Source organism: Prionailurus viverrinus, chromosome A3, assembly GCF_022837055.1.
Source record: "Prionailurus viverrinus isolate Anna chromosome A3, UM_Priviv_1.0, whole genome shotgun sequence".
NCBI classification, from domain to species: Eukaryota; Metazoa; Chordata; class Mammalia; order Carnivora; family Felidae; genus Prionailurus; species Prionailurus viverrinus.
Genome location: NC_062563.1, coordinates 4,853,910 through 5,425,207, shown reverse-complemented (window position 1 = coordinate 5,425,207; position 571,298 = coordinate 4,853,910). Strand labels below are relative to the sequence as shown.

General features: G+C 50.6%; 6 protein-coding genes and 1 long non-coding RNA gene across 22 annotated transcripts; 4 read left to right on the top strand and 3 right to left on the bottom strand.

The window, feature by feature from the left end:
- Window positions 1–161,531: 161,531 nt before the first annotated feature.
- LOC125163071 (uncharacterized) lies at window positions 161,532–165,889 on the top strand. Its single transcript, XR_007151267.1, has 3 exons — window positions 161,532–161,597; window positions 165,181–165,303; window positions 165,448–165,889. It is a non-coding gene; the product is annotated as an uncharacterized LOC125163071 (long non-coding RNA).
- A 77,510-nt stretch (window positions 165,890–243,399) lies between these two features.
- Window positions 243,400–250,052, top strand: CA3H20orf85 (chromosome A3 C20orf85 homolog). Of its 2 annotated transcripts, XM_047854012.1 has the most exons (5): window positions 243,400–243,512; window positions 245,633–245,714; window positions 247,614–247,715; window positions 248,152–248,208; window positions 249,598–250,052. In XM_047854012.1, exons 1-5 carry the CDS (start codon window positions 243,445–243,447, stop codon window positions 249,757–249,759), a joined length of 471 nt encoding a protein of 156 aa, XP_047709968.1. In that variant the 5' UTR covers window positions 243,400–243,444; the 3' UTR covers window positions 249,760–250,052. The 2 variants fall into 2 exon arrangements, with proteins under 2 accessions (XP_047709968.1, XP_047709969.1); XM_047854013.1 differs by lacking the exon at window positions 248,152–248,208.
- Window positions 250,053–298,093: 48,041 nt separating this feature from the next.
- On the bottom strand, window positions 298,094–308,259 carry ANKRD60 (ankyrin repeat domain 60; the record flags this gene model as incomplete). The annotated part of the gene is made up of 4 exons (XM_047852642.1): window positions 298,094–299,430; window positions 301,835–302,000; window positions 303,439–303,569; window positions 307,911–308,259. Coding segments are annotated over 4 exons (948 nt in total), but the record flags the coding sequence as incomplete, so codon positions are not given.
- A 713-nt stretch (window positions 308,260–308,972) lies between these two features.
- LOC125162396 (serine/threonine-protein phosphatase 4 regulatory subunit 1-like) lies at window positions 308,973–393,064 on the bottom strand. Of its 13 annotated transcripts, none has more exons than XR_007151025.1 (21): window positions 393,014–393,064; window positions 392,818–392,862; window positions 363,769–363,901; window positions 350,729–350,835; window positions 349,304–349,446; window positions 340,617–340,763; window positions 329,974–330,081; window positions 329,076–329,141; window positions 327,032–327,190; window positions 326,296–326,480; window positions 324,723–325,183; window positions 322,692–322,885; window positions 319,882–319,977; window positions 318,820–319,005; window positions 318,384–318,545; window positions 317,361–317,461; window positions 315,054–315,174; window positions 314,144–314,253; window positions 313,529–313,650; window positions 312,183–313,420; window positions 312,032–312,075 (listed from the first exon to the last, which is right to left on the bottom strand). XR_007151025.1 is itself a non-coding variant. In XM_047853344.1 (20 exons), exons 1-20 carry the CDS (start codon window positions 393,018–393,020, stop codon window positions 310,941–310,943), a joined length of 2,856 nt encoding a protein of 951 aa, XP_047709300.1. In that variant the 5' UTR covers window positions 393,021–393,063; the 3' UTR covers window positions 308,973–310,940. The 13 variants fall into 13 exon arrangements, 6 of the variants coding, with proteins under 6 accessions (XP_047709300.1, XP_047709302.1, XP_047709301.1 ...); XR_007151027.1 differs by lacking the exon at window positions 313,529–313,650 and having other exon boundaries at window positions 312,040–312,075; window positions 312,183–312,629; window positions 312,849–312,930; window positions 314,119–314,253; XM_047853344.1 differs by lacking the exons at window positions 312,183–313,420; window positions 313,529–313,650 and adding an exon at window positions 308,973–311,098 and having other exon boundaries at window positions 311,934–312,075; window positions 314,119–314,253; window positions 393,014–393,063.
- Window positions 393,065–393,150: 86 nt separating this feature from the next.
- RAB22A (RAB22A, member RAS oncogene family) lies at window positions 393,151–450,899 on the top strand. Of its 3 annotated transcripts, XM_047853351.1 has the most exons (8): window positions 393,158–393,496; window positions 394,481–394,560; window positions 427,673–427,754; window positions 437,822–437,893; window positions 437,981–438,087; window positions 438,703–438,812; window positions 443,220–443,351; window positions 448,563–450,899. In XM_047853351.1, the coding sequence occupies exons 1-7, from the start codon at window positions 393,461–393,463 to the stop codon at window positions 443,315–443,317; spliced, it is 585 nt and encodes a 194-aa protein (XP_047709307.1). In that variant the 5' UTR covers window positions 393,158–393,460; the 3' UTR covers window positions 443,318–443,351; window positions 448,563–450,899. The 3 variants fall into 3 exon arrangements, with proteins under 3 accessions (XP_047709308.1, XP_047709307.1, XP_047709306.1); XM_047853350.1 differs by lacking the exon at window positions 448,563–450,899 and having other exon boundaries at window positions 393,161–393,496; window positions 443,220–444,462; XM_047853352.1 differs by lacking the exons at window positions 437,822–437,893; window positions 448,563–450,899 and having other exon boundaries at window positions 393,151–393,496; window positions 443,220–444,462.
- A 17,684-nt stretch (window positions 450,900–468,583) lies between these two features.
- VAPB (VAMP associated protein B and C) lies at window positions 468,584–522,210 on the top strand. Its single transcript, XM_047852020.1, has 6 exons — window positions 468,584–468,878; window positions 498,542–498,694; window positions 512,082–512,185; window positions 515,541–515,621; window positions 517,526–517,702; window positions 520,694–522,210. The coding sequence occupies exons 1-6, from the start codon at window positions 468,821–468,823 to the stop codon at window positions 520,850–520,852; spliced, it is 732 nt and encodes a 243-aa protein (XP_047707976.1). The 5' UTR covers window positions 468,584–468,820; the 3' UTR covers window positions 520,853–522,210.
- A 14,791-nt stretch (window positions 522,211–537,001) lies between these two features.
- Window positions 537,002–547,473, bottom strand: APCDD1L (APC down-regulated 1 like). The gene is made up of 4 exons (XM_047852641.1): window positions 547,407–547,473; window positions 547,127–547,265; window positions 544,148–544,700; window positions 537,002–539,191 (listed from the first exon to the last, which is right to left on the bottom strand). Exons 1-4 carry the CDS (start codon window positions 547,471–547,473, stop codon window positions 538,445–538,447), a joined length of 1,506 nt encoding a protein of 501 aa, XP_047708597.1. The 3' UTR covers window positions 537,002–538,444.
- Window positions 547,474–571,298: the final 23,825 nt, after the last annotated feature.

Sequence of the window (571,298 nt, the reverse complement as noted above, 5' to 3'; positions counted from 1 at the left end):
TGGGGCGGAGTGACCAGTGTCCAGACGTGTCCCTGGGGTGGAGGCAGGAAGAGAAGGAGGCAAGCTGGCTGCGAAGTGTCCCCCGAGGAGGCGGGGAGGCCGGAGGCTGGCTGGGGAAGGGGATGTGCACGGCAGACAAGAACCGTTCCCAACTCCGGTGGCGGCAAAGCGATCTCCTGTGGCAAAATTCAGCAAAATGCTATTAAGGATAAATTTTTTATTGTTCTGTCCTGCAGGCAGCTTGGGAAAATACCGTCGCCTCAGCATAAATGAGCTCTCCTGTCTTACTGGATTTTTAAGCGACACTTTTCTGCACGAGTCCCGGTTCTGGAATCGCAGAGCTGTCCCCGCAGCAGCCACAGAGACTGAGGGCGGAAGCTGAGGGCCAGGTGTGGGGCTGGCCCTCCGTCGGACAGGGGCCATGTCATCGTCTTCGTCTCTCATCCCTCCTCGGCTGGGGCGCTCTCCCTCCCCGTCCCGCCGGAGTGTGGGGGAGGGAAAGGGAGCAGACAGACAGCCGTGCGACTCTGGCCAAAGACGAATCGAAGAAACCAAATGACACACAAACCAGGAACCGTGCACGTCATTTTAGATCTAGGTAAAATACCCGTAGTAGTTATTTGCTTATTCACAAACTCTCATGTGGGGTTTCTTTTTTTAAAAAAAAATTTTAAAGTTTATTCATTTTTGAGAGAGAGAGAGACACACACAGAGTGGAAGCTGGGGAGGGGCAGAGAGAGAGGGAGACACAGAATCCGAAGCAGGCTCCAGGCTCCGAGCTGTCAGCACAGAGCCCGACGCGGGGCTCGAACCCACGGACCGCGAGATCATGACCTGAGCCGAGGCCGGACGCTCCACCGACTGAGCCCCCGGGTGCCCCTCTTATATGGTGCTTTTTACATGCCGGGCGCTGTTGTTAATATAAACAGATACTCGTTTATTTATTTTTTCCAACAACTTGGCACCACGGGGCTTGACCACGTGGCCTGCCCTGGAGGCGGCGGCCTGGGTAACCGTGCAGCCAGTACCGGGAGGGCACAGCCAGCTTCCACGTGGCCTTACTTGCTCCCTGGGCCTCGGCTGCCTTCCCCAGCAAAGGACCATTCCGTTCCCAGGCCTGTAAAGCACCAGCCGCCTCTGTTGTCACATCCCCGCGCCTCAGCACCTCCCTGGGCCCCACCCCCACTGAGGTTTGGCACAGCTGGCACCTGGGCTTCGGCGGTGGGGCCTGCAGCCACGTGGGGCCCAGGTTTACTAGAGAGGAGGCTGAGACGCTCCGGTCTCTCCAGTGGCCACCCCAAAGCGGCCGAGCCGCACACCCTGAAAGCGTGGGGGAACCGCCAGCCCCCACAGCAGAGGGGGAGGGGGAGGGGATAAGCCGCTCTCTCCCCCGTCCTGGGGCAGACGGGTCCCAGGGGCGGGGATCCCTGCGGCCTCTCTGGGCACCTCTTCCCCGACCGAGCAGCCACCTGTGTCTTCTTAACCCTCCGGGGAGGCCCCCCCCGTGAAGCTCCGTAACTGCTGTCCCCTGTCCCCCATCAGGCCCGCTTCCCCGGGGACAGCACTGCTCGGCTGGGTGTTGGCCCCGAGGTTGGCCTCCAGCTCTGCCTCCGGGGACTTCCAGCCAAGCCAGGAGCAGGACACTTAATAACAGCCGCCACCATCTCCTGGGCACCGTCTCCAGCCAGGAGCTCGCTGAGAGCTGGGTGGAGCCCAGCTGCTGTCAGCCTCACGGCAGCGCGTCCTCTGTAAAGGGGGCCGAGCTGTGGCCCAGGTGCGCACCCAGAATTTCCCTCTCAGCGTCCTGCTAGGTGTCACAGGGGGGAGGGGGGGACCTGAGGGCTGGCGGCCACCGCGCAGTCCCCACCAGCTCGAGCTCACTCCGAGAACGACACCCCGATGGCCACTTTAAACACGAGGAGAACGTGGCTCGGGAAGTTTTAAAACTTCATTTATTCCTTCAGCGCAGGTCTGCTGGGTGCCTCTCCGTGTTGCGTGCGGTTCTAGATGCTGGGGAGCCAGGGCAAGAACTCACGGTCTCCTGTGTGCGCATGAGGGGACAGACGGTAAACAGAAACAAACAAAAAATTATGACAAATTGTGAGCCGCGTCGCAAAGGCAGCTTCGCTGACATCTGAAGGCCATCCAGGAGCCAGTCTGCAAAGGGGGAAGGGAGTGGGGAAGAGCATGCCAGGAAGAGGGAACAGCATGTGCAAAGACCTCCAGGGAAAATGAAGACGGCCAGCCCGGCGGGAAAGTGGTGGGGACGAGAGGAAGGCACGTGAGCAGGGGGGAGGTTGACCACGCAAGCCTGGCTGGCCTCGCCAAGGGTGACGGGAAGGGAAGGGACGTGGCCTTTGTGCTTGCTGAGAAGAGCCCGGGGTGGGGGTGGGGATCTGTGGGGACACCAGTGAGGAGGGTGGTGACCCTCTTCTGTGTCAGCTTCATACACCTCAGTCTGTCACCTCAGGACCCCTCAGAGAAGCCTGGGGCCAGGGTTCCCGCTCCGGTGCAAACTGGCCCAAATGGAAAGACGAGAGAGCTGAGGGTGTGAGTTTCCCATTATTCCAGGAGAGAATGGGGAGTGGGGAAGGAAAAGCAACTTGAGTAAGGTCGTAGGAGGCGATATCTTCAAGCATTCCTCGATGCCTTTGGGAGAGCCTCTAGAACATTCCAGACACCTTCGCATACCGTAGGTAGCCCGCACAGGCCCTCTGGATGCCTTCCACGTCATCCTGTGCCCCTCGCTCTCCAGCAGCATCCCGTGTCTGGAAGGACGTGCCGGTCGTCCGGGGGTCCCCGCTCCCCATTGGACCCTAGGGTTTGCTGTTCCCTCGGCCCCGAGCCACTCCTCCTCCCCCACACCCTCCCAACACCTACCCCCCTCTCCCAAGCCTCAGCCCAAGGGTCCGTCTGGCAAGCCTGCTGAGCTGGGTCGAGTTCGGCCCCTCTCCTCGGGCCTCCCGCCGCCCTGCCTCCTGGGGACTTGTAATCGCCTCCTTGTGTGTTTGCCCAGTTCACCTCCGAGCTGCCGGCCCAGGAACCGGGTCTGTTTCGTTCACAGCTGTGTCTCTAGCACCTGGAATGGAGCTTGGCAGGTTACGGGTGCTCGACAGACGCTGGTTGAGGCACGGATGACGAACGAATGAGTGACTGTCCGTGAGGAAGGAACAGGCTTATTCCTTGTGCCAGCGTCAGTGGGTGAAAAGAGGCTGATCTTTATGCCGTGTAAGAAAAGGCTCTTCGATAACTGATCTCTTTGGGGGTGACGGGGACCTTCCCTCCCACTGTGGAAGCTGGTCAGTGGGTGCTGGGAGCACCGAGCCGGGGTTCATGGGGCCGCGGGGTCACTTAACCCTGTCACAGGCACGCCAACCCCCGGGGAGACAGGGAAGGTGACTTTGCTTCTTGCACCCAAAGCCCGTGCAGCAGATCGCAGCTTCTCGGTAAATGCACGCTGAAGGGACGGATGTGGCTGTCTTCTAACCCCAGAAGCTTCTAGAACTGTCCACTATGGCAACGTGAAATGTGCTGGTCGGAAGAGAGCCCTGAAGCAATTGTAAGACACACAGTGGACCTCAGAGGCTTGGTATTTACAAAGAAAGTGAAAACATCAATAATTTGCTTCCATGTTGACAGGCTAACATTTTGAATACATCGTGTTAAATTAAATATATCCTTAAAGTTAATATCACCTGTTTCTTTTTTCTTTTTCTTTTTCTTTTTAAAATGGGATTACTGGAGGGGCACCCGGGTGGCTCAGTCGGTTAAGCCTCCGACTTCGGCTCAGGTCATGATCTCGAGGTCCGTGAGTTTGAGCCCCGCGTCGGGCTCTGTGCTAACCGCACAGAGCCTGGAACCTGTTTCAGATTCTGTGTCTCCCTCTCTCTCTGCCCCTCCCCCGTTCATGTTCTGTCTCTCTCTGTCTCAAAAATAAACAAACGTTAAAAAAAATTTTTTTTTAAATAAAAAAAATAAAATGGGATTACTGGAAATTTTTAAATGTGGCTTGCTGTATGTTTCCATCATGCAGGGCTGACCTAGAACACGGCTCCCAAACTTTTTGGGCTCAGGGCATCCTTTCAAATACATACCGATAAGGAATTTGCAGCGGCCCATTTGAAAGGATCCAAAGACTCTAAACAGCAATTAACTGTGACAAACACAGCATTGTCCTCGGGCACTGGCTGGGCTGGCCCCTGTGCGACCCCCCCACCGGGTGGCACGTGAGTGGCTGGAGGGGACCCTTCACCGCGTAGGCCTTGCCGTCCTCTATGCGGCTAATACACCACCCATCTTTGCAAAGAAAGCTGCTTCCTGCTCCGTGGGCACGATCCACAGCTCCTGTCCCGCTGGGGCCCTTGACCCCCTCAGCCCCACCCCCTTCCCGCACACCGGGCACCGTGAGGTCTTTGTATCCTCGTTTGCGGAAAAAAAATAGTCTAGCGACTTATATTCAAAGGCAAGTGTGCACCCCTTAACCCAGCAATGGCCGCTGTGCGAACAGATCTTAGAGAAATAAAAGCGTGGGAACGTGGCCACCCGCATGTCTCTCCTCCGGCCTGTCCTTCTCTGGCTGCCCACTGCCCCCCAGCCACCTCGGGGGGGTTGGGGGCTGCCCCCATCAGATGGGGTGGTGCCCAGGTCAATTACAGGGGGTGGATGTTTTGGGTCTCACACCCGCACGCATAGATGCGGATGGCAGGGTGATTTGTGGTTAAAAAAACCCCAGACCGAAAAACCAAAACACCCGAAACAACCTAAATGTTATTCAGACACGGGGAATGTCGCGAACATTTGCCGCTACCGAGAGTCACAAGTGGGAGCCACGTGGACGGAGGCGGAGAGATGCCGCTGCGGGTTTTTAAGGGAAAACGGTTTTGAATGGCGCCTATTGCACGGTCGCATTGGCGGGGGCGGGGGGGGGGGGGCGCAAGCGGTGTTTGTGGGGCCGCAGAGAAGGGGTGCGGACCGGTAGCCGGGTAGGAGGCGGCGTGGGATGCACCAGCTTGCTCCGTGCGCGTTTCGGTCGCCTGACTTGCTCTGGCAAGCGTATAATGCACCTGCGATTGTAAACTAGAAAAATGCAAGAAAACCCGGATGTCGCGCGCCGATCCAAGTGTGGCGGAGTCCCTGTGAAGCAGCGGTGGCCCGCGTGCGCGGCACAGGAGCTCCGTCTGGACGCCCTGCTCCGCGAAACCGAGCGTCGTCGTCGCTGGGATGGCCGGGGGCCCGCTGCTTCCTCCCGCCCCAGGGACCGGTTTTGTTTTGCACGCATAAGAATGTGTGCGGCCCCCTCGGGTCTGCGATCCTGCTGAGACGCGCCCGTGCAGTCGCTGTGGTTTTTGTCCCACCGCCGCCGGACTCCCCAAGAATATTCCAGAAATGAGGATGCCTTTCCTGGCCGGCCGCCTCCTGACTCCTTGGGCCTCTACCAATGCCGCGTGTTTCCTCTTGCTCCTTGCCTCTGACACTCCCTGTCCCGGGGCCACAGACAGGTGGGGAATTTCCTCGAGAAGACAGATCATTGCGGAGGGAGCCGGAGAATGAGCTCTGGCGAAGCTCCGGGGTCCAGCGGGCCTGCACGCGTTCCCGACTCCAGATGTCCCGTGCCAACCGAGCCCAGACAGGAAAGGTCAAATCTAGGAGGCCCCTGAAGTAGATGTTCTGCTGATGGGAAAGCCCGTGGGTGCCGGGGACCCAGTGACCTTGATTCTGCGGACTCAAGGCTTTATTAGAAGGCCGGGGCTCGCTGGGCCACACGCGAGCCAGGAGGCCGGGGTTGGCCACACTGTGGAGCCTCAACTCCACCGCCCTTAACGATGAAGCCGATGTGTCGGGACCCGCCGTAGCCAGAAACTCAACGGCTGGCGTGGGTTTAGCAGCTCCAGCAACACGGCCAGACATGGCGGGCAACGAGGATGGGAGTCAGCCTGTTGGCAGGCGGGCTCTGACCTGTCCCAGGATGTGACCTGGCACCATCTAGACTCGTTTCCAAGGCCTGGGGCCGTCTTCTCTGAGCTGGTGTCCTGACGTGGCAAAGTGCCACGGATCCGGTCACTTAGAACCAGAGAAATGTGTTGTCTTGCGCTTCTGGAGGCCCAAAGCAGGGTGTCTCGGGGCCACGCTCCCCCCCTCCCCCGGGGCCTGCAGGGGCTCCTTCCTCTCCTCTCCCAGGCTCTGGGTGCTTTGCCAGCAGTCCTGTGGCTTCCCTGGCAAGACGGCCGTGTCACTCCCACCTCCGCCTCCACCATCACGTGCCTCTCTGCGTCTGGGTCTTCACGAGGTCATCTTCCGACAAGGACAGCGGGGTGATTGGACGAGGGGGCCCACCCTGGGCCGGTGTGGCCTGACTGTCCCTCGGCTGATGCCATCGGCAACGACCCTGTTTCCAAGGAGGGTCACACTCTGAGGAGCTGGGAGAATTCGGGGTCAAGACCTAAACATACCTTCTGGGGGGGCCCGATGCGACCCGTAACAAAGCGGGGACAGAGATGCTCAGAGGGGAAAACTGCATGACATCAGCGGGGCGCCCAAAGCCCGGTGCATGCACACAGTAGGTGTTTCATCCCGCATAAGCCACCGTGGTTTTGAACCTCACTGGGCTTGAAGGAGTGGGGTATAGTCGATCGCACGTGGGTCAGCCGCGTTTTCCTGGGCAGCTTCCTCAACCTCTCTGAGCCCCTTTTCTCTTTGGCGACTCTAATGTGTAAGACAGTGGGGACGGCTGCATCTGTATTAGGTTTACGAATGCGTGGGCACCGGATTCCCAAACCACCTGCAACCTGAGCTTCCACACCTAGTAGGGAGGGGTGGTCACTCAGGACCCACGCCCAGGATTGCAGCCAGAAGCTGGAAGAGACGGGCGACGACGAGTTCTGAATGGCAGGACGCTGATGCCGGGGCTGAGCTGAGCTTCCCAGTGAGGGGCTCCGGGATCCGTGTCTCTCCCGACGTCATCTGGACAGCCCAGAACCGGAAGCGGCCCCCAGAAACCTCCACCATCAGTATAAAGGGGTTCTCCCGGCAGGCTGGCTGGACGGCGAGAGCCTCAGAGCCGCCCTCGGCCCTGAGGACTGCGGGCTGCTTCCAGCGAGACTCGGGCAGCACCTGGGGGTGTCGGAGGCCCCAGCTAACCACCCGTGAGCGGGTGGGAGGCCGGAGGAGGCTCTGGGATGGCGTCCCTGAACCGCAGCCTGACGACGGGCCTGTGGACAAGGTGTCAGCCAAGGGCCCGCTTCTCCTCCCTGGTGGCTCTGTCCATGTGGGTTGGACTCAGTTTTGCTTAATGACCAGGTGGGTTCAGATGAGCAATTTTTAAAGTTTTTTCATTAAAAAAATGTTCTTTAACGTTTATTCATTTTTGAGAGACAGAGAGAGAGAGAGAGCACGAGCAGAGGAGGGGCAGAGAGAGAGGGAGACACAGAATCAGAAGCAGCTCCAGGCTCCGAGCTGTCAGCACAGAGCCCAATGTGGGGCTCGAACTCACAAACTGCAAGATCCTGACCTGAGCCGAAGTCAGACGCTCAACCGACTGAGCCACCCAGGCACCCTAATTTTTAAGTTTTTTTTAATGTTTATTTATTTTTGAGAGAGAGAGAGAGAGAGAGAGAGAGAGAGAGCGCACATGAGCTGGGGAGGGGCAGAGAGAGAGGGAGGGAGACACAGAATCGGAAGCAGGCTCCAGGCTCTGAGCTGTCAACACAGAGCCTGATGCGGGGCTTGAACTCGTGAACTGTGAGATCATGACCTGAGCCGAAGTCGGACACTCAACTGACTGAGCCCCCCAGGTGCCCCACAGATGAGCAATTTTTGGTCCAAACGATGTCAGCGATTTATTCTCAGCCCTCAGCCATCTGTGTAGTTCAGCAAATGTTTTCCTTTTTCTTTCTTTCTTTCTTTCTTTCTTTCTTCTCTCTCTCTCTCTCTCTCTCTTCCTTCCTTCCTTCCTTCCTTCTTCTTTTTTAAGTGTTTATTTGTTTTTGAGACAGATAAGCCGGGGAGGGGCAGAGAGAGGGAGACATAGAATCCGAAGCAGGCTCCGGGCTCCGAGAGCCGAGCTATCAGCACAGAGCCTGATTCAGGGCTCAAATTCACAAACTGAAGCCCGGCTGTGGCGGGCTGGCCTGGGGGACACACAGCCCCCCGGTTGTGGCGGGGTGGCGAGGGATTGGGGTGGGGAGCATCTTCCCATGCCTGCCCGGCATTCTTCTGGACGGCGCATGAGGCGAGGCAGGAGGGGAGTCTGAGTATGAGGTTGGGCAGAGTCACCCGGGCCTCAGTTTCCCCACCTGCAAAACAAGCTAATGGGCATCTCCCTGTTTCCAGGTGCTGTTCGAGGGCCAATGCGTTACACGTGCTGAGTATCCACCGACCACGATTATTTCCGTGCTGTCGTATTAGCTTCCTACGGCCTAAGGCTGCCCTAACAGAGCACCTCCGGCTGAACGTGACCCCCGCAGAGTTCTGAAGCTGTGGGTCCCCAACCCATGTATCGGAGGGGTCCGTTTCTCTCTGGGGCGAGAACCGGTTCTCACCGCTTCCCCAGCATCTGCTGTTCTGGCGCTCCTCGCGATTTCTGGGCTCGGAAGGCACTTCGCGCCGGTCCCTGCCGCTGTCATCGAAAGTCTTCCTCCCGCTGGGGGTTTCCCCTCCGTCTGACGTGCATTCCCACGTGGTGGTGCCTGGAGGTGGGGACCTTCAAGCAGTGGTTCAGTTCCGAGGAGGGTCCCCGGGGTGGGGTCCCCGCGATGGGAGGCGCATCCTTGTGAGAAGAGACACCAGAGAGACAGAGACAGAGAGAGAGAGAGAGCTTGAGGGCTCCACCTCTCTGTCTCTGTGTCTCTCTCTCTGGCTTCTGAGGCCACAGGGAGAAGACTAGAGGTCTATAAGCCAGGAAGAGGACTCACCAGAACCCGCCCAGAACTGTGACAAATGAATGAAAGTCTGTGACTCCAGCCCCTCCCCCTCCCCCACCGTCACCTGTCGTCTTTTGTTACCGCCGCTGAGCTGCCCAGCTCAACTGTCTCTGTGTCTCTGCCTCTTGCAGGCCCTGCTCCACGTGGCCCCATCTTCCCTGGACACATCTGAAATGTTCCGGTTCCCAACAGAGCTGCGCCCTGAGGTTCTGGGGGTGGGAATCTGGGAGGACACTTTTCGACCCAGTCCAGCGGCCGTCCTGTTTGTTGCTCTGTCCAGCCCTATAATGACCTGCTGAGGTCAGAATTATCACGCCCATTTCTCAGATGAGGACGCAGAGGCTCAGGGGCCTGAGGGCCCAAGCAGCTGCCCAGTGACAAACGCGGGACTTGTAGCCAGACTCTCAGCAGCCGGGACCTGATGGAGAAGGCAGGATTTGGCCTTCAGGGTCCTGAACCTCACCACCCCTCTCCAGCTCTGCAACCGCCATCATGGGCCATAAACGGGAACCCCAAAGAAGAAAAAGAAAACTCCAATAGGCTCCGTAGGTTGACCACCAAAGGTTCTCTCCTGGGAGCAGAGTTTGAAATTTTAATATTTTAAAATTTCAAGCAGGCCATGTTTCTTGTCTAGACGCAGGGAAATGTTCAGACGCAGGCTTCTGTCCAACGCTCCAGCCAGTACAGGGCCGTCCCCACGCACCCCCCCAGATTAGGGGGTGTCATTTACTTTGCATTGGCGAACCGACATCACAGAGGCTCTGGCCGTCGGCAGGAGGCCTTGGACCCCAGAGATGCTGGCCGCCGTGCTGTCTTTTCCCGGACGATTGAGCTGCTTACAAATCAATAAACACAAGGTTGATCCGGACGAGGGCTTCCTCCTTGAGGCTCACACCGCTGTCAGAATGACAGTGAACGAGCAAGTGGGATCATTAAACCTGTAATTAGCTCTCGGAAACACTGGGCCGGGTGGGCAGAGGGAGGGAGGGACGGGGTCCTGTGGTGAGCGTTCCCCTCCCTCTCTGTGTGGCACCTGGGAAGGTGCACGGAGTGGGCCACTGCTGGTCACTCTGGCGGGGCGCTGGGGCCCCCCCTGCCCTCCGCTGAGCCGTGTGTCCTTCAGCCAGGTCCTCCCCCTCTCCGTGCCTCAGATTCCTCATTTATGAAACGGGCCCAGGACCGGGGGGCTCTCTGAGTTGGCAGAATTTGCCTCCTCGGCCCCGATCGTTCCCGCAGGACCCAGCCTGGAGAGCAGCAGGGGTGAGCGCAGGCTTTGGGGTTCTCTCATTCTCCCTGTCGGGGCCACCGAAGCAGTGAGCGCCGTGTGGGCGGCACAGGCTGGCGTCTCGCCTGCACGTGGGGAAACTGAGGCTGCGGGCCGGGCGGGGCCCGGACTCCAGCCTTTCCGCCTGCCAGGCTTTCTGCACTCACCGAACGTTTATTTCCTCAGCACCAACCGAGCCGGGGCCAGTGGCTGCCGGACCTGCTGCTGTGCCCTAAAAGCAGACCGTCCAGAGCCTGGAGGCCGGGCCAGCAGGCGGGACCCTCCCTGAGGCTCTGAGGCCGCGTCGTGTGCTGGGTGCCCGTGCGTGTGCTCCGTTTCCTTGTTCGCTGGAGGGAATGGGGGGCCAGAGAGGGGAGGGGCGGCCAGTGGCACAGAGGCGGCAGCTGCTCCCAGGGCCCTCGTTCTGGAACCGCTGACCCCTCCCCCGACCCCGGGGCAGGTGGCCTCCGGGGCAAACACCCTCTGCACCCCGTCCGGGCAGCTGCGTACGTAGGACCGGGAATGTGGGGATCACGCGCCTTGAGGTCCAGGGTTGAGTTACCGTTTCGTTTTGCATCACTTGTTGCCCAGCCCAGGGGCGGACTTTCTTCCAATGTGACCGTGCAGCATCTCAGAAGCGCCTGGGGAGCAAGTCCAAGGGCCTGTTCTCAGGCTGGCTGGTGTGCCGTCCCCTTGGGAAGCCCTCTGTGTTCTCTCCTTTCAGCCCGAGCAAGGGCCTGTGAGGGAGCGGCCCCATTTCACAGATGCCGCGAGGGGGGCCCGGGAACAAGGGCCTCTCAGGGACATCCCCAGAACCTGAGAATTCGTTACGTTACCTGGCAAAGGGAGAGAAGGTTGCCAGTCGTCCGACCTTGAGGTGGGGAGATGCTCTCGGGTTATCAGGTGCCCCCACGGCAGTCACAGCAGACTTACTAGGGAAAGAGGGAGGAGGCAGAGTCCCAGGGTCCCAGTGGGTGCTTGAGTCATTTCTGGCTCTGAAGGGGGAGGAAGGGCTGCCACAACATGGAATGTGGAGGGGGTGTGGTCTCTGGAAGCGGGAGAAGGGGAAGGAACGGATTATCCCCTTCCAGAAGGAACAGAACCCTGCCAACACTTTGATTCGCCCAGGGACACCCATCTGGGGCTTCTGACCTTCCGAGTCCTAAGATAATACATTTTTGTGTTGTTTTCAGCCACAGAGTGTGTGGTAACAGCAGCCGCAGGAACCTGATCAGGTAAGTTACGCATTTAAGGTCGCATCCAAGGGCGCCTGGGGGGTCAGTCAGTCGAGCATCTGACTCTTGACATAGGCTCCCGTTGTGATCTCCCCGTCGTGGGATGGAGGCCCACGTGGCTTCACGCTGGGTGTGGGGACTACTTGGAATTCTCTCTCTCCCTCTCTGCCCCTCGCCTGCTCGTGCTCACATGCTCTCTCTCTCTGTGTCTCAAAATAAAATAAATACACTTTAAGGTCACATCCGGTAAATGGCAGGGCTGGATTTAAACCCAGACCTCAGTGATTGGCTCAGGGATGGACAGGTGAGCAAGGCTGGCAAGTCCAGAATGAGCTGAGAAGTTTCGTTAGAACAAACAGGAAAAGAAAACCCTTTTCATTGGGACCGCCGAGGGCAGCCTGGAGGCACTGGGGTCGATTAGCCACAACTAGGGAGACGTCTGTCTGAATCACAGGGCTGAGGTGAGAGGAAAAACAAGGTGATGATGTCATTTGAGCCCCTGGATACCACCATGCCCGAAGCCAACTCATCTCCACATTTCAGGAACCAATAAATGTCCCTTTTTGCTCAAGCTGGTTTGAGCTGGGCTTTCTGTCGCTTACAACCCACGGATTCCTGGCAATCGCAGGATTTGGACGTGGCTTTGAAAATCTGAGGGTTTTGAACTTGGTCTTGCTTTCCCGTAGGCAGACTCCCCCTTTCGGGTTTTCAGATGCCAAGGAGGCTTCGAATAAAGAACCAGGCTTCTCTGGCCTTGATTTTGCCACACTCGTGACCTGGCTCTCATTTGCTGGTGGTCCGGTCGTTAGAAGTTGGCATTTTGGCTGAGCTCCTCTCCAGGCCGGGACTGGTCTGGAAGCCATTTGAAGGGTCTGCCCATCTGCCGAGCTGTGGTCGAACCGTTGATGTTTCCCAGACCAGGCTTTCTTCGTGGTCCCCAGGCTCTCCAGCCCCTCAAAGCTCCGCAAAGAGAGCACTGTGCCAGGGGCGGGTCTCCCAGCCGTCCTGGCTCCTCTGCTGGTTACCTGCCACGCTTTGAAGAGACAGACGGCCCCATTCGATGTGCAGTGTGGGGCCAAGAGGCCCGGACCCCGAGCTGGTGCTTTAAACACCAGACATGTCGCATGCCAGCCCCAGCTCCCACCTACCAGCCCGACTGGAAACGCGTGCTTCGCTCCAGCTCCGCCATCATTAAAACAACGAACGAACGAACGAACGAACGAACACGAGCCATTTTGTGCTCCCTTCCTTGCTCCCTGCAGGGGACCCGTCTCCTCCTGCTACGAGCTCGTTTGAACGGACTCCCAATCTCGGATCACGAACCAGGCGTCTACTGAGTCTTACTAAGTGCCAGGAAGTTGCAGGCAGTTCAGCGACAACCCTATGACGTAGGTACAATCATTATCCTAATCTAGGTACCAGGAACGCACCCAGGGTTACGGAGTGTCTGCCTTAGGACAGTACAGCTAGGGAGTCAAAAGCAGGGGCAAAGGCGGCCTGAACCTCATTGGGTCCATTTTACCGTCGCCACAGAGGCCCCGAATGAAGGGGTTTGTTCAAAGGCACGCAGCCAGTGCGCAGCCGAGACGGAATTAGCTGTCATGTCTCCTGAGTCGAGGTTTTCTGTCGCCCCAGGGGCCACACTCTTACCATGGGCACGAGACGAGGTGTAGCAGGTGGATGGCCCTCACCAGGGGCTACCACGGGTCCCTTGTGAAACCTTCCTTTACCAAGGTGATCGGAAACTTTGCCCTCTGGAAGGCAATCCTATCCAGCCCGTAGATCCCGGCACGTGGACACCCCCACCTGCCCCCCTATGAGTCCCCAAGAATTGCAGTGGCTCCTGGGGTGGGCGGTGGAGAAGCTCAGCCTGATTCTTCGCTTGAAGCTTTAGCAAACATTCCCTTCAAGGTGTAGTCTCTCTTTTCTGGAGCGAAGTTTGCCCTCTCAGTTCTTTGACAGTGAGCGAGCATTCATTCATTCATTTGAGAACAATTTATTGTGCATCTATTATGTGCCAGGCACTGTACTAGGATGGGGGGGGGAACTCGTCAGGATCCTGCCCTCAGGGAGCTCACATCCCAGTAGGGGAAGCAGATGGATGCTTTGGGCGATTTCCCACCAAGAAATGGTGAAAACTGATCAGGAAGCTGGGACAGGGGTGGAACGGACCAAGGGAGGCCTCTGTAGGGAGGTGACATGGACGAAAACCCGAACAATGACCAGTGGGCGGCCATGAAAACATCTGAAGAAAAGTTATGAAGAGTTCCAGGCAGCGCGCATGGCACGTGCAAAGGTCCTGAGGTGGGAATGAGATTGTCTCACTGAAGAATGTACGAGGTCAGCGAGGACGGAGAGAATGGTGGGAAATGACCCACCAGTGATGCGTTCTGCGACGCAAACATCCAATAGCCACTGGCCAAGGGGGACGAGATAAGAGGACTTGGGTTTATGGCATGTCCAGCATATGTGACACACACAGCATTTCATGCTGACCTGGTCACAGCCAGCCAGGCGGGTGCTGCCATTGTCCCCCCCGGAGCAGATGAGGAGCTGGAGGCTAAGGAGGAATGGGGTCCAGGAAGCCATTCGGGCTCGTGGGCCGGGGAGGGGCAGCCTCTTTGTTAACAGTGCGAAGTCAAGGGGAGGCGGGTTGGCTGGCCTCTCAGGTTCCTCCGCAGCACAACACGGTTCCACTCGTTCCGCTTTGGAACTGTGGGCCGTGCGTGACCCCCCCGGGGTCAGGAGGCAACGACTTCCACCACCTCTCCTCGCTCGGGTTGGGGGGCGGCCTCTCCCGCTCGAGGGTGGGGATCTGGAAGGAGTCTCTCTGGGTTTCAGAGAGTCTCTGTCGTCAGGAAGGAACCGAAAGCGGACACCCTTCCGGCCGCAGGTGCGAATCTACCGACAACCGGTTTGATGAGAATGGCCGGCCGGGCGCCGGGGGGTAAGGGGACCCAGAGCCCCCGGCACAAGAACTTTTCCCCGGGGGAGCCGGGGGGAGCCGGGCAAACATGTCTTGACACTTGCCTTGGGCCAGTCTACCCTTGGTACCAGGATGCAGCCCCGGGCACCCCGAGGGCACCTTGTCTCCCGAAGCTCGTGTTGTTACTGGCACAGCCACCACCCGTACAAAGAAACAAAGACCCACCACCTAGGCGTGACGAACGATGAGAGGGGAAGGGTTGACGGCTGGAGGAAGGGGTCCGGGAAGACCACTCTGGGGAGGTGCCCCCTGGTGGCGAGCCCTGAGTGGAGGGAGAAGACCCCCTTCCCCGGAGAAGGACAAAATGGCGGAGGTCACGCTATCTGTTGGCTCTGCCCTCACGGAGGCCCGTTTTCCAGATCTGGAAACTGAGACCCAGAGAACCCGAGTACCTTGTCAGGAGCTAAGAAGGGGCAGAGGCGGGATTCACACCCCAGCTCCCTGGCTCCGGGGCCTGCCCACATAACCACTGGGTACGTCGCCTCTGGAAGATAACGAGGAGTCCAAAGTCCTCCCCCGCCCCGACACTCGCCCTGGTCTGTGGGTCCGGATTAAGGTCCTGTGGACATCTGAAGGCCAGGGGGCGGGGGTGCTGGGCACCGCCAGCCTGACTGGGGGGAAGCTGTCCCAGCACCCACCCCCACCCCCCGTGCCCAGTGTCCCCCGGCACTGCTGGCCGCCCCCGGTGGGGACACAGTAGGCTCACGGGGACCAGCTGCAGCCCCCCAAACTTACGGGTGGCAGACGCCCTGTGTTTCGTTTCCGATCCGTCAGAGCGTCGGGCTGGTCCCACCTCGTGTGGCTCTGCGGCTCGAGGCACAGTCAAATGGAGAAGTCTGAGGACAGAGTCAATGAACTTGACCGGCGTGTCTCTCAATGCCATCTCGGGAACAGGGGGGCCCAGGGACGAGGCTCTGCCTCCCAAAAGCCTCCAAAGCCCCCTGTCCCTGGCTCCCCGCTGTGGGGTAAGGCCCATGCTTCCGGGGACAGGCAGGGGCGAAGGCTTGGCTCAACCCTGCTGGCCTTGGCGAGGCTCTGGGAGCAAGTCCGGCTGCTGTGGGGCCCGACTGGCCCCTCTCAAGCGGCTCCGGCAGCTTTTGGCCACCCCCTGCCCAGCCGTCCCTACTCAGCGGGCGCTCGAGCTCATCTGGCTTGGTGACACGTCACGACTGCCCCTTGGCCAGGGCATAACCCAAAGCTGGCCCACCCCAGGCTGGTGGCATCGGGGGGGAGGGGCGGTCGGACCACTGGCTCAGCCCAGCCGGCCCCGAATGCCTCTTCCTTCGAGCCGGGCACCGGCATCCTCAGGACCGGGGGGCGTCCCAGCCCCTGGCGGGAGGGCAGCATTCGGAAGGCACATTTCATTCACCTTCAGGCAGGAGAAGGAGTGACTCATCCCTGCCCCAAACCCGCCCCCCCCGTTTCTGTTTCCAAAGTGACCACTTAGACTTTTCCACTTTCAGCCCCTACGGCTGATTCAACCACGTATCCGGGTTTGAGTTCTGCTGGACACGGACCCGAGGGGTGTTGTGTTTTCTCCGGTGCTCAGTGCCCACCCCACCCACCAAACGTCGGGGCCTCCCGGGCCCCCTGCTTTTGCCCGGCTTCATCTCTGTTTCCGGAACAGTTAAGAGGAAGCTGTTGAGCAGGAGCCCAAGGGAGAGGTTTCGGGCGAACATCAGTCTGATTTACAAACCTCGGGACAAATGCTGTGGCTGTTACATCTTCACAGACAAAACGTTATGAAGTCGCTTTGAACGACAGGGGAAAGTTGCAGAGAATCACATCTTCTTCCCCAGCCCGATAAAGCGCTTTATAATCTCGTCCCTTACGTCCTTTACGGAATGCCTACCAGAAATACGTTTCATTGAGGCGCAAAGCTATTGGCTAAAGTCCCCACACTGCGGCTGAAAGACACGTTCCCCACCCCCGCTCTCATCACCAGGAAACTCGAAGCATAAAACGCGGCAGACCGTCGCGCCTCGTGCAGTGACCTCACGGTGGCCCCTAATTGGAGTCAGGGTTCTGCACACGTGGGGGCTCCAGCCGAATGCATGTTGGAAACTCGTCATTTTTTGTTTTGGTTTTTTTTTAACGTGTATTTATGTAGAGGGAGAGAGAGAGCATCCCAAGCAGGCTCCGCACTGTCAGCACAGAGCCCGCCGCGGGGCTCGAACTCACGAGCCACGAGATCATGACCCGAGCCGAAATCAAGAGTCCGGCACTCAACCGACCGAGCCACCCAGGTGCCCCGGAAACTCGTCGTGCTACTGTGTTTGAATATTTGGACTTGCGCCCATGCTGGAGAGGCACTGAGGGCCGTCCCTTCTCAGAGGTGCCAAATTTTCGTCGAGTCCCGGCCATTACGTGTCTGGCCCTGGGTTGTTGCTCTGCAGGCAGGTATCTGGAGAAGTTTCTTCCACTCTAGCACAAGGTGTGAAAGCAGACACGTTCTTGCCTTATTTTCTTGGGGCACGTGGTTCAAAGCCAGCCCGAGGAGCTGACAGCCGGGGTTATGGGTAGCCTCTCGCCTGCGGGCTACGGTTTCTGCCCTGCAAGAAAGGAACCAAAAGATGCCTGCTCGGAGCTAAACCGTACAAGACCAAGGTCAAGGTTCGTTCACCTCTTGAGACTCGGGAAAGCTGCCAGGCCTGGGGAGGAAAGCTGGACTGACTCCGGCCATCTGAATTTATACCAAGCTGGTTCATCTTCTCAGAAGTGCCAAGAGTTTCTCAGTCATCCACCTGTTTGTATGAGAATAAGGCCTCCGCTGTGGCCATTACGTTAATTTCTAGACCAAGGGTCCTAAAGGAAGACCCTTAAGTCCCCTCTTCTGTGTCTTTATTTCCCAGCTGCAAGACGAGTGTAGGGAGACTTAATTGATTAATCAATTCAGGTGTCATTCCTCAAATATTTACTGCCAGGTACTAGAGATTTTAAAAATGAGTAAGACATCCTCAAGGAGTGAGCAGAGCCTGAGGCAAGGAGTCAGACGGTAAAGCTTTACCGGGGAGACCGCAAGCCCGGGGCAGGGAGATGAAGGAAAAGGGAGGTGTGGTGGTGAGGGAGATGTGCCACGAGGCACACGGGGGGCACTGGCCACGCCGAGGAGGGACACAGAGGGCTGCCCAGCAGGCATGTTGACTCAGCACACAGACTTCACTGGAAAGGCTGTAAGGGAGAACCACACCACAGAGTTCACAGGAGAGAAGAGAAAGAACTCTGCCGGGCTCCCTCTAGAGCCTTCCAAATTGCCCCATCCAGTGTCTCAGCAGCTCCCAGGAAAGCCAGAGGCCCTGCCCCGGCCTGTGGTGTCTCATCTGGGTATGACAGGGGACGGGTAGGGTGGCACCGTGGGGAACTGGCCTAGAGGGAAGGAAGGGGGCACCCGGGAGAATGTGAGGAGGAGCACAAAGTTTGTGACCCATTTCACAGGGCCAGACAAGTAGAGAGGCAGGTGCCAGGGTCTGAGTGGGTGTGAACAGTGCACAGGGAACATGGAGGGCATCTCGTGGTCTGTGGGGTGCAGACGGGAAGAAGGGGCGTGGATCCTGACACCCAAGGGATGAACAGGATTTGGCCAGAGGAAGGATGGGGGCAATGTTCTAGGCAGCGGGCACACATAGGTGAAGCCTGTGGGCTCGAGCGAGCACGGAGGGTTCTGGAAAAGGCAGGAAGGGGCTGGGATGAGCCTGGAACGGTGCAGAGCAGGAGCCGGGCCTCGCGGGGCCTCCCATTCCCCGGGCAGGGCGGGGGAGGCCCCCTCCAAGCGTCCGGTGCCCTGGGGCGGGAATCTGCTTCTCTTTGACCCCTATGGCTTTTCCTCTCCTTTTTCTCTCTCCTTCTTTCCGGGCTGGGAGTCCAGGGAAATTTACAACCAGCCTCTGTCTCCAGACACCGGGGGTGACAAAGGCCTGTCTTCCCTGTGCTAGCTTCATGATGAGTCACCCTCACACCCTGCCAGCCGCAGGGGGCATCAGCACCGTGCCAAGAGCTGGCACAGTAACAGGAGAAGGAGGGCAGGGCGGCGGGTGGGGCTGGTGGGGCAGCGACCGGCTCCGATGTCCTCGGTGAGGCCCCGTCTGGCTGGAGGGCCCACGATATGAGGCCGGTGCAGCCTCCAGTGGGGGACCGGGGACGTGGCTTGGGCCGGTCCCCTCTGCTGCCGGCTGGGCACAGATCCATTTGACAGCCATGGTTCGGGGCTGTCCCCCAGCATCTGCCTCGTCCCCGCTTCTCTGACGGCCACGGGGGTGGGACCGGGATGGGCATGTGACGCAAAGCAGGACCAAGCAGAAGTCCGAGATGAGGCTCCCGCGTGCTGCGTAAGTGAGCCAATGAGGACGTGACGGCCACCAATAGCTCTTCTCCGGGTGCCGGGGGCAGAAGTTGACTTCACCTCGACTCCTCAGAGAGCTCGGTCATGCGTGTGTGCTCCCTGCGTTTTCCTACGCGTGGGAGCACCAACCGGCCGTGTGGATTCGAATGCCACCTGGCCTGGACCTAATGCTTCTGGACCACGTCCTCGCTCCCGCTCCGACTCCCTGGGATCTTGAGGACCCAGCGCTGTGTGTTGCTGTGGAAAAGTCTGAGGTCAGCCTGATATTGTCCTGCCTTTTTTCCATGATGGTTTTCCTGCCTCAACATTCAAAGAAGTCTTTCTCCGTCCTTGAAATTCACTTATTCAATTAGAATATGTCTCAGTGTCGAGCGTTTCAAGTAAAATTTTCTTAGAACATAGTGCCTTTTTTTTTCTCCCCAATACAAAGTTTTAGAGGTTTTTCTTCATTTCAGGGACATGTTCCTGTTTCGTGTGTTTGAATACATTGTCGTTGTTGGGCCTGGTAGTTCAGGGACGCCCCAAACCCTTGGACCGCACTGCCGGTGACAGAGAGCGTGTCCGTCAGCTGCTCCGTCCTGATTTCCCTGCTTTTTCCACGTTGATTTGTTTCACCTCGAGCCTTTTCTCTGTGTCAGTAATTGAACCCCCAACTGCATCTGGTGGGGTCTCTGTCGTTTACATGGTTATTTCCTAGTTATGTGATGACGTTATTTTTGCTTTTAATCTGTCTCCTTACGTCAGATTATATATTAAGTAGGGTTTCTTATTACTGTCATTCGGTCTTCGAACATTTGTTTTCTTGAGCATCTGTTTTATTACGTTTTCCGTACGGTACAGCCGCTGAGAGAAATTCTCTTCTGTTTCTACAGACACATTTTCTTCTGGGTTAGGCTCTTTGTCCTTTTATACCTCTTTTTTTCTTCCCCCACCTTCCCCCTCCCTCCTTCCCTTCCTCTTCCCTCCTTCTCCCCCCCTTCCTCCTTTCCTCCCCTCTCCCTCCTTCCCCCCTCCTTCCTTCCCCTTCTCCCCTCCCTCTCTCCCTCCTTCCCTCTCCCTTCCTCCTTCCTCCCCCCTCCCTCTTTCCTTCCCTCTCCCTCCTCCCCCATCCCTCACTCCCCCTTCTTCTGCCTTCCTTCTCTCTCTCTTCCTTCCTTTCTTCCCTCCCCTCCCCCCATCCCTCTCTCCACCCCCTGCCTTATTGTTACAACTCTCCATGCTGTGAAGCCTGCTCTGTCTGAATTAAAATAGTTACTTCTGCTTGCTTTTGATTATTGTTAGCATGGTATATCTTTTTCCACCTCTTTTTTTTGGGGGGGGGTTGCTTTTTTTTATGAATATAATTTATTGTCAAATTGGCTTATATATGACACCCAGTGCTCATCCCAACAAGTGCCCTCCTCCATGCCCATCACCCATTTCCACCTCCTTATTTTTAATCTGTACGTGTCTTTATATTTGAAGCAGATTTCTTGTAGACAACACATAGTTGGGTCTTGTTTTCCTTGTTTTCTACTGTCAGTCGCTGTCTTTTAATTTTTATTTTTTAAAGTATATTTATTTATTTTGAGAGAGAGAGAGAGAGAGAGAGAGAGAGAGAGCGCATGTGTGGGCGTGCATGAACGGGGGAGGTGCAAGAGAGAGGGAGACAGAGAATTCCAAGCAGGCTCTGTGCTGTCAGCAAGGAGCCTGACTTGGGGCTCAGTCTCACGATCCCTGAGATCATGACCCAAGCCGAAATCAAGAGTTGGACACTTAACCCACTGAGCCGCCCAGGTGCCCCTTAACTGGTGTCTTTGGACCATTAATATTTAAAGTGATTATTGACATCGTTGGATTCGTATCTCCCACACGATACTATTTCAACTCATTGTACTCACTATTTCTGTCTTGTCTTTCTCTGCCTTTCCTGGTTTTAATTGAGCATTTTCTCTATGATTCATTTTCTCTCCTCTCAGTGTACTAACAAGGCCTCTTGTAAACTTTTTGCAGTGCTTGCCTTAGAGTTTTCAGTATGCATTTACAACAAGTCTAAGTCTCCTATCAGCCAGAACGGAAGCATTTCATGGGCAGTGAAACGCCTTGTTACAGAATCTTCTCAATCTGTCCCCTCCTCTGTCCCCTACAGCATTGCTGTCATTCATTTGACTTATCTGTAAGCTACAATAACCCAACACATTTTTGCTGTTATGTTTTTAAACACAGTTATCTATTAGATTGATTATGGATTCAAAAAACAAAAGACTTTGCTCTGCGTGAATTTATCCCACCTTTCTTTCTTTCTTTCTTCCTTCCTTCCTCTTTCTTTCTTTCTTTCTTTCTTTCTTTCTTTCTGGAGAGTTGAATTTTCCTTCTCACTGAAGACCTTGTTAAAATATTCCTTGGAAGGCAGGTCTCCTGGTGACAAATGCCCCCAGTTCCTGTTTGTTTGGGAAAGTTCTCAAATCCGAAGGATAATCTCACTGGATACAGAATTCTAGGTTGGTGGGCTTTTTCCTTCAACATTCGAAATATTTCACTCAGATCTCTTCTTGCTTGAATAGGTTCTGAAGAGAAGTCTGATGTCATTTTTATCCTAACTCCTTGGTAGGTAAGGTGATGTATTTTCCCCTTCTGGCCTCTTTTAAGATATTCTACTTGTCTTCAGTTTTCTGAGTTTGAATGTGATATGCTTAAGGTGTCCCATTTCTGATAGTTACCCTGCTGGGTGCTCTCTGAGCATTTCGGTGTCTGTCGTTAATTCCGGGGAATCTCAGCCCCTTATTATTATGCACTTATTTCTTTGATTGCTTTCTTTTTTCTACTCCCTTCTGCTATTCTCATTTACATATGTTACAGCTTTTGTCATTGTCCCACAATCCTTGGATATTTTATTCCCCCCTCCTCCTCCTCTTTTTCTTTTCATTCTTTTTTTTTTTTCTCTTTGATTTTCAGTTTGGGAAGTACCTGATTCTTTTCTCAGCCGTCAGATGAGCCATCGAAAGCATCCTTATTTTCTCTTACAGTGTTTTGTTTTATTTTGCTTTAAATTTTAGAGACAGAGTGCGAGAGAACATGAGTGAGGGAGAGGGGCAGTGGGGCTTGATCCCGCAACCCTGGAATCATGACCTGAGCCGAAATCAAGAGACAGACACTCAGCTGACTGAGTCACCCAGGTGCCCCTGTGTTTTTGATTCCCGGCATTTCTTCTGGGTCCTAGAGTGGCCATCTCTTTGCTCGCATTACCTCCGTTGTTGCACTTTTTTCTACTGTTTTCCATCAGAACCCTTAGCATAGTAATTACAATTATTTTTAATTCCTGGTCTGATCCTTCTGAAACCGCTGCCCTATCTGAGTCTGGTTCTGTTGCCTGCTTTCTCTTCTCAGGCTGCATTTCTTTTCTTGCCTTTTAGTGTGCCTTGTAACTTTGTGAAAAGCGAGGTGTGTTGTGTTGAGTAACGGGAACTGAGGTACATAGACTTTAGCACGAGGGTTTGTGCAATGTGGCTCAGAGCCAGGCTGTTTCATGTTGACTCTGGCTGCAGGTGTCGGAATCTTCAATTCCTCTTGTGTCCTTGTTCTGGTCCCTGTCGTCTTTGGGCTTCCCTTGAAATTCCTTCTTAAATGGAATCAGTGTCTCGCAGCTGTCAGTTGTAACCCCCTGTTATTCAATCGGGGGTCCTGTGGGTGTGACAGCAAGGCAATGGGGAGAGGTAGTGTTCCACAATCTTGTAATTATTTTCAGTGGACCTTCAGCAAAGTTTCTTTGTCTTTCATTTTTGTCCCCTAAATGAGACAGAAGGCTGGATTGGGGGGCTCCGGCTGCATAGGTGTCCCTCCCTAGGTCAGATGAGGCTCTGGTAAAGTATTTTCCCTTCAGCCTCGGCTGAGGAGAACAGAAAGTTCGAGGCGTATTTCAAGATGGCTACTTTCCCCTCCTCTGCATGGTGGGGCGGGGGGAGTCCTGGAGGGAACACTCCCCAAAGTGTGGAGGCTGTGTGGGTCTGTCCTCTCAAGCCAGGACACTCAGCCTCCAGAGATCGGTCAGTTGCTGTGTAAGTGTTCCTGCCTGAGACCGGCCCGGAAGCTTCTGGTCCCTGTGAGCTATGACTCTGCGTCTGCCCGTCTGCCTCTCAGGTTTCTGCCCTGTGACCACGAGTCTCTGAAGGATCTAAGAAGAGATGTTGATTTTCAATTTGTTGAGCTTTTTTTTTTTTTTTTCTTGTTGTGAGGATGGGAAGGATGACTTCTAAATGCTACATGTTGGAACGGAAACTGGAAGGCTCTGAATACATTTTTAAATCAGGTTGTAATGTATTTTATTGCCGGTTACTTAAAACCTCTTGAAAAATTCAGATCAAAGGAACAAATTATTTCTTGCATAAGGCCTCTGCATAATTGCCTCAATTACCCCAATAGCCTTCTGCGTGTGGAGGCATGTGACCTTAGGCCAGCCTCAGAACCAGGCTGGTGCTTCCCCGGGCTCAAGCGATGTGCCGTGATCGGGCCAGGGCTGCAGGGGAACCTCGTCCCAGGGGGCAGGGTTCGCAGAGTCTTGAGCAAGGCCCGGACTGGGGTGAAGAAAGTGACGCACCCAGGGTGCAGAAACCTGGGGACGCCTGGCATCCTCTTGTTCCTGTGCAGCCCTGAGGATGACTGTTCTTTCACTTTTGCTCGATCACCCTGGTAGCAGCTGGGGTGATGAGCACAGACTCTGAATCTAGACTGCCCGGGCTCGTCCCTTTCCGCCAGCCGCCGGCCAAGTGATCACAGGTGAGAAGACAACCTCTCTGTGACTCTGTTTCCACAAGGATCATGGGACAAGATGCCACGTGGAAGGGCCGAGCCCCCCACGACCCACCTTCGGTGGGTGTTTGCAGTTGGGTCCACAATGTACAAGGCCCATGGTTCCCAACACCTTCTGACTCATGGGTGAATTTTACCTGGTCTCCATAAAAACAAAATTACCTCCATGCCCACGCGAACCAGAACTGCGTTTCCTTTAGGAGAGACAAAGGCGATCCCCGGCTTGCAGACCCTCCGAGAGACATCTCCTAGTTCCGCATCGTGGCGACTCACTGAAAGGCTGTCTTGTTGAAAGCTAATCGGAGCCGACACTTTTGCCCCAAAGAAAATAAACTTCTCCTTAATGATGCGACAGGGAGAGACCGGAGCCAGGACATTTTACCCAAGAAATCCAAAAGGGTTGGGGGAAACTGACTTCTCCTTTAAGCCAAACACCTGTGATTTTGACAGTTCACTGATGAAAGAAAAAATATATCAAACAAAACATATCTTCTTAGCTGAAGAAGTCTGCCTGGGGAGGGAGGTTTCAGGGGAAGAAAGTGGAATTTTCCTCTCTCGGCTTGAACAGGAGCCGACGTGGGTTTCCTTCCCTGCCTCCTCTCTCACCGCCTCTGTCCCCCGCGCCCCTATTCCCCTTTCGCGTTCATTCTCTCCCAGCTCATCACTTCCAGCTCCTCAGCCACGACTGCTCCCCTCGGGGCCCGCCGGCCACTTCCCACCCCTCCACTGCCTTCTGAGACATCGCCAGCTTTTCCCCCACCGCGGATCATCTCTGTCAACTCTGAGCTGGCAGGCCTCGCCATGACTCCCAACCTTGGCTCATGCCGACACATGCCACAGAGACCTGTCCCAGCCCCGGGGGGGAGACCAGCCGTCTGCACCAAGAGAACCTTCTTCTGGGATCCAAGGGTCCCCTCCTCCGACACATCCCTCCTGCAGAGAGATCCCAGCTTTTTCTGACACTCTGGCATGGGGACTGTGACTGGGTGGCATCTACCTAATCCTGGCCACGAGTTTCCTTTCATTCCGCCCACGATGCCTCCCTGGGACGGCTCCCGCGGCGAGTCAGGAACGAAGGCCATCTCCACTCTGCAGAAGCCACATGCCTGCAGCTCGTGGCTTCTGCCGATGTTCGTGAAGACCCATCGGAGGGTAGATTCAAACGCCATTCTAGCCATCAGGAAGCCTGTGGGTATCCTAGGAAGATTTTAGGGTTCACGGAGCGGGAAGCTCCATGCAGCTGAGCTGTGCACCCCCCTCTAAAGCCACCTGGGGTGGCTGTTCCTATTATTCTTTTGGGTCCTTGAACCAGGTTCAACTCAAACTGGCTTAAGAAGAAAAGTCCAGAGACCTAGTAGCTTCAGGCACAGCTAGATCCAGGGGCTCTGGCAATGCCACAAGCAATGTCTCTCTCTCCACCCTTTGAGTCTGCTTCTGTTCATGTCATTTCCATTCTCAGGCAGGTGCCTCTCAGGCCATGACTTCCAGAAGCTTCCCGCCTGTATTCCTGCAGCTTAACATGCCCCGGGAGTGAGCGCACATCCGTCCCTAAATTCTCCTTGCGACGTCTGTGGCTGCCTCTCATTGGCTGGGCTGGGGTCACATGCCCATCCTTGAACCAATCACCATAGTCAGGAAGCAGAAAAGGATGAAAAGCCCTCATTGGCTAGGCCTGGGTCATGTGTCTTCCTGGGAATGAGAGGCGAGGTCAGCCCCACCCAAACCCTGAGGACGGCGAGGGAGGGAAGAGACGTCCCCGTAGGGGGACAGTGGGAAGGGATGCTGGGCGGCCCGGAAGGCGCACACACATCGATGTGTGCCAGGCTGGGCGTGGCCCCTGGGATCGTGGCGCCCTGGAGCTGGAATCTGGTCCATGGGGATTCCTTACCCTCTTCTGTAGACCCGGAGCCCAATCTTGATTTAGAGCACGGACTGTGGGGTCAGACAGAACTGAATTCACATCCTAAGCTGGCCCGTGTAGACACTTGCACAACCTCGGTGAGGAAGCCTTGGCAACGTCTGCCAGGGCTGGCTTCAGGGGTCTACGACCCGGCAGGTGCCCAGGGCCCCATGTTTCAGAGGGCCCATGCCTGTTGTTGCCTGAAATTCTTCATAATTTCAGAAGGGAGGGCCCCTCATTTGCATTTTGCACCGGATCTCATCAATTCCGGGCTGAGCCAGGAGGCTTGTCAGCTGAAGGTTCAGGGTGGGGTGCGCTCAGTCAGTCTCCTGTCCGGAACCGGGAGAGACAGCAGAGGGGACCCTGAGACACCGCGGCCCTCCCTCTGGCCTGTCCCTTCTACCCCCTGCTTTCTGTTGTGGGGCCCGGCACCTGCACCTCACTGCTGTCTTGCCAGCCCGCCTCCGACTCCTGTTTTGACCCCAACGTCACCTGACTGTTTCTTCCCACACCGCCCTGCTCTTCCTGCCTGCCCTGGGGCTCTCTGTCCCCCCTCTCCCCGGCCCTGGCACACACATGGGTACCAGGTGCACGTGGATGAGGCCTACGGTGCCCTTTGACCCGTGGGCACAGCGGCTAAGCACCTCCCCTGTTCTAGGGTGGCCGTGACACTCCCGACACAGCCAGGCCTCCTGCGTGCTGTCCCTCCCCCTTCCTGCCCTGCTCGCCACCCCGTGCTCCCGATCCCCGGGACGCCGCTTAGCCAACCAAGCTCCAGGCACACAGGCCCTTGCTCTGCTGCCAGGGACGTTGCTTCCCCATCGCCTCGGCCACTGCCGGCTCCTTGAGTGCCGAGTGCCGTTACTGTGGGGGTCTTGTGCCTGCCGCAGGCTCTGCTCACACCCGCCCCCCACCCCTCTGCGCCCCCTGAGTTGGCCTGGAGCCTCTGCTTCGCAGATGGGCGGTGTGGGCTCAGGGGGCTCCGGGAAGGCCAGGCCACCCCCCGTGGGTGCAGGGCAGGACTCTTGCGTGACCGCCAAGCCCACACTCCCCTCCCCTGGGCACTTCCTTCGGTTTAGAAGCGTGTGGGACCCTGAGACAGGAACTGCCGGGGAGCGCCAGGTGGGGCCTGCAGGAGGGCTCTGGAGACCCCACACCCCGGGGGTGTCCGGGAAGCCCAGGGTTCTCCGAGATTTTCGACTGCACAGCCCAGCCAGCATCTTGCGAAGGCCCACGGAGGTCCCCACCTGGACGGCCTCAGGGTGCTCGCCCTGGGGCCCTTGCTGGGGACGCTTGAGCCTCTCCGTTCCTTGAAAGTCTGAGGCTGAAGGAAGTCCACAGCAACCAAACCCTCTGTGCTTGCGGGTTGGGGACCCAGACGAGGGACGCTCGGGACAGTGAGGGGCCTCCGAGGGCGCCTGGGCAGCCGGTGTCCCGATCAGAACCCCCCACCAGCCCGGGGTTGTCCCCACTCGACGCGGCGCCCCACCTTCTGAGTGGCACAGCAAGGAGTTAAGAACGGAGGCCTCAATCTGGGGGGTCCAGCCACCTCCATATTGGGGCCACTGGCCAGAATGGCCCTTCCCCGGGGGCCATGTGGGGGTTACCATACCAGCAGGTCTGAAAAGCGCGTGGCCGGCACTGAAATGTCATAAGCCCTCCATCCATATGAACGGCGCTGCTGGCCTCTCCTCTTCCCCTTTTGTTGCACCACAGTGATTTGGGGCCTTAGGGCCTGCCTTTCCCAGGGTCCTCAAACCCAAAGGGAGACGGCACTTCCTCCCCCCGGGGTCCCAGTTGGCAAATAGCTCCGGGGCCCCCTGGCTGCCCCTTCCTGGGACCCAGAACCTAGATCCTGCTCTCCCCAAACAAAGCCGGCGCCCCCTGCTCCCAACCAATGAATAACTTTGCTCAGTTTCTCTGCTTCAGGACACAAGCAGATAAGGTGCCACGTCTGAGGGCCTCGGGCAGGGGCCCAGTGGGGGGGCGGGGGGACCCACCTCCCGCGGAGAAGCTGGCACTGTCCTCCTCCAAGACACTCCTGGCGGGACGTTGGCAATGTTCCTTCTCAAGGCCTCGACGCAGCGTCTGCGAGCCCCGCGGGGTGCAGCTCTGCAGGGCCCTCCCCACGTGCCCTTGTCTGCACCCCACCCCGCTGCCCCTCGTAGGCTCGGGCTGGAGCTCCAGGTGGGCATGCACACTCACCGAGACAGGTCCCCGGGCGCAGCCTGGGTTCACCGTGGGTTCTGGTTGGGGTTGAGTTTAGGAACGGTACAGAATGACCGTGTGGGATCCCGCCGTGTTTACACCCCAAATGAAACCCGAGACACGGCGTTCCTCGTTCCCACAAATAAATACTTCCCAAGTCTGTTCCAGACCCCCCAGGGGTGTGCGGGTACAGACCTGGCTGGTTGCAGGCCCCCGGGGCCCTGATCTGACCTCTGGAGGCCTCAGTCTACTCGTGCTGTGAAATGGGACTGGGGGATGTCTTCTCTGTGGGGCTGCTGGGAAACGTGGCCGATTCGCGCTAAGGAAACCCCCTTGGACAAACCTGGCTGTCACTTCTCAAGGGGTTTGCAGGGAGGCGGAGGTGGAAGGAGAAATTTCGCGTCCGCCTGAGTTGCCTGCGCTCAAGAATGGCCCCTGCAGAGGCATCCCGCGCCGGGTCTGCTGAGCGCTGGCCCCGTGACCAGGTAAGTGCCTCCAGTCTAGGGTGACCCACTTGTCCCGGTTTTCAGTCTTAGCCCTGAAAGTCCCACGATCTGGAAAGCATTTCGGTTCCATGCAAACCAGGACAGCTGACCACGGGGCCCTGGGCTCCATCATTGGTAGACTGGGGGTGACAGTGGGGTTGTCAGGTGACTGCGTGAGGTCACGTGAGTGAAGCACATCCGGTCAGCTCAGTCGGCAGGAACTGGTGAAGTCATTGGGCAACCGGAAGGAGGTCTCCGCCGTGCCTTCGTGCTCCTCTGCTCCCCTGGTGGCCCTGCGGGGTCAAAGGCTGCCTCCCCCCCGGGGCCAGGCAGGCAGCCAGCACCAGCGTGGTGCCCACCATACGTCAAGCACGGTGCTCAGCGCTTGCCGCAGAACGCTTTCCGCTGTGCGGTGTTGTTCCCACGTCAGAGACGAGAAACCAGAACCCGCAGACCTGAAGCCACCTGCCCACAATAAATGACCCAGGGAGGCTCACCTACACCTGTCTGACTTCGAAGCCCACACTTCCCAAGGAGGAAAGAAACTTCCAGAACCAAAGTCAGGAACGGAACCCTGGAGGGTGGATGGGCTCATGGGTCCTGGAGTTGCCCCAGTAGAAAGCTCTGGTAGGTCAAGGCCACAGGTCTTTGGTTTCTTCTCGCACTTACTTCGGGAGTGGGCATCAGTGTTGGTGACCCGTGGGCCTGTCTGGGCTCAGGGTTTGCTCCCTGAGTCCCCACCCTCTGACTCCTGCCCTCGGTGCCCACGTGGCCCGTGTGTTGCCTTAGCGCAGAGTCGGGAAGGGGGCTCCTGGCACAGATCGAGCTGTCTTTGCCCCCCTCTGGTGTCTGCGGTCCTGGCTGGGCCTGGCGGGGCTCCCAGGGGCTGGCGCTCTTGAGACGGTCTGTCCCCCCAGCCCCGCCCCGCGCTCCAGCCCAGTCAGAGGGATGGGGGCTGGGTGGGCCCAGAGGGGCAAAGTGAACTTCTCTGGAGTCTCCCAGAAACAGTCCCAAACTGCGTTTTACTCAATTCATCAACTCATGTCTTCTCAAGCCAACTCGAGGTAAGTAAACCCAGACCCAGAGCAGGTCAGACCCAGTCCTGCCCACGTCACGGAGGGCCAGCCCGCCCGTCCGCACCCCGTCTTTCCCACTCAGGTGTTTCTCGCGGGGGTGCATGTGGCCGGCCCGGGGAGGGCTCTGTCTGGTTACCAGGAACGGGATCCAGAGTCTACGGGACTGCCGTTTGCAAAGTGCTTGAGTCGTTAAGGGGGCATTTTAGGGAAAAGAGGCCAGGAGCTCGGCCGCTGAACTTACAGAGTTAGGTTCCAGTCGTTGCTCACCGACCTCGTAAGCAGAGAAAAGGTTAAGCGTTCTTAACTTGAGTCCGACTTCCTCTTCCCTTCTGTAAAACGGGCATAAAGATAGCACCGTGAGCGTCCCCGTGGGGATGAGACGAGATGGTGTTTGTAAAAGACTCTGGGCCCCGCCCGGCCTGTAGGCAGCGCCTGGCCCGCTTCTATGACCGTTACCTCCGACGTTCCAGGGCAACCCTGTGCCGGAGAAGACGACCCGAGAGACAGCGAGAAACGTCCCGTCTTCTTGAGTCTTGCGCCGGCCCTCTCTGGCGAACACACCGCCCTGTCCGATGGCGTCAGGTGAACTTGACTGCTGGCCGCGGCTCTCTGAGGGTGGGAGTCACGGCTCAGGTTTCGTGAGGCGGCAGATGGGCACACACTGCCAGAGTCCCTCCACGCCCCGACGTGCTCAGAGCAACGCCAGCAGAAGAGCCAGGATCCTCGGAACGCAGCTGGAGCCCGTCGCGAGCAAGAATTTGCAGAGACGACCGCTTCAGGGTGCAAGGGCTGCCCCGGTTCCTGGAACTTTGAGCGTGGAAGCAGATCAGAGCGCCGAACGGTGGCCCGGAACCCTCTGTCCACGCTCTATGGCGGTAGGCCCTCCAGGGCCCCCACCGATGGGCTCCCTGGGACTCACCTCCTCACTGACCCCGAGAGGTGCCTGGAAATGCTGCTTTCCCAGGGGTGCTTCCCAGGCCGCGTTCGGAGTGCAGACAGACGGGGCCCGAGTCCCCGTGTGGCCTCCCACCGTCCGTGCGTGTGGCCACCTAACCCCTCAAGCCTCAGCATCGTCATCTTCAACAGAGAGTTGACCTCCTTGGGCTCGTCGGTTTCCTAGGGCCGTCCTAACAAATTACCACAAACTCTGGGGCTTAAAACAGAAATGCACTTGTTGGCAGTTCTGCAGGCCACAAGTCCAAGATCAAGGCAGCGGGGCCACACCCCTTCTGAGGCTGGAGGGGGGAGCACACCCCTGCCTCTTGCCACTTCCTGTGGTTCCCGGCTTCCCTGGTTTGTGGCTGCACGACTTCGGTCTCCCCTATATCTGCAGATGGCCTCTCCCCTTCTCTGTGTCTCTCCCCTGGGTGTCTCTGACAAGGACGCTTCTTTCCTTTAGGGCCCACCCAGCTCATCCGGGATGATCTCGTCTCGAGGCCCTAAACGTCATTACCTCCTCAAACCCCTCTTTTCCGGGTGAGACCACATTTACAGATTCCGGGGATGCCGACAAGCATAGGCTGGTTTGGGGGCTACTGTCGCACCTGCTACCGTCAACCTGAGCGTTACAGGAAATGGGGCCTCAGAAGCCAGAGCCCTGTGTGACAAAACCTGGCCGCATCGCTCCGCTGTGCGACTTTAGCAAGTCATTAAAGCTCTCTGCTTTAATTTTTCAGCCATAGGAGGGAGATGCCAATAGAATATATTTCAAGGCATTGTTCTCAGCACGAAAAGACCTCAGACACGTTCACGGCTTCGTACAGTCCTGGCCACACCCTCAAACGGCCGCTCTGTGGAGGCCGATGTTGTTATTTATAAACAGGGCTGATATTTGTTCCTGCTGAGCCGTGGGCCCCTACCTGATTCCCTTCTCCTCTTCCTGTGATGGGCCCCTTCCTACTGAGCAGCCGTGGGCGCCCTCTACACGCCTTCCCAGGACACCTGCTGGCCTACGGGTGCCTGGGTTCATCGCCACCCTCAGCCTCTCAGTGGGGGATCCTTATATCAATTAAAGCTGTCGTCGCCACCCCCACCCCCACCCCCCAGTTCCCAACTGCCTTGGGGTAGAGCATTAAGGTGCAGTTTCTGCAAAGCCACTTTATGAAACAAGAGCAGTTGAATGCTCTCGGATGTAGGAGTAATTATAATTCCCAAGTTTCTCTGAACATTTTTCTAACTGGATCTTTTTGTGTCGTAGTCTCAGAATAGACACACTTGTGGGCTTTCCTGGGCTCAAAATAGTTGTGAGATAGGGGTTGAAATCGACATCTGAGTTTGAATTATAACAACTCGGGTACAACTTTTGATTGGATGAATTTCACCAGCCAAATGTGGCTCCTTCTGCAAATCCAGCTTCCTTTTATGGAAGAACAAAATCCCTGCGCGAGGGCTGGGTCTCGAAGCCAGCCTTCCTCAGCGCGGTGGGCTCGGGGCGTGAGGGCGGGGTCCACAACTGGCCGTGCTGACTCCCCGTCTCCTCGGGTGGAGGCGTCAGATGGAGACAGGACCCCAGCTGCCAGGTCTCGGAGCCTGAGAGTCCACAGGCCTACCCGGCGGGGCGCGGGGACCAAGGGCCTCGGCTCTGAGGCCAGATGGGTGGGGTTAGAATCTTGCCTCCCCCACTTACGGCCCTCGTGACTTTGGGCAACTTTCTCCACCTCCTGTGCCTCAGTTTCCTCTTCTGTCAAGTGGGAGAACGATGTGCCCATCCCCCTGGGTTCTTGTCAAGATTCAATGACCTGATACACGTAAGGGCCTCAGAGCAGTGACTGGCACGGGATGAGTGTTGCTTATTTTCATCGCTTGGCCCACAGCAGGTACACAGTCAATGTCTGGGGACCCAAAGCGAGTTAGAAGTCATCGGTCCTCCTACTTCACAACTCACGGTGTGTCAGAAGGCACACGGGGGTCCCTAACAGGGTACGTTCTGTGGGGACCCTAGTGGCTGCCACAGATTTGGGCGGCGATGGCCTTGGTCCCATGCCAGCCCCAGACACGCGAGGGGAAGGGGGACTCTCACCCTGGACTCGAGTCCGTTCTTCAAAACTGCACTTGAAAAGCTTAAGAAAAAGAAAAGCTGTCCTGGTCCCCCTGTCCCCTGCCCCCGGTCCAAGGGGCTGTGTCTCAAGGGACTGAATCCATTCTCCAATGCAAGAAACCTCACAGCAGCTCGATGACGGACACGTCTCACCTTGGGGGACCTGTGTCTCTGGGCAGGGCCCACGCTAGCCCTAACCGTCTGGCGGAAAGATAATCACTTAACTGCACTTTTTTGAAACCAACATTTTATTGATGGAACTGAGACCGTCTCATTAGTGGGTCCCCTCCCGCCCTCCCTGAGCCTGTGCGGAGAAGGGCAGATGGGGGCAGAGAGGGCCCGTCTGGTTAATCCTTTTGAAATGTGGCCGAAAGGTCATCCTGCCGGAGCCCTTGGAGGGCAGGGCGGGGTCTCCGGTGCCTGAGCTGGGTGCCAGGCCCCTGGTGGGTCTTCCGGGCTGCTGACCCCGGCCAAAGGAAGACGCAGTCAGACCTCCTGCCCCGAGGGCTCTTTAGCCACAAAGAAGATGAAAGAAAAAGGAGAGAGGTACGGAAGCCAGGCTGCTGGGGATGCGCCACCCCGGGCGCGGCTCAGCCCACGACCATGTGGATCTGCATCAGAGGGGACCTCGGGCTTTTGACCGAGCCTGCAGCCCCAGGCGCGATCGATCGCTGTCTGAACGCTCCCATTATCATTGTATCACATGCCCCTGAGTGAAGGCGAAGCAGGAATAAAAACGGAATCAAAAAAAGAAAAGCGATGGCAGGCCCTCCTCGCTGCTAGGAAAGTTACTATTTCAAAGCCTCCACGTGTGATCCCCCTTCGCTGCCCCGTCGTTCTGTTTCGTGCTTCCACCAGCGTCCGGCGTCAGGGCCGCCTTTGTGTCCCGTCCCTCCGAGCACCTGGCGTGGTTCAGTCCGTACTTGGCACACCGCAGGCAAGAAGAGGCTCCCCGGGCAGGAGCTTCTCGGAGACCCAGCCCCCGGCGGCCGGATTCTAGGACACAGCGGTGTTGACGGAAGAGCCACTAAATAGCGCTCTTTCGTCCGACACTGTTTTCTCGGCGGAGGGGAGTTTGTGTTGGATTAAGTGGGCACGTTTTGACGCTGTCGTCCCCCAACGTCCGACGAGTGCATTCACCTGCATGACGTCAAGGTCTAGAACACGTGCAGCACCCCAGGAAGCTCGGAGCATCGTTTCCACAAGGGAAGCTATTTTTACGGATTACACATCACACACACACACACACACACACACACACACAACTCGTTTTATTTGTGAATTGAAGGTAGCTTTTCAGCTCAGAACTTCTGGTTGATTGCAGCCTGCAACAAGACTGTTTTCTACAAGAGGGGACGGTTCCCCATCACCCCAGTGCCGTCCAGGGAGAAGCGTTCTTTTCTCGGGGGTGTGGGGATGGGGCGTTTTCGTGGCGTGGCTAAGTGGGAAGATGGTCGGGGCCCTGGCCCATTGACTCCTTGTCTTGGAGAATGCCATGGTGTTTTCTCCCTCGAGGAGAACCCTCTGGCCCTAGTAGACCACAAGCCCTGGGAGGCAGATGTAGCTGTAGCATCCTGAGGCCAGGATGCCCGCAGCCTCCTCTGGCACCTTCCGTGAGTCCCCATCACCTGTTCTGAGGCCCCCTCTCTGGGTGTCAGGTAGCATTTAACACCTGGATTGCGCTGACCAGCAAGGAGAGGTGGCTGACTCCAATGCGGGCTTGGCAAAAGGGCAAATCATGAGACTCCGGCACCAGCAAGTGCAGCAGAGAGATGCTTCCCTTCCCCATCCTCGCTCCCCAAATCCCAAATCTGCTTCCTCACCAAATGCCACTCTCAGGCCAGCCACGGAGACGGGGCATGTGATGAGCACTAGAGAGAGAGGATGCCCAGGAGGGGCAGGGGCGGCGCTCCCTGCGACCATGCTGTGTCCAGAAGACAAGGCTCCAGGCCATCAGGGGGGTGTGGCACCTTACCTTTGAGGGTCCCGAGAGCTCGCGACCACTGCCTGGGCTCTCTGATGCCTTTGAGACCCTGTGCCTATAGGTCGGTGTCCCTGGAAAACTCCTACGCATCCCTCAACAACCCAGCCTGAAAGTTACCTCCTCTGAGATCCCTGTCGGTCTGCCGAGTCAATGCTTCTGACTTCTCTGCCTTGTGCTTCTCCAAATTCCTTTGCTTTGTATGCTTTTTTTTTTAAACGGAGTCTATTTCTTTAAATTTACTTTGGGGATCTCAGGGGCAGAGCTTCGAATAAATCTATCTTCTGGGCTGAAAACTCTATCTTCCCTGATCCCTGGAAAGCCCCGCCCTGCTTCACTTCCTCCCTCCCTCGCCCCTGCGGTTCCCACTGTCCCTCCTCCCAGTGCAGCCCACACCTTGCACTGATGTGTGCCCCCGGGACTGGGCGTGTCTTCCCCAGGAGAAAGAAGCTGAGAACACAGCCTGGCACAGCACTCGTGTCCGTCCAGCTCCCTTCTCTCCTGGCGCGCCCCCGCCCCCCCTCTTGTTTCTGTTGCCAAAACCCATGCTGCCATTTTGGGACCCCAGGGAGTGGGAAGCTTTGAGGCAAGAAGATAGGGCTGTGGCTCCAGATGTCTCCCACCCCCCACATCTGGGTCTTTTTGGCACGGAACGGTTGTAAGACTTTACTATTCTGAAGTCCCGAGAAGACCGCGCAGCCACCAACGCCTCCAGTGCCGTGTCTCCTCCGTCACAGGTCAGCTAAGAAGGCCCCGGCAATTTTCATTACCCTTCGGGCGAGCCGAGAAGAGGAACCGGAGGGTATTTTCATCATCCAGACACAGATTTCGAATCAAAGCGATTATCCTAGCCAGGATCGACCCAGGTCTCTCACGAATCCTTGGTCAAAATGAGTTTTCAAGACGTTCTGTCTTAAATTATTTTTATGGATCGTTCCAGTTTTCGGTGAATATTTAGTCTGCAGCTCACCCAAAATCTCCCTCTTTGTGGGGGGGGGGGCTGAAGAAAGCTGGCTTTCATCTTATAGTTTTTGTCTTGGTCAGCATTTCTAGCAGCAAGAATGACAAACTTCGCTTGGGAAAGGCCAGTGCCGACAGCTGTGTTTTATTATTGAATATTTCTGGGGGTGAGCTTGGCCGCCACTCTGTTTATATTGCTTGTAAGATTTCATGCAGGACCCCGCGAGGTCGTGGGCTTTGTCCGAAGCGTCTGGTGTGCTTGGCTAATTCATTCCATCCCTTCTTTCCAGGTCCCTTTCCTTTTGTTCATTTCCAAGAGCAAAGGGAGCACGGACCCCAGGTTTCCAACATGCTTCCGGGCCCACGACGGTGCAAGGGGACTGTCTTGCTCCGGGGACCCAAGAGTGCCATTTCTCCGCTAAGCCCCAAGGTCAGGCAAATAAGCTTCAGTTCTGTCTTGACACAGACCTTTTGGAAAAGCACTCCCCCTGGCTCAGCCCATCAGGTCCCACCACTGACGTTTTGCGGGGGGGGGGGGGGCTCTCTGCTCACAGACAGAGAGGACCTGCGTTTTGTCTCCAGAACCTTTTTGGTTTTGCTTAAAGCCGACAGCCAGTCTTGGAGCGTTAAACCTGACTTTGGAGGAAGGAATGGGGTCTCGGCCTCTTGCATCGTCTCTTTTATTCTTCGTGAGCACGAGACGAATCCCACAAGAGAAGGCACCGAGCTACCTGGGCTCCCCCCCCACCCGCCCCAGGCCATTTGTTTATGCATTTGCTTTGTCAGCAGACATTGCTGTCAGCTTCTGGGTGGGTGTAGATTCGAATCAGCAGCCATCTCCTTGCGCCCCCCAAAAAGATCGCCTCCCATCCCCTTGCCTACACAGTGGGAGCCCATAAGTCTCTGTTCGGTGTCTGCAAATGTGGGAAGGGGTTGCCAACTGGTCCCAGGCGCCTCTGCTCTGTCCCCGTAATGAGCTTGTGTCCATGGGTCCTTCCAGACTCTTTGGCCTCTCCTTTTTATGGCGCTGAGTCCTACGAGAACTTCAGGCTTGCCTGTGTTCCCACCGGAAGCCGTCTCTTCCACAAGACGGGAAGATTTTCCTGGGGCTCGGAGACATTGAGAGGATTCGCATCCCAAAGGCACAAACGACGACATTGGACTTGGCCTCATTTTTCCTCCAAAGCTTCTCAGTCAGGTCTGCAAGGTGGGTCGCTCACCCGCAGGGCAAGAGCCAGGACTCTCAACGGGTGGTGCACTCCCTCCTGCGTCTGTTCCTCTTATGCCGATTCGGCCCCTACCGTGTGCCTGAGAGCCAGGAAGCACCGGGGACTCGACCATCGCCGTCCTGAGCACCTGCTCGGCTGGGCGGCTGCACGCGAGCTGAGCTCCACGCAGGATCGCACCAGCTTTCCGGGGCGTGGGTGGGGCCTTTCTGAGCCAGCCCCTGAGGAGTGCCAGAGACCTGCGGGGGTCGGGGCAGGGCAGGCGGGAGGTGGGCTCCCTGGGAGCGGCCAGTGAGTCGCCTAACCCGTCTCTCCAGGTCCCCCGGGAGGGGATGGGCAGGTTCGCCGCCGCCGCAGACTCAGGGGTGGGGAAGGTCAGCAGATCAGGAGGGAGGGGTGGAGCCCTGGGATTCCTCGAGGATCCAGGGCCCTGGGCTGGGCGCCTGAAGCCAGGGTTCCAGGGCTCTGCCCCGTCGGCTTCTCCCTCCTATCCTTCCCCTCCCTTCCTGACACACCCCCAGCACCCTTCCCTCTGGGCATCTGTCAGTCTGCGCCGCCACAGCCCAGCAAGGCTGCCCGCTTTTCTCTGTTCTAAGACCTTCAGCCTCTGTTCACTCCACCTGGTCTGCTGGACTTTCCCGGTTCAAAGTCCTCTTTTCTGCATTTGCCTAAATCGTGGGTTATTGGCCAATGCTTTGGAGTCAAATGTCCATCTTGATCAAGCGGCCTGAACGCACATGCTGTGTGTGTGTGTGTGGGGGGGGGTTTCTAGCAGCCCCGTGTCCTTTCCTCGCTGGCCCTTGGGGGCAGCCCCTCCACCCCATCCTTCCACGTGACCTCCCGGCGTCCCCCGAGCCCCGTGCAGAGTGTGGCTCTGGAGGCCTTCTCGAAGCGTTACCTGAGCCATTTTTCTTCCTGAGGCTGGAGCGCGCTGGCGTCCCCCCACGTCCGGGGAGCAGGCTGGGAAAGGCACCCGGTGTCCACGCCTGTGCCCGCTGCGGGCATCTGTGAGACCAGGCAGCTCCCTGGTCTCTCCTGGGACTTCCCTCACGCTGTCCTCTCATACTGCATCCTCCAAAACTGAAGGGAAGTCACCTGCTTCCGGGGGATCTGTGCTCGACGCCGAATCCCAAGGCAGGAGCGAGGCAGGGGTGAGGGGCAAGGGGTGTCCAATCTCTGCAGATTTCTAAGCTCCTTCGTGCCGGCTTTTTTTCACCTGTGAAATGGGAACCATAAGAGTGCTGGGCTTGGGGGACCTAATGGCGGGGGACCCAACGTCACCGTGACCTCTGCTTTACGAGCACGGCCTGAACCACTGCCCCCAGTCCCCACAGACCTCAGGGTCCATTTCTACACACACACACACACACACACACACACACACACACACGATGCTTTTGATCACAAAGGACATTCAACCAAGATTAACAACTCAAATCTCCTGGGGGCCCCTCTGGTTCCAGATGCTTTTTGCTAATTCCAGACGGTTGTTTTGTTGGTGGTAAACTAGTGTCTTCGTGCTCTTGGCTTCAGTTTGCGAGAGCAGGATTTCTTTCCAGCCCGAGCGTCTCCTCCCCGGATCCAGGCCACAGAGGCGCAGGCTGTCCGATGCTCCGCAGCCCTCAGGCTGAACTGCAGGTGTGTGAAACGCTGGGTTCCAGGGCCTTGGGCCTGGCCACCTGCGGGGGAGCCCCAGGGCCCCGGTCCTCCGCCTGGCCAAAGAGCCTGCCGCCCGGAGACACTACACGCTTAAAGAAACTGCTAGAGCCCTCATTTTCTGCATGTGATTTTTTTTTTTTTTTTCTAAGTTGAATGGGTTAGCTCAGGGCTTCTTAGATTTTACTGCACCCGCTCAACCCCTCCGGAGGTTTTGTTAAAATGCGGATTTTGGTTTGGCAGTTCTGGGATGGGGCCCGGGATTCTGCATGTCAGATCAGAGCCTGCTGCTGGTCCCAGGACCCCACTTCGAGCAGCAAGGGAAGAGGGGCTGGCAGATGGCCTTCGTGTGGTTGGTGCCTGGCAGGGTGTCTGGGGGCTGTGGTGTGTGTGGATTCCAGGGAAGAGGCAGGGAGAAGGGTCAGCTTCGGAACAGGGACGCGGGTGGGCAGTGACTGGCCCGCATTTGGCTCATCCTTCAGGCCCGGGGTCCAGAGGAAGAAAGGCTGACAGCTCCGTCCCCAGGGGCTCACGGGGCTCCAGGACCCCTGCCTTCCCTCTGGCTTCACAGACGAGGACTCTTCAGTTTTCCTCAGCCCTGACATTGGCCGACATAGGCCTCCGGGGGCATCTTGCGTCACTGAGGCATCCAGGCCCCGGCCGGGGGAGCACCAGCAAAGCTCAGGGCGTCCCAAGGACAGTACGGTCTGGCTCATGTTTAAAGATTTTTTTTTTTTATATATATATTTGGAAACCACTTCAAACTTTACAAAAAAGTTGAAAATCAAAATCAAAATCCTACAAAGAACGCCCATTGGCCATTTACTTGCATTTACTATTACGTGTTCTGTCTCTGTCTTTGTTGTCTCTTACCCTCTCCCCCCACAGCCCACCCCCCAGGTGCACGCGTAGATTTTTCTGAGCCTTTTAAGACCACTTTACCCCTGTATGATTGTGTGCCTTTCCGAAGAAGGGGGTGTGCCCTCCTGCACAGCCACGGAGCAGGTGGCAGCGTCAAGAAAGTTAACATGAGCCCCATTCCTTTATCTGATCCTTGTACAGGATGAGAACTGTACAACTGGCCAAACCCCGTCCTTTACAGCATTTTCTCCAGCAGGGGCAGGATCCGGTCTAGGGCTGGGTTTTGTGTTTAATCGTCACCGCTCTTTACCATCCTTTAACCTGGAACATTTCTGCGATTTTCCTGTGTCTTTACGGCTTTGACGCTTTTGAAAAGTGTACAGCCCCTCCTCCCCATCCCCTTCTTAAAAACGATAGAATGTTCCTGTTAAAGTGAGGCTGGACCTCACGGCTGGCCCACGACGTGCTGACGTGCGTCCTCCCCAGGAACCCGCCAGCCTGCGCTGCTGGGATGCTGATGGCCTGGTCAAGATACTGCCTGATTCCTTCCCTGCATAATTACTATTCCTTGAGACCACGTGATTACCCAGCTCCTCAGCAAGTTCACCCATTGGTGGCCCGGGCCCCGAGCAGTCTCCGCCACTGTGGTGACACAATGTTTCCCCCTGTACAACCTTCCATAGCTGCGTCTGCACTTGGCATCCCGCTTTATGCAAGAGCCCTTCCTCCCCCACTCATTCATTCGTTCATTCATCTACTTATTATTGGTATGGACGTATGGATCCCAATTTTTCCCCAAGGGTTTATAATTCATTACTGTTCCTAATTATTTCAAACCCATCCCAGATTTGGCCAGCGGGAACCACTTTAATCTGCTCTTGTGTTCTTCTGACATGTCTGCATCATTTTTTTTTTTTCTTACAACATCCTTACTTTCTGGAACAACAAGCTATTTGAGGCTGACCTAGTCCCTTCCTTGCCCTGGCCCTGAAATTAACTGTTTCTCTAAGGAGCCTGTTCCTTTCCATGAGGAATGGTTTTAGGAACTCAGATCTAGGTACTCGGGGACACTGATTGCTATGGGACGTCTTTGTTTCTAGGCTTTTTCAGGACACAGAGCTAAGAGATATCGGACATACAGACGTAGTTGTATGTGAACACACACACACACACACACACACACACACACACCAGAGATAGACGCGTCTTGGAAATCACGTGTTCCCTCCACGTCTCTGTGTGGACCCAGAAGTTTGCCTGTCAGACCCGCGGCCAGGCAGGGCATCGTGTCCAGCTGCCAGCATGCACGAGGTCCCTCACCTCTCAAACTGAAGTCGACGTCCCGTGAGGAAGCCTGCCCACAAATGGTTGAGCAGCTGGTGTCACAAAAGCCTGCCTGTAGCCACCCAACACGGGACACGTCCCTGGGCTGTCCTTGCTCGGGGGGACCCTCCGTCGGGCTGGCAGAGACTTTGTCGAATCCACGGATGGTCCGACGCCCCCACCGTCCGGTCCCGCGTCCCATCCTTTCCTCCCGGACATTGTTCTGCGAAGCCCTGGGCACAGCCAACTTCACCTGCACCGCGCACCTCCCGTCCCAGCCCTCGGATACCCCTTCTCTCCTGATGAGAATCCTGGCTCCGGACACTTACTCACACGCTCGGTTCTACAACCCAAAGCAGCCCCACCACTGTGTTGCTCAGACAGCATACCAACAACACCTATTCAAAAGATGTGAGTTGACGTTACATTCAGGACAGGTTCAGCCTCCTGCACCCCGGCGCTGCCCAGGACCGTGTGAGGAGTTTGTAGAGTTCGTTCTTGCTTTCTTTCCCTTTTCCTTTCCCCCCCCTCTCAGTGTGGTGACGTCGTTCATTTGAAACACACTCGGGTTCATTTGTCTGTTCCCTTCCAGTCTTAGATGGATTGTATTGATCTGGTCTTACATTTTTGGACACGAAGGGCATCAGCGTGTTCCCAAATGTCAAAACGGGACTGAAAGGCGTAAGCCGGCGAAGAGCCCTCCCTCCTGGATCCCTCCCCCCCACCCCACCCCTCCGTGCTCATGGGAATCAAGTTCATTGTTTTCCAGTTATCTCTTCTGTGTTTTCCTTTCTTCGTATGTTTTCCTGTTTCCCCCTTTTCTTACCCAGAAGGCAGGGCATGCACTGTGATGTTCAGAGTTGGCAACATCTCCTGGAAATCACTCCGGAGTCATGCGTCGAGGCCTTGCTCGTTCTTTTGTGCAGCTGTGCGGTCCTCCGCGGGGTAGAGACACCTTAGCCTATTCACGCCGCCCCTGCGCGTGGAACAGTCTGCAAATACAACCAACGGTGCAATGAACGACCTTGTGTGTGTGTGTGTTTCCACATCGTGGGAAGTGCATCTTTGGGGTAAATTCTGGAAGCGAGATGGCTGGTTTGGAGGTAGGGGCATATATCGTTTTGTGTGATATTTTGCCTAAATTTCCCTCGATAAACGCTGGTTCTATCACCCTGCACCTCCCACCAGCAAGGCGAACGAGGGCCCTTCCTGGTCTTGCCAATGGAGCCTGGGGTCGAGGTTTTGACCTTGGCCATTCTGGTGGGTGAGCCACGGTGCCTCAGTGAAGCCGACGTTGGCCTTTCCCTTACTTGTCTCCTTTCATTTACTAAAATGCCATTTTATATCTTTGTGAATTAGCTGTTCGTGTCTTGTGGTCATTTTCCTAGACTATTTTTGGTCTGTTTTCCTTGTTTTTGTGTGTTTGTTTCTTTGTTTTTGTTTTTTGTTCTATGTATTTTATTTTATTTTTAATTTTTTTTAATGTTTATTTATTTTTGAGACAGAGAGAGACAGGCCATGAATGGGAGAGGATCAGAGAGAGAGGGAGACACAGAATCTGAAGCAGGATCCGGGCTCTGAGCTGTCAGCACAGAGCCCGACGCGGGGCTCGAACCCACGGACCGCGAGATCATGACCTGAGCCGACGTCGGACGCTTAACCGACTGAGCCACCCAGGCGCCCCTGTTCTATGTATTTTAAACAATATTAATCTTTTATCTCTGATAGATGCTGCAGAGATTTCCCGGCAGTTTTCCCTTTGTCCTTGGATTTTGCATATGGTGCCTTCTGCCATGCAACAGGTTTTTCTTAAGTTAATAAAAATCTTGTTAAATTTGTACGAAACTGTCAGTCCGGGTTTCTCCTCATAGTCGAAGTCTTCCCCTCCACCCACGCCTCCTTCTAAGGCTTGTACGGTTTCACTGTTTCCTGTGGATCTCTGACCCACGTGGAGTTACTCTGGTCTTCGGGATGAGAAATGGATTAATTTCATCTTCTTTCCAAATGGCTGTGTCGTTGTCTCCACACAGTTATGAGTCGGATCGCCTCAGCACTGGGCTCCTTTTTAATTCTGTCACAAATGACCTTGGGGGAGCGGTGGAAGGAGGGGGCCGTGGGGACAGGGCTTGGATGGTATTTCCTAGTACAGAGCGGGCTGGCCTTTGTGGGCTGAGAGGCCTCTTCCTTCGGCCTCCCTGGACTGGTTCTCGGCTCCTCGAGGCTCCAGGATGCTGGGGGCCCTGCCTTGTGGGTGATGTGCTGAAACGCCTTCCTGGTCCACCAGCAAGATGGCCTGCCCCCGGCGTCCCTGGGGACCAGGGTCCCTCTGACCCAGGAAGCATGGCTCCGCCCTATCACTGCCAGGCCAGGAGGCGGAGGGGGAGCACAGGCAGACCGTGAGAACCTCTGGGTTCCTCTCAACAGAGAGTCTTGGGATCGTCCAGCCTTCGGAACATTATTCTCCCTTGTCTGCTCTCGAGAGATCAGTTTGTGGAATGGCGTGCTCTTTACCTGCTTGGACTCAAGGTCAGCAAAGGCCGAATTTTGCAGTTAAAGAAGCTCGGCGTTGGGGCGCCTGGGTGGCGCAGTCGGTTAAGCGTCCGACTTCAGCCAGGTCACGATCTCGCAGTCCGTGAGTTCGAGCCCCGCGTCAGGCTCTGGGCTGATGGCTCAGAGCCTGGAGCCTGTTTCCGATTCTGTGTCTCCCTCTCTCTCTGCCCTTCCCCCGTTCATGCTCTGTCTCTCTGTCCCAAAAATAAATAAACGTTGAAAAAAAAAAAAAATTAAAAAAAAAAAATAATAAAAAAAAATAAAGAAGCTCGGCGAGGGGCGCCTGGGTGGCGCAGTCGGTTAAGTGTCCGACTTCAGCCAGGTCACGATCTCGCGGTCCGTGGGTTCGAGCCCCGCGTCAGGCTCTGGGCTGATGGCTCAGAGCCTGGAGCCTGCTTCCGATTCTGTGTCTCCCTCTCTCTCTGCCCCTCCCCCATTCATGCTCTGTCTCTCTCTGTCCCAAAAATAAATAAACGTTGAAAAAAAAATTTTTTAAATAAAAAAAAAAGAAGCTCGGCGAGTTCCCGGGGCCACGCACCCGAGGGTCTCCCAGTATGGGAGGCCAGGGCTGCGATGCCTTCTTCCCTTTCACATGGCTTTTGCTTGGTTGGAAGATTCAAGTACAGTGGGTTTCTGAGTTAGGATTTGGCAGGAGGGAGGAGGGCACAGGGCAGTCGCCAAGTTCATGGAAAAGCAGAGGTGAGGTTGGGGGTGGGGGGGGGGAGGGCTGCCTTCATCATCTCTTCCCTGACATGGCCATGATGTCCCAGGCTGGACTGCCATGGGCCACAGGGGTTTTCACGCTGGCAGGGCAGGTGGCCAGGGAGTGGGGTTCTCCGTGATCAAGGCCACCTGCTGCTAGGCTCCCAGTTCACGGGGAGCCCGTGAAGCCCTGACGCGACCCGGAGAGGAGCTGGTGGTCAATGCCCGTGCGCTTTGCTCCCGCGTGGTGGGCTCTGAGCACGTTTCTCTGGCCCCGAGGGTCCCAGTTGGCCGGAGCCGTGCAGACAGCAGACCCAGCTGGGCAACTACCCTTGTCTTTGCTCTCTTTCGCCTCAGTCGTTCACTCCTCTCTGCTTCTGAGATGACCTTTACAAAACAATCGGGACCCGAGCCTTGCCTCAGGCTCTGCTTTTGGGGGAATGCAAAGTAAGACCGGTCTCCTTCCCTCAGGGTTTGCCTCTGGCATCATGGGCACTGGAGCGGGATCTCTCTCTGCTGTGGGGCCACCCTGGACCTTGCGGGGTCCCCGCCTCAGTCCCCTGGTTGCCAGTAGCGGCTCCAGCCCCTCCATCTGTAAAGACTGAAAATCTCCAGACTCTGGCAGATGTCCCCGGAGGCAAAACAATTGGGAATGAGAACCAAAGCCGACCGCACATAAAGGAGGGAAGAGTCCCCCGGGGACCTTGGGGCCTGGGGGCCTGGAGGGCAGCTCCAGGGAGAAAGGTCCCATCCCATCCCCATTCCGTCTTCAAAGGAAGCTAGACCCTGAGGGTCAATGTCTTTTCTTTTCTGACTTCACGAACGAACGGAGTTGGTCAAAGCAAACACACGTAAGGCCCAGCTTTGGCCCTTGGCCCCCAGTGGATCGCCCTGTTTCCCCACAAAGCCTCTGGTCCTGAGGATGACCCCAGGCTTTTGGCTTCTTGCCTCTGTGCTGCTGGGAGCCAGGCCCATCGGGGGCCTGGGAGACGCAAGGCTTCTTCTTGTTCTTGGAATATTTCCAGTGATTTCCCAAAAGTCCCGAGGCCTGGCAATGCGGCCCGTGGGGAGGGAGGGAAGCATAGGCAGGCCATTTCCTGGGAACCCCAGGCTGAGTCGGGGAACGAGGCCCACGGGCCTCCAAGGTCTTGCCGGCCACACAGCCCCCAGCAGGGCTCTCAGAGCCCAACACCCTTCGGGGATGGTCCGCACTTTAGTGCCTTCGAAAGAAACAGAGCCTAGAAGCTGAACCGCGCTAGACGCGGGGACAAAGTCCTTCCTGCGGTACTGCACCCCGGCCCACTCCCCGGCCTGGGGCATGAAACCCGGATTCCAGGTCCCGCCTGCACCCACTCACGTCAACTTGAGTGAGACACCGAACCCTCCGTGATCCCTTCCGGGAGGAAGTCGTGGGCAACATCGCCCCCACACCTGCTACGTACCTGGTCCGGTACGACATTCTACCCCTGAACCCGCCAGAGCGTGGGCTCCACAAAGGTCAGGAGCTTGGCTCCTGGAATTGTCACAGTCTCCCCAGCACCCGGGAGCCTGGCACGGGACAGGTGATGAAGGAACACCCGCCGAGGAGAGAACGCCGGCCCTCACAGCCGCGTGGGGGGCAGGAAAGGCTAAGCCCCAGAGAGGGCAAGTAGCTTGTTCGAGGCCACACAGCCGGCCGCTGGGGACACCCGGGACTGCCTGCCTTTCAAGTCTGCCCTCTTAGGCACTCGGCCACCCCCGCCACCAGGTGCACCGGGAGGACCAAACACTGAGCTGTCTGTTCACTGAGCAAATGAGCATCAAACACGGAGACGAACGGCCTGGCCGGAAAGGACCACACTCAGTGAGGTGCGTGCACCTGCCCATCACGGACTTCCCGGGGCGGTGCTTCCTACGGTGCTGTAACCCATCACCCTCACTTAGCAGCTTGAAACAGCACAGACTTACGGCCTTACAGTTCCGGAGGTCAGAAGTCTGAAATGGCTCTCACTGGCCAGGAACCAAGGTGTTGGTGGGTCTGCCTTGCTTCTGGAGGCTCCACTCTCCTTGCCTTTCCCAGCTTCGAGGGGCTGCTGGGGCCCCTTCCTCTGTCCTCAGAGCCAGCGCTGGCCCTCCAGCCCCCCTGTTCCTCTCCCGAAGACCCCGGTGATCACCGTTAAGCCCCACCCGGACGACCTTAACGTCGTTCACTGAGCCCCATCTGCGGAGCCCTCCCGCTATGTCAAGCGACAGCTACACCCACAAGTCCTGGGGATTATGGAGGGGACGTCTCTGGTTCAGCACGGCCGGTTTGTGGAGATGTGTTTCCAGAACTGCAGAATGTCTTGGCGAGCCTGGGCCGCCGTCACAAGAGACCACAGAACGAGGGGAGCTTCACACGACAGAAAGACATACCTCTGGGCCCTTTGAGAGGCGGGGAGCCTGAGACAGTCCGGGTGCCGGCGTCGTGGGGTCTGGCGAGGGTTCTCCCCGGCTTGCGGACAGAAGAGTCAGAACAGAGAGCCGTCTGTCCCCTCTTACCGAGACCACTGGTCTTCCTGGATTAGGACCCCCCGCTCATGACTTCATTTGATCTTAATTACCCCCCAAGATACTCACATTGGGGTTAGGGCCTCGTATGAATTGTGGGGGGGGGGGACACTTCAGTCGACGGCACAGGCCATCAGTGACTGTCCCCGTGTCCCCATGTCCACCCCCGGGAACTACATTCCCCGGGCTGCCTGTGAGCTGGCTGCCTTTTACAAAATCCCTCAGATGGAGGGGTGGGCGCCTGGGTGGCTCAGTCGGTTGAGCATCCGACTTCGGCTCGGGCCATGATCTCCTGGTTTGTGGGTTTGAGCCCCGCGTCGGGCTCTGTGCTGACAGCTCGGAGCCTGGAGCCTGCTTCCGATTCTGTGTCTCCCTCTCTCTCTTTCTCTCTGCCTCTCCCCCACTCTCATTCTGTCTCTCTCTCTCTCAAAATAAATAAATAAGCTTTAAAAAAAAAATAGAGGGGCACCTGGATGGCTCAGTCGGTTAAATGCCTGATTTTGGCTCAGGTCATGATCTTACGGTTCACAGGTTCGAGCCCCGCGTCGGGCTCTGTGCTGACAGCTCAGAGCTTGGAACTGCTTCAGATTCCGTGTCTCCCTCTCTCTCTGCCCCTCCCCCGTTCATGGTCTGCCTCTCAGTCTCTCAAAAATAAATAAATGTTAAAAAAAAAAAAACCAACAACAACCCCAAATCCCTCAAACAGAGCAGGAGTTTTCAAGTGTTGTCTGTTCATTTCTTCCTCCCTTTCCTTGCCCCTCCTTGGGGACATTCAGGGACTGAGCGGCAGAACGCGCGTCAGGAAGGTCGCTCAGTGATTCAGTATGTCGCTGAGCAGACAGCCCGCATGGGTCCCTCTTTGTGCCTTCGTGGTATTCTGTATGTTGTAAGTGCTTTATGACAAAGAGTTGTTACTTGTGTTACTAAAAAACACCAATAAAACATATAATTAAAAAAAAACCCAAGGCTTTCCTCAAGTCCAGTGCTGCCCAAGAGAACCTTCTGTGATCAGGGACATGTCTACACCATCCAGTTCAGCAGCCGCTGGTCACATGTGGCCACAGAGTGCCTTTGATGTGGCCAGTGTGGCTAGGAAGAGAATTTTAAAAAGTTTTTTTTAAATATTCATTTATTTTGGTGGGGGGAGAGAATCCCAAGCAGGCTCCACACTATCAACGCAAAGCCCGACATGGGGCTCGAACTCATGAACCGAGAAATCATGAGCCAAAGTCAGACGCTCAACCGACTGAGCCACCCAGGCACCCTTAGGGAGAGAATTTTAAATTTAATTTCACTTCTGTTTACATTTAAACAGGTTACCATGGGGGACGACAGAGCTCCAGATGCCTGTAAGATTCATGGGGGCGATGTGGCAGGATGAACAAAAATTGGTCCTCCTTCCGAGAATTTCTCGCCAGCATGTTAACACCTGTGTAAAAAGTGTCTTGGGCCAAAAAAACACACAGAATCATCCAACAAGCAATTGCTGCGTCCAGCCTCGTGAGGGGTCAGGGTGGGCCAGGGTGGAGGGTACAGAATAAATGCCAGGTGGGCTCGGGGGGTGAGGCGATCGTCCCTGGGCTGGCAGGTGGGCGATTCCGGGGGAGGGGCAGAACTTTGGGGTAGACGGCCCCGAGGACCGCGAGGAACCCGCATCCTGCCATCACTCTCTCCTCCCTTCCTCCTGAGCCCGATCCGCCCACTCAGCAGGCTCCAGGACACGTCCCTCGGGTGGGGTGCAGAAGACAAGCCCCCGCTCTCCCCCGGCTCCGCCCCAGATCCCCGTCCCCCAGACCAGGCCTGCAGAATGCCGGGAACCTCAGGGAAACAGCTACTTCCTGGTAAGCGAACAACTTCGGGAAGTAACTCCCTCAACGTCATGGCCTTCCCCTCTGGCCTCCTGTGTGCAGCTCCCCTCTGCCTCTGTTTATTAAAAACTGACCAGGGCGCCTGGGGGGGCTCGGTCAGTTAAGCGTCCAGCTCTTGATTTCGGCTCAGGTTGCGATCTCACGGTTCGTGAGTTCGAGTTCCGAACGGGGCTCTGCGCGAACAGTGAGGAGGCTGCCTGGGATTCTCTCTCCCCCTCTCTCTGCCCCTCCCCCTCTCACTCTCTCAAAATAAATAAATACACTTTAAAATAAACAAGAAACTCACCACCCCAGCGTCCTCTCCCAGACCTGCTTGTTCACTTTGTCAGCCCCTCGGTCGTGTCTCACAGAGATGGTTGGACCCAATCTCACCTGTGGTGGAACGGGGGAGAAGGAGCTCCCAGGAGGGAAGAAGACGGACCTTCATGGAGACCCAGTGACATGTGGCCGCTGGGAGGGGCTCTCAGGCGTGACCACGGTCCATTCTCCAAATCACCCTTCCGGCAAACATCCTGCCCTCTTAGGAGGAAAGAACATCGAGGTGTGTGGAGAAGGAAAGCATCTTGCCCAGGGTCCACCCACAAGTGAGCTGGGGGGCTGGGATTCTGGAAGATTCTGGAGGATTCTAGCATCTGGGCTGTTGTGCTGGCCATGGCCAGCACATCCTCCCAGGAGAGACAAATACCACCACCCACAGCTGGAAGAGCGGATTCAGAGCACAGAAGGGAGAGAAGGCAGGGCCAGGGGAGGAATAGCTTTGGGCGATTGATTGCGTGATTCGTCTAACCTAAGACCAACCGCAGGAAGCATTTAGCCGCGGTGGTGACGGTGGTAAATTTCTGAATGGCATAACTTATGCTGCAGACAGCTCTTCACGTACCTGTTCCTTCAATCCTGCAGCTTCCCGATGAGGCAGTTCCGCTGTGATCCTCCCCATCCGACAGGCTCAGGATGGGGAAGGATTTGCCCACGGTCACTCGATTGGTGAGGAGTGGATCCTCAAACCCGGATCTCCAAAGCTGGTGCGGGGGCCTCTTTTCCTGGGCTGGCGGAACAGAAGGACGCACCCCCAGAGCCTAGCCGTGTCCGCGTCACATTTTGCCTGCCCTGACGGTGACCGGGGCTCCCAAAGTACAGTCCCGTCAGGACCATCAGAACTCAGCCCCAACGGGGCCTGGAGTGATTCTGACATCTCCCTTCCCCTCCTGACGTAGACAGACACACACCGTCCATCCCTGCTGGCCCTGCGGACAAGAGCATCTCTGAGGGTCCGCCCCACCTCTGATGCTCAGGGGGAGCTATGGACCCTCTGACTCATGGAACGGACGGAACGGAGTCTCCCTCCTTCAAACAGCAAGAGGCATGCGTGACAGCCTCTGAGGAAGGCAGGGAATGTGGAGCTGGGGACCCAGGCCGAACGAGAGGGAGACCCCCAGGTGCCCAGGCGAGGTTCCCGAGGGTCTTGGCAATGCAGCCAGCCTGGTGCATCAGCAACCGCCCAGCCATCCGAGGTCCCTCCATGCCCTCCCCTCGCTAAGACAAAAAATAGGGTATTAGGGGTTTAATAATAATATAAAAAAGCAGGTTTTGAAGTCATGGTAACTGGACCCAAGTCTCAGCTCAGCCGCTTATTCACTGGCCACTCAACTTCTCTGACCTTTATCCCTCCTGTGTACATTAGAAGACAATGGTACCCACGACGTGTGTTCATTAGAAATAGATCAACAGGTGAGCCATGGGCCTAAGGTTGTGGGTGCAGAACCTGACTTGTCCCAGGGACAAGGGGACGCGTTTGGTCGCAGCCAGCCGTGATGATTCTTTTCTACTTTGTCAAACACTTGCTTTCCTAGCCTCCTTTGTAACGAGGGGTGGTTATGTGATCCACTTTTAGATGAGGAGAAAGGAAAAATTCTACTGGGGTGCATCTGGGAGTGATTTTCTTCCTGAATAAAAAGACTGAAGCTTTGGGGGAGAAGGCCCTTGGGCTCTGCCCTCTTTTTCCTGCTGGGGATGCTGCATCCGGGGGCATGATGTTTGGGGCTGTGGTAGCCACTTTGTGACAATGAGGCAATCAGCTTGAGGATGAAACTTCAATGGGTGCATGAAGGGGCAGTCTGGATCCTTGACGATGTTGGTGGGTGTCTAAGCCGGCCCTATGACCATATATGCCTGTTTAAGCGAACAGTAACTATTCTTATGGTTGGGTTTTCCATTGCTTGCAGTCAAAAGCGTTCCTATCATAAGCCGTTGAGTGAGGCTGATGGGCAGAGAATGAGGGGCTCTGATGCAGCGGTGGGTTTGATAGGATTGCAGGGGAAGCAGAGGGCATTTTTCAGAAGAGTCTTGTGAGTTGCAATCTGGATCCCTTAATGCCCCTCGCAAGTGCAAGTATGAATTGGAATTACGTCTTGTTTCCTTTTGATTATTCCGCTGTGTGCTCTGACCAGCCGAGACGGAGCCTTGTAGAGAAAAGGTTATTTGGATTGCATTTGAAACCACAACTTGGGTTCTTAAAAAAATTCAGGAACTGCAAAAGAGGTAGAACCAAAGGAAGTTTACACGAGGACGGTCATCTGCCTTAAGTTTGCGCTTTTTCTTTGGAATGACTTAGGGGGTATAAAATCAGCTTCCCGCCAAAGAAACTAGAGAAGGGACACTGATTTCCAAGTATAGAATATTCAAAAAGTCAGAACCATAACTCTCGGAGAAGCACACAGTGAGAACCCATCACAGTAATTTTGTTCATGGATGAGGGAACTTGCAGAATGACAAAGGTGGTTCAGAAGTGGCTGAGAGAGACCCATAAAAAAGCTACAACACTGGTTATCGTCTGGGGTCCTACCAAGCAAAAAAAAAAAAAAAAAAAAAAGGGCGGGGGGAAGGAAACTCTGAGGTTATCTTTTCTATTGACCACGGATCATTTGCCTCTCTTCTGGACTATCACTGGCAAGTTATCCATCCTCTACAAGTTAACAGTTCCCCTTTCAAAAATTTTTTTAATGTTTATTTATTTTTGAGAGAGAGGAGACAGAGTGCCGACAGGTGGGAGCCTGCTTCCGATTCTGTGTCTCCCTCTCTCTCTCTCTCTGTCCCTGCCCCGCTCACATTCTGTCTCTCTCTCTCTCTCTCTCAAAAATAAACATTAAAAAAATTTTTTTTTGTAAAGCTCCAGGCTTTTTCAGACTCGCTGCCTGTTGAGTTATAGTCTCTCTCCCGTCTACCGAATCGCTATTCTTTTCGTATAGACAGACTTGGCTTCTCTGGGCAGGCCCTCCTCTCTTCCTTTCTGCCTTTCCAGTCCTGTTTCTGTCCAACACCCTTCTGATTCGGCATTCCCAATTCTGGGAAACGGTTGGCAAGGAGCAGTCCTCGATTCGGGGACGAGAGCCAGCGCTGGGTCAGGAGGCAGATACCGTAATACATCCTATGTACTAGGTCTGCGATTCCAGGCAGAAGAAGGCTCAGGTGGAAAGACCCAGCTGTGTGCTGTGCACACACACACACACATGCACACGCACACACACGTGGACTGTGAAGCCCGTGCAGCTTGGGGCCCAGGGCCTCTCACTTCCCAGGCCCTTGGAAGGGATCTAACAATTCCGTGTTCACAATTTCAAATTCATTTTCTCAGTGCGCGCCTCCAACAACGGAAGCACTGAGCCCCACGGGACCGGCGTCTGCCCCCTCCGTCTCTAACAACTGGAGAAGAGCTGCCATGATAGGAGGCCTTTAGGGGTTTCCACCAGCCGTGTCTTTTGGGGTGTACACGGAACCCATCCCCGGTGGTTAATCTTGCCCCAGTCAGGTGGGGCCTGCTCTGGGCCGGGTTCCGCGTCGGCCAGGCTGCTTCCCGGTCGAGCTCCGGGACCCCTCTCGGTCCCGCGGTGACCAGGCCGTTTTCCATCTGACAGCTGGAAAGGAGACAGGCTGGCACGTGGCCCTGGGGGCCCGACGGGGCGATCACAGGACTAAATGACATCTTAATTACTCGAGTCCCACTCTTGGCCTCGGCTTCCCATCCCACAGCCGGGAGGCCCCAACCGCCTTGGGAGCTGCCGGATCCGGATCCGGGCTAATCGGCTCTGTCACCGGCCTGACGCACCTCCCAGCCTCCCCGGGCCCCCTGGGCCTCTGTCGCTCACCGATTTGGGGAACTGGGGGCTTATCTTTAGAGAGCAGATGGAGAAGTTCTCATTTTTTATTAAAGCCATCCAGTCTGCATGGAAAAAGTAATCTGCCGGCAGCTGCTAGAATAGCTATTTTAAATGCATTTCCCGAGCTCCTCAGCTGTCCAATGGAGCTGGATTTCTCTCCCTCTCCTCTCTTGGAACACGGCCAAGTGCTGGTGTCCTGCTCGTAGCTGGGGGGCCTCCTGCATGACGGGGGGAGGAGGGGGACGCAGAGGGAGCCGCATGGAGTCCTTGCCAGGGTCTCCTGGTTTGCAGCTGTCAGCTTCCAGCTGGCATGAGGACCAGGTGCCCAGCGCCCAGGACGGGCTCCTCTGGACTCCCGATGCCCACTGGAGGGGGTCTTGGGAACGTGGGGAGATTCAGCACTCCCTTTCAGGCCCCTCCCCCCCCCCCCCCCGCCCCCCGTTCCCACCGCCAATTCCTGATCTGCACTCTCCTGGGTCACTCGTTCATTCATTCATTCATTCATTCTTCCTCTAAAGCATTCATTCTCTGAACACGACCATTCCCAGGCACTGATCTCCGTGGCGATACTGCAGCGAATAAGGCGGGCGAGGTGCCTGCCCTCACGGAGCTCACCTTTGGCGCGGAGGAAGCGGGAGAAGCAGCCGACGGCTCAACCCGTGCATGGAGGGAAAGCGATCCCAGGCAGCTGAGTGTGGACGCGCCAAAGCAGGGTGATGGGGCGAAGCGTGGCTGCTGGCTCAGGGAAGCTGCGTGAGACGCGGGGTCGGAGGGGGCCTCCCCGAGGTGGGGACAGGCCGGCTGAGATGCGAAGGAGCCGGCCACGCGCCGACCCGGAGGAAAGGAGTCCAGGCTGTGGGGCCAGCACGCGCAAAGGCCCCGGGGGTGCCCGTGGTTCAGGGGGCCCGGGGTGGCTGGAGGGAAGTGAGAGAGGCGGCGTGTGACAGATGAGGGCGGGCACAGAACGAGAACCTGGTTTTATTCCGAAGACGCGGGGGAGCCCGTGGGGACTCGCCCTTTCCCTGTCGTGATGGCAATGGTCGGGGGCGGGCAGCGGGCGCAGGCCGTGTGAGGTCTCTGCTGGCAGGTGGGCAGGTGTGGGGGCCAGTGCAGCTGGCTCTCAGTCTGGGCTCCCCCGGGGGCAGACCCTGTCACAGGCAGGGAAGCAGTCTCTCCGGGAGGACATCCCAGGAAGCATCGGTGGGGCGTGGGGGACTGAGCCGGGAAGGAAAGACATGGATGGAGACCACTGCTATGGGCATCAGGCTCCCTTCCACGGGGGAGCCCATGGGATGGTGCAGAGCAAGGGCCACCGGGAGGAGGAGGATGGAGTGTAGATGGACCAGCTCTCGTCCCTCATCCAGCACGGGTGAGGCTGCTCCTCGGGGCCGCTGAGGACGCCTCCCCCCAGCGGACGGTCACCGCATACAGCGGGAAGACCTTCCTGGGTGGTGGTGGGGGGCAGGGCAGAACAGACAGGGCCAGTGAGAGCCTGCAGGGTGTCACCGTGGGGCGTGGAGTCTCCTCCGGGCTATGGGGATCGTGTTTGTGGGGTGTGCACACGGGGCTTAGCAGGAAGCCTGGTCCAGTGAGAACAGGGCGATGCTGTTCTGCTCCAGGAAAGGTACCCAAGGGGGGAGAGTGGCCAGAGGGATGACGAGTAAGAAGGGGGCTGGGCGAAGGGTGGGGGATGTCACGATTCTAGGAGAATGTGGCCCGAGATGGGGACGGCTGCACACCCAACATGGGCCCGTGCAGAAGCAAGATCCGAGCCCCCCCACCCCAGGTCCCTGCACGCTGCGTGTACTTCCCATCCCCCCCCCCCAACCAACAAGGGCCCCAGGCAGTGTTTCTTAGAAAAATTTTTCATGTTTATGTTTGAGAGAGAGAGACAGAGTGCGAGCAGGGGAGGGGCAGAGAGGGAGGGAGACACAGAATCGGAAGGAGGCTCCAGGCTCAGAGCCGTCAGCCCAGAGCCCCACGTGGGGCTCGAACTCACGGACTGTGAGATCTTGACCTGAGCCCAAGCCGGACGCTTAACCGACGGAGCCACCCAGGTGCTCCCCAGGCAGTGTTTTTAAATGAAGAATTAAAAGGAAATCAAAAGACTGCGTTCTTCAAGCAAGACGTAGAGAGAGAGGTGCCCTATCCTCTACGCAAGTTGTTCTCAACCAGCACATGGGGGCCTTCCTGGCGATATTTTGGTTGTGGCCACTGGGGTGGGGGCTGGGACCACAGTCCGGTGGTGGAGGCCAGGGATGCTGTTAAACATTCTATAACACACAGTCCAGCCCCACCGCACAGAATGTCCAGCCCAAATGTCAATAGTGTGGTTGAGAAACGCCACTCTAGTGGAAAGATGAATGTTCCAGAACATTCCGGAAACACGGACTGGACTCCTATCACCTGGAGACTACTTGACTTTGTGACCCCGGGGTAAGTCACTTGCCCTCTCTGTGCCTCCCTCCCTCCACCTGCAAGCCGGGTTACTTCCCCCATGGCTTTCTCCCTGAGTCTTTCCAGGGCAAACAGAACCCTTACAGGAATGAGGCTTTATAAAGGCCTGGTTTTATTTCACCGCCTAGAAATCCAAGGGAGGGGAAAACATCACCTCGGGCCCAAGGCTGATAGAGCTGCCCCATTTCTTTCTGGAAACAATCTGCTCTTAAGCCCCAGCCAGGCGGCCGGGCTCTGAGCACGCTGCCCTTCAAGGTCCAATCAGCTTGAACGTGGCCGTCTCTCTTTTTCAAAGAGTTGGCAGTTCTGGGCTCCCCACGTGCGAGCCTTCTCATGAGGCCCTCCGAGTAACGAGAAGATTCAGCTTCTACCTGGACAGGTAACCTTCTTGGAGGGAAGTCCCATCTCTCCTGTCAAAGAGATCTGAATAGCCTCCCTCAGGCAACTCTTCCCGACTGCTGGGTTTTCACCGAAAGGAAGTTCCTAAAAGTCCAAGATAATGCTGAGTCTCCCGACCAACCTCACATTTGCTAACCCAGCACTCGAGGACCGTAGGCCCCCGAGGGGCGGCTCTTGAACTAAGAGGGCTGAAGCCTTAAACCACATAAGGAAAGTATTAAGCTCGAAGAATGCAATCATCTTGTCCCATCGGAGACACCCTACCGATATTTGCACACGGATAAATCACGCACTGGGCGAGACCCTGTGCTCGGTCGTGGCCAAAAGGGTGGGCGAGGGTGGGGAGAAATGACAAATCATCACGTGTTTCTCCTTAACCCTTGTGGTCATGAGCAAACTTTCACCCGGGCTGGGTCACCGGCATACAAAGCATCCCTCTGCGGCAGAGAATGCCGACCTTCTTCTCTAGGGCTTCTGTTTCAGTTCTGCTGAAAATTCTAAATACTCACACCGGTGTTGACCTCCACATTCTCACCCCCATTTAGCCAATGCGTGTTGGGAATGACAGAGCGGGAGAAAGGGTATCCATGGGGGTTAAGGGCTCCGTCACTGGGGTTGGGTCCGGCTCTTGGTTAGGGGTCTGTTGTCCTAACGCACTTGTGTGAGTGAGAGGGAGTCAGGTACGAGTTGGAGAAAGAGCCTCGGACCCTGAGATACAGAAAGAACAGAGGAGGAACCTAGGCCCCCTGGTTTCAAATCCTGGCTGCACCCCTCTCTTTCGTTGTGTGACCTGGGTCACAGGCCAGCTGCTTGAGGCTCAGTTTCCTCATCTGTGAAATGGGGATCACGGCGGCTCCGCACTTCTCCCTGGTGTCCTTGTGACTGCAGGACTGGTCTCAACATGCTCGTCCAAATCCTCGATGATGGGGCAGCGGCCACTCCGTAAGCCTTAGGAATACGTGTCCCTGGGCTTGTGGGGTGGAGGTTTGAAATGCATTCCTGAGAGGCATTTTCCGTCTGTTGGATGATGAATTGATAACCATGAGCACTTTATGTCTCTCTCCGGGCTGCCAAGAAAACATATCGTGCCTAGGAAAGATTCAGGATCCCAACAGCCTGGGAGGCAGAGCCCAGACCCACCCCCTAGACCTACTTCCTGTCCCTGGGCGGGTCCCTCACGCCCTCTGCTCCTGAGGGTCACAGTTTGGAATAAACAGCCTGAAAAAATGGGACCTACTTAGTTGCGGTCTTGAGTTTTGGTGGCTTGATTTGGAAGAGCCCGCCCACCCCTGCCCTGTGACCTAGGTAGGCTAAGGTGGCATGGGGCCGGACAGTCACCAAGGAAAGGACAACCAAAGAGTCTGCCAACTTAAATACAGGAAGAAAATGAGGCCCAGAGAGGGAGGACGGGCCCAAGCTTCCCTGACGAGTCTGGGCACAGCTGGACTACAGCCCACATATGCGAACAGGGATCATTCCGGGACCTCGTCCAGCCATTCACTGCTTCACTCATTCATCCCATGCAGTTTCACCGCGCAGCCCCGGTCTCCTTGTCAGTAAAATATGCACCAAAAAATAGTCCTTCAGGGATTGTTGTGATGAGTCCATGAGACGCTTAATAATCAGAATTACGTAGAAAGCCCCGCACATAACACATGCTCGAAAACCACGAGCTGTTAACAGTCATTCAGTAGAGACTTCTAAAGCCCACATCCCGCCAGGCTCTGGGGTTGGAGCACAGGTGAGTACGGTCCCTGCCTTTGGGAATCTTAGGTCCAGCCAGAGGAGACAGGAATGGAGTGCCTCACCTAGTTGGGAAGGTCGGGAACCTTCTAGAAGGTTCTGCACATGCACTGGTGTTGGTCAGGCAAAGAGATTCAGGGGCTGGCTAGGAAGAGTGGGTGTCCAGGCACAAAAACCCAGGGGAGAAAGGGCTCCCCTCAGGGCTGCAGGGTGAACGTGGGGTCTGCTTCCTCCGTGCAAGAACCGAACGGCGGGGAAGGCACAGGGTGTGGCACTCATGTGGCATGGTCCAATCTATCTTCTGCCAGGACCTTTCTGGAGACCTGGTGAGGCCATGACCATCACCCAGGAGGCTGGGATGCGGCCAGCCTGGGGTGATAGAGACAAGCGGGCAGATTGTGGAGAGAACTTGGAGGTCGCCGTGCAGGATGTGGAGGAGAGAGAGGGACCAGAGTGACCTGGGTTTCTGGTAGAGCCATCGGGGTGACCGGCACCATCCCCGGCCCCAGTGAGCTGGGGAAGCCTTGCGCAGCGTGGAGTTGGGCTGAACCAGAACAGACAGACTTGCTGGGTAGATGGCTGGTGTCACAGTTTTGCCTGCACAGCTACGCATAGTAGGTGAGGGCAGGAGGGACAGTCCTCGGTGGGCCTGGAACCCAGTCACTCTCTCGTGCCAGGAGTCAAAGGGAGAAAAGTGAGGCTGTCCCCCTCCACCCGCTGTGCTATATTGGGTGAGCTCTCCCCACCACGGCCCGGCCTCCCTATGGGAAATGTATGCGGTCTCCTTGGGGTCTCTTGTCCGTGGAGCCTGAGCTAGACCACCCCCCACGGCCTCCCCTTTCACGATTGCTTATAAAACGATTTTTTAATTTCACTTTTTCACGATTTCACTTTTTATTCACTTTTTATTTCAGCTCATCTGGAAAGGAGTCATTTCCTTGAAAACCTCGGGGCTCCCTCCCTTCATTTTGCCCCCTCCAGACCTCCTCGGGGAAGGGCTGAGTCTCAGCGTCTCCCTCGCGGGGCCCCGGCTCGTGGATGGGCGTGACCAGCACGCAGCTGTCCGAGAGCACGCACTCACCCCCCGACGGACATGACCTGAGTGCCGCTGCAGGCTGGCCCGCGTGCTGGGGACACCGCAGGGACGGACCGCAGAGGGAAACCTTTACGTGGCCGCTTTCCAGACTTCATCTCCTGGCGGGACAGCTCTCCCCTTGGCCCGCCAGCACAACCCACAGACAAGGCGCGTCCGCTGCCCCGGGCTGGGTGGGCTCCTGTGTTCTTCTCAACGCGTGGACGGTTTTCTGTGGACTGCAGATTCCCCCCTCAAATTGGAACTCCCGGTTTTGCCTATGAAGGGACGGCAGGAGACGGCGCGCCCGAGGTGGCCTGGCTAACGAGGACCGTTCCGGTTCTGTGTGAGGACAGGAGACTGATATCTTAGAGAAACGCTAACCAAACTGGACCCAGCACTGATCCCGGTGCCTCTCCCGGCCGGAGGAGGCCCTAGACTCTACCCGCCATCACTTTTCATAAAATTACTTCTGCATCCTTGCTACGCGACATTCCTCTGGCTGCCATTCGGATTCTCTTTGCCAGACGCTGTTGCGTGATGGAGACGGCAGAATGGAATTACAGACGGAACGCCTACTGGAAGCCCGTTCCCATCCCAGGCGTATTTGCGTGAATTATTTCATTCGATCTATACAGCGGCCCGGAGGGGTTTTATTACAAGGCCCATTTTCCAGGCGGACCGCTGACTGTGGGGCACTTGCCGCTACCTGAGATGTTCTTGCTTTTTTTCCTTGATCAAGTCTGTGCAGCTGGAGTCCCTGACTGGACCCCAGGCTCCTTGAGAGCAAGTGTCTGCCTTTTCCCCGGCTGTGTCTCCAAATCTAGAACAGTGCCTGGCGTGGAGGCCGTTCTCGAAAAAGGTCAGGTGAATGAAACAGGGCGGATGAGAGCTAGAAGGACAGGCCCGGGCTTCCTCAGCTGAGACAAAAGTCGCAGCTCTGTGTGTGCTCAGCGTTCACCGCACATGCTCGGTCCCCTGGGGGGACGTGCCCGTGGTGTCAGGAGTGATGGTGGCAGCTCACTCCGGGACGGCAGGTGGCTCTCCTGTGCCCTCCATGCTGGGGCCAATCCGGGTGGCTCCCACCGGCTTTATCCAAGCCCATCCTGGAACGTGGGCCCAAGCACCTCCCCAGAAATCCTGGCCCCTCGCTCCTGCGGAAGATCACGTCACTCACTTACCTCTCTCTCGCCGTTCTGCCAGCTGAGCCCCAAGTTCTGGGCCCTGGTGGCCCATGAGAGTCACCCCATGCTTCTCAGACCTCCGCCCTACCCCTTAAATCAGCCTTGGAAGGCGGGTTCCAGGAACTCACGCTTGCAAAGCTCCCGAGGTGATCCCAGTGTGCAGCGAGAGCCGGGAACCACTGACCCTGACTGTCACCGTAGAAAGTGCTGTCGTGTTTGCTGGGCTTTGTCCCCAACAGTGCCCACGAACTAATCCGCCCGCTCTGCTAAAGGGCCCTTTGCAACTCTGCTAGCGGGGAGGGGGACCGGGAGGGGGGAAAGCCGCGTCTCCTCACAGGAGGGAAAACCTCACGAGCTCTATGTGCCGAAGGGCTGAACGTTCCCACAGCAATAGTAGAACTTGCCACTCGCCGAGGACGTCGGGGGTCGTGCCGAGTGCTTCCTGAGCAGCATCCCGGAAACGGGCCCCGTGGCGATCACCAGCTGACCCACGAGGACACGGAGGCTCAGACGGGTGAAGCTCACACGGCTGGGGGGGCGGCTGCACCGGTTCAGCCTGGCTCTCCCGACACAGAGCCTGCTCTTGCTGCCCTGCTCACAGGGTCGAGGGGATGGGCTCTTCCGTTCGGCAGCGTCTCTGGCCTCTGCGCTCTCGATGCCTGTCGCGGCCCCCTCCCCGGTTGTGACAGCCTGTCTCCAGGCAGTGGCAGATGCCACCGGGGGCCGGACAGGATGGTCCCCAGGAAGAACTGGTGGAGACACACTGTCTCAGGACCCCCTGGTCTCATTGGTCCGGGTGGGGACTTTACCCCGGAAGGGTGCAGGTGCCTGACCGAGAGTGGCCCCCCACAGCTGCCTTTCAGGGCTGAGGAGCACAGGGTCCCCCGCTCTTGGCACCGTCCCTCCTGCCTGGTACCTGCAGCTGGTTCTTGCCCATGTCCTCCCGGGCCCGCTACGCTGTCCGCAACCCAGAGGCAGAAGGAGGAGGTGAACACCGGCTCCGACGTCTATTCTCCAAGGACTCCCCCCACCCCCGCCTCAATATTTCCCCCTCTCCCCCGCCCTGCCGCCTCCAGGACACGCCCCCATCGCTGGTGCTCCCTGCTCTGGGTGTCGCGTCCCCTCCCCTAATTGCCCCTGCACCCTCCGGCTCTCCTCCCACGCCGTGCCCCCCCCCCCCTCAGGGACAACACTGGCCACCTGCTTCGCCGCTGAGCCCGGGCCTGCATATCGCAGGCCCTTCGCCAAGGGTTTTTAGGGGGCGCACCAATGGGAGAATGAAAAGGGCCGTTTTGAAAGCTTGTGCCCCTAGAGCACGTGTCCGTCCTCCTCCAGCGCAGGTGCTCGAGCCTGAGCGTCGTGGGGGAAGGGATGCCGCTTTGCTGGGGTTCTGTTGGGGTTTTGCAATATGAATTTTCGGCAGCCGACGGCGGGGCGCTTCATAGTGACTTAGCCGAGGCCGGAGGGTCCCTGAGTGGGACCTCATTCCTCCTGGCCTCCTCCTGCCCTCTGCGCAGAGGGTGCCTGGAGGTGAGCCCCACAGGACGCCCTGTTTCGGGGCTTAGCGGCCCAGACCCGTGCGGCCATTTGCTGATGTAAGAAGATGGGGGTCTGGGAGCAGCATTAGATGTGGGTTCACGACTGGCGGGTGACACCGCGGGCACGTCCATCCCAGCCCCTCCCGGGCCCCGGAAAATGCCTCTCAGTTCACCTCCGCCAACAGGCTGGGTCAGGGGCGGGTAGTGGAGGGGACGCTCTGGAGGGTGGAAGGCCAGTGGGCTCACCGGCCGCGACCTCTGTGCATCTGGTGCGCGTGGTAATTTTTAGAACGACCCCCAACACACGTGCATACACACATACACAGATGCATACATAGCCACGCACACAGACGCGTGTGCACACGCGCAGACACACACACCCGTGGGCTCAAGCCTGGCACGCTTGCTGTCGGCTCAGGGCTGGGAGCCACCTGGTCTCCTACTGTGGGGGACAGGCAGCTCGGGGTTGCGGCCATGCACGCACACGCCACACGCCCATGCGCACACACACATGCACACGCACACTCACGCGCACACACACACACGCACATACACACACACACACCCAGGCGCGCACACACACCACACACCCACGCGCACACACACCACACACCCATGCACACTCACACTCACGCGCACACACACACACTGCACACCCACGCGCACACGCACACCATGTGCACACACGCACACCCACACACACACCACGCGCACATGCGCACACACACCCCCACACTGACACACTGCACACCTACGCACACACACCGCACACCCACGTGCACACACCACACACCCATGCACACTCACACTCACGCGCACACACACACACACTGCACACCCACGCGCACACGCACACCATGTGCACACACGCACACCCACCACACACACCACGCGCACATGCGCACACACACCCCCACACTGACACACTGCACACCTACGCACACACACCGCACACCCACGTGCACACACCACACACCCATGCACACTCACACGCACACACGCACACCCATGAGCACACACACACCATGTGCACACACGCACACCCACCACACACACCGTGCACACATGCGCACACACCCCCCCACACCGACACACTGCACACCCATGTGCACACACGCGCACACCCATGTGCGCACACACACCCATGTGCACCAACGCGCACACACCGCACACACGCACACCCGTGCACACGCACACCTATGCGCACATACCGCACACCAGGCACACACACGCATATGCACACACACGTACACATACGCACACGCCGCACACACGCACACCCATGCACCCCCCCACCCACGCGCACACACACTGCACACCCATCTGCACACGCGCACACCCACGTGCACACATCGCACGCACACCCACGTGCACACACTGCACACCCACGCGCACACACACCACAACCCATGCACAGGCACACCCACGCGCACACATGCACACCCATGTGCACACACCCGCGTGCATACACACACACCCATGCACACGCACACCCACGCACGCACACACACCACACACCCACGCACACCCACGCGCACACACCCATGTGCATACACACCACACACCCATGCACACGCACACCCACGTGCACACACCACACACCCACACGCACCCACACACGCACACCTGCATGGTTTAGTGATGTTCAATTAACATTCAGAGGATGGTGGGTCGCTGTGGGAGGAAATTCCAGTGAACCGCACGGCTGGACACCTATTTCCTGCTCTTCGGGTCCCTCGTATTAAATCATCGTTTATCGTAGAATTAAGGAAAACGGGGGTCCCCGTGATCTTCTTCCGCCCCCTTCCTTTGTGGGGGTTCCGGTCTGAAAGCCTGGGTGCTTCTCACGTCTGCCCTGTTGCAGGAAACCGGCGGTCACCCCTGAGGCATCTGGCCGGGGGTCCCGGGTCAGGGATGTGAGGGCCTCCTTCCCAGCCCCCCGAGGCCGTCTCAGACAGACAGCAAAGAGGGGACACGCACGCGGCTGCCAGAGCCGCCGGCTGCTTCCTTAAAATATTCCAGTCACATCGCCGACGGCGAAGCCGTAACCCGGGTGCATTGTAACAGAGGGAGAATTTCATTTTGTTTTTGAAATGCTGTTATTACACACTCGGGAAACCCACAAAGGCACCTTGGCAGGACAGGATCAAATAAATACCTGAACTCGGAGTGCGGCAACATTTACTTAGCAAATGACATTTTAATGCCGTGAGTCGAATTTACATACTAATTAAAATTTCCCTTTAAAACATAGAGACTTTTTGGCCTCTCCGCCTACCCACAGTGACAAAGATTAAAAGATTTTTTATTACGTCCTGTCAAGCAGAGCTCACTGGGGAAGGTGGGCGCGGGTTCACACCATCCCTAACCGCCTCCCGGGCAAATGCAGCCGCCCAGCCTCCTGTGCCTGCTGCCCGCCTGCCGGGCTGGGGTCCGGGGACCCGGCTCCTCCAAGCTGGGGTCTCGGCTCTAAGGAGTTGAGGTGAGCACAGGTGGAGACTCAGTGTCTCGCTCAAGGCCTCCAGGGAACGCGTTCCTGGTCTTTGGTGGTCCTGGCACAACTTCAAAAAAAAAAAAAAAAAAGCAAGCTACAGCCACCCAGGCAGGAGAGACACTGGAGGCTTTATTTTGTCCCAGGAGCTCAGGGCCCCAGGGAGGCTGGTAACCTGGCCGCTGCACCTGCCGAGTGGCAGAAGATGCTGGCATATCGAAGCATGACTCTTTTCTCTTTCCCTTCTGTCCTGAGGCTCCCGTCGTTTGCAAGGTGTGGCTCTCTGAGTAGCAGCCCCTCTGGGCACTGGACAAAGAAAGGGTCCCGGGTGGCCCCCGTTTCCCCTGAGGCCACACTGACCTTCTATCAGCTTTGACTCGTGTCAGAAATGCCTCCTTCCTTGCCTGTTCTGGGGCTGCTCCGCCTCAAGGGTCCCCTGACACCCTGCCCAATCATCTGATGTTTATTCAATACCTACAGTGGTCAAGAAGCATCTTAGAAAGGCTGGCAAGACCCCGTGCCCCCTTGAAATTTGCACGTCAGCCAGGGAGGTGGACATTCCATTAACAAGAGGATCCCTGAGGACAGCGAGTACTCTGATGGCCGTAGAAATCTGTGCGTGAGTCCTGCTCAAGTTCACGCTCTCTGTCCCTCTACGTATCAACTCCGTCAACCTCGCGACAACCCGTGAGGCAAGGACCATCCGTTATCAGCATGATTGTCGTTTCACAGGTGAGGGCACAGAAGCACAGATACTTTAAGTAACTGGGCCAAAGTCACACAGCATATTAATGGCGAAGTACACATTGAACTCACAGAAGTGGGCCGCAAGGTGGTTTGTGACTGCCTGTCATTAGGTACTTGAGGAAAATAAAATGAGTTCTCAGGAGAATGAGCGGCTGAAGAAGAGGTCCGCTCTGCCTCTTTTTTGTTACTTTTTTAGGTAAGCTTTGAAGGGGGTATCACTCATATTTGGAAAAACGCACCAACCAGAAATAAGTGTTCAGCTCCATGAGTCTCCACAGAGTGATTGCACTGTGCCATCACCTTCCGTGTGAAGAAATGGAAGTTTCTTTTTAAAAAAATTTTTTAATGTTTATTTTTGGGAGAGAGACAGACAGAGTGTGAGCAGGGGAGGGGCAGAGAGAGAAGGAGACACAGAATCCGAAGCAGGCTCCAGGCTCCGAGCTGTCAGCATAGAGCCCGACCCGAGGCTCGAACTCATGGACCGTGAGATCATGACCTCAGCTGAGGTCGGACGCTCAGCCGACTGAGCCACCCGGGCGCCCCAGAAATAGAACAGTTTCAGCCCAAGAAGCACACAGCCCCATCCCGGTCTCAATCCCACCCCCTTCCCCACGGATTCATCGTGTCTGTTCTCCAAGTGAATGTAGGTGGAGTCCTACTGTGTGCACACTTGCTTTCTGGCTGCTTTCACACAGCATATGGGATTCCTCCATGCTGCTGGACATGAACGCTACTCTGTCGTATGAAATATACCATAAGGCGCCCTTTCTACAGGGGTGGACATTTGCACTGTTCCCAGTTTGGGGCCGAGATGAATAGTGCCTCTATGAATTTCTTGTGCATGGCTTTTGTGCACACAGGTACACGTATCTGTTGGGTCTACACCTGGGGATGCAACTAACAGATCCCCACACCTGGTGTTGCCTGTGTTTCAAAGTTTCATAATTCTGGCGGGTGTGCATCGTATCTTGCTGTGGCTTTATTTTGCATCACCCTAATGAATAATGAGGTGACTCCCTTCTGATGTGTTGACTGGCGGCCGGACTGTTCTCTCTTTGTGGAGCCCCCTTTTGAATCGCTGGTCCCTCTTTCTTGGGGATTATCTTTTTCTTGCTGATTTGTAGGAGTTATTTATACATTTTGAATATGTGAGTCCTTTGGTGAATATCTTGTTTTGTGAATGTTCTGTCCTACTCCGTGGCCTGCCTGTGACTCTCTGACCCGTTTCTCTTGCTGGGTAGGGGGTTCCTCACTTTAATTCTGTTTCAAAATGTTCAGCAATCTTTCCCCTTTGGCCAATGCTTCCGGTGTCCTCCTTGAGAATTCCTTGCCTACCCCAAGGCAGAAAGATCACTTCCTATGCTTTCGTTTTGAAACCTTATACTTTTCCCGTGACATTTGGATTTATAAACACTCTTAGAATTGCTGTTTTGCATACGGTGTGAGGGAGGAGTCAGAGAAGGCCTCTCTGGGTTGGATAAGCCAGAGCCCAGTCTGGCCACGGGTTATAGTGAGGGTTGCAGGGAGAAGGCAGTCTGTCTCGTGGGAGCGCTGGGAGCTACTGCAGGGTTTGAAGCAGAGCGGGCAAGACACGGCTAAATTAGGTGTAGACGAGATGGCCTGAGGTGCTGAGTGGAGAGCAGTCTGTAAAACCAAAGAGTCTGGAATATTCGCACACCAGTGGGTCAGCCCTTTGGCACCTCTGAGCATATCGACCTCTTATGTCTTGCTTGACCCACTGGTCATCGTCCTTCCCTAGGACCCTCCTGGGTCACCCTGACCCTGGTTCTCTCCTCTTCTTCTCCACCCAGGAGGGCTCAGCCTGGTCCCTTCTGGGGACCCAATCACACATTCTCCCACCTCTGTTCTCTCCTGAAAAGTCAGTTTGCCCCTGACCCCAGTAATCTAGGTGATGCCTCATATGTTTCTGCCCACCCATGCATGAAGCTGCCCAAAGATGTTCTCCCAGGGACTCAGTCTGAGAAAGGTGTCAGTGGGAGCCCCGTGGAAGTTGCCAGCAAGTACCAGATGCTGAGGCTTTGTGCAACCGGCCTATCTCTGCAATGCAGGGTACATCTCCGTGGAGGGAGCTGTGGACCACTGGTCCCAAGTGTCTTTCCACCTGCAGAAGAGACCCTCGGAGCCCAGCTTCAGAGGAGGGGCCACTTCTGTTCAGCCAAGATACACATCACAGCAAAAGATGACCAGAACAGGGGTCCTCTGTTTGGCAGAAAAGACAGAGCCTTCCAGCGTCTGCCCGTGGAAGGTGAGCTCCAGGCTCAGACCATGTGCTGGAAAAGAAGTGGTGGGTTTTCTGGTCCCACAAAAGTCTCCCCACGCCACCCCCAGTAGGCACACAATCCAGAATGCTCCATTCCTCCTCAACATAGTTTTCTTGATTGCCGTCCTTAAAAATATAGGTCTTGCATTAGGGATTAGAATTTTCCAGCAGTCACATGGATAATGAGAACCAGCTGAGAGTCTGTTTTGGAAAAATTAAAGACCACGAGGAAAGGCTCTCCAAAACACAAAACCAAAAGAATGTTCCTGTCCCATAAGTCAGAAACCCACGGATATGCTGTTTATCTGTTTGTTTTTACTTGGAGGAGTGCTTTAGAAGAGCGGGCTCTCTCGTGGGAGGATTTGCGAATGTGATGAGTGGGGCAGATGTGGCATTATTTACATGTCTGAAAGTATTGTCTTCTCTGTCAAAGCTCAGGAGTTCTGTTCTTGTCGTCTGCTGCTGCACGATAAGTCATCCCAAGTGTCCTGGCTTCAACTGGCAACTTACTATTATGTACCAGGGTTCTACGGGTCAGGTGAATGAGGCACAGCAGGGACACACATGTGTGGGGCCTGGTCTGGCTGGCTCAGATGGCTGGGAGCTGGCCAGACGTCTCTCCCTTGCTGCCCCTACATGGCTCTCCAGGGGGATAGCTTGGGCTTCTTACGCACGGTGGCCTCAGAGTAGTCAGACTCCTTACATAGCGGCTCGAGGCTCCGTAAGGAAGGATGTGGAAGCTGGCTGTCCTCTTCTCAGAGAAGCCTAGAGCTGGCAGACGATCCTTTTTCACCAGACCCAAGTGGTCAAGCCAGTCACAGACCAGCCCAGATTCAAATGGAGGCAACATGGGCTTAACCTCGCCATGGACAGAAAGTCAGGTAACTTGTCGCCATCTTGAACCACCACAACCCGAAACCTTAAGGTACCTGGGCACTTCAAGGCTCGAAATGACAAATGACAAGAACCAAACCAAAAATAAATAGAATACTCAAGGCGGATCACAAAGAAACAGAGAGTAGGACATGTGACATCTTGCCTCTGTATGCCCCAGGGGAAAATAAAAGCCGTTTGTTCGTACATGCATTTGCTTATTCACCCATTTGCTCAATAAAGGGAAGACCTACTATGTGCAAGGCACTGTCCCAGGTGCTGGAGACATAACAAACAAGCCAGACAGGGAATTCTCAAACAACTGTCAGGAGTGGAAGCCACAAAACACGTAATTACAAAAGCATTGAGCTCTCAAAAGACGACATCCTTGAATCCTAAAAAAACATGTACTTGGGGGCTTTACCCAGGCAGGAGATGTTGGAAGAGGAAGAGGTTCTTTTTTTTTTTTAAGTTTATTTATTTCAAGAGAGAGAGTGTGTGCAAGTGGGGAAGGAACAGAGAGAGAGAGGGAGAGAGAGGATCCCCAGCAGGCTCCGTGCCCTCAGCACAGAGCCCGACACAGGGCTGGAACCCACGAACCGTGAGATCGTGACCTGAGCCAAAATTGGACGCTTGACCAACTGAGCCACCCAGGCGCCCCTGGAAGAGGTTCTTTTGAAGAAAGGCTGTTTAAAATGGACATAAAGGACCAGGTGGAGTTTTCTGGGTGAGGGAAGGCGAGGGGAGAGGGAGGGCGTTCCCGGCAGAGGAAGCCGCTGGTGCAGAGGCTCAGAAGCAGGAAGCCAGAGAAAACTCAGAAGCGGGAGACCAGGTGGCTGGAGCTCAGAGTGCAAGAGGGGAGTCGGTGGACGGGACGGGTCTGGGGCCCGGCGGTGCAGCTTGCTAAGGACTTTGTCCCATAACAGGAATGATGGTGAGCTCTTGGAAGGCTTTAGGTGGAGAGGGACCTGGCCGGATGTAGGGTTCGGAAGCTCATCCTGAGGGCTCAGAGAGGAAGCCAGGGGACTGGACAGAGGTCGGCAACAGTTGCCCAGGTGGGAGCAGAGGGGGCTTGTCCCAGGCAGGAGGACTGGAAGTGGGAGGACTGCCTTTCCTTGCTGATGACACAGAGCCTGGGCATGGGAGGCTCCCAGTGAGTACTTCTGGAAGACGTGGACGAGGGGCTGAACGGACTGGATCTCAAAGGTGAGGCAGAGGCTGCACGGTAGACCTGCGGGCTGGAGCTGTGGCTGAGGGAGGGAAAGGAAGGAAAGAGTGAGTGAGACCCAGTGAGTTTCTGGTGTCCCAGGAGCAGTCATCTCTCCCTCCCTGGGTGAGGCTCTCCCTCTGGGGCTCCAGGGGTCACCAGGAGTTCCGGGCATCAGCACGGGGACAGAGCCGGTCCCCTCTGCTAAGCCAGGCACCTGGCCAGATCACGACTCCCCTCGGAAGATGAGCTCCGAACCAGGAGAATGAGCAGGGGGAGGAGGCGGGGAGGGGCTGCAGCCCACCCCAGGGGCTAGAGCAGCGCTTTGATGTTTCCCAGAGCGGGGAGACTCCAGCCCCCACGTCTGATGATGCCAGTCTCAACAGCACGCACACCGGGCCCTGGGCCTCCAGCCTTAATTATATCCGAGACTGTTTACAGTGTGTAATTATAGCCATTAATTGACTGTGGGAGGCCACACTCCTCCCCTCCAGTCATCTGTCTGACACTGCAGCTGTCCCTAGGTGGCCAGGTTCCGGCTTTCCTCTATGACCAGGACAGATCTGTTTCTGTGATGTTTCTAGAAGGAGATAAAAAAACAAACAAGAAGAAACATACGCGCGCAGGCACCCACCCAGCACGCTCTCACTCATGGCTTGAATCTGGATTCGAAATGTGACAGATTATTTCTGCAGCCCTCACCAGTGCCTGCCCTGCCCGCCTTCCTGCCTGTCTAACCCTCCCCCGTTCTGCGTCTCCAGCTGCCATGATTTGTGAGTCTTAGTTTTCCCGCCTGAGAAGTGGGAGAGCAGAGGTTTGCCAGGAAAAGTCGGTGGCCGTAAGATGTTCAGGCCCCTGGCGTGCGAGCTCTCACAGGCGGCGACCTCGTCGAAGTTGTCACAGACGTGTCCTGTCTTCTGGGTCCTGCTTGGGAACGGACCCATTCCGACTTGGGTCTGAACTGGGCGCCTGCAAATCCAGGAGGCCCACAGCGGCGCAGGTGCCCTGGGGACCTGAATCTTCTGGGTCTCTAGACCTTGTGGATTTGGACAGGGTGCAGGCCTGGGTGCATCTGGCTGCCATCTGGGCACTTCGAGATGCCCCAGCCGAGACGGCCACACCCCCTCCAGACTCTCCTTCTGCGAGGGCTCTTCCGGAGGGTTTCTCAGGATGCTAGGAGCAGGTTCCTCTAAAGACACAACGTGGGGCCTTTGACTTCCCTCGGCCTAAAACGTGTTTTCGGTGTCGGCAGTGTCCCGCTCTGGGGACCAGTTCACTCAGGAGCAAACTCTTTGCAAGTCCAGCTGTGTCTAGCGGGACGGGAGTGTGGGCTCACCAGGAGCCCGCCTGGGGCACGTATTTCACATCGTGTAATTAGACTAATCATAGTAATTGTGTTAACTGTCACTTTTTGAAATCGTGCCCTATGTTCTGTTATTAACACCTCCATTTTACAGATGAGGAAACAGTCTCCAGAGGCAAAGAACTGCTCTTAAATTTACCGACCACCTCCACTTCTTGGCAGCCTCCCCGTCTGGGGGCCCGGGCCGGGGAGGGGGAGGGGGGACCCAGGAAAGGTGGCGTTCATCTCTCATCATACCCCGAAGGGGCACGGTCCACACTGGGTGTTGCTGGGGCCCCCTCCCCCTCATCCAATCGTGAGTTAATGAGGCAGAGGCTCCCAGGGAGGTCAGAACGGCTCCAATCTGCAGGTGGAAACCACAGCAGCCACACAGGGGATCATCGAGGGGAGCCTGGTGGTTATTAATCTATTTCAAAGGGAGTTCGTTTTCCTTGACGTGTCTTGCCCGTGAGCGTGTCCTGTAGCCCACGAATGTGGCTTTCCCTCAGGGGCGCCTGGGGCACTCCAGAGCACCCAGGGGGTCCCGGCCAGACCGGTGCAATGAGAGGGTGCCACAGACCATGTTTGTGACCGGTCTGGATCCCCCACGGTTTCCCCAGCTCTGCCTGAATGGAGCGCTGACGCCCGGTTTCGAAAGGAGGTCACATCCAGGGGAACGTGGGCCAACCCAGGCGTCTACCTTTGTCACCTCTGCCCTTGCTGCCCCTGGAGTGGGTTTCCCCCAAGTCCTCTTGTGCGAAGCCATCTATCCGATGCGGAATCGGCACCTCCCGGTGGGAGCACCTGCCTCGACCTACTTGCTTGGGACTCACTCGCCATTTCGTTTATCTGTCCGTTGTGGTTTAATTGTTAGGGTACAGATAGATGACAGAGGATGTTGGTTCCTCACCGACTTTCTCTTCTCTGTTCAGGAATCCAACTCACACGCAAGCAACCTGATCCCCGACTCGGGGAGGAGTCCTGACCAGTCTAGGCGACTCATGGTTCTGGACAACAGGATGTGAGGAGACATGGCAGGAGCTGCTGCTGTAGGTTTTCTCACTTTACAAAGAGACCTACAAGGAGGGGGGCTCAGTCGGTTAAGCGTCTGGCTTCGGCTCAGGTCATGATCTCGAGGTTCGTGGGTTCAAGCCCCGCGTCGGGCTCTGTGCTGATAGCTTGGAGCCTGCTTCCGATTCTGTGTCCCCCTCTCTCTCTGCTCCTTCCCCACTCATGCTCCGTCTCTGTCAGTCTCTCTCTCTCAAAAGTCAACAGTAAAAAAAAGAGAGAGAGACCTACAAGGAGAGATGACCCCTTCCCTGCCTTGGAATGCTGTCATATCTCTGCATGACACTTGGAGTGGTGGCAGCCTTTTTGTGACATTGACGGAAAGCGTCCAGAGACAAACCTGGCACCCAGAGAACAGGAGAGAAGAAACACAGTCTCTGGGTGCCTGGGTGGCTCAGTCAGTTAAGCATCTGACTGCGGCTCAGGTCATGATATCACAGCTTGTGAGTTCGAGCCCCACGTCGGGCTCTGTGCTGACGGCTGGGAGACTGGAGCCTGCTTCGGGTGCTGTGCCTCTCTCTCTCTGCCCCTCCCCTGCTCGTGCTCTGTCTCTCTCTCTCTCAAAAAATAAATAAACGTTGGGGCGCCTGGGTGGCTCAGTCGGTTGAGCGCCCGACTTCAGCTCAGGTCACGATCTCACGGTCCATGAGTTCGAGCCCTGCGTCGGGCTCTGTGCTGATGGCTGGGAGACTGGAGCCTGCTTCGGGTGCTGTGCCTCTCTCTCTCCCTCTGCCCCTCCCCTGCTCATGCTCTGTCTCTCTCTCTCTCTCTCAAAAAATAAATAAACGTTAAAAAAAAAGTGGGGAAAACTTTACAGCAGTTTTGATGCTAACAGAGATGATCCAGCAGAGAGGGGAGTGTGGGTAGCCCAGAGGTGAGTGGACAACAGCTGGTGCCCGAGGGGAGGGATGGAGGGGGCGGGGGGTAGGGGCCATGGCTGCAGACGCTGTCGAAATTCCCCTCCCGCGGCTCTGAGACCAGGTGGACAGGGGAGGTTTGAGGAAAGAAGCAGAGAGAAGAAGCCGTCTGGGAGAGGAAGCAACAAAGCCAGTTTCCCAGGCAGCCCCAGAGGCCTGTGTGACATTGGCAGTTAAGTGGCAACTTCTAAAGTAATTTCGGCTGAAAGATAACGTGGTCGGTGACAATACCGACCTTGGAGCCAGAGAGGTCTGGGTGCTCATCCCGGCGTTGTTCAGTCCCGGGCGAACTCTGTCACCTCCCCGGCCTCAGTTGCTTCTTCTGTAAAATGGAGGTGGTGGGCTCGTGGCAGGATCAGACGCAGCGGCTCGAGGCCCAGGGGCAGGGGACAGGGAGATTCTCATCTGCCTTCCCGAGCCCTCCCCGAACCTCCCACTCGTTCTGACTTTTCTAGAACTCACCACCGTTCTGTGCTTTCTGTTGATAGTTGTGTCTCCCGATGGGACAGTGCGTTCCCCCAAAGGGAAATAGTCTCAGTCCTCTTGGGTCTCCGTGGCTGGCATCGTATCGGGCCCCCGGAGACGGCCGAGCCAGACGAGAAGGAACGTCTGCCCCCAGTCTGGACGAGGACACGGCCTCCCGGGTGGCCCGTGAGTAGGGACCCGGGACCCCGGGGGGCCGATACGAGTAACAGGCAGACCTTGTGTGCCTGGTGGGGTTGAATCCTCAATAAAGAAAACCACAGACAGAGAGCAAGGGAAGAGGAAACAAGGAAATTGTAGAATCAATAGCTGACATTGGAATTTACTGTGCTATCCGAGATACTGAGAAACCACAGAGTCTGGGTCTGAAAACATTAGCATTTCGGAAGCGCTCGAGTACCACGCTGGGGGGCCAGCAGACCTCACTCCACATTAGATCATCCAGCAGTCGCTGAAACGTCTGCCTTTTGCTGCAGAGACACTAACTCCTTCCTGACATCCTCACGGATGGAACAGTCTCGAGCCATTTCCTACAGCCACGAACAGAGTCAAGAAATCATTCCCCACCTTGGTTGCTGGCATCCGAAAAGCTGACTTGGAGTTGCTTTTGTCATTATTGATTTCAAGGGAGATTTTCCCTGACAGGAAGACAGGGGTCGGGTTGGGCGTGCGGATCCCACGGCCCAGGCAGTGTTCCACATACGGGGCGTTCGGCGAGAAAGCAAAGCTTGGGGCTAAACGTCTCTGGCTGGGGAGCTCATTAGCCATTTGCTCTCAGGGCTAATTAGCTGGGACTGACGGAGATGCCCGAGGATCCCAAACCTGTCTTTCCAGGTGTATGTGGGTGTAGTATTTAAGACCTATTCCACATGCGACCAAACACTCATCAGGCACTGATTTCACGGAGGGTCTGCTATGCTGGCTCGTGGAAATACCACGAAGAACAAAGGCGGGGACTCCTCTCAGCTCTCAACTTCCCCTGTCCACCTCTTGGCTTCAGTCATCCTCTGGATTCCCTCTCTAGACCCTCACTGTTTTAAAGACCCACTGCGATGATGCCTTCTCCATAAAGAGAATTTCCACCCCCTGTGTCACAGGATTCTCCTGTGGCCAGGGACAAAAAGCCAACTCACCTCGGCTTAAGTAAAATAGGATAATTTGTTCACTCACTCAACTGAAGAATCCAGGGGGAGGCCTTCAGGCCGGGGTTGATCCAGGAGCTCCGTGGATGCCACTAGGGCATGACCTTTCTCCCAGCTTAGGGTTGCCCCAATTCCACTGCCCAGGGGCACATGGGAACAGGCCGCAAGGGCACAGACAGCATGGATCCTACACCCTAAGACTCTAAGAGTAAGAATTTCCATGTCTCAGTGTCCAGGTATGAAATTTCAGGCACGGACATGGGTTGGGTCTGGTTTGGGCCTGGAGTTGGAGCTTCTGATAAGTAGATCACCCCCCACATCCTTTGCAACGGAAAGGGTGGTTCCCTGAAGGAAGACAGGGAGGTTACTGCAAAATGGAGGTGAGGGACCAAGGAGAATGCCGGGGGTACTCTGCCCCATCCCCAGGCCCTTCTTAGCCAGAACCAACCGCTTCCTTCTGCAGGACCCTGGCGGGGAGTGGGGGGTCTCTCTTACGGTATAATCTGTGAGCTTGCCTTGACCCCCTACCAGACCAAGAACTCCCTGGAGCGGGGCTGCCTTGTGTTCCTATACCTCCCAGAGCCTAGGGTACCATGAATGAGAACCATGGCCTTGGAGGAGAGCCACACCCCTTCTTGAGATTTAGGGGGCTGGAGCCACAGACCCAGAAAGGGAGACTGCAGGGTTCCCGTACGTCAGGCAGCCCCTGATGTGCTGGGGTTCAGGGTTCTCAGGAGCACCCCGCCTCTCCCTAAATATCGTCCCCCTTCCGTCCCACAGTCGTATTGACCAAGATTCTCTTCTGGACCAGACTTGAGTCAGGCCAGTCTGACCTCCGCTTCCCTAGGCCCCCACCCCGGGCTCGTCTCCACCCTCGCAGACTCCTGCGGGCGATCCTGCTAACTCAGGGTGGAGAGAATCCCCACCCTCCATATCTGCTCAGGGTCCTTATCCCCTGCCAGCCGTCGGGGAGGGGAAGGGGGGTGTCCCACCACCTCGGCCGCCCCTGGCAAGAATCCTGTTGGTTGAGCTCATCCAGAGCTCCCCCCACCCCACCCCTGTGGTTCCCTCTCGGTAATTTACCAGTCTCGCACCCCACCCTGCTCCCTGGCCGCGCATCCCCTCTCCTTCTTGTTGTGGGCAGAGCCCTGCTGCGCTGAGGTCTCTTTCCCCTGCTGCAACAGCTCCAGAATAAAATCTGGTTTGGCGCTTTAATAACCGCGGCTCGGTTTTCTTCACCAGGATCTTGGAGTCCTGAGGGTTTTCGTATCTTTGAGAGAAGTTTCTGCTCCCGCCCTTTGGAGGAGACTGTCGGAGCTGACCCCCCGGCCTGAGGCGTCACGGGGAGCTGGCCCCGCTCTCCTGGTCCGCCACATCACATATGCCACTCTGGCACGCGAACGGCCAGCAGCCGTCACCACGGGGGACGACGGGGAGGTGAAGCTGTCCCCTTCTCAAAGCCTGGAAGAGCCAAGCACCCAGGAGGCTTCCCGGCTCCCAGAGGAGGGGCCCCGTGGCAGCCTCCATCGTCAGGTGAATGCCTCGTCCCAGCCACGCGAGCCTGCCCAAGTAGGGATGTCAACTTCCCGGAGCGGACCTGCACCAGCGGTGCCCCGATCAGCAGGCGTGGCATCCCGTGTGGGTGGGCCCCTGCCGTGGCCAGCGTGGACCGAGGGAGGGGCTGCCTGTCAGGAGCCCAAGCCCTCCAGTCGTAGCAGAAGCTTGGCCAGCAGGGGAAGGATCCAGACCAGGACCAGGGAGGGCCAGGAGAAAGGCGGGAGGGGCCAGGGGGCCTTCCTGCTTTGCAAAGCCCAAATGAAACGGCCCTCTCTTCCCTGTGCGCCTCGAATCACCCTGTCTCACCGGGGCTCGTGGGTGCATCGACAGGTTTCTCCAACCCTTCCGTTCTGCCAATCAGATCATGGTGCCCGGAGCATCATTTTTGCCTGGTCAGGCGGGTTCCTTCTTCAGGGCGAGGCCGCTTGGGTGCATCGAGTCTGCTGTGATCCAGCAGGAGAGGAGATGCCCGGCAGTCCCCGGGGCCTCCCTCCTGCAGTCTCAGCGGGGCACTAGGGCAAAGTCACGCGGCTGTGCCACTGGGGGAGGCAGGCACAGGCGGTCCCAGGGAAGGAGAAGGTCTGTGGCTCTTTACGTGAACTGTAAACAAAGTGCTGGTTGTTTTTTAACCAAGCGTATTTTTAAGGGGTGTTCTTGGGGGGGGGGGCCTGTGCCCACCATACACCTACAAGCCGCGTGTGACAGCGCACGAGCTCCTGCGGCCTTTGGTACACAGGACTCCAAGCAAGCGATCCTAGCTGCCGGGCGATTTCTCCCGACAAACCCAGTGAAATATTTCCTGCTGGGTGGGAGGTGGCACGGACGAGCCCCTCTCAAAGTGGCAAGACTCAGGAGCGATGGGGAAGGGCCATGGTTTGTCTGTGTACTGATCTGGGGGCTGAGATTCATTGTGAAGTCAAATGTGCCCCCACGGTCAGCCCTCCATTCAGTCCCCCGGGCTTCTCTCCCGGGAGGGTCGCTATAAACATGTGCCCCGGCAGGCCCCGGGAGGCCCGCGGGGAACCGCTCTCTTGCAAGTGGCTGTTGGCAAAGTGGGGTCCCCGGGACCCGGGGAGAGGCCTCCGTGCGCTCCAGAAAGTCACTAGTGTCCCCCTGCTTCAGAACCAAAGGACTGAAGGGACCAAGGGGAAGACTTGCCCTGGCCTGGCTCTGTGCCCACCGCTCCCCCGGGAGAGTAGGGTGCCTCTTGGGCACAGCTCCATCGGACGTGGGGCCACAAATGGCTACTGTGTTCGGCCAGCCTGCGCCTCTGTCCTTGGACGCTGCCTGGGTGACTCCTGCCCCCGGCTTTGTTCTCCGGCTTCTCCACCATCAGGGTTCCAGTAAATCCTAAGTAAGCCGGAGTTGGTTTCTGAAGCTCACAACCCAAGAACCACAGGCTCTTATTCTATGCGCCTCATTTTTCTGACCTGTCAGATGGACATAAGAGCTTCTACTGGTTCTTGTTCCTGGGTGCTTACGAGGGGCCTACGGCAAGGGCCGGGCCAGAGGCTTTGGCACGTTTTGGTCTTAGGACCGCGTTACCCTTGAAAAAATTTTTGGGAGCCCCAAAGAGCTCTTGTCTCTGGGGCCTGTATCGATCAATATCTCATGTGTTAGAAATTAAAATCGATACATCTTGGAAACACCGGAATCACCAACGCACAGAGCAGGGGTGTCAGTCACACGTCACATGGCTGCCGGAAAACTCCGTGAACGAATGAGGGGAAAAAGGCGAATGATGACTTAGTGTTATTAGGGCAATGGCTTTGAGCCTGTGAATCCGCCCGAAAGATCTCAGGAACCCCGAGGGGTCTCCAGACCCCTCGCCCTGACAATCACGGGTTCTCACCCCACAACCACACGTGTCCCTACTCTCTTCTGCGGGTTCCTCACATTGCATTTAAGGGGGGCGCTTCTGAATCCAGGGCATCTCCAGCCTTAACATGTGCAAAAGTCCCTGGAGAGCTTGGGGGAGCATAAATTCCCGGGTCCTGTCCCCAGGGATCCTGACTTAGTAGGTCTGGGTGGCGCCCACGGGAAAGCATTTCCTACAAGCCCCCAGTCTTTGTGCAGCACTGTCCTGACCCAGAAATGCAGTCCACAGACAGACAAAACTAGGGTCCTAGAAAGTCTTTAAATGCCCTTATGTCTGCTTCTGAACTCCCATCACCCAAGGGAAATTCAATCTTGGTCATCCTAGGATATGCAAAGGCACTGGGGTTGTGCACGGAACCAAGCATTTGTAAGCCCCTCTAGTCTTCGATTCGTGCCAAGTCTCCCGTTGTGTTCATGCTCAGATTCTTAGAGGTTCTGTGCCTCACTTGCGGTCCACGGACCTCTTAGGCTGTTAGAGGTACGTGGAGGGAGGTGGGTAAGTGGACGAGGCCCATGGCACTCCAGATGAAAGCACTGGGTGGGAGGCAAGGTGAGTGGGCCGCAGAAGCACATTCTAGAGAAACCCTTCAGGGAGAACCAGCAGGGCTCGGCGATGCTCCGGGGTGTAGTGGTTCAAGGGGGCAAGTCCCGGCCCTCGGGGGTATTTTTCTGCTGGGTGGTTGCTCTGGAAAGGTGGAGACCTGGCTTCCTGGAATCCGGGGCCCTAACCGAGCACAGAGCAAGTGAGTGGCCGTGAGCCGGATGTCTGGAGAGAGGACCCAGAAGGGCCGTCTGCGCTCGCTCGCCTCCCACACCCAGCCCCGCCCGGTATCCAGCTTCCATCTGCCTTGTTTGCCCCACAGTCTGCTGTGTGCCCCCAAAGGAGATTCAGAGTCACTCTGGAATGCTCCCGGGAGGCCGGGAGCCCGAGTCCCAGACCTGGAGTGTACATTAAATACATATGCGTGGGGCCGCCAGCAGCCGGAGCGGAGACCGGAGCTCGCGGCCATATGGGGATGTGGTTGTGGAAAAAAAATATTTATAAAATGGCTTTTCCAAATGTTTAATCTACAGCAGATGCAACTTACATTAATCTGTTTGGCTTGGCTTTCGCTGTGGGGAGACGCCGTTTCATCGCGCAGGCCTCCCGGAGCAGAGGAAATGGGGGCTAAGATTCATCTGTGACTCAACTCCAAAGGAAGATCTTTGGGGGGAACGGCCTGGGGTGGACAGGAAGGGCAGCGGGGGGGCGGGAGGTGCGGGGCAGGGGAGAGAGGGCAAGCAAGCCTCCCACATCCCGAGGCTCCCCTGGGTCACCCACAATTTAATTTTCATCTCACAGACGCAGGGTGTTTAATCTTCTCTACTGGAATAATAAACCGACGGCCGCATTTCTCACTAAAACGTTGTGCTGTCACTGTGATTACCGTTGAGTAATGGGGCCCCGCACCAATTCCTAACTGTGGCATTTCCGTGACTTTTGCAGAGAGGAAAACGATCCCTTATGGAGCGTGGTTGATAGCATAGATGTTTCTAGAATGGGAAACGGGGCCGTTGATTTCTCCAGCCTCTTGCTCACCCTACGCCAGCCGCCTTCTCCATCTCTCAGATCCTGGAACACCCAAGTCCTTGCCAGCCACAGGGCCTTTGCGTCGGTACCTCGGTACCCGGGTGGGCCCGATCTAGTTACCATCAATCCTTACAGGCGGGGAATCTGTGAGCATCACTAATCATTGGGGACAAGTGTCGACGACGATGTGAAGAAACGGGAACCCCCGTGCGCTGTTGGAGGGAACGCAAACTGGGGCAGCTGCTGCGGTCACCAAACAGTGTGGCGGGTCCTCAAAAAATTAAAAACAGAACTATCGAATCGTCCAGAGATTCCGCTTCTGGGTGTATAGCACCCCACCCCCCACAACCGCTGTGTGGTTCCACTTATGGGAAGTGCCCCGGATAGGCGCACTCACAAAGGCAGAAGGTGGAGTGCTAGTAACCAGAGCCTGAGGAGACGGGGGCGTGGGGACTTTGTGTTTGATGGGGACAAAGCTTTAAATCTGCAAGATCTGGAAACCGGTGGTGGCAAGGGTTGCACAAAAATGCGTTTTTTAATTTTTTTTTCAACGTTTATTTATTTTTGGGACAGAGAGAGACAGAGCATGAACAGGGGAGGGGCAGAGAGAGAGGGAGACACAGAATCGGAAACAGGCTCCAGGCTCTGAGCCATCAGCCCAGAGCCTGACGCGGGGCTCAAACTCCTGGACCGCGAGATCGTGACCTGGCTGAAGTCGGACGCTCAACCGACTGCGCCACCCAGGCGCCCCAAAAATGCGTTTTTTAACAATATTTATTTCATTTGGAGAGACAGAGAGAGACAAGGGGAGCAGGGGAGGGGCAGAGAGAGAGAGGGAGGAGGATAGGCTCCACGCAGGCAGCACAGAGCCCGACGCGGGGCTCGAACCCACGAACCGCGAGATTGTGACCTGAGCCGAAGTCAGACGCCCAACCGACTGAGCCACCGAGGCGCCCCTTAACGTAAAGGTGTTTAATGCCACTTTACTGTCTTCTCAGAAATGATCAGGATGGTAAATTTAATGTTACGTGTATTTTACCACGACTAAATTCCGTTGTCGTTGCTGTCGGCTGCAACCTGAGCTCGGAAGAAGGAGAGACGTGGAGGTGACAGTGAGAAGCAGCCACACCCCGTTCCCGGCTCTGAGACGTGGGCCCACACGTGGGGCGCGTTGCCGAGAGGCCCCGCCACCAGTCGGCAAGGAGAGAGGACGTCAGTCCTCCAACCCCAAGGGGATGGATTCTACCAGTGACCCAAATGAGCGGGACACAGGTCCGGAAGGAGCACAGCCCTGCGGCACCTTGATTCTAGCCCCATGGGGCTCAGTGCAGACGTCTGACCTGCAGGCCGTTAGAGAAAACGTTCATATCCTTAAAGCTGCCAAGTTTGTGCTCAGTTGTTAGGGAAACACGCAGACCTAATACTCCAGGGAAGCCCAGCACAGGGCAGAGGTGAGGGTCCGGGGTCTGATGCGACTGCTTCCCTGGTCACAGTGAGCCTCGGGGTCCCCATCTGCACTCTCAGAAGTGCTGTCTCCTTTCCTTTTCTTTCTCTTTTCTCTCTTTTCTTTTCTTTTTTCTTTTCTTTTCCCTCCCCCGCCCCTCCCCTCCCCTCCCCTTTCCTCTCCTTTCTTTTATTAGACAGACCAGAGAGACATTTTCTTGAATGATATCTTCTGTGAAAGTCCCAAAATGCGTACCAGACAAAATATTTTCAAAGGTCTGCTTTGTATGAACTGAGGGTGGGGGTCTGGGCCCTGCCTCAACCCATCTGTGGGGCTCTGCACCTCCGGCCCGGCGGAGTCCTGGGTCTCTGCCAGCACCGTTGACAGATGACCAGCCCGGGGCTCCCAAGGCCCTCAGCTCCAGCTCTGACACTTAGGATTTGTTTTTTGCCAATCTCAGTCTTCTTGAAATATAAACGTGATCAGACCCCCTTCTCCTTCCCTTTCTAATCTGTCTCTCTGCTCTTGGATAAGGTCCCCCCATTACCCTCAGAACCTCTAGCCCCCAACCAGGTCAGCCCCTGCTCCCTGCTGCTTTTCCAGCCCTGGCCCTCCACTCTCAATACCTGTCCCTGAGTTTTAGCCACATGCCCTCGTTCTCATCATGCCTCTGCCCACCACAGGGCCCTTGCACATGCTGTTCTTGGAGCCTGAAATGCTCCTCTCAGCCTTCATCACCCAGACCACTTCTGAGCCTAAGTCTTATCTCACCTCCTTTTTCCTCCCTCCCTTGGTCAACCTTCCCTCCCCTCTCCCTCCCTGGTCTACTAATATTCTCCCTGCACCCTTTCCCTCCCCTTTGTAGCACTTATCAAATTTACAATTTTATGCTTTTTGTGTTGTTCTTTTGTGAGTATCTGTCCCCTCCGCTACTATGATCCAACATTCACCTAGCACTTACCAGACCCTGTTCTAAGCACTTTATGTATCTACTTATTTTCTCTTCAGAAAAACCCTCTGAAGATGATACTATTATCACTCCCATTTGACAGGTGAGGAAACTGAGGCACAGGGATGTTAAGCAACTTGTCCAAGGTCACTCGTTAGTGAGGGGAGGAGCTGAGATTTGAGCCCAGGCATCCTGTCTGTCGCTGTGCCTCTCCATCTGTCCATCCATCCATCCATCCGTCATGAATCCCATAAGGGCAGAAATCATGATATTCTTCTTACTGCCGTAACCCAAGGGTCTAGCACATTTGTAAATGTTTGAAGAATTAAAGGATGAATCCTGATCTGTATCCCGCAACAATTTCCCCCAGAAGAACCCTCTTGGAACCACCAGGGGACAAGGGGAAGAGGGTTTCGGCTGTCTTGACTCCCTCGTGCTGGCCAAGGCAGCCTCCGCCGATAGGCTCAGTGACCCTGCCACCAACAAGTCCTCTCCGCATGCTGTTTGGAAGCCTGGCCGCTGTTCCACGGCAGCGGGAAGGGAGGAAGAGAGGCTCCTCCGTTCTCTCCTGGTCACAAGCCACTGTCCCCCCACAGAGGATGGAGACACCTGTCCAGGCCCTGTTAGGGGGGTGGGTGGGTGACCACGCACGACAGTTTGGACGGACATTTTCAGAGCGGGAGCATTTCTTGGTTCTCCCAAACACTTTCACCGGGAACAGGTGGACACCTGCCCAAGGTTATCTCTGGAAGATTCTCTCTTTGCCCTTAAACGAATCCGGAGGAAGAGCCAGGATAGAAGAGCCAGACAGACCCGGTTGTGGTCGTGTTTCAAGCCCTGTGACCCTGATCCAGCTCCCTAACTCCCTGGGCTCTGCCTCGTCCATCTGAGAAATGGGGATGGAAGAGGGCCCCCAGCTCACAGGGCCGTCATCGGTACGCGATGCTGAAAACGACTTGCTCAGCACAGCGCCAGGCCCCACAGGAAGCAATCTGTAAGTGTTAGCTGCAATTATTATTAATGAGAACCCTCTCAGCCTTCAACTGCGTCTTCTCTACCCCGGTCCCCCTGAGAGCATCGCTTTCAGCCCCAGCTGAGGCGGAAATGAGGAAATGAACTTGACATCCACTCTACACATCCCTTTGATGGAGTCACCCTTCAGGAGGAGAGACCTCATCGAAATGTAATTTTTTCCCCATTAATCATCCACCCAGACAGCCCCTGGTTCTCCACTTCTCTTAAGCAAATAACAACCAAAAGGAAAAAAAAAAAATCTTTTCTTCCAACTCGAAGTGCAGATTTGTGCGACAAAAACACAACACCGAAGGACTTGGTCCTCTCATCCGACTCTCCCTTTCGTAACTCACAGATTCCCTCCCCTTGCAGCCTCTCTCACCGTCCTTCCTTTCTTTGAGGCCACACGCACACGCGCTGGACAGAGAGCATCACTGCGGGCCACAGACGGGTCTCTGGGGAGCCCAGCTCCGAGCCTCCCATCGGATCGGCCCCTGGGCCAGCCCCCGCTGCGCATTGTCCCCTGGTGCTACCCCACCCGTGACTCCCGCTTCCCCGGCCCCCTGATTCTCAGCCTGTCATTTCCCCAGCCACGCAGCGAGGGGAGGAATCGAGCATAGTAGGACGTGCAGCTGTGAAACCTCGAACCGGGTTCCACTTCTGGCTCAGCTGTGTGGTTTGAGTAAGTCACTGCCTTTCTCTCTGGGTCCCACTGCCCCATTGTGAAGCACGTTTAATAAAACCAACATCCGAGCCTCAGTGAGTGTCAACGGCCACCATCATGGAATGGATCAATTCAACAACTATTTGCTGAACACCTACTGTGTGCTCGGGACAAGCAACCCAGCGGTGCAAGACCCAGCCTGAGGCCCTTTGGGTACTTGCGTCCTGTGGCCGATCACAGAAGAGGGGCTCTCAAGACGGAAGTTGCAGAGTGCAGGGGTTCCCAAGACCACCCTCCCCTTGACCCCAGTTGCAAGTCTGGGGGTCCCCAAGGGCACTCTCACTTTTGATACTTCACTAGAAGGACTCAGAACTCACCGAAAGCTGGTGTTCTCACGGCTACACTTTACGACAGCGAAGGAAACAGATGTAAATCGGCCGACAGAAGAGACACAGGGGACGGTGCCCAAGAGAATTCCAAGCATAGAGCCTCCAGCTGTCCTCTCCCCATGGAATCAGGGACAGTGCTGACCTTTCCTGCCAACGATGCGTAAGAGCACACACAGAGCACTGCCCACCAGGGATGTTCCCTGTGCCTCAGTATCCAGGGTCTTGGTCGGGATTTGTTCCCTAGACTTGACTGACGGCCCATGTCTCTAACCTTTGTCTCCAGCCCCACTGGAGGTCAAGTTGATATCACATGGACCAAGATGGCCAGCGAGTAAACCCAGACACTCTCTGAGTCTGGACATTCTGAGGAATCAGGGGTAGCCTCCCGGGAGTCCTGGGCAAAGGCAGACCTCTCTTTGGGCAACGTGACCCTCGCCCAGAACTGTAGTTGCAAAATGTCTCAGGATGTGAAATGCAATCTGCCCCCTGCTTCCCCTCCTGGCCGAGGCAGTGGTGTCGACACGAAGATGTCCACGGTAACGCCGGTTAGAAGAGGGATAACGAAAGAAACCGAACAGGTGCCCAGAGAAAGACACCTCCATCCCCTGGAACCGCAGAGCAGCAGATAACATGACAAGGCAGCGGTCTGTGCAGTGATGCAGTGAGAGGTCAAGGACACGCCGTTGTTGGAAGGCAAGCTGTCAGACCTTGTTACGGATATGTTGTATGACCCTGAGCAAGTGACTTCATCTCTTGACCTCCTCGACGTCCTTGTCTCCAAAATGGGGCAGCGCTCTGTCCTCCCCGAGACTCGCCATGAGGGGTTAATGCAGGAAGGAGCAGGTGCATCACGGCGGGGGTGGGGGGGGCTGTGCCCAGAGACAGCGCTGTGCCGGCCCGAGGCGGCCCAGCAAGTCCTGGCTGCCCTGCTCCCGAACCAGAGAGGTGTTCTAGCAACGCTGTGTAGAAGCTGGTCGGGCCAAGCGGACGGGGCAGGGAAGTGGCGTTCCCGGCCAGGAGAGCCACGTGTACAGGGACCTACAGGCCCGGCAGTGAGGAAGGGTCAAGGCTTCCGGATGGGAGAGAGTCCTGGGTGGCCGAGTGGAAGGCCCACGAGAGAATGAGTGGCACAGACAAGGCTGGGGAGGTTGGCAGGCGTCAATGGGACAGGGCTCCCTGGACCCAGGTGTGGAGGGGACTTTATCCTGGAGGGAGGGGACGGGGGGGGCCCTGAAGGGCTGAATTCGGGGCGGCACCTTGTTGCCGTGTGAGAAGGTGCTTCTGCTCATGGCGGAAGGAAGGATCGCAGGACCGAGGGGGGAGGCAGGAAGGCTGGGTGGGAGGGAACTGTGGTCACCCAGCTGTCCTGGTGCCACCCAGACCCCTTCCCGGCGGTCTGGCTCCTCCTGGCTTGTGAGAGCGGACTGTTCGGCAGCCAGGGACTCTGTGGGCCCGTTGTTACACCACGGGCAGCTTTGAAATCGGCCACCGAGGGAGTGTTTACGCCACAGAAATGGCAAAAGCTACCAATCGGGACTTGCGTCTTCCCACACCTGGAAAGCTGGTTTCCCAGCACACTGTGACTACCTAAGGCTACCGCCCCTTCTCTGAAACCTGTCCTGGACTGGGGGAGCCTCCCCACCCGCTGCAAGGGCACCCGACAGCCCCCAACTGACTGACACGGGGGGGGGCTCGAATGCCCTGTCTCACACCTGAGGCAGTCGCGGCTCTGGAGGAGTGTCCCCTCCAGGGGACACTCGTACCCCATGGGACCCGGCGGAGTCTGGACACTACCTGAGACGCACCTCCTTCCTGCTCACCTCCTTCTCTGCCCTCGCTGCCTCTCCAGCCGCTCCCGAGGGCTCTCCCGGATGCAGCACCTGCTCAAGAACCCCTGCCTCAGGCTCTGCTTCCCAGGAGCCTGGCTTGCCACCCCACCTGTCACGGTTCCCCATATGGGTGTGCCCCCAGGCACCCTCCGACCACCCGGAGGACCAGGAAGGTGTCTCGGCTGGGGGTGGGGAAGAAGCAGCACCAGCGACTGCCGAAGTCAGCCTTCTGGAGACGGGGAAGGCTCTTTTCAACCATCCGGAACTCCATTTTGAAGGCAAGAGCTGTCCCCACAAGCCCCAGCTCCTGAGCGCTTAGAAACGAAATGAAGTTCAGTTTTGAATAACAAGCCTTCAGTTGTCGGGGTGAGATCAGTGTGGAACCACTGTGTCAGTCCCAAAGAATGTTCCCACCCCCCACCAGCCCCCGCCTTTCGGGCGACCCCGGACCTACAGGCCTGCCTGTATAGCCGGTCACCAGCTAGAGGGTCCTGGGTCCCAGCAGCCACCGCAGGCTGGGGTGAGGTCACTCTTGCCGCTTCGTGTAGATCTCTTTTAAAGATGTTGGTGTCTTGAAAATCATGCCTCCGCGGTGAGCTCAGAGCCCCAGGTTCCCAGAAACGGCCTCTGCAGCGTGTGACGCACAGACATCCGCCGTGGGTACCCGGAGGTGACAGCCGACTGTCCCCAGATGCTGGGTGATCTTGGGCAGGTCCCTCCCCTCCCCCCACCTCCCCAGGCCTGTTTCCTCATACACAGAACACAACGCTTCCACTGGATTAGCATCTCCTGAATCCCTGCCACTCTTTTGGCCTCGCCTGCCACCCTTACCAGAAGGCCTTGCCCGTCTCTGGTTCTGTAAATCACTTCACGTTTCTCACGAGCTACATTTAATTTAAAAGGAAGCTCGGTACGGCCATCGCCATGGAAATGAGCGTTCCTTGGCGTTAACAGAAGGTAACTACAGAAACAAATGCCTTGACATTATTATTTTAAATAAAAATTTCTCCATTATTTACAATTTTGAAAAATAATTATTTCTAACGTCCTATCACTAAATTCCAGCCCGATGCTGCTGCTGCGGACGTCTTCGGGCCTGGGACCCTTGTCTCTGTTCACAAGGGAGATTAGAAGTGTCAGGAAGTGTTAAAGACCCTTCGTTCCGGGGGCGCCTGGGGGGCTCAGTCGGTTAAGCATCTGACTTCGGCTCAGGTCATCATCTCGCGGTTTGTGGGTTCGAGCCCCGCGTCGGGCTCTGTGCTGACAGCTCGGAGCCTGGAGCCTGCTTCGGGTTCTGTGTCTCCCTCTCTCTCTGTGCCTCCCCTGCTCATGCTCTGTCTCTCTCTGTCTCTCAAAAATGAATAAACGTTAAAAAATTTAAATATAAAAGGCCATTCATGCCAGATGCAGAGTTCCCCCTCACCTACCCAGAGGGACCCAAAGGGGCATAATTACTGCACTGCACGAACCAGTATTATTTAATGCCACGTGCATGCAACCACAAAAAACCATCTCACCCTCAGCCCGTGACTCAGGGCTTTAGAAAACACTAGCTTGGGTTTTCCCTTAAAAAAATCTAATTTTGCATACTAATTGGGAGGTCTAGAATCTTGCTACAGCTTCCCTCCAAGCGAAATCAGTGTTTGCCCCAGGGTCTGGCACAGAGAGCTCAGATCAGTGACCCAGAGAACCTGTTACAAAGGCAGATTCCCGAACGTCACCTAGTGAGTTAGATTCACTGGCTTGTGGGCCCCAGAAACTGTTTGATAGTGGTCCCCGCCCCGCCCCCCATCCCTGGATTGAAGAGTGGCATTCAGGGTAGGCCTATTCTTGAACAGGTGGTGAGAAAGTCAAGTTTACTCATTTATTTATTTTTTAATGTTTTATTTACTTTTTTGGGAGAGCGAGAGCGAGCGAGAGAGAGAGAGCGAGCGAGAGAGAGAATATGTGAGTGGGGGAGGGGCGGAGAAAGGGGGACAGAGGATCCAAAGCAGGATGACAGCAGCAAACCCAATGCAGGGCTCGAACTCACGAACGGCAAGATCGTGACCTGAGCTGACGTTGGACACTCAACCAACTAAGCCACGCAGATGCCCCGAAAAGGTCAAGTTCAAAGAGCAAAGTTCCAGCTCGGTCACCCTTCCGGGGTCAGACGCCGAACACACGTGCAAAGAAACCGTCCCTTCCCGGGTGCGGGTTGAGATACTGGACCTTTCTCCAGGGACACAGCAAATCCCTGTAGCTCTGTCCTCAGAACGAGTTCAAACCAACCCCCCACAAATGCCTTCTCAGGAGAGACACTGCGGGGTTGGATTTTACTGACGTCAAGCCGCGAACACTCATCGTGTCCCCAGGAAGGATGAGGTCCGTGCCAGGCTGTTACCGGAATGTTGGAGAAAGCAACAGCCCTCCACACCGAGGACCGTAAACCCAGAGCCCACGAGCCAGGCTGGACGCCCAGCCTGGCCGCTTTGCTGGTGCCACCAGGAAAATGCCTCCCACGCCGGGCTCCCAGCTCTGCCCTCCCGGCCAACATCAACTTGGACGAGGAGTCTGAACAGCGGGCGCTTTGGAACCAGCTCCACGTGGCTCTGTCGGCTTTCATGGGAGGACTGTCTTTCTGAGAGAGGAGTCAAGGTGGGGGTTCCGATACGGGGTCTGTCTCTGACAGTCACATGGCAAAAAAAATAGTGGCCCCTCCTGAGGGCTGCCTGCCCCTCCCCACCGTCCCTTCTTCCCAAGGCAGCTGGAGGATGGAATGAAATAATGTCTGCAAAGCACCAAGCACAAAAATAGTAGAAGGTGTTCTGGGCTGAATGGTGTCCCCCCAAAATTCACATCCACCCAGAACCTCGGACTGTGACCTTATGTGGAAATCGGGTCTCTGCAAGGGTAAGCAGTTGGGTCATATTGGATTAGGGTGGGCTCTCAGTCCAGTGCTTGTAAGAGTGGAGGGACACAAAGACATAGGGACACACGGAAAAGCGGGCATGTGACAATGGAGTCAGAGATTGGAGTTTTAGCGCCATGAGCCAAGGGCACCAAGGATTTCCGGCCGCCAGCAGAAGCTGGGAATGTTGCATGGGACGGATTCTCTCTCGGAGCCTCCACAAGGCACCGCATTTCAGACCTCTGGCCTCCAGAACTTGAGAAAATAAATTTTGCCGTTTTAAGCCACCGGGTTTGTGGTATTTTCTTATAACAGCTCTAGGAAACTAATACAGGAGGTAATTTGCTGAGCACTCGCTTCGCGCAAAGCATTTTGTTGAGTGCAGTACGGACCTTTTCTCCAATCTGCCTGACGATCCGATGAAATAGATACTGTTCTGTCTGTCCTAGAGCTGGGGAAACTGAGGCTCAGGACGCTTCGCTGTCCCACTGCACCCAGTTAAGCGGCCTGCCCGCGATGCTCAAACTCCTGTCTCTCTGATTCCCAAACCTGTGCCTGTGCCGCGACACCACGCGGCTCGCGGCTCGCAGAGGCGGGGCTCTTGTGTTCCAGGGGATTCCACACTCAGCCAAGTTCCTGGCACAGAACAGGCCCTCGGGAGAGACGGAAGGGCTGCTTCTGTGAGTCCCTGAACTCAGAGGGTTTGGGGGTTGAGTGCCCCCTATTTATGGAGTCGAGCAGTACATCCTGCAGCCGACTGTGTGCCCGGCGGTGGGGACACAGGAGCAAACACCACCGGCGTGGCCACGGCCCCGGGGGCCTGCAGCACAGGGCGGGAGACTGACACTGACGCCGTGGAAGATGAGGAAGTCCCGTGCGCGCTAACCGCTGGGCCAAGTGCCGCGAAGGTGACGGTCAGGGAAAAGCCTCGGGAGTGGGGACACTGCGTCCCCGATGCCCTGCCCTCCCTCCGAGGGCCTGCCTGCCAAGACCATGGCGGCCTGGAGAGCAGCTCCTTTCAGAAGGTGCTGGAAGGGCCCCCGAATTCATCCCTTTTATCAGCTGTGTTGGTTGCTATTTAGAAAAGAATAAGAAGAGGTCGGCCCAGAGGCCTCTGGGCTGAGCAATCGGCAGCCTTCCGCTGCGGCTTCGTAGCGACAGCATCTCCGGGCAGGGGACGGCGCTGGCCGGCCTGGTCTGTCACGATCCGCCGGGCACAGGATCCGGGGGCTTCAAGCACAGGAAGCTCATTCCCCGCAGTCTGAAGGCTGGAAGTCCAAGGGTAGGGTGCCAAGCACGGCGGGCTCTGGGGGAGAACCTCCTGGAGTTGCGGCCAGCCAGCCCCTGGCCACGTCCTCACGTGGGGCAAGGGGCGAGGCAGGGAGCTGTGGGGGGGCCTGCAGTGTCAAGAGGTTGAGCCGATCCGCGTGGGGTCCACCCTCGTGACCCCCTGGTCTGCAGACACGGCCACATTGGGGGTCCGGTCTCCGTGCGGGAATCTGGGGGACACAAACATTCCGTGCACCCCAAGAGGTGCCTGGCTAGTCGCGTTCATGAAGACGGGAAATGGAACAAAGATGCCAGGGGCTGAGCGGGGAGAAGGGAGGCGGAGAGTCGGTTCTGGGGACAGAGTTTCGATGAGGGAAGACGGGAACGTTCTGGAGCCAGGCACTGGGGTTGGTCGCCTGGCAACGTGAAGGGTATTCATGCCCCTGAACTGTTGGCTGAGAAAGGGAAATTGGAGGGGCGCCTGGGTGGCTCAGTCGTTAAAAGCGTCCAACTCTTGGTTTCGGCTCACGCGCTCATGGTCCGTGAGCTCGAGCCGTGCGTCGGGCTCTGTGCGGACAGTCTCTGTCACCCCCTCTCTCTCGGCCTCTCCCCTGCTCGTGCTCTCTCTCTCTCTCTCTCTCAAAATAAAGTAATAAACCTGTTTGTTTTTTTTTTTAAAAAAAGGTGAATTTTATGTTATATCGATTGTACCACAATTAAAAAGAAAAAGTTTCCCCAAGGCCACTCTTGACTTTGCAAGCCTGACGCTTGGGGGTTAACAGACTACAACCCCAGTCACTAGAGATCGGGGACCCAGGCGCCCCCAGCTCTTGCCCCCGCCCACCACGCCTTTGCCCCCGACCCCTGAGACCACAGTGATCCGTCGCTGGAGCCCGGCCCCAGCAAGGCCACCCCACAGGACCGTCTGCTCTGTCACCAACAGGACAGGGCCTGGAGGACACTGCCCCGAGGGTCTGGCTGTTCCCCCTCTGCAGTTTCAGGAGGCTTTTAGCCTCAACCCAAGCCAAGTCTGTTTCAGGTAAATATTGGCTTTGCTTCTCCGTGCCCCCAGGGGACCACGCCTGGGGCCAGATGAAAAAGCCGCAAAGAAAGAGGAATTTACGCACTGACAAAAACCCGGGGAGAAGCAAAGCCAGATGTTCCGCCCAGCTGTTCCGGCCCCAGCGGGTCACATTCTTGGGGACCACGCCGGCCCGCTCACCGCGTGGGACGTGGCGTCCTGCAAAAGTACACCGCGTCCGTCTTGCGTGGAGAAGTGGGGCCGGCAGTCAGCGCCCTGGATGCCAGCTCTGCCCTCCACGCTGACCTGGAGGGCACAGAACTCATGTGGCCCGTGGGGCCGGTGGGCACTGAACACAATCCGGGCTCGCTGGACTGTGAGGCTGACGAAGGAGGAAGAGGAGGAGGCGGGAGGCAGGGACGGTGATCGTAGCAAGGCTCTTTCCAGACAGTCGTGGTCAGTCAAGCTTTGTGGGCACAGAGCCCCAGGCCAGCGACGCCCCTTGGCCCCGCCAGGTGCTGGCCCAGCCTCCACCGCAGGGCGGGCGGGGCCGGGAAGGTGGTAGAAACACTACCCCTGGCTCAGGGGCTCCGCTCCCACTCAGATGGGTGTCTCTCCCAGGACCCACCCCGGGTGGCCCACCCCAAGCTCCGCAGGAAGCAGATGCCCCTCTGAGCACATCCGGCTGGCTGCGGTGGCCGACACGAGGGCTCAGGCCCCACGGTCAGTCACAGCGCCTGTCCTTCTCTCCACAGCGGTGAGCCCCGTCAGCGCTCTTCCCTTCATGGTTGTCACCCCGAAGGAGGGACAGCGCGAGGACACCTACAGACAGTGGGGACCGCCATCTGCTGTGGGGCAGGGCAGCCTGTCTGCTGGAAGAGAGCAGAAGCCAAGCAGAATCAAAGGAGAAGAGACAAAGAATCCAGAAGTCAGAGCTTGAGCCCCTGGATCCAGCCACACCTGCTGGGACTTCGAGAGCTGAGAACAGCCCCGTGCCCGTGCTGAGCGCAACACCAGCCCTTCCCGTGGGCCTTACTGCCGCCGCCACTCCACAGGGGACGCCACCAGCAGGTTCCCAGGCCCCGGGGCAGGGACCGCGCTATTCAGCATTTACTCCCAACATCCAGGCTCCAAAAAAGGCTGGACAACCTGAATCCCAGGGGACAGAAGCAGCTTGTTCAGGAGACGGCCCCAGGCAGCCAGGGTCTCCCTCTGTTGACGACGTGTCCCTTCCGACCCGACCTTCCCTGAGAGTGCACGAACGCTCTCAGTCCTGGGGACACCCGAAGGGCCCCCACTTCTATTTGCCGCGGAGAACCACAGTCGCAATTTTAATTGACAGGTTCTCCGTAAATTACCGCCTGGGCTGATTTATAATTCATGGTACAATATTTATTTCTAACAGGAAATTAATTTTGGAAACTCAGTGGGTGATTACATTAAATCGCAAAACCATTCCACTTGCTTGGGAAGGGGGGGAGGCGGGTAGCTGGTGATTGTATTTGGAGATAAACGGGTGAGAGTCTACACTCAGAAAATGTGCGGCGGGAGGAGGGGCCACAGCTCACCCCTGCTCCAAGACGGTGGCCTGCTTGTCAAACGTCTCTTCCAGAGCGTCTGCCCTGCATACTGGGGGCTCACCACTCACTCAGGGCTCTTTCCTGACGAACTTATCACTGAGGAAAAGAAGCATACAGACTGAAATTACTTGTATCGGTTCAATGTCACCCCCCACCCCTACTTTTCCTCTTGACTCTCCACCAGGCGTTGGGACAGACAGGGGTCGGGTATGCCACGATGTTAAGACAATTGGTCTCTGTGGTGATGAATTTGATGTGTGAGATGGCTGGTAGAACATTATTTCTGGGTGTGTATGGGGTGGTGGTGGTGGTGGGTGTTTCTGGAAGGGATTAGCAGGTGAATCAGTAGGCCTGGTAAAGAAGATGCCCTCACCAGTGCAGGCGGGCGGCACCACATCCACTGGGTGCCTGAGCAAAACAAAATGGCGGAAGGTGAGCAAATTCACTCTGTCTGCCTGAGCTGAGACCTCCATCGGTGCTCCTGGTTCTTGGGCTTTGAGATTAGACCAGGTCTCTTCACCATCGACCCCACCCACCCAACCCAGTTCTCCCACCCCCTTGCCCCCACTGGTTTTGGGGCCTTCGGACTAGGACTGAATTATACCAACGGCTTTCCTGAGTCTCTTGTTTGCAGATGACAGATCATGGGACTTCTTGGCCTCTGTAACGGCAGGAGGCAATTTCTATACTGTATCTTCTTTTCTATATCCTATCGATTGTCTTCCCCTGGAGTACACGGACTAATACAGTCTCAGAGTGGGACAGACCTGGGGTCTAATCCCAGCTCTGAAAATGTTTGGCTGTGTCACTACAGAAGGTGGCCCCACCACTCTTCCCTGGTCCCCTCGTCTGCAGAATGAGGATCACGACAGTCCTTAAGAACTCTGCAGGTTCCTTTGCGATTGACTGGAGAAACAGGTATCGTATGAGTTGTCTGCTGTTGCATAGCTAATTACCCCGCAGACATCGTGTCGCATCTGGATGGGGCTTAACTAGGCGGGTCTGGCCCAGCATCTCTCATGAGGTTGGGGTCAGGATGTCAGCAAACGCCATATCATCTGGAGGCTTGGTTGGGGCTGGAAGTCCCATTTCCAAGATGGCGCCCTCGCATGGCCGTTGGCAGGAGGCCTCAGTTCCTTGCCGTGAGCTTCTCTCCACAGACTCCTTGAGTGTCCTCGACATGGCAGCGTCTTCGTCCAGAGCAAGTGATATAAGGGAAAGAGAGCGGGAGTGAAGGAAAACATGCCTGGCTCCCTCAGCCCTTGGGAAGGGCTCCCCTGAGGCATGGCCTATACCACCTCCCAGGAGTCCAATGAGATTCCAGGAGGTCACCTGCCGGGCGACCTGACCATCAACATACCCTGTGTCAGCTTCATGCCCTTCCTTCCCTCATTTCCTCATACGCTATGGGAGCTTTCCCAGGGTTATTTCCCAAACGAACCCCCTTGACTAAAATCCTCGTCCTGGGACTGCTTCCGGGCCAGCCTCGGGTAGCTACGCACACCAAATTCAAAAACCCTAAGACATTAATAATAGTTTAGGCTGTGCACACACAAGTGCACCCGCTCACATATATGTGCACCCACCCATACATGTTTGGGCACACGTGCGCACGCACACGCACACGCACACACCCTCCAGCACACTGCCTGGCCCATAACAGATGCTGAGCGAATTCTTCGAATGGCCGCGTGAATAAACGATTGGCCTTCCCCTCTCCAGAATTTCCCTCACATCTCCAGCCGTCTGGGCATCAGACAGAGGTGCCTGAAACTGCAGGCAAGTTTCCCCCGGGGGTTCGGGAGCTGCGCTCAGTCCAGGAGCCCCTCTGCTGGCAGGAAGGGGCAGGGAGCCCCTTACCTTCCATTTTGCACCCCCAGCAGCCCGCCCAGCGTCTGCCGGGGGCTCCTCCCCCACTGGCTCGCTTGCTGGGCCCCCCACCCCAGCCCATCTGTTCTGCATGTGTGAGCATTGTCAAATTGTTTGAATAAATTGTCACTCCGATTAAAATGTTTATGTCTGCAGGATGACTCATTTCTGCTAAATTGTACCTAAATAGTCTCGCATTTGCTGTAGATATTGACATCTGGGGTCCCATCAGCCCTGTGTCCCCGCTGACGGCCAGCTGGGGATCAGGACCCAGGCAGACAGTCCTCCGTCCCTCACCCACCCCCCGCAGCTACTCGGGGCTTGAGCCCGAGTCGGCGGGAGGGAGAGCACCGTCGTCCTGTCTGCTCCGGCCTTGACCAACCTCACGCCCAGACACACGTCCGCGTGCGTACGGATACGCACACACACGCGCACATCACACACACACGTGCACACACACCTTTGATTCTAATGCTTACGGTTTTCTTTTGATTTTGTACGTATTTCATAATTTTAAAAACACTTTTAGTCGTCCTGAGATGAGATTTAGATGGTAAGACACTCGGTGCCTCTCAAAGCTGGCCAAAGCTGGTCTGCTGATAATGGGACACCCCGAGATGAAGCCCTGGGGTTCCAGATTTTGCTGGTCAAAGCAGCAGCATTTCTGCAAGACCCAAACTTCCCTGTGACAACCCTCACTTGCAGGACGGACGCGTAAAGGAATTAAGGGAACAGCAATACCATCGAATGAATGTCTGCTGGTGTGGCCTACACTTTTCTAAAAATAAGGGTATTATTTTTCTGTGGCTGCATAACAAAGGATCACAAATTCAGTGGCTTCAAGCAGCACGTTTTGATGACCTCACAATTGTTCCCGTGGGTTGGAGTGTGGGCGCGGCTTAGTTGGGTTCTCTCACAAGGGTCTCAAAATGCTGCAGCTGAGGTGTCTGTAGAGCTGTGTTCTCATCCGGAAGCTCAGCTGGGGGAGGGTCCACTCCCAAACGCATCGGCCCGGTTGTTGGCAACATTCATGTGCCACTGCCGATCGACGGCCAGGTGGAGGGGCCGGCAAAGAGCAGAGCAGAGTGTGGTTTGGGCAGAGAGAGGTCAGGATGGCCTTCCCGGAGGAGGTGACATTTCACTGTGTGCAGGCTAAGTGGAGATGGAATTTTCTTTTAACTGCAACACGAAGTGACAGAAGGGGTCAATCTGGGATGTGGCAGGATTCTGTTCAGGTTTTCAGGGCACTTTTGTCTCCACGGAGCAGGTGTGGTTGCGGAGAACCCCAGGAGGAGGATTTTGCAGAGAAATGGGGGCCGTTTGGGCCAAGGTTCCCAGGAAGCAGACCCCGAGATGCATGTAAGTGAGCAGCAGGAGGATCATCAGGGGGCCCTTGGGATCCACACTGGTGAAGGGGTTGGAGAGGAAGAAGGGTGGGTGGGGGTCCAGGTCCCATGACAGGGGGACTTGTCCCGAGTAGGGCCGAGCTGGCCAGGTGTTTACAGCCCTGTGTCCATCAGCCAGGAGACACTGGCCACCCCAGGAGGGATGAGGCTTTGGGCGGGACAACCGTCTAAGCCCAAGGGCTGACCACAGACGGCTGCCCGCTGGTGGAGATCCTAGCAGCTCAGGTGGCCAATCCTTCCCTGCGGGGACCTGGGGGGGGGGACCTCCATGTATCTTGGCCGTACAAGATCAGAGAACTAGGGCTCCCAGAAGGCAGGCCTGCTCCTGCGTCCATGACGGCCACGAACCCAGAGAAGTGCGTGCTACACGTGGGCACGGTGGTGGTGCCCTCCCAGGTCTGTGCGGGGCCGACGTGCTCATTAAAATGCCAGTGGCAGCCGCGTCTCTCCTCCGGGGGCTCTCCACCTCCCTCTGTCCCCACCCCCAAGTCCGGGGACAGCCGCCCAATCCCTCACCTGTCAAATGGGGCATTTTTCTGTTTTTTTGGCAAGGGCTGAGGGGAAGAGAGGACACCACAATAGCAAGGTCAGGACGGCTGCTGGCGCGTGGAGAGCGCCTGAAGCCGGGGCCAGCAGTGGTGGGAGGAACATGCTTCCACCCAAGACTCCCACCCTCCGTCGCCCCCAGAACTGGGCTTCCCACGGGCTTCCCACCCTCCGCACCACCGACATCTGGGACGGGTCCTTCCCTGCGGCCGACCATCCTGGGCATCGCTGGATTTCAGCAGCATCTCTGGTCCCTACCCACCCCGTGCCAGGGGCATCCCCTGCCTCACCGAGTCTGGACAACCAGATATGCCCCCCGGCACCCCCAAATGCCCCCAGAGGGCAGGAGGATCCTGGAGGGAGAAGCCTGGAGCTCACACAAGACAGACGAGATCCACAGCAATACCCTGGAGAGAGAGGAGGGCTTTGTTCTCAGGGGGAGGAAGCCCTTGGCCCATCCTTGGGTCGGGGGAGTGGAGAGAACATCCCAGGCTGTGGGGTGAACACAGGAGACCGGGGTGGGGGGGGTTGGGGGAGCACAGAGTCTGGCCCCACGCAGGCGCTCAGCAAACAGCAGGGCCATGAGTTATGCAGAGACGTGCGCAAGGAAACTCTCACTCCTGGCTCCGCCTGACGCGGTCTCCACTTCCCGATTTTATCTCCCCTTTTGCCCTCCCTCTCTTTCTCCGCCATCCCGGCTTATTTGTGAATAATCACCTATCTTGGCTTCCCCAAGCACTGCTCCCCAGGAACCCAGACACTCAAAAAGACCACCACTAGGTCCTGGGGCACCCAGACGCCCTTTCCAGCGCCCTCCCCCCCCAGGACCGAAGCCCAGTCCGTGCGGCATATTCCACCAGATGACGGGGATCTTTTGCACCCCCACGGCCTAGCCCCTGTCCAGCACAGGAATGTCCTGCCCACTCTCTGCCTGTGCCGTGCTGGGAGGGTCCCTGCCGTCTTCAGCTGGAATAACACTGCTCCTGCCCTCGCATGGATCTGAGCCTCTGTGGGAGACAGGACGTGGAGGCGGCCCTGCCCTGCTCAGCCTGGGAAGCCTGTGAATTTCTGTCTACCCTCCCCGCTGGCCAGAGTGCGGCCGTGGGGGTCCTGGCTCCTGCCAAGCCAAGGTCGAGGGCCTGCTCTCGGCCAGCTTTCACACCCTTCGCAGCCGTCCCTGGCCACCTGCAGTCAGCTCTGTCCTTCCCCCATCCTCTCAGTCCCCACCGCGATGGCCCGAGGGGGCCAGGACAGAAAGCAGGAGCTCAAGCAGGGAAAGCAGGAGTCCTTCTGGATACCTGTCGCCCCACCATGCTGCAATCCACACCGTTTCTCACCTGGATAGAGGCCCGCAGCTGCCTCCTCCCGGACTCCTGGGTCTGCCTGGCTCTCACGTCTGCATCTCAGCAGCCAAAGGGGTCCTGTTAAGGTGCAAGGTGAGTCCTTGTCACTTCTTTGTTCGTGATCCTCCCACGGATCCGCATCTCACGACATCGTGGCTGTGACTCAGGTCCCACACCACCTCCCCCGGCCTCTGCCCGCTCTGCCCACTCTTCCCCCAGCCCCCTCCGCTCCAGCCCACCTGCCTCCTTGCCAGCCCTCAGATGCCCCAGGGCCTTTGCACTGGCTGCTTCCTCTACTTGAAATAGGCTCCTTGCTATTCTAATGGGTTACTCCCTCATTTTGTGTAAATTGTTACACAAATATCGCCTTCCCTTTGAGGCTTTCACCGCTGTACATTTAAATTGTACACACACACACACACACACACACACACACACACCATCCCCTTCCCGCCTTCATTTTTCTCCATAGCACTTATCACCACCTGGCAGCAGAAAGAGTCCAATAGTTCCACCAATGCTTGCTTTTTAGAAAAATTTCTGGCTCAGGACGCCTGCGTGACTCAGTCGGTTGAGGGTCTGACTTCGGCTCAGGTCACGATCTCACGGTGTGTGAGTTCGAGCCCCGCGCCGGGCTCTGCGCTGCCAGCTCGGAGCCTGGCGCCTGCTTCGGGTTCCGTGTCTCCTTTTCTCTCCCTGCCCCTCCCCTGCTCACACTGTTTCTCTGTCTCTCAAAAATAAACGAACATTAACATTTTTTAATTAAAAAAAAGAAGGAAAGAAAACATTCCAGCCCAAGGTTCCCCTTGACCGACTACTGAGGGCTCGGCGGGTCTATTTCCCACAGGCAAACTCGGCGTGACCGAAAACCGTTCGTAGCAGCTGGCATCCATTTCAGGTTCCCTGTGTCCCAGCCTCCAGGCGAAACGTTGGACTACACTGTCTCACCCAACCCTTGAGTCAGCTCTTGGAGGCCAGAAGGATTATTATGCTCATTTTGCAGCTACGGATGTCGTCCCTCACAAGCTTTTAACAGCCGGGAGGACCCACACCCACGACAGCGGGACGGGTCCTCGAGCCTCAGGTCCAAAGGCCACCCATCCACGTCAGAGCCGGGCGCTGGTGGGCTCCAACCGCAGGAAATGACCCCTTAGCCAGGCCGAGCCCCGGCTCCCTGGCCGGGACAGGGTCTGGCTTGGGCTTTGCTTGGGCGGGGAGGCTGGGCAGGGGATTGGGGTGTGGGGCACAGGTAGGAGCCTTGCTTGGAGCAAGGAACAGGGACAAGGGAGCTCAGACGTGACACTCCATCCTCCTGGGTCTTGGTTCCAATCGCTGCGGCCAACACCTCTCCAGGCTCACGGATTCCAAGACTGCCCTGGCCTCCTGGGAATTTCTTCGGGGCTAAGAGTAGAGGTCTGGGCCCTTCGGAGCAGCAAAGGAGTCGCTCTCCAGGCACATGAGAAGGAGGAAGCCGGCTGGGAAGTCAAAGCTTTACCTGCAGTCCTCGAGGGATCTGAAGGTCAGGGAGGGCAATTCGGCTTCTAGAACGCTTACAGCCTTCTATGCATGTGCACGTGTACATATTGACATAACATGCAAATCTCATTAAAGGTATGTAGGCGTCTGTTGCCTGATATCATATCAGACACTGTCTACTCCTTTCTTTTGGATGATGCATCAGGATAAGGGCGAAATTATTAAGAGTCATCACGCTCGGCGCTGAGCTGAGCTTGGAATGTGCGTTTGTTCTCCCCCTGAGCTCTCGCAACCACGCTTACCCATTTTCCAGGTAAGGAAACGGAGGCTGAGAAAGCTTGGGTGGCTTGCTTGGGATTGCAGGGCGGGGGGTGGCTGTACCGATGATCCCTCCTAGAGTCTCTCGGAGCGGGGGCCCAGCTCCCTGGTGGGCCTAAGAAGGGCGGGCTGTGGTGTCCCTTAGTACGAGGTGTGCACCACCCGCAGCCCCCAAGAAGGCAGGGCCGGAGGGAGTATCACCCCGCAGAGAGAGAAGGCTGATTCCTGCAGCTTCTTCCTCCCTCCGGGAGAGTCTCCACGGCCTGCTGGCCTGTCCGCCGCCTCGTTCGGCCACATGAGTTGCAACAACCACCGGAAAGGGAGCCTTGCGTTCAGCGTCTTCGTGGGCAACCGCCTCCGGCCAACAGCGTGAGTAACCTCGGCTGTATCTTCGTGGTACTTATTTCGAGGCGCGCCGTCTATCGGTGGCGGGTGACAACTGGTTTCGAAACCACTGTCATCACACCCAGTTCCCACTTCAGATACGTTTATTTGACTTCAGAATGCAGAGGGACTTCCTGAAAGAGATCTGTGATGAGGCGCCCGGGCGGCTCAGTCAGTGGAGCTCCCGACCGCGGCCCAGGTCAGGATCTCACGGGTCCGTGGGTTCGAGCCCCGCGTCGGGCTCTGTGCTGACGGCTCGGAGCCTGGAACCTGCTTTGGATTCTGTGTCTCCCTCTCTCTCTGCCCCTCCCCCGCTCATGCTCTGTCTCTCTCTCTCTCCTTCAAAAACAAATAAACATTAAAAAAAATTTTTCAAGGGATCTATGAAACACATAACAGTTGCACAAAAACAGTTGAGGCCGATTCAACCTGATTTTAGCCCAAGTTCTGCCAGCATCAACGATAGGGCCGCCAAGGGAGGGAGAGAAAAGGATGTAGTTCAAGGTTTCTCGGCCCGGGGCCCCGGCGACGTTTGCGCCCAGGTCGTTCTCTGTGGTGAGGGCTGTTCTGGGCACCGCAGGATGTCAGACGGCATCCCTGGCCTCTATCTACCCGCCAGATGCCAGCCACAACCCCCACCCCTAGTCGCGGCAGTCCAATGTCTCCAGACACGGCCACGTGTCCCGCTTGAGAACTGTCGTTCCCATGGCAAGAGGAGACCCCGGCGAGACCTTGGGCCCCTCTCTGGCCATGAACCCGCGCGGGAACATGGCAACGGGGACCCAGGCTGAGAGGTGTCGGGGGCGGGGGGGATGGCAGCAGCCCCCTGGCCCCGCAACAGCCAACGTCTCAGAGCTGCTATTTAAGACCCCGCCGTGTTCCCGCGTCTCTGCAGCCCGCTCCCAGGCAGATGCAGCTGCACGGTCAAAAATACCCTCGCGGTTGTGGCTCGTGGAGCTGCGTGGCCGTGGTTCCTTTGTGTAAGCCGAGGCCACCGCGGTGTGCGAGCCAGGGCGCCTGGGGGGCGCAGGGCGCGGCTGGGGAGACGGTCGGTCGGGAGAACAGCAGAGCCGGAGGAGCGATGGGAAGGGAACTAGAATATGGAAGAAGAGGAGGACGGGACGCAGGGCTGTTTTGTCACCTGGGAACCTTAATGGGATGCCAGAGAAGTTTCCGGGGACGCGCGGAAGGGGTGGACGGGGTGGCAGGGCGCCCCGGGTCCCCACCGTGGGTCCGGGAAGCGTTGGCTGCGGGGCGGCTTGCAAGGACGGCCTGGCCAGCTGGGAGCCTGGGGGCATCGGCGTCTTCTCAGTCCCTCCCCACCCCTCCAGGCCCCCTCCCTGCACCCCCACCCCCCGCCCCTCCCCGAGCTCCCTAGGCCCCGAAGCGGGTCACCGTGTTTTTCTGAAGCTCCAAGCCGGCCAGGGCAGTCTCAGGAACTGCTTCCCCACTTTATTTCTAAATTACCTTTCTTGGCTGCACGGACTTGGTGTTTCCTTCCTGAGGGCCTCCCCCCCCCCGCCCCACCCCTGTTCCGTTTTGTTGTTGTGATTTTTAATGTTTCTGGCTGGTTGTTACCATTTTAGGGGCTATGCCAAAGCCGTCTAAAGCAGCAAGATCCTCCTGATCCCTACGTCGTCCCTAAGCTCCCGGTGACGGCACCCCCCCCCCCCCCGCTGGGGACGGGCTGTGCACCCAGCAACCTCGGGCCACACGCACACCATCCCAAAAAACACCATCGAGCTGCGTCCAGCTTCACACCTTCTCCAAAGGAGGGAACAGGTGAAGTCTCCCCCAAAGGCAGACCAGAGAGGAAAACGCTGGGGCCACAAACCAGCAGGAAAAGGTGAAGATGGGCGTTTCTGAAAGGGGGCGCAGCAGAACCCATGCGGCCAGATGTTAACAGATGCTGCAGGGGAAAGGGGCTACGTGTGGAAACGCTGGAGAGAGCTGGCCCACAGGATCCACCGCAATCTAACCTGCAAATGTACATCCCACATCTCTCCCGGGCACCGGCTCCCCAACCTTTCCTAAGTCTGTGTTACACTGTGCACCCCCTCTTGCTCTTGGGACGAGCGCCCCCCACCCCCAAAGAGCAGGCACTTCTGTAAATGCTGAACTGGGAAGCCCAGGTGTGCCCAGAAATGCGTCCCACTTCACCCAGACACAGACGCGTTTTTCTGCCTTCCAGTCTGGCTTTGCTCGAGCAAATACCCTGAAATCACCAGCATGCCAGACCCCGAGAGAGACCTGGTCTGTCCGGGCACCAGCATTTCCCACATGTCTAGCGAGGGGTTTGGACACAGTCGGCTTTTAGTAACTATTTCTTAAAAGTGAGCAACTACGCAAAAGCATGCTGACGTGGCAAGTGACCGAATTGTGTCTGTGTTATCCCCACACGAGATGTTCAAGGCGGTGCTTTGTAAGCATGTCATCTGCTGGGAGGCAGGAGTGACGGCCAGCCTCTGCCCTTGAGAGTCTGCCCCCATCTCTCAAAACGGGGTTCAGGCGGGCTGGGCGCAGGACCAGGAAGGCACAGCACAGGTGCACGGCACAGGGAGCCGCTGGCCTCAGGGTCGTTCGAGCCCAGGATCGGCACCCACAGCGACCCCTCCTTGCCTTTGGAGCCCTGGACGCCTCGCCCGTCTCGCCCGTCTTCCCTGGAGCACGGAGTTTGCCCAGAGACTTGCCAGGGACACTTATTTTTCCGTTAAGAAGATACAGACGTGTATTGTGGCAGACTATGAGAGCCGTGAGGGTTTACAAGATAAAACACAAGCTCTAAATAAACTCCAGCCTGTGCAGCCGCCCCACCCCCACCCCACCCCAGGCCCCGGGGAGATGAACCCTTGCTTTTACCTCTGGAGGAACCTGGGTGCACATGTTAGAGAAGTTCCAGCTAAGCTGTAAAGGAGGTTAGAAGACAAAGGGATCATTCAGCTTGTGCTCTAGGCTGCCGCGAACCCAGTTAAAGGAGCAGCAGAGAGCAGGCAGGGGTGGGAACGGGGTGCAGGGAGGTTGTGGTGATGCTCACCCACAGCGCCTCTGCAGAGGGTGGGAAGCAGCGGGTGGAGGGGTGAGGTGTGGCACGAGGTGGACAGAGGGCAGGAAGGAGTGCCCTCGGGGTCGCTGGGGAAGGAAGGTGGCGGGTGCCGATGTGGCTGTAAGGTCTCTGCTATTGCTCTCCACACACAGACCCAGCATCTCTGTATCCCCAGCGGATGGCACCACAGTCTCCCACCCCCGCCCTCCATTCCCCGGACTCCTACCCTGTCACTACCCAGTGGCAGCTTGTGCGCACCCTGTATAGGCCCCCCACCCCCGCCACAGGTCTCCAGCATGCTAGTGGGACCCTCCTCCTCCCGCCCCTGCTAGCCCCTTCTGCACTCAGCATCCCGGAGCTTTCCAGACACGCTGCTCTCTGTCTCCTCCAAGCCATTATTTTTCCTGATTCTAAAAGCAGTTGGACCATTTTCCTGGGCCCCCAAAAGTCCTGGCGTCCCTTGGCGCTGGGCCCAGGGAGAAGTCAGCCCCGTCCCAGGGGTCCTGCCGAGATGCCCTGTTCGGGTTTTCTCCGGCAGCCCACCCTTTGAAGGACTGGTCTCCCCACCTGACCTCGCCAACAGGCGACGCCCCAGGCAGCCACTTCGGGCTTCATTCATCACGACCTCGATTAACCAAACTCAATTAGCCAAGCGGATAATGCTGGGGAAGGAAGCAATTCAGCCGCACACTGGACAGTCTGCTGTGGCTAAATGAGCATGAACGTGGCCATCTGCCTGGAGAGATAAATATTATCATCACCGTAAAAGCACGAATGAGTTGTTGAGATTGTAGTGAACACAGAGAAAGTCTGCAGTCACTCGATGACCATGAAGCTATAGTTTAGATGCTAAAATCTGCCACCAGGAGCCTTTGTCCGGACACAGTGGGGCTCAGTCCGGGGGCAGGCTCACCCCAGCGTGTTTTGCCTGGGTCACCTGCTAGAATTCCTCCAGCCCAGCCCGTGCTATGAACGAAACTCTGGCTCGGTCGATTCTTTATTTTACATTGTAGATTTTTCTTCAAAAAGCATTCTGATGGGGCAACGCTGTAGAAATAACCAACAGGGTTTACAGAAAAACACCAAGTATCCTCTCATTTGAAAAAGTGGTCTGCCTGTGATTTATAATTACAGCTACAAATAAAATAGGGAGGGGCTCCTGGGTGGCTCGGTTGGTTGAGCATCCGACCTCGGTTCCGGTCATGATCTCACGGTGTCTGAGTTCAATCCCCATGTCGGGCTCTGTGCTGACAGTCTGAAACCTGCTTGGGATTCTCTCTCTGCCCGACCCCCATTTGTACTCTCTCTCCCAACAATAAATAAATAAACATTTAAAATAAATAAATAAAAATAAAACGTGGATAAAAATGTATTTTTATATACATCTATGTATATCATATTTATACATATCAATATACTTATGTATATCTAACTATACATATATACACGTATATATGTTCATGCACATACATACATCTATATATGATATAGATCATATATCAATACATAATATGTTGTATGTATAGATACAAAAAGTACATACGCATTTACAAAACATATATATACTTTTAAAATGTTTATTTATTTTGAGGGAGAGAGACAGAGAGTGTGTGTGTGTGTGTGTGTGTGTGTGCATGCGTGCACATGCGCGTAAGCAGGGGAGGGGCAGAGAGCGAGGGAGAGAGAGAATCCCAAGCAGGCTCCATGCTGTCAGCACCGAGCCCGATGTGGGGCTTGATCCCATGAACCGTGAGATCATGACCTGAGCTGAAATCAAGAGTCTGGGGCGCCTGGGTGGCTTAGTTGGTTAAGCGTCCGATTTCAGCTCAGGTCATGATCTCACGGTTCATGAGTTTGAGCCCCGCATCGGGCTCTCCACGGTCAGCGCTGAACCCGCTCCAGATCCTGTTCCCTTCTCTCTATGCCCCTCCCCGGCTTGAGCGTGCTCATGCTGTCTCTCTCTCTCTCTCTCTCTCTCTCTCTCTCAAAAATAAGTAAACATTAAAAAAATTAAGTGAAACGAGAGTCAGATGCTTAACTGGCTGAGCTACCCAGGTGCCCCTACAAAATACATTTTTTAAATGATTATACAACCTTACAAACTACATTGGTTGTGCCAGAACCAACGTGGAAGGGAGGTGGGCGTTTTATGCCACCACCACCGAATGGACAGTGCTTTGCTCCCCGCAAGGTGCCTTCCATGTGACTCTTTTTAATCATCAGGTGAGAACACTGAAGGCCAGTGTTCTCTGGCCTGCACTCCCCCAGCTGGTCTTGAACTTGGGTCTCCTGATTCCCAATGCCACAGCCTGTCTAGCAGCTCTGTTCCCTCCGTGTGGCACTCACTCACCGTGCTGTGAACCTCAAAACTGTCCCAGGGAGAAGACTGCTTTAATTGTTTGATTTCTCTTTCCCCTTGCGTGGAATTTAATCCATAGTTTAAATAGGGCATAAATCACACTTGCAAAATTAATGAGATGTCTTCTAACGCCGGCTCTGCTTTCTGGCTGATTGATAAATGCCAAGACGGTTCCTGAATTTAGGCCCATGATGGATGTGGTCCTGGAGAGGAAAAGCGTGTCTGGTGAGCTGGCTGAGCGGGGAGAGAAAGCCGCTCTGGTGTCATTGAGACGCCTCCCGAAGGTTACAGTTGAATAAAGTCATAAAAGTCGCCCAGGGCCAGGGGACAGGGCCATAGCCAGTCACCCAAGTTCTCCACCCCTAACTGCGCCATTTAGTGTAACCCGTGGAAAGACATAGTAGGGCTACGACCTGTTCCTGTTGTCCTTGTGATTCATCCGCCCACACAGACCAAAATGTTCTTCAGACCCACGCGACGGGCCCATCACATGTCACCTCAGGGTTCCCTCCAGAGCACAGCAAACCCCAAAACAGGCCTGACCCCCCCAGACCATCGATTCCCCACTCGGGGCCTCCAATGCCAATGCGGTCTTAAAGTTCAGGTTGCCGCAAAGCCAAACAAGTAACTTCCTTTCCCCCGCTTTCCCGCCCAGCCGACCTGAATTTGAAGGCTGGAGGGCTTCTTAGCGGCACGGAGTATTAGGCCTTCCAGCCCACTCAGAGACAACGAGCCTCAAAATCCAGCTGAGACGGTCCCTTTAGGGCTCTAATTTATGAAATTCTTAGTAATGGATCTGTGAAGAAATATATTCAGAATTAATCAATGTAATCAAGACAATGAGAGACCGTTTTAAAAGTTAATTGGACAAAGATTTTTTTTTTAAAGAATAATACTCGGATCCAGGATAGTGTGGAACAACAGAGTGTCATACATTGTTAGAAACACTTTCATGATAAGGAAGAACTGGTTGATCATGTGGGTGTGAACATATATTAAAGACACTTGGGGCACCTGGGTGGCTCAGTCGGTTGGGCATCCAACTTCAGCTTGGGTCATGATCTCACAGTCTGTGGGTTCGAGCCCCACGTCGGGCTCTGTGCGGAGAGCTCAGAGCCTGGAGCCTGCCTCGGATTCTGTCTCTCTCTCTCTCTCTCTCTGCCCATTCTCTGCTCACTCAGTCTCTCTCTCTCTCTCTCAAAATAAATAAATGAATTTTTAAAAAATAGGGGCACCTGGGTGGCTCAGTCAGTCAAGTGCCTGAGTTCAGCTCAGGTCATGATCTCCTGGTCCATGAGTTCAAGCCCCACGTCAGGCTCTGTGCTGACAACTCAGAGCCTGGAGCCTGCTTCAGATTCTGTGTCTCCGTCTCTCTCTCTCTCTCCCCCTCCCCTGCTCACACTCTGTCTCTCTCTATCAAAAAATGAATAAATGTTAAAAAAAAAACCCACTCATCTATTTTATTCGATAGTTCCACTTTTGGGAAGCTGGCCCAAGAAAATAATCAGGAAATGAAAATGGGTTAATATAAACAGACATCAATCATGGCATTATTTGACTTTTTAAAAAATTAAATGTCCAACACTGCAAAAACCACTAAATAAATTATCGAATGTCCTTGAGGTGGAATATTTATAGCAATTATTAAAACTCGTGATTAAAAAGCATTTTTAATCAAGGGGACACGCTTATGATGTAATACTGAGTGAACGTGGGGTACATAGCCTGTGTCACCCAGAAGAGACGTGTCATAGAGAAGGGCCTGGAATTAAATCCACCGAGGGATTAATGGTGGGTTGAACACGTGGAACTTCTCATTTTTCCTTTACACCTTTCTGATATTTTCTTCCCAATTTTAAAAATTAATTCGATTTCCTTTCCTTATAGGAAAACACACAGTCGAACTATCTCAGTTATTGTTTGGGGATGGAAGACGTTTCCGAGATCGTGGCTGTGACTGTATGTTCTCCTTAGAAACATTCCCAGACGAAGAGTGAACTAACGAACATGTGCTCTGGGACTATTTCAGTTCTCAAAGTGCCAAATAAGCCCACGGTAATGATACAAAAAAGTGTGGCTTGGGAAGAGGGGGCCTTGACCAGCAGCAGTTCTCGACGCCCCTGTGGGTCTGAGGACTGTCCCTTGGTCCTTCTAGAAGCCTGGACCTGACCTAGTGGAGGGAGCAGGTTCCTTCCTCAAGGAAACAGGCGGGAGCAAAGCTCTCCTCGGCCTGGTTTCATCATGTGAAGAGTTGTCCTGTTGGGTCCTGTGCGGTGGCCTTTGCTCCCCGTGGCGCTGTATTCTGTGGGCATTGTTGGAATCCAGGAGATCAGCCCCAGGGAGGTGGGACACTCAGAGTGTGGTCTGCAGCCACCAGCGTGGCCACTACCTGGGAGCGTGTCAGAAGGGCAGAGTCTACGGGGCACCTGGGTGGCTCAGTCAGTTAAGCAACCAACTCTTGATTTGGGCTCAGATCATGGTCTCAGAGTTCATGAGATCGAGCCCCACATTGGGCTCCGTGTTGACAGTGTGGAGTGGGATTTCCTCTCTCCCTCTCTCTCTCTCTCTCTCAAAATAAGTAAAATAAACTAAAAAAAAAAAAAAATAGTGCAAAGCCTAGGGCTCACCAGGAATCCCATCTGCATTTTCACAGAGTGCCCCGGTGGTCTGGATGCACATTCTGTTTGAGAAGCTCTCTCTCTCTCTCTCTCTCTCTCTCTCTCTCTCTCTCTCGGGGCTTAAGGGACCCAAGAGGCCACAAGTGTGATTCAAGAAGAAATGACTGTTCTTTGACATGTGTGTGCTGATCCCTAAGTGACTGTTTTTCTTGTTATGCCCTGGTGATTGGGTGGACCCAGATGCTCTGGACCCAGACAAGATGATGCTAGAATCCCGGGTCTGTCTGACACCGTGGAGCACATAGCTTCACCTCCCTGATTTCAGTTTCTCTCTGTGTGACATGGAATAATAATAGTCCTGAGTGACAGACACAAACCACGTGTAACACTAGCACACCAGGCGGTGAAGCACTATGGGAAATGAGGTTATGGCCACCATTGTTCTGGGACGTGGCTACTGCAAGGTCCCTAACCAGAACCTCGATTTTGCTCAGGCAGTGGTGGGCCTGTTTATAAACATTCAACTTCCCAGACCCCCCTGCGGTTAAAAATGACCATCTGACATGGTTTGAGACAGTGGGGAGTCAAAAGCAATCCTTTGGCAGTGTTTTAAATTGAAAATTTTTTTTTAAAAAAAGAAATTTTAGCATTTGTTCTCTTCCCTTCCTTTTTCCTTCCTAGACTACAGACGCGACGTCTGGCATGCACTCGGGGCTCAACCTGGGTCCTTGGCAGGCATTTGCTAATAGCAACTAAGCAGTTTGAAGGAAACTCAACTTGAGAAATCGAACTGATCGCCAAGATTCTTTACAAAATGAGAATTGAAAAACAAAAACATAACCCAACAATCTATCCACCAATAAAAGCCAACATTTTGACTTGAGCGTTTCATCTTTTTGTATACACGTTTAAACATTTACTCAGTTATAATGGGATCACGCCCTACGTCCTGCCTTGCTGCTTTCCGTGTATCTGATGTTAATACTTTTCCCATGTAATTAAATTTGCTTCTCTATAAAAGTAATAAATCAAGTAATGAGATGACCCTGATCTTTCTGTTGCTGTAGATTTGCCTACTAAGAAGCAGGCCTTTACACGTACTCAAGCAGACGTATGCCCCATAGACACCTAACTGAGCACTTCCTGTTCAAAGTGCGTTAGTTAAAGACTAGAGAGCTGCCGGTCAAGGGTATTTTCTGGCCAGCTTCTTACATGCCTTGGAGGACATGCGGCATCCTCTGTCCCTTAATAGATACTCATTATGGGGGCGCCTGGGTGGCTCAGTCGATTAAGCGTCCGACTCTTGATTGCAGCTCGGGTCGTGATCTCAGTTTGCGAGGTCGAGTTCTGTATCGGGCTCTGCGCTGACAGTGCGAGGCCCGCTTGGGATTCTCTCTCCCTGCCCCTCCCCTGCTCTGGCGCATGTGCTGACACACACTCTCTCTCTCTCTCTCAAAATAAATAAATGAACACTTAAAAAAAATAAATAGATACCCATTATGTTCTTTCCTGATATTTCTATAAAAAATTCAGACCCATTTTCACAACGAACACACACGTTTGCACAATAACGGGAAATGTGAAGTCTTAATTCTGAAATTCTACCCACAACCAGCCCCTGAGCTGGCCTGAGCCTCCCTACTTCCTGCTTCTGGTCCCGAGTGGGTCCAAAGTCCAGCCCGTGTGGGGAGTCCTGTCTTCAGAGGGGCGGTAAGTCAGCAGTTACTTATGAAGATGAATCCATTACTGATAACGTGCTCGCTGAATAAAATAACACAAGAAACGATTCAGAGAAGGCTCTAAATCAATGCCACGGTGTGTGGGGGGGGGGCAGGCTGGCTGGAGGGCTCACATTCCCATCCCCCCCCCCGCCCCCGCCCCCCACCCCCTTCCCCGCCCCCACTGCTCCTGAGGGGCAGGCAGTCTGTCCTCAGCCCCAGCAAAGCGTCCGTGTGTCCCAAGGTGGAGTCGGTCCTGCTCGATTGAAGAGAAATTAGAAACATGGATTTTTACTTGAAATCTTTTAATTCTTCAATATTGGTCACATCTTAAAAACACAACCACAAACCAAAGCAAAAAAGGGCCAGAAAGTGAACTCCGTCTATAGGCGGCGTCTGGCCACCCCCTCCCCCCCCCCCCCCCCCCCCCCCCGTGTCTGGTTAGCGCCACAAACGCACTTTCAGAAGGAGGGACGTCACATCGTGGTAATAGCCCTTTCGCTTCACATTGGTTTACCCTGTGCTTTAGGCACAAATGAGGCAAATTAAGGACATTCAGCTGGGAACGAGGGCACATTTTTTTTTTCCGTTAAGGAGCTGAGCGAGTCATTAAGAGCCCGGGGCTGTGGGAGGCGGGGAGGCCCCTGCAAACCGGGGAGCTGCGGAGAACCCGCGACCTCATTCTGTCCCGACCCCAGTCTTCAGTGCCGCGGCAAGGAGCAGTGACAGGGCCGCCGCCTGCAGCCCCACGTGGCCGCAGCAAGCCCGAGGCGGGCGGGGGCTCGCACATCGCGTCCCCCAACTATCCAGGCCTCCGGATCCAGGTCTGGGACGTCTAGAGGAAATTGCCAAGAGCAGCTCTGTCCCCCTCCACCAGAGCGGGGCCGTGCCGGATTCCCTGATGTGCCTGGGGTGCTGACACCAGCAGGCATTCACTGTGCTGGCTTCCAAGGACTCGACTGAGCTGCCTTGCCTTGCCTTTAATCACTCAGGCCACAGTCTAGACAGGGCGACCCCCCGACTTCCCAGCCCGCCAGGATCGAACGCCCCATATCCCTGGGAAGCCCGCCGGCCCGGGCAAACCAGGACAGTTTGGCCACTCCAAGTCTCTCCGAACCCCCGGGAATTGATTTCCAATCCACAACTGAAGAGGCCCGCCAGACTGCAGGAGGGAAGAATTTAGGGACAAGATAGGGCGTCTGTGCCCATTCGAGTACAGAGTACCCGGCACGGCCTTGATTCTGCAGGCAGGACAGCGTGACCGACCGCCAACGGGACGGCTCTAGACACAGCCAGTGGCCCTCCACGCTCTCCCTGCGCAAAGAGTGGTCCCCGGGCCAGCAGCAGGGGCACCCCCTGGGAGGAGCTGGAAGAGTAGACTGTGCACCTGCTGGGTGTGAACCTGCTCTCAGAAAAGACCCCCAGGGGATGCTGGGGTTTGAGAGACACTGTTTTTACAGCGTGAGTGAATGACAAGGACAGAGGCGGGGTTCCAGAGAGGTCTCCGGGGACTGAGCGGGGTGCAGGAGGTCTGAGTTCACGTCCCTTGTTCTCGGGACAAGAGCTCTTAAGCTCAGCCCTCGAGCCTGTGCCTCGGGCAGACACGGTGTGGCCCCTCCATCTGCCAGACTCGCAAGCCGGCCCCGTGGTTCCCTGTTCCACACCCCGACTGATGGTGAATTTTTGAGGACAAGAGACTTTGTGCATTTTTTTTTTTACCTCTTCTGTCTAGATTTTCCAGACCCTTTCAGACAAAATTCACTGAATTCTGCCTCAGTGAGAAATGCTGCAGTCTGCAAGCCACACAAAACCCAACTAACAGCGGCGCAAACAAATGGGAGTTTGTTTTCCTCGCATGTCGAGGAGTCGGGAGGGGGGATGCTTGGATGGGGCCCTGTTTGGGTGGCACCCTCGGGGCCCGAGGCTGTCGCTGCTCCACCCCCGAGGGTTCCAGGCACCTTGGCTTTTTTTGTCCTCAGCTTGGTGGCCTCTTGGTCTCAAGAAGGCGGCTGGAGTTTGACGTTTTCGAGACAAAAGGGGGAAGCCAGTGAAAATGGCCCTTTTTAGCAGGAGAGCAAACTATGTCTCAGAGGCTCCCTGTCAGGCGTCAGCTTATGTCTCATTTGGGGATGCAACAGGGGTGGGAAAGAAAGTGGCAGACAGGGGGGCGTGGTGGGAGGGGTCCCCTTGGAAAGGCTCGGCAGTCTTCACTGATGGGCTTCATCGCAGGGGGTTGGACTGTTTGCGTATGCTCCCGACACCCCACCACAAAAAAAGCGGATAGAATCCTGAAAGGCAGGGACCATGTCTTAACTACCCCACTCTATCACTGGTGCTGACACACTGGGCTCAGAGTAAGTGCTCAGTTAACATATATCAAATGGGTAAATAAATGAGGGTACCCTCAATGGCCATGAACCTTGCTGCCTTGACTATAATATCCTTCCCGGAGCGAGGATGAACCCTTCTGCAAGATTGGCTTTACCTGATAACTTTACCATCTGCCAGCTCTCTCCATAATGACTTATCTTTTCGAACCGGAGCCGGGCTTCCGAGGACCAGGGCAAGGTCACACCGCACGGGCTGACCGGCGTCTGCAGTTCTGGTTGTGCAGAGCCCGGATCTGGAGCGTGACCCCCGAGCTGGTTAGCAGCTGGCACCCGCTCCCCTAAAGCCAACTGCATGAAACAAGAAACAAAGAGCCAACCTTTTGGGTCAGGCGGCACCGTCGTCGTTGAAGGAATAGCAGGTGGCACCAGACCGTGTGCCTCAGAGCGCCGCAGCCCCTGAAACAGGACGGGGTGTGGAGAACAGGGGATTCTGCTCCGTGTGTACTGGGTGACGGCTGTGGGGCCGCTTGGTCTTTGGCAAACATTTCACGGAGAGCCAGGTAGGGCTGCAGCCAAGAGCGGGGACACTCTACCGTCTTGCCGGAGACCTGGAGGGGTTGTTAGGGCTGCATTCTCCTTTTGTGAGCCAAATCGAGGCAGGTAAAAGCTGGGGAGGGTGCTGGGTCTGTCCAGGAACCGAGTTGGATGGGACACATCAAGGCTTTCTGTGCTGGCACAGGCACTCGAGTACAAATAGCCATGATCTAGATCCGGTCCAGGCAGCAGGAGGATGTGGCCCAGCAGACCGGCAGCGCTGGCGGATGGACCCGAGTGGGGCAGACAGGGCGCCCGGGGAGCCCCCTTGTCTTGGTTCCGGAGGGTGCAGGGGGTGGAGAGGCCAAGGGCACAGGCTTCAGTGACGTGTGTCAGGGCAGGTAGCTCCTTAATTTCCACATAGTCGTTGAGAGAATCAAGTCTCGGGAGCCTGGGGGGACGTGGTCGGTTAAGCGTCCGGCTTCGGCTCAGGTCGTGATCTCGCGGTTCGTGGGTTCGAGCCCCACGTCGGGCTCTGTGCTGACAGCTCGGAGCCTGGAGCCCGCTTCGGATTCTGTGTCTCCCTGTCTCTCTGTCCCTCCCCTGCTCATGCTCTGTCTCACTTGCTCTCTCAAAAATAAATAAAAAACATTAAAAAAAAATACAGGATACCCAGTTAAAATTGAATTTCAGATAAACCATGAATAATATTTTAGTATCACTCTGTCTCAAAAATTGCCTAGGATGTGCAAATGCTAAGAATCCTCTCTTTTTTAATTGAAAATTCAGGTTTATCTGGGCATCTTGTATTTTCTCTGGCAACCTTACCGGGTAGGGATGAGGTGGATAGCCGAGGCTGTAAGGGGGCAGAGGAGAGATCTGAGCACTCAAACTAAAATTCCCGATTCATGAAATCCAACTACCAAGGCCTAAAAGGAAAAAAAAAAAAGTCCTCTTTAGTCAAAAGCAAACCGGTGTGGGCCCCAGATGGGGAAGACGGTATTCTTTCTTCCTACGTTCAGCTGATTGGCGGAAGCATCTCGATGTTGGTTGGTCCCCGTGCCCTCCTGTCCCACTTTGCAGATGAACAGAGTGAGGCTCGGGCAGGTGGAGGGAAGTGAGAGGCTGGTGAGTGGCCGCGACCCGGGTCTGCCCGAGGTGTAAGCCAGTTCCCTGCCCTGGGAGACCCCACTGCTTGGCAAGGTCCCACCTAGAAAGAAGGCCAAAGGCCACCCTCAATTTTGGGGGGAGTAGCAAATATCGAAAGATATCAGGGGACCATTCTACCATCTCCATAGGGTCGTTGGGTGGCTTAGCCACTTAATCCGCACGAAATACCGGGCCCTCCCCGTGACTGGACAAATAACTATTTATCGGAATCGTCCTCAAGGAGATGGTGTATCATCACCGCAATATCATTCATGAAGCCCGACAGAATGGCGCGGCCCTACGTCCACCTCTTGCCAATCTTGGACGTGCCTTTGAACCTCTCCTGGCCTCGGTGTGCTCATCCATAAAATGGGGACATTACAGAACCTACCTCCCAGGGTTGTTGAGGATGAGGAAATGGAGTGGCACGTGGAAAGGATCTAGCACAGGGCCAGGCACAAGTGAGCGCACAGGAAGGGGTGGCTGGTTTCATTTCCAGAGTCCCGGGAGCTGGAGGGAGGGCCTTTCTCGAGACCCTCCCTGAAGTCTCAATGCGCTGTGGGCCTCCCCTCTGGGCCGCCCTTCCCCAGACCCTCTGTGTCCAGACTTTTCTCTCACGACTCCCAGGGGGCCTACAGCCCTCTCCTCCGTGTTTATGCACCAGGAACAATGCAGACCCAGAAACCAAGTGCTTTTTCCATTTTCAACTCGAAACTGGGTCTTGAGGAAAACGGTTGTCCCTCCAATAAGTCCACACACGTCATCGTTAATGACCCAGGACCACGCTGCCCACCCAGAGTGCCTGCCCGTCGGAGGTCAGACAGTGGTTAATGAGCTTGCCATCGTTAATTAATCCATGAGGCAATGCGTCTGTAATCCTGCACGCGGCCAGGAGGCAGCGCCTCGTCCCCCATTCCCGGGGCCTCCCCCCTCCTCGCACAGCTCTGCTGTCTACGGTGTCCCAGCTTTACCCAAACTTCAGGCTCCCCGAGGGACAAACGTGTCAAGTGCATTTTCTGAGCTTGAGGGATGGCGTGTCTCACACTCATCTTTACAATTTCATAGACATCGCGCCCCGTGGTGCCCTTCAGCTGAGAGCTGAAACTCGTCCACTCGGGGATGGGGGACGAAGAAGTCAGACCACACGGGGCCTCTGGGACTGGGAAGCCCCCGGCAGGAGGGTAGACGCTCCCGACAGCCCCTCTCATGGGTCGGAAAGTGACCACACTCTCTCCTTACCCCTCCACTGACCTTCACACCCTGCGAGCTAGTTCTTAGCACCCCTTTCTGCTGAGGGAGAAGTCACAGCCCTGGAAAGTCACCCGGAATCACTCAGCAAGCAAGTGGCGGAGGAAGGGGGCGCTGCCTCTGCCCGTGTGACAGGCTGTGTTCTTTCTGCTAACGGGACTGGTCACGCCCGGCTCGTATACATGTCCGATGCCCTCTGCGGAGCTGAGCCCCGGGACACACAGCCCCTACATGGAGGTAACGATTTTGTGACCTCCTGATGCAGTTAAGGCTGACGGCTGAATGGCCCACTGGTACATCCATTCACCAAACTTTTTGTGTACAACAAGGCACTTTTAATTTTTGCTCATCGGAGTTCCATATTAACCTTCTTCCATAAACCACACCCGTTTTTATTTGCTCTAGAATTGCCAGTTCTCAACCCTTTAAGGTAAAGAACTGAAGGACATTTGCAAAGGTTCAGAATGTAGAATTCTTCACGGTTCAGGTCGTTTTTAACCTCCGTAGTAGTCTCTCCCACACCTAACTCTCCAGCAAAGTCTTTCGCATCTCGTATTGATCAAGTCATTGCACGGCCCTTGACCGATTTGTCGGAGAGATGACTATTATGTCTCTTTGCACACTCACAGCTTTTTCATCTGGTAGAGTGACTCCTTTGAATTACAGAATTAAAATTGCAAGTGTCCCTGGCACAAGCAAGTTCGGGAACAAATCCATCCGACTCTTGGTAACCAGATGACTTGTTAGCGTCAGGGGAGCAGAAGCGGAGGGCTCGCTGGGGCGTCGCTGACACTTGAGGTGCGGTGGGCATCCACGCAATATTTACGGAGGCGGTGGAGAGCGCTGGTTAGTCCTGGGTCTTGTAACGTAGAGGCAGGTAAAGAGAGCCTCTACTGTAGCACCCTGATGGGAGCTGTGGCCGTTGCGGTAACTTCTGCACAGTTAGTATGAGTGCCGTGCATTGTCTGACCTCACAACAACACTTTGAAGGTACCATATTTGCAGTTTAAGATTAGCTAGTGCACATGAAGTCGCTCAGTTTTATCAGGAAGCCCCAAAATATCAACTCCTACCCCAAGACTCTTAGCCAAGTACCAAGCAACCAGGAGGACTGGGTTGGAGGTGACCTCCTGTTCTTCTGGAGGTGTTTCTACCAGCCTGCTGGGGCAGGAGATCAGCCAGGGGAGGAAGGGGGCACACCGCTGAGATTTATTCCGGTCAGTGGCCCGAGGTGGGCTTGTTGGTGTCACATGAGGAGGCACCTGACGAACAGAAAGTTAATCTCATGTGCTGGCAAATGTAGGACTTTTATCTCCATTTTACAGATGAGAAAGCCCACTCAGAAGTGAAGTGACTTGTCTAAGATCGCACAGCTTGTAAGAGAAAGAGCTGAGATTTCACCTCAGGCCTGTCGGACTTTAAATCTTGTGAGCTTTCCCCTGAACGACTATTGCCACTGAGTTGTGTTGGGCTGAACTGGGTTGAGTGGAGTTGGTTTGAGTTAGGTTGAGTTGGGTTGGGTTGAGTTGGGTTGGATGGAGTGGATGGGGTTAAGTTAGGTTAGAGTGAATTGGCATGAGGTGCATTGAGTGGCACTGAGTCAAACTGAGCCCTCTAGGTACTCTCGGTCTCATAAGAAAGAGGTAGAACATCTCCATAGACTCTCTCAGCTCCTTGAGGGTGGAAACAGCCATAAAGGCAAAAGAAACAGACTAGAATCATATATGATTTATTGTTAAATTGCGGTCGAGTTATCAAGATAAGTCACATTTCTCCTTGAGCGACCCCAGAGGGTGTGAGGCACCCCTCGGGAGCTGTGGGAGAGGAGTCTCCCTTTCTGTCACATTGTCCAGGATCTAAGTCTCCTCCTGGTCATGGGTCACAGAAGACCAGGTACCAGAAACCCCTTCATGTGCAAATCACACACCACAGCCCACAAGCTCAGCAGACGTTAGGAGAGAGAATGACCTTTCACGGAGCACCTGCTGGGTGCGAGATGCTCTTCATATACCCTCCTGTCCGTTTCAAAACCTCACATCAGCTTTCTTCAGAAGGCGTGATCCCTACCTCTCTACACACGAAGAAACTTACCCAAGTTTGCACAGCTGATGACAGACAGCAGTTCGATTTCTATCTAGGTTTGCAGGACTCCCAAAGGCTGGCTCTTTCACATCCTCCCAGGACCAGTCAGGAAGACCGAGATCAGCACCAGCAGGTTGGACCTGCCTGGGGCAGCCGGAAGGGCTCCCTGAAGGGAGGAGGGAGAGTGGCTCGAGAGTGACCTTTAGAGCAAGGGAGCCTGATGCTCCCGAGGGCCGGGGACAGAAGTGGCCAGCAACCAGACCAACAGGGTGAAGGGCCCAATGGGTGGCTCTTCTAACCTTCTCCCCATCTGATCGGTAAGCCTCCATTTTCTCAGCCACGCCCTAGGGTTAGCACAGGCATCCCATGAGACCACCCTTGTCAGGTGTTTCATACCAAACCTGGCAGAGAATTTCTCTTTTCACGGTGAAAAACGTTTATGGAACATCTACCCTGTGCCGGGCTGGGAAGAGAGTCAGAAGCCTCGGTCCTCGGGGTGCCTGGGTGGCTCAGTCGGTTAAGCGTCCGACTCTTGATTTTTGGCTCGGGTCATGATCTCACGGTTCACGGGATCAAGTCCCGCATCGGGCTCCGTGCTGACAGTGCGGAGCCTGCTTGGGATTCTCTCTCTCCCTCTCTCTCTCTGCCCCTCCCCTGCTCTCTCTCTCAAAATAAAGAAAGAAACTTAAAAAAAAGTGAGGGCAAGTCCTGGAGGTGCGGCACTGTGTCTGGGGGCACATCCCTACCCCGTCACTTCCAAGCTGGGTGGTCCTAGGGGTGTTTTTTTTAACCTCACGGGGGCTCAGTTTCTCCCCATGCAAAACAGAAGGATAATAATACCTGAAGCTCAGGGTGGTTGAGGATTGAAAGCAATGGTGTGTGCAGAGCACTTGGCACAGAGCTGGGACGCGGACCACCCCGGGGGCCAGTCTGTCACCGCCTTGTCAAACATGACATTCTGTATAAAACTATCTTTCAAAGTCGTGGCCAAACCCCCACAGGGCTGCGAATACCTTCTTCTAGGGAGAAAAGCCAGCCCAGATTGTACGCGTTGCTCTATAATTTTTTGTTAAGTTTATTTATTTATTTTGAGAGAGACAGATGGGGAGGAGGAGCAGAGAGAAAGGGAGAGAGAGAGAATCACAAGCAGGCTCCACACTGTCAGCACAGAGCCCACGAACGGTGAGATCATGACCCTGAGCCCAAATCAAGGTTGGATGCTCAACCGACTGAGCCAGCCAGGCGCCCCTGTGCATGTCTTTTTAAAGTGCAGGCTGCCGGGGACGGAGAGGACGGAGAGATGTGTGACAAAGCCAGTGTAGTTCAAGGTAGAATCTGGGTGCCGGGTGTCTGGTGTTCCCTGCACAGTTCCTTCAACATTTCTGTGGTTTTGAACATTTTTGTGATACAGCATTGAGAGGGAAAAGCAGTCTGCCCAGCCCTCTGGCAGAGGGCGGTTTTAAATGTTTTATTACTCATTATTATTAAATGTTTTATTAAATGATTATTACTCTCAGGTTCACAAACAAAGCACCCCCCACCCCCCACAGCAGAGTATTGTCGCACAGATGGAAAAGTCTGTTCGATGAGATTATTTTTTAAACCCAGGGCGAGGAGTGGGGATGTGCGTGGATAAGAGACGTCTCGGACTTGGGCTGGTGAACGCGGAGAGACGATCCGACCTCTTAGCGACTTCCTCTGGAGCCGCCGTGGTTGGCCGGGACTCGTGCTTAATGCTTTCCAACCAAAGGCTTCTTTGCTGGAGGCACAATAGCCCTGTTCTCACTCCAGGGTTGTTGTTGTTGTTGTTGTTGTTGTTTTCCAAGTCCGAATGGTTTATCCAAGCCAAAGACTGACCCCAACCCAACTCAGGGACTTTAACGCAGTGATGGAGAGCACAGGGTTTGAGGGCTCAGCCTTGAAGAGCGGGACCGCCTGGGTTTGAATCCCGCTCACATTGTGATTGGTTTTCTGTGCCTCCATTTCCTCATCTACAAAATGGGCACAGCCGTTGCTGGCCTGTTGCCTCAACAGAGATATTACATACAAAGAGCTGAGGCCAGATGAGAAGCAGCCGTGTGGTCAGTGGCAAATAATTGTTCTCTATTATTACGAATAGCTGGGTAACTTTTCCGAGCCTCGTTGCTTCATCTGTAAAATGTAAACAGAGATTACATACTACTTTTTTGTGAAAATAACAGAACCCTCCTCTGGGGCTTCTGAAGGATAAAAGGCCATTGACCACGCAGGGGAAGTTGCTTCATAGAATGTGCCGGCGCAGTAAAAGATTGCTACATGAAAGATCCAATTTGAGGTGTACAATGGGGCACTTGTCCTCGCCTCTGCGACAGGAAAGCGACATGCTTGAGGCTGAAAATGTGAGCAGTACGATGAAATGCGGCAAGAGAAAGGGCCGCAGAAAGAAACCAGCCGGTCTGCTTCTCACGTGCCTGGGCCCTGTTAGGCCGGCTCCCAGACGGCCGTGACCTCGATACGGTCTGACCCCCCCCCTTCTCGTGACCGCGCGCCTCACTGGGATGACCTACATTTCCACAGTGGCGGCCGGAGCAGACATTCCAGGGTAATTAACAAATACACACACAGAGAGAGACACACACACACACATATAAACACACACACACACACACACACACACACAGCCCGCTCAGGCCTGGCAGTAGCTGGCACGTTCGCTGTCTAGACAGAGCTGGGAGCTGAATGGCCTCCCGCCGTGGGACGCAGCAGTTTGGGGCTGCCGCGGGGGGCAGCCAAGACCCCTCCCCACTTTAAACAGAGGCGTGCAGCCAAGACCCTTCCAAGGAAAGCGTCCTCAGGAACTGTCAGGAAGCTCAAAGCGCTGTTGTTTATAATCATGAGAAATACGGGAGCTATCCTTTCAAAAGCACAGCTAGCTAAGCCTATTACGGGACATTCCTAAGCAGGACCCAGAAGCAGGACCGAGAACCACGTTGGAGGAATCGGCCTGATGGCATCTGATGACTGTCAGCAAATATTACGTCTTAAAAAGCAGCATTCAAAATGGCACATCGTCGGGGATCGCAGCTGGGTTTTCGGGAGGCGCGTCGGAGAGTCGCTGGGCCGGCACACCCAGGGAGCTGGGCGCCCACTCCAGGCGTGACCGCCGGTCGCCAGGGAGCTTTGCACACTTCTGCTGATGGCTGGGGTGCAAATAAAATAAATAGTTGTACCAGTTGGCGTAACACCAAGGTTCCGACCCTTCACCTGCCCCCAAATCCCGGTTCACCACACTGGCATTTCCCAGATTTGGTCACACGCCGACTGCCTTATAAATGAAACTCTATCACAGCTATCGCGTGAGAAACAAAACAGAAGGTGACCGTAAAGGTCAACGCATCCTTATCAGACATTTTTAAAATGTTTTTTAACGCTTTATTTTTTTTGAAAGACGGAGAGACACAGAGAGCCAGCGGGGGAGGGGCAGAGAGAGACGGAGACCCAGAAGCAGACGCAGACTCCAGGCTCTGAGCTGTCAGCACAGAGCCCAACGCGGGCTCCAACCCACAAACACGAGATCGTGACCTGAGCCCAAGACTGACGCTTAACCAATGAGCCACCCAGATGCCCCTGAACATTTTTTTTTTTTACTTGCTTCTGTACCACCGGAAATCACCACATCTATGCCGATGACATAGGTGCCCAATTGTGGCCAATACTGTCTGAGACCAACTGCTGGTTAATGAATTGAGGAAGCTCAGGCTCAGAAGGAGACGTGTGTTCCCTCGGGTCATTCTGGGAGCCAGGAGCCCTGGATTCCGATTCCAGAGCTGCTTCCCCCGGACCTGGCCTGATTATCATTCTCCCACCTTCTGTGGACCCTCGAGGGAGGGTGGCGGGTACGTCTGCGCGGAGACGGAGCAGCCCCCACATCCCCACCCTTCACGGAGCTCCCGGGCACCTGGCCTCCCTCCCCCTGCGTCCGTCCGCATTCAGGCTCGAGCCGGAAGCAAAGGTTCGCCAAATGCTAAGTAGAAATGCAGACAGTAGTGCGTGAGCTTCGTTGGAAATGATCTTCAACTTCATGATGCTCAGATTCACAATTCACACCAGTTCACTTTCAAGGGTCCCATCGCCTTCCCTGTTTCTTTTTCCAACCGTCCCAGTGATTCCGGGGGACCAATCAGGATCCCGGCTGTGCTTGATCGTGTCTAAACGTGTGGCTTGTCTACACACCCCCCCCCCTTTGGCCGCCTTCCTCCTCCTGGCCACCCAGACGCCCCAGGCACACCCAAACCTGGCTGGGCAGGAGCCACAGCTGGGTCTCCAGGTCTGGGTCAGGGTGGGAGCCTGCACCACAGGACAGGGGGAGGGAGCGGCTTTCCAGCCACCGCCAGGCCCTTCTCCCTCCTGGGACACCCTTTGCTTTGATGCCCCTGAGCCCAGCACCGTGAAAGTTCGACGGGCAGTCACATGACCTAAGCAGGGCCAATCAGAGTCCTTCAGGGGAATGAAATGGATTCTGCGGGAAGCCCGTGAGCTTTTCTGACTTGCCAGCTGTGAGGGCGACGAAAGCTCAGAGCTGTTGGAAGCCATCTCTGCTGTCATTTGGAACCCAGCCTGCTCTGGAAGGAAACCAATCAGAAATAAGAGCCAAGAGATGCTGGGAGAAGAGTCAAGTCTTGCTGCTGTCGAATGACCCCCTGGATACAACCGTGCCTGAAAGCTGCCAAAATGCTCAACTTTGAAGTTGTGCATTGTCAGCAAATTTCCTGGGGGGTTGTGGTGGTTGTTTTTAAAAAGTAAGCGTATTCATTTCTTTTGGGAGAGACAGAGACTGAGAGCACTAGTGGGGGAGGGACAGAGAGAGAGAGAGAGAGAGAGAGAATCCCAAGCAGGTTCCACACTGTCAGAGCAGAGCCAGATGTGGGGCTCAGTCCCACGAACCAGGAGATCGTGACCTGAGCTGAAATCCAGAGTCAGAGGCTTAACAGACTGAGCCACCCAGGTGCCCCGTTGTTGTTAATCTAGTGTATGTTTCTTTCCCTTGTTCAAGCCACAGTTAGGAAATCCCCCCTCTGGGTATTTTGCCCACCTTCCTTCCCCTTGACCCTCCTGTCCCGCCTTATCCAGGCACAGCCTAGATGCTAGATGTGACTGAGACAGAAGAAGTGTGATGAATCGTTTGATCTTTCAAGACTCAGCTCAGGCTTTGCCTCCTCCAGGAAGCCTTCCCTAGGGCCCTAGCGTGCTTTCCTAGGCTGGTGAAAACCCCATGTCTCTCACTCCAAGGACAGCAGGAGGGCACTGTGGATAAGACCCCGGCTTCTGGAACCCAGAAGTCCCTAATTAGGATCCCAGCTCTGCCTCCTACTACTGTGTGACCTTAAGTAAATAAGCAACTGTTCTGTTCTTTGCTTTCATCGCCTGTCAAATGAGAAGTCACATCAGTACCTAAACCACAGGTTTTTGGTGAGGATTGAACAGGTTAATCCCCACCGGCCGTCGTTCTTACCATCCGTATCTGCCCTTTATTTTCATTCCCTGGAACTTGCTTGCCTCAAACCACAGCCCTTTCTCATCCTTTTTGTTTTCAATACCTTTGCTCCCCTGGGCCTCACACGGTGCCTGGCATGCAGTGGGCATTAGGGGATGTTGCCAGACGAGTGTGTGCTCCCAAATTAACAGGCGCGTCCACAACTCCCGCCCTTCCCTCCTCCACCTGTCAGGAAGAACTTGGACCCTGCCAGCCCATTTCTGGTTCTTGTCCTAGACGCAGGTTTAGCGAGTACAGGGAGGGCAGAGGGGCGGAAGCAAAGAGGGAATGAAGGGCAGCCTGAGGGTACAGGGGATGCGGTGTGGGGGGGGGGGATGGTGGCGACAGGAAGGTGGGCTGGGATGGAACGTGGGGAGGTTCTCAGCCTCGGCTGTACCTGGGGAGCACCGGGGAGCTGTGCCGAGGGCCGCTTATGTCTGTGTGAACGGGACCCCGTCGTGAGGCTGGGTGTCGAAGTGACCTGACTCATCTGGTACAGGTGAACAAAGGAAGAGGAGAAAGTTCTCCCCCTGCCCCCCCCCAGGGGATCCCAGACACCAGCAACAGGGGGCAGCGGGAAGATGCCCAAATACAGGGACCCACAGGAAAACAGAACCCCTCGCAGGTGATGGCAGGGGAGGGGGGGGCGTTTACTGCCGTGGCCTCTTCCCTGCATGAATTGTGGGAGGCCCGTGCCTCAGTGGTTCCCACGTCTCACCTAGAGAAATTAGGCTGATGCCCAAAGTCGCCAGCTAGACGGACAGACGGGTGGGAGAGCCTTGGAAGACGGGGTCCAGAGGTGGATTCCCCTTCCTCTTCGGCCTCCACGTCCCCCCTCCTTTCTCCCTGGCCTCTTCTTCAGGACAGGGTTGGGTCGCAGGGGCACCTACGCGAGAAGCTCTGGGACTGGGAGCACTTATTTGGAAGTGTTCAGACCTCCGCCTACCCCACCCCCTTCCGTTCCCGCCCTCACCAGCGCCTCCTCTGGCGGCCACACGCGTAGCAGGTGGCCCCTCTTCCCTCACTGCTGCACGGGCCCTAAGACAGTCCTCCACACCTGCGGTTCTCAGCCTCACCTGGAGGGCTTGTCCCAGCGCACCTGGATGGGGCAGCCCCGTATGAGGCCCGGGACCCGCCCTTGTCACAGGGTGGCGCTGACCGCGGGGGGTCTCGGATCCCTACTTTGGGAACCACTGGCCCAGAGCCTTGCGGGTCACTGCAGCGCGAGCCTCACCAGGGAGCGAGTTACAAATGCAGGTTCCCGGGCCCCTTCACCGGATCCCCAGGTGATCGGTGTGCACAGCGCAACCGTGACTCCTGGGACGGTTCAGAGAGGGCCCCCCCACGTCAGCCGGCGATCCACTCCCCTGCCTGCAAAGAGGGTGTGGAGGGAAAGTTGTTCACGGGGCTCCGCGTCTCCGCGCGTCTTTTCCAGGATGCGCGCACAGCAAACAGCAATGCCCGTCTCCCCCCATCCCTTGCATAAATATATATATATTTTAGCATAGGTAGGTCCCATTTGGACATACTCATTTGTTGTTTATTCACTACTTATTTGAAACTGAAATGTAACGGGGCGCCTTGTCGTTTTCTTTGCTAAATTTGGCAACCCTAAGGGAGGGAGACTTTTGTAGAGTACAGATCAGATCACTTGCTCCTTGCTCAAAACCTTCAATGATTTTTCATCATATGATCTGGGAGCGCCTGGGTGGCTCAGTCGGTTAAGCGTCCAACTCCTTGGTTTTTTTAAATATTTATTTATTTATTCATTCATTCGTTTATTTTTGAGAGATAGAGAGAAAGCATGAGCAAGGGAGGCACAGAGAGAGAAGGAGAGAGAGAATCCCAAGCAGGTTCCATGCTGTCAGGGCAAAGCCGGGCGCGAGGCTCAGTCTCACGAACCATGAGATCGTGACCTGAGCCAAAAGCAAGAGTCAGACGCTTAACCGACTGAGCCACCTGACTTGATTTTGGCTCAGGTCACAGTATCACTGTTTGTGAGATTGAGCCCCGCGCCCGGCTTTGCCTTGACAGCATGGAACCTGCTTGGGATTCTCTTTCTCTCCCTCCCTCTCTCTCTCTCTGCCCCCACCCCATCAAAATAAAAACAAATAGAATACAATTTGTATCCTATCTGGGCCAACGGGGCGCACGTAGCCTGGCCCCAGGGGAATCTTCTAACTGCATTTTCCTGCCAACTATTATTAGCAGCTTTTGCAGCATCAGTGGCCAGGCAGCGCCCCTGTCGGGTCTCACCCTCACCTCGCAGGCTCCATCATCGTTTATCAAAGGAACGAGCAGGTGAGTCCCCAGGGCCTTGGGGATTGGTGGGTCTGGGTCCTCGTCTAGAGCCTTGAGGAGGAGTTCCAGCCCTGCCAGCATCTAGATTTCAGACTCCGACCTCCAGAAAGATATGAGGATAAACATCGGGTGTTTTGAGTCACCAAGTGTGTGGTAGATTGAATGGCAATGCAATGTTTCAAAGTTCCCTCGGGCTGCAACCTGCAGAACCAGACAGGAGAGGAAGCAGGGAGCCACATCAGTAGCTGTCCCCTGGTCCTCACCCACCTCCAGCAGGATGGCAACCTGAATCAAGACAGTGACAGAGGGAAGAGACGTGGGAATTGAGATGTGTTCCAATAGGCACAGAGGCCAACACTCCACCATCACCCTGCCTCCCCGCACCAAACGCTCACGGCGTTATGCAAATTATCATATTCATTCCTGCCTTCAGCCTGGAACATGTAGTTACCCTCCCTGGCACCGTTTTGTAAATGAGGAACCAGGGACGCCTGGGGGGCTCAGTCAGTCAAGCGTCCAACTTTGGCTCAGGTATGAGCTCACGGTTCGTGGGTTCGAGCCCCGCGTCGGGCTCTGTGCTGACAGCGCGGGGCCTGCTTGGGGTTCTCTCTCTCTCCCTCTCTCTCTCTCTCTGCCCCTCTCCCATTTGCACATGCACACGCTCTCTCTCAAAATAAATAAACTTTATATACATATGCACATATATATACATATATATGTGCACACACACACACACACACACACACATAAATGAGGAACCAAAGGAACAGAAAGGTTAACCAACATGCCTGAGATCACACAGCTAGAAGTGCAGGGCACAGGCTCCACCCCAGGGGGTGTATTACACCGTTGATACGCACCGTTGACCCCTCACCACGATGGAGGGTGGTGATGGAGGGGAGGAAATGAGGGGCTTATTATTAATAATTAATAAGGAGGTCAGTCTGGGTAGCCCCACTTACAACGATGGGGCCTGGGACGTGGGGCCTGCTTCGGGGTGGACAAGCCGTGTGTGTCTCCAGAAGGAAATTTTCCGTTTTGCTCCCGAGGAAGCCCACCTGGGCGGAAAACTCGGGCTGGCTCCCTCAAGATGGTCCGTCCCACCCGCTCCGGTCCGGCGCTCGGAGCCGACCAACCCGCTGCCGTTGGCTTCCTTCACTGAAGGCAAACAAAAGCCCGCAGCTCCCTGGCCAGAATCACACAGACTGTTTGCCAAAGGTGGATTCTGGCTGCGCGTCTCAGAGGGGACGGTTTTTCTTGGCGTGGAGGTTGGAGCCCTTCCACTCGGCGACCGGCGTTTGCTTCACTGGGAAACCACTGGTGTTCCTGGCCCAGCGCCCCTGGGATCACTCCTCCAAATCCTCCTACTTGGAGAAAAGAACCCCACTTCCTGAAACAGTAAGTCGGGTGACCGTGGAACTACAAGTCATTTTGCCATCCCAGGGCCGTCCGTGTAAACTATCAGGCATTTTTGGCCACGCTGCCTGCCACCAGCTTGGTCTCCTGACCAGAAAGTTCCGGAACATTGGAGAAGCTCACATTCTACTGCATCGATCTGCTAAGTGGGTCAGAGCTCGGAGGTCCTGGCAATCGAGGGCTGCGTCGCTGAGTGCCGGCCGAGCGCAGACATTCACGAACACAACGTTATCTTTCTTATTTTGAAACTTTGAAAAGCTCCGTTCAGATAAATGACCCCCGGTGCTCCTGGAGCACCAAGTAAACGAGTGTAACTTTATTACAACGTCGGGGGCTGTTGCCAGGCATCTCGACTGTAGTTGTTAGCCTCGATCAAAGGTGAAAACGGCAGCTGTTAATCAAGTTGGAAAATATCGCTTTGCGGGAAAACTGAGCTGAAGAAAAACGGTGGAAGGAAGAAAAAATGTTTCAGACCCTCTGTTGACACAAATCCACATCTTTTTAGCAGGCACGGGACTGTCAGCAATGGCCGTCCGTAAAATTTCAGCGATTAGCAGAAGCAGAACATAGTAGGCTCTCAATGTACACTGAGCTCCTACCACACGACGAGCTCTATCTAAGTCAGAGAGAGGCAGGCAGAAGGTGTTAGAAGGAAGGAAGGTAAGGTGCTTTGGGCAGGGGCCTCAGGAAACTAAGAAAATGGAGTCTCATAGCTCATGTGAGTCTGGTGCTTAGTAGGTTCTCAACAGATATTTGTGGAACGTTCTTGTTAAACCTTTGAGGCGTAAAAATGGGTGCATCTGGCAAGGCGGCCCTGAAGGAAGTGAGAATTGCCCCGCTAGAGGCAGAGGGGGTGGAGGATTGGGGGCGGTGCTGGGAGAAGAATGTTCCAGGCTGAGCCGACCGTATGTGGTCACTCTTCTGGTTACAGGTCCTCGTGATGAGTACGTGTCAGATAATGGGGTGCTTGGGCACAGAACAGGACAGCTGCAGTTTGCTGGAGGGCCAGGGAAGAAGGGAAGGAGAGAGAGAGAGAGAGAGAGACAGGAGCAAGATGGCAGGGGAGGGGAAGGGAGAGCGGGGGGAGGGGAGAGGGGAGAGACAGGGGAGCGGAGAGGAGGGCAAGAGGGAAGTGGAGGGAGGAGAGGGCTCCTCTCTGTCGGCAAGTGCCTTCCTCCAGTCACAGCCTCACTCAACCTCTTCTGAGACGCTGCTCAGAAGGAAGTTACTGTTTGTCCGGTGATTTGTCACTTGCACAGCTCCCCTTCCCCCAGTGGCTGATTGGGGGCGTCCATCCACCCCACAGAGAGGCGTCACTTGCCCCAAAGGACTTCACAAACTGCAAAGGAGAAGGGCTCAGGCCACGGGCTTTGGCACTTGGGAGGCCGTGGTCTGGAGCCTCGTGGACCACCTCGGCACATGAAGCCCAGGAACTGACCGGTGGACAGGTTTGGGTGTGGGGAGAAAGGCCAGGGGGCTTCGGGTAACGGGGGGAGCTAGAGAGCGGGGTCCCCGCCCGTTGAGGTGCTGGGGGATGGGGGCCACGATGTGCAAAATGGCCACCAGGCCCGAGCCGGCTCTCCTGTGGAGCTCGGTGGCCAGGCTACCCTAACTGGATGGAAGCAGGCCGTGTGCATGGTGTACCTTAAACCCTGGCCCCCGCCAGGCATGCTGAGAATTAGCAAGGTTGGTCCTGAGTGCTGTGATGATGGTCTGATCTGCAAATGAAACCTAGGGCTGTGCTGACAGGCCAGCTCTCCAGAGTAGAGAGGGAGAAATCCCCTGGTTCGTAGTGGTTACCGATTCCCAGGGCCCCAACACGCTGCAGTGGCCGATTACAGGCCATCAGCGGTTCAAGAGCCAGCTCTCAAGGGGCGCCTGGGTGGCTCTGTCGATTAAACGTCCAACTTCGGCTCAGATCATGATCTCAAGGTTCATGGGTTCGAGCCCTGGGTCATGAGTTCGGGCCCTGTCAGCACAGAGCCTGGAGCCTGCTTCAGATTCTGTGTGCGTGCATGTCTATCTCCGCCTCTCCCCTACCCACATTCTGTCTCTGTCTCTGCCTCTCTCTCTCTCAAGAATGAATAAACATTAAAAAAAAAAAACAACCTGAGCCAGCTTGCAAACTTTCCAAATATTTAACAGTAGGCCCGCACGGTCCCTTCCGGCTGGCATTCTCTGTTTCTGCCCATCAAGTTATTGTTTATTAAATGCAAACCGATGAAATGTGCCACCATCGGTAACCCCCAGGGCCGCAGAAGGTGAGTGGTGGGCCAGGGTCTCTCTTAACGTCAGAAGTCACACTCGTAAAGTCCTGTCTGCTCTGCTCTGTTCCAGCTGTTTCTAAACCTGGAAAGTTTCTTCCCTGAGTCCCCCAGACCAACGTCCTCTTTACTCTTCTCTCCTCCCACAGACGGTGGTTATTCGCTGCCGTGCTCCCCGTATCCTCCATGAAAACGTCCCCACTCCCGTCTTCCTTCACAGCACACGGATTTCTGTCTGCCCAATCTCCTCTGTTAACACCTGGATGACGCTTAATGTTTTAGGATTCTGAACCAGCCTGCGATCAGCAGCCCCGTGATTAATTACGTAGGACAAATGGTTTTTTCCGGCTCGCTTTTGGTTTTCTCTTTGGCCCAAGGATTATTTAGGAGATAATGTTCTATTTCGGCCTGTTGGGCTTTATTTTACTTACAAATCTTATATTCTTAGTTTACTTCCTCCTAAAGGTTATCGTACTCACAAAAACACATCGAATCGTAAATGTCAACTCGATGAGTCTTCACCACCTAAGTGGACACACGCGAGCAGCCCTTAGATGTGGAAGTGGAGTATCGCCATCACTTCCGGAAGCCCATTGGCACCCCTTCCGGACCACTCCCCTCCGGCCGGGGGTAGCTATTATTGTGACTTCTAACACCAGAAGTTAGTTTTGCCTGCTTCTGAATTTTGCATGAACGGAGCCCTAAAATGCAAATTCTTCTGTGCCGGCGAGGTTCATCCGCATTGCTGTCTGTGACACTGTGTGCTCGCTGTCCTTGCTGCAGAGTGTTCTGGTACCTGAAAAGATAACCATGATTTCTCTACTGTTCTACTGCTGCTGAACATCCAGGTGCCATCCGGTTTGGGGCAATGCCACATCACCGCGGGGAGCATTCTCTCTGTGACTTTGGAGCCGTTGTATGCTGGAAATACTCTCCAGATGACAAGCCCTGACTGGTGTGTGCCGATTTCCATGGTGTAAATCCTTGCACACGGCCGACTCCTTGCACAAGCTGCCACGGTGATGTCCCTGAAGGTGGAGGTGTGGAAAAGATGCGAGTAATCGGCCCTGCCCTGGGTGAGCAGCTCAGCTTTCTGGAGTTTGGCTGTTGAGGAGGAGAGTCATGGGGTCGGAGGGGAGGTGTTTGTTCATCTCTAGACCCAAGAGACACTGCCTCATGGTTTCCCAAAGGGGGTGAATCACAAATACTTACATTCTTTTGGATTTTTTGTTTTCATTCGTGATGACTGGTTTTCAATATTAGGGTCAAAATGTGTCTGCGTTATCTCTTTTTTTGGAATTTATTGAGGTTATAGGGTTTTTTGTGGCTTTTTAAAAAGTTGTCCCACAGATAGCTCGTGGACGAGGAAGTATATTCTCTCTTTATTTTTTTAGCCATCGATAAGATCACATTTTTTAATTAAATTATACAGACCCTCTATGGGTATACGTTTGTCTCTACTTCTATGAATAAAAAACCTAATAAGGGGGCGGCCTGGGTAGCTCAGTCGGTTAAGCGTCCGACTCTTGGTTTCGGCTCAGGTCGTGATCTCACGGTTCATGAGTTCGAGCCCCGCATCGGGCTCTGTGCTGACAGTGTGGAGCCTGCTTGGGATTCTCTCTCTCTCTCTCTCTCTCTCTCTCTCTCTCTCTCTCAATAAATAAATAAACACTTCTTTAAAAAATGAATAAGGTATCTAATATTCCCCCACTGTAAGGCCTCTCACGGAGGTGAAGGTACCAGCCAAAAGCCACACCATCAGAAGAGGTGGGCAGGAGTCCAAACCCAGCCCCTGGCCACAGGCTTCTATGCATTTAGGGATTAAATGTCCAAATGGAGTCAGTCTCTTAGCCCAAAATATGTATGTCAGTTAAGCGGTCACTGCCCAGTTTCGTCTTTTGGTAAAGTGCTCAAAGGGCCTGGATGAATCTTGAACGAATAAGGACCGAACGAATGCACACATGAAGCCAGATGGCCTCCACTGGGCCTATTGGCCTGGTCCTTTTGCAGAAAGGAACTCTGTGGTTTGCAGACAAGGAGAGATATTTGCTTTGTGAGCCTCCGGTGGGTCTGCGGAGGGGGCGCCCCCCCCCACCCCGGGCAGCCTGCCCTGCCCCCTGTGTGCCTCCTGCCTCGCTGACCAGGCGGCCTCGGTTTTACCCAGCAGCTGCGTCGGCAGGCCCAGCCCAGCCCGCCGTGTGGCCCGGTGCTCGGGGGCTCTGGAGCCACAGAACAATAGTGGCATTGTTGCCACTTCCCGGTCCCCTCGACTGTCCTAGTTACTCATCAAGGATGTTGGCGGGCCCAGCCCTGGAACACAGTGTGCTTGTCCCTTGATTAAGCCGCAGACACGCTCAGACAGTGGCCCTGCGGGAGGTGGCGATGAGTTCATCTCTTGGCCATTCAGACAACCCGACGGCCGTGGGCTTGGGCAGAAGATGGGTCAACAGGAGGTCATGCTGGTTGGTCCCCTCCAGAGGCCACCCCCAAGGGGAGACGATGACAGCATCCTCTCCCCCAGGAGGGGCCCAGCCAGCCAGATGGGCGAGTGGCCTCCTTGTGGAAAGCCGGATCTTGGAGGCACCCATGCGCGTGAACAGAATGCTTGCCGTCCCTCGCCGGGCCTGGCTGTGTCTCCAGCTCGGATGGGGCCTCCTTAAAAACAAACGATGCCTTTTACAAAACCCATGTTTCATGGCTTCCCTTCAGTTCTTCCCACTTGGTTAAGTATCGAGCTTCGGCTCAGGTCATAACCTGGTTCTTGGGCTCGAGCCCCATGTGGGGCTCTGTGCTGCGCCTGCTTCGGATTCTGTGTCTCCCTCTCTGTCTGCCCGTCCCCCGCTTAAGCACTCTCTGTCTCTCTTTCTCTCTCTCTCTCAAAAAATAAATAAGCTTTTTTAAAAAAGAATAAAATCGAACTTCCTCACACAAAGCCCTCTGTGATTTGACCCCAAATCTCACCTCCTGCCCTTGGCTCACATCTGCCTGATTTCCAACCCCGAGACCCCTGATGCCTGGCACCATGTGCCCCTGGGTTGGGCGGGGGGCAGCCCCGAGCCAGGCCTGGCACATAGAAGGCTCTCGGCGATGTGGAAACAGGGGCTGATGAAGAGAGGAGGAAGAAAGGACAGAGAGAAATTACAGTTCGACTTGAATTTGGAACCAGGGAGGGAGCGACACAGAGGGCTCCTCCCACCATGAGGGTCCCTTCCAGGTGGTGCACTTGACCCTTCCATAACCCTCCCTGTGTCCAGAGGCATCCGGCCCCCACCACCCACCTCTCGAGGGGCTCACGCCCTGCTCCAGGGCAGCTTGGTCCCTCAATGATGGACCTTGAGGACATCTGCTAACTTCAAGATATTCCACAACTCCAGACCCGCGGGACATCACATTTCCCTGTTTCCTCAATAAATCCTTTTTAAGGCCTCTGATGCACCAAGCGCTGGGTGGGGTGCTAGGCCAATGCTGGGGGGTGGGGCAGTGGGAAGGCACACATGGACCGTCCTCATGGAACCCCCAGCCAGTGGAGCTGGGCAGATAGAATGTACCGGACACATGGAGTTAGTCATGGAGCCAACGTCATTTTGTTGCCCACCGGCTCTTTTCACATGTCCCTGGGACTGAGTGTTGCCCCGACCAGGCGAGAACTCTGCAATGACCATGGCTTTGCCGGACCCTCCCGCAGTAGACCACCCTGTGGTCGACATAAGCCACAAACGGTCTCATTCAGCGATGAATAAAGCCCAGTCCCGGACAATAATCAAAACCTGCTCTCTGGTTAAATATGAACCTGCTTCCCGATGGGCCTGCAGTGAACTGGCTGGCTCACTGGCTTGCAGTGAGCGAGCCCCGGCCTGGGCTCAGGGGTCAAGCGGGGTGGGAAGGCGCGTAAGGTGGATGGCCCTGTGCTGTCCGGGCCTCTCCCTGGGGGCAGGTTGGGCTTGGCAGGGACCCCCGGGTGGCGAGCAGGGCCTCTCACAGTTGGCTCTGGCCCTGGGTGCAGCCCAGGACCACTGTCCTAGAAGGAGTCCTCTTTCCTGATAAGGCCCGAGGAATCCGGGCACCCAGGATTCATGACCCTCCTTCAGAGAAGCGGTGACTTCCGAGATGTAGCCTCAATTCCTCAACCCAGGCCGACTTTGCTCTGCCAGAATGAGTTCCTGGAGCCCCCACAAAAGCGGGGATGCATGTAGAGGTCTCCGAGGGGGTCGCGTGAAGCCCCTCCCCTTATGTGAACTGAGCAGCTCCTCCTCCCTCCGGGGAGGGGGTGACTCCCTGTCCTGACACCCACAGAATCAGAGCCCCTGGCCTACCGTCCCCGCTGACAGCTCTTGGGCAAGATGTCTGTTCAGCTTTGGTGGCCCCGGCTTCTTCCTCTGTGCCATAAGGATGGGACCCCCTCCCCAGGCTCTGGGGGTGCCATGGGACCATGTGTCCCAGCTTGTGTGAGTCTCTGCAGGGGCCCTGCGAGTATTATGGGATGTGTGCTCTTGGCGTGGAGTCGAGAAGCTTCCAGGGCTGAGAATAAACATCTCCCGGACCCACAGCCCGGGCTCAGCAATTACCAGCCTGACTCACCACCTTGGAGCCCAGGCCAGAAGCCAGGTTCAAGTCCGCGAGAGTGCTTCCTGGGCCAGGCCGGGCTGGACTCTTTCTCCTCCCGTGTCCCGCCTACTGTTTAAACGTGAAACAAGGTGTCCCCACCAGAACCAGCGGCTTGGACACATTTTGTGGCCCAGAGCCATTGGCGTCATTCTGCAGACCAGAAGTTTTCCACGGGAACCGCGTGAGCTGGAGGAAGACCAGGTACCCAGTGACCGGGGCAGGGATGTGCCGGAGCCTGGCCAGGCACTGGGGACAGGCAGCCCCGTGCTTCTTCCAAGCTGTGTCTAGGTCCGAGGTCCCAGCAGCTGCGTCTGGAGCAGGAGGAAAGGCCATGCCCTGCGGGAGCTCTTCCCTGGGGAGCAAGGGACAGAAGTAGAGACAGAATGAGAGAAGCCTGGCTGTCGCCCCCAGCCCCTGCCATCCAGCCACCAGATCATTCATTTATTTACTCATCCATTTGTGCCACGGTTTTACTGGGCACTACTCTGGGATGTGCTGTTTGAATAGAGCAGGAAGAGAACAGACAGGTTCCAAGGGACTTAGATGCTATGAGGGAGAGGGGGTGAACAGTAAACAAGGAAGCAGGTGCATCCGTGAGATAATATCAAATAAGGCAAAGACAAATGCAAAGCAAGAAATACACCAGGGGGTCTGAGAGTGACAATGGGGGAGGGGCTACTTTAGTGCCCCTTCCCCACCCCCCCACCCCATGAGCAGGTGGAACTTCCATAGCAACCTGCCTCTGACAGTGTTCCAGCCGGGTGAGCGCCAGCCCCCGGGGGAGCTGTCCCGGCAGAGGCACCAGCAAGGGCAAAGACCCAAGGTGGGGAGAGCTTAGGGGGGAAAGGCCTGGCTTGTTTCAAAATTAGTAATTAGGTGAAAATTTCAGGACAGAGCTCAAAAGGTCAGTGAAAAGATCTTTCTCGGGGAGTGCCTGGGTGGCTCAGTCGGTTAAGCATCCAACTTCGGCTCCGGCCATGATCTCATGGTTTGTGAGTTCGAGCCCCGCTTCAGGCTCGTCACTGACAGTTGTGGAGCTGGCTTGGGATTCTCACTCTCTCCCTCTCTCTCTCTCTCTCCTTCTCTGCCCCTCCCCCACTCACACTTTCTCTCTCTCAAAATAAATAAATAAACTGAAAAAAAAATCTTTGTTTTTTCCTATTGCCCCTTTATTACTGTATCAGTCATGGTTCTAACAGCAAAAAAGAACCAGTAGGAGACAAATAAGGGATTTATTGCAGGTGTGGGCATTGGCGAGGCAGGTCTGGAATCCCTGACGTGGGCTGTTAGGCAGGGCTGGGACCCTCAGGCATGGGTGGAGACCCCTCTCCACAGGCAGAATTGCTTCTTCACTTAGATCTTGAGCCCAGCTCTTAAAGCCTTTCAACTGATTGGGCCAGGCCCACCCAGAGCATCTAGGACAGTCTTCTTTACTTAAAGTCACTGATTGTGGACTTCAGTCACATCTACTAAATACCCCCACTGTGGCGCCTGGATGAGTGAATAGACACCTGGGCCTGTCACCTCACCAGGTGGACACCTCTAAGTGACCTTCACAATTACCTACACAAAGCCGTAGGAATCAGCGTTCAGAAATTGCTCGCGTGGTTTTAACCTTCTTCCGGTGTGAGTTCTTCTTAACGTCTGAGTAGTTCTGGACCTCTTTTGGAAGGGTCCCCAAAGTACTGGGCCCACAGTCAGTGACTCTTTCCCACGGGGAAGCATCCTGCCCTCTTCCTGTACCCCCCATGCAGGGGCCATGGCCACCATCGCATGTGACCTCTTTTGAGGCAGGTGCAGTGGCAGCCTTCTCTGCCCCCCAGAGGCCACACTGGGGATGCCAGCAAGGTTACCCCCTGACATCGGCTGGAATATTTACGGTCACCCTTCTGGAAAAGGTACTTATCCCCACGGGTGGGATTTTCTTAAGGATCGCAAATAGCATACACACAACGTCTCCCACAGTGGAGGGAGACACGTTGACTTCAGTGAGGTCGGAGGGCCTTCCGGTCTCCCAAAGAAGTTCACGCTTTTATGTTTTCTTAATCTGTTCACTTAAAACACATGGGCAACTGGACCTTTGGGAAATATTCTTTTATTTCTATTTAATATAAAACAAAGATGAGTGGCCGGTGGCCTGGAGTTTTAAGGCTCTTTCTTGGGTACCCCCTTTAATACTTGAAGATAACATTTAGTGGCGTAAGAGTCGCACCTTTTGTGTTTCTCTGCGAGGCTACCTTTCTCTGGCAGTCTGGCGGCTCCCATCTCCAAGTCTTCTTAAAATTTTTTTTTTTCAACATTTATTTATTTTTGGGACAGAGAGAGACAGAGCATGAACGGGGGAGGGGCAGAGAGAGAGGGAGACACAGAATCGGAAACAGGCTCCAGGCTCTGAGCCATCAGCCCAGAGCCCGACGCGGGGCTCGAACTCACGGACCGCGAGATCGTGACCTGGCTGAAGTCGGACGCTTAACCGACTGTGCCACCCAGGCGCCCCTCCCATCTCCAAGTCTTAAATTGACCTGAAACCTGGGTAATATTAGGGTTTTGTTTATTTTTTCCATTGTAGGACTTCATGTACTAACTTTGTACAATGCCCGTCAAGTTTTGGGGGTGGAGTTTATGTCCCTCCCATCTCATTTGTCTAAGGATAGTAGAAGATGTAATGTTTCCTTCCTGCTCTGCCCGGAAATGGCCTCCTGGGTTCCCAGGAGCCGCACCCTGAGAAACACACACACACTTCACCAGCAGGAAGCGTCGGCAAAGAGAGGCCCTGTGTCTCTTTAGGATGCGGTCTGACAGTCACATTAGGAGTCTGGAGTCAGGCTCCTGTGCCCCGAGGAGAACCTAATAGCCTTTGCAGACTCCAGAGCATGGTGACCAGCCATGCAAGGGGGGGTATGTAAATTTAAGGGCCTCTTCCAGAGTAGATGCAGCTTGGGGCTGGTTTGGCAGCAACTTGTCGGATGCACCTTACGTGATGCCGGCAGGAGGGCCCGGTCAACCCCAACCTACAGATGAAGAGAGTGAGGCTCAGGCAGGAGAAGGTATCGGCCCAGAGTCAAACCCGGATCTCACCGAGTCCCAGGTCCCAGGCTCGCCCTCATGTCCCTACTGCCTCCCACGGAGGGAAAGGCCCTGGCTGGGACGACCGGAGAGGCAAGCTGGTGGCCGAGGCCACTCCAGGGGCCCGTGTGGCCGTGGGAAAGGCAGTGTCCCCTGGGAACACAGTCAGCTGGACACATTTGACTGGGAAGCGCTCCGAAGCTGGACGACGTCCAATGTTCCGGCCAGTCCCTGGGGCTCCCGGAGGCTGGGAACACGGGCCTCTGTTCTGACACGCTGCCCAAGTGCCCACCAGGCCCTTTGTGTGGGAAAGGGCCAGCCCAGCAACCAGGCGCCTGGAGCCAGACCAGAGAGGAAGGAGCACGTGCCAGAGGTGCTACATCGGGGAGTTCCACAAAGAAGAGCGCCCGGGGTCACACCGCCTGTCCCAAAGTTGTCAGCAAACGCACAATAAATGGCAGCCGCGGGTCGCTCAGAGGGGCCTCGGCTCGGCGCTTTATGCGCATCATTGTGGGAAGCAGACAGAAACTCTGGGAACAGAAGACCAAACTCAGAGCCCGGCTCAGCCGTTTCCTGGCTGCGTGGGTTTGGAAAGACCGAGCCTCCTCGTGCAGTGGGGTGACAACACTGCCGACCTCACTGGAGGATTCGCGGGCCGATGCCAGTAAGGCCCTCAACGCACTTCAGTGATGACAGCGCCCACCGTGGTCATCGTCCCCTGCCCCAGGTGCGGAATCTTTGGCAAAGCGAGGACAAGCACCCAGCGTTAGGGATCCTCTTTCGCAAAAGCTGATTCTCCTGCTGGCTCTTTAGGGGGACAAGGAGGGGCAGAGACGGGGATGGGGTTAGACTCTGAGCCAGGCCCCTCTGACCCCAAACCCACCACTCCAGGGCTGGCTAACTCTGTTAGGAGACAAAATGGAAGAGGCAGGCAGGTGGACATGGGAGGGGGCCCAGGAACGGGGTGGTCCCAGACAGCCGAGGAAACGTCTGCCATTCAGTTCCAGTTACTTGTCTTCAGGCAGAAATGTGAGCCCACCGAGGCCAAAGCCAAAAATTTTTCAAGAGACTCCGAAATCTGGACTTTTTGCGGGACGTGACCTCACTTTTGGAGTTGACAACTAATTTGATGAAAATATACACCACTCGCAGGCTGACTCCGGCCCCCAAGCCTCTGGTTTGAGAACTCTTCTCTGTCCTATGCTACCTAGAGTCAAGCAAAGCACATTCTCTCCATCTGTGGCTCACCCCGCCACATTTGGAAGGCCTTAGAGAAAGCCATCGAGGAAATACCTCTTGCAGAAAGATTGTTTATGCACCCATCCATCCACGCATCTGTCATACACATACATTCCCCATCCCGTCCACCCAGCCATCATTCACCTACCCGCTCATTCATCCAGCCAGCCAGCCATCATCCATCCACGCATCCAACCACCCATGCATGCGTCATCCATGGTTGGGTCAACCCAACAATTTGTCCGTGCACGTGTCCAATTCATCCATCCATGTATCTTTCCACTCATTCATGAAACACAGGAAGCAGCACCTACCAGGTGCTGGGGCTGGGAACACAGAGATACAAAATGTGGTCCATCCATACAGCAGAATATTATTCAGCCTTAACAAGGAAAGAAATTCTGACACCCCTACCAATGGACTTTGAGGACTTTATAGTCACAAGATGAATACTGTAGGATTCCATTTATATGAAATACCCAGAGTGGTCAAAACCAGACAGACAGAAAGTGGAGTGGTGGTTGCCAGGGTCTGGGAGGGGTGGGGAGTTGGGGGCAGGGGTGCTATAATTTAACATGGACAGAGTTTCAGTTTTACAAGATGAAAGAGTTTCAGACACGGTGGTGGTGGTGACCGCAATGCATGTGAATGTATTTAATACCACTGAACTTTGCTCTTAAAAATGGTTCCGAAGGTAAAGTTTATGTTATGTAAGTTTTACCACAATTTTGAACATTGAGCAAAGGGGAGGGGGTGAGAAATTTCCAGGTCCATCCAGCTGACTGCTGGTGAACTCAAGGTTAGGATCAAGTTTACTTCCCCTAATGCCACAAACCAGTAGTCTCTTATACACCCAGACCTACCCAAGTCACTCACTGCTCACTTGGCCACCATCACCTCCTCTGAACAGGTGCATTCCCTACCTGGCCCCCCTGTTTCACTTTCTGTCTTTCCAATTCATCCTCTGCACTGCCACTGATGTTTTCAGAAAATTTAACTTATCGTCTTACTCTTTTGCTTGAACACTTTCAGTGGTTTCCCTTCATTCTTAGGATTAAGATCAAACTCCATGAATGATGCCTCCAACTCCCCCCACCCCCCAGAGAGCTTTTGGTCAAGCCAATCTCAATGCCTGCAATTCCTTTTTGCCCCCGTGATTGGATCTTTCTGGTCTTTCAGGATTAGCATAAATGTCACCACCTCTGGGACCCCTTTGTGCATCTTCTCCTAAATTCTTGTACTTCACATCATCATCACATTTTTTTGAGAGAGAGAGAGAGTGTGAGCAGGGGAGAGGGGCAGAGGGAAAGAGAGAGAGAAAGGGAGAGAATCTTAAGCAGGCTCTGTGCTCAGTGTGGAGCCCTACGCAGGGATCCCACGACCCAGGGCTCTTGACCTGAGCCTAAATCAAGAGTTTGACACTCAACCAACTGAGCCATCCAGGTGCCACCACGTTTTCTGATTATACATTTGCTTCCTTGTTTGTTTTCCACCTCCTCCCAGTGGAACGAAATCTCCATAAGAACAGAGGCTGTACCTTGTCTGCCCGTTTCCACCAGCCCAGTGACCAGCAGGCAGTAGGTGCTTACTGAATACACACTGAACAAATAGAGAGGTGGACAAATGAACAACAAGCCTTTTCTATATGGGCAGTGGCCGTGGAAGGGAAAGGATGATATCTAGAGAGAAGGATGGGGAAACATCTGGGTAACTACTTTGGTTTGAGGTGACATCGAGTGTCAGGAAGATGGGGGAAACATTAAGGAGATACACGGAAAATGTAAGAGGAACCCAAACTTCTAGAGATAAAAATAACGTCTGACATGAAAAAATACACTGGATGAGATTCCCAACAGATCAGACACCACAGAAGAAAAGATGCGTGAACTTCTATACTTAACAATTGAAAATCTCCAAAAATGCAGAGGGAAAAATGATGAAAAGAAGAGAGGGGAAGGATTTCAGGAAAAGTGACAAGACTTGAAGACTAGGAAAGAAGCCCTAATGAAGAGATAACAGGAGCCTCTGAGGAAGTCCACCAAAGCAAGGACACAGAACCTACAGGAAAAGTAGTAATTCGGGAAAGCATCGCTGAACACAAGGACATTCTAATCCACATCCCAGAAGAGTGGAACTGTTCTAGATCTGAATTGCGGTGGTGGTTACATGACTCTGCAAAACTAGGGGAATTGTACCTCATAAATAGTCAATTTTTGGAACACCTGGGTGGCTCAGTTGGTTAAGCATCTGTCTTCAGCTCAGGTCATGATCTCACAGCTTATGGGTTCGAGCCCCGCATTGGGCTCTGTGCTGACAGCTCGGAGCCAGGAGCCTGCTTTGGATTCTGTGTCTCCCTCTCTCTGCTCCTCTGCTGCTCATGCTCTCTCTTTCTCTCAAAAATAAATATTTAATAAATAAATAAATAAATAAATAAATAAATAAATAAATAAAATAATGTACTGCAAGCATACATAATGTTGGTAGCTGAGCATATTCACCCAGAAGGACCATTCCTGGGTCATATTCTCAAGTAAAATTGCAAAACGTAATTTCTCTTTTTTAAATTTATATCCAAATTAGTTAGCATATACTGCAACAATGATTTAAGGAGTATATTCCTTAATGTCCCTTACCCATTTAGCCCATCCCCCACCACAACCCCTCCAGTAACACTCTGTTTGTTCTCTATATTTAAGAGTCTCTTCTGTTTCTTCCCCATCCCTGTTTTTATATGATTTTTGTTTCCCTTCCCTTATGTTCACCTGTTTTGTCTCTTAAAGTCCTCATATGAGTGAAGTCATATGATTTTTGTCTTTCTCTAATTTCACTTAGCATAATACCCTGCAGTTCCATCCACGTAGTTGCAAATGACAAGATTTCATTCTTTTTGATTGCAGAGTAATACTCCATTGTATATACATACCACATCTTCTTTGTCCATCCATCCATTGGTGGACATTTGGGCTCTTTCTATACTTTGGGTATTGTTGACAATGCTGCTATAAACATTGGGGTGCATATGTCCCTTCGAAACAGTATACCTGTATCCCTTGGATAAATACCTAGTAGTGCCGTTGCTGGGCCGTAGGGTAGTTCTTTTTTTAATTTATTTAGAAACCATCATACTATTTTCCAGAGTGGCTGCACCATTTTGCATTCCCACCAGCAGTGCAAAAGAGATTCTCTTTCTCTGCATCCTCGCCAACATCTGTTGTTGCCTGAGTTGTTAATGTGAGCCATTCTGACAGGTGGGAAGTGGTATCTCATTGTGGTTTTGACTTGTATTTCCCTGATGATGAGTGATGTTGAGCATCTTTTCATGTGTCGGTTGGCCATCTGGATCTTCTTTGAAGAAGTGTCTATTCGTATCTTTTGCCCATTTCTTCACTGGATTATTTGCTTTTTGGGTGTTGAGTTTGATAAGTTCTTTATAGATTTTGGATACTAACCCTTTATCTGATCTGTCGTTTGCAAATATCTTCTCCCATTCCATTGGTTGCCTTTTAGTTTTGCCTATTGTTTCCTTCGCTGTGCAGAAGCTTTTTATTTTGATGAGGTCCCAATAGTTCACTTTTGCTTTTGTTTCCCTTGCCTCCAGAGATGTGTTGAGTAAGAAGTTGCTGCGGCTAAGATCAAAGAGGTTTTTGCCTGCTTTCTCCTCGAGGATTTTGATGGCTTCCTGTCTTACATTTAGGTCTTTCATTCATTTTGAGTTTATTTCTGTGGATGGTGTAAGAAAGTGATCCAGGTTCATTCTTCTGCATATCGCTGTCCAGTTTTCCCAGCACCACTTGCTGAAAAGACTATCTTTATTCCATTGGATATTCTTTCCTGCTTTGTCAAAGATGAGTTGGCCATACGTTTGTGGGTCCATTTCTGGGTTCTCTATTCTGTTCCCTTGATCTGAGTGTCTGTTCTTGTGCCAGTACCATACCGTCTTAATGATTACAGCTTTGTAGCATAGCTTGAAGTCTGGGATTGTGATGCCTCCTGCTTTGGTTTTCTTTTTCAAGATTGCTTTGGCTATTTGGGGTCTTTTCTGGTTCCATACAAATTTTAGGATTATTTGTTCTAGCTCTGTGAAGAATGCTGGTGTTATTTTGATAGGGATCGCATTGAATATGTAGATTGCTTTGGGTAGTATTGACATTTTAACAATATTTGTTCTTCCTATCCAGGAGCATGGAACCTTTTCCTATTTTTTGTGTCTTCTTCAATTTCTTTCATAAGCTTTCTATAGTTTTCAGTGTATACATTTTTCATCTCTTTGGTTAGATTCATTCCTAAGAATTTTATGGTTTTTGGTGCAATAGTAAATGGGATCGATTCCTTGATTTCTCTTTCTGTTGCTTCATTGTTGGTGTATAGGAATGCAACCGATTTCTGTGCATTGATTTTATATCCTGAAACTTTGCTGAATTCATGAATCAGTTCTAGCAGTTTTTTGGTGGAATCTTTAGGGTTTTCCATATAGAGTATCATGTCATCTGCAAAGAGTGAAAGTTTGACCTCCTCCTGGACGATTTGCATGCTTTTTATTTCTTTGTGTTGTCTGATTGCAGAGGCTGAGACTTCCAATACTATGTTGAATAACAGTGGTGAGAGTGGACATCCCTGTCTTGTTCCTGACCTTGGGGGGAAAGCTCTCAGTTTTTCCCCACTGAGGATGATATTAGCGTTGGGTCTTTCATATATGGCTTTTATGATCTTGAGGTATGATCCTTCTATCCCTAGTTTCTTGAGGGTTTTTATCAAGAAAGGATGCTGTATTTTCCCAAATGCTTTCTCTGCATCTATTGAGAGGATCATATGGTTCTTGTCCTTTCTTTTATTGATGTGATGAATCACATTGATTGTTTTTGCAGACATTGAACTAGCCCTGCATCCCAGGTATAAATCCCACTTGGTCGTGGTGAATAATTTTTTTAATGTGTTGTTGGATCCAGTTGGCTAATACCTTGTTGAGGATTTTTGCATCCATGTTCATCAGGGATATTGGTCTATAGTTCTTCTTTTTAGTGGGGTCTCTGTCTGGTTTTGGAATAAAGGTAATGCTGGCTTCATAGAAAAAGTTTGGAAGTTTTCCTTCCACTTTCTATTTTTTGGAACAGTTTCAAGGTAATAGGTGTTAACTCTTCCTTAAATGTTCGGTAGAATTCCCCTGGAAAGCCATTTAGCCCTGGAATCTTGTGGGGTTTTTTTTGGTGGGGGGGGGACGAGATTTTTTATTACTAATTCAATTTCTTTACTGGTTATCGGTCTGTTCAAATTTTCTATCTCTTCCTGTTTCAGTTTTGGTAGTGTATATGTTTCTAGGAATTTGTCCATTTCTTCCAGATTGCCCATTTTATTGGCATATAATTTCTCAGAATATTCCCTTATTATTGTTTTTATTTCTGCTGTGTTGGTTGTGATCTCTCCTCTTTCATTCTTAATTTTATTTATTTGGGTCCTTTCCTTTTTCTTTTTGATCAAACTGGCTAGTGGTTTATCAATTTTGTTAATTCTCTCAAAGAACCAGCTTCTGGTTTCATTGATCTGTTCTACTGTTTTTGTTTGTTTGTTTCGAGCATTAATTTCTGTTCTAACCTTTATTATTTCCTATCTTCTGCTGGTTTGGGGTTTTATCTGCTGTTCTTTTTCCTGCTCTTTAAGGCATAAGGTTAGGTTGTGTATCTGAGATCTTTCTTCCTTCTTTAAGAAGGCCTGGATTGCTATATGCTTTCCTCTTATGACTGTCTTTGCTGCGTCCCAGAGGTTTTGGGTTGTGGTGTTACCATTTTCATTGGTTTCCGTGAACTTTCTAATTTCCTCTTTAACTTCTTGGTTAGCCCATTCATTCTTTAGTAGGATGTTCTTTAGTCTCCAAGTATTTGTCACCTTTCCAAATTTTTTCTTGTGGTTGATTTCAAGTTTCATAGAGTTGTGGTCTGAAAATATGCACGATATGATCTCAATCTTTTTGTACTTGCTGAGGACTGATTTGTGTCCCAGTATGTGGTCTATTCTGAAGAACGTTCCATGTGCACTGGAGAAAAACGTATATTCCGCTGCTTTAGGATGAAATGTTCTGAATATATCTGTTAAGTCCATCTGGTCCAGTGTGTCATTGAAAGCCTTTGTTTCCTTGTTGATTTTTTGATTAGATGGTCTGTCCATTGTTGTGAGTGGGGTGTTAAAGTCCCCCACTATTACAGTATTACTATCAATGAGTTTCTTTATGTTTGTGATTAATTGATTTATATATTTGGGTGCTTTCACATTTGGGGCATAAATATTTACAATTGCTAGGTCTTCTTGGTCTATAGACCCCTTGATTATGATATAATGCCCTTCTGCATCTCTTGATACAGTCTTTATTTTAAAGTCTAGATTGTCTGATATAAGTATGGCTACTCTGGCTTTCTTTTGTCGACCATTAGCATGACAGATGGTTCTCCATCCCCTTACTTTCAATCTGAAGGTGTCTTTAGGTCTAAAGTGGGTCTCTTGTAAACAGCATATAGATGGATCTTGTTTTCTTATCCACTCTGTTATCCTATGTCTTTTGAATGAATCATTTAGTTTATTGACATTTAGAGTGAGTACTGAAGATATGAATTTATTGCCATTATGATGCTTGTAGAGTTGGAGTTTCTGGTGGTGTTCTCTGGTCCTTTCTAGTCTTTGTTGCTTTTGGTATTTATGTATGTATGTATGTATGTATGTATGTAAGTATGTATGTATTTGTGTATTTATTTTTCATCTTTTCTCCCCTCAGAGAGTCCCACTTAAAATTTCTTGCAGGGCTGGTTTAGTGGTCACAAACTCCTTTAATTTTTGTTTGTCTGGGAAACTTTTTATCTCTCCTTCTATTTTGAATGACAGCCTTTCTCGATAAAGAGTTCTTGGCTGCATTTTTTCTGAGTCAGCACACTGAATATATCCTGCCACTCCTTTCTGGCCTGCCAAGTTTCTGTGGATAGGTCTTCTGCAAACCTAATCTGTCTTCCCTTGTAGGTTAGGGACTTTTTCCCCTTGCTGCTTTCACGATTGTCTCCTTACCTGAGTATTTTGTGAATTGGACTATGATATGTCTTGTTGATGGTCGGTTTTTGTTAAATCTAATGGGAGTCCTCTGTGCTTCCTGGATTTTGATGTCTGTGTCTTTCCCCAGGTTAGGAAGTTTTCTGCTATGATTTGCTCACATAACCCTTCTACCCCTATTTCTCTCTCTTCCTCTTCTGGAACCTCCTATGATTCTGATGTTCCTTTTTAATGCATCATTGATGTCTCTAATTCTTAAATCGTGCTCTTTTGCCTTAGTCTCCCTCTTTTTCTCTGCTTCATTATTCTCCATAAGTTTGTCTTCTATATCATTGATTCTCTGTTCTGCCTCATCCATCCTTGCCATTGTGGCATCCATTCAAGATTGCAGCTCAGTTATAGCATTTTTTATTTCATCCTAACTTTTACTTCTTTTATCTCTGCAGAAAGAGATTCTAATCTATTTTTGACTCCAGCTAGCAGTCTTATTATCATGATTCTAGATTTGGGTTCAGACATCTTGTTTGTATCTGTGTTGGTTAAGTCCCTGGCTGTCGTTTCTTCCTGCTCTTTCTTTTGGGGTGAATTTCTTCATTTCATCATTTTGAAGGGAGAAAAGGAATTAATGAGGTTAAAAAATTAAAATGAAAAAAATTTAAATTAAAAATATTAAAATTAAAAAATTAAAAACAAACACACATACGCAAAATTGAATAAATGATGCTAGGTCCTAGGTGTGTTTTGGTCTGGCTGTTGAATGGGGCTTGATAGATTAGAGAAAAAAGGGAAAAGAAAAAAGAATGAAATCGTTTGAAAATTTGAAAAAAATGCATACACTGAAGTAGACTAAAATGAAATGATGGGAGTAAAATAGAATTTTAAAAAATTTACACAAAGGTAAAAAATATAGTAGAAAAAAATTAAAGAAAAATATTTTTAATAAAAATTGAAAATAAAAATGAATTTTTTCTCATTCTGTTTTCAAGAAAAAGAAAAGAAATGAAAAATAGAAAAAAGAAAAAAGAAAGAAAGAAAGAAAATTGAATAGAGGGACCGGTGAACAGACAGAAATATGACTGAAACTATTTCATTTTCCCCTAGAAGTCAGACTACGAAGCGCTTTATAGTCCATAAACTAAGTAGGCGGAGAGACTTATGTTCCTGAAGAGCGAGGTTGGCCCAGTTGGGCTGGGCTTAGTGTAACAGCTCCGTTCTCCACTAGATGGCACTGCTTAGCTCACTGGGGTGGATGGTTGCTGCGCTTGTAAGTGCGTAAGCACATGCGCGGGAGTGGTGAAAATAGCGTCACCCAGCTACCCAGTCTCTAGTATCCTAACTCTCTTCTCCCTGATCAGCAATCGTGCACCTGTCCTTTGTCTTCGGCTTCCATCCACTCTCCACTTTTACACAGTCCATGATCAAGTCCCAGACGGCACCTCCCTCCCGAGTTTTGTCTCCAATGTGGCTGTTTTTCTCGACCCCTTACTTCTGAGGGACTGTGGCTTTGACCCGTTCTGCCCCCCTACGGAGGGTCTCACCGAACGGTGGCTGAATGCCAGCTGCACCCAGGAACGTTCGTGGGACCATACTGCTGCCAGTGCCCAGAGACTGCGGCTGGGTTCCCGCCTGCCCCAGAAAAAGTTCATGTGATCGTGTAGCAACAGCATTTCAGGGAATATGGAAAATCACAACACACATCTGGCACTGGCTTCACCGCCAGAAAATGTGCTTGGTCTCCCGCATCCACTGGGGCCTTTACCTGTCCGGGGGTCACACAACCTCTACCAGGTGTCCTCCCAGTGGGGGAACCGCCTCTCCCCATGTGGCCTGAAGGACCCGGGACCCCACTCTGCTCCTGGGGATTCACCCTTCCCACCTGAGCATCACCAGGTATCTAGCTGAGGAGTTTCAGACTCCGCGCTCCCCTGTTTATAGTCTTCATGGAATTTAAACCCTCTCCTTTCTCCCTTTTTAGTTCAGTCCCTGTGGCTGTTTCCACTTTTCTACTTTCTCTCCAGCTGCTTTGGGCAGGGTGGGAGGCGGTGCTCTTCCTGAACTCTTCCCAAGTCTCCGTCCTCTCTCTGCCCGCAAAAGCAGCTCCCTGCCCTCCGCGGCTTCTCCCTCCCCAAGTTCACCTCTCCATGCCGCATACCTGCTGAGTTTTGTGGTTCAGGTTGTGCAGATTGTTGTGTTAACCCTCAGATCAGTGTTCTAGGTGTGCAGGAGGGTTTAGTATTGGTCTGGCTGTGTTTCAGGGACACGAGACACACAAAAAACTTCCATGATGTTCCGCCATCTTGGCTCCTCCCCTCCCAAGACATAATTTCTCTTATAAATCACCTGCTGCTTTTGCCTAAATGGCTGGTGGACCAGCTGCCAATTTGAAGAAAACACAGAGGAGAAAGGAACATGTTAAACTTCCCCAGAGTATTCAATCAGCCAAACCCAGATGGTGGGAAACTCCCCGGGCCAACTTTCTTGGGTTCTGCTACAGTTTATAACAAATATTGGGAGGGAGAGGAGAGGAAGGAGGAGGAAACTATGGGTTAAAATATATCTTGGGGTGTCTGGGGGGCTCAGTCAGTTAAGCATCTATCTCTTGGTTTCGGCTCAGGTCATGATCACACGGTTCGTGGGATCAAGCCCTGCGTAAGGCTCTGTGCTGACAGTGCAGAGCCTGCTTGGGATTCTCTCTCTCCCTCTGTGTCTCTCTCCAAATAAATAAATAAGCTTTAAAAAAAGAGAGAGAGACAGATTTAGAAGAGATAACAGATTTCTCAAATGGGCAAAACCAACAGATAGGGGCTACGGCACCTCACCCAGGCAGTGAAACTGTAGAGAAACACGAGGAAGCAGTTGCTGTAAAAGGCAGGGAAGGGTCCCTTTTGGAAGAGGGAGTTGGAATAGTGGAGGGTTTTTGAGGGTAGAGAGCAAAGTTCTGCTTCTGTCCAGGGGAGGAGATACAAGGACGTTCGCCTCATAGTAACTCACTCAGCTGTATAGTTGTTTAGTGGGGTTTTCGATCTGTTTTAATTTACAATTAAACAGGTTAAAAACCTGCACACACTGAATCACCTTGATGGTTCTTAGAACACACATGTTGGAAGAAAAGAAGAAAATACACTGACATATGACAGTCACTGTCCCTGGGGAACGGGATTCTTTCTTCCTTGTGCCTTTTTGTATTTTTCACTGTGGTCTTTTGATCGGAGGGAAAGTTGTATGTCCATTTTCTCCTTGTTTCATCTTTCAGCTTTTAATTGGATGCCCCAGAGGGAGGACAGGTTTGTATTTGGATGTTTCTGTCTTGTTAACCACTATATCCCCAGCACCTAAAACAGTCAGCCAGAGTATAAAGGGCGGTCAATACATATTTATTGAATCAAGGAATGGATGGATGGATCCAAAACGCTTAAATATCCTAGAAGGGGAAAAATAATTGGCATCCTTTCCTTTTAGAAAACAAGGAAATCATCCAGCAAAGCTCATTGCTGCCTTCTTACCTGATGCTCCGAGGTCCTGGGATCTACTGTCGTGACCTCTTTAAGTGCCAACCTCTGTCCGTGGACAGCCGGGCTCAGGGACATTGCTGGGTACCCACCCCCACAGAAGATACAGGAAGGGTACGACCTGATGTCCTGCCTGAGCCCCCTGGGACGCACCCTCTTCCACATGTGGGATGGAGGAGAGTGCCACCCAGGATGTCACAGGTGGGATGGGATTCAGAGATGGGGCAGTGTTCAAGTCACAAAGAACAGAGTCCTCGTGAACACCCCTCCCCTCGAGGGAAACATCAAAGTGCTATTTACCAACGGGTATGTCGAGGCAGAAAAAAATTATGAGCACCATCCGTCATTTCTGGAATGGAAATGCCCCAAAAGTATTCTCAGCGTGCAAAAATGATGGTAGAAAAGCAGGGCTAACCAAACTTTCACGTGTTTGCGACGTGCCAGGCTCTGTGAGGTAGTTCTTTGAAACTGTAACCCTGCCTGAAGGGCAGGAACCATTATCATCCCCAGGGTAGGAAACAGAAAGCTGACGCGCAGAGAGGTTAAGTAACCTGCCCGAGGTCACACAGCTCTTAAGTGGCCGGGTTGGGATTTGATCCCATTCTGTCTAGCCCAGGCCTATGCTCATAACCAGAGGCTGGGCTCCCAGGGGAAGTAACAGGACACCCAGCGAAGGGTGGGCTTTGGCAACTCGGGGATGGCATAGGGACCCTCCTGGTATCTTTTTGCTTTGTTCTCTGTTCACTATATGCTCGGCAGGTCCCAGGTGGAACAGCGCCCACTTCAAAGGGGTGACAACCATGGAGGTAATGCCAGTACTCGTTACCAAGGTGTGGGAACCACAAGAAGCAGGGCTCCCGCCCTAGACTAGCAACCACAGAAGCCATTACCCCTTTTCCAAGGAGGGGCTCTCGGCACCTGGCAAGACCTGAGGCCAGGGGGTCACCTGACAGAGGCGGGGCAATGCAGACTCTCTCAACCCTCAGTTCCGAAAAGGGAACCAGAGGCACGGATACCCCAGCCCCTCTCTCCCCCCAGCCTCTGAGCGGGTACCGGAGGCTCCTGTCAGGCAACCCAACCGGAAACCAGACGGCAAGGGAGCCTGGCCACGCAGCAGCCTTCCTGGCTATGTGAGTCTCCTCTGGCCTCGGTTTCTCTAGCTGCCAAATGGGTGTGAGCCACTGCACATGGCGGTTGGGGCATTAAGTGCACTCCTCACGGATGGCCCTGGGGCTCTTCGGAAGGCGGTCCCCTGGGATTCTGAAGGGGAGCCATACCTGCCTTCCCACTCTCGGATCCCCAGGGCCTGGCACACAGCAGGTGATCTATAATAGGTATCTTTTAGCCCCTCCCTTGCTGCCAGCCAAAGTCCTTACCATGGCTCTCAGGCTCTGCACCCCTTCATCCCCTCTCTGCTCCCCCGCTACTCCCCTCCAGCCCCGTGGCCTCCCTGCTCGTCCTCAGACACACCACACTCGCTCCCACCCCAGGGCCTTTGCACTTGCAACTCCTTCTGCCTGTCTCTCCCACTGGAACAACATCAGCGTCTTGTTCTCCACTTCCCTCCCAGCTCCAGTGCCCCTTACACACTTGTCTCTAAACCTGTGTTAGCACGTTCATCGCGTGTGCATTGTCACATCGTTATCACTCAGTCCCGGCTTCCGATCGATGGATGGCTCGCTTCATCTTCCCAACAGCCTGCATTCTGCAGAGGAGGGTGCGGGGGCTTGAGGTCAGCTGGTCTCCCTCCCTTGGAAGCACGCAGCCAGACCCGAACTTGGGCCGTGTGCACCACGCCCCGTCCAGATCGGCCACAGAACACAGCCTCTCCGTGGAGAGCCGCCGCCCACTGCTTTGTGAACAAGTGAGCACGGGGGCAGACTGGAGTCCCTCTGCCCAGTGGAATTGTCGCTCGTGCCCTTTCTGGCCTGGTGGATTTCCTCTTCTTTGGCCAGCTTTCTCGGAAAGTCTCACTCATCCCCTAAGAAGGGCATGGAGGCTTGTGCTGAGCGTGGGCCCCCTCTGAGGGCCCAGCAGCCAGCACTCTCTGTATTTTTGGGAGGAGAGCCTCCCCCGGCACCCCTGCCCTCCCACCTCACCGTCTGCCCTGCGGCCGTGATCAGTTCATGGTGCACACTCGGCTTCCCCGGCTGTTTTTGCTTTGTTTTGTTGTGTTTTGTTTTTTAGCTTATTGACCTATTAAGATGTCACCGGCTGCCGTAGCAAGACCTTCAGTCAGAAACTTGGCAGCCTCTGGTCTTGAACCCTAAACAAAGAGGACGGATGCCAGGAAGGGCCTGGGAAGAGGCCAGGCCCTGGACGCCTGCACAATCGTCTCCGAAACCCCCCTTCACCTTGTTAGCTCTGTGCTCGGGCTGCTGGATGTTCACGGCCTGTCCATCAGCCGAGTGGTAAGGTAGCTATTAAAGACACATTTCTGAGAACAGCTGGGGCTCAGGCCCAGGGGCGTGCGGGGGCCCTGCGTTCGTCAACCTGCTAGCCGGGCCAGGGTCAGGACACCAGCTGAGGCCTGGGGTTCGGAAGTGATTCTCCAGGAGCGGAATCATTGGCAGGTCCTGACGCTGGTGTGGGCACGGCTTTTCCAGCCCCTGAGGCACTACTGGGGACACGAAGGAGGTCATCAGGACTCTGAGCCCGAGACGGGGCCAAGGGCAGCCACAGATTAACTGCTGCTGCGTATGACGCACAAAATGTGCCAGGTGGGCCACATGTGATCGTCAGTCTTCCCTCCAACTCTGCACAGGAGGAGCCCTTCTGTCTCTGCGAGATGTGAGCCCTGGGCCTGAACAGGTCACAGCCAGCAAGAGGGGAGACAGGGCGTTTCTGCCCTCACAGCACAGCTCTTGCCCGCCTGCCTCCACCCTGTTTCTTCCGTCTATTCGCCAGCCTGCAGTCAGAGCTGTCTGAATGATCAAACGCTGCGGAGCTCAGTATCCCTCAGTGGCTCCCCAGTGCCCTGGGGGTGAAAGTACAAACTCCTTAATGCGGTTTCCAGAGGCGCTCATCACCTACCCTCGCCTCCTTTGCAGCCCCGTTTCAGCCATGCCACATCCATTCTCGTTCCGTCATGTTCTCTCTCTCTCCTCTGTCTCTGTCTCCCTCACCCTCTCGCTCTCTGCTCTAAACGTCTTTGTTCCTTTAAAGGTCCGGGTCTCTCTTGCTTCCGCCTTTCTCCAATCACTTGGAACGCGCGTTAAAGTGCTTTGTAAGTCGCTGGCACTCACGTGTGCGTGTGCACACGCTTAGAAGCTCTGCGAGGAGGGCCGGGACCACTTTCCTGCCCGCCGCTCCATCCCAGATGCCCACGTGGTGCCTGGCAGATGGCAGGTGGCCCGTGTGCGTGTGTTGATGAACCGGTGAAGGACATCTGCTTCCAAAGTCCCGGCTCTTTCCTCGACACTTCATCGCCTTCACATGATAGCTCACGGTGCCCCCACAGGGCGATTTTTTTCTCTTCCAAAAATGCAGCCCTGTGACGGACGTTACGGAGAGGGTGGGCTTGGGTAGCCGGGGCAGATTTGGGGAAGAAGATGCGGGTACCCGAGTCATCACCATGCTCCCTCAAGGCCGAAGGACGAAGCGTGGTTGCACTCACGCTGTTCCGGGGAACACGAGGTGAGCGGGCGAAGCCCTGAAACAGAGTAGGGAGCTGTTCAGCCTGCCGGGTCCTCACCTGCCCCCCGAGGTTCACACCACCTGCTCTCTCCTCCTCTTGAGCCCCCGTGAGGGTGGAAGACAGGACATTTGATTTGATCCTGTTTTTGCAGTTGTCTTAGTCCGCTTGGGTGGCCATAACAGCCATCCGTTGACCGGAGGGCTTAAACCACAGATTTAAGTGGATTTCTCACCCTTGCGGAGATTGGGAAGTCCAAGATCAAGGCGAGGGCCAATTAGGCTCCTGGCGAGGGCTGATGGCCTCCTTCTCACAGAGTCCTTGCGTGCAGAGAGGCAGACGGTCTTGAAGGGACACTAATCCCATGGTGGGGGCCCACTATCATCACCTCACCACCTCCGAAGGCCCCACCTCCTAACACCATCACTTTGGCGGTTGGATTTCAACTTACGAATTTGGGGGGACTGAACATTCAGTCCATGGCACCAGTGTTAGCTCACGTGTCCAGGACACCCTTGTCTTCCCTGACTTGTGACGCCACAGGGTCCTCAGACTTGGCAGCCGTAAGAATCACCAGGCTGGGGAGTTTCTGAAGAATGCAGACTCCCAGCCCCTGCCCCCACTATTCAGATGCAGGAGGCCTCGGGTGGGCCGCCGGAATCCGAGCGCTTTACGAGCCTTCCGTGTCCCTCTGAGGAAGGTGGTCCATGCGGCGTACTTTGCAAAACACTGCCTAGGGCCGCAGGGATGCTTCAGCTCAATGCCATGCTCTATCCCTCATTTCCTTGTACTCAGAAGCACGTGGTTACATGTAAGAGCCACACAAATGAAAATAGTTTAGGGTCAGCAGCGTGAAAAGGTACAGCTTTTAATACTTTCATTTATTACTAACAACAGCCCGACAAGGTGACACAGGTTTCCCCCGTTATCCAAGGGCAGAGTGCTCCTACGAAACCTTTCAAAAGCTGACATGGCACGAAGCCAAGAAGCGGTTACCATTAACCTATATGGACAATGTTTTGAGTTCCCAGGCCCAAAAAATAACCTCGCTTAGGCTTTTCTGCTACCTTAGGACCCGTCTTGCTACTGAATTCACAAAATAAATGGAGCTAACGCACAGATGCCCGCAGGCGGTTGAGTCTGGCCGCTGAGAGTCTGAGATGCTTCCCATGTTTCCCCGGGAAGGGGCCGCGGGCGCCCCTCTCGCTGCCTCTGTGAAGGTTCCCCTCCAAAAACACATGGACTTCGATGTTCACTTTCCTCGCGTGCAGAGAGGGAGATGGTCTTGAAGGGACAGGCACCAAAAGCCTCCTTGGGTTGCTTTCTCTGGCAAAAACAGATCCTAACGTAGGTCTTTTGTAAAAGCAAAGTCACATAGGGGCGCCTGGGTGGCTCCGTCGGTTGGGCGGCCGACTTCGGCTCAGGTCATGATCTCGCGGTTCGTGAGTTCGAGCCCCGCATCAGGCTCTGCGTGGACAGCTCAGAGCATGGAGCCTGTTTCGGATTCTGCGTCTCCCTCCCCTCAGCTCCTCCCCTACTCACACTCTGTCTCTCTCTCAAAAATAAAGATTAAAAATAATAATAATAATAACAAAAGCAAAGTCACATAGGGCCAACTTTCGAAAAGTGGGGGGGTTCCTGTAACTCTCTGTTTTCCAGCTTGGAAAGACGAGGCTCGGAATGATAACGCTCCTTGTCCTGATTACACAGCATGCCCATGCCAGCACGTGGATCTGAACCCAGATGTTACCCACCACAGTGTTTGTACCCACAATGCATAGGTGTTGGTTCATAATGCCCTGAGGGTCCAGAACCAAGATCAAGCCAGATGGGTGCTCAGGAATGAGATCTCAGTGGACCCTTCGGGGCTCAGACAAGCAATGGACGGGAGAGCAAACGGTGGACCGTGGACATAAACGGTGCAGACCTGGGGCAAATAGCAACTCTCTCTGCCTCAGTGTTTTGTCCATGAATTCGACATTGAACGCCAGCTCCATAGGGTTGTCTAAGGTTTGACACGTGTCAGGAGCTTGGTATGTAGGAAGAACTCAATAAACAGTCATTGTGATGGTAGCTGATGCAGTGACTGTTCCCAAGGTGTATGGGGGTTGACATGTCTGAGCTAACGAGGTGGCTCTCCTGATGGATGTAGGGCTCCTTTAAGCTTTTAAACTAGCTAATTGGCTATCGAAAACACTTGAAAAATTAACTAGTAAAAAAAATTCGTTTCTAGTTCATTAGCAACTCACCCCATTACTACCTTTCACCCTGGTAATTCTTCCAACCTCCCTTCCTCTATTCCGCTCCGTTACAGAATGAGTCACAGACTCATGGAGATCTTTTCCAAGGTTTCTCGGTTTCCCCATCACACATTTTCGTGAATGTTAGTCTTTATCTGTGCAAAGTGGTACAGGATACGTTTAGCGTGAAAGTCATTTCGCAAATAGAAATGCAGTTGACGTATACTGCGTTCAAATCTCCAGCAGGGGCCTGTACGCGGTGCGCGGGAGAAGCGTACTTGGACGTACTTGGGTCTGGGCTTAGAAAAATCTCCTCTCTGCCCGCCTGGCTGGCCAAGATGATGTTACTAAACTGCATCTTCCTGGGAAGGAAAAAGTCCCTCAATGCTTTGATGAAGTTAAAAAACGGAGAGAAAAAGCAAGAGCTGAGCTCCTTGGCTTCTCCAGTCTGCTGCTCCCAGACACCGTGAAAGAGACACACAGACACTTTGCAAACTCTGTTTCCACCTCTGAGAAAAACAAGAAGGGCTTGTTGCTGGTGGAGACAGAGGGGAACAGGGCCAGCCGTCCCATAGATTTCAGGCCAGGGAGTGCCCCCTGATGGGTTTGAAAGACGAGAGCAAAGGTGCTGTAATTGAAGAAACACGGGCGCCTGGGTGGCTCCGACGGTGAAGTGTCAGACTCGGTTTCGGCTCACGGTTCGTGAGTTCGAGCCCTGCATTGGCTCCACGCTGCCAGTGCAGAGCCTGCTCGAGATTCTCTCTCTCCCTCTCTCTCTGCACCTCCCCCTGCTTCTCCCTCTCAAAATAAATAAATAAACTTAAAAAAGAAAAGAGAAAGACGTGTAGAATCGTAATTGAGTACAAACTTGCTTCGTATCAACTCTTTGGCGAATGGGGTGGGGGGTGGGGCCAGGCCAGGGCAGCTGGACGTGTTTGGGGTCCCCAGTCCTAGTTTTGTAGGGTTTTCCTCACTTCCGTCCAGCAGCTGCCAGGCCATATGGTGCCCTCATGCAAATTAGGAAGCACGTCCCCTTTGGAGGTGCGGCTGACACAGGGGCCTCTGGGCTGGATTTAGACCCTCTGCTGAGCCCCGTGGATGCGTGCGCGGTGTGCAGTGAGGTGTGCCCTGTCCCCCTTCAAGGAAGGACTGCCCAGCTGTGACAGCGTCCTTCACAAGGTCATGCCTTCCAGGCGCAGCTGGCATCGGCTGCCAAGCTACGCTGGGGCCAAAGGTCCAGCTGCTGGGGCTGAAGGCAGGACGTTGTGCCAGGCGCTGGTCTGCAGCCTCCGCCAGCTGAGCTGAGCCTTGCCACACCAGCGCTGGACTCGCCCCTGATTCCGCTGTCTTTGACTTCCTCTGACAGGTGCCGATGCCCGAGAAACATGTCGGAGCCCAAGTTCTGTGTCAGTGTCTGCTTCTGAAGAGCCTAACCCGCGAGACCACATCCTGCCCTCTTGGTTCAACTGGGGGGAAGGAATCAGGGGCACATTAAAGACTGCAGCTGAAATCACAAAAGGGTGCAAAGCAGGAGCCTCATTTGGGATGGAATCTGATGGGACGGCAGGGTTGGCCAGGGGGCGGTTTCCAGGCTGAGACACAGGCACAGGCCCTGGGGGGGCAGTGGGCAGAGAAAAAGCTGGTGTAGGGGTGCACAGACCAGGGCGGAGAAGTGGGAGAAGCAGCTGGGAAATGGGGGGGCCCGGTGAACAAAAGTCAAGAGTTTGGTTTGTATTCTAAGGCTGATGTGCTTAAATCTGGGCCGATCTGGGGTGCCTGGCTGGCTCAGTCAGTTAAGCATCTGACTCCGGCTCAGGTCATGATCTCGCGATCCATGAGTTTGAGCCCCGCGTCGGGCTCTGTGCTGACAGCTCGGAGCCTGGAGCCTGCTTCCGATTCTGTGCCTCCCTCTCTCTCTGACCCTCCCCCATTCATGCTGTCTCTCCCTGTCTCAAAAATAAATAAACGTTAAAAAAAATTTTTTTTTAAATTAAAAAAAAAATCTGGGCCAATCTGATCATACCTGCCTTGTAAAGAGGCCTTCCCACCTGCTACAACGTCGGGTTGCCTCTTGGCGGGGAGGGCGTCTGGACTAATGGGGCAGCAAGGAACTACAGGGAACAGCATCTGCCGAGGGTGTGCAGCTGAGGGCCGATGATGAAGAGGGGCTGGAAGGACCCACCTGGGCCTCATCTGGGCTGCTCCTGTGGCCCCCCACGGTGCCCTGGCCAGCCGTTCTGCGTCACACCCATCAGGGGAGGATGGGTGTCATCAGTTACTAGGGCCGAGCCTCACAGATGAGCTCCACGCTGGGCCCCTGCCTAGGAGGTGGCCTGCCCAGAGAGACCCTACGTGGGAGTATTTGCTGGGTTTGGGAGTGCCAGGGTCAAAGCCTTGAGTGCTCGCTTATGTTTCTAAGCCTATGGGACTGATTTCCGAGGCAGGAGGCAGCAGTGATGTGGTGACCGGTGAAGGCAGGCAAAGATGGGGTCACTGCAGTCCTGGAGCCTTGTTAGAACATTCGTCAGACAGACAGGTGGGGCGAGCGGGGGAGAGTGGGGAGGGAGGCAGGAGGGAGGGGGAAAGCAGTCGTGTGAACATGCGGACTTCTCTAGCTGGCGTCTGGAGCTCTGGATTCTAGAGCCTGAGGAGTGGCGTGGGCTCCACTCCACCTGGAAAAACGTCAGGCATGAGCAGGGGGAAATTGCCAACAGCGTTGTAAATTATAGGACCATCGGCCAGGTTACACCTGCAAACAGGTGACTTATGCCGGCGGCTCTTCTAGCCTATCTACAGGATCATCCAAATGGCCTTGTTGCGACCCCCATTTATAGGAGGGGAATGACCTTGGAGGAGACGAAGATGTGCCTGAGGCCCCCCGGCTACAAAGGCACAGCCAGGATTCAAACCCAGGTCTGGCGGCACCAAAGCCGCCCCCAAGACACCTGGCTGCCCTGAGGGCTCCAGGAAGAGCGGTCAAGACGCCGTGTGCAGGACACTGGTGCAGTAAGTAGCTGAACGCCAGGTGGTACCTCCCCTGGGCAGTGGTGCTGAGGGAGCTATCGGTGAGAAGTCACCGCACCCCCGAGCACCCCCGGTGACAAAGTGCCTGCATGCCGGCACTCTCACATCCGCCCCAGTGAGGGGGGAGGGCGAGATTTCAAAACAGTAACAACTTTGCCCTGTCCCTCCCGCTGAGCACAACGGAACCTGTACACAAAGGTCAAACCATTGGCCAGACCTATAACTGAAGGCCCGAGCTCAGGAGGACCCGTTGACAGAATCCGCACAAGTCAGCCTCCTCGGGGGCAGGGGGAGGGTAAGGAGGGAGCAGGGGCAGCTGAGGGCAGACATCCAGCACAAAGGGCTCCTCCCTTCCTCCAGACCTTACCTCTCCCTCCCATTCTCCACCCATTCTCCTCCCTCCAGCCAAGCACCCATTCAATTTAATAAGCACCTACTATGTGCCGAGGATGCTTCTAAGGCCCCAAAGACACAGAGGGGACTAAAACATGGTCCCTGTTCTCCTGGAACTCGAGGGGGGCGGTAAACAAATAAACATAAGTAAGATGATAACACGGCTACTACAAAGGGGATGAGGCAAGTGGATGTGAGAGAGTTTGGGGGTGAGGTGGGAGGGGGGAGAAGCAACTCGGTGGTCGGCCGCCTCCCCGAGAACCTTAGGTGAGGACTTCCGGGAAGTTCTTGGCAAACAGAACACTGGACATCAGGCTTAGGAAGTCCGCTTCCAGCGCTGGACCAGCTGTGCACTAGGTCGCGAGAGCACCTGCAGGCACGGTCTCACAGAATCGTGGCGCGATTGTTAAAATATTCTTCAGATTGTTTCCCCAGCGAGACCAGGAAAGCTCCTTATAATCTATAGGGTGAGCAGTGGAAACTCCAGCTTATCTCATCCTCTGAGACAGTTTCCTGACAGATCACCAAACTTCCCTTCTGAGACTCTGTGAGGATTGGATTAGATCATGAATGTAACTGAGACAGTACATTGCCTGGAGTACAGCAGTTATTAATATCCATTACTAATACTATTATTAATAATGGAAGCTACCATTTATTAAACACTTCCTATATTCCAAACATTGTTCTGAGTGCTTTACATAGATCACATTTAACCCTCACCACCCCGTGATGGCGTATGATTTTCCCCATCGCAGACATGAGGAACCCGAGAGACAGAGGTGAAGTCACTTTCTCAAAGCCACACAGCTGCTGAACAACAGACCTGGCCCCGGGGCACGATGCCAAAATTTCTACTGGATTTTAGGTGCACTTGGGTGGATTTTAGGGGCATAAGAACCCCATGAGGAGGGCAGGGTGGACAGGACTAATCTCACCTCATACATCTTGCCATATCTATAAGGCAGATCTAAGTGACTTGTCCTAAGTCGTTCCCAGTCCAGAGGTGGCAGAGGGGTCCGAACCCCAACTCCCAGTTCGGCACCCAGCCCCCCACCGCACATTGTTTCCCCAAGCCCTTTGTACCTCCCAGGTATCCGGCTGGTGCCTGGAGGTCAGTTCTGATTTTTTTCCCCAAATAATCAGTCTTGGGGACAAAACTAGATACAACATTGCGGCAAATGCAAGACTAGCCCACCTTATACCTGCAGCTGAAAGGCTGCTCCCTCCCCCTAAGGCTAATGGCACAGGGGGTGATTACAATCGGCAAGAAAACTGGAAGCAATGGAATCAGACGAATGTGGAACAAGCCTCCCCAGTGACTGGTGCCAGGTTATGCTGCAGCGAGACAAAGGCAGGCAATTTCTCTTTGGATTTTAGCACTTGCTTCCAAAACAGCAGAGTCCAGGCAGGGGGACCAGCACAGGATGGCTGGGCGTCTGGCATTGATTGGTACCCAGCCTGAATAATACATCAAGGGCCTGTGACTTCACCACAAAAGCCTTGAGAGCCAGCCTCCTGCAAACCAGACTCCCCAGGGACTCGCCTTAGCAGGTGTCTGCAATTGGAAATGAAGTGGGAGGAATGTTCCTGAACTCCAGGCTGAGAGGTGGGGGTAAACGAGTACTTCCAAGACTCCTGGCAATCTGGGCCTTATAATGGGCCCCGTGCCCCGGGGGTGGGCCCCCACCACTCCTCTTAGCTCTGTTGCTGCTAATGATGAGTCGCATGTGCAGATAAGGCTGTCTCCTGGGCCCTGCACCCTGTAAGAGAGACACGGGCTGCTTAGGAAGGAGGGCTGCAGCAGTGGGCTCCTTGGTGCCGGGCTCAGCTCTGTAGCCTGAGCACAGGGAGGCATATGAGCAACCTGTCCTCCCTCCACGCCCTCCCTCCCTCCCTTCTTCCTCGAGCACTGGCTGAAGTGCCAACTATATGGCAGAGGCACAGCACTGAACAAGGCCACCTCAGCCACTGCTCCACACCCAAGAGAGGTATCCTCTGGTGCCTTTTCACTGATTGTCCAGCCACAGGGTCAGTGGAGGATCAAGCCCATCTTGCAGAAGAGGAAAGGAGACTCCAAGAGGGGCCATGTTCTGTCACTAACCTTATGACTTGGCCAAGTGGCGGTTGGGACCAACTACCAGCACACTCCCATCATGCCTCCAGGACCTCTGTGTAGCTCTGTGTGGAAGGGTCATAAGTCCCAGGAGGAGCTGGACTCCTTGTTCTCCCCTGTATTCCAAGCAGAACCTAATGCACCCCTGGACACCATGGAATGAAGGTAAAACCCTTGGCCTTTCCAGTCATCAGTACCTTTGCCCAACTAGTTTTGGCTGCTGTCCATGGTACCAGAAAGAGATAACAGGGCCGGCTACTGTTGGGTGGCTACAGCCATTCTTGGGAAGCTAGAAGACCCACCACCATCCAGCTCATGGTGTTGACAATCCCCAATGTGTTTGATTGAAACTTTCCAATACTTCTTACCTGTCTCTTCTTCCCTTTCCCGGTGAGTCTGCCCTTTGGCCAGTGGAGACTTTCTATTTGACGTCTTTCCTTTTACTGTTTCTTGTTTCCTCCCAAGCTATTAACCTTCAAAGCAAGAAAACTCACAACCAGCTAGAGCTGGTGCAGAATAGACAGTTCCAAGAGATCCCAAGTTTATTCATAAAATATTTTTGGTTTTTATTCAATGTATTTGTCTCTTTTCTCCACTTTTCTGCATCAGCAGGGACCCCAGTCGTAATATGTATTTCTTTCATTGTGTTTCCAAATGTCAAGCACCCACATGCCTCCCACATGACTTTTGCCATACTCTTATAACACCCACTATTCGGTGTGCAGTATATTTCCTAAAGTCGACTCACTTTTAAAAAATTCCTAATAGACCTTGTTTTTGAGAGCAGGTATAGATTTGCAGAAAAAATAAATGGGAAATACAGAGAGTACAACACACATTTTCTCTATTATTATTATACCGCATTAGTGTGATGCATTTGTTAGAGCCGAATAACCGATCTTGATTCCTTACTATTACCTAATGCCCATAGCTGGCATTAGGGCTCACCCTCTATGTTGCATAACAGTTCTATGGGTTTTGGCAAATAAGTAATGACATACATCCTCCATCACACTATCATACAGAGCAGTCTCATTACCCTAAAAATTGCGCTGTGCCCCACCTATTCATTCCTACCCCTTCTCTGTGAAGTTCTGGTAATCACTAATCTTTTAACTATCTTTATAGTTTTGCCTTTTCCAGAATGTCATACAAGATGTAGCCTTTCAGACTGACTTCCTCAACTCACTTTATTTTTTTACTGAAATAAACTTACTTAAAAGGGGAAACTTGGATGTGGGAGCGATCTGGCTGCGACATCTGTCACCCCATTGATCGCCAGGGTTGATTCGGCTGATCTGGCTGTCTAGGCGGGTGTCCCCTTCCTCCCTCACCGCTCCATTAAAAAAAAGGGGGGGGGGACTTTTATCATCATCAGGTAGATATTTAGATTCATTGACCCTAAATAAAAAGGTAGATATTCATTTAGAATGAATAAAAGGAGGCCATAGAAATGCAACCAAAAAAAGACAGAGTAAGGATCTCTGAAGATTCTCTGTTCTATAAAAGTCATGACAAAAACTGGCAAAAATGTTTTTAAGAACTATGGAAATTAACCAGAGGCTTAAAGAAATCCAGAGAGCATTTATTCAAGAAAAATGGCTGAATCTCAGTAAGAACAGTGAGTTTCATGGCATATTAACTTGCTCTGTTTCCACCCCCTCCTTTCCAGCTCTGAGGTAGCTTTGAAAAACAATAGCCTGCAATCACGGTAAAAAAAAAAAAAAAAATAGTAGTCTAGAGCCACTGGAAGGCGCAAAACAAGGTTGGAGCTCCTTTGAAGTCTCATTCCCAGAGAACTGTTATCATGGGACTTGTCTGGTAGGTCCCTGGATGATTCTACTGCAAGGCTGTCTTTATTTGACCCTACTTGAACCTTGACCAGTGTGAAAAGCCTGGGCATCCGTCAAAACTATTAGGAGTAATTGAATGGCTTCCTGGCTGCCTGCGGTAGTGAGTAACAGTTGGGGCAAACAATAATGGAAAAGCTTAAAATAAAAAGCTGGAGACTATGTCCACAGAGGCTTTGAAAATTTCCAACATATTCCTGAGGATTTGGAAGACCACGTAGTTCTGTGTGAATGCACAAGAAAGACCCAAGGAAGCCCTATGATCTTACCTCTGTGTAATCTTGAAGGTCAGCACAAGTAGGAAGGGAAATCTAAGGCAGATTTTGTCCAACTTCCTGGCCAAGTGTGGAAGATATTCTCCAACATACACACAGAACCCCACTGTCCCAATCATTTAAGGAAATCTCTGTCCAGTCATTAGCTTGCCAGTCAGCTAGCTAAGCAGAGATTTCAGCGGCCACGCATGAAAAACAACATAATACACCACATTAATAGATTTAAAGGCAAAAGCCACAGGATCATCTCCATAGGCACAGGAAAAGTTCTTCATGATAAAAACACTCAACAGACTAGACATAAGGAACTTGCTTCAACCTGATAAGGGGCACCTATGAAAACCTCACAGCCATCATCATACTTAATATTGACACACTGACTTTCTCCCTAAAATCAGAAACAAGCCAAGATGTTCAATCTCTCCACTCATATTCAACACTCTACTGCAGGTCCTAGCCAGGCAATTAGGCAATAAAAGGAAATAAAAGGCATCTATAGGCAAAGGAAACAGCAAAGCCATCTTTATTTGGAAATGACACGATCTTGTGTATAGAAAATCCTAAGGAACCCACAAATAAAACTATTAGAGCTAACAAACAAGTTCAGAAAGGTTGCAGGATACAAGATCAATATACAAAAATCAATTGTTTTCTACACATCAGCAATAAACAATCCAAAACTGGAATTAAGAAAGTAACTCCATTTATAATAGTATTAAAGAGAATAAAATACTTAGGAACAAATGTAACAAAAGAAGAGAAGGTATGTATACCGAAAACTACGAAAACGTGGTTGAAAGAAACCAAAGAAGACCTGAATAAATGGAAAGACATACCAAGTTCGTGGATCAGAACACTTGACATTGTCAAAAACTTGGATACTCTCCAAGTTGATCTATAGATTCAACACAGACCCTACCCTCGAATTAGACAATGTTTTATTAGCCATAACAGCTAAAGCACACGCAGCCAGAGAAAAAATAAATGGTACTGTATCAAAATTAAAAACTTTTGTGTTTCAACAGACACTATCAAGAAAGTGAAAACAACCCACAGGACAGGAGAAAATGTATACAAATCATATATCTGATAAGCGTCCTATATCCAGAATATTTAAAGAACTCCTTGCAACTAAACAATGAAAACACCCGATTAAAACACGGATAAATGATCTAAATAGACATATGTTGAAAGAAGATAAACAAATAGCCGAAACACATATGGAAAGATGGTCAGCATTCATTAGTCACAGCAGCTTAAAAAAAAAAAAAGTTACTTTCTCTCCCCAATAACTATCCGTGGCTGATAAGGCAGGTTCATAGGGTGCCAAACGCCTTCCATCTTATTTCTCCACCTCCCCTAGTGTGTAGCCCTTGTCCACATGACATCAAACATGCCACCACGTCCCTCTCTTGGCACAGAGAAAGGGAACGGAGGGCAGCTCCCATTCTTATGAGGACATAACCAGGAACTTGTCCATGTCACTTTTCATTGGCTAACACGTGGTCACACAGCCCCTCCCAGCTGCAAGGTCTTCTGGGGAATGTAGTCTTAGTCTGGGTAGCCATGCAACCAGTTAGCATTCTGACGATGAGGAGGGAGGCCAGGGACAGGTAGCTGTCCTCGTTCAACCTGCTCTGAGTGGCTGGACCACGAGGATTAAGTAAGACACAGTTGGTTTACAGGTTGACTCAGAGGAAACCCTGCCCAGGACAAGGAAATCAGAAAGAGGAATTGTTTATAGCAGGGCCATTAGCAGGAAGAACATAATGATTGGACTCAGTTTTCTGTTGAAAGTGTGCTTTAAATAATTTAGCCAGGTTGGTCTTGAAGTTAGAATGGCAACGATAGAAATAATAATAATTCGTAACGTATCTGCTGTGTGTCAGCACCCAAAAGCATTCTGGGAGTAAAGTACTACTACGATCCCATGTTTTGGGGGTGGGGAGGGAAACTGAGGCTCAGAGAGGTTAAGAGGCTGCCAGGTAGGTGGCACAATCACAGTTAAACCCAGCACCAGCTGGCTGCAAAGCCTGGGTCCTTGGCTTCCCCACAGGGATCCTGGTCGGGCAGTCAGACTAGTGATTCCAATGGACATCGATGCCAAGGTGAAGGTCAGCCTCCTCCCAGGTCTGCCTGGCTTGCTCTCCAGGGCCACGAACCCATCTCCTTGCACATTTTGCACAAGGGAAGCTTGTGACTGGGTCAAGGGTTGTTTCAAAGCCTCTTTATGCATATCAAATCTTCCGGGTGGGCATTCATTGAGTGCTTTTGGAGGCTGCCGTCTGCTAGGAACACAGAAGAGTTAAAATCCAAAGCTTGCCATCGGAGGCCTCCCAGTCTCCTGACATTTGTCTGCTCGTGACCTCACCACCCGTAGCTCCTTTGGATTCCGCATGAGTCATAGGACTTGCCAGGCCCAAGGCATAACCAAATGACTTGTTTGTCTGCTGAGGACGGGGCCCTGGGGCAAAGCCACTGATGTTCCTGAAAGAAACATTCCGGAATCAATGAGGGATGGGTTCGAGGGCTGGTGTGGGACCCAGAGCATGCGTGTGTCCCGTGGACAACAGAAGGACAAAGGCATTCGGTGTTGGGCAGGCAGGCATCCGCTGAGTGCTGGCCCAACGCGGGGCCTCTTGGGCTCCTAGAGAGCAGGTGGTGAGGTTGTTTTGAGGGATCAGTTCCTGTGTTAGAAACCGAGTCCAAAGAAAAAGGGCGGAAACAGCCACTAGGATGTGTGTGATCATCACAGCCCGGCCCTGCTGCTCACATTGGAAAGGACAGAACAGGGAGGAGGTGGGGGGGAAGGAGGGAAATGAAGAAAGAAGAGGGGGATCTAGGGAGGGAGAAAGAAAAGCTAAATTCCCTTAAGCACCCTGGGGAGGCGGGGGGGGGGTCACCAACAAGATATGATCCCTCGTTCTAATACCCACAAAACACACCCTGCAGCCATTTCATCACGAACACCTCAAGGTCTCTGCTAGAAAGGCGGATTTACTAATTTACACACCTGCCCTGTGCCAACCCAGGCTGGGCTCGGAGGAGGCAGATGAGAATAGGAGTAAAAGTAACGGCCAGCACTTACTGAGCACCTACTATAAGCCAAGTCACGTTCTGAGTTCTTTAGACCTATCACACAACCCTGTAAGGCAGGAATGGTGATCATCCCTGTTCTACAGATGGAGATTCCGAGGGTCTGAACAGAAGCAGTTGAGGGGCGACTAAGTCAGAATTCAAACCAGGCTCCAGAGCCCAACCCCCCTCCTCTAGGAGGAGACCTAGCCTCAGGAGTCACGGCTGAGGGGGGGGGCGACCAGGGAGCAGGCAAACTCCTCCAGGTATAGCATAGAAAGCGCCACGATGGACACTCGGAGGCCGGAGAGAGCACAACTGCAGGGAGAGGCAGGGAAGGAGGAGGACGAGTGAGGCTGGGGGTCTGAGCCGGCCGGGACCAGGCATCAGGGGCCAATAGGCAGAGGCTCCCATGCGGGCCGGGCAGAGGAGCTGGAATCTTCCAGACAGGCGACTGGCCAAGGCCCAGCCTGGCAGTAATCCTCCTCAGGCTGCCTCGCCTTCCGATTAAACAAGCCTGAGTCCCCCCCAGGCTAAGGGACTCCTAATCCCAGCCAGGCATTGCTGTCCTCTGGCTTGCTCTGGTCCTGGCAGGATCACAGCCCGGGGACGATGATGGGAAAGCGGTCACCGGGAGAGGCAGGTCTGCAGCCCGGGGCACAAGGACCGCATGAAACTGCCTTCTCCAAGTCCAGGCCCTTCCTGGTGGGACTTGCCACGTCTCATGTTGACATCATGGGATGAATCGTGCTGTTTGAGCTTCTGCAGCTACTTCTGCGCCTTAGGGCCACGTGGCGGTGTCTGGCCTCGATCACACCCACCACAGAGAATAATAGTCATGGCGGCCATTTATGAAGCACTCTGGGCCGGGCGCTGCGGTTCGCGTGTTACCTTATCAAATCAGCAACAGGGATACCACAAACAGTAATAATAGCCCTCCCGAGAGCCGATGCCAGGCATGCTCCCCGTGGATGAGCCCCAAAACAACCCATGAAGGCGAGTGTCGGTGTCTTCTCCCTTCATGTTCCGGGGAAACCAAGGGATCTCGCTGAGAGCACACGGCTGGGCAGAGACCAGCATCCAAAGCGATGACCTCGGTGACCAAAGTCTGTGTATTTGAACTTGGCTTTGGACAGCATGGGCTGTCCAAGATTCGTAACAGCGTCCGTGAGGTTCAGATTGTCTCCTGAGTCCGTGCGGTTTCCGCCTAATTTATGCCACGGCCGCACAGAAGTGGGACCCTAACTGGAAAACTGGGTCCGTCCTTCCGCGATCTAGAGATGAAGTTGCAGACTCCCAGGCTAGATCTCCTATATTAAAAAGAGCTCACTGGGCAGCCGGGGTGGCTCAGCTGGTTGGGCGTCCAACTTCAGCTCAGGTCATGATCTCACGGGTCATGAATTCGAGCCCCACGTCGGGCTCTGGGCTGACAGCTCAGAGCCTGGAGCCTGTTTCCGATTCTGTGTCTCTCTCTCTCTCTGCCCCTCCCCCACTCGCACTCTGTCTCTCTCGCTCTCAAAAATAAATAAACATTAAAAAAAATACAAAAAAGAGCTCATCACCTGGGACAATATATACTATGTCAGGTAACTTCTCACCGTGGCTTCTCCATCCAACTAGATTTGCCGAGCCCTTACTCTGTGCCGGGCAATACTCGACAAGGAGTTAGATGAAGAGGAAATTGAGGCACCGGGGGGACGTCACTTGCCCAGGGTCGCACGCCTAGTAAGTGGCAAAGCGGCAAACCCCAGCACTGACTGCCTAGCAGCCCCCCTCCCCGACACTTCGGAGTCAAAAGGAAATCACCTCGTGACCTGCTTCCCCAGACACGGGCGTCTTCTCCCGCGCCCTCCTGGGTGTGCTTCCCGGGCTGTGTCCGTGACTCTGCGGCGGCCGAAGAGAAATACCGTGTCTCTGGGCCTGCTTTCCAAGCAGCCTGAGCTGCCTCGAGGTCGGGACCCATCGGCCTTCAGTGTCTTCCGCACACAGCAGGCCTGCCTCACGGAAACCAGAAACCAGGTTCGTGGGTAAACGGCCAGACTCTTGTGCTGGCACCGAACCAGTGTCCCTGATGTCCCTGTCACTAATCCCAATGCTTTGGCTGCCATGTGCCTCTTAATCCCCACCCACGCAGTCAGCTGTTTGATTTTCTGTTCTTCTTACAACCACAGTTCTTAACCCAGCACGGAGAGGTGGCTGTTCCTCCAAAGGCAGGTGTCCCTTCTTGTTGCGACCACCTGGCACTTCATTGAATTTGACAACAGAAGGCGCTAGACGTGAATACTTGAAGCCAGGTGAGAGTGCGTCTCGAGGGTCCCCGGGAGCGGGCTCGGCAGGCCCCAAACTCGCTGCTGATGACCCGGGACAGACACCTTTACGTCTCTGAACCTGTTTTCTCCTTTGAAAACACGGGGGTAATAACAGCATCTCCCTATCAGGTCGCGGTGACGCTTGGCTGAAATCAAAGCCGAGCATTCCGGATTCAACACCTTCTAAGTGCTGTTACTGCCGCCGTCTGTGGCTGTTGTTCGTCGTCGGGCTTCAGGAAACCCAAGACGCCGTAGGTCCGAAGCCTGCAAACGTGGCCCACGGGCCAAATCTGCCCTCCCTTGGTTTCCGTACACAACGCCGAACCGGAACATGGGGCGCCTGTTTACTCAGCATCCCTGGCCACTTCCAAACGACACTGCCGGCAGGGTGGAGTCGTGATGGACACCCCGGGGCTCTCGGAGTCTCAAGTCGTTCCTCCCTGACCCTTTACGGGGAAAACCTGCTGACCGTACAAGGCACGCTATCATTTCAGACTATGCCAGGAAAGAGAAGGATCCCACCAGTGCAGCTATGACACGCCGTCGGTGCCAGATGGATCCAAAGTTCAGGGATGAGAAAATGTGAAGAAAAAGGAAAGTACTTGGAAAGTTCCATGAAATACACTCTTGGTCATTTTCATTAAAGGACTTGATTACATGCTAAGTCTTTGTTTTTCCCTTCCCTCAACGACATGTTTAGACCTAGAAACACTTTCAAGATTAAACACTGGAGCACCTGGGTGGCTCAGTCGGGTAAGCGTCCGACTTTGGCTCAGGTCACGATCTCACGGTCCGTGACTTCGAGCCCCAAGTCGGGCTCTGTGCTGACAGCTCGGAGCCTGGAGCCCGCTTCGGGTTCTGTGTCTCCCTCTCTCTCTCGCTGCCCCTCTCCTGCTCGCTATCTGTGTCTCTCTCTCTCTTTCAAAAATAAACATTAGAGATACTTTGTGCAGTTAGCAAACACGTCTTTTAAAAAAAAAGAAGATTAAACACTGAACACAGAGGGCAACCTCGTGTCCCAGTTCACCCATTCTCTACTGCCACAAACATGCTGTGTGATCTTGGACAGGTTCATTTACCTCTCTGACGTCTCACTTCCTTACCTGGAGAAAGGAGATGGAGAGAGTGCCTACTTGCCTCATACGTGTAAAAGCAATTCGCAGGTGGTCCACAAATAGTAGCCACTCAACAAAGGGTAGATAGACATTATTAGAACTGGTTTGAAAATTCACTTATCTTGACCAAGCTGGTTTCGGTGGAAGCCCGGAGATCCAAAAGTCCCCCCTGGGGTCCCTGAAACACCACCAGTGGACACAGTCACTGCTCTCCTTCTGGGCCACAGCGAACATGGCAAGATCCCACTGTCCCAGGGAGTCACCGCCACTGGTGGGGGCCCCTGCCCTGTCCTTGACTTCCCTGTCGTCTTCCAAATGACTCGGGGGTCCAGCGCGTCTCAGGCCACCAAGACGGCAATTGTGGAAGAAAACTGGTTTTTTTCTCTCCGTGAGACTTTTGTTTTTCGGACTTAGATCCTGTCTCTTTGGCTCCCTTCATCAGAGGCGGGGTGGGTGACACATGGGCTCAGCATCTGGGCGATGGTGGATTCATCCCCTCTCGTCACCCAGAGTGACCCTAGTGCTGGAGGCCCTTGAAAGTGGCGGCAAAGGACCGCCACCAGGGGAAGCCCGGAGAGATCCTTTTGTGCAGTTAGATGTCACTCAAACGGCGTCTCTGGGAACACCTCTAGAAGCTTCTCTTGAAACTGCTGTGCACTTCCAGGCAGGATGACACGGGCTGCTCAGACTTTGACACAGCCCTTCTGCTCCAAACGCTGAGCTGGGATCCATTCAATAGGAAAAGAGAACACCAAACTCCTGGGTCCAGCCCTCCCGGTGTGTCGAATTAGACTGCAGAACTAGGCATTTGTAAGAAGCGACTGTGTCCACAGACAGGGCAGAGCTGTGACCTTCGAGAAGTTTCACATAGGGAAGCCCCGCGCTCATCCAGACTCCCTGACTGGGGGACCTTTACAAACCCTGGTACAGGAAAGTGGTGCTCCCAGTGGACAGAGGAAACAGAAGTTGGCATTCGGTCACCTAAGGCAGCGGGAATATGCAGAGCAGAGAACTTCCCAGGAAACAGTTGAATACAGAAGGAGGTCGAGAAATCTACACAAGGGATCCCTTTAGTCTTGGGCTGAATATTAAGTTGCATATGCACAGCACGGGGCAAGTTTTTGTGAGGTCTGGCATAGAACAGTGAGGGGTGAGTGGAGAGTCTAACACTGCGCGGGGCTAAGAGACAGTGGGGTTCGAGCCAACCAGAATGGAGAAGCACCGTGTGCCCTTATTCAGGGGACAGCCCACAAAATCCACTCTGGTGGTAGAGTATGGGGCCACTGTACAGTCGCCCCCAAGAAAGTCTAAAGTCCCCCCATTCATGCTCTGTCTCTCTCTGTCCCAAAAATAAATAAACATTGAAAAAAAAATCTTTTAAAAAAAAAAAGGGGGTGCCTGGGTGGCGCAGTCGGTTAAGCGTCCGACTTCAGCCAGGTCACGATCTCGCGGTCCGTGAGTTCGAGCCCCGCGTCGGGCTCTGGGCTGATGGCTCGGAGCCTGGAGCTTGTTTCTGATTCTGTGTCTCCCTCTCTCTCTGCCCCTCCCCCGTTCATGCTCTGTCTCTCTCTGTCCCCAAAATAAATAAACGTTGAAAAAAAAAAATCTTTAAAAAAAAAAAAAAAGAAAGTCTAAAGTCAAGCCACAACAGACCGAAGGTGATCTTCCGGGGAATTAATTTCTTGCTATAATAAAACCTACTGCTCTTAAAAAAAAAAAAAAAAAGACAAAATATCCAGACTGTCAATGACATACATCAGATAGACAAAAACTGTTAGATGTACTGAGTAGGATTAATGGCAGATTAGACACTTCTAGACAAAATACCAGGGAATGTGACGTCATAACAGAAGCAACTAACCAAATGAACCACACAGAGGGAAGCGAGTGGGGGAAAAGTGGGCGGAGCCTCACAGAAAAAAAAAAAGGACTGGAAAAATGAACAGCTGGGATTTTCCCCAAATTTCATGAAAACTATAAACCCACAGAACCAGGAAGCTCAATAAACACCAAACCCAAGAAATATGTTTAAAAGGTACATCATGACCAAGTCGCATAAGACAAGGGATAAGTAAAAAGAAAGAGTGGCCAAAGGAATGAAGGCCATCACGTCAAGAGCAGCAAACATAAGGGTGACAACAGGTGTCTCATCGGGGGCGGGGGGGGGGGGGGCGTGGGGGGGGGGGATGCAAGCCGAAGACACCAGAGTAACATCTTTAAAGTACCAAAGAAAACAAGAAAACTAAGCCTATCATTCTATACCCAGGGAAAATGCCTTTCGAAAACAAAAATGAAACAGAGACATACAGATGCTGACAGAATTCATCGCCAGCAGCCCTGCACTGCAGTAAATGTTAAAGGAAGACCGTAGAGGGCGCCTGGGGGGCTCAGTCGGGTAAGCGTCCGAGTTCGGCTCAGCTCATGATCTCCCGGTTTGTGAGTTCGAGCCCCGTGTCGGGCTCCGTGCTGACAGCTCAGAGCCTGGAGCCTGCTTCGGATTCTTTGTCTCCCTCTCTCTCTGCCCCTCCCCAGCTCTCTCTTTCTCTCTCTCTCTCAAAAATAAATAAACATTAAAACAAAATTTTAAAGGAAGACCGTCAGGCAGAAGGAGAGTGATGCAGACCAAAGAGCGTCTTTCCTAGAGCCGTTGCACCGGCATACAAATTTGAGAATTAGCTTGCCCATTTCTGCAGAAAGCCGGGTGGGACTTCCGGTAGGAGTTTAAAGAAAACTTGAAACTGACACTGCCTGATCTCAAGACTTACTATCAAGCTACGACGTTCAAGACAGTGTGGGATTGACACGAGGTCAGACAGACAGACACACAGACAGAATAGATTCAAGAAATAGACCCTTAGATGGGGCGCCTGGGTGGCGCAGTCGGTTAAGCATCTGACTTCAGCCAGGTCACGATCTCCCGGTCCGTGAGTTCGAGCCCCGCGTCGGGCTCTGGGCTGATGGCTCGGAGCCTGGAGCCTGCTTCCGATTCTGTGTCTCCCTCTCTCTCTGCCCCTCCCCCGTTCATGCTCTGTCTCTCTCTGTCCCAAAAATAAATAAACGTTGAAAAAAAATTTTTTTTTTAATTTAAAAGAAAAAAAGAAATAGACCCTTAGAGAACCCATTGATTTTCCACAAAGATGCCGAGGTCATTTAATGGCACACTTGCATGACCCAAGAAGTGAATGCCTCCTTAAAGTTTGTGCCCTAGATGCCCCCACACCCCTCTCCCTGGTCCCAGTCCTGCTGTTGAATGATCACAAAGAAGTTGCTGTTGATAAAAAGGCTCACCCTGTGGGCATGTATCAGATCGATGTCTCACCAGATCAGCCGAAAGCTCCGGGAAGGCCGAGGTCCCACTGACCATGTCTTGTTCAACAACTGAAGTTTAACGGACACCAACACTGAATCATTTTAGGCCCCCCAAACACACGCACATCCGGTCCTTCAGCTTTGCCTCAACAGCATCATCTGAGGAATGGTCCCCTACTTTCTCAAGCTGACCAAGAGTGCCTGCTGGTTTTTCATTTCTAGAAACAGGCCAGCTTCCGTGATGCCCCTGCTTCCTCAAGCTAATCATGGCAGGTGTCAGTGCCCTGAGGCTCGGCCCAGGTGGGCCCCACCCAGTTACCCAGCATCGTTACCCCCATGGGTATTAATTATTCTTACCCTTCCCTACCCCCCCTCCCCACTCCCTCACCCAGCTTCCCGGATCACCTCCCAAATCACCTACTTGTACCCAAATCTTGTCTCAATTCTGCTCTAAGAGGAACTCAAACCAAGACATCGGCAAGTATGGGAGCCCCTACAAAATTCCAATTTGTCTGAGCGAGGGGCTGACTTCTCTCGTTGATTCGGGCACCTACTCGAACAGTTATAAACCCAGCTGAGAACATCTCATGGGTTTGCCTCGCTGTCAGACTACATAGCAAAGGTCAGGAGAAATCTAGATGCAAACGCAGTACCATTGCACTGCTCTTGATTAATCTCACCTTTACGAAGTCTTAGTGACCCTTGCTGAATGCAGGTGGGGACCGGGGACAAAATCCAAACTTGCGCTCCGGGGCCACTCATTTCCCGCGAGCGGTTTTGAAGCCAAAACAAACAAGCAAAAGACAACAACCGAAGACAACGGTGATGACGGAGACAACGCTTTACACCCTTGCGACTCGAGGCGTGGTCCCCAGACCCGCAGAGGCAGCACCAGGAACTCGTTGGAAATGTGCAGCCTCGGCTCCACCCCAGCCCCGCTGGCTCAGGTGATGCAGGGGACTCGGGCGCTCACCGCATCCGGAAGTGCTGCCTGTAAGGATGGGAGGAGTTTCACGGGTGGGGGGTGAGGGGGCAGGGATCGTGGCTAACGCACAGGGTCTGGAGTCAGGCTTGGGGCGGGGGGTGGGATTCCCATCCTGGCTCCATCACTCGCCAGATCTGTGGCTTGGGGCCAGTCACCCTCTCCGGGCCTCGGTTTCCTCGCTGGTTGGGTACCTCCGTGGCAGAGCTCCTGTGAGGCTTACCTGTGACAATCGACTGAAAGTAGGGGCCCCTGGGGGGCTCAGTCCGTTGAGCATCCGACTTCGGCTGAGGTCATGATGTCACAGCTCTTGAGTTGGAGCCCCGCGTCGGGCTCTGTGCTGAAGGCTCCGAGCCCGGAGCCTGCTTCGGATTCTGTGTCTCCCTCTCCCTCTGCCCCTCCCCCACTCGTGCCTGTCTCTCTCTCAAAAGTAAATAAATGTTAAAAAAGAAATAAATAAATACAGTAACGCAGCGCACACAGTAGACCATGGCTGGCACACAGGAGATGTGGTGATACGGCCACCTCTGCCCCCACCTGAGGTCAGCAAGTGGTTCTGGGTTTTTCACCCGAAGCGGGAAAGTTGTACATCGACAAAATATTTTGGATACGGAGTTTGCAGGGAGTCAGGAGCCAGAGAACCAAAGGTCTCAGCTTTAATAGTGACACCGGAAGGAGTCAGCCCCCTGCCTGAGCCTCTGATCCCTCCCCCCTCCCCGAAAATGAAAGCGAATCGCTTACTTCTGCGACTCCCAGGTGGACAGTCCCCTGGGGAGTTTCATCATCCCGGCGCCTGGGCCCTACCTGCAAACCCCCTGAGGTAATGGCCTGCGGGGTGGCCTGGGCCTCCTGAGGTTTGGGAACTTCCCAGGTGGTTGTCTGTCATGACCCACCGAGACTGAGCAAGCGGGACTCCTGCAGGCTTGTCATCCCGTGACCACCGCCAGCCAGGAGACCCAGGATACAGGGAAAAGCCCACAGGCATTTTCAAGCTGCAGGGTCGCCTTTGAAAGTTCATCCTAACGCCCCGATTTATCTTTGGCAGGAACTGAATTCCACGCGCTGAATCAAGATCTGTGGGCACAGCGGCAACGTGCGTCTCGCCCCACTGCCAAATCACATTTCGTCAGCACAGAGCTCACTCCACACGGACCCGAAATCCTTCGCTCTCCTTCTTCCAAGGAGCTTTTGCTCTGGGGCGGGTTTTTTGGTGTTTTTTTTTTTTTTTAATGTGTGATTGACCTGTGATTTTTCCTTGAGGTGAACTTTATAAAGTACCTCCAAATCCTTTAAGAAACTGGGAGGAGCATAAATCTTAAGAAAATGTGACCACGGATGTAATTCATCAGCCGAGTCTGCGAAATTCCTGCAAAGCATTCGTGGAAGGGAATAGTACATAAATCCCAAGTAATTGGACGTACATATGTAATTTATCAGCGGGCTTTGATAAACGCACTGCCTCTGCGTTTTCTGGCCAGTGGAGGAGTTCGGAGGGGCCTTAACAGACCATCCATTGCACGGGCACCGGGGAGAAGACCGTCATGCACAAGCGGGGGAGGGGGACGGCGATCTCCGGGCACCAGGGCAAGGCCTACAGACTGCGACGCACCGCCCCCCCCCCACCCCCGCCGCCACCCCAGCATCTCCTCACCTCCACGCAGAAGCTTCCTTCACCTCCAGAGTGTTTCCCAGCTCCCCCCACAACTAAGCTGCCGGATTGAGCAGATGAAAATACAGGACAGCCGGTTAAATTGAATTTCAGGTCAACGACAAGGCATCTTTAGGGAAAGTATAGCCCATGTACTGTTCGGGATATACTTATACTAAAGAATTATTCTGTTAGGAGGGCATCTGTATTTTATCCGGCAACCTTATTCATGGCCTCCCCAGCAGAGATTAAATTCCTTTTTCTCAGCCTCGACGGGGAAAGAGAGTGATGCAGGTGACTTGTTCCAGTCACTGTTTTCCATAGAACTCTTGCCAGCCTCCTTTCCCCGTCCGAAGTGGAAACAACCACAGAAGTAAACACCAGTCTTTATTTCTACTTCAGTAACAGAATACCATTGCTCACTGACATAGCTGGGTGCGGTGATGGGCCTAATGTTGGGCCAAGGAGGACAGAAGACGGAGTGGTTTGCAGCATGCCTGGGAGTAATTCTTAAAAGGAAGTCTCCTCTTCCCCCATCCTACTGCTTAGAACACTGTTGTGTTGGCTGGAGCTCCAGCAGCCACATTGGGCCCTGTAGACAAGGGTCACGTTCTAAGTGTGGCGGGGTAGAAAGCCGGGTCCCTGGTAGCCCCAAGCAGCAGAGCAAGCACATCTGCCGCAGACTCCCGCCTCCAGACCTCTTTCACAAGAAGGAAGGATCAACTTCTATCTTGTCTTGGCCGATGTTATCTGTGGCTTTTCTGGTCTTGCAACCAGAATGTATGAGCCTTTAACAACATCTGCAGCAGATTTCATCACTTTCTAGTCACAGTTAAGTCAGTCCGGTTTAAAAATCCAATCTGAAATTCAGATTCAATCTTATCTCCTCCTAGGCACCAGGCCTGGTCGTGTTGGAGGCTCCTGAGACTTTCGGGGAAGGAGTAAGACAAGCTGTAAGTACCTGTTGGGAGAAGGAGCCCAAGGCATCGAGGGTGTTTGCCAGGGGAAGATGATCCATTTTGATGGAGGACCCTAGGAGGCTTCCAGGAGATAACAGCACTTGAGAAACGGGGCCGTGATTCTGATGGGAGGACACCACGTGCGGTGGGCGCTGTGCCCCCAATGAGGGTGTGAGAACTCACCAAGGCACGAGCGCACAGACAGGTTTGGGAGTGGAGATCGGGGACATGGGGTCCACTGAGCGTTCGACCCAGGCCATGTCCAGAGCAGAGAGCAGGGCTGCGGGCACCTACCCTCTGGCCACCGGGCCCTCCCACCCGTGGCTGCCCACACGGTCATTTCCCAGCTTCCATGAGACACCTCTGCCCTCCACGCTTCTGGAAAAAAAGAAGTCCCTGCATTCTTCTGCATGGACTTCTCACCCCCAAGTTCTGATAAGCCCGTTTGCTCACTCTCACCCACGCTGATCCACAAATCTGAGCCAACTTGTCACCCAGCCACAAGGCAAGCAACTCCCAAATCTGGGGGTTACTTTGGGGGTACTGAACTAGAGTGGCCCAGGGGACACCTCCATTGTCAGAGAATTGCCCCCTCCCCTACCCAGCAGAAGTCTGTTGCACCCGATGAGGCCCGGGAGACCCGTGGTGACAGCTGATTGGACAGCCACGGATACTTGTCCCTGCCTAGACCAATCAGAATCTCTCTTCTGGTTATTTGGAATTGGAGCTCAAGACTCCAGGACAGAGCTTTGCAGAAAGGGAGAGCCCCTAACCCGTAACCCGTCCAGTACCTCCCCCTTCAGGGACTGGCCCTTGCTGCTTCATGAATCATGAGAACCATTGGAAGGAACTTGACCCACGAGTGAGTTTCTAGGCCTCTTAATGCTTTGGTCTCTCCATCGGAACAATGGGGAAGGCAGCGACCAGGAGCTCATCCCTCGGCATTCGTTGAGTCCCTGCTACGGTTTCCACATCGTGCTGAGCCAATCGTGCTTCCTAGGGGGCTCGCAGCGCCTTGCAAGCATCATGGGGGGTGGGGGGTGGGAATCTGCCTGTGTGCACGCTTGCATCGGGCCTCATCAGTGCTTCTCCTGAGCGCTATTGAGTCCCTGGCACACAGAGACCCTTGGAGTCAGTTTCATTAGAGAAAAAGCCAACTTAATTCCAGCCCGGCGAGGAGGCTCTGAATCAAATGGCCGCCTTTTCCCTCCAGAGCGTCTTCAGGCTGACCCCCCGGGTGCCTTTCCGTCAGGGGAAAGATTGGACCGCCCGGCAGTTATCGACAGAGATGGCAGACAGACATTGATTGGGAACATGGAACCGGTCTCTCATTTCCAAGTGCCAGCTGCGAGCAGTGATGGACGGGGCTCCGGGAGCCCTCGCGTCTCCCAGAGCAGGGGCCATCCGGGTCCGCCTGTCTGTACAGTTCAGGGACACAACCCGCCACCAGTCGCTGAGCTCAGAAGGAGAGACGTGAACGCTGCGACCCAGCAGCGGGGCCCTGACCAGGGGGGTTGCAAGAGTGAAGCTGTAAAAGGGTAAATGACTTCAGAGGAGTAGCTCTCTGCTTTCTCCGGCACAGATGCTCTGTCCCGATCGGAATCCTCCGTCCTGCCCCCACCGCCCCTGCCCTGCAGACACTTCTTCTCCTGGAAGCTCACAAAGCTGGCTTCCCTGTCCCCTGAATCTCGGCGTGCTGATCCGTCCCAGAGCACAGGGCAAGGAAGAGCAGGTTCCCAGAGGGAATGGGGGTGCTCACATCCAAAGGAGAGGAAGCAGGGCACCCCTCAGCGCTCCCGGGCCTCATAGACTCTGAGCTCAGCTGGGCTTTGGAGGTCCTCCCTGATGTCACCGCTGCCTGTCACAGCGGTTACCAAATTGTGTCACACGCCTGCTTTGCCACGGGGTCCTCAGCACTAAACCCCAGAACACTCCCCCCCAAACAGCGTGTGTCCGGTGAGCTTTCCAGGAAGGCTCTGGAGCATTCCTGTGGTCAGTGGCTTCAGCAAGGCTCATGAGACTCGGTTTCCCTTTCCAGGGCATAGCTTGCTCTGTCTGGCTTATTCAAAGCCACTTTCCAGGGGCGCCCGGGTGGCTCAGTCAGTTGAGCATCCAGCTTGGGCTCAGGTCATGATCTCAAGGTTTGTGGGTTCAAGCCCCACGTCAGGCTCTGTGCTGACAGCTCAGAGCCTGGAGCCTGCTTCGGATTCTGTGTCTCCCTCTCTCTCTGCCCCTCCCCCACTTGCGCGTGCACGCGCACGCGCTCTCTCTCTCTCTCTCTCTCTCTCAAAAATATATAAACATTAAAAAAAATTTACAAAGCCGTTTTCCAGCCCTCCCGAGTACATAAGGATCCTTTCAAGCACTGATGCTCTGACTCTCCGTTAAGGAAATCAAAGTTCCCTTATGGCCCAGAACCTTCTGCCAGCGAGAAGGGGTCTGAGGATTGGGTCAGACTCAGCCTGCCTCTTTACTCCACCTTGCTCACTGCTGGGACTGGGTGAGGGGAGGTGGGGGGCAGGTGGCCGACTGACACATCGGTGGGGTGCATCTGGCCACTGATTTGTCTGCTTGGTGTTCAGGTTTTCGTCACTATCTTTGCCTTTTATTATAAGGCCTCAAAGTCCTTTCGGAACCAGGCAGGGACTTGAACATCACATACATAAAAATATGAAAACTAAAGATGTGTCACTGGGACCCCCACGGCTGAGTGGCCCCACACCTGCTCTTCCCAGGAAGGCCCTAGGGACCGACTCTTTTATGGGGACCTTTCTACTCAAATAGTCGACTGAAGCCTGCAGGCTGTGCTGGGCCATGAGCATCCACGGGCAGGACCATGGATCACCACTCCCCTGCTCACCACTGACCCCCGCAGGAGCGCAGTTCTGGAAGGACTAACGCAGGAATGCAGGAGGGCAGGGACGAACTGCTTCCTTGCTCACGTTCCGTCAGGATACGGGGTCTCCCGGAGAGCAACCAGAGGCAGGGAAACTAAAACGCCACAGCGCCGAAGTCTCTTTCATCGGGGCCCCTGTGACCTGCCCCCAACTCCGTTGGTCTCGTGGCTCATCCCCCCTGCCCATCACCCACTCTGGTCCCCCCGCGAGGACCCTCCTCGGGGCCTTTGCACCTGTGGGGTTCTCACCTGGATTTCCCTTCCTCCAAAATAGTCCCACTTCTTTCCCTCGCTCAAATGCCCCTTCCTCTGAGCAGTCTTCCCTGATTGCTCAGATAAAACAATTGCAAGACCGCCAGACTCTCCATACACCTACCTTGTCATCCCTTTCTTTACGGCACCTCCCCCCACCTGGTGTCACACTGCATGGACGTGTTTGTCATCGCGTCTCTTATTTAAAGGGGAGCTTTGTGAAGACAGAGACCGTGTCTGCCTCGCTCACCACTAAAGCTCAGCAGCCAACACATAGTGGCGTGTGGCACGTATCTGCGGACTAAATTAATTCCCAGTTCAGAGATGAAGTGAGGGAGACTGGAACAGGTGAAGAAACGCCACCGGAAGACGCGCGTGGACGGCAACCTCACCCCCCACCTGCTGGGCTCAGATTCTCACCAAGTCAAGACGATGGTGGCCGTCATGGCAGGTGCTGAGACCCGGGAAAGGTACCCACGGGACACAGGCCCCTCAAGGCATTGCTCAGAGAAGGACTTTCTAGAGCTTTATTACATTTGGCAAGAGATAATTAACTGTGTCCTTTGTATCAAACGGTATCGGAGGAAGGCTACCCTCAGCTTCTGCCAGTGCCCAGGCAGTTTTGCAAACCAAATTATTACTAAATATAAATATTTAATGAGGCTTGTCCTCCAGATCTCCCTCCTTTGTCCGCAGTCATTAAATACAATCTCACAGCCAAAATTCAAACGGTGCTGAGACTTCCGTGGGAGGAGGGAGATTTCAAATCCATTCGAGATTACCCTTAATAGCCAACGAAGAAAGAAAGCAGATAGAGAAGTCCTGTTGGATATTGTGGTGGCTTGAATGGTGTCCCCTCAAGATTCATGCCCCTCCCAAACCATAGAAGGTGACTTTATTTACAAGTAAGGTCCTTGCAGATGTGGCTAATTAAGTTCATATTTGATTAGAATAGGACCCGAATCCACTGGCTGAGGTCCTCAACGAAGAGGAAAGGAGGCAGACAGAGACACACGCAGGGGAGGAGGCCATGTGACAACACAGGCAGAGAATGGAGTGACACGGCCATAGCCGGGCCCACCGGGAGCCACCAGAAGCGACCAGGAACGGCCTCTCCCAGGGAGCCTGCGATGCAGGGGTAGCTGGCCACCCTGATTTTGGACTTCTGGCCTCCAGAGTCGTGAGAGAATAAATTCCTGTGGTTTCAAGTCACCCAGTCCGTGGTCTTTTGTCCTAGAAGCCCCAGGACACTCACACAGGCACTTTGGCATGTTCCCCAGGGCCCAGCAGGGCTCCTTTCCATCGGAGGCCTGAGCAGGGCCAGGGGCTGGAAATGCGCAGTCGTTTCTGAGCGGTGGGTGGCTGCCCCCGTGGCCGCGCCCAGGCTGCCCCAGTGTCTCCTGCCGGCCAGCCCTCCGCGGGCACCCTCAGCTCACTCAGCCCCAGACACCTGGCACCCCTTGCTGGGCTCCCAGAGAGCCCCCTGCTCCCCCTCCTCACTCCCTACCCCCACGGCCGGAGACCGCACCCAGGATGAACCTCAGGTAACCCCACCCCCATCAAGGGAGCTCAGCCCAGAGGCACTGATGGCTGGAACACCTGCTGAGGGAGAGGGGACAGGTGTCGGTGCCGTGCTATTCACACCGTGATGTGCCCAGAACGCCCTGGGCACCCCGTCCAACGCAGGTGCTGATGTGGCAGGGGGTGGGGCCCCAGGCTCTGCATTTCTTTTTTTTTTTTTAATTTTTTTAACGTTTATTTATTATTGAGAGACAGAGAGAGACAGAGCGTGAGCAGGGGAGGGGCAGAGAGAGGGGGGAGACACAGAACCTGAAGCAGGCTCCAGGCTCCAAGCTGTCAGCACGGAGCCTGACGTGGGGCTCGAACTCACGAACCGTGAGATCATGACCTGAGCCGGAGTTGGATGCTTAACCGATTGAGCCACCCAGGCGTCCCTGCGAGACTCTGTATTTCTAACCAGCTCCTGGGTGATGCTGCTCCTGTGGCTGGTCAGAGACCACACTCAGTGGAACGGCTCTGTAAAGGCCTCTCTGCTCTTTAATCCCTATCTGGTCTGCCCGGAAGGGACCAGATGTTTCGAGAACCGCAGTGAATAACTACACCTCAAAAGGTATCCCAGACAGACACCCTCTGTGTGGGCTGGCTCTGCTTGGAGTTGTTCAGATGGGGAAATGGGTTTCTTCTCCAGCAGAGGAGAGTGCCATAGCACGGACAGCGCTAAGGAGACGCGAGGGTCGAATGCTTCCCACCCCCCTCTCCCCACCCTCCCACCCCGTCCCCCACCAACAGCAAGAAAGGGGCACGTAAAGTTACAGCTGCATAAAGTTGTATGTACTCAATGCCCCCGAGGGCTCTTAGAGGTTAATCCAGAGGTGAGCGCCTGGGAAAAATCTTCATTTCCCCCAAAGAAAAGGACTCACATTTGCTGTGCTCTATGAGCTGTCATCCATCGGCTGGTTTAATACCTAGGAGCACTCTGTGAGATGAGTACTCGCGTCTCCATCTACCAGACAGGGAGACAGCGTTTCAGAGAGAGGAAGTGACTTGCCCAAGGTCACACGGCCCACAAGTGCAGCGCAGAATCGAGAGCCCTGGCTCTTTCCGCTATGTTGCACGTGTTGAGAGCCAAGCAGCTTCTAGGGATCATTTCCTGCCTGGATGATCCTGAGAGAGCAGACAGAGGAGAGAAAACCAGGTGGGCCTGCCAAGAAGTGCCAAATTGTGTTACCAAACGAAGCCCTCTGGATTCTTCCTTGTGATCCAGAGATTGGGAGGGAGGCGATGTCTTTGCCTCCTGGGAAGGAAGGAGCCGAAAGAGTGGGGAGCAAGCAGGGTACGGATGACAGCGAAACGGAGCCCGGAGAAATATGGGGAAACCTCCCAGCTTTTCCAGGAACTGCCACCTCCCCCCTCCTGAGTCTGTCCTGGGAGGAAAAAAAAAGCCTCACGCTCTGCAAGTACGGGGCCCAGTCGGGGTCACATGGAGCTCAACCAAGGCCACGGTGCGCGGCAGGCTTTGGAGGGGATGTTGAACTCCCACCGGAGGGATGGGAGGTAAGTCCAGCCAATGTGACATTGTTCTTGCGTCTTGTCTTCCTGGTGGAGAGCCAGCCCAGGCATTGGCCAAACCCTGGACTCTGGTCTAACCCAGGCCATCATCTCTTGCCCTCGGCTGTGTTCACAGCCTCCTCAGCTGGGAAAGGAGGTTAGTAACTCCCCCAACCCCAGCTGACATGTAATTAACCGAATTCACCCCGACCCCAAGAAGCAAAAGTGGTCAAACCAAGAACTGACCTCAAAGGAGCCCTCCCCAGCGAGATTGGCGCTTCGCCCCGGAAACACTCTGCGACCACCTGCTGGTGCTCCCCCACCCCCAGCCTGGAGGCTCCCGGTGCCTCCTTGCCAAACACCTTTCTCGAGAGACCTGGCTACCGAACAGCTCAAGCACGTCCTCTTTTTCCCCTGAAGACAGATCGTTACCACTGGAACGGGCACAGACTGGGAGCTGTATAGAAAGGCCGGGACCTTGCCCATCTCTGCCCCTCAGTTGCCCCTCAGCCTGGCACGCAGGATCCGCTTGAGACATCATCTGGAGTTTACGGAAAAGTAGATGTCAAAGCCAAGCCCCGGACACCCCGGGAGATGTTCAAAAGCCGGCCATCGTGCTTTTTAAAGGTGGGACCCCCCCCCCCCCCCCGCCCCTCCGCCAAGCCCTCCAGCACCTTCTGTGACTGGCGCTGCGGGGGGGAGCGCGCACAAGCTGGGGCCCGAACAGGGCGGTTCACAAGGGCAAACCCCGCTCAAGCATTCCCGTCCCTTCCCCTTCGTGCAGCCACACTTTATCTCCCGCTACAGGAGGGATTGATCTCCACGTCAGGCAGAGCGGAGCCTCACCTCCAACTAACTCACATAACAGATTAGAAGCTGATCAGACGCTCTGTTAACGCGGCACTTTGATAACAATATCGCTTAGATCTCACACTGCTTAATTAGATTTCATTCATTGCCATCACTCGCCTCATTTGAAAGCCTCGTTTATAATTTATGGTCTTTAGGCATCTGGTTGTTCATTTGTAAAGTGGGAGGAGACAATCACCAGGCAAAAGGAAAGCAAGAAGAACACGGATCTGACTTCGCCCAAGGCCTGAGGGGCTGCAGAAGAGCCCGCTCGGCAAGCTGCGGGTCGGAGCTGCGGGCCTCCTGGGCACAGCGCCCCCTGGGTTCTAAGCCCGGAGCGCGCACCCCGCCTTCCAGCTGCCGGAGGGAGTGGAGGGCGCAGGCCCCGCCCATCAGCTTGTCTGACTGGTCGGGCCCACGCATTGGTTCCAAAATAGGCACGTGACCCAACCCAGGCCAATGAGAGTGAGTCCTGGGATATTTGTGGCAACAACCGGGAAAGAGCCTCCCCCACCACTCCAGGCAGCTGGACCCCACTCTGCATTGGCGGGAGGGCGGCTGCCCGCCCCCCCTGAGGGAGGGGGGGTGCATGGCACCAACGCACGGGGAAGCAAGACAGGGAAATGGGGAGGACAGATTCCTGGCACCATTTCTGAGCACCTGGGTTCAGCCATGCCCGGACCACCCCTTGGATATTTTAATTTTGTGAGTCAGAATGTTCCCCCGTTTCCTTAGTCCTATTTGAGTCGAGTGTCTTGCACCTGCAACAGAGAGAAGCTCAGCTAATTATATGTCAGAGACAAGGCTCATGAGAAGAGTCTAGTCACCAACTCTCCTAAAACCCCATTAGCCACTAATTTCTAAGCATTAAAAAATGTGAAAAGTGCTATCAAGATGCCGTTTTGAATTCATAGGGAAGAGAATAATTATCTTGGCGAGGCTTTCCCTGAGTTACCCAGAATTTCCACATCACCCCCAAAACATAACACATTCCCTTACCCTCCTTCATTTTTTCTCCTTAGCGCTTATGATCAAGTCCACCAAAATATTTCACTTGTTTACTTTTTTATCATCTGTCTTTCCCCAGTAGACTGTCAGCTCCATGCACGCGGGCAATTTTCTATGTTTTGTTCACCGCTATGTCCTTCTAGCAGTGGGAACTGGTACAGAGTAGACATTCAGTAAATAGTTGTTGCATTTCAATATCGCATACTGAATACTGTTGTAGGAATTATACTCAGCTACTAATAGGAGATGGAAAGAAAGTAGTATAGAAGTTTATTTTTCCTGCACATTAAAGAAATCGGAAGTAGTTGGTCCAGGGCTGCTGAGGCAGCCACACATTGTTCTCTGGGACCCACATGCTTTCTACCCTCGGATTCCTCTGTCCTCAGTGGATAGTTTATTTTTCAAGGTCATCGTATGGCGCTCCAGCCATAACATCTGCAACATTGGAAAAAAGGAGATACTCGATGTGCAGTCCTAGAAGAGCAAACAAACACCTATCTCATTGGCCACCTCTGGCTGCAAGAAAGGTTGGAAAATGTAGTCTTTCGTACAGACACATGGCCACCCAAAATAAAATTTTAAAAGGATGGAAATAGATCTTGGGTAGGAAGGTAGCCATCTCTATGAGGAAAACAACAACAACAACTAGAAGCCATATAAACAAGTCAATGATAGCATATCCATGCAATAAAAAACTATTCAACCATTAACTGTGTCTTTTAAAACTCATATTGATGAGGGCAGCTGGGTGGCTCAGTCGGTTTAGTGACCGGCTCGTGGTTTTGGCTCAGGTCATGATCTCGCGGTTCATGGGTTTGAGCCCCTCCTCAGGTCGGGCTCCCAGCTGCTAGTGCAGAGCCTGCTTGTTACCCTTTCTTTCCCTCTCTCCCTGCCTCCCCCCGCTTGTGTACATGCTCATGCGCTCTCTCTCACTCTCAAAATAAATACGTGAGTTTTAAAATTAAAAATACAAATAAAACCCTGACCAATGCGAGAAGAGGTCTATGATACAATATCATATGCAAAAAAAAAGAGATATCAAACCACCCAAGACCTCCATATTTGTAATCCCACTTCCCAACTACACACACGTGTACACACGAAAAGATGTCAAAGAAATACACCACGATTTTGAGTATTTTCCTCTAATTAGATCAACTGCAGGTGGTTTCTATTTTCCTTTTATGCTTTCCTTTCTTTTTTTTTCATGTGCTTTCAATAAAGTTGCTGCTTGACGGTGAAAAAGGCCAAGTCACTAAGATTTTAAGTAAAAAGTAGGAGTGACTGGGACCCTCACTCCTGCTTTAGTCTCCCGGTCTAGCCATTTTGCCATGAGGCAAAGCCTGGGGTCACAACGAAGAGAAAGAGAGGGAGTAGAAATGTGGAAGGACTTGAGAAAGGGAGAGAAACTGAGAGAGGAGAAGGGAGGGGCAGTGGCTTTGAGGAGGGAACATTCAGGAAGGCGGGGAGGGAAGGCAGGAGGGGAAGAGAAGGAGGGGAGAAAGCAGGGGGGGGGAGGAGGGGAACAGAGAGAAGAAAAAATATCCCTGGGTCGCTGCAGTCTTTCCTGGGATGAATTCCAGAAATAGCGCTGGAGTGTGTTTCCCCCACAAACGCCCAAGACCCCATGCCCCCCACCCCTCCCTAGCCATGAACCCCCATCCCCTCAAGCTCCAAGCAGGTCCTTGGGGGGTTTTCTTTGATCACAAAAACGAGCAGCAAACCCCCAGCCAGCCCTGACCTGACTCACTCCCTCTCCCTTGCTTGTCCCCTGTCCAAAGCCTCTCTTGGCTCATGTGTGGCCGTCCCCGGTTTCTCTGAGCCCTGCAGCTGTTTCAACTCAGCTCCCTCCCCCCAAACCCACCCCAGGCTTGTGCTTGCACTGGGTAGGGGCTGGAGTCGGGCTTCCTCTCTAGGCAGCCATACCCCCAAGAGGAGATGGAAAACAAAACCCATGGATAAATAGTGTGGTTCACAGGCCTTTCCGACATCCTGCCTGGAGCAGAGTCGGGCCCTGGAAAAGTTCATGGGAAATCCTGGCACTCAAACGTTATTCAGCAACCACAAGCTGTATCTTAGGTCTGAATCCCCAAAACAAAGATGTACGTTTTTATTTTTTCTTTTTATTTTTTTTAAAATTTAAATCCCAGTTAGTTAACGTATAGTGTAGGGGAGCCTGGGTGGTTCAATTGGTTGAGCGTCCAACTTCAGCTCAGGTCATGATGTCACAGGATGTGGGTTCGAGCCCCGTGTCGGGCTGTGTACTGACAGCTGGAAGCCTGGAGCCTGCTTTGGATTCTGTCTTCCTCTCTCTCTACCTCTCCCCCAATCACACACTCTCTCTCTCAAAAATAAATAAACATTAAAAAAATACAACCATACAGTGTAGTAATGATTTCAGGAAGAGAATTTAGTGATTCGTCACTTACATATAATGCCCAGTGCTCATCCCAAGAAGTGCCCTCCCTAATGCCCATCACCCATTTAGCCCATCCCCCCACCCAACACCCCTCCAACAGCCCCCAGTTCGTTCTCTGTATCTGAGTCTCTTATGGTTTGTCTCCCTCTCGTTTTTATCTTATTTTTCCTTCCCTTCCCCTATGTTCATCTGTTGTGTTTCTTAAATTCCACATATGAGTGAAAGCATATGATATTTGTCCTTCTCTGACTTAAAATAACTTAGCATAATATACTCTAGCATCATCCACATTGTCGCAGATGGCAAGATTTCATTCTTTTTCGTTGCCGAGTAATATTCCATAGTATATATACACCACACCTTCTTTATCCATTCATCCATCGATGGACATTTGGGCTCTTTCCATACTTTGGCTACTGCTGATCGTGCTGCTATAAACATGGGGGTGCATGTGCCCCTTCGAAACAGCATTTTTGTATCTTTGGACGATGTAAGTTTCTCTTCAGATGCTCTCCTCTCCCCAGCCAGCACACCATCTCCAAATACAGGGGCCTCCAAACACAACTCTGAAACAGATCTTGAGATTGAAAGCACATTCTCAAAGCTTATGCAGTCCAAACACAGTCCACTGCCCCCAGAAAGTTACCGGCACTGGTCCCACCCACGCCCCAGCCTCCCCTCTCAGAGCTGCCAACGACCAAGACCTGGGCCACCCACTGCAGCAGCTGCTAGGACCACGCCGGCCCCCAAGCACCTGCAGGGTGGACGCAACTGGAGAGCTGAATTTTTCAAGTTTATCTAACTTTGATAAACTTGAATGTTAACACTGAACAGTGAAACAGGTTTCTGTAAGACTTTATTGTTTTGCAGAACTACCATATTCTCTTCCTATCACTGCCATGAGAAATTACCAGAAATTTTATAACTTAAAAATGATACAGATGTTTTCTCTCCCAGTTCTGGAGATCAGAAGGCCGCATGGGTCTCAGCAGACTACTATCAGGGTGTCCACAGGCCGTGTTCCTCCCTGGAGGCTCTAGAGGAGGGACCCCTTTCTTTGCCTTTCCAGCTTCTAGAGACCACCCACATTCTTGGTTCTATCTCCATCTTCAAAGGCAGCAGTGACGGATCTCTCTGATAATTCCTCCGCGTCCTGACTCCCTCTGACCACTAACCACAAATGATTTTCTCCTTTTAGGGACCATTTTCACTTCATTGAGCCCACCTCGATAATCTGGGACAATCTGCTCATTTCGAGAGCCTTTGGCACATCTGTTACCTTCATTCCCTTTTGCCGTGTGAGGTGATATATTCGCAGGCTACAGGGACTAGGATAGGGACATCTTTGGGGGCCATTATTCTGGCAACCCCAGTACAGTCCTCATTAACCTTTCCATCCCATGAGATGCTATTGTCATACTGTGCAGATGCTGGGCAAGTGCCCTATTTCGAATATTCCACATAAACACATATACGTGTGTATATGTAACCCCGTAATGTCTTTATTTAAATATCTTATACAGATAGCACTAATTACCATGACAAGTAAGCGCTTCACTTGAAATTCTTATTTTAATTTTAATATAATTAAGTTATTTTGCTAGTTAAAAAAGATAAGTATGAATAGATTTTTAGGTTTAAAATGGAGGAATCCCACCCATGGAGAATCAAGTAGACGCAGAGAGAAATAAAGAAAATCTGAGACGTCACAAATTTCATGATGAATGGTAATTGGCAGGGGAAAAAAGCTTTTTATTTCTTGGCTGAAATTATAAAATGAACAATAATAACAGGCACTTTTAGCAAATATGTAATGAATTTGAAAAGAAACTTCCTCCCGGGGCACCTGGGGGGCTCGGTCAGTTGAATGTCTGACTACGGCTCAGGTCGTGATCTCGCAGTTTGTGGGTTTGAACCCCGCGTCGGGCTCTGTGCTGATGGCTCAGAGCCTGGAGCTTGCTTGGGATTCTATGTCTGCCTCTCTCTCTGCCCCTCCCCTGCTCACGCTCTGTCTCTCTCTCTCAGAGATGAATAAACATTAAATTTTTTTTTTTTAAAAAAGGAAAGAAAAAGAAAAGAAACTTCCTCCCAACAGTGAGGAAAAACAACAACAACAACAACAAAAGTCAACAAGAATCCAAAAGAAATAAATTTCTAAATAAAAAAAATTTAATGAACCTGAACAGGATCTGAGCCTGCAACCTTGGCCCGCTACAAAAGGACATGAAATCCTGGCACAGAAAAAGGAAACCATTTTTAGGTGGAGAAATTCTTTTTTAATTATTATGCCAGTTAAAAATTTTTTGTTAGAATGGGAGGAAAACATTTGAAAAGATATTTTGTGCAGAGGATAAGATCTTCAATTAAACCAGCAAACAGTTGACTATAGAATTCAAAACCTTTCTAAAAATATCAAAGATTAGAAGTCTCAGTTAATGCAATCAGGACAAGAAAAGGAAACAAAAGGTATAGGGGTTGGGAAGGAAAAAATAAAACTGTCTTTGTTCACAGATGCCGTGATTGTCTATGTGGAAAGTCTGAAGGAGTCAATTAAAAAAAAACAAAAAAACAACTGGAACTAATAGCAATCATATCAAGGTTGTTGGATACAGGTTGACATGCAAAGCTCAGTCCCTTTACTATACTAGTAATATACTATGTTACTATAATGAACAAGTGGAATTTGAAATTAAAAACACAATACCATTTACATTAGCACCCCCCAAAATGAAATACTTGGGTATAAATTTCACAGAAAATGAGGAAAGCGGCAAAACCCTGATAAACAACATCAAAGAACTAAATAAACAGAGAAATGCTCCATGTGGATGGAGGGGAGGAAGACTCGATATTGTCACGGTGTGAGTTCTTCTCCGGGGCTCCTGGGTGGCTCAGTCAGTTAAGCGTCTGACTTCAGCTCAGGTCATGATCTCCTGGTTTGTGAGTTCGAGCCCCACTTTGGGCTCTGTGCTGAGAGCTCAGAGCCCGGAGCCTACTTCAGATTCTGTCTCCCTCTCTCTCTGCCCCTTCGCTGCTCATGCTCTGTCTCTGTCTCTGTCTCTGTCTTTGTCTCTCTCTCTCTCAAAGATAAATAAACATTTAAAGAATTAAAAAAAAAAAAAAAAAGATGTGAGTTCTTCTCAACTTGATTCCAAGACTTACTATAAGGCTGCAATAATCAAGACGGTGTGATACAGATGAATAAACAAACAGATCAGTGGAACAAAACAGAGAGCCCAGAAATGCACCCTCATAACTCCAGTCAACCGATCTCTGACAAAATAGCAAAAAGAATCCTAGGGAGCAAAGACAAGCTTTCTCAACAAATGGTGTTGGAACATTCACATGCAAAAAAAAAAAAAAAAAAAAAAAAAAAAAAAAAAAAGAACCTAGGCACGGACCTTATACCCATCACAAAAATTAACTCAAAATGAATCATTGACCTAAGTGCAAAGTGCAAAACTGTGAAACTCCAGGAAGCTAACACAGAACACCTAGATGACCTTGGGTTTGGCGATGACTTTGTAGATACAATACCAAAGCACCCTCCGTGACAGAAATAACCAATCAGCTAGACTTCATTAAGAAGTTACATCAATTAGGGGTGTCTGGGTGGCTCAGTCTGTTAGGTGTCTGACTTCAGCTCAGGTCATGACCTCACAGTTTGTGAGTTCAAGCTCCGCGTCGGCTCTGTGCTGACAGCTCGGAGCCTGGAGCCCGCTTCGGGTTCTGTGTCTCCCTCTCCCTCTGCCCCTCCTCCACTCACACTCTGTCTCTCTTTCGCTCTCTCAAAAAAAAAAAAACCATACACATTAAAAAAAAGAAGAAGTTACATCAATTGTGGGACGCCTGGGTGATTCAGTCGGTTAAGCGTCCGACTCCGGCTCAGGTCATGATCTCATGGTTCGTGGGTTTGAGCCCCACGTCTGGCTCTGTGCTGACATCGCAGAGTCTGGAGCCTGTTTCAGATTCTGTGTCTCCTTCTCTCTCTCTCTGCCCCTCCCTTGCTTGCTCTGTGTGTGTGTGTCTCTCTCTCTCAAAAATAAATAAACATTAAAATAATAATAATAAAAAGAAGTTACATCAATTGTAACAAATGTACTACTCTGGTGGAGGATATTGAAAATGGAGAAAACTGGGGAGGTGGGGGGCAAGAGGTACATATGGGAAATCTCTGTACCTTTGCCTCAATTTTTCTGTGAATTTAAAACTGCTCTAAAAAATTATCTTAGTTTTAAAAACATAGAACTCTTGGCATAGATACTTCTGCATTTTCTACATCTGTCAAAAAAGAATTTCAGCTAGAAATTTAAAAAATGGTTTCTATGACGACAGATGATGCTTCAGCTTTGTGAGATCAAAAATTCAGATTTCCTGGAATTTGAAAACCTGAGACTGATGTTTCCCTTAACATTCTGTTCCCCTCTGTGATACACATAAAATACTTGTGTTCTGTTTTTCTGAAGAAGACTCTGTAAAGCGTCAGGGATTTAAGAGTTATGGACATTTAGTATTTGCTTGCAAACTGCGAATCCTCATCAGCTTCTAGAATTGAAAAGAAGGGGAAGACGATAAATTCAATGGTCTTGTGTTCTTTGCTTATTTGTCAAGTCATGAGTTTTGCAAAGACTTGCCATAGTGTTGACTCCAATTCAAGACTTCTTTGAAATAAAAGATATACTTGCCAAATATTCAATAATCGAAGACCAAAAAAAAAAAAAAAAATGGCGACTCGATTTCAAATTTCCTCATTGTTATCACACAACATGAGAAAGAGCTAAACTTTAAGCTCCAAAAAAAAGCAAAGCTTATTAGTGACCTCGCTAGACAGGTGCAAGAATTTATGCTGAAATTCAAACCTTTCATAATACAAATCAATAATAATGACTCTCATTTTTCTCCAGTATGAATCAATCAACACGAAGCAGATTTTAATTGCAACTGACAACGTAATGTAAATTGGCTGCAAATAAGAAAAATTTGAAGAGCTCTTTGTTGGTAATGATAAGTTTAAAACTGCTTTTCCATGTATGGAATCCTTCTACTGCGTTCAGTGTTGATAACCCTGAGTTAGCACAAGAGCCGGTAAATTTACTTACCTTGAATAGTTTTAAAACTCATACGTTTTTGCTCCAAAGTTAAATCACTTTTTAAAAAGGTTGTCCAGGGGCGCCTGGGTGGCTCAGTGGGTTAAGCGGCCGACTTCAGCTCAGGTCACGATCTCGCGGTCCGGGAGTTCACGATCTCGCGAGATCTCGAGTGATCTCGCGTGAGTTCGAGCCCCACGTCGGGCTCTGGGCCGATGGCTCAGAGCCTGGAGCCTGTTCCCGATTCTGTGTCTCCGTCTCTCTCTGCCCCTCCCCGTTCGTGCTCTGTCTCTCTCTGTCGCAAAAATAAATAAACGTTGAAAAAAAAAATTAAAAAAAAAATTTTTTTTTAATAAATAAATAAATAAAAAGGTTGTCCAGTTTTGTCAATGGAAATGCAAATATTAAAGGAAAATGACTTGTTATGCACAATTTAGTTATTGGAAAGCTTTTCAGCATGTTTGGAATAATTTAGATATAGGAATGTAGTTTTCTCAAGGGTAAGCTTTACAAAATCCCGATACTGATCAACTATTTTTGATAAAAACATAGTGGCTAACTTGGAATGTGCTATATAAGTATAAAATACACACACTAGATTTCAAAGATTTAAAACAAAACATGGGGCGCCTGCGTGGCTCAGTCGGTTAAGCATCCAACTTCGGCTCAGGTCACGATCTCATGGTCTGCGCGTTCGAGCCCCGCATCGGGCTCTGTGCTGACTGCTCAGAGCCTGGAGCCTGTTTCGGATTCTGTGTCTCCCTCTCTCTCTGACCCTCCCCGTTCATGCTCTGTCTCTCTCTGTCTCAAAAATAAATGAACGTTAAAAAAAATTAAAATAAAAATAAAATAAAACAAAACAAAAAGAATGCAGAATATCTCATCAAAAATTTCTGTATTTTTACACTCTGAAGTGATACATTTTGGATATACGTAAAACGTATTTTAAAAATTAATTTCATCTATTTCTACTTTTTTAGCGTGTTTTTAATTTTTCACTAGAAAACTTAAAATGATGCATCAGGCTCACATTATATTCCTAGCGAAGGGTGCAGAATTAGGCTTTCTTTCCAGAGAGGCTGAAGGTTAAGGAGTAAGCCGCCTCTGGCTCCCTGTTTCAAAACATGGGTCCAAGTCCATTTGAATAAGGTTGCAAAATGGTAGCCAAATCCAGTCAGCAGATTTGATTTGGTCCATCTTGGGTGTTAAAAAAAAAAAAAATGCATTAGTTGCCAACGCAGAAAAATTGAAAACTTACACACAAACATTCAATTGTTGGACTTCTTTGAAAAACCAGATCCTGCCAATTGGGGCCCATATTTCCAACTGGTGATACCTGGGCCAGAACTCGGTGCCAGGTGGTTCTGTTTGTGAGCCAGTTTACCAGAGTGGGGTGTCCAGAGTTTGCCAGCCTCATAAAATAAATTAAGAAGATTTTGCTCTTTTTCAATGGTCGATAAAGTTTAAATGGAATTACCTCTTCTTTGAAGATTAGCTTGAGCCCGTATAAAATCAAATTCAGTTAAAGTATTTTTCATGATCGGGGCATCGGGGTGGCTCAGTCGGTTGAGCGTCCAACTTCAGCTTAGGTCATGATCTCAGGGTTCATGAGTTCAAGCCCTGCATCCAGTTCACTGCTGTCAAGGCAGAGCCTGCTTTGGATCCTCTGTCTGTCTGTCTGTCTCTCTCTCTCTCTGCCCCTCCCCTGCTCATGCTCTCTCCCTCAAAAATAAACATTTTTAAACAATAAAGTATTTTTTAGGATAGATCTTTGATACTTGTTTTTAAAAAGTTGTTTAATGTTTACTCATTTTTCAGAGAGACAGAGCATGAGGGGGTGGGGGCGCAGAGAGAGAGGGAGACACAGAATCGGAAGTGGGCTCCAGGCTCTGAGCTGTCAGCACAGAGCCCTACTCGGGGCTCAAACTCATGAACCTCAGGACCTGAGCCAAAGGTCATGACTTAACCGACTGAGCCACCCAGGCACCTCAATTTTTGATACACTTTAAAATTTTTCTGTGGTTGTTCTGTGTAGGGATTTCTTTCAAGTCTTTTTGTGACAATTTTACATATTTATATTACTTAAGAAAGGCATTTATTATTTCACTGGATTTTAAAATATTCCTCTTGGGATGCCTGGGTGGCTCAGTCAGTGAAGCATCCGACTTCAGCTCAGGTCATGATCCTGCGGTTTGAGAGTTCAAGCCCTGCATCAGGCTCTGTGCTGTCAGCTCAGAACCTGGAGCCTCTTCAGATTCTGTGTCTCCCTCTCTCTCTGGCCCTCCCCCACTTGTACTCTGTCCCTCTGTTGTTCAAAAATAAATAAAACATTAAACAAATTTTTAATAAATAAAATATTTTATAATTTTTAAAATCTTGTTTATATCTGGAATCATATATCCTTTCTTTGTTGCAAATATTCTTTTTACTGTTTTTATAACACAAGTTTATGAGATGGTGGTCTATTTTATTAATCTTTTGAAATAAGCAACTATTCATCAGCTTTCTTCCTTTTCTTAATTTCTGTTTTAATCCCTAAGACCTTTCTGTTTCCTGGCTTATTTATATTGTTTCTTTTCTATATTATTTGTTAAATTACCAGTTTAATCACATCCACTCTTTTTTTTTAATAATAAAAGTATTTTAGGCTATGGATTTTCCTCTGAATATAGCTTTGGCTATACCCAAGTTGTTGGTACAATATATGAATAGTTAGAAGAGCTAATATTCAAGGTTTTATTTCCTCTTTGATCTAAACGTTATTTAGAAGAGTCCATTTTAAAATTTCCCTGTGAAATTACCTATCAACTAGAGAAAAGCTTGTTAAATGGTAGCTAATTCACACAAAGAAATACTGCATAGAATTCAACAGCGAGCCTGAGATACACAACAGTAAGTATCAATGCCACCAACGTCATGTGGAACAAAAGAAGCCAGGTGCAGCAGATTAGCTGCTACATGATTCCATTTGTGGAAGATTCACGGACAGACAAACTCATCTCGATAGCAAGAGTCAGAAGTGTGGTTGCCTGTGGGGAGGGGACATTGACCAGGAAGCAGTGCGGGCAAATCTTTAGGAGGTCCTGGGTGATTTTACATGTGTGAAAATTCATCAAGGTGTATATTTAATGTTCATGCCCTTTAAGGTATATAACATACACTTTAATTTTTTTTGAGAGAGAGAAAGAGAGCACACAAGCAGAGAGAGAGGGGAGAGGGGCAGAGAGAGAGAGGGAGAGAGAGAATCCCAAGCAGGATCCATGCTCAGCACAGAGCCCAACACGGGGCTCAATCCCAAGACCCTGGGATCATGACCTGAGCTGAAGTCAAGAGTCAGATGCTCAACTGACTGAGCCACCCAGGCGCCCCAATACTTTAATTTTCTAAGGGGAGGTGGAGTCTAGTTTACTTACAAATATCATAAAACATAACTGGCAGAGAATGTGGCCTGTAAGTTATCTCCTTTCTGGAATTTGTTAGCATTTTCTTCTTGGCCAAAGTCATGGTCTCCACTGATTCTTCTTCAGTATCCTTCTCCCCTACCTCCTTCCCACCCCAAGCCTAATTTTGCTCCAGGATCCCTCTCCCCAGGCAGCCCATAAGGAAGCTGATTCCATGCAGCTCTAGATGTGGGTCATGAGTGATCTTGGCCAATCGTGATGATTCCATCCATCTTGCCAGAGGTTCCAGGGATAGGCCAATCTGTTCATTCTCTTGGCAAAATCTTTTAGATTCTGGGGCAGGCGTGTGAAAACAGGTAGCCCAAATCTGACCAAAGGGAAGGACTTTTATTCCATGGATGGAAGAGAAGTTCCTCCCTCTTTCCCAGTGGATGGGAGCAAAGAGGTGCCTGCCTCGGTTGCTAATCCTCTCCACAGCCTTAGGCATTGTCAAGGACAGCAGAGTAAAGACAGGCAGAAGACCTTGGTCTCCTTGGCACCCACACTTCCCAGACCTCCTGCATGTGGGTTCACACGTTTCCCCTCGCTCTGACCCTGCGTGAGTCAAGGTTTCCACTCACCGCAGCTAAGGTGCCCACCAGGAAGCCAAGGCCATTACTACATGATGAGGATACTCAACGGGCAGAGGAGAAGAATGGGGTCGTTCCTTTGGACAAAGTTGTATTCATAATTAATAAATCAAGTCTGTTAATTGTGTTGCTGAAATTCTTTATCTGCTTATTGGTCCACATGATCGATGGAATTCTGAAAGGGGAGTATTGGAGTCCGTCATGACCATGGTCCCAACTCTGTCAAGATCTCGTATTAGCGCCTGGACTCGGAGAAATGTTTGGTAGGTTAAGACCCATGCTTGTATGTCTTCCTGGTGGATTGTAGATTTTATCACTACAAAATGTTTCTCTTTTTCCTATTTGCTGCCTTTGGCTTTCAGTTCTGCCCAATCCGATCTTAAGCATTTCCTTTCCAATTTGGTTTTCCCCTTGTGATGCCTAGCGTATCCTTGTTCATGTCTTCATCGTTCACCTCTCCGGGTCATTTCATTTGGACTCTCTTGGTAACAGTTTGGCTTTTGCGTTTTTAATCAAATCTGAGAGTCTTTATAAATCCACCTGTTTGGTAACCTACATTTGCCATCTCATTTCGTTGTATGCTTACCACGTGTTTTCTTTTCTTGAATTTTACTGAATTAGGTTTTCCTTGTTTTCCCTATTTTCCTCTTAGACTTTGATTACTGTTGCTCTGTAAAGGTTTTACCAAACATATTTAAGCCTATATTTCTCTGTCAGTATCAGAATTTTTAAGATATTTATTTCTTACCACCTGCACCCCCAAGGCGGGCCCCCACGCAACTTCCTTGAGCAAATGATTTACAAAAGCTACCTCCCCTCCAAACTGGTACCTCCTACCCTTCCTCCCTGACCTCTCTCCTCCATAAACTGTAGGGCCACCTGGCCTACTCTAGATTGGTTATGTCATCTACCGTCCTTCCACACCAGCTCCGTGAGAGCAGGAATATTTCTCTTCTTTCAGTCTGTTATATCCCAAGGGCCTGGCATAGTTCCTGGCACACAGTAGGTGCTCTATAAATATCTGTTACATGAAGGAATACATGCCTTTATATCTCTCGCTTCCCAGGCTAGAAGTGACTTGGGATTTCAGTCCCAAGATATTGACAATTTTTTTTTTGTTCACGTGATTTATCTGCAGAACACATCATGAGGTAAATACCAATATTACGTCCGTGTTGTCGGTGAGAAAATGTAAATACAACGAGGTTAAGTAATTTCAGGGAGACACGGCTTAGTAACCGCCAAGCCGAGACTTGAAGTCAGATTTGCACAGTGTGAAAGTCTGCCTTCTTAACCACACTGCTGGCACGCGAGCGTGCACACACATGCATGTGCACACACACACTCTCATGCACGCACGTACACGCGTGCACACACACACGTGCGCACGCGCACCCCCCACGTGGTAAATGCTTTCTTTGGGTCACTTCTCAGCTCGGATGGAAAAAGTTCAGGGTGAGACCCCACCGGCCATCCTGATTAGTGTCACCCCCTCTTCAGGGTCCAGCTCCAGTGCCTCCTTTCCTGGGACACTTCTCCAGGTCCCATCATTCAAGATAAATCTGAACGTTTTACCTTTTCTTTGTTGCCTTTGTCAACCTCTGTCCCCCATTATAGCTGTGTGAACATCCCTTGGGTCCCCAACCAAACTCTGCTCCCCCTACCCCCACCAAGAGGCCCCATCTGATGTCCCTGCCTGGCCCACTGCATCTAGGACAGTCTCCCGCCACAGTGATGAACTGAATTGTTGAAGTTGGCGCAAGTGACCTTGGCCCATCCAGACCGAGATCTACCTCCACCAGACAGCCTTCCTGGACTACTTCGAGCTGTACCCCAACTCTTCTCTCGCTCTCTCTGGCCTTTAAGGGCTGTGAGAGTTAATTCTAAGAATTCTGGTGCTTTCTTGTTCTGGGACAAAAGAGAAACCAGCCAAATGAAAGAGGCTGACTGCAAAGGCCCTAGGGGAGAAGGCAACACATACCTGGGAGCATCATCTCTCAGGTGCTGCCCCCTCGTGGCCTGATCCCAGAACTCCAACCAGGCCACCAGATCTAAAGCACGATTATTTACTTACTCTCTGATTTTAATCCTAGCTGGCCGGCCCAATGTTGCTCGGGAAAATCATTACACTTTGTTAAACTTTTTAAAAATCCTGACTCTTTTTCACCCCGGAGCTCACTACTTAGAGTTGCCTGTGTATGATGCAACTCGATTGAAAGCCAACATCTATATTTTGCAGCAACTGCTCCTGTGACCTCACTTTTGGGGCCCATATTTGACAGCTCTGTTTGTTTTCAGCAGACACAAACAATGAATGGGGCAGGCGTATTCCCTGTGCCCACGAGCACTGGTTAGTGGGGGAGACAGACACAGAATCCGTGACCACTGTCTGGCACAGAAGGCCAGCGATCGCATTACTGGCCCCAAGTCCTGGTGTCCGTGACCTGCCATCGGTGCTCTCTCCCCTCAGTTGCAAGAACTCTGAGTGTGACCAGATTTCTCTGGGAGGAGAGGCCACCGTTGACTTGTTCAGAGGCTGGATTCGAGAAACCAACCCTCTGCATCCTCCCTCTGCCTCTCGCGACTCATTGGACGTTGGGCAAGTTATTCTGAAATGCCTGTTTCCCCATTTGCATAATAAAGATAATAATAGTACCCACCTCATGGGGTTCTTGAGATAGAAAATAAAATCGTACTTTACCGGCCAGTTGTAGGCATACAGTAAGCAATTAATAAGCATAACTCCTATTTTACTCATGTGTGTCCACGGGGATTGGTGTGGGAACTGGGCCGGAATCCTTCCTACTGACTATCCGCAATTATGTGCAGGTGGCTCCGTTCTACAAGGGAAGGTTCACACCGGCCACCTCTGTTCGCCCTGACAGTAGCAGGTTCAACGTTGAGGACAGCACTGTGTCGGAGCTACTCCCAGATACTCGTCCAGGAGCTATTCCCAGATACTCGTCCAGTATCTGTCGCTTTTCTTCTTTGTAAACAGATCACAGGCTGGATTCAGGCATCAGTGGCCAGCAGTGGGGCAGGAAACACCCAAGCCAGTTCAGAAATCCAGCTTCCCACTTTTTCAGCTTCCCTTGCAGGTAAGAGTGGTCTTGTGATTTGGTTCCAAGTAAAATTCTGATGGTGGGCTTTCTGGGAAAACTTTTCTTGTTTTGTTAAATGAGTCATGTGGCTAACACAACTCTTCCCGTTTTCTTCTTGCCTTGAACTCAGATACAGCACCTGGAGCTATGGCCACCGTCTTGTGACCGTGAGGCAAAAGCATGAGAAAGATAAGGCGATACACCACGAATGGTGAAACAGAGAGATAGGAAAGGACACAGTTGAGAGTTCATCCCAGAACCAGCAACTTGCCTACCCATGGTCTTGCTTATAAGGAACCCAGGGTGGATGGGTCTTCTATAACCTACAGCTGAATGCATTCTTCATGGATTTGTTTTGTATGAGCCTCAAGGCATACAGGTGTCATCTGAGACACTTTTCTGAGAATGGCTTGTCCCTCCTGGGGCTAGTCCCAAGCCAGATTGGAAGGTTGGACCCCTCTGTTTGCCCAGGAAGTAGATTGACCACTAAGAAGAGATTTTTTTTTTTTTTTTATCAAGAGGGAACCCACCAGCCTAGGTATTTCTCTACCTTCCCATGCCCTGCATTGGACCAGCCTGAAGGAAGACATCAGAGCAATTCCAGTCTGTCCTCACCAAGACTCATGATTGAAAACACACAGCAGACTCACTGACCCCAGAAAAGGATTCTGGGAAACTGTGGGTTCCTGAATTCCTGTCCACCCCTTCAGATGGGCTCACCATCTTCTGCTCAGGCTTTGTGTTTATTATTCTTATTAAAACTTCATGGTGGTTGGCCAACCACATGAACTACAAAATTCCTAGAGCCAGGGGGGGAGTGACAGGTTGAAGCACTTATACTGCTGTCATGCTTCAGGGTTGAAAGGGTTGGCATGCCCCAAAGAGCAGCCAAATCCCTCCCATCCCCCTGGTCTACACGCATGCGGAGTGAACTCCCAGCCTGGTCCCCCTTCCCCCACTCGGCTGTCCTTGGCAGGAGGTACAGACTCCCTGAGCCCACGCCCAATCCCAAAGCTGCTCCTTCCCAGTCCTCCATCCCAGCAACTGGCACCAGCCCCCACCACCCAGGATTTCCCTTGTCCCCAGCATCCAATTCCAGGCCAGTCCTGCCCGCTCTATCCTAAAAGCATCCATCCAAACTTCCCACTTCTCCATTCCCTCTACCACTCCCACCCTGGCTCAGCTCGCCAGCCATGCTCACCTCCCACTGGTTCCCGGATGACACCACGCTGACCTTCGTACAAGCCAGATCCCAGCTTGTCACTCCCCGGCCAAAGCCCTCCAATGGTTTCCACTGCACAGAAAATGCAGCTGCCTGTCTGGGTTTGCTCTTTCCCGAGACCCAGGACCCCAGGAAACCTGGCTGCTTCATCCCATCGTCTTTGCCAAGAGCAAGGCTCTGCTGGCCAACTTTCTCCTCTCAGGACACTCCAGGCTCATTCCCACCTCCTGGCCTCTGCATGTGCTGTTCCTTCTGCCTGGACCTCCTTTTCAGGACTAGCTGTCCCACCTCCTCCAGGTCTCAGCCCAGAGCTGCCTCCAGAGTCGCCTCCCCTGCCCACTCTGACTCGCCACCCCCACCCCGCCGTGAGTCACTGTCTTACTTCTTCATGGTCACCTGTGCTACCTGCAGGTATCTGGCGTATTTATCTCATTGTGTAGCTTCTCACCCATTCCCTACCCCCGCCTAGACTGTAGGGTCTTTGAGGGCAAGGGGCTCTTCACTCCTGCTTTCCTGGTGCCTAGAGCATTGCCCAGAACGCAGAAACTGGTCAATAAATCCTCGATACTCCTGTGACTCTTCAAACTGGAAGAAATCCAAAAAATTGTCTGGTACAGGATGGCAAGCTTTGGTTAAAAAAAAAAGTGCAGGGGCACCTGGTGGCTCAGTCGGTTGAGTGTCTGACTTCGGCTCAGGTCATGATCTCACTGGGTTTGTGAGTTTGAGCCCCACGTCGGGCTCTGTGCTGACAGCTCGGAGCCCGAAGCCTGCTTTGGATTCTGTGTCTCCTCTCTCTGCACCTCCCCCTCTCGTACTCTGTCTTTCAATAATAAATACACGTTAAAAAAATTTTTTTAAGTACAATATGCCAATGAAATCTGAATTTCATATAAACGATGAATACTTTGTTTAGTATAAATATGTCCTATATAATATTGGGACATATTTATGCTTCAAAAAAAACCCACCTGTTGTTTATCTGAGATGCAAACATCGGCTGGGCAGCCTCTATTTTTTTCTGGCAACCCTCATCTAATAGAATCATCCTTTTATGCTCACGCATTAGTTTCCAACCCTGGCTGGGAAACTTCCTAGAAATATCGACCCCTGGGCTGCACCGAGACGGACTGATCAACCTGTGGGTTTGGGCCCAGCTGCTCCGTGGTTCTGAGCACTGGCCAAGCTGGAGGCGCACTGGTGTTAAATGTCTCAGCACCTGTGCAGAAAGTGGCCACCCCCGCTGCGAAGGGTGGGAAACTCACTGTCAGCGGTGGGGAGCCCTGGCTGTTGGGAAAAACCCCCATTGTCCTCTCTTCTCTGGACAGAGGGAAGGCAGCCCCAGCCCCGGACCACTTGGCCCGTCCCAACATTGTTCCAAGGGTCTGGTCCTACCCCCCAGCGGTGAGTAGAAGGGTCATTTCCAAAGGCTACGTCCAAGCCTTGACCCCTGGAAACTTATTTGGAAATAGGGGCCTTAGAGAGGCAATCGGTTAAGGATCTTGAGATGAAATCACCCGGACTTAAGGTGTCCCTAAATCCGGTGACCTGCACCTCGTGAGAAAAGGGAGATCCAAGATACGAGGACAAAGAGAGGAAGTCCGTGTGAGGACAGAGACAGAGGTGGCAGGCAGCCACCAGCAGCCAGGAGAGAGGCACGGAACAGGTCCTCCCTCGGAGCTTCCAGAAGGAAACAGCTTTGCCAGCATCAGATCTCAGAGACTTCTGGCCTCCAGAAATATAAGAGAATATATTTCTGTCGCTGAAGCCACCGGCTTGTGGGACTTTGTTCGGCTTGTGGGACTTTGTCCACGGGGAGGCATACGGTCCTCCACCAGATGAGGAGACAAATGAGGGCACCAACTGTGTCCTTTTGATAAACCCTCCCCCGAATCGCCTGGCATTTTCCTGAGGACACAGTAAAAGCTTAATAAAGACCCAAAGGTGAGCTGTGTCCAGTTTATGGCCATTTTCCATAACACTCTAGGATCTCAGGATCGGATAAAGTAAGGGCAATGTAGTCTTTAGGTGGCTTCACCCACAACAGGCTTTGCTGGAAACTGTTATTTGTACGACGTCCCGAAATGTGTATCCCGCTGTGATGTGCGCCCACATGATCATTTGACAGCAGGGGCTCTCAAACTTGACCAGGCACCGCCCAGAGGGCTTGTTAAAACATGGTTTGTCTTACCAGATTCAGCCCCCTCAAGCTTCTCATTGAGCAGCTCAGGGATAAGGCTTGAGCATTCATACCTCTAACACCCCCCCCCCGGGTGATGTTGGTGCTGCTGGCCGGGGGACCCCACTTTGAGAAGTGGGTATAGGGATTTCTACACGAGCCAATGGACAGGAAGAACGCGAGACTCTGTTTCCTCAGCGAGGCATCATTCGCTCGGCAAACCTTCGCTGGCCACCTGCTCTGTACAGGAACCACGCTCAGCCCTGGGAAGGTCCAGCTGAGCGTGACATCCCCACACACCTCCCCACCCCCACAGCCTCAGCCCGAGCGGGCTCCCTGCTTCCCCTCCGTCCTCCTCTCAGAGTGCTCTTGGAGCTGTAACCAAGGTGACCTCTGAAAACCCCAAATCCCACTGTGTCACCCGCCCCATTGCCCTCAGCCGAAAAGAAAAGACATTTAAACATCATGGCCGAGACCCGCACGGACGTTCTCGACCCTGACTGCGGGTCTGCACCACCCGAAGGGTGGGGCCAGCCTGGCCCGTCTACTTAGCGCACCCGGCCCCCCGGCAGCCATGTCTTTGGAGAGCATTCCAGGTGGCCAACGTGCAGCCAGGGCTGAGGACCACTGCCCTGTCACTGCCGTGTACAACCTGCCTCTGCCTCGAACGTCTGCATCCCATGACTTGTCTTCCATTATTCATTCATTTGACAGATGCTTACTAAGCACCTACTACATGCTAAGTCCTGAAGGGTGAGCAGGAGCTTATGGTCCTGTACAGAAGGGATACGCTAAATAAGTCACAGGCAAATGTATAATATAATGCAAGACAAAGCTGGAAACCAGGAAGAAAGCAAGGGAGGAATAAAGCAGGGAGGGGTGGGACATGGGGGGGTGGGTATATGGACGTTGGTTTGGGGAGTCCTCTCCCCCTCCTGAATGAGGTGAGAGAGTGGGAACATGGGGGCATCTGGGCAGAGCAGAGAGAACAGCATGTGCAAAGGCCCTGAGGTGGGAGCCAGCTCTGTGCTTTGCCAGCAGCAGGAGCAGGGTGAGTGGGTCACCAGCCTCGCGGGAGAGGCCGAGAGCTTGAACACCTGCAGTGGGGAGGCTCAGAAGGCTTTGGGCGGGGACATAATGCAATCTGATTTTTCTTTTCACGAACGCTCGGTGTCAGTGTAGGACAGGCCAGGAGGGACTGGAAGGGTAGCAGAGGCCCCTGCTCCATGGCCCCATGGAGGTGGGGAGAAGTCCCAGCCATGGGACACGCTTTGCTGTGGAGTGGACAGGCTCGAGGGGGCGTGCTCCACTCCTGTTTTTCCCCCAGTTTGCAACACGCCTTCCCAACTTCAGACACCTCTGTCTCCCTGTCCCTGTCACAGCTTCGAGCTTAGCTGCTGCCACTCCTTGAGGAAGCCTCCCCGCCCCCAGGCTGGGCTGCAGTCTCTGGATCCCCGCACACAGCCGCTCAGCACCCCACCTTGTGTCCCTGGGGTCGCTCCCCCTCCTTCCCCAGCCCAGCCCCCAAATGGAGGAAAAGGAAGCCCAGGAATTCAGAAGCAGGAGAAGCATTATGTGCCCTTGTCAGGATGGAGGCAAACGGGGTCAACGCTTGACTGAGGCTGAACCCAATGTTCACGATGAGGCCCCCCACCTTGCCCCTCACCTTCACCTCCTCTCATGAGACACCACCTCGGTCACCAGCAGCCAGAATTCCAGATTAAAAGTTGCCTTGACTTTCCACAGCAGCCGAGGCTGCGAAACGTCCCAGACGTAAGACACTGAGACTTGCAATTTGTGAGGAGGGTGGGGGGGTCCCAGGGAAAGAGGTTGTCCAAGGAAGGGGGTGAGGAGACAGACAGAGACCCTAACTCATCAGGTACCTACAGTTGTTCTGCCAGATACAGAGAGGATGCCCCTTACCCCTCTGTGTTAGGACATCAGACACCCTCCTCCTGGGCTGGGACTGCGGGGGCCTCGGGGGGCAGCCCCCACACCCCTTCCCACGCCCTCCTCCCCCTCCTCAAAGGGTAACAGAGAGACCTCCCTGCCAAGCTGTCGTGGGCTATATCCCGATCACAGCTGGCTAGTCCTTGGGTAACTAGTAATCACTGAAGAAACCCATCTAGTCCCGGGAGGGAGGGGGAGGACGGGCCATTTTCCTCGCCGGGCCTGGGAGACAAACACAAGCTCTGGTATCTCTCCTTCGGGTGGGGTGACAGGCCCCCCAGGCTATGTGGGGGCCACAGAAGGCAGGGAGGTTCTGTCTGGAAGGAAGTCGATGAGACCCACAGAGAAGGTACCATCTGAGCAAATAGGCAAGGTCACTTGGGACAAGGTCATGTCCCTTCCCGCCCCCCATAACCTGCCTGCAGGTGGGCACTGTTTGGCCAGCTCACACTGGGCACCGGGCCTCCTCAGGCAGCCTCCAAACAGCCCCCAGGCCTGTGATGGGCCCCTACCTTCGTTCTCTGCAGAGACCCCACACCCTAGTTTTGGCCACAGGCTGTCCTGACAGCCGCCCAACCCTGCCATCATCGTTGCAGCTCTGATCCTCCCACAGCCTCCAGCCCCCCGGACAAGGAGGATCCCTCAGAGGACAGAGGTCCGGGGCAGGCGTGAAAGGGCCCTTTCTCCCGCCCTGAAGGGCCCTATTGTCCTCTGCTGCTCACAGGACTTCTTTGTGTGGCCAGAAGGCGGGCGGGAATCATAAAAGGAGCTACGAACTGACTGGTCCCTCCATTTGCTATAGATCAAAGCACGCCCCCTAAATTCCAGACAGTTCCCCCAGATTACCTTGTCCTCCGTGTAGCTAGGTCTTTATAGGACTCTGTGGGACGACAGCGGGAGGAGGCAGAGCCCGGAGGCCAGTGGGGCGAGAGCATCGGGCAGGAGGCAGGGTCTGTACTCTGGGGTGACAAACTCTTAGCACTGAAAGTCCTTCCCCTGACGCCCAGAACCTTCTTGATCCCGGGAAAACAGAGACCGTCGCCACCCACCCCCCCGCACCTGGTTGCATCCGCTTCCCGAGTGCTTTGGCCTCAGTTTCCCGCCAGGAAGTGGGAATTGAAAAGGAGGGTGGGGTCGAGTTAGGCGCATGCTCTCCGAGCCGGACTGCCCGGATGAAACCCAAGATGCACCACAGCCACGCTGAGACCCAGGACAAGCCGCCTGGCTTCTGGGTCTTGGTTTCTTCACCTGCAAATAATTCCCACCTCAGAGTGCTGCTTCTGGAATCGACGGATTTAATTTTTGCAAAGAGCTTCAAATGGTGGCTGGCAGGTGGCAAGTGACTCATTGACTGTCATACAATTGATTATTGACTTAACGATTCACCTAAGAGGCCCAGGCCCTCACTTTGCCAGTAATGAAAATAAAAAGCATTTCAAGTCATTTCAGTGGAGGGGCGCCTGGGTGGCTCAGCCGGTCAAGCGTCCAACTTTGGCTCAGGTCATGATCTCGCGGTTTGTGAGTTCGAGCCCTGCGTCGTGGGGCTCTGTGCTGACAGCTCAGAGCCCAGAGCCTGCTTCGGATTCTGTGTCTCCCTCTGTCTCTGCCCCTCCCCCACTTGTGCTCTGTCTCTGTCTATCAAAAATAAATAAAATATTAAAAAAAATTTTTTTTAATTTAAAGTCCTTTCAGTGGAGTTCAAAAGAACATCTGCTAATACACTACTCACAACAGACACACCTAAAATCAAATTACACCGTCCCCCAGACAAAATAGAAACAGGTATGCAGAAGAGGTATATGGAGAGGCACACACAGAAATGTATAGTGTGTGTGTGTGTGTGTGTGTGTGCAGCAAACCCAAAGAAACAACCACAAAAACGGTTATTGGAAACATCAAGCCATGGAACTCAAGGCAGGAAGTATGACATAGGGTTTATTTTGTACATATATATATATATATATACACACATCCACAATGATGAGATGATAGGAACCTCCATGCGTTGAATAACATGGTGCTAAAATCTAGGAAGAAAATGGATTCAAGATGTCATCAAGCTTAGATATTTCTTCCTGCAAAACAACCTTCCAGGATGCCTCGTGCTTCTACGGGACACTCTCCCTGCCTTACTACAAAATTTATGGTCAGTATTTACAATTACCTGTTTAACTGCCCCTCCTTCACTCCCACTAGTATTTAAGTCAGGGCAGTGGCTGGGGCGGGGTGGGGTGGGGGTGGGGGAGCTCAGACAATATCTGCCTTGCTGAGTTTTCATGTCTTCAGTGCCCAGGATAATGCTCACCAGCTCTCGAGCATTCAATAAATATCTGTGAAACGCATGACAAATAGATACATATTCAATTCTGTATCCCTGAGACAGAGAACACACAATATTTTCAAACGTTTGTGGATGCTTATAAAGTTCCATCATACACATGAGGCCAAAGGAAAAACTTTGACAAATATCAAAATGTAGAAAGTATACAGATGACATTCTCTGACCTTCTAGCAAAAGTCAAAGCAAAATTTAAAAAACAAATACAAAACTCCAACCTGCCAGAAACTAAAAATCACTTGGTGAAATTGCTTCAGCCAAAGAAGAAATCAAAACTGAAAGTAGGTGTTTTTTTTTTTTTATAATAAGATAGAAACAACAGTCCACATAAAAATGTATGGGTTATAGCCAAGTTTCCACGCTGAGGAAGAAAATATGAGAGATTGAAATGTTTTCATATTTGAACAAGAAATAACTAAACTAAATGAAGAGAGCAGTCAAAGCAGAGAGCTAAAAAAAGAACAAAGTGAACCCAAGGAGAGCAAGGGGGAATTAATAAAGATAAAATAAAAATTAAGAAATTAGAAAACAGAGCAAAACACAGAGCATATCCAAGAAAGCTCTTTGAAAGGCACATGCATATTGAAAGTTCAACATATAAACATATACAGGGAGTCTCTTCACAGCGGCTTTTTTCTAATTATAAAATATCTAGGAGTAAACTAAGAAATAACTGTGAAATCGATAGGAAAAACCCCACAACATCTTAGTAAAGAACATTCTAGAAGACCTCCATACACAGAGAAACAAACCACGCATCTGGATGAGGAGACAGACTCAGTATTTGTAAACGTACCAGTGTTTCCTGAATTAATAAGTGAATTTAATGTAATTCCAATCACAAGGGGGTTTAGGGCTCAGAGAGACAGGTTTTGAAGAGTGGGTATTTCATTTTTCTAGGAAAACAAAGGCACAAGCAAAACAAAGACAGCTTTGAAAAATAAAATGAAGGAAGCTGGATGAAATAAATGCGGGGGTGTGGGGAGACCTCCGTGGCTGTGGCACAAAGTGATGATGGAGGACGAGGGGGCCTTGTCCTGGGCCCCTGCACTCTGTCCCCCCCCATATCCTCCCAGACAGCCTGGCCAGACCAGCACCATTTTGTGGTCACCCCACAAAAATGCTTTGACCACCCATCCTCTCACCAGATGAGGCCGGCATCCTTTTCCTGACCCCACCCCTCTTGAAATTATGCCAAAGATTTAAAATTCAGTGCAGGTGTCTAAGTTTTAAGTCAAGGTGTGGTGCTGTCACTGTAGCTATGGGGCCAAAGAGAAGAAAGAAAACCATGATAGTTGGGGGAGACGCAAAGCAAGGAAAGAGAGTATGTGCCTTGCAAAATCAACGGACTTATGGGGCTCAGCGATCACTACCGGGGCCATACTGTCCGCGGGCAGTGTGCCCGTGACCCCGACAGACCCCCCCCAGCCAGGAAGGTGGGAGACCACCTGACAGTCCAGCGTGCTGTCCCTGCTGGACTGAAGCCAACAGTGCCAGGGCAAGAAGCGAGGACACTGCAGATGCCCAGATCACTACACGTTTGGCAAATGGAGGCCAAAAGAGTTGAGCAACATCGTTTCTGCCAAGGAGAAAAGGTTGGAAGAATGAGTCAAGGATGGAAACCCATCGAACGACCAGAAATTACTGAAAACGTGATATGCCAGGTGAGGTTTTTGAATGCGTACTTGATAGACACATCAGAAGGTCTGAAATATGAATTCCAAGATGCTTGTAGAGAAGAGCATGTTCCAGCGGCCGGTCCCTGGAGAAAAGTCGTCCCAGCAGAAACCCACGTTCTAAGCTCTCACGGGCCAGAACTTGGTTCCGTGCTCACCCCTGAGCCAATCACAGTGGGCAGGGGCAGCTGGTGGGTTGAGGCCAGGGTCTCAAACAAACCCTGAGGGTGGGTGGTTCCACCTCCCAGCGGACCATGAGGACTCCCAGGAGAATGCAGGCATGTTTGGGGGCAGGCAAACAAGACAGGTGCGACCTCCAGCCTTGGGATAGATCATCTTTCACTGGGATCCACTTAGAAGAAAAAATTCAGGGCTGTTTGGTAATGCCGCTGTTCTAATGAGCACCGACCACCCCAGCCGTGAAGGCAGTCCCTTGCCCCCGCAGCCCTCACCCCTGGAAAGTCCACATGCACAGTGGCAAGAGGTGCACGCACCCAAGGTGCAAGAGCCCAGTTGCCACCTGCATCCGCCAAGGCCAGGAAACAGCAGCTGCCCTTCCCGCCAGGTACGCAAGAAAGTTCTCAGACACACCGGTTGTGGTCAGAGCAGCCGAGAGCAGCCCCTGCTGCTGCCCAGACGATGGAGGCGGTTTTTTCAGACCATCCGGGGGCTGTTTCTGAGCATGAGACCGAACCACGTTCCTCTGAAGCCCCGCACCCAGCTGGCTAGCGGTGGGGTACGTCACGAGGACAGAACGAGCTCTCACCCCAGAAGGTGACAGAGGACGCCTCAACCTGCGGCCAAAACTGCGAGGTGCTCCATCTGAATCTGCTTCGTTTATGAATTTTCATCAACTAACATTCAGACGAATAGGATTTTATTGGCACGGATCAAATGTTCAAGGGAGACGAGTATGCACAGTGTCATTTGGCACCGAACCTGCCACGCAGTCAGCAAATAACAGGAGGCAGGTGTCGATCTACGCGCCAGGCGGTGCACACAACCTCTCTCAGAGCGCATCCTTACTGGGGTCAGGTCTGTCTCCCGGACAGCCCATGACCCCGGCAAGGAAATGGATCACGTCTTGTGCCCCTTGCAATTGCCCTGGTGCCCAACACAGAGCGTGGGGGCCAGGAGGTGCTGGACAAATGTTTGTGGCCTGAAGGGACAGAGGAAGTGAAGGGAGGGAGGAGAGACTCAGGGGTGGAGAGGGTAGGGGTGGAAGGAGGGAGGCAAGGAAGGAGAGGGGGCAGAGAGGGAGGAGGAGGGAGGACGGAAGGAAGGGAGGAGGGAGGGAAGGAAGAAGGAAGGAAGAGGGAGGGGAGAAGGGAGGGGGGGAAGGAAGGGGGAGCATTCGTTTCAGGAACTCGCCCATCATTCTTTCCTTTACAACATCCGGAGGCCGCTGCTCCCAAACTGGTGGGGGACAGGATGGGTTTGGGCCACATGGCGGGTTCCAGTCCTGCGGGCCCCCCGGGGGGTCCTTCCCATAGATCTTTCCCTTTGGGTCTCCATGTTTTCCTTCAACAAGGCAGAAGCTGGATCCTCATCCCTCGGCTAAGTTAATAACACGCAGCATTTATACTGCATCTTATAGTTTAAGAGCACCTTGACGTCATTTCCCTCGCTTAGGCCTATGAGGCAGGGGCCAACTTTATCTTTATCTCGCGGACGAGGAGACCAAAGCTCGCAGCTGATTTCTGTAAGGTCTGGGTAACTGTGTGGAAAGCCCTGAGGTGGGGGCTGACACCCGGTCCCTGAAGAACACACACACCGCTCAATTCCACAAGTTCATTGTAAAAATAATGAGAATAATAAAGCTAAAATTAGCCTCCCAAACCAATGCTGCATCCGGTGCAATGCGCACCCAGATGACTTTTCGCCCCCAAATTGGATCCTGTTGCAAACACTGTTCTCTAACTTGCTTATTTTCCACTGGGGTTGTTGGTTGCATGGTGTTTCCTGGTGATGCATTCAGAGGTTCCAACCAACCCCTACTGTTTCTTCTTTCCAGCCCTCCAATCCAGGATGTCTGGGGCCAATCCCCAGCCCTCCCCAATGTGCTAGGCGGCCCTCCCCTCCAGGGGGTCTTTGACTCAGCGATCCTTTGCAACTCTATTGAAAAATCATAATTAGCATGGCCATCTGCCTGGTGCATTCGCTTCTCGTCACATCCCCCAAGGCACAGGAGGAATGGGAAGGACTGAGTGCTGATTCTCAAGCCTGTGTCCTCCCCACCCCCGAGATCCTTCTTCAGTCCACACCCGCCGCTCTTGTGCGCGAGTTCTTCCCTGGCAGCCAGGCCCGCTCTGTGTGGGCAGCGGTGTGCTGGTAGATGGTGAAAGACAGGACATCTGGGGGAAGGAGAGCCCTGATTTGTAGCATTGGCTGAGCTCAAGCGACCAATGCGATGTCACGGGGCACAGAGTTGGGGAGAGCTGAGCACATGGGCACCCGTGGGCTGGTAGGAAGTGAAAGCACCATCAGCTGGGATGACTCAGCCACGCGCGCACACTGGCTCCCAGAATTCCCCAGGTACCCACGGCGACAGGTGGCTTGGCAACACCTGCCTTCCTCCCCTCGCCTGTCTGCTTACACCCCTATGGACCTTCCCAGGCTCACCTCCCTAACAAACCGTGTGCGGAGATCCTGCATCTGGTGGGAAATCAGCCTGAGACCCTGCCTCATACAAACTTCCCAGCAATGGACAGTTTTGAACCTGAAGTCACCCTAGGAAGGCAGGAGTTCAAGGCAGGGATGGGAATTATTTCACACAAATGTTCCATCAAGAAAACCTCATCTCAAGTCGGCTGCAGCAAGGAAGTGCCCGTGAGATTTGGGGAGGGCTACAGTAAGCAAAGAAAGGACACACCCCTGCTGAAGCAGAGGGAAGGCGCATCTCCCAGGGTCTAGAACCCAGGGAGGAAGAAGGTTTTTCTCAGCATCGTCCTCACCCTGCATCTGCCCCAGTTCCAGCCTCCGTCACCTCCCACCTGGACCAGGGCAGCACCTACGGGACAGCCTCGCTCCACGGGCCAACCCGAGCCAGGGTGTCCCCTGCTGAAACATATGACCGTGCTGACCCCGCTGACAACCCTTCAAAGAGCTCAGTTTCCACACCATGGCCTCTGGAACCTTCTGTGATCTGGTCCTACCTCTGTCTCCAAACTAGGCCCCAGGCCAGAGACTGTTGCTCCCAACCCCCATCGCCTCGTCACCCCCATCACCTGGCCTTCCTCCCTGTTCCACCTGCCCAAATCCTGCTTGTTTTTTTAAACCCGGCAAGAAGGGTATCCTCCTTCGGGACACGTCCAAAGGCCGTGCTACGCTCCCAGCCCCAAGGCCCCCAGCAGGTTTCAGACCGAAGCGGAGGGTGCAGGGTGGGGTGACCGAGGGTGGGAGGAAGCCAAGTCTAGACGCTCTTTGGCTCCAGGATCTCCACCCACGGTCATCACCTAGCAAAATGCCCCCGGAAGTTCAATCCCTGGACCAGCTGATCCCACTTAACGCCATCACCCAGCACCACGTGCGACGCCCTCCCAGCTCCGGTCCAAGGATCTCCCCGCCCCCCACCGCATTATAACTGCTTTAGATAAACGCTTCCCACAGGCCGCAAGAAAAGAAGTAACCAACGTGGAAATAAATGATGTTCCGTGGGCAGCAGAGATCTAGCTGTGAATCTGTCCGGGGAGCCCACAGCGTCGGATAAATCACCGCGGTGTGTACCCCGTGGTGGTCGCGACACCAGAAGAATTGCGCCATTACCCGATGCTGTGAGGTGGGAGCTGGGACGAGGGTGAGTGGACTGCTCAGAGTCACAGAGAGGGGAGCCAGGACCAACCCACTCATTCGGAGCCACCAAAAAGAATGGAACGAGCTGGTGCACCTGCCCTCAAGGCGCTCAGCCAACCGAACCCTCCCCTCACCCCCCAGTGATCTGAAAAAGACCATGACCATAGATCTAGCCTGCAAGAAATGCAAATTAAATGGCCCCTCCCATCCTGGAAACCTTTTAGTGATGTGAGGGACATCTGGTTTTTTGTTTGTTTGTTTGTTTGTTTGTTTGCTTGCCCCACACCCAGTCCCCCCGCCTGGTGAAAGACTCCTGGTCTTGTTGGGCTGAGATGGGGACTCACCTGCCCTGTCTGTGATGGGTAATTTTATGTGTCAACTTGACTGGGCCATGGAGTGCACAGGCATTTGGCCAAACGTTATTCTGGGCGTGTCTGTCAGGACGTTGCTGGATGAGACTAACGTTGGAATCGTAGGCAAAGTACATGGCTTGCCCTCCCCAGTGTGGGTGGGTCTCATCCAATCTATTCAGAGCTCAGATAGAATAAAAAGGCAGAGGGAGGTTGAGTTGGCTCTCTGCCTGGCTGTTTGAGTGGGGACTCAGATCTTCCCCCGCCCTCAGGGTCCCTGGCTCCCTGGCCTTCAGACTCAGGCTGGAATCCGGCTCCCCTGGGCAGATCACGGGACTTTTCGGCCTCCGTAATAGCATGAGCCAATTCCTTATTATATAACAATTCCTTATTGTTCTCAGGAGAACCGTAATACAGTCTTCTTGGGAGACACCTGCCCCGGGACACCGTTGTGACCCTAGGTCTCCCGCTTTGGCACCCGAAACATGACAGGCACCCTCAAATGTTTCATGGGTAAATAAATATTTCCAGAAAGCCACCTTGACCCCCTGAAAGAGACCCCCATCATTACATACCCCACCACCCACACTCTGTAAATTAACATGTCCCAAAGCCCCCTTTACTGTCATTGTCCCCTAATTTTTAAGGATGAGTGGGAATCAGAAACAGTTACAGCAAATTTCTGCACTATCAGAAGGGCTGAGTTAATATCCTCTAAAGATTAACTAGGACAGCGTTTTCTTCAAGTCTCTCCAATATTTCCCTCCCCCTACCCCCAGTCTGTCTCTTTTTCCTTTTGCTTTTGATTCAGAGAGAAACACGGACTCACCAGGAGGCTGAGAACACGATTCAAACTGGATTCAGGTACTGATTTCAAAGCATCAGACCCTCCAGCCTCCTTTTTGGTTCCTGACTCTGCAAGACAAGCCCAGAAGGCAGTGGAGGCCCCGTTGCTAAGAAAGGTGACAGGTTCTGTTTTGAGCCCCCGGAATCCAGAGCCCCCCCGACCCCTGCCCCGGGCAGGATCCCTGTCCAGGTATCACAACACTGGCAGGGCAGGCTGCGGGCTTGAGTGAGTCCAAATCCCTAGGGAAACTGGTTTCTACCCACTGAGCTGCCTTTTCCCCTGACCTCTGTCTCCCCGTGACGGTAAAACAGATCCTAAAAACTGAGATGAGGGGGACGGGTGAGGTTTACAACTGCCCCGAAAAGATTCGTGTTTCACAAGAAGAAATCCAGACAGATTTCTTCTTCCGAGATTCACTGGGTCCAAGTCGGAAGCAAACACCACCTATGGCCAGTGGAACTGCCTCAGCAGGAGGCCAGGATGTCAAGGTCGGTGAGCGGGACAGGAGAGAGAGAGAGAGAGAGAGGCAGTGGTGACACCACAGGACACCAAGCCCCCAGTCCCCATCCCAGGGGGTCCTCCTGGCACACAGCCCAGCCAGGTCAGGCAGAGCTCTTGGATTTTCAGTAGGAGTTCAATCACTGTATTGAAATTCAGATCTCCCAAGATGAGACCTAGTCACATTTTTTTAAAACTCTGCAGGTGCTGGGCATAGTGAGCCTCGGACTAGATTCTGCCCTCAGGCCAGATGTTAAACAGAAAGTTTGATCAATGAGACTTGGGCAAAAGGCCTTTGCCTGCGGGGTGGCTCCTATGGTGGCACCTTGGCTTCTCTCTGTCTCTCAGTAATTCCAGGGTGGCAAAGCAGAGCTCTCTCAGTTATTGAAAAATGTATTTGAGGGCCACCCAGGTGGATCAGTCAGTTGAGCCTCCGACTTCGGCTCAGGTCACGATCTCACGGTTTGTGAGTTCAAGCCCCGCGTTGGGCTCTGTGCTGACAGCTCAGAGCTCAGAGCCTGCTTCGGATTCTGTGTCTCCCTCTCTTTCTGCCCCTCCCCTGCTTGTGCTCTGACTCTCTCTCTCTCAAAAACAAATAAACATTTAAAAAATTTACAAAAATGTATTTGAACAAACATTAGAGGGACCCACTCATCCTGCTTTTTCTGGGACTGTCCATTTTAAAACTCAAAGTCCTGCATCCAAGGGGTCCCCCCCAATCCCAGGCCGAGGCCCAGGAAAACAGTTAATCACCCTAATAAAGAGATGCTTGGTGAGCCAGTTGGGTGCCCCGTTGGGAGCTCACTAAGTTGAAGAGGAAAAAACCCTTTGGGGGAATCACTGAGGTCAGCGATGGGGACCGTGCCATGAATGAGGTCAAATTTTGATTATGTGAAGCCACCACTGAGACGTAGGAGCTGTTTGCTGAGCATCTGGCCTTCTTGGACCGACAGTCTAGGAGACCCTTACTTTTTTTTGGCCAGTAGCAGCTGGCATGTGAGTGACTGCCCTGCCCAAGTTAGACCCACTGAACTTCCTCCGCAAGGACTTTGGCTTCAGTACTCAGGAGCCCAAGCGGTCTCTACTGGCCGATAAGTACAAGCAAGAGCCCTGGGGTAGCCAGACGTTCAGAGGACAGGAGGAAGCTGGTGTCAGGGGCTGAGTTCATAGGTCACAAACTCATATGTCGACATTCCAACCCCTGGTACCTAAGAATATAACTGTATTGGGAGACAGGGTGTTCACAGAGGTGATTAAGTGAAAATGAGGTCACCAGGGTGGCCCCTAATCCAATATAGCTGCTGTCCTTATAAGAGAAGGAGATTAGGACACACAGAGGGAAGACCATGTGAAGACACAGGGAGAGGATGGCCGCGTGCAAGCCAAGGAGAGAAGCCTCGGAAGAAGTCAACCTTGCCGACACCTTGGCCTTGAACTTCTGGCCTCCAGAGCTGGGAGACAATTAATTTCTCTTGTTCGTTCCCCCAGTCTGTGGTCCTTCGTTATGATGGCCTGAGCTGACTCTTAAAACTGGCCAGCGGGGAAGAGGGGCTTGAAGGTGAGGCAAAGTTGGGAGACATGTGTTCCAGAGAGGGAAGAAGTTTTCCAGCTCCTGGTTCTGAGACTTCATGGGGTCTGACTCTACTCCCTCGTCTCCAGACTTCACGAATAACAAACCCCCTCTTTTTCTTAAGCTACCCAACTGGGTTTCTGTTACTTGCAACCAGAAAAGCCTTAGCCACATAAGTTGGTCCCGTGCTTCTGTTACCAGGGGACCTTATTCCTAAGAGAGTCCTTAGCCCAACAAAAAAAAGGAAAGTGGATGCCGACCACTTTTGTGTAGACAGAATAATCCCCTCCCAAAGAAGTCTACATCCTACTCCACCAAACCTGCGGATATGCTATCTTCTATGGCAAAAGGGTCTTTGAGATGTAAGTTAAGTGTTTTGAGACGGGCAGATTATTTGGAATTATTTTGATTATGTAGGTAAACCCAGGGTGATCACAAAGGTCTCATGAAGGAAAGAGAGAAGTGGGAGAGGCAGAGATAGAAAGGTTAGAAGATGCTATGTTGGGGGCGCCTGGGTGGCTTAGTCCGTTAAGCGTCCGACTTTGGCTCAGGTCATGATCTCGTGGTCTGTGAGTTCAAGCCCTGCATCGGGCTCCATGCTGACAGCTCAGAGCCTGGAGCCTGCTTCGGATTCCGTGTCTCCCTCTCTCTCCGCCCCTCCCCTGCTTGTGCTCTCTCTCTGTCTCTCAAAAACAAAGAAAACATTTTTAAAATTTTTGAAAAAACAAATAAAATAAAAAGCACTTAATGGATCTCACAGCCCTGTGAATCTGCAAAAGCAAATGCCCCCTCCTTTCTCCCACTGGCCCCTGCCCTCAAATGGTTTATTTTAGGAGCAAAACAGTAGAGGAAGAGCAGCGGTTCTGCCTTGATGCCCCACCTCGGCCACGGGCCATCCGGGACACACTCCCTCGGGAGCAGGATGCTTCAAAGGGGCTTCGATCCAAATGTGGGTAAGAGCATGAAAGACCAGGCTGCTTCCCCAGTTACAGAAGCTCTGGCCTGGCTCTCACCCCCGTCCCCCAACAGGTGCCCCAGCCCCACCTTAAGTGACATCGTGGGCTCCCAGAGTGGGCTGCAGCCAGGGACGCTGTTTCGCCCACGTGTGTGCTACGGGCGCAGCCACAAAGCCCTCAGACTGGAAAAAGCAGACAGCTGTGCCCGGCAGGCTCACATGTGCCAGCTCCATCTGCTAAATCATTAAAACGGGGTCTTGGCAGCATCTGCAGAAAAACACATTTGTTTTCTCCATAAAGAGGAAGAGTCAACTTTCCTGCCGTCCTCGTAAGTTTTTGCAATCACTTTAATGTGCAGAGTGCCTTGTACAAAGGCAGGAACGGGCTACGGGCTACGGGGCCAAGATGCGGGCCTTCACTAAGTTATATTATATGTTAAATTATCCGCCCACTAGTGTTGGTGGCTCAGCCATCATTTCAAGGCAATGAGACACATTATGGCAAAGCTCATGACAATGTTCAGAGGCTCAGCACTTTGCCTCCCATGCTGACACGGGCCTAGGGGGACATCCAGCAGGGTGGGCTCTGGGACAGCCGCTCGGAGAAAGCGGTCTTGGGGACGGTGAGTCACACACAGTGCTGGAGTCACCAGGGAAAAAAGAGAATGAGTCCCTGAAAACTGAAAAATGGGGGTGTCCGCACCTCTGAATCCAGAGAAAAGCCCTTATTCCCATCCTTGGAATGTGCGATAGAGAATCTGTCCCCGACTGCAGATTTCAGTCTCCTCCCAGCCCATCCCCACCGCTCCTGCAAAGCGAGCTCACTGGAGCCATTCAGACCCAATTTACACTCTGTCACTTAGCGTGTGACTCAGTTTCAAGGTTCTCGTCTATTAAATGGGCATATCAATTACAGCTCATCCTCAGGGCTGTGGAGAGAAGAGAGGAAGAGAATATACACAAAGGACTTAGCACAACGCCTCTCTCATAGTTGGCTGTTATCATCACCATGACCTCTGTGACGATTACATTCGATACCTTCGAAGCTTGCGTTACCCGTTCAAAAGCGGCCTCGGCCTTCGTTCTAAATGTGGGACCCTTGTCCATGGGACTAGAGCAAACCACAGCTTGTGGGCCAAACCCTGCTCCCCACCTGTTTTAGTGCACCCGTTGGGCTAAATAACATTTGTTAACGGACAAAGATCAAAAGAAGAATGTTATTTTGTGATGTGTGGCAATTAAATGAAATTCAAATTTCAGTGTCTCCACAAATAGTTTACGGAAACACTATGCCCATTTATTTATGCAGAGCCCACACTTTGTGGAATAATGGCAGAGCTGAGCAAAGGGCAACAGAGACATGTGACCTGTAGATCAGAAAATATTTACTACATATCCCTTATAGGAAGCCTGCTGACATTCGTCCGAGGGAATAAAACCATTATCTTGAAGAGTCTGGCTCAGTTTCACAGCTGATGTTGGAAAACCCCAAGACCTGACTGACTAGTGTGGATGCGGGAAGGAACTAGAAAGAGAGACATGCTCAGCAGTTCATTTGCGTCTCAACCAATGACAACATGAAAGGGGCTGGTGGTTTGGACTCCTGGGAAGGACCCTGGCATCAAATCTGGGTTTGAAACCCAGCTTTGTCACCAGCAGGCCATGTGACTTTGAACTGGTGACCCAACCTCACTACATTCTCTGCTGGAAATTGAGGCATCAGTCCCTTTGGCACGGGATTGTCAGGACAAGGGAAGTAAGGTGCATCCCCTCTGCAAAGACCAGATGCTCTGCTGGCGGGTGAAATTTGTTGGCGCCCACCTTCCAAAGTTTGTCTTCGGGGTCTGTCAAAAAAAAACCACACCAAAAGGGAAGGATGTGTTCTAGGACATGGAAAATGCCACAGGCTTCCCGTTCCAGCTCCAACATGTAAAGAGTCTGGAAGTCATTCTCTCCCCCGACTTAAAACAACAAAAACAAATAGAAAAAAGAAGTTGACTGAACTGGAAAATCAATGACTTTTCCCAGACCCATTAGAGAACTGACCCTGAACTCTGGAAAGATGGATGAATCCAAAGTCACAGGTGAAGTGTGCTTACCTGAAGCAGAGACCCTGGAGCCTAACTAGTAGAACAGCCGAATGCTAATTCTCATAGGGATTGTGAAAGGCTGAGTATAAACTAGCAAGAGTGAGGAACTCCTGGGGGTTGCAGGCTTGGGGAGGGGCCCACGATTTTATGCACTTTAGCACCAGAAACTCCACCAGGTTCTTACTGTGAAGATCCCAGAAAGGTCCCTTCCTGGCTCTGGCAGGGGAAGGAATGACCAATTCCCACTAAATACACTCCAGAGCTTTCTCCACGAGGAAAGCCTACTCTACAGGGAAAGGGCTTTGCCAGAGCCTTATCCCAGTGAGGGAAGGGCATCCCTCACCCTTAGACCCCTTCCAGTCTTCCTGTCTCGCCCAAGGATGGGCATATGAGTGAGAAACACTTGGGAAGGTCACAGGTCAAACACACTGGCCCATGAAAAGCCTGATTTACCTGAGAATTATAGAACACCCCACTCCCCACCCCTTAGCACCACACCAACAGGGCTCCAGTAAGTAGAACAGCAGTGATCACAACTGAAAGCTCTAAGACCCAGGCTCTCTCTGGGGGAGGAGCAGTTAGGGAAGCTCAGAGTCAAGAGGGAAGGAGAAGACAAGGACACCAGAGGAATGTGACACCTCTGGCACCCACATCCATAGCAAACATGAAACACAGCGAACTCGTAGCCACATTAAAATAAATCCTCACACTACAGGCCTATTTGCCTCAATATCCATTACTCGGTACAACATGTCTGGCTTGCAACACAAAATTACAAGACACACCAAAAAAGAAGAGAACAACCGCTTGAAGAGGTAAATCAAGCATCAGAACGAGACTCAGATGTGATACAGATGTTGAAATCATCAGACAGGGCATTCTAAAAACTATGATTAGTATATTAAGAACCCTAACAGAAAAAACAGGCAATATGCAATACAAATGGATAATATAGCTAGAGAAACAAAAATTCTAAGAAATAATCAAAAGGAAGGGCTCAAGATCAAAACCACTCTAACCCAGGGGCACCTGAGCGGCTCAGTCGGTTAAGCATTCGCCTCTCGTTTTGGGCTCAGGTCATGATATCATGGTTCACGGGTTTGAGCCTCTTGTCGGGTTCTGTGCTGACAGTGTGCAGCCTACTTGGGATTCTCTCTCTGCCCCTCTCTCTGCCTCTTCCCTGCTCATGCACACATGCACACACACATTCTCTCTCTCAAAATAAATAAACATTAAACACACATATATGCACTAATTGAAATGAAGAAAACCTCTTGATGGGTTCAGCAGGCTGGACATAGCTGAGGAAGGAGTTAGCGATTTTGAAGCTACGCCAATAGAAACTCCCAAAACTGAAACACAAAGAGAAAGAAGGATAAACATGGAACAGAATACACCTGAAAAGTGTGGGAAATTTAAAAAAAAAAAAAAATATATATATATATATATATATATATATATATATATATATATATAATTAGAATGCCAGAAAAAGAAGAAAGAATGATATGTGAAGAAGTTAAGGACAGATCCCAAAGTCCAGGTCCAAGAAGCTCAGAGAATACCAAAAAGCTACAGACCTGAGTATATCATACTCAAACTGCAGAAAACCAAAGATAAAAAGACAATTTTGAATGAAGCCAGGAAAGGGCAGAAAAACCTCACCTCTGAAGGATCAAAGATAAGAATTACCTCAGAAACTGTGCAAGCACAGAGTAGAGTAGAATATTTAAAATGTTGAATTAAAAAAAATCAACTTAGAATTTTATATTCTTTTTTTTTAATGCTTATTTATCTTTGAAGGAGAGAGAGACAGAGGGGCAGAGAGAGAGGGAGACACAGAAGCAGAAGCAGGCTCCAGGCTCTGAGCTGTCAGCACAGAGCCCGACGTGGGGCTCAAACTCACGAGCTGTGCGATCACGACCTGAGCCGAAGTCAGACACTTAACTGATGGAGCCACCCAGGAGCCCCAACTTAGAATTTTATATTCTGATAAATTATCCTTCAAAACTGAAAGAGAAATAATATCTCAAACAAACACGCACTAAAGGAATGTGTTACCGGTGGACATGCTCACCGAGAAAGGTTAAAGGATTTTCTTCAGGCAAAAAGAAAATGATAGAGATCAGAAACCTGGATCTATATTTAAAAAAAAGAAAGAAAATAAAAAGAATAGGCATCAGAGGAGGCAAAAATGAAAATAAAATCCTTTATTTTTCTTATTTGTGTTTCATCTAAAAGAGAACCGTGGAAAGTAGTAATAGTTTCTTAGTCAGCTCCAGCTGCCATAACAAAATACCACAGACTATGGGTGGTGGGGGAACTTCACTAATAAACATTTGCTTTTTCACAGTTCTGGAAGCTGGAAAGTTCAAGATCAAGGCTTCAACTGATTTGTTCTCAGGTAAGGGTCCTCTTCCTTGCTCTCAGATGGTCATTTTGTTTTCACGTGGCCTGGCCTTTCCTTGGTGCATTCCCCGGGAGACAGAGTATGAGCAAGCTCTTCGAAGTCTCTTCTTACCACAACACTAATCCTGTGGGATCAGGGCCCCACCCTTACGACCTCATGTAGCTCAAACACCTCCATCTGAGCCCTGTCTTCAAATACAATCCTATAGGCTGTTAGGCCTTCAACATGTGGATTGCAGGGGAGAGGGAGCCATAATTCTATACAGAGAAAATAGTAACACTGTATTGGGTGATTAGAGCATATGGGTAAGTGAAATAAATGACAGTGGTGCCATACGGACTAAGAGGAATTGAGACTACGGTGTTATGAAATATCTGTGCTACACAGGAAGCTTTGCAGAAGTATTTGAAGATGGACTTGTATTAGTTAAAAGTGTATCCTGTGAGGGGCGCCTGCATGGCTCAGTCAGTTGAGCATCTGACTCTTGATTTCAGCTCAGGTCATGGTCCTAGGGTCATGGGATGGAGCCTGGCATCAGGCTCTCTGCACTGAGTGTGGAGCCTGCTTAAGATTCTCTCTCTCTCTCTCTCTCTCTCTCTCTCTCTCTCTCTCTCCCCCCGTCTCTGCCCCTCCCCTGCTCTCACTCTCTCATTCTCTCTCAAAATAAATAAATAAACATTTAAAAAAAGACTCGAGTGAATTAAAAGTGAAGGGGTAGTAGAGGGCATCCTGGGAAGCTGGTGGAACAGGAAGCACCAGGAATCTTCTCCCCACCTAGACAACAATTTCTCTGGCTGAATGTGTCTAATATAACTATTTTGAAACTCTGGGATGTCTCGAAAGCTTGCAACTTCCAAAGGAAGACTTGGACAGTAAATTTTGGTTAATTTCAGTCAATTTCAGCTCTTATCATAACAGCAGGTATTCATCTGCACCCAACAAATGGTGCTGGGAAACTGGATATCCACATGCAGGAGGATGAATTCGAACACTTAACTAGCCCCCTATACAAAAATTAACTCAAAATGGATCAAAGACCTAAATGTAAGACCCAATACAATTTCGTCTCTTAGAAGAAAACAACAAAAGCATCATGATGTTGGATTTGGCAATGATTTCTTGGATATGACGCTCAAGACAAAAATAATAAAAGAAAAATAGACAAGTTAGACTTCACGAAAAAACAACATGGCCTCTCAGGATGTTTGTCTCCTGCAGCCTTCCCATGCTGGATGTGCAAGTGTGCATTGTGTGTTCACACAGAGAGACACAGACCTGCACAAAGACATGCAGAGTGGATGCAATGCACACGTGCTGATCGGGCACACATTCGGACACAAAGCACACAAACTCAGAGAGATTGCAGACACCCATTCTGCACACCTATACAAATATGCTGCTCTTGTAATGATAGCCAAGATTTACACACTTACTCTATATCTTAGTTTCTTTGCCCCAAAAAACAGAGCCTAAGAGAAGGATCTGTGGGCAAATAATTCATTTGGGAGGCAATCCCAGCGAGCAGGAGTGCAGGAACAGGAAACAAGAGAAAGAGGAAATGCCACCATGGGGACACATTGTCAAGGTCTCCCAGAGGGTAATTTGGTTCAGTCCTGCCCAAGCCTTCCAAGGAACATATAAAATGCCTCTTAAGCTTCTGTTTCTGACCATGACAGATGAACCAGTATTGTGCTGGCCTTCCCACCATAAACAATATATACTTGGACAAGATATGTGAAGCAACATTTTCCAGGCAATGGACAACAGGCAGTACAAGATTACAGCTCCTAATAAAAGAAACCCATGAAGTGAGCACAACCAATGTCAGTGTATAACTTGTGACAATTCTTAGCCATGGTGCTAGAGGAACCCGTGTAGGATTTGATAGGCCTACTGAATCGAGGAGACACAAAGCAGAGTTCAAGGCAACTAAAGCAGCTGCAATCTATGGGTTGGGGCATCAGAAATATAGAAGCTTGTGCAAAGGGCCCCAGGGTTCCATGTGGGGATCCCCCTCCTCAATTAAGGAGAGACTCAAGACCATCTGAGCGCTACCAGGTAGTGGGTGTTATTGATTGAGAGTATAGGCATATTGGAGGTTGAACAGTACTAGAGATGTTGTGGTTCTGGCCCTCACCAGAGTGGAGAGAGCTTGTTAACAGCCCGATAACATGCCTGACATCCAGCTGAGACACCACATTATTTTTAGGAGTAAGAACTACATCAGAGAGTAGAGCCTACTTGAGAACTTCTCTAACAAAGTCTAATCAAGTTCTCATATGATCTACAGAGGACCGCAGTGCTTAGGGGTTAAGTCTCACTAGGTTAGAGAGCTTGGGAAGTGCCCTATGCTTTGCACAGACTCACAAGAGGAAAGCATAAAATCAAAATAACAAAAAAATTTCAAGAAAAACAGCCAGCAATTGAATAGCCTGATAAAACAAAGAGGAACAGTCTTCAGAGGAAGATAACAGAATCCAAAGGCTCTACAACATAGTTTCCATATTTCTGAGATTCAATTTAAAAAAAAAAGAACATAGGGGCACCTGGGTGGCTCAGTTGGTTGAGCATCTGACCGGCTCAGTTCATGATCCCATGGCTTGTGAGTTTGAGCCCAACGTCAGGCTCTGTGCTGACAGCTCAGAGCCTGGAGCCTGCTTGGAATTCTGGGTCTCCCTCTCTCTCTGCGCCTCCCCTGCTAATGCTGTCTCTCTCTGTCTCTCAAAAATAAATAAATATTTAAAGAAATTTTTAAAAAGGGCATAGACCTACAAAGAAAGAGGAAAATGTAATTCAAAACAAAAACAAAAACAAAAACACTGCATTTAGCAAAGCGGATTTTGTAAATATGTTAAAATAATTCAAGAAAAGTATGGTCTTAATGATTGCTCAAGTAAGGAATTTCAACAGCAAAATGAAAATTATAAAAAAGAATTAAGGCCATATACAAAAGACCCACAGCTAATATAATCCTAATGGGGAACAACTGAGAGCTTTTCCTCTACAGTCAGGAACAAAACAGGGATGTCCACTCTCACTTCTGTTATTTAACATAGTACTGGAAATCCTAGTCTCTGCAATCAGACAACAAAAAGAAATAAAAGGCATCCAAACCAAGGAAGAAGTCAAACTTTCACTATTCACAGAAGACATGATACTCTATGTAGAAAACCCAAAAGACTACACCAAAAAAAATTGCTAGCACTGATACATGAATTCAGTAAAGTCACAGGATACAAAATCAATGTGCAGAAATATGTTGCATTTCTATACACCAATAATGAAGCAGCAGAAAGAGAAATTAAGGAATCGATCCCATTTATAATTACACCAAAACCCATAAGATACCTAGGAATAAACCTAACCAAAGAGGTAAAAGATCTGTACTCCGAAAACTAAATAACACTTATGAAAGAAATTGAAGAGGGGCACCTGGGTGGCTCAGTCAGTTAAGCATCCGATTTCAGCTCAAGTCATGATCTCACAGTTTATGAGTTCAAACCCCACCTCAGGCTCTGTGCTGATACCTCAGAGCCTGGAGTCTGCTTTGCATTCTGTGTCTCCCTCTCTGCCCCCAACTCTCAAAAATAAATAAATATTTTTTTTAAAAAAACATACTATTTTAAAGAAAGGAAGGAAGGAAGGAAGGAAGGAAGAAATTGAAGAGAACACAAGGAGATAAAAAACATTTCATGCTCATGAATTAGAAGAACAAATATTGTTAAAATGTCTATACTACCCAAAGCAATCTACACATTCAATGCAATCCTTATCAAAATACCACCAGAATTTTTCACAGAGCTAGAACAAGCAATCCTAAAATTTGTATGGAACCACAAAAGACCCCAAATAACCAAAGCAATCTTGAAAAAGAAAAGCCAAGCTGGAGGCATCACAATTCCAGACTTCAACCTATATTACAAAACTGTAGTCATCAAGACAGTATGGTACTGGCACAAAAACAGATACATAGATCAATGGAACAGAATAGAAATCCCAGAAATGGATCCATAACTATGGGGTCAACTAATCCTCAACAAAGTAGGAAAGAATTTCCAATGGAAAAAAGACAGTCTCTTCAATAAATGGTGTTGGGAAAACTGGACAGCAACATGCAGAAGAATGAAACTGGGTCACTCTCTGACACAATCCACAAAAATAAATTCAAAATGGATGAAAGACCTAAATGTGAGACAGGAAACTATCAAAATCCTAGAGGAGAACACAGGCAGCTACCTTTTTGACATCAGTTGTAGCTTGTTACTAGACACTTGTTACTAGACACGTCTCTGAAGGCAAGAGAAACAAAAGCAAAAATGAACTATTGGGACTTCATTAAGATAAAAATCTCCTGTGCAGCAAAGGAAACAATCAGCAAAACTAAAAGGCAACCAACAGAATGAGAAAAGATATTTGCAAATGACATATCTGATAAAGGGTTAGTATTCAAAATCTATAAAGAACTTACCAAACTCAATACTCAAAAAGCAAATAATCCAGTTGAGATATGGGGAGAAGACCTACCTGAATAGACATTTTTCTAAAGAGGACCTACAGATGGCTAACAGGCACATGAAAAGATGCTCGACATCACTCATCATCAGGGAAATGCAAATCAAAACCATGATGAGATGTCACCTCACACCTGTCAGAATGGTTAACGTTAACTCAGGCAACAACAGATGTTTGTGAGGATGTGGAGAAAGAGGATCTCTTTTGCATTGTTGGTGGGAATGCAAACTGGTGCAGCCACTCTGGAAAACAGTATGGAGGTTCCTCAAAAAGTTAAAACTAGAACTACCCTACAACCCAGCAACTTCACTAATAGGTATTTATCCAAAGGATACAAAAATACTGATTTGAAGGGGCATGAGCACCGTGATGTTTATAGCAGCATTATCTATAATAGCTAAATTATGGAAAGTGCCCAAATGTCTATCGACTAATGAATGGATAAAGAAGATGTGATATATATATGTATATACATATATATACATATATATACATATATATAATGGAAAATTACTCAGCCATAAAAAAAGAATGAAATCTTGCCATTTGCAACATCATGGAGGAGCTAGAGGGCATTATGCTAAGCACTATGGTAAGTGAAATAAGTCTGTCAGAGGAAGACAAATCCCATAGATTTCACTCATATGCAGAATTTAAGAAACAAAACAGATGAATATAGGTGAAGGGGAAGAGAGAGAGAGAGAAAGAGAGAGAGAGAGAGAAAGAGAAATTAACAAACCATAAGAGACTCTTAACTATAGAGAATAAGCTGAGGGTTGCTGGAGGGGAGGTGCGAGGGGGGACGGGCTAAATGGGGGATGGGCATTAAGGAGGGCACGCATTGTGATGAGCACTGGGTATTGTAGGTAAATCACGGATTTCTACTCCTGAAAATGATATTACACTATAGGTTAACTAACTAGAATTTAAATAAAAACTGGAAACATAAAAAAAGAACCAAATAAAAATTCTAAAACTGAAAATTGCAACAACTTAAATTTAAATTTTTCTAGGGTACTTAACACTAAACATGGCAAAAGAATTGGTGAACTTGAAGACAGATGAATAGAAATTATCTAACCTGAAGAACAGAGACAAATGGGATTGAAGAATATGATTGGCAGCTTGGAAATCTGTGGCACAATGTCACATGTCTAATGTATGCAAATTGAGTGTCCCTAAAGAAGAAGGAAATGAGAATGGAGCAGAAAATGTATTTGAATAAATAATAGCTAAAAATTCCCCAAATTTGATGGAACACATAGACTTACATATCCAAGAAGCTCTGAAAAGCCCAAACAAGATGAATTCAAAGAAAAATCCACTTCGGCACGTCATAGTTAAACTGCTGAAAACCAAGGACAAAGAAAAAAATTCTGAAAGCAACTAAAGGGGAAAAAAAAATGTTTTATACCTAGGGGCATGAGGATAAGAATTATGACGACATTTCATCTTAAAACAATGGCAGCTGGAAGACGATGGAATGACATCTTGAAAGTGCTGACATCTTGAAAGTGCTGAAATCCTTTCTCAGGATTGTCTACACAGGGATTTACCTAAAGAATTATTTAATCAGAAGCTCCCCTTCCCCATTGCTTGACGGTTTCCCCTGGGGTGTTAACTTCTCTGCACTTTCAGGCTGAATGAGTGTGATGGATGGGCAGGTACCCAGCACTGGGTGCATCATCAAGGAATCTTCAGGGCAGGGGCATGAATTACAGCTTAATTACATGAATTACAGAGGCACACCTGGAGGCTGGCTGCCCCAGTGGTCCAAAGCTCTCATGGAACCCACAGCAGACACAGCTCAAATTACAGGGGAAACAAGAGGTTATAAGTCAGGGGGCAAAGACACCTGCCATTCTATGTGCCGGGCACTGTTCTAAGCACCTGACATAACCTGACAGCAACTCAGTGGAGTTGGTGCTAGCCATTCTTTAAAGAGGTGGAAACAAAGGCAAACGGGAGTTTGGTCATATGCCAAGATCCCAGAGCTGGTAAGTGTTAGAGTCGAGCTTGAACCCAGGTCTGTCTGGCATTCAAGCTTTCAGCCACTACCCCACATTACTTCTCGAGATGCACTGCACACAGTCACTGAGGCACAGCTACGTATCCCATGCTCAGACCTCCGCACACATATATATCTAAAGACGTAGTGTTTGTACACACAGACATGTAACTCTACGTGTGCTGCCACACTGCCCCACACATGCATGTGCACACACACATACACACAGACACAGAATCAAGGACATGTGCATGCACACACTCAAGCCATAAGTGCATGCAGCAGAAATATACTCATTAGGGAACCGTTCCAGCTATTTCCTGGCCCTGAAGACAATATAATTGGGCTCACCACAGGTAGAAAAGGAGGGCTACTCTGCACCCAGGCAGAAGACCTCCCTGCTCCTCTTCCTCCCCACTCATTGTGGTTAGCTGGTCACTTCCAAGGATGTTATTCATTTCCCCCAAAAGACACCTGCTCGCACAGACCTCTCCTTTGTCTCACCCACGCCTGGCAATCTGCCCACTTCCGCCCTCAGCCCTCACATGTGCTTTCCTGAAATTTCTACGTCTGTGCTGTCACCAGCAGTCAGAATGGAGCTCTTTATTCTAAGCCCTAGAGTCTCAGCCTCGCACTGACAGCTGGGTGGGCAGGTAAGGAAATGCTTCACCGCTGGCTCTGTTGTTTCACAGAATTTGATCGCAGCCTCAAAGGTGTGTCCTCCCACTTCCTGTTGCAGCCAACAGGGGAAGGCCTCTCCTGTCCAGGGAGCTGGCCACCTAACTATCCCCAGGATTCTAAAGCCCGCCTTGACCAATTCTTCGTAAGCCATAGCACGTGGGTGTGCAGATGCTTTCCGAGCATGACATCATTTGTTTTATCGTGTGTGTATTCAACAAACATTACATGAGCAACTACTGTAAACCAAGCCCTGGGGTTCCAGTAGGAACCATTTCTTTTGTTTTACTCCCAGTGCCAAGCCCAGGGTCTGGCATATGGCAGGTGTTCCATTCATGTCTGCTGGATGAATGGGTGCATGGACAGATGGACAGATGGGCAGATGAGGATGGATGGGTGGGTGGATGGTGGGTGGATGGGTAGGTGTGCCCAGGGATGGATGAATGAGTAGGTAAATAGACGAGTGGAGCAGGCCCTACACAGGGGGGTGCAGGCTGATAAATAAGACACAGCTGCCACCTCAAAGGGGTTCACTCCAATGAGACTTTGCTTAGGTCGCTCTACACTCTGTTACACGTGTGCAGAGGGGCGGGGGGAAGAAGGCATGTAGGAAGCGAGGGAGGGAGGCACAGAGGGGTTACACACAGCTGGGGTATTTCAGGCAGAGCATTTGGCCAAAGCCCTCTCAGCTACCTCAAGCCCAGAAAGAGGAGCGGCGCCCATGCCCTGCCCCCACAGAAACGGTCATCCAGAAGCATCCTTTGGGGGGGGGGGGTGACCACAGGGCCACGGGAGTGGAAACTGGCATCAGTGGATTTACCCGAGGTGCAGCCAGACCTGGGTCCTTCACAGGGTCCCCCTGCTTCAGGGTATTTGCAGGAAGTGGACCCACTCTGGACATCTAGCTCATCCTGGTCACCCCATGGCCGCCTGGGCACCCCTCTTGGCTGCACACGCACGCCTTCCGCCTCCACACACCGCACTGCAGCACCTTCACCCTCTCACGTGTGCATCCTCTCTTTCAGCGAGCCCCCCCCCCCCCCACACCTACCCACCTCCTGGGCCAACACATGTCCCTCCAGGTGTGGTCAGGGGTTAGAAATGCCCAAACCAGACTCCATTCCAGGCCACCCGGAAGGGTAACAGTAACCTCTAGAAAAGCCAGGCCAGACCAGCTGAAGTGACATCCATTCTTGTTTTTAAAAACTGGGACACCAAAGCAAGTGCGCAAACCCACCCCGCCCCCAATGCCACTCTGTCACCGCAGAATGATGTGGGGCACGTACAGGAAGTTGAGGATCCGAACCTGCTCAGCATTTAATTAACAAAAAGTCTTGGATCCCAAACAAACCAACATTCCGCTCCATCACGTGCTGCTCCCCCGACCTCCACCTTCACTGTTGTCCGTGCCCTTGAGGGACAGGCGGGCTTGTAGCCCCACATATCAGGTCAGAATAACCCCCAACTGCCTCCATATTCCAAGCCTCCAGGGAAATTCAGGGCGGGTGGCTGGGTTGGTTGAGTGCCCGACTTCAGCTCAGGTCATGATCTCAGGGTTCACAAGTTCAAGCCCCGCATCGGGCTCTGTGCTGATGGCTCGGAGCCTGGAGCCTGCTTCGGATTCTGTGTCTCCCCCTCTCTGCCCCTCCCCTGTTCGTTCTCTCTCTCTCTCTCTCTCTCTCTCAAAAATAAATAAAAAATTTTAAAATAAAAATTTTAAAAAATGCAGCGCTTCCCTACAGCCCCTCTCAAACTCCAGTTTTGACTTTGAGCTGTTAATAAAGATCTCAAGGAGCCAACGGTTCCTTAAGCTTGTCTGCCACGCTCGCAGGGCTTGGTGCGCCCACTGAGATGGTTGCCATGGAACTTCTCAGCCAATCAAGCGCAGCGGAGAGACCGCAACCCACGCAGAGACGCCCCACCCCTCCCCTCGCCCTCCCCCAGCCCTGCCCCTCTCTCCCCTCCCCCCACCGCTGCCGCCGGCTGGGGGGTGGGGGTGGTGCCTCTTGTGGGTTTACGCCAGCATGTACCACCTGGCCGCATCCTCAGAATGGCTCGTGTGTGGGTCCCTCACCTGGCTCCCCTGTGGCCTCCGTGACCTCACCCTTCCCGTCCCTGAGTCCACACAGAGCTCCGGAAGGCGGGGACTGAGATCTTGGTCCTGTCTCTCCGTGGGTCATCCATAAGTGCTTCCTGGATTTGTAAGCCAGTTGCCTAAGACTCGTACACCAGGTATAAGTCCATAAACACAAACGGTCAGGTTCCTTCTGTTTTCCTTTAAAGCAAACTCCCTCGCCGTTCCCATCTTCAGGAAATGGGGCCACCACCCTCCTGATGCATGGCCTGGGGTCTGCAGGAGTCAGAGCCAGGACAGCTGGCCCTGGGTGCGCTTTGGTTCACTAGCTGTGGGGCCTCAGGCAAGCAACTTAACCTCTCTGAGCCTCGGTGTCCCGGCATATCAAATGGAAATGGCTGCACACACGTGCTGGCCCTCATGCCCAAGAGACCGGGTTGCAGCACTTTGGAATCCGAGGCAGAGTGCACAGATGGCCTATTAGTCCTATTAACTACCCAAAACAAGCCTTTTCACATTTCTGTTCTGCTTTGTGTCTCTGCTGGATTCCCGCCCCCCTCCCCCCCCCCCCCCCCCCCACTCCTCAACAACTTCCTTAAGGAGGTCAGTTTGGTCATCAGTCACCAGACGTTCCAGGCTGCAACAGTCCCGGCTGCGGAAAAGCACGGCCCAGCCTCAGAGCTGAGGCTCTCCTCAGGCCCATTTTACAGCCGAGCACACTGAGGCCCAGAATAATGGGACAGCGCACCCAGGATCGTGCCGCTGCTAAGTTACAGGCGAAACGGAGTTGGAGCTGGGGTCTGTGGGAAGCCCACCGGAAGCAGGAAGGATGTGGGGCACAGGTAGAGACTACAAAGTACTACAGTTTATGAGAATAAAAAGTGATTTTAAAAATTCAGGCTTAGGGAAGTCTCTGAGCGTTTTGGAAGGCGTTCCAAATGTTCTCCCTCTGCGGCTTCGTTGGGCTTGTCAAATAGAGAGTGAGGAGGGGACCCTAGAGTCTGCCGGTTCCCTCCCTTTCTTTCTTCCCCCCTCACCCCCAGGGCCCCACCAGCCTGTCTAGCGGATGCTGAGCAATCATTTTGCTGATGACTTTGAACTTGGCCTCTGGGAGGGGGTGGGCCGCTAGTGTGGGAAAGTGAGAGCCTCGCTCAGATGGATTTGCGGTATTGTTTCTCTGCTGAATTCTTTTCATCCTCTCCGGTTCCTTAGCCGCAAACTGCAAGCGTCTTATTTTTCGCCCCTTCTTTGCCTCAGTTGAATTAACTCAATGAGGGCACTCGCTTTCGACAATGCTGGGAGATTTTTAGATCCTGAACACTCCTCAGGAGACCAGCACAAAGTCTGACGCTCTCTGCCTGCGATTACGGAGCTAATCACTCAGAACACGCTCACTCACTTGTATCTGTTTATACCTTGGGACACAAACCACATTTCCATGTGTATCAGGCAGCGAGCTAGTTACCAGGGGCACGAGATGAGCCCGTTTATTATGGAGCAGCTGGGAACACAGACATTAACAAATAGTAACACGTCATCACCGGGTGGCAGAAGCCGCCAAGAAACAACGCTGTGCAATATTGCCTGCTCTCTGGAGCTCTTTAGAACACGGGGAACTGGGACACACACCTTCGAAACCAAAAGCGACGCGTTTTGAAATAGTCCGTTGGCAATCAGACCCGTTTCCCACCCCACAGTTGATGGCGGGCTCGACGTGTCCTTTCGTTCACAGGAGGACCCTGTGTTTCCCGATGTCCAGCCCTGAGCTGGTCAGGGGACACTCTCGGAGGTGGCTTATGTCCGCGGGATCGCTGCTAAAATTCGCACTGGAACGACAGTACCTGAGCTCCGTGTGATCAGACCTATTTTCGTGTTTCTGCTTGAGTCGCGGATGTGCTGTGCTCGACCTCAACTTGTCAAAAAAGACAAACCTTTCAGTGTCAGGGGAACAAAAAAGTACCAAGAGGAGAAAAAGAAGAAAAAAAGTAATCACAAGATCAGAGTCCTCATTGTTTCGCAACTTGCGAGAAACAGTATCTCTCCCGGCAGTGACTGGCAAGTGCCCCGAAAACTTCACCAAATTATCACTTTTTCCTTTATTTAAAAAAAAAAAAAAAAAAGCAAGAGTATTTAGTTGTCATTAGTTACAACCAAAGTTCTCTAAATATCCCAGTGCTTCTCAAAAAACTATGTTGGCAAGTTCAAGTAATTTTTTTTAAAAAAAGGAGGGCTTCAGGAGTTTTGAAAAATGTCGGGTTAAAGGGGGCGCCTGGGGGGCTCAGTCGGTTAAGCATCTGACTTCAGCTCAGGTCACGATCCCCCAGTTCATGGGTTCGAGCCCCGCGTCGGGCTCTGTGCTGACAGCTCGGAGCCTGGGGCCTGCTTGGGATTCTGTGTCTCCTTCTCTCTCTGCCCCTCCCTTATTCGCGATCTGTCTCTCAAAAATAAATAAATAAATAAAACAAAACTTTAAAAAAAGAAATGAATGCAGATCAACTGTGGGGTTTGGAAAACTGAAGTCCTCATCGTAAGCTGTGCTGGGTTTGAGGAACGCCGTCCTCTCCGTCCATCCAGGGCCATCACACCAGAGGCTCTTGGAGGGGGGACGCGTCCCAACAGGGAGGTCCCCGCTGCCTCTGGAGGTGCCGGTGGCATCACAAGGCATGGAAACATGGCGACAAAGTCATTCCTCTACAATCCATGCCCCTGCCTCAGCCAAAGAGTGTCTCCACTGGAGGCTAGCCCGCTTTTCACAAACCCCTGAGGCTGCCAGCCCCGTGTTTAATAAAGACAGCAAGCCGCTACGACATCGAACTGGAATTTCACCACCTCTGCGCCCGCGACTTTTACGACCACCTTCTGCATACGGCGAATGGCGCTGCTTTTCCATTTATGGTAATGATTTAAAGTTTCCTTTTTAAAATCAGTGTATGCTTTTAAAAGTGTGTTAAGTGTAAAAGAAAAGATTAAGTAAATAATAGCAGAGATGTAGGGGGGGTGGGGAATGACAGGTTTGGGAAAGCGAACAACCCACAAAAGTAAAACCCAAGTGGGTTCTCCCGCTTTCCCACTGCTGCAGCTCAAAAGAAAACTAAAATTAATTCCTTTTGCTGGATGAGGAAGAAGAAAGAGCCCCGCCCCCAGGCCCCCAAAGGAAATTCACTAAACCGTTAAAAGCGATTCCCCCAGAGAAGGGGGTTGAGGGCAGGGAGAAAACATCCACGTCTTACTTTAAACCCATCTGGATTATTTGAATTTTTCTGTTGCAATAGAAATTAACCCTCTGACTGACGTATAAAAAAGAAAAGTTAGAAATACTTTTTCCAGATTAGTCGTGTGTGTACTGCCTTTGTGATACCTTTGGCATGGAAAACTTTTTACTTTCACAGAGTCAAAAACAATCACTTTTTTCTTTACGGCTTTTGGGTTTGCAATCTCGATTAGGAAGTTCTCAGCCCCTAGATTGTACATGCAACACGGCTGTCCGTATAGACACCTCCTGAGTGATACCGGCCTTACTGCTTCACGCATCAAGGTACCTGCTCGAACACCAATACACACATGTTTACTGGGTCTTTGGAGCATATACTAATATCTGGAACAGTAAATCCCCCCCACTGTCTTCATTTCTCACATTTTCCCACCTATTCTGGGGTCCATTTATTCCGTGTGAACTCCAAGGTCATATTTTTATGCATCACTTTAATGTTTTCAAAATAAAATTTCTTTCATTATTAAAAAGGGGAAAGGGGTCTTTTCATGAATCTTTCTTATACACCAAGAATTAAGATATACCAGCATTTTAGGGGCGCCTGGGTGGCTCAGTCGGTTGAGCATCCGACTCTTGATTTCGGCTTAGGCCATGATCCCAGGGATGTGGGATAGAGCCCCGCATCAGCACTTCAGCACTCAGCACAAAGCTTGCTTAAGACTCTCTCTCTCTCTTTCTGTCCCTCCCGACCCTCTCAAAATAAAAATAATTTTTATAAACAAGATATACTAGCATTTTCTGTTTAAGAAAGCAGCTGCGAGTTTATCTCCCTGAACTTGCTGCACCGGGAAGGCAGGGGACAGGAGAATAGAGCCCCAAACTCTAGAAGTCCCACATCTGGTGCCCAGGCCCCTCCTGCAAAGGCCCCTTCAGATAAGCCAGCACATTGAGGGGAGTGGGGGTGTGAAACCAGCGCATCACAAACACTGCCCTGGCTGGGAACTGGTGCCTTTGCTAGAAGGCTGTGAACATGGCACTGGCTTAAATAAAAATCCGCTCTGACTACAGAAAGCCCTGGATGGGGCCTGGAGAGCTCAGGAAGGCCCACGGTCAACAGCCTTCGGAGACACCAAGGAAAACATGCACTACGCAGATAAAATAGGGGCTCTCATTGTGGGCCACACACTTCTAGGCCACATACTTGACCCTACCACCACTCCCAGTTTCACAGAGAAGGCTCCAGAAAGCTCACCTCTCCTCGACATCCACAGGAATCAGGTGTGCTTGGGCAGAGGGCCACTCCACACCCAGCACTACTCTGGGCAGGATCAAGGCCATGACAGCTGGCACTGACCTGGAAGAAAGCATTCACCTGTACCTAAGCAGCTGCTTCACGATTTGGACATTTAGGAACAGATGTGATTAATGCCAGCCTGTATATACTCAATACTGACTAAGCCTGGATCACCTCTGAGAAGCCAAGGAGACAGAGACCCATTGATGCCAATATCAGGCACCTTATGGGAAAAACAAGAAAATAAGAGTCATACCTTCTAAAGATTTCCACATCAAACCCACTATCATTCCATCTGGTCTTTAAAAGAGGCTCAACCCAAACCCTAACTGTAACCCTAATCCCTAGTCCTGAACTTGACCCTAACCCTAAACCTAACTCCTAGCCCTGACCTTAACCTTAACCCAAACCTCTAACCCCGACCCTTACCCTGACCCTAACCTAAACCCTAACCCTAACTCCTAACCCTCACCCTAACCCCTAACCCTCACCCTGTCCCTAACCCTAACCTGTAACCATGACCTGGCCCTGGCCCTAACTGGACCACTGACCCTGACCCTGACCCTGACCCATCTGACGCACAAGGCGGTGAAGTTTCCATTATTTCCACTTCCACTTGTCGAAGATCAGAGTCCCCGCGAGAGAACGTGAACTGAGTGAAGGGTTCTGACAGCTCCTCTTTTCGGGACTTTTTAAAAGTTTGGTGTCCACGGGACTGACTCTACAAACCCAGACCCTAATGATCATATTTTTGCACAGAATTCTGGGATCAAAATACAATTTCAAAAATAATATATTTTCTGACATCCCCCAAGAAAAAAATGACTGGTTTCTTCCCTCTAAAAGGGTTTAGATGGAATAACATCTGTGTTGAGAATATTGTGAATATGTTAAACTGACAGGCAGTCTCTAAGGCACTCTGCTCATTAATGTGCTGTGCATAAAATTAAAACTTGAAATATATTTTTAAATCCATTTTGAATCATTTAAGCAATTCTCCCGCAAAGGAACTATTGTGCTAAAATAATATATTTGGAGCAAGGAATATGAAAGCTATTAAAATGTCTTAGACCCCCTGCCTTTCATGGGAAGAAGGGGGGGAAATGTTCCCTCGCTTTGATTTGAAACATGCTCTGTATAAAATAGACCCAGCAAAAGAAAAAAAATAAAAAAAGAAAGTAGTTTGAAATTACACTAAGAGTTTGATTTAAACCCAGAGGAGCCAAAGAACTCAAAGTTGCATCTTTTTATTTCTGCCTTGATGTGCACGGCCCAGCCAGCAACGCTCAGCGGGTCTGGGAGGGCCCACCGGGGGTGCGTGCATGGTCCCTAGGTCTACAGCAGCCACCGCTGGGAGCGGGAAACCCCAAAGGAGGGAGGAAGACAGGGGTGGAAAGACAGTCTCGTCCTGCCCTTGCCTCGTCCGGAGTTCTGCAAACACCTGCACGGACGTCCAGCACACCAATCGGTCCGCTGGTCTCTGCAGCCCGTGGGCGTGAATGTGTGGTAAGAACAGCAGGCTGCCTCATCCACACCTTCACCAAGCGAATCCTGAGTGCCAACCAAGAGCCATCGTTGTTCTGGACTCTGAGAGGTCCCTGTCGGGCAAAACTCACTGGTGAAAATTCATTATGAAAACGTGCTGTGAGGCGGGGAGGGGGGCTGGGTGGCTCAGCGGGTTAAGCGCCTGACTCTTGATTTCCGCTCAGGTCATGATCTCACAGGTTGTGGGGATCCGGCCCCGCATCAGGCCCCAGGCTGACAGTACAGAGCCTGCTTGGGATTCTCTCTCTCCCTGTCTCTCTGCCCCTCCCCCACTTGCCTGCACTCTTTCTCTCAAAATAAACTTAAAAAAAAAAAAAAAACTTTCGCTCTCTCTCTCAAAAATAAATAAACATAAAAAAATTTTTTAAAAACTTTAAAACCTTCCCTACAAATGCTACCAAAGTGTGGGGAGGGCATCTGGCCTGGTCTGGGAAGCCTTCCTGGAGGAAGTGACAGCAGAGTTACTTTCTAAGGGAGGAAGAAGAAAAGCGACATGCATTCCAGGCATAGAGAAGGCCAGTGCAAAGCCGGGAGGCAGGAATTGGCCTGAAGTGTTTCCTAGATGGAAACCAGGGGGGCGAGGCAGAAGCACAGCCTGTGAGAGGTTGGAGGTGAGGTCAAGGTGAATGCATCAGCCTAGGCAGGGCCTATGTCCACCACGAGCAGTCTCCACCTGACCCTAAGAGCAAACAAACACTTTCGTTGTCTATAACTTGTGCTAGGCCGTGTGCAAATGCCTTTCATATATGGTGGTAATTCATTTCTTCCTCATGACAGCTGTCGAGGGGGATATTATTGTGATCTCCATTTTACAGATGAGGAAGGAATCTTCTCAAGTGAGCACAGCTGGTAAATAAGGAAGGATTCGAACCCGGGGAGGCCAGTTCCACAGCCCAGCTGGCACCGCACGACGTCATTCCTGAGAACACGGGAGGGCCGCTGGGGGTGCCTAACACAGGGAGGGTCCACGCTCCAGTTTGCGACCGCCGAACCCCCCTGGCTGCCCACGGGAGCGATGAGGGGGCCCGGTGGGGGTTCATCGGGTGAGATGGGAGGGGGACGAGGTCAGGGGGCCACGGACACGCCCCCAGGAGTGTCCCCACTTCCCCCTGAATGCTCCCTTTCAAGGCTGTCCGACGACGGGGCAGACACTCGCGGGCTGGGAGCCACTGCTCTCCTCGTTCACTAGCTTTAAAAGACCTGGCCCACACGCAGTCCCCCAGTAACCGCAGCCAGGCCTCTGAAACAACACGCATTCCCACCTTAGCCTTTTGCATCTCGTAGAGGCCCCGGAGCTTTCCTTTAAAATCCACTCGACTGAGGGTTGATGGGGGGTGGGTGAGGGGCATCGAGGAGGGCACCTTCTGGGATGAGCACTGGGTGTTGTATGGAAACCAATTTGACAATAAATTTCATATATTGAAAAAAAATAAAAAATAAAATAGAATATTGTAAAAAAATAAAAATAAAAAAATAATAAAATCCACTCGAGACGAAGTTGTCTGAAAGCAAACAATAGGCCTCATAGACGCGTCTCCCCCGACTCCGAGGTGAGGCCCCCGAGAGAGGTGACTCCACAGAAGCCCTTCGCCTCTGAGATCAAACATGCGGAGTCCCCGTGGGTCCTGTCCCCACGTCCATGACAGGCAGAGGGGACCACGTTTCTCAGCCACGCGAGATGCCGTTCATGTCCCGGGTGAGGCCTCCCGCTCCGGAAGGGCCAGGACAGCCTTCGTTCCACCAGACAAGTGTCCCCAGAGGGCCCGCTGCGTGCCAGGCACTGACCGGTGGCTGGGCCTAGAGCGCGGGAGGACGCTTAAGACCCCCGACCGCCCACGCCAGGAGCCCGGCCCGCAGCAGGTCCTTAAGAAATGCCCAACAGACGCCCACGGAGCCTGGGGGAGGGGTGCGGTGGGGACGGAGAGGAGAAACGCTGTTCTCTCCTTCCTTTGCAGTCGTTTACGGTCACGTGGGACGGCCCAGATTGTCGCGGGAAAGGTACTGCGGACCAGTGTCCATCCAGGAGGCCCCAGGACACCCTGGGTGAGCTCTCGCCTTGCAGTTTGCCACACTGATGCCTAAGCTCACCTGGATCTCGGCTTTCCGGCGATAAAGCTGTGCGACCGTGGGCCAGCGCCTGAACTTCTCTGATGCTGTGTCTGCCTCTGCAAAAGAAGAACGTTCATCACTCCCGCGTCATGGGGCTACCGTGAGGTCGCAAGGCAGAGGGGCTTCGCAGGTACTCAGCCCGGTAAGTGCTAAGTAAGTTCCAGCTTATACGTGGTCGTCATCACCGTGGGGTGACAGCCAGGCGGTACACACGTCAGGACGCCCTACTCCCCGCACAGCGGAGAAGGCGAACCTCTAAAAAGGAGCGGCTGCAAAGCAGCTCCGGGTCCTAACTGGACCGGTGGGGAGACGTGAGGGTGTCCCCAGAGCTCCAAGATTAACATTCTGGCCCCTGAGCCACCGCTCCCTCCCCGCGCAGCCCCCTGTGTGGCTTCCTCCTCTCTCTAGAAGGGGCTTCCTTTCCCAGCCAGGAGGTGGGGGGGGAGGGGGAGGGGGAGGGCTGGGGAATGTGCGTGACCCGCAGGGCGTCCCTAGGACCGAACACAGGCAGGGCCTGTGCACTAGGCAAACGGCAAACCCTTGCCACACCTGACCCGGCCCGGAAGCAGTGGGGCCACTGGGTGGGGGAGGGGGGGATTAAGCAAATTAAGACCAAGGACGTTTGACTAGACGGATCTTAGAACACTACTCAGTTAGCCGCACGACTTTCCCCGAGGCGGAAGGGTTAGACGACTTTCCAGAGCGAAATGGTCTGAAATCCGTTTTGTTGTGACGGGTAGACCCCCATCACGACCAAAACTGGAGTGGGCTTTAACTGGTTCGTGTAACTGGGAAACCCAGGGGCAGAGCTGGCCTCAGGAACCTGCAGACATCCAAACCATCACTAGATTTTTCTCTTGCGCCCTCACTTCGACCCTCCCCTCCCCCTCTCTGCACACTGGCCTCCTTGTTTCCTGGAGCATTCAGGCTTCTCCCCTACCGGCACGGAAGCAGCATGCACAGGGGCAGGAAGAGAGGGGTTTGGCCACAGACAGCTCTCTAAGCTTTCCATATCCCAGCCTAGAGACAAAAAGGGTCATCCCAGCTTGGTGTCTGTTCATAAAAACCCAGGGAAAGACTCTGATTGGCCCTGCTTCGGTCACATGTCCTCCTATCCGGCCAATCACTGCAGCCCGGTGAAATGTCACCTGGTGATCAACCAGGCCCCAGCCAGGCTGGAGGGAAGTATAGTTAGCTGCTATCCCAGAACCACTTCAAGCACGGAAGGGGATAGTCTGCAAAAGATTTCAGGAGCGCGATCTTCCTACTCTCTTTCATGAGGTCCCAGCCCTGAACCCCTTGATGCCCTTGAACTCCGAAAAGCAGCAATGAGAACATGAGAGAACATCGTCTGGGGGGGCTGTGGGGACACAGGGGGTCCTACGCTGTGCCCGAGGCCGCAAAGCCTGTGTGTTGGACTGGACAGCCCTACCCAGGCGCGCTAAGCACCTCCCACTGAACTTGGAATAAAAAGTCCAAATTCCCCAGGCCCACCTGGTGCCGAGGCCTGGTGGACCGCCCAGCCCCCATGGGTGTCCTCCTCTGTCTCCAGACACTGCTCGTGTCCCTGCTCAAATGCCACCTCCCCTGGCATCCTACTGCCATAACTCCCTCACCCCACAACACCCCTTACATGTTCTGTTTTGTTCTTTTTAACGCTTGTCCCCATTTGAAAGTCTCCTGGTTTATTGGTTTACTAAACTGGGAGCTTCCTGAGGTTGGAACCAGTCCTGCCTTGCCCCTGATGGGTCCCCAGTGCCCGGCACAAAGCCCAGCACGTAGAGGAGATTTGGTACATGTGTCAGTTGAGTGAATGAGCGAACGAATGACCACTGAAAACCGTAGCCTGCCTTAAGCCTCAGCGAAAGGGGAAGGGGAGTGGTCTGCCAGGCACGTAAATCCGTAATCTTACAGAACAGAACATGGAAATCACCTCCCGTCTCCCCTTCCTGCGCAGGGGTCCAGTTTTCCTTCCAAACCTTCTGTCGGACCCTCTGCTGGCAGAACCAGGGTAGCTGGTCCACCCTGGACAGCAAAGCCCTGCGCCTGGCCAGGCCAGCTCGATGAGGTCTCTCTGGAATCACAGGTAATACGCCACTCGAGTTCCATTCAAGGACGGTACCTGCGACTTCAGGCTACTCCAAGCCCTTCTTGGGCGACACCTGCATTCTCAGAGCACATGCATTCTAAGCGGACTCCTCCTCGAGCACAGAGACTTCATTGCAGACGTGCCTTGTGACAGCCCATGGACACCCTGTGCCTTCCATTCTGACGGCCACCCGAGGACCGCTCCCGGGCACTTACCACCTTCCCCTGCAAAGATCGCTGAGTGTTAGTCTCGCTTGGAAATCAAAGCTGGCTCTTCTCCCCTAGCATTCAGGCTTACTTTTCACACAGGGGCTGGGCTTTTCTCACATCCTAAGAGCTGGCACAAGAGAGGCTGGAAAGGAAGGGGCAGGTGAGAGCGGAAGAGAGGAAGAAAATGCACCCTGACCCGGAGGGGCCGCGACGTGGAGTCATTGATAATTGCGCCCAGCGGAGAACAAAGCTGAGAGGGAGGCTTCTGGGGCGCGGTGGGAGGGATTCGGCTTTGTTCTTCTTCAATAAGCCCCAGAGAGTGATGTTAATTGTTACTTTAGGTGTGTGGAGTGTGGACAATTTGTAAGGTAAGACAAGAGTCCCTTTGCTGTGACCCGAGCTAACATAATGGGGGCGTAAGGCCTAGAGACCCTTGGAGTTCCTTAAGCTCGGTGAAGCCATCAAAAACCTGCCCTGCAAATTGGCACCTTTATCTCAAGCCTTCATGTCTTTGTTATGCAGTCGAGGTAATAATCACCCGCGCTGCGGAAAAAGGCACGCTGGCTGGCTGGCCGGGACGTTGGCTGCACAAAACATTCTTTGGTTTTAAAAAAAATCACAAAATAAAAAAGAAAACTGTTTAAGCTTAAAAACTAAAAAGAAACAGTTGGCTCCAGTTGTTGAAAGGTTTTACAGAGCAACAGCAAAATGGGGGGAAAAATAAAAACTAAAAACTGTCCCAGGATGCTGAGAGATGGCCAAAAATATTAATATGCAGGAATATGGCAAACCTTCCCAAGCTGTAAATATTTCCTCCCTTTCCCACGTATGATGGGAATCAGCAAGTGTGGCCATCCCTTCCCCTCCCAGCTCTTCCTGAATAACACTCTTTCCAAAAGAACGGAATTAAAGTGAAGAAATGGTGAACAGTGTCCGTCAGAGGTCCGCGGATGTCTTGTTTCAAATATCGTGGGGAGGAGGTTTCCAGTCCTAGAACAAGGAGAGGAGGAGAAGGCACACACACCAATGCAGAAGTTCACCGAGACTAGGATGTTCAGAGATGACACAGGACCCAGCGAAACCGCACGAGATTTCTTTTTTCTTTTTAATTTAAATCCAAGTTGGTTAACATATAGTGTAATATTGGTTTCAGGAATAGAATTCAGTGATTTCTCACTTGTATATGACACCCAGTGCTCATCCCAACAAGCACCCTTTTTTATGACCATCCCCCATTTAACCCATCCCCCCCCCCGCGACTGCCCTCCAGCAACCCTCAATTTGTTCTCTGTATTTGAGAATCTCTTATGGTTGGTCTCTCTCTTTCTGTTTTTATCTAATTTTTCCTTCCCTTCCCCTATGTTCATCTGTTTTGTTTCTTTAATCCACATATGAGTGAAATCATATGATATTCGTCTTTCTCTACTAATTTCACTTAGCATAATACACTTTAGCTCTATCCACCTTGTTGCCAATGGCGAGATTTCAATCTTTTTGATCGCCGAGTAATACTCTGTTGTATACATATTCCATAACTTTATCCATTCATCAGTCGATGGACATTGGGGCTCTTTCCATACTTTGGCTATTGTTGCTAGTGCTGCTATAAACATTGGGGTGCATGTACCCCTTCGAATCAGCACTCCTGTACCCTTTGGATAAACACCTACTAGTGCAATTGCTAGGTTGTAGGGCACTTCTGTTTGAACCGCCATACTGTTTTCCACAATGGCTGCACTCGTTTGCATTTCTACCAGCAACGCAAAAGGGTTCGTCTTCCTCTGCATCCTGGCCAACATCTGCTGTTGCCTGAGTTGTTCATTTTAGCCATTCTGACAGGTGGGAGGTGATATCTCATCATGGTTTCGATTTGCATTTCCCTGATGATGAGTGATGTTGAGCATCTTTTCATGTGTCTGTTGGCCATCTGGGTATCTTCTTTGGAAAAGTGTCTATTCATGTCTTCTGCCCATTTCTTCACTGGATTATTTGTGTTTTGGGTGAACAACACACAATTTCTTGGTATAAACATAGTATGGCATAAGTATGCTCCGTGAAACTCAATTTTTTTTTTAATTTTTTTTCAACGTTTTTTATTTATTTTTGGGACAGAGAGAGACAGAGCATGAACGGGGGAGGGGCAGAGAGAGAGGGAGACACAGAATCGGAAACAGGCTCCAGGCTCCGAGCCATCAGCCCAGAGCCTGACGCGGGGCTCGAACTCACGGACTGCGAGATCGTGACCTGGCTGAAGTCGGACGCTTAACTGACTGCGCCACCCAAGCGCCCCATCTGTGAAACTCAAATTTAACTGGACATCCTGTATTTACTGAATCTGGCAACCCTAGAGCCCTCCGTGGTCAAGCTGATTGAAGATGGGTCGTTCATGCTGACAGGACGGTGAGTGGGGGCTCTGTTCATAGTTGGCTGAAGCAAATCCGTGCCCGTCAGTCAGGAAGGTGTCTTCAGGGAGCGCCTGCAGGTGGCAGCACAGGGCCTCTGCCTCATCTGGGTCCTCCACCAACTTCGGCTGCCTGACAGCAGTTTCAGGGAGAGGCACAGAACCTCGCAAGACCCACCAAGAGTTCAGGGAACACCTCAGAAAAACCAGAGCTGGGCTTCTTTCCCACTGTCCTTTGCTGCTTGGGTTCGACACCCACGGCCAAGCTCAGCTGCTTAAAAATCATCCAGAGAGAGAAGGGCCTCCTGATTAGTCAAGAGAGAGGAGGAGGATAGGATATGTGGACGCCCCATCTTCCTGCAGGCCCTGCTCCTAGGGAGGAAGAGTCACCCCCAAACCCAGAGTTCATGGCCAGACGAGGGCCTTTGAAGTTTGCTTCAAATCCTTTCTCTCCCACCAATTGTTCGAGCCGGTTTTCCATTCTATAAAATGTCACCAAAGGAATCCCTCCTTCGTGAAATTGGAGAATGTAAAGAAGGATCCAGCTGGGGCCCAGGGAATGCTGGCGCCATGATGGTTACTATGGCGCCTCAGAAAGGCCCACGGGGCTGCCCCAGGTGAGTGTAGCTCTCTCCCCTCTCAGGAAAGAAGGAATCCCGCCCTCCGGGCCAGTCCAACAGCCGCCCACAGCCTCTTCTTCAAAACTGACATCCTCAAGAAGCAAAGCCCAGCTCCAGTCAAGGCCTCATTTCCATCTCCCCACACTGTCTCCCAAACCTTCGTGCCTTTGGCCAAAGACGCCTCCTATGCCGAGGCAACCCGCAGGCTGGTCGTTGGGCGACGTTCTCCATTATTCATGAGCACCAACCACTCTGGCAGCATGCAGAGCCATTCACACTTGCGCCCCCCACGCCACCTCCTCAGACCCCTACAAGTTCATTTGGCAGATGAGGACATGGGCTCAGAGAGGTCAACCAACTTTCCCGAGGCCACCGAGATGGAACACAGCAGAGGCAGGGCGTGAGGCCACATCCGGTCCCAAAGCTTGGACTTTGAACCTCAACCACTTCTCATCCTAGACCCTTCCCCCAGGGTGGCCCATGCAGCTATTTCTGAGGAGAATGGGCAGAACTGGCAAACTCCTACTCATCCTTCAAAACCCAACTCACTCTTTGCCGCCTCTGTACTTCCCTGCCTCATCAGGGGCACGCTCTAAATCACATCATCCTACTGTTACCCCATCCAGAATGATGAAACGATGCATTATCATCTGGGGGCATTCACATCTGTGCCTCCACTCGACTGACCTCCTGGAAGGCACTGTCCTTGCTTGTCCGTATCTGTACCTGCCACACCTTCCAGGAACGCCTCCAGCTGCACTGACCTCCTTAGTGTTCTCCAGACACTCGGGGCCGGCTCAGCTCAGGACCTGAGCTTCCCTACCCACTCACAATAGTTTTTCCCATACCTCTCCCCTGACTCCCCGTCACCTTGAACCTCCTTCCTGATTTAGCCTCCTCTGGGCCAGACGTGTCTCCCCGGCATGAGCCGGTGTGTGCATTTGTTTATTGCCTCGTTGTCTTTCCTCCAGATGTGTCCACCCCTCCCCCTGGGGCAGGGGCAACGACTTAGTCTGTCTGGTCCCTTCCTGGATCACCGCGCACATCAGAGGTGCTCGGCAGACATTTGTAGAATGAATGAGCCCGGCATACAGAGACATTCAGTAAGTGAACTTACTCTTAATTAATCATTTTAACAGAATCATCTTGGAAGCTTCCCGAAGGGAAAGCTGACTTTGCCCTCCTACATGATGGATCCTCCTCTCCCCGCTGCCCACTATTCACACCACTTTCCAGATTACTTACCCCCTGTTGTAAGAAATCTTTTTTTGTGAGTCCGAAAGAACTCACAAAAAAAGGCCCGAAAGAAAACCCTGAGCCCACCCGGACACTTGTCCAGCCTGCGGCAATCCGACCAGGCCCACCAGCTTGCTCAGCCAAGGGCATAATGTGTACCACATTCGTGAATTAACCTATCCTCTCTAATTCCAGCCCCCGCCCGGCCCCCTCACTGTTTTGGCTGAGTGGGCAAATGGGACCACCCCAATTTGGGGCCTCTACCCAGCACCTCCCAACAGCCAAGAAACATATACACGCCTTGGGTACGGAGAACATTGTTATATGTAAATACATCCCCCAACAGCCCCATAAAAGCACAAATCTGTTGATAAGGGAGCAAGGAGGTCAGGGAAAGGGAGGGAGGCAGACATTCCAGGGAGAATCACAGGTACCCAACTGGAAGGTAAAACACCCACGCCCCCTCAGGTGACCTTGGTAATTATCCTGGAGATGGCCTGGAGTTCAGCAGAAGCATGCTGACCCCCTTTGCTCAGTCCCATGAGTCTCTGGGCACCTGTGTACCTCTTGGCTGCTTGGGCAAAAAAACATGGCGCCCTGCCCTCCAAGTCTGTCCATTAACTGTTGTCTCTTAGACCCAGTGTCCAATTCCAGGCCTCTGACAATGTGCGCTGGTGGAAACCTTGGGAGATCACCAAGTCAGTCAGTGAACCGATTGAGAACCCCGGTCGCGAAGGGTTCGTGTTGATGGGCATGAAGGAGGGTGTGGGTGTGGGGTGTGCAGGCCATATTATCTGTGCATTTCATGTAGGGGATTGTTATAAATGGTGAATACCAGCAGAAATGCATACATATGCGAGGCTCTCCCCAAGCCATGTGCAGGAATACTCGGGGCAGCACTGGGGTGGCCAAAACCCCAATCCCCACCCCGGCGGCAGCAGGATAGACTTCGGGAGTGGAAACGAACAAAGAACACGCCCAGGCACGCACAGCAAGGTGGATGAACCTCTCAAACACAACCTTGGGCCCTGGACGAGTCACTTCTGCAAAGTTCAAATGCCAGTGAAACTAATCACCCCCCAGAGAAGTGGACAAGGAGGGTGGGCTGGAAGGTCCTAGTTGATAATCCAGACCGTGGCTTCGGGGGGGTGCGTTCCTCTGTGACAGAATTCATCAAGCTTGGTACATTTAGGATGGGTACACTCGTGGGTGTGCGTACTTGCCTCGCAGGCCTAAATTTTAAAGGGGGAGGGTGGTGAGGCGGTGAGGCTTCCCTAGGGCTTCCCGCACAGGAGAAGGGCTGCCGCCGCCGCCAGGGCCAGGCAGGTGGGCAGGGAGGTGGGCGGAGGGCTCGGAGGCGGGCGGAGGAGGGCAGCGGGCTCACGGACTCGGCTGGAGCCTCGCGCCCGCACCCCGCGCCAGGTGCAGCACAGCCTCCGCCTCCGCGTCCCGCGTTGCTGGGCAACCGGTCTCCCTGGCGACGCGAGACGCCGCCGAGCCCAGGGCCGGTGCGCGCCGGGAGCCCAGAGACCAAGAGCCCACATGACGCAGAAACCTCTCAGCACCGCTGCGGCCGAGCGCGTGAACCTCGTGGCCCAAGACGAGATCTGGTAACGCCCGGGATCCCGTACCCGGTGGGCGGGGCCGTTCCCACCTCGAGCGTGCACACCTGGCGGCCTCAGTTTCCCCTCCAGCTCCCGGAGGCGGTCGACCTCCGGGCGCCAGGACCGTGCGCTGGAGGTGGTCTGGGCGACGTCAGGGACATGAGGGCCACCAGAAAGCCTTTCTCCTCTTAGGCCCACCACGAAAGATAAAAGATACTACATCTGGTTTTGCAATCATCTGCAAATCTTTGCTTGTTGAGCCGACCAACATGTTATTTTTAAGATTTACCAAATTACAAAAAAAAAAAAAAAACCAAATATCTTAATACTTAATTTGAATGAGGTATGCATAGGCTCTTTACATTCTTGATTTTCCTGCCTTTTTAAATAGTAAGAGATTTCAATTTAAAAAACCGATCCATTTTCTAAAAGGTTTATGTTCAGCAGACATTTGTAATGGGTGTTTTTATTCGGCATTCTATTGAATCGCTAAATATACCATCTCTCTGAAGTTTCCACCAATATGGGAGGTTACTAATTTAGATGCAAGTAAGTGAAGTTGAGTAACAATAAAGCATAATTGCTTACCTCGTAAACTTCAGTTATCCTGCTGGCCATCTCTCTGATTTTTATCATTTCCTTGGAAAACCTGCGTTAATCACTTCATATTTTTCTTTAAACTGGCTCTCTTTTTGGCTCAAATTTATTTTTATTTTTTTTTCAACGTTTATTTATTTTGGGGACAGAGAGAGACAGAGCATGAATGGGGGAGGGGCAGAGAGAGAGGGAGACAGAGAATCGGTAACAGGCTCCAGGCTCCGAGCCATCAGCCCAGAGCCTGCCGCGGGGCTCGAACTCACGGACCTCGAGATCGTGACCTGGCTGAAGTCGGACGCTTAACCGACTGCGCCACCCAGGCGCCCCTCAAATTTATTTTTATAGGAAACTTTACCTCTCTCTTGTCCATGGGAAGCCAGAATCCTTTGCCGTAAAATACACAGCTATCCATTGGTTTTTATCTTTGTCTCAGACACCTGTAAGACTGCTGTGGCAGGTATGTTCCGTCCGTTTAAAATGCCCCTCCGTCCCTTCTCCACCAGACAAACTCATACTCATCCTTCAGGACCCAAATCAGATGCCCCCTCCTGTGTGAAGAGAGCCGGTTCAACCCTTAGACGGTTCTGTCCAACATCCAAAGCGGCCACTGAGCCAGTGGCTGGCCCAAATTGGAACGAACTGTAAATGTAATATAAACAACAGATTTCGAAGATTTCATACCCCCCAAAGAAACTACTATTAAAATTAACTTCAGCTGTTTTTTTTCACTTTTTCGTTAGTGTGGCGTCTAGAAAATTGTTATTATGTACGTGGCTCATACCTGAGGCTCACATTATATCTCCATTAGACTAGACTCTGCTTTAGATGCTCAGTGCCCAGGGCAGAAAGCTTGTTCGGGACCTCCAGGGCGCTGGAGGGGTGGGGGGTGGGGGTGGGGTGGGGGTGCAGATACTGATTCCAAAAGAGGAAAAGAAGCTTGAAAGTCAAAATGAGTAAATGTTTAATTAGATGTGCGCAAAATGTGACACACCAGCCCTCAACTAGTAGGTCACTGTAGATAAATCATATTTACTGTGGAGCACAAGCAGGGCCAGGATTAGGGCGGGGCCGGTGGGGGACCTGGGAGGCAGTATTTAAGGAGGGCTCATTCTCAAGGTCAGGCCATGCTGGCTCTGCACTTGCCAGAACCTGGAAGTGAGCACCCCTTAAATTCTGCACTCCAGACGCCTCACCCCACCTCACTCACTTCACCAAAATAAGGACTCTGATACCTAGATGGCCCCTCGGGCAGAGCCAGCCCCAAGTCTTGTCCCCAGCGTGCCATCCAACCCATACCTCTGGTTCTTTAGTCACTTGTCACCCCTCGTGGTCCCCAGAGATCGGGACTCCTGCTCCCTCTGGCACCCAGCTCCCTTTCTGGCACAGAGGCATAGTTCAGTGAATAACACGCATGGAAAAAGGTAAAATTTTCCCCAGTGGACCTTTTAGAGTTTGCTACTTTAACCTTTTTCCAATGCCGCCCAGCACTTAGGACCTTTTGTTTTGTTTTGTTTTGTTTTGTTTTTCAGGAAATACCGCCTGAAAGCTGAAACCGAAGCGCGGCAAAACTGGGCCCAGAACTGGGGATTTTTAGCAACCCCTCTCGAGGAGGTAAATAGAGATTTTATGAGCCCAGAGGTTATAGAATTGATTATTTCAAAGAATGAATGGTTAGGAAGTGCACAATTTGTAAGAATAAAGTTAAACAGAGTGTTGTATACGAAAACCGGTAACTCTGAAACCTACAGGTTCCTTCCTTTCGCGAATTTGTTGAGCACTTACTACGAGCCAGCCATGTTCTGGGTGCTTCATCCGAACCAGCTCGTTTAATCCACACAACAACTCTTGCACAGAAGGGAGTGCTGTTTTATGCCCATTTTATGAATTAAGAAATTGAGCTCCAAGACTTGCAAAGTCATACAGTTAATACAGGGAAGCACCAAGGGGAGAAACTGGTCTGCCTGGTTGCAGGGCCACTTGGCCTCAGACTGGCCTCACTGGGTGAGTGTGTAGTTCAGATGGGACGAGAAGTAGAAGCCAGGTGAATATATAGGGATTACCGGGGAAATATCCTAGGTATTTCCTAAACCAGCCAGGTAACAGAAACAGGCAGAAGGGCCAGGCGTAATTACCAGGGAGTGGTAGACGTGACTGCAGAAACCCCTGGGCCCATGCAGAGCTCATCAGCTCAGCTGAGTGCTACTTGGTAGACAGGAGAAGTGCAGATCCCCCGTGGCTCAAGAGAGTCCAGAAACCCACACGTTTAAATGAAATCTGGCCAGGGGCGCCTGGGCGGCTCGGTCGGTTGACCGTCCGACTTCAGCTCAGGTCACGATCTCCCAGTTCACGGGTCTGAGCCCGCGTCTGGCTCCATGCTGACAGCTCAGAGCCTGGAGCCTGCTTCGGATTCTGTGTCTCCCTCTCTCTCTCTGCCCCTCCCCACTCACTTTCTCTCTGGCTCGCTCGCTCTCTCAAAAATAAAAAAATATTTCTTTAAAAAAAAATTTTAAGTAAAGAAATGAAATCTGACTCTTGAGTAGTGGCTCGGGTCTGTAAATCACCTTACAGATGTAAAATGCTTGCATGGGCTTCAGTGGGACGGTGGCCACCAGACTACAACCTTTCTTTCTTCATGTTTATTTATTTATTTTGAGAGAGAGAGCGAGTGGGGGAGGGGAAGAGAGAGAGGGAGGGAGAGAATCCCAAGCAGGCTCTGCACTGTCGGCCCAGAGTCTGACGCCAGGCTTGATCTCACAGACTGCAAGATCATGACCTGAGCCAAAACCATGAGTCGGACACTCAACCGACGGAGCCCCCCAGGTGCCCCATGACCACAGTCTTTCAAACTACCCCCAGGACACAACAACCTGGAGACCACATTTCTTGGGAGGGACTGCAGAACGACACAAGAATCGCATAATTCCAAACCTTCGTGATTCAGGGCTGCGTAACCCCATTTGTAATTCACCCCACCCGCTAGCTTTCAAATCATGCCACTCTTAATGAGTTTTTTTTAATACTTACAGAATTCTACAACTTGAGATTTTATGCATAAAATGAGTCCTTATTAATACAAAATGCATAAAAAAGAGTCTGTATTAATATTCCTCACATGTAATTAAATTGGGATTTCGGAGTTCGAAATCGCTTTAAAAATTAAAAGGGGGGATGGGGACTCTCCTCTAATATTTTCAAGATTGGTCCTGGAAGCTTGTTGGCAAGTTTTTGAGTCCATAACCTGTGAGGTTTTCCCAAATTATGACGCAGGAGTATAAATTAGCAGGTGCAAAAGCTGACACAAGGCAGAGCAGTCAAGCGCCGAGTCCCGAGGCTGAGCTGACGGTCGCCAGTCTGCCCCTTTCTCACAGTGTGATTCCTCCAAGCTCCCCCACGTTTCTGAGCCATGCTTCGGTCACCTGCAAACAGCGGCCTTCCCAGGGGGGGACAGGGACGAGACGGCTCCCACCAACCTCAGTCTGAGGCTTCCTATCTCTGGGGATTGTGTTTCAGTTGCTCAAGGGTGACGAAGAACCCCTCACCCCAAAGCCCAAAATCGAGCTTCCCGAGCGATTCCGCATCCGGCCCGTGACCCCAGCGGAGAAATACATCAAGGTTCGCCAGGTCGTTTTGAATACTTATTTTCCTAAGTAAGAAATGAGCCCTGCAGGGAACTGTGTTCGCCCCGCTCCGCGGTAGGTAAGGAGGCGGTGGCGCCCAGCAGGGGGGAGGCCAGTTTCCAGGCCCTGTCGGGGCCCCCGTGCCCCGACACATCAGGCCACTTGTCCCCACACGACACTCGCGAGGACCTCTGCGTCCAGCGCTGCAGAAGCGGAGGGCGGCCGAGAAAAGGATGGGGTTGGTCCCGTCATTCAGCAAACACTTCCAGGGGCCGGGCCCGAAACCGGGGCGGGGGAAGGACCGGGCCCAGACCACCGGGACCCAAATCCTGCTCGGCTGCTCACCCTCTGCGTGGTCTTGTGAGCGTCCGATTGCCCTGTGTCTCCTTTCCCCCCTGGACGATGGGGGTTAACGAAAGCACCTATTTCAGGGAATAGTGTCGGGGTTCCGTGGGAGAACGCCTGCGAAGGATTTGGAACGTTACCCGGTGGGTTTTAGAGAGTTCCAATGACGGTTAGCTATTGGTGGGTGCCAGGGGCTTGCTTGGGTAAACAGTGGTAAACAGGAAGAAAAGACAAGGGGGTGGGGAGGGGGGGAGGGGGGGCCCACATGAAACAAGAAAATCAACACAATTGTTAGATGCTGTGCTGCATGCCATGGAGGAAAGAGACAGGTGAGGTTTTAGAGGATAACAGAGGACAGGGTGACGGCCTTTGAGCTGAGGACTGAAGGATGACAAAGAGCCAGCCCTGGAAAAGCTTTCCAGGCAAAGGGAACAGCGTGTACAAAAGCCCTGAGGCAGAACGGGGCCTTATTTCAAATGGAAGGGGAGAAACTAACGTAAACATTTGCCCTCTTTTTCCAAAGATTTCAAGTCTGTCCAGGGAATTGACGAACAAAACGGTGGTTTTTCGTTTCAGACAGAGCCTCATCTTCCTTCGGTCTTTAATTATATTCTATCACTTTTCATTCTTGTGGCCTCTACAGTTTGGGGGTGGGGGGAGTGTGGGTGCATGCACACACGTTTCATAAAGCCTCCTGAGGAAAACGGAGTATTTGTAACCGCCGGGATACCATCTGACAATATTGTTCCATATTTTATAAAGGGGGATGTGAACTTAATATGTCTTTTTTTAAAATGTTCACTTACTTTTGAGAGAGAGACAGAGCAGGGGAGGAGCAGAGAAAGAGAGGGGGGGGGGGAGACAAAGAATCCCAAGCAGGGGCTCTGTGCTGTCAGCGCAGAGCCCGGTGTGGGGCTCGAACTCACAAACCGGGGAGATCGTGACCTGAGCTGAGATCAAGAGTCGGACACTTAACCAACTGAGCCACCCAGGTGCCCTGATATCTCTGAACCTTACTTTTTTTTTTTTCTTTTTGCTCTTTTATCAAATAAAAATTATTTTCCCAGGGGCGCCTGGGTGGCCCAGTAGGTTGAGCATCCGACTTCAGCTCAGGTCATGCTCTCGCGGTTCCTAAGTCCGAGCCCCGCATCGGGCTCGTTGCTGTGAACCTGTCAGCCTGTCAGCACAGAGCCCATCTCAGATCCTCTGTCTCCCTGTCCCCTGCTTGCTCTTGCTCTCTCAAAAAATAAATAAAAACATTTATTAAAAAAACAATTACTTTCCTGGAGGTCATGAGTCAGTGTGTGAGGCATGACCAGATAAAGAATCACCCCTGGCCTCATGGTTTTGTGGCGAGAAGCGAGTCTCGGGGTCCAGCTGACCGGAGCGTGCGTACCTTGGGCGCATCTCACTTAGGGAGACCTTCCTGTCCTTTCCCCATCGGGCCTCACGTGCCGATCCTGGTGCCTCGGTGGACACGCCCCGTGTCACTGTGGCCCAAGGTGGCTAAACCCCCTACGTCTCCATTCCAGATCCTTCCGTCCCCGCCAGTCCCGAAGACGACCCAGGGCTTCATCGGCTGGAGAGCCGGGGTGCCAGGCCTGAACAAGGGTCTGGCACACGCTTTTGAGATCAGGAGCTGCAAAGGGGCGTATGCCAAAGAGCTAAGCTGGCCGGAGCAAGGCATCCACTGAGTCCAGAGGCCAGCCGCTGGGCACCTGCCGGCCAAGCGCCAGGCCGCTGATGTCGAAGCCAGCGCAGGGAGGAGCTCCCCAGCCCCCCCTCTGCAGATACAGCTCCCCTCCACGTTTGCTCAGGGGATGTTGCAAAGAACACAAAACAGCCCCTTGACATTTTCAGTTCATCAACACCTCCCCTCCAGAACGTTCTCCTGACACACTCATTCCTGGCTAATATAATGAATAAGGCAAAATAGAGTCTCTGAATTCTGTTTTGATACCTTGGGAATTTCTAAGTATGGCTTTTAAAAAACAACGTGATTTGGGGCGCCTGGGTGGCGCAGTCGGTTAAGCGTCCGACTTCAGCCAGGTCACGATCTCGCGGTCCGTGAGTTCGAGCCCCGCGTCAGGCTCTGGGCTGATGGCTCAGAGCCTGGAGCCTGTTTCCGATTCTGTGTCTCCCTCTCTCTCTGCCCCTCCCCCGTTCATGCTCTGTCTCTCTCTGTCCCAAAAATAAATAAACGTTGAAAAAAAAAATTTTTTTTTTAAATAAAAAATAAAAAACAACGTGATTGAATTTTAAGAATCAAATTTTGTCTGGGCCCTTTATTGTCACTTTTGATCCTACCTGTCACCGTCCGTTCAATGTGGCATATGGATATGTATTTGTATATATACATACGTACAACAGAATATTACTCGGTGATCAAAAAGAATGAAATCTTGCCATTTGCAACAATGTGCACGGAACTAGAGGGTATTATGCTAAGCGAAATAAGTCAGTCAGAAAAAGACAAATATATGATTTCACTCATGTGGAATTTAAGAAACAAAACATGAACATAGGGGAAGGGAAAGGAAAATAAGATAAAAACAGAAGGGAAGGCAAACCGTAAGAGAGTCTCAAATACAGAGAACAAAGTGAGGGTTTTGGGAGGGGAGGTAGGTGGGGGATGGGCTAGATGGGGGATGGGCATTAAGGAGGGCACTTGTTGGGGTGAGCACTGGGTGTTACATGTAAGTGATGAATCACTAAATTCTATTCCTGAAACCATTATTCCACTAACTGTTAACACGGATTTAAATAAAATTTTAATAAAATAAAATAATAAAATAAAACCACTTACTTTATTAAAATAAAATTTTAATAAAATAAAATAATAAAATAAAACCCACTTACCCGCCCCAGCCACCCTGTCACAGCACCTACAGCAGCCGAGCTGGCCAAACCAGGCCGTTTTCCTTCCGCCGTGGACATGTGATATTGACCCTTTGGTTAACATTTTGCTTCTGGTCCCTGACGGCCCTGAGGCTTTGTTCCAGGGCCTACAAATGAGGGATGGAGGTAGGTGTAGAAAGCGGGGGCATCCAGGTGGTCAGAGAGTGCCAGAAGGAAAAGCCAGCATGCTCACAGGCCCCTCCATCCGGGCCCCAAGGAGAGTTTGTAAGAGGCTTGTGGAAGCTGGTGGGTGTTTCTGAGGAGCAGACCTGGAGGGGGCAGGACGGGAGGGGCCATGCTCAGTCATCTGTCCTCCACGGAGACACGGTCCTTCCCCCTTCAGCTCACACGCGTCACTGGTCACAGTCCTCCCTGTGTTTGCTTGACTGGGGCCGGGGTGCGGGGACTTCTATATGGCTCGATCCACTTACAAAGCCCATCCACCCACTCCTTCCCTGCTCACCTTCCCGTCCAGGCATTGGGCGTGCTTTACCAATCCAAGAATCCCTCATCTAGAACCTTCCCCCAAGCCTCAACACTGGCCTCTCCAGCAGCCTCCTAAACGGACTCTGACTTTGAGGGCACCAGATACCAGGCGGACAGAAATCCTACTGAATCTGGGCTATGCCCTGCAAGGCGGGCCTCGGAGCCTCTAAATCCTAGAAGCCTCCGGAAGAAGAGCTTCTCGTGTTGTTCGGAGATGTCATTCTCTGGAAGGTCTGCGGAACGTGACCTGATTGACCAGCCTGCCTACTCCAGGGCACTGACTGCAGACATCTTTAAAGCCAGCTGCTCGGGTACTGAGAACAGAGCCGCATGGCCAAGTTCACCCGCAGCCACCGGTTGGTACTCCCCCCACCCCACAGCCCTCCCCCAGCCCAGACTGGGCGACTCAGGTGCTCATGGCTTCACCTGGAAGAGCCAGAACAGAAGCAGCCTCCGGGAAGCCTTTCCAGCCTCCCTGAGCAGGGGCACTCCCACTAATCACCTGCCACCCCGGCCGCAGCCGCCAGGAAAGCCCACAGGCATCTTGGCTCACGTCCCCCCTGCCACCCACAGATCACACAAAGAAAGGAGAAATGTCACAGCTCCTTAGGTTCTGAGGAAAAGAGAAGCCAGGTATTACGTGGGTTGAACTGTGTCCCCTCCTAGAAGGTATGTTGGAGTCTCCAGGGGCTGTGAACGTGACCTGAAATATTGCCGATGTGATGAGCTAAAGTGAGAGGAGGTCATATTGGGAGAGGGCAGGCCTTTCATTCAGTATGACGGGTGTCCTTATAAGAAAAGGAGAGAGACACCCGCAGGGAGGAGACGGACCGCCGTGTGAGGAACAGACGTGCAGGGGAGGAGGCCGCGTGGTGACGGGGGCAGAAAGCGGGGTGATATGTCTACACACCAACGAAGGCTGAGCATTGCCGACAAGCTAACAGAAGCCAGGAAGAGATAAGGAAGGATTCTACCCTGTAGGTGGGCAGAAGGAACATGGCCCGGCTGTCACCTTGCCCGGGGACTTCCAGGCTCCAGACCCATGAGAGAATCAGCTTCTGTTTCTCTCTCTCTCTCTCTCTCTTTTATTTTTTAAATGATTTTTTTAAATGTTCATTGATTTTTGAGAGAGAGAGACAGAGACACAGAGCACAAGTAGGGGAGGGGCAGAGAGAGAGGGAGACACAGAATCTAAAGCAGGTTCCAGGCTCCAAGCTGTCAGCACAGAGCCCAACGTGGGGCTCGAACTCACAAGCCATGATGGTGACCTGAGCCAAAGTCGGACGTTTAGCAAAGCCACCCAGGAGCCCCTCTCTCTCCTTTTTTTTTAAGTTTATTTATTGATTTTGAGAAAGAGAGAGAGAGAGAGAGCAGGGGAAGGACAGAGAAGGTGAGAGAGAATCTCAAGCAGGATCTTCACTGTCAGCACGGAGCCCGACAAGGGACTTGAACTCACAAACCGTGACACCGTGACCAGAGCCGAAACCAAGATTCAGATGCTTACCCAAATGAGCCACCCAGGCGCCCCAAACTTCTGTTTCTCGAAGCCCCTGGGGTTGGTCCTTCCCTCAGGCCAGGACTGAGCACACCGGGTCTCCTCTCTCCTCCCCTGCCCAGAAAACACCCTCCTGAGAGCACGTGTCTCTCACTGGTCTTGACCCAGCTGCATCTCCAGGAGAACCGGTCACGTGGCCCATTCAACTCCCAAGATGTCTCCAATCATCCAGATGTTTCGCCTGATGTAGACTAAACAACATGATGCTTGGCCAAGGCCGTCCCTTTCCAAACCTAATGTTTTGGCATCTTGGTCGTCACTGCAGGCAAGGCATCTGCCCTTGAAGAAACCCACGTCACTTCTTGTGATCAGAGGCCACCACCACGGTTGAGTGGAGCAGCCAGGAAGGACGGCTGTGCGGGGCCAATCATCCGAACCCAGCAGGATCGTAATTCTGTCTGACCGTCAGGTGTGAGGCAGCGAACACCTGTGGTCTGGGACGAACCGCCAAGGGCAGGTGTTGCTTTTTGTTCTAACCTTTTTTTTTTTTTCAGTAGGCTTCACATCTAGCACGGAGCCCAACATGGAGCTTGAATTCACGACCCTGAGATCAAGACTTGGGCTGGGATCAAGAGTCAGATGCTCAACCGACTGAGCTACCCAGGCGCCCCACTTTTTGTTCTAATTTCTGATCATAAAATGAATCTGAGAGCCATCTTGCACCGTGTGCACACTTGTAATGCTTTGGCCGCAAAAAAAGATGGGGTCCCTTGACCTGTCTTGACTCCTACCGGCATCCTGACCAAGCCTGGACAGGGATTCAACAAGCCCAGTTCAACTCCTCTGAAACTTGATGGTGTGACTTTTATTCCGTTTTTTTTTTTTAATGTTTATTTATTTATTTATTTTTTAATTTTTTTTTCAACTTTTATTTATTTTTGGGACAGAGAGAGACAGAGCAGAACGGGGGAGGGGCAGAGAGAGAGGGAGACACAGAATCGGAAACAGGCTCCAGGCTCTGAGCCATCAGCCCAGAGCCCGACGTGGGGCTCGAACTCCCGGACCGCGAGATCGTGACCTGGCTGAAGTCGGACGCTTAACCGACTGCGCCACCCAGGCGCCCCAATGTTTATTTATTTTTGAGAGAGAGAGAGAGTGCAAGCGGGGAAGGGGCAGAGAGAGGGGGAGACACAGAATCCGAAGCAGACTTCAGGCTCTGAACTGTCAGCACAGAGCCCGACGCAGGGCTCGAACCCATGAATGGTGAGATCATGACCTGAGCCGAAGTCAGATGCTCAACCGATTGAGCCCCCCAGGTGCCCCACTTTTATTCTGGTTTTAACGGACTGGTCTGTGTTGCCTGGCAACCTCACTTTAGGGAGACAGGTCAGCAGATACTGTTGACAGAAACGACCACAGTGGAGCTGAGAAAGCACTCCACTGAGCCTCTAGGAAGACTACAAGTCAGGGCTGTAAAGGTTTGTGAGGCTGTGCTGCCCCTCGTGGTCACTGGGTACCAGTGGAGGAAGTGGGCCCACACCTTGTTAGATCTTCCCAACTGTAGTTGCTCCCAAGCAAGAAACATTTCAAAGACCCAGATCAACTTTGTGCCCTATTGGTGGGAATGCAAACTGGTGCGGCCACTTTGGGAAAGAGTATGGGGGTTCCTGAAAAAATTAAAAATTGAACCACCATACGATCCAGCAATCCCACTCCTGGGTATATATCCAAAGGAAACAAAATCTCTGTCCCAAAGAGATGTCTGCACCCCTATGTTGATTGTAGCATTCGTTACAATGCCGAACATATGGAAACATCCTAAGTGTCCCATCAGCTGATGACTGGATAAAGAAAATGTGGGGTGTACTTATATACACCATTTGCAACAACGTGGATGAGCCTTGAGGACATCATGCTAAGTGAAATAAGTCAGAGAGACAAAGACAAATACCGTATGATCTCACCTATATGTGGGATCCAGAGGAACCAAACTCATACAAACAGAGAACAGATTGGTGGTTGTCAGAGGCAAGAAGAGAATGTGTGCAGGGAGTCAAAATGTACAAACTTCCTGGCACAAAAATGACACTCAGATCAATGGAGCAGAATAGAGAACCCAGAAATGGACCCACAAACGTATGGCCAACTCATCTCTGACAAAGCAGGAAAGAATATCCCATGGAATAAAGACAGTCTCTTCGGCAAGTGGTGCTGGGAAAACTGGACAGCGACATGCAGAAGAATGAACCTGGACCACTTTCTTACACCAGACACAAAAATAAACTCACAATGGATGAAAGACCTAAACATAAGACAGGAAGCCATCAAAATGCTCAAGGAGAAAGCAGGCAAAGACCTCTTTGATCTTGGCCACAGCAACTTCTTAACATGTCTCTGGAGGCAAGAGAAACAAAAGCAAAAATGAACCACTGGGACCTCATCAAGATAAAAAGCTTCTGCACAGCAAAGGAAACAATAGGCAAAACTAAAAGGCAACCAATGGAATGGGAGAAGATATTTGCAAACGACAGATCAGATAAAGGGTTAGTATCCAAAATCTATAAAGAACTTATCAAACTCAACAGCCAAAAAACAAATAACCCAGTGAAGAAATGGGCAAAAAACACGAATAGACACTTCTCCAAAGAAGACATCCAGATGGCCAACCGACACATGAAAAGATGCTCCACGTCGCTCCTCATCAGGAAAATACAAATCAAAACCACAATGAGATACCACCTTACCCGTCAGAATGGCTAACATTAACAACTCAGACAGCAACAGATGTTGGTGAGGATGCGGAGAGAGAGCATCTCTCTTGCATCGCTGGTGGGAATGCAAACTGGTGCAGCCACTCTGGAGGTTCCTCAAAAAATTAAAAATAGAACTACCCTACAACCCAGCAATTGCACTACTAGGCATTTATCCATGGGATACGGGTGTGCTGTTTCGAAGGGACACAGGCACCCCCATGTTTATAGCAGCACTATCGACAATAGCCAAAGTATGGAAAGAGCCCAAATGTCCATCGATGGATGAATGGATAAAGAAGATGTGGTCTAGGGGCGCCTGGGTGGCGCAGTCGGTTAAGCGTCCGACTTCAGCCAGGTCACGATCTCGCGGTCCGTGAGTTCGAGCCCCGCGTCAGGCTCTGGGCTGATGGCTCGGAGCCTGGAGCCTGTTTCCGATTCTGTGTCTCCCTCTCTCTCTCTGCCTCTCCCCCGTTCATGCTCTCTCTCTGTCCCAAAAATAAAATAAACGTTGAAAAAAAAATTAAAAAAAAAAAAAGAAGATGTGGTCTATATATATACAATGGAGTATTACTCGGCAATCAAAAAGAATGAAATCTTGCCATTGGCAACTACGTGGATGGAACTGGAGGGTATCGTGCTAAGCAAAATTAGTCAGAGAAAGACAAATGTCATATGACTTCACTCATATGAGGACTTTAAGACACAGAACAGATGAACTCAAGGGAAGGGAAGCAAAAAGAATATAAAAACAGGGCGGGGGACAAAACAGAAGAGACTCTTAAATATGGAGAACAGAGGGTTGCTGGAGGGGTTGTGGGAGGGGGGATGGGCTAAATGGGGAAGGGGCATTAAGGAATCTACTCCTGAAATCATTGTTGCACTCGAGGCTAACTAACTTGGCTGTCAATTTAAAAATTAAAATTTAAATTTAAAAGTACAAACTTCCAGTTATAAAATAAATAAATTATGGGGATGCCGTGTACAGCATGGTGACCAGAAGTTCTACAATTTGTTTTCAAAAAGAGAGAGACTCAAATTAAAGTCTGAAGATGCATACACCCTTTGGACAGTGAGAAGACAAACACATTTAAATGTCTAGGTAACTATTTGATGCTTTTTGCTACCCCTTAATTTAAACGAGGTTTACTGCAAGTTTATGGACATGTGCTTCATGCCCCTTAAAACTACTACTTAACACATTGAAGGACGAATTCCTTTTCACCCTTCGGTACTTGTTCATACACAGGTGGTTAGGTTTTATCAACTAACCAACACCTTGAAAACCTCAGTTGGTAGGGTCTCTCTGCCTCCGATAATTTACTTACCAACTAACCACACGTGTATTTCATTTTAGAAAGTGTAAATGAGGCAATATTTCTTCGGGTATCAAATTCCACTGCCCTGAGCCCCCCACTCCCACTGTGTCCCCTGGCCTCGGTCAGACCTAAGTAATTGGGGCTGCTCTTGTGGGCTCATAACAGCACAAATGTCCAGTCAACAGTCTCGGTTGAGAATCTAAGTGGACAGCGCTCCAGGATTCAATTACCCTGGACGGTTTCAAACTTGACATTTAATCTATGGAAATCAACCTCTTTGTGGGTGTCCAAATGGGCTCATAAATGTCACCACACACTGTAAAATACCACAACATTTCCAAGGTCGAGACGAGGCTGGTGAACCTGTGTACATGATGCCGAAATACATCACAGCAATGAACCTCCAGATGGGCCTTGGTCTAAGTGAGCGGCCTCTGAAATGATGCAAGACATAATTGGGTTGGGGACTCAGAATGGATTCTGTCACAAGCACATCTCAGTCCGAGATAAATTAGAAACTCCTACGTCTGAGTTACAGGAGAATTGCAAGGTGGAAGAAAATGAAACTACTAGAAAACACAGCTCTCGCTGCTACATGTTCAAGTACACCTGTGTGGAAAGGCCCCAGCGGGCACTGATGTCCAGTGGCCAAAGCCTGAGACCATGTGTGTTCGAGAATTTAGGACTTCGTAGATTTCTGTGTATCACGTTACCCCTCTGACAAGGTCTGGGGCAGCCCCACACAATTAAACCCATTAATCTTTCTGTAGCAAAACTTAAGACTATTCACGTGGACTCAAGACTCCAAGGCACCGGGAATCAGTTAAGGTCAGGTTTTTGCCACCATATGAGCATTGCTGTCAAACTAATAGTAACGTTTCTTAATTTGGGAGTATTTTGGCATGGGGGATTGATAAAGAGATTTTGGACTTAACAGGTTAGCAGCACTGGGACGCCCGGGTGGCTCAGTCGGCTCAGTGTCAGTCTTCAGCTCAGATCATGATCTCACCATTCATGGGTTCGAGCCCCACGTGGGGCTCTGTGCTGACAGCTCAGAGCCCGGAGCCTGCTTCCGATTCTGTGTCTCCCTCTCTCTCTGCCCCTAACCCACTCGCACTCTGTCTCTCTCTCAAAATAAATAAGGGTGAAAACTTCTTTTAAAAAACTGTTCTTAGCAGGGAAAAGATAAAGTGAAATAAAATAAAATAAAATAAAATAAAATAAAATAAAATAAAACAAAATAAAAAACGAAATGAAAGGTGTCCTTAGCGGTCTACACGGGCTGGCTATATCTTCTCTTGAGTCAGTGGAAAGGTGAGGACACAGGCAGTGCGCAGCGTGGAGAGTGGGGCTCAAACCCAGGCCCTCCCCTTTCAGACCGTGTGGCTCTGGACAGGTGGCCAGATCTCCCACCCCTGCTTCCTCAGCTGAGAAACGAGGACACAAAACTATCCCCTGGGGGTGGTGTAGGGATCAACAGGGATGAGGTTAGAAAGGGCTTGGCCGAGCATACACTACAAAAGATGTTGGTTGCATCCCTTGAAGCAAAGGAATAGATTCTTTAGAAACAGCGTAAGGATAAAATGAGAAGCTGGTGATAAAGTATCTGTTAAGACGTCTAGCCTGGCCAAGGGATTCAGCCAAGGGTGACCGTTGCTACTGTTACTGCTGTCCTTGTTGCTGGTTAGAACGATGCTCTCTCTTCAAGAGGTAGAAAAGGGCTGTCCCCGGGCACTTCAGTTCCGTACACGTGTATTCACCACCTACTACATTTAAGACCTGGCTGTTGCTAAGGCTCAAGAGAAAGTTGGGCGCTCCTTCCGAAATCCACAAATAAATGCAACTCCGCCCATATCCCCGTGTAAAAGATAAATCTTCATATCCTTCTGGGCCATTCACTCAAACTTTCAAGAGGGAGGCCGGAATAATTGTGGATTTTACACTCGCCATGTGTAATCGCATCGCCGGGAGGCAAGCTGACTGGGCTTCAGTTTGGAGAGATGGTTGTGTGGCTAATAAGCCGCGTTCTGCATGGGCGGGTGACGATTCTGATTCCATGAGATGCAAACGATAACTCCTGGATAAGCTGCAGCCTTGGAATCCCGGCACCCGGAGGGAGCCGTCTGTTCCCCCGGAGACATTCAGACAGGAGTTGAGCCACTGTTGTCTGTGTGCTGGTGTGTGGGTATGATTGATCGATCTGCGGTGCAGGATGCTCTCATTTAATTAGGAAATAAATCTTGCCTCTCGATGTCTGACTATAACATTCCCACGAGGACACACATGGAGTTTTGAGGCGGGGGACACCGGGCAAAGAGAAAGCCACCTGTGCCGTATGGTGGGCACAGAGCAAATAGAGCAGAGCCAGCCCCGGAACCAGAGGCTGGGACCCTGGGTGCCCCGCAGAAGGGGTGCGTTGCCAGGGCCGAGCCTGCTGGTGGTGCTCCTTATAGGGACAGCCACTGGGGGTGGGGGGAAGCATTCCTGGGTCTCTACGAATCGTCAGTGTGATAGTCTGACCCCATGTTTTTATATCAAACTGCTCACCCATCGGTCTCCCACTCCGCCCGCATCTGGGCACATGGGGAAGAAGGCAGGGCGCCCGATGCTTTGGCACCCGTGGCAAGTTCAGCCCCACCCCGCCCCCAGCCACCACCGTAACCCCAGCCGTTCACCCCTTTGCTCTTTCCAAGAATCCTCACCACGTGAGTAATAAATTGGTTCCTGCCTTCCGGGTGTGTGCAAGACCACCAGCCTCGACGGCCGGCCAAAGTTGGGGTGGGGCCCGCTGTGTCTCTGTAGGCTGGGGCGGGGGGGCTGGCCAAGGCACCAGACGCTGCGCTATGTAGTGCCACACCAATGTGACGTCATCGTGGCTTTCGAGACTAAACAGAAAACCATCCAACTTACCTCCTGTGAGCACCCACGTGGGCCACGGCACACCATGTTGCCTCACGTCACCTGCCGTGGTGGACCTCCTGTGTCAATTGAGCAGGCCGCGGGGGTGCCCGGATCAAGCATTAATTCTGGGTGTGTCAGTGAGGGGGTTTCCCGGTGAGATCAGCATGACCGTAGACGGCCCTCCCCGATGGGGGCTGGGCTCACCCAATCCACTGAGGGCCAGAATAGAGCAGAAGGTGGAGGAAGGAGAAATTCCCCCACATTTTCGTCCCGTCTGCCTGCTTGAGCTGGAATGTCTCATCCCGGGTTTCCTGGCCCTCCCTGGGCCTCCAGGCTCGGACCTCCCTGGGTCTCCAACTTGCCGATGGCAGATCAAGGGACTTCTTAGCCTCCATAATTGCGTGAGCAATTCCTTATGGAAAACAAATATATGCTTACTGGATATATATAATATATATAATATATATAACATAAATATACATTACATTATCATTATATTGTACATCATATAATGAATATATTATATACTATACATATATTTTCTATATTATATCTAATGAATGTATATTATACTTTATTATATTATGCATATTATATATAAGGGATCTATAGTATATATTATACATATATCATATATATTATACATAAGTTATACGTATAACAAATATGTATATGCATACCTGTTTTATATATGTGCATACAGATAGTTCTTTTTTTTTTTTAATTTTTTTTTTCAACGTTTATTTATTTTTGGGACAGAGAGAGACAGCTTGAACGGGGGAGGGGCAGAGAGAGAGGGAGACACAGAATCGGAAACAGGCTCCAGGCTCTGAGCCATCAGCCCAGAGCCCGACGCGGGGCTCTCGAACTCACGGACCGCGAGATCGTGACCTGGCTGAAGTCGGACGCTTAACCGACTGCGCCACCCAGGCGCCCCAATAAGGGATCTATAGTATATATTATACATATATCATATATATTATACATAAGTTATACGTATAACAAATATGTATTTGCATACCTGTTTTATATATGTACATACAGATAGTTCTGGAGAACCCTAAAAAATACCACGCCCATCTCTGTTGCAATGACATTCACGTGGGAGACCTTTGCCTCTCATCCCTGGTCTCGGCAATTCCTGTTTTCCCACTCGTCTTCGTGAAACGATGACACTGAAATATAGGAGCCTAGTCACAGGCTTGCACCGACAAAATCCAAGGGTGCCTGGGGCCGTCCTGATCTTGGGTGTGCAGGTTGCGCACGAGGCAGCCGCTGAAATTCCTCCGCTGGCTGAGCCAGCAAGGGTGACCCTCTCACACACAAGAAAACGCACCAAGTGTAAGAAAAAGCACATGCCGTCCGAATTCCTCTGGAACGTGACTCTCTCGCACTGTCTTTTGTTGAGCTAGTTTCAGTGGAGACATGGGTGCGGAGAAATAGCTAAGGGCCCTCTCCACCGCAGCATCCTGAGCGAAACAATGAATGGCAACTGACGTGCAGAGTCAGGGCCCCGGGTCCTCTGGGAATGGCAGTCTCGGTGGCAGATTGTATAGCGACCCTGCTCCTCAGCTCTGGCAGGTCGCTGCCGCGGGAAATTGGGGCCCAGCGTGGCCAGATCTGCCAATTATTCAAAGGAGGCGGGACCCTTTGGATTTTATAAATGTAAAATCTCCCAAATTTTTACAGGTTTTAAAATCTTTTTCTTTCTTTGGATTTTTTAAATTTTTTTAACGTTTATTTATTTTTGAGAGACAGAGAAACAGAGAGGAGCAGGGGAGGGGCAGAGAGAGAGGGAGGCACAGAATCCGAAGCAGGCTCCAGGCTCTGAGCTGTCGGCGCAGAACCCGACGTGGGGCTCCAGCCCACGAACCGTGAGATCATGACCTGAGCCGAAGTCGGACGCTTAACCGACTGAGCCACTAGGCGCCCCAAACATCTTTGGTTTTTAATCTCTTGTGTTTAAATCACGGTTGAGTACAATGCCAGTTAAACCAAATACGCCAGCAGCCCAGTTTACAATCTCTAAAATAAATTCGTGTTTCCAAGTGCTTTTCTGACACCTGCTTTTGGATGCCGCAGAGGCATCTCCAAGTTGACGCGTCAAAAGAGAAATTCTCGATTCCAGCAGTTCTGCGGCCTCTGCCGCAGCCACACGTCTTGGCCTCCCCTGGCCCCAGACAACGATCCTTCTGCCACCACTGTCCCTGCAACAGAACGGTCATGGGGCGCGCGATCACACCGTTTGGGGGGGCGATGGTGGTGATAGACGGCACGGTCCACGACAGATGTCACTGCACGCTGGCCTGGAGGCGACACGTGTCACTTCTGTTTACGGCTCGTTACCCAACATAAGCCTCCCAACCACCCCTCAATGTAAGGGGGGGAAGAAATCTTCATCGGCATCAACAGCGTCCACTGCAGGGACTAGCTACTCGTATCAGTAGTAAGTTTTTGTTGTGGTAAGTAAAGATATTTTTTAAATTTTTTTTAATGTTTATTTTTCAGGCAGAGAGAGATAGAGTGCGAGCAGGGCAGAGGCAGAGAGAGAGGGAGACACAGAATCCGAAGCAGGCTCCAGGCTCCGAGCTGTCAGCACAGAGCCCGACGCGGGGCTCGAACTCACCGACCGTGAGATCGTGACCTGAGCCGAAGTCGGACGCCCAACCGACGGAGCCACCCGGGCGCCCCAGTAAAGAATAGTTAAAAAACATAACCATCAGCACCGTTTCTTAGAGGAGGGCTGGCCAACTCTGGCCTGCCACCTCTTTTTGTCAGTTAAGTCTTATGGGGACACAGCCACACTATTTGTTTGCCTGCTGATGTGACCGCTTTCCTGCTATGTGGCCGTGGGGGGTGGTTTGCAGCAGAGATACCGCAAAGCTGAAAATACCTGCTTTCTGGCCCTTTACAGAAAAGGTCTGCTACCCCCGGGCAAGCACCATTTACGACGCAAGTATCTCATCAAAGAACAATTTAACACCAACGAAGTAAAGCACACGGTCTCTTGGAATAGAGGCCAGTTCTTAAATCAGACCTTGATGGAAGAGACGTGATGTCTTCATTTTCTTCATTGATCTGCAAAGACAGTGGCTCAGCAGAGACCTGCCATGGGGCACAGACAGGTGTCCTTCAGGGGCTACGTAGTCGGAGGCTGGCGGGGGCGGGGAGCGGCGGGAAAGTGAAGTGGCTCCAATGGACCTAGAGCCACCTGAAGAGCTCATGCTCTCCTGGTGGGGGCGCCATGCAGCTGAAGTCCCTGATGGTCACCTTGCTTAGCACATTGGCTTCTGATCCGCTCGAAGAGGCCAAAGCTACAGACCTCAGGGTGCCCGTCAGTTCCTAGTTTAAATTTTTAGTGTTTATTTATTTTTGACGGGGCGGGGGGGGGGGGCGCATGGGGGAGGAGCAGACACAGAGGGAGACAGAGGACCTGAAGCCGGCCCCGTGCTGACACCTCAGAGCCCCACGCGGGGCTCGAACTCAGGAACCGGGAGACCAGGACCCGAGCTGAAGTCGGATGCTCAACGGACCGAGCCACCCAGGCGCCCCCATCAATTCCCAGCTTAAAGAGAAAGCTGCCCGGGACTGATCGCATGCCTGGAATCGAGGAACAGGGAACAGACGTTCCGTGGCAAAAGGGGACTCTTCCACCTTCTCAGTAATGTTTCATGGTTCTAAAAAAATGAACCAAAAATGAGCAGAAGTCATAAAAAAGAAAGGCAATACAGGAAGCACTGACATGTGCTACTTTTGCTACAACACGGATGAGCCCCAGAGACGTAACGCGGAGAGAAATCAGACGCAAAAGGCCACCTGTTGGACGGAAAACAGTCTGTAGGTGTCTGGGGGGGAAAATCATAGAAATATCATACGTCCGGTATTTCTACTGCTAGGTATTTATCCGAAGAAAACGAAAACACTAATCTGGGAAGATAGATGCACCCCTATGTTTACAGCAGCATTGCTTACAACAGCCAAGATAGGGAAGCAACCTACACGTCCATCAGTAGATGAATGGATAAAGCTGTGGTAGGCGCACACGATGGAATATTACTCAGCTGTGAAAAAGCATGAGGCCTTGCCATTTGCAACAACGTAGATGGTGCTAGAGGGCGTTGTGTCTGGTCCCATGTACGTGAACTCTCCCAGAGAGATAAACCCAGGGAGCCAGAAAGCGGGTTGGTGGTTAGCAGAGGCTGGAGGGGGTGGGGGACGGCAGAGACTGCCGGTGGGGACCGCATTTCCCTTGGGAGGATGAAAATGGTTTAGAAGCAGAGGTGATGGCCGCACCACATCATGAATGTAATAAGCAAGACTGAATTGTGCATTTTATTTTATTTATTTATTTTTTTTAATGTTTACTTTTATTTTTGAGAGACACAGAGACAGAATGCGAGGGGGTTAAGGGCAGAGAGAGAGGGAGACACAGAATCCGAAGCAGGCTCCAGGCTCCGAGCCGTCAGCACAGAGCCCGGCCCCGGGCTCGAACTCATGAGCCGTGAGATCGTGACCCTGGCCGAAGTCGGACGCTCAACCGACTGAGCCACCCAGGCGCCCCTGCGTTTTATTTTATTTTTTTTAACGTTTTATTTATTTTTGAGAGAGGGAGAGAGCACACGTGAGCAGGGGAGGGGCAGAGAGAGAGGGAGACAGAGAGTCCCAAACAGGCTCTGCAGCTGTCAGCACAGAGCCTGATGAGGGGCTCAAACTCACGAACCGTGAGCTCATGACCTGAGCCGAAATTGAGAATCAGATGCTTAACCAACTGAGCCACCCAGGCGCCCCTGAACTGTGCATTTTCAATTTTTTTTATTACATTTATTTGTTTTTGAGAAACAGAGTGAGACAAAGCGTGAGCAGGGGAGGGGCAGAGAGAGAAGGAGACACAGAATCCAAAGCAGCCTCCAGGCTCTGAGCAAGCAGTCAGCACAGAGCCTGACGCGGGGCTTGAACCTACGAACTCTGAGATCGTGACCCGAGCCGAAGTCGGATGCTCAACTGACTGAGCCACCCAGACACCCCTGAACTGTGCATTTTTAAATGGTTCTTTTTATGTGATGTGAATCTCACCTCAATAACAACAACAACAAATGACCAGAAGTGTTTTAAGTTGTCAATTCTGGACAATGTGTGTGAAAATATTCTTTTATATTTCCTCCACTTTGGTATATATATCAAAGTATCCAATAAGCACTGCGTAGGTCAGATTAAACCTGATGGAGGACAAGACAGGCCCCTGAGCCACCGGCCTGCCACCCTGGATCTCGAGCATCTGTGATGGCCATCTGGGCATCACTCCTATAAGCCACAACCACCCAGTGGACCTGCTTCGCGGAATCTTTCCCCGCCTTTGGAAAACTGCTCTGGTGGGATCAGAGATAAAAATAAATCCCCAGCATGCTGGTCCAAGGAAGCCAGACACAAAAGAGAACGTGCCTTGTGATTCCATTTACATCAAATGCAAGAGTTGGCAAGACTGAGGGAGTCAGAGAGAAGTCAGGGTGGCGGGGTCTTTGTGGGAGCAGGGGGCTCCGGGGCGGGGGGGGGGGGCACAGGAGCAGGGGCCGGGGGGAGGGGTGGTCGTCACAACGTGTGGCTTAATCTAGAGGACGGTGACACGGGCGTGTTCAGTTGTGAAACTGCACTAAGCCAGACAGGACGACGTATGCACTCCCTGTGTCACGAGCACTTCCGTGTTAGAGAAGTTCCAAAATAAGTCGTAATTGCGTAAATCCATCAGATACATCTAACTTCCTGCCAAATCTTTGAAATGCAGACCCAGGCCTTGGCTTCAGGTTGCAAGCCGCCAGATGGGTGAGTCTGTGGATCCAAACCTCCATCCCCTAGGATGCTAAGACGCCCCTGAAGGAAGTCGAACACAGGGGAGGTGGATTGCAATGGCTCATCACAGCTCTGCCCTCTGCACACAGAGCCTTTCCCCGCTCAGGATCCCCTCTGGACGGGGCGTACCCAGCTCGGGGAGCAGAGGGTCTACGCCTGCTCCTGTGGACATCCAGAGCTCAGGAAAGAACCCGGAGTGCCAGGATGCTACCAACCCACACCAAACTGTTCTCAGGCTTGAAAGCGGGGGAAAGAGACACGGGCTTGCAGAGGGCAGACGCTTCTCTGATCCTTTTAGACAGAATCCGAATGCTCTGGTCTGTTACTGAGTCCTTGGAGAAGCTTCTGGCCCCCACCTCCCCTCCAGGGGCTCACAGACACCTAGGAAGGCTGTGAAGGCCCAGGATCATGCCCAGAACGGCCTTCGGAGCCCCCAGCCCCCAGTCCTGGCCCAGCGTCCCTGGCCCTTTGGGTCCGATAGCATCAGCTCAGGAGTTTCCAGTTCGTCACCATCTGCGGCAAACGGCAGGCCGGGGATTCTATGAGAGACAGAGGAAGGAGGGAAGAAAGTGAGGGAAAGGGTGGAGAGGCATTGATTTGTTTTCTTTCTTTCTTTCTTTTCTTTTCTTCCTCTGAACGTCCCCTGTGCTTTCCCAGGAAAGGGACAGCTCCCTAGAGGTGGCCAGTGATGTGCACTGAGCAACCAGCCTGAAACCAGATTGCATGAGTTCAAATCCTGGCTCCGTCCCGCTGGGCTGCATGACCCCAGGGATGAGCTGCCTTCTGGGTGGCCAGGTGCTCATGCCCTCCCCCCGGGAGAGCGAGGGGGAGGCAAAGGGTGTTTGTACACACGGCACCAGGTGGTGGGCGAGTTCCCCCGACACCAGCGGCCCCCTCGCTAAGGAGGATCCCGGTGACACTTTTGCTCGGTTTAGCACCTGTCCCAGGCAGAGCTGTCCGGCTCTGCCACTTGCACTGTCCCCCTTGGTCACCGGCGGGGGCTGGCCTGGCTTCAAGCCCCACCTGCACCACCAACCTGGGTAACGTGGACCCCCATGGGGCACGTGGCCTGCGGCTGTCGTGTGGGTCAATGACACAGTGCACCTGCCGGCTCGAGATCCTTCCTTCAAGTTGGCAGTGAGGTTGGCAGAGCTCAGAACTGTCCCAACACTGGGACCAAGGATGCCCTTACAGGCCAAGCGTCACGGGCCTTGTTCCTGACTGGGCACTTCAAGAACCCATCTTTTTTTTTTTTTTTTAAATGTTTATTTATTTTTTAGAGAGAGAACACGAGCAGGGGACGGACAGAGAGAGAGAAGGACGGAGGATCCGAAGCGGGCTCCGTGCTGACAACAGCACGCCCAACGCAGGGCTCACCCTCACGAGCTGTGAGATCACGACCTGAGTCAAAGTCGGACGCCTGACCGACCGAGCCACGCAGGTGCCCCAAGAGCCCATCTTAAGCAGGGTCCCCCAAAAGCGGAGCCCTTGATGAGCCCTTGGGAGCTGGTGATCAGGGAAGAGAAAGTGAGGGAGAGAGACGGGCCAGGACGGTCCCTGTCCCAGTCTGAAGATGAGTATCTTGACGCACGAAGGTGGGGAAGGGGCTGCCCACAGGCCCCAGCAAAGGGGGTGAGCCTACTTCAAACCCTGATGGTTTGACTCTGGGTTCTGGCCGTTGATTCCCACAGACCTTAGCGGTCCCTTGAGGGCAGCGGCCAAGAATGGGGGCCAGGGGTCTGCAGACCCGAGGGCTCAGCACCAGAGTCCAGCTCAAGCCAACAGAGATTTTTACCACCTTCCCCGGGGGCCACAAGGGCTGGGCCTCGGGTCCCCCGGCCCTGAAAAGCCCTCCCCGGCTCTCATTACCTCAGCCATGGCCCAGCCCGAGGCACCCCCCTTTCAAAAATAAAACACCAGAGTGGGGTTGTCGTTCAGCAAATTCTGTTCTCTGCCACTCATGGCAGGATCCTGAAGGAAGACAGGAACACAGAGTCCTGCTATCTTCTGGGATGGATAGAAAGAAAGGCAAACAGCAAGAACACATCGCAAATTAATATCCTAATAAACCAGGAGGCCCCACGCTTGCTTTGTGAGGCGCTCACGGGCCTGTCGGGTCTCAGCCAGCCTGAACCCTGCCGGGATGCACTTCCCGCTTCCTGGGTGACAGTGGGGGCCTGACATTTAACGCAGAGGACGTCTCTGAACCGGGGCCTAGACAAATAGCACTCACTTCTGAATGCATTCCTCCCAAAGGTCACCAGCCAGACACCCACGGAAAGCGCGGCAGGCGCCGGCCATCCGTCATCTTTCTCACCCCTCCCCCTCCCTCTCTCCGTCCTGTGGAGCCGGCACAGGCCCAAGGGCACCTGCCAGACTGTCACCCTCCCGGCTCCTGGCATCCCCCGCTTCCCGCCTGGGGAGGGCCCAGCAGGAATGCTCACGCACCTGTCTCACGGTGGGAGGAGCAGGAGGCTCCCGGGCCCAGAACCTTCTCCTGCCGCCCGAGGTCCTTCCCTGCACCTGGAGGAGACAAAGCCCCGTGGCCAGGTGACAGCCCCACGCCCTGGGAAGGGAGATCCTTCGTGAACCTACAGCAAGTGCAGACCCCTCCCCGCCAGGCGCCGCTCCCGCCAACAGAGCAGCTCACGCCCACAGGTTGCAAGCCTCGGCCCCCCGTGTGCCCCCCGACCCCTGCCAGCCTCCGCACATCCTCCGCTGCACCTGGAGCATCTCAAAGGTAGGCGGTCCACTCACCTGTGGGACCAGTAGCGGGCACGGTCCACAGCCCCACAGTCCGGAGGGGCTGGGCAGCTCTGTGCCTCAGTTTCCCCCTCTGAGCTCGCAGACGCAGTGAGTGGGGCCGCACATCCAGGTCTGTTGGCCCTGAACACGCCCTTTGCGGGACGCCACGCTCCCTGTGGACCCCAAAGGTCCTGACTTGTCTAAAGGGAATCTTCACCAGCTCTAGAAACGTCTGCGTTTTACACAGACCACGCTGGAGTCCCATCCGAGGGGGCAGGGGGCAGGGAGTCAGGAGGGACGGCACCCTTTAGGGGTCTAGAGTCCCGGTCCACCTCTTCTGTGCTGTGTGACCTTTAGCAGTTTGCTTAACCTCTCTGGACCCCGGTTTTCCTGGGAAACGGGAACAGTGATAAAAGGTGGTACCCACCTCACGAGGTTACTGTGGAGATAGCATTTGGTCACCACGACATAAAGGTCAGTGATTATCACAGCTTGGGGGTGGACGCAGCGGCACACCCCGTCCTTCTGGAGGGGACAGTGGACAGACGCTCATCGGCAACCCAGCCACCTGCTTCCCCTCATGCGGGAGACCACTTTTGACTAAGCATCCCGCTAAGAGCTCACTTTAGCTACATTTTCTCAGTTAATTTATGTCTTAATGTGCTTTTATCTAAGAGTCTTGATTTTTTGTGGTTTTCTTTTCACATTATGAAAGGCAAGGCACACTTGCCTTTGTAGAAGATGAGGAAAATATAAAATGCACATAGATGAACAGAAGACCCCTCCCACCAGTGCTGGCCCCGGGGGCGGGGGGGGGGGTCCCCCCTCCCCAGGTGCCACTCAGAGCTGTGATGTGCCCCCAGCCCCCTGGCACAGGCCCCTCATCCATGACATCACAGTGCCTAGAGCCACCCTCAGCGACTGTACAGGGAGGAACCCAGGCCCCCACCCTTATTCACTCCCTCGGGCCGTGTCATTTCTTCACTCGGTCACTCATTTGATGAGCTAAGGCCAGCAGCCCTGGGTCTGAATCCTAGCAGGCCTGTGACCTGGGCCCCCCCTTCCTCATCTGTAAAATAGGGCCACCCTAAGGATTCCATAGGATAAATACCACAAGGCCCTTTCCGAAGTGCCTGGCATACAATAAGCGCTCAATAAATGCTATTGCTGGTGGGGGCAATGGCGGGGGGGGGGGGGGCAAGGGGAGGTGTTCTCAAGGCCGACCACCACCTGGGCCCCTGAGGCTCAAGCCCACGTGGGAAGTGGGGTGAGGCACCATACTTCCTCTGGTCGTCTCACCTGCGGGGCATTGACTGCCACTCCCGCTGGGCACTCCCGGGGGAGGCAGGGGGGCTGCCCCAAGGGAACGGTAACTCGCTGGCACTTGGGCCCGGACCCGAAGGTGGGGCTCGGGGAAGAGCTGCCCGGGACATCTGCGGGGGTCGTAAGGGCTGATCCGTGCGGGCGGGGGGAGGGGCGCCTCCAGTTCCAGGCCCCCCCACGGAACCCCATCATTGCAAAAGGCAGAATCTTGCGCAGCGAACCCGGCAGGTGTTGGGGGTAACAGCTCTCGGCTCTGCGAGCCCCTCAGAGTTCGGTGGAGACCGCACAGAAGCGGGTCCCCGTGGGCCACTGTTGAGAAGACAGGGCAACGGGGAAGACACATCCAGCCCAGATACCCCCCTCGCCTGCCCTGGGAGTCCCGCTCCCCTCAGCCACGGGGCGCACATCTACCAAGCGGGGCTCAGAGTAGTGAGCACCTCTGAGCGCCGCTGAGCGGGGTCGCGGGGGGGGGGGGGGGGGGGGAACCGCTGCAAAGAGCCTGGCACGTAGCAAATATTCGTGCATATTTTGCACGTGTGAACGCGTGAACTTTTTTCCGTTCCGAGGCAAGAAAAAAAGTGCGTTTCACCAAAACAGAACCCGAGGCTCCTCCCTCTCGTCCTCCCTCCCCCCGGAGTAGGAACTGTCAGCAAGGGGTTAAAGAGCAGGCTCGTCAGCTGTCACTTGATCAGGCCCTCTGCAAGACGTGGGAAGACGGGCACGCGCGGGAGGAAAACGGCCGGGGCTGCAGGCTGGGAATGCGCGTGCCCACGCCGCCCCCTGCTGGACAGACGCGGAGTTGCAGGAACAGAGGGGGCGGCGCGCGGGGACTTGGGCGCCGGGGTGGGGTCCCCCGTGGAGGGGTGGAGGGAGGCGGGGCCTGGGGTCTCCCCTGCAGCCGCAGCCGCGGGGGTGAAACGCCTCTCTTGCCGTCTTGCGCCTTAGAGAAGAGGGAGCGGAGCTGACACAGGCTGGGGAGCGCCTCCGGAGGGGATCGGGGCAAATGACCGTCCCAAACCTGCAAGGACAGGCCCGGAGACACGGTGGCGGTGGCGCCCGCTGCCAGGTGGTCCCTGGAAATGCCCATATCCACTCCCCCAGTGCGCGCCCCCCAAGACACGGAGTGGGGTGAAATGGAGAGTAAGATTGAAACAGGCACCAAAAAGCCAACAAACAAACAACAGGGTTCAAGATAAACCACATTTTCAAATTCAAAATCAGGGGCCTCTGGGTGGCTCAGTCGGTTAAGCCTTGGACTCTCGGTTTCTGCTCGGGTCCTGATGTCGTGGTTCCTGAGTTCAAGCCCCACTTGACAGTGTGGAGCCTGCTTGGGATTCTCTCTCCCCCCCCCCCCCTCCTCTGTCCCCCACCCTGTTCGTTCGATCTGTCTCTCTCTCTCCCTTAAAATAAATAAACTTTAAAAAAAGTTTTTAGGTAAATAAAATAAAATTCAAAATCACTGCAGGCATAGCCATGACGAACAAAACATGAAAATTTTAAATGAAGACGGGATCGGTATTACTGATTTTTCCCTTTGCCTGGGGCTGCAATATGGCTTCGAGCAGCACGGTTAGTTATCCGTCTTTATTTAAAGCTTTGCTGTTTTGTTCTTCATGGATTTTTTTCTAATTTTGATCTTTTAAAAATTGCATTAAAATATCATTTATCTTGGGGCGCCTGGGTGGCGCAGTCGGTTAAAAGTCCGACTTCAGCCAGGTCAGGATCTCGCGGTCCGTGAGTTCGAGCCCCGCGTCGGGCTCTGGGCTGATGGCTCAGAGCCTGGAGCCTGTTTCCGATTCTGTGTCTCCCTCTCTCTCTGCCCCTCCCCCGTTCATGCTCTGTCTCTCTCTGTCCCCAAAAATAAATAAACGTTGAGAAAAAAATTTAAAAAAAAAAATCATTTATCTTGATCACTGTTTCTGCCATCCCCTTACGTTTCTGCCCCAGGCGAGTGCCTTGCTGGCCTCACCACTTGTCCCCTCCAGCTGTGCCTCCCCTTGGGCTCTGCAGGCAGCCAGACCTGCTGTCGCCCCGGGGTGGCTTCTTAACCATCTCTGCCGCCTGGGGTAGATTACTCAGCCTCTCTGACCCTCTGTTTCTTCCTTCTTCTGACACAGTTGTTTCTACCACACAGGTTGTTGAACGGATTAAGTGAGCTAATGATGCGTGGGAAGCAATTAGCCTTAAGCCAACTTCTTTTGAAAAGCCTAGTGACAGCATTTGTTTCCCTAGTACACAATTCAGAGCCTAGTGATGGCTCGGAAGGATGTGTACATGCAGCCCTTTAGCAGGAGAGGAAAAAAAAAAAAATCCAATTGCTGAGAATGCTCGTGGGGAACCCAAAGCCCGGAGCGAAGCATCCAGTCCCTTCTCGATCTTCATCTACGTGGCACAGGAGAGTGGGGTCCCTGCGGACCTGAGTGGCACTCCTTGCTCCATCGTCCCTCTCTAGGACCCTTGGGACAAGTGACTTTGGCTCTCTGCCCGGCAGCTTCCTCCTCTCAACAGTGGGAATGCTGGCTGTGTCTCCTAAGGTCCTACGAGCAAAACACCGGGACAGCACGCAGTAAATGGCAGCTAACGTGACCTTTACTAGGAGCATAATCGACACCACTGGCTGAGAGCACAGGCCACGTCTTTGTGCTAGGCCTTGCCAGCCCTGTGCACATGACCTCGGGCACATGACCGCACGTCTTCAAGCCTCGGTCTCCTGGTCCACATCAAGGGATTGAGAACATTCTACATTCAACGTTGAACATTTAGCTCCCTGCCCCACCACCCCGGAGGGGGAGACACCCCCAGGGGAAGGGCTGGGAGAACTGGTGTGCAGGCCTCTCTCCTCCTCGGACGCCTGGCCCCCCAGCCCCCTGCACCCCAGGGGGTACATCATTCAGATATGAGACGTGTCCCATTTTCATATGGTCAGCTGTCATTTCACGCGGTCTCTGGTGACAGGAGCCCACGCACACTCCGTGGTTTATGATCCCTACAGATGGAATTATAGCCTTACTATGTGTAATTGGCCATGTATAAGCCCACGTTTTATTTTTATGTATCATTATTGCTAGTTATACGGGCAACCCCTTGTCATGTAGGGAAGCATATAAATGATATCTCACTCATTTGTGCAGACTGCTTTCCAAAGGAAGGAGAGTCAACAGGCCCATCTGTCTCAAGAAAGATTTTATACACATGTATCATACGTATGTGCATCCCCACACATACACATATATTCCATATATTTTTATATACATATACATACATATAGATGGATACATGTATTTCTATTTCTTTCCCACCTCCTCCAACCTCCCAGGATCTGGGAGTTTATTTTCAAAGGAAGCCCCGTAAAAAACAGACCGTTTGATGGGTCAACTTAGCCAGACTGCAGTCTCCAGGTAGGCCAGCAGATACTGATGATTTGCAGACGTGATTGCAGTCCATAATCAGGTGTCCTCGATGCTCTGGGTGGGCCTGATCCAATCAGTCGAAAGGCCTTGAGAGCTGGGCTCAGGCTGTCTGGTGAAGAGGAAATTCCACCTGTGGGCTGCAGCTTTGGCAGGTGCCAGAAAGTTCGAGTCCTTCCGGATGGCCTGGCCCACGGACTCTGGACCCGCCCGGCTAGCCTCCACAATGGCCTACGGCAACTCCTTCTCCTACTGTATACCTCCAGCTGGTTGAGACAAGGACCCACAAAACAGGCTGGGGGCTCATGAGCTGAGATCTGGTGCAAACAACTTAAGTGAAATCATTGAAGTCCTGTGAGTCACTTAGGCCCTCTGACTTTGGGAGAATCGTTTTAAAACTCTAATTCTAAAAGGCCAGCAGCATATTGCAACATCTTCACGACCCATTCGCCCATCCTTTCAGTGGGGAAACTGAGCCTCAGGGAGGGTGTGGACCACGTTGAGACCACCCAGGGAGGCCCAGCCTCCCCCACTTTCTCGGAATCATCAGGGCGCCTTCCCGTCTCCCCAAACGCCAGCTGAGCACAGCTCTTCAGCGAGGGCTTCCCTGACCCTCCTGCCAGGTGCCCGGTTTCTCACTCTCCATACAGTCTCCCTGCAGCTGGTGATTATACAGTTATCTGCAGGGTCCCTTGTGGGCACCCCCCTCCCCAAGTGTGCTCACCATAGTGCCCCTGGCGCCCAGTCGGGGAATGTTCAAGGCACGTTTACTGACTGAGCTGATCGGAAAGCCGTCAACTGGCTGGGTGAGCAGGGGTGGATCTGTCCCTCCATCACTGGACAGAGATCTCAGGGCTGAGGGCCTGGGCTTTGGGGGTCCGGCCGGTCTAGCTCACCTCCGCACCTGGTCTAGCTCACCTGTGAGTCTCGACAAGCCTCCTGGAGGCATCGACGCCTCCTTCTCTCCCCGTGTGCCCTGTGCACCTCTTGGTAAAACAAACCTTTCTCTCCAGGTGTCCAACCCGCCCCACATGCGGGCCGATGGCACCTCTCCCGTGGTCCTGGCCCTCTCATCTGCGGCCCTCTCTAAGCCCATCCTGTCCCCACCACCAGATTGTCCCAGGCCCCCCGGGTAGGAATCCCAGCCCCGCCCCTCAGGTGCTGTGTGAGCTGGGGCGGGTCCCTTGGCTGTCTGAGTCCCCCCAGCCTTAAAGAAGGGTAACATTAACCCCTTCTTCACAGATTGTCCTGAGGATTCGGTGGGTCAGGGACGGTTTGTGGTAAGGTCACTGTGAATGTTAGCCTCCACTGGCAGCATGAAAGTCCCCTCCTCCAGGAAGCCCCCGGCCCAGCCGTAGCTAAGCAGCTTCCGCTGCGGTCCCCACACCCGCCGCTCTGTCACACCGCCCTGTTTCTGTCATTGCCCTGACCACAGTCTGGACTTTTCTGAGTTACTTGGTTTGGAGCACAAATCTCTCCTTCCCCCACCAAGTCCCTGTACTCCCTGAAGGGAGAGATTTCCAGATTTTTAGTGCTAGATAACAAGTCACTTTAAGATCTAGTGACATGATGACCCAAGCTTCTTGTGCCAGGGCTCTGGGCAGGGCTGGGCCGGATGGCTCACCTCTCTGCAGGGAGGGGGCGCCATGGCCGGGGAATTGGGACCTGGGGCTGGCCGGGCCTCTGTTCTGTTTCTCTGTCTCTGTGGTCCCTCAACTATTTTCTTTGTTTCATTTTTAAAAAAATTTTTTAATTTTTATATTTGAGAGAGAGAGAGAGAGAGAGAGAGAGAGAGAGAACGAGCGGGGGAGGGGCAGAGAGAGGGAGACACAGAATCCAAAACAGTCTCCAGGCGCTAAGCAATCAGCACAGAGCCTGATGTGGGGTTCGAACTCAAGGACCATGAGATCATGACCTGAGCTGAACTCAGATACTCAACCCACGGAGCCACCCCAGTGCCCCATCTCAACTATTTTCTCTTTCCATCACAAGGTCAGTCAATGCACTTGAGAGCCGTGGCCCCCACATTCCCCTGGGCCCCCCTGGGCCTGCAGATGTTCCCCCCCGCTTATTGGAAGATTCTATCTCACTCTTGCTTAAAGGACAGGCAGAGGCCCCAAAGGAGGCGGGTGCCCCATAAGCCAATGCCCGCCCTCCTTACATCTGCCCCCAACACCACCGCCTTAACTGGGACCAAATCCCAACACGGTGACACCGGCTGCTGAGAAAAGAGGGGGCCCTGGCCCCCCGCTCTGGGGAGGGTGGAGCCTACAGCAGGGGGAGGAGGCGTCAGAGAAGCAGAGCCAGGGTCAGTGGCCTCCGTACAGGTGAAGGTTCAGAGGCCTCACGACGTGGGTGTGGACATTGTCATCACACCCCACCTTCTCCCTCTAAGGGAAAGGTGTCTCTGGTCCTGGGAACCCCACATGCCGCACCTGCTGCTGTGACCCACTCATCGGGCAGCACGGAAGGGGCCCAGAGCTGGAGAGGACTCCGTGGGGGTCCAGGCTGCAGCTCAGGCAGCTCGCCTGCTTGGGCCACGGGACCCAGAAGATTCTGCGGTCACTAGAGACCAAGAAAGATGCCGTGGGACATCTCTGGGAAGCACCAACGGGAAAGTCACCGTGAAGGCCTCGGGCTGCCGGATCCCGGTTGTGGCAGAAAAAGCACCAGGAAGCTCCTGGCCTGCTGCCAGCTGCTGGTGGGACCTGGGCATCTGGCCACGGGACGTGAAGGGAGCACGTGGCCAGACCACAAGGCCAGAGGGGTACAGCAGCACACAGGAAGAGGGCACACGGAGCCTGCGTGAGCGTGTGTCCTGACCACATCACCCACCACCACTGTGCCTTCTTAAAGGAGGTGGGGGGGCTGGTCCGTAAGGCGGGAAGAATATGTCTGGTGCTCCGGGGGCCGCCGTCGGAGCTCTGACGCCAGGGACAGCAGCCCTGGCCCCCTAAGGACGTGATACCAGGAGCTCAGATCCCTCCAGGATGAAGGTCTGGGTCGCCCCCCTGGGCAAAAAAGTGCCAGCCAAAGGGAGGCGGTGTCCAGAGTACCTGATGGGGGAGGGAGAGGATGGGCAGCCGGCGTGGCCGCAGGACACGTTCCTCGTCTCCCCCGCCCTCCCCTGAGGGAGGTCCTTCTGTCTGAGCCCAGGGCGGATCCCAGGAGGCAGGTGAGGGGAGCAGCAAACACCGAAGGCAGCCCGTTCAGAAAGCCCTAGAAGGTCTTCAGGAAGAAACAATCTATTGCACAATGGATAGATACATCTGGATAGAAAGGAACTTCGGGCGACGGGCGAAAAGCTGGGGGTGAGTCAGTACGTTTAAAAGAAACACGCGCGCGCACACACACACACACACACACACACACAGGAAAAGAAAACCAACAAGGAAAACGGCGGCTCGTAACCCCGGGAAAAACAAAGTCGGACAGAAAAGTAAAACCTGTCATCGTTTCCCATGTGGCTGAGCCACGTTTATATTGGACACACTGACTGTTGATCTCTAACTCGAAGAGGGGTAGGGTGGGGGTGGGAACAGCAAAACCCCGCTTCCAAGGTAACCCCTAAAACGGCAGGATCGGGAAGGGAGCAAACCGAGCCCTTGACAGGTCTCTCCCGAGTGGTCGGCTCCTCATCCGTGCCTGCTTCCAGCTGCTGGCATCTTGCCGCGTCCCCAACACACACCTCCGTGCCCCGCACTTCAGGGATCCTTCTAGGGGAAATCTCCCACGTGGTGGGCTTGCCCTGAGCCGGCTCCGGGGCCCCGTCCCCCACTGCCCTCGGGAACACGGAGCGTGGACGCGCCACTGTGTCTCTGCCCGGCACTCGGCCCTCCGCACGGACCAGGGCCGAGCGGACGCCCAGCCGGGGAGAGAAGTCTGCCTCCCACGTCGCAGACGCCCCCACCCCCGTTGCCGCGCTTCCCCTGAGCCTCCCTCTTTGCCCACCTGCCGCGATCGAGTCCTTCAGAAACGAGGGACCAGGCGCCGTCCGAAGTCTTGGCTACGTTTCTCATAGGATCAGGTGCCCTCACTAATATTTTGTTTGTAACAGTATAGCTGTGTTTGAGAAAGACCTTGCCTTAAAAAGGAGAAAGTGGGGTTTCGATCAATGCTATTTTACTTAGGGAAAGGGAAACTCACTTGGAGGCCATCAACAGGAGAGGAGGAAAAAAATAGACACCGTTGAGTTGGTCATTATCAGGAAACTGTCCTCGCAAGGGTCATTATTGGTTCCCGTCATAGATGAGTGCAGGAAAGGCAGAATTCTAAGACAACCGTGATCCAGCCCCCACTGTCCACACCCTTGTGTTGTCCCTTCTTTGGAAAGTGGGCAGGACCTGTGACTCGCTTCTGCCTGACAGAATAAGGCAAAGGTGAGGGAAAACCACCCCCGTGATTACGTTATATGGCAAAGGTGAAGGGACTTTGCAGGCATAATTAACATCCCTAATCAGTTGCTTTGAATTACTCAAAAGGCAGGTTATCCTCTGTGGGTGGGCCTGACACAGTCCAGGGAGCTCTTTAACAGAAGGTTTGGGGGCGTCTGGGTGGATCAGTCGGTTGAGCGTCCAACTCTTGATCTCAGCTCAGGTCATGATCTCACAGTTCACGGGTTCGAGCCCCATGTCAGGCTCTGTGCTGACAGCTCGGAGCCTGGGGCCTGCTTCAGCTTCTGTGTCTCCCCCTCTGTCTGCCTCCCTGCTCATTCTCTCTCTCTCTCTCTCTCTCTCTCTCTCTCTCTCTTTCTCTCAAAATAAATAAACATTAAAAAAATTAATTTTTAAAACTAAAAGAAGGTTTAGAGGTGAGAATCTCTCTGTGTGTGTCTCTCTCTCTCCTCTCCTGACCTCACAGAAACTTTAGAAAATTCTACAACCACAAGGAACTGCATTCTGCCAACAGCCTGACGGAGCTGGGCGGCTCCTACCCTAGTCAGGTCTCCAGATGAGATCGCGGGCTGACCAGCACTTTATGTCAGGCTCGTAAGATCCAAAAGGAGAAGCCGGCCAAGCTGTGCCAGACTTCTGACCTAAGGGCTGTGGGATGATACGTGGGTGTTGTTCTGAGCCACTAATTTTGTGCTAGTTTGTTACACGGGAACAGAAAACTAACATGACGAGCCAATTAAGATTCGCTTGAAGCTGCAATAAAGTCAGCGGTCGCGCTGAGAAGATCACCACCACCCGTCGGGGATAAATGGGGCACGTGGCCCAACGTCAGGCACACGTGCCTTATAATCCCACGTTGAGTGACAGCCTCGTAGAGGGGATGTGGGAAGTGCTGTGTTTCTCGCCACCCGGCTGGGAAGGAAAATGCTGAGCTCTGGAAAACGGGGGCCCCCTCAAAAGGCCGGGCGATGACAAGGACACTGGAGGAGACCCACGTGAAGAGTTGGCATAAAACTGATGGATGGAACGTGAAAAAAGGGATTCTCTTTGTTGCCAGAGTAACACCTCGCGTGCTGTGTGATTTTAAACACGCACGCAGTATTAGACGAAGAAACGTCGTGAGTAGGCATTTGACCATCTCATCCACGTCTCAGCCAATATGCTCTCTGTGCTCAGATCTCAGCGGGAAAATGGGGAGAGTCGCCTTCTGGTTCAGGTCCCCATGGAGTCAGGCATATATGGTGATTGTTGTCAGTGAATTCACGGGTGTCTGTTTCCCAAATAGGTTGGAAGGAGGGGTGCCAGGACGCATAGCAACCACATTTGGCCTGAAGACCATCCTGTTCAGACTACTCTAGACACACCTGGAGGAAGTTTCCAGGACCGCAGGAATCTGCAGACGGCGGGGACGTGGAGGTGGCCCTGGGCCCTTCTGCTTGGAATCACAAGCGTCCACAGGCAGCAAGGCCAAGGCCCCTCCAGACTCCCCTAAACCTCTTGGTTCAGGTGCAAAAACCCACACATCTTCCCCGGCTCATCCTTGAAAACTCCCAGAGATAACAACTTGGCTTTCAACACAATTTCAGTTGTGTTAATGGGAAAAAAAAAATATCCCTGAACTAAGGGTTTTAATGACCAGCCATACATTTCTCATTCCCCAGCCCATAGGAATATGGATCTTGTCCATTTACTGTCCCCACTGATATTTGGGGTAATGTGTCCCAGGAACCTAATTCTCGACCATAATGGCAGAGAGAGCCCATTTGGGGGCCACATTTTGAGTTAATGATATATACTCATTTAGCGTATGGACAGCTAAAAGCTAAAATGCGTGGACAGCAAATTACTGTCAAGTTCTACTTTTTTACTTTAATTTTGGTTTTTTTGGTTTTTTTGTTTTAAGTTCCATATATCACAAGAGTTGTGAAAAGGTCTCAAACTTTGATAAAAAGCCACACATCAAGTTTGGTTCCCAAACTAGGCCAACTTAGGAAAAGAAAGGTTGCCCCCCCCCTTTTTTTTTAACCGTAAAAGAATTTAATGAATAGAAAAATTTATTCTTCCTACCCCACACCCTCTCCTTCAGGAGAGGTCCCAGGTGTGACTGGTACCCCATTCCCAACACGTGTAGGGGATGGACCGTGAACCAGGCTGGCCAACCATAATGGAGTCATCCTGCTGGGCATGTGACTCGAGTGGGCCAATCAGAGACTTCCCTGGGACTTTATGCTAAGAGAATTTCTCTTTCTTGAGCTGTGAAGGGCAGGTAAGCTGGAGCTTCCTGCCACCATTGTCCCAATACAGGGAGAGACCCAACCTCAGGAAAAGAGGGACGCAAACGTGAAAGCAGAGATTAACGGAGCTGTGAGAGAAACAGAGAGAACAATCTGGTGATGCCACTGGATTCCCTGGAGCCTCTAGACCCGGTGGTACCCCTGAACTTCTCTGTTTTGTGAGCCAACAGTGTCCAATGGGGGCCAAAGCCTGTTTGAGTGGATTTTCTGTCAGTTACACCCAAGATGTCGGATTGAGGCAGAGAACTTCTGTCATTCATTCACACACTCAGACGAGAGAGACGCAATCCTGTTCCGTGGGGAGGACAGGGGAGCAGAGGCGGCCACTGTTGGACACAGGCGGCCCAGGGAGTTGGTCGCCAGGCGGGGCCCTCTGGGGCATGTGCCAAGGGAAGCCACCTCCAAACGGGGGACTCGGGGCATCCTCCCCAGAACTGACCCAGATGATGGACAACAGCTCCCAAACTCCCCGTTTTGGTCCTGTGGGATTTTCTTCTTTAAGTAAAACAAACACTGTCGTCCCGCTCTTGGGAGAGACACCTCCGCCTCCTCCCGTATAGAGGTAAACACTCCTCGCTGTCACAGACAGCCCCTGGGGACAAATGAGCCGCCTGAAACAAAGTCTGGGGGGACGTGTGTTCTCCTCGCTGCCCCCGGAACGGACCACTGAGCATCTCCCAGGAGGACACGGGGGGCCCGCTGGCCTGCAGGCACGCGGACAGCATCCCACCATGGCTCCGAGGTCCCCACATGCCATTCAGGGTCACATGCAGGAAACTCCCCAGAGAAGCTCTGCTTCCAAAGGAGCCAGCGGCCGGTAGTCACGTAGGCCTGAAAAAGTGCCTGTGTGTTGGGGCACAGACGCCGTCCTCGGAGGGTGGCAGGCCCCGCCCAGCACCCCTGTTCTCGGCCAAGGGCACGGAACTGCCTGCCCCCCTCCAGAGTGGCTACCTTGCATCTGGGGGGACTGCCTGTCTAGGGGAGCCCCTCCTCCAAGGCCTGTGGGTCGCTGTGCAGAGTTGGCCCCATCATCTGGGTCCCCCACCCTGGCCACACCCTCGCCCCCCCCGCCCCGTTCTGGCCACACTGGTGTCTCACCAGGGGTGACAAACACAGACACACACACACACACACACACACCCCTACAGACACGTGTGCAATCACAGACATGCACGTGGGCGCACACACACACACAGATACACAAATACACAGACACACGGCGGGGGTTGGGGGGGGAGCAGAGGGTGTGGAGCTGAGTGTGAGAGGGAAGCAGAAGGGAGAAGGAAGAAGAAGGGACAGGATGGCCACAGACACTTGGGGTCACCGTGGCTCCCTGCGGTGGGTCCGGGGATCGGGGCCCCAGCTTGGACCAGCCCAGGATTCAGCCGCCTCTGTGGGACAGACTGGATTGGAATCCCAGCTCCTCCCCGAGCTGCCTGAGCCTCAGGGGGGTCTTCCTGTAGAGGGTGGAGGTGACAGCAGCAGCCTCAGGGGGTGTGGACCCCAGGGTCTTAGCACGGCGCCTGGCGCAGAGCAAGTACGCATGGCAGCCGGAACAGCCCTCGTGATTTTAACACTGAAAAAGAAAGTTCCGCCGGCCCAGAGTCTGAATCAGAGAGGGAAGGAGAACAGGTGAGCTGCACCGTCACGTCGGAAGTAGCAGCCTCCCTAGAAACTCTGTAAGACGCTGGGCCCAGTCAGCACTGCTGGGGACCCCGACAGCATGACAGGAGCGCTCAGGGTCTCGTCCTCCCCTCCCCCGCAGCCCAGAGACGGTGGACGCCATGGCAGCGCCCAGGGACACCAGCAGAGGGCAGTGACGGCCAGCAGATAGACCCGTTCGGGAGGCCATGTGTGACAACCTGGAATCCCCCAGAAATGTCTGGGCTTTCCTGGGGACCCAGGTGGCAAGGGCACATCTCGCTGATACTAGGCAATGAAAGTGCCCCCACCCCGGACCCCCCCCCCCCCACCGGCCAGTGAGAGACGGAAAGGTCAGGCCCACGAGCAGGACTCGTTCGTCCTGTTTGCAGAAGGAACAGGACTAGAGAGGCGTTGGGCTGGGAAGGATCCAAAAACACAGTCAGCACAGACCCCGTGGAGATCAGCACTGGGTGCCACCCAGCCGCCAGCCGGAGGAGAGCTCGCCTCCCCCATGGGGGACGAAGACAGCAGCCCCTGGGAAGGGGGGGGAAAGGCCTTGGCCTTGCTCCTTCCCGCCTGAGGGTCGTGCAGCCCGTCTGCTTCTCCCAACACCCGACAGAGAATTTCTCTGCCTTTAAGTCCACAAACTTTCAGGCGTTAACTCTCTGCCGGCTGCCTTAAAGAAACACGGTTTCATGGAGATAGAATTCACCTACCACAAAGAGCACCTATTTCAAGTCTACGATTTCAGTGTGTTTAGACAATTCAACGGTTTGGGGTATTTTTACGGACTCACGCACCCATTGCCATAATTTCATTGTGGAGTGTTTTTGTCACCCCAAAAAGGAAGCTCCATTCCCATGAGCGGTCACCAGCACCCCCCTCCGCCACGCCCCCTCCGCCACGCCCCCTCCGCCACGCCCCCTCCGCCACGCCCCCTCAGCCACGCCCCCTCCAGCCACGCCCCTTCAGCCACGCCCCCTCCAGCCACGCCCCCTTCAGCCAGGCCTCCTTCCCAAGCAACCACTGATGCGTTTTCTGTCTCCGGGTTTGCCTGCACCGGACATTTTATACCAATGAAATCCTACAATATGTGGCCTTTTGTGACGCGCTCCTCCCACTGCCCGTCCTGTTTCTGAGGTTTGCCTTCTAGATGCCACCATCCCCCCCACCAAGACACCCATGCGGTGTCAAAATAGCTGAGATGCTGCCCTTCATGCAGCTCCCCGCACTGAGACGGAAACCGAACAACGATGGCGGCGTAAATAGTTCGTTGTGACAAGTGAGGGGTGCTCTAAGGACCGTGCCAGGCCAACGGCGAGGGGCCTGCTGGGAGAGCAGCCACGCGGCCGCAGAAGGGGAGAGTAGGTGGGGTCAACCTGACGACGACAGCCAGGAAGAGCGTCCAGGCAGAGGGAACAGCATGTGCAAAGGGCCTGATGAAGGGAGCGAATAAAAGAAGTCGCGGAGGAGAGCAATGTGGCCCAGAGCAAGACCCACACGAACTTGGTGGGGCAGGAAGAGTCTTGAGGCCTTCGGTCGGGAGTCTTGACTTCCTTTGAAGAGCGAGGGCGGGGGAGGGGTCATGGAAGGTCTGCAACGGAGGAGAGATATCAGCACAATTTTGCTTTCAGAGACTATTCTGAAGGCTGGGAGGAGAAGGGAGGGCAGCAGGGAGACACGAGACACTGCCCATCGGGATGAGACTTGGTGGTGGGGCCTGGGACAGCTGTGCCACAGGCCTTGGAGACGGGGCGGGCACGGGGGCCACAGAGAGGCCGGGGTCCTGGGCTGGGCACCATCCGAACAGTATTCCGCACGATCTGGGGACAGTGCAGCTGGTGGCTTCCAGGCCTCAACCTCCCTACCGAAAGGCGGCTCGGCAATGAACTGGCATACGCGGCTCATCAGCCCGTGCGCGTTGTCGGGTAATTTAAAGGGCGTCTGGCCCGCTCCTCCAAGCGGCTGCCACCTCACTATTTCACATCAGCGAACTGGCACCGTCGTAAAATGACGCTCCGCTCCCAGTCGATGCCTGAACCTTAGACGTTTGCTGTAACCAGCGCCCCCCCGCCCCCCCGTGCCTGCTTTAATCCGCAACTGATTTATCGACCCGATCTATTATCAGGCCTCCACGCAATCAATACTGGCTGCGGCTCAGCCGGAAGAGGCGTCTGATTGGTGAACGCCGACACGCCGGGGGTGATTTGAGATCCCGCTTCTGCACGGCAGTGCCCCCCACCTCCCAAGTTCCCGGGCCGGCCTCGCTGCAGGGCAAGCCAGAGTCAGCATCCAAATGACCGAGCTGAGCCGAGATGTGCCGGACCCTCTGGACGCCCTAGGCACGCTCTCCCTTCCCAGAGGGGCCCCCATCCTTGCTCCCGGAGCGCCCCGGCTGGCCCTGACCTCAGGACCCCCTGGGAAAGAAAACTTTCACCAACTACGAAGGCTCTGCGTAAACCCGAGCAGAAACGGGCCCTGGGAAGGGGGGCGAAGGACATAGGTGCCCTGTATGAATTGTGTCTCACTACTCTAGGATCAGGGTCTAAACCAGATCCTTATCTTTTGGTCTCCGGACATATGAAAACAGGATGTCGGGGTTTCTTGTTCCCAAGGATTTAGCAAAACTTTTGCTTTAAAAAAAAAAAGGAAAGAAAAAGAAAAAGATTCCAAAAGGAGTCTTTCCTTCCAGAAGCAGGGTCATGGGGTCTGAAGCCAAATATAAGAGGTCAAGGCCTTCCCTCTTGAACTTTCTCTGGCAAAGGCTCAATAGAATCATATCCGCTGGTTCTAATTCTAAACTTCCTGGAGGAGGCGGACGGCAGGACGCCTTGCCCAATCTATAGCCTTTCTCAACATAAATCACCAGCAGGTCACGGCAGCAACAGTTATTCAAATATTATTTGCTGTCTCCGTGTTTTCCCCCCCCCCCCTCTTTAAGCAGACTTGGAAATAAATGCCTTTAGGCAGGGAGAAACCTTATCAAAAACTCGAACCAGTTATCTGGTACTGATTGCCTTCAGGCGCCCACAAGTTGTGTAAACTGGGTGACAGGACTAGGGGAAAGCGGTAAGGACTGGGGTAACCTTAGAAAGGAGCTCAGAGGGGCGCCTGGGTGGTGCAGTCGGTTAAGCGTCCGACTCCAGCCAGGTCACCATCTCGCGGTCCAGGGGTTCGAGCCCCGCGTCAGGCTCTGGGCTGATGGCTCAGAGCCTGGAGCCTGTTTCCGATTCTGTGTCTCCCTCTCTCTCTGCCCCTCCCCCGTTCATGCTCTGTCTCTCTCTGTCCCAAAAATAAATAAAAAACGTTGAAAAAAAATTAAAAAAAAAAAAAGGAAAGGAGCTCAGATACTGGGGTCCTTGGCCTTGCCAAAGCCTCTTGTGACACCCCGGCCCCCAAAATAGGTACACACGTCCTGTGCCATCAGGCCATGTGAGGACCGAGTGTCCTGGAACCGCTGATCGATGACCTAAGCTCAGTTTACAGCAGTCCAAAAAGATGAGCCCCCCCCCCAGTCAAAACTTCAATCTACCTCCGAAGAATATTTTCCCTTCTGCTTCCTCCCCCCATCATGAACCCTCTCCTAGGGTGGGGAGCCAGCATTTGGTGCCATTGCCTCTGAGAAGGGGTCGGGGGGGGGGGGTGGGCTGTGATCTGCAAAGAGGAGGAAAAACAGAATCGGTTCTCGGCTTTGGGAGGTCAAAAGTCTCATCCTCAGAGAAGCGGGGAGCTATCGGGGATTGTGGAACTGGGAGCAGTTCTGGAGAGAAAAATAGGCTTCGTAGAAAACTGACTCCACCTCATCCATCCCTGACATGGGCGAAGTTTCTCCAGGAGGGGATTGCTAGGGGGAGGGGGTCCTCTTTTCAGGAAGAAGCCCCTGGGAAAAGGACAAGGCCCTCACAAGGATGCGGCTTGCCCAGGGTTTCTAAGGCACAGAGGACACGAGCTGCTGTGGCAAGAAGGAGGGGCAGCAGAAGGGTGCTGGCTCCCCACCGGGGGTTAGTCCCAGGATGTCATGGGAGTAACTGGCTAGGGTCGTGTGGCCTCCCGGACCCCCAGGTTGCTCCAGATGGTAGGGGAGCAGCTCAATGATCCCACTGTCCCGGAGAATAGAAGGGAAGTGGCCCAGAGACAGCGGGAGCAGGCAGGACCCGGCAAACATCCAAGGGAGGGTTTAGTGATCATCTGCATGGAGCAGAGTCTGAAGGTCAGGCTGGACCACACATGTCCGTGGAGGCCAGCTGCCCAGCCCTGATGCCTACGTGTGCCACAAATGGCACAGAACAGAATTTTTTTTTTTTTTTAAGTTGCTTTCCCGTGTCTTCCGGTTGGAGGGCTTGGATCAGACACTCACCAAGCCTGGTGCTGAGGTTTCCCTGAGGCAGTGCTATGTTTGTGCAAAAGGGGATGGGAAACTTCTGGGAGAGGTGCTCAACTGGTCATGCATATGCAAATGTCCTGGGATTTGTTGAAACGCACACTGACTCAGCAGGAACGGAGATCTGTGTGCCCAACACACTCCTGCATGAAGGCATGCTGCGTGTCCAGGGAGTATACTTGGAGTAACGGAGTTCTAGAAGGTGTGGAGGGAAGACTCACGTCCTGGAATGCACTGGAAGCCCGGCCAAAGCTCAAACTCTGCCTCACTGGGGGCTTCTGGTACATTCTCTACCTGGGAATTAAAGTTAGCTGATAGGGGTGCCTGGGGGGCACAGTCGGTTGAGCGTCCGACTTCGGCTCAGCTCACAATCTCACAGTCTGTGGGTTCCAGCCCTACATCGGGCTCTGTGCTGACAGCTCAGAGCCTGGAGCCTGCTTCGGCTTCTGTGTCTCCCCCTTTCTCTGCCCCTCCCCTGCTTGTGCTCTGTCTCTCTCTCTGTCTCTCTCTCTCTCTCTCTCAAAAATAAGCATTAAAAAAAAAATTTTTTTAAGTTTAAAAAAAAAAAAAAAGGACTGGGGCGGGGGGGTGCCCGAGTAGCTCCGTCAGTTAAGCAGCCGACTTTTTTTTTTTTTTTTTAAGCGTCCAACTCTTGACTTCAGCTCAGGTTTTGATCTCTGGGTCTTGAGTTCAAGCCCTGCGTTGGGCTCCACGCCAGGCATGAAGCCTGCCTAAAAAAATAAATGAAATGAAATGAAATGAAATGAAATGAAATGAAATGAAATGAAATAAAATAAAATAAAATAAAAGGACTCCAGACAGAGCAAGTACACGCAGTGACCAAATGAAGAGAGCCCAGTGTGGAATGGCTGTAACAGACATTTAGGGGCAACTGGGGCGATCCGCACACAGACTGGCCGCTAGGCACTTTGTTCAGCTGGCAGACAGCCCCTAGAGATGACCTGGGACCCGGGACGGGTTCTTACGTGCAACGTGCCTCTGCGGCTGTGAACCCTGAGAGGGGGAGTTACCCCGGCCCCGTCGAAGCGTGACGCTTCTCACGGGGACAAGGAGGAGGGTGTGCCGCGAGAGAGCAGATGTGGCCACGAGCGGCAAGGCGGCCACGAGCCAAAGCGTGCAGGCGCCTCCGGAAGCTGGAAAAGGCGAGGGGGCGGACTCCCCGCTAGAGCCTCCGGGGGAGCCAGCTCTGCCGACACCTGGAGGTTCAGCCCGGTGGACCCGTTTCAGGCTTCTGACCCCCGGAGTGGACAAGTAACGAGTCGGTGCTGTTTTAAGCCCCTGCGTCACTGTGGTCGTTTACGGCGGCCACGGCAGCCGCAGGAAGGGACCACGGAGGCCACGGGGAAGCTTTGTTGGTCTGTTAGGGCATCACAGTGGCACTGCCCGTGTCCTCAGAAGACGCAGACCACGCGGTTCGGGAGCGTGCCTGTGACCCTGGCCAGACGGCTCTACGGAGGAAGCGGATGCGGCCACAGTGAGCAGCTGCGGTCAGATCTGCGAGTTCTATTGTCTTTGCGCTTGCTTATTTGTTGCATTTGAGAAAGAGAGAGAGAGAGAGAGAGAGAGAGAGAGAGAGAGAGAGAGTCTCAAGCAGGCTCCACGCGGTCAGCATGGAGCCTGACCCGGGGCTCAAACTCACCACCCTGGGCTCGTGACCCGAGCCGAAATCAAGAGTCGGACGCTCAACCCAAGCGAGCCACCAGGCGCCCCTGTTTGCTTCACGCTTAGACTTTTCTGTAATAACGAGGCGTTAAAAGCGTGGCTGCGGGACAGGCTCCGCCGTGTCCGGGGACCTGGGCCTGGGCGGGGAGGGGGAGGGGCCTCCGCGGACCCCTGGGCCTGCAGGAAGCAGTAGCCCCTCCATCCCTGGGCCTCTCGGAGGGCCCGGCTCCCCCGAGAACTTCCCCTGGGGCCCGCTCTGCAACTGCGCCGGCAAGGAGTCCGGTCCCCCCCGTGCCACTGAAGGTGGCCTTGTCAGGGACACTCATGATGCCACGTTCTCTCTCCACCGCCAGCTGGCTGGGCTTCTCGGCAGCTTTCGGCTCCAAAGACCACGCCCTCCACCCTCAGACTCTCCCCCTTCCGCGCCCCCCTCCCCCCGCACCTGCTCTCCTCCTTCTTTGCAGCCTCCCCCCCTTCCCTGAACTCTCTAGGAGCCCCTCAGCTCCGTCCGAACTGCTGCTCTGTTCCATCCAAAGCCTCCTCTCTCTGTAGTTTCCTCTTGACTCCACCTGCTGGCTGACAGCCCCCTGCGACCCCCCCCCCCCAGCCATCTGTGCCCGACGTCCCCGTGGACCAGTGGTCGATACCCCCCCACAGAGCCGCTGGGGTGGGTGGGGTGGAGGATAAGTCCACCTGGAACCTGTGAGTGTGACCTTCTTCGGAGAAAGGGTCTTTGCAGATGCGAGGAAGGGTCTTGAAGCGAGATCGTGGAGTCGAGGGGCCCTAAACCCCATGCAAGTCCTTATAAGAGAAGCGGGCACAGACAGACACACAGAATGAGGCCGCGCAGAGACTGGAGTCGGGGCAGCGATGAGCCGGCGGATGTCTGGAGCCACGAGAGGAGGTCGGCCGTGCTGGTTGGTGCCTTGACTTGAGACTTCTGGCCTCCAGAACCGGGAGAACCGCCGAGTCCACAGCGGCCCCCGGAAACGAACGCCCCAGCAGACACAGAAGCGCCCGTGACGGTCGCGACAGCCCTTCCCTTTCTCCGGCTTTCCCCTCCTTGGAAAACAGCCTCACCACACACTGGACGGCTCGGTGCTCTGTCTCTGACCCTCGTGTCCCCCCCCATTCCCAACCTCCTATCTCCGGAACCTGCCATCACAACCCGGTCCAGCCACCACCTTCTCCCACCTGGACATCAGCAACCTATTGGCTTCCACTCTTGCCTCCCACAAACTAGTCTCTTAAAACTGGCAGGTAGCTCACATCATCCCCCCTCCTGAGCCTTCAGTCACTCCCCCTTGCTCTCGGAACAAAATCGAGACGAGGGCGTCTGTGAGGGAGTAAGACATCGACCCCAAGTCTTCACCCCTCTCAGCATCCAGCCCCTGCCACGGCCTCATCAGGGGTGGGGTTAATTTCTCACCCCTTGACTTGAAACTTGACTTGCCTGTTCTATGATCTGTTGTCAGGGGTCATCATTTGGTGGCTCTGAGCTGGTACCTCCAAGGGGCTCCACCAGTTTGATGACATGGCAAGACCACGCCCAGCCAACCTGCTCGGCCAAGGAGGGTGAGAGGCCTGTGGGGCAGAGCGGCTCCAGCCAAGCCCAGCCCGGAGTGGTCAGACTGGGACAGCCTCTGAGGCACCAGTCAACTGGCCCTGTCTCTTCTGCTGTGTTTGTTGGACCACGGCCCCCAAAACGGCAGGTTCCTGAGGCAGGGACGGACTGGCTTTGCCACGGTTTCTCAGAACGTCGAATAGGATGTCTCCTGCTTTCTTGGAATTTCAGCTGAGGAACACGGCTGCAGACAGGAAGTGAGGTGTCCCCATCTTCCAAAGAGAGGCACTTATCATTCAGGTGACATCCGTACTTGCTAAGCGACGGCCAAAGCCACTTCAGAGACCCACACCCCGTTCCAAAGAAAATAGCTAGCCGCTATTTTCCAGAAGGTTAGAAACTCAGCACGGGGGGTGAGGATCTCTTTGGAGGGAGTTGTCCTCCTGTAGGGGGCTCTAGGCATCTCCCCCACTCGCCCCACCACCGAAAGCCAAGTGAAAAGCATCTAGAGACACCTTGGCAGGGTCTGGGCTGTCCCAAGGGAGACTGACATCTCACCCACCCCGGGGAATATTTACCGGGCCGGTTAGAGACCTGGTTCATGGGAGCAGACCGTACCATGCTTCAAGAATCTGGGAGGAAAACACCAAGGATGGTTTTCCCAGGGGCCAAGTGAACACATAGGAGGCAGGCAAGGGGGCAGGTCCCATCTGGAAAGCCTCCCCCTACCCAAGAGTCTTGCCTGCCCGTGGGACCCACAGAGGCCAGGTGGTGGACAGAGGGAGGAGGGCAGGTTTTATGAGGTCAGCAGGAGGGGTCTCCAAACACCTATTCAGTGCCTGGAAACCCCAACAGAGGACTTTTGGCAGCCAGGGGAGAGTCAACATGCCGCCTTCTGCCTTCGCCCTGCAACCCCGGGCCCACCCCGCAGACATCAGAAACAGCTGGGCAAGTGGGCAGGAGTGGGGGACGGAGAACGAAGGCACACAGCCCACGGCCACCAGCAGAGCCCCTGGCAAGCCTGGGTCAGCCCTGAGCCGGCAGAGGGGGCTTCCGGAGAATGCAGTCTCTATTTGCACCAGGCTGGGCTTTTAAAGATTTGCAAAAAGATGGCTGTTGACTAAAAGCAGAAAATGGACAAAGGGTCTGGTGACTGCTCAAGGCAGGCAGGGGAAGTCGATCGGGCGGGTGTGCAGGGCAATAGTGGGGCAGCAACGAAACCATTGCCCATGACCCCCAACCAGAGGGGCCTAGAGCCTAGAGGAACTTTCTAGCACCTGAAGTTCCACCACCAAATGTGTTGAATGCCCTATTGCTGTCTGAAGTCTAACGCTCAAGCTGCTGGGTACCAATTCATTTCTTTTCAAAGGAAGTAGCTTTGTCTATCCAAGCCTCTGTCTCCCCGGGGTGGAGATACTAACACCTCCCCGGGTCCTTACAAGAAGCAAGTAAGATTATGGGGCGCCTGGGTGGCTCAGTCAGTTAAGCGTCAGACTTCAGCTCGGGTCATGATCTCACGGTTCGTGAGTTCTAGCCCCGCATGGGGCTCTGTGCTGACAGCTCGGAGCCTGGAGCCTGCTTCGGATTCTGTGTCTCCCTCTCTCTCTGCCCCTCCCCTGCTTGTGCTCTATCCCTCAAAAATAAATAAATGTAAAAACAACCTTTTTTTTTAAAAAAAAGAAGCAAGTAAGATCCTTTGTAGGTCCGGCAATAGCAAATCTGATACATTTATTTCATTATTTCAGTATAATTCCTAAACCATGTGTGAGGTGAAACAGGTAGGAAATATACGGCAGTTTGCTACCGGTGGAAGTAAATCATAAAGTTCTTTGAAGATGTAATTTGGTAAAAATAACGCCAATGTGGGTTCATTTCAGGCTCAGCCCTTCTCTGCAGGCTGGGGCATATATTTTGACTGGGGGTGGGGGGGGGTGGGGAGAGATAACATTGAGGATCCTGGGTTGCAACCTACCTAAATTAGCAACACCCCTTCTTGCTTTTCTTGTTGCAGCCCCTCCTTGATGATAGAGACATTATTTAAAACGTTCATTAGAACTGCAGGGAGGGTCCTGACTTTTCCTCCTTTTGGGGGTTAAAAGAAAAATGGAATTTATCTCTAAAGCTGGCTGGCTCTTATCCCTGACCCCTCGCCCATAATTCGTGAGGCCCTGGAGGAAGAATCTTTGAGCGGGAGCACCGTATTTCTTTCTGAATTCTTATGTTAACTTTCCGCGAAAGTACTAGTTACAGAAAGTTACGTTTTTAAAACATATTCTATACTATACACAGATCAAAGCAGCATGAAAGAATCAAGAATGGAAAGCCCTTGGGGCATAATGGTCTCGAGAGAGGAGAAAATGAAGGAATGCAACCCGGTCTACAGTTTCTGGGGGGGCCCCTGAGGCGCTCAGTCTGGATCAAAGGACGTTGCCGGCGCCCAGAGTTGATCCGCGGTCCCGCTGCGACACCTGCTGGCCGCCGCGCCCGCCCCCCTGAGACGGCAGCGCGCAGCAGCGCCACCTGGCGGGAGCGCCCGGCCGACGCTGGGAGGCCTGGGGAGGGTTCGGGAACCCCCAGGGGCCTGTCCCCGAGGTCGCCCCGAGGTTTGATTACCTGCTCCTCCAGCCGGAGCTCTGCGCTGCCTGGTGGGGCCCAGCAGGGCTCTGGGTGAACACTCCTGTAATGCTTTGAAAATGAGGGCCAGTATTTTCTGCGTTTTACAAACAGGGAAAGGGGGTCTTGGGGGGGTAACCAAGGTCACAGCCACCAGGCAGGCTGGTTCGCCGCTGGAGAAGAAGCGTGGCCTGGGATCAGAGAGGTTAACACCGTCAGGTGCTTGTTACCACCATGACCTAGATCAGGTACCTTCACGCTGCCATTTACACGCTGTGTGACCCTGGGCAGGTTGCTGACTTCTCTGCGCCTCAGTTTCCTCAATGCAAAAGGAACACGGACTAGACTAGGCTCAGGGCCACTCAAAGCCAGCATCTCTGGGTGTGTGTTAGAAATCTAGGGCTCTGCCCCCGACCCAGTGAATCCAGGGCTTCTGGGAGGTGGAACCCATCAATCTGTGCCTTTATGAGCCTGCCGTGTGACTGATGCATGCTTAAGGTTGAAGACCTCTGACTCTCAGGATGGCTGAAAAGGCTCAATGAGATAATGCATGCAAACTGTCTGGCCTGGGATAGGTGCTCAATAAATGATTACTCTCTCAAACTTCGGAGAGCTCCTATGGCGATTTCTCTTCCCTTCATTTTTTTTTTTGGTATGTTTTTAATTACAAATGTAACATGTGCCGTTAAACACAGAATTACCGCATGACCCAGCGGTTCCCCTTTTAGGTGTAGACGCAAAAGAATTAAAAACAGATCCTTAAAAACCCTTATACACTCATGTTTACAGCAGCAGCAACATCCACAAGAGTCAAAGCTGGAAACCACCCAGATGCCCATCAACTAATGAAGGGACAGCAATCAGGTATTATTCAGCCAGAGATAGGAACAAAGTACTGATACATGCTATGATGTGGATGAACCCCAAAAACATCAGGCTAAAAAGCCGGATACGTATTGACTAGATTTTTTAAAAAAAAATTTTAATGTTTGTTTTTGAGAGAGACAGGGGGAGCCCGAGCAGGGCAGGGACAGAGCGAGAGGTAACGGAATCCGAAGCAGGCTCCTGGCTCTGAGCTGTCAGCACAGAGCCCTCCTTGGGGCTTGAACTCACAAACCTTGAGTTCATGACCTGAGCCGAAGTCGGACGCTTTACTGACTGAGCCACCCAGGCGCCCCATATCGACTCGATTTATATGAAATATCCAGAATGGGCAAATCCAGAGAGACTGGAATTAAATTGGTGATTGTTCAGGGCTAGAGGGAATGGGGAGATGGGGGAAAGACTGTTCGTGTGAATGGGTCCTGTGTTCCTTTTTAGGGTGATGGAACGTTCTAGAACTAGATAATGGTGATGGCTGCACCCCACTGCAAACGTGCAAAACATCATTAAAGCCAAATTGTACATCATGTGTATTTCACCATAATAAAAAAAAAAAAAGGAGAAACACTGGCTGTAGCAATTTCGAGATGTAAAAAGCAACCTCGCTGCCCTGAAGTAGGCAATCGTAGGAGCTAGAAGATCTTTGACATCATTATTTTTGCTCAAGTAAACGTATATGCACATTTATTGGAGGTGCCTCCTTTTTAAAATTGTAACTCAATGATCTCATGCACGTCTCCCGGGCAACCTGCTGTTTTTCACTTACTGACACATCACACTCCTCCCGGCCGTGCCTCGGCCCGTCCACACAAATCATTTCTTAACTGCTGCACAGCGTGTCACTGTCACCCTCACTGGTGGGCATTTGGAGCGTCTCCGGCACTCGCCACCGTGAAGGCCCTCGCGAACATTCGCACACCCGTCTCATTACGTTCTGGGGCTCCGTCTCTGCAGAGTGGAGGCGCGAAAGTAGGGTAGCGGGGCTGAGTCGTGGGCATTGAGAGCACCTGTTGTGGGATCGTCATGCTGCAGGGCCACCGGAACCGAACGGCTCCCCCGTGCAGGGGAAGAGAAGCCACTTCCCAGGTCCCCACCCCCCCCACCCCCCCCACCCCCCCCACCCCCCCCCGGCCCGGCCACCTGCGCGTGCACGCACAAAACCACGCCCGTCACGGCGCCAGACGTGGTCGGTATTTCTCGTCTTCCCAATTGCGCGTGGCCGGGCCCAACCGCAGGGTAGCAGGTGACTCCAGACTGAGCCATGGATGTGATCTGACAACTGGCATGGTGGGCCTCGTTACGTGGCCCAGGTTTTGGAACCTGTCGGGCAGGGGTCCACCGATCCTTCGAGGATGTGAGGGGGGCTGTCACTCCCCGCACCCCCCCACTCAGAGCGCGCGTGTGCACGGACACGCACGTTCGCAGACAACCGCGGGGCTCGGGGCAGAAAAGCCCGTCTGCGCGCCCCCGTCACTGAGCCCTGCTCTTGAGTTTCCAGTGCGGTGCAGGATCTGTAGCATCTCTGACATTTCCAGGGAACACAAACACCAGCGTTTTTCTAAATGTTAATGGGTTTCTGTGCCCTCTGCTGGATGCTCGCGTCGTCAGGGCGGCCCTGCGGAGGCCGAGCTGAGCGGCTGGAATTTTCCTCTCATCTCAGAGCCTTTTTTTTTTTTTTTTTTTTTTTTGCCTCTCTCTCTCTCTCTCTCTCTCCTGCGGAACTGGCCCCGCAGTTTTCAATTCAGAACGACTTTCTAGAAGTTGCTGAGGAAGCCCTGTACTTAATACCAAAATCAGCAAGTTTCAGGGCAATTATAATCTCCCACTTTGGGAATTATTAGTTCTGGATGGAGACTCTTACTGTATCAGGTTTGCGGAAAATTTATGAGGCTATCTGGAAACCGGGAGCGTATTGATTCCCGGTGAGTAAACATTTTAAGCAAATTAAGTGCTGGTGGTAATAATAATACTAATTGCCACTATTTTTCAAGTGTCTGCTCTGTGCCAGGCATTTAATCCCTCCAGTGATGACAGGGGCAGATTTTATTACCCAAATGTTACCGACGAAGATGCTGAGGCTCGGAGAGGGGCAATTGCTTGGCCCGGGACACACAGCCAGTGGCGGGGGAAAGTTCTAGACCGGACCCGCCAGGCTGTGAGCCCAGCCGGCCACACGGACAAGGCTCCGGGCCCTGAGCGCACGGCTCACATCGGTCCCCTCATCTGAAAAACACGGCCAGGTTAGGACGGAGACAGTAGGGGCCTGTGACGGACAAAGAAAGCGGAGGCCTTTGGGAGGTGACAGTTGGCACCGAGGTCACACAGTAGTTAGGAGCGGAGAGAGGAATAGAATCCCGACTCACAAATATCCTGAAGACAAGCCCATGGCTTTCAATCCTAGCAAAATCTTCTGGCCTGCAGAAGCCTGCCCTTTGTGTGCATTTTTAAAGGAGAGATGAGTGGGGCGCCTGGGTGGCTCAGTCGGTTGAGCATCTGACTTCGGCTCAGGTCAGGATCTCGTGGTTCATGAGTTCGAGCCCCATGTGGGGCTCTGTGCTGACAGCTCAGAGCCTGGAACCTTCTTCAGATTCTGTGTCTCCCTCTCTTTCCCTGTCCCTCCCTGCTCATGCTCTGTCTCTGTCTCTCTCTCTCTCTCAAAAATAAACAAACATTGAAAATTTTTTTTTAAAAAGTCATTTGGGGCACCTGGGTGGCTCACTCAGTTGAGCATCTGACTTCGGCTCAGGTCATGATCTCGCAGTTAGTGAGTTCGAGCCCCACGTCGGGCTCTGTGCTGACAGCTCGGAACCTGGAACCTGCTTCGGATTCTGTGTCCCCCTCTCTCTCTGTTTCCCCACCCCTACTCATGCTCTCTCTCTCTTTCTCTCTCTCTCTCTGAAATAAACAAACATAAAAAGGGGGGATTAGCAAGGCTCAGAAAAGCTCACTAACACCAAACACACTTTCTCCTTGTTGGAATCAGGACTCGGAGTAATTTGCACAGGGAATCACGTTTTCAGCCTGTGTCTCAGTGTCGCTCAATGCAGTGTCAGGGCCATCGAGAAAGTCCCCCACGTTACCACCAGGGGGAATGTCCTTCCGCCTTTCCGGGGAGCTCTGGTTGCTGAACACTCCTCAGGCAAGGAGGCATCCAGGGCTGAGATGCATGGAAGATTCCATGGCAAGGGAGAGACCCAGGCAGTGGCCGATCAAGGCGCCCACATCTGGGTTCTGGAGGATGCTGGAGACCAGGCCATTAGAGCAGACGTAAAGTTCAGCACCTCTGTTCAGCTGCTTCTGAGACAACGGGAGCACAGCAGGGTGAACCAGAGGCTGGATGGCTAGGAGGCTGGGTCATCCCGGCCAGGCCTGGGCAGGATGTTCAACTTATCCTCTGAGCCCCCATGGTGTGTGGGATCTCTTTCTGGGTTGTACTGCATTGACTTCCAGAAAAGATTTGAGGCAATTTACAAGTAAACGTGTGTCCAAGAAAGGGCAATTCATTATCACTCGTTCAGGGCAGGGGAGAAGGTAGGAGGAGGGGTATTTGCTCCCGCTAAGCATCCTGGCAGGCGAGGAGACTGGAAACGTAGGGCTGGCCCCGCTGGCATTTTCTGCTTCTAATGAGTCGTGCATTTCTCCAGAGGGCTCCCCAGCCTGGACTGGTTTCCAGGCTGACGCGAAGGAGAATGACAAGGGGGTGTAACTGGATATTATACCCACAAGACTAACCAGAGCTCCTTTCCAAGAGGTCCCCATCCTTTGACACTCAAGGGAGGTCCACCTGGGCGATCACAGACCACAGTTCCTTCACCGCTGAGGACCATCCCCCGGTCCCCTGGGCCAAAGAGGATTTCAGGGTCCCACAAAAACGCTTGAAATCTACCCCACAAAACAATTTTTTTCTGTTAGTTCCTAAGTATGACCAAAAAAAAAAAAAAAATCAAAGGCTCAATGAAATACCTACAAAATATAACACAATTGTGACCAATCTCTTCTATGGCCATGAACATATTTTATTCAATGGGTGATACAGGCTTGTTCGGATATAAGAGGCCATACACTAAGAACGTCTAAGGGGCACCTGGGTGGCTCAGTCGGTTGACCATCCGACTTTGGCTCGGGTCATGGTCTCACAGTTCGTGAGTTCAATCCCCACGTCGGGCTCCGTGTTGCCAGCTCGGAGCCTGGAGCCTGCTTCGGATTCTGTGTCTCCCTCTCTCTCTGCCCCTCTCCTGCTCTCTCTCTCTCTCTCTCCCAAAAATAAATAAACATTAAAAGACTTTTTTTAAAGATTGCCTAAAATGAAGGCCCCTGGGACATGTGGGAGCGCACAGATGACCCCTGCCACAGAAGGAGAAGAACGTTAACCACGGAGTTTGGAACTTGCCCCTTTTCTGGCCACGTGTTTAATTGAATTGGGGGCATATGAAGATATAGGGCCTGCCTCCAAAGTTTTGGGGACAAATGTCAGGCAGTTGGCTCTGCTAACAACAAAGACAGCAAAACAAAGCCGCTGGCAAACACATCGCTTTGAGTAATGCCACTTGTTACGTTAAAAGGGTCCCCAAGTCGCCCCGCCAACACCTCATTAGCTAAATGAATTGACCCATTGGATGGGGTTATTTAATATCTGTCTACTGGCTTTGGAGAACGTCTGCCAGAAACAAGATCTCAGTTTTGACATAGTTGATGCTGAGCTGTATTTTTTTTTTTTTTTCCTGACGATTATTTGTCAAACAGATTGCTGAGCCGGGTACAGCCACGTCTCCTGAGTGGAAAGCCACATCGTCAACACAGATCTTCCTTGTTATGACAGCGGGAAATGCAGCCAATTAATTTAAAAGCCGAATCCGGTTATCGGGGTGTGCGGCAGAAAGAAGGGCAGCCGGGATACGGGGCCGTTTTCCATCACTTTCCAAACAGAACTTCCACGGTCGGGAGGCCAGCGTCACACAGGCCCACAGGTGTCAGACTATAGGGCTTTAGAGAAACACGCATAACCGCGCGGTGGGAGAGTGGAGGGCACCCATCGCCCAGCAAGACCCACGGCCGTCCGGCCTGTGGCTTCTGAGCCCTGCGTGTTCCAGGAGCCATTGGTGGCTTCTGCCGTTTTCCTCAGTGAAACGAAGTTTGGCGACGGGAGGCAGTTCCATAGGCGTGCCTCCAATCTGCTAGCCCTTCTGTACCACGCCACCATTTTTTAAAAATTCAGGCCAGCCCTTCAAGATCGGGACTTATCTGGGGCGCCTGGGGGGCTCGGTCAGTTAAGCATCCCACTCCGGCTCAGGTCATGATCTTGGCAGTGGGTGAGTTCGAGCCCCCACGTGGGGCCCTGTGCTGACAGTTCGGAGCCTGGAGCCCGCTTTGGATTCTGGGTCTCCCTCTCCCTCGGCCCCTCCCCAGCTCACGCTCTGTCTCTCAAAAATAAATAAACGTTAATTTTTTTTTTTTTTTTTTAAATCGGGACTTATCGTATCAAAACGCTCTGGAAAGATCCAGCAGCCTTTGGCTCACGTTTCCTCTGCGCCCCCTTCAGACAGGGGTGTGAACGTCCGCTCGCCCTGGTCCCCACCTTCCCCTCTTGCTCCTACTCCGGGCTCAGACGCGTGGCAGGCTGGGTCCCCTGCAGGGGCACAGCCCTTGCGAGGTACGGAGCCTGGAGCTAAGCGTAGGAAGGCTGGTGGTGCTTTCGCGGTTCTAGCAGGGAAAGGAGAGCGGACCACCGGGGGCGGGACAAAGGGAAAGAAGGCGCCAGCTCGGAGTCTCTCCTCCACGAGCTCATCAGCATCCTTTACGCTGTCTCCTCCAAATCTGGTGGCGACACATCGCCTTCAGCAAGACTAGTAAGGCACCCCGTGGAGGACGTGTCTGGAGAACCAAGCTCTCTCTGCTCTTGCCCCCCCCCCCCTCACTTCTCCACCCCTCAAGCAGCAGACCCCTCAGAGGCGGGTCAGGAAAACTTCCGGAACCTCGCTAGCTTGGGCGGCACGTAGCTCCTGGGTTTTACAAGCCGAAATTCACGGCCCGCACGGCCCGCAACCTCGCGACATTCGCTGGCACTGGTTTTATACGATGGAACAGTGCTGTTCTCATTATCGCTATCACTTCTCTTATGCTGACGCATTAGATGGTCTCCAGACGGGACAGAAGGTAATTGGTGCCCATCACCCCAAGCAGCGTTGTCGGAGGCAATGCACAAATAGCACAAAATTAAAGGCTGGCATCAGAGGCCGCTCAGTCCGTCATGGATTCCAGAACGAGCGCAAACTCAACGACCCCCTCCCCAAAGCCGTGCGCGAACAGGACAGATGATTTAGTACCTGATTCAGAGGAACTGCCATGTTTTCTTGGCTTCCTGCTCACCGAGGGCCACAGTGGACTTGAACTCCGAACAGTGACCCAAGTCAGCTTCGACGCGCACACGTGGCCCGTGGGAGCTAAATTGGGCCCTTCTTGGAGCCAAACCCACCCTTCACCCTGTGAGAAACCTGGTGCGCGAGCAGTTTCTTCGGGTCCATCGTCCCTGACTTTGTCATCCAGTAGAAAAGGAACATGCGCCTCTCGCTGTGTCTGCGGTTCATGCGCCGGGCGATGGACATGGGGGTCTCCCCCCTGGCATCCTTGTCGGTGACCGAGGCCCCGTAGTTGAGCAGCAGGTTTATACAGTCCAAACGGCCCATGGCCCCGGCCGCGTGCAGGGCGGTCCTGCCCATGGGGGTTCTTTGGAGACAGTCGGCTCCTGGAAAATAAGACAGTGGGCTGAGGGAGGGTCGCCCTCCCGGCCGCGAGCCTCCCCTTCGGAGTCACGTTCAAGGGGAGAAGCGCGGGAGGGGCGAGGCCACGGAAAGAAAGCTCAGGAGAATCCGAACTGCCCCCGACCCCAGCAGCGAGTGTGAGAGGGGAGGCGTCGCTTCACTGGCCCCAGAACCCGGCACCGCCTTGCCGCCAGTCTGCCCAGAGCACACACTTGCTCCAACCCCGTTTCTGACGTCCGCTACCCTTGTTGTGATTTTCTAGGTTGTCAGTGCTCTGTCTCACCTCTACCTCCCCCTATCACTCCAGCATTACCCCCACCCACCCATGCTCTGGGCCCACTCCCTCCGTGCTCCAATTATACCAAGCTTCTATCTTCATCGCTTAAATACACCCTGCTCCCTCATCCTGCCCCAGGCCTTTTGCGTATGCTGTCTCCTTGGCTAAAAACCCTGTCACCTTTTTCCGCACCCCCCTCCCCGCCCCGGGCTCTCTTGCTATCCTTCATTTATTTCCTCAGGAAACCCTTCCTGAGCCCCTCTTCCCGTGTATCCCCCCCCCACCCCCATACGCTCAGTAGACACACTATCTTCAGAACATGCCATGCACGATTGACCATGGAATTAATTATTTGTAATAATTTGCTGACTTCCCTTCACAAACTGCACGGAGGCAGAAAACACACTTGTTTTGATCACCGCTGTTTTCATCCCCAGCACGTAGCGCGATGCCTGGAGAAGACAGGCACTCGGGAAATGACAGACGATGGGCACCCTGACTCAGGGACAGATTTCACTTCGATTGAATTCCTCACTGCCTCCCGCAGATGGATGGGCTAATGACAGGTGTCCAATATGGACTTGTTGAATTGAATCAAATTCTGGGTAACAAATATCATGACACAGAAAACAAGGCGATTCAATTACATGCAGCTGACATTTCTGTAGCCAGTTTTTATGAGCTATGGCTGGTCGGCGAGGTAAAGTTTTAAATAGGTTCTCCTAACGCCCAGCCTCAGCCACAGCACGGCTTTTTTGCAGCGGCTGTCTGCAAAGCCCAGAAAACTTTGCAGAGCTGGCTGTAATGTTTTAACTGGTGCTTGCGAATACATCACAGTTCCATCAGAGTGAAAATGACTTTTTATGAGCTTAACGGACTGCTGGGCTGCGAACAGCCAAGGAGGAGGCCGCTCAGGAAAACCACCACCCGCCAGACAGACGCAAGCGCCATTCTGCCCAGGCCGCGGGGATACTCCCGCCCTGCTTGCTGGAAGCAGGGGGCGCAGAGAGGCTGGGGTCAAGGCCGCGGGCAGGAAAGAAAGGGTTCTGACTTGAGGGCAGGCTGATATGGGAGACCCTGGGATGAGGCTCCCTTCTGAGCCTCAAACCACTGACCAAACGGCACGGCACGTTCTTCCTTTTCCCCAGGAAGCCGGCGGCCTGGGCCGTCTGCAACTATTGTCTATTGTTCTTGGATGGTCGACACCTCGATCGGTCCGTGGGCCTCTTTGCCCAAAAATATCCTACGTCCAGGGAAGAGAAAGTTTACCGTGGCAGGACTATACACAGAAGCCTTTAATCCAGAGACAATGCAGACTAAGGCTTCTATGTCTTTCTTTCTTTCTTTTTTTTTTTAAGTTTCTTTATTTATTTTGAGGGAGAGAGAGAATGAGCAGGAGAGGGGCCGAGAGCCAGGGGGAGACAGAGAATCCCAAGCAGGCTCTGCACCACCAGCACAGAGCCCGACGTGGGGCTCGAACCCACGAGCCACGAGATCATGACCTGAGCCGCAGTCAGACGCTTGACCGACCGAGCCCCCCCAGGTGCCCCAAAGGTTTCTATTTCTATGGACAGAGAGAGAAGGAGCAACTTGCCCTCTGGGTGGGGGTGGGGGGCAGAAATGAAAACGGGGTTTGGGGTAAGTGTCTTCTGAGCGAAATAAATCCAAAGCCTCGGAGAAAGGAGACTGGCCAGGGACCGGTGCCGGCTCGGGGCTGGGTGCCTCGGACCGTTGCTGAAACCCAAGTTCAGGTGGGGCAGAAATAGCACAGACAGTTTGGGGACATCTCCGGCAGTGTGTCTGCTTTGGACGTAACAGGCCGGGAAGCCCTCGCGGCTGCTCCTGTGAATTCGTGTCCTGAAAGCTGCATCTCTCGCAACAGAAAGACTCTTCTGGAGTCCTGGCCAAGAGGGGGGGACACAGCCTTTAGTAGGCAGGTCCTAAGACGCCTCGGACAGACGGCGAGTGGTCCACCGGGACCGTGAGGGGTAGTGGACACAACTTGAATCCAGGATGCCATTGCCAAAGGGGCCAGAAAGCCAAGCCACTCGGTCCCCCTACCCGCACAAGACCCCAGCTCGCGGACACACTCAGCTGTCTCTCAGAATTACCGTGCTCTAGAAGGTACTGCACAGCATCTGGGTGACCTCTGTGGGAGGTAATGTACAAGGCCACGAACGCCCTCTGACATATCCATTCCTTCCTCCGCTCGCCTCCAAGATGCTTTGAATTTGCAGTTTGGTAGATGGAGTCCTCATCAACAGCAAGACAAGACAGCTGGGCAACAGAACGGGGTTCCACACAGTGAGTCAGAGTTACTTCAAAAGGGCACAACCTGCCTGGTGGGGGCTGGGACCCTCCCCAGGGGGAGGTTTGCTCCAGTGGTAAGTTGAGGCTTGTGGTGGACACAGAGGGGGGCAAACCCTAACTAAGAAGCCGGGACACCCCCCGGGGGAGGACATTGTTGACCACGCCATGCATGTCCAGGAAATACGCATTTACCATCAGGCAGGCTCGGGAGGCAGGAAATTCTTCCTGTCGGTGTTTTGAAGAGAAAATAACTTTTCTGGGTGTCCAGAGGAAGGTGGCTGTGGCCATTAAGGAAGACACCAGCCAACACGAAGTGGCCTCCCCAGAGGGGAGTGAACTTCTCTGGAGACTTGATGAATTCTGGCCTTCCGATCTATTTTCGGGCCCATTGTCTCTGCTAACTTTTGGAACGCTCTGAACTCCACTCGCGGATGAAAAATAGCCCCATAATATAATCATCTCATGCTGAACTAAGGCTCTGAGCACGAGAGGAAGGCTGCGGGCCCCGACAGAGAGGAACTCTGTCCTAGATCTGGGGCATCTGGCGTGGGAGCAGCCGTGGGGGGGAAAGCAGAACCCGAAAGTGTGGGAGACAGGAGGGAATCCCGGGGTTCAGGGCAAGAGCCAGAAAACCCAGGCAGGGCCCAGGCCTCGGTGGCAGAGGGGAGGCAGGGGAAGGCCAGGAGCAGGAGACTGGGGAAGGACCCGGGAGGGTAGCCCCTCCTTCTAAGGCTGCTGCACACAGGTGGGGGGAGGGGGTTCCAGTCAGCCCTGGCCCCGCCTCCCCGGAGACCACCCGCCCTTCCCAGATCTAATTCCCAGCAACCCTCCTGCAGCCCACCTTCCTCGACCCCTTCCCCGCACACTCACGGCCTTGCATCCAAATGTGCCTTCTGGAAGGAACATACACTTGCCCGCCCCTGTCCCCCCAGCCTCCCGTCTTCACTGTTGGGCAGACCGTCGGGTTCCCTCCTCCCTCCTCCCCACCGCCCACCCAGAGCCCAGCCGAGAGCTGCGCACAAGGCCTGGCAAAGACCAGGCACCTGCTGTGTATTTAGTAGTGTTGCCTTAGGGGAGGGGCAGACCCGCATTAGGACTTTCTTTGGACCACGCGTTCCCAGCTATGGGGAGCTCTTCGCTCACTGTTCAATCAGGTTTTCAACTTTACAAAATATACAGACGGATAGAAAACGCACTGCCCTGTCTCCTTTGTGGGGTGGCGTGGGGCACGAGTGGGTTACAGGTGAACACCGTGAAATAGCAAACCCGAGAGTGACTGGAACCACGCAGTGTAGGATTTGATCATTAGGAGCCCACGATTCCCACGCCACCCTCCCCCACACATATCCACAGTTTACGGTTGCTTCATGAAGTATAATATCCATTTAGAGAAGCGTGAAAACACCTTACTAGGATCCCCTTCCACAGCCGCCAAAATCAGTTCTGTCCATCCATCATAATGCCAGATACATAATGAAATAATTCCACCAGGAACAACATCATGGAACTTCAGTGTGGTATCATCCATCAAAACTCCTACAGGGAATAATTTTTTCTTTAAAAAAAAAAATTGGGTGTTAAAGATAAACAATTACATTGGTTAACTTAAGAGATTATCTGACCTTGGGCATCACAAAGATAATTTTAAAACCTTGGGCACCAATCTCATTTGATGACTCCACATGAGTCTGTTTGTGGTCGTTAATGCTTTTTAGAAAATTAATTTGGCTCAGCTCAAACAGAAGCGAAACCACCCCCCAAAATGGCAACAATTTATAAAATTCTGTAATTATAACTTGTTCTGTTGGGGGAAAAAAAAAATACATGAGCCGGTAAAGTCATTTTATGAGGCAAACTCTAGAAATAGAACTACCTGACAGTAAACAGTACAATGTATGTGCGTCAGTCATGCATTAAAGTCAAATACTAACTCTGGTTGGTGTTGTTAACAGTTGGCTAAAGATGTAACAATGACAGAACTCGGTTGCGTCTCTACAGCGGGGTTTCTCAATCTTGATGCTACTGACATGTCAGACTGGATCATTCTCTGTTGTGGGGGTCACCCCGGGCATCGCCAGGTGTTAGCAGCATCCCTGGCCTCTACCCACCAGAGGCCAATAACCTGCTCACCTAGTTGTGACCATCAAAAACGTCTCCCGGTGTTGCCAAAACGACCCCTGGGGGACAACTCGCCCCAGCTGAGCATTTATGGTAAGGGAAGAATTGTAATGTTGACGTTCACCGTGATTTGGCCTTGAGACGTTACAACTCCTTTGTGTTATCGCCCAGAGCGGCCCTCCACGCACAGAAAAGAATGGGGTGAGTGGATCGACTCACGCTTCATAAATGCAGACTCTTTGGGAAAGAATGTCAGGGCTATAGAGGACTCTAGAACATTTTCAGCAACGTTATCTTCAGCCTACCTTTTTAAATACACACTTCCTTATGTGGCCACCTATAATCTTGCTTAGGGGTCGCATAATTTCTTTTCTCCGCGAGCAACCCCACAAGCGCAAAGTCTCAACTCTGCCAGGCTGGATTTACCATTTATTCCGAGTGGAATTCATGAGTTTTGGGGACTCGCGACTGAGTGATTACTAAGCGCCTCGTACCGAGCGCCTACGTTCTTTAACCCTCGTGACAAGCTAAGTTTGACATCTCTGAGTGTCGGTGAGCACACGGAGGCTCCCATGGCTAGGCAAGAGTAGAGCCAGGGCTCCGAACAGACCTGCCTTCCCTCCAGTGCCACGAGCTCGTCCCTCAAGGCTCCGCTGCACCCTCCCCCCACCCAGTGACGAGAAACTTCAGACGGTGGATGTAAACAAGAGTAGCGATTAGCAAATTTGTTAATTAGGGTCCTGTCTGTGGTTCTCGCACAGAGGATAATCAGTCATCAGTCTTCAGCAAGACAACTTGACTTCCTAACAACTTTGAAAAAATTGAATCAAGCTGTGTTTCCCCAAGAAAGAGTGCAATTCACACATGCCGAACAGCTCGGCCAGTCTCTGTTTACAGGCAGCAACTGCCTTCGGCTTAGACAAAGACTAATTATCACCAGCTAAATAAATTATTAGAGTTGACAACAGACGTGTAAGGTCGACCCTCATCCATGAATTTGCTCACCCCTTTTAGATTTGTGTCCCTCAAGGTTTTCACACACACGTGATCTCATGTAATCCTCCCTGGCAACCTTGCGGTGGGGAGAGAGGCATCGGCAGATCATTTATAGGCAGAAACCCAAATTTCTTTTATCAACGTAGTGACACCTTCTTCCTGTCTTGTTTGCTATCAACAGTAAGGACTGCAGCCGCGAGAGAGGTCAAGCTTGCGGTGGTTGCTAAGTGCTTGCTGACTGGTAGGATTGTGACATCAGTGCTAAGTCACTCGGTCTCTTTCACTGCCTCTTGGCTTTCTCGGATTTATTGCTCAGCATAGCTCATCAGTGAAAATGAATTAACAGAACGGGTGCCAGACATTTACTGTCCCTCAGCCGCTCACCTCCTCGTTAACGTGTTAAATACACTCTGGGTTCGAGATCTACTTCTCTCCAAATAAAGCCTCTGCCAGGCCCCCAGAGCATCTCCCAAACACTCCGGTACCAAAATAAATACGTCGCGCAAGATGCTTCACCTATTTCAAAGAGAGCGGAAGGAAGGTATTTTTGGCCTTCAATGTGCATTTCGAGTTTCCCAAGTCCTCTCTGCCCAGAGCGGGATACGGCCCTAAGGATTGGAGAGCTAAGAGGCTCCGTGTTACACATCAGGAAACTGAGCCCCAGAAGGGCAGCGTCTGGGGGAGCGGAGACCGTGGAGACAGGCTGCGCTCAGATCTCTGTCTCCATCGCTCCTGGCCCCTGCAGGGGTGCTGCAGTATGTCTGCATTACGGGCTCCTCACGTTCTCTGTGCAGCAGCCCAGAGAGTTTTTTATATCTCCGTTTCCTTGAGGTCTTTTTGCACTGGTTTCAACCGGGTGGGGAGATGATGGAGCCCAGGGGCCCTGATCCTGTCCTGTTCTCGTATCCTAAACATTGTAGATACCGGGACAGGGACAGCCAGGTCCTCAGGCTGAGGGAAGGAGATCGATGGAGGGAGAGACTGGGCTCCGAGTCCTTACCCCACATGGGATCTGTCTGGATAGGGGGCCTTGGGGTCCTGATCTAGCCACAGTGAGCTTTGGGTGCTGGGTTCTGATTCCGATGGGGCTAGTTTTGAGCTCCTGATGTGGACAAGGAAGGACACACCTTGGGATTCGGGGCTCTGGTACGAACTGAGTTAGTGCCAGTATTGGGGGTTCAAACGTGGCTAGAGTTTGAGATTTGGGGTCCTGACGAGGGCAGTGTTTGCTCTGGATTTGGGGATTCTGATGAAGGCAATGTTTGCTTTCTGTTTGGGGGTCCTGGTGTGGGAAGGGTCTATTCTGGGATGTGGAGTCCTTGTGTGGGCAAGACTTGTTTGGGGATTTGGGGTTCTAACAGAGTCCTGCGTACTGTAGCAACGCAGGGTAAGGAATCGGACAGGTCAGCCCTGGGCTTTGGGGGTCTTGAAGGTGACAGGCTGTGCTCTGCGATTTGGGGTCCCGAGATGGTCAAGGTTTGGCCTAGAACTCGGGGTTCTGGTATTGGTAAGGTTGCCTGAGGGATTTGGGGTTTCAAATACAAACAGAGCTTGCTTCGAGTTTTGGGGTCCTCACGTAGGCAAGGCTTGCTTTGAACTTCGGCTTCCTTACATGGATATAGTTGGCTTAAACATGGTTTCCTTGAGACTTGGGTTTCAGATATGGGTATGTTTGAGTTTTGGGGTCCTATTGTGGGCAGAGTTTGCCCCATGCTTTGGAGCCCTTAGGAGGACATTTTGCTTAGGATTGGTGTTCTGGTGTCGTCACGGTGAGCTTGGGAACTAGCTCCCAGATGTGGGAAGAGCTCATTTTGGGTTCTGGCATCCTCACACAGACAGAGATGGCTGATGGATCGGGGTTCAAAGGCACAAGCGGTTAGAGACTGGGGGCTCAGGATTGGGCTTGTCCACTCTGAGCTTTGGGGTCATGATCTGGGAAGAATCTGCTTTGGGACTTAGGTTCTGTTGTAAGCAGGGGTAGCTTGGGGAATTTTATTTGGGGTTCAAACTTGGGCATGGTTTGCATAGAGGTGTGGGGTCCTGAGGTGGGCAGTTCGTCTCAGGCATTAGTATCCTTCAGCGGACACGGTTGCTAGAGGATTCAGGGTTTTGAGGGTCACAGGGTTAGCCTGGGGATCTGGGGTTCAGTCTTGGCCAAGTTTGTTCTTGGTTTGGGGGTCCGGGAGTGGGCAGCGTTTGTTCTGTGCCAAACGGCTGGCTGGAGGGCTGAGAGGATTTACGAGTCCAACATGGGGACTTGAAGTTTGCGGTGAGTTTGGGGTCCCGATATGGGAAGGTTTGCCATGGATTGTGGGGTCCCACTCAGGACAGGCTGTTTCAGGCTTCTGGTTTGGTGTGGACGCTGTTGGCTTTGGGATTTGGGCCCCTGATGGAGACACAGCAGCCCGAGGGTCTGAGGGGTCCGACTGTGGCAGCGCCTGTGTTGAGATTTGGGGGTCCTGACATGGACAGGTCTGACCAGACAGCTTGCTTCAGGATTGGAGTCCTGACGCGGGCAGGATTTGTGGATTGGGGTCTTGCTGTGTGGACTGGGTCTGCCTTGAGATTTGAGGTCTAATGTGAACCTGGTTTGTCAGGGACTGGGAAGTCCTCGCGGGGGGCCTGGGCTGGCTTTTCCATCTGGGGTCTCCTGGCGAGGGGGGGGGGGTGTCTGTCCGGACACCTGGGGCAGCACGTGGGACCGCACGCTGGGAAGGGCAGAGGCCATGCACTTGGCGAGGGAAGCGGGCGGGCGGGGGCCACCTTGGTCCAGGTACTGGAGCCGCTGCAGGTTGAGGGGGACGCCGACGACGAGTTCCAGCTCCTCCTTGAGCTCGCGCACGGTCATGTCGCTGTGGCAGTGCGCCACCTGGAACATCTCCCCGGTCTCCTCCAGCAGCACCCGCAGGACGAAGACGTCCGGGGCCTGGTCGAGTGCCAGCGCGGGGCTCCCGAGGGCCGGGGACGGCGCGGGGAGGGTCCCCGGGCCCGCCGAGCCCGCCCCCCGCCCGGCCGGCCGGCCCACGGCGGGGTTGGGGTCCGGGGCGCCCCCCAGCGGCGTCCCCGCCCGCGCCCCACCGCCGCCGGCTGCCCGCCGCCGCAGCCGCCGCCGCCGCCGCATGGCTCCCTGTCCCCCAGCCCGCGTCACCGGCGCCCCCGACTGGCCCAGCCCCGCAGCGCAGACCGACCACGGAGACGCCCCGCGGGGGCCACGCCCCCAGGCCCTGCCCTTCGGGTCAGTTCCTGGGTCCACCGCCAGGACGCGGGCCCCTGGTGTCCACTTCCGGTTAAAGAACAGTCCTTGCCGAAGTCGGGGCCCACCACGTGGGGTGAATAGCGCCCCAAATCCTCATCGCGGGCACCGACTACCGAGAGCTGTCAAGGGCAGTCTCCAGTCATGCTTCAAAATCCTATTCCGGGCACGAATGAAAAACCCAGCACGGCGTTAACAGGCGCCCTTCCTGCTCCCCGAGCGAGCGGAGACGCGCCGTCAGCCCCGCAGACGCCCCCGAACGCCCCCCACTTCCGGGAGACAGGTGCTCATGAAGACACTTAGCAAGGGGGTGACGCCTGCTGGACGAGAAGCGGAGACGGTTCCATCGCGAAGACACCTTTCAGAGGAGCGCCGTCTGCGAGAAACCCATCTTGTGCTTTTCCATTAATTCGCCCAAGAGGAGGCAGAGTGTTCAAGTAAACAGGAAGCTTACGTGAGATGCTCGGATCACACACACTTAACACCCCGCACCTATGAACAAGTAATATACATCAAGAGCTGAAGTGACAGCGTAAGCAGCCGGAGAGAAAGGAAGGAGACACAGAACCATCTTAGAAAAAAACCTCCGTTGTTACAAAAGAAGAACATAGGAGCCTTACACGTATTTTTGGCAGAGAGATTAGTCATGAAAAAAAAAAAAATCTTTGCACCGGAAAGGCATTCCTATCAAGTTATCGACGATCTTCAGTGTATAGCCGGAGATGTTTAAAGGTTGGGTTATTTACGGGAGAGTCGCTACAAGCACATCGGATTCAGCACCCAGATGCTACATTACCCATCAGGACACAAACCGAGGGGAATTTTTTTTTCCTTAGTGGAAAATTAACCTCTGCACAGAACCCAAGATTCCAGTTGAATAATTCTACGTGCTGCTAGATTAACAGATTTTAACAATAGGCCAATCTCAATTTCTAACACGAAAAGGATCAAAAATGGTTTGTTACTGAAGCAAAACAATTAGCTCCATCTATTTCCTTGAAGAACACAAGATGAACTGATTCCCCCCCCCCCCCCCCCAATACGTAGCCTCCAATTTATTGGCTCACTCTTTGCTGAAGTTGCCAAAAAGCTACCGTGGGTTACAATTTGAAATTCTCACACATGTACCTTATTTTCTTTGGCACGGTATAGATTCCTTCCTTTCTTTTTAAAGAATCAACTCAGTGGAATTTGGGGGAGGGGAGAACATCCTGTATTCCCGGAAATTCAATATATAGCTGCAAAGATTTTATTTTTTAAAAAAAGGGAGAAAGAAAAGATGGACAAGAAAAAGATCCAAGGGGAGAATGGCCACAGCAACATGACCTTTGCAGCCAGCTCTTGAACCCCAAATGGGCCTCTCCTTCCTTCCTTTGATGCCTACTTTCGAGAAGACAAAGATAGAAATAAAAAGAACACGACGAGCATACACAGTCTACAGAATTTAAGCAAACGTCTGTAGAATCTTAAATGATTAGTGGAAAACTCGTTTAAGTTTCCAGAGCATCTTTCTCTCACTCTAAATTTTAAAAGCGTGAAATGTAAGTTCTGTGTACTCAGGTCAAGTTGAAGGGTGTCATAATCTAACCCCCCAAACGACTGGCAAGTATATGAACTGATCAGATCTGCGGGGGTCCTATTTTTCTGTTACTTTCTGTTAAGATCCTAGAGCATTAGATACAAAGTCGATATCCATGCATCTCAATGATCAATTTCCTTCTCTCAAATGTATGGTAATGAATCCATGTAAGAACGAAAAATCTTTCTACTTTATGCTCTGTCAAAGGCCCGTATGTGTCTTTATGGATACAGTTCCTACGAGAAGGGGAGGGGTAAGTGCCTGAGGAAAAGTTCCAAGTACAGTTTATACAAAAGTACAATATTAGAAAGACTTCCATAAATCATTCTTTAGTAGATTTCCTTAACTATCACATTCTTCAAAAGTAAACAAATTGGGCTATATTTGCAGTAACTCAAAGTGCAGCATAAATTTAAATGATGTATTTGTTCTGCTCACTGATAGGAGGCTAATGTTACGTTAATATATTAGCTCTTCCTGTCAAGAGGTATTTACATATGTACATTATTTCAGTTAACAATAAAATGTGATACCATAAACTATATTTTATAGGAAAGCATAAGGGAAGCCAAATGTGCAAGTCTATTAAAGACTTAAAAGCTTCTAATAAACTACTTGATGTGTGTGGGGGGCGGGTGGGGGGCGGGGCTTAAATAATCTGGTCTGCCGGAGAGAAGGCAGTCTGATGTTCTGGAGGCCCCACCCCCGGCCAGCCACCTGGTTCCAACACCTTGGCCCGGACCTCCTGATCAGGCAGGGAGGCGCGCAGAAGCGTGGCGCCCGGCCCAGGTGCAGTCCCTGTGACTGAGGGAGGGGAAGGGGCCATCTGAGTGCCCGCCCTCAAAGTTTCAGGAATCTTTCCTCCCTCGGAAGGTGTGACACAATCAGAACCCCCGACAAGCTGGGGTGAGCAGTCCGTGCCGCGTGCGAAGTGCCCAGAGCGTGCGCGACCACAGAGGGGTTAGTTCTGCTCTTCTAGCGCACGGCTGTCTGCAGTACTCCGCCGCTTGGGTTGGAGAGTGGCAAAAAAGGACACGTCTGGGTCCGGGTCGGCCTGCAGGGCCAGGACGGTCTCTTCAATGACTTCAAGATGAGGGTTACCGGCATTTCTCAAATACGCTAAAGACAGAAAACAGTAGTTGGGCTCGCGTGTGCCATGAACTGTGCTCCAACACAGACTCTCGTTTTGGGTTTTTCTGAAACCACACCTCAGGACAATAAATCGTTCTTCCCAGAATAATCACACATACAGGGCCTCACAAAGATGAAATGATTGCCTCCATCAAAGGGTATTTCTTAAATTTCAAAGATGAAAGAATGGGTAGGTATGCACATTTTTAAAACTGTAGTTCAGAAATGTTCAATGTCATGTCTTCTCCCCGCCGCTACAAAATAACTGACAGCGTGTGGAGTACGGTGGGGGGGGGGGGGGGGGGGTGGGGGGCGCAGGTTTGCTGGCAGGGGGAGGTGTGGGAGGGAAGGGGCAAGGAAGGTACGTTCGGGGACAGGATGCTCCGCCCCACCCGTGGCTTAGATGTGAACGTGTCATCCGAGGGACACAATCTAAAGTTAAGTCCTGTTCAGGCTGAGCTCGACATTTTTCTGACTACAGAATTAATACCATCAAAACCTCAGCGTAATTAAGGCTTACATTTGCTGCCTTTCATAACGTCTATGTCCTAAGTCGACGTTTACAAAAGTTTCCCGCATTTCTAGAACACGGCGATGTTTTGCATTCTAGCATTACGTTCACTAAATGTGAAAACTGGACCACATTCATTTCCTTAGCCATTTTCTAAACAACGAACGATTCTGCATAAAAGTGAATACATCAAGTTATATAATAAGTCTGAACTTTGCTATCATGCAATCTGCCACAATCTCCTAGAGGAAATCTAGCTGCTGCCCGATGAAGTTTTTAAAACGTGTAAGTTCAGAAAAGCGGTCCACATACCCTTTTCCAACAGCGTCTGCCGCAGAGCTCTGGCTAGTAAAACTCTCACGTTGGGCACAGGATCTGACACGAGGCTTAAAAGACTGGGGAGTAAGTGTTCGACAAACTGGTCTGCGGGGATACACTCCTCGCTCACCACCGCCTGTGATGGAAGAAAACCACAGCCAAAAATTGATATTCAAGAGTGATCAGCACGTTTTTTCTAAAAACGTACACTTCTCTAATTCCAAGCCTAACTTGGTCACTTACTAGCTTCACAGCTTTGAGTACATGGCTTCACCTGTCTGGGTCTCAGTTTCCTCATCTGTGCAATGGGGAAGTGATGGGCAGGGCAGATCGCTTCCGCAAAGAACCTAGCAAAGCGCCCACCTGTTAAGGTTAAGAACCCTCACCTTTGTTACTCACCAGACCTCAGGTTCTGAGGGCAGGGACCACACCTGTCTTATCGACAGCCCAGTTCCCATCTCCAATCCAGGCCGGGCCCTCTGCGAATACCCAACAAACACCGCCTCCGGGATGATCACCAGCACCTGCCCACCGCCCCTCTGCTTACAGAGTCCCGTCTCATAGCCAGCCACGGGAATCAGCACAAGCCTAGTTTTACGGGTGAGGAAATCCTGGTCCAAAGTGGCGACGCCCAAAGGTCTCCTGATTCCAAGCTGAGCGTGTGGCTTCTAAGTCCTATACATCTTCCCACTACAGGGTAACAGCTGACATTTATTAAGTGCCTGGCAGTGTGCAAGGTAAGTCAGATGCATCAGTTCATCCCCATCTGCCCCGTGGGCCCTCACTAAACCCCAGGTTAGGATCGGTCCCTGGGGCGGCACTGAAATTGCCATCAAATGACCCTTTCCTTTTGTCTGTCTTTCTGTGGGTTTTCTAAATCTTTAATAATTAATTCGTGAAAGCACATACACATTGATTTTTCTTGAACAAAATTAGCTGGGTGTTTCTTCCTTTTATCTCATTATGGATTTTCTAAATCTCAGATGGAGAACTAAAAAATAAAAGCAAAGGTATCTCATTCGCCCTTTCTCCACAAAATGACCTGGGGCACTGACTTCTTCTTTGCAGAAATCTGTGGCGTCAGGCCTGCGGTCTGTTGAGTTTGGCACTGAAATCCGTCAGTCACTGCACTTTGCAAAGCTGACCCCCAAAGTACCGTGTGATGCCCCTCCAGCCCAACAGAGGGCCCTGGTGAGTCCCTCAGTGGGGGAAGGGGGTGTGAGGGAGAGAAAGGGGGCTTTGGGGCTTGGGTGAGCTAGAGTCCCACTACAGCTCGACTGTAATATTGACAGAGCTGGGCGAGGGGTTCATGGAGAGTCATGCTATTCCCTCCACCTTTGTACACGCTTGAACACGTGCATGGGGAAACATTAAAACTTCTCAAATAACACGTTAGCGGGAAAAGAAAAAAATCACGGCTTTATGCTTCCTGTGTGATTTTGACTGAGTCACTCAACCTCTCTGGGCTTCAACTGCTTCCCCTTCAAGAAAAAAAAAAAAAAAACTGGTCTGAAAGTACCCAGGTGTGAGGTGCCTGACACACGGCACCTCTTGCCACTGAGGATCAGATGTCGTGTCTGAGCCGGTACCTGGCACGCAGAAGCATTCCAGAAGTGGCAGCCATCAGCCCCAGGAAGACCTCGACCCCACCATTTCCAGGACACTAAGTAGGGAGGGTGCCCAGGAGCTGGACCGGCTGACGTGAACTTCCCTGCAGAGATGAAATGGGCTCAGCCCCAACCCTACTGCTCTATTCTTCACCGCAGCTTCCCTCCAAGGCAGCTGGCTGAGGGGAGGTGCCACGATGGCCACTGCCCTGGACAGGGCAGGGGGGAGCAGGGCTGCGGGCCCGGCCCTCACCTCACCGGAGGGGAAGTGCTGCTGTGAGAGCAGGAGCGAGTTGGCTCCGCACCGTCTAGAACGTGCCTGGCACACGGCAGGCGTTCAGTCAACACCTTCAGGACGAATGCACAGACGGGCTGGGGAAGCCTGGGCAAATCATTCTGCCTGACCGGGTCGGCCACAATCTCCCGTGAGATCAAGGGGGTCGTTCGGTGCACTGATCTCCAGATGCCTGGCTGGTGTCCTATGTCTGACGCATCTGATATCAGTCCGTGGCAACGTAAGAAAATCCCAGCGGAGAACCCTGCCCCGCCCGGCCGCCCCAGGCCATGCTAACCTGACAAATGAAAGCGAAAGCTTGCCTTCCAACCCACTTAGCACAGTGCCGGAACCTTACGATGAGCTCATGGACGAAAGCTAACCCCAACGCACTTTCACTGTGTGAATAGAACTTCTGCAGAATGGCCACAACCTGTAACAATATCAGAAGAGCACATTTAAAATGCTGCCATCTATTTGAATTATGAATCCTACTCTACGTGGAGACTAGACATCTGTATGGCTCTTAAAACGAATTTATAAGCATGGGAGAGGGTAATTTTTGTCACGGCAATCATTAGAACACAGAGGAAAAAAGACTTGTGCAATACACGTACACTCACACATGTAGAACCCTTCAGAAAATGAAATTCAAAAAAGGACTAGCATTAGAAAAATACATTCTTAATCTTAAGATTTCCAAATTTTAGGAAACGTCCTCTTGCATAATAACTAAATCATTACCTCTCGGAACATGCCACGTTTGTAAAATTTTAATACCATCAGAGTACCTTAGTAAGACAATATTTCCAAATGAGATTCGATCCCCCCACCCAGTATTCAGCTGGTTATAAGCCCAGGTAAGAAACAGGATAAGCCTTTTTTTTCCATGACAGAGCTTTTGCTTACTAACTACTTTTCTACAAAACCATGCCGTAGGGTTAAGCCCAGCCTGTGTTTAAGGAAACACTAAGCCATCATTTACAGGGTCTCATATAGAAAATGATTTATCCACAATTTCTATCACTGAAGCATACAGCTTAAGAAAAAGGCTATGTTACGTGCTGATAAAACCATAATGCAGTTCCTAATTTCAAATTTAAAAGCTGGCTTCATAGGTATACTGAAGAATCAGCCCCAGAAAGTAAAGGGGTTGAAATGGAAGAAACAGAAATGTTCCTATTTCCAAAAATCACAAACAAACAGACAAACAAAAAAGCCACGATTCCTTACAAGCTTGAAGGAGATCCATCGAACTTCAGAAACTTTATCTGCACACAACTTCAAGGCAATATGCATTAAATAATCATAAACATCATGGGGATTATAGAGTTCCAAAATGAGTATCAGCTGTCTGAAGAAAGAAAAAAAAAGGAAATTGGTTTTTAGGGCAAAAAAAAAAAAATACCTTACTAATGTCTCCTTACTCTCGTTTCATTTTATAGATAAAAAGAGCCGGGCTGGGAAATTAAGGGCACATGTGGACCTAGCGAGGCTTTCCGTCAGTAAAATGCCAAAAGCAGAAAGCCGAGGGAAATACCACGCAAAATAAAGTGGAAAAAGAAAATCGTCTGTCTTCATCTCACCCAAACAAATCCAACAAAAAGGAAATAAATTAAACTTTGTAAAACAGAGGCAGAGAAATTTATGAACAGGGATAATATTTCAATTCTGGGTTATCAGTTGGAAAGCACATAAAACTCTGAAAAATCAGATAACATAAAAATAGCCAAAACGCTGAAGTTCCCAGAGATCAACAGATCAGGGGAACCTCCGAGGAGCCTCGGCTTTGCTCCCCAAGCGGCCGGCAGGCAGCTCGAGCCCTTTTTTTTTTTTTCCCCCCCAATCGGCAAGGTCCGCTTGGAGAGAACTGGGAGCCTCGGCTCTCTACTCCAAGGGAAAAATTCATAAGATGGCTGGACGGGAAAACCTACCACCAAAGCTCTCACTCTCTTCTAAATGGGGATGGAGAGAAGGGGTATGAAAATAAATGGCATTGTTTCCACGCTGGCAACGAAAGGAAATGAAAAAGAGATTGGAAGGAAGTTAGAACCAGGAACCAGGAGTGCCGGGGAATACTTTCATATCAAAAAGCACTGTTTTCAGAAAAATGATACCAGTACCGTGGGCGCGGGGAGCACAGAATTCATATCAGTGGCTCTGGCTTCAATAACCACGGCAGAGATGGGAGATAGCCAGGGCTCCGAGATAACGCTGTCGGCGGTGCGAGCCCCGCCGGCCCGGCCCCCGGCCCGCGGAAGCCGGTCCTCGTGGCCAGGCCCCGGCTCCGTCCCCCATTCGGTCCCCCGCCGGGTCCCCATGCCCGGTCCCCGGCCCCGGGAAGCGGGTCAGTCCGGCCCCGGTCCCTCGGTCCCAACCCCGTTCCCGGGACGCAGGTCAGCCCGGCCCCGGTCCCCCCACCCCCACGCCATCGGTGCCCGGTCCCCGGCCCCATCCCCGGCCCCCATCCCCGGTGCCCAGCCACCGCCCCCCGGCCGCCGGGGAAGCGGGAAGCGGGTCGGCCCGCCCGGAGACGGACCCGGCCGAGTTCCCGCGCGCTGCCGCTAGAGGGCGCAATGCTTTCGTGGAAAACGTGGGCCTGTTTTTCTCGGTTCTCTGAGAATATAAACTAGGAACATGGCATAATGACTAAAACCTCAATCTCTCAAATTAAGCATAATGATTAAAGATCACAGCGAAGAGAAAATCTTTTAGTTTGCCCCTGGCATCGGCCAAATCATAGCCTGAATAGCTCCAAAAGCCTGATGGATTTCTACAGGGAAGACAATTATTTGAGAGATTTCTAGTTGAGGGCAAGAAAAATGAAAAGTAAAGCTACCGAGATAAATCCCGACAAGGTGAAAACTAACACCCACACGCCCACCATCGCCACCAAGTCCGCCCAATACTGCGGGAAGCACATGACCTGCCTCGGGAAAGAGCCGTATTAACAGCTTTAACTCTTTTGGAATCAGGGACCCCTTTAATATTCCCTGTGCCGGCACAGGCTGGGATTAAGGAAGTCCTTCACACACGAGACGATGTGCACAGAGGAGGCACCTTGGGGGACGTTTTTATTTAACAATCGTCTCGTCTCAGTGAGCCCCTTTCGTGTCTCTCTCTGTAGCGTAATTTTCTTTAGGAGCTGAAGTGCATAAGCACGCTGTGCCCTGCAGAGAGGGCTACACTCAGAATGTTCGGGAAGGCTTTGGCAAAAACTCTTCCGATTAATAGGAAAATACTGAAGAGGGGGTGATTCATCTTTTATTTGGTTCGAATAAATTGCCTTAGAGAACAGCAGAACACTCTAATTCCAAAGTGACTCGAGCCCTGTCTTCATCAGAAAATGAATATCTCCCCGGAGACCGTGGTATTTGTAACTTAGTGCTGCGGAATTCACTTTATCCCTTAATAAAAACATAATCTCTTTATCCAAAAGAACACTATTACTGCGAGCTTAGAAATCAATTATAAGGTAGGAAAATTAAGAATTATTCCATCTAATTTGCCTTCTCATATCCCCAAACAGGTTTTACTTACTCTGCTAGTTCATATCGAAACCTCCAATTCCTGCTGTTATCGGTCACTACAAATTCTTGAAGCTGATAAAGATACTCTCTCCTCTTGTCTTCATGAAGCAACTATTTTTTAAAAATGTATACATAAATGAAAGTGCAGAACCCCTCCAAACGACCCCAAATGTATTGTTTTATTACACTTGAACTCGTACAATCGTCCCCGGCAAGATCTGTGCACTCCCCCGATGCCTCGAGCCCCGTCTATCACCCGGTGTGGTTGTGAATTAAGGCTGCTGCTAAGGGACCTCACGTGTACCCCCGAATGCCTCCGACCTCCGCCCCGGTGGGTGTGTGTGCTTGTGTGTTCCTGAATGCCCCCGAGCTCTTCCCCCTCTCACAGTTTCCTGCCTGAAAACAACACATGCGTGTGTGTTCGGAAAACAACGCCACTGCTGTTTCCCAGGGAGTCAGCTCTCTGCCGTCAGCAGGAGAGGAAAGCAGAGCTGGTGCGTCATGCGCCCCAGTCCGTCAAGGGCAGCTCGTGGTCATGTGGATGCGAGTAATTAGTTTCTCTAAGGTCGTTTTTAAAGCCTTATTTTTACACTCATCATTCCTTTAAGACAAAAATTGAAGAGGCCGGAAGGGAAGCAGCAAGGTCTTGCAGAGAGAGCCCTCCCGCAGAACTGAGATTGGAGCGCAGCCGGCTTCTTCCCCTGGGTGACCCCGGGCACGGTGCGCACCACCCCGGGGGCCTGGGTTCCTTCGTCCTCACGGGGCGCGCTGGGCTACGCGTCTAGTATCCTCCTTGGGATGAGACCTCCGAGGGACAGGAAGATTGAAAGGCAAGAAATAACAACAGTTACCCATCACTGAGAACACCCTCTATAAGACTCTGGATGGTAGACTTCAAGCGAAGAAACCCAGACTAGTTGCTTTTTTGTTTCTCACTGCTCCTTCACACAGCCAGGGTTTTTGTTTTTGTTTTTTTTAAGACATTGCTTTGAAGTGGGAAGGTCTGGTCTTTATTTTTAATCCTTCTTCCTACCTTTAGAAAGTCATACAGGTGTTTGAGAATTCCTATTCGTACTTCATCCAGGTCCTTTAAAAATCCGTTGAAGATGGGCACCAGGTCAGCCGCTGTTAACTGGTCCCCAAGAATCGCAGCCAGCTCGTGAATAGAGAAGGCCAGGGTCCGACGCACCTTCCACTGGGGGTGCACGGAACACAGATCACGGGAAACAAGCGTCAGTCACCGTCACCAAGAGCACAAATGGCATTTTTAGGGCAGAACGGACACCTCCAGGGGTCGGCCACCAAAGTGTTCATCTCGTGAAGGCCTGGTAGGCGTGCCAGATGGCACCCACATGAGAAACAGGCCGGCACGCCCTGTGGCCCTTCCCTTCACTCCCGAGCAGATGACCCCCGCCCCCCGCCCCGCCCCCCCAGTTCCGCGTGTGCCGCCGAACGGGTTCCTGCTTTACCTGCACGTCAGAAGCCAGCGTTTCGTACGTATCTTTGAGGCAATGCCAGTTTCGCCTGCCCAAGGTAAGCGCCACCCCCGGGAGGCTGTAGGCGCAGTGCTTGGCGATGTCGGTATCGACAGTCTGGGCTCGAGCTGGGTCAGTCATCGACACGTACTGATCTAGCAGGGGCTGAGGTATTACATCCTGGGAAAGAGCAGAGAAAGGAGACCATCATGCTCGCAGGAGAGAAGGAAAACGCTCAGAAAAACAAGGAGCCTGGAATTTGGAGGTGAAAACAGCAAAGCAGAGACGTCAGAGGAACCAGAGGCCTTCGTCCAAGCTCAGGGCTCTGGATTGGTGAACTGCTCTGCAGGAGATGAATTTTCGACTTGGACCGAATGAGGCTAAAGCAATGTCTAGACCCATCTCTTCCAAATTTGTCTAGCATGGGATATTCCAGAGAACATTCTAGACACCAACATCTGGTTAGTCCGATGCACACGCTCTTGAGAACGGAAACCACCTTGTCTTGTGACTGCCTGGCACCTCGAGCCCATACACGCGGATTTTCACTAGCTTCTCCCAACTGATGGGATGGGTCACCGCCTTCCTCAGACATCACCCACTTACCTTTGCTTCTGTAAGGATAATGGAATACAATCATTTCAAACATTTAAGAGACCCTACATAACACAAGAAGCCAATCCACAAGACAGAACCAAGTCAAACATAGTTCAACCAAAGAATCTGTCAAAAATTTTTCAGACCAAAAAAAACCCCCAAAACTGAAATGACTTGTATAGATACTATTAAAGGACAGGTGTCACGTTTTTTTCTCATACTTGATTTGCTTTATTAAAATACTGTTCTAGATTGTTCAAAAGACTCTAAACACTCCTTCAGAACTTGTGTTTTTTTTTTTTTTTTAAGTAAGTTACAGAGGAAATATTAGCAACACAGATGATGAACGAAGAGAAGTCATTAATATTGATGGGAACTCTCTGGTTCCCCTGGCCGTTCTTAAATTTAACTTCCAGAAAATGTGAAGTTTTCAACTGCTTTTCTTTTCAAGGAACAAACCTGTAATTTAGATTTATTCTCCTCAAGTGGGGCGGGGAGATGCCTCTGCTCGGTCTCCAGAGGGTCCCTGACTCCACCGCAGGGTTCGCCAGGGTCCTGCAGAGTTGATGGGACACGTTACCAACTTACCCCAAACAGGAAGCTGTCCTATCGTTCCCCCCATCAAGGAGTCCTCTTTCGGTGCCAGAAATGACCTCCGCGGACCAATACTGGTGCTTCCCTTCCAGTCACTGGTATCTCTCCAGATGCGAAAAAATACATTTGCACAGTTACAGACGACATGGTAGAGGTCAGTCACCTTAAGTGCCAAGGCAAACAGATGTCGTACATTTTCATCTCAAGACTGCTTGAGGCCCTTAGAGAGGACAGGCTGATGTTGGTGAGAACCAACAACCTGCACTGACCATCCTTTAAGCCCCAGGGTCCCAGGGTGGCTAATCAATGCCCGGCAAGTAATGTCACAAGTTTAAGACAAAAGCCATCCCAGAAGGCAGCGCGGAGCAAACTCGTCCGGCATTTCTCGGGAACTGGAGACACGGGAGCAAGGTGCACCTGCCGGGACGGATGGAGCGGAGTAAGGGGAAGACCTATTCCATCTGAGCGAAAAGACACAGCTGATAAAGGAGTATTTACCTGGAAAACTGTTCTCGATTTTCACGTGTACAAACACTTCTAATGTTTGCCGATGGACCTTTACATTAGGTTAACAATTAAAATGAGCAAGAACACTCAGCGGTGACATATTGGTCTCTGATCATTGATTACATTAGCAGAGATGAACCTGACCTTCTCCTCCAACCGTCACATGGGTTCCTACGTGCACTTGAAATGTCATGCTGTCTACCAGCTTAATGGATCCTGACAAATCAGCTCAATATATGATCCAGGAAAGTCGATTAATACACCGATAGATGCTTCGTTTGCTCCGAGGCATATGCTACCACAATCTTCAATCCCCCAGGTTGCCACTGAAACGTACTGATTGTTTCAACAGAGGCCAGCCCAAAACAGAAATGTTTTGGTATGATAACCTAAGACCTCAATTTCTCCAAGTTAATAAATGCGTATACGTTAATATGCAGTAAGTCATTCGTCTTCTCTCAGGAGTTAATCTGACTCCGAAGTCTTTGGTCCAGTTGTTATGCACAGCACTCGCCCCGGGTGCAACGTACCGCCACCAGTGACAGCAACCTCAAGAGGCGCTGGGAGGTCATCTCCCCAGAAAACCACCTGGCAGTCAAGACACAGGTGAGAAGCTCCAGGGCACCCCCCCCCCCGCCACCCCCCGCACTGGGCATCTCGCCACACGGACGGTGCGCGAAGAAGGCAGAGTAGAAGCAAGGAGCTAAGAAGGCAGAGCGGACGCAAGGGGCGGGGTCAACACCGAGGCACTGCACTAGCCAGCCGCCCGGCCTCGGCTGCTCTTCTGTCGTCTCTGGGAGAGAACACTGTCCTGATCACTTAAGCTCTGGGAGTTTTCTGTTCCCTTTCCCTTCTTTTGCAATTGGAAGCATCCTGACTGATCCCAGTGGAACCTAAGAGTCCAGCTGCAAATTCAAAAGCCCTGGCACCCACCCCAGAGGCCAAAGGCCTGCTTCACGCGAGCCCTTTCCAATCCCTCGTGCAACAGAGCCAACTCGGAGGAATCTGTTCATTTTCTTTTCTCTCACTTCCGTATGTGACAAAGAAGCCAGACTCCGATCACGTCTCCACCACAGCAGACATGGCCGTGCCTTTCTCCCTAACCTGTGATCTCCACCCTCTAGGCAACACACTACCAACGAGAGTTTTCTTGCCTGTTTTTGAAAACAAACCAGCAAAACAGGACATCACCTCATTTCTTACTGATCAAAGACAACCTGGACAAACCCCTAAACATCTTATATTCAGGCTTTTCAAGCGGGTCTTTTGTTTTGTTTTATTGGAACAGGCCCAGAGGGGAAGGGAGGTGAGGAGTTCTCTCAGTCCCTAAGATCTCATTATGGACGGTGTGGGTGGCGCAGCCGCTGGGGCTCCGGCCCCCCGAGGGCCTGATGAGACGATCCACCATGGCACAGGGACGGAGGAGAGGCTAACACGCCCATGATTTCATGGTCCTGGACTCCTCCCAGATTTTAAAGCTCTAGTCTCACCCCCTGAAGGACCCCAGCTCAAAGTGGCCCCAGAGCAAGTTACTAGGAGTTAGGAAGGCGTCGGAGCCTCCCGCCACTGGCGAGCTGGAAAGCTTAAGGGACTCGAAGTGAGAGCAGACTGCGGGCTCCCTCCTCTCCCTGAATGTAGGCTCCCAGTCTCACGGGGGCCGGTTCCAGGCTGCAGGATAAAAACTGCTGAGCCGTTGGCCTTTCAAAGTCTCTCCTCCAAGAAACAGCACGCCGGGGCCACCACTGGAGCGACCATGTGCCAAGAGAGCATCTACAGGGCGAGGACCGGACATGGTGGGCCACCTGTGAGGCCTGGGCCAACCTCCAGTTCCGGAGCCGCCTGAACCCACCCTGTGCTATTACCAAAAGCTGTAAAACAGCAGTGAATCAGGGCACGTATATGGTTAATCCTCCCCCAAAGAACCAAGATTCGTCCTCTTCGGAGAAGAGGGAAGATACTCGTTGGTCCCCCCACTCCTGTTTTTGTGGAGAAGAGTCAGGGTTATCAATCACCTGATTGATTGGTTGTCTAGTTATCCAAAACATGACCTTAAGAACAAAATTAAATTTGGCATTTATCATCTCTGCCAAGATATATTAATAAAAGAAAATGCAGCTTTGTGATTTCTGTCACATCCTCGGGGGCAGATGGAGAGGGCAAACGCTTACTGTGCTTTGTAATATCCTGGCCACGGAGAGCTCCTTCTGCGATGATGAAGCCGACAGAGCCATCTGATTGTCAGAGGCAGGGCTGGGATCTGAAACGGACACTTCATTTAGACCTTCTGTCGGCTTGTGCGCGGGCTCATTCACAGAGTCAAGCTGTGCGGCTCTCAGTGCAGCTGATAATACCTGAACCTGAGCTGCAGGAAGAGAAGTTTCAAGAATTTTAATAACTTTATTTGATTTGCAGGGACTCACTTCAGAGGGGTGTTCACAACAAGGCAGCCCGGCTGCGGGTGTGCCACGTGAGCACGCGCCTTCCGCACATCTGTCCAGGCAGTAGCCGTGCTCCGGGGTCCCAGAACGAGCTCTCGGGGAGGTGGTGATATTTACGGCCGTTAACTTTAACTGTTCCAACTAAACACCAGCCATGCACAGAGCATCAAATCTGAACTCGAAACGCCTCAATTAGGACAATCAGGGTTTGCCTCCATCATCTTCCACGGTGCCTGAATGCCAGTGTCTGTAAGGTCCACCTACTCGGTGAGGGGTCCTGCTCCCCCATTTATAAAGCAAGATGGCTGCCTTCTCCACCACACACACACACACACACACACACACACACACACACACACACTAGTTCCTACATCCTGTTTTCTACATTCAACAGACCTCAAGATTCATTGAAATGTTTAGAGCTTGGAGCTGGCTTCCCCGCTGGGCCCAGGGCAAGGTCCCACCTCCTTAACGCAGCACACCAGGCCCTTCCCAATGGCCCGAGTCACATTTCCAGCAGCAGCCAGTTCACAAAGAGCCAGCGTGTCGTTTATTTCTGAAACTTTGGGGGTCACAGATCCCTATGGGCTCTGATGAAAAGCCACGGGTCCTTCCTCAAAAAAGAAATCAGGCACGCGCATACACGTGAGCTTTTACAAATGACGATTTCCAGGAGCTGAAGGAACCCTCTGAAACTCATCCCTCTCAACTCCTCTGGACGGTGGGCTCCTTAGTCGTCGTCTTTCGGGGGCCACATCAAACGCTGCCCCCTCTGCAAGGCCTTCCCTCAGACATTTCCCCTGTCCTCAGGGGTCCTGCCCCGTGCTCCCATGGCGTGCCATGCCTCCTCCCGTCCCAGCCCCTGCAGCACCCTGTACCCGTGGCTCGTTCACCCCTCCACCTGACCGTAAGGTTCCTCCCGTGTCGGTCCCTGCTGTCCCAGCACCCGGCCCGGGTCCCGGCGCTGAGATCAACGCAGCTTTCGAAATGTGTTTTCCAAAAACAGACCTTTGTCTGTAGCTATTAGAAGTGATATGTTACATGTGCTCAATCCTTCAGCAAACATTGACTTAATTTCCTTTATACATTTAAAGAAAAAGAATAATCAGAGGGCTAACTGGATTTTCACATTTCCTTTCCCGAAAGCTTCACAAATCTTTGCCCGGCAACAGCAGCCAGTGTTGTTTTTTCCAATTTCCCCAACCCAAGGAAGAATACAAATATAGCACTGTTTAGAGCAAGGAGAGGCGTGATAATGGATATGGATTGCAAGGCCCGGCTCCCAGATCAGATGCTCAGTGGGAGCACTAGTCATAAAACGAAAAATACCCCAGAGAAGAAGTTGTACTTTTCCTTGCTGTACAAAGACAAAAACCTTAAAGTTTGGCTAAGGGCTGAGTTAATAGGCTCCAAAAGGAGCACCATTCTCAGCGGTTTGTAACTAGAAAAAGCATTATAACGTGGGAAATGATGTAACAGCATCCAAGGAGCTAATAAAATTTCCACTGCTACAGACGGGCCCCGCAAACTATCTGCCTTTCTATTAAAGCCGACTTCGGCCTCGCACAGCTGCAAAACCAGGAGGCAAAACCCGACAGGTACCTGCACAGAGATCCCCAGAGCTCCGGCGTGGGGAGACCAAGAGAGAGTCTCTCCTGCCCACGCGGGCACGGTGTGCGTCGAGGTAAGCACACACAGGCGCTGTGGCGCACAGCCCAGAAAGGCCCCGTTTTCTCTTTAATCACGATGGATGACGTTTACCTTGAACATCTGGATCATCCATCACATGCTCCTGTAAACTATCAAGGACTTTCTGAATCTCGCTCCTGGCCACGCAGCTGTTTTGCACAGGCTCGGGTCTGCTGCAGCCTTTTTCGCGTGGCCCAGCCTCACTCAGAAGCAGCTCTTCCAGGTCCTTGCTTATGTCAGGGAGAGGAGTTCGCCAATAGAGGAAATTATTGAATACGTCCTCAGGACTCTCTGGGCAGGTCCAAGAGCCGGGTCCAGGGTGGCTGTTGACGGGGAGGTCGTTCCTCTCAGGGAGCTTGAGGGTGGCACTGGCCTCTGGGGAGAGCCCGGTCAGCTCAGCTCCAGCCAAGGCAGAGTCTTCCACTGAGTTTCCCATCATGCCACGAGAGGAGCTACGGCACAGGAAATTGCTGGTTCCCGCGGACGTGCCTTCCGTGGGCAGGTCTGGCTCCGTGCGCACCGGCCTTGCGGAACTAGGTTAAGATTGAGGGGGGCACTTTCAGCACCATGTAACAGACTGGAAGTAAGATGGGTAAACATGAAATCCACATCCTCCCAGGCCCGGTCCTCCTCTTTCCCTGGCCACCCGACCCTCCCGAGCCTCCCGGGGGCGAGCAGATCATAGCCTCACGAGAGCATGAGAGGTCTACCCAGCCCCCTTTGCCCCACTGGGCGTATCGCGTGCAGTGAAAATGCCACGCAAAAGTTCAGCCAGTCCCTCCATTATATGCAAGTGGGGAGTCACCCTGGCTTCTGCCGCCACACGCCCAAAGCCAGACTGCGTGTGCTTACGGCTCGTTCGTACCCCACCCAGGGGGCAGGCACTGGAAAACAAAAGGTACTGAGCGACACTGGTGAGTGCTATTTGCTCACCACTTGGGAGAGTCTTGAGGGACGTGTGCACTCGGGCAGGAGCTCAGTGAATGTGGAGGGACAACGATGGGGGGGGAGGACGCACCAGTCTCAAAAAGGAGGTGTGCTATCTGACATGTAAATCACTACTCCCGTGCTCCAGTGTGATGTTGACGAGGGAGAGACGCTTGCAAACGACCTCGAGCGGTCTGGTTAGCGTTGTACCCGTGATCCTCAGACAAAAGATGAAAAAACTCCAAGATCGATCGCTAGAACTGACTAGAGAAGCAGCACAGCGTCCGCCAACGGTGGGTCAGGAATGGCCCCTTTACGTGCACGCGATATCCCACGTTTACGTGCACGTAACATCATCCCACGGCATAAGCGTACATTTGAGGGATTTCCCATCTTCGCTTGCGTAAGTCACCCAAAGAACTTCATTAATCAGAAAGTAAGAGAAAATTTTCTTTACAGGTTATTTAATCACTACTCTCAATGAATATTTTATCTAAATTTAGGAGACACAGTAGCTTCATTATTTATAACCCAGTAGTCATGCTTCAAAATCATTATTGCAATTACTTTTTGCTTCTTTACATAATTAAAGCTCTAATATTCCATCTTGCCCAGGAGGTCACTGTTACTAAAGCTCCAGACAAGATAATTGCTAAAATTTTAGGTGGACGCTTGAGGTGAAGCGCAGGCCCCGGTAATCATCCCGCTCGGAGCTCACCAGGCCGAGGACGTGCTTCCACAACTGCCTGTGCCGGGCGACCCCGGGGTGAAATCAGAGTCCAGGCCCCGAGCCGGTGGTCGGATGCTGAGGGGGCCATCTTCTCCAATATAAAGGCCAGCCCTGGGGGGGTTCGCAAAGGTGGAAATGAAGGGGCCCAGGGACTGGAAGGCCGCCTGGCGCACCTGCGAACGGAGAGAACAGAGCGGCGAACGTGGCGCCGGCCACACGAGTCAGGCCCCAGGCCGGGCAGCTGGCTGACCACCAGACTCGTCACTGTCCGCCGAATCGGGTCTAGCGAGGCAGATTTTCTAAGGCTTTCTCCAAATTCCGAACAGACCATTTTTCAACAGAAAACAAGGGAAAACTCACTACCATCCTGTGGTTTCTATTCTCCCAGAATTGTAATCCCACATCGAGTGACTGCACACTTCACAAAGTGCCTGACCAGACTGTATGGACCACAACGGGCATGTTTGTGAGAGGAACAGAAAAGGTCAACTCTTCGGTTAGAGTGTTTTCCTTCTCATTTCTCTGATACTCGTTCACGACAGGCATCAGGGTGCGTGCCGCCTGCTGACCACGCACCAGAGCTTCTGAGACTTTAAGCGCCCTCAGCCTCGCGAGGTCTAAATACGCCAATCAGTAACCGAAGAGACACAAGTCCAGGGGCCAAGACGAGGCCAGTCGGCCCGCGGTGGCTGGCGGCCAGCGCTGCCCAGCAGCCCGCACTTACCCATCGGCAGGGGTCGCTGATGAGTCTGATGAAGAGGGGTGACAGCTGGGCTCTGCGGACCTCCGGGGACGCGCTGTAGGACACAGCCATGAAGCACTCCGCACAGGCTTTTCGCATCCCCCACACATTATCTGAGCAGAGCTCCAAAAACTTTGGGATCTACCAAAGCAAACAAAACCGTGCTACTCAAACTTGATCACCCTGAGAAGGGCAGAAAGCTTTTCTCGTGCCTTTTTTAATTACGGCGTATCCATAAATTAATGACAAAGAAGACGGGAATACATCCTAGTCTAAAAGGAATCACTTGAAACGGAAAGAAACTATGGAAGGAGAGTGAGGAAACATTTCCTTTAGAGATGGAGGTGATAGAGGGTAAATTGTTAAGAACTGACAGTAAATGCAAAATAACTCCTATCCACAGAAATGCAAACGCGTCCAGTGGAATGTGCTCGATGATCACCCTGGGCGCTGAGCAGTGCTGAATCCACATGCAAGTTCACGTCAGTATCCCTTGGTCTGACCATGAACGCGTGGCCCTTCGAGTTCCCCATTAAGCCAGGTGTTGGACCTTACCGGTTCCCTCACGAATAAAGGACTTCAATAAAATCTTTGACCTCTTTCTTCACTTGCTATCTGTAGGAGGGTCATGACCACATCCTCTTCTAAAATTTATCCTTCAAAAACGAGGCTTTGTTTTTGATATCCCAACGTAAAATAACCAGCCAAAATCCTCCACAAATGTGAATCCCCGACTGTGGAAATATCCACCGACAGAAAGGTTAGCATGTCGGGCACTGCTGTCCTTCATTCAGACTCATTACACAGAAGACTGTCGATTCAGAGCGACGGCCCACTAAGAATTATCTGGGGGGTCAGAAGTATGTTGATGTGGTGCCCGCTTGAAATAAAATAAAATGAGCTTCTGAACTTGAATTTAAAAATCAATTTAGAGAGTATACTTTTTGAGCTTGCATTCTAACCATACAGGTCACGCATCCTGTCCGGTAAAAATCCCGTCCAGTAAAAGTCAAATAAAAACGCAGGCTGGGCATCCTGTCAAATCAAAGCGGCCAGCCCCTATTTAGCGTAGTTCTGCGTAGGCACCAGGGAAACAGAGAAGAACAGGAGAGGGTGAAGACCCCACATCAGCGGAACCATAATGAGGTGTGATAAGAGACATGCACGTACTCTGAGCAAAATGTTACGGGGGTGCTGAAAAGGGAGGGGTTCATTCTCTCTGGCACAGTGGGTAGGTGAGCCACTGCAAAGGAGAGGACTTTGCAGAGGCGTGTGCACATTCGAGCCGGGTTTGAAGTGCGAGTTGGGTCCCACCAGGTGGGGAAGACACTGGAAAGAGAGGGATGGTAAGGAGCAGAGGTGTGGCAGGGGGAAAGGCAGAAAGCGCCACGGGAGCCAAAAGGCCACCTGCTGGCTAGGGAAGTGGTTCTCTGTCCTGCCGTACCTCAGGATCTCGAGGGGATTGACGGGAAATGCAGACCCCTGGGCTTTACCCACCCCCCGCCCCCCATGAGTCGGACACATGGCCAAAGATGAGACCCGCCCAGACTAGGGGAAGTGGCAAGAGGTGAGGCAGGAAAGGTACTTATGAAGGGCCCCAAAAGGCCAAGAAGGGTCTGAATTTTAACCTGTAACCTAGAAAACTCCCACTGGTCTGGGAGCCCAGGAGTGAGGGGATAGAGTCTAGGTATTCTAGAAAGAGCAGAGGAGAAGGGACAGAGTGGCTTAGACAGTAAGAAGAGACTCGGGGCGGGGGGGTGGGGGGGGGAGTGATCAGTGAGGAGGTGACAGCAAAAGGCCACAGTAAAGTGGGCTGGGGTTGCTTCCGCTCCGTTCCACGGGCCAGCTGCCTAACACTTATGGGAAAAGGTTATAGCTTCAGAAGTCAAGAAATTTGGAACGGATGAATGCAAAATTGAGCTGTCATTCCGAAGTAACGGATTCATAAGTACAAAACTTCACACTTGATTTTAAAAGTGCCCTGAGAAGTGCATCAGCGATTACAACCGGCAAAAACTTCACATACCAGAAATTTCTCAGTGGCTTCTTGTCCGACGGCATGACAAATATCACCAAAATTTGTAGCACACACCTTAAAAAGGCAAAAGGCATACCCGTTATCCTCAGCTTTCTTTTTGTCTTACCAAATCGTGACAACTAACGAGCAGAAGCCTCGAGGGCAATGACTCCTCCAGTCAGGCACCTAACAAGCACTTACTGAGCCTGCCGCCCACACGGCACAGCCCAGTGCCCCTGGTGCGTTGAAAACAGAAGACTTAAAACAGAGTACCAAATCCTAGGACTTTCTGGCTCCCAACTGATCTCAATACATAATGCATTTGGTGAGCAATAAAGCAAAAGAGACCCCGAATATTCTCTGCGTGATAGATGAGACCTCTCTTCTTGCCGATGCGTCACAAGGAGAGACCAGAGGGAAGATGGCCAGTGACGCAGCAAGGAGGAGGAGGAGGCTGTCTGGGGAGGCGTGGCAATGGCCTCGGAGAGGAAGAATCTGGTAACCAAGTGAACAAGCCACCGAAAGGGAAGGGGGAGGGCAGGGGTTGGAGTTGGAAGGTACGGCAAAAGTTAAGAGGGTTCTGGAACAAAGGGGCGCAGCTCATGAAGGACCGTGCATGTTAGGGCACAGCACCTAACTGCAAGTCAGTGAGGTCCCGTTGCTCGTGTTGCTGCGACTAAGAGTAGGGGGCTGCCTCACGCAGGACCCCGTCTCCAGGTCCCTGCGCGCACCCCTAGCTGCAGCCAACACGGGCAACGCTGCGCACAGGCTCTCCTCACGTGGTTCCCAGTGGCCACATTTTTCTTCCAGCCTGCGTCTACTAAAGCAGCCGAGAAACTGCCAAGGAATCAATTTTGAATTCTCCAACTGTTGGAATTTTTTGAGTTTCGAAACTCCGTGTCCCAACCTTCCGAACTTGAAAGAGCTTCCCGTCCCCACACAATTCACAGAATCGAGGGAGCAGCAGGCGTTCGACTGTGCCCTTGTTCAGCACCGAAGCCAGTTTGCAGATGATCTAGAAGCAAGAGAAAAAGCAGAGTCACTTGACACACCACAGCTCACATACTGCACACGGCTCCCAGTAAATTCCAGAAGCTGGTATTCAAAACACGGCCAAAACACCCAGGAAGTAAACGTGGAGAACACTTTCTTTTGAGTTCTGCCTAGTAATATGATCGGTAGAAGGCCAAATATCCCTCAAGATTTCCTCAGATAAGAGTCTGTCTGAAGCTCAAGCATTGCCATTTGCCAGGTACCCAGCGTGTGTCCGAAACATAAATGAACAACTTGTGTGTGTTAACTCACTTTCCTTTCCCCAAACCCTATGACCTGGGCATCATTTATCGTCATTTCTGCAGATAGAGAAACTAACACTCGGAGAGATTAATTAATGTGACCCAACCCCAGCGGTGGTGAGGTAGGAAGTACCTAACAGCTGGTCAGAGTAGAAAAACAGTTGTTGGCGATCCAGTAATGACACCACTGGGTATTTACCCCCAAAATACAAAAACACTCATTCAAACACTATAAACACTATGTTTATGGCAGCGTTATTCACAACTGCCAAATTACGGAAGGCAGCACACACACAATGGACTATTACTCAGCCATAAAAAAGAATGAAATCTCGCCATTGGCAACAGCATGGATAGAGCTAGAGAGTATAATGGTAAATGAAATAAACCAATCGGAGAAAGAAAATTACCATATGATTTCACTCATATGTGCAATTTAAGAAATAAAACAAATGAACAAAGGCAAAAAAAAAAAAAAAAAAAAGAGAGAGAGACAGAAAGAGGGAGGGAGGCAAACCAGACTCTTAACTGCAGAGGGCGCCGGTGGTCACCAGAGGCGAGGTGGGTGGGGGGATAGGTGAAATCGGTGATGAGGATGAAGAGGACATTTACGACGATGAGCACGGAGTGATGTATGGAAGTGCTGAATCACTATATTGTACACCCAAAACTCACATTACACTGTATGTTACCTGTACCGCAATTAAAGTAAAACGAAAATGACTGGCTGCCACTGGGAAATGATCAAGGGCTGGTAGAAGCTACAGGAGAGCAGATCCTTGAGAGCAGATCCATGCTCCATAAAAGTGCACCTTGCTTTTCTGCCCAGGCCTGACCCACCCCGTTCTGCATTGCTACACAGTGTAACTGGACCTCAAGCAAAAAGTACAGCATTCCTGGCTTGAAAAGTCAGAGAGCAGAGAGGGAGGTTGCCAGAGCCGCTGAAAAATGAGGGCAGAAATCCTAGGAAGGAAGGAAGGAAGGAAGGAAGGAAGGAAGGAAGGAAGGAAGGGAGAAAGGTCAAAAAGGGCAAGCCCCGCTCCCCCAGGTCTGTGATTAAATACTCCTCTAATTCTTGGCTGAACTCAAAACCGTGCATACCCAGAGGAGATGGGGAGGTTCACAGGGAAAAGCAATTGCCCAAAGGCAGAAGGAACTGAATAGTCTCAGCTGCTGACTATCGCAGAGGGAAGAGAATCTGAACTGTTTGCTAGAACAAAGGCAACACTCTTCAGAAGAAAATAACAGAACCCAGAGTGTCTACAATGTTTCATCGGTTGCTAACAACAGACAATAAAAAGCTCACAGTACACTTACCACGAGGATGTACAGAATTGCTCCATCACTAGAATGTACACCTGAAGCTAACATAACACTATAGGTTAACTACATTGGAATTAAAATTAAAAACTTAATGTTGCAAAAAAATAAAAACAAAAACACAGATCTAGAAAAAAATTCATACACATGAGAGGAAATAGGAAAATGTGGCCCACAGTCAAGAAAAATAGTCAGCGGAAACAACCCCCCAGAAGAGCCAGATGTTAACATTACCAGACATTAAAAAGCCTTTGAAGCAGCTCAAAGGCTAAAAGGAAATAGAGTCCTAATGAATGAACAGAGAGGAAATCTCATCAAAGAAATGGAAACTATAGAAAAGAACCAAGCCTTCTGGTAATAACACAGTCAGCTTGATCTGACTTACCGTCCTGCACACAGCAACTACAGAATCTTGAAGAAAAAAAATTAAAAACAACCATTTAAGAGCACTGGAGAGCAACCAAAGGCGGAAACTAGAGGGGACGTTATCGTTAAAAGACGAGCTTCAATAGGAAAGATTTGCAGGGCAGCCCCACAGTGCGTGCTTGATTCAATTTGCTGAAATCTGTGATGGACTGCTAAATTATACGTGCATGGGGGAGATCCTGGGAGACCCAGCAAAGGAGTAGTGACCAGAGATTTCAGCAGCTACACACCACAAAGGAGAGAGCAGGGAGGTGGAGATCAGACAAAACAAATGCCCGCTACATGAAAGATCACTTTTAGAGCACCTTATAAAACAAAATAGCCATCTTATGACCAAAAAAGAAAAAAAAAATCACGTTAGAGAAATAAAACAGAATCCAGACTCTTAACAGTGTATCATTTATAATGTCTGGTGTTCAATTAAAAATAACTACCTATGGGGGCACCTGGGTGGCTCAGTCGGTTCAGCATCCCACGTCATGATCTCATGGTTGGTGAGTTCGAGCCCTGAGTTGGGCTCTGTGCTGACAGCTCAGAGACTGAAGCCTGTTTCAGATTCTGTATGCCTCTCTCTCTGCCCTTCCCCCACTCATTCTCATTCTCTCTCTCTCTCTCTCTCTCTCTCTCTCTCTTAAAAATAAATAAACATTAAAAATTTAAAAAAGAAAAAACTACCTATGTGTTGACAGGAAAAGGTGATCCATAATAAAGAAAAAAAAGTGGTCAACAGAAATCGACACCAAGGTGAGATCCCATGTCACAACGATCAGACAAGGACTTTTAAAAAGCTCTTATAAATATATTCAAGGATTAAGAGGAAAACGTAAGCATTATGAAGGACACATTGGGGTGCCTTGGTGGCTCCGTCGGTTAAGTATCAGACTTCAGCTCAGGTCATGATCTTGCAGTTCATGGGTTCAAGCCCCGTGTCGGGCTCTGTGCCGACAGCTCAGAACCTGGAGCCTGCTTCAGATTCTGTGTCCCCTCTCTCGCTGCCCCTCCCCACTCATGTTCCCTCTCTCTCTCTCTCTCTCTCTCTCTCTCTCTCTCAAGAATAAACAAACATTAAAAAGTTTTTTAAAAAAAGGACACATAAAGAATCTCTGTATCACAGAGATTATAGAAACTATAAAAAAGGTCAGAGCAGAAATACTAGAGCTGAAAAATACAGCAACTGAAATTAAAAACCTAATGGGTAGGCCAAACAGCAGATTAGAGATGACAAAAAGAGTCACTGAACTTAAAGACAGATCAATAAAAATGATCAAATCTGAACATCAGAGAGAAAATGACTAAAAAACCAAACAGAACCTCAAAGACACGTGGGGCAGTGTGAAGCCCCCCGACTCTGTGTGATCTAAGTCCCAGAACGAAAGGAGAAAACAAGAACGGTACACAGAAGAAAAGCACTCGAAGGAACACCAGCCAAAATTTCCCGAGTCAGGTGCAGTGCACCAACACACAAATCCAAACAGTTCAATAAACGCAAATCAGGATAAGCATTCACTCTGCAAAGATAAAGAGAAAAATTTTAAGAGCAGCCAGAGGAAGAAAGGATACTATAAATACAGGACCGTATGAATGACAGCTCGCTTCTCCAGAAGACTACAGGGTGAGATCTTTAAAGCAATGCCAGAAAAAACAAAAATAAACCTATAAAGCCACAAGTCTGTATCTAGTGAAACCATCGGTCAAAAATGAAGGCGGGGCGCCTCGGTGGCTCAGTTGGTGGAGCATCCGACTCTTGATTTTAGCTCAGGTCATGATCCCAGGGTTGAGGGGTCGAGAACCACATGGGACTCCATGCTGAGCATACAGCCTGCTTAAGATTCTCTCTCTCTCCCTCCACCCCTCTCCCCCACTCATGTGTGTCCTCTCCCTCTCTCTCTCTCTCTCTCTCTCTCTCAGAAAAAAGAAAAAATGAAGGCCAAATAAAGATATTTTTAAATAAAAAATGGAGAGATTTCATCCTCAGTCAAGCTAAAAAAAATACTGAAGTTCTTTAGGCTGAAGGTATGATACCAGATGGAACTTTAGATCCAGGAAAGAAAGGAAGACTACCCAAACTGGTAAAAATGTGAGGCTATTTTTTTCTTTTCTTAATTTCTTCAAAATATGATTGTTTAAATCAAAAATTGCAATACTGTATGATCAGGTTCATAAGGAAGGTATTTGTCCCAATGTGTGTGAAAACAACAGCACACAAAATAGGAGAAGGAGGGTGTGGAATGACTTCATTGCAAGGTGTTATAGGTTTTGAAAATACTCACAGAGGAATTAAAATATAGCACTAGAAAAATACTCAACTGGCCCAAAAGAAGGCAGGAAAGAATGAACAGAGGAACAAAAACAGACGAGACAAATGGAAAAAAATAACAAAATGGCAGAATTCAATCCCGAGATAATCAATAATTACATTAAACATAAACAGACTGAATGCTCCCATTAAAGAGCAGAAACGGTCAGACTAGGTATACAAGCAAGGCCACCTCCATGCTCACGAAAGCGGGAATACTTTAAATGTAAAGACACCTAATGAGGAGAGCAAAAGGACACACACGAGTACGCTGTGACAAACCATAAGTGTAAGAGTCCCGGAGGAGTTCTACGAACATCGAAGTAGACCACAAGATGCAGATTGCTATCCGAAGCAACATCGTTCCTTAATAAAAGGGTCAAAACAGCACAAAGATATAAATGTAAAAGCTTTGCATGCTTAAAAGGGAAAAGATGGGCTTAACAGGAGTTTTTCCTCCTTAATAAGCTAGAAAAATATAAGCAAACTGAAGTAAGTAGAAGGAAGGAAATAATAGTAGAAACCAATGAAAAAGAAAACAAGCAACAAAGAAATCAACAAAGACAAAAGTAGGTTCTTTGAAAACATCAATAAAATTGATAAAGCCCTAGCAAGACTGATCATGAAAGAAAAAAAGTTGGGGGGGGGGGAGGTGCGCCTGGATGCCTCAGTGGGTTAAGTGTCTGCTTCAGGTCATGATCTCACACTTTGTGAGTTCGAGCCCCAAGTCAGGCTCCACACTGCCAGTGCAGAGCCTGCTTGGGATTCTCTCTCATCCTCTCTCTGTCCCTCCCCCACTCACTCCCTCTCTGTCTCTCTCTTTCAAAATAAATAAGTAAACTTGAAAGAAGGAAGGAAGGAAGGAAGGAAGGAAGGAAGGAAGGAAGGAGGAAGAAAGAAAGAAAGAAAGAAAGAAAGAAAGAAAGAAAGAAAGAAGACAAGACAAACTATCACTGTCATAATGAAAGGGGAAAATACTACAGATCTTACAGGCATTAAAGAAGGGATAAAGAAACAGTATAAACAACTTTAGCCCAATAAATTTAACAACTTAGATGAAATTAATGAATTCCCTAAAATACACAACTTACCCAATGACACAAATGAAATAACAAATCTGATTATAACCCCCTATCTGAATTGGATCTGCTATCAAAAGCCATCTCACAAAGAAAACCCTTGGACCAGAGGTTTTACTGGTAAATTCTAACAAATATTTAAATTCTAGCAAATATTTAAAGGGAAAAAAACACCAATTTCGAATAAGACCTTTCAGAAAACAGAAGAGCAAGGAACGCTTCCCAACTCGTTTCTTGAGGCCCAAATAACCCAGAGTCTAAAACCTGACAAAAAATATAACAGGAAAAGAAAATTGCCTACAATAGTCCTCTTGAATATAGATGTGAAAATCCTCAGCAAACCGTAAGCAAATAACAGAGAAGGGAGCACTCTTCATGGCAGATGGACTCGAACAGTCAATGCACGCTATACTAGTGGGTGGAAATTTGATGACAAGCACACTTACAAAGCCTCAAAGTAACTCCCCTTCTTACGTCCAGGGGGGAAAGAAGTCCCTAAAAGCTGGGCAGACACCGCCTCTATCTCCCCAGTCACCAGAGTCAACAAAGGCCAACTTCAGAACAAACTGGAGTCTTGGGCCTCCCGCCAGGACACATGAGAACATGTTACTTCATGTTTCTTGCCAAACAGAGCCTGAATCCAATCATGAGGAAACATCAGACAAACCCAGACTGGGAGACATCCTACCGAAGAACTGGCCTGTGTCTTCACATGGAACCGTTACAAAACTCAGAGGCTCGGGACCTGCTCCAGATAAAAGGAGACCGAAGAGATGGGACAATTCCATGCACCTAGTGATCCAGGACTGGATCCTGGACGAATGACAACATCTGAACTTGAACTGTGGAGGAGATAGCAGCATTGTACCAGTGCTAGATTTCCTGATTTTGATCAATGTGCTATGGTTGTTTAAGAGAGTATTTCCTTGTCTTTAGGAAATACACACTGAAATATTTAGGACTGAAGGGGCATAATGTCTCTCACTCCCAGATGGCTCCGATAAATACATACACATACATACATGTGTATCTGTGTGTGTGTGTGTGTGTGTGTGTGTGCGCACGCGTACACGCAAGCATAAGGAGGGAGACTCAAATAAATTCTCCTGGAGAAGCTGGATAGAGGGTATGCAAGAGTTCAAGAGTTCATTCCTGAGAATTTTCTACAAGTTGAAAATCAAAACAAAATGAGAAATTATCCACCCCCCCCAAATTTTTAAAGAACTCTCCCATTGCCCCCCAAAAAAGAAAAAAGTGGGGGGTCGGAAGGAAAAGAGAAAAGGAGGGAGGGAGGAAGGGCTTCCTGTCTCTGAACCTGCTTTCCTCACTGCACACACTGCCTGGGTCAGCAGCTCACCCGCTAGTCTACGTGGAATCTGCACACAGCAGACATGAGGGGGAAGAACACTGAGTGGCGGGAAGGCGGCGGGGGGGGGGGGGGGGGGGGGGAGGGGGGAGGGGGGAGGGCAGGGGGGGAGGGCTGCGGGGAGGGGAAATTATCCCCACAACATGAAAAGGCTTGCGCGCCGAGCTCGGAGGACACAGCTCTCTGACCCGGCTCGAGGCAGACTTGTACAGAGTGGTGGCCACAATAAATGAGCACGCAGGGCTCCCGTATCCAGGGTAACGGGCAACTGAAGAGTGCCCAGTATCTCCAGCCACCCCTCTCCCTCCGCCACACCCACGTGACCTTATTACGACCCGTAGAAAACACTTCCAGAATCATTAAAAGCCGGCCAGCGCGCCGAGTGACAGGAAGCGATATTCTGGTGGCCCCGGGAACGAGTCGCATGGAATGACCATCTTCACAAAGTTACTCGGAGCCAGCTGTTCTTTAGAAGACACCACCACAGCCTTCTTTTTAAGGAAATGCGCAAATAAAAATGAGCTTAAGAATAGGAATGACGACAAAAAACGAGGAAGCCTGAATGTGAAAACGTGTTGAGAGAGAAAAATAGGCTTCTGACAATTAGTTATAATCTCAGAATGCTAATGGCCTTCCTGCGAGCAAGAGGAATTCTAATTGGTCTCCGGTGGCCTGTTTATGCTGTCTAGATCTAATTACAGAATGTGGCGCTGCCGGTCTCTACCGATTCATTCATTCAACAACTAACATTTATTTAGTACTGACTCTGGGCCTGGCACTGTGCTGGGTGCCGATGGGAGAAAGCCACCTGTGTTCAGAAGCTCACACTTCTGAAGGAGGAATCAACACCCAGCGCAATTGCTAAATGACAGAAGACAGATGACGAAGCAAGCCTTCTGACTGCGCGAAGGAGGGGGTCACGGGCGCCGTCTGCCAGATAGGGAGAGATTTCACGAACCGGAATGCGTGTGCCCGTGAGAAAGCAGGGTGGAAGCAACAGCCTGTAATTTCCATCGCGTAACTCAATTTACAAATGCCCAGGCCACGTCTCGTTGGCTACCTCTGATTTCCCTAATCAAGTGCGCCCCAGGGTCGCCGGCACCAGCATGAGCTGACTGTCGCCTCTAATGGGAGCAAAGGGAAAAAAGTGCAGATGCACATTTTGCCTCCAGAGGCACCCGGGTTCCTCTGGGCGAGACCCAGAGAACCGCACTGTTCTCGGAGCGCCCGCGCGCGCGCGCGTGTGTGTGTGTGTGTGTGTGTGTGTGTGTGTGTGTGTTTCCGTGTGGTGGGCCGCGGCCACGTTCACGCCGCGTGGCTGGAAAGAGAGTCCAAAGCACGAGGGTGTCGGAGCAGCACAACTGACTGCTCTCCTCACCTGTCACCTCACAAGCACATGTGGGTGCTCACAGTGTTCGGGGGTCACTCACGGACCAGCTGAGAGCCCTGCCCTCCTTGGGGAGCTCTGTAAACCACACGTGTGGGCTTCTCCTTGGGGAAGGAAATCTGCTCTCTGCCCATCCTGTCACTTCTGAGCTGAAGAGAACGGGGCCCTCTGTGCGCCTCGACACAGGGTGTCCGAGGGGTGGGTCCTCTCCAGGAACGACCCCCTCTTGGCCTTCGGGCTCCAGGAAAGGGACACAGAACAGCTTCTGAATCTGACCAAAGCATGCATGGGTTGGACAAGACAGCCTGAATCCTGCTTCCAACAGGGCTCCATGGGAAGGGAGGGGGAACTCCTCCAGAAATACCCTGAAACGTGGGTGCACCCTGGCCTGCAAAGGGTTCAAGACTAAACGTTCTTTGCAGCCACGTCTGGAAGCTTTCACATTCAAGTAATGATATCAGTCACTCACTTAGAATGAAAAACACAATTTATGTAAACTAATTTGTTCTGTAAGTGATTTGTGGAGATAGCCTTTCGAAGGCTTGTTGTATTTTCCAAATATTTTCGCCAGAAGAAAAAAGGAGGAGGAGGAAGAGGAGGAGGGGAAAAAGAATATTGCTGGCAAGAATGTAGCGGTTGAAAACAAAACCAAATAAAAATCATGCAAAAATGCCTCCAGCGTTATTTTTCACGGTATTATCAGGCTGGAGGGTAAGATACTTGGTTGTCGGTCGTAACCTTGGGGACTTGCCTAACCAACTTCCCAACAAAAAAGATCTAGCTGGCAAAGTTCACTGCTCAACTGCCAAATAGTCCAACTAAATGCTATTATCCGAGTTCATTTTGCAAAATAAATTTAATTTCTTATACGGAAACTTGCAACTTATAAAAGAACCCTGGAGAATTTGAATTTTAATAATCAATTATTCTTCAGCCTGATTCATCTTACAAACATATGGAATATGCAAAAACGTAAATTAGTTTAAAAAGCCAGCCCTGTAAGTCACAGTTGAGGAAAACTTCTACATAAATCAAGAAGAATTACCAAACGCTCTCATTCTACGATAGAATTTTCTAGCTCCGTGCAGCTTGTTTCCTCACTTCAAGAAAGAGTCCCTTTCTCTCACCTCATTCTTCTTCAACCAAGAAAACAGCCATCTCCTGTATCTTATTGTATTCAGAAGAAATAAGGCCCAGGATTTTTTAAGTCCTTACGTGTGGTTTTTCTAAACTGCTAGGATAATTCTGGGGTATTTACTCTTGTAAGAGAAACACGGGGCGGGGGAGGGGGCGTGCCGTGCAGCACCGTCTGCTTGGGTCAGTGGAGAGGGGAGCAGCCGCACAAAAGAAGATGGCCACGGGTACCCTTCCCTCGGGCCACAGAGGAGAAGGCACGAGTCTTCGAGAGTCTTCGTCTAAGCCCGGGAGTCTTTGTGTAAGGCGAAACGTGAAAGCTGGTACTGGCTCATTAGCAGCTAGTTCGTGAGTGAAGGTTCCAGAAGCAAGGAGAAAGTCCACGACTATACAGTCACTTCACAATGGGTACAGAATCATACAAACCCAGGGATGCCGCAAAATTAACTATTATTTTTAAGTTTATTTATTTATTTTTGAGAGAGAAAGAGGAAGCGAGCATGAGTGGGGAAGGAACAGAGAGAGTGGGCAACAGAGTCCCAAGCAGGCTCCGCACTGTCAGCACAGAGCCTGACACGCGGCTCGAACTCACGAGCCGTGAGATATGACCCAAGCTGGAATCAAGAGTCTGACCCTTAACCCACTGAGCCACCCAGGCGCCCCTAGAATTCAAAGGAGAAAATGGAGTATTTGTCCTAGTCCTCTCACTATACACCTTTCACTGGTGTGAGCACTGATACTTGAATAGGGCATTTCTCAAACTGCCGCACTCTTCAGAGTGGACTCTCATACCCACTGACACACCTACGTCCGGCCTGTCCTCACCTATAAACAGACACACAGGCCGACTGGATTTTTCCTAATTGCCCAAGGGCTACCCAAAACCATCTCCCATACTGGGCCCCTCGCTTTGGGAAACAAGGCCCATGATCCCAGTGGGTTCAAGGACTGACCTATAAATCTCTGCATCTCGCCCGGCAGAAGTCTGCATCTTGCCTCAACTCTGCCTAAACTTTGATTTCGACAGCTCTGCTGTCTTGAAACAACTGTCGATCCGAGGATGATTGTTTTCGAGACACGCACGCGTCCGAACCGTGGACCTTCTCCGGCCGAGGCCAAATCGCCCGGCGCCATGTTCGGGCAAGTGCTGGCCAACAGCGAACACCTGTCATACTGCCAGTCAGGCACACTCCGAGCTTGGGACCGTCCACCAGGGTGTGGGGCTGTCGTTCCCTAGACAGACTCACGTTCACGGCTTCTGCTTTATATTCGTCGTCGCTGTCTGGGGCAGAGAGTGCCAGCAGGATCGGACACACTTTGTTTTCAATATCGTGCTGGGAAATTAGATCTTGTTCCAGAAGAATCAAGAGCACTTCCTGACTTGATTTTCTGACCTAGAAGAGGACAAAAGGCCAAAGGTGAAACACGGAACAAGCGGAGGTGCTCTCGGGACCCAAACTCCCGATGCAGGGTGCCAAGCTGGCCCTGTCCCCTGCCGCGTGCATGGGCCGCACGAGGCCTCCCGCCCTCCACCCGTACTTCTTCCCGGAGGCCCTAGAATACGCCGCTCCCCCTGCCGGGCTGGTTCCCTCCGTTCCTCTCCTCTCAGGCCAAACATCCCTTTCCCCAGAACCCCCCTCAAGGCATGTCCCCCATCGGTCTGTGACATGCCCCCCCTTTTCCCTCACGACCTGTACCCCAGCTTTCTACGCAGACACTCGCCTACGCACACATAGGGGGCCGGGGGGCAGGGGCCCAGAGAAGACCCTGCAAGACAGGACCCAGAGGACGCCTCAGTCCAGACCAGAGAGGAGCCAGGCCGACGAGCTCTTTGTTCTTCAGGGGGGGGGGGGGGGGGGGGGGGGCGCGAGCGAACACTGCAACTCGGAGGGGGGGGGGGGGGATCCCGGGAAGCTGCCCAGAGAACACGCTTGGGGAAATGAAAGCGCAGGAAATTCCAATTTACAGCCCAGGTAATGGCAGACGCGGCCCAGCACAGTGAGGCTGAGGCTGAGGCAGGGAAAGAGGAGCGGGGCCGAGGGTGTGAAGACAGAGTGGCAGCTTGGCAGACGACAGTCACAAAAGACGCCACGCAGGCACTCTGACGTGGAAGCCTCCCAGCAACTGACAAGATGAAAACAGTCTTCTAGAAAGATCATTCCGGCAGCGGCGTCCCAAGTAAATTGGAGGCGATGAAAGACCGAGGGCAGAAAGGTCGGCAAGGCAGCTACTGCCACAGTCCCCGTGGGAGGGGCGGGGAGAGAAAAGATGATGCCCCGACAATGTTGCCAGGCTGAGGTGACAGGAGCTGGTGTCTAACTCTGAGATGTCAAACGCTTATTGAGCTCCTGGCGCATGCCTGGAGCAGAGACCGGGAGAGCGGCGCAGACCAGGAGGGCCGGCCCCAGTCCCAGGTGGCAGCTGAGGCGCAGCAGGCAGGAAGGGCAGGGCCTGGGCGGACGCGGAGGAGAACGTCAAAGGCGGTTAGAAGCCAAGGTTAGGCGCCGGGGGCGGTGGGCGAAGCTATGTGTGCATCCAATCTCTGGAGCCTTCGAACACGACCTCCTTTGGAAAAGAGGGTCTCCGCAGATGGGATTGGGGGTCACGGTAAGGACCGGAAGGCCATCCAAGATTGCCAGGATGACCCTAAGTGAAATCACAAGTCTCCTCACAAAAGAGAGGCGAGGGGGGAGGACGGACTGAGGAGGGGACAGCACATGCAGACACAGGCAGAGGCTGGGGATGCGGCCAGCAGCCAAGGGGGTCGGCACCTCCGGAAGCCGGAAGAGGCAACGAACAGATTCTCCCCTGGAGCCTGGAGAGCGAGCGTGACCCTGACGACACCTGGGTCTGGGACTTCCAGCCTCCGCATCCGTGACAGAATAAACATGCGCCGTTTTAAGCCCCCTGGCTCGTGGTGCTGTTTCGGCCGCTCCTGGGCACTGCTAGAGCAAGCAAGGGATGGGGACAGGACAGCACGGCACATGAGCCAAGACTCGAGACAGGGACACGGGCGGCCCCGGGGAGGGAGGCTGAAGGGCCGGCTGGGGTCGGGCAGGGCTGGGGCCTCTGGCGATGACTCCCGGACACTGGGAGCCCCATGCGTGGGAAAGCAGAGGAGTGACAAGACCAGACACGGCTTCGGGGAGGGTGACCCGTGAGAAGCCTCAAGCGGCCCTGAAAGCTGCCAGGGCGGGCGAGGGGTCCCGGGGCACAGCTGCTCTGGCTTTGACCGAGGCGTGGTTTCGGGGGGTGGGGCACAGAGAGGAGAGGGGAGGTTTGAGAGACGCTGCCGAAGAGAGCTCAGCTGGTCACTGCGGACAATCCTGGAAATCAACTATGCCTCGGGCTACCGCCGATCACCACGTGGAAGACACGGAAAGAGGGGCGAGACCGAAGGTAAAAAGAACAGGAGTGGGTGCTGGAGTCTGAGGGCCCGACGCGACGCAACAGGTGCCCCGGGAGAACCATCAGGGGGCTGTGGGGACGCGCCAGCTCTGGAGGCCTGGCTGAGAGGCAGCCACGTGCCCGCAGAGGCGAGGGGATCACCCAGGGAATCCGGCACGGTGAGAAAACCATACCGTGGAGGGCGGGCCAAGGCCAGGGCCAGGGGAGGACCAGACCGGCAGGCAGGCAAGGGGTTGGGGGGACACTTGGGTCACCCATAGGAGACACGGCAGTGGTTTCAAGGCTGCGCCTCATCTGCATCCCACAGTCAGTAGCTGGGCCCCCTCGGGCAAGCCTCGGCTTCTCGTCCACAGAAGGGCACGATGGCCTCACCCACCTCCCAGGGCAGCCATGGGGGGCACGACCAAGGGCTCAGAACGGTGTGAGGGGGCCAGTGGCCCCCAAATGAATGCCACTTCACTGTCACCGAAATCATATGGCTAGTCACCAAGACAGAGATAGAGGCAGTAAGGTGACCCTGGTGCACATCTGCTTGACGACGAACTCCGGAAGGAACGGAGAACGTGGCCCGGTCGGCCCTGTGCCCCATCGTGGGGGAGAGCAACGTTAAGTGGCCAGGGGACATCCAAGAAAGGTTCTTCAAAAACCCGAAAGTAGTTAATGGTGACCAAGGGCGCAAAAAGATCAAGTAAAGGCAAAAAAGAAGTCACTCAAAAGATAAATCAATTGTGGAAAAAGTATGAATGCCAATAGTTTCAAATAGTTAAGATGAATGACCAAGAGCTCTCTGGATCAGTGTGGCTAGATCTTAAAACGGAGGAATAAAAGCAAGGGGCAGAAGGCAAAGTACAGTCTGATGCCATTGATTTAAGGTTCTAAAGCACCTGAAACAAGGCACTCTCTTACTCGAGGCCGCTTACATGACCGGTGGGAGTCTAAAACTCTGGATGGGAGGGACACCCCAGGCTCAGGGTGGTAGTTTCCTACAAAAGGGGAGAGAGGGAGAGGAATGGCATGAGAAGGGGCACAGCACAGTTTTAACCGTATCTGTAACCTATAAAGAAAGCAATTAAATAGGTCTAAGGCAAAACTACAAAAGGCTAACATTTGTTGAGTGAGTGTGTAGGTATACGGGTATTTATTACACAGTCCTCTCGTGTCATTAAAATATTCCACGGTATTTTAAAGATCACAACTATTTTTGAAGAAACAGAAACACTGGGTTTCACAGTAAGACAGCTGAGTCCCCAGCAGGACACATCTCCACGGGCTCTCGGGGCATCGGCTGCAGTGGGTTGGGTTGCCGCCTGGCTGGGAGCCCTTGCAGGGAAGAGGCTCCGGACGGACGCTCCTCTTTCAAGAAGCTCCTCTTTCAAGAAGCTCGGCAGTGGTCCGCTCAGGGTCAAGGCCAGGGAACAGGAGGCTGAGGGGGAGGTAGGCATGATGATACTCAAAAGAGAAAAGCCAGTGCGGGAGGCTGGAAAAGTAAGGCAGCTAGGAGACAAGAAGCGGGAACAAAGAGGGAATGAAGCCATCAAATGTGAAGAGGGGTTGGGACACCCATTCCCCCGGAGACAGAAGGCGAGTAGCTCAGGACAGCTGAAGAAATGTGGCTACACTAGCGAATGGAGTCGGCTGATTCAGTTCTACAGCCCTCCACTCCAACTCTACCGGGTCCCAGGCCCTGGGCTCGGTCTCAGAGATGTATCAAATTAAGACGCGGTTCCGACAGTCAGTGCTCAGAGTCTAAAATGGCAGAGAAAATACTAGTTACAGGATCCAGAAGAGCCCGGGCAATCCCCAAAATTTTACCAGATGAGCCTCAGGAAACCAAGCCCGGCATCCCGGGGTCCTTCTCCAGCTCAGCCGCGCCCCAGCACACACAACCACGTTTCTCTGCACCTCAGCTCCCTCACCTCTAAAACAAAGAGGAACTAATGAGCCCCTACTTTGCAGGGTGGTTAGGAAGGGTAAACAAGATAATCCTCGCTAATCCTGGAGCATGGTGCATCACATGGTGAGAGATCAAGAAACGGAAGCTGTTCACAGTACCGGCGACCACGGTAAGGATACCGACACCCGGCATGATTCTGTGATTTCACACCTCCCACGAGTCACTGCAAGTGCCAAGGCCAGAAAGAGTACCCATGAGGAATGAGGATGACATGATGATGACGGACGGAGGAAGGCCTGGGTTGAGCTGCAGACGCTCCCGGGACGGGGACAGGACACACCCACCCTTCTCATATGCAAAAGAATCTGGATCCCGGCCTAATTCAGATCTTACTACCCCCTGGGGGACCGTGAGGCACTCCCACAGGGTGGGAGGGGGGATTTCTGAAAGGGCTGGCCTCAGTCACAGTGAGGCAGAGCTAGACAGGAGGAGGAGAAGAGGGGCCTCCGGAAGGAGCAAGGCTACCAGCCTGGGCAGAGTGAGGGGGAGGCACCAATTGGAGGTGCCATGGCGGGTGGGGGGCTGGCGGCCCATGGAGTCGGCTGTGCCCGAAGGAAAACCCTTCGGGGAGATCGGACTCTGCTGCCTTTCTATGTTTGAAGGTGATAAGAACGGAGAAGAGGGGGCGCACTCAAGAGTTCTATGTTTATCGTGGACAGAAAGGACACACGGCCAAGGTCCAGCTGGGCGAGGGAGGCAAGAGAAGGGAGGATTTCGATGGCCCCAGGCTGCGGCTCCGGGGGACTGGAAGAAGCAGACGCGGCTTCCACTCATCGAGGGAGGGGATGAAGACTGAAGGTCTCTATTTCCTCTGTGGAGGCAAAGGCCAGGTCACCCGTTTGGTGCCAGGCAGGGCAAGGTGAAGAGGCGTGATGACAGTGGCAGCGGCCTGAAAGAGCTGCCTTGGGCGACGTGGGAGCAGCTGAGCAGGGACAAGTGGAAGGGTAGGCGGACAGTGCTGCAGTCGGCTGCGATCGAATCCATAAATGTGCGATGGCACCAATCGGTGCACCCCCCGCCCCGCAGACTCAGCCTCCGTGATGCAGGAGGGCTGTGATGGGCAGGCAGGACCAGAGCGGCAGAGGCCCTGTCAGAAGGACACAACTGGGGGGGCGGGGGGGGGGGGGGAGGGTACCAGTGGAGAGACCAGAAAGGGGGACACGAGGGAGGGGACAGCCGAGGAGGACCTCAGGGACCCGTGAAGGCTCAGCGCGGTGGCCGAGCAGGGAGGGCAGGCTGCGGTGAGGGGGTGGAAGGCCCTCTTGGGGACTTGAGCTCCGGAGACGCCAAGGCAAAAGGAGTGGCCGCCGTGCGAGGGCAGTGGGTGTGGCTGTCGCAGGGCACACACAGCCGAGAGCCTGGGGTCCAAACCACCGTTCTAGCCTCTCCCCTTCTGGAACCAAACAGATGGCAGTGATCTATGACAAAGGTCAAGGAAATGTCCAGTTCTCTGACCCAGTGCAATCTCATTTTCAAGAACATATCCAAAGGTAAAAGAACAGATGCTCACTGCATCTACCGTATCAAAAAAGCTGGAAGAAAGCTAAGCATTCAACCAAAGTAAAAACAGGAAGATTATGAAGATGTACAATGTCCACTACGTGCAGATTCGCGTTCTGGGGCAGGAAATCGGTCCTACTCAGGTCTTTATCCCCAGCACAAAGCACCACGCTTGGCTCCTATCGGGCACTCAGAAACCGCCGGAATAAATGAATGGATGGGGAAAACCGCATCACGTCAAGCTCAGACCTATGTGGGGGAAGACGGAAGCACCTAGACAAGAACATGTGAAAGTAATCAAAACACTGACATCAGAGGAGTGGAAACAGAAGGACTGTCCTCCTTATTGGAACACTACCTTTAATCCTGTCATAGTTAACAGCTCAAGTATTTGCTTTTTAAAAATGCTCAGAGCAAGGGAGAAACAGCAAGCCAAAATGGCAGAACTATCTGAAAACAGCAATAATGAAAACTTGGCATATCATTAAAAATTATAAATACATTTAGCCTCTAGGGTGCCTGGGTGGCTCAGTTCATGAAGCATCCAACTCCTGATTTCTGCTCAGGTCATGGCCCGCGTCGGGCTCTGCACTGACAGCACGGAGCCTGCTAGGGATTCTGTCTCTCCCTCTCGGTTCTCCCTCCCCTGCTCCCATTCTCTCTCTCAAAATAAATAAATAAACTTAAAAAAAAAATACATTTAGCCTTTGTGCAAATCCCAGAGTAACTGACAAATAGAAAGGCTGAGAGGCTACCTGTGGCAACAATTCTGAAGTGACAGAAAAGTAGAAAGAACCCAAATGTCTATCGATAAACTACACTCCATCCTTGCAGTGGAGGAGCTTGCTGCTGGAAAAAGGGATGAGGGAGCTCTGCCTAGACTGCAAAGGAGTGATCTGCAGAATACCCTGGATGGTGGGGAAAGCAAGGGACAGCATCAGGCATGGGCCGCCACTTTGCATCTGAGAAAGGAACAAGGAACACAAGGACATACGCGTATCTGCTCAGAGATACCCACTTGTGTGCACTAAAAAAAAAAAAAAATTTTTAATGTTTATTTATTTTTGAGAGACAGAGAGAGAGGGAGGCAGACTGCAAGCAGGGGAGAAGCAGAGAGAGGGAGACACAGAATCCGAAGCAGGCCCCAGGCTCTGAACTGAGCTGTCGGCAGAGACCCCCGACGCAGGGCTCGAACTCACGGACTGCGAGATCATGACCTCAGGTGAAGCTGGACGCTTAACTGACTGAGCCACCCAGGGGCCCCCCTGTGTGTATTTTTTAAAGGTAAGAATAAATTAAAACCTAAGGGGCGCCTGGGTGGCTCAGTCTGTTGAGCATCCAACTCTTGATTTTGGCTGAGGTCACGATCTCCTGGTTCGTGAGTTCAAGCTCTGCCTTGGGCTCTGCGCCGATAGCACGGCGCCTGCTTGGGATTCTCTTTCTCTGCCCCTCCCCTGCTCATGATCCATCTCTGTGTCTTTTGCTCTCTCTCAGAATAAATAAATAACCTTTTTTTTTTTTTAAGAAAAAAAGAATAAGTCAAAACGTAGAAAAAAATGGCCATCTACAGAAGGAGTAGGGAACAGATGGGGGAGGTAGGGATAGAAGTCAGATTTTTCTGAATGTGCTTTGTTTTACAGTTTTGACTTGGAATCATGTACAAACATCTTAAATAATTGTTATAAGTCTAAATTAAATCCAAATGTAAAAGCTAAAGCAATTCCTAAAACTAAGAGATAAATGAAGATAAATGAGCCTAATGGCAGATCAAGTTGAGAGCTCAGGCACAAAAAGGGTTAATACAAGTAACTTTGAAACACAGTCTCATTAATACTAATGTTAATACGACTGTGCGACTGTGCATCTCTAGTGGGAGACAGTCCGAAAACAAAAAGAACGGCAAAGAAACCTTAAACTATATTCAGTTATCCCACCAAACTGTTAGTAATCATACTGGCATTTTTATTTTGGATACACACACACACACACACACACACTAATGCCATTAAAAAGCAAGATGTGTACCGTGTAAAAAGACAAAAACAAAACAACAAAAAAGCACAAGAGTTACAAATATAAAATCAAATAAGTAAAAGCCCTATAGTCCTCAATTTAACGTGGAAATATCAATACAAACTCATGGTGGGGAATTTTGTAAAGAACAGATAAGGCTGACAAAACCCAAATGTGGTGGCCACACTGCTTTTGTGCTTCCTGATCTGATACAGCAGCAGGGCCTAAAAAGGATTCTTATCCAACAACCCAAAACTCTGAGTCTGACCAAGGCTGTAGACTTAACTAGCAGTTCGTAGGAAGTACTGGGAACAGAGGAACATTTCAAACCACACTATGGGGATGTAATCAGCCAGATCCCAAATGTGGGGAATCCTATAGTCTAATGACTTAGTTTCCTTGGAGCAGAGGAATAAAAGGGAGGATGAATTATGACAAATTAAAAGAAATTGTAAAAGGTACATCAATCAAATGTAATATATGGACCTCATGTGGATTTGATTTAAAGAGACTGCCCGCATGAAACCAGATTTCTGAGAAAAGTGAAAAATCTGAACAATGACTAGAGATTAGTGAAATATCAAAGATCTATTCATAAATTCTATCCATGTGATAATGGGATTGCTATTATGTGTTTTGAAAAGTATCTGTATTTCTCAGAGAGTAATACCAAAGCATCTACAGTAGAAATGATACGGTATCTGGGAAATGCTTTTATCTGGGTTGGATTATCTTAAGATAAATGAGAAAACACTGGTCAAATGTTAATGACAGTCGAAGCTGGGTAGAGAGTACACGGACATTCATTTTAATATTCTCTCCACTGCTGTGTGTTGGAAAATTTCCATAATAAAAAGTTAAAAAAAAAAAAAAGAAGTATCTCATGATAATAAGAATGAGCCCTATCTGCCTGAACAATTGGAGGAACGGAGCACAAATAGATCTTTTGTTCTTGAGTCACTTAACTCCACAAAGCTGTTTTCTGAATTAGGGATATCAGCTACAAATATGACTAAGGAGAATTCGCTGCACAGATCTTAAGGTTACAATTTTTCACACCTGGTTGTTCGGATCCGTGAGGTACCTCACTACGATCGGTGTAAGATAGTCCGCGAGCACCCCTGGAAAATTCGATCTGTTTTCTTGTAAAAAGACGGCAATGGGAGGAATCTGTTCCATCAGGTCGGTCCGCACCGTGGGCTCTGCAGCAATAAAAAATCAGAGAAGAATCGTATAAGAATAAGCCAAGCATCTTACAGAGTGTATGGCGATAGTTTCTAGCTTTTCTTACTAAAATACTTCATCAAGGAAATTAGACAAACGCAGTTTAAAAATCATTTCCCGTTTAGAGTATTTATGCTACAGACAGGCTTAAAAAGCTAATAAGCTATCCAGCAATATAAAAACATAAAAGGAAGGGAGAATGACAACTCTATTATAACAAGCCATATATAAATCGAGGAGGGAGCAGGCAGTCTGCAACGCTGGGCCAGCGTCCAAAAGCCATTACAACTAATGGCACATATGCCAGACCTATGGGTTGTGCTTATTTAAATTCCAGCCGGAATGTATACATTATAAATAATTCTTTCATAAATGCACTCCCCCACAATCCACGCATCCCAATTATTTCTAAGGCAGAGCATTAAACAAAAGAGCGGCTCTAGCTCCAATATACCACATTAAATTTAACACAAATATATAATTGCTTCAGCACTGTAAATGGTGACTCATTTACAAAGAGAACCCATTTAAGGATTCAAAACATCCACTTGGGCCTTTTTAAAAGCATTGTGTCATATTCATCTGAATATTTTAAACTAATACAGGAGCTATATGGAATGTTTATTTTTCTATTTTCAGTGAAAATGATCAAAATCTAAAGCAGTGTAAGATTTCAGAAACTTTCTGAAGCTGTTCACTGATCGTTACAAATGGGGGGTCGGGGGGCGCAGGGCAGCTCTCGGTACTGGTAACCCCACCACTCACTCCTGCGTGCACGGGGGAGGAGGGGCGAGGAGGGACGTCTCAGTGCCTACCACCCAGCAGCGTGCTTTCCTCCCCGGAGAGCAATCATGGAGAAGTAGAGAGAGAGAGAGAGAGAGAGAGAGAAATCAAGATCAGCCTACAAAGATTACAGGTGACGGAAACTAATGACTGGGATTGTTCTAATCCAAAAGACTTCTTTTGATGTGGTCTTTCTTAGCAACCAACAGTCGGGCAAAATGCATGGAATACAAAAGGCCTTAACTGCCAGGGCAAATGGCATTCATGGCCATTAGTCATTCTAATTTTCTAAAAATAAGGATAATTTGATGCCAAATAAGACACCCATTGTTGATGACAATATCCATTCATGCTTAGACATTGCTTAAAATTTTCGATCAATACCCAGGTTTTCTTTTTAATTCACTACCGGTGGTTATACGCAATTTCTTGGAAATACACAAGTAAAAAATAAACGTACACAATCCTTATACACACCTGCGTCTTCTGACAATCTGACCACAATCTCCATGACCGTTAAGAAGTCCTCCTCATTGTTACTGAAGTCCCGGAGGATGTCATTCAGCCCTCTGGCAATAATCTGACTGTGGAGATGAGAAATGATCTATACAGTTACTTGGGCAACACTGAGTGGCGGTATGCTAATTACAGGCATTGTGTGAAGGGCAGGCAGTAAAACCAAGGAACAAAGCAAAGTCAGTGACCTCTGTCCAGAGGGAGGAGAGACGGTCAAGGAACGTCCAAAGATAGTCATTCCCATGTGGGTCACTGTCCTATAGGAACCAGACCTGTGTCCTCCGGTCTGGTGGTCACTGGAGGTTGAAACTGTCCACTTGGAACTGGAGAAAAACGTCTTTCTCCTTTTTGGATTGATTCTTCAGGCCTAGATAGACTCGGCAGAGAGGCTCCATGACAGTAGGCGGGAATTCAGTGACCAATACATGCAGAAGGAAAAGGTCCCAAGAGGCATCCAACGGCCACCTCAATCTCAAATGGCCTCTACCCACTAGGTGTCAGTAGAATCCCCCTGGCTGCCCCGCACCCCATGATGTGACAACTAAACTATGTCTCCGGACATTGCGACAGGTCTATGGGGGCAAAAATCAGCCCTGGTTGAGAATCATCTCATTAGAAGATTAAAGGTATAAGGAACCCTCTGTACTAGCTTTGCAACTCTTCTGTAAATCTAAAACTGCTGAGGGGCACCTGGGGGCCACAGTCAGTTAAGCATCCGACTCTTGATCTCAGCTCAGGTCTTGATCTCAGGGTCGTGAGTTCAAGCCCCACAATGGGCGTGGAGCCTACGTAAAATAAAATTTAAAAATTAAAAAAAATAACTAAAATTAATACTTTTATTAAAAGCCAACACCTTTGCTGGCACAGATATGAGGCAACAGGAACCCACAGATACTGTTGGTAGGAATGCAAAATAGTACAGTAATTTAGAAAACGGTAGGTTCTTAAAAAGCTAAATATGCATTTATCATTCAATCCGGCAATTCATTCTTAGGTATTTGGCCAGATGAAATGAAAACTTACGTCCACATACAGACTTGTACACAAATGTTCACACTGGCGCGATTCACAATAGCCACAAAGTGGACGAATTTCCATGTTCCTCGCCGAGGGAATATACACACAAGGCACTAACTGTCCATACAATGGGCTAGGATGCAGCACTAAAAAGGAACAGCCTAGTGGTAATAACGGGGATAACTTCCCAACGTATTTTACTAAGGAAAAGAAGCCAGAGAGAAAAGACAAGCCGACACACGATTCCGTTTATCAGGAATTCTAGAAAAGGCAAAATCTTTGCCTCCAGACACAAATCGCTGGTTGCCTGGTCCGCAGTGGGGAGGAAGCGAGGGACAGGGCAAAAGCAAGAACAAGGACACAAGGCGGTGATGGCAATGTTCAAATGTGCCGCTGGTTGAGGGTTGTGTGACTGTTGGCACGTATCCACCTGGGTGCTTTAGGCGGGTGAATTTTATCGCATGACATATATGCCTCAGTAGAGCGGCGCTTTGTTTTGTTTTGTTTCTCAATGTGTATTTATTGTTGAGACACAGGGAGAGACAAGCATGAGCACGAGTGGGGTAGGGGCAGAGAGAGAGAGAGAGAGAGAGAGAGAAACTGAAGCAGGCTGCAGGCTCTGAGCTGTCAGCACAGAGCCTGACGTGGGGCTTGAATCCACAAACCATGAGATCACGATATGAGTCGAAGTCGGACGCTTAACCAACTGAGCCACCCAGGCGCCCCAGTAAAGCAGTCTTAAACAAAGACATTAATACAGGGGAAAGTCAGTGTGATCAGCTGTGGCCTGGAGGCCTCTGCCCAACATGAGGGACAGGCACTCTGGAAAGGCTTCTTGGAGCCAATGGAAAGGAGCCCCCGCCTGCCTCTGCCTGTTCCTCCGAGCCCCTCACAACCCAGGAACAGCACGCATCATTTCTGGCCGTACATCAGAATTAGCTGAAGTTGCAAACCCACCTTGATTTGCAGGAAAAGACTGGAAATGTGGAATTCAAAGAGGTAGTCGTTTGGCCCAGCACACGACAGGAAAAAAATCCATCAACTCAAGCCTGTCCTCGGAGAGACTTATACCACCCCTGGGATGAAAGGTCGAGATCTGGCAGCCAGGAGGTTTGGGAAAGTCGAAAACAGACACTATAAAGTCCCTGATTACATTTCACTGGACCACATTCAGGTTGGCCTCCCCTGGGAAATCAAGCAACTAAGATCCCCAATCTGCTTCCAGGGCCATAGAATGGATAGACAGACCTGAATCCAGCTTCGAGTGGTCGCAAGGGACCTGCCCTCTTAAGGGAGGTGAGGAGAGGGGCAAGAGAGGGCCCCTGAAGCAGGGAGCGACAGTGTATCCGCCGCAGTGAATACAGCACGGGAAAGCTAGACTCCCACACGCCAGTGCTCTGGCACCAACACTTTGGAAAACTTGGCTGCTTTGGGCTGGAATGACCTGGAGAGGTCATAGTGGATGAGCACAGTCCGGAAGCATCAGGCTCAGTCCTTCTCAGTGCCAGCTATGCTAATGAGGAGAAAGGAGAGAGAACAACTGTGCGTGATTCAGAAAGCATTAGAAAGTTCGATGAGCTCAGCCACCGGAAGCTCAGGGCATGGTCCCTGGCCCGTGGTAAGCCCTCAAGCGCATCAGCCATCAGTATCACAACACAAGCAAAGAACTGCAATTAAAATGTCTACCAAAAGAGGGAAGCTGAAATAAGTTATGCTAGATCTATCCGTGGGTATGCTGTATAAGCAGTTTCAAAGTTACCGATAGATATGCACTGACTCAGAAAGACGCCTGTGATACCGTAAATGAAAAGATGACGTGAAGGATTTTATATACAGTATGAGCCCATTTCTTAATACAAACTATGTTTACGTATGTATGTGCAATACACGTTACTTGTATATGCATTCACTCATTTAGGGAAAAGTCTGGAAGCATATATTACCTTAGACTGTAGTGGCGGGGGAGGGAGACTCCCTGTTTCAGAGAACTCCCGAAATTGCTAAATGTTTCAAGAATGTGTTATTTTTGTGAATTTTCTGAAATATAAAGTGGATGACTCAATTTTACTCAGCAATGTTCCCTGGAACTCTTAGCATGGAAGTAACCTCTTGTGTCTTCGTCCCTTCCTTCTCTCACCCACTGGTGCGGTCACTGTCGTGAGTCTGTGAGTTAGCCCAATTACCCAGCCCCAGACGCAGGGCCAAGAGATGCCCGTGTTCCAGGGCCTGCCCTGAGGGGCACAGCTCCCACCGGGATGTAGGCAAGCAAATGAACGAGGATGGACAGTGACAAGACCCTCAAGAGAGGGGAGGAGAACACAGGGGAGTGAGCCAGGGAGCTCAGGGTGAAGATGTGCAGGAGGAAGGCAGGAGGACACGGAGGGGGAGGACATGGGACCCAGACACAGACCGATCACACAAGGACTTTAAAATAAGCATGATTATCATGCGGAAGGGCTGGGGTGCCTGGGGGGGAGGGGGGGGCTCTGTCGGTTAAACGCCAGGCTTCGGCTCAGGTCATGATCTCACGGTTCGTGGGTTTGAGCCCCACGTCGGGCTCTGTGCTGACGGCTCAGAGCCTGGATGGAGCCTGCTTCAGATTCTGTGTCTCCCTCTCTCTCTGCCCTTCCCCTGCTCATGCTCTGTCTCTTTCTGTCTCTCTCTCTCAAAAATAAGCAAACATTAAACAAAAATTAAAAAAAAAAAAAACACGCGGAAGGGCTGCTGGAAAGGCTGGACGTGCTCGGACAGTGAAGGATACAGGAACTCTGCAGGCTCTGCTTGATTTTTCTTGAAATCCAAAACTACGCTCAAAATTAAAATGTATTAACTAAATGGAAGCGAAATAAAGACTGTTTCAGATAAAAGCTTGTGAGAATTCACGGGCAGCAGTCTTCGACTAACCAGAGTCGAAAAGGAGGTTCTTGCGGCCAAAGGATGCCGAGTGAGAATGGGCATTTCACAAAAAGAAATGAAAAGCACGAAAACGGCCTAAATGATGGCAAATATCAAAAAAGTATGTTCCTCATTTTCATTGCTTTAGAAGATGGTTGGATATCTCCAGGAAATAAAGTAGCAAGGTACAGTGGGTGGGACGCATGATGGCGTGCACTACAGAAAAACAAGAGCACCAAAGGTGAGAAGAGGCAACGGCAGCCCCCGCGAGCATAGTCTGTACTCTCAGGACGTGCTCACGCAGGACCTTGCCCCGTATGCAGAGTGGCATCGTTTCATTGGAATACATGTTGTAATAAGTCAGCGAAGTACATTATACTCCCCAGAACAACCAATACAAATTTATTAAAGGAAGCATAACTAATAAGCCGATAGTGAAGATAAACTGGAATCGTAAAAATGGAACCAAAAAAAGTCCCAAAAAATGATTCTTCTATTTCAAACATGAAATACAAATTGTTTATGTTCACACACCCCCTCTCGGAAAGCAGCAGCAAAGGAGAAAAACAGCAAGACGAGTGGAGTCGATAGAAATCGAAAAGGGGGCGCCTGGGTGGCTCAGTCAGTTAAGCGTCCGACTTTGGCTCAGGTCATGATCTCGTGGTTCATGGGTTCGAGCCCCGCGTCGGGCTCTGTGCTGACAGCTCGCGGAGCCTGGAGCCTGCTTCGGAATCTGCGACTCCACCCCCCCCCCACCCCCTCCCCAGCTTATGCTCTGTCTCTGTCTCTCAAAAAATAAACAAACGTTAAAAAAATTTTTTTAAAAAGAAAACGAAAAGAAAGATGGTAGATTTAAACCAACCAAACCAGGGGAGCCTGGGTGGCGCAGTCGGTTAAGCGTCCGACTTCAGCCAGGTCACGATCTCGCGGTCCGTGAGTTCGAGCCCCGCGTCGGGCTCTGGGCTGATGGCTCGGAGCCTGGAGCCTGTTTCCGATTCTGTGTCTCCCTCTCTCTCTGCCCCTCCCCCATTCATGCTCTGTCTCTCTCTGTCCCAAAAATAAATAAATGTTGAAAAAAAAATTTTTAATAAAAAAAAATAAATAAATAAAAAATAAAATAAACCAACCAAACCCTATCAATCGTCACTTCAAATGTGTATGACCTAAACATTCATATTAAAAGGCAGAGATTATTAAATTGGGTAAAAAAGCAAGACCCAACTACATGCCTTCTATAATAACTACACTCCAAATCTAAGACATGAATAGGTTAAAAATAAACATACGAACAGAAATATATCATCCAATCAGTAATCAAAGGAAAGTGCGTATGTTAAATTCAGGGAGTAACGTTCCGAGAAAGGAATATTTACTAGGGACAAAGAGAGGCATTACACAGAGATAGATAGATCGATTTATTCAAGAAAACAGAACACTACTAAATGTGTATGCACCCAAGCACAGAGGTTCAAAATACACCAAAGAAGCTGTTAGAATTGAAAAACAGACAAATCCATAATCACAGCTGCAGATTCCAACACCCCTCTCTCAGTAACTGACAGAACAAGCAGATGGAAAATCAGTAAGAACACAGAAGACCTGGACAGTGTTTTCAGCCAACTTGCCCTAACTGACGTTTCTAAGATACCGTACCCCAAAATACTGGGATGCACATTCCCTTCAAGTGTACGTGGAACTTCCACCACCTAAAGCAGTTTCAGAAACGTTAAAGGAAGAGAAATAATACAAAGTGAGTTCTCTGACCACAGAAGACTTAAACTAAGAATGCAATTAACAGAAAGATACCTGGAAAATCTTCAAATATTCGGAAATTAAACAATGTACTTCTAAATAACTCACTGGTCAAAGGAGAAATCATTGTAGACATCAAAAATACTTGATAGCAGGGGCGCCTGGGTGGCGCAGTCGGTTGAGCGTCCGACTTCAGCCAGGTCACGATCTCGCGGTCCGTGAGTTCGAGCCCCGCGTCGGGCTCTGGGCTGACGGCTCGGAGCCTGGAGCCTGTTTCCGATTCTGTGTCTCCCTCTCTCTCTGCCCCTCCCCCGTTCATGCTCTGTCTCTCTCTGTCCCAAAAATAAAAAAAGAAAAAAAAAAAAAAAAAAAAAATACTTGATAGCAAAAAGCAATAAAAATACTACTATCAGAATTTGAGGATGCAGCTAATCTAACACTTAAGTATTTCCAGTACCTAATAGCAACCTGACAATGTTATTTTAAAAAAGGCCAGGGGGTGTCTGGGTGGCTCAGTGGGTTAAGCGTCCAACTCCTGATTGCCGCTCAGGTCATGATCTCAGGTTCATGAGTTCAAGTCCCACGTTGGGCTCCGTGATGACAGTGAGGAACCTGCTTAGGATCCTCTCTCCCTCCCTCCTTCTCTGCTCCTTCCCCTACCTCAAAATAAGTAAATAAACTCAAAATAAAAACGCCAAAAAAATAGCTAAACATGCCTCACAAGAAAAAGAACAGCAACAAAACTCCCCTCAAAAAAGAAAATAATATGACTTCGAGGAGAAATTATTGAACTAGGAAATAAACACACAATAGGGAATATCAAAGCCAAAACTTGATTCTTCAACATAACTCATATACTTGATAATCCCCTGGTAAGAATTATCCAGGGGGAAAAGAAAGAAAAGGCAATAATAACAAGTAACAGAATAGAAAATGGGGCCATACTACAGATTTCACAGACAATAAAAAGAAAATTACCATTTTCTAACACAGAATGAGATAATAGATCTAAGCAATGATTATTTGCGACCACTAAAGTCATGAGAAGAAAGGCTGGTGGGGAATTTTATAATGAAACAATCCAACACCTGCACCCACTGCTCGACGTGAACATCTCCAAAAGTGGAACACCCGGACATTGTTTCGGGATGTTTTGTAATGAGAAATATACAAAACAACACAAGAAGTATTGTTTAAAAAAAAAAAAAAAAATTGAAGCAAAATCTAATCAAGTCTCCAAGTGTAATTTTTGGTTCACAGAAAACACAAAGAACAAAGGAATATGTTAAATTACACCATGAGAATAATGACCACCAAACCCAGAATGTGGAAAATTCTACAAGACTAATGACCCCTTCAACAAATAGATGATGTAGGGAAAAGATGAGAGGGAGAATCAATTAGAGATTAAAAGGGATTCAAGATCAAAAGGAAAAAAAAAAACTGCAAACCAAAAAAGACTTAAGAGACACATCTACCTAATGAAATGTGTGGACCTTATTTGGATCATGATTCAAACAAATCAACCATAAAAAGGCATTTCTGAGACAGGGAAAATTTAACATAGATTGGTAGGCTGAAGGCATTCTTGTTAATTGGGTTGAGTGCGATAATGATACTGCAGTTAGATTTAAGTCTTTAACTGGATAAAATGAAATGTCTTGAATTTCTTTGAAAATACACCAGCAAAAAAAAAAAAAAAAAAAAAAGCACAAAACTTCCACAGAGAAAATGACCAGATTTTTATCGGGACATTCAAGAAAACCTACATAAAGAGAAAGATATACCATGTTTATGGATTGGAAGTCTAAATATTGTAAAGAGGACAATACTCCCCAAACTGATATATCCATTCAATGCAAAATCCCAAGAAGTGTTTTGTTTTATTAGAATCTGATGAGCTGATTTTGAAATTTATATGAAAATGCGAAGGACCAAATCATGTCAGAGAAGAAAAACAAAGTGGCAAGTCTTGCTCAATCAAGTATCAAGACCCACTACTAATCTACAGTAATCAAGACAGTGTGGTACTGGCTGAGGGGGAGACTGCTGGAAGAAGAGACAGCCCAATCACAGACTGGATTATAACGGAGGTGGCACCCCAGCGCAATAGGGACAAACCTATTTTTGCAAAGTGGTATTGTCATAATTAGGAAAATGAAACTGGACCCCTTGTTCATACAAGGAACAAAAACTACTTTCAGACAGATTGCAGACCCAAATGTGAAAGAAAACAAAAAAATCTTTAAAGCAATATAAAACATTCTGTTATGATCTTGGGGTAAAGGAAGACATTCTAAGGAAGCTTCAAAATGCACTAAGGCTAAAAGATAATGTTGATAAATTTACATCAAAATGAATAGCTTCTGGTCACCAAAACAACACCATAAAGACAGCCGAAACACAAGCCACAAGATGAGGAAAGATGTTTGCTGTACATAACCGACCAAGGTTTGAAATCCAGAATATATAAAGAGGTCCTACAAGTCAATAATAAAAAGAGAGATTGGGAATGCAAACAGGGGCAGCCACTCTGGAAAACAGTATGGAGGTTCCTCAAAAAATTAAAAATAGAACTACCCTACGACCCAGCAATGGCACTACTAGGTATTTATCCAAGGGATACAGGGGTGCTGTTTCGAAGGGGCACATGCACCCCATGTTTACAGCAGCACTACCAACAATACCCAAAGTATGGAAAGAGCCCAAATGTCCATTGATGGATGAATGGATAGAGAAGATGTGGTATATATACAACGGAGTATTACTCGGCAATCAGAAAGAATGAAATCTTGCCATTCGCAACTACGCGGATGGAACTGGAGGGTATTATGCTAAGCAAAATTAGTCAGTCAGAGAAAGACAAATATCCTAGCACTTCACTCATATGAGGACTTACGGAGAACAAACTGAGGGTTGCTGGAGGGGTTGCGGGAGGGGGGATGGGCTAAATGGGGAAGGGGCACTAAAGAATCTACTGAAATCATTGTTGTACTAGATGCTAACTAACTTGGATGTAAATTAAAGAAATAAATTAAATTAAAATTAAAAATAATAATAATAGTAACAAAAAGAGAGATAATCTATCTTCCTCACCAAAGAAAGATTTCAGCAGGCACTTCACAAAAAAGAAATACAGATGTCCAACAGACATATTAAAAGGTGTTCGGACTCATAAATAAATAAGATGTAAATTAAAATCACAAAGCAATACTGTCATATCTACCAGCACACTACCAGACTGGCTAATATCTTCAAATCTGACAATACCTAGTGGCAGATAAAATGTGGGGCAAACGTGGGAATACACACTGATGCAACCACTTTGGAAAACTGGCACTATCTCCTAAAGCAGAAGACAAGCATGTCTCATCACTTAGGAGTTCTTGCCGGGCTGTACGTCTTACAGAGATGTGTACTAATTTGCACCCGTCTACATATATTAGATTGTTTACGGCAAAATTGTTCATAAGAGTGAGAAAACCTGGGGCACCTGGGTGGCTGAGTCGGTTGAGCGTCCGACTTCGGCTCAGGTCATGATCCCGCGGTTCGTGGGTTCGAGCCCCGCGTCGGGCTCTGTGCTGACAGCTCAGAACCTGGAGCCTGCTTTGGATTGTCTCCCTCCCTCCCCCCTCCCCTCCATTTGTGCTCTGTCTCTGTCTCTCTCTCTAAAATAAAAAGGAAGAAAACTTGAAGTACTCTAACAGTGGATGGATAAGATGTCAGTACGGTATATTCAAACAGCACACTTATAAAATCAACAAACTCAAAACGACATGCAAAACCACAAAGTGACATATCCTATATGATTTCCCACATCTCATGTTCAGAAACAACAAAATTAACTTGTTCTATTTGGAAGCAGATACTTAGGTGCTGAGACCGGAAACAAAATGAAGGATGTAATGAACATAAACATCGGAAGGTGGCCACCGCATGGCAGGGAGGGAGTGGTGGTCAGGAGGGTAGGGAGGACACGCATCTGGGATGACCTCAGTCATGGCCACATGCGCATTTACTTCATAAACACTCCTTGGGTTTTTCATACACGTTTTATCCAATTATCTGCAAGTGCTATATTTCATAACAAAAGAAGTTTTCAAGAAAGTTGGAAAAAGATTAAAGGAGAAAAGGCATCTCAACAGATATAAAAGAAGCATTATATAAAATGCAGACCTCATTGAGGATTTTTTAAAAAAACTCTTAGTAAGTTTATTCTATATAATAAATCACCTGTACTCTTCAAAACTGTCAAGAGTATCACGAGAGGCGAAGAAAGGCTGAGAAACTGTTAGAGATTGAATGAGCCTGAAGAAACATGACAATCAAATACAATACACGATGCTGGGTTGGATTCTAGACCTGAAAACCAACCAAACAGACAAAAACCCTGATTTAAAGGACACTCTTAGGACCACTAGAAAATTTGATTAAAATCTAGATATTAGGTAACAGTATTGTATCAAAGTTGAATTTCCTGAGTTGGATCACTATTCTGTGATTATATACGTGAACAGTGAATGTCCTTGTTAGAAAAAAAGCACACGGAAGTCATTAAAGAGAAAGCAACATGATGGGCACATTTACTCTCAAATGGCTTTGAAAAACCGTGAAAATAAAGACAGACTGAATGTTAAAACAAACTTGATGAATCTGAGTAAAAAACAGACAGGAATTCTTTATATTACTCTTAAAACTTTTCTGTAAGTCTGAAATTATTTTTATTTTTATATTTTTTAACATTTTTTTAATATTTATTTTTGAGAGAGAGAGTGAGTGTGATGAGGGGAAGGGCAGAGAGAGGAGACACAGAATCGGAAGCAGGTTCCAGGCTCTGAGCTGTCAGCACAGAGCCCAAGATGGGTCTTGAACCCACAAACCGTGAGATCATGACCTGAGCTGAAGTCGGACGCTTAACCGACTGAGCCACCAAGGTGCCCCTGAAATTATTTTTAGAAGTTTAAAAACAGGAGCGCCTGATGGGCTCGGTCAGTAGAGCATGAGACTCTTCATCTCAGGGTTGTGAGTTCGAGCCCCACGTTAAGTGCAGAGATTCTTATAAAACTTTTAAAAAATTGGTTTTCATTTAAAAAGAAAAAAGTTGAAACATAACCTCTTAGCAAATAAGAAATACACATTTTCTTTTTTTCTTTTAACGTTTATTTATTTTTGAGAGAGAGAGAGAGACAGGGTGCGAGCAGGAAAGGGGCAGAGAGACAGGGAGACACAGCATCCAAAGCAGGCTCCAGGCTCCGAGCTGTCAGCACAGAGCCCGACGCGGGGCTCGAACTCACGAACTGTGAGATCATGACCTGAGCCGAAGTCAGATGCTTAACTGACCGAGCCACCTAGGCGCCCCACAAATATACATTTTCTTAAGCTGATGAGATGTAGCTACTAAAAATATAAAACAAGATAGGAAAGGAAGAAATAAAACTATCATTTTTCACAGACAACATCATTGTAGTATGTAGAAAACCCAAAGAACCCCCAGGGAAGTTATTAAAATTAATAAGTAAACGTAGCATAATCAATGGAGACAAAATCAAAGTATAAAAATGAATTCCATTTTCATATTATCAACAACCATTAGAATATAAAAATTTTAAGAAATGATACAATTTACATTCACATAAAAGATCAAATACCTAAAACTAAATGGAAACGATACAGATCTCTACAACAACGGAAAACCATGTATCATAGTTTTAGTTATTTATGTGTATGTGCACACAGAAATTTAAGAAAATCTTCAAAAAAATGGAAGGATCAGAAAACTAAATATAGTGCAAAGGTGTCAATTCTTTACAAATTGATTTATAGATGCAACGCAATTCCAATGAAAATCCCAGCGGGTTTTTTTCTAGAAATTGATGAACTGGGGCTAAAATGCATTTGGAAATGCAAAAAGTCCAGAACAGCCAAGACCATTTTCAGAACAAAGTGGGAGGACTTTCTTTACTTTATACCAAGATTGTGATGATAAAAATTGCAGAAATGAAGACAGTGGGGTCCCAGCGCAATGACAGACAAACAGACCAAAGGGAGCAGACTAGAAAGTCCAGATATGAACACTTGATTTAAGACAAAGGTGGCAAAGCAAAGCATAGATAAAAGGCAGCATTTTCAATAAACGGCACTGGGTCAATTGGATACCATATGGAAGGAAATGAAACTTGACGCCTACCTCACATCATACACAAAGAAAGCAACTCCAGGCGGACGTGAAAGGTAAAACAATAAAACATCAAGAAGACAATATAAGGAAATATCTTGATGGCCTTGGGGGAGGAGAACGTTTCTTATAAGTGACAAGAAAGCCCCGAGCATAAAAGAAAAAGTTTCAAAATCGTGAACTACATTTGAATTAAGAAGTGCTCATCAAAAGACATCATTCAGAGTACCATCATTTCTCTATCTGTAAAATTGGGATAATAATCGGACTCACTCAGCAGCAATTGCTGTGAACCTTCCACGATTTAATAGACAGAGAGGCACAGAATGTAATTTTTTTAAAGAGGCAACGGAAGGTAAAGAGACTCAACGAGTATCATCCAGCCTTCCCAGAACGGTGTACTTAAAGACAGGTACGAGGCCAGGCCACAGGTAGACAAGTCCAGAGGACTGTTCGGAATGAGAAACACACAACGGCTTGTGAGTGGCAGGAAAGGGTGTGTGTCACAGGCGAGAAGGAGGATGCCGAAGACAGCAGGTGTATGTGATGGGGGAAGAGAGACAAGAAGAGAGATGCCTCCTCCCGCCCACTCGCCCGCAAGACAGGAGGGAAGAATGCCCTCAGACTCAGGTCTGGGCAGATTGTAAGGTGAAAAGAGGTGCCTTAGTTTCTTCCTTCTTTAGGAAATAACAGTCAAGGTCATCTGTCAAAAAGGCGTGGTCTGAGGCTGGAGAAGAGTCCCGCCAGCACCCCAAGGAGTGACATCACATTGGGACAACCTGCAGGAAAGTTCCGGTCAAAAATCAAAACAAGAGAGCCATGCTCCCAACGGATGCTCCTCAATTATGGGGACGCATTTTACTTTTCTGCGAATTGCACAGGTGGAAAGAAAGCCGGTCAGCAATCCTATCTAAACACCAGTAAACTGCGTCACCATTTTATTCCTGGCTTGTGCCAGGTGATCAGCAGAACGGTCACAAGAGTAACAGAAAAATCTCATCAAATGGCGCCATTCAGACAGGATCCCGGCACCCTGGGAACAGCCTGCGTTCCACCTCATCCACGAGAGTCCTCAGAGCCGTCACAGAGAAACGGCCACTGTTGTCAGCTCAAACCAGACCCAACAGAGGGCTGCGAGCGTGGGAAGGACTGGCGAGCTCACCGGTTGAAGACGTTCTCGCTGAAAGCATACTTTTCCAGGCGAGCGAGGGGAGGCAGGTTACCCTGGCCTGGAACGTCCAGAAAGGCCGTTAGCCTCATGCTGTCACGACCCGGGCCGTAGTCTTCAAATCCATCTAAAGGGGAAGAGGGGACAAAGCCACACTCATCAGGTCACACCTGAGCAAAAGCAGGTCCTTGCAGCAAACCTTCTACCTTGACACCCTTTCCCGTGGGGGTCTTGAGAACTTGACCGACTCCTCTAAAATGAAGTGGGTAGGTTATAACGCAAGAGAAGGGTGACCGGACCAGAGTCATAAAGAAAAGCTAAGTGCCTTTCTTTCAGTGCTGTCGACCTGACTTGTGAGTCACCTCTCATCAACACGATGGTTGGAACCTCTCCTCTACCGGGGAACTCAGAAGCGAGGGAACGAAGCAGCTGGCCGAGCCCTGGCAGAAATGTCCGTGAAGTGCTATGCAAACAAGTGTCAAATGGTCAAAAGAAAAACATCGGGGGGGGGGGGGGGGGGGGGCGGGCGCCTGGGTGGCTCAGTCGGTTAAGGGGCCGACTTCGGCTCGGGTCATGATCTCGCGGTTTGCGAGTTCGAACCTCGCGTCGGGCTCTGTGCCGATACCTGGGAGCCTGGAGCCTGCTTCGGATTCTGTGTCTCCCTCTCTCTGGCCCTCCCCTGCTCGCGCTCGTGTGTGTCTCTCTCTTAAAAATAAATAAACATTTTTTGGGGGCGCCTGGGTGGCGCAGTCGGTTAAGCGTCCGACTTCAGCCAGGTCACGATCTCGCGGTCCGTGAGTTCGAGCCCCGCGTCGGGCTCTGGGCTGATGGCTCAGAGCCTGGAGCCTGTTTCCGATTCTGTGTCTCCCTCTCTCTCTGCCCCTCCCCCGTTCATGCTCTGTCTCTCTCTGTCCCCAAAAAAATAAATAAACGTTGAAAAAAAAATAAAATTAAAAAAAAAATAAAATAAAAAATAAATAAACATTTTTAAAAATATTTAAAAAAAAAAAAAGAAAGAAAGGAAAACAGGTGAGTTTGACCTCGCAACCAAGAATCGGGAAGAAAGTCCGCCCCGTGTCTTGTCTTGCCCTTAACGTGCTTGTCGCACAGCTCACACACTCCGTGACACGGATTCCCATCAAACCACGTGGCGACACCCAAGCGGAGCCCTCCACGTGGATGTCTAACGGCTTCCTCCAACTCACCCTGGCCAAACACGAACGAGCCCGCTGCCACACCGGCTCTTCCCCATGAAGCCAGCTCTTCCCCGCCTCCCCAGCGGACGGCAGGCAACCCTCCCTCCGGTGCAGTGGGGAAGCGCGGCCGAGCTCATGGGCACTGGAACCGAACGTCCCTGAAATGAAGTGAATCCCCTGACCGCAACTCACTAGCTGCGTGCCCACGTTAAGTGATTTAACCTGTCTCCACCTCCGTGCTCTTATGTGAGGGACGATGTAAAAATGCGCTCTCAGGATGCTAAAACAAGGGAGACTGGGCATGTCAAGCCCCGCAGATCTGGCCCCGCACGGCCTGGCCAACCTCGACGGTGGCCACCACCCTTTCCCCACCCACGCATCAGGGGCATAAACGCTTCCCTACTGTCCCCTGCACGGAAATAGCTGAACAGGAAACGCTACTCACGCAAAAAAGCAGAGGCTTCCTACCTGGCAGAGAGGAAAACCAGCTGATTTAGGCAGTAACTGATAAGGGTTTAAAATAAGAAATGACACGTTTGTGCCTAGGTGTTTACTTTGAAACACTAACCACATTTTCCCTCCACAAATTCTTTTAGGCTAGTAATTAGAGCTTATTAAAAATTTACATTGTGTAACAGTTACCCAGAGAATGTTAATCAAGAAGTATACGTCTGTAGAAAAACTAACGTGTGACGCACTCAAATACATCATTTCTTGCAGGATCCCTGCCAGGGAGGAATGGGTCCCCACTGAGTCACAGCCAAGCCCCCACCTCACCCCCGACCACAGTCACTTTGTAGGAGCTATTTTCAGTGCGTTTCAGGGCCCATGAGGAACACACAGCCTCCAACCCACAGACATTTACAAAGCAGCGTGAACCTAGCCTGCAGGGGACTTTAAAAACATGAAGTTTAAAAAGCCGACGTGTCTTGGGGCGCCTGGGTGGCTCAGTCGGTTGAGCGTCTGACTTCAGCTCAGGTCACGATCTTGCAGTTCGTGAGTTCAAGCCCCGCGTCGGGCTCAGAGCCCAGAGCCTACTTCAGATTCTTTCTCTCCCTCTCTCTGCCCCTTCCCCGCTCGCGCTCTGTCTCTGTCTCTCAAAAATAAACATTAAAAAAAATAAATAAAGCTGAGGTGTCTAAATGTTTGGGCTCACAGAGAGCTTTGGAACTGGATGACGCCCACAGACATACACACTCAGAACTTTTCCTAAAGAATCAAGGGTTTCAAAAGATCCCCTGAGACCCACCTATGTACTTGGTGGGTTAAGAGGCACTCTTCAAAAAAACTCTATCCGCAAACTAAAGAACTTAGCAATTAGTTCCACGAAGAATAACTGTTATCAGGGAATATTAATGATTCTATTATATTAACTATATAATATTATACTAACTATATACATGGAAATAAAAGCCATAAACCATAAACTACGGGGTGATAACTAATCTTCATCGATCTTCCTATAGGCCAGAAACTGTGCTAAGAGCTTCACAGATAGCGGCGGTTCATCAAATCCTGACAACCGCACTATCCCCATGTTTCTGTTAAGGGAGCTGAGGCTGAGAGGATCCGAGACAGCTGGAAAGGCCACACAGCCAGAGAGGAGCAGAGTGAGAATGAGAACCGAACAGTCGGACTCTGCGGGGCGCCTGGGGGGCTCAGTGAGTCCAGCGTCCCATTTTTTAAAATTTTTTTTTAACGTTTATTTCTTTTTGAGACAGAGAGAGACAGAGCATGAGCAGGGGAGGAGAGGGGCAGAGAGAGAGGGAGACACAGGCTCCAGGCTCCGAGCTGTCAGCACAGAGCCCGACGCCGGGCTCGAATCCACAAACTGTGAGAGCGTGACCTGAGCCGAAGTCGGGAGCTCAACCGACGGAGCCACCCAGGTGCCCCTCCAGTGTCCCATTCTTGATTTCAGCTCAGGTCATGATCCCAGGGTCGTGGGATTGAGGCCCGTCAGGCTCCGCACTGCTTGGGATTCTTTCTCATTCTCCCTCTTTCTCTCTGCCCCTCCCCCAATCACACTCATGTGCTCTCTCTAAAATTAAACACACACACATACACACACACACACACACAAAACACAGTCAGACTCCAGACACAGCACTATCCTGTACTGCCAGAGAGGAAACATACATTTTAATTTTCGAAGAAATTCCTCCCACGTCCCTGTCTGGGCTTCAGGCACGGTGACCTTCCAATGCACCAAAGTCCTTCACCTCAGTGATTTTCTACATGTTGTTTCCATTGCCTGGGACGCTGTCGCTTCTTACCCCCTAGCCCCACCCCAGCTGAGGTCCCCCTCGGGGACGGGGACGCGGGAGAAGGCCCCGCCTCTGCATATAGCCTCTCGCGGAGCTGGGGACTCGCCTGTCCTAACACTCCCCATGACAGTGGCAGCATCGGGCTTTGTGACTGTCTTGAGTTCGTCTCCGAGCTCCGTGGAGGCGCTGTGACCCCAGTGCCCAGTATAGTACCTGCCAAGTAATAGGTACTCAATGAAAAGTAGCGAAATGAGGAATGATACCACCAAAAGAAACTTAAATAAAGAAAAACAAATGCTGAAACAAATGGGTGTTCTCGTACAGACTCGTAAAGAAGAAGGAACCTTACAGCATGCCTCGATAAACTCCCTCATTTTAGAGACCACTAAAGAGGCGCACCCCCAAAGCCAGCGGCAGAGCTGGGATTCCTAGAGCCTAAATGTTCTGTGTTCCAGACCAGTGCTCTTTCAGGAGATGAGCAGCAAGTCTACTCAGGTGAGGCTAAAGGAATCAAAGAACACCGAGGCCGGAGGGAAGGGTTATGGTCTCCGAGGTAACTGAAGGAAAGTCAAAGACTTCCGTTTCCGGCCAAGATGGTAGAAAAGCCTCACGTTTTACACATCTAGAAAGCTAGAAAACCGTCCATGAAACCAGTCTTCAGGCCCTAGACAACCGGTAGCGCAGGACCGGAGCCCTCAGACAAGGGACGCAAATAAGGAACCCCTGAGACAGCAGCCTCCGATCGCCCAGAGTCCCAGCTGTGGAGAAGGAAATGTGAGGAGGCCAAAGAGGACGGAGTTTGCAAAGGAGGGAGTGGCAGCGGCCAGCCCAGTAGCCTCTGGAAGCTTCCACTGTGTACTGAGCCATGCACACGTGATAGAGAACTACCGAGACTCGGGAGGAAACAAGAAAGGAGCCAGCGGGTCCTTCCCGGCACTGACGTGTAGGGAATAGCAGTCTGTTCCCACCAGCCAGAGGAGAAAGACCTGTAACACGGCGTTGTCTTAGCAGTAGGGCTAAATTGCTCTAGACTAACGCCCGCTCTAGACCCACCCCAATAGAACTTACATCAAGCCTCAACAGAATCAAGCACAATCCAGGAAAGTTCACTGCACACCATAACAAAATCCAGCATTACTGGATTCATACAATTTGTACTGTGAAATCTAACAGCTAACAACCCCAAATTCCTAATGTCTGGCATCCAGTCGAATATTACCACGCATGAAAAGAAGTCAAATAATATGACCACGATCAGGAATAATGTAGAAAAAAATCCCCCCAAAATGTCAGAGATGATAGAATAGAAAATTATCTTTAAACAGCAATTAAAAGAATGTGCCATAGGGGCTCCAGGGTGGTTCAGCTGATTGAGCATCCGTGATTTCAGCTCAGGCCATGATCTCACGGTTCCTGGAATGGAGCCCCTCGTCAGGCTCTGTGCTATCAGTGCAGAGCTTGCTTGGGATTGTCTCTCTTTGCCCCTCCCCCACTCACGCATTCTCTCTCTTTCTCTCCCAAAATAAATAAACATTAAAAAAAAAAAAAAGAATATGCCATATATTCCATGAAAAAAATGTTGATGAGAAAAATAGAAATTAAAAAAAGACCCCAGTGTAAATTCATTCAAGAGATGAAAAACACAATAAATGAATCAAAACATAAACTGAAAGAAATGAACAGATTAGAGAACTAAAAAAAAAAAAAAAAAAAAAAAAAAAATTCAGAGAACTTGAAGATACAGCAATAGAAACTATCCAAACTGGGGCGCCTGGGTGGCTCAGTTGGTTAAGCGTCCAGCTTCAGCTCAGGTCATGATCTTGCAGTTCGTGAGTTCAAGCCCCATGTCAGGCTCTGTGTTGACAGCTCAGAGCCTGGAGCCTGCTCCAGATTCCGTGTCTCCCTCTCTCTCTGCCCCTCCCCTACTCACACTCTGTCTCTCTCTCTCAAAAACAAACATCAGAAAAAAAAAAATTAAAACAAAAGAAACTATCCAAACTGCAGCACAAAAAGAAAAAAATAGAAAAAAAAAAAAAAAACACACAAAGCATCAGTTACTAGGAGACATTATCAAGCACCATAACTTTTGTATAACTGGAGTCCCAGAAAAAGAGAGGAAAAAAAAAAAAAAGACAGAGATGGAGAAAACATTAAAAATTTTAGAAGAAGAATGGTTGAAAAATTTTAAATTTGATAAAAACTGTAAGCTTAAAGATTCAAAAAACTGAACCCCCCAAAATTACACATAATAAAATATCACACACTGAGACACAACATAATCAATTGCTAAAACTTAGTGATCAAGAAAAAAATCTAAAAAAGCAGTCAGAAAAAAAAAATACAGATTACATTAAAAAAGAGATTATAAGGGCACCTGGGTGGCTCAGTCGATTGAGCATCCAATTTTGGCTCAGGTCATGATCTCACAGTTCGTGGGTTTATGCATGGGGCTCACTGCTGTCAGCATGGAACCCACTTCTGTTTCCCTTTCTCTCTGCCCCTCCCCTGTTCTCTCTCTCTCAAAACTAAAAACATGTTAAAAAGGAAAGAGATTATAGACTTCATGTCAAATATCATTAAGGAAAAAGAAGATGAAAGGTGTCTTTAGAAGGCTGAAAGAAAAAACACTAGTCAGAACTCTTGAAGAAATCTCTTTCAAATTTTAAGGGGAAACAGACTTTTTCAAACAAACAGAAGTGGAACAAATTCATCACGAGCACACATGTGCTATGAGAAATGTGAAAGGCAGTTCTTCAAACAGAAGAAAATGATACCAAGATGGAAATCCGAAGCTACTCAAATAGAAGAGGCTCAAGGATGGTGTATGTGTGGGTCAATACAAACAACCACTGTCTTCTCATTCTATAAAGTCTCTTAAAAACGCCTTAAAACAAAAATAATAACAACGTATTACTGAGTTCATAGCATATGTAGAAGTGAAATAGCAATAAGGCAAGAAAATCAAATAGAACATACAGATTGGAAAGTGAAAGGAAAAGTAAAACTGTCTTTGTTCACAAGCATGATTGTCCAAGCAGAAGAGTCTAATGAGATTACAAAGAAACCACCAGAACTAATAGGTGAGTTTTGCAAGACTGCAGGAGGCTGCGCATGTTAGGGGGGCAGGGGTGTAAGGAAAATCTCTGTACCTTCCTTCAATTTTGCTGTGACCCTAAAATAGCTCTCAAAAATCGTCTTTTTTAAAAATAGAGTTATACCATTTTCATGGATCTGTATTGGACTGAATCCATTTTATGGATTCAATATTGCTAAGATGTCAATCTTGCCAAATTTACCTATAAACTCAATGTTATCCCAATCAATTTGCAGAAATCAATAAGCTGATTCTAAATTTATACAGAAATGCAAAGGACTGAGAATAGTCAAAGCAATTTTGACAAAGAAAAGAAAACACCGGGTGCCTGAGTGGCTCAGTCAGTTGAGCGTCCAACTTCGGCTGAGGTCATGCTGAGAGCTCAGAGCCTGGAGCCTGCCTCGGATTCTGTGTCTCCCTCTCTCTCTCTCTGCCCCTTCCCCTCTCATGCTGTCTCTCTCTCTCTCTCTCTCTCTCTCTCTCAAAAATAATTTAAAAAAAATTTTAACTCACAATTCCAAACCTCAAGATTTAGTATCATGATACTATGATATTGGCTTCAGGGTAACATACAGGTTAACAGAACATAAGACAGAACCTACAAATAGATCTGCAAATCTAAGTCCAATGCATTTTTCACAAAGGTGTCGAGGTAATTTAATTCAGCAAACAGAGCTAGAATAACTGAATAAACACGTGAGGGAAAATGTCCTTTGTTCTTACACCACAAAAAATAATTAACTCAAAATAGATCATGGACATAAAAAACATAAAATGATAAAACTTCTAGAAGAAGACACAGAAAAACCTTTGTGCTCTTTAGTTAGGCAAACATTTCCTAGAGTGGTGCAAAAAGCATGTGCCATGAAAAGAGATACTGATGAATTCAACTTGATCAAATGGAGAACTTTTGCTCTTCAAACAACATTGGTAACAAAATGGAACACCAGTTGGAACACCTGGCTGGCTCAATTGGTGGAACATGTGGCTTTTGAGCTCAGGGTTGTGGGCTCAAGAGCCACTCTGGGTGTAAAGATTACTTAAAAATAGTACCTTAAAAAAAAAAAAAAAGAGGGGCGCCTGGGTGGCTCAGTCTGTTGGGCATCTGACTTTGGCTCAGGTCATGATCTCACGGTTCGTGAGTTCGAGCCCCCGCATCGGGCTCTGTGCTGATGGCTCAGGCCCTAGAGCCTGCTTCGGATTCTGTGTCTCCCTCTCTCTCTGCCCCTCCCCTGCTCATGTTCTGTCTCTCTCTGTCTCAAAAATAAATAAAAACATTTAAAAAAAAAAAAAAAAGGAAAGAAAATGGAATACTGAGCCACAGACTGGGAAGAAAATACGTGTAAAACACATATCTGATAAAGAATCTGTATCTGGAAGACATAAAGAACACTTGGAGCTCAATCTTTAAAATGGGGGCGGGGGGGGGGACCAAAAACTGAACAGACATGTCACCACAGAAGATACCCAAATGACAGCTAAGCACGGGAAAAGATGTTCAACATCATTAGTAATCATTAGTAATCATGGAAATGTCAATTAAAAGCACAGTGAAATACTACCCACCCACTAGGAAGGCTAAGAAAAAATTTTAAACTGTATTAAACGTGTTGCAAGCAGCAAGTGGATCTCATTCATTGCTGGTGAAAATGCAAAATGGTACAGCTACTAAAATGGTTTGGCAGTTGCTTCAAAAAAGAAATATACACTTAACCACAATCCCACTCCCCAGTGCCTGCAGAGGAGAAATGAAAACACATGTATATTTATGCTAAGACTTGTATTTGTGCGTTCACAGCAGCTTTATTCAAAACAGCCCAAGACTGGAAATAACCAAAATATCTATCCACAAAGTGGATAAACAAGTTGTAGTATACCCATACAAAGGAATACTTCTCAATAACAAAAAGGAATGAGCCGCTTATATGCAACAATATAGATGCATCTCAAGAGCATCATATCAACCGAAAGAAGCCAGACACATACAACTTCATTCTGCAGGATCCTGCTAATATGAAATTCTAGGAAGGACAAAACCATAGTATTATATAGCAGATCAGTGGTCATCTGGGGTCAGGGGTGGGGAAAGGTGTGCGGCGAGTGGCCACGACATGACTTCCGGCAGGTGCAGGAAATGTTTTATTTCCTGGTTGTGGTTGTGGTCACACAACAGTACATACTTGGTAAGATTCATTTTAACAAATTAACCTTCAGTGAATATTATTATATATAAATTATACTTCAGTAAAGGTGGAAAAAAGCAAAAGAGAAAAGGGAGGAAGGAAGAAAGGGAAGGAGAGAGGGAGGAAGGGAGGGAAGAGGAGCAGAGACTGGCCATTCTTCTAGTCTTCCCAAGCCCACCTTACGAAGGCTAGCGTGAAACTACCTGGCAGGTTGCTGGCAGCACAGTGATTAAAAGAATTCTTAAGAGTATCTAACTTCCTTTGCTCTGATTCTATATTTATGAAGTGAGCTTGAGATCTTAATCTCCTTGAGAACTCCGATTCAGATCCAGAGAATGCACAGTACTTATGAGACCACAGGGAGCTGTGTGGTCTTCAGGTAAAACTTCAATTCATATTAAAGGCATGCAGGGGGGCGCCTGGGTGGCTCAGTCGGTTGGACGTCCGACTTCGGCTCAGGTCATGATCTCGCGGTCTGTGAGTTCGAGCCCCGCGTCGGGCTCTGTGCTGACAGCTCAGAGCCTGGAGCCTGTTTCGGATTCTGTGTCTCCCTCTCTCTCTGACCTTCCCCCGTTCATGCTCTGTCTCTCTCTGTCTCAAAAATGAATAAATGTTAAAAAAAAATTTTTTTAAATAATAAAAAAATAAAGGCATGCAGGAACGCATCTCGAAATTGCCAGGGTGTTCATATTTGTCAGTAGGGTGCTATCTGCCCCTGAATGGTGTGGAAAAAAAAAAAAAAAGAAAAAAGCACTGTCCAGTTCCTATTCTAGACTTTGTCCAGTGGGGAGGTACTGATCTATCCACCACAATACCTTAGCCTTCTGGGCAAATATTCACCTCCTTCTAGCAAGTAATAAACTGATATTTTGATTTCTTTTTTTTTTTTTTAAATGTTTACTTATTTTTGAGAGAAAGAGAGAGAGAACACAGGGGAGGCGCACAGAGAGGAAGACAGAGGATCCAAAGTGGGCTACTCACGCAGCAGACAGCCCGACACAGGGCTCAAACCCACAAACTGGGAGACCATGACGGCAGCTGAAGTCAGACACTTAACCGACTGAGCCACCCAAGCGCCCCCTGACATTTTGATTTCTATTCTGGCCCCAGTCCCCTTTCTCCATCCCCATTATTACCAACTTAACCCAGCACAGATTACCATAGGAGCAGAGGCTCTGACAACTCCATTCAAACCCCCGTTACTGGGATTTCCGACAACTTACGGTGGGCTGAAGAGAAAGGAACCCCTTCCCACCACAAAAAAATAAAAATAAAAAGTAGAAAATACAGAAATGTAGATATTTTAAAATGCAGGAAGGCAGGAAAGAAGGCAGAAAGGACATCCTCAACACTAGAAAGGAAGATAGAAAAGTGAGAGCAATTAGCCTAAGTTGACACCCCAGGATCAACATTTAAGACCTAGACACAGGTCTTAGGCACTAAGACTTTTTTTTATTATTATTATTATTTTTTTAATGTTTATTTATTTTTGAGACAGAGAGAGACGGAGCATGAATGGGGGGGGGGGGCAGAGAGAGGGAGACAGAATCTGAAGCAGGGTCCAGGCTCTGAGCTGTCAGCGCAGAACCCAACGTGGGGCTCAAACCCACAAACCGTGAGATCATGACCTGAGCCGAAGTCGGAGGCTCAACCGACTGAGACCCCCAGGGGCCCCAGGCACTAAGACTTCTGAAGCCCACATGGGGATAAAAGATATGGGTAGTGAATTCGAAACCAAGCCCCCATATAAGACAGTTGAGGAAAGGGACTACAGTTAGGGTGGGAGTGGAGAGAGGCGTAGTCACTCGTGAGAAATCAAACCACAGGCCTACGTGGCCTATGAGCGCAGAGTCAACTCACACCCCTGCAGAGGGAAGGAGCCCTGCCCTGAGCTACGAGAGGATCGCTGTCCAGAGAACTCCAGTTCTAGGCATCCCGGCAAAAGCGAACAAGAAGCTGCTCTAAAGAGCCGTTCACAATCCAATAAGCACGCAATTTCACAAAAACAATCCCTGCTGAAGATAAATAGGCGAGAAAAAATTTCAAACTGTATATGGCTACAAGTCTTCAAGACAAAGACTTCGCAGATACAACAAATGGGAATCTGCACCCCCAAGATTCGAAATATTAGAAAAATGTACAATAGACTATAGGATTTAAAATCTACACATCAACATGAAAAAAAAAAAAGATGCGCAAGGGTGGGAAGAAAAGGCACATTTGAAAAAGAACCATGTAGAAATGAAAAATAGAGACAATTTAATTAAAAATTCAACAGCTGGCTTAAATAGCAGTTTAGACACAGCTCAAGAGAGAGTTAGTGAGCTGGAAGATTGATCTGACAAATCACCCAGAACACTGCACAGAGAAAAAGGGAATTGGAAAATCTGGAACAGCAATTAAGGCACATGAAGAATGGAAAGCTAACATCTAAGATAAGTCCAATAAGAATTCCAGAAAGAGGGATTAATGAAAATAGGAAGAGGCAATATTCAAAGAGATAATGGCAAACAATTTTCCAGAATGGAAAAAAAATGAAGATTCAATTTGAAGACGTACAAATCCTGAACTGAATGATTAATAACAGATCCATACTGGGGCACCTGGGTGGCTCAGTTGGTTGAGCATCTAACTCTTAATTTGGGCTCAGGTCATGATCTCATGGTCATGAGATCAAGCCCCACATCAGCACCGAGCATGGAGCCTGCTTGAGATTCTCTCTCTCCTTCTCCCTCTTCCCCTCCCCTGCTCACAATCTCTCACTCGCTCTCTCAAAAACAAACGAGCAAAAACCCACAAATCCGTATGTAGATGCATACTGTAGAACACCCATGGCAAAGAAAAGCATCAAAAAAAAAAAAAAAAGAAAGAAAGATTAAAAATTAAACCCCAGATCTCTCACTGAAAAGATGTTACAGGCCTATTACTTATTACTTATAATCAATAACAGTGTGAGTCCTTGAGTTAAAATACCTGGTTATGAAATCCACGCTGCCTCTTAGAAGGTATGTAACTCGGGATAGAAATCTCCCCTCTTTGATTCTGTTTCCTTACCCTAAAATGGATGCCTGCCTCAGATGATTGCTGTAGTGGAGATTAAATGACATTAGACAGTCAGATACAGTTAGAACCTGAAACACATAAGCGCTTCGAAAAGATCAGCTGCTATTATTATTATTAAATCACTGAGCACATCATATTACCAATATTGCTTATGTTTCTATCTCCAGGCTTCAGGGCAACCATAGCCACTAGAAAGTGCGGCAGGAAGTGGGGGGAATTCTCAGAAAGGAAAACATCAGAGGGGGAAGCCTCTGTATTAAACTTGGCCTGAACTCTATCTTGACCCCTAGACCATACATGTTTGTGGCAAATTCTACAGCACAGCTAAAGCTAAGAGAACTGAACTGAGATCTGGGATACTACCCACCACAGGAGAGACCGTTAACAGTGGGACCTCATTCGTGTTAGGTACCTCCTGAAACAAAACAAAGAAATCTACACTCTTTGGAGGCATATAACAGAATCCAGAGACCGTATAGCATGTAATATTCACAATATCCAGGTTACAATCCAAAATTACTCAATAAACAAAGAAACAGAAAAACATGAGCTAGCCTTTTTATTTTTTTTTTTATTTTTTTTTTTTAACGTTTATTTATTTTTGAGACAGAGAGAGACAGAGCATGAACGGGGGAGGGTCAGAGAGAGAGGGAGACACAGAATCTGAAACAGGCTCCAGGCTCTGAGCTGTCAGCACAGAGCCCGACGCGGGGCTCAAACCCACGGACCGTGAGATCATGACCTGAGCCGAAGTCAGACGCTTAACCAACCAAGCCACCCAGGCGCCCCGAGCTAGCCTTTTTAAAAGAGAAAAAAAATCACAGAGTGACTCTGAAGGGACCCAGATGTTGGAAATAGACAAGGATTTTATTTTACTTTATTAAATACTTTTTTTAAGTTTATTTATTTATTTTGAGAAGGGAGAGAGAGAGCAGAGGAAGGGCAGAGAACCAAGCAGGCTCCGTGCTGTAGCACAGAGCCTCACGCAGGGCTCAAACCCACAAACCATGAGATCGTGACTTCAGCCAAAACCAAGAGTTGGGACGCTTAACTGACTGAGCCACCCAGGTATCCCTGGAAATACACGAGGATTTTAAAGTAACTATTATAAAGTGCTTATGGCTATAAAAGAAATACACCTGTGATGACTACAAAGATCCTGACTCTCAGCAAAGACGTGGTGACTATTAAAAGATATTAAATAAAAATTCTCAAGTTGAAGTACTGTCTGAAATTGAGAAATTCACTGAGTGGACTTAACGGAATGATAAAGTAATGGCAAATCCCCCAAATTTGGTGAAAGAAGTAACTGTACAGAATCAAGGATCTCAGCAAACCCCAAGAAGATAAATACACAGAAACCACACCTAGACACATCCTAGTCAGACTGCTGCTGACCCTGAAAACAGCAGAGAAGAGCGAACACTATGTCTGCACAAAGAAGGAGGGCTGGAATGCTCTCTGGCGCCTGCGAGAAGCAGTGGGGGCAGGAGAACGTTCAGATCACATCTGTGAAGGACTCACAGGAAAACCTCTCAACCCAGAACGAGACATCTGGTGACACACCCTTCGGGAATGATGATGAGGTAGGGCCACTGTCAGACGACAACAAAAGGGGGGCAAATTGTTTTTAACACACCCTTTTAAACAGAGCCAGCCAACACAGACCATAAGAAATGGTAAAGGAAGTGTTCTGCAGACTGAAGAGACACGGTATCACTTGGAAACTTTATCTTCAAAAGGAATCCAGAACGTTGGAAATGGTAAATATGTTGGTAAGTTTTTTTAAAAAACTAGACGTCTTCTTAATTTCTTCGAAAATACGTACGATAATCTAGAGCAATACAAAGCAGAAACGGTAATCTTGTTTTTGCGGAATTTATAACATCTGCAGATACACTATATAATAAAAACTATAATGTGAAGTAGGAGGGTAGTGAATGGAAGCATACAGTGGTCAGGTTTCACCACTTTACATAAAGGTGCTGCATTATGAACTCTAAGTAGACGGTCTCTGGCTCCCCAGTTGGGACTTGGGGACCCTTTAAAGCCCTGGACCGTGTCATATAATGCCTGGCACACGGCAGACACTTAATAAATACTGGCTTCTGTGGAAGTCAGTCTCCCGAGACTTTGATTACCGAGATTCAATTCAGGAGTCCAGCAGCCCCTGAGAAAGCGGAGAAAATCTAGTTTCCACAACGACAAACGTGAGACGTGGCAGCGAGCCACCCCCACAACCCGAGTTACAAAGCAACCAGGACATGCATTCGCTTCTGCTTGCAAAAGTGAGAGATCTTAGTCTCAAAAGGAGAGAAAGCAGGTCACAAACCACCGTACAATTGCTAAAATAAGGTGAAGGCACTCGAACATTCAATATAAAGTACGTGAGTTAATCAAAAATATCCAATCATCCTAACAATGGGTATAGTAGAAGGAAGTATTGGGGATTCACAGGAAATATGTAAGGAAGGGCAGAGGGAGTCAAGATGTGTCAAGCACATTTGAAATAGTAAGAGATCTGAGTTACAGGGATTTTTAAGAACCAGGGGCACAGATTCCATCTTCTACAGAACAAAGACCCCAGTGATCTGAGAGTCGCTGGTCTGGGGAGCCCTGCATTAATATGCTGCTGGCAGCCAGTCCGAGCCAGAGAACCGGACTCCAGTGCGCCTCGAGTTGGTCCCACACTCTCCGACTGCAGCTCTGACCCAAGCCAGCCGGCCACCTGGCCACAGAGTAGGGGCAGCTTGGGACATTGCGTCCCCCAGTGCGGCACAGGGAAGGTACATGGAGCATCACTAACTCACACAGTGGGAAAGTTAGTCCCATTCAATTCTCTCATTAAATCAACAAAGTCTCCTTTTGGTGCTCGGACGCCTTGAACTCTTCCCTAAAACTGGTGAACCTTCCTTTTTAATACAGCACAGGTCTTGCGCTCCGAGTCTTGTGCAGGCAACAGTCTAGAATTTAACGTCATGTTATTTTTATCTTATGATTTTTTGGTTAAGTTTCATGTTGAGCAACTGCTACAAGTTTTCCAAATTTGTTTAAAAACAAGCCATTTGATATAAAGAAAAATACAAATGGCATAGAGAGAAAGCAAAAATAAGAAAAGCAGTACAGAAATGACTGACTTCTGGGGGCTCCTGGGTGGCTCAGTTGGTTGAGCATCTGACTCTGATTTCGGCTCAGGTCATGATCTCCTGGCTCTTGGGAGCAGTCTCCGAGTCAGGCTCTGCGCTGACGGTACAGAGCCTGCTTGGGATTCCTTCTCTCCCTCTCTCTCTGCCCCTCCCCCACTCGCTCCCACTCTCTCTCTCAAAACAAATAATCATTAAAAAAAAAAAGACTGACTTCTGAAAAATACTGGATTAGTGTAATCCAAGGAAAATATTCCCATTGATAACATCACATTCATGTGCAAATAATAATGCCTTTTATTCCAAGTACCGAAAGAAAATTTTTTAGGTAAACATTTTCCCTCCTGTGGATCAACATAACATCCTTGACCCTTTTCAAAATTAGAAAATCCTACTGGAGTCTGAATTAATGAGATTATCAGTGAGATTATTACTATTTACCTATAAATGACAGATTAGGTTTTTTCCTTTACCTATCTCATGAAAGCACCAGAGTTTACCAAAATGTCCATGCAAGCAAGGTTCGGATCCCCTTTCCCCAAAGCGAATGAAAACGGCCAGCATCATCTTCGATGTCACTTGTGAAGGCACCTGACCAGGGGCTGTGATTAATCACCTCTTTCCGTGGTGTTTTGGTGTGTTTCTTTGTTTTATTAAGTTTTCCAAGACAGACTGAATCAATCAACAGCTGATAAACTATATAACACTAGCCTAGGATTTCTCCACTCAGCACTACTGACCCGCTCACTCTCTGTGGCGGAGGTGGGGGGTGGGGGGCGTGCACTGCAGGATGCCCTGCAACATTCCTGGCCTCAACTCGCTAGATGCCAGGAGCACCTTCTCCCCCAAGTTGTGACAATCACAAACATCTCCAGTCGCTGCCACCAGCCCCCATTTGAGAACCACTGTAAAAGAGAGGATCAGGTGTCCTCACCTGAACAGCCCCTGGTGAGAGGTTGGTCCCACGAAGGGCAGGGTCTGGGGTCAGTAGGAAAGATCCACCTTTGCCCCTCTGGGCACTCCCACTCCTCCCTCTCCCCTTCACCGTCCCCTCCTCCAGCCACGTGGCTCCCAGCTACTTCCCAAACACTCCAGGCCCTTCTCGGGCTAAGGGCCATTGCACTGCAGGGTGGTTCCCTCCGCCTGGCCGGAGATGTCCTTTCTGATAACCTCCTCTCTCTCTTTTTTTTTTTTTTAACACTTTTTTTTAATGTTTATTTATTTATTTTTGAGAGACAGAGACAGAGCAAGCAAGAGTGGGGGAGGGGCAGAGAGAGAGGGAGAGAGAGAGAGAATCCCTAGGAGGCTCCGCCTTCTCAGTGCAGAGCCCACGTGGGGCTTGAACTCACCAACTGTGAGATCATGCCCTGAGCCAAGATCAAGAGTCAGACGTTTAAGCAACTGAGCCACCCAGCCGCCCCTTCTTTTTCTCTTCAAAATCTGCCCCTTCGTCCACTCAGTGAGGTCCTCCCTGACCTTTATTTTGAAATTGCAAGCCTCTCACCTATTCCCCACCTTACCATGATCTACCAACCTATTTTTCCAGAGAAATCATCACCTTATAACACACAAAATGTTTACGTCCTAGGTCTCCTGTTTATCAGCTGGTCCACTCCTCTCCCCACACCCCTGGAAAATCTTTGATTCACTGATATGCCTGGTACACAGTAGGCACTCAGTCAAAGTTGCTGAATGAGGGGCCCCGGGGTGGCCCCGTCAGTTGAGTGTCCGACTTCGGCTCAGGTCGTGATCTCACAGCTCGCGAATTCAAGCCCCGCGCCAGGCTCTGTGCTGACGGCTCGGAGCCTGGAGCCTGCTTCGGATTCTGTGTCTCCCTCTCTCTGTCCCTCCCCTGCTCGCGCGCTCTCTCTCAAAAATAAATAAATATTAAAAAAAAATTTTTTAAGTTGCTGAATGAATGAATGAACGAATGGTAAAGATCTGCCAAGCCAGCTTGCTGTGCCTCCTGACAGGTCCGTAGCTCATAAAATGACTCCTGCTCTCACGAAGAATTTTCTAGAGCTTACATCTCTAGCCCTGCTAAGAGGGCCTATTGTCTGGTGAACTGTTCACAGGAACCCAAGAGCTGAGGTCTAAGTGGTGATATCCTGAGTAGTCAATGACTCTCGGACCCAGCAAGTCTAGGTCACCCACAAACACCGGGAATCTCAAGCTTTCAAGTTAGAAATATGAGGTACAGGGGCACCTGGGGGGGTGCGGTCAGTCAGTTAAGTGTCCTACTCTCGGTTTCGGCTCAGGTCACGATCTCACTGTTTTGAGTTCGAGCCGTCCACAGGGCTCCATGCTGACAGTGTGGAACCTGCTTGGGATTCCCTCTCTTCCTCCCTCTCCGCCCCACCCTTGCTCACTCTCCGAGTTTCTGCCACGCACAAGTCTACCCGCAAGTTCATCACTGACCCTCTACCAAAAACAACTGATAATTTAAAGCTAACAAAGACTACTAGGGCAAGGGCTTGGAATGATTGTAGTTTGATACGCGGGGTGGGCTGTATGAAATGCTCAGCACCCTGACCCGCCCTGCACACCCATGTGCCGCCATGCTTCCCTGAACTGTATGGCCAACATCCCAGCAGCCATCCGGTCAGCGGCTGTGGCTGCTGCCTGTCCTCCGCAGGGACAGTCCCGGTTTTAAAACCCAGCTAACTTGGGGCGCCTGGGTGGCGCAGTCGGTTAAGCGTCCGACTTCAACCAGGTCACGATCTCGCGGTCCGTGAGTTCGAGCCCCGCGTCGGGCTCTGGGCTGATGGCTCAGAGCCTGGAGCCTGCTTCTGATTCTGTGTCTCCCTCTCTCTCTGCCCCTTCCCCATTCATGCTCTGTCTCTCTCTGTCCCAAAAATAAATAAACGTTGAAAAAAAAACCTTTAAAAAAAAAAAAACCCAGCTAACTAGCTAAAAGATATGCAGCTCACCTCCACCATCCAACCCAAACCAGAGTGGTTCTGAAGCAGTAGCCCTGAGCCCACACAACCCGAGGCGAGATGGGCTTCTCTTCGATGAGGTTCCGATCAATTTGCAAAGAATAACGTAATCCCTAATCCTTTAACCGGATGCTAGGTAGCGAAATCGAAGAAAGAAAAAAAAAAATCTCTTCCTTGATTTAAAGTTCCACCAGAAAAACAGATTTCTGGAACCTACAACTCTGAGGAAAAAAGGATTCATCCTCTTTTATGCTAACTCAAGGGTCATCTACCAAAAATAATGAACACAGCCAGTATATTCATCATTTAAAACAGTCTGGGGCATGGAATAAATGAGATGAGCACGCTCTAGTGGAAACACAATGGATCCTTGAACACTTGCCCGTGTGTCAACGTTCTTCACAAGACGCCGATCTGTCTTGAGAAAGGCTAAGCACAAATGAACGTTTTAAGTATAACGTTAGGTGAACGTGCTTTTACAGGTTCAAAGCACAGAACGCATAATCGAATAGAAAGAAAGAAAAGAAATGTCACTGGCCATCTTGCACTAAGAAGAAGATGAAATGATCTAGTACCAAAACCGAAAGCATGTTAATAGCGAACCCACCTCAAACATGTTTTCCTCCCCCCACGGCGGTTAGCTTCAGGTGACAACGGTAAACCATAATTCAATATTCAACTGGGTACTGGTGATTCAGAGATGAGAAAGACATGGTCCCGGGGCCCGAAAAGCTCCCAAGGGAACAAAGAGCATCGCACCCATAATAACCCACTCTGATGGCAAGAGCCATAGATACCGACGGAAACAAGCCAGGAGAGAAGCCAGCTCTGCCTGGAAGCGGAAGGTGAGATGGCAGATGCTTCCCTACGACAGGGTGCTATCCGAGCTGGGCCTTGAAGGGCAAGTAGGAATTCACCATAAGGGAAGAGAGGGAGGATCTGGGAAAAAGAACATTCCAGATGAAGGGAAGAGCGTAACAGAGGAAAGTATGCTGAGTGCCTGCTGCCTTTGACCAGTTTGGGGAAGCCAGAGATGTCATAGGAAGCCACCAGGCCCTGACTGAACAGACACGCTAGAATTGGGTTTAAGTGGAAAGGTGAGAAAAAATAAACACAATAAAACATACCCAATGAGATCCCTTTATCGGCCCAGACGTGAACAGAGGTAGAGACGGAGGCAGAACGTTATAGCACATCTACCCTGGCAAGCATTTTCATTAAGAACCCGTTCTCCAGGCATTCCCAATATTTACGATTCCCCATTCAACATGCCATCCTGTCACTATAAGTCTATGTGAGCTATGCCACCCTGGGCCAGCCCAATTATCCATACAATCCAATATTCTGTCTCTGACACAGCACTAGGGGACATCGGTGGGGAGAACACGATAGATGTGGCCCACTCTGTCTATGTCCATCTCAGAATGTTAGATTATTGGTTGATGGTGAAGAAGGACCTTAGCCTTATTTGCAAAATTTGTACTTAAAAAAAAAAAAAAGAATGCAGTAATGTAGAACTTACATAATTGATAATTTTATACAGCGTCTCATTAGCCACTCTTCGATGAACAATTACCAAGTCTTTGTAAGGCCTTAAACAATTTTGGGAGGAACCACAGTAAACCATCCATTAATGTGTTATTTAAAGTGGTTTCATTCATCAACGCCGATTCCTCTATTGGGACTATTTCTAATAGCTAGACTAGACAAACCTGGCCCATCTAAAAGCGAAAGAACACTCTTGATTCTTCACTGGCTTTTAGGGGGAAACTGACCCCCAAACACTGCAGGTCCTTGTTGACTTAACTAAATTTCAACAGCAAGTTGCACGAGCAAACTTTCTCTATATAAATGCCATTCTCTAACAAGACCCACGCTGATTTATTAGCTCTTGTATGAGCAGATCCGACCAATGCATAATGTTTTATATTGCAAATCTTTGAGGGCTACTGATGGTTATTACTAGCGCTACGCAATGGGCTGGCCGAAAAGACCAACTTAATTCATGAGCAGCCATCCTTTCCACACCATGCATACATGGAAATTCCCCTTTGATTTGTGGCTTTAATCACGGCTTCCAAAACCTGTCATTATTTATGACTCTGACTTTTACATTGACGGTTAACGGGAAACATTTACTCGGGCTACCTGATAGGAAAGAACTCTGCAGCTCAAAGCAGAGCATGTGCTCCATTCTGACATTACACATCTCCATTTTCCTGCCGACTCACCAGGTTGGGGATGGAGTTAGAGGAGGTGGGAGAGTGCCAGGCGTTACATAATATTACTGAATGGAAAGATATTACTTATATATGCAGTGACTCCTCCAGTCAGATGTGAGGCAGATTCGAAAAGGAAAACAGGTTGTAAGACAAAACCCACAACCTTTGGGGTTTGTGTATGTGCGCGTGGGTCTTGACATTCCTACTGTTCAAAATATTTGAAATCGTCAAGCAATGCCGACCAACATAAAGTCACTTCTCTACTGACCACCTTGGCCAAGCTGCCAGGAAGGCCGCCCTCCTTCTTCTAGGAAAGAAGCACACTCTTCTATGGACGCACCAAGCTCTATTCTGGTCTCATACAATCCAACCCCCACAAGTCTTCCACTCTTTCTGCTCTGTCGTCTTTCGCTTTAGGGAGCGCCTGGCTGGCTCAGTCAGCAGAACATGGGACTCTTGATCTTGGGGTGGTGAATTCAAGCCCCAGGATGGGTGTAGAGATGACTTAAATAAATAAAAAGCTGTTTTAAAAAAAGTCAGTATGTCATCTTTCCCTTTTCATGGACTCCTTCTCCTCAGTCCCTGGTTATACTGTCCCTTGCACCTTGATTCTAAAAATCAGTGCCTTTTAGAAAATCCAAGCATAACACCATATAGAAAAGTGTACAAATAGCAAGCGTTCCACTTGAAGGATTTTCACAAACTGAACACACCGGGGTGACCAGCGCTCGGCTCAACAATTTTACCAGCACCTCCAAAAGCCCCTCGGCCCCCTTCCACTTCCTCTCCTACCCCAAGGATGACCACTCTCCGGCTTTCAAACAGCCCGGATGCCATTAGCTTTGCTTGTTCTTGTAGTTCGTATAAATGCCATCGTGCAGTATGTACCCTTTTGTGTCTGGCTTCGATCACTCATTATTATGTTTGCGAAGTTCATCCACATTATTAGGTAGACTCCTAGATCATTCACTATTATAGCTAGTTTTCCTTGTATGAATGGAACCACAATTCATAATCCATGATGGATGGTATTCATGATGGATGTGTGGGTGGGTTCCCGTTTCTGACTATTGAGACTAGTGCTACTATTTGATGGGTGAAACAGATAAAGGAGATTAAGAGCACACTTATTGTGGGGCACCTGAGGGGCTCAGTCGATAAAGCATCTGACTTCGGCTCAGGTCATGATCTCACGGCTCGTGAGTTCGAGCCCCGCGTCGGGCTCTGTGCGGACAGCTCAGAGCCTGGAGCCTGCTTCCGATTCTGTGTCTCCCTCTCTCTGCCCCTCCCCCGCTCATGCTCGCTCTCTCTCTCTCTCTCTCTCTCTCTCTCTCAAAAATAAACATAAAAAAAATTTAGTAAGAGCACACTTATGATGAGCGGTAATGTATAGAATTGTTGATTGTTATAGTGCACAACTAACATAACACTATGTTAATTACACTTCCATAAAAAATTTAAAAATAAAAAATAAAAACAATAAATTATATATATAATACATATATATGTGTATTATATATATATATAATACATATATAATTTATTGTTTTTATTTTTTATTTTTAAATTTTCAGTGTGAGAGAAAAAATTATCAGTTCTAGAATTACTAAGAAAATTTATCCAGAGTAAATAATACAATGTCAGGTAACAGTACATAGGCAATAAATTATTATTACATGACTTTTTTTCCCCTAACCTATTCAATATATCTAAAGTGTTAATCTATGGATAAAGTTAACAAGGCTCTGAAACCACAAAGAGTGCTTAAGATTTAAGACAAAAGAGGGGCGCCTGGGTGGCACAGTCGGTTAAGCGTCCGACTTCAGCCAGGTCACGATCTCGCGGTCCGTGAGTTCGAGCCCCGCGTCGGGCTCTGGGCTGATGGCTCAGAGCCTGGAGCCTGTTTCTGATTCTGTGTCTCCCTCTGTCTCTGCCCCTCCCCCGTTCATGTTCTGTCTCTCTCTGTCCCAAAAATAAATAAACGTTGAAAAAAAAAAAAATTTAAGACAAAAGAAAGAATAGTGCTACTATGACCAAGTCTTTTTGAGAAGAATATGTTCATATCTTAAAGTAGAATTGTTGGGCCATTCAAATTATACATATATAATATATATCATATGATATACATATGATATATACTATACACTATATACTATATATATATATATATATATATTTTTTTTTTTTTTAAGGGTTTCAGAGTAGATATAAATAATGCAAATGTGTTCTGGGCTCTTCTATCCAAGAAGAGCAACTGACCTCAATCCTTCCAGCTGCTTCTCCTTCAAAGGGTCTGTTTTCCCCCTGCCGGGCTGTGAGCTCACAAGAACGGCGACCATTCCCAAAAGTGCCCAACTGCTAGCCAGTGCCTGGAATACAAGGGCTAGTCAATAAGTGACCACTCAGCTAGTGAACTAAACGTGACATTGCCTTAACTCCTCGTGCCTTCCCAACTGATTCTGGTCTGGTTTCTGCTCCTTGGCTGCCTTGGAAAAGCTCGCACTGAGGTCACCGTAGACCCTCCGAACTACCAGAGCCCGTGGCTGCCCTTCAGTCCCCACCTCACCTGACCCTTCTGTGGCAAGTGGCAGAGATGATCGACCCAAACGGAACCACCCAAAGAAACCAAACCCTTGGCTTCATTCAAGGGTCCCCTTGTTTCTTATCGCTGGGATATTTGTTCTCCAGGGCTCCGCTACCGGAAGCTTCTGCTGCCCGGGGCTCCGTTCCTCGGCTCAGGCTTCCACCCACCAGTAATGACTCTCTTCAGTCCTAACTCTGCTCCGGAACCCTACAAGGGGGCTTTCCGGTGGCCTCCCAGACTGTGTCCCCGGGACCTCCTGTCCACGCCTCAAAAGTGCGTCAGGTGGAAAATACGAACTCCACCCTCGCATAATGCCTGGTGTACTTATTCAGCGTGAACTTCTGCAGGTCTGTTGTGCTGCCATTCAGCATGCTAGACCCTGGGGATCCAAGACGGGGAAGAGTGGCCCTGATGGACAAGAATGGACATCTGGCCATGCTGGGCTTACATGCCACCACAGGGTTCAGGGAGGACGAGGAGAGGTGCCCAGCCCAGCCTGGGTGGAGGGAGGCACAGGGTCCGTCTCTGAGCTGACTCTCCCCTGTCAGAACTATCTATCGACCCCACTCGCTGCTCTCACACCCACCCCCGCCATCGAGACCCCATTGCCCTTGCCTGGATCCCTGGACCACAGCGCTTTTTCCAGGCCTGGCTTGTTTCTCCACAGTCTGTCCTTTACAATGTAACTCAGCTTTGGGCACCACTCTGACTAGAACTCTCCAGTGGCACCCCCTGGCCCCTTGAGCAAAAGGCAAACCCCTTATCCCGTGAGGGACCAAAGGTCACACGTGGGAGTGTCCCCCCTCCTCCAATTCCTGTGTCCAGGGCTCAGCGTGCTCCAGATGCACAAGTCCTGGCCAACAACAAGCCCGTCCAGCCTCCGAGCCTGCGCCCTTGCCGTCTGCCATGCCCGGACGCCTTCTCCAGCTCCCCGAGGAAACATCTCCGTCTTGTTATTCAAATCCTAGAGCACCTGTCAGAGCTCCTGACAAGCCTTCTCTGGCCACTCAAGGTAAAGCAGCAACTCTGTCGCTCCAACAGCCCTGCCTGGCACTTCTGATCACACTCACCTGTCACACGTCCTACACCACCACTCCCGAACTTAGCTCACTCATTTATGTTGGCTTTTTCAAGGCTATCTCTGCCGATGGACTGAAAGCTCTGTGAGAGCAGAAATGCGGTTTGATTTATTCTCCTCTGCGTCCATAAGGCCTAGTGTAGTGCCTGGGACTTAATAGGTCCTTAATAAATATTAGTTATGCACTAAAGCCAAAGCATGGCAGCTTTGTACAAATTCCGTAGCCCAGACTCCCTGGTCTGAATCCCACCTCTGCCAATGACTAGCTGTGTTGCCTGGGGCCAGTGACGTCTTTTTGTGCCCCTTGGGAGCTTTGCTTGGTAACAAAATAAAGTTAAAAATACTCTGCCTGAGGGCACCTGGGTGGCTCAGGTCATGATCTCTAGTGGTCTGTGAGTTCGAGCCCCGCATCGGGCTCTGTGCTGACAGCTCGGAGCCTGGAGCCTGCTTCGGATTCAGTGTCTCCCTCGCTCTCTGCCCCTCCCCCGCTCACGCTCCGTTTCTCTGTCTCTTAAAAATAAACCAACATTAGAAAAACACTTTCTAAAAAGAAGAACAAAACAAACAACAACAACAACAGCAACAACAAAAAAACCCTCTCTTTTTAAACAGAGACAATTTCAGGGAATCTGTGATGTTCATCTGTTTGTCTCACAGGAAATGGAAAATACAGAGCAACAAAAGTAAAATGCGTTATGATGATCAGAGGGGAAGCAAAGTTGATACTGAGTCCACCACTCTGACTCTTTTGTTCCTTGCCACCTCATCCTGCTGGGAGGAAAGAGGTACATGTTTTTATCCCCAGTACACCAACAGGAAAAATGAGATGCGAACCCTGAGCAGTATGTCAGGGGTTACTTAACAAAACAGAGGCTGTACTAGCAAAGAGGTCAGCTCTTCAAACCGAACCTGGTGGGAAAGACAGTCTGTTAAGGTTGGCTTAGCTAATACGCTCAGAGGCTCTGAAAGAATGAGATCAGAATGATTTGGCCCGTGGACCGAATCCAGCCCCCTGGATGTATGTGTAAATAAAGTTTTATTAGCAAATAGCCGTGCCCATTCATTTAGGCATGTCTGTGAGTCCTTCCTACAACAGCAGACTTGACTGGATGCATCAGACCTTCCAGCCCACAAAGCCTAAAATATTTACTATCAGAGCCTGTATAGAACAAAAATTGCCCATCTCTGATTTAGAGAATAGTGCCATGTGTCCGGATTGGGTTCTATTTCACAAGTATCAGCATACTCAAGTTCCTGCTCCTGTTCAAACTAGTTCACTTAACAGGGAGGGTTGGGGGGGGGGGGGTTTAATTGACAATCCTTGATTCAAGTGTATCTTACAGTTCAGAGAAAGAGTTCAATGGTTTGGTTCTGGGCTCAAATTAATATAGCTTCTCCACTTCGGGGGCACACAGTTTGCCCGTGGTCCTTGAACAGAACATTTTTACAAACGTGGAACAAAGCAGGTGAAATGGAATGCTTTTTGCTCTGGAGGATGTCTCTTATTCAAGCTTAAACATACACTGCTCCTTCCAGCGATAAGATCCAAGTAGGCTGTCTATATTCCTCTGACTTAATAATCCTATTTTCTACAAACGTTCAGATATCATTTGTGGACACCTAGGTTTTCCATTCAATAGAAGCATGCCCTCTCCAACTTCTTTCATAGATAGATACCTCTTAAAAACTAAACCTCTGAAAACAAACACACTGTTCCCTAAATGCTAATACAGTCTACCAGTCTGTCTTTTGAAGCTAAAAATGCATCTTACTGTAACTGTGTAGTGCCTTCAGAACTGGGAATCCAGCTTTCCAACTCTTTGTGCAGATGTTTGGTCACAGATGAAACTTTCATCTTTTAAAAACTGTACTGTGGGGGCGCCTGGGTGGCGCAGTCGGTTAAGCGTCCGACTTCAGCCAGGTCACGATCTCGCGGTCCGTGAGTTCGAGCCCCGCGTCGGGCTCTGGGCTGACGGCTTGGAGCCTGGAGCCTGTTTCCGATTCTGTGTCTCCCTCTCTCTCTGCCCCTCCCCCGTTCATGCTCTGTCTCTCTCTGTCCCAAAAATAAATAAATGTTGAAAAAAAAAAATTAAAAAAAAAAACAAAACTGTACTGTGGACATTTTCACACATATGCAAAAACAGAGAGAACAGTATAATAAGCCCGCCGTCCCCGGCAACCAGCCTCAACAAGTTATCAATATTCTGCCCTTCTTCTCCCCCTTATCCTTCCTCCCAACTTTGTGCCTGTTTATTGTTTGCTGCAGTATCCGAAAGCAGACCTCCCGCATCAAATCATTTCGCCCATAAAAACTTGCTTGTTTCTGTTAGATAAGGCCTTTTCTCCTTTGAACGAAACTGTGATATGACTCTCACATCTGACAGAATTCATAATAATCCTTACCACCAGCTACCACCTAGTCCAAGTTCAATTTTCCCCAACTGTCTCAATAATGTCTTGTTAAAGCTGGTTTGTTCAACTAAGAGTCCAAGTATGACCACATATCGAACTTGCTGATAGGTCACTTAGGTGTCTTTTCATCCACAATGGATGGCACTCCGGGTGTTTTTTGGTTTGTTTTTTTTTCCCACCTACCACCGACACAGGCTTACATTCTAATTGGCCAACAAACCTTACTGAGAGTAATACTTCTTCAGGCTGCACATGCTGTAAGCAAATTCATAGGCCCCTTAGGCACAAACTCACAAAGCTCCACTTTCCAGTGCAATCCTCCACCGGAACCAATATGCCAGGCCACCGCACACACTTTCTGCTCTCGAGAGAAGGAATTTAGCAAGCTAACTCTCTAAAATTAAATTTTTTCTGTGCTGCGATGGCCCGAAGACTCTGAATGATTTTTAAAAAACAAGGCATCCATTCATTAAGGCTTTTTTTTTTTTAAGTTAGTCAAATTTAATCAAGAATCACCAAGTAAATCAGACAAGCCTTGCAATCCATTACTGTTCCAAGTCACAACTGTAATTAATTAATTAAACGCCTAGCTCATACAGGACATTGGGTTATAAAAAGGGTGACCTGTGTCCCTGCCCACAGCGACTGACCGCCTCAATGAAGCAGTTACCGCATCGCTTGGACAAAACACCCAAGGAAGACGACACAAAACCACTCAAAGTGACAGCTGTGCCCCTACCATTAGGTTAAGAATATTTAAGGTTGATCTGGGTGGCAGGAAAAAAAAGGACAAGGGTCAAAAGGAACAGAGCGTGACTGCTGGTTCGATCACTTATGAGCTGTAGCAGACTGGATGAGTTAGTTACTCTACTTCTCGGATTCTGGTTTATCACTTGCAAAACTGGAACAATCTCCTCCACCTCCCAGAGTAGTAGCCACAAACACTGGATCAGAAAATCTTACACGAAAGCCCAGCACTAGTGATGATGAAAATGATAATAATGAATTCATGGACAATAAAAGTTGTTACGTCAGACACTGAGCTAAAAGGAAAGAAGTGGCTCACAGGACCTCAGGGTCCTTGCTGTCTGTCAACCACGGTGTGATAATGCCTCCCAATACCAGCACAGTAAGGTATAAGGGTGAGACCCGGGGGCTTGCGGCGGGGGGGGGGGGGGGGGGGGGGGGGGGGGGGGACAGGCCAGCCTCCCATGGCTTTTAAATCAATTGCATGGTAAAGTCAGCACCTCGCAGCTCCCACCCCTCACACAGGAAGCCCCACCAGACTCCCAAACTTGCAATACACAAGGCATGGGTATATTCAGAGCCATAATGGTAGTTTCCTTCTCTGTTGGGGCAAGTCTTCAGCAGTCTGCTACAGAATATTTAAGGCCTCCTCTAGTATTAGGTCCAAATACCCAGTACTTGCTCAAACAAGGCCAAAGTAAAATCATAATTATTTTTTCCTAGAGTCTTAGTTCCTTTTGGTACATATATACAAAAAAGACAAGGACGTGAGCCGCCAGAAAAGAGGTGCCTGCAGCCACCATGCTTTGAGAATCCCAACCAAACCAAGTGGAAAAGACACCGGGTGGGGTGCCTGGGTGGCGCAGTCGGTTGAGCGTCCGACTTCAGCCAGGTCACGATCTCGCGGTCCGTGAGTTCGAGCCCCGCGTCGGGCTCTGGGCTGATGGCTCGGAGCCTGGAGCCTGTTTCCGATTCTGTGTCTCCCTCTCTCTCTGCCCCTCCCCCGTTCATGCTCTGTCTCTCTCTGTTCCAAAAATAAATAAATGTTAAAAAAAAAAAAAAAAAAAAAGACACCGGGAGAACAGAGCTCCTGTCTGACAGTCCTGTGAGATCTCCTGCGCGTGAAGCCATCTCGGACCTTCTCACCTTCCCAGAGTTCAACGGAGAGCACATGAAGCTTCTGTATCACCCAGTCAACCCACAGAACTGTTAGTGATAATAAAATGCTGTTGGTTTAAGTCATTAAGTTTTGGGGTGATTCGTCAGGTAAGGAAAACCGTCAGGACTCCTTTACCAGCCAAGCATCCCGGGGTTCGGTCGTTTTGTTTACAAGTCAGCTCTCCTCCTGGACTGTGAACCCCTGGGCGCTGCCCCTGTTTCTGGTTCTTCTTTGTAGGTCTAGGGAGCTGCACGTGGCCTGGCCCAGAACAAGTAGGTGCTCAAGAAATGTTTGTTGAACGGAAAGGAAACGCTTCATTTACCACAAATGGGGATTTGCATTTACAGGATGACACCTCCCCCAGCCCTCAGTCCTTAAGGCGATTCCAAAGAGAAGGAGAGCGCAGGAAGGGCCAAGTTTAGGAGACCCACCCCAGGAAGGAAGGCGCCAAAGGGGCTCCTTGGGAGAAGTGATGGAGCTGGGCTTGTGGCCAGTCCACGTGAGAAGTCCGTGCAAGTCTGTGGCCGGCCACACGGAGGGCGGGACCAACCAAACTCTGAAACTCCGCGGCCCTGGGAAAACTCCCAGGGAAAAAGTGGAGACCCTGGGTGCAAGGTGGCCGCGCCTCCTCTCGCCCCCAGTCACCAGGACTTGGGGCAAGCCCCCGCACCCTCCCTGGCCGCCGCGGGCGAGGAGCAGGAAGAGAAAGAAAGTGACCGGAAGTCAGAAGTTTCCCAACAACGACCAAAATCCTCCCTCAGGAGGGGAGGGCTCCCCATCCTCGCCCGGCTCCGCCCAGTGAGGAGGGACCGCCACCAGTGCATCCAGGAAGTTGGGGGTCCTGTTCTTCTGTCCCAACAGGGAGGGCCTGGCCTGTAGCTCTCCCGCGGCGTTCCGTGCACCCCGAATTCCGTGAGAGGTTCCCCGGGAGGGGCGGGGGCGCCCCAACTGATACTTACAATCGTCTAAGTCATCGTGCAAGTCCACAAAGTACAGAGGGATCTCTGAAAACCAAGAAACACACAGGAGTTACACATTAGGAGGGGGGCCGCGGCAGGCGGGCTCAGGGGCGGACGGGGGTCCCCGGGCCTCCTGGGGTGGTCCGGCTTGGGGGGAGGGGGCCGCCCCTGCGCCCAGGGAGCCAACCCCACTCACCCGCCATCTTGGGATGGGCCAGGAGGCGGGGTCCGCGCGGGGGGGGGCGGGACCGGGGCGAGGGGCGGGGCCTAGGGCTCCGGGCCCCGCCCCCCAGGGCCGGCACCTCCCCGCGAGCCTCGCGGCGCCGGCCGACCCCGCCCTCCCGGCGAAGGTGGCTGCCGAGGTGGGCGGGGAGGTCAGGTGACCCGGCAAGGCGTCCCAAGATGGCGGCGGCAGCGGCGCCCGGGAGGCCGGAGCACCGTCCGGGCTGCTGAGGCGGGCCCCGCGCGGCTGGCGGCGGACGGGACGGGCCGAGGGCTGGCGAGCGGACGGCCGCCGCCTCTGCGCGCCCCGCGGCCGGGGCTGAGCCGTGCGGCGGCGCCGCCGGGGGATGCTCGTGCTGGGCCCGGCCTCTCCCTCTTCAACTTAGGGCGGCGGCGGGCCCGCGCCCCTGGCTCCCGGGCCATGGCGCTGAGGGAGCTCAAAGTGTGTCTGCTGGGGGTGAGTGGCGGCTGGCCGGCCGGGAGGGCCGCGGGAGGCCGGGCAGGCCGAGGACCCAAGCGTGCCCGAGTCCCCTCCGCCCCTTCCCCCAGCCTCCGTGCGGGACTTGCCCCGGGACCCTCCCTCCGGCCCCCGGGTCATCCTTGCCCCCCTTGCCACCCGCCCCTGAGGGTCCTACTGGCCGGAAGGACCCTCTGCCCTGTCCCTCCCTGGAGCCCAAGGACTCCTCCCGCCCCCAGAGGGTGAGGAGCCTTCCCTGCCTCTCCGTTGCATCTAGGTTGAGAGCAGCTCCCAAATAGTTTCCTACTAAGGTACTAGTTAGAAGTTGGCCAAGTCTTCCAGAGTGAAACCAATAGCAGGTCTTCAGGTTTTACAAGCAGCGTCCTCTCCTTTCTCGTTTGTTTGGAGTTTTTGAACTTGTGGGATCACCCCCCCTCCCCCCTTCTCGCAGAGTTACTTTCTTGGGGGAAAGTTCAGATCACGAAACTCCAAGAACTAGTTGGAAGCTTCAGCTTCCTGCCTTTTCAGGGCAACTTTGCCTCTTGAGATCCCGCTTTGCGCAGTGAATGCTCTCTTGCCTGAGTTGCTGCTTTAGAGAGTGAAAGGGATTCCAATAACTAGCCTTCCCCCTTCCCAAATAGGGTGGGGCTGTGATTTATCAGGGATTACTCAGAAGGAATTCAAGAGTTCAGAGTTTACTTATACACGTTAACAAGAGAGTTTGTCACTTTTCACACTAAGCAGCAACTTTGGGTTTTTCAGAAGATTCTAATGGCTCCTAAAAACTGCAAAACCCCTCTCCTGCAGTGCATTTTGAAATCTAATTACTCCCGCTGGATGTTTATGAAAACCTTCGTTGTGTCTCTTAACTTCTGAAACTTAGCATGTACAGTGATTTTTCTGAAATCCTGAACCCATGGCCCAATGTAGTTTTCGCTGTCTGCAAGCAAGGAGACTTATTTGTGTGTCTCCCTTCTCTTGCAGGATACAGGCGTAGGTAAATCGAGCATCGTATGGCGGTTCGTGGAAGACAGTTTTGATCCGAACATCAACCCAACAATAGGGTAAGAGATTAAATGTGTTGAATATGTAGCTAAAGGTGTATTGGAAGTCCTTCCAAATTAAAAAGTGTGTTACGGGCGAGGGAGTGGGTATGCGTTCACCGGTGGCAGTCTCCATCATCTCTGGAAGGACTTGAAAGTACAGTGAGGACCGGTGTGTTTGGGGAAAGTTGTCTTTTGATTTGTGAGGTGAACACTTCAAACTAAAAATACAAGTTGAAGTTTCGGGTAGAGTGTACTTCCGTCTGTAAATATGAACGACAATTACGTCTTGAAATAAAGCAGAAGAAACGAGGTCCTGGTAATACTCTTTCAGGGACGTCAACCGAAAGATACTTAGATGGTTTTAGTTCTTTTCCTGAAAAGTGGGAGGCATCTGTCAGACTGGGAGGGCTGGCACATGGGTAAGTGGACGCCCAGGACAGCGCTTCTGGCCGCGTCACCACTGCTCCTGTCCCCTTCTCTCCTGCGCAAGTAGGAATCATGAATTAATACATTAATGTTGAAATGGCAGCTTTTTCCTGGTGTCTGGTTCTTGGGGTAAGTGAAACTGACTGGCTATATAGGTTTTTGACTGTGAGAAAACCTTTCAGGGTAACTATTGTAATACTAAGACTTTTGCCGTGAGAAGTTGTGTCTTGTAGGTTTTACTACTGTGCAAGGCTTATAAAATTAAATAGCTGCTATGCTGTGTTTATTGCAAACCCCCAATCAAATGGTATCTTCCATTTAAAGAAACATTCAGTGCTCCTGCAGAAACAGTTTACAACGTACACAATCCCGTTTGCGGGCGTGGAGGTGAAACCACCACTATCGTTCTGAAATTAAAATGCCCTTCTTTATCCTTCAAGAAAGAACTGCGTATGTGCGCTTGTGTAAAACGTGACCTCATCCGCCTTCGGGCCTGCCTGTTGCTACCTGCCTGGGAAAGCGAAGTGACAGGAAGTGATAGCAAGTAGTGCTGGTGACTCAGTGCGTGACACATTTCACACCAGGTCAGAGCTGGAAACACGGCTCTGGAATACGCAGACACCACCTTGGTGAAAAGTGCTCTCTCAGACGAGGAGACAGAACAGGAGGGGTATGGTTCCAGTGGTGGTGATGTGGCCAGCAGCCCCGTCCTGGGCGTCCACTTCCCCAGGCTGGCGGACGCTGGGGTTCCCCACCTTGACTCCCGCTCTCTTCACCAAGGGGTCTTGGCTCACATTTCACAGGCAAGAGGAAGATGAGGTTTTCCCTTCATTTCCTTCCACTTGTCCTGGTTTCTTTTCTCTCGGCCTCCGCAGGTATCTTCCTCCTTTTGTGACCAGCTCCCCTCACACCTGAGCCCTGGAGCCCCCTCATCACCACTTGTCCCTTTCTTCTTCCCATGCCCCGCCTCCTTGTCACAGCCTGCAAACGTGTCCCCGACTCACCTGCTGTCCTAAGACCATACCATTTCCCAAGCCTGCCGTGCCGGTGGCGGGAACTCCTGGAAGAGAGGTTGCTGCTCCCTCGACTGCTGTTCCCTCTTGGACCTACTGTTGTCTCCATTCCACCCTCAGCATCCCACTAAAACCACCTTCCCTCCGTACTGGTTTCCGTCGAGTTGACAAAAACAAGAAACAAGGGCTTTTTTTTTTTCTTTATTCATTGAGTGCTTTCTATACGCCACATGCCGGACTGGGTGCTGGTAATTTAAGCCAGGGGTCAGCAGACTGGACCTTTGGCCTCCCTGCTGTTTTTATAGATAAAACTTCACCGAATCACAGTCGTACTTACGCACATACTGTGTCCACTGCTCTCTGGCTACAATGGTAGAGTTGAATAGTTGTGACTAAGGTCCTGTAGCCCAGAAAGTTGAAAATATACGCTGTTTGGCCCTTCTCAGAAAGTTGGCCAACCCCTAATGTGGATAGAATCGGTTCCTGCCCTGGTGGACCTTCCCTACAAGGAGGAAAGAGATACATCCTAAAACTAACGTGCAGGAAATGATTTATTGGACCTTTATCTGTGCTACAAAACACAGAGAAACGTGGGAGCACGATAGGTAACAGGGGCTTGGCCAAACATAAAGGAATGGCTGATTCTCGAGGGAAACAGTGGAGGTGTAAAGCATTCGGAAGCCCTGTTTGAAAATTGGCAGATGAGTGGATTATGCAGTCTTTAATTTTAGCTGTGTCGGAGGGTGCATGGTAGTACCTCATTCTGGTCTTAATTTCCATTTCCCAAAGATGGGCGGAGGGCATAGGTGCAGAGGGAGGTAGGAGGCACAGAATGTCTAAATTCCCATTTTCCACAGAAAGCTCCAATTTAAGTCCAGGCCTGATGGCTCCTAGGGCCCATGCTTCCCCTCACCCCACGCTGTATGACATATGTGGCCATTAGGGAAGGCCCATGAGTATGGGAGGAGTGAGGGCCTTAGGACAGGAAGAGGGATGGCTACCAAGTTCTGCAGGGGACGAGGTCCAAATCACGGGTTGGAAATATGGGCCTGGCCCTAAGGGGAAGCCTGGAGAAGTTGACTTGAGACTACAGTGCACAGGTGAAGTTGAGTTGTGGGGGGGATGAGAGCGCTCGTGGGAAATGTGGGGAGCAGGACACGGTTGGGGAAGACCTACGTTTGCAAAACAAGCGTTGGAGGGCGGGAGAGAAGACAGCAAGGGAGTGTGATCACGGAGGAAGAGAACTAGGGAAGACAAGGGTTGCCCTCCAGCACGCCAACACCTGGTAAGTGGTCTTGGAGCCTCCCCTGAACTCCAGGACCTGGCCACCCCCACCCCCCCGCCCATGCCCTGTTCTCCCGCCTCATGGTTGCTGCCGTCCCCCCTGCCGCTCACTTCCCTCGACGCCAACAACTAGTTAACTTCCACACTTCAAAAACTTTCTTCTTAAACTTTTGATTACAGTTTCTTTTAAAGAGCAAAGGTGGTTTTTGATCAAGTCCAGTGTATCAGTTATTTTTATAGTTCATGTTTTTTGTGTCTTACGCATCCATCCAAAATCATCAAGATTTTCTCCTATGCTTTTGTTTAGAGTTCTTACGCCTTTATGTTTGAAATCTTAGTTTGTGACTTAATTCTACTAGCTGTAGTTTACTGTGCGAAGGAAGTCAAGGATCATTTTTTCCCATGTGTCAGTCTAGTCATTATAGCAACATTTGTTAATGATGAATTCTGCATTTATGTAATTAAATTACCTTGGCGCCTCTGTCAAAAATTAGTATGTATGTGTGGGTCCATTTCTGTTGCATGGATCCATTTGTGTATCGTAGTGCTAGTACGATACGTGGCCCCGGTTGCTGTAGATTTGTAGACATCTTGAAATCTCCAAATGTTGAATCAGGCAGTGTACGGCCGTTGTATTCATATTTTTAAAAATCTGTTTGACTCCTCTCAGTCCTTTATATTTCTGTTTGAACTTTAGAATCGTAATGCCCAATTTGTGAAGAAAAGAAAAACAAAAAAACCCTGAAATTTTCATTGGGAATATAGCTAATCTACTGAATAACTTGGAGACAGTCGACATCTTAACAATATTGTGTCTTCTTATCCGTAAACATGGCATACTTCTGCACTAATTTATTTCTGATTTCTGTCCACAAAGTTTTTTAGTTGTCAGTGTGCAGGCTTTGCACATATTTTGTTAAATTTTTCCCAAGTAGTTTGTTTTTATGATTAGCAGATGGAATTTATTTCAGTTTTTATTTATTTATTTTGAGAGAGAGAGAGAGAGAGGGCACGTGAGAGCAAGCACACAAGCAGGGGTGGGGCAGAGAGAGAAGGAGAGATGGGGGGTGGGGGGGAAGAGAGAGAATCCCAAGCAAACTCATGCTCAGCATGGAGCCAAACGCGAGGCTCAATCTCATGACTGAGATCATGACCTGAGCTGAACTCAAGAGTCAGCCGCGGATGCCTGGGTAGCTCAATCCGTTGAGCCTCCAACTCAGCTCAGGTCATGAACTTGTGATTCGTGAGTTTGAGCCCCATGTGGGGCTCTGTGCTGACAACTCAGAGCCTGGAGCCTGCTTTGGATTCTGTGTCTCCCTCTCCCTCTGTTCCTCCCTTCCCCCGCCCCCCCCCCCCATACTTTGTCTCTCTGTCTCTCAAAATAAAGATTAAAAAAAAAAAAAAAAAGTCAGTGCTTAACCAACTGAGCCACCCAGCTGCCCCTAATTTCAATTTATTTTTAATGTAATTTATTGTCAATTTGGCTAACATACAGTGTGTAAAGTGTGCTCTTGGTTTTTGGGGTAGTTTCCTGGAATCTCAATTTTTTTTAATGTTTTTATTTTTGAGAGGGAGGGTGGGAGCATGAGTGGGGGAGGGGCAGAGAGAGAGGGAGACAGAGGATCTGAAGCAGGCTCCACACTGTCACTGCAGGGCCCACTGTGGGGCTTGGACTCATGAACCGCGAGGTTATGACTTGAGCCAAAGTCAGCCGCTTAACCGACTGAGCCACGTGGGCAGCCCCCTAAATTCAATTTTTAATTGTTTGTTGCTGAAATATAGAATAAATTTTATTTATATGTGTTGGCCTTGTATCTTGTGACTTCCTAAATTTACTTAGTTCAGGCACTTTTTTCATAGATGCCTTGGGATTTTCTTAGGTGTACAATCATGTCCTAGGTAATAGACTGTTTTACCTCTTCCTTTCCAATCAGTATGTCTTTTTTTTTTTTTTTTTTTTTTTTTTTTTTGCTTGCCATATTACGTTAGCTGAGACCTCCAGTACTTTGTTGAGAAGTGGTAAGAGCAGATGTCTTTACCTTATTCCCGATCTTGGGGTGGGAAACATTGGATCTTTTACCATTAAGTTAGATGGTTAGGCCCTAGGTTTTTTTTATAGGTGCCCACTGTCAGGTTGAAAAGAAAATGTTCTCATCTATCCCTAAATCAGTGAGATCTTTCATCAGGAATTATGTTGAATTCTGTCAGGGGGTTTGGTTTTGTGTTTTGTTTTTACATGTTTTGAACTGTTCTTATTTTCTTTTTTAGTCTTAAAATAGTGGATAACAACAATCTATACTAAAATATTAAATGTGTTCCTAGGAAAAATTTCACTTGGTTATTGTGCATTATTTAATACATTATTGGGTTTGGGGGCACCCGGATGGCTCCGCCGGTTAGGCGTCCAACTTCAGCTCAGGTCATGATCTCATGGTTCATGAGTTCGAGCCCCACATGGGGCTCACTGCTGGCTGCCCATCCCCCACTCATTCTCTCTCCATCTCTCACCCCCCCGCCCCAAAATACATTATTGGGTTTGATTTATTAAAATTTTGCTAAGGGTTTTTGCCTCTATGAGGTGAAGAATTATCTGTAGTTTTCTATAATGTCTTTTTCTTGTTTTGGTATCAGGGCTTCGTAAAATAAGTTGGGAAATGTTTTCTCCTTTTCTACTTTTTTGCAAGGGTTTATGTAGAACTGGTGTTATTTCTTCCTTAAAGGTTTGGCGTGATTCACAAATGAAGCCATCTGAGTAAGGAGATTTCTTTGTCAGAGAAATTAACTACAGGGGCGCCTGGCTGGCTCAGTTAAGCATCTAACTCTTAATCTCCACTCAGGTCCTGATCTCACGGTTTGTGAGTTGGAGCCCTGCGTTGGGCTCTGTGCTGTCAGCTCGAAGCCTGCTTAAGATTCTCTCTCCCTCCCTCTCTCTGCCCCTCCTCACCTCTCTCTCTCTCTCAAACATTTTTTTTTTAATTATTAAAAACAAAATTTTAACAACAGATTAAATTTCTTTAGTAGATACAGGTGTATTCATTTCTTCCCAAGTAAGCTTTGGTAGTTTGTGTTTTTCAGTGAATTTGTCTGTTGTATCTATTTTTTAATTTATTGACATAAAATTCATTTAAAACATTTTATTATCATTTTAATATCTTTAGGATCTGTCCAGTTTACTAATTTTAATGATCTTTTCAAAGAACCAGCTTATTTCATTAATATTTCTGTATTTTCTATTTCATTGATTTTTGCTTTTATCTTTGGGTTTCCTTTTTTTTCCTCATTTGCTTATTTTGGCTAATTCTTTTTTTTTTTTTTTTTTTAAGTTTTTTAACCTGGAAGTTTACAATATTGATTTTTAGGGCCTTTTTTTTTTTTTTTTTTTTTTTTTCATTATATGAGCATTCAGAACTGTAAATTGGGGCGCCTGGGTGGCTCAGTCAGTTAAGCATCCGACTTCAGCTCGGGTCATGATCTCACGCTCCATGAGTTCGAGCCCCACATCGGGCTCTGTGCTAACAGCTCAGAGCCTGGAGCCTGCTTTGGATTCTGTGTCTCCCTCTCTCTCTGCCCCTCCCTGGCTCATGCTCTCTCTCTGTCTCAAAAATAAAATAAAAACATTAAAAAAAAAATTAAAAAAAGAACTGTAAATTTTCCTGTAAGAACTGGTTTAAGTGAATCCCACAGATTTTGATACACTGTATTTTCATTTTCATTTAGTTCAGAGTATTTATTTCCCTTGTGATTTGCTTGACCTGTTGGTTGTTGAGAAGTAGTCCCTAACCTCTAATTATTAGGGATTTTCCCGAAATTTTTCGATTATTGATTTCTAGTTTAAATCTATTGTGGTCAGAAAATGTATTCACTATTATTTCAAACCTTTTACATTTGACATTTGTTTTATGGTCTAGAATATGGTCTTCGCGAATGTTCATGTGCACGAGAAAAAAATGTGTTCTATAAATGTTAGCTTGGTTAACAGCACTGTTTATGTCTTTATCTTTACTGTTTTTCCCCCCCTCTCATTTGCAGTGACAGGAGTGTTTGAAATCCAACCCGAATTGAGAATTTGTCTATTTCTCTTTTGTTCAATTTAATCAATTTTTGTTCATGTATTTTGAAGCTCTTAGATTGAGTGTTTCCACGTGTCGCATTATTTTTCTTGATAACTTGACCCCCTCACCATCATAAAACATCTTTTTCCCTGGTAATAGCCCTGATTCTGAATTTTACTGTAGAAATTAATACAGGCTCTTCAGCTCTCTGTTGATTAGTGTTTGCGTATCTTTTCCCATCCATTTACATTTAACCCGTTTATATCATCTATTTGAAGGAGGTTTCTTGTAGACAGCATTATGGGTCCTGCTTTTAAGCTTAATCTGACAGTCTCTACTTTTAAATTGGAGTGTTTAGACCTTTACTGTCCAGCACAGTTGCCAAAGCCACATGTGGCTATTTGAATTTAAGTTAATATTAAAAATTTAGTTCCTCAGTCATACAAGCTATCTTTCAGTTCTCATGAAAAGAAGCTATGTTGCATAATGCTGATTTGCACCATTTTGGGGGCACCTGGGTGGCTCAACCAGTTAGGCGTCTGACTTGGGCTCAGGTCCTGATCTCACCGTTCGTGGGTTTGAGCCCCACATCGGGCTCTCTGCTCTCAGCCAGTACAGAGCCCGCTTCAGATCCTCTGTTCCCTTCTCTCTCTGCCCCTCCCCCACTAGCACGCATGCATTCTCTCAAAAATAAAAATAAATATTAAAAAAGACAAACCATTTTTACTTATTTGAAAAGAAAAAAACATTTTTATTGATTGTAACTATCAATATGGTTTGGCTTAAATCTACCATCCTGCTGTATTTTCCTATTTGGCCCATGTTAATGATTCCATTTCAACTCCACTATCTGCTTGTTAGCTCTGTTTCTTTGTTTTTTATTTTGGTGGTTGCACTAGGATTTACAACGTACTTCTTTTTCAGTCTACCTTCAAATAATACACAATTTTCACATATGGTATAAGAACCTTACAAGAATATACTTTCGTTTTCCCTCTTGTGCTTTGTGCTATTACTGTGATATGTTTCACTCTTCACTCCTGCATCTTACAAGATTCATAATATACTTTTTTTTTTTTTTTTGGCCTCAGAATGGATCAGCGATCCTTTAAAGAGACTGTTGGTCTTTTTTTCTGGGTCCTTATGCCACTATCACAGTTTTTTCACTTCTGTATCTTTGTAATGAGTCTTAATGTCCAATGATGTGGCCTTGTGTTGTTCTTCAAGAATGTCTTGCCTTGCATTTCCATATAAACATTAAAAAATCGTCTTGTCCATTCTCACACATACCAACATGTTAATCTCCACTGTTTCTGATTGGCATTCCACTGCATTTATAGATCAGTTTGGAAAGAAATGACATTTTTATGATATTGAATTTTCTAATATATGAACCTTGATTATTCTTCCATTTATTAGACAAGCTTCTTTATTTTCTGTCAGTATTTCTTCTACTTCTCTATATAGTGGACTGGCACATTTTTCATTATATTTATTCTAAGGGTTTGATGTTCCAAAGCAATTTTATGCTGTTAATATACTACATGGTACTGTTTTGAAATGTACTTATTTCTAATCTTAAACTTTTTATTTCTTTTTTTATTGAATTGAGTAGGATCTCCAGTACAATATTGAATAGAAATGTGGTCCTGGGTATCCTTATTCTAATCGTAGGGGGAAAGCTTTCACTGTCATACTATTAAATATATCTGCTGTAGGTTTTTTGTTATTTGAGTGTTTTTGGGTTTTTTTTTGTCCATGCGCCTTATCACATTACAGAGTGTCCTTCTTTACATCATTTGCTGGGATTTTTTTTTTCTTTTTTTACGTGAACGAGTGTGGGGTTTATCAAAAGATTTTTGTACGTCTACTGGATCAGTCATGTAATTATTCTCTTTTATGCTGTTAATGTGGTAAATCACACTGCTGAATATTCTTGGAATAGATCCACTTAGATCATGATGTATTATTCTTTTTATATATCACTGGCTTTAGTTCGCTATTTTTTGGGCTTTTTGTGTATGTTTCAGTAAGATTGTCATGTAATAATTTTGTGATGTGCATGTCAAGTTTGGTGTCAGGGTTTTGCTTCTCTTACAAAATGAGTTGGGATACTCTTCTACGGAAGAGTTTGTATAAAATTGCTCTTAGTTTTTAAGTGATTAGTAAAATTCATCAGTGATGCCATCTGGGCTTCTAGGCATCCTTGTGGAGTGGAGTTTAAGGAGCCAATTTCTTTTCAGAGTTGTAAGATTATTCATTTACACATTATCTATTTCTTCTTGTATTGGTTTTGATATTGGAGTCTCGGGGGTTTTTTAAGGATTTTGGCTCTTCCATAAGCTTTTTCCAATTCGCATAAAGATGTTAAGATTCTAAACTGATCCCCCTTTTACATTTCTGACATGAGTTTTGCCCTTGATCGGCTCTACACTGTGTCCACTTTGTAATTCATTAATTTCTGCTCGTATCTTGATTGTTTCTGTCCTATTCAACGTGCTGCTCTTTTCTAACGTCTTGAGGTAGATGATGATATCATTGGTTCTCAGTCCCTATTTTTTTCATGCCCGCAAGACGGGGAGGGGCAGAGAGAGACCATCCCCAGCAGGGATTCCCATATGGACCTCAGTCTCACGAACTGTGAGATCACCACCGGAGCCAAAATCAGGAGTTGGACACTCAACCGACTGAGCCACCCAGGCACCCCAGTTGTGGCGATTACATTTTGAAACCTTAACCATAGCTCTTGCTGATTCCAACAAGTTTTTGTATATCATAATTTCCTTATCATTCGTTTCAAAATGTTTTTCACTTTCTGGTAAGATTACATCCTTGTGGGGGGGTTGGGTGCGGCACCTGGGAGGCTCAGTCGGTTGAGCTTCCGACTTCAGCTCAGGTCATGATCTCACAGTTCTTGAGATTGAGCCCCACATCAGGCTCTATGCTGACAGCTCAGAGCTTGGAGCCTGCTTCAGATTCTGTGTCTCCTCTTTCTCTTTCTCTCTGTCCCTCCCCAACTCACACTCTGTCTCTCTCAAAAATAAATAAACGTAAAAAAATAAAAAAACAAAAACAAAAAGATTACATCCTTGGGGCGGCTGGGTGGTTCAGTCGGTTAAGCTTCTGACATCGGCTCCGGTCATGATCTCACGGTTGATGGGTTTGAGCCCCGCATCAGGCTCTCTGCTGTCAGCATGGAACCCACTTTGGATTCTCTGTCCACACCCCCTCTCTCTGCCCCTCCCCTCCTTGTGTGTACACGCTTGCTTTCTCTCAAAAATAAACATTTTTTTTTAAAAAAAGATTACATCCTTGATTTAAGTGTCATTTAGATGTGTTTCTCAATTTTCAAATATAAGGAAGTTCTCTAACTTTTTGTTAATGATTACTGACATAATTATACTGAGGTGACAACATAATTTTATGACTTAAGTCCTTTAAAATATGATACAGTTTACTATGTGACACAGCATATGTCAATTTTAGGAACACGTATTCCATATGTGTTTGAAAAGTTTGCATACTGTGCACCTGTTAGGTGCTGTATTCCATGAATGGAATTAGGTCAAGTTCATTAATCATGTTGTTTATTCTTTCTGTTATCCTTGCTAGTTTTTTGGTCTATCTAAATCCAACAGTTACTGAGAGAAGTAGATTAGAAACTCTCACCATGGTTATGTGTTTGTCTGTTTACCCTGTTCATTCTGTTTCATTTTATCAAAACATGAAGTACCTATAAATTTAGAATTTTATATCTTACTGGTAATGCAAACCTTCTAACATTCTGAAATGTACTCTTTTAAGTTCTAGGGTGCATTTTGCCTTGAAGTATAATTTCTTTTGGTTGGGAATTGCGTGCTGCATATTTTCTCATTCTTTTGTTTTTTAACCCTTCTGTATCTTTATATTTAAGGTGAGTCTCTTGTCAGCAGCTTATGATTTGATTCTGGTAATGTATCTGGTAGGGTGTATATAACCAACACCCTAATTAAACTCCAGAAATTTACATCACCTCAGAAAGTTCCTTCTGTGAGTCTCATTCCCCTAAGCAGCAGCTGTGGTGATCTCAGTCACTATGGATGAATTTGCCTGTTCTTGAATTTCACCTAAATGGAATAAATGGTGTCTAGTTTATTCTTCGTAAAACAAATGTTTTGGAGATTCAGCTGTGTTGCTACATGTATTATAGTACTGCCTATTTTTTAATTGGTGAGTGATGTTCTCCTATGAATAGGTCACAATTTATCTCTTCGGGTTTTGGACCTCCAGATCGTTTCCAGGTTTTGGCTGTTGTGACCATAGATACTGTGACCCTTCTTTTACAAGTCTTCTTGTGCACATAGGTTTTCATTTCCCTTGGGTAAATAACTAGGTTTGGAATTTCTAGTTCACAGAGTAGGTGGATGTATAATTTCATAAGGAGTTTGCCGACAGTTGTCTAACGTAGTTGTATCATTTTACCCTCCCGCTATCAATCAATGTGTGGAATTCCAGCTGTTCTACATTCTCTCCTGTATTTGTCTGTCTTTTTAACATTAGTTGTCCTAGTGGAATCAAAATGGTATCTCACTGCACTCTTTTTTTTTTTAATTTTTTTTTTCAACGTTTATTTATTTTTGGGACAGAGAGAGACAGAGCATGAACGGGGGAGGGGCAGAGAGAGAGGGAGACACAGAATCGGAAACAGGCTCCAGGCTCTGAGCCAGCAGCCCAGAGCCCGACGCGGGGCTCGAACTCACGGACCGCGAGATCGTGACCTGGCTGAAGTCGGACGCTTAACCGACGGCGCCACCCAGGCGCCCCTCACTGCACTCTTAATCTGCATTTCCGAGATGACGGATAATGTTACGTATCTTTGCGTGTGCTTTTTTGTCACTCGCCTGTCTTTTATGAAGCGATATTCAATATTCAGGTCTGTCGCCCATTTTCATTTAGGGTTTGTTTTATTTTTTATTTTTTAATTTTTTTTAATGTTTATTTATTTTTGAGAGAGAGACAGCATGAGCGAGGGAGGGGCAGAGAGAGGGAGAGAGGGAGACACAGAATCTGAAGCAGGCTTCAGGCTCCAGGCTCCAGGCTCCGAGCTCAGAGCCTGGAGCCTGACGCCTGACGTGGGGCTCAAACCCACAAACTGCAAAATCATGACCTGAGCCGAGGTCAGACACTTAACTAACTGAGCCACCCGGGCGCCCTTGGAGTTTGTTTTAATTTCCTTAATGAGTTCTTCTGATAAGGAGGAGTTTTGATTTTGATAAAGTCCACGCTATCAATTTTGTCTTTTTTTATTTATTTAAAAAAAATGTTTTTAATGTTTATTTATTTTTGACAGAGACAGAGCATGGGCGGGGGAGGGGCAGAGAGAGAGGGAGACACAGAATCCCAAGCAGGCTCCAGGCTCTGAGCTGTCAGCACAGAGCCCGACGCGGGGCTCGAACTCACAGACCAGGAGATCATGACCTGAGCCGAAGTCAGCTGAACCGACTGAGCCACCCAGGTGCCCCTCAATTTTGTCTTATTTGATTCATGCTTATTTCGTCCTCTCTAAGAAAATTCTGCCTGTCCCAAAGTCTCCACAATATTCTTCTATATTTCCTTCATAGTTTTAGCTTTACATTGAGTTCTTTGGTCTATCTCAAATTAATTTCTCACCCTTTCTGTGGATCAGGAATCTGAGTGGCTTAGCTGGTAATGGTTCTAGCTCCGAGTCTTTCGTGGTGTTGCAGTCAGTTGGGGCCGCAGTCAAATGAAGGCTTGGCTGGGACTGAAGGATCTGCTTCCAAGATGGTGCCCTCACACAGCCGTTGGCTGGAGGCCTCAGCTCCTCAGAACCCTGCCACGTGAGCCTCTCCATAGGGCCGCTTATATGTCCTCAGAACAAGGCCGCTAACTTTCCCCAGGACAGGCGAGCCACAAGAGAGCGAGGGGGAGTCTGCAGTATCTTTTATGACGCATTTAGGAGTCCCCTGCCATGGCTTCTGTTCATTAGAGGGGTGACCACATTACCCACCCCATATGTGCAGCACACAGAATGGCGCTCCGCTCTTGAAGTGGGGGGGGGGGGTTGAAACACAAAAACGGGAACATATTCTATAGCTGCCACAATTACATTAAGTGAACTTTACAACTGTGATCATCCCTGATGGGTCTGATTGTGAGCCAACATCTGAGAAATTCAAACTGAGAAAAACATTTTACTAAACAACAGGCTTGTAATCTTCAAAAGTCCAGAAAAGTCAAGGAAAGACTGAAAAACCGATCCAGGTTGAAGGAGGCTAAAGAGTCATGACCACTAGTTACAACGTGTGACTTTGAACTGGATTTTTTACCCAAAACTCGATCACTGGGACAGTTGGCAAAACTCAGATGGGTTCTGAGAAATGCATGGTGATGGTGTATCGTTAATTTCATGATTTTTAGGCTCGTTGTGCTAATGGAGGAGAATATTCGTGCTGTTAGGAAATGCCTGCTGACCTTCAGAGGTAATGAGGCAGCTTATTGTCACATGGTTCAGGATAAATAAATTCTGTGCTCCTAAGTTTTCTCTAAATTGAGGACTGTTTTAATTTTTATTTTTTTTTTTTTTTATTTTTTTTTTTTTTAGTGATGGTTAACTTACTGCAAGAAAGGCGTTTAAAAACAAGTGGCTTTTTTTTTTTTTTACTAATGTCATTGAAAGACAACTGGCTGTTTGGTGTAAAGAAAGCATGATTTGGCTCAGTCGGTTAAGCGGCCGACTTCGGCTCAGGTCATGATCTCGCGGTCCGTGAGTTCGAGCCCCTCGTCGGGCTCTGTGCTGACAGCTCAGAACCTGGAGCCTGTTTCAGATTCTGTGTCTCCCACTCTCTGACCCTCCCCTGTTCATGCTCTCTGTCTCAAAAATAAATAAACGTTAAAAAAAAAAAAAAAAAAAAAAGAAAGCATGATTGACATTGTGCTCTCGGTGCTTCTTTGCCTTCCGCAGGCCCTCAGAGCCCAGGGCCCCTTCCTCTCCCCAGATGGGGACTCCTGACTTTGGCCAGCCGCCATACCTCACTCTGGGCCACTTCACCCCTCCACCTGAATGGCCCACCTAACTAGCACCTGTGACATTAAGCAGTTACATTAGGCAGGAAGACGAAGAGGAGCAAAAAAATTTCTTGTTATTGGGGCACCTGGGGGGCTCAGTTGGTTGAGCATCCGACTTCGGCTCAGGTCATGGTCTCGCAGTTCGTGAGTTCAAGCCCTGCATCGGGCTCTGTGCTGACGGCTCGGAGCCTGGAGCCTGCTTTGGATTCTGTGTCTCCCTCTCTCTTCACCTCTCCCCTGCTCATGCTCTGTCTCTCAAAAATAAATAAATTTAAAAAAAAAAATTTTTTTTTTAATTTCTTGTTATCTTACACACATACTGCCATATCCATTGCTGCTCATTCCTTCCTGGAGAAGTGAGTTTTCATCCGACGTCATTCCCTTTTGGCCTAAGAACTTTCTTAGTGTTTCATGTATTCCGGGCAACTGGCGACAGGGTCCCTCAGTTTTTGTTTATCAGAAGACGTCGTGCCTGTACTGTATTCTCACTTCTGAAGGATATTTTTGCTAGCTAAGAGATTTCTGGGTCGATTTTCGTTGTTACCGTCGTGTATGATTCGATACTTGTACCTATTGTGTGCAATAAGTTTAGTTAACACCCATCACCACACATAGTCACAAAAGCTTTTTTTCTTGAGATGAGAACTTTTAAGTTACTCTCTTAGCAACTCTAAATACACAATACGGTATTATTAACTATAGTGCCACGCTTTACGTTACATAGTCGAAATGGGTGAAGGTGGTCAAAAGGTACAAACTCCCCATTGTAAAGTAAGTCCTGGGGATTTAGTGTACAGATTTTTCTTTCATGATTTTAAATATGTTATTCTGTTATATTCTGGTCTCATGGTTTCTGTTGAGGGGCCTATAATCATCCTTAACTTTGTTACTCTATATGTGATGAATCTTTTTATTTTGGGGCTGCTTTTAAGATCTGCTATCTTTTTTTTCTCTTTTTTTCAGCAGTTCACTATAATATGCTGGGTGCATAAAATACTCTGGATTCATTGGATCAGAGTTTCTTAGAATAGAAATTTGATTATTTGGGACATTTTCAGCCATTATTTTTGTTTTATTTTATTTGAGAGAGAGAGCAAGTGAAGGGGCAGGTTGGGGGGGTGGGGGAACAGAATCCCAAGCAGGTTCTGTGCTGTCAGTGCAGAGCCCTATGCAGGGCTCAAACCCACCAACCATGAGATCGTGCCCTGAACCGAAATCAAGAGTTGAATGCTTAACCGACTGAGCCACCCAGGCCCCCCCCCCCCCAGCCATTACTTCTTTAAATGTTTTGTCTACCCCATTCTTTTGCTCTGCCTATGGGATTCCAGTTATAAGTATATTAACCTGTTTGAGATGATCTAACAGATGACTGAGTCCTGGGGCTTCTGAGTTTGTTTTGGTTTTTTTCCATCTTTTCCTTTGTGTCCTTAGGATCCTGTTATTTCTGATCTGTCTTTAAGTTCAAGTGATCCTTTCTTCTGTCTCTTAAGTACATCTAGTGTATATTTTTACTCAAATACTATCCTTGATTCTAGAGTTTCATAGGATTCTTTTTTATATTTTATATGCTTCGATTCCCCATCTGTTCACTCAATCTGATTCTTTTTCTTTAAGTCCTGACTATATTTATAATAGCCTCTTTTAGAGTGCCTGTCTGCTAATGCCAACATCTGGATCAGCTCAGGATCTATTGCTGTTCACTCTTTCCTCTTGACCTTGGGTCACGCTGCTTTGCATAGCTAGTATTTTTTTATTAGATACCGGATACTGCAGAAGATAGGTTGCAGAGATCTTAGATTCTCTTATCTTCTGTTGAGGAGTGCTAAGTTCTGCTGGAGCAGACAGTGAAATTAGGGAGCTCTTACACTTGGTTACGATGGTTGTCTCGGAGTGTCGCCGTTAGCCTTGTGGCAAATCCTTCTTCCCAGGATATCGTCTTTTCCTCTCAGGTACTGTTTGTGGGTTTTCATTCAGGGTGTTCTCTGGGCCCCTGTGAGTTGGCAGGATTCAGACTCCCGGCTTTTTCCCGGCCTTCCGAGGGTTGCTATCCTTGGAATCTCCCCCGTGTGTGTGTGCGGTTCGGAGTCAGCCGTGGATTTGAGATGAGTGTATGTATAGATTCAAGGCTCTCCCCTCTGCAGCTCCTTCCTTTCTAGGACATTCCCACTCTATTTCCAGCCACAGCAGTGGCCTCGAATGAGGTCCTCTAGCCAGGAGCACTGGTTTTCCACTTGACCAGTTGATGGTGGTTATTCCGGTGCAAGTTACCGGCACCACTGCTGGACTCGGAACTCCCCAACTAGACTTTTAATTTCAGTGTATATTTTACCTTTCGTATAGTTACTGATGTCTTTCTGTTTAAACTTATGGTTTTACGCTTTGCTTTTTATTTACCCTGCCCTATATTCTTTCGGATTGAATTTTGTTTTGTTTTGTTTTTAGTGCTATGTTTCTCCCTTCTGTTATCTTGGTAATTATACATTCCTTTATTATTCTTTAAGTGTTTACTCTAGAAATTACTTGATGCATCCTTGACTTATTTGAGTCTTAACATAAATTACTTTCACCACATTTTCCAACAATACAGGGGTCTCAAATCTAATTTCTCTGCTTCCTGCCTTGCATGCTCCTATAGTGTATTTTAATTCTAGATCTCACAGGACATTTATTATTGTTATACAGTGAACATTCCTGTTGATTTCTTCCATATGTCTACTCTCTCCATTGCTCTGCATTCCTGCTGCATTTCTGACCTTCCATCTGGGATCATTTACTTCGTTGTGAAGAACACTATTTTGTATTTGCTTTAGTATCCTCTTCTGTCCAGGGTTGTCTACCTGAAAATGTCTTAATTTTAATTTATCTTTTTTTTTTTTAACTGAGCTTTTATTTACATGCAATAAAATGTGTAGTTCTGTGAATTTTTACCTTGTGTCTGTTCACGTACCATCGAGATACAGAATATTTCCGTCCCCTCAGACAGCGGCCTTCCTCCTATACCTACCCCGCCTCACCAGCATAACCACATTCTGCCTTCTGTCACCGTAGAGTACGTGGGTGTTTTGTGAACTTCATGTAAACAGTCATATTACTTCTACTCATTCATGCTGCCTTCTTGTGCTCAACACGCTGTTATTGAGGTTTATCCGTGTTCCTTTTTATTGCTGGCTAGTATCCTATTGTGTGAACGTCCCACAATTTGTTTATCCAGTCTCCTAGTGACGGACATTTAAATAGAGTCCAGTTTTGAGCTATTATGAATAAAGCGGCTGTGAATATCTGCATACAGTTCTTTTTGTGGGCATCTCCGTGTGTTACTCTTGGGCACATGCCTGAAGGTAGAATTTCTGGTTAATAGGCATGTTCCTTACCTGTCTTCGTGTAACACATTAATTACCCTTACACTTAGCAGCTTAAAAAAGAAAAAACAAAACAAAACACGAACATGCAGCATCTCTCACAGTTGTGGGTCAGGAATTCGGGAGCAGCTTAGCGGGGTGATCCTGGCTCTTGGCCACGTAGACCCCTGCCTCCGACTGCTTGAGTGTCCTCACCACACAAGAGCCGTCATCCTCAGGATGAGGAGTCCGTGAGAGCCCGGGATGGAAGCTGCCGTGTCTTTATGACCACCTGTCATTTCTGTGACGTCCTCTTGGCCACACGGAGCCCTGTGCCCCGCGGGAGCGGCCCGTGCAAGGACATCGGCGCCAGGAGTGAGGACCCCGAGGGCCGCCTGGGTGCTGGCTGCCACGGCGGGTTGAAAGGCGTGTGTAACTTTTGAAGAAAGTGGTGTTTTCCTGCGTGGGCCCCCTCGCTCCCCCCCATCCCCGCTGGCACTGTGTGAGCGCCCCGCAGGCCGCTCGGCCTCCCGACACCTGCTTTGAATCGTAGGTCGGGATCGCTTCGGAGGTTCGCTTTCGCTGAGCATAGAATTCCCGGTTTTTCCTTACTGTCTCTTGGATGCCTCCGGACACACGTGCCCCGTTCGCTCCCAGCTCCCTCCGCCTCCCCTGAGGTCAGGAGTCAGGCTTGCTTCTCTCTTGACTTCGTGTTCTTCCTCCGGGTGCCTCCCACGTTTCCCTTTCTCCTTTGGCCTTCCGCTGCCCCCCTTTGGTGTTCCAGGAGAGGCTCTCCTTGTATTTATCCTGCCTGGGTTCGTGGTGCTTCGGGCACCTGTGGTGTGATGCCTTTCAAGTTGGACGGTTGTCAACCGTTGTCTCTTCAATACTGCTTTTGTTCCATTTTCTCTCCTCGTCTCTCACTGTCACGCGGCTGTTACTGTAGTCTAGAAGTTTCCATGTCGGTGTCCCATACTTCTCTGCATTTTCCTTCATTCTTTTCCTCATGCTCCCGTCTACGTATTTTTCCTCGCCCTTCATCCAGTTCGTTAATCACTTTTTCATCTAACTAATCTGATTTGAAGCCTGCTTAAGGAACCATGAAGTTCTTGACTTCAGTTAAAGTTCTAGTATATCCATTAAGGTTTGTTTTAGTTTCCCTTTTCTCTGCTGAAATTGTTAGTCTGGCTTTGGGTTTTTGGTTTTTAAATTTTATTTATTTACTTTAAGTAATCTCCACACCCGGCATAAGGCTCCAACTCACGCCCCCGACGTCAGGAGTTGCGTGCTCTCCCGGCAGAGCCACCCAGGGACCCCTGGGTTTTTGTTTTCTTAAATGGACTAGACATGGTTATTTTCAAGTCCATTTTTAATAGCATAACGCAGTGGAAAGTGTTATGGATTATTGGAGTTGGGTAATGGTTTCTACTTTTGTGAGTGAGAATTTTCATAATAAAAGTTAAAAATAAGCATGTCTGATAACCAATCCATTCTCCAGATGACCTTCTCTTCATTGTCTTGATTGTTGATCACAGTGACTCATCCCCTCTTATGCACGGCATCTTTTAAATTGCATTCCAGACATTGTTTATTACAGTTTTATAAATAATTTGAGGCTCTAGTTCAGGGTCAGCAAACTTACGACCCAGGAGCCAAATCCAGTCACACCAGTTCGTGTACATACTGTTCATGGCCGCTCCTGCGCTACAGCGGGAAAGGTGACGAGACCGTGACCAGCAGAACCGCAAACATTGGCCTTTGACAGAAAAAGCTCACCGGCTCCTGCTCTACATGTTTTCCGCCAGACTCACAAATCCGGTCCCTACTTCCGCCTTCGGCTGCCTTCACCCCAAACCTAGGCCTCTGGACCTGGGTGACGCCTTACAGTTTCACAGCCTCCCTGGGTGTTACCTCGTCTTATCTTTGCGTGTATGATTCCAGCTACCTGAGCACGCTTGCTGTAGAACACGCCTGTAGATGTTCCGCTTATCTCGTAACGTGTCCGTCACACTGTTTTCTCGTTGCGGGAGCTCTCCCTGAACGAGGTCGCTTGGTCTCTGTTTTGCCAACTTGCACCTGCTGCAGTGCTCTGTCCTCCGTTCTGCCAGATTTTACGAGGGTTTACCTGCGCCTTGCCCTAGCCTGAGTCCTCGAAGGCTTTATTTCTCGGGCCTAACACGGATTGGCCCTCTGGGTGTGTTTCTGAGGGCATGACAGGAAGGGTGTCCTGCTCCCCTCGTCTTGCGCTCCAGAGCTCATCGCTTCCTCTTTAGAGGGGGACCTGGCTCTCTGAATCGAGCCCTTCTTTTCCTCTGTCTCCACAGTCTTCATCCACTCCTATTCACCCCAGACACACGACTTCCAACCGAAAAGCATTCTGTCGTTGGATCTGTGTTCATTTGTTAGCCTTTTAGGAAATGGCGCCTGTCTTCTTCCCTCTCACTGTCCATCCCGTCAGACCTCAAATCCAGGAGACATCGTTGAGTCCTCCTTCATTTTTACACTTTACATTCAATCCATCTGTAAGTCTTGTTTGTTCTTGGTCTTAAAATACATTCATATCTTTACACTGCCCTTCATATCGTCTTAATTTGATAGTATCAATTGGATGGTCTTATTTTTCTTTAAAAATCTTTAGTGGCTTCCTACTACCCTGTGAGAATAATAACTAGAAACTTCACTGTGATTTTTATCACTTTTTCCTCTCTCACTGCACTGCAGCCACGGCCCTTTCCAAACACCTGTTCTCTCCTGCCTCGGGGCCCTTGCACTTCCTGTTTTCCCCGTTTTGAAATGTTTTCTTCTTTCCCAATTTTCACATGGCTAGATCTTCTCACGTGTTAGGGTTTATCCGAGAGGTTTTTCCTACCGTCCGATCTCAAATTACCACTTCAATCACTATCACCACACGATGGTTTGCTATCTTCATAGTAAGTAAAAATCTTTAATCGTTCATCTATTTATCTACCTATTGATTGTCAGCTCCTACCACACCAGTAGAAGTTCTGTGAGAGGAGAAACCTCATCTGAAAAGATCACAAATGGATCCCCAGTGCCTAGCCCATAGTACTTGCTGAGTAAAAAGTTGTTCTTTAATTACAGGATTTCTGTAATTGTGTACTCTTACTGGCTTCTGCCCCATTATTCCACTGGAACCCCTGTTGGAGAGTTGAACATCAGCTTGTGAGTAGCCAGATATGAGCTACAGGTTGCTTTTTATTGTATTCGTTCTCTCTAGAAGTATCTGGCATTGTCTTGATACCCTTTTTTTTTTTTCCTGCAAAGCCTCTGGCGTCCCGGGACACAGCTCTGATTCTCCTCCTCCCCACCTCTTGGGGTAGTCTTCTGTTTTGTTTCTCAGCCTCAGTGTCCGGATTCTGTCAGGCGCCGCGGGCGTAAGGGCTCAGTCCCACCAGGCCGCGGGCACTTCCCACGCCAGCTGCAAGTTGTGAGCGCCCACACTTCTGCCCGACGTGGCCATCACCTCGAGAGTTCCCACAACCGCCCCCGCTCCAGGTTGGATAATTTGCCAGAACTGTTCACAGAACGCAGGAACACGCTTTACTTACGTCTACTGGTTTAGTATAAAGGACACAAACGAACGGCCAGATGAAGAGGTGCATAGGGCTGGAAGGGCCTCAAGCATAGGAGCTTCTTGTCCCGTAACGTTGGGATACACCACTAACCCAGCGGCTCTTCGAACCCAGTCATTAAGGCGTTTTTACAGGGGTCTGATTACTAGGTGTGATTCGTTGAATCGCTGGGCACCGGTGATTAGCTCCACCTGCAGCCCCTCACAGCTCCCCAAGGTTGCGGGATGAGACTGAAAGTTCCAGCACTCTAGTCAGTATTTGGTCTTCGTGGCAACCGGTGCCTCCCTCCCCGGTCCCGGGACAGTGTCAGAGCCGCCAGGAGTCACCTCCTGAGAACTAAAGACACTCCTGTCACTTCAGAAATTCCAAGAGATTTAGGGTATTTGTATCAGACCCTGAGGACAAAGACCAGATGTATGTTTCTCATTATACCTCATTTGCCTACGCCTCATTGGCATCCCAGAAAGGGGGAAAAGAATGGAACAAAAGAAGTAATTCAAAAGATAAAGGGCAAGAACTTTCCAAGATTGATGAAAGTGACCAATATGTAAATACAAAAATATCTCTAAACTCTAACCAGGATAAATACAAAACAAACCGTAGCCTAGATACGCTGTAGTCAAACTGCTCAAAACCGAAGAGCAGATCTTAAAAGCGATCAGAGGGGGCATTAAAAAAACACAATCTGTGTGGGAGAACGGCGAGAAGAGTCATCACCGACTTCTCAACAGAAACACAAGAGGACGGAAGACAGTAGTATGGCGTCTTCAGGTTGGGGGGTGCGGAGGGAGACCTGCCAAGCAAAAATTGTACATCTGGCAAAATTTTTTCTCAAAACTAAAGGTGAAATAAAGACATTTTCAGACCAGACCCGGGCCAGAAGAAATGCTGCAAGAAATTCTAAAAAGACTACTGGCTTTAAAAAGAACAATTACTGTATTTATAACATATGAAGAAGTGTAAGGCAGCAAGAATACAGTAGGTGGGAGGGGGATTCGTTGAATTACACCATCCTAGATCATGAGTTGTTCGTCAAATAGCATATTATGTGGAAATACGCCAACACTTGCAGTCACATTATCATCTCTCGAGAAACCATTGAATAAATGGTCACACAAAAAGAAAGCTAGAAATTCCATACAAGAGAAAAAACGAGAATGAAAAAAAAAAAGTGATTTATCCAAAAGAAGGCAGAAAAGGAGCGAAGAGACAAATGCCAAAATGGGAAATACCGCCAGCCATCTAAATGGTTGTATTAAATGTCAGGTTTCTTGTTCCTAGCATTTATATATTTTCTAGATGCCACAGAGTGTTCTACATTTCTGCGTACACTATCGTGTTTGTAGGTATGACCTCTGTGACAGTTTGGCAGTCTTTACCGTCTCTGTGCCTTCTTTTTTCTGTTTGTATTGGCTAGACGCTCCGGCCGGATGTTGGCTAGTAGTGGTGAGGGCGGGCAGCCACGCCTCGTCCGTAGAGCATGGCCACGGTTAGGATGGATGTGGACCAGCCAGAGCTTGATGCGTTGCTGGTGGGAGTGCACGCGATGCACCTGCTTTGAGGGACTCTCTTTTCAAGAAGTTAAACATGCATCTACCCTGTGACTCCACAGACCCCCTCTTAGGTAGTTCCCCAAGAGAAGTTGACGTACATCCCTCCGGAAAGACCTGTGCAAGATGTCTTATTCATAGAAGCCAAACACTTGATATTTGGAGAATTTCCCAAATATCCCTCAACAGGAGAATGGGGAGAGTGGTGTCTCCATCAGCGGAATACCAAACAGCAATAAAGAATTAACTACCGCATAATATGGTGGATTTCAAAATCATCGTTAAATGAAAGAAACTAGACAGGACAGAGTGTATTTTATGATTTCATTGATAGATCCAAAAACAATCAAAACTAATCTGTGAAGTTGAAGTCACAATGGTTTGTGTGGCATGGGTAGAAGAACAAACTAAAAATGGGCAGGAGGGAACTTTCTGGGGTGATGGAGGTGTTCTCTGGTTTGGGGCAATAGTGATAAGGGTATATGAACTGTCAAAACTCATTGAACCTAAAACCTGTGCCCTGTTTTTTAGTTTACTTATTGCTTTATTATTATTACTTAATTATTACTTATTACTTAATTATACTTCAACAAAAATATGTTTCTGTATATTTTCAAAGCCCTGTGTTATCGGTACTGAAGTTCTTCCCAGTTTTCAAACGAGAGAGTTGGGGCAGAGAGAGGTCTGTTGACTTGCTCAGTGATACACAGTTCGTGGCAAAAGCTGGGTGGTCTGGCTTAACGGTCCACACCCTTCCCGGCGCCCTCATCTCGTACCCTGGCCCGGCAGTTCCCTGTCATGGACTTTATCCTTCAGATAAACTCACATTAGTTCCACACAACAAAGTTAATAATTGTGCAAGGTTAGTCATTGCAGAATTGCTGATCAGTAGGGGGTCTGGTTATATGATTTATAGTGCAGTCATTCCATAGAATATGATAAAGGGCAAGAGCCAGCTTGAGAAAAGCTTACATATTTTTTTAACTAAAAATTTTTTTTAATATTTATTTATTTTTGAGAGAGAGAGCGCGCGAGCAGGGGAGGGACAGAGAGAGGGAGACACAGGATCCGAAGCAGGCTCCAGGCTGCGAGCTGTCAGCACAGAGCCCGACATGGGGCTCAAACTCACAAATGGTGAGATCATGACCTGAGCCAGAGTCGGACGCTTAACCGACTGAGCCACCCAGGTGCCCCTGGAAAACCTTATGTATTTATATTGGGTGATCTCCTAGGTATAGGGTAGAGTGGAGACAAATCAAAGATACGGACTACATGCTACCATCTGTATTAAAAATAATGAAAGTACAAGGGACACTGTATATACCTGTGCTTGTGGAAACCGGTGACATGAGCTTCCAGGGAGAGGAATTGAAGATCTGGGCAGAAGGGGTGGGAGGGAGACAGACGTTCCAGCAGGCACCTGTTCCGTACATCTTGGGTAATGAAGCATATGAGTCTATATTACCTATTCAAAAAAATGAATGAATACAATTCCAATTTGGAAATGACTGAAATAGCTCATCACCCACCTATTTGCGTGAGCTGACAGAAGCCGGCCTCAGACTCCTCAGAACTGTCCCTCTCCCTCACGACAGTCAATGCCCTGTGGCTTGTGTGTGTCAGCCTCGACGTGTCCCTCCCTTTCCATCAAGCCTACCCTGTCTTTCTCCTGGATCATTTCTCTCCCTCCCTTCCTTCCTTGCTTCCTTATTTACTCCCCTGCCTTCTTTGCCATCCCTGCCCGTTTTCCCTCCGTCTTCTCCGTGCCCTCGCTCCCTGGTGTCCCCCACGTTTTGCCTGCATACCCACGCCTGCTTCTGCCCTGCGAGCTCCTTAAAAGCAGAAGTCCATCTCGCTCATGCATGGCTTATTCAAGGCCTGGTATCTGACAGAGGGACCCAAAGCTCTGTTGCCTGCTTCCAGAATTCACCTCTAAAACAGGTCTGATAACCACATCCCTTCCCCTTCAGGGGCCCCCCCTTGACCTCTAGCTGTCTTTCCCAAACACCATCTGTAAGTGACTTGTGATGGTGCAGAGGAACATTTTAAGTTTCTATCAGCTGTCTTATGGTCTCTCAGTCCGTGAAACCAGCGGGCTTTTAATTTCACCAACATTACTGCTTAGACAGACAAGGCAAAGTTAAGAAATAGGAGAGTGATTTTTCTTTTTTACCGTATTCAGTAGTGAGTGACACAGATGGATCACGGGGCAGAAGTGATGGTGGTGGAGCTCTGGCCTTTGGGGAGCTGCTCGCTTACAGGAAACGGGGGGGGCCTCCCACGGGGTAGACGCTTATCACTGTGGAGAGTACAGTGGCTTCTGTCCCCAGCCTAGCTAGAGCCTTTTCTGTGGTTCCCCGTCGGCACGTACCCACCCACCCCCGCCCAGTCTAACCATGCAGAACCCCTGGGATTCTTCCCGTACGTTCACAATTTTGTGCTTTTGTTCCTGCTGTTTATCTTTATAGAATGTGACCCCCTTCTCCCTTGGGTCCTGTGTCCCTATCAGCTGGGCAGACTCCCTCCTTAACTTGTGGGTTTAGCCCAGACTTCACCTCTTCTCTGAAGTCCTTGTTAGCGTATTAGTTTCTTGTTGCTTCTCTGACAAGTTACAGCAACCTTAACTGGCTCACAGGAACACAGGTTTGTCATTTTATGGTTCTGAAAGTCAGAAGTCTGACACCTGATTCACTGGCCGAAACTCAGGCTGTTGGCGGAACTGGTTCCTTCCAGAGCCTCTGAGGGAAGACTCTGTTCCCTTGCCTTTTTCAGTTTCTGGTGGCTGCCTTCGTTTGGGGTTCTTTTGCCCATCCGTCTTCAGGACACATTGTCCTGGCCTCTGCCTCCGTCTTCACATCACCTTCTTCCCTGGCCCCGCGTCCTCCATCCCTTACAAGGACCCTTGTGGTTTCATTGGGCCCATCAGGATCGTCCAGGATCTTCACCCCATCGCAAGATTGTTAACCTAACCACATCTGCAAGATCCCTTCTGCCACGGAAGGTAACATAATCACAGGTTCTGGGATTGGGGTGTGGACATTCTGCCGGCGTAGGAGCATTATTCAGCCTCCCACGCCTGGCATCACCGCTTTCCTGGGTACTTAGATTTGGCTTTCCCTTTGTACCCCCACAACTCTGCCCTTCAGGATCTCCCAGAATGTCTGCCTTGTAATTATCTGTTCACCTGACCGGTCCTCCCACCGTGAGCCTCCTGGGGGCAGGGGTGGAGGTACACTCACGTGGCCTGCCCAGTACTCCTGCCGTGCGGTAGAAGGCCACGTGTTTGAGGGAGTAGATGACCCAAGACGGCATCGCAGGGCCGTGCTTCCAAGGACAGGGTCAGGGGCCTGGCCACCTGGCCAAGGATCCTAGCCGTGCCACTCACTGGTTGTGTCCTGTCCCCCCATGTCTTGTCTGCAAATTGCTGAGGAAGAGTCAGACCCAACTCAGAGATGCACAGTAAGGACTAAATGGGTCACACGTGTAAAAGTATGAGAATCCCCTGGAGTGCCTGGGTGGCTCAGTCAGTTGAGTATCTGACTCTTGATTTCGGCTCAGGTCTTGATCTCACAGTTCACAGGATCGGGCCCCTCACAGAATCTGCTTGGGATTCTCCCCCCCTCTCTCTGCCCCTCCCCTGCTCATGCGTGCATGCATGCGTTCTCTCTCTCTCTCTCTCTCTCTCTCTCTCTCTCTCTCTCTCTCTCAAAATAAGTAAATAATCTTTTTAAAAAAAAAAAGGCATGAAAATCCTTGATAGTAAAGAACACTGAACCCTGTCAGGATAGCTAGCTTCATCACTGCTATTGTTGATTTTATTGTTTATGATATGGAAGCTTTTATATTACTGTAAGTTCTTCTTGACAAACTTAGGAAAGAGGAGGCTAAATTGTTACTAAATTTAGTTAGCTTTATGTTTAAAGCAATGTTTTCCTGGGTGCCTGGGTGGCTCAGTCGGTTAAGTGTTCGGTTCAATTTCCGCTCAGGTCATGATCTCACAGTTTGTGGAGTCAAGCCCCCCATCGGGCTCTGTGCTGATAGTGTGGAACCTGCTTGGGATTCTCTCTCTCCTGCTGTCTCTGCCCCTACCTACCCTGTTAGCGCACGCTCTCTCTCTCTCCATCTCTCCAAAATAAATAAAAACATTAGAACTTTAGAAAAAAATAATAATGTTTTCCTTGGTTTTAAATATTTTTTCAAAAGTTGTTAAAATGACAAAAGTATAGAAAGCCCTAAGGGATTTGCTTAGGGTGACAGCCGACCTGTGGAGCAAACCATCCACACTGTGCAGTGACTGCCAAGAAGGAAGAACCACGCGGAGGGGTCGTAACCCTTAGACCTCGTCAGCCTAAGAGACACTAGTGTTTGAAGGAGCGGTTAGAGATAGTCCTGACCACAGAGCCCACTTAAGTAACTGAACTTATGGATACTCAGAGACTTCTGGCTCTTTGAAGCCACGCCAACAGGAGACGCATGTGCCCTTCCATCCACTTAATTCTCACCGAGCGCCCATCGAGTGCCTTGCGCCCTCCACAGCTCTTTCCGAGACCCCCGGTGTGTCCACTAGAGGAACTGCTCAATTTCATGTACTTCAGGTTTCTCATGTCTCAATCTTGGCGCATCAGTGGCCTTTCTATGACTATATGTTACCCGGAGATCCGAGCATTGTTTGCGTGAAACTTAGAGTCGGCTAAGACATACCGAGTTGCCCATCCTTCAAAGGCACCACATAGCATCACAGGGATGAGCCTCCCATGTGCCATTCCAAGAAAGGGGCTGGCAGTCAAAAGAGGTATGGGAATGTGGTGGCGGGCACACCCGTGTGCCGAGAGAGCTAACCAAGTCTACTCCAGTATACCTCGTGGCAAGTATTCTCATTGGGAACACGTACTCCGGCCAAAGATCACGACTACTTGGTGTGCATAGAAGTCGTATTTTTAGAATGTCATGAAAAATGGAGAAGTATATGAAAGGCATTCTAGCTTTAGGAAATAATGCTAGTGGGGATTTTAGATTAAAGAGGTAATAAGATCTGCCTAGCAGAGTGAGGAGAGATGGTTTAGTAGTGAAAAATAAGGTTATCAGACAAGTAAATGGCAGGCTGGAAAATAAAAATGTATCATTTGGATGGCAGGAAGCCATTGCCTGTTTTTCAAAAAGCAAGATACTGAAGTTATCAGACCGTCCGCATCATTTCACTTGAAGGCGAGAGGAGCGACCCTGCAGCGTGAGTGGCGATGGGAGGGACAAATTGTCGTAGTCCTGCTCCAAGATTAGGGTCCAATTTGGGAATTTATCTCGGGGGTTAAGGTTCAAGTATAGATCAAATATAAAATGAAGAAGCAGACAGTTCTACAAAACCGGATGCAAGTAACGAAGGACAAAGAGCAGTTGCCGACCAGTCCATGTCCTGTGGAAGGCAGACACGGTGCTCCGATGGAGCACGCCGAGTTTGGTGCTGTTGCGCGGCGTGTGGAGTAAGCCCTGTGTTCCCTGTACGTGTGACAGGGTGGTGAAGTATCTGGGTCGTTTACAGCTCGGCGAGGCTTGGTCACATGTACAAAAGTGCTGTCGTCAACAGAGAAACATGTGAATCTTGGGGAGGGGTTCGTTGGGGTGAGTCACGCAGGAGACCTTCTGCCCCAGGGCCAGCCCAGGGCTCCGCTGGGGTCACTTGAGGGAGACACGGGCGACACCCCTCCCCCCCCCCCCCCCCCCCGGGTCTGGCCCTAAGTCCGGGTGTTACCGCTGCGTAGACTAATCAAACCCAAAGGCTGAAGAGGAAGCACTAGCTCTCACGGGTGTGATAGGCCAAGATTTCAGACCGTCACAAATCAGCAGAGATGCCTGTTGTAAATAAGAGGCCCTTGGGGGGCTCTGGGGAGGAGAGGAGAGGTGGGGGAGAGCTCCCGACTCCGCTCATGAAGCAGCAACAGAAAGAGCCCGTAGAGCGCCACCGCTTTCTCTTCGGCAGGACCCCAAAGGTCCCGGTGGAGGAGGGCACCGTAATTCTTCACGACGACCCCCCCAGGATTGCCTGTTGGCTGGCGCAGAGCTGAGCGCCTGTGGCCGAGCAGGAGTGGGCAGGGAGGACTTCCCGGGCAGAGTCAACCCTGTGCTGTCGAGCCTCATGCCCCCCCCCACCCCCCACCCCCATCCGCAAGGGCGCTCACCTGGCTGCGGTTGAAGGGCCGGGGTCCCCTGTAATTTCAGCTGTCCCCGCACTTCCGAAGTGCTGGGCCAAGATGCCCTGGTCCTGGTGAAGTGATGGATGGCAGAGTGGTTTATGGCAACACGGTAAATGTTTTGTCCGAAATCTAGGGGGGAGGTGAGGAAGATACCCCCGTTACAGAGGAGGAGCTACAACGAGGCCCCTGAACCGGGCTTACATTTTCCTCAGGGGACTCAGACGTCGCACAGGCAAATTAAAACAAAAAACAACCCGCAAACAAGCCAGTCAGACGTGGCGCACAGATAGGTAGTAGGCGTCCCGGAGACAAACGGGGTGGGGTGCAGTTTGCAGGGCGGAAGCTGCCTGGTTTCGGGGCACTGTGCAGGCTTCTGGGATCATTGGCAATTGAGCCAAGGTGGGAAGAATAAGGACTCTAGCCATGGGTCAGCCGAGGGAAGAGTACTGCAGGAAAAGGGGCCGCCAGTGTGAAGGCAGAAGCGGGGACGGTTGGAAGGATCTGAGACGGGGAGCAGAAGACCACGTGGCTGCAGCGGCCCGGACAGGATGTGCCAGATCGGGGTCGGGCAGCGCGACGGAAAAGACCTCTGTGACTTCCCCGAGGTGAGAAAGACGGAGGTCATGGCCAGTGTGAATGGCAGTGTGTTTATTCTCAAGTTGGGAGGGTTGACTGGGGAACACTTTGGGGGACTGAGGGCTTACGACCTTTGTTGTCTCTGAGAAGGCCGAACCAAGCTGCTGCCCGAAAGGGAGTGGAGCGGGGGTGGAGGGGACTGGAAAGCAGTCACAGCAAATCATGACGAGTAATTAGGAGTAATTGCTCTGTGGAACGAGAGGCCACAGAGTGCCGCAGCTCTACAAGGACAGTCTCCACACTGGTCCACGCGGCTCTGAGGCTCTCCTCCAGCAAGGCAGTCCCCCCCCCCCCAACCCCCCGCCCCCCCGCCAGAGGGGACCAGGTGCAGGGGCTGCTTGGGGCCCTCGGCCCTTCCCTGCTTCCGCCTGTACCACAACCTTTGTTTCACCCACGGAGATACAAGGTTAAGTTGGGAGTGGATTTGGGTGCTCCTCGTGGATTGGTGTCAGCATATGGGAGCCTTAGGGGACCTGACTGGGAGCACGCAGGCCTGGAAAGACACCGGACAGCGTGACTTGACTTGGCTGCGCCAGACGGTCACGGCACTTACTGGCCTCCCGGGGAAAGGGAGCCCCTCCTTTCGGTGACCGGCTTCAGCTTTTCTGGTGCTAGCCAGGCGGGGAGTTCGGTACCTCTCCGTGGGCGTCCGTGTGGGTGAGCGGGCGCGTGTGCTTGTGGACGTGTGCCTGCACTCACGGACATTAGAACCAAACGCAGTTACCTTTGTGACCAGGGGGTGGGTCTCTGGCCCCGGTCCACCCCCTCCCTCTCCTCTGGGATTTGGCACATTCATCTTGGTGCCCGTGGCCAGGGATGCCGCTGCACGTCTGTCTGGTCCATTCGAGGATGGTCCGCGCCCCACACTAGCTAGAGATGGATGGGGGAGAGAACAGGAAAAACCACTCCCTGATTTGTAAGTCACACGAAGCCATAGTCGAACTCTGATAGGCCGATGTCATTCCTGTGTGCTGGTTCGAAGGACAGCAGCAGAGCCAGAGCAGTGAGAAAGCCGGGGACTGTGAAGGCAGACCCCAGACCTTGCTTGCACTGGTTAGGGAATCCCGGGTCGCCTCGGCTGGAGGGGAGGGAGCAGCTCTGGGCCCGGAGATGATAGTCACACGAGACTCATTCAGAGTGGAAGGCCAGGTCACCTCCCCAGCCACCCTCTCTTCTCTGGGGCCCTCCACTTCCGGTTGACTTCTGAGGCCCGTCCCATCCATCCACTCCTTTAGTTCCTTGAATCTCATCCACATCAGCCCCCTCCCTCCATCTCCTGCCTCTGGCTCCCTGGTGTAACTCCCCCCCACCCCCCACCCCGAGACCTCTCCTAAGACAGACATCAAAGGATGCCCTAAGAGGGTCTTCCCAAAGGGTGCTTGCTCAGACACTGTCGCTATGTCAGAGTTCGTTTCTTTGCTTCTCTCTTGTCTTCAGACTGTAAGGGGCAGGGATTGTAACTCAGCGCCACCTGCACCCCCCAGCACACTGGGGATTGTAAGTATGTTCAGTGATAACAGACAGTAGACCCAAGGGGTGTGATGAACTAAGCGTTAACTTGTTTGTTGCAGATGTGATCCAGGTCTCAAGGGCAGGCTCTTCCCAGCTGCTGTGGGCTGGGAAGTCATATGTGCTTTGAAATGTCCGCTACTTGAGTGCCCAGCATCTGGTGGGCCTGGGGTGCTGGGGGCCAGTGAGGAAACTCGACCTTCTGGTGTGCCATCAGTGGGTGTTTGCGATGAATGAGACGCTGCATTCGCGCTGTTGAGCCCTTGCCAATGTGCTTGCTTCCCGTAAGAAAAAGCCCGGAGACTTTTCTGGGTGGTCGAGACAGAAGGACAGATGAGATTCCTACAGACACGAAGAACAAGAAGCCAGCAGATGTGGCTGCAAGAAGACCTCAGTTGAGCTTGCAGAGCTCAGTTGACTCGCCAGAGCTCCGTGTAGACAAGAAGGAGGCGTGTCAAGAGTGATGACGGTGGGGAGCTGGGAGAGTGGTCTCGGGTCAGACAGGAAGTTGGATTTAATCTGTCAGATTCTTAGGTTGCATCGCAGCTGCCATTTTACGTGTCTTTCACCTGAGTAGCGAACCCGTGTATTCGTTAAAGGAGAAATCGTTGGCGGATGGGTTGAGCTTTGGGGAATTCTGATTCTGGAATGAAACATTCCCTTTTAATTGTTGCATATACCTTTCTCATCTTTTTGTCTCCTTGAAGCATATTTCTTCTCTTGCTCTTTGAGCGGCCAAAATGGATGTGTTGGGTGCGTTGGTTCTGTTCACAGGCCTCTATTGGATGCCTGTTGTCACTCTTAAATGTAACACCACAGCCGTAATTGATGGAGAGTTGAGCTGTAAGCTTTTAGGACTAATTGCAGAGTCTAAACTAAAACATTTCCTGGAGCTGCCTTTAAATAATAATAATAATACCTTGTATAGGTATAGTGCTTTACAATTTACAAAGCACTTCCCCATGCCTCATAGCATTTAATCTTCACAAGAAACACTGCTTTTTGAATGCTCAGATCTTTCCTAAGTGAGAGATCACGTCGCACATCCTGATTTAATCATGGTGGGTCGTCAGAAGTTTTTGATACGATAACCATTTATCGAGCACCGTCTATGCATAAAGCACTTTACTAAGGATACCAAGGGGTAACTTTCCAGTAAATAAATATCCAGTAAATAGTACCTGTCCAATAAATGTGATCTTGCTTCCTCATCACAGTCACTATTCCAGAGGCTGCTTGCTAAACCATAAACTGATATAAATATTGCCAGGCATTCATTGTATTAGAGTTTAAGTTTTTAAAACTAAGGATTCTGATACTTCTCTAAACTCCGTGATTCTTCAGAAAGTCATTCTATGGATTTCAGCTTGCACTTTCTTAAAGAACTTGCACAATTAACTTGAATCTCAAAAAATATTTCAGACATCCTGTGTATTTGAAAATGCCTAGCCATCGCATTCATGTCCTGATGAAGATGATTAGGGTAGGATTCTAAGAGTACGACTTGGCCCTCGGCCCCAGAAGGCTTGTTATCCAGTACAAAAGAAAGCATAATCATCTCTGGGTTCTGCCAGCAGCCTGATAGGCCACGTGGAGGAGCCTGGGGGACAAAGGACTTCCCAGGAGGGAGCTCTCTGCCTGAGATGCGGCTAGAAGATAACACTGGAGCTGAGCCCAGCCCCAGGACTTTGAGCCTGTGTCCAGGAGCCCCCGGAGTGTCCAGGCATATGCTCTGGGCCACCGTGGCTCCTCACAGGATCTCCAAAGAGGAGAAGATCCCCAAACGATAGGGACCTTCCAAGGCCTTGGGGCAGAGTGGTCTCTCAGAGTGAGTGACCTACCCACCGTCCCTCCTTCCCCATCGAGGGCGGGGTCAGGCCCAGAGGGCTGGTGTGGCCCTCCGGGTCCGCTGGAACTCGGAAGTGGCCCCCACGTCATCATTTCTTCGGCCGTCCTCTTGCTCCTTGTTTGGCACCTCATTTTTATTAACCCTAGTGTTGCACTACCTCTCACTCAGCTACTTGTATAGTCGTGTGGTTTGGGAATGGGGAGCACAACCCGCAACGGCCTATTATTTTTTATTAGTGCACTCCCTTCCTGGACACACGGGTTTTTTTAGAACGTTTTCCCATGATACCAACTTTGTTAATAACAGCTTCTGTGTAGTTTACAAGGGAGGTCCGTATCTAGATTACCAGATCGTCTCTTGGTTCTTTTGATAAGGAGCTTAGGCAATCCCAAACCAAAGAACTCTGGGGCAGAGGTGCCGAATGCTTTCTTTTGACCCAGCATATGCAGCTAGCGTCCGAGCCTCCCATAAATACTCCAGAGAGGACCACAATTAGGAGATGGGGTGGAGCGGGAGTGTGAGCTTAAGTCTAAGTGATGTTTCCAACCGGGGCTGGCGTCGTGCTTTAAATAAAAGTATTTTATTTCTAAATAAAAGTATTCTGATCATTTAGGTCTCTCTTTATAGGGCATCTTTTATGACCAAGACTGTCCAGTACCAAAATGAGCTACACAAATTCCTAATCTGGGATACAGCTGGACAAGAACGAGTAAGTTGCCCTTTAATTTACTATGTGTTCTTCTGAGGCCCACAGTAAAGCTCCGACCAAACTGTCATTGTCCCCATCGTTCCACGTCACTCACTTCTCTCCGCACCAGAGACGCGTTTATTTCCATTTGCGTGGGCCAGCCTTTTTCTTTTCAATTAGAGCCACAAAGTCCGCTGATGGAGAAAGTGATAATGGGCACTGAGGGCATTTTTATACTTTTTAGTGTCTCGGAGTAAATGCTGACTAACAGGCCTGATAAAATCCCACTCAGAGCATTGTGTGTAATTTGGGGCTCCGTCCTCTAGCAAAGATATAAAAGAATTAGTGGTAGAAAGGGAGAGTTAAGCACATCTCATTTATAGCTGCCTTTTAAAAGCTAAAGAGGGAACTTTACAGCATATAAACTTTGAGGTTTAAGTGAAACGGAGGAGCTAACACGGAGCTGAGCAATAGGTAGTTAATAAACGCCTGATGATAAAATTGTCCGAGATGGTTCTCTGCGTAAGGAAGAGCCTGAACCAGGGGTGGGGCCCGGGCCAGGGCATCCTGTGCAGAATGGGATTTCCTGAGGCCCACCCGTATCGGACTGGGGTGGGAAGGCAGGGAAGGGGACAGACACTTCCCTGCTGCCTCATTTTCCCTCTGGGCTCCGTGTCTGATTTCCCTGTCGAGGGGCCTCTGGCAGCCACCCCATTATTCAGCTGCTGTTTAATTTTGTTTTCAAGCAGTACTATCAAAACAGAACATCTGATGGATGCACGGTGCTATCGTAAGCTCTTAAAAGGGTAGCAGAAGTAACCAGGAGAAATAGTCTGTCGTCACGGTCTTATCTAAGACGCCATAGATACCGCGTACGCTAACAGATCTGACAAGAGTCGTCACAGACAAATGGAGGAAGACAAAACAAGCCATTACTGTTGTCCTAGACGTAGACACCATACATTTGTACAGATTTCACGTCTTAAGTTGGCTCTGTTTGGTTTCTTCTGTCGTTTTCTTGTTTGTTTTTTAACGCTGGATGTCGTGCCCTGCGTCCAATTACTCATCTGAGATATGTCTGCCTCATCTCCCACTCCCCACTCGTACTCTGTTTGTGTTGTGCATCTAGAATGGAGCAGTTAGGACAGCTAGACCTTTGCTAACCATCACTCTCCCAGCCTTCACAAGCGTGGCTTCCCGTAGCCTTTGTGAATGTATCTGTAGACACAGCCCTGGCGTCTGTCCTATTAGCCAAGAACGCCTGTGGCTCTTCGTACCAATAATATATGTACCTTTCACTGAATCCCCAAGTTCCAATTACCCCCTCCCGTATATTTGATGATCCAGCAAAACCCTCATCATAAAGAATCATGCTAGAATATAGATTCCATTATACTTTGAATCAGGGCCTGTCCTAGGATACACCATGATGTATAACATCTCTTTTTTCTAGAACATAAAAAAAGAATAACACAGCGCTTTACGCCTCTCCCTTACCGCTACCATAATAGCGGGTTCTTTTAAGTTTTGTAATTAGCTGGCTCGCCTGCCTCTTGTTGCCCCACTTGTGATTGATTCTGCGGCGGGGTAGTTGCTCCGGGATGCAAGTCTACCTCCCCCTGACCCGAAGCTGGGGGCTGGCTTAGGGGATGGGCGGCGGGCGGACGGGCAGGGCTGGGGAGAGCCGCCCCGTGGAACCCCGTGCTGTGGAGACCGTCGGGAGAGGAACGCCAGCTACGGGGCAGGAGTGACATCCAAGCCAGCCAGGCCGCGCGGGGTTTAAGAAAAGCAAAACATCTGACAGCCGACCACAGACGGTTGAAATGCTGTGAGCCTCCTGCGAGACCCGTCCGTGGGCTCGCTCTGACTGCCAGCTTGTCCTGGGCGAGGCCTTTAAGCCCTGAGTGTGCCACACTCGGCCAGACTCCATTTTCGTCACTTCCCCCCAGTTTAACTTTGGGAGCAGGCTGCTTATGGTCCTCCACCGTGCCATGTGGTCCCCTCCCCTCGTCCCCGTGCACTGTTGTTCCCTCGGCTCGGAATACCCTCCCTCCCACTTGAGCCTAGAAAGCTCGTATCCAGCCTTCCAAACTCACCTCTGATGTCCCCTCAAGGGGGGCTTTCCTAGCATCCCTGCTCTTCTCAGAGAAGTGACCGTGTTGCCGCCTGCCCCCGTTGCTCACACCCGAGTCTGGAAGTCGCCTTGGACGCGTCCTTCCCCGGCTGCCCTCGCGTTTTGCTCATTCCGCGTGCCGGGCAGCTGTGTCTTCTGAATGTACGTCACATACGGTCACCTCCCTCCACCGCTCCTGCCAGCGCTCCGCTCTCAGCCACCTGTGACTCACAGAGGGTCCCTGTAGCCTCTTAACTGGTCCCCTGCTTCCCCCTGCCCAGCCTGCCACCCTGTGTCACTTCTCCTCACAGGACCTGGAGGGATCTTCTGAAAACAGGAATCAGACGCTACTCTCTTCCTTCAGTGGCTTCCCACTGCTTCTCTCACAATAGCCAAGGCCTAAATGGCGGCCTGCAAAGTCCTGCACGGCCTGCCCTGCCTTCTAGCCCCGGTGCCCCTCCTGGCTCATCCACCCTCTCACCCGCCGAGTTCCAGCCCACTAGCCTCCACTCGGTTCCTCAAATGCCCCAGGGCCCTTGCCTCTCAGGCCTTAGGTACATCCCTCCTTCTGCTCTCTTCCTCTGCTCAGAGCATGGCCCGCCGGCCCAGCCTGTTAGGCTCAGGTTCAATGACACACCCTGGAGTTTTCCCTAACCCCCCTGTACCGAAGCAGGACCCCAGGGCGTGCTCCATCACTGCCCCCTGTTTATTTTCCTGAGGACCCTCGTTACAAGTTGCAGTTAGATGGCCTGTCTACTGAGCTTAATTGACAAGAGCTGGAACCAGTGTCCTTTCACTGCCCTGTTCCCGTGGCCTGGCATAGTGCCTGACAAAGCACTGATGATCAGACGTTGGTTGAACCGATCAGTGAAGGAACTCTTCAGAGTATTTCCTTGTGTCCCACACGGTCTTTGATTGCCCCCATCCACGGGATTGTCGATTTCCTCGCTTGTGTCTTCTGTTAGACTGTGAGCTCCTAGTGGGCAGAGACCGTATTCACGTCTGTGCTCTCGGCCCCTGGCGCACAGTATTGATGTCAGTGGACTTATGTCATTTGACTGCCAGCCCTATCTTTGCACAGATGAGAAGGACAGATCCTCTGCCTACTGTTACCATGTGAGTATTGCATGCCTCAGATTATAAAGTTCGGGTATTTGCGTACGTATTGTTCAGTTCTCTACAGTAGTAACCTACATCATGGAACCAAAAGGCGTCATAAAATGAGAATCCTTTCTGATGAACCGACCGTTCAGACATCCTCCCCATTGGACCCTCGCACCTGTTGCTGTCTATGGTTTTGGCGGGTGGATTGTCTTTCTGATGGTCCGGTTGCAATTGATTTGCAAATTGATTTCATTACATCAACGAAAGTGATTTTGGAGAACTTCACAAATGTCATGCAAAGCCATTGACAGTAGGGATCTTGTTAAATGATGAGGAAAATACCGATAAGGATGATGATATAAGTGTTTCAGAAGATAATGATTTGTGGACCAAAGAGTTGAGCAGCCTAGGAAAAGCTGATGGAGTCCTCAGATATTTTTGCGAAAATTTCCTTTTTATGACAGGATAGGAGAGTCAAGCATGAAATGAAAGACAGACATCGTATTGTGCTAGCATATTGTTTCATCAGGAGAATCACAAGTCCTCAATCAACTTCGATGCAGTGTTCATTCAGGAAACTAGCTCGTGCTTGCGATGATAAACCCAATGTTTTCCCTAACATCACATGAAATGAAACTTGTTTTCATAATTTAAATTTATTTTCTCAAGAGAGTGCCTTTGTCAGATCTTTGTGTCACTATTTGCTCTCCTAAGTGAATTCATTTGAAGTGACCTCCCTCCACCAGTCATCCTTCACTAACAAGGACGTCAGCGGTGGCATGGAGGCAGAGCCAGCAGCACGCACGCAAGCTCCACAGATCCCATAAATACCCCGGAAATGGAGAAACATTTCAGATACTTTTGCCAAGAAAGCTTCTGAACCACAATCTAATAGATGCTGTGTCCAGTCCTTAGATTTATGACTCTGAATCTTAACGTGGATTCTCCTGATGACCGTTCCCAGAGGTCAGAGCGCCAGGAAGGCACAAAGTCTGTTACTGTCCTGTTTTAAAATCGGGAAAACGTGTAGTAGCTGAGTATCATGCTAGAGCTGGGGTTGACACTCTGGCTTGTCAACCAATGCAGCCTGCTGCCTGTTTCTAGAAGTAAAGTTTTGTTGATATACAACCGTACTTTTTTGTTTATGTGGTCTATAGCTACTTTCTTTCTTTAGTAGTAGAGTAGTTGTGACAGAGATCAAATGACCCACAAAGCCCAAAATCTTGACTACGTGGTCTTTTCCAGAAAAAGTTTTGCCAACCTTGATCCAGAGACAGATTTGGAGCAGAGACGTGCAGATGTCCTCTGAGTGTCTTTTTAAACCACCACTTTCTTTCTTTACATCAAAAGGGTCATGGGAAGAGTTTCAGTGTCAATAACAGCAGAGTGGCTTATAAGGGACTAACCCTCCCAGAGACAACAACCATATACAAACTCTGGACAAAACATTAAAAAACAATTCTGAAGGCACTGCCGAAAGTAGTCTTTCGGGGACTACAGAAGGGATGGCCACGGTGAGGCTCATGTTTTTTGTAGCTTTTCCCCAGAGGCCACTCTCTAGACCATGCAGCACAAGGTAGCTAGGACTCACACAGAAAGCCCTGGTTTTTAGCTTGTGGTATTTGAGGACAGAGTTTGATGCTGCTAGAGACTCTGGGGAAAAGGGTCTCTAAATACGCTCTCTCTAAAATACGCTCATGAATTCCCCTCAAGCCTCCATTTGACCCCCAGTTGCAAATGCACAGGGGAGACGCTAAGATAACTGGACAGAAAAACAACAGCTAGAGCGGTGACAAGGCTGAGCAGAGATTCGGCCCCTGCTCATCACAGGAGAAGCAGAGTCTGGAGGTGGAGTCCAGTCCTGCCTTATTGGAGAGGAGTGCCAGCACGACACCCTGGGCTTCCGCTGGAACCTCGGAAGGGCCGGGCCTTGCAGGTGAGACCACGTCCCAGACCACAAGTAGGCCCAAGTAGGCCCTCCCTCGCCACGTGTAAAACCAACGTCAGGGCGAGTGTCCGGTATTTTAACACTCTTCAGACGGGCTAATAGAAGCCAGATAGTTTAAATATGTTCAAAGACTTCAAGGAAAAGTAGTCTTACTGACTTAACTACACATGGGGACCCTCACACAGAAAGGAAACTAAGGATCAGACCGACAGAAATGCTGAAGCTGAAAAGCTGCAGTGCCTACGATAGAAACTCCCCTGCACGGGTGGCAAACGGGTTAGCCAGTCAGAACAGAGAAAGAGCAGGAAATCCGAACACTGTCTTCGTACTGCTGGGACAGATCCAGACAACCTGATTTGTGCAACTAGAGACCCAGCAGTGGTGAAGAGACAGGGAAAACAAGGAGAAGATCCTCCCAAGAAAATTTCCCAGATCTGGCGAAACACATCATCAACTCACAGATCCAGGAAGTTCCGGCAGACCTGTCAGTACAAAGAAACCACAGAGACTGCTGAAAACCGGAGTCAAAGAGGGTCACCTCGAAAGCATCAGGGACAGTAGACACACTGCAAGGAACAGCAGTGCGCAGGGGCCCCGGCTTGTCACCAAGACGGCGGCGGCTGGAAGACAGTGGGACGAGGTATCTTGAAAGGGCTGAGAGCAGAAAGATGTCCGTCTGCCAGAATTCTCTCTCAAATATGAAGTCAAAGGAATGACCTTTGTAGACGAACAAGAGCAGAGAAGACTCAGCCGCAGCCCCAGGGAGTCTGTCTGGCCAGACGGACGCACCGCCGGGTGGCAACTCGTCCCCGTGAGAATGGCTGCCGGAAAGGGTAAAGAGGAAAGTCTGTCTTTTGTTTTCTTATTTACTGGCTATGAATGTAAACATCCTAACGTTGGATCGTATGGCTTCTAGTACACGTAGACTTTGAATATTTGACAGCACAGGGACCAATGGGATTTAAAAAATTAGACTCTTGCAAGGTTCTGATATTTTATGCGAGGTGGTGCATTTTAAACTCTTAAATAAACAGTGAGAAAAAAGCGTGTATTGTAGCCACAAGAGCAACCACTTAAAAATACAAGAAGGTGTGTGGGGCGCCCGGGTGGCTGAGTCGGTCGAGCGTCCGACTTCGGCTCAGGTCACGATCCCACAGTTCGTGGGTTCTAGCCCTGCGTCGGGCTCTGTGCGGACAGCTCGGAGCCTGGAGCCTGCTTGGGATTCTGTCTCCTCCTCTCTCTGCCCCTCCCCACTTGTGCTCTGTCTCTCAAAAAGAAAGAAATGTAAAAAAAAAAAAAAAATTTTTTTTTTTTTTTTTTAAATACAAGAAGGTGTAGCTAAAAGGCTAGTGGGCAAATTAAGATGTTAAAATTGAGTGCTAAAAATAGTGAAAAAAAAGAGGGGATGAAAGGAAAAACAGGATTGTGTTTTTAATGAAATAAATCTAAAACAAATAGCAAAATGGGAGACCTTCTAACCAGCACATAGTTCAAGCCTGGTTTTTGATGCAATCTGATAACGTCTGCCTTTTAAACAGAATATTCAGTTCCTTTACCTTTAATGTACTTACTGATGTAAGAAGATTACCTTCACTGTTAAAACATAGCTTGAAAATAAGAGAATGGAAAAGCCTATTCTGTGTAAATCATAAGCAAAAGGAAATTATTGTGGTTACATCGCCATCAACAAATACCAATGAAATAGACTTGAGGACAAGAGTGATTATCAGGAATAAAGAAGGGGTGTGATAAGAAGGGCGTTAAAGAACTTTCTGTATTGATAGAAATATTTTATATCTTGCTTGGTGTTTGCATGGATGTTGTATGTATACACATACACGTTGGTCGTTTTATCAAAACTTAAGATCTTTTATCTAACTTAAGATCTTTGCATTTCTCTACATGAATTTTACCCTTACAAATTTAAAAAGAAAACCAAAAACCCAACAACTTTATAAAGGTTGTTGCCAGTATCATACATCAAAAGTGAAAGCTAAGGGACACCTGGGTGGCTCAGTCAGTTGAGCGTCCAACTTCGGTTCAGGTCATGATCCCACAGTTCGTGGGTTCGAGCCCTGAGTTGGGCTCTTGTGCCGATGGCTCAGAGCTTGGAGCCTGCTTCGGATTCTGTGTCTTCCTGTCTCTCTGCCCCTCCCAGGCTCGCTTTGTCTGTGTCTCTCAAAAATAAATAAACATTAAAAAAATTTTTTTTCTCTTAAAAACGAAAGCTAAAATTATATATCCGATAAGGGGTTAATACCCAAAATATTTAAAGAACTTAACACAGTTCAGCATCCAGAAAACAGCAACAGATAATCTGATTTTAAAATGGGCAGAGGAACTGAATAGACATTTTTCCAAAGAAGACACACAGGTGCTCAACAGACACATAGGAAGATGCTCAACATCACCAGTCACCAGGGAAACACAAATCAAAACCACCAAGAGATACCATCTCACAGCTGTCAGCATGGCTAGTCTCTAAAAACACAAGAAACAACAAGTGCTGGTGAGGATGTGGAGAAAAGGGAGCCCTCGTGCCCTGTTGGTGGGAATGCAAACTGGTGCAGCCACTGTGGAAAACAGGATGGGGCTTCATCAAACAGTAAAACTAGAACTACCGTATGATCCAGTAGTTCCACTACTGAGTATTTAACCAAAGACAATGAAAGCATTAATTCAAAGAGATAGATGTACCCCTTGTTTATTACAGCATTATTTGCAGTAGCCAAGATATGGAAGCAACCTCTGTGTCCATTGATAGACAAACAGATACAGAGATGTGGTGTGTGTGTGTGTGTGTGTATACGTATATATATGTATACACACACACACATAACAATAGAATATTTCTCAGCCATTAAAAAAAATGAGATCTTGGGGCGCCTGGGTGGCGCAGTTGGTTAAGTGTCCGACTTCAGCCAGGTCACGATCTCGCGGTCCGCGAGTTCGAGCCCCGCGTCGGGCTCTGGGCTGATGGCTCGGAGCCTGGAGCCTGTTTCCGATTCTGTGTCTCCCTCTCTCTCTGCCCCTCCCCCGTTCATGCTCTGTCTCTCTCTGTCCCAAAAATAAATGTTAAAAAAATTATTAAAAAAAAAAATGAGATCTTGCCATCTGCAACAATATGGACGGAGCTAGAGAGTATAATGCTAAGGAAATAAGTCAGAGAAAGACAAATACTATATGATTTCACTTGTATGTGGAATCTAAAAAAAAAGCAGAAACAGATCCATAAATACAGAGAACAAACTGGTGATTGCGGGAGGGAAGCAGGGTGGGGAGGTGGGCAAAATGGGCGAAGGGGAGCGGGAGGGCCGAGCCTCCAGCCGCGGGATGAAGAAGTCGCGAGGAGGGCAGGAGCGGCAGCAGAAGTCGATCAGTGGTGCTGTAATTGCAGTGACAGACTGGCAGCCGTCCTGACCAGGGGCACAGCACAACGCATAAACTTGTCAGGTCCCCTGCCGTACACCTGGAACTAGCAGAGCGTTGTGCGTCCGCTGTGTGTGACAGCAGCGGACGGATGCCCGAAGGCACAAAGGGAAGAAGGGACTGGAAAGGGAAGCTAACGCGTCACCCGCTGTGCCACCTCACCCCGTGGAAGCCCGTCCACAGTCTTTCCCGTCCGGTAACGTAGCTTCCTACTCCGTAGTGCTTTCTTCCTTACCATCTTTTGTTCTTTTCTCGCGCAAACTGAACCTGTTTGTTTGGAAATCATCAGGGTTTCACCCCAGAGGCAGAGATCTTTCTCACAAAGCGTAGTGACACTTCATACGTACGGCTGTGCCGTCTGGCACTCAGCCGGTCACGTCACCGCGTCCTGAAACCGTTCTCGATTCATTTGCTCCCCGATTCGTGCTCACCGACAGCGTACCAGGCACCAGGCTCCAGAGATGAGATGGCAGCCTGAGCAGACGTGCTCTCCCCTCACCAAGCTTGCAGTCGTAGCTTCACTTTCTTGTACGAAACTCAAATTAACTTAAAAGTTTAGAAGCCAAAGGTTAAGCTCATTGGAAAAGAAGTTGCAAAGTCTGTAGTTCTGCATGTGAATTGTACCGTATGCCAGATACTCCCCTGTGACGACGGTTCCTACCTGTATTTGGGGGTCAGCCACCAGAACAGAGAACAGTGGTATCACATCAGCCGTAGGTGGGCTCAGCTTTCAAAGTCGGGTCTACGGTGAAGATCGGCTGTAGGTAAACGTCACGTCCGCTGAGCAAGATGCCCGGCAAGCAGCGTGCCGTTTTCCACTTGCCGTCTCTGGCGCTCCTCGGGAGAGGTGGCTGCTGAGAGGGCCCTGCGGTTATCCGGGTCGGGGGCCAGGTGCGAGGGGTGGGGAGGGGCCGCACAGGACAGTGAGATCCACGTAAACAGAATGAGATTTGCGCCCGCATTTGGGAACTGCCACGTGCGCAGAGAGATCAGACGAGCAAGCTACAAAGTCCCCCGAGTAGCGAATGCAAACGCGGACGCGTTTCTGTAGTGCGATCAGCATTTAGATTACAGGGTTATCTTTACGACACCCAAACGCAGCCACTTCTCTGGAGAACGATTCACGGCCTTATTTTTATCTCCGTGATAGTTTTGGAAGCCAAAGTGTAAAGGACTATTGAACAAATGAATTCGGGGATTATAACACAGAGTTCAATTAAGAAGCCTTTTTAGCTGAAACAATTGTTTATAGCACCATATTTAATTCCTATAAAACTGTATTCTAAACTATCTTCTGAGAGACATTCAGTGTTACGTTAAAGGTTTTTTGCCTTTGGTAATTACCGGTTCATCTGCCCTAACGCATCACGTCATCTTCTCTGGCTTGAGAGAAAGATTACCTTTTGTGCAGGGATAATGGGCCTAAAAGTCAAATGAAAAGCATCTTTAACCCGCTTTCCAATTTTGTTGTTTCTTCCCCCCCCTTCTCCGCAGTTCCGTGCCTTAGCACCCATGTACTACCGAGGGTCGGCTGCAGCTATAATTGTTTATGATATCACAAAAGAAGTAAGACTTTCCATTTTCCTTAGACTGTTCCGAAACCCCTGTTTTGGCTGCTTAGCCCTCCAGCCGCTTTCCTTTCTTGTGTTCCAGGAGACATTTTCAACATTAAAGAACTGGGTAAGGGAGCTCCGGCAGCATGGCCCGCCCAATATTGTGGTTGCCATAGCAGGAAATAAGTGTGATCTTATCGACGTCAGGTAAGTTATTAGAACGGGAGATTACGGTGCTGATTATGTGTTCCTTTTCTTCCTGAGCAATATCCAATATAAGAATCTTCTTTTATTTTATCTCTGACATTGAAAAATTCCTTTTGCTTCAGTTGAAGTCCTGAAGTTTCCAACAAAAATTAAGAGTTCAGACATTTGGGGGTGATTAGATTACAGGAAGAGAGAGAGACAGGTGTGTGCTTTATGTAAGCACTGGTGACATCACACTTGACGTTATCTGAGGTTAGTCTAGCCCCCACCCCGTTCCCATGACATAGGGTACTTGAATAGGGGAAAACACGTATACCTTAAGGAAGGCACATTTATTGGCAATTTCTCTGGACCCCAAAGCGAGGACTTTCTGTGATTCCCAAAGCGAGGACTTTCCTTTGGGGGGTGGGGGGAGGGAAACCCCCCCTTGCCATTCTGTGGCCGTTCCATCAGCTGGATTGCTTGTACTGCTGGGTTCTGTTTTGTTTTGTTCTGTGGCACCATGTAAGTGGTGTAATCGGGAGGACCATGTTTTCAGGGCTCAGTCACTAGCCGTTCATGACATCCTTTGTCATCACAAATCTGGTTAATTACCGGCTAATTGTTGCCTTCCAGAGAAGTCATGGAGAGAGACGCGAAGGACTACGCCGACTCCATCCATGCGATTTTTGTGGAGACCAGCGCGAAAAACGCAATAAACATAAATGAACTCTTTATAGAAATTAGTGAGTATCTCTGTGCCTTATGGGTTTCCTCTGTGCAGAGCAACTTAATACAGAATTACGTGGCTGGGGAGAATTCCCTCCGTACATAGAATAGTCTGGTCTCTGACATTGTTCTCAGTGGCACGAGATTGGAGAATGTAAGAGTGGCGGCTGGGTTTCAGCTCGTGTTCTCATTGCTGGAGAGCCCCTGCCTGATGACTGCGACCCTTCTCAAAAGAATGTTGCTGCCGAATAAATAATGCTCAGGGCCTTGAGGTCCTGGAAGCTGTCATCTTGCGCTCTGTCTCTCTAAATGTGTTTCAATTAGCCATCCAGAGTCATCGACGGTGAACAAAGCAATAAAGGGAAGTGAAATCCAAGTGTGATTCCACTGTAAGAAAACCCTCAAAAATTAATACCAGGAGAGTAAAAAGTAAGACCTCCCCTTTCCATCCCTCCCCCTTCCCTTTCCAGAAGTGTTAATATGATGCTGCTAGATGGAAGGAGGCTGCCGCATACCTTGGGGACCCTCTACAGATTGTATCTATGTTTATTCATTTCATTCAAATTCATCAAAATATTTATTGAGAACCGTTCCTGGCTCGGGGGAGACGGCGGTGAACAAGACAGGCGTGGCCCTGCTCTCCTGAAGCGCACTTTCTGCTTCGACAGGCAGGCAGCGAGCACAAATATGAGTAAGATCCCTCCCGGTGATCTGCAGTGATGGGAAACGGTAGTGTGGGATGAAGTGAAGGCGTGTCCGCTGGTGGTCAGGGAGGGCCTCCCCGAGGAGGTGAGACTGGACAGGTCAAGCTCTGCAGGGACCTGGGGTTCACGTTAGCCGGACGTGTCGGACTTGCAGGTGACCAGGAGAAGGCTGACAGGGCACGGTGAACTTACTCGTCCAGATCCGTCGACAGTGTGAGGTCAGAGGTCACTGAGGCCGGAAGGGCACTTGGCCATCGTGTAGAGGAGGGAGCGGGGAGTGCAGCACCCAGCACGGCCAGGCAGAGACGGGCCCCCAGCCCTGGGACGCGGAAGCCGCAGACAGCCCCCGCGACCCCGACAGCTGGCGTGTGGGGCCCCACACCAGCAGGTGGGGTCACACTGGCATGTAGGCCCCTGGTTGCCCAGTAGCTGGGGTGGTTTTTATCTTTATTCTTCAATGGTTTTAGTTGGTTCAGGGTCTGGGTTTTATGTGATATGTCCCGTTGTTTAGATTGGGCCACTGATTCAAGCGTCGTCAGAGTACTGTGCGAGAGTCCTCGGAGTCCTTTCAGAGTATTGCCGAGGCCATCTGCCACCACAGAGGGCCACTGGCCCGCTGATCTCCAGCCCCACGTCCAGTCCCTTCACTTCAGCATTTGAAGTCATGACGTGTAGTGCCTTCCTGGACTGTAAATAGCAGTTACCCAAATACATACTTGAAAGGCAGCATGAGGCCAGTCAGGAATTTTTCAGTTCAGGCGGAAACATCCAAGAGTGTGCTGGTGGGAGCGTGCCAGAATCGTTGCCATTTTTTTGGCGTGTTCTTCAGTAGTATTAAAAACAAAGGTAGTGAATGATGCCAACGGTGACAACTCTTAAATAAAACCTAGCACATACGTGCTCATTTTCACTGTGAAAAATAAAAAAATCTATGTTCCCAAAGATCAGAAAAATTTAGAGAGACGTAAATTGAGTTTATTGTTTACCGGGTGTAATAAAACGCATCAGCGCAGTGCCTGGCATGCGGACTTTTTATTGAAGCATAATACGCGTCCAGGAGGGCGCTTAGAATTACGGAGCTCAAGGAGTTTTCAGAGTGAGTATTCTCCTGTAATCAGGACTGAGATCAAGACCCGCCAGCACCCCAGGAGCTCCCGCGTGCCCTTCCTGTCCTTCCTGTCCCCACCCAGGGAACCGCTGTCCTGACCGCTAGCTCTTCAGATTGGTTTTGCCTATTTTTGTACTTTTTTTTTTTTTTTTTTTTTAAACCTACCATATTTACTCTTTCGCGTCTGGCTTCTTTAGTTCTATGTTACATTTGTCAGATCCACCCGGATCGTCGCCGGACTCGCTCTCGTTACCGTAGAGTGTGTGCATGTGCGTGTGGAGCAGGGGGTGACATCCACAGTGTAGTCACCCGTTCTGTTGATGGGGGTTTGAGTAGATGTTTGCAGCTCGGAGCTATTGCCGGTGGTAACCGTGAGCGTTCCGCTCCGTGTCCAGGGTGCACCCTCTGTGCACGCTTGTTTGTCAGGTCTGTTTGGACCCAGAAGAACGATCGCTGAGTCGCGGGGTGTGCAGGTGCCCCGTAGGAATTTGCTGCCAGACGGTCTCCAAAGCGGTTACACCAGCGGACACTCGGGCTGGTGGCCGCATCTGCTCTGTGGGTCTTGATCTGCAGTTACGACCTGCAGTTGATGACGTTGAGCCCCTTTCTCCATATTTATTTACATTTATGTGAACAGATCTGGATATCCTCTTTTGTGAACCTTTGCCCGTTTTCCTGTTGGGCTACCTGCCTTTTTCTTAACTATGTTTATCATTTATTTTGGGTACGAGGCTGTCGTTGATCACGTGTACTGGTGGCTTGACTTTCATTTGTGAAGCGAATGTTTTGGTGAGCTGGGGTTTTTGATATAATATATTAATATGTAATATATTAGTAATACCTTATATTGTTATATGTGATTATACCTAATATAATATATTATATTATAAACCTTCACATAATCCGGTTTATCCTTATTTCCCTTTACGGTTAGCACTTTCTGGCTCCTACTTAAGAGATCGTGGTCTGTTCCCAGGTCATGAAGATGTTCTCCTCTGCTTTCTTCTAAGACTGTTTCAGAGATGGCAGCACCAGCTGCATTTCCACGATCCGTTTATTGGAAACGTGTAACAAGAAGCTTCAGTGAAGCTTTTAAATAAATTTGCAGTTTATTCACAGCCGTGTCTACAGGCATCTGAATAGTCGCTGTAGGACGCTCTGGGGGACACTTTCCAGTGTAGACACCACGTCGTGTACTGCCCACCTGACTTTGCGGGCCGCTCAGCCTGCTGGAGGCTCCAGGCTTGGCGACCAAGGCCCTGAGAGTGGCAGGTTCCACCTCAGCCTCGTTCGTGCAGAAAGATGCACGTATCCATTCATTCCACGCTTTCAAAATACCTCCGTTCCTGGGAGTGTGCTCAATAGACCCCAGAAACAACGATGGAGAGACAGGACCTTTTGCCTCGCACAGCGTAGGGTCTGATTCAAGGAACCTAGTTCCGTAAGCAAATAAGTAACGTGCTTCTGGCTCCTGACTGACTTTAGGGTCGGAGGTGTTGGAGAGAGCTGGGAAGTGGGAGGGCCTCAGGAAGGCCTCCGTGCACGGACGCAACTCTTGCGTTCCCGTCTGGGTAGATGGATGGCGATTTAAGGTTTCTCCTGAAATTGACATTATGCTTCACGGAGCAGTAAAGTGAAACCTGTTCATTCTCATGCATTGTTGGTAGGAGGATAAAGTGGCACAGCCTCTTCAGAGAGCAATTTGGTGGCATCTGTCCAAATTTAAAGTGCACGTCCTTCTTGCATTTGTGCTAGACAGACACTGGGAATGTGGTGTAGGTGTCAGATGAATACCCAGGGGCAGAATAGCGTGACCCGGTTCTTCCCCTCCTGTTAATTTATCTTCCGCGTCGGTTCACAGAGATATTCTTTACACTGTTGTTAATACCATCACAGTGTTGGAAACAAACTAAATATCCATCGACAGGGGAGTGGTTAAATAAATTCCGGTGCCTCCATGCAGTGCAGTAGCTCGGAGCCGTGAAAAACCGTGGTGTGGTAGAACAGCCCCCAGAATACGTTCAGCGGAAGCAGCAACGTGGACGACCGCGCACGTGGCTGCCCCTCTCGGGGCCGAAGGAGGGGGACAGCTAGAGGTGTGCGTGCACACCTGTCTCTGGACGGTGGCTCTGCCCCGAGGCAGAGGGACAGGCATGTTCTGATGGTGGAATTTTGTGTACCGGGGTGCGTACGTTCCCTGCTTATTAAAACGTTTGTCAACAAGTAATTTCTTTCTGATTAAAAACGGTTTTGCTAAATGCAACGTTGATATCCTCGTGTGGACCCCTGCACAGAAACAGGACATGAGTGGAAAAACCGCGGTCATCTGATAAAAGTCTGAACCTTAGTTAGTGATGTGCCAGCATGGGATTCTTCATCGTCACAAGTGGTCCGTGGGAATGGGAGATGTTAACACACCCCGGGTGAAGGACGTGCGACAGCTGTCTACGATTATCTTTGCAGCTTTTCTATAAATCGAAAATTGAAAATCTGTGAAATCCTTTTTGCTTTAGTGAAACCTGTCAAGCTGCATGTGCACAATCGTTGCGTCTGGGAACCAACCGATTGGAAAATTAAAGCTCGTTCCCTTCCCTCCTCTCCTCTCTGTCTAGGTCGAAGAATTCCGTCCGCCGACGCCAGCCCACCATCTGGCGGGAAAGGCTTCAAGCTCCGGAGACAGCCTTCCGAGCCGCAGCGAAGCTGCTGCTGACCGAGCCTCGGCCTCCGGACTGGGTGATGATGAAGTAGGTGGTCCAGAGAGTTAACAGGAGGGCTGGGGGCCCTGCTGGCAGGTTTCGCCTCGCCGGCTTAGGGTCTTCTTCGTGCAAAAAGGATTCAGAGAAATTGGCCAGTTCCGCTTCCTCTTTGGAGACTGCAGCAGTACCCTTTCAGTCTGCGGACCTCCATCCCGTAGAGTCTGCTGTGCAAAGGAAGGGACCGTATCGCTTGACCTTGCGGAAAAGGAACATGTAATTGTATGGATGGCAGGATCAAACTGTTGAGTAGTTTTGTAATCAAGGTTTTACGTAACATTTGTAAAGGGAAAATTAGCACTTTTGTGGTTCTCGAGGGAAAAAAGACCTTGTGGAGATTGTAATTTCCTTGGCGTCCCGTTACCGCTGCTACGGGGAGTCGTAGCATTTAAGACGTGGTAGGTGACGGTAAGCGGAGGGATGGCAATTATCATATGAAGCCAGATGCAATGGGTTATTTATAGGCCCGGTGGAAATGACTCCATTCCCCCCCCCCCCCATCTCAAAAGCACTTTTCCTTGAAGACTTTAGCCCGTGACGCATCCAGTAAATCAATACAGTCCCAACAGGTGCACGGCTCACCCGAGGCTGGCATTCCGGCCTTGTCCTGTATGTGTCACAAAATACATTACTGGCACCTTTTTAAATACGCTCTCGCGATCAAGATGGCGGTGGCGGAGAAGGTGCCTGGAATGAACCAAACTGCATACGTTGGAACTGACTAGCAGTGGTTTTAAAAAGAGGAAGAAGAGAGAGCGCAAAGCGGTGTAAACGGTGGGGAAGCCAGTTCTCTGTTGCTCAGCATATGTAAAGTTGTAGTCTGTATTTATGAGACCATTGCTTAAAGATTATAAATTATGTAAATACATGAATAAACTCTATGTTTCCGCCAGCACTCCATTTCATCTTGCACCCCGTGTCTTCGTGTGCCCGCCCACTTTTCAGCCCGTCCACAGGAGACTCTGAAGCACGTTCGTGTCGTGCGAGGGCACAGAGCGCTTGGCTCTCAGTCTTTAAAGATGTCTCTGCCTCACCTTCCACGCACCCCTCCCTTCCACCCCCCATCTGGAAATCACAATAAAGACATATGCCACTCTGACAAGCCTGACTAGCCCTTCCTAGCCTGGGGGTGAAAGATTAAGCTCTGGTCTGGGCGATCAGTTTCTGGTAGCATTTACAGCGACCCCAGACAAGTGTTTTAAGGGAGCTTTCCTTGTTAACAATTCAGCTTATCTTTCTGTTTCCTTTATTCCCCTGCCTCCGTTAGTGGTTAACACTCTTTCCCTCAGGGAGCCTAATGAGGTTTTTAATATAATCTAAAAATAAAGCACTGAAGTGAAGTTGGTGACAATTTGCTCCTGGTCTAATTTGGCACCCTTCCAACCTGAGTATTGTAAGGGAAGGAAATTTACAAGATTAAATAGGAAATGAAACAGCTTGAATTTCAAACTAAATTGTGTTTTCAGAGCTATCCTTAAGCTGAACAGTTGAAACTTTTAAAAATAATTGTTATTTCCCTGTGCTCCCCCCCACTTGATAGGGGTAGATTTTAATGGGAAAATTATAACGCAGATTAAGTAAAAAACGATTCCCTTTTCCCTGGTGGATATCTTAAGCATTTGAAATTATTTATTCTCTTCCTGAAATCATATGGAAGGAATGTGGCTAGGGAAAATTCTAGCGTTGTGTTTAAAATACGTGTGGACTCTGCCCTCCCAGCCTCTTGCTTCCTTCCCACCGTGCAGTTAGCTCTGAGAGAAAAACAACACGGTTCTAAGCGTGGGCTCCTAACACCTGAAGTGGGCGGGCAGGGGGCGGTGAACTTTATTTCCTGTATATCCAGATGGGGCAGGACATCTGGCCCATGCCCTGGTATGTCCCTGACATCCCCACTGCCGGGCCTCTCTCTCCGCGAAGGCCAACAAAATAGAAACAAAGGTTGCTTGACTCCTAACTTTGAGGCGATGCACGCGTGGCCCTTTTTTGGCTTGTTCCGCCAAAAGATGCTGCAAGTCTGTGACCTGCACATTTTTTTCCTCCAGACCTGTCGGTGATTTCACGGTGCCTGGGTGCACGGGGGAAGGCGGTCCCGTGCCTCTTGCCGGCGAGGCGCTGGGAGGCGCCCCTCCCCGTTGTGCCCTTGGCCGCATGCGGCCCAAAGAGGGCCAGCTTCTCGGCCCCCCACAGCTGCTTTCTCTTCATGACTTCTCACGCGCCTCCCCGTTGTCGAGGGCATTTCTGTCGGGTTGCAGCCACGCGTTTTATCCAGAGAATGGATGATGTGGGGTGCCCAAGTGGCTCAGTCGGTTAGGCTCCTGACTCTTGATTTCGGCTCGCGTCACGATCTCACAGTTCGTGGGTTCGAGCCCCGCGCCGGGCTCCATGCTGGCAGTGCCTCCTCCCTTCCTCCTCGTTTCCGTCAGACCGTCTCGGGAAGGGACGAGACCCTGCTCCTCCCGTGGTTGTCACCTTCCTGCTCAGCAGCAGATTCTTATCTGAGATCCGTGTGGTCCATACCCCATGAAAACAGGGGGCAAGTGTTCCCATTTGTTTTGTTTGCTTGTGTGATACAAAAGAGGAATGTTAGAGGCAGAAGCGGTGTTTTGTTTTGAACACACTTTGGATTAACGACCTGCCCAAGCAATGATCTGATACACATTTGGTACATTCTCTGTTGTTCCGTCTTAGGAGGAAAAAAAACTAGATTTCCAAGGAATTGAGACACAGCCCATCTCTAAAACTCTTCTTTTTGGTTCCCTTCTGACAAAGGGCCATTTGAAAAAACTTTGGGGGCTGGAAGGAGAAAAAGCACTAATTAGCTGCAAGGGTGTATCGATTCCTCTCAGAGAAATTGAAATGAGCTCTTTTGCAGGTGCCCAGTCCCAGGAACCATCGGTCTCCAGAACTCTCCTTTCACACAAGTGTTTTTCCGATTCTATGATAACTAATTAGCCATCGTTTGGTGATTAAAAGAACATAAAGTAAGAGTATGATTAAGTGTCCTTCATTTTAAACTCTCTGTAAGAAGTGATTAGGGAGAAGTACCTATTGGAAGCCCTTCTGGTTCCAAATGAAACCTCCATCACCTGCTTTTCAGCCGCAGGCAGCCCGAGTGCCACGCGAGGCAACTGGAGGATTTAGTTCTTTCAAAATAACACACCTCCTTGCTGCCCGTCTGTGATTTTGTTTGAGGCGGACGCCTCCCGTATCTGGAGGATCGAGCCGTTTGTATTAGAGGCTTGACCTCCCCCCGGCCCCCCCCTTTGCGTGGGCTGGTGCCCTTCTCGAGGTGATCGATTCTCATTATTTTTAAATATATTAAAAAGGGAAAGAAGACCACATGTAACCTGAGAACTTCTAAGTCTTGTATTCTCTTTTTTTCTGTTCTCAAGAAGGAAAACAGGTCTAGGAGACCTTCTAAATTAAACTCTGGGAGATAAAGTGACGCAAATGTCCTTTAGGTAGCTTGCGTGGCTTTCCTGGAGATGTCAGACCAAAATATCTGTACTTTCACGGCACTGTGTTCAAACGGCCAGGTCGGATTCAGGTTACACGGCACTAATTGGCAAGTTAGCCTCAGAGCTTGGAAAGCCATTTGTTCATGGTCGTAGGTACCTGTTACCTTCTGCGGGTGAGATGCTAAAGATCTATAAACTCTTGTAAGCGTTTTTTTCCCCTCGTTTGTTTCTGGTTGGGTTTGTTTTTTTTTTTTTTCTTCTTCTTCTTTCCTTTTTTTTCTTTTTTTTCCAGAGCACACTGAGAACATGCTTCATGGCCCCTTGGTCATATAAGATATAGGAGCCCGGCATGTTATACATGACAAATGGGCCCTCACACATTCACGTCTTTGCAAGAACCGGTTTGAGTACTGAGAGAAGCCTTTCCTTCTGGGGAAAAGTTACTGAAAGCCCTGGGATATCTACTAGGCACCTGCTTTAGAAGGTTGTGGGGGGGGGGAGGGGGGGAGACAGCCCACAAACTCAGGCTGGCTCTCTCCTCTTTTTTTTTTTTTAATGTTTATTTATTTTTGAGAGAGAGAGAGACAGAGCGTGAGCAGAAGAGAGGGAGACACAGAATCCAAAGCAGGTTCCAGACTCCGAGCTGTCGTCAAAGAGCCCGACGCGGGGCTCGAACCCACGAACCGTGAGATAATGACCTGAGCCCAAGTCGGACGCTCAACCGATTGAGCCACCCAGGCGCCCCTGGCTCTCGGCTCTAAACTCTGTAGTCTGTAGATGTTCCTCCCACCTCTATAATGATGCAAGTTAAAGGCAGCAGTAAGCTAGATGGTGTGAGCTTGTGGAAAATCTCCCTCGTTTAAATTTGTTTCAAAGGGACTAGGAGCATGACTTCTGTTTGCTCTTTGACTTCAGGAGTTCCTCTACCTCTTAACGGTTCCAGTGTGTTTTAAAGGAAGCAATGGAAGGGACCTTTAAGGATCAAGCTATTACTGTGTACCTGTCTTCAGTTAGCTTGGTGCATCAAAAGTTCAATAGCGATGCAAGGTAATGTTTAGGAGACTTATTTTAACCCCTGTGGTGCTATTATAAAAAATGGTCCAAGCAACAGATTTATCCGAGAGCTATGCGTTATACTGCGTAGTTTTAGAGAAAGGGCGTGGGGTGGAAATTCAGCTGAGGAGTGGAAGAAATGACCTCTGCCAGTTCTCCTGGACAGCAGAGTTACTTGTCTTGACTTCCAGGAATAGAAATCCAGGCAATTTGATGATCTGATTTGCAAAAAAACATTAACGGCATTCTGGGGGCATTCGTCCTGTTTTGTGTGCAAATGAAAGTCTCTGAAATATTAGAAGGGTGTTACATTTTTCAGGAGCCTCTACTTTTTCAATCTAAGAGAATGATAAGAGAGACCTCGTGCGATGAAGTTTCATTAGACGTAATGAAGAAAGTAAATAAATAAAACAGAATCCCCATATTTCTCAGTCTGTCCTTCAGAATTCTCTGAGTATATAGGAAAATGATTTACTTTCCAAATCTAGAAGGACTTCCAGTCGGCATAGATCAACTTTAATTTGATGGTCTGCGCCATCAGAAATAACTAATATCTGTGTTCTTTCCTTTTAGAGTGTAATCAATTACAGATGCTAGAATATTTTTGGCTTCAAAACAAAAGGGCTCCGAAGTTTAATAAAAAGCAAAATTTTAACCCTTCCATCTTCTTTTATTGCATTGAATATTTTAGATGGTGAGATGAGGATGTGTCATCAGCGGACACTGGAATTAAAACCACGGAGTCTGAACAGATTTAACAACAGCAAAAGCGTTTATTGCTAGTTCATTTTCAAATGTGTATGGTGCCCCGTACCTCATCAACACGCTTCGTAAATGAAACAGACAAAATTCGGGGTGGCTTTCCGTGCACGGGAATCCAAGGGCCCAGAATTCAGCTAATGAACAGGAAAGGTAGTAATGATTTTTTTTGAAAAAGCCCTCTTTCACTGGCAGTCTTGAACTGCAGATCTTCGTGTTCCCCTTAATCACGCAGCGGAAACAAAACATGCTGGTCTTCGTGCCACTTCTTGATTCAGGAACTTGTCCTTGTTTCTGGAAGCGAATTGTTTAAGGCAGCAGTTTGAAGGAGCTCTGTCCAAACAGCATACTGTGCACAAGGCCGATCATCTTCACGCGGAACCGGAATTGTCCAGGAAACTCGCGCATCCCGTGTCGGGTTGTAGAACAGCGGTGCCTGCCTCCTTCGCCAGGGCGAGTCCGAGCCCACTGGCTCCCCAGGCTGGCCGCGTGGCAGGCGGCACACCCACCCCCACTCTGGAACACTGTTGGGCGGGCATTTCGCTCTGGGGCCTCGTTCCAGTACCATTTGGGCTTGATCACGCTTCTCATCGAATTTGTGCTTGAACGGTCCGTTTTAGCCCCTGAAACATTTTGGAAACAAGGCTGAAGTCTGTGTGCCTCTGCTGACTTCGCATATGAGGTTATTACGCAGTTGATGGAACTTTGTGTTCGTGCGGGCCACGCACGTGATGTCAGGGTGCCTGGTCGATTGGGCGCGGGCGGTGGAGTTATCGGCAGGTGGCCAGTCAGAGCAACTGACGGGTGGCTCCATGTTTAAACCATTTGTTGTCTTGTGTAGACAGAGCTGTATTGCCCCGGAAAAGATTTTTCTTTTTTTACTCTCCTCCAGCTCAGTCTTTCCATCATTTCGCTTGATGAGTCATTCACATAATTGTCAATCATGCCTCTGACCTTCTTAAGAATTGATGTCTTGCCTTCTCTGTGATCGAAACAGACTTCTTGCCTTACTTCTCTTCTTCTCACTTGGCGGTGGGCTCTCCCTTAAGGACGCACGGCACCGGCCGCCTCCTTAGTGCATGTGGCGCCCTTCGCGGGGCTGCCTGGCAGTGGGCTGCGCCCGCCACGTCCAGCGAGCACTGGCGGAAATCGCGAAGGCTGGGTAATTCTAGGCGAGGGGCTCCCATGCTTCCAGAGAGGGGATGGGCAGCACCGGTAGACGATGGCAACACGAGTGAGTGGCAGGATGGGTTTTAGAGTCGGTGATGAGATAGTTGGTCAGAACGCTGCGTAATTTGTGACAGGGCGTTTGGGAAAGTGTGTAGAAACACACGTCTAAAGTCTTGAAGAGAAACAGCTGTGGAGATGAGCCTCGACTTTTAAAAACGAACAAAAAAATAAACAAATAGAAGCTATGCTGTCGTACCAGCAACTCTCATTTCTCCTAAGAATGTCATGCCTTTTCAAGACCCGATGCAAGGAGCAAGATATTTGTGCCTTTCTATACTAGCATCTATTATGAAAACACACACACACACACACACACACACAATTAAGTTGCTTACAACTTAGACTGCTTTGTAGCACTATAAACAGCCTGCATTTATAGCCGTGGCTTCACCGCATGACACATCGCTTGATTGCCCGTGATGGAATACTGTCGGGGGGGGGGGGGGGGGGATGGCCAAGCTCGTACGGACGTCGAAGACTTTATTTTTGCAGTGTATACCTTGGGCTGGACCTAAGTCTACATGTGAACCGTATGATGTCTGTATCGTTTGTAGACACTGACAAAAGAAAACCAGATCTTTTGATTTTTTTCTTGTTGTTGTAAGATTTTTCTTTCTCTACGTAATGCTGGTAGAGGGTAGTTTGCGAGCAGTGGTAGGTTTGGCATACTTTTATTGAACTGTGTTGCTTTAGCGTGCGTATTCTGTAATCAACTTTTATAGCGCGTAACATGCTAAATCACTCCAAAGTTTGTTGCATTGTAAGAAGGGTGTAAACATTTTGTTAATAAAATGCTGTGTTTACAAATACGTGTATTTGCCTTTCAAATGGTTTGGTCTCTCTTTGTGGCAGTACTGAGCACGTGCCTTTCTTAGCCACGTACCCTGAAACGGTTTGAAAACTGTTTTGGAAAAGTGCCCAGGCTTTGCCCGCTGCCGCCCCCCGCCCCGGCTGGTGAGCAGCAAGGCGGTTGTGTCACTGCTCCGGCCTCCCGGGCCCCTGCGGCGCCCTCTCCGTGCCCTTGCTCCATGACCTTCCGAATCACTGAAGGTGGAAGTGAGGCTGGGGCAGGGCTGCTGGGGCCACACTCGCATCTGCTAAGTGAGGAAGCGCTTCGCACCATCCCCCGTCCTCCGCGGGGTCTCATCCAAGGTGCCGTTCCGTTCCTTTCTGGCGTCGGCTGGAACCCTGGAGTCCCTCGGTGCCCTTCTTCGCCTACACGAGTGCAGCCCCGCCTGCTCGTTCTCTTTTCCACGTCCCTCGCACAGAAGTCCCTTTGTCCACCCGCTACGATTGTGTAGACCGCACTGACGGGACTCCAGACGGACAGACCTGGGTTTGAGTCTCAGCCAGCCCCTTTCTAGGCTGTGGGGCCCTGGAGAAAGCTCTCAACCTCTCTGAGTTCCGTTCCCTTCATCTGTAAAACAGGAAGCTGGTACTTGGGGACGATACCTACGGGGCTGGCGTTCAGCGCAGCATTCACAGAGTAAGCACTCTTCGTATAATCTGTTGTGTGTGTGTTTTTTTAAATATATTTGACCCTACAACTTTTTTTTAAATTGTTTATTTTTGAGAAAGAGAGCGTGGGGGAGGGACAGGGAGAAAGAGGATCCGAAGTAGGCTCCGCACTGACAGCAGAGAGCCCGACGCGGGGCTCAAACTCGCAAACCACCAGATCACGACCTCAGCCAAAGGCAGACACTCGACCGACTGAGCCACCCGGGCCCCCCTAATTTGTTTTTAAAAGCCGTCTCCCTGGTCATCTTTATCTGATTCAGTTTAAAAAACTATTTGTCATTAGCTTGTTGGTTTTTTTGCGTTTTTTTCTGAAGTAGAACATGTACAGAAAATGCCATAAATACTGGGGAAGCCTCGTTACATTTTCACGAAGGAGACACCCTCGTAACCCCTGCTGAGATCGAAAAGCACATCATCCATGGGGCGCCTGGGTGGCGCAGTCGGTTAAGCGTCCGACTTCAGCCAGGTCACGATCTCGCGGTCCGTGAGTTCGAGCCCCGCGTCAGGCTCAGGGCTGATGGCTCAGAGCCTGGAGCCTGTTTCTGATCCTGTGTCTCCCTCTCTCTCTGCCCCTCCCCCGTTCATGCTCTGTCTCTCTCTGTCCCAAAAATAAATAAATGTTGAAAAAAAAATTTAAAAAAAAAAAAAAAGAAAAGCACATCATCCGTAACCCAGAAGGCCCCGCGTGTGCCTCCTTCCAGTCGCTATCCTGTTTTCTAACATCGCAGGTCACTTTGGCCTGGTTTTGAACTTCATGTGCACACCTGCGGTTCCGGTCTGGCTTTCATTCAACATGGCGTGTACTGCTCATGTTTGTTCTAACAGCTGCTTACTCTTCCGTCGCGTGAGTAAACTGCCGATCGATCCATTCTGCGCTCGCGGGTGCTGGATCGTTTCAGATGTTTGCCGTTCTGAGCGTTCCACAACAAACGTCCTTACACATGTCTTCCGCGTCTTCTTAAAAAAAAGAAGAAGTGGGGCGCCTGGGTGGCGCAGTCGGTTGAGCGTCCGACTTCAGCCAGGTCACGATCTCGCGGTCCGTGAGTTCGAGCCCCGCGTCGGGCTCTGGGCTGATGGCTCGGAGCCTGGAGCCTGTTTCCGATTCTGTGTCTCCCTCTCTCTCTGCCCCTCCCCCGTTCATGCTCTGTCTCTCTCTGTCCCAAAAATAAATAAAAAACGTTGAAAAAAAAAAGAAGAAGAAATTTTTTAAAAAGTGAACCAAAAAATGGGAGGAAATGTTGGCTACATATACAGAAGAATGGATTACTATCTTTAGTTTACTAAGAGTGTCTATAAAGCAAAAAGAACGCCCCTCAAAAAAGGAAATCATCCACATTTGAAAACCCCAGACAGGTTCCATAGAAGAATTCCTAAGTCAACAAGGGTAGCGCTGCAACCTTGTTTATTACGTATGGAGAAGAACGTAAACAAACTGTCACAGACGAATTAGTGGGAAGTTGCCCAGTATACAGTTGAGTGAAAACAGCTATGCGTGTGGAGTCCGACTCTGTTTATATAAAACAACTCACACCCTTGCACATGCTCTCACGATACGTGCATGCTTTTAAAATGCACAGATGCGTCCTCCAAGCTGTTAGCAGGCACTGTCTCTGAGGAAAGAGGCTTGGATGACAAAGTCACCTTTTATTCTCTCCGTGCTTTATATACGCTCGCGTGCTTTTTTACATTTCTTTACTGGGTGTGCGTGTGTGGGTTTTTTCTTATTAAAACCAAGCAAAACTTCAGGAATTCCTGCACCCTATGGCTGTCTCAGATCCCGAATGAGAACGGGCTGAATAGATAGATGGAAGTGACCTGCGTCCTATGCTTCCTTTTTAAAACACACCTCTCCCCTTCGAACCCTCGTGCCCAGTAGGTGAGGCTGCAATCAGGTGCTGCCGCTCCGGAAAGCGGGGCGGGGGGGGGGGGGCTCCTCAAAAAGTTACAAAGAGAACTACCCTGTGATCCAGTAATCGCACTCCTGGGTATTTACCCAAAAAATAAAAAAAGCACTAATTCAAAGAGATACGTGCCCCCTCCCCGTGTTTATTGCAGCGTTAGTGGCAATAGCCAAATTATGGAAACAGCCCAAGTATCTTTCGACTGATGAACGGATAAAGAAGATGTGGTGTATATATACAAGGGAACATTACTCAGCCATCAAAAAGAATGAAATCTTGCCATTTGCAACCACATGGATGGAGCTGGAGAATGTTATTCCAAGCAAAATGCCGGTCAGAGAAAGACAAATACATGATTTCCCTCACATGGAATTTAAGAAACAAATGAACACAGGGGAAAACCGACAAACCAAGAAACAGACCTCTTTTTAAAAAGTTTGTTTGTTTGTTTGTTTGTTTATTTATTTATTTATTTATTTATTTATTTATTTTAGAGCAAGCATGAGCAGGGGAGAGGGGTGGAGGGAGAGAGAAAGAGAATCTCAAGCAGGGTCCACGCTTAGCATGGAACCCAATACAGGGCTCGATCCCACGATCCTGGGATCATGACCTGAGCCAAAACCAAGAGACAGAGGCTCCTGGGTGGCTCAGTCAGTTGAGCATCCGACCTCCGCTCGGGTCATGATCTCACCGTTCGTGGGTTCGAGCCCCGCGTCGGGCTCGGAGCTGACAGCTTGGAGCCTGGAGCCTGCTTCGGATTCTGTGTCTGCCTCTCTCTCTGTCCTTCCCCCATTCGTACTGTCTCTGTCTCTCAAAAAAAAAAATGAATAAATGTTAAAAAAAAAAAAAAAGAATCCCATGTGGGGAAAGCTGTATATATAGAAAAAACAAACAAACAAAACAAGAGTCAGATGCTCAACCTAAGGAGCCACCCAGGTCCCCCAACAGACTCTTAACTAGCTGATGGTCACCAGAGGGGAGTTGGGCGGGGAGATGGGGGAAATAGGTGATGGGGGCGGGGAATACCCTTATCACGATGAGCACCGGGTGATATATGGAACTCTGAATCGCTATATTGTTCACCTGAAACTATCATTACACTGCGTGTTAACTAACTGGAATTTAAATAAGAACGTAAAACCTACACTTAAAAAATAAACCACACCCCTCCCCTTCAAGGCGGTCAGTGAAAAGCTTAGCGCCACATCTGCAAGTATGTAGAACTTTACACGCTTTGTGATATTTGATGTAAATCTTTTCAAGCTGCCCTAAATCCTCTTGGAGGGGATATAAATAAATATATGTTAAGAAGAAGAATATTAATCTATAGCCTGTCAAAATAGTACTGTTGGGAAACCAGTCTCATGTATGGATGCCAAGAAAAAGAGAATGACTCTATGCCAAAAAGGAAGAAACAAATTAGCACCCACCCGAAACAAACAGGGATGTTTTAAACGCATACACTAAACAAATTAGCTTTATTTTTCCACAAGCAATTGGCTGCTTGCCTTAGAGCGTATAAGAACCAAATCACGGACCTGGGTTTCCAAGCAACCTTAATGTTTATTGCAGATTTTTTTTTTCCATTAAAAGTTAAGAACTAGATTGCCATTACGATGGTAAATTATAAAATAAAATGCAAAGCCTTTTAAAATTTCCGGTTGTATGGCTTATAATAATATTAGCCAAAAACATGATTTTTCTACTAAAAATGTCAGCGTTGGTTGGGAAGTCAAGAATCTCCACTCTCTCGAATTTACCCCTCGGGAGAATCAAAGGATCACTTCTATACCCTTTCCTGCTGGAGTTTATAAGAGAGAGGAAAGGAGGGGCGCCAGGGTGGCTCATTCAGTTGAGCGTCTGACTCTTGGTTTCAGCTCAGGTCGTGATTTCATGGTTCGCGGGACAGAGTCCCGCATCGGGCTCTTCACGACAGCACGGAGCCCGCTTGGGATTCTCTCTCTCTTTCCTCTCCCTCCCTCTCTCTCTGCCTCTTACCCCACCCCCAGTGCATGCTCTCTCTCTTTCAAAATAAATACATTTAAAAAAAAATTTTTTTTTTAAGGTTTATTTATTTTTGAGACAGAGAGAGACAGAGCATGAACGGGGGAGGGTCAGAGAGAGAGGGAGACACAGAATGTGAAACAGGCTCCAGGCTCTGAGCAGTCAGCACAGAGCCCGACGCGGGGCTCGAACTCACGGACTGCAAGATCGTGACCTGAGCCGAAGTCAGACGCTGAACCGACCGAGCCACCCAGGCGCCCCAATACATATTTTTTTAAAAGAGAGGAAAGGAGGGGCGCCTGGGTGGCTTGGTCGGTTCAGCGTCCGACTTCGGCTCAGGTCGTGATCTCACGGTCCGTGAGTTCAAGCCCCGCGTCGGGCTCTGTGCTGACACCTCAGAGCCTGGAGCCTGTTTCCGATTCTGGGTCTCCCTCTCTCCCCCGTTCATGCTCTGTCTCTCTCTGTCTCAAAAATAAACATTAAAAAAAAAATTTTTTTTTTAAAAAGAGGAAAGGAAAAAAGACTTCTAACACCTTGTCAGAATGAATCAGTTCGTTAATTATGATTTTTAACCCGACCTCTGGTCACTTGCATTTTTTACCTGCAGCACAACCTTTCAGCATCTTCCAGGAAACAATGTAAGAATGCAGAGATCACCTTTTTAAGGTTGATACAACCACAGCTCTTGCTGTTAAAGCGGCGGGAAGAAGGAAGGAGGACCAGAATCCTCTCCATGAATGCTCGGCCTAGAGTGTTACCTCCAGGCCTCTGCTAAAACAAAAGAGACGGAAAACATAATGAGAAAGCTATGAAGTCTCCACTCCATTCGAGACCATTTTAAGAAGAAAATTGCAGGGTCGTGAATGGAAAGCAGAGGTAACGCGCAATCTTAGGGCACAGAAGCCGGGCCCGTGGTATACTGTCATCGACGTTCAAATTTCAATCCGCTGCCCCAGCAGTGGGGTGGAGTCATGTCTTCTTTGCATATAAAGGAGAACACATCATAGTTTGGGGTTTTTTAATTAAAAAAACTAATAAAGAAAGTGAGCCGACACTACGGCAATGACACGGGGGTTCTGTATCAACAGGTGATCTGTAGTCTGGCTCCGTCAGTCACTCCCGTCTGGGCCTCCAGATCATGAAATATCCCACCAAGAACGTTCTGCTTGAATTTATTCTTCTATTTCCTATCTCCAGTGTGATAGCTTCATGTTAAAGTAGGATCCCTGTGGGTTTTCTCACCCTGTTCTTAAATTACTTCTCTCAAAACAAATCTTCTGAATGTAATAAGAGATGGGAACATGGGTGGCCAAGAGGCAGTTTTTATAAACGGCCCGTCAACAACCTTGTGGGTGCTGCAGTTTCAAAGCCTCTTATAGTCCGTATATGGAGATGATTATTGAGTATATCCAATTACCCCCTGGCCCTCCCTCCCCCACCCCTCCCTAGATACACAGCCCCCTTGACCAGAAGAAGAATCTCACCAAGCTGGAAAGGCCCTTTGGCATGAGCTAGTTTAAAATGATGTGCAGGTTTAAGTGATCCGGAAATCTTGAAGAGAACATTTCAAGGAGAATAAAATCGCGTTTACTTGGGAAATCGCCTCTGAGATGAATGGCCCGGGGCTCCTGTTTCAAAGAGGCCTCCAAGGCCAGCAAGAAGACACGTTTTTTTGCTGACTCAGTCACTGTGCTGAGACTTTGGCTGCTTCCTCTGTGAGTCCGAGTGTGATTTTATTTGCAAAATGATAATGATGCAACTTTATGGGGTGACTGAATAGCTAATGATGGCAAGCAGTCAAGCCATGTAAATCAATAGTATTAATCGCACCAATAATAAACCTATAAATTCCATTACCAGCCCTGGCCTCCAACTGTCTGTTACAAAACCACAACGCATTTAGTGCCTGTTTGCTTGTTGTTTTTTTGTTTTGTTTTTGTTTTTTTTTCACCATGAATCCATCAGGGACTTCTTTATTGTTTCTATAATACAGCCTAAGAAAATATAAAAAAAAAAAAATTGCCTTGACTTTTCATAATGCTGTGATTTAAAGAAATACGCACGCCCACACATACCCACGAGTACACACACAAACACGAAATGGAGAAAATACAAATGATTTAAATTGCAAAGTAAAGTGAGCAAAAAACAAAAGATTGCTTAGAGCTCCAGCTGCATGAGAACAACACAGCTCGAAGAAGCTCGGAGGAAGCCCAGGCAGCAGAGAGAAGGTGCAGAGGGACAAGTGCAGCTGAAGGGACAAGCATCTGTAAACAGTGCCTTGGCAACGACAAGGGACGCTTGTCACCCCCTCCCCTCCCAGATGCCAGCTTTCAGAGGCTGGCATATCACCATTTATTATTCAAATCGTCGAACGTTAAAACTCAGGCCACTAGAAGCCCCCACGTCTCAGCGCAGAAGAATAAATAAATGAAAAATCAGGACAGGGTTTTATGACTCCTGTCGCACCCCGTGTGTTATCACGGCCCAAACACATGAGGACCCCAGGAGGCCATTTATCTGCTGAGCGTGTTCTTTTGTGATAGGGGGGACATAACGGAAGGTCTCTACCACGCGGCCCCTTTTGTAATTGCTCAAGTTAGGAACTGTTTACTTTTGTTTAGTAACATTTATCTAGGGGGCAGCTGGGTGGCCCAGTCAGTTAAGCGTGCAGCTTCGGCTCGGGTCACGATCTCACGGTCCGCGAGTTCGAGCCCCGCGTCCGGCTCTGTGCTGACAGCTCGGAGCCCGGAGCCCGCTTCGGATTCTGTGTCTCCCTCTCTCTCTGCCCGTCCCCCGCTCACGCTCTGTGTCTCTCGAAAATAAATAAACATTAAAAAAAATTAACGTTTATTTAAAGACCGCGGGAGAGGGGATATGTTCACCGAGTTACAAATTGGTGACAACGCACCAGTTCTGTCTTTGTTCTTGTCTTTAGGTCACCTTCGCCCCCAACGTGGTGCTCAAACCCACAGCCCTGAGAGCAAGAGTCCAAGAGTGGCTGGCTGCACCCACTGAGCCAGCCGGGGGCCCCGAAGAACGAGTTGTTAATGCCTTGTTTCCTGGATGTGTGGGGGGGGGGGGGGGGGGGGGGGGTTGTCCTACGTGCTGAGCCCATTTCGTCACAAAGTATCCAAAGCCCTGCAAACCTTCCCCGCGATTCCGATAATCCCCAGGAGCATGACAGCTCCCCCCGTCCACCAGCCTCCCAGATGTCACACCCGACGCCTGGGGGACTCTTTGAAATGCACCCCGATGGCAATAGCGAATACTTCATCCGGGCTTTTGCCCCCATGCCAGCCACGCGCCACTGAGAACCTCTCGCGCGCTCGTTCACTGAACCGTCCCCAGATCTAGGAGGCGGGAACCGTCACCCTGCACCTTCCGCACGGGAGACAGGCCTGCGGCCCGGACCCCCCCCCCCCCCCCCCCCCCGGACCAGGCCCGCCCCGCCCCCGTGACCACCGTGGGTCAAGGCAACACCAAGACCGCTCTGTAATCATTCCGGGCCAGACGAAAGCCAGATCAAAACCCCCGAACTGGCCAGACATCCCCTCTCCTGGCTAATCTGAGCGATGATCATCGTGGCTGTGGCTTTGCCGGTTGGCTGTAGGCTCTAGTCCGCCATTCCTATGTACCCACCCGGCCACAGACCCACCCCTTGGAGCACCCAACCCAGGGCCAAACCCCACTTCCTTTAACCGCCCCCCCCCCCAAGCTGCTGGGACTGGGTGGGCACCAGGCTGCAGGGCTCTCGCACCCACGAGGGGATGGGAGATGCTGGGGCTTCAGCAACATCCGATTGGATTCGATTCGGATTCCGGGGGATGCTTCCATTGCTTGACACACAGGGGTCCCCTGGTTTTGTGTGTCCTCCGGATAGAAACGCAAAGTCGGAAGGGTCACCGGGGAATCCGTAGTCCCAAGCATCCCTGGGAGTGGAGCCCTTTCTCTCTCCCCCTTCCCTCTCCGTTCCCCCCTCCATTCTCCTCCCTCTCGCTCTATCCCTCACTCCTTCCCACTCTCTTTCCTTCTCCTTCTCTCTCTCTCTCCACCCCTCTTCCTCCTGACCTCAGCCCCCAGCGCTCCCACCCCGCCACCTGCTGGGGTCAAGGCAGGCCGGGCCACCTTCCTTCCCCTGTGACACTGCCAGCCAGGTTGCCCCACAGGTTCTGTTCCCCGAGGGCCATGGGGGCGGCCCCTGGGTCAGCGGGACAGTGGATGTGGGTAACCATATCCGTCTATACCTAGACCTACAGATTTTTTTTTTTACATGCTATTGTCATTTATTCGGGGTGGCCTGGGAGAGGCAGACAGAGATCAGGGGGAGGAGTGTAACACTCCCAGCCCCCAGTCACTCTCCGGAGGGGCCACTGGAAACGGTCTTGCTTTGCTTTGACTCCTGGCTGGAGAGAGCAAGTGGGGTCCCCAGCACTGAACCAATGCGCCCCTCCAAGGATGAAGGCCACACAGTGGGTGATCACTACGGCTTAGGGAAAAAGAGAGGTATGCAAATTGTACACACACACACACACACACACACAGATGCGTTTCCTATTCCCTCAACCCCTAACACGCTGGAAATAATCTGTGGGGACCCTGCAAAGTCTCCCCACAATAAGACCATGCTCGCTCCCTGCCTCATCAAACATTTATCATGTAGCTCTTTGCCTCTCGCTGCCTTGGGGGAACAATGAGGTAAATATACCTTCCTTACCCCTGAGGAGCAAGGAATCTAATTATCTTCTAGAGATCCTTTGGGGATCTGCTTAATAAATCAATACAAATGATTTGTAATTAGAATATCAATTATTTGTATGCAAATGTGGCCTTCTGGGTGCTCGGGGACAAGTCCTAAGGATTGAAAAGACTCTCCCCCCAACTCCCCCCTCCCCAAATTCTTAATTACATTATTTCGTTCATTCATCAAACATTTATTGAGCACCTTTTACGTGCCAGGCACAGAGATGCGGACCAAGAATCCGTCCCTGGTGGGGGATTCGTTCACGGTCAGGAACGAAGAACCAAGGGAGTCGTGGGCGTTGGGAGCGCTGGTCTCTGGGGGTGAGAACGGTAAAAGCAACGGCCTCCCCCTGCCCCCCAAACCTCCCAGCGTCCACCTTGTTCACGGAGACCCTCAACCGAGCGGGCAGCTGCTCCCGAGCTCTCTCGCCAGAGGCTGGAGGGGCCCCCTGTTTGGGCAAGGGTTAGGCCACGTGACTGCACCCCGTTTGCAGACCCGTGGGTGTGGCTCTGACTCTGGGACCTCCCCAGCCCCCACCCAGGCCGGTGCCGAGCTGCCCAGTGCGCGTGGGTTTCAACGCATCCTGTGCACAAGCTGGTCCTGAACCGTCAATGCCTGGTGATCCCGGCTCGTCATTCATTCATTCCATCCTTCCTTTCTTCACTGGTTCCTCGGTTGATCGCTGGGCTTCCTGCCTCCGCCAAGGGTTGGGGGGTAGGGCGTCAAATCCGGGATGGGGCCCTGACCGAGCTGGCTTCCCAGTGGGAGACAGACAATGGAAGAGCTGGGAAGGGAGAGAGAGCAGACTCAGGGAAGCTTTCCGGAACGGCATTCTAGCACCGGCCATTTGAGAAACCAGTACAGCTCACACCCACGCACAGTCGCCTTTTCACACTCCATCCCCGTGCCCTGCTGTGTGTTTTCTTCGGAGGACTCCCTTCCCGTGCTTCGTTTTCACTTGCGTGCATGTGTCTCCTGTGCCCTCACCATCTGAAAACAGGCTCCACACGTCCCCGGCACCTGGCAAGATGCCCAACACGCGGCAGGTATTCAAGAAGCTGTGTAATATCGGTGACGGTGCAGAGACAGCCTCGGGAAGGCCAGTGCAGGCGAGGACAGCAAGTGCAAAGGGCCTGGGGCAGGGCCAATGGAACTCCTGGGCTTGACCCCGCTCCCGCACCAGGGCCCCTGGTTCTGACAAGTTGCCCCTCGCTCGCCCCTGTGGTCTCCTTCATCTAAGTCTTCCCCTCCATCTCCAGCTTCTCTCTCCTCCTGGGTAAGTTTCTAAACCTCCGTGCCTTGGTGTCCTCACCTATAAACCAGAGAAGATAATGTTACGACTTCATTGTTGTGAGAATGTGTGAGGCACAGGAAGCTCTTGGCACAGTTTCCTGCTCGGGGCACTTGGTCAAGAGCAGCTGTCCTTTTTTCTTTCATATCAGTCCATCCTCCAGTTGGCTTCTGGAGGACGTCTGTGAAAAACAGGCTTGCTGAACACAATGTGGGAACTTTGGGGCGGGGGAAGGACACCAGTGGAAACACTGGTGACATCCAAAAATAGTCTGGAGTTTAGTTAATAATAATGGTCCAATATTGCTACCATGAACAGTAAAAACGATGTGAAAATGATAACGCTGGGGGAGGCCTGGGTAAGCGTCTGACTCTCCATCTCGGCTCAGGTCATGATCTCACGGTTCGTGAGTTTGAGCCTCCTGTCGGGCTTTGCGTGGACAGTGTAGAGCCTGCTTGGGATTCTCTGTCTCCGTCTCTCTCTGCCCCTCTCCCTCCCACATATGTGCACTCTCTCTCTCTCCCTCTCTCTCTCTCTCTCTCAAAATAAATCAACTTTAAAAAATAAAATTACTGCACAAAAAACTTTATTTAAAAACAAAAAAATACAAACTAAACAAACAAAATAAAAAAGACACGAGGAATTTCTAAAAATTTTTTTAACGTTTATTCATTTTTTTCATAGAGAGACAGAGCGTGAATGGGGGAGAGGCAGAGAGAGGGAGACACAGAATGGGAAGCAGGCTCCAGGCTCCGAGCTGTCAGCACAGAGCCCGATGCGGGGCTCGAACCCACGGACTGTGAGATCATGACCCGAGCTGACGTCGGTCGCTTAACCAGTCAACTGAGCCACCCAGGTGCCCCGGACACAAGGAATTTTTAAACAACAATACAATAAAAAAAATAACAGGTCACATTACTTCTCTGTACAAGAACATTGGGATGGGTGAGGGTTTCCAAAGGATAAAACTTATCGATAAAACCAAGGATAAGACTCTGAAGCATAACAGAAGATCTTGTCGCCACTGGCCCTTGTTGGCCATACTCCTTAAGCTTTGGTCTCATCTGTAAAGTGGGATAAATGACCCCCCTCGCCCACCTGGCGTCCCCTCAGAGGCCCCCCAGTGCTGGCCAGTCCACACCCCCTCCTCAGAAGTCCCCTCCCACCTGCATGAAGCCCCTCTTCCTGGGGTCTAATGACTGTGTCTCTCCAGCTACCCTAGGCAGGGAGTTCAAGATCAAAGCCTGCCACACTCCCTGTCTGGTGAGAGCCTACTTCCTGGCTCACGGCCCAACATTTCTCCTGCCCTCTGGGGCTTCTTCTAGAAAGACACTAATCCTGGGGTGCCTGGGTGGCTCAGTTGGTTGAGTATCCCACTCTTGGTTTCGGCTCAGGTCGTGACCTCACGGTTTCATGGGTTCAAGCCCCCCCATCGGGCTCTGTGCCGATAGTGTGGAGCCTGCTTGGGATTCTCTCTCTGTCTCTCTGTCTCTCTCTCTGCCTCTCCCCTGCTCATGCTGTCTCTGTCTCCCTCAAAATAAAATAATACACTTAGAAAAAAATTTAGAAGGACGCCAATCCTATTGATCAGGGCTTCACCCTCACGACTTCAGCTCCTCCCACTGGCCCCACCCCCTAACACCATCACCTGGGGGATTAGGTTTCAACTTATGAACTGGGGGTACGGATGTTCAGTCTGTATAGCATTTATCCTGCTTGAAATCACAGGGTTTTCTGAATTTGCTGTTTGGTATCTTTCATCTGATTCTAGAAAATTCTCAGACATTAGAAATTCATTCCGTTGTTTTGTTTTTTTTTTAATTTTTTTTAACGTTTATTCATTATTGAAAGATAGAGACAGAGCATGAGCAGGGGAGGGGCAGAGAGAGAGGGAGACACAGAATCCGAAGCAGGCTCCAAGCTCTGAGCTGTCAGCACAGAGCCCCACACGGGGCTCGAACTCACGGACCGCGAGATCATGACCTGCGCCGAAGTCGGACGCCCAACCGACTGAGCCCCCCAGGCGCCCCCATTCCGTTGTTGTAAGAGACACGTAACATAGAATTTACCAGCTTGGCCATTTTAGGTGTGCCATTCGGGGATATGGAATACGTTCACATTGTTGTGAGGCCACACCACCATCCATCTCCAGAATTCTTCCTCCTGTAAATCTGGAACTGCACACCCAGTAAACGATGACTCCCCATAACAACTCCTAGTAACCACGGCTCTACTGTCCGTCTTTGTGGTTCGGACCACTCCAGAAACCTCCTCTAAGTGGAATCACACAGTGTTTGTCCCCTTGTGCCTGGCATATGTCAGCTGGCGTAATGTCCTCCAGGTTCATCCGTATTGGAGCAGGTGCGAAAACATCTCCTTCAAATATTGCCTCGGCCCAAGTCTCTCACTGTTCTCTTCTGGATGTTGGGCTAGTAGTTTATTCAACCTGTGTTATTCAAACTGTAGGTTGTTTCCCAAGAGTGACTTATAAAATCAATTTAGTAGGTTGTTACCAGCGCTGAGAAGGAAAATAAATAGCAAATATAAGAGTGTATTGTATTATTTCATGGAGCTTCTGTTTCGGTTGTATTGATTAACATACTTATACATATATCTATGTAGCAAGTCACAAATAAAATGCATTTATTACTGTGGGCTGTGCTAAAGAGAGAGACCGAGAAAGAGAGGTCTGTAAAACATATCATTCTCCATATCTCTTTACTTATCATAGCTTATCATAGCTTCATCTCTCATTTTTATGTCCCACATCATGGATGTTTCTTCAGACCTCCCTTGCAATCACTAATTTTCCCTTAGGCTGCTGATAAACCTGTTTCAGGAGTTTTTAAAAAATTTTTAAACGTTTATTTATTTTTGAGAGAGAGAGAGAGAGAGAGAGAGAGAGCATGAACAGAGGGAGGGGCAGAGAGAGAGAGAGAGAGAGAGAGACGGAGACACAGAATCGGAAGCAGGCTCCAGGCTCCGAGCTGTCAGCACAGATCCCGACAGGGGCCTCGAACTCACACACTGGGAGATCATGACCTGAGCTGAAGTCTGACGCTCAAGCGACTGAACCACCCAGGCGTCCCTGTTTCAGGAGTTTTTCATTTCAGGGTTTATTTACTTATTTACTTTTTGAGTCTGTAAGTCCTGCTTTGTTTTTTTACATATCTAAGTGGTCACTTGGCAGGTTTCTAACGTCGGGTTTAGCCTGCACCCCTACTCAGGGAAGGGTGCCATATTGGTTTTAGGGTTAGTCTTCACGGTGGTCACTGCAGGCACTCAGCAGTGGCGGTGGCCAGGTCAGCTTGATGAGGGACGTTCATGTTCTTGGGTCCACACACAGCCCCCTCATCTGCGCCATGACCACTTTGTAAATAAACCCAATGGCACAGCTGGGAAAAGAGACTGTCATCCGCAAAATGTGTCACCTTGTCCACTTGATGATTGGAGAGTCACCGCTTCGGCGGATGCCCTCGGGTGGGCACTCGCATGGGACGCCAGCATCTTCTCACTGTTCCCATCCCGAGAACCGTCCACATCCCTGCTTTCCACACCTGCTTCTCATCGTATCCAGCTCCGCCGTGCGTGTCCCCGGCCCCGGTTGCTGCTCAGTGTACATTTGCGCTCTCTGGTCATGTCTCAGCCAAAGTAGACATCCAAAGGTACTGCTTGAGATTTTGGCAAATCTGTGAATTCCATTTCGGTTGTAATTCTGCAACCTGCCTAATTAACTTTTGGGTATGATTTTCCACAAGGTAAAACACCTGTTGCTACTAGAAATAGGGGTGCCTGGGTGGCTCAGTCGGTTAAGCGTCCGACTTCAGCTCAGGTCACGATCTCACGGTCCGTGAGTTCGAGCCCCGCGTCGGGCTCTGGGCTGATGGCTCGGAGCCTGGAGCCTGTTTCCGATTCTGTGTCTCCCTCTCTCTCTGCCCCTCCCCCCTTCATGCTCTGTCTCTCTCTGTCTCAAAAATAAATAAACGTTAAAAAAAATTAAAAAAAAAAAAAAAGAAATAGATGATTATTATAGGGCTCCGCAGAATCTCCCCGGTTTTCTGACTGTGACTGAAGCTAGGAGTTGAAAGAGCTTATCACGTCCTTTCTGGAATAGCTCCAGCGAACCTGGGTGCAGCTGGCCCCACCCCGCAGTCCAGCCGCCACTCAGCTCTCCAAGGCCCTTCTTTGGGTGCCGTGTCGCAATCAAATGCAGCTGATAACGTAATTAGCAAGGATATCAGCAATGATGCACCATGTATGTTACTTGTAGATTCCTTGTAACACGCGCTGCATGCTAACCTAGCTCTCTGGAGAAACAACAACAACAACAACTCTGATTTGTAGTTCTTCCGGATTTCTGCGGTGCAAACACTCCCACCATGACTGATTTTAAGCAATTTATGGGATGTCACTGAACGGAGTTGAGAAGTGACGTGCACCATTGGCTCTTACAAGCTGATATGAGCTCACTCCAGCCGGGCCCTGCTTGTCTCCCACATCCCACTGGCCCTGCCGTCTGGCAGGATGACGTGACCACATCAGACCCAGAATACCTTCTCTGAGGCTCCGTGTCCTGGGGACCACTCTTGGTAGCACGTAGTGTCAGTGAAGGTCCAGCCAGGAAAGCAGAAATTCCAACGGTTATCTTGACAAAGGTAATTTAGTGTCAGGGAATGGTTAATCAGGTAACGGAAAATGTAAAAGCCAGGAGACACTGAGGATCACGAGGCTAGGAAAGTGAGTGGGGGGGTGGGTACTGTTTAGTGGGTGTGCAATTCCAGTTTTGCAAGAGGAAGAATTCTGGAGATGGATGGTGGTGTGGCCTCACAACAATGTGAACGTATTCCATATCACCGAATGGCACGCTTAAAACAGTCAAGCTAGTAAATTCTATGTTATGTGTATCTTACAACAATGAGATGAATTTCTAACGTTGTCTGAGAATTTTCTAGAATCAGATGAAAGATACCAAACAGCAAATTCAGAAAACCCTGCGAATTCAAGCAGGATACATGCTATACGGACTGAACATCCGTATCCTCCCCCGGTTCATAAACTGAAACCTAATCCCCCAGGTGATGGTGTTAGGGGGTGGGGCCTGTGGGAGGAGCTGAAGTCGTGAGGGTGAAGCCCTGGTCAATAGGATTAGCATTTTTTCTAGAAGGAGCCCCAGAGAGCAGGAGAAATGTTGGGCTGTGAACCAGGAAGTGGGCTCTCACCAGACAGGGAGTGGCCGCGCTTTGATCTTGGACTTCCCAGTCTCCAGAACTGTGAGAAGTCAGTGTTATTTAAGGCATCCAGTCCATGCCATTTTGTTATAGCAGTCTGAATGGGCTAAGACAATAAATAAAAAGCTATATCATGGTAAAACTGCAGACCCCCAGAATAGGTGGAAAAACAGATCACCTTTGAGGGGACGATGGGGTTGTCATCGGGGATCTCAACAGTAACAGTGGTAGCCAGAAACCCGTGAATGATACCTTCCGGGGCGTTGAGAGAGACCTGTCGCTCATAAGCCTGCCAAAGTATGTTTCAAGAACAAGGGCAGAGTAAAGTCATTTTCAGATTAACAGAAACGGAGAGAGTTTGCCTCAACAAACTCTCCGTGAAACAGAATTTAAAGAATGTACTTCAGTCACAAGGAAGTGAAAGTGATCCTAGTTGTTAAGTTCCAAGATGCAAGAAGAAAAGATGAGCAAATTATTTTGAAAGAGAGAGAGAGAGAATACAAGCAGGTGAGGGCCAGAGAGAGAGGGAGAGAGAGAGAATCCCATGCGGGCTCTGTGCTGAGACCATGGAGCCTGATGCAAGGCTCGAACTCAGGAAGTGTGAGATCATGACCTGAGCCGAAACCAAGAGTTGGATGCTTAACCGATGGAGCCACCCAGACACCCCTAAATCAATTTAGTAATGACTCATGGCATGAAAAGGAAAAAGTAAACCTGAAATACACCGTAATGAAGGCGTATAATTTGGGGGATGGGTGGTTAATGTGTCCCAAAGTCCTCAGATTTCAAGGGAGCATGGTAAAGGCATTTTAAAAATTGGACTTTCATAAATACCCATGTCACAATTTCTAGGGTTATCAAGAAAACAGCAGAAATAGTGTGTAAGAGGAAGAAAAAGAGAAAGAGGAAAAAAAAAAAAAACAGCCCTAAAGAAGAAGGGAGAGGAAAAAGAAAAAAACAGGCATGTTTTTAGAAAGACATTTTAGAAATAGAAAGCACAAAATAAGACAGTAGAAATGAATCCCGATATATATTAGTAAATATAATAAGTGTAAATGGACCAAATGCTCTAGTTAAAAGACAAAGATTATCTTTTTAAAAACTTTTTTTTACAAAAAATTTCAAGTGCATAGAAAAATGGAAGGAATACTACAAAGAATACCACAGTAAAGCCAACTTTAACTATTTGCTGTTTGTTTCCTCTACATGTGTATATATATAGGAGACTAGTAAGAACACATATTTTATGTAGTGAACATTACATAAGGACATAATATTTAAATGGGCATAATGTAGTGTCCACTTTGGAGGCTGAGCAGATCCGGGGTCCCAGCAATCTTTAATAGCATAGTTTATTTGCGTGGTTATCTTTCCAAAGGCTGTCCTTCCAACAGACTCTAGCTGGAGGGTAGGGACCAGGTCAATTTCTCCGATCATTGTATTTGTAAATATTGGCTGCATCTATTAAAAAAGGATGCAGCACAGTGCTTGTAACATGGTAAACATTTAATGGAGAGTAGTTTTCATCACATTCGATGCTGCTGTTATTGAAGGCGCTCAGCAGAGTGGCACAAAAGAAGCAAGCAATGGTGGTAGCTCCCTGTATATTTATTGCCTGCCATATGTCACAGCGCCTAGAACACACCATTCACTTATAAACATGTTTACAATAAGAATAAATAGTACTTTCGTTATTATTCAAAGTCTCTACCAGTGCCTGGCACTACATAAGCAAGGGAAAAGTGGAAGTTTCTTCTTATGGAGTAAAGCACTTCACACAACGGCTGGCTCCCACGGGTCCCGAATAAACAACCTCCGGGATGACTGTTCTCAGGGCTGAGTGTCCCGGCCCGGCCCCGCCTCCAGACCTGCACGAGGCCCCGCCCCCTGCCTCCCGGTGGCCCCGCCCCGCGGCCAACGCCGCGCCTGCGCACAACCCCGGGAGGGGCTCCGCGCGCGCAGCTTCCCGCCGCCCGAGCGCGCGCAGGGCCGAACCGGCCAGCCCGCTGCGTGCCTGCGTGCGTGCGTCGCTGCGTGCGTGCGTGCGTGCCGTGCGCTCGCCGGGCACCGCGGCCTCGCCCTCGCCCTCCGCCCCTGCGCCTGCACCGCGTAGGCCGCCCCCCCCCCCCCCCGCGCGCACCCCGTTGACGACCCCCGCCCGCATCCCGGCCGGCCCCCCCTTTCCAAATTTAAAGGGGGCGCAGCATTAACGCCTCCCGCCTCAGGTGACCTCTTAGGGGTCCCCCCGCCAGAGGTGCCCCGCCGCTGAGGAACATGGCGAAGGTGGAGCAGGTCCTGAGCCTCGAGCCGCAGCACGAGCTCAAATTCCGAGGTAAGCCGGAGGCCCGCCATGTTCGGCCGCGGGCCCGGCCCCGCCGCCCCGCGCCCCCGCCCGCAGGCCCCGGCGGCGCGGCGGTGACGTGGGTCCCCGCGCGGCCCGCGGTCCCCGCCCCGCCCGACGGCGCGTCCGCCCCGCGCACCGAGCCCGTCGGGCAGCCGGGGCCTCCCGGTGCACGCCGTCCGGTCAGGGGCTCTTCCGGCCGAGGGTCAGCTGTTTCCTCCCCCCCCCCCCCACCCCCCTCCCGCGGGGCCGACCTGTCCGGGGTTCGCCCACCTGTCGCCGCCCCCGAGAGGCCCCGCGCCGACGCCCCCCTTCCCCCGCCCCGCGGCGGACACCTGCAGCCGTGCCCCGTCACACCCCTGCTCCGCGTCTGCACGGCGCTCACACCATCTCCAAGGGCAGTTTTACGCACTTGTGTGCTGCGCTCCCACGCTAGAAGGGAAACTCCATGAGGACAGGACTTGGCCGTTTCTCTGCCGCGTGCCCGGCGCTTGTCGGGAGCCCGGGGGACGTCTGCTGCGCCAATGAATGAAAAGGCCCTCGGCGGTTCTGATGGGACGTGGCCCAACTTGCCTGCCTCTGCCTTCCTCGTGCCCGGGGCTCACGTCCGTGCAGCGGGGGGCCGGGGGCGGGGGGGGGGGGCAGGGGCGAGCCGGAGGAAGCCTAGTGCGCCACGTGTGCCTGTGGCCAACCAGGGCCCCTTGGATCGCCAGGCTTCACGCCGCCCGTGTGCTTTCTCCACTGAAGTGTAAGCGTCGCGGGGCAGAGGGGGCCGCGTCAGGCTTGCCCGTTCCTACTTTTCAGATGTGTTGAGTAAACCGTGTGCTCGCTCCGCGCTGAGCCCCGGAGAGACCAGGAATGGACCGCAGACAGGGCCCCAGCTGTCATAGTGCTTACCTTCTCGAGAGGGGAGACGAAGCCGCAAGCAAAAACCCTTTTCAGGTAGTGCTGAGGTCTGGGAAGGAGATCCAGCGGGTGATAACGGTGAGAGGACACCTTGTGCGGGGTGGCGAGGGCGCGGCTGGAGCGCCAGCACTCGACTCGGCCCGCGGTCGGAGCTCAGGCGGTGTTCGTGGAGCGAATGCTGACCAGAGGCACCCTGCTTCCTGTGTGTTGGCGGGAGGTAGTTTAGGGTCACTCTGACTTACCCAGAGTCACCCTGTTGGCATGTGACACATGTGAACTCAGACTTCAGAGCTTAGACTCCTTTCTTGATTGATTGATTGATTGATTGATTTAGAGGGAGAGCGCGCAGGGGAGGGGCAGAGAGAGAGAGCGAGAGCATTCCAAGCAGGCTTCGCACTGCCAGCGCAGAGCCCGACGTGGGGCTCGAACCCACAAACCATGAGATGACTTGAGTGGAAATCAAGAGTTGGACCCTTACCCAGCTGAGCCACCCCGGTGCCCCCCAGAGCTTACAGTCCTTCACGATTATGCTGTCTGCCCCCTGGGAAATACTCCAGAACTCTGGCTGTCACTTTGCCTCCCAAAATAACAGTCGGAAACGATTCTAAATGTGTAAAGAACCAAAGAGTTTCCGGTTGAAATGAACATCAAACAAAAACAAAAAAGCCCCACGAACCTAACGTGGATTGTCATTTGGTGACAGTGCTTCGGCTTGCGTGATGTTACGGCCTCATTCTAGAGCAGCCAGGCTGGGAAGGGAACCCGAGTAGCTACAGTGAATGTGGAGGGCGATGGTTTCCACTTGAATTGTCTGAGGTCCTGCACCCCAGAAGCAGGGCCTGGCTACTCCTGAGTATTGGCACTTTCGTTCATTTTGTTCACTCACGTTTACTGAGTGCCTGTTCCACGTGTCAGAAACCAGGGGAGATGAGTCCCCTTCTCCCTCAACCCCTCACTCCAGGACTTAATGAAGGGAAGGGGGCAGATGACAGAATCAACCAGGACAGTGCCACGATCTAAGGTGATCGTAGAGCTCCGAGAGCACCAGGGAGGTCCGCTCCTGAAAAAGATGTCATTTGAGCTGAGTTTAAAGGTCAGCTGGAAGCAAACTAGAAGAAGTGGGTGGGGAGTACGTCAGGCAGAGGGAATGCCACGTCTGGAGGCAGGAAGGCCGAGTGAGCCCCTTTGGGGTGCCACTGGTAGTTCTGAGTGACAGCAGCAAGCGGCATTCTCTGGGGTTGCAGGGCAAGGTAGGGTGTGAGGCTAGCTAGGAGACAGGAGTAAGGCTCGAGGCCTGTGCGCAGACTCAGCCAGGATCCAAATTCAAATTGTGTTGCTTCTCCTCAGGTAGTCCCTTGATTGATTCCCACCCCCCCCCCCCCGAACCTGCCCCCAGTACATAACACTCCTCCAATCTTGTGTTATGGAAAGAGGCACTGATTTGAGAAAATTGAAGTTTTTGTTCTGGTTCTTTCAGTTAGAGATGTTTGATATTGGGCTGGCAACTTCACTGCACGAAGTCTGGGGTGAACTCAGTCCATGGGATGGAGCTCACATCTACCTAGCCTCCCGTAGAAAGTTTTGTTGTTGCTTTGGAGTGATGTCATGGCTGTTCAGCAGCTTTGTAAATGCACAGTATTTTACAGAGCTTGGTGGTTGTATTCAGACAACTGGTTTCCTCATTTCAACTTCTTTACCTGCGAGGTGTAGCTAGAGAAACAATGACCCTTCTGGCCCTAGGTTGGCCAAAGTCGTGATGGCCAAAGTCACTGGATATTTGTGCTAGGAGAGTGGTCCAAGAAAAGTCAGGGTGTCAGATTGTTGAAAAAGCGGTTGGCTCATGACTTCAGAAAAGGCACCTGCAGTCATATGTAGATGCTGCTTTATGAGATTGGTTTATTTGCTTTAAGCTGAGGGCTAAGACAATTTAGAATAGAGACTCTGTCCTCTGGCTCGCTGTATACAGTTCATTCATTTCAGGATGAGAATTGCCACTTTTAACAGATGTCTTCCAAGTTACTTAGGGTGATGACTCTGACTTCAGGTGGTTTACTTCGAAGAATCAAACCTGCAAGCTCACTTAATAAGGCATTAATTAAAATGCCTAAAATAACACAAATTATCATCTAAAGGAAAACAGTTAATTATCTTTTATTTATTTTTATTTTTTTAAAGTTTATTTTGAGAGTGACAAGGAGAGAGACCAGGCATGGGAGAGCAGGGGAGGGACAGAGAGAGAGGGAGAGAGAGAATCCCAGGCTGTCAGCACAGAGCCCAATGTGGGGTTCACGCCCATGAACTGTGAGATCATGACCTAGGCGGAAACCAAGAGCTGGACGCTTAACTGACTGAGCCATCCAGGTGCCCTAAAAGTTAATTATCTTTTAAAGGAATAAAAGAATCATCTTTTATTTATTTTTTTAAAAATACCTATTTATTTACTTAATTATCTGAGAGAGAGAGAGAGAGAGAGAGAGAGAGAGAGAGAGAACATGTGCACGAGTGGGGAGGAGCAGAGAGAGGGAGAGAGAATCCCAAGCAGGCTCTGTACTGTCAGCACAGAGCCCAGTGTGGGGCTCGAACCCACAAACCATGAGATCGTGACCTGAGCCGAAATTGGGAGTCTGACACCTAACCAACTGAGCCACCCAGGTGCCCCAAGAGTCATCTTTTTTTTCCTTTTTTAAAATTTTTCATGTTTAGTTTTGAGAGAGAGAGAGAGCGCAAGCGGAGGAGGGGCAGAGAGAGAGAGGGAGACACAGAATCTGAAGCAGGCTCTAGGCTCTGAGCTATCAACATAGAGTCTGATGCGGGGCTGGAACTCATGAGCCGTGAGATCATGACCTGAGCCAAAGTTGGAGGCTTTAAGCGACTGAGCCCCCCCAGGAACCATCTTTCAGATTCAGCCTTAGATGATATGGGGTTATATATGTTTGAATCTTTTTCATTTTGGACATTTTTTTCCTTTCTTTTTCTTTCTTTTCTTTTTTTTTTTTTTCTTGAGTTTATTTTGAGAGAGAGAGAGAGAGAGAGAGAGAGAGTGTGTGTGTGTGTGTGTGTGTGTGTGTGTGTGTAGGGGAGGGGCAGAGAGGGAGAATCCCAAGCAGGCTCCAAGTTGCCAGTGCAGAGCCTGATGTGGGGCTTGACCTCAAGAACTGTGAGATGATGACCTGAGCTAAAACCAAGAGTTGGACGCTTAACCGACTGAGCCATCCAGGAGCCCCACATCTCGGACATCTGTGTGATTATGTTGAAGTTGAGGATGTTACGGAGGGAAAGAACATAGACTTATGTGACTTGTTGTTCAGACTTCCAGAAAGTGCCGGGCTGCCGGTGTTAAGTATTAGAAGGAGAAGGACTGCAGGCTTCCTGGAAGAAGCGTGGCACCGTGACATCTGCCGTGTTGAAATAGTAGAGGCTCATTTGGACTGGAGGACCTTTCTGGAAGAGTTAAGGGTCTTTGGAAACCTGTGAAGTGTGTGCTTTGCCTTGTGGCTCTTGCTGTTGATCTCATTTCTTTCAAGGCCTAACTACTTTCCTTTGCGGCTCCCAACTCTGAGGTCCCACTTGTTGCCCAGCTCAGAGGCAGCTTTCTGAACGAGTCACTTTCAGGGCGTTTTGGTCTCTTATTTTCTTTCTGTTCTCTATCCCCTTCTATCAGATTCCGTCTGCGGTAAATAGTACGTCTTGTGTTTTTTTGGTCATTGTCCAGGACTCTTAATCCTTCTTCACATCCTAGCCCATGACACAGTCACATGAGAGTGGTCTGTTAACCGTCCTCGTGGGTGATTAGTTAAGGTTTAAACCCGCTGTGGATCTTTGCTTTAGTCTGAGACTAAACCACTGGCTTCAAGAAGTCTCGCCGTTGGTCAGTAGGGGTGGCGCCGGTAGACTGGTGTGGTTAATTACCACCTTGGGGAGAAAATAGGAACCTGGGCACTGTGGATGGAAGGTAGGTGTGCGACCCTGTCTTGTGTGTGAAGAAAGCATGCTTGGAATCACTAGTCCATCCCCTTAAGTTAATGTGTCATTTAATACTGTTTAGGAAGCCAAAAAATATAAAACCTTGTAGATATAGGCAGTTCAATGCAGTAATTCTCTTTCAGATGCTAAGTACAACATTCGTTCTTTTGCTTTAGTATAGCACTGATTTCCTTAACATTTCTTGATCACGTAGAACAGGCTGTGTTTTACAGCACAACAAAATGTCAGCAGTGTGCTTAAGATTCTTTATGGTCGTGGTTTCAATCCATCCTGAATAGATTATCTTCATTTATTTAATTATTAACCAGCTTGCTCATCAAAAGCAAGTGGCATTAAACTTACTAAGCTTTAATCAAACTTCAATCTTATTCGATTGTACTATTTACTTCTGACTTTATGTTCCTGGGGAAAAATGTGAGCCAGAAGTTAACTTTCTTTTATTCGCTTACTTACCATCTTCGTGGTTAACTCCTTAAGTGAAAAAAATGGGTAGACTTGGCCATGTCCTCGTATCTGGAAAATGGTGATAGTTCCTAGATGTGTGTGGTTGTAACTTGCATCATAGTTCTCTTCATAATTACCTGGTAGCTTTGCATCTGTGTGTGGATTTATTAAAATAATTAGTCTGAGCTGATGCTTATTTTAAAAAAAAAAATTTTTTTTTTTCAACGTTTATTTATTTTTGGGACAGAGAGAGACAGAGCATGAACGGGGGAGGGGCAGAGAGAGAGGGAGACACAGAATCGGAAACAGGCTCCAGGCTCTGAGCCATCAGCCCAGAGCCTGACGCGGGGCTCGAACTCCTGGACCGTAAGATCGTGACCTGGCTGAAGTCGGACGCTTAACCGACTGCGCCACCCAGGCGCCCCTGAGCTGATGCTTATTAAAGACATGAAATCTTAAACATTATTGTCACTGTCTGTTATTTATTACAGTGGGATAGCATCTTTTTTTCTAATGCTGAGGACAAAATACTGAGAACTTTGACCCTGCGATATGACCACTGCATAGTTGAAAATTAGGGGAAGAGTCAAGGGAGTAAACTATGTTGGTTAGTCCTGGTAACTCCGTGCAAACCATAATAAGCTGCATATAACTCCATGGATACTCCATGTAACTCCATGTAAACTATGTTGCTACTCCCCTGAGGCTCGATTTTTGAAATCTGAAACTTGAATTTTTACATAAGGAATCATCTCCAAAGATCGCCTCATCCACTCCCCATCTGTATTTGAAAAATTTGCCGTCTGAAGGCTGACCATGATTTGGAACAAATGAGCACAGCTTTCAGCAAGGTGACAAGAAAGAGGGCTGAGTTCCATTAGTCAAGACAAGGTTGCCATAGAGTGTCTTTAATAAAATAAAATAAAAGCCTTCCGCGCAGTAATTTTGCAGCAGGGATTGTGTTAAAAACAAAGTGACATTATGCTTTCTAGGCTCGCTTCCTCGTTTTCTATCCTTTTAGGCCCCTTTCAGGCTGTCATCAGCATAGCGTATCTGCGTTTGCTTTGGCCCTTGCTCAGTGGCTGTGTGCCTTCTTTGAAGTTTCTACCTGACAGACCTGGGCTGCTGGCTTTACAAAAACAAGAGTCGTTTAAAGAAGCTTTGTTTATGGAAACAAAGTTACCGGACTTGACAGACATTTTAAGATTTTTTTTTTTTTTTTAAATCAGCGCGGCAGAAAAGTATCTCTAGAATATCTATTTTTCAAAATGTTAAATGTGTTAACGGAAGCTGTTGATGTTTAGATACAACTTAAAGTGCTTTAGCCTTTCTTGCCTTGCATGGGAAAACAAATCATTGAGAAAATGGCATGGTTCCATGGGAAAAGCACTCCTGAAGTGCTTTCTTTTAATAACGTTTTAGACAGAACTGTAAAGCTGTAGCCACACCACCTTAGAGTTTTCCTTTATCCTTTCAGAGGGTTATCATCAGTCTTTGACTAGTAAGGTCAGTTTTTCTTTTCATCAGTGTCAGATAATGTCTTCAGTCAGGCTTTGTGGTTTATGGGTGTGTGTCCACGTCCGCGTGGGCAGCCAGTGTTGCTTGTGGGTCCACATTGTTACAGATAACCTGTGATAATGTTTGAGTTTGTATACAGTTGGCAGCTCAGTAGGCTCCTGCAGCGTCAGCCTATCTGGGAAGGGTGGTTAGGGAAATACGTATTTGGGGGGGAGAGAGAGACTGTTGTTTGTGCCTTTTGGATTGTTCTCTAAGGCAATGGGATGGACCCCGGGACCATTTACCTACATGTAAATTGCTCGTGATGCGGCTTGGAACAACTCTGAGTTGCTTGGATTGTCTAAGGCTTGGAGAGCGCCAGAGAACGGCGGAACGGAAAGCTGAACCTGGCGAGCTAGGAGCAGAGGGCATATTTACTTGTAAGGGGCTGAGTGGGCGACTCCCCCTGCTTCCCCTCTGGGTTGGGCGTGGAGTTAAAAGCAGTGGCTGTATGCGGATGTCCATTTGGAAGAGCAAAGGTAGGGGAAGGACGAACATTTCTGGAAGATGGATGTTTAATTTCCAGGAAATAGTGCACAGAGTGTAAGGACTGTCCATAGATGCTTGCTGTTTTCTATCTCGTTTACCCCGCGCCACAGTCCTGTGAGGTCAGTTACTCGGCGGTTAGGCAGCGGGCCCCTGAAGGAGGCTGCGGTGGTAAATGGTGGTGCAGGGATTTCACCCTGGTGTGCCCGGAGCTAAAGGCCACTTCTTTTCGGTACGTCCCCGTCAGCTCTTTAGAACGAACTCATGAAGGGATTCATTCCTGGGGGAGGGATGCAGAGGATTCATAACCGTTAAGGAAGTGTTAGTAGCTGTCAGGATAATTTCTTAAGAACGTTAATTAATTAAAAATTATTCTTCGTGGAGTTTTTTATGAAGGATTCTGGACCGTACTTTTTATTTAAAAAGTTCATGTCGATGACTGTGTAGCATTCTTTGGTTTACCTTGTGAATATTCACTTTTTATATCAGATCTTGATGGTACTTAACGATTCTGTGTGTGTAAAAAACATTAGCTTTCGAGTAATTTGCAGCTGTGTTCTTGAGTCTTTGGACGGTAGTGTGAAATGTGTGCGTGATAGGGAAGTCACAGGTTTGCAGTTTTGCGAAGTGGGTATCCTGGAAGGTAAGATAGGAATATCTAACATAAATGACCTTTCAGGTGCCACCTTCGGCTCTGCTGGTGGGGCTCTAAACCCTTTAGTGCCGATGCTCCTGCTAGGCCCCTGCCTTCAGCCGGAAGCGAAAAGGGTAAGTTAGTAGATAACCAGAGGTTTCTCGACTGCCGAAAGAGACTACTTCACGGGGTATAGTAAGAGAAAGTGTCGTTTTATTCCGTACGAGCTGTGCTTTGGGAAGCCTCGCTCCCCCGCGTGATGACCTACACGCATACACGTCCAGCTGGAGAGGGTTTGGAGACCTGCACGGATATGATGATTGTGTGCGTAACAGACGGTCGTCCAGTTGTGGACATTTTGGGTGTCTTCCTTTTCCACAGCTCCTCCTTTGAGGTTTTCTCCGTGGACAGACCGCGCCTTCTTGTCTGGTGGAAGGAACAGAACATGCGGCTGATGGAGGGTGGGTTCCACCACCACATAGTGAAAGCTTCTGTGGACCAGGCATTGGGTCGGGGACTGAGGAGTCCTGGCTCGCAAGGTTCCCCGCCTGTAGGTGGTAGAGGGCAGGGCACACCCTGGAGACAGCGCACTTACGGGCCGTCTCCAGCTGGGAGCTTAGACGAAGCTGTGCGGGTTCCTCTTCGGGGTTTCGATCTCACAGGGAAGGGGGCATCTGAGATTTGTGACTTGCTGGGCTCTTACTGTGTGCGAGGCATTTTTCTGTACCTGCTCATTCATGTAGTTCTTACAACAGCTTAGGAAGTGGAAACAGTTAGGATGTTCAGGTTCAGGAACCTGAATTAGGGGTGGAGCTGGATTTGAACGAGATCTGCCCGCCAAGCCCGCGTCCTTTATCCTTACGTTGGCTGTATCTCTTCCCTTCGCGACCAGTGGGCGTGTGGCTGAGTAGGAAGGCCCTAGGTTTTCTTATTTATTATGTTGTTAGGAAGATGAAAGGGGGTCTGGCAGCAGGACAGTGGGCCTCGAGAAGGAGAATTGAAAGAGAAACGAGAGAAAAAGGAAGGAAAGGTGCTTCCTGGTAATCTCGGCCCGTAATGGCCTCCTCGCATGCTGACATGAGGCGCAGAGTTGTTCTGGAGCCTTGGAGTGCCTGACTGACGTTAAACGTACCTTTCTTCCGATTCTTTTCTCCCCTAAGAACTCACGTTCTAACTCGATCACTTCTGACCATGTCATTAATGTGTTAGTGTTAAAAATTGTGTCCTGGTATTATCACCGCATCTTCCCTTCTGCCACCCGTCGGCCTACGTGAGGCCCTTTATTTTCTAGTGCCTGCGACCCCCGTATGATTGTCGCTTAGCTGCTACTATTTTCCTTCGGTCGCATCATTCAGCAGCTATGGTAGAGTAGAGAAAAGGGAAGGAAAGGAATGGCACCTGTCTGGGAAGTCAGTATCATCATCATCTCCGGTGTAGAAGTGAGAGGACCTAGGCCTGGACTCTGAAGACGTATAATTTGCACCGGTCTCTCAGCGGCACAGCGTGTGTGTTTTGTATTACGAAGGGGGGCTTTGTTCCCTCTGGCGCTGTCACTTGGGAGACCCTCTGCTAATCTCACTGGCTTTGATTTCCTCTTCTGTTGGATGAGGGGGCTTGACCTGAACATCACTGGCTGTTCCATCCAGCTCTAGCCTTGAGAACGGGACATTCAAGTTTATTTTAGCTGAAGCAGAAAGATGGAAAGCCCCTTGAGGGCAGAAACTGGGGCTTGTGTTTCCCATAGAACCTGCTGGTGCCTTAGTGGGCGCCCGGGTATTCAATTAACAAACCGTCTTGGTCCTGTTTAAAAGTTCAGTCAGTGTCAGGATTCTGTCAACCTTTCCTGAATATTCTTAGACCTTTTCTCATCTAGCTTTTTTCTGCATCTCCTCGGATTGCACAGATTGTATATCATTTGCATATTTTATGTCTTACTCTTGGGTGCTTCATTTTCTAACTGCTTTGTTTTCTCTTCTAGAATGCAAACTCCTGTAGGTTTTGTTTCTTTAGTTTTTCCAGCAATGACTAATAGAACATGCCTTCTTTTTCTCCAGGTACTTTGTAAGACCCTCACCTTTCCTTTTTTGTTTGTTTTTTTGTTTTGTTTTGTTTTGTTTTCTTCTTTTTTTTTTTTGGAGCAGTTTTAGATTCCCGGTAAAGGTAACAGGAAGGTACAGAGATTTTGTATATACCCTTTGTTCCCACAGGCATAGCCTCCCCCGTTATCAACACCGCCCATGGGAGTAGCACATTTGTCACAATTTACGAACCTACACGGCTACATTATCATCTCCTAAAGTCCATAGCTTGTATTATGGTTCACACTTCGGGTTTGGACAATGTATAATGATACGTATCTACCATAATAATATTATGAAGAGTAATTTCATTGCCCTAAAAATCCTGTTTTTCAACCTACTCATCCCTCTCTTCTCTCCAGCCCCTGGCAACTACTGATCTTTTTACTGTCTCCATAGTTTTATCTTTTTCAGAATATCGTGGAGTTGGAATCATAGAGTATGTAGCCTTTTCAGATTGATTTCTTTCACTTAGTAATGAATATATTCTTTTCCTGTGGTTTTCTTCCACTAACCCCAAAGAAAGGACACAACCCTGGACATGGTCATCTTTTTAGTATTCCGTAGGACCATTTGAAATAGAAGCATACCTAAGACTGGAAAGAGGGATTTGCTGAAAAACCAAAGGTTTGTCCTTGTGGAGGCTTATTTGAATTCTCATTCTGTTGGTTGAATTGATTTGTTGGCATATAAATGTATCCTGATGGACTGCTCTGAAAATCTAAGTCCATGCTTTTTGACCTTTTTAAAGTCAGACCCTGCTTTACTAATTGGATGAAGGAAAGCCATGAATCACTCCTTAGAGAATCTGCAGGTGTGTTCGTTCAGGACTTCTCGTGTAATTTGGGGACAGAAGGATCGCAGTTCCCGTGGGTGTCTCGTTGACCTCCGGTGTCAGAGAATGGCGGACGGGGAGAAACACGCGAGGTCAGCTGGAGAAGTCCCGAGGAACTTGGTCAGTTCATTTGGGTCTTTTTGTTTCCTCCTCTCGTTCTTTTTTCAAATGAATGCGTTTGCTGCCGTTCTCCCGCAGAGATAGTTTCTCTCTTTCTTTACTATCCAACGCTGAGCGCGGTGCTGGGTGCTGGCGGCCTAGTCGTCTTCGGTACGCACCTGAGCGTCGTCTCGTCCACCTCAGTCTTGGTGGCCCTCCTTACTTGTTCCCCCTTCACGTTCCTTCTTTTCCTCACAAGCTCCTGGATGTAGCGGTCCCAATGGCCATCTCCCCGGCACCCGGGCACCCCCCTGTTGCTGCCTCAGCACGCGCCCCTCTGCTCCCGAGCCCTGCCTCCGTCCCCAGCCTCGTCCCCGCGGGCTTCTCCCACCCAGGGGCCTGCTTTTGCCCGCTCCCCCTGGAGTCCTGCTGCGAATGCTCAGGGCGATAGGTTTTCTCCCCCTCTTCTCGCTTTTCCTTCTCAGCGTCCCTCCCTGTCCTCCCTCGTCCCCGCTGGGGAGGTCTTCCTTGGCACTTGCGGGTGACCCGGTGACTGCCAGAGGACCGCAGGCCTGACCCGAGCCCATACACGGGGCCGCGGGGGCGGGGGGTGCAGTAGGTGCCAAACCGCACCCCTCGCTCCCTTGTCTTTTTCTCCTCCCGGCTCCTCGTCCCGCAGAGACTGCTGTGTGAGCGGGGCCCACGTCCGCGCGGTTGACCAGTTCGGTGACTCAGAAAGCCAGTGACTCAGATCTGCCCCTTCTTCCTTGTTCCTCCGTGGCTGCCTCGTTTCCCCCGGGTGACTGCCCTACCTCTTCGCTGGCCTTCCTGTCTGAGTCCTCTGTCTTGTCTCCGTCCTGGTGACGCTTTCACGTGCGCAGGTCCAGCTCATCTCTTGCTTGCCTGAAATCATGGAATGCCTCCCCGTTGTCAAAAGAGCGAAGTGTACGTTTTTTAACAAGACGCGGAAGATGGTCCGTGCCTGTCGCATTGGTCTGCGGCGTCTTCTCTCCTCCACTCAGGTTCCAGCCGTTCCTTCTCCCCGGTGCTGGGGCTTTGCAGAGGTTGTCTTCCGCCACGCAGAATGGGTCCGTTCCTCCCCCTGTGTCGCTGCTCCCTGCCACGTACCTCAGGGCTCGACACGGCTTCCGTCCTTGAGGTTGCTTTCCTGTCACCCTCGCCACTCACACTGTCCTGTGTCCTGTGCTCCCACACTTACCGTAGTAAGGAGTGTTTGGTTTCTTGACCCCCTTCCTCGTTCGCTTACAAGACCTTTGTCTTTTGTCCCCAGACGCCGGTGCCCTGCACGGTGCACGGCCTGGGGCAGGCTCTCCAGGCGTCCGCTGATGGTGTCTGGGCTTACGAGTATTGAGAGAGGGGAGCAGGGAGAGGAGAAGACTTTCTGCGGTGAAGGATGGGCAAGTCCACCCCTCAGCAGAGCTAGCCGGGAGCAGCCGGGCCGTGTGGACCCCGTGCCCTCCGCTCAGAAATATTTAAGGTTTCCTACCGTGCTGGCGCTTCCGTCTGTCTGCACGCTTCTCTTCCCACCCGTCCTCCCCCGCCGTTTCAGAGTCAGAACTGCTCCCTCACCCTGTATCCTTTCCCCTCGCGGATGGTATCTTGCTCCGTTAGCCAGCCCGGCCGGTGTCTCACGTTTCTCCTCTGCTTACCTCCTGCCCGGTGCCTGCAGACGTGCTTCCTTCCGTTTCCCCTCCTGAAAAGAAGTCTCGTACCCCAGATCTTCCCCTGCGGACGCGGACGCCCAGTCTTCCATCACAACTACATTTCTGGAAACACTGACTCTCAGTCACTGGCTTACGCCTTCACTTCCCTGTCAGTTCTCAGGCCTCACCGCTCCACTGAAACCTCTTGTGCTTCACCGGGTTTCTCTCTGCGACATTTATCTTTGACTTTTCCGGTGAACTGCCCACCTCTTCATCGTTTCTTTTACCGGGTGTTGACATTACCCAGGCTCTGTCCTCCGTCTTCTCCTTTTAACCGTTTTCTTTCTGCTTTCTCATTAACAGCGCCTTCAGCTGTCCCTTCTACACAGAAAACTTCCAAATTTGTATCTCCAAGCAGGTCTTCTGATCTCTGCGGTGTGCCTCCTGCCATCCCTGCCTGTCGGGTTGTCACGCAAGTGCCCCAGACTCCACGTGTCCCGTACTCTGCGTGCAGAGTTCATCCACGTGTTCCCGTCCAGCGGGTCTTTCACGTCTTGGCAATGGCCCCTCCAGTCTGCTGGGTGATCCAGAAGTCCCAAACTCCTGTCGCCCCGAGGCTCCACCTCCGACCCCCGACGCCCGCTCAAGCCATTGTATTCAGCACCACGTGCACCCCTTTGCTGCTTTGATCTCCACTGCCACATCCTGAGGATAGGCCCCTTCCCTTCCGGATTATTCCCCCTGTCCCAGCTCCGTTCCTGATTCTCCCTACTTCCCTCACCCTTCAAACTATCCTGTATACGGTTTTCAGAGTTACTTTTCTAAAATTGAAATTTGATCATGTCATTTCTTTATTTTAAAGCGTTCATTGGCTCCCTAGATCACATGGGTTAGTGTTCAGGATTCCTAGGCCAGGATCAAAGCCTTTCAAAATTGGGCTTTTGTTTTCCTTTTTTTAAACAGTGCCAGCTTTTATTTTCCATGTTAACAACTGTAGTATTTATATGCTGTTCAGAATAAGAAGCCCTCAGACACACACACGCACGCACACATGCGCTCACACTCATATACATAGTCAAATATGTGCAAATACATACCTTCTTATTTCTGGTTTATACTAAATGCTGTAGAGGCAATGGAAACTTTCAGAGCCCCTGTCAGAAAAGAGAAGCCCATTTTTTTCTTCACACTTACCTTCCTAGAATTATTTTTTTTTAATTTTTTATTAAAAATTTTTTTTTTAATGTTTATTTATTTTTGAGAGAGAGACACACAGACTCGATCTGTGGGGGAGGGAGAGAGAGAAGGGGAGACACAGAATCCGAAGAAGGCTCCAGGCCCCAAGCTTTCAGCACAGAGCCCAGCACGGGGCTCGAACTCATATACTGTGAGATCATGACCTGAGCTGAAGTTGGACATTCAAGCAACTGAGCCGCCCAGGCGCACCCCCCCCCCCCCCCCCGCCCCGCGGAATTATTTTAATATTCTTCCTTTCATTTCCTCATGCGGAGCTCATTGTCATACTTGCATAGGGTTAAGGTAATTAGTTTTTACAGTTTATTTTTACTTAAACTGTAAGGTTTTTATTTTATTTTGTATTTTTTTAAGTTTGTTTATGTTGCGATTTAGAGAGAGATTGAGCGGGGGTGGGGGGTGGGGAGCGAGAGAGCAAGAGCGAGAGCGAGAGAATCCCGAGCCGGCTCTGTGCTGTCAGCAAAGAGTCCGGTGGGGGGACTCAGTTCCACGAACCATGAGATCAGGTCCTGAGCCGAGCCCGAGAGCTGGGAGCTCAACCGACTGAACCACCCAGGTGCCCTGAACTGTAAACTTTTTAAAGAGCATTTGTCAGCTTCATCCACTTCCCTCGTGCCGCCTCGGCTGTGACCCTCTGTTTTCCTCCGTAAAGACCCCACTTCAGTCGCTTCACACTGCTTTCACCAGGCCTTTCCTCCGGCCCCGAAAGCGTGTCGGTTCATCTTTTCAGACGCCAGCCCTTCCGTCAGCGTTCAGCCCCCCACTCTCCCCACCCTCCTGTGTTTACGTAAGATGTTACGTATTACCTTTAATATAGTATTCGGTGCAGTGAGTGGTGATATAAAACCCTTGAGTTAAAAGAGTGTGAACTCTGGGGCCAAACTGCTTGGATGTGAATCTTGGACCCTATGTCATATGGGTCATAAGATCTTTGGTAAAGTATTTAACTTCCCTGTGCCTCATATTCTTCACTATGGGGCATGTTAGGATTAAATGAGTTAATACAGGTGAAGTGTTTGAAATAGACCTGGCACGTAGATACATACATACATACATTTATTTATTTATTTATTTATTTATTTATTTATTTATTTATAAATGTTTATTTTTGAGAGAGAGTGCGCGCGAGTGTTTGCGCAAGTGGGGGAGGGGCAGAGAGGGGGGATGTGGGGCTTGAACTCGTGAACTGCGAGATCATGACCTGAGCCAAAGTTGGACGCTCGACTGAGCCACCCAGGTGCCCCTATTTATTCATTTTTAAGAAGATTTCCTATCTTAGATTTTTAATGTTATCTCTACCCACAACAACTTACAACCCCGGTTGACTTACAACACCGAGGTCCAAGAGTCGCATGCTCTACTGACGAGCCAGCCAGGCATCCCGGACCTGGCACGACTGAATGTTAACTGGTGTCTGATCATTTCTTCCCCCTCCCCCTGCAGATATATCGTCCTAGAGCCTCAGTCCCACATTCCTGTTTCCTAATTCTGGATGGGTCCTGGAATGGTCCTCCCAGCATGCTTCAGGTCTCCCGGGATTCGGGTAGGAGCAGCAGAGCCATGTCTGTGGCTGGGGGCTTAGCACAGCTGCCGGGCAGTTCATTCATCAGTTCCTGTTTGAATGCCTAGAACGTGCTAAGTATCGTTCTGGATACTCGAGAGACAGAGGTGAAAAACTGACAAACCCTTGCCTTAGTGAGCTCATCTTCCAGTAGGGACGATGGGCCCTAAATAAATAAACAGACAGGAAATGTGTATAACTTGGTGCCAGATAATAGTAGCTGCTGAGTGGGGCAGTGGGAAGGGAGGTGTTGTGCACAGGTTAAAGGGGTTTGGCAGTGGGTTTTCTTTTCAAGAGGCTGACTGGAGGGGCACCTGGGTGGCTCAGTCGGTGAAGCATCTGACTTTGGCTCAGGTCGTAATCTCATGGCTTGTGAGTTCGAGCCCCTTGTTGGGCTCTATGCTGACGGCTCAGAGCCTGGAGCCTGCTTCGGATTCTCTGTCTCCCTCTCTCTCTGCCCCTTCCCTGATCATGCTCTGTCTCTCTCTCCTTCAAAAATAAATAAACGTTAAAAAAAATAAAGAAAGAAAGAGAAGGAGAAGGAAAGAAAGAAGGAAAGAGAGAGAAGGAAGGAAAGAAGGAAAGCAAGCAAGCAAGCAGTGACTGGAGAAGGCTGTGTTCCTGAGAAGGTGATATTTGAGGTGAGACCTGTTTGAAATGAGTGTGCAAGCCATACACACATCTGAGGGAAGAGCATTCCAGACAGGCGAGGGCAGGGGCAAGTGCAGGGCCCCAGAAGGCACCGAGCTTGGAGTGTTCAAGGAGCAGGAAGCTCAGGTGCCCGCAGAAAAGGAGTTCTCTAGTGGACAGTAGAGGAGGGGCTCAGAGAGGAGGGAGGAGCCCTCTGGTAGGCCAGCCACAGCAGGGACTTGGGATTTCGTTGTGAGTGCTCGAGACACCATGGAGGGTTCTGAGCAAGAGTCTGATTTGATTTCCTTTCCTTTCCTTTCCTTTCCTTTCCGCTCCTTTCCCCTCCTTTCTTCTCCTTTCCTATTTATTTATTTAATGTATTAAGATTTTAATCTACACCCCATGCGGAGCTCGAACTTACAACCCCAAGATCAGGGGTTGCACGCTCTACTGTCTGAACCAGCAGGCTCCCCTGGAGTCTGTGTTTAAATGGCCACGGCGTGGGGTGGGGAGAGTGGGCTCTGAGAGACGGGAGGGAAGGGAGGTGTGTGGGTGATGGCGTGTATGGAAGCCATAAGGCTACTACAATAACCCAGGCCAAGTGTACAAGACGGACCGTGGCTAGGACCAGGGAGGGCGGTGGCCGTGGAGAGAATGTGGTGACAGGTGCTCGCATTCCAGATGTGTGTTGTAGGTAGACCTGGCTGATGGGTTTCGTGCAGAGTGGAGCGTGGAGGAGGGGGAACTAAGATCCCTGCTTTTGGCCCGAGTATTTTGGTGAGGGGTGGGTCCTTTTCCTGAGATGGGGAAGCAGTGGGTTTGGGGCAGGGGAGTGGGACTCCAGAGAGTGGTTGGTGCCTGATAAACTTCAGATGCTTGGTGCACCTGCAAGCCAACATCCAGGGAGAGGAGCAGGCTGTGGATAGATATTTGGCAGTCATTAGCTTATTGTTAGGATGTGGTATTGGAAGGAATACTTGGTTTTCCAGTTGAGAGATTAGGGAAGCCTTTCCAAAGGAGGAGGCATTTGAGCGATACTTTGAAGGATAAGTATGATTCCTAAAGGCAGAGAAAGGGGGAAGTAGATATTTTTTATCCAAGCCTCACGGCCTTTTCCCCTGGTCTCTGGTTGAATTTGTTTAAGAAGCGGCTGACCTGCTTGGTAATCTCTTTCCTGGGGTCTCCACTTAGGTTCTCTGTTGAAAAGGAAACCAGAGCAGATGGCACACTGACTGACAGCACGTCCTCTCTCTCATTGTTCACCAACTGAAAATGCACGGTGGACCATGGGGGCACAGAACGCCGCACAGGCTTTGCTTCACCCCTCCGTGTGTCTGCTGCGAACGGGGACGTGTTCGTTGTGGAAGCTTTTCATGTGCTGTCATCTTCGCTAAAGATTGGACACTTCGGGGGAGTTTTTACTTGTGTTGGTATCTTACCCACTTGACTTGAACTGTTAATTTACATTTTTTTTTAATGCTGATTTATTTTTGAGAGAGAGAAAGAGCACGAGCGGGGAAGGGGCAGGGAAAGAGGGAGACACAGAATCGGAAGCAGGCTCCAGGCTCCGAGCCGGCAGCACAGAGCCCGACGCAGGGCTCGAACCCACAAACTGTGAGATCGTGACCTGAGCGGAAGTTGGACGCTCAACCGACTGAGCCCCCCAGGCGCCCCTGGAACTTTTAATTTTTAACTTACTCAAAACCGCAACTACAACCATGAGAAATTGGGACCCTTTGTTCCCTCACCACGTATATCCCTCACTTGGGCATAATGTCTGTCTTTTCTTTTTTTAAAGTTTCTTTATTTTGAGAGAATGCTAGTGGGGGAGGGACAAGAGAGAGAATTCCAAATAGGCTCAGTACCGTCAGCACAGAGCCCCATCCCGTGAACCGTGAGATCATGACCTGAGCTGAAATCGGGAGTCAGATGCTCAACCAACTGAGCCACCCAAGGCGCCCCCATGACGTCTGTCTTGACTCTTACTGCTTTGTGTGAAAAAAATGAGTCACGTTTTGCCAGTCTCCTGTTGAGCTAGAATTTTATTTGGAGTGGCATATTGCTTATCTTCTTATTTTTGAAATCACTGTAATCACAGATTTTGGTCTTCTGGTAGGAGAAAAGTGACCAGGTGTTTTCTAGTCAATGCATAAAGATTGTGCTTTGAAAAAATTCAGTTGAATTAGACCATTAATGGCCTGAGACACTTAGAACTGATACGTAAAATTGCTACTAGTCAGGTGGGGTGTTATTACCTTAAAATACTCTTCAACTGTCTGCTCTTGTCTCAGTACTGAGTATAGATAGGATTATAAAGCTTCAGCCCTTATGTAATACTTTTAGCTCTTTTTCTATTTAGAAAAAAAAAAGTGTTGCATTAATGGAAAGTAGTGACAGTACTTGATCTCTAGATGGGTCAAGGCTTCCAGTCTTCACAGTTCTGATAATAGATTTTGTCAGCATTTTAGGTTTGCATCTTTGTCTTGAATTAATGAGACCACTGCTACATTAACCATATTTTTAAATGATAACCTTGATTTTTTTTAAAGTTTACTTATTTTGAGAGAGAGAGAGAGAGAGAGAGAGAAAGTGAGTGTGTGTGAGGGGCAGAGAGAGAGGGAGAGAGAATCCCAGGCAGGCTCTGTGCTGTGAGCGTGGAGCCTGATGCAGGGCTCGAACCCACAATCTGTGACATAATGACCTGAGCCGAAATCAAGAGTCAGATGCTTAACTGATGGAGCCACCCAGGCACCCCCAGCCTTGATTTTTATAAATGACACAAGAATGGCTGTTGATGTAGGTATTTTGGTTTTCAGCAACTCCACAATTCAGGATGCCAGTATTCTTACATATACAAGGCATCCTGGGCAAGAAGAAAATGATTTCAAACATTGCCTAGATCTGATGTAAACCAAAGGTAGCTTTCTTTATGTGGAGAAAAACTTAAATACAGAAGAATACAGATAATGTAGTAAACAGCCAAATACAGAATAGCAAAATGTTAACAGTCTGTTCCAGTTGCTTTAAATCTTCCTTTCTTTAATAAGTAAACTTTCCTAAGAATTTGAAGACACTCCTGCCCATTCATGCTCCTCTCTTTTCTTTATTCTCCAGAGGAGTTTAGTGTGAACCGCCTCCATTTTTGTCTGTGTTCTTTTCCGTGGCATCATGGCCCAAGTATCACTGAGCGTGCTTTTGAGAACCATCTCCTGTTGAAATCAGGTCCGGTTCATTCTTTTCAGTTGTCCTACAGTGTTCCTTCATAAGAATGTAGCGTATTTATTAATGAGTCCTTTGTGTAGTCTGAATAATATCTGGTTATCTTTTCACGTTGGCTACAAATAGTTTTCAGTGTCCTAAGCTGTTCCTTGCTGTCTAGCCGTGTGTCTTTTTCGGGTAGCTTTCCTGAGTTTGATCTCAGGCCTTCCACAGTACTTTTCTCCATTGAATTCGTACACTATGGCAGACTGCCTTGTTTGTGGTCTCTTTTTCCCACCCATGGAGTTGGTGGCAGACTGACTTTTAGTTCTTTCTGCTCCAGAGGAGCTAGGAAACTAGTGAGTTGAATAAACAGCCTGAAAGGCTGCTAGAGTCTGTTTCAGTCAGGCTGGCTTCTGGCGTGCCTTTGATGGCATCATTAGTATTCTTGGTGTTGATTTCTCTTGCTCTAATAACGGGTGTGATGTGTTTGTCTCCGGAGGGTATTTTATTTTATTTACTTTATGAATTTAAAGGTTAATTTATTAATTTAGAACACTTTGCATTCTAAGGTTTCTTCAGGAAAGGGATGTGTCTGTGCAGGGTTCTTTCTGTGTGGTTACTTCAGAATAAGACCTACACAATTAGGTTTTCTGTTGATATGTTGGAATCCAATATCTGCATTAAAAATATATTGGTTGCAAAGCTTTATTTTTGTTTCTGAAGCATTGATTTAATGCGAGAGCTAACAATTCAATCAAGAAAATAGATTAAAAAAACATTTTCTCCCAGTGTCCTTACTGTTGAATTCATAGTTATTTAAGAGCCTACCCTCTTTGAGTATCTGTTATTATGATATCTTTTTTTCATTTTTTTAGAGGGGGTGACTTTAAACAAAATTATCATAGAATAATGATGATGAAAACATTATTGACTCAAGTCAACATTTTTAATACCTTCAACCTGTATGTGAACAGCACAAATTCATCATGACTTCAGATCCCAGTTATGGAGTAGGCATCTGTTTATTATAGGAAACATGCCAGGATCAGAGTCGAGTTGCCCCTAAGGAAGTCCGGCGTTCATTCACGTTGTACACATTTATTGAACCCCTTTACTACTTGGGATGACTGTTCTAGGCTCAGGGCATCCAGTGATGAATAGGACAGACTCAGCTTCCTCTCACATGGGGGTTTACTCTAGGTAGGAAGCAGTCAGGAGAGGAATAAATGCAACCATCGGTGACTGGGAACAGCACAGTCCTGTGCTGACGGTGAAAAGGGTGATAGTGCTGGGAAGGGAGCAGCATCCGTCTCGACCTTCATTCACCTGGAGCCTGGTTGTGCATACAGGGGAGGCATGCGTGCAGAGTAAACCTTTGCTTAAAATAGCTAGTCTCGGGGCACCTGCATGGCTCCGTCGGTTAAATGTCTGACTCTTGATTTCAGCTCGGGTCTGTGGGTTTGAGCCCCACCTGGGGCTCTACACTGACAGTGTGGAGCCTGCTTGGAATTCTCTCTCTCTCACTCTTACTCTCTCTGCCCTGTTTGTATGCTCTCGCTCGCTCTCTCTCTCTCTCTCTCTCTCTCTCTCTCTCTCTCTGAAATAAATAGATATACTTAAAACAAAGCTAGGGTCATGGTGTGACCATTCATGCAGAAAATTTACTGAGTATTTTGCTCTGTGTCTGGAAGTATTCTAGATGCTGATCATCAGTAGTGAACAAGAGGGACAGAAATGTCTCTGTTTTCATGGAGTTTCCATTTTGGAAGGGGAAGACTTACATAAACAAGGGAAAAACCATGAGGATCAGTGCACTGCAGATGGTTAGGGAGAGCAGGAAGCAGTAGGGTGCTTTAAGGAAAATACACTGTCAGAGGGTAAATTTTAAAGACATCTATAAGATGTCCAACAGACTGTACTTTAGAGTGTCCATTTCTCCCCATTTTAATATACTTTTCCCAGGCACAGGGTCTATTGTATCGAAACCTCAAGCATGATTTTATTGTCTTAACAAAATCTGTCATCAGTCCTAGGCTTCTGGAGACAGATTATTACCTTCCCAGAAGGTAATCTTTTCAGAGTGGAAGTGAAATATGGTAAGTTGTTTTTTGGAAGGGTTGAAGAAAGGAGAGATACAGTACCTAAATTGTGTTTGCAAAAATATAAAATAATACAGCTTTTTTTATGCAGAGTGAAAAAAAAGCTGTTTTGGAGCTAATAACTAAGTTTATATCTGGAAAGCTGAGACTTGATAGATTATATACCAGTTTGGTATATAAGTTATCTGGCAACACATACAGTTTGAATTTCAAAGTATTGTAGCTACATCAGGAACATATTACAAAGGAAGGATGTGTATTTCTAACACCAGAATTTCATGAACTCCAGAAAAAGGAAGAAAAGCAATTTATTTGCAAAGCAAAGCATCTTTCTTCATGTATACGTGTGTGTGTGTGTATACACACTTTATTCATTTATGTGTATACATGTAACATACATAAATATTTCAAAGTCACATTAATATTTCATATCAGAAATGTTGGGAGTGCTACCAAAAGTGAACTGATAGAAAGTCCAAGTCCAAATACTTTTTTCCTCTCTCTTGGTTTTTTTTTTTTTTTTTTTGGAAAAAATAAAAAAAACCTTTATTTTTTAAAGCAGTTTCAACTTCACAGCAAATTTGAGCAGAAGGTATAGAGTTTCCATATACCCCTGGCACCACAGGTACCTAGCCTGCTCAACTATCGGCATCCAGCACACGACTGATACATTTGTCAAAACTGATAAACTACATTGGCATGTCATTATCACCCAAAGCCCATAGTCTCCATCAGGGTCCGGGCTTGGTGGTGTACTTTCTGTGGATTTTGACAAGTCTATATATAGTGATAAGCATCTGCCCTTACAGTGTCACAGATGATAGTTTCACTGCCCTAACTAACCCGCTACTCCCTCTGTTCAGTCCTTCTCCCTGTTCCTGGCAACCACTGATCTCTTAGTTTCCATATTGTTTCCATAGTTTTGCCTATTCTAGAATGCTATATAATTTTTTTTTTCCAACGTTTATTTATTTTTGGGACAGAGAGAGATAGAGCATGAACGGGGGAGGGGCAGAGAGAGGGAGACACAGAATCGGAAACAGGCTCCAGGCTCTGAGCCATCAGCCCAGAGCCCGGCGCGGGGCTCGAACTCACGGACCGCGAGATCGTTACCTGGCTGAAGTCGGACGCTCAACCGACTGCGCCACCCAGGCACCCCTAGAATGCTATATAATTGAAAACATACAGGATGAAGTCTTTATAGATTGGCTTCTTTAACTTAGCAATATGCATTTAAGATTCTTCCATGTGTGAATTTTGGTGTGATAGCTCATTTTAGTGCTGAATACTATTCCATTGTCCGGACGGACTACAGTTTATCCATTCACTTACTGAAAGACATCTTCATTACTTCCAAGTTTTGACAGTATGAATAAAGCTGCTATGAACATCTACGTGCAGGTTTTTGTGTGGACATGAGTTTTTGACTCTTCTAGTGAAAACCAGGGCATGCAGTTGCTGGATTGTATGGCAGGAATATGTTTAGTTTTTGTAAGAAACAGCCAAGCTGTCTTCCAAAGAGGCTGTACCATTGTTGCATTCCCACCAGCAATGAGTGAGAGTTCCTACTGCTCCACAGCCTGGCCAGCGCTTGGTGATGTCAGTGCTTTACATTTCAGCCCTTCTGATAGGTGTGTATGGATGTGTCACTGTTTGATCATTGTTGTAATTTGCAGTTTCCTTCTTTCTTTCTTTCTTTCTTTCTTTCTTTCTTTCTTTCTTTTCTTTCTTTCTTTCTTTCTTTCTTTCTTTCTTTCTTTCTTTCTTGTAATTTGCTGTTCCTTAATGACATGTAGAACATGTTTTTAGTTGTATGTTTTTTCCATTTGTTTGTCTTTCCATCTGTAGATCTTTGGTGTGGTATCTGTTCAGATCTTCGGCCCATTTCTCATGTTGTTCGTTTTCTTGCTGAATTCCCAGAGTTCTTTGTATGTTTGGATGAAGTGTGTCTTCTGCACGTGTTTCCTCCTGGTCTGTGGCTTGCTCGTCTTCTTACTGTCTCGACACTGCCTGTTGCAAAGCAGGTATTTTTCCTTTTCGTGAAGCCCGGCTCATCAGTGATTTCTCCCATGGGCTGTGCTTCTGGTGTTGTGTCTGAAAAGTCACCGTCAGACCCAAGGCCATCTAGATTTTCTTCTGTGTTGTCTTCTTACAGTTTCTTGCGATGTCTGTATCTGTAGATTGATCTGTCCATCTATCCATCTATCTATCTATATGTGTTCTAGTTGAATTGCCAAGTAAAAATGAAATGATACATTTACCCCTTAAAAAATTCCATGTTGCTCTTTACAGATGGGGTGATAAGATGTGCTGGAGGTTACACAGATAAGTAAGGCCCAGATGGAGTTTTGAGTTCACTTGGAGCTTTCACTCTTACCTTATACGGTTGTTGGGACCTGAACTCTCAAGTTATCTTTTATAGAAATGGTATTTGCATTTCCTGAAAGGAAGAGTTTTATTGGTCGTTTTTTCTCTGGGTCTCTGAATGAACGAACGAACGAACGAACGATTACAGGAAAGAGGTGCAAATTCTTGTACTGTACATAGATTGGTAAAAGGTTTAAAGATTTAATGGAATACTTTTTCTACAGAATGCTCCTGTGTTTCCTGCTTGATAAGTTTATCCAGACATTTTTTTTTTTAATTTTTTTTTTTTCAACGTTTATTTATTTTTGGGACAGAGAGAGACAGAGCATGAACGGGGGAGGGCAGAGACAGAGGGAGACACAGAATCGGAAACAGGCTCCAGGCTCCGAGCCATCAGCCCAGAGCCCGACGGGGGGGCTCGAACTCACGCGACATCACTCGAGATCTCGCGAGATCGTGAACTCCCGGACCGCGAGATCGTGACCTGGCTGAAGTCGGAGGCTTAACCGACTGCGCCACCCAGGCGCCCCTATCCAGACATTTTTGATGAGATTTCCAAATTAAAAAAAACTTGTTTGAAGTTTATTTCTGAGAGAGAGAGAGAGACAGAGAGAGCGAGCAGGGGAGGGGCAGAGAGAGGGAGAAAGAGAGTCCCAAGCTGGACTCGAACCTGTGAACCCTGAGATCATGACCTGAGCCGAAACCAAGAGTTGGATGCTTAACCGTCTGAGCCACCGGGGTGCCCGATGAAATTTTCAATACTTGGAACCTGACTTCTTACTGTTGAGAAGTTTGCTGGATTGTGACCTCCTTTCCTTGACCTTTAAACGAGCACTTTATAATTCCAAGGCTCCATTTTTGTAAGACTGAAAAATGAACTGTTTCTCCTTTCACTTTTGATGCCATGCATACTTCTGCTCGCAATGTATTCTTTGTTGTATTTGCATTCTAAGACAGGTGAGTTCCAGATCTCCTTACTGTCTGAGAATGTACACTTGGGAATGACTGTAAGTCACGCCTTGGTGGATGAAATCGTTTACACTGTGCCAGCTTCATCTAAACACCATTGAGAACGTGTCAGGGAGTCCATACTCACTCGTGAGCATCTCCAGACCCAAGACTTTTCACAGATGACTATACATAATATAGGGTGTTGATTATTATTCAAATTGTTAAAAAGGGAAAAAATGTTAAAGATCATTCCTGTTTTCTCCCAAATTCTTATTGCTTTATTTATTTGACCTTCATCTCACATTTCAGATCCTTAGTTCCTAGTTTTATATAAACATTATTTGAAATAAAGACTAGAAAACCGGAAAGAAAAATGATTAAAAGTATTTGCTGTGGCCCTAGAGATACCAAATCATTTTTTCATTTTTTGTTAGAAAAAAGTCTAACTTTGGAAGGAGATTTCATTTGTAAGCTTGACTCTGTACTTTATAAGCAATGTTTAAATTCGTTTGGTGATAAATGTGCATGGTGGGACAGTAAAATCCCAGTTTTTACATAATGCTTTAATGGAAATGGCAGTTTTATGAAATGAAAGTGACTAGGAAAAATCTGAATGATGCTCATAAGCCCTTACATCATTTTTATTGAGGTTTTTGTATATTCTAATTCATTAATACAGGGGAAAAGGAGATCACTAACATGGTTTATTTCCTATAATTACTCAAATTGAATATAATTTATTTTCAATAAAATTCTTAGAGTACATTGCCCAGGGTGGGGAGAGGAGGGCTGGTGTGGTTTTACAAAATGTCTGCATTTTTACTCGTGAGACTTCGCTGTTTTAACGATGTTGTTCACTCGCGTGTATTTTTGGCATAGTTCCCTCTAGATTTCTACAGATAAAAACCTATGTAAGCCCAAGAAATCCCAAACACTTAAAGGCCCAAGATTGAGTGTTGAGAGAGAAATCTGGGTTATTTATTTTATCCTGTTTATTACTATAAATAGGATTTGTCTTTTTTTTTTTTTTTTTGAGTAACTTTTTTTTTTTTTTCCAACGTTTATTTATTTTTGGGACAGAGAGAGACAGAGCATGAACGGGGGAGGGGCAGAGAGAGAGGGAGACACAGAATCGGAAATAGGCTCCAGGCTCTGAGCCGTCAACCCAGAGCCCGACGCGGGGCTCGAACTCACGGACCGCGAGATCGTGACCTGGCTGAAGTCGGATGCTTAACCGACTGCGCCACCCAGGCGCCCCAGGATTTGTCTTTTAATAAGACTACCTTTTATGTGATTCATATGGGTTGAAACATTTAATAAACTGGGGGAATTTCCAAAAATCATTTAGCGTTTGCAGTTAAATCTGGTTTATTTTGTGGGACACCTAGAAGAAAAGGTCAGTGTAAGGGATAAACAAATACTTAAATTTTGGTGCTCCCTCCCCCACCCCCAACTTCATGGGGTAGGGCACGCAGGAAGAGACGCTACAAACTGAGGTGGAAAGAGTAAATATTCTTAGTTTCATCACAGCGAAACTTTGCCGGCAGCCCTGTGTTCTGCTCAGTATACTTCAGACCACCTTAGGAAAGTCTCTCTTTTTTTGAATGAGATTGTGGCCTGTGATGAATTCTTGGCATTCTGACGTGAAGATGCTCCCGTGTTCTTGAGACAGAATTTTATTGGAACTAATAACTTTAAGCTTCTGTCCGGAAGATGTGAAGGCCTGATAGTTTTATAAATCACCTTCAAATTGTCGCTGCCTCCCCGCTCCCGGCCCCAGGCTTTATATTTGAAAGCTCACCCCTTTTCGGGTGTCTCTCTGTGTTGACCTGTGTCTTGTCTGTTTTCTCCTCCTTTGCCCCAGCGGCAGCGTCAGGGCGGGAGCCGTGCTCACGTGGAGGTTTTGTGATTGGCAGTCCTGGTAAAGGCCAGGGAATGTGCATATGTGATGATTATGCCCATGTAGGGGTGTGTGTGTGTGTGTGTGTGTGTGTATTTAGTTGCTTTCTTAGACCCCAGAAAAGCAGAGTGGCGTTTATTAGCTTTTCTTTTTTCCTTTTACCATTGCTGCAGTGATCTCCACTCTCGGGCAAGCAGAGAGGCCTATTTATGAGGGATGAGACTTTCTCCGTCGCCATCATGAGTCAGATTGTGCGCTTTGTGGGGGGTGGAGCCACAGAGAGCTGCTGCCTCCATAATCCCCCCAGCACTGTCTCAGCACCAGGTTTCCTGTTTCTCCCTTGATGCCAAAAACTTGGTGCAAGGATGGAGCGTTGTCAGCATGTGGCTCCCTCTCACTGTAGCTGAAAATCTTAGGCCACAGGGTACCTGCCCTCTCGGGCAAGCTTTTAGTTTTCAGTAAGGAGATGACTGGGGCGTAGTGAGAGGGTCGTTTGTGATGGGGGTCAGGAGGGGAGTTGCACCAGCGAAGGTGTTCTTGCCCACACCTGGCTACAGCTGGTGCTTGACTGGCTTCCAGAGGGCCAAAGACATGGCTTATTGGAAAGGCAATCAGATGGAAGAATTCTCTTTGGGCCTTTCATTCTTGAAGGTGTGTCATTGCCCATGGAATGAGCGTAACTACAGACAGTAGATGATCCAGGAGTGTAGTTGATTCTGCTGTAGTGCAACATACGCGTTCCTAAAAATCACCGTGCTGTATAAAGTAGCACCATAAAAACGACACGGGTCACAAGAGGGAAGTGAGGCTGAGTGCACAGCGTTCGAAGACTTTGTGGGTCACACACACACACGGATCGGAACCCAACAAGTGAGGTAACATGGTTTTTCACACATTAAGTGGGTGGGAAACACATTAATACTTCAGTAAACATGGCACTTCACCTCAAAAAAGACGTGGCGTTTGCCTCTGGAAGCAGCCGTAGGAAGACGTGGTGTTCGTGAGTCGCTGTTCGTCGGGTGGAGGAAGGACGGCAGGGGTAACACCAGCTTCGGGTGGGTGTGGCTGCTAGCGCCCCCCCCCGGTGAACTGAGGTAGCTGCCAGGGGGTCGAGGTGTAAGTAGGGGTGTGTTTTATGTATTTCTAGGCAGCTTGGTTCAGCCGGCTGCAGTTTTCTGTGTTCACATAGCATTTCTCGCAGACAAAATCATGCCTAAGCAAATGTGAAATTTGTTTTATGCTCAGATTGTCTCCCTAATATGCACATCAATCACATTGGAACAAATTCACGTTTTCAAAATAAGCTTTATAGCAGAACTGGCTGTAGTTTATTTGATTTTGGAATTGAGTCCCTTTTTCTTTCTTCCTTTCCATCATTATTGATTTCTTAATTTATATTTAAGTTAAGCCCCTATCGAATTGATTTTTTATACCCTGAGCACTTTTGAAGGAGAGAAAGCAGCCTGAGATTTTAATTTTGCTAGTGCTTACCCACCAGGTAGTTTTCTCCTTGGTGGATATGCTTGCCTGCCTGCTTGCCTGTCTCTCTGTTTGTCTGTCTAGATAACGACCCTGAGACGTTTACTAGATGCCAGGCACAGTGCCTGGAAATGCAGAACATATTCTGTATTCTGGAATTGAGAAAACTGGTAAGGTATCATCCTGAATCTTCAGGAGCTCAGAGTCTCACTGAGAATTTTTAAAGGCACAGAAGGCCTTGGTTGGGTCTCCGTAGGGAACAGATGGACCAACATTATGTATTTCTTGGTTTTCGAGCATAGGAGCACACAGACCTTTCCACCCCATCGCCTAACTTCTTTGCAGATACAGAGATGGGAGTCAAGAGCTTGCTTGGAAGAAACACAAAGATACCCTTGATTTACATGGCGAAAAGGTGGCAATTTAAAAAAGGGTTGAAAAGGACCGAAGAGGTCTCGGAGTCAACCCTCCCACTAGACTCCTTAGTAAACCTAGTGGTCAGGTGTCCATGGTGGAGTGGTGAGTGGTAAATGGGAAAAAAACAGGCTTCAGAGTCATGTGAATGGTAAGATCCCCTTTGGTAGTTCCCCTCTCTGTGCATGTGTGTACGTCCTGTTTGTATCAGCATAGATGATGTGAAAAGATGTCCCGTATTAGTTACCTCGGGGGACAAGGGAAAGCTTATTAACTTCCTCTTTATACATCTTTTATTGTTTGTCTTGTTTTAAGAAGCATGTGTTACTTTTTTAATTAAAAAATCTAATAAAGTAGAAAATGAATAAATAATAATAATAATAAAGAATATCCTCAGGGCACTGAGCTTTGTTTCAATCTTCCCAGTAGCCCAAGTAGTTATAAACTGAACGTGACGTTTTAGGTGTGGGCTGCCTGGCAGGACTCTGAACTTGCTGTAGCCTAAGACGCCGTTACCTTTCCTGGCAGCAACACCACATTGTTAGGGGGTTCTGTGTTTATGGACCATTAACACCTCACAGTCTTTCCTACATCTGCTACCCTTGGCACGCTCTGCCCTTGATAGTCATTTTGGACTCCAGTCTGGTCCTTCCCATTCTCCTCATTAGAGTTCATCTTATTATCGTGGAAGTCAGTATTTAACACAGGTTGGTTAAGAACCGGCCTTGGATTCGGGCTGCCCCGTCCAGATTCTGACCACTTACCGCTAACTAGCGTGAACACTTAGACGGGAAATGCGCGTTCCTGAGCCTCCATTTTCTCGTCTGTAAAGCTGCAGCGACCGTAGCGTTGTGTGATTTCAAGGAGAGCCTGGATGGTAGCACGCTTCCCTAGGTTGCCTGGTGGCCTGGTGAGAACGTGCTGGATTTTAGATGCTACTGCTGGTGCGTTGACCTCGGTCCCTTTCTCCCATCCAAGAGGGTGAGCTGGTTTGGGATCTTGAATCTTCCCTTGGCCCATTCCATAGCCCTTCCCAGCCCAGAGCATAAATCGGTCAGTCTTCTGAACTTCCCTCACCAGATCTCCAATGTGGCTCTGTCTCGTTCCACAGGTCCCTTCACCGATGTCGTCACCACCAACCTGAAGCTTGGCAACCCAACAGACCGCAATGTGTGTTTTAAAGTGAAGACCACGGCACCACGTAGGTACTGTGTGAGACCCAACAGTGGGATCATCGATGCAGGGGCCTCGATTAATGTATCTGGTAAGTCCTGAGGCCGGAGGCCAATAGGGTGGCCTAAAAGTCCCCCTAAAGCCAGCGGGAGTTCTTAAAAGTTTGCCCCTGGTCTAGCAAAACCAGGTGATAGCCGTCTCCCTCAACTGTCCACCCTCTGATTGAAAAGCTTAGTGGGTCCCACTCACCTGTTGGTTTTTCCATAATTAAGGCCTCTTTGCTTTAATGCTTACAGCCTTCTGCGCCTCAGTGGTTAGAGCAGAACTAAAGTGGTAACTTCGGACTTGACTTCAGTATGAGTTTGGTTTCCACTCCCTTGCAATTCAATCTGCCCTTTGGCAATAAATAAAAAAGGGCTCAACAAACTTAATTTTACTTTGTGGGAGAACGCTAAATGGAGTTATTTTCTTATTTAGGCTGAATGGTTTCTGACATTAGGCTCATGTCATTCCCGATGATTGGTAACTGCACTTTACTGATTGTGAAAAGCTCGGGGAGATGAGAGCCGAGGAGACTGGAATATGTTCAAGGGCGTAAGTTTTGTGCGCGTCTGATGGGTGTTTCTTTTCCTGTCTGAGGATGCATATCTTTTCCAAAGTCCAACTTCTGAAAAGATGCTGGTAAAGTGCCCGGATTGAGAATTAAGGAGATGGGAGCGATGGATTTGAGTATAAATGTCTTTTAGAAATGGAATAAACTTGCAGTGAAGGCATCAGAACTTCTGGATCCAGCATGCCTCTCTGTCTTTGTGGCGGGGCTGGCAGGGGGTGGTTATCCTGTACGTTTCAGGAGACTTTGTGTCACAGAGGCTTCTGCATCATTAGAGGCTGCTGCTCGTTTGAAATGGGTACCTGACTGGCTTTTTCCACAACAGATTTTGATTGTGATGCATTTGGCTATTCATTTGATACCTAAAAGAAAACAATTCGCCTCTTTGGAAAGATATAAGGTGTTTCATTATCTGATCATTTCTGCAAACTCTTATTCCCCACATCCTTTGGTCTTTCTCATTATGGTGCTCCAACGCCAGCTATCTCCCTGTGTGCTTCTCTCTGAGGCTGCAAGACCTGATCTGGACTCTTGAATTGGGTTGTTATCCAGGAAGTCAGGAGGGTGCGAGCCAGGTTTTATCGAGGGTCTCCTTTGTGCTGGGCCAGCACACACGTTATCTCACATAGTTTCTGTTGTCTGCCCTGTGAGGAATGCATCATTACCTGCCTTGTACTGAGAAAGAGACCAGTGGCTGTAGGCTCATGAAGCTAGCAAGGGACAGAGCCAAGGTGTGGATCATTCTGTCTGGCTCTGCAGCCCAGACTGGACTTGAGCACGCTGGGGAGAGGAAGGGGTCTGAGATGTTGGCATTTCTGTACCCCTTGGATCCATATGGTTTCAGTTGGTCTGTTGAAATCCAGGGTAGCTGAAATCTTTTATTCCTTTTTATTGACTTACTTTTTTCCTCTTCATTTCTTTGCCCATATCAGATTTGAGCCAGGTTGTCAGTAGATGAGAATTACCAATTTTCACAGTAAATAAGGGGGCAGCAACATGGTTTCTCAATAAAATAGCCTCAACGGGTGGTTGTACAGCGTAGGTGTGCTTTCCAGTATTAAATATAAGTGTGTGTGTGTGTGTGTGTGTGTGTGTATTTCAGAAAGAGTCCTCCTTCCCCCATCACAGGAATGTTTTTTAGAGTGATAACCCTGGGCATTTGTTTTGATTTATAATTACCTGCTTAAGGAAAACCCAAGATTCTGTGGTCGTGGGCTTTCTCTTGCACACAAGAAGGTAAGGTACGGAGAGTGGGTGTGATTATCTAGCGTCACGTGGGTGATTAGTGGCACAGCTGGTGTTCGAAACCAGCCTCGCTCCTGATTCAGTGACGCTTCTGTGACGGGCAGCTGCCTCCACAGCGTCGTCATGGGTTCTCAACACGGAATGTATCTGGGGGGACGTTACTGAGTCCTGAAATACCCATGTGTCTGCAGGCCTTACTCCTAGATGAATCAAGATGATGTCCACACACGAGAAAGGACTCCCTTGTTTTTGTTCGGTGTGTGTTTATTCAGGGCTTGAGGTGCCCGTGGGTGAAAGCAGATGTCATCGCATCTCTGGGTCGGCGTCTCCAGTTGGCAAAGGAGGCTTGGGCCGTCTGCTGCAGTTTTGTGTGTTGAGGGGCCATTGTGTCATCTATCGCACCTTCGTATGTTGAGGTGAAAAGCCCTGGGCTCCTCCAGGGTCCTCTTAAAATGCAGCTATATGATGACACCTCAGTGAGTACCTAGAGTTTCTGGGTTCCTTTGGGAGAGGAACCATCCTCAGGACCAGAAAGACACCTGCGGACAGGCAGTGCAGAGTGTCCAAAGGCCCGCCTTCCCTTTCCCCAGGTGTGCACGTGGCCGGGCTTGGTGCCACCCGCTGTCCTCAAAGCTCACTAGATTTGGGAGCTGGGAACCTGAGCGGAAAGCGTGGCGGTGCTGTTTAGCCTGTTGGCTGATCTTTGGCTGCTCCACTCCTGTCTCTAGTTGGTAATTTTCTCATTGGTAAAACGGAAGGACTAGTATCTATCGCACAGAGTGTTTCCCAGGGCTGTGTTAACTGAGTGCATGGTGCGAGAGTGTGACGGCATTATCTTCCCCCTAGTTTTGACGAAAACTGGCTGGTTTTTGTTGAAGGGGGATTGTACCTATTTGAATGATACCTTTCTAGAATTCCATACGTTTTATTAATTAATGGAGTTTTTCTAATTTTCAGAAGAGAGACGTGTTTTTTTTCTTTCTATGGTATGCATTTGTCTTCTAGTGAAATCTCAGATATAGTCTGTAAAAGGTGGTCGTCACATCAGCTTCAAACATTACTACCAGTATTGCCCCGTGTACCACACGGAGTGTCACAGCACGCCTGGAGAGGGCATGCCTAGTGCAAGATTTCTCTCCCATTTCTGAAAACTCTTGGGATGCGCTCTTAGGGAAGGTCATAAATCATTCTTTGAGAGAGTGGGGCGGGAAGGAAAGAGGAGGCGGAGGAGGATGTCCACCCAGGTAGCTGGCCAGAGGGAGCGAGGTTTTGAAGGCACACAAATCAGGGTTGTATCGGGGGAGGAGGCGAGACTTTGTAGTTGTCAGATGTCTTCCCAGCACACCCTGTGAAGCTCTTCTCAGCTTTCAGGTAGGCTGGATACTCAAGGGAGCTTATACTGTGCGTCAGAACTCCACACTCTGACCTATCACGTTATCGTCTTCAGAAGATGGCAGATTACTTACTGAGTCCTGAAAAAATAACAGTTCTGTTTTATAAACCTAGGTGGGAAAGTAATGGTTGGAAACAGGCATAACAAATGTTTTGGAATGTGTTGGAAACACACATAACGAATGTGTGGATTTCTCAAAGGGATGATTTGTGGTCTGGTCACCTGGGTCTAGGGTGGGAGTCCTTTTCTTTGTCCTTTCCGTAGATGCTCGTCTCAGCCCATTCTTCTCGAGGCCCGTTCTGGGATCTGTGCCTGCCGGACGAGGCAGTGTGGCAGGTGAGGGGTGCGGAGAGCTTTCTGTTGGCGTGAATTGGCCCCGAGTGCCGTGGTTTTGGCCCTTGCTCCTCGATACACACCATCTACTAGAGATGGTTTTGAATTATTCAAATCTGGACCTCAGCAAAATAGCTACACTTAAATGGAGATTGCAGAAGAGGAGATTGGATTTTTCCCCCCCCTGAGATTTTAAATGCAAGGAAAATAGAACTTTTTGAATTAATGAATTGTTTGAAGCAGTGGGGGGTCTCCCCATTTGTTCTAGCTTTACAAAATTAAATCTATTTTCTGAACTGTCTGGTGGGAAAATATTTTTAAGGGAGATAATTTCTGAAAATGTCTTTGTGGTAAGCTGTTAGTGGTTGTGAATTTTTTTTTTTTAATACTGCAGTTTAATAATGAGGGAGTTTTCCATTAATATTCCAAACCATGTTTGCCAGCGGATACAGCAGGTGAAGTGGTAAAATTATGGGCCCATCAAAAATACTTATGCTTCCTGTAATATGATATTAAGTTTAATATTTTTATAACCTTCACTGAATTCTAATTCCACTAAAGTAGCGAGCACGCTTCCATTTGCAGTTCAATTATGCACATTGGTTGCCTTTGTACCAAGCAAATTAGAAATGCAAAATATCTGTGGGGGGGGGGGCGCGTTGGAAAGAGTCATTAAAGATACCAATATTTAGGTACAGATACACTTTACTAAGTGTACCCTGGGAATTGAAAATGGATTAAAGACAAACAAACAGAAATTTAGTGTCTGCATCTGTATTTTAAATTAAAATTCAAAGAATTAAGGAGCAGTATTCACTCCTGACATATAGCCCTTTTCAGCACTTATTTCAATCACATTTTAAAGCTTAAAGTTCTTCCAGTAAAATCCTAAGGAGAGAGAATGAATATCAGCAACTCTTCTTGGATGGAAACATTGGTCAATTAATGTAATTGGGTAGTATTGCCATTGATAATTAATCCTTTTAAGGTTTTGCTGACTCAGTTTAACGGAGCTGCTTGCTTGCCCTGGACCAGTCAACCTTGGGCTGCGGCTTTTAGGTGATTAGCACCAGCATATAAGTGCACTGCCCTTGGAGAGAGAAGTCAGCCATTCATCTGTCAAGTGCTGATAGTAGGAGCTAAATTTGGGGGGCTTGGGCATCTTACCAGCAGCATCCTTCTTCGTTTGATCATTTGCTTTGGAAGTCTCTGATAAGCGAACTCTTTTATAAATGGTTTTCATGAACCAAGTTTATTGCTCTCAGATAAGAACGGCTCACATTTATACTTAAAAGATGTCTTTAATCTTTTTCACCAGATGAGAGATTCTGGTGTTTTACAAAAGGAAATTAACAAAAATTCAGCCTAATTATGTTTTTCAAGATTTGTTTTTCAAAGTTTACTGTAATATTTAAGTTTCTTAAGAAGAATCCTGTGTTTCTCTTTTTAGGAGTATGACACGATTTATTTATTCTTTACATTTTCAAAGAGCAGGATCAAGAGGACCTGTCAGGGACACTGAGTCTGCCTCACTTCGTGGAAGGCAGCTTCGGCTTTCTGCAGAGTCACTGAGGAGCAAAAAATTAACGAGCAGCCAAAAGTAACGTCCTTTTTACTCATGCTGGTTTCTGGGATATTTATACCCCTGAGCGCCTCGTCTCGACTCTCTTGTTTACTCTTATTTTAAACTCGCCGTTAGCCTTGTCCTCGTGTTCAGCCCATCACAGGCTGGAATGAGGTCAGAGGGCTTTGGGAAGTGGCCACAGTGAAGGGCTGGACAGGAATGCCACGAAGAGCAAGTGGGGGAGAGGATTTGGAAACCACAGCCGGGATCTGGGATTACTTAAGCTTCAGGGCAGACCGTTCTCCATATTTCACTTAATCCATCTCAAGAGCCATAGCTTGTAGGTCTTTCTCAGATTGTACATAATGGGTGTTCATAATCCCCAGAGTAATCAGGAAAAGGCTATGTTGTATTCCTTCGTGAAGTATTATAGGAGACAGGAAAGTATGTTGGAGTTTGTAAAACCATGTGTGTTTTAGAGGATATTTGCAAAAAAGAGTGAATGAGCCCTGTGTTTTGGCCAGTGCCTGCATCCGGCACATCTCATCTTCTAGTGACGCCGAGGTGCATTTGTACTAGTCTCTGCACAAATAAATTAACGAGACAATGGGAGTTTGTTATCTAAGATGCGCTGTGCTGAGTTGGAAAATCCTATAGAGAACACAGAGACAATTCAGTGTTAACTTATTTATAAATAGATAAAATTATTTGTCTGCTAGGTTCCTAGTTCCATCAGTAGTTCCATCCTATCTGTGGATAGGCAGAGTCCCAGAAAGCAGTTATGGTTTCAACACTTTGAGAATCCTAACAGAAGGATACATTGACTCATGATAAGGGTGCTTAGGTCTCTTAAGCTGATCGTGAGCTCCGACTTGTTTCTGATTAGCTTAGAAAGGCAGAGCGGTGACCACTTTTCTACGCCACAAATGCGGTTTGGGAGAGAACAGCCTTGTTTGTGTACAGGTGATACAAAAGGAGGGAGAGAGGGAGGAGAGGCGACGGGGAGACTGGAAACTGTGTCCTAACCCATGGGTACGAGGGTGACTGGCTCCGGGAGGTAGGAGAGAAGGGAAGCCAGACGGTGGAGGGTTGAAAAGGGCTTTCTCTCTTCGTGCTGCCCCAATGAGGTTTCTAGAGGGAACGTGATTCAGGTGTGCTTTGAATGTTGGAAGGGAAGAAGGTGCACACCCGGGGCGTGAGCCACCAGAACAGGGAGTCCTGCTCCCGGTCTAATTGGGTAGAAGGAAGGGCAGACGCGTGGGAAGGAGCTTAGGCATCTTCACGTCAACAATGTCCACTGGTAGGATAAGGTTCCCAAATAAGAATGAGGGTGTGAGACAGCATTCTGGTGGCAGCCCCAGTGTTAGGCGATGTATCGAACATGCGTTCTCGGGGTGTGGTCCCTGGGCCGGCAGAATCAGTACCATGTCGGAAACACACGTTCGCGGCCCCACCCCAAGTCGTTGAATCAGAAGCTCCGGAGGTGGGGTCCTGCCGCCTGTGTTGTAACAAGAGCTCCAGGTGATTCTGATGTATGCTGAACCTTGAGACCCCCTCATTGCCAAGTCAGATTAGCGGGTTCAGCCCCGGCAGGTTGGTGTATTGAGGTGTGAGTAGGGCGGGAAGACCCAGAGAGACATGCCAGGTGCGGCCAGCGTGATAAGAAGAGGCTCGGGTCATGACAGAGCACCCTGTGTGGCTGTGGGCACATGGCCAACACACGTGCACCCGTGTTGTGGGTTCAGACCAGGAAATCTGAGGAGACCGGGAGGAGTTGAACTGATTGTCTCTTACTTGGGAGAGAGGGTTGTTCTGTAGGAGGGTTTTGGTCTGAGGAATATGGTGAGGGTGAGTAGGGTGTGTAGGGGGGAGATTACATTTGTAGGGTTATAGGGGCTGTGCAGGGTGACTTGATTTGGAAGAGAAACTGGGAGGAAGGGAGAAGATCTCTTAGGTGGAGAAATCTAGATGTCCGTGGAGGCCTGAGCTGAGATTTGGTCGCATAAATGAGGAGAGAGACCTCTTGATGGTCAGATGATGAGATCAGGGGTGCCTGGGTGGCTTAGGCGGTTGAGCGTCTGACTCTTGGTTTCAGGCCAGGTCATGATGGCAGTGAGGTCGGAGCCTGCTTGGGATTCATTCATCCTCTCTCTCTCTCTCTCTCTCTCTCTCTCTCTCTCTCTCTTTCTGTCCCTCTCTGCCCCTCTTCCCCGCTTGCGCTCTTCTCTCTCTAAAGTAAAAAAGAAAAAAAGAAGAAAGAAGAGATTCTGAGATTAAAAAATAATAAAGCATGTGCCGTGGTGCTTGCAAGACTTTCATTCGCTTGCTCTGTTCGCACCGTGATGCAGACGAAAGCGAATGTGTAACTTGCCTGGCTTCTCCCGGGAAGCTTTTGTCCTGTGCTCAGTCAGCTCGTCACTTCTCTGAGGGGTGTGTGTGGTAAGTGGCATATATTCTGCATTTCTTCTCTTCTGAAGAAAGTCTGATCTTACTGACCCTCTCTTTTATGACCCCCGAAGGCCCTTTCCCAGCAGGACCCCGCTTTTGCCATCTGTGACACGGCCGACGTTGTTTCATAAAGCGTTAATGTTGGTGAATGGTGAGCGGTCTCCTGGTAACCGGCTTCTTTTTAATGTAGCATCAGCACATACATTTTAAAAGTAGGATAGATGGTTCGTTTAAGAGGGTTTTATCATCAGTGTCTCCGATATTCAAGTGAAATAAATTAAGTTAATGGGAAGCTCTTTTATAGCCTGTCACGGAAAAAAGTACATAATTTCTGTCACCATTTGCATGTATGGAGCTGAAAGAACAAACGATTAACAACATTTATTCTGTCATGTTCTCATAAAGTTCCAGCTAATAGGGAATAGCAAATTGAACCGGGCAGGACATGGTGGTAGCTGAGAAATACAAACTTTCTGGCGTGAGCTGGGGGCAGTGGTGGACAGGCTGTGGGTTCTGGGCACAGCGAGGGTTCACGAAGCTTCTCGAGGTCTGGGTGGACACTTGCTGTCCTCTCCAGCTGCTGATTGCGAACCCGCGAGGAAAGGAGAGCTGGTCGGTGGCAGGTGGAAGGGGGACCGTTGCCGGCGGGGAGGGGCTGAGCGCCACTTGGACCCTGAGTCTCCTGGAGGCCCGCCAGCAGGCCGTGGTTTTCACTCACGGTGTCGCGTTTCCAGCTCGCGGGCCTCGCTGGCGCGTGGGGCACGTGTGTTTCCATTTCACGAGGCCCGCCCTCCGGAGGGGTCATCTGGCCGGCTACCTGCGGCTGTCTCCCTGTGCTCTTTCGAGGTGATTTGCTCACCGCCCGTCCCCGCTGCGTTTGTCGTCACGTTCGTGTTGAACTCGGGTCCGAACGTCGGGGATGCCTTGTAGCGCTTCTTTCAGACCGCACCGTGGCAGCTTGGGAGGTAGGACGTTCTCTGGGCCCGCGGTTGTGCTCGTGACGTCTGTGACGTCTGAGGGTGGCAGGGGATCTCCGCACCCTTCCGCAGAGGTGGAGCGAGCAGCCGCGAGGAGGTTTGGTTAGCGGAGCACGGGGGGCCCCGGGCCCCTTCCCGTGGTGGGCGTGCTCGCGTGGGCGCTCCTGTCTTCACCCAAGGCCTGGGCACGCGCCGGAGCTCACGGCTCGGTTCGTGTGAAGTGACTTTCTCTTTTATGCATTTACTTTTAAGTAATCTCTGCACCCAGCCTGGGGCTCGAACTCACAACCTGGAGATCAGGACTCGCACGCTCCGCCCGCTGAGCCAGCCAGGCACCCGGGTTGCTTCTCTCTTTTAAACCGCACTTTCTCCCAAGAGGCACGACACAAAGCTGCTGGTGCCTCACTTGAATGATTTAGCCAGGTCATTTTCCTGCTGGAGGGGCACGTGAGGCAGCTTGTTTAGAATAATGGCACTCAGCCTTTTGGTCTCAAGACTCTTTTATACTCCTAGGAACTGAAGACCCAAAGAACTTTTTCATTTGTGGGTTGTATCAGTATTTATCATATTATACATCAAAGTGAGACATTTTAAGCATACTCATTCATTTAATAACATTAGTAAGTCACTTACATGCTAACAGTGGCATTTTCAATGAAAAATAACTTCAAAAATTTAGTGAAAAGCCTGGCATTATCTGGCATGTTTTGTAACTCTCCTTCATGTCTGGCTCGGTAGAGGGCGGGCTGAACTCTCCCATCTGCTTTTGCAGTTGGTGTGTTACAGCGTGTTGTTCTGGTGAACGTATGTGAAGAGAAACCACTTTACACACATCTGTGGTTCAGGAAGGGAGGAGTATCTTCAGCAGCCTTTCCAGATAATTCTGGACATTGTGCTTTTAATGCTACACCAAAACTTGACAAGGGGCACTTTTCTTCAAGTTTGGTATAGTGTGGAATCTGAAGCCATGTCAGTGAGCTACTTGAACTTTGCTTCACTAAAATGTGTTGGTCTCTCCTTGCACTTGGAATGGGCTTTTGAATACCGAATATTAGCAGAGTCATGCAGATCTTCCAAATGCTGACATGCTTCGTGACACAGCATCAAAAAGTTGCTGATCTCATCAGAAAAGTCTTGAAGTGTTTGGGAAACTGAGCTCTTGATGGCAGATACCAGCTTTCCAAGAGCCTCATTTTTGGTACAAAGCTTGGATTTTCTCGTTGGCACCAGCTATTGAAAGTCGTTTTCCTTGAAGGGACAGGCACGCTTCGTTTTCGAGACTTTGTCTGCCGTCCAGCCAGGTCTGCGTGGCCGTGGTTTTTCTGTCGATTGTTCTTTCGAGAAAGTGGTGTTCCGTGAGAAAGTCCTAGCTCTGCTCACAACCCAGACAGTTGTACGGCCGCTTTCCTGGGACAGCGGGTGCCGTGCGCGCATTCGCATTTCATTGCGCCGAGTGTTCGGATGTGTCGTCAGGGGTCAAGGTTTAGTAAAATTAGTGATGGTTATGGCTTTGTCCAGGATATTAATAAGTGAAAATGGCCTTTAAAAAACCCTGCCGGTGTGCAGGACACCTGACACGGAGACCCCGCCCCATGCTGCTTCTGCTCTGCTTTTGGCCCGGCCGGCCCTGCGGATCTCAGCATCCCCGCACCGGCACGGGGACGAACGTCTTGGGATTACCACGACCACGCCGTTGACCTGCTGAATCACCTCTTGGGGGGGCGGGGGGGGGGGCTTCTGTCTGTGGAAGTGCTTTGAGCAGCCGGGTGTGGAATCTGACTCTGGAAGCGAGGCCAGTGTTGGCATGCCAGCCGTGGGGTCCGAGGGAGACCAGTCAGCCTTTCTCAACCCTTGTCTGGGGGGAAGCACGGGCTTCTTGGGTGGGTTGTCGCGAGGACCGAATGGGAGAAGTAATGAAAGCGTGCCTTCTGCGGTGCCTGGTAGGGAGTAGGCACCGGCGCGGCCGTCTTTCTTTCCTTCCTGGGACCTTGTGACGCCACCGGAGCGGTGGGGGCGGGGAGGTGGAAAGGTCAGTCTTGCCCTAGTGCAGGCCTAGAATCCACATGCGGGTCTCTTGGCTCTTACTTCTCACTTGCCCTGTTTCCAGGATTGGGGACAAGAAGGAAAGGGAACAGCAGGTCTCTCCGAGGCTGTTTGTGGGTGGAAGGGCGTTCTCAGGTTCTCTGGACCCGTCTGTCCGTTGTGTACATGTGATCCACCGTAGCTTGAACTAAAAGGCCAGCTTCTCTGAGATGAGCAGTGTCTTCTGATTGCTGTCGTCTCCTGAGCACTGGGGGCTCTTTACAGATCATTCTGGTTCAGCCTCATCGGTCTCCATGGTGGAGGATGATGGGGGGCTGTTCACAGCTGAGAAAGTGCCGTCTCAAGGGCGAGGCAGTTTTTGCTCCTGGAGCCTGTGAGCTGCTGGAAATCTGAGTGTGGTCTAGGACACAGTTCTCTCCCTTCCTGTCCTGACAGAATAGCAAAGCATGACTTTGTCACAGCCAAGTGAAACCGGAAATTCTCAAAACCTGATTCACATTACTTTTTAACAATGAACATCTGACAGTAGTTTGCAGACTGACCCAGCTTCAAAAAAGGTTGACAGCCCCCGTCCAAGAAGGATGACGATACCTGTGGAGACATTGGCTCCTTAGTTTATAATGTGGGTTTTCCTCATTGTGGTCTTGGGGGTGGAAAAAGCATGATGGGAACTGAACTTTGAAAAGAAGAGTCTGTGCTGTTGACCCGTTGGTCTGGTCACTTGTCCCTTAGGTTAAATGTCAAGCCCACGTGTGGACTGACCCCCCAGGTCTGTCCTCAGGAGAGCCCTTGCCAGCTCAGTGGTGCCAGGGTGGGAGTTAGCTGCGTCCGGGCCCAAAGCCACCAGTGAGGACTGCTCTTTCGGGAGGGAACCGTGCGCCTACACTTCAGTGGCCTGTGTTTTAAGTGACCTTTTGTTCTCCCCGCTGATGGTCATGCTGAATTTGGGGTACTCGGGACAACTTTGTTGGCTCTAGACTTGATGTCGTGTGTGTATAAGCCCTGACTTTTAAAAAGGTTTGCACGTTTATCGATTTTTGTCCTGAAGAAGTTTCCCGGTAACGCCTCCTGTCGCTCAGAGCACTCAGATGGGTGATGCGGGCCGCGGGACCGCCCGCCCGGGTGACCGCCCGTACCGAAGCGTTTGAACGTGCCGTGCTGTCAGACTGCAGTGGACTTTCTGTGTCCCCAAGAGGGAGGGGACTCTGCCTCCGCAGCCTGAATGGCCGAGCTGTTTGCGTTTCTCCTGTCCGTCGCGGTCCTTCGCGAGGTCCGTGGCGGTGCTCCCGGGGTGCAGAGTGTGCGTCTGCCTCACGTTGGAGCGACCGGTGTGGCCGAAGGGGGTGCTGGCTTGCACTTGGCCCCTCGGAGAAGTTGGACTGCTTCCTGGCACCGTGGCTTTGAGGAAGTCGCTTCCGTGTGTCACTCTTCATTTGTAAGCTAGGGTGAGGACGCGGGCCCCCTCTCGGCTGCAGGGGCGGTTGGTCATGGCACTTTAGAGGGGGGCTCAGAGGCAGGAGGACGCTGGGGAGCGTTGCGCGGCAGAGGTGCCGGTGGAGAACGCCGAGGCTTGCGCCCTTAGTGGGCGGGGACTCGGTCACGGGCGGAGGCCCGCCCGCTCTGAGCGGCTGCTCCTTCGCGCTGTGACCTCGGGCGAGGCGGTTAACCTTTCTGTGCTTTGGTTTTTTCGCCTGCAACGGGCATTAAAATAACTTCCGGAGCAGTACCTACCTCGCAAAGACTAAATGAGCTAATAGTAGACCTGAAGTACAGCCCGGGTTCCTGCACGTGGGAGATGCCGAGTCCACGTCGGCTCTTAGCGTGGTCGGGACGCCTTTTCCTGCGTGTGAAGAGGTTGTGTGTCAGAGAACTTAGCCAGATGTGTGCTTTGGCCAGAGCCTTGTAGCAGATGCCGTATTTTAAAGCAGCTACTATTTGGGGCGCCTGGGTGGCTCTGTCGGTTAAGCATCTGACTTCATCTCAGCTCATGATCTCACGGCTCATGGGTTCGAGCCCCGCGTCGGGCTCTGTGCTGTCAGAGCCTGTTTGGGATTCTGCGTCTCCCTCCCTCGCTCACGTTCTGTCTCTCTGTCTCCCTGTCTCTCAAAAATAAACATAAAAGAAAAATTAAAACAAAAATAAAGCCGCCACCATTTAACGAGGGTGGGTTCTAAGGAAGCCAGTGGGAACGGGAAGGGGCCTCCTCAGTGCAGTGGGCGTGACTTAGCCAAGGGAGCCTTTCTGGGAGGCCCCTCCAGGTTTGGGGAGAAAGTGTGGGGTGTACCCAGGTGGTGTTTTCCCCTCGCTGAGAGTGTGCAGGCTGTGAACATTTCCTAACGTCCTATCGGCAAAATCGTATTTGAAGCACTCCCTTGAATGCCTGATGTGGGAAATGGGACAGAGAAAAGCTAAAACTAAACAGTCACTTAAATGTCTCGGATTATCGTTTGACTTCCTGAAGAGATCGTTTGGGCGTGTTCTCTGGAGCACACCCGGCAAGTGCTGTTTCCGCCCGGTTTACCTGTCCCGCCAGGGCTGTGGCAGACGTGGCGTCTGGCGTCCGGCGCACGGTGGTGAAAGGGCGGCTAGGGATCGGGGGGGGGGCCTGAATCCTCCGCCCAAGTCAGCTCTGCCCCCGCCTGCTGTCTGGTGTGGGGCAAGGCCCCCGGCCTTTCTGGACCTCAGGCTTGAGCCCTGAAAAGCCGAGAAGACGCTGGTCGTCTTGCCCTGCTAACCTCACCTGGGCGTTAGGCTCGGGCGAGAGCCCTGGTAAGCTGCTGTACGACCAGAATACGAGTTTGAACGTGACAAATGGCTGCTGATAACCAAGCTCTGACCCTCCTAATGAAATATTTTCTTTCCCAGTGATGTTACAGCCTTTCGATTATGATCCCAATGAGAAAAGTAAACACAAGTTTATGGTTCAGTCTATGTTTGCTCCAACTGACACTTCTGATATGGAAGCAGTAGTAAGTACTGAATGCTTCTTACTTGTTTGTTGTTTTTTTTTTTTTTTAGTAATTAAAAGAAAATGATTAGGTACAGAATTTTGGGTGCATGCATTTCAAAATGTGTCAACATTGTTTTTAACGGGGAGTGTTGTTTTCAAGGAGGTTTGCACTTTGACTACCTTTCTGGTTTTTCTCAAACTTTGATTTTCGCATTTTATGTAACTTTCCAGAATACTCTTCTGACTTTCATACCCGTTAGCTTCAGCACTTCCTTGCTCTGATGGATGGTATCTTAAAGGTTTGAGGATTCCCTCCCCTTTTTGTGTCTCCCCTCCCACCCCCCACAGAAAAGGATACCTCTCATTATACGGGATGTTTCTTACCGTGTCCTCCCCATCACTCCCCCGAGAGCCCAGAGGGACGTGAGAGAGTGGGATGCTAAATGTTCTTCGATGCTTAAGGGTTTAGTTTTGGCTTGTTTCTGGTAAGCATGGATTTCCCCCCTGCCTCCCGCGTTTCCCTCATTTTATTTTTCTCTGCTTCAGTACGTGTTAAACTGTCTCTGATTTTGGTAAAAATAAGATGGCTTTGTTTTTATGAAACAAATAAGTGATACTATATTATTGGTTTTTCTGGAAAAAGATTATAATGGGAATTCTCCTGAAAATAGGCTCCTTACACATTTAGATGAACCAGCAGGCATTCTGATGCCACGGGAATCATGTGTGGATAACCTCCTGGGCCACCGCCCCAGCTAGGCCGGACTGGCCAGTCCTCACGGATGGGAGAGAAGGGCAGGGTTCTCTCAGCGTTTCCATCACTTTCCAGCTCGCCGGCCCAGGCGAGGAGACTGGTCACCCGAGGTGTGCCTGCAGACGTGAGACTGCGGTGGCTCACACGGCACTGTGGTTTTTCTCTTTCAAAATTCTGTGCCGAGGGCTTTTTATGCACCGCTTCCCGCCTCGTCCCAGTGTCACCGCTCGGCCTTTTCGGTCAGTCTTAGAAAAGCATTACTGGCCATCTCGGTGGATGTTCACGTTTGGGGCAGGAAATAAAGCGGAAGCCAGATACTTTGAGGTTCGAGAGAGATCGGTGATAATAGGCGATCTTCCCCTTTTCCTAAGAATGATTATTGGGGCATTCGCTACTTTCTCTTCTGTTTCCCACAACGTGATGTGTCACTTCACGTTGATTTGTGTGAGCGAGGAAATACACGGCAGATGGGACACTGGGGACTCCCAAGAGTGCGTTCTGCTTGGCTTTGGCTGCATGGCCCAGAGACCAGAGCGTGGGCTTGGGCGTCTGTGGTGTGGAGCTGAGTCCTGCCTTTTCCTGCCGTTGTGGCCGCGGGCAGTTTTCATTAACTCTCCCTAGGGTCTGGTCACCTGTAAAAGGGCGCTACAAACCCAAGTGACTCCGTTGCCGTGGGACCCAGCGTGCTGTGTGTCTCCGACACCGGGCACGGAGTCCAGAGTTGCCGTGTCTGAGGGCCGTCGTAGGCCAGGCCCCCGTTTCGCTCCCTTTAGGATGATTTTTATAAGAGTTAAAAATTCTTCTAGGGAATGTCCATTGTAGGAAGCTGTGGAAATACACACGTAAGCAAAAATAAAACCAAAAGTAACTAAAACTAAAAGATTTGTTTATGCTCGACCTAACCACTGTTTTTGAGAGCCTTGTGCCATTTCTTTAAACTATTTTTTTGTGTGTGTTTTGATATACAGGAAGTAGAAAAAATTCTATCGTGACTACTCACATAGACTTTGCCTAGATTTACCATCTAACACTTGGCCACATTTGCTTCATTTCTGTTGTAAACTCTTTTTTCGCTGAACCGCTTGGTTGTAAGACGCAGGCTTCACGACTCTTCGGTTGTGCGTGCTTCAGGGCAGGGACAGTGCTCTGGCGTAGCCACAGCACTGTCCCCCTGGCTGAGAAAATTGGCGTTCATTCAGTCATATTATCTAGCAGAAAGACCCTGATGCAGCATTTTCCAGTTACTCCAGACTGGCCTTGAGTTGTTCTTAGTCTGGTAGAGTACTCTCAACCTTTTTTGTTTTCGTGGCTCTGAAGTTTTTAGAGTCCAGGCCAGTTAGCTTGTTGTACGCCCCACATTCTGGACTTGTTCGGTTGTTTCCTCACGATCACATTCAGGTTAAATGCGTTTTGGCAAGAATATGCCGTAAGTAACGTCCTGTATGCACCGTGCCAGAAGGCACGGAGTACTGGCTCGTCCCTCTGTGGGTGATGCTAAGTTGGATCCCTTGGTTACGATGGTGAGGTGACTGCCAACGTTCCCGCGTCCAAGCGCAGTTGCCCCTTGGGGAATAGGTAATCTGTGATACCCTTGAGTAATCAGGTACTCGGAGACCACATGAACGTGCTGCTCGCCAGCAGTCTCGCCCTCACCCGCTGGTTGTAGCGTCCAGCGGTGATCCTTGCTTGATGCTCTTTTGACACACGCACGCACACACGAGCACACACACGTGTGCTCGTGTGTGCGTACAGAGGAACAAACTTCAGATCTTGTTTCTAGCTTCTTCACTTAACGTTCGGTGCAAGCAAACACTCTTTGGTAGCATTTGAATGGCGTGCGGTTCCACTGAATGGACCTGCCCCGATGCATCTGGCCGCTCTGATGTTTGGCGCGTTCCTGGCTCTTGCGACCACTGTTGCTCTGGCTGCCTCCTGCATGGTCCCGGGGGAGGGGGGAGTATCGTAAACTTCCTGCCGTGCTGGCCTGCGCTTCTCAGCATGCCCTGGGATTCCTGTCCTCACTGCCAGAAGGAGGGGGATTGAGCCAGGAGCACATCATCCCGGAGCATGGATCTGATTTAGCCGGCAAGGTGTTCCCGCCAGCAGGCTGGAGGGAGTGGGGGGGTCACCCGGACACTGGCTTGCTAGCTGTGCCCCTTTGGTAGTGGGCAGTGTGGTTCTGAATCCACTCCTAGGTAGTGTACGTTTCCTCTCTCGAAGAAGGGCGTATCCCGCAAAGTCCGTTTTATCTTCCTAAGGAGAGCCAAAGTTGCCTCTGGTCCTTCGGACATAATTTAGACAATTCCTCTTCCTCCGGTGATGGTCATTCGTCTCTGTTCCACGTGCTTCCCATAGACTAGCAGCAGGGAGGAGCATTGGTTGGTGTGGAGGGATCAGGCGGCGGGACTGGGCTTGTGAAGCGTGATAAGTATTCGGGAAAGCTAGTGTGTTTAATCTTGTCGTGAAAGCTACTGAAATCTCTACAGACGTAAGTTCTTTATTTGATATACATCAGGGCTTTCTCATTAAGAGTGTTTTTCTGAAATTGTCAGTTATAGGAAGAAAATTATTCCTCCGGCAGCTTTGTAATATCTTGATTATTAAATTTAAATTGTTTTAGTGGAAGGAGGCAAAACCGGAAGACCTTATGGATTCAAAACTTAGATGTGTGTTTGAATTGCCAGCAGAAAATGATAAACCAGTAAGTATGTTTATGGTTAACAATAATTGAATGTTGCAAGCTGATACTTATTTGCATACCATCTCCTACAAAACCAAGATTTAAGTTGGCAAATTATTTTCCTTCCTCTGACGTGTGATGAAAAAAATAAGCTGGAGTCAACAAGTAAGCGGGCCTCCAGGAAATCAGCCTTTGAGAGGCTTGCAGAAAGACACCTAATTGAAACAATTTTTTTTTTCTTAAAAAGTGCAACCTGTTGGCTGTTGGAATGTCCTAAATCCTAAAGCGCTTCTTTGACTTGGCAAAGTTATAGGTTGCTGTAAAACAGTGGGTGAGTCTGGAACAGGGAATAATTTGCCGTTGATCATGGTGCTTGACGGACAGGCTCTCGGGTTCTGTTCCACAGACCTCCGTCGCGGGTCTCCCTGTCCGTCCGCTCTTTCCCCTTCCCCCTCCTGCCTCTTTAGGGTTTCTCAACCTCAGCACTATTAACGTCGGGGCTGGGTCATTCTCTGCTGGGGGCCCATCCTGGCCCTTGTAGGCTGTTCAGCAGCACCCCTGGCCTCTGCTCGCTAGATACGAACAGTCCCCCCTCTCGTGCGACAACCAAAGGTGTCTCCAGACATTGCCCGTTGTGCATGGGTGGGGGCGGAATCATCGCCTCCATTGGGAGTCACCCCCCCCCCCCCACCTCGTGTTGCCGGAGGGGGTTGCTGAAAGGACCGGCTTCCTCCAAGCTGTCGACTGGCTTTTCTCTGGGAAGCCAAGGGGCAAGCCTGTCATGGCCCTTGCCTGTGGCCAGTTGAAGAGAGAAGACTGTATCCGAAGTGCTAATTTGGACCTTCCTTCAACCTAGTCAGAAAAGCTTCAATTGTATCAAAAGCACTGTTTGAAACACACAGAATATTCAACTACCCTGGCTGTTAATAGCTGGAGTTGGGAAATCGAAGCGCTCACATTGTTAACATCGTCCACAGCAGCGTCCAGGGATGCTGTTGATAATGTGTCACCACTGCTTAGTATTTTCTTCCTGCTCAGTGACTGACCGCTGTCGTTATCCTGTTTCTCAGATGGGTAGTGGGCTGTTTTGTTTTTGCTTTTTTCTCTTCCCGCTGCACATCCCGGTAAGGTCGGCATCGCTGTTCGGCTCCCGGCCCTGTGCCGAGCCAGCTTTGTGGAGGCGGGGGTAGGGGGCGCCCTGGCAGGAACCCCTCCTCTCCTCTGGAAGACGAGGGGTCGAGCCCGAGGGCGCGGTAGGGAGAGCTAGTCGTTTTCCTGGGGCCGCACGGAGCCCTCAGCACGCTGGTCCCCGCCTGTTCTATTTTCCCCAGCACACCTGAACATCCCCGCCCCGGGCACTCTCCAGAGGCCGTCGTGACCGTCTTGGCCGGGACGTGGGGGACGCGCACGTCCCTGGATTGAAATATCGCAGACGCTGAGCTCGTTTCACCTGCAACGCAGCTTCAGAGTTCTGAGTTCGTGACATAAATCGCCCTCGGTGTCACGTTCTCCTTGGCCTCCCCCGTCCCCCGTCCCCCGTCCCAGCCCATCCTGGGGATGTTCAGGGCTTCCTGGTGACAGTAACTCGTGGCTAGTAACTCCTGAGCTTGTACGATTACGATACGCTACTGTTTGCATGGCGGGGATTTGCTAGTGTGGTATGCACGGCCCTTTTTCTCTTTCTTTGAAGTATTAGTCTCAGCCGAACTTCATTATTTGCCCTTATCCATAATTTCTGGGGCCCCGTTGCTTTAGATTATTAAGATACTAGATAAAGTGATCCATTTTTAAAATAAATGTGACATTTTACAGTGTGGATGAAACACTACCACGTGTGGTGTTTGCTGAGAACTACTTTACTTTGCATAAAAAAGTCCTTTATTACATAGTTGGTGACACTTGGGCTTTCATTTATTTCTGAACAGCATGATGTAGAAATAAATAAAATCATACCCACAACCGCATCAAAGACAGAAACACCAACGGTGTCTAAAGCTCTGAGCTCCTCTTTGGATGACACTGAGGTTAAGAAGGTCATGGAGGAGTGTAAGAGGCTGCAAGGTGAAGTTCAGAGGCTGCGGGAGGAGAACAAGCAATTCAAGGTAATGGCTTTTTCTTCTTTTTTCTTGTCTTTTCTTGTCTTTTCTGTCTTTTCTTGTCTTTTCTTGTCTTTTCTTGTCTTTTTTCTTTTCTTTTTTTCTTTTTTCTTTTCTTTTCTTTTCTTTTCTTTATTGTTTTTTTTAAAGAGTTTATAAGTCTTTTAAGTAATCTCCACACCCAACATGGGGCTCGAACTCAACCACCCCAAGACCAAGAGTCGCATGCTGTACCGACTGAGCCAGCCAGGTGCCCCAGTGGTATTTTATTCCTGACAATCTGCAGAAAACAAGGGCTTTCCTCCTGTGATCTTGGGTGGTGAAGTTGATGAATCCCTGAATTTGTAGAGTTGTTTTGTATTTGCACATTCTTTCCTCAGGGAGAGAGGTCTGTGGCTTTCATCAGGTTCTCAAAAGAGCTCTGAACAACCCCCTGCCCTCTAATTAACCAGCGTCCCTTGAGCAGAAGTTTCTCAGCTATTCAAATTCTTGTTCCCTTGTACTTTGTGTGTTATAATTTATTTGATCTTCTAAACCCTTTGGTGAAGTGTAGGGATTATCATCATCCCCACTTTACAGATGAGGAAACTGAGGAACAGAGAGGTTAAGTGACTTGCCTGAGATCACACGGTCAGTGAGATGAGAACCCGGGCTGTGTGCCCCAGAGTCCCCATCTTTCCCATTCTCCCGCTTCAGCCTGCAGACTCTTGTCCTCGTGTTGAGAAACAAAGCCTCTGTCATCCTCCCGCTAGTATAAATTGAAGATCAATTCTGAGATTAAGAACAAAACCGCAGTGGGTATCCTGACTTCACATTTTCAAATCCTACTCCATCCACACTGGATGAGAGTCCTTTTTTAGGAGGGTAAATACTGACCTGTACTCTGTTTTAACACAGGCGTCATTCTGGATTTTGGAGATTCTAGGTGGGTCTGGGCAGTAGGGTCTCAACAAACTACTAATGTGGTGAGGAGCTCGGAGACAGGAAGTTGTCACGGCAGACAGGTGGAGCCCACAGAAGGAGGCCCCCGAGTCTCCGGTGGGCGGATGCTGACGGAGGGATCGGCACTGGCGTCAGAGGGTCGGGCTGCACGGGTGGGGGGGGGGGGGAGGGCACGGCGTCCCTCATTTGGCCCCGGAGCCCTCACGTGTTGTGGTAGTGACTGCTTACACTTGACCCGCTCTGAATCTGTGGTGGTCACGGCGTCTCCTGGGCCTCCACTCACAGAACGTGTCTGAGGCCCCTTCCAGCTTTAAGAGTATGTCTGTTTCAGACGGGGTCTTGGGTCTTGAAGAGGTTTCTGAACATCTGATCCCAGGAACTTCTGTTGCAGCTTAAGTATGAGGCCGGCCTGTTGTCTTCTTCTCGGTCCTGCCGCCCCACCGGGCCCTGGACTGTCGCTCTTTAAGTACCGTGGCACCAGATGCACATGAGAAATTCAGTTCAATTGACTTTTCCTTCTTTCATGCTGACAGTGTAGTAGAGACAGGAGAACTGACAGTGTCTGGAAAATGGCATCATCTTCTTTCTTTGCAGTAATCTTGATTTGCCTCATTCAGTAACTTTTGGTATGGAGTAAATTATGAAGCTGACACTTTACTTTTTGGCGAAAAATCTAAGATCTGCCTGAAGCTTCTTCTTGAGTGTATTTCTCTTCAGAAACGTTTAAAGTGATAAATAGGTAGAAATAGCTTCTATATAAACCCAATAAAATAAATGCTGTATTTTGCCGGGCCCATTTTTTTTTTTTGAAGTTAATCGAATAATGCCGCTCATTCATCACTGTGCAGTGGTGTCGGCCATGCCCCGTGAGCAGAACATCTTCACAATCCTAGCGGACCAGTCTTGACGTTAGAAGATTCTTTATCCCTGCCAAACACTGATTTCTTGTTTTGTTCCTTTCACTCTTTCATTTGGCCAACACGCCTCTCGAGGCCCTCCCTTGTACCTGGCACTGCGGGTGCATACGTGAGCTGTCCTCGCCATGGAGGAGCTCCCCGTTGACCGGGGTCGCTGGGGAGACACAGACACGGGTCCTGGAGACCCGACTGATGAGTGGTCCCACAGAGATGGCCCCAAGTGCCTGGAGAGTCAGCTTGGCGGGCTGGCTGCCTGTTGTCTCCAGGACCTACGAGTCTGGGGATGAGCAGACGGGGTCGTTAGCCGGAGGCATGCCCGGGACCACGTAGAGAGAGAGACGCATGCCCTGTTGAGGAATGTGCACTGGGCCTTGGGATCAGTGAAGAAAGAAAGGGTTTCTATTCTGTGCATATCTACGTAGTTGAGGGAGGAAAAGTGTGGCCGAATGTCTGTAGAGATGTGAAAAAGGATGTTGCTCCTTTGGCGGGAATTCCTTGCTTTAAGTCGAACATATTTGAGATGCATTGATCAAACCGTGTCACATCTTAATAGTATTCCAGATACCATTGTTTTCTATCCAGCAGTCTCCATGTAACTCATCAACTACAGAGCTCTGCACTGGAAAACTTGTGGGCCCCCTACCTGTGTAGCTTCTTGTGATTTTTTAGATTTGTGCTTCGGGAAATGCCTGTCGTTCACACATTGATGCCCTGAGCGGGGAAGACTGCTCATCAGAGGAAGAAGGACAGAGAGGGCTGGAGGGTAGAAGGGGGGCCCGGAGGCGCGGCCAGGACGGTGGGTGGTCCCAGGTCTCACGTGTGCCTGGCGGACCCCGTCGGGAGCTTTTCCTCTGTAAGTCACGGGGAGCCGAGGCCCTGCTTTAGATGCGTGGTATAAAAAGGCGCACTGGCAGAAGGGAAGAGGGGCCGGCTGCTGGCAGCGTTTTCTCCCTGGCCTCAAGCCAGCGCCTTCTCCTCTGTGGGATTCGGTTTCTCCCTTTGAAAAGTGAGGAGGCTGGACCACACCACGTGATCCGAGTCTGTGCTTAAAAGCCCACCCTGCTCTGCTAAACTGTACAGCTGACTTCTGCTTCTGGGGCCTTGGGTTGTCTTTGAAAATGTGCATTTGCTTCCGTAGGAAGAAGACGGACTTCGCATGAGGAAGACGGTGCAGAGCCACAGCCCCGTCCCCGTGTCAGCCGCGGCTGGGAAGGAGGAGGGCCTCAGCGCCCGGCTCCTTGCTCTCGTGGTTTTGTTCTTCATTGTCGGCGTGATCATAGGGAAGATCGCCTTGTAGACGCGGCAGGCGGAGGGTGGCACACTGCGTTGACGGGCCCGCCATTCTGTGGGGTTTGAATTTATCATAACCATGTGTCTCAAAAGAAGTTAATGTATGATGACATCTCACAGGTCTTGCCTTTAAATTACCCCCTCCCCACGCGTGCGCACACGTGCACATACGCACACACACACACACACACACACACACACACACACACACACAAATTATAACGTAACAATCTTCTAGAAAGTTAAAAATGTATAGTAAGTGATCGGGGGAACATAATGATCTTTGTGAATGACAAGGGAAACCGTGATTAAACCATAATGGCGTGTTGGAAGTGTCATTTTAAACATTTGTAGCCTTGGTACGTGTGGCTGGACTGATTACCTCTCTTAGAACGAGACAGTCTTCCTGCCGGTTGGTGCTGGCCCTCAGGGGAGCCGGAGCCCGGTGCGGTGGGGGTGGGGAGGGCCGTCCCCTCCCCAGAGCAACCCCCCACCCGCCCCCTCGCTCCCCGGGCTGCTTTTCCATGTTCTGCCCTGGCCGTCGGTTCCCTGGGACTGACGAACAGGGTCAGAAGCCAGAAGAATTGTGCTGTGGCAGCGTCAGATCTGCCCGTCGGGAGCGGGAGGCGGACGGTGACCGACTGACCCACCACTTTGGAAATTAAAGTCCATGCTTTGTTCTCTTAAAGGGACCAAGCTGAATTACTGTTGGTTCACGTAGTGAGATGGAATTGTTCTTCAGAGATGTGTAACGCATATTTAACCTATTTAATGTATTTCCTCTCAGGTTTCCTTCTTGCCACGAGACCATGATTAATGCCGTGGCCTCCAGATCACACCTGTGCTGCCGGAGGGCTGCGGGCTCCCCCCCCCCTCCTCGCCCCCCCCCCCCAGGCCCTGGGCTCTGCGCGTCGATGCAGGTGGGGGTGCTGTGAACGTTGGGAACAGCTGCCACGAAGTGTTTCTCTGTGTAGACGAACGACAGTCGTCATCGAGAGGGAATTTTTCTTAGTGTCAGCGGCCAACTCTGTCACCCTTTCTGGTGGAGAAGAGTAGCTGACGTTCTTTCTTGTTCCCTCGTTGTCCCTCAGCCACCACTTACACTTCCAGCACGGGCGCCCTGAGTCTGGTCCTGACCTTTCCCGTGTGGCCCTGGCCCGAGATGGGGCGGCAGGGTGGTGGCGGAGAGGGAGCCAGCTGGGTGGGGGCGGGGAGAGGGGCCACAGGCTCTTCAGATAGTCGTCAAGTAGTGATTGGGAGTTTGACTGTAAATTAATTTTATGCCATAAAAGACCAATCCAATTCTGTTCGACTGTGTAGCATCTTCAAAAGAAAAAAAATTAAAATAAAGCCCCAGAATTAAGAGTTCTTTTGTCATTTTGTCACCTTTGCTGTAGAGGGGAAATTATTATTTTTATGATCCTCGTTATTTTGTTATTGGAAGGTTGGCTTTAAAATGAGCCCTATCGATGAAAATACATGTTTAATGATTTAAATATAGATGCAGCTATATACGCGCGTGTGTGTGTGTGTGTGTGTGTGTGTGTGTGTGTGTGGCGTTGGCTTCAACTGAAAGTATAAAAATAAAACTGTTGAAAATCTTAAGCAACTGGTCACCCTCTCCCTTCCATTACCTTGCCCTTCGGTAGGAAAAGAACTCTCCTTTGGGTCAAGGAGCCAGGCAGGAAAGATTAGTGAAAGGCAGGCTGAGTGCGGCTCCAGGGAGTGGGTGGGTTTGAAAAGACAGATCCATCAAAAGGAAGAAGGTCGTTAGAAGTCATTCACTTGAGTCACATTGCTCCTGAACTTGGCTGGGGCACAAGGGCCTTGGCTGTGGCTCTGGGGGTCTGGTCAGGGACCTAAAGCCTGGCAGCTGGATGCCTGTAGGCTGAGTAAGTAAGTAGCTTCTGTCTTCACGAGAAGTTCCTGTGCGTCCCGAGTGCTCACGGTGAACACGGAGTGGCCCTGCTGCTCAGCCACACACCTGTCGGTCAGACCGCGTTGAGAGCGCCCGACGTGGAGGGCCACCCAAGTAGAAGTTAGTGTCCAGTCTTCTCTCGTGCGTGCGGATCCGGGGGCTTCCGGAACAGAATGAGACGCTTTCTGCCATGAATTTTCTGTAAGCAGACTCCAGTCCAGGTGTGGGAGCTGCAGCGAACCACTCTTCGTGGCTGGCGGCACCCGATGGCCTTGACGGGAAGTGACCAGCAGGGTCTCCAGCTGTTCCCGTTTCTCTAGAGCAGAGAGCTGCAGACTTGTTCTCGAAGGGCGTGGCTGTGCGTTCCCACAAAACCTCACTCACAAGAACGGCTGGTGGGATTTGGCCGGTGAGGCTGGAGTCTGCCCGTGCCTCTCCTGGGGCGAGTGAGTTCTTGAAAAGAGTGCCTCGGATATCCGTTCTGTTTTGGGTCTTGCAAAGCAATTTAGTGTCTCATGTATATGTAGGAGCCGGCATTCAGCTTCTCAAAGATGAGGGCATTTTGCTCACAGCTGAAAATCTGAATTTGAGATCCAGAGTTGTCTTCTTTCTGACTAATCATCCTATAAAATCTCTCTTCTTTGGAGGTTAAGATTTGGTGAGCGCATGTTAGTTTATGGAACTTTCTGAGCAGAAGAAGGGAACTCCCCGGGGAGAGGTGGAGGGTGATGGTGGGCAGACTGGATGTCATGGAACCACGCAGTCGGTGAAGGGCGTGTCAGGAGAGGGTGAGTGTGTGGGGGGCAAGCACTGCCAAGGGTCTGGGACCGTTGCGGGAGCCACAGACAGCCAAGATCTTGAACCTGGAGGAGTACGCACCTTTTGAGTGTCTTTTGCTCAGATGAGAATGACAGAAGAGAAGGAATGAGAGGAAAGGCAAAGAGGTGGATGTGTGTTCCCCTGACGTGGGTCTGTCCTGCCCCAAGAGGAGGTAATCAGAACAAACTGGCCTGGCACGGGCAGGGCTGATGCCGGCCGGGGTGCCAGCCCGGAAGCAAGCCACCCCTCCCCACCCCCCCGCCTGCCCTCAGGCACCGCTTTCCAGCCCCTCTGGGAGCGGTGCCCTCGTAGGGACCTGCCACCAAGCCCACAAATACATAAGCAATGTAAGCAATAAGAGAGTCCTCTAAATTTTTATTGATTGAATTTTTAAATTGATAATTTAAGCTCTCCGCACAGTACCAAAATACCTCTTGAAGACGGCAGGCTGTGTTATTTGTAGGTATGAGGACCCAGCTTTAATTTTTTTTCCTTCTCCTAGTTTGCATGTTTCGTTTCCCTCCCTAGTCTTCTAAATTGCTGGCACCAGCAGTAATAAATACTGATAAAATCAAAATTGATTTTTACCAGTGGACAGTTTATGCCTAGAGAGACGGCTTATACCTACATAACACAGAAGGGGGAAAAATGAGGAACCTCCAGTGATCCGTGAAAACCTAAACGCTTTCAAACAAATCCCAGGAACAGAATTGCTATCGAAAGATATCAGCACGGACTTGCAGGCTGTGTTGAGTCAGATATAACTGAATGCAGTGATGGCTCAGAGCTAAATACCTTTCAAATTAATTTGAAAACAAACTCGTGTGTGTGTGTGTGTGTGTGTGTGTGTGTGTGTGTGCGCGCGCGCGCGCTCGCGCGTGTGTGCGTGTGTAGCATATGTACCATATGTAAGTAGCTTAACATTTTTCAAATGGTGCCTATATTTTTTGCACTCACAAATCTTTATATTTGCAAACTCAGAATCCATGCCAAAATACAACAGCGTTTGTCATTTTCAGTCCCTTTCTTTAAAGAACTGGACCATTTACAAGTTTCTGGTTACGGTTTGTGGAATTCTTGGTTTGAAAAGGAAAAAACGAGAGAGATGGGACGTGGGCGTCAGTCACCTTGAACCCTTGAGTAACGCCCCTCTCCCAGCCCTTCTCAGGTGAAGAGGCCGCTGCGCCCCCTGCTGGCGATGGCAGCTCACTGAGGGCGTCTCGCGCGGCCTGTGCTCTAGGGCGGCCTCTCCGGCCCCTTTCTGTTGAGTCCATCCGGCTGGAGGCGGACCGACTCCAACTCTGGAGTTGTCAGAAGCGAACACTCTGGGGAGCCCTGTCTCGGTTAAGCTTGGGTGTGCGTGCCGCTGGCTGGAAGTGAATGCTTCCAAAGATCAGCAGAAACGGACTTGTATTTAGAAAGCCCTGTATTTAGAACAGTGGACGGATGTCCCTGGTCCCCGTGCACAGATCTGACGCGGCCTGCGATTACTCTCCGGTACCCGAAGGGCAGCTCGGAGACCACACGTGCCGCACGTAAAGTGGGGTCCCTCAGGGTGGCCCTGGCCTGATCGGATTTGTAGGTGGCTTCCCCCTCCCCTCCCCTCCCCCTTTTTTTTTAGCCTTCCGCAGAGCCGCTTTGATAGGGGCCTTTTAGAGAAAGTTGCCACTGTTGCGACGCTCCCTCCGCGCCGTGCCGAGTGTTGCCGGTACATTCCGTCACTGAGCCGAATCCTCCTGACTGCTGTGACCCAGGGGGCACGGGGGCTTTGTTGCGCACAGGAGGAAATGGAACCTCCGAGAGGTTGAGCAAGTGCTTAGATCCTCTCATTTGGCACCAAGGGTGCCTCTGAGCGGGTCCCACTCGGAGCAGTCGTGTGTAAGGCTGGTGAGCGAGCTCTCCCTGCCCCGGCCGCCCCGACCGGCCGCGCACCTCGATGGGTTCGCCTCCATAGCTTGTGCGCTCATTCTGAAGATGAAGCGAGCCTCGCCGAGATGCGTTTCATTTTTCCTTTGGAAACTAAACACACTTCAGGCGGTGCAGAAATGCGCGTGTTTCCATTTTCTCATCGCCTGAAGATCTCTGCCTGATGCTCCTGGGGAATGAATTGGGGGGCCGTAGAAAGAAAATTGCCAGTCTGTCTCGGCGAGGCAGCGGCGAGGATGCTTTTCTGCGGAGGCTTTACATAACTTGTAAATTAAATGCGGAGCGAGGGCAGTTCATTAAAATTGGTATCCCGGAAGTGGCCCGCCGGGGTTTGAAAACCACCGAGCTGCCAGGCTCAGACCTCTCCCCGAATCAGCGCTGCCCTTCTCCGGGAAGTCACGGAAGGGAGCGAGTCACAGCAGACCCTGATCGGGGGGCAGCAGCCCAGAGGCAGGCCCGGAAGGCTGTGAGCATGCGTCTCCAGCGAGACCCCCCAGCCGGCTCACCCCTGCGCCCGAGTGCCGTCCGCCGCACCCCTAGTCCACGGGGCTCAGACTCCCCGGGTGTTAACTGGGGTGCACGAGGCCTCCTGCCCCTTGCCGGGGGGGGGGGGGGGGGGGATCCAGACCTCCCTCCGTGGGGGTGTTCAGCTACATCGGTGCCGCTGAAAAACAAGGTTTCGTTTTACTCGCTTTCATTACAGAAACATCTAGGAGACACGAACGCACACGAAACGGTTGCGTCTGATAGTTAGAAGGGAACCCGTGGAGGCAGGTGAGACGTGGTCTCGAGTCATACAGTCACTTCCGATGTTTTCCCTAATGGAATTAATTCATCACAGAATGTCTGCATCGACTCTGTAGAAGAGGCAGAAAAAGCCAGCAACCAAAATACAGCTATTACCTAACTTGCCGTAGATATTTGCAATTACGATACCTTGGAATGTTGCCACAATATGGATTGCTTTGATTAAAAGATGTCAGTTGAATAAAACAGTACCCTGGGATAATAGTTTTCTGCTGCTAGCTAAATGCTGATGTTTATTTTTAAACCAGGAAACATTGATCCTGTGACAATGCCCTATTAGAATTACTTTATTATAGCACAGGGTTGACGTATATTTAATCATTTGGCTAATGGACGTGGGTGCAGGACTGACGGACACTCACTGCATCTTGATGAGCGGCAGGAGCCCAGCCCGGCCTCTGCAGGCCCGGCTGCCGCCCCAGCCTTTCATTTGACTCCCACCCAACGCCTTGGCCGGCCGCAGCCAAACAGGTTGCCTTTGACTTCGCGTTTCCCTTCAGTGCACACCGGCTAGGGTAGACACGGCAGATATCTCCGCACGGTTTCATTACGGCTCAGTGCTAACAAGGATGCATCGCTTTTTGTGATTTAAAAACGAATGTAGATTAGCATGCATGTTTCTCAACGTCGTCTCCGTGGTTTTCCATGTGATACGAACAAGGTCTGGTTCTTTTTTTAAGAGCCGGATGCCTGCATTCCCATCTTTCTTTTGTTATCTTAGAAGTAAACTACACTCAGCTGTTACCCTCTCCCGCGGCATTCATAGAAGGATATTTTTTCCCATTGACTCTCTTACTTGGATTCAAAGGTCAGAATTTATTGTCTGCGACACTGAGACCGTGTGTACAAGAGCCGCCCGCTTCCAACAGTCACTCATCTGGCAAACACTTACCCGTTTACCTTCTGTGTGTTAGATACTGTAGGAGATGGGGAGGAAGTAATCAATGGGAGCGATTTGTTTTTGTGTGTTCCATTTGTAAGCAGCCTCGGTAAGGTGCTGGAAGCTTCTGTACGCACGCAAGACGGCAAGATGCATTTGGCTCTCGTTTCTGCGGCTCGCATTTCCTTTCTTAAAGAATTTATAAACTGCTGCCATTTGAAACTTCCTACGAGAAACTCAGAGTGGTCTGTTTAAAGGTCCCCTTCACCTTCCCCTCTCCTCTGTGAGCAAAGAGTCATTTCGATGGCACATGCCGTCCCTGGTCTGCCTTACGTCTTTCTCTCCGCAGTGTGTGGCGTGTGTTTTTGCCCTGACTTCGATGTACAGGAACGTCTTGGGAATCGAGTATTTTAAGCGACGTCTTAGAATGCTTTCGTGTTCTTAACGTTTCTTTTCTGTATTTTAAGTTGTTATTTCCTGTTTTGACATAGAATCCATTTTAAAAGTTTGTGCAGGAAAAGCCTCTTTCCCATCGTACATTTTGGTTATCTGATATGTAATAAATTCATGGTTTTATGGCTGACTTTACGTTTCCCGGAGGGAAGGAGATGTATTTCTGCAGCGCCCTGATCGAAGGAGCCATTCACAGCATGTTCTTACATGTTCCGTGTCAGCCTGATGAGACCTGTCCGGCCGAGGCATAAACTTTTGTACTAGCTGTCTCCGTATTCTGTTCAATAAATTCTGTGCTCTGAATATACTTAAAGGATGCTTCAGTGTAAAATTATTTTGAGTGGATGGCTTAAGAGCATTCGGATATGCTTTAGAGAACACACTAGAGCCCGTCGCTTTATTCGTTCACCGACTCTTAGGAACATAAAATCCGTGTAAATGGAAAATCGTAGATACTTTGCGTGACGGGAGCCGACTTAAGGGGTGACTTAGGTCAACTTCCTCATTTTACTGATGAGGAAACTGGTCCAGGGAGACTCAGTATGGGGGCCAGGCACGCATTCCTGCACTTTCCTGGGGGGGGAGCGGGGTGGGGGGCATTTGTCACTGATTGTGTATACAGAGTCCTGGCTGGTGTAGATGGCTTCCAAGTCTGCGAGGTGGGGCGACTTCTGTCTTTCACAGTGGTGGACGGTTCTCCATCTTACAGTATTTTTAAGACGCTAACGAGGACATTTTAACTCCTCTCGGGAGAGTGACACATGCAGCCTGTAAGACTTCACGCAAGTCCAAAAGATACCGCAGAGTCCCCCCCTGAGGCCCAAACCCACTGCCCTTCTCCAGAGACTCCTGGAGTTTCCCGTTTCTTGTTTGAGTCTTTCCAGAGATCGTCCCTGCCCGTGTGTCCCTGTGCACATACCCTGTGCGTCCTTACACACAGCACACACTACCCGCCCTGCCGTGTCTGTTGCTTTGTGACTTTGTCATCTGTTCGACATCATTTCGTGTCCACACGCATTTTCTTAACGGCTCTCTCGTTTCCCGCTGTGATGTGCCCGGAATTAACTTACTTGGCCAGCCCTCTGTGGAGGTGCACTTAAGTAGTTTCTAGTCTTGCTGTTACAGACACGGCTGTGGCGACACCCCTTTGCGTGAGCAAGAGTAGCTTGGGACGGGTCTGGGAGAGGAATGTTTGAGTCAGAGGGGGCTCGCATTTTAAAGTCTGTGACTTCCACGTCATCTTCCAAGGAGGGTGCACCGGCTCGCGGTCCCGGCACTGCCCGCCTCCCCCTGCCACCAGCACGTCGCGATGTCTGATGTTTTTTTGATCCTTGCTCGTCTGGAAAAGGCACACGGTTTCTTAGTTTCGGTCCACATTTCTTTGCACGAGGCTGAGCTGCCTCTCGTACGTGTAAAGGCCCTTTGAACACACTCGTGAAGATCTGGGCTGGTGGAAATTCAAAGGAAGTAAAGGCTTACCGTGCAAAGGGCCAGTCATAGAAGAGCAAAAATGAAGACTCTAAAGGCGTACATGTGTGAGTGTGGAAGCAGAAACGTACAGTATTTTACTAATGGGAAAATCACTTGCTGCAGAGCGCGTAGGAACGGATTGGGCAGCGGGAGATAATCCTTTATTGCCAACTAATGGAGCTCCCATTTGTGACCTGTCCTAGCGGTGTCACAGTTGTGTTAGTCTAAATGAGCATCTCTCCCTGCTTCCCAGGGGTCCTTTTCACACATGGCACAAATGAGGCACATTTCAGCAGCCCAGACCGTGGGCGGTCCTGTAAGGGGCTCAAAACGGTGGTCACCCTTAGGCGGTTAGATCCAGGCTGTGGCAGAGAGGTGTGTGTGTTCCAGCCAACGGTGGGAGGAGCCGTTCTGGCATTCTCTCTCTCACTAGTATCCCATCCCATCACTAGTGCATCAGGAGACACATCTGCCACGGGGGAAGTTGCCAGAGTCCTGGGATGGGGGAGACCCAGCCAACCCCCCAGAAACGGAAACCCCGCCCCGCCCCTCGGGAGCTGCGCTTAGAGCCGAGGCTTGTCCGAGTCCGAGTAGAACTTCTGTTTCTGTGTTCTTAGCAGCGTTTGACAAGCAAAATCACTTCGAAGAAGAAAAGCAAAAATTTGGAGAAACACAGTATTCGTGTTATGGACTTTTTGAAAAATGTGCCTTTAATGCTACTGCAAAAATGTTAGGAAAATGTGTATAGAAGGCAGGAGGCTTTTTAAAGTCAAGGCAAGACCCATTGTTATATTTCAACCTCCCCCCCCCGCCCCCCCCCCCCTGCAGTCACATTGCCCAAGGTCCTAAATGTGACTCCCAAGCACAGAAAGTATTTTCCGTTCGTAATGATGAAACCATTAAAGAGGAGGGGCTGGCAGCTCAGGGCTGGTGCTTTGGGCATTTTGTCCGGTGTTTCCCTCAGTCTCCGACACTGAGGACGAGTCTGATTTGTACAAACCCAACTGCTGTTCCCTCCCCCCCAACCTCCTCCCCCCCTAAGGAAGGTAAGGATTTAGTTCCAATATAACCTTTCTCTCCACCCCCGTCTGAAACACAGTCTCTTTCCCTCCCTCTCATAGTGTTATGTCACAGTTTTTGGCTCTGTCGGTATCCTTTTGCTTGATAAAGATTTAAATGTTGTTCACAACACGGTATTGTCTGTTCTACGATTATATTTCCTACTTACGTACTTATTTATTTATTTATTTATTTATACCTTATTTATTTATTTAATTTAAATCCACATTAGCTAACATATAGTGTAGTAATGGATTCAGGAGTAGAATTTAGTGGTTCATCCCTTCCATATGACAGTGCTCATCCCAACAAGCGCCCTCCTGAATGCCCATCCCCCGTCTAGCCATCCCCCCACCCACCCTCCCTCCGGCACCCCTCAGTTCGTTCTCTGTGTTTAAAAGTCTCTTATGGGGGCGCCTGGGTGGCTTAGTCGGTTAGGCGCCCGACTTCGGCTCAGGTCATGATCTCTCTGTCCGTGAGTTCGAGCCCCGCGTCGGGCTCTGTGCTGACGGCTCGGAGCCTGGAGCCTGTTTCCGATTCTGTGTCTCCCTCTCTCTCTGCCCCTCCCCCGTTCATGCTCTGTCTCTCTCTGTCTCAAAAATAAATAAACGTTAAAAAAATAAAAGTAAAAGTCTCTTACGGTTTGCCTCCCTCTCTGTTTTTGTCTTATTTTCCCTTCCCTCCCCCTGTGTTCATCTGTTGTGTTTCTTAAATGCCACATATGAGTGAAATCCTACGATACTTGTCTGTGACTGGCTGACTGATTTCACTTAGCATAATACACTCTAGTACCATCCACATCGCTGCAAATGGCAAGATTTCATTCTTTTTGATCACCAAGTAGTATTCCATTGTATGTATAAACCACATCTTCTGTATCCATTCATCAGTCGATGGCCATTTGGGCTCTTTCCATAATCTCGCTATTGTCAATAGTATTTTTTAATGTTTATTTATTTATTTATTTTGAGAAGGAGAGAGAGAGCAGGGGAGGGGTAGAGAGAGAAGGAGAGAGAAAATGCCAAGCAGGCTCCGAGCTGTCAGCACAGAGCCCGGTGCGGGGCTCGATCTCATGAACTGTGAGATCATGACCTGAGCCGAAACCAAGAGTCGGAAGTTTAACCAACTGAGCCACCTAGGTGCCCCCATATTTCCCTTTTATATATAACTTTTATCCCCCTTCCCAAGTTACTAAATCCCAGTGTTTTGTTTGCTTAGTTTCCTTCCTTCCTTCCTTCCTTCCTTCCTTCCTTCCTTCCTTCCTCTCCCTCTGTCTCTTTCTCTCTCTCTGTCTCTTTCTCTCTCTCTTTCTTCCTTCCTTCCTTCCTTCCTTCCTTCCTTCCTCTCCCTCTCTCTTTTTCTCTCTCTCTGTCTCTTTCTCTCTCTCTCTTTTTCTCTCTCTCTCTTTGTCTCTCTCTCTCTTTCTCTCTCTCTCTTTCTTCCTTCCTTTCTCTACACCCAGTGTGGAGACCAATATGGGGCTTAAACTCACAACCCTGAGGTAAAGACCTGAGCTGAGATCAAGAGTTAAACACTTAACCGACTGAGCCACCCAGGCACCTCTTAGTTTCTTATATATCTTTATAATTAATTCAGCCCCAGACTCTGACAGAAGTGTAAGAGCATTCACATGTCAGGTACTGTGTAATTTTTTTTTAATGCTTATTTTTGAGAGAGAGCACAAGCAGGGGAGAGGCAGGGAGAGAGAGACAGACAGACAGACAGACAGACAGAATCTGAAGTAGGCTTCAGGATCTAAGCTGTCAGCACAGAGCCCGATGTGGGGCTTGAACACATGAACTGTAACATCATGACTTGAGCCAAAGTCAGATGCTTAACCAACTGAGCCACCCAGGTGCCCCGGTACTCTGTGATTTTTATGTATTTTCTCAGAAAAGTCCCTCCTGGAGCCCTCCATTCTCTTGCTGCTCTCTGGACTGATTGGCCTCTAGACCTGCTGCACAGCTCTCATCCCAGGAAGGCCCTTCCTTCACCGTCATCTTCCTTTGTTCTCTTTTGGGTTGATCCTGTTTTCCGGATCTCTAGTTTCCTCTTTCTTGTTTTACATCCTCATTGTGGTGGAGCACATCCTTAAGCTGGTTTCTGAGAAAGGAGTATGGGAGATAACTTTTCTGAGAACTTTACATATCTGAAAATGGTCCATTCTGCCCTCACACTTGAGTGATAGTTGTACTGGGTATAAAAATCAAGCTCAGAGATCATTTGGAGGGTTTTGAGAACGTTGTTTGCTGACTGCCGGCTTCCAGTGTTGCCCTTAAGAAGTCTAATACCATTTTAACTCCTGATCCATTTTTTTTTTAATTTCTGGGGAAATTATTCAACTTTAATTTCCAACTTTCCCTTGATTTTTATTTGCTATTGTATTTCTAATTTTCAAGAGTCTTTCCTTTCTAATTACTATTGTTTGCTTATAACAGCCTGCTCTTGCTAGATATATGTGTTCTTTTCACTGAGGATATTATAGTTATTTTTTTCTTGTTCTGTGAATAAGAGGGACTAGATAATGGCGATGGTCTTTAAAAGGTTAGCATTGTTTTCACTGAGGGTGGTATAGTTCTTTTTGTTGTTGTTCTGTCCCCTGCATTATCTGCTTCATACTAGTCACTTTGGACTAGGTTTTATTCTCTGTCATTTTGGAGGCTTTCCTTAAATGTCTGGTGATCCTTGACTGTCCTTTAATATATTTACGAGTTAAACACCAAAAGGCTGATGGGAAGCTGCATTTGTGTAGGCGGGCTTTGCTGAACGGTAGGTATCCATGCAGGCTTACTGGGCAGGGACCTCACAGATACCTCCCCGGGGAACTTCTGGCTCTGGAATCTTCCTGTCTCCTGCCTGGCAGCAGAAGACTGACCTCTCAAGGAAAAAAAAACAAACAAACTGTGAAACCCAACAGTTTAATGTGTAGAGTTTTATTTGCTACCTCTGCTTTTAGCATGACACCTTGCCCTGGAGAGTCTCTAAGTCCAGACATCCCCTGATAACACTTCAGGTTTCATACAGGGGTTAGGAAGAGAATCTGGGGCTAGACCTCCTTTGTAGACTTTGAAATAGTCCTGTTTTCAGCCCCAGGGCTCTTTTGCTTCTGAGGTTCCTTGGGCCACCACTTGCTAAGACTTTGGGGGCACGAGTGGACTTGCTTCTGACCCCTCCCCCTCAACTGGCCTGGCAGCCCACCTTTTCTCTGCTCTCTGTCACCTGCTGTCAATATGTTGCCCATCAGACCTCCAGACTCCAGAAGGTTGCTGCCATCTCTCGTTGACTGTGTTCTCTTCCCCTTTTCCATGTGTCCATGTGATCTTGTGCCTTTTTGTTCTCTTTCTGTAATTTATTGGGATTTCAGAAGGAGGTAGATGTGAAGGTATGTGTTCTGCCTGGCCCATGTTGGGTGCTCAGTACGTACATGCAGTTCTTAATAAACTGACGGTTGATTTTTTTTAATGTTTATTTTTGAGACAGAAAGAGAGAGAGAGAGCAGGGGAGGGGCAGAGAGAGAGGGAGAGAGAGAATCCTCTGACAGTGCAGAGCCTGATGTGGGGTTCGAACTCACGAATGTGTGAGATCATGACCTGAGCCAAAGTTGGGCACTTAACAGACTGAGCCACCCAGGTGCTCCCTGACAATTGATTTTAACAGAAGTAATAACCACCTAAGGTTTTTTATTAATTATTTTTCTCCTGGGGGATTAAAAAAATACCAAGTGTAGGAGTGAGAGTAGGGGGTTATTAATAACCCTTAGGAAGTAAATACAACCTCACTGGAAGAAGACCCATCCTCACTGAGGTTTTTGTTGAAAGCCATTCCTCTTAGAATGTGTCCCTGCTTCCTCTTGAAGCTCTTACCGGAAACGGTCTTTCCACATGTCTCAGCTCATTCTCCTGGCGAGGGAACTGAACCAGGGGCTCCACAGCTAAGGGTGGAGAGTCTTAGGGGCCTGCATGATGCTGAGCATCTGTGACATCTCTGTGACTACGTGTGAGACCTGAGGGGGGCTCCCAGGGGACCCCATCCCATGTCAGGCTGTGTGGCCCCCCTGTTCTGGGATAGCAGTTGGCCCCACCTGGGTAGGAAAAAACAGATTTCCTCAAATTTGCAGTTCTGGGCTCTTATTTACTTATTTATATTATTTATTTAAAAAAATTATTTTAATGTTTTTATTTTAGAGAGAGAGAGAGCAGGGGAGAGGGGCAGAGGGAAAGAGGGAAAGAATCTCACGCAGGCTCTGTGCTCAGCTTGAAGGCTGACATGGGGCTCAGTCCCACGACCCTGGGATCATGACCTGAGCCGAAATCAAGAGTCAGATGCTCAACCGAATGAGCCTCCCATGTGCCTTCTCTGCCCATCTTATTTAAAAAAAAAAAAAAATATATATATATATATATGTGTGTGTATATATATATATGTGTGTATATATATATATATATATATATATATATATATATATCGCAACATGAAAATTTGGAACCAGATTTAGGGGATGTGGTTCTTTGGTTTGGAGCCTCCAATCAGCACCCAGAGCGTTGATTCATTCAACCAGTGTTTACTGAGCTCCTACTATGTGCCCATGCACCTTCCCCACCCTGGGCACGTGGTGGGGGGACCAGACAGACAAGGGCCTGCTATTCTAAACGAGAGAGACCAACAAGAACTAAGGAAACAAAGCAAAGGCTCCTTACAGTGAAGGGTAAGGCGGTAGGACATTCCAGGCAGCGGGAGGGGTGAGAAGACCCTGACAGGTGGGGGCCCAGGTCGGCCCTGGGCCCTCACGTCCACCCAGTGGGGTGTGTGGGAGGAGGAAATCGGTCACTTAGGACCATCCGGCGCGGATTAGCGGTCTCCAGCTGCTGCGAGGCAACCCCCGCAGTGAAGCAGAACCTGCTCCCCGGCCGCCGATGGCCGGGAGGTGGCCTGGGCCGAGGCCCCGATGCGGCCCTGATGCGCTTCTCTGCCTCCTCTGCGTCAGGAGCCGCCACCCCCGCCCTGCCCCCTGCAGCCTCCCTCTCGCCTGAGTCACCCAGGCCCCCCTGGGTCTGGCCGAGTGCGGGCGGCAGAGCCCGCGTCACTGTGAGCTGCTCTTTCCCAGGCCGGTAGCACCGCTGGGAGATTAAACACATTCGCTTAGAGAAGGCAAAGAAATAGCTTCTTCTGATAACCAGCATCTGGTAGTTAATGGGCCTCTGAGAGCTGTATACAATTTAAACTTTTTATTAAAAAAAAAAAAAAAAGCTCATTTACTCTCCTGGGAGCTTGCGCTATGAAATTATAAACTGCATGGGTTTTTTTTTTTTCCCTTTTAAACGTGACTGAACATAGAATGGAGAACATTAATTTTGTGTTGTTTTGTTTTGAGCTAGAACTATAGGTTTTACTTTCCCCTCCGTTGATTAAAGCTATCCTGGGTTCTATGTGGAGGGTATTATAAGCAGCCAAGGAAGGAGCCAGAAGGCTGGCGTCTGTGGGCTTCTCCCCAGCCCCCTCGGGCCGCCCGGATGACCCCTCCTTATTTCAGCCCAGAGTCTGGGAAGCACGGCCTCTTGCCCAGGAGAAAAGGCCTGTGGTCTTTCTCTCCGGCCATGATATTTTCTGCCAGCATCAGCCGGCTCCAGAACCAAGCGGCCCTGGGAGAGAGGGCAGCTCAGTCCAGCCCAGAGAGCCTCCCGTTAGAAGTGGCTCATGCTGTGCCCCACAGAGCAGCTCTGACTTGCTTTCCCCGAATACAGTCAAGGAATCCCACCCCTGTGAGGGACTGGAACCCCAGAAGGACACCCCAAGACAGAGACTTAGCCCTCGGGTTCTGGGGAGCAGCTGGGCAAGGCCCCTTCTCCGGTCTGTGCCTTCAGCATCCCCCCCGAGCAAGATGCAGTCACCCACCCCTCACCTACCCTGTTGCCCACCCCACCCCCCCCAACCATGAGGGACGCTATGCCTGGCGTGTGTCTGTGGCCTCTTCGCAGGTCTTGGTGTGGGGATTAAGCGGGAACGTCAAAGTTTGTTTACTCGGCTGTATTTACTGAGGTCGCTAGCACGTGGCAGGCACTGCCGAAGCTGCTGGAAAAGACGGCAGGGACCGACTCAGTCCCTCCCCATTCCCACGGAGCTCACAGCTGTGGTAGAGGAGGCAGAGAATAAACATGAATGCAAGAGGTCATTTCTGACGGTGATCCGTACGCATTATAAGGAAGAGACGGCATGATGGAACAGAGGCCGCTGTTCGGGGTTACTGATGGTTGGCCTCCCTAAGCAGGAGACTAGAAAAAGCCAAGCTTCTGAGGATGGAGGTGGGGGTGGGGGGTGGGGAGGGAAAGAGAAACGGCAATGACACATGCAAAGGCCCTGGGGTAGGGCACGGTTGATTGTGATCGAGAGACAGAAGGAAGGCCCGTGCAGCCAGGATGTGGGGATGCACAGCCAGACCTTGCGGACATCAGTGACCGAGGAACTGGGACTTTCTTCTGAGTGCGCTGGAAGCTCCTGGAGAGTTTTTAACAGGGCAGGGCGGTAGCCTGAACCAAAGTAGCATGACAGAGAGCCAGAGTTCACCTCCACTGCGTTTATTCTCTTTCACACATTCTCTGGGAGACACTCACTTCGCTTCCTTTCTTTAGAACCATAATCCCCTTGGTTGACTTTAATAACCAGCAGGAACATTTTTCAGGCTGTTTAATTTTATTAAAAGATTCAAATTTGATGATAAATGGTGTCATGGTTGCCTCAAGCCTCGGATACAAGACTTGCTCAGCCATGGACACATTATCGCTACCCACCCCCCTCCCCACGGGGAACCGCACCCCCCCACCCCGAGGCAGTCTGAGACCGTAAATAATCTTAATTACTTTTTGTACTTCGGTAAATACACCAGGAACTCTCCTAGCTTTGCGAGACCTACAGAGAATATTAACTTGGTGGGATTCTTTTCTTTTGTATTTTTGTTGTTGCCGTTGTTGTTGTTGAAGAATGGGTAGATAAGTCAGAGCAATTTCAGCGGGCTAATGGAACCCCACACAATCTCACGGAAGACAGGGGCTTGCTCTGAAAGCATCATTAGCCTCACAGACAATTGTTGTTCAAGATCTGTGATAAGAGCCAGAGATAGGAATCGGGGGGAGGAAGGAGGGGGCGTATCACAGGCACAGAGTCCCGGAAACCCTTGAGCCCACCAGGATGCTAGTTAATTTCGCAGTAGACAGAGGAGGCCCTGGGAACACAGGCAGGGGCCTTGTGTCCTCCCCCCACCTTGATGACAGCCCCCCCCCCCCCCCCCCAGGGCAGAGGAGGACATCACACAGCGAGCAGGCTGCCTCCTTCTCCAGAAGTTGCCACGGAGCCCGGTGACCCTGACCTCTCCCTGGGATGGTCCCCAAAACACACTCGGAGGTTCCTCTCCCTCCTTGTCACTTAAGCACAGGGAGCCTTGAGAACAGAGGACGCCTGTGCGGGGGGCTAATTACAGAGCAGGCCGGTGTTACCGCGATCATTAGTATTAATTACTCTCCAAGGTTCCTCCAAAGACCTGCCCCAGCAGCCAGCCTGGTGCGGGCGCGGGAGGCGCTCTTCTGGGCCCCGGGGAGCGCTGGCCCGGGAGGGCTGCGCCGTGCGGCCGGCTCGAGGCCCCGGCTGGCAGACGCAGGGGCAAGTGCAGGCAAGTGCCAGCAGTCAGGGCGCAAGACAGCCGAGGCGCCCCCAAGGAGACCAGCCCTCTTCCAGAAAGCTGGGGCGACGTACCCGAAAGCCCGAAGCAGCTTCTTTAATTCACGGCTGCGGTTTGAGTTTGTCTCGCTAAATTCGGATTGATCGTGTTTAGACGTGTTTAGACGTGTTTAGACGACAAGCCGCGGGCCCGGCCGAGCAGCCCCGGCCCCGTGCGGACTGTCGCTCCCGGTCCCCCAAAAGGCCGAGGACGGAGTGGGAGAAGGGGTGCTGTCCTCCACCCGCCCGGGAAACCCCGGAGCGAGCGCTCAGAGACGCGCGGCGGTTGACGCGGCCGCGCCCAGGTTCGTGGTCAGCGCTCGCGTCGAATTGCCCGCCGTGCTGTCCTGGGCTTTGCAGGTGCACCTGGATTCGGGTGCTCAGCTCCCCCTGCCCCGGGGGGGGGGGGTGCAGCGGGGCCGCGTCGCTCTCCACGGCGGAGACAGAGCCGAGCGGGGGACGGGCACTTCCTCACCCATGGCTGGAGGGGTCGGTGCCCCGAGGGAGTCCCCCGGGGCGGCGAGGGGCCAGAGGAGCGGCCTGCAGGTCCCACGTTAATTTCATAGCCACTCGAGGAGGGCCAGCCCTAGAGCAAGGGGCAGGGCGGGGAGAGGGGCCCCTCGGGGACATGGCCCCCCGCCCCTGAGGTCGGGCTTCTGCAACAGGGGCCCGGACAGCCCGTCGCAGAGCACCAGGGGCGCCTGGTAGGACGTGGGGCGCTTCTCCGGGGAGTCGGGACTCGACCCGTCCGTGGGCCTTTGTCCAATGAAGAGCAGGCTTTGCCCCAGGGGGTCTAGCTCCATCTTGAAAAGCTCGTACTCCACGTGGGGGAGCCTGATGCCCAGCGGCAGGCACCCGTTGGTGGCTGTGACGTCCCGCTCGGTCCCCAAGGACCAGGCCCCCGGGCCCCCGCAGCTGCTCGGCTCGGAGAAGTTGAGCATGGCCGTGGTGACCTGGTCCATGGGAGTCACCCGGGCCCGCGTGACCTGAAACGCCAGCTCGGTGCCCCCGAGGACCTTGTTGGACGGCGTGCCCCTGGTGTAACGGCCGGCTGCGTAGACGGTGAAGGTGGGCTGACGGCAGGCGGGGTCCGAGAAATGGTGGTAATACCCTTCCCAGGAGCGGTTGTGCCCGTGGAAGGTGAAGAGCCTGGTGAGGAACAGCACAGCGGGGCGCACCTCGCAGCCGGGGCTGACCCAGCGGCCGCCCAGGCGCAGGGGCAGGGCCACCTGGGGGGGCAGCACGGGCGGGTGGTGCTCGTTGGAGCCGGCGATGAGGCTGCACGCGGGGCAGGGGCGAGCGTGGTGCTGGCAGAAGGCAAGGAGAACGGTGAGTGTCCGACGTGGACGGGGCGTCGGGGCGCACCCTGCACCGGGGCATCGCGGCCCGCCCCCCGGCACTCCCTGCCTCCCGTGCCAATGGCCACTTTGCCCTCCTCCGACCTCCGTAAGCTCCGCCCCCTCCTGGGCCTCCGCACCTGCTGCCCCTACCCCCCCCCCCCCCCCGTGTTGGCCTGGCTGCCTGCTCCTTGTCCCCCCCCCCGAGTCTCGGCTCCGGGAGGCCTTAGCGACACTTTTCCAGATGGCAGACCTCTTCTCTCCACCCCGCCCCCTCCCTTCGCTGGATGGTAGGTCCCGAGAGCCCCGGAGGCCCCGCGGCTACTCTGTTCCCAGCTCCCTGCACAGGGCCGGGCTCACAGCAGCCACATACAGCGTGGGTGAACGAGCCAGAAACAGAGTGGAGGTGCCTTACGCCCCGGGATTTGGAGGTTTTCTGTCCCACACCCCGCCTGCTTGGTCCTGAGATTCGGCCATTCGAGTTTGGGGCCTTTCTCCTGGCTCACTGTTAACCCCCCTCCCCGCCCCCCTTCACTTTTAGGAGCTTCCTAAGTGCCAGGCGTTGTGCAGGGCCCAGCTCGGGCAACCGCCACGTGTTCTGGCCGAAGCTGCTGGAGCTCCGGGAGCCCACGGCCCAGCCTGGACGTGGTGGAGACGGGCTGGACCGTGCAGTCTGGAGCCTCTTCCCCGTCCCTTCCAGACTGAACACTTCACCCTCCTCGGAGCCGCACCCTCTCCACCTCGGGATGGAGAAGAGGCACTCTTGTAGCTTCAAAAACGTCCCCCGGGAAGGTGGGCATCGTTCTCTCCCTCCCTTAGAAAGCACATGTGGCGACAGGGAGGCAGGGCCACGAAAATACTCCTGCCGGTTGCTCAGAGTCTCACCGAGGAGATGGTGGAACAGAGACGCCGCCCCAAGATGTTCATTCTCGTGTTATTTATCATAGGGAGGACCTGTGGCCCACAGGTCGTCGGCCACCGCCACGGCCCCTGGTTGCCCCGGGCTGGGAGCTGCTTTCCTCCCTCTTTGGCCTTAAAGTTGTCCCTGCTTTACAGAGTCCCCGAGCTGGGCTTGCAGTAAAACCCGTCAACAGGAAACAGATGCCAAATCCACGTGTGGGGAAGGACTCAGGCTGCATTTTGGAGGAAAGAGGCTCAGTTGAGGCCAAAAAGGAACCAGATATAGACATCTTGGTGTGGGGTTTTTTGTGCATTTGTTTTCGTTTTGTTTTGTTTTGCTTTGGAAGGGAGCTGTTGCCCAGAATTTGATCCAGAGCATCATTCTCCAAGGTAAATGTCCTGGGAGCGACCGCTTGTCAAAGCAAGGCTCGACACTGGGGACTGGCAGACATCCCAGGAGGGAACCTCAGGCCAGGGGCACGGGCAGGACAGGCCAGGGAAAAGGGGGGGCATTTTGAGAGCCCAGCTGGGAAGTCAGCTCCATTTTTTTCTTTTTCTTGCAAACACACACACACACAGTTTCCACCGATTGCTGCTGGGTGAGTTTTATGCCAAACAAGCGGCCTTCGGGAGTTCTCGTTTAGAAAGAAAATATTGGATGATTAAGAACAGGGGTTTTTGTGTTTGTTTTCAGTTTTTTGCTTTTTTCATTTTCAGATCTGCCTCATTAGCAGCTTTTATTATTTGTGTCTGTGATGGACCTCCACTTGCCTCGATTTCCATAATATGGAAACCTGCGTTATTTTTGGTTTGGGGGATGTTGACGTGAGGGCAGAGGACGGGAAGGCACTTTGCAATGCCAGCGAATGGCTGCAGAAATGTGACGGACAGAAATGAGCAAGCTGGGTATTTAGCTGCCGGGCCGGTTAATTGGAACGCTGGCTGATAAGGGTCGAATTTAGGCGTTTTAACCCACATTCGGACTGGTGTCACACTGATGGGGATTGACAGGGCAGGATGCATTACATCGAAATAACACCAGGGCTGTTGTCTCCCCCCCCCCCTTTCCCCCGCTCCCTTCAAATCTTCTGCAGACAGGACACTGGGGATACTGTTTGGTAATTTGGGGCAACTGGTGTTCTGCATAACAAATCGAGAGGTAGTGAGCCTTTCAGGTGGGAGAGGAGAGAGGAGAGAGAACAGGCATTTCCTTCTCTGCTGTGCTTGAAGGGGAAGAAAAATGAAAAACCTTTGTGGCGTCATCCTGCAGAGGTCTGGAGTTGCACGTGTTAATACACAAGGCCCCAGCCAGCAGAATTCACGCTTGTGCGGAAGCCAAACTCTTACTGGTTCAAACCTGTTACATAAAGTTATCTCTCAAACAGCACATAACAGTTTCTAATTAACCCCCAGAGGTGACAGCAGGCTTAGATGATTTTGGTCGAGTGTTGGCTGATTGATTAGGATTCTACATCCAGGCAATGAATTTGGGGATCAAATTGGTTTTAAATTAACTTCTAAAAATGTTCATGTTTACCATCTGGTTTGGGTCATGGGCAAAGCTTGGGCCCCAGAGAGCATAAGGTAACGACTAATTCGTTCCTTGGGGGTTTTATCTGCAGCATTTTCTTCTCTGAAATGATCTTTTTTTTTTTTTTTTTTTTCCCAGGGAGGGGGCAGTTGGTGAGCGGATATTTAATTTAATGTCTGTGCATCTGTCACTGCTTGCCTGTGCCCACATTCCTGATCTGCTTCTCAGTCACCGTTCAGGTTGTATTGGCCACGCTGGCTGGTCAGGCAGCAGGACGGCAGGAGTCTGCGGCCCCAGAGTCCTGCCTGGGGAGACCTGAAAATTGTCATCTTCTGTGCCCCGGGGGTCCGTCCTCTCTGTATTCAGAGCCGTTTGCCCTCCTAATGAGGTAGTGGGCACCAGTAATCACCCCACTGCCAGAGCCTTCTCCTCTCTAAGTAGGATTAACGTCAGACCAGCCTAGAACATTGGCTGCCAAAAAGGGAATAATGTTGAGATCACGAAAAGAACTCGGGCTGATTTTCTGATTATGAGAACTTCTCACGCTTCTCTGCTGTCCGGATCCTGGCTTGGGAGGAGGTGGGGGGGGGGGGGAGGAGAGGAGGGCAGCTGGGCTCATCCCTGGTGCCCTCCTTTGGGGTACTTTGGCAAGCAGCTGCTCCCAGAGATGAGAAATTGCCCATCTGGTTTAGTTCCGTGAGTGTTGAGTACACAGTAGGCACTCGATACATGCTGAATGATGCGAGCATTGCCTAAGAGCTCAAAGAGCACTTGGTGGCAGAACTCCTGAACTCATCCATCCAATCTATTTGTTCCCAGTTTTGGGGTTTTTTTTAAATGCTTATTTATTCATTTTGAGAGACGGAGAGTGGGTATGTAGGAGTGGGGAGAGGCAGAGGGAGAGGGGGAGACAGAATCTCAAGCAGGTTCCGAGCTGTCAGTGCAGAACCTGACACGGGGCTCGATCTCATGAAGCGTGAGCTCATGGCCTGAGCCAAAATCAGGAGTCGGTCGCTTAATTGACTGAGCCACCCAGGCACCCCTGTTCTCACTTTTGAAAGATATTCCTTGGGGACCTTGTATTGACATTCTCACCATCGCATCCTACCTTGACTTCGCTTTCAATAAGCCCTAATAAAAGTGAACTTTTCTGTAATTGTGAGTGTAGGCAGCAAACCCCTCTACCCCGGGACCTCTGACTTTGTTGCGGGCCTCCCGGTAACAGTGTTGCAGATCCTGGGAACATCATTTACACCCAATTAGGGAGAATAAAGAATTCGCGTTCTTAGTATTCCCCGTGTTACAAATTAGTGCTTTAAGACTCGGGTAACTATTTTAGTAGAAGCGGTTTCCGTTTAACTTCTTTTGTATTTTATTTTATGCTTCTACAAACACTTTTCTGAGGGGGGGGGGTCCTTAGGCCTCACCAGCCCCACTGGAGAAGTCACGAGCCTCCCCGCGCCTTGCTGGCCAGGCTCTGCGTTCCGTGCCGAGAGTCCATTCTGCAAATGAAACTCAGATTCTTTCTGCCCGTGTGCTCAGCAGGCAAGAAAGGGCGACCGGGATCTGCCCCAAATGGGGGCGGTTTGTTTGTGGCCGCTTCATTTAAAAATGTACGTTAAGCACCTCAAGTGAAATTCACACTGGAGTTGGGGTGGGGGAGGCGGGTCTCACAGGGCAGGTCCCTTGGTACTGCCATCGCCTGCCCAGAGTGGGGGGGTGGTCCACGGGCCGTCTGGGAGCAGAACCCCAGGCCCCACCCCGGACCCACAGAACCTGACGCTGCATTCTCAGAAGGTGCCCAGACGATGCCGTCTCAAGTCGGCGTCGTGAGAACAGTCAGCCTCAGACGGGCTGCTGCCCCTGACTTGAGTATGAACATCTCTGGCTCTAGGCCAACAGGGAGGTCCACGCGGCGCTTTAGAGCGCTGCCCTCCACAGGCTGTGTGGCTGTCCAGCAGAGCCCTGGAGAAGGGCTGACCTCTCCCTGGTTCCTTCACTAGCATTTAGTGGCCCTGACGGTACGCCAGACCCTGGGCCACGTGTGGCGACACCGGAGAGTGGGACCCCACCCTTGCGGAACGTCTCCTTCTAGAGGAGAAGGAGGCGAGTGACAAGTAAACCATGTAGCCCAGGGCAAGCTGAGCGCTGGAAAGTGTGCAGAGTGGGGATTGGAGGGCACATCCGATCTGAGAACTGAGAGAGGCCTGCCCAAGCCCACACGGCCAGCAGGGCAGAAGGGGACCCTCTGGGGCCCGCAAGAAGGATGTCAGGAGGGTCCGACACAGACAGGCTGAAAAGCGGTTCTTTTGGAAGAAGCCAGCCCTGTAAAGACCCGAGTAAAGGTGTCTCAGGCAGAGGGAACAGCATGTGCAGATGTCCTGAGGCACGCAGGCCAGAGTGGGGGTGCGGAGAGGGTCCTGGGCAGGGACCGGACCATAGAGGCCCTGCTGGGTTGGGGCTCAGTGCCCGCCCTTCCAGGGCCCCAGACTCACCAGGGCGCTCTGAAGCGGGCGCTGGTAGCCCGTGGGCCGGTAGTGCCTCCTTTCCACTGGGTCGGTGTGGACGTCCCCCAGGAATAGCTCGTCCACCAGCCGGGGCCCGGCCCGGGGCTGCAGCTGCACGCGGCGCTGCGTGCGGACCAGGCTGAGCTCGTGCATGGTGAAGCCCAGCGCCTCCGTGCAGTCCCGCTTGGCCCGGGCACTCAGCAGCTCATACAGTGCCCCGGGCAGCCAGGCCCGGGCCGGGGGCAGCCGCTGGGCACAGTCCTGGCCCGCCCAGGTCTGGTTGAGGCTCCTGGTGACGTCGAGCAGCGCACGGCGGCTGTGAAAGACGATGCCCACCTTGTGTAGCTGGTAGTCAGCCTCGGTGGCGCCCCGGGTGACCCAGGAGGCCCGGCGCAGGCGGACCTTGCCCTTGATGAGCAAGGAGTGGGCGGGCTCCCGGCAGAAGGGGTCCCTGTAGTAGAACTGGTAGCCTCGGAAGAGACGGTTGGGGTAGAAGGTGTAGGAACGGGTGAGGAACTCGGGTCCCGGGCGCACCTCGCAGCTGTCGGACAGAGACGGGGGTAGGACAGAGCCGTGAGAACCAGCGCGTTGAGCGGAGCGCCTCCCTCTGGGCTGGGCCCCTGCAGCCTCAGTTTCCCTGCGTGGTCTCAGCCCCACCCTTGAGCCCAGCGGCCCGCCACGTCATGCCCTGTGGCCTCCTTCAGCGGACACCCTCCCTTGTGGCACGGGTCCCGGTGGGTCCTGTGGATCCCTACTGGCCCAAGAAGTGTGCAGGCCTTGCGGCCAGAGGACCCGGGCTCCAATCTCATTTCCGTCCCTCAGTGGCTGTGGGTCATGCCCCGCTCCTTCCTCTGTGACGTGGAGGCATCAGACTCACCGTCGGGGCCTCCGGGAAGCCTGAAGCACGGTGACAGTGCCTGGGGGGTGCTTGGGAAACAGAGGTTCCCTTGCACCATTTGGGGAGCCCTGTGCTGTGAGCTGCAGGAGGCGGTGGCCTGTCTGTCCGTCCCCCACTGGGTCCCCGGCACCTGGCCCGGAGCCTGGCACCCCACGGCCCCTCCCTGGGGCCTCACTCAGTGCATCGTGACCGATGGGCACTTCCATTCGGTCTCCCCTTCGCTAGGTTGAGTCCCCTGACCGAGTGTAATCCGTGTTGGTTCAGACTTTGCTGTGGAGGGTTCAGACGGGGCGGATGTTGGATGAGTTCCAGGGGGAACAAAAGAGCAGGCAGGTACCCCCTTCGCATGGCTCACACCATCTATACTCTTATTTTTCCAAGAGTTTTCAGACCAAGGCCGATGGCGCAAAGGAAACATGTTCTTACCCAGCACGCAAACAGTTCCCTTTTCCTTTCTTTCGGTCTTTCTGATTACGTGAAGGAGAAAGTCCCTGTTGGAACTAACGTGTCTTTAACGCCAACCTCCCTTTTCTCCCAGAGAGAACAGACTCTGAGGCAGGCGACGAATCCAGTGAGGATTTAATTATGTTGTCTTGTTTTCATTGACTTTCTTTTTACAGTTGCCTCCTAGTTATGGCAGGTGGCTGTGCTCTCCCTATCCACAGTGAGATTACGCTTCCGTTAAAAATAATTATAGTGCGTGGTAAATGTGTGCAGTTTACTGTATAGCAATTATACCTCAATAAAGCTGTAAAAAGAAATGAATATATTTAGGTAAACAAAAGCAAGCTGGCTTAAAGAAAAATGGTAAGGAGATGCCAGTACAGGAGGTAGTTAAAAACAGAGAGGGGTGACTCATCCACCTGAGGTGGGCCACGGCCATGTCCTCACCTGCATCCCAGACGGGGCCAGAGGTGGGAGATTTGCCTAATGGGGTGCAGCAGGCCACAGTGGATACCTCAGTGGTTCCTGGACTCTGGATTGTTCCCGGCACTGCCCCCAGGAAGCAGCAAAGCCCGTCTAGAGGGCACGAAGAGGAACTTTCTAGGAAGAAAGTTCTAGAAGTTTCTAGAAGAACTGTCCTGGAATGCCGTTGTCTCAGGGCAGAAGCAGCCTGCAACCAGTTCTGATGTTTCCCACACCCCAGTTCTATCTCAGGGTGACCCGGGCCAGTGGCGCCCAGACCTCACCTGGGTTTTGGAGTCGGGGCCGGGGCAGAGCCTGGGAGTGCATCCAAAGTGGCTTTACAGAGCTCATGTCCCCTCCCTCCACCCAGAGTGCTAACAGATGTTTGGCCGTCGGGTTTCTCCCTGACCCCACGAGGTGCATGGGGGACGTGGAGAGCCCAGTCCCTGACCCTGGAGCAGGACTGGCCCAAAAAGGGATGGCGGGGGAGGCAAAGATGTATTAGGTGGGGAGGAGGCCACTGCCTTCTCCCTCACCCAGGAGGGAGGACTGCAGAGTTCATGCCCCACTGATGAGGGCGGAGCACAAAGCCGGTTGCCCCAGAGCAGCAGACAGGGCCTCTGAACCGTCAGGCTAGACGGTCAAGGTAGAGAATTCAACAGACCCGCGGGACGCCTGGGCCCTCTCTTGCCTGCTGCTTCCTGCCTCAGCTCAGACTCTCAGCTGAATCTTACCACCTCTGAGAAGCCTTCCCTGACCACTCTCAAGAGAGCCCTCCCAGATCACTGGCTATCACATCCTTGGTCTCATCTCCTTCGTTACAGAGCTTAGTGCCGTCTCAAGTTTACGTCACTGATTTCTGTGTTAGCCATGTTCAGGCTTGTTCCCGCCGTGGCTCCTCCAGACCTCGCGCGTAGGTGGCACTCGGTGAGGACTGCCTACCAGGCGCTCACATGGATTTCATTCACGCTGGGACGTGATGCCCAGCACGGCCCTGCCTCCGAGGTTTGCTCTGTGGAGGGGGGCGGGCAAAGCCATGCGTTTGACAGCTGGTGAGCCTCTCGGACCACTGGACGAGTCGTGCCGCGTGGACGCTGAGGCTCAGGGAGGGTGAGGTCTCCCTGCCAGGGGCCTGCGATCAGGGTAAAATCTCAGGGTCTTACCCAGTGGAGACCCAGGGCCCATCGAGGCGTGGGGGCAGCAGTGCCGTGACGGGTGCTCTGTTGGGCAGGGGCCGTTGGCAGCGAGGCTCCCAGTGTAGATGGCTGTCCCCTCCCGTCCCAGTCGCCTCTGCCGTGTGGGCTGCAAAGCAGACGGACATGGGTTAGCGGTCCTGACTCCCGCCCTGCCCGCCTCCCCAACCCATCCTGGGCCACAGCAGAGAGCCAGGCACCGTCTGGCTTTGGCCTCTCCCCAGGGTGCCCAGCTCCCCCTCAGCTGCACCCAAATCAGGGTGCCTAGAATCGGCCTCCGGACCCATCGTCTCCTGCATCTCAGACGTGACCGCCATGGAGTACTAGCCTCCCGGAGGGGGATTACCCCAGGTCCCAGCGCTGGAAAGTCTCCGAGAGTTGCTGCGCCACACCGGACTCCCAGGAGCCCAGATCTTCCAAAGACTCGCCGGGCGCTGCCCGGTCCACCGAAGAGCCCAGGTTCTCCTTGACCTCTGCCCCACGGAGCAGGCCAGAACGGCCACCTGCCTGTCGAGACCACTCGCATAACGGGCCCCCCTTGGTGGGGCCCGTGTGTCGTCTGTCTGGGCGTCACGGGCCCCCCCCCCGCCGGCACCTGGCACATAGCGGGCGTCCGCAGGCCTGTGGTGGGTGCTGGGCTGATGCGTCCGGCTGACGGCGGGGCCGGGGAAGAATCGGAGGCCCAGGCAGGACGGCCGTGAGCCGCGGGGGCCTCAGATCCTCCCAAGGGACCCCCACATGTGCTCATCTTATGGAGACAAGCCAGGCTTGGCCACGGGGCTGTTCAAAATCCCTCCTGCTTGCTGTCCTGAGGCGAGCGCCCCAGGGCCTTCAGCTGCCGAAGGGCAGCGGTTTCTCCAGAAACCGTCCTCTCCACTCAGGGGGCCGGGCTTGACACAACGCAGATGGCGGGATGTGTGGGAAGCTGGGCGGTGAGCAGCGTCCAACTATTACGGCAACGGGCCGTGTCCGGGGGCGGCCGGCCTCGACCCGCTGGCCAGCTCCCGCGGCAGGGCTTTCCAACGGCACTTCCTCCCACTGAGCCTGGGGCCCACGCGATGGGGGGCCAGTGGGGGACCCGGGCCCTGACGTCCCAGGGGCCCCAGGAAGGCTCGATGGTGGAGTGGAAAAGCAGACGAAAGGTATATCCCGCCCCCTTCTCCTCTGCACACCACACCTTCCTGGCACCCCCCCCACCCAGGGCAGGCCTGGGGAGGCCTGAGGGTCCCACACCAGCCCCTTCGCAGCCGTCCGATGGGGCGCGTGACCCCCAAACGCTCTGCGCCCCCGCAGCGTCTCAGGAAAATGAGGCGGAGCAGATTCCTCACTTCCTGGAGGCCCCGGGGTCTCATTTGGAGACCCTTGGGATCCCCCGAGATCAGCTGAGAAAGCAGAGGTGACGCCCTGGTGACCACAGTCATGGCAGCCACAGTTTCTGTGCACCGAGTGTCACCCCCCGCGGGTTTTATTCGCTGCCTGACTTTCGTGACGGCCCTCGGAGGCGGGCGTCAGCCTCAGCCTCCTCTTATGGGCAGAGAGACAGGCTGGGTGAGCTGGGCTTGGCTTGCACAGGGGCATGTGCTGCCCAAATGTGACAAAACCCAGGTGGTCAGACTCTGGGTGGCTGGTTTCACTATTGGCCGTCTTGCATCACAGGCGAGGAGAAAGGGGCTGTTTTCAAGACTCGGTGGGATGAATTTGCTGGATGGATGGATGGATGGGTGGGTGGATGGGTGGATGAAAACGCTGATGCCCCACTGCATCCTTGCTATATTCCCAGTGTGTCCTATAGCTGATTTATGGGTTTTAACCCACTAAATAGGAGGAATGAAAACAACCACCCTACCAACTGGGGCTGACATGGCCCCATATGGACACATGTGGCTGCTGGAGGGCTCTCAGGCCATACCAAGGGGAGTCTTGAAGAAGAAGCTCGTGGGGAGTTCCATATTAACTTGGGCACATCTCGTTTCTTGCGGGGCGTGGGTGGGCGGGCACTGACATTGGGCCACGTTGCCAGCGTGACCCTATCAGGAATCCTGAGCCGGGTGCACGTCCGAGTCAGTACCTCCAACCTCCTCCTGCTCCCACCAGCGGCCTCATCGGGGGACACGGGGGCCCCTGGATTCAGTCCTGTGGTTAATGCAAACATCACCAGCGTGAGCAAACCCTGTCTGAGAGTGCTGATTTGGAGACTTCGTGAAGCAGAGGGAAGAAAAGAACCGAAGGGGTCGGTGTTACCTGCCTGGCCGGAAAATCGAGCTTATGTCTCAGAGCACAACAGCGGACGGGCCCTGAAGGTTATGTTGGCATTGTCTCCACCAAGCTCTGTTTCTGGAGGAAATGTTTTCTGTTCAAAAGAAAACAAGCCTTTCCGCCCTGTACTCTCTGAAGGTACCGAGAAGAGATGGCCCTTGATGTTAAATTCTGTCCCGAGTCCTCCGAGGGTGTATTCCCGCTGAGCGTGTTTTAGTTTGTCCTGTTTTCCTAGGAGAAATTAGGATCTAGGGAAGTCATGAAGTCCCAACTGTGTTCGGAGCAGACACACGCAAAACACGACACACAACTGGAGACCTTCGTGGCGAACGCACCAGAGTGGCGCATAAAACATCGCCTCTTGGCCGTTTCCAAAGCTTCAATTTAAAGGTCGCAAACATGAAATCAACCAGTCACCGATGAATATATGGAGGGCTTTCTGTTGCAGCTTTTGAGGTAGCTTTTTGGGTTTTTTCTCCCCCCACCTCGTCTGCCCCCCCCCCCCCCCCCCAGAAAAGTCTTAGCGAAAGGAACAGCTGAACGCAGATGGTGCCGTGGGTCGGTTGCACAACTTTTCGCGGGGACCTGATAGACCGAGTTCAATGCATGGGCCAAATTGATTTTTATCAACCATGGGTTTTTAATTAACAGTGGTGTCCACTTACCGCCATCCATTATTTACTGTTTACCCACTAATTAAAAATTATGCTGCCTTCGCACTCGTAAGAGCAGGGACATTTGAAATTAGATAGCATCGTTCAAATTACCTGCAGAATTACATCCAGAGCGCCCGATTGCTCAGACCAAGCTACTGGGGTTTAAAATATGATCTGCTCCGAGCTGATGTGCTGTCGTGAGTCAGAATGCCAGAAACAGCCTACAGAGGCCAACACCGTATGGAGCCTGCCGGGGGCCTTAAGGGGGGGCAGGAGGCTCGCTAAGCCTCTTCTGAACGCACGTCTGCAGACAGCTGCTCTGTCTGCATTAGGGTGGTGAGTCCTTCCAGCAGTCCCAGGGGAAGCAGCCTGTCAGTGTGGTGTACCCACCGGTCACATCTACAGACCCAGTGGTATAATCCGCACGACGACCCGTGACGTAGGTTCTGCTGATGCCCCCGATTTGCAGATGAGGAAACAGGTTCGGAGAGGCAGAGGGACTTGATTGGTGTCCCTTACCCCAGGCAGATGCTTCCTTCCCAATTAAAAAACATAAATAGATGTTGGCGAAATACACCTAACATAAAACTCATCACTTTATTATTTTTTTTTTAAGTTTATTTATTTTAAGAGAGAGTGAGTGGGGGAGAGGAGCAGACAGAGAGGGAGAGAGAGAATCCCAAGCAGTCTCCCCACTGTCAGCGCCATGCCCAACCACAGGGTTCAAACTCACAGATCGTGACCTGAGCCGAAACCAAGAGGCAGACACTTAACTGACTGAGCCACCCAGGCGTCCCTAAAGCTCACCATTTTAGCCATTTCAATTTTTTTTTAACATTTATCTTTGAAGGAGAGAGAGCGAGTGGCGGAGGGGCAGAGAGAGAGGGAGACACAGAATCCGAAGCAGGCTCCAGGCCCCGAGCTGTCAGCACAGAGCCCGACGCGGGGCTCGAACTCACAGACCGTGAGATCACGATCCGAGCCGAAGTCGGACGCCCAACCGACTGAGCCACCCAGGCGCCCCTAAAGCTCCTCATTTGAGCCGTTTCAAAGTGTTCAAGTAAAATCCGGTGGCATTTAGGTCAGTCACCATGCCGTGCAACCATTGCTGCTGTCTAGTTCCAGAATGTTCTTCTCACCCCAAAAGGAGGCCTTGTACACGTCAGTGAGGACTCTTCATTCCCTCCTCTCAAACCCTGGCAACCATTAATCTGCCTTCTGTCTCCACGGATTTGCCTATTTTGGGTATTTCATAGAAATGCTGTTAACAATCTGCGCCCTTTTCTCATCCGGTCTTCAGAGGACGTGGTTATATCCTCATTGTGCGGATGAAAATGAAAGCTTAGAGAACTTTCACACCCAGCTCCCCGGTCCGTGTTTTCTTTAAAGAGCACGATAAGAGTGGGCCTGAATGAAAAGGGGTGTGTAGCCAGACAAGCATCAGGTCTTCAGAGATCCTTCTTTTGGGGGCAAAAAGCAACAGAAAAGCAGTCTGTCTTCCTGTCCTAATTGGCTTGTTCTGAGGTTCTGGGAGGTGAGTCAGCTGATTCTGGGTGCGGCTGTGAACATTTCTTACCCTCGTGGTTGTGCGCTGATTTTAGAGGGTGTTAAAAAGCAGCCACGGGGCGCCTGGGTGGCTCAGTCGGTTGAGCGTCCGACTTCAGCTCAGGTCATGATCTCACGGTCCGTGAGTTCGAGCCCCGCGTCGGGCTCTGTGCGGACAGCTCAGAGCCCGGAGCCTGTTTCAGATTCTGTGTCTCCCTCTCTCTCTGACCCTCCCCTGTTCATGCTCTCTCTCTGTCTCAAAAATAAATGTTAAAAAAATAATAATAATAATTAAAAAAAAAAAAAAAGCAGCCACAGTTACTGTAGCAAACCCGTGCTGTGCGGTCCGCTTGCCGAGGACAAGACCGAATTTTAAGAGGGGGTTGGTCTGTGCTTGATTTTACAATATTAAGAAATGCTCAAAGTAAACAACATTTAATAAGTAAATGCATACATGACTCACAGACAGCCCGAGGGAGGTGCACAAAACGAAGGGGGACAGGCGTGAGGTTAAGTCATCACTGCACCTCAGAAATGCAAAAGGACAGTGGCTGTGTGTCCTCGAGCTGCTCTGACAAGGGGCCACAAACGGGGTGACCCACCCAACACAACTTCATTCTGTCAGACCCTCAGACCACAAGTCTGCAGTCAAGGTGTGGGCAGGGCCATGCTCTGTCCGGAGGCTGGAGGGGAGGATCCTTCAGGCATCTTCTGGCCTCAGGTGGCTCCAGCCGTCCCTTGGCTTGTAGATACATCGCTTCAGTTTTCACCTCCATCTACACATGGGCTTCTCTCCTGTCTTTCCAGTGTCAGCCTACAGATGCCACCGTATTTCTCTTTTGGGTGTTCCTAGCAAAGAGGAGGGATGCAACTTTCCTGCCTCGGGGCTGTTGTACATGCTGTTCCTTAGCCGGAGCACTGTTCCATGTGCTTTGTGCTGGGTTCTCCCTCTGCAGTGAGGTCTGAGAGGACATGGCAATCCCCGGCAGGCTGATATCAAACACCCTCTTCTCCTCTTTTCCATTCCCTCTTTGTTTTGTGTGGTACTCCCTGCGCCTGGCAACTATTTACCCGCTTTCTGTTTATTTACTTTTATTTGTTGACTTTTCAATTTGAAATAATTTCAGCCTCACAAAAATGTTGCAAAAGCAGTAGAAAGTGCTAGCATACCCTTCCCCCTAGCTCCCCAAATGTTAATATCACGCACATAGTTCTTGATCAAAACCAGGACGTTAATATTGATAACAATGTCAGGAACTAATCTACAAACCCTACGCACACTTCACTGACTGTCCCATCAGTGTCTCCTTTTTGGTCCAGGATCCGGTTCAGGATCACACATCACATTTATTTTTCACGCCTCTTGTGTCCTTTCATCGGGGACACTTCTTCGGTTTTTGTCTTTCACGACCTTGCTGGTTCTGAAGAGCGCTGGCCAGTATTTCGTAACGTGTTTCTCAATTGAGGGTTGTCTGAAGTTTCTTCATGATTACATTCAGCCTATGTAGTTTTGGTCGGAATGCCATAGAGGTGATGTTGTGCGACTGCCAGCACAACACCCCAGGAGACACCTGGTGTCACGTCAGTTTGTCCCAATGCCGGTGATGTTCACTTTGATTATTTGTTTAAGGAGCTGACCGCCAGGTTTCTTCACTGTTAAATTACTGCTTTTCTCTTTGTAGTTAATAATTATTGTATGGGCATATACTTAGAGATAATGTAAATATCTTGTTTTTCATTATACTTTAACCTCCACTAATTTCAGCATCCACTGATGACCACTGATGATTCTTGCCTACAACAATTATTCCTGTAGTGTTTTCCAAATGGATATTCTCTAGTTCATCAAACCTTCTGAGTTTACTGATTGGAATCGTGCTGTATGGAAGCACTGTCTGTTCTCCCATTTACCTCTTTATTCAATTGTCGTTTGTATTAATATGAACCCGGATATATTGATTTTGTAGGTTACAATCCATTGCTATCATTATTCATGTTGTTGCTGAATTGTCCCTGATTTGGTCATTGGGAGATCCTTCAACTTAGCTCTGGTGTAACTTTCTAAATGCCCTGGTCATTTTTGTGAGCACTTCCTCATTTTCTGGCACCGGAAGATCTTCCAGGCTCATTTTGTACTTTCCTTGCCCTTGCCCTGGAATCAACCATTTTTTCAAGGGATCCTGGCTTTTTTTTTTTTTTTTTTTTTTTTGGTGGATGGTGTTTAGAAACCAAGATCTGGACTCTGGGTGTGCTCATTGTTGCCGGGGTGTCACACAAGTTTCCTCAATTTTCTTTTCTTTTCTTTCTTTCTTTCTTTCTTTCTTTCTTTCTTTCTTTCTTTCTATTTTTCCCTTCCTTCCCTCCTTCCTTCCTTCCTTCCTCCTCTTTTTATTTCTTTTTCTTTTCTTTTTCCTTCCTTCCTTCCTTCTCTTTTTCTTTATTTCTTTTTCCTTTCTCCTTCCTTCCTTCCTTCCTTCCTTCCTCTTTCTTTCTTTCTTTCTTTCTTCTTTCCTTCCTTCTCCCTTCCTTCTCTTTTTCTTTATTCCTTTTTTTCCTTCCTTCCTTCCTTCCTTCCTTCCTTCCTTCCTTCCTTCCCCTTCCTCCCTCTCTTTCTTTCTTTTCCTCATTTTTCTTTATTTTTCTTTCCGTCTTTCCCTTTCCTCTTTCTTTCTTTCTTTCTTTCTTTCTTTCTTTCTTTCTTTTCTTCCTTCCCTCCTTCCTTCCTTCTCTTTTTCTTTATTTCTTTCTTTATCCTTCCTTCCTTCCTTCTTTCCTTCCCCTTCCTCCCTTTCTTTCTTCTCATTTTTATTTCCTTCTTTCCCTTTCCTCTTTCTTTCTTTCTTTCTTTCTTTCTTTCTTTCTTTCTTTCTTTTGTCTTTCCACCTGCCTTCCCTTCTCTCCTTTCTTCCTTCCTATCTCTTACTGTCTAGTTTGTCCACTACATGAGAACAGGTCTTTATCTCTCTTGCTTACTGCTGACTCTTCAACACCTAGGGCAATGCCTGATGGATGCTTAATTCATATTTGTTGTCAAGACTTGAAAGGACTTAGAACAATGCCTGCCCATAGTAAATGCTCAATAAATGCTAGCTATAATTGCTCCTTTAGTTGAATGAATGAATGACTTGTGCACCATAACACTGATGCACATGAGCTCCCTGTTGACACTTCTCCCACACTTTGGGGTTTTCCTTCCTAAAAATCAGCTGGTGATTTCCATTACATGTGTGGCTGTTAGGATCAGGCTTGAACTGGAAGCAGAGAAAGAGTAGGATTATGGCTGTTGGGATCCCTAACAATGTGGCTAAAGGTGCAAGGGTGGTGGATAAGGGAGTTCCCAGTAGGCTGGGGGTCTTGGGTGATCCAAACAAGTAGAGAAGAAAGAGAATTAGGTGGAGAGACATTGAAGTGTGAGCATCAGATCCTGCTGAGAGCTTCGAGGACAGGCTGGATCCAACATCAAAACCTGAGGCCAGGTGCTTTGCTTTAAATCCTTTGATGTTGTTGTTGTTGTTGTTATTATGTGTGTGTGTGTTTCAGTGTTTATGTTTTGAGAGAGTAGGTGAGAGAAAGAGAGAGAGAGGGAGGGCCAGAGAGAGAGGGAGAGAGAGAACCCCAAGCAGGCTCTGCACTATGTCACCATGCAGCCTGACACAGGGCTTGAACCCACGAATGTGAGATCAGGACCTGATCCAAGATCAAGAGTTGGGCACTCAACCCACTGAGCCACCCAGGTGCCCCAAAGCCTTTGTTGAACCTTGGAACCTACCCCAGCCAAACCAGGACCCCCATGCGGTTGTATACCCCCAGGAAAGGCTCTACCTGGCTCCGTGGCACTACTCAATGGAAAGAGAGTACGAGCCACGAATGTTAGCCATGCACATGATTTTACATTTTCTAGTAGCCACATCGAAAAGGCTAAAAAGTAACAGGTAAATTAATGTTAATGATATTTTATTCAGCCCCAAATATTGTGTCTTCACATGTACTAAATGTGAAAACTACTAATGAGTAGATGCTTTTTTTCCATAGAAGTCTTGGAAATCAGCTGTGTATCGACACTCATAAAACAACTCAGTTTAGAACTAGCTGCATTTCGGGGGCTCCGGGGCCACATGTGGCTGGTGGCTGCCATATGGGTGGCCTCGCTCTGGCTCAAGAGTGGCGTGTGTTTTACCTTTGCTTGTACTGGACGTTTTCAAGCTGGTTTCTGAAGACCACTAACGTTTTTTTCTCTGGGAGAAAAGGGGAGGCCCCGTGAGTGGAGCTGTAGCCTCCCCCCCACCCCGCTTTAGCCCACGTAGCCCCTGGTTTATATATTGGGATGCTAATTAAGATCTGCTTTGGATAAAAGTGTTCTCTTGCTGAAAAAAAAAAAAAAGAAAAGAAAAGAAAACAGAAAATCGGAAACCCTCTGGTTTATTTCAAAATCCTCAGCTTGAGGTAATTCACCTGGAATGTTTGGACTTGGAAGCTTATGCACATTTTCAATAAAAATCCCCGCCCCCCCCCCCCAAATAAGCCCTCCTGATTAGAGGTGGCCGCTTTTTCCAAACGGACATGTGCTGGTGTGCAACGGTACCCAGCGGCTGCTTCGCCAACAAGCTTCAGAAAGCGGCTGTTGCAATGACAGCCATCACCGCGTTGCGACAGCAAGAGACGTGCTTTCCAATGAAGTCATCGCACAAGAGGCACGCAGACTTTCCATTCAAACTCCCCCGAGAAGGTTACGGATTGTCATGCTAGGACGGTACCAGCAAATCGCAGAAACATGAAGACAAACGCTGAATTCTAAGGAGTCAAAACTTGCCCTCTGGTGTGGACGGCGGGGTCTTCGGATCCCTCATTTGTCCCTCACTTGGCCATAATTGAAACTCATCATCCATCCAATCCGAGGCCTTTGTGTTCAAGGCCGAGTGTTGGGGATGGGGAGCTGGGGGGAAGGGAGTGGAGATGGGCTTTGTGCTCTTGGGAAACTCAGAAACGGCGTGCCCTAGAGAAAGGGCAGGCCGCTGCCCACTCCCCGCAGCGCCCGGGACTTTGAAGCGTGCCCTCCTCTGCTTGCTGAGCTCAGGGATTTGAAAGTCACCCTGAGGAATCCTGGGGGGACTGGGGGACTGGAGAAGCAGGTTCCGAGCTGGCGGGAAGGAAGAGGGCATCAGAGTCAGATGTCAGTGTGTTGACGGGTAGTGGAGGGCACAGATGGGTCTGTTACTGTTCACTCCGTTCCCCACGAAAAGTCCTGGGGGCGGCCTGGACCATGGCGTCGGTGGAAAAGGTGGGTCTCACTTGGTGCCCCCTGGAGGGGGCGATTGTTTTACGTTTGCGTTTCCAAAATTGAAAACATTTTGTAACGGGGAGCGGCTGGTCTCGCAGACATTTCCCCGCCCCCCGCCCCCCACCCCACGGCTCGAGTCTAGCATTTCCTGCTGAGGGAAAAGGAAATGTACAGCTCCAGGGATGGGAAAGGAATGGGGGGGTTTGGGAAATGAGTCTGGCCCACCAGGCCCGGCTCGTCAGCCAGTGTTTTTTGTTTGTTTGTTTGTTTAGGAATGTTCCAGTACAAAAAAAAAAACGGTTCACATCAAAACTCTCCCTCGGCCCCATGATCATGCTAATTACTCCTCATTCTGGCTGGGGCTTCCCCCCAGATGAAAACTGGAAAATTCCAGCCAAAGCCCAGCTGTTTCCAAGTAGTCAAGGCATTAGGGTGATTGATGGAAGCTTTTGCCTTTCACCCAGATGTTCTGGTGTCTTAGAGACAGGGCCTCGTCAGCTCGACTCCAGTGCCCGTGTTCCCAGATCTGCATGTTGGTCCTTAGATGTTCCTAAATGATACCAAGTCCAGCGGGACGTCCTGGTGCCTGCCGTAGGGGTGCAGTTACCAGTCAGCATTTGCTCAACAGAACGTGTGTCCCGTTGGACCGAATCTTTGTTCGTCCTCTCGGCGGAAGCCTGAAGCTTTCATCATTCCACACAACAGGAGTTGGGTAAGATGGTCACAAGGTTTTGACACATTCAATGAGAAAGAAGACGTGTGTGTGATCGCAGTGAGGACTCTGGAAGAAAGCAAAGCAAAAGGCATCTTCGAGCGGCACCTTGAGGAGCTTAACTCTTCACGGGGCCTTGGGAGATGGTTCTCCACCCGCTCTTCCGTGGAGGGGCCAAGAACGTTCTCGTCCCACAGAAACATTTAGGTCTTAAAGACAGAAGGATGGAGGCCAATGGTTTCCGTTGAGTGTCTTTGGGTTTGAGAACTGCCGGGAGACGTGGGGGGTCACGGGGAGCAACCCGATGTTGGGGGAAGTATACCACTTGCTGGGCTGTTCTTGGGAGTCTCCACAAGGGGGCCCTCTTGAGCTTTGGTTGGGGCGGTTGGGCGCCCCGGGTGAAACCCGGCACCACCTCCAGCGTCCGGCCTCCAGCCTGGGGCCACCAAGGCTCCCTGGTCCACCGGGACTTCCGTAAAGAGGGAGCCCATGGAAGGCCAGCTCTGGGCCCCAAGTTTTCTCCCACAGGGCATCATTTCTACTCCCACAGAGAACGTATTTGGAGACCAAAGGGCACGGGTAATGGGGTCACCCAGCCTTGCCTTCTTTCAGAGAAGTTTGCAGCACGGAACAAACACTCCAACTGGAGCCACAAGAAAGGGCATCTAGGAGACTTCATAAACACCAAAACAAAACATCCTGGCTCCTTGAGTCTTTCCCTAAAGACACATATTGGGGGGGCGGGAGGGGGGGCTTTGGGTCAGCTACGACAGGAAGCACGGGGATTTTAAATGCAGGAAAATTATTGTAATTTAACAAATCAATTTTTCTTACATTGTGTTGAGATTAAGTCCGTGGTCTCTTCCATACATCGAAAATAACGAATTTCCCCAGAGTGCAGTTTTGTGGGAAAACCTCCATCGTGTTTCGAAAAACCCATTTTGTTAGGAGTTACCAGATTTTATTTTAAGAGAAATGGTAATACTTAATTATGGCATTATTTTGCCGTCCAGAAAATTAATGTGCTTTCAGAGTTTCAGGAGTAAGGCCCTGCTGTAAGTCCGAACCCTATTTTTAAATTACCATACAAATAGAATCCCAAAGACGCAGATATTGGCTTAAGTGTTGCAGACGAGGGCCAGGAAAATGCGTTGGCTTCCTAAATGTTAAATAAACGGGCTTGTAATTCTTGCCTTCCCCTGCGACCCTGGGCGGGGGGCAGTCGCACGCTGGGGAGGCACCCGGGCTCACAGAGGGGACACAGCGGTGCAGATCGGACGGACACAGAGGATTCATCATCAATGTCCCTGGTACCATCCCGGGAATGAGCCCACATTTCTGTAAAGCTCCAGAGTCTGCAAAGCCCACGTTCACGTCTCTGCCCGGTCGCGCTAAAGCCTTTGGGATGGGAACTTGATCACCCCATCTTACGGACGGGGAAACAGAGGCTCAGGAAAGGAGCGTCTGAGAGTGTCAGGCTTTGGTCACATAAGTCGGTGGGTGGAAAGGCCCAATCTCCAAACCGGGTCTGTTCCCTGTAAATTCCAGTCTCTTTCCACCTACACACAGCCCCTAGTGTTTGCTCGACATTTATCGAGCACCTACTGTGTGCCTGGCACCAGGTGGAAAGATGCTTCTACAAGGGCTCAGGGTACCGCTCCAGGGCAACAGAACCTTGGAGATGTTCTGTGCGATGCTGACCCAGTTTGCCGAAGGGAAGAACAAGGAGGGGCCGCCAGGAGGGGCCTTGCTGCCTACGTGCTCCTTGAGAGGAGCTGCTTGACAGGTGGACGAGAGCCATCACGGGCACTCGGGCAGAGGCTGTGAAGGTGGCAGGGAGGTGTGAAACAGCAGACAGTGTGAGGGAGACGTAATTAGTCCCTGTGACGGGCGGGCACAGGGAGAGGGTTGTCATGGGAGAGAGAGAGGGGCAGGAGGCACCAGCAGCTACGCAGGAGGCCCTGTTCGTCCCTTTAGGGGTCTGGAGTGTTCTTCAAATAGACGGAGCCATGCGGGGGCTGAGAGCGGGTGGGCGTTTTGAAAGGCAGGGCTGTGCCTACGTGGGTGACACTGGCCTTGATTCCGGGGGAACATGATGGACAGCTCACGTCTGATTGGTTACATGTCTGTTTTGATTTGGTTCAATAACTGACACATCAGGCCTGGGATTTCGTTGGTATGAGGCTAAAGCATACAGGGATAGGTTGGGTTTTTTTTTAAACTAAGTGAAAATGAGTTACTTTATTTATTTATTTTTTTTTTTAATTTTTTTTTTCAACGTTTATTTATTTTTGGGACAGAGAGAGACAGAATATGAACGGGGGAGGGGCAGAGAGAGAGGGAGACACAGAATCAGAAACAGGCTCCAGGCTCTGAGCCATCAGCCCAGAGCCCGACGCGGGGCTCGAACTCCCGGACCGCGAGATCGTGACCTGGCTGAAGTCGGACGCTTAACCGACTGCGCCACCCAGGCGCCCCGAAAATGAGTTACTTTAGAGAGAGAGAGAGAGAGAGAGAGAGAGAGCGAGCAATCCAATTATAGGACAGTAGTGATCAGATATGGCCGAATTGCCATGGTGGCCGTTGGGGACCAACGCTCTAAGGCCTCCTGATTTCTGTGAAGGATGATCTAGTGATGGGTGTTGGGTGGGGGTGGGGAAGGAAGGGCTTGAACCTGTGAGCGACCCCCTCGAGTCCCAGGCATGGAGGTGAGGTGGGGGCAGGTGTGTTGAAAGGCAAAGCCAGCCTGGTGCCAATGAGATGTGGGGTGAGGGCGGGAGCAGAGGTGGCTTGGCTGTGTGGGTTCTCAGCCCGGAAACCTGGTGTGGGGGGGTGTTGGGTACCACTCCGTCGCCCAGATGGAGAATTGGGGAGTTTCGTCTCTGGGGTTTGCTGTTTGAGGAGCTTCTGGGGCATCCGGGAGGAGGCAGCCGTGAAGGGCTCACTGGGGCCACCCATCCGGGGACGATGCACACGTGGGGGTGAGGGGCAGAGGCTGGAAGTCGGGCAGAGGCAGAATCCCAAGAAAAGCAGCCCCAAGGGAAGGGCCAGGGAGGGCCGAGGAGGGCCCCTCGGAGAGGATCAGAAGTGCTGGGAGCCTGTTGTTTAAAAGTAGGGTTGCAGATAAAATACAAGGTTCACACTGAAATTTGATTTCCAGATCCACACGGAAAAATCCGTTAGTATCAGTGTATCTCCAATACCGCATGGACGCGTGTAGGCGTTTGGAGAAGAGAGACGAAACCAGAGTGGTAGAGAGATTGTGTTTTATGGCTTAATTATTATTTTTATATAAGATCTTTTATGCCATACACAGGGCAAGAAAAAAATGAATCAGAAGATACAGAAAAACATGAAGGTGATATAAAAGCTTAGCCACAATTGCCTCACCCACAGTGAATTGCCATTAACCTGCTGGTGCACATTACCCTTCAGATTCTAGAGTCTGGGATGCAGAGAGAGACAGCACAGGGGCTCTGGTGCCCTTTGAACTTGCATCTGCAACAATGCTTGGCTCTCGGTAGGCACACAATACATTTCTGTTGAATGAATGGATAGATCTTTCTCGACTCTTTTTTTCTTTTATACACACATACACGCGTTTATTCCGTTATTGTTTACAAAACTGGGATCATTTTATGCACATTATTTGAAATCTGTGTTTTTGTCTTGATAATAGATTTTGGAGACCTGTGGGGGAAGGTTGGCTTTTTAGGACCGGTGGGGGGGGAGGGGCGGGGGGACTAAGGATTATTCACAGTCTTCAAGGGAGGAACCAGGGGAAATGATAAAGTAGCACCAGCAGGAGAGATAGTAACCGTGGGGAGCAGGTTCTCTAATCAAGGAGAGTCCGATAAAAACAGGCTAACCTCTTCAAACAAAAGCAATACAGGGCTTGCAGTGGAATTTTCAAAATGTATGAAAAAGGCATAAAATGAAAAGCGAAAGTTGCTTTCTACCCTGAAGCCCTGCTTGCTTTCTCCCACGTGCATCATTTTAAGTTACTCGTGTGTCCTCCCAGTGAATGGTTTCATGCTGATCTCTGCATATAAATGCATATGGTTTTTATTTGGCTGTTAAAATTGTTTTTTATGGACGCGATCTTTCTATACACTTTGTTCTGCATTTTGCTTTCTACACTTAAATTATCAGGGATAGCCTTCTACCTTAGATGTGTCTCTTTGGGGCAACCAAAAACAGTATTCCATGATAAGAGATGCATCTTCATTTACCGAACCAGTCCTCGCAGGTGGTCATTCAGACCGTGGTCAGTTTCTCTGGCTGGTTTTGTTTGTTGCTGTTACTACCTACGGCAATATGTTGGACATCCTGTTAACATTTTAACGTATTTTGGTGGACGTTTTGTATGTATCCTTTGGAGAAATCCCTAACAAAGAGATTTAACATTTTGTTGTACATTTAACATTTTGATAGATTTCGCCAAATTGTCCTCCAAAAAAGCTGTTTCAGTTTAGCCTCCCCCAGATGGTATGCAAGAGTATTTGTGTCCTTTTACCTTTTAATTTTTTTTTAATGTCTATTGATTTTTGACAGAGAGAGAGAGAGAGAGAGACAGAGCGTGAGCGGGGAAGGGGCAGAGAGAGAGGGAGACACAGAATCCGAAGCAGGCTCCAGGCTCTGAGCTGTCAGCACAGAGCCCGACGCGGGGCTCGAACTCACAGTGTGTCCTTTTACCTTTTGACCACACTGGATATTATCACATTTTTCACTTTCTGCTATCTAACATATGAACAGTGGAAGAGAAATTACAAGCTAATGAGAGTTTGGGGCTAAGCACACATTTCTGTGCCTATAAGTAAGCAAGGGACACAAGTTAATAAGCAGACTCTCCACTACCTTGGATTCATACCCTTCTGTTTATTGTCACTGATCCCACCCTGAGTCGGACCACCACCATTTCTCACCTAAAAGACTGACAGTTGCCTCTCACTGTTTCCCCAGCATCCACTCTGTCCCCCCGCCCCCGTCCCTGTAATCCTTTCTCCATGAAACAGCAACTGTGATCTTTAAGAGATGAAAATCAGCATCCTGTTTCTGCAGGGTGGCTCTCTGAATATTCGGAGGACACCTTCACTATGCACAACTAGATTTGCTGTAAAGTATAATTTTGCAGAAAGTAGGGCGGCCTTTGAGTTCCCTGGCCCCAAGAATGAGCTGAAGTGGGAGCCGTGGAGACCCTCCTGGGGGCAAATGTCATTGTCAGCATTGTTAGTGGTCAAGAACCAGGTTGCTGGGAGAAACAAATAGGAATGTTCTCTTGAGAAAAGCATGATCATTTTTTTCCCCCAAGATTTTCCATGGATTAAGACCAAACAAATATGAGTTCTCAGCTAAAGATCACCAAATACACAAGTAAACTATGGGAGTAAGAGTTAGCAGAAACAAAATCTTACATCCCAAGAGCATCAGATATTGGAATGACCATCACAGAAAAAAGAAAAGCATATATGAAATGTTTAATAAAGTTTGGAATTAAAAAAAAATGAACATTTAGCAAATAATCATTTCAGTAAAATACATCACCTAAGCTTAAATTTGGAAAATAATGAAGTTGATGCCCTTGTTATTACACTGTATAAAAATAGTTTCAAAACTGCTGTTGGAAGAAGACATACTTTTGCTTCAGTTCTGATGTTAGGCTGTTTACATTTTAACTTCTAATTTGCCTTGTCACTGAGACTGTACTTGATCACAAAAACCAAGTGCTTATTACAGGTGCATCTGTATCAGCAATTAAAGAATAAATAAGTAAAGGTGATACTGCAGGAGAAGCTGAAGCTCATATAACCTGCACCGGAAATCTGTTCATTAGCTTGCTTCCAAAAGAACAGAAGAACTCAGTCTGAATATGATCTATTACTGATTGATTTCAGTCACAAATATACCAAGTACTATTTTCTCACACGGCAATATGCTAAGTAGTGCTGGAGATACCAAGTTATGGCAGAGTTCCTGCGCTTAGGGTCTTTATCAAAATAAATAATCTTTACTAAGCAAAAAGAAAGAAAAAAGAATAACAAACATGAGCCTATAAGAAATGACCAAGCAGATATGGAAAAAGAATCCAATAGAACAATAAGAAATAAAAAAAAAAATTATTAATATGAACACTTAGTGTCTGGATCAAGGAGCAGGTTAGACACAGTTGAAAAGGGCATTAGTGAACTGGAAAATAGATGTAAAGAAATTACCCAAAATTCGGGAAAGGAAGAGAAGGGGCTGAAAACTAAGAGAGAGGGGTTGGAAGGCATAGCAGTTATATTGAGAAAGTCCGATATCTCCTAGAAGGAGAGAAAAGGAAGGGTAGTGGAGAAACAACAGATGAAAGAAACAATGACTGATAATTTTATGGAGGCAATAAAAGACCCCCAAACACTGGTGCCAGGAACAACAGTGAGCACCAAAGAAGATTAATAAAAATAAATTAACCCTTGGACCTGCAGAACACTAAAGGTAAAGAGAGAGAGAGAGAGAGAGAGAGAGACAGAGAAAGGAGCCATTGGCTTAGAATTGTGTACCTGGCTAAATAATCTTTCAAGAACAAGGATTAAGCAAAGGCATTTTCAGGTAATCACTACTGAGTGGGGCACTGAGAGGACGACTATACTAATGACTTTTTATACAAGGGAATCGAAGAAGGAATGTTTGGCTTTTAAGACGATTTCATGAGCCAAGAATTTGAGAATGTTGTAAATCGAAACAACAACAACAACAACAACAACAACAACAACTGAAGTAATAAGCTCTGATTTTGTGGGGTCAAAACAAAAAAAGACATGACTAAAATATTGGAAAATAGGAGTATGTGATTTTGGAGAGGAATGTTTAGGTTCGTGTTCCAAATTCTTTGTGTTCTCAGGAAAAGGGTGAAGCTATAAGCGAAGGGTGAAGATATTAACGTGTTCTAATTTCAGAGGTAGTCACGAAAGTTATAAAAGTATTGTATAAACTTCCAAACCGGAAGAAAGGAAAAAACTAATGGGAACAAACACAACCCAACTGATCTTTTAAATATATAGGTGTCACGTATATGATACACAAATATAGATCATACATACATATATATACACACATACATATATATGAATATATATGACAAGAAAGGAGGAAGAAAGCATAAAAGCATAATTTGTAGAATATAAGCAGGTGATAGAAACAAATGTGATTTACTTGCCACTTAGAAGACAGTATCGAAGTGGATTTTCAGGACTCCCGCTATATGTTATTTACATACTCAAAGCCTAAGAATACAAAAAGGTTGAAAATAAAGTGATCGAAAGCCACTCATTTACTAATACTAAGTAAAAGGAAACTGATGTCAGATAAAGTAGGATACACCGTAAAAAGCATTATTAAGGATAGAGGTCACTCCATAAATGGTCCAATTTGCCAGAAAGATATCATAAAATAGCATCACAATATACAAAGCAAAAATTGCTGTTGACATAGGGAGCTATTGACAAACCCATCATCCCGATGAAAGATTATAACAAAATGTTTTCAATTATTTAGAGGCCAAGCAAAGTTAGTAATGACACAGAAGATTTAAAAACACAATGAACAAGTCGAATTCATTTTATATGTGTGTTGTATAAGCACAAAACTGTGCTCAACCATGAAAGAATATACTTTCTTTCCAAGCACACACACAATACTTACAAAAACTGACCCTGTGCTAAGTCATAGATTACATCTCAACAAATTCAGAGAATTGGTATTGTACAGGCCACATGACTGATCACAATGCAACTAAATTAAAAGTCATAAATAAAAACATTTTAAGAAATTCTATGTGTTTGGAAGTTAAAAACACTTCTAAAACACTCAGGCATTAATGAAGAAATCAAAATAAATAAAAAACAGAACTTACAGCTGAGTAAAAGTTGAAAATAGTACATGTCAAAACTTGTAGAATGCACAGAAAGCAAGACTTTGAGGTAAGCTTATACACTTATAAACATATTTAAAAGAAGAAGGATGGGGCGCCTGGGTGGCTCAGTCGGTTAAGCGGCCGACTTCGGCTCGGGTCACGATCTCGCGGTCCGTGAGTTCGAGCCCCGCGTCGGGCTCTGTGCTGACTGCTCAGAACCTGGAGCCTGTTTCAGATTCTGTGCCTCCCTCTCTCTCTCTGACCCTCCCCCATTCATGCTCTGTCTCTCTCTGTCTCAAAAATAAATAAACTTAAAAAAAAATTAAAAAAAAAAAGAAGAAGAAGGCTGAAAATTAAAGATACTTATCCAACTTAAAAGTTAGAGCAAGATGCCTGGGTGACTCAGTTGGTTGGGCATCTAACTCTTGGTTTTGGCTCAGGTCATGATCTCGAGGTTCGTGAGTTCAAGCCCCACATTGGGCTCTGTGCTAAAAGTGTGGAGCCTGCTTGAGATTCTCTCTCTCCCTCTCTCTCTCTCTCTGCCCCTCTCCTGCTCTCTCTCTCTCTCTCTCTCAAAAATAAATAAATAAACTTAAAAATAATTTTTTTTAAAGTTAGAACAAGAAAAAGAGTAAGCCCAAATAAGGTCAAAGGAAGGAGGTAATAAGGAAAAAAAAACAGATATTAATAAAAAAACACAGAATAAACAAGGCCCAAATTGATTCTCTGAAATCCTTAATAAATGAGATAAATCTCTGTTAAAACTAAAGAAAAGAACTGTGGGTGGGTGGGCGAGAAGAGAAAAAAATCAGGAATGAAAGGGGGCAGAACTACGGACCGAGCAGAGATATTTTTTTTTAAAGAAGCTTATGATTCGATATATATAACTGCTGCCTAAGTAGTTTCACAGCTGAGAAACTGAGCAGTAATTTGAAAACTCCCACCCCGCCAATAAACAGAAAACAAAACAGAACACAAAACGAAAAACAAGCACACAAACACAAAAACCCCAGGCCAGAGTGTTTTTACAGGAGTTCCGCTAAACTTTAAAGAAACCGTTCATTCCAATTTTACAGAAACTCTTACAAAAAGCAGAAAATGAGGGAGCATCTCTCGCCTCCTACGTGAGGTCTTTTTACCAAGGGCAGGGCCTGAAGTTCCTCCAGTTGGGGAGATCTCCCTGACAGCAACCCGTGCGGATGTATGCAAAAGTGAAATAAAAGTAAATCTTGATTTAGAAGGAGAAAAATATCACAAGAAATGACAAATGTGAGGCCGTCGAAAGATGTCAGAAACACAACACGTGGGAGAACAGCACACCCTCCTTATCAGTCAGCTGCTCAACCCTTCTGCAGCCGCATTGCCAACGTTTTTGGGGTTGAGGACTCTTCGATCACCTCTTTCATATGACAAGGATTTTGTCCTTCCGTTTTCTTTGGCAAGAGTAGAAAGGCCATTCAGGCTTTCTCCTGCCCTTGTTGACTAAAAATATCTTTCTTTGGTTATTGATCATTTAGAACTTTTGTTTTTTTTTTTTGTTTTTTTTTTTGGTTCACAAGCTCACCGTTCTATGTCCTACATTTCGTAGGGCGTTATCAACGTTTGGGAAATCGCTACCAAATTTCCTTCCCATATGAGCCAAATGATGCGAAGTAACTTTCCATTCGCTAGCTCTGACCCCCTATGTTTCACGCCTTGTCTCTCCACCACCCGCATGATTGAGGTGACTGGTGCCCGAGGACAAATCCAGATGCACCTTTTCCTTCATGACTGTAGCTCCTACTACCCACCCAGGGGCAAGAATATTCCCGAAGCCAGCCCCACACCAGCTCAGGTAGCAATAACTTAACAATACAGGGACGTGGCTGCAAAGCATGTGAATATATCCCACGAAGTAAAAGGATTCCTGACTCAACCTCTCCTTAAACTGGATCCCCCAAATGCCTGTGCTCACTCTTAACACTTTACGGCAAGAGGCAGAGATGGAAGGGAGTCGGGGCGGAAAGAGCGAGCAGGGAGCAGGAAGAGACTCTCTCCTAACTGGATAATGTTAACTGGCTTCCATTTTCAACGTCTGTGAAAGCTGATCTCCATTTGAACACGCTGCTAGGGTTCCGCCCCCCACCTCCAGGTGTTGGAGGGGACCCTCACAAGAGAAAGACCGCGAAGCCTTTCGAAGACAGCGTGAGGAAGGGAAATTAAGGGCAGAGTGAGAAAGGAAAGTTATAGGGCAATCTCTTTATGGACAAGGTTGCAAAAGTCCCAAATAAAATATTAGCAAATGGAGTGCAGTGGCATATAAAAGGATCATCATCGTGTCCATGTTGGGTCGATCCCCATAATGCAAACACGTTTCATATTAGGAAAATCTATAAATGTCATTCACCACATTCACAGATTAAAAGAGGAGAACCATATGACCTGCTACTCATAGATGCAGAAAAGACATTTGATAAAATTGTACACCCATTGATAATTAAAAAAAAAATCTTATCAAGGGGCGCCTGGGTGGCGCAGTCGGTTAAGCGTCCGACTTCAGCCAGGTCATGATCTCGCGGTCCAGGAGTTTGAGCCCCGCGTCAGGCTCCAGGCTCTGAGCTGTCAGCACGGAGCCCGACACGGGGCTCGAACTCACGAACCGTAAGATCATGACCTGAACCGAAGTCGGACACTTAGCCAACTGAGCCACCCAGGTGCCGCTAAATGATATTTCTTCATAGTGAAATACTGAACTTTTGAGATCAGGAATAAGAAAAGATACCACCATCACAGTGGATGCCAGTTAGTTTCAATGCTCACTGTAAGTCCTAGCAGTAAGGGAAAAAAGGCATAAGGATTAGAAAAGAAATAAAAATATCACTATTTGTAGAAGATAGACTTATCTTTGTACAGAACTCAACATCTACAGAAAAATGGCTGGAAATAATAAGAGTGTTTAGCAAGATGGCTGGATAAAAGAAATCAATGTAAAAAAATCAATTACATTCTATAACAGCAACAAATAGTTGGGGGAAAAATACCATTTACAATAGTAGTAAAAAGTATAAGGTACCTAGGAATAAATCTCATAAAAGTAAGCAAGACATATTTGGAGAAAACTACAAAAATGTATTAAAAGACAAGATACAAGAAATGAAGTGATATATTAATGGATCGAGAGATGTCTGTTCTCTTCTGATGCACAGACACAATGGATTCCGGTCAAAAATCCCAACAGGCTTTTTTTTTTTTAGGATCTTGACAAGATGGCTATAAAATTTATACTGAAGAAATAGGATATGGGGGCCTGTTGTATCAGAGATCAAGATTTATTGAAAACTTGAATAATTATAACATTGTATATTCTGTGAAGAGATCAATTGACCGGTAGAGTCGAGAACTCAGATGCTGGCTCATGAAATTTATAAACTTGATATATGCTCAGACGGGATTGCTGATCAGTGGGGAAGAGACGTCTTTTCAAAAAACAGGACCAGGACAACTGGTTTCCACACAGCAAATAACGAGATTGGAGTCCTGCCTCACACCATACCCCCAAGCCAATTTCCAGTGGATAAAAGACTTAAATATAAATGCAAAATGCGAAAACCTTGAGGAGAAAATGTAAAAGAATATGTTGAGGACCTCAAGGTAGCCAAGGATTTCTTAAACAAAATGCAAAGAAAGACAAGGTGACAATATTACATAAAAATTAGGAACTTGTGTTGCTCAAAAGACACCATGCGGAGAATGAGAAGAAAAGCCACAAACCAGGAGACACTAATTTACAACACAATAACCAGCAAAGGATTAGTATACAGAATATGCAAAGAAGTCCTACAAATCTTAAGGAGAAGAAACAATACAGTAGAAACACAGACACAAAACACAAGCCAGTATTTCACAGGAGAGGAGACACAATAGTAAATAAAGCTATGTAGAAACGTGCTCAAACCCATTAATAGTCAGGGCCATGCAAATTATGATGCCACGAAGTAACATTTTATACTCATTAGATTAGCAAAAATTACAAATTCCATAAACAGCAAGTGCAGGTGAAGATTGGTGGGGACCCTGTCAGTGGGAGCGTAAATTGGGATAATTACTTTGTAAAGCAGCTCTTGTAACCCAATTTCACGAAAGTTTACCCTCTGAGAGTAGCAGCTTACAAGCATTTCCTGTGACTCCCAGTTGGAAGTGTGTCTAACTTCCACACCCACTACGTATGCTGCCCACGCACGCGCGCGCACACACACGCACGTGCACAGGACGGAAGTAGCAGTTTGGGGGAACAATACTGGCTCTAAGAGATGACCGCTCTGTGGCATTCTCTTCTCTTTCATTGAATAAAACCCACTGGGTTGGGCCCCGCGAAATCGCCAGTAATCACCACTCAGATCGTGGAACTCTCGCAATCGTGTGACCCGGTGACGAGTGCAGGAAGGTTTGTGACACACTCGCTTGTGATAGCCCGAAACTGGAAACAAATGGAATGTTTGTAGACCAAAGAGCAGAAGAGTAACCTGTAGCAGCCTTATCCATTGGAACATTATACAGCAGTGAAAAATGGATATAAACTGTGGCCACATCCAACAGCACCCCCACATGGTGGAAACAGAGTACGGAGTGACGTAAGTGGGTGCAGAAGAATGTATACAATAAGCAGTAACACAGAGCTCAAGAACAAGCCTGGCTTAAAATGTACATTCGGGGCGCACGTGCCCTGAAGAGGCAAGGACGGATAAACACAAGGAAGGGAAGGGAAGCCGGCAGGTGGAGAAAGACGCTGGCGAGGTTCCAGGTCATCGTGCGAGAGACGGGTTGCCAGGTGCTCATTTTGTGTTACATTTCAGAGGACACGGAGTTTTGCTGTTATCAAGTATTAGGTCATAGAAACGTGCATCCGATCAAGTTGCTCTCCTGTGTAACACTCTTCCCATTTGTAAGTCCTAAGAAATCCGATCTTGGCCTGGGATGCCCCTCGTCATTTTCGCCTGGCGCCTGGTGCCAGGCACACTGACCTCCGGTCAATATTTTATCGACCCGCGGGGATGGGCTGAATGTTTGTACCCTCCGCAATGTCAGTTGCTGAAGCCCTGCTCCCCCAAGTGTGATGGCATTTGGATGTGGGGCCTTTGGGAGATAATAACAGGTTTAGATGTAGTCATGGGCGTGGGGTCCCCACGCTGGGATTAGTTCCCTTACAAGAATAAGCAAGACCGCCAGGCACAGCAAGAAGGTAAACCAGGAAGGGGGGGGGGGGGGCTCACCAGACTGAGAATTTGCTAGTACCTGGATCTTGGGCCTCTGAGGTCCCCAAACTGAGAACCACATGTTCAAGCCTCTCTGTCCGTGGTATTTGCTGTAGCAGCCTGAAATGACTGAGGCACCCAGCTTGTAACCACCCCAGGGCCTTTGAACTTGGCACTGTCCCAGGGATGCTCTTTTTGGACCTTCTGGCTCCTTCTCATCCTTCAGCTCCCTCTTTGGTGGGAGCTTCCCATGACCCTATCTTGAGTTGGGCCTTCTGGTGCCCCCTAGAGCCTGTTGTGCCGCCCTTCCCTCCTCCCCCCTCCCCCCAACCTACAGGGAACAATGGAAACCCTGGCCACCGCCTTCCCAGCACTGACCACTGTTAGTGCAGGTCAGGGCATTCGCTGACCACAGGCCCCTGCAGCTGACTGTGAGCCTAGGGAGGGCCGGGATGCCTCTGTCTTGCTCCCCTTGTCGTCCGCCAAGCCTGTTGCCGTATCTGCCAGAGTCTCACAGCAAACACTGGCCGCCAGAACCGGCTACATGATTTGCAGGGCTCAGCGCATGTTGAA

What these genes read in the sequence shown, in the direction of transcription:
- LOC125162396 (XM_047853344.1), bottom strand. An exon ending in GGAAGCACGTCCTCGGCCTG is followed by an intron (nt 325,184 to 326,295) that starts GTGAGCTCCGAG and finishes ATCTTAACCTAG; the next exon opens with TTCCGCAAGGCCGGTGCGCA. An exon ending in GCAGACGCTGTTGGAAAAGG is followed by an intron (nt 311,099 to 311,933) that starts GTATGTGGACCG and finishes TTCTGTCTTTAG; the next exon opens with CGTATTTGAGAAATGCCGGT.
- VAPB (XM_047852020.1), top strand. Translation starts at nt 468,821, where the DNA reads ATGGCGAAGGTGGAGCAGGTCCTGAGCCTCGAGCCGCAGCACGAGCTC. An exon ending in GCACGAGCTCAAATTCCGAG is followed by an intron (nt 468,879 to 498,541) that starts GTAAGCCGGAGG and finishes CTCGTTCCACAG; the next exon opens with GTCCCTTCACCGATGTCGTC. An exon ending in CTTCTGATATGGAAGCAGTA is followed by an intron (nt 512,186 to 515,540) that starts GTAAGTACTGAA and finishes AAATTGTTTTAG; the next exon opens with TGGAAGGAGGCAAAACCGGA.
- APCDD1L (XM_047852641.1), bottom strand. Translation starts at nt 547,473, where the DNA reads ATGGCGGTCACGTCTGAGATGCAGGAGACGATGGGTCCGGAGGCCGAT. An exon ending in TTCTAGGCACCCTGATTTGG is followed by an intron (nt 547,266 to 547,406) that starts GTGCAGCTGAGG and finishes TCTGCTTTGCAG; the next exon opens with CCCACACGGCAGAGGCGACT. An exon ending in GGGCCCTGGGTCTCCACTGG is followed by an intron (nt 544,701 to 547,126) that starts GTAAGACCCTGA and finishes TCTGTCCGACAG; the next exon opens with CTGCGAGGTGCGCCCGGGAC.
- RAB22A (XM_047853351.1), top strand. Translation starts at nt 393,461, where the DNA reads ATGGCGCTGAGGGAGCTCAAAGTGTGTCTGCTGGGG. An exon ending in AACATCAACCCAACAATAGG is followed by an intron (nt 394,561 to 427,672) that starts GTAAGAGATTAA and finishes CTCTCTTTATAG; the next exon opens with GGCATCTTTTATGACCAAGA. An exon ending in TGTGATCTTATCGACGTCAG is followed by an intron (nt 438,088 to 438,702) that starts GTAAGTTATTAG and finishes GTTGCCTTCCAG; the next exon opens with AGAAGTCATGGAGAGAGACG.
- CA3H20orf85 (XM_047854012.1), top strand. Translation starts at nt 243,445, where the DNA reads ATGACGCAGAAACCTCTCAGCACCGCTGCGGCCGAGCGCGTGAACCTC. An exon ending in CAGCGGAGAAATACATCAAG is followed by an intron (nt 247,716 to 248,151) that starts GTTCGCCAGGTC and finishes CACCTATTTCAG; the next exon opens with GGAATAGTGTCGGGGTTCCG. An exon ending in AGGATTTGGAACGTTACCCG is followed by an intron (nt 248,209 to 249,597) that starts GTGGGTTTTAGA and finishes TCTCCATTCCAG; the next exon opens with ATCCTTCCGTCCCCGCCAGT.